Source organism: Rhea pennata, chromosome Z (assembly GCF_028389875.1).
Source record: "Rhea pennata isolate bPtePen1 chromosome Z, bPtePen1.pri, whole genome shotgun sequence".
NCBI classification, from domain to species: Eukaryota; Metazoa; Chordata; class Aves; order Rheiformes; family Rheidae; genus Rhea; species Rhea pennata.
In genome coordinates, this window is record NC_084702.1 from 7,250,870 (window position 1) to 7,827,585 (window position 576,716).

At 38.3% G+C, this 576,716-nt stretch overlaps 6 protein-coding genes across 16 annotated transcripts; 4 read left to right on the forward strand and 2 right to left on the reverse strand.

Moving 5' to 3' along the window:
- Window positions 1-1,251: 1,251 nt before the first annotated feature.
- GLIS3 (GLIS family zinc finger 3) lies at window positions 1,252-145,463 on the forward strand. Its single transcript, XM_062599941.1, has 10 exons — window positions 1,252-1,659; window positions 32,199-32,406; window positions 37,667-38,783; window positions 100,946-101,107; window positions 102,581-102,691; window positions 117,887-118,025; window positions 124,018-124,180; window positions 133,535-133,716; window positions 143,810-143,992; window positions 145,197-145,463. Exons 1-10 carry the CDS (start codon window positions 1,275-1,277, stop codon window positions 145,331-145,333), a joined length of 2,787 nt encoding a protein of 928 aa, XP_062455925.1. The 5' UTR covers window positions 1,252-1,274; the 3' UTR covers window positions 145,334-145,463.
- Window positions 145,464-201,772: 56,309 nt separating this feature from the next.
- RFX3 (regulatory factor X3) lies at window positions 201,773-323,210 on the forward strand. Of its 3 annotated transcripts, none has more exons than XM_062599436.1 (17): window positions 201,773-201,984; window positions 262,094-262,218; window positions 270,524-270,621; window positions 281,906-282,164; window positions 294,147-294,221; window positions 298,628-298,809; window positions 299,340-299,459; window positions 306,573-306,694; window positions 307,943-308,055; window positions 308,840-308,955; window positions 309,503-309,657; window positions 313,737-313,834; window positions 314,861-315,010; window positions 318,199-318,407; window positions 319,319-319,472; window positions 321,850-321,892; window positions 322,789-323,210. In XM_062599436.1, exons 2-17 carry the CDS (start codon window positions 262,102-262,104, stop codon window positions 323,025-323,027), a joined length of 2,250 nt encoding a protein of 749 aa, XP_062455420.1. In that variant the 5' UTR covers window positions 201,773-201,984; window positions 262,094-262,101; the 3' UTR covers window positions 323,028-323,210. The 3 variants fall into 3 exon arrangements, with proteins under 3 accessions (XP_062455420.1, XP_062455422.1, XP_062455421.1); XM_062599437.1 differs by lacking the exon at window positions 201,773-201,984 and adding an exon at window positions 202,338-202,395; XM_062599438.1 differs by lacking the exon at window positions 294,147-294,221.
- A 10,516-nt stretch (window positions 323,211-333,726) lies between these two features.
- LOC134153221 (histone-arginine methyltransferase CARM1-like) lies at window positions 333,727-402,698 on the forward strand. Of its 5 annotated transcripts, none has more exons than XR_009961132.1 (14): window positions 333,727-333,930; window positions 358,192-358,317; window positions 371,158-371,264; window positions 371,455-371,559; window positions 376,870-376,980; window positions 386,265-386,442; window positions 388,689-388,779; window positions 392,361-392,442; window positions 394,043-394,128; window positions 395,578-395,667; window positions 397,138-397,275; window positions 399,151-399,240; window positions 400,135-400,194; window positions 402,533-402,698. XR_009961132.1 is itself a non-coding variant. In XM_062599199.1 (13 exons), exons 1-13 carry the CDS (start codon window positions 333,759-333,761, stop codon window positions 400,142-400,144), a joined length of 1,386 nt encoding a protein of 461 aa, XP_062455183.1. In that variant the 5' UTR covers window positions 333,727-333,758; the 3' UTR covers window positions 400,145-400,313. The 5 variants fall into 5 exon arrangements, 2 of the variants coding, with proteins under 2 accessions (XP_062455183.1, XP_062455184.1); XR_009961134.1 differs by having other exon boundaries at window positions 402,541-402,698; XR_009961133.1 differs by having other exon boundaries at window positions 402,538-402,550.
- Window positions 402,699-408,574: 5,876 nt separating this feature from the next.
- PUM3 (pumilio RNA binding family member 3) lies at window positions 408,575-436,402 on the forward strand. Of its 2 annotated transcripts, none has more exons than XM_062599632.1 (18): window positions 408,575-408,739; window positions 409,160-409,266; window positions 409,967-410,149; window positions 412,310-412,445; window positions 413,210-413,285; window positions 413,807-413,900; window positions 414,133-414,199; window positions 415,211-415,385; window positions 416,237-416,340; window positions 416,881-416,959; window positions 418,605-418,703; window positions 419,910-419,963; window positions 421,450-421,530; window positions 426,430-426,572; window positions 427,463-427,685; window positions 429,031-429,118; window positions 431,327-431,417; window positions 436,149-436,402. In XM_062599632.1, exons 2-18 carry the CDS (start codon window positions 409,170-409,172, stop codon window positions 436,291-436,293), a joined length of 1,935 nt encoding a protein of 644 aa, XP_062455616.1. In that variant the 5' UTR covers window positions 408,575-408,739; window positions 409,160-409,169; the 3' UTR covers window positions 436,294-436,402. The 2 variants fall into 2 exon arrangements, with proteins under 2 accessions (XP_062455616.1, XP_062455617.1); XM_062599633.1 differs by lacking the exon at window positions 408,575-408,739 and adding an exon at window positions 408,978-409,062.
- A 14,375-nt stretch (window positions 436,403-450,777) lies between these two features.
- On the reverse strand, window positions 450,778-454,981 carry KCNV2 (potassium voltage-gated channel modifier subfamily V member 2). The gene is made up of 2 exons (XM_062599714.1): window positions 453,548-454,981; window positions 450,778-451,053 (listed from the first exon to the last, which is right to left on the reverse strand). The coding sequence occupies exons 1-2, from the start codon at window positions 454,979-454,981 to the stop codon at window positions 450,778-450,780; spliced, it is 1,710 nt and encodes a 569-aa protein (XP_062455698.1).
- Window positions 454,982-488,787: 33,806 nt separating this feature from the next.
- On the reverse strand, window positions 488,788-504,750 carry VLDLR (very low density lipoprotein receptor). Of its 4 annotated transcripts, none has more exons than XM_062599147.1 (19): window positions 504,497-504,750; window positions 499,110-499,229; window positions 498,042-498,164; window positions 496,998-497,120; window positions 495,296-495,667; window positions 495,071-495,208; window positions 494,864-494,986; window positions 494,285-494,404; window positions 494,083-494,208; window positions 493,570-493,741; window positions 493,003-493,227; window positions 492,724-492,842; window positions 492,256-492,395; window positions 491,985-492,126; window positions 491,498-491,644; window positions 490,488-490,577; window positions 490,045-490,122; window positions 489,761-489,930; window positions 488,788-489,438 (listed from the first exon to the last, which is right to left on the reverse strand). In XM_062599147.1, the coding sequence occupies exons 1-19, from the start codon at window positions 504,624-504,626 to the stop codon at window positions 489,403-489,405; spliced, it is 2,694 nt and encodes an 897-aa protein (XP_062455131.1). In that variant the 5' UTR covers window positions 504,627-504,750; the 3' UTR covers window positions 488,788-489,402. The 4 variants fall into 4 exon arrangements, with proteins under 4 accessions (XP_062455131.1, XP_062455132.1, XP_062455129.1 ...); XM_062599148.1 differs by having other exon boundaries at window positions 495,071-495,193; window positions 504,497-504,749; XM_062599145.1 differs by lacking the exon at window positions 490,488-490,577 and having other exon boundaries at window positions 504,497-504,680.
- Window positions 504,751-576,716: the final 71,966 nt, after the last annotated feature.

The window sequence follows — 576,716 nt, forward strand, 5'->3', positions numbered from 1 at the left end:
TTGCTGAAGCCAGATCATAATACTTAAATAAAACTTTAAAGTGTACGTGGATATAGCCATAATGTAAGTGGGAGTTCAGCTTTGTGTCAGTTTAATTTGTTTGTCTGAACAAGTTAATTAGGTGCTGAATCTGTGATTGAGCAAACTGCTAAAGCACGTGCTTAATGTTAAACATATGAGCCTAGAGATGAAAGTTGAGCATGTGCTAGTCAGTCGAGTTAGGGCTGAAATTACACCATCTGTGCGATAACTTAGCCCAGTGATTTACACTGGCAAGTGCAGCTTTTGTCTGCAAATCTTACTTATCTTAGGAAACATCTAGATCTAGTCTGGATCCTGCCTTGGGACAGGTCCTGGGCAAGATGGTCTCTCAAGCCCTTTACCAGTCTCTAAGATTTTATTAGTAGGAAAACATAGCTGAGAAAAATGTCTTTGAGGAAAATCAGAGTTGCAAAAGCGTTGGCAGAATTTGAAAACTGTCTTTGAAAATTTGCCATTTGTTTTTCTCTACAGAATGTGCCATTTTGTAGATACACTACATAAATTCTGGTAAATCTACAGGTTTACAGTGAGCATCCACTTTTGCAGTGACTGCAGTTAGGTTTGTGAATACTGCTGTGCTGTGCTTTCTTGCAATACTTTTCTACAGTGAAGTGCCGCAGAGCTATAGAGTCTTCTCTATGATTTCGTGTTTTCCTCTCCTCTTTGTTGCATTTACATCCTTTAGTATGTGACCTGCCCTCTCTTTCCTATATCTGCATATTGCTTGCCTGCTGAATTTGGTTTTCAGCATCATTTTAATTAATAGACTGGGGAGCTGGCAAAAGAGAAGAGGCAGCTATGTTCATCCCAATGACAACTGCCTATCAGAGGCTTTAGTTACTATGGCTGTCGTCTTTCACTTGCTCAGTATTCACTGGATTTCATGACTGGTTTAGCTGATACAAAAACAGCTGGCCTTACTGTAAACTTCAGCTTTTGAAGAGGCAGGTTTTCTCCTTATTAGTGCTCAAAGTCATTGCTTAACTTTGTCCGCTCTCCCCGACTGGCCATATAGCACTCACACTTTGCTGCTTATAATCAGAGAGATCACAAAGCTGGACATCGTGTGCTGTCCTCTCCTTTTTGTGTTACTCACTCCAGTGTCAATTCTTTTTATTGATGTATTTTTTCAAACAGGCTTAATGCACAATGGATTACTTTCTGACTTTGGATTGATATCAGTCCTAGCTGTGGGTCAGTAAACACACACTGGTTATTTTAACTGCCTGACAATGAATGGGAGGCCATGTAGTGTGAGTCACCGGACAACAGGTCTTCCTTATGGACCTGGGACAAGCAGTGGACAGCAGGTCTCACCAGTGAGAGTTCATGCAGGAGCACCCTGCCCATCTTCACATAGCAGCACCCTAAGGTCAGCTATTGGAAACTCGTCTTCCAGCCAACACTTAAAGATGCCTATTGGAGGAGTGGTTGCTCCTCAGAGCAAGATCATGGACAGCACTATTCACCTTCCTGCGCTAAGTCCCAGGAGACAAGCAGTCACAAATGGGAAGCCTTTCTTCCAAGTCCCACAACCCCCAGGACTGCCAGCCCCACAGACTTTAAAGGCAAAACTGCAAGACTTTGGAAATACCTTCTCCTCATGCACAGGTAAAGGTAAGACTCTTTTTTTCCTCTTGCTGTTAGCAATGGCATTTCTTTTCCAGTATCATGTAACTACATGGTACTGGTTTCACTGGATGCAATCCAGTGTCTTCTTTGCCTCCCTTATTACTACGGAAGAGGAGATCCTAAAAGAAATGTTCTGTTGTTTTCCACTATCGTAATTTATGATCTGGAATTTCCCAGATTCTTTGTGGTATACAATAGTTGCTTGGAATCTCTGCGTTGTCCTAAGATTCCTTATCAGCTAGGTAGTCTGCCTTTGCTTTGCTAACCCAGCATCTCAGTTCAGCAAATCCAGATAGTCATTTGTGTTTGGTAGAGTCAGAATGTTGTGAGTGCTGTTGGAAATCTTCCTTCCTGGATAGGAACACAGCTATTGGTGTGTCCCATTGGTGGCTAGCAGCAGCTTATTGATGGAAGCAGGGATGTACTTACAGTTTTTAAAGTGCTTGGGTTGGACAAGTTATGTCCCATGGAGCATGTCTTAAAGGATTGCAGTCCATTTTTAGGAACTGTTGTGTGTCAGAGAGAACCTCACAAACCTCACAAGGTTTGGAGGCTAGTTCTGTTTGGGTAGGTTCTTGTACATCAGAGATTTACCTGTCTGTCAGAGGTTAGTTGACTGCCTGCTCTTGAGTCTGCAAGGTCAGACCAGAAGAGTAGGTTTTTAGTTCCTGTTGATTCTGGTCATGCTGGAAATGGGGGCACTTTCTTTGAGGAATTTTGGTAGCTTCCTTTCAGAACTCAGTATATGTGGACATGAGAACTGAATGGACAGAAAAGAATTAGATGCTTCAAAATACCAAGAAAAGTTTTGGTTGACATCTCAGTGAAGGTGCAAAAAAGAAGACAAGAGATTTCTTGTTTTATTCCAAGTGGATTGCTTCTCACCACTTTCCTTTCTTTCTTCACTACTTTACTTTGAACATTTGCTAAGTCCATCCCTATTCAGTGAGGCACTTCAGCTTGACACCAGTAGCATTTTAGAACATGTTAAAAATTAACTGCATACTTGAGTGCTTTGCTGAGTCAGGCCTGTTGTAACGCTTACACGGATTCATTGGGTGACCTCTAAGATCACCCATTTTGGTGCTTGCGTAGGTAGTGCTAGTGGGGGTTATTCACAGCATCTGACTTTAAGCTTCCACTATTGGCAGTGAAGAAAGGCAGACTCCTCATATGAGGAGCTGTGAAGGAACTTTTCTGTGTCTATTTCTGTACAGGCAGAGCCTGATTCCTATTCTTGGCAAAATGAATAGGAAAGTAGGGGATCCATGCTGGGATATATAAGAGAGCCGGATATAATAGCTGGTCCACCTGCAATATATTTTGAAGAGTGGCACTCCAAGATGAAGATCACCTAATTTATTGTCCCTGACATAAACTGGATTTGATCTGCAGTCCCTGAGCCAAAACTCCATTTTGGCTGTTGCCATTTTCATCTCCCTCCTTGGACTGCTCATTCCAGAGTGCATAAAGTAGTGTGCTGTTTTGTAAGATGAGGAATAGAGACCTCAGCTGAAGGCCTGACATTAGGGAAGTTTTTGTATAAACAATGCTGGTTAGATATTTTGGGCCTCGATAACCAGAGAAGAGGCAGACAGGTGAGGTTTGCAGAGTGACAACTGGAAGGAAAATGCAGTAGGGAATATAACAGGAGAGACTGGGAGAGGAAGAGCATGGGAAATGCTAGTGGATACACATACATGTCTTTCCCAAAGCCTACTTCAAATACGGGTTTTGCAGTGAGGCAGTGTGGCATGGTGAGTACATGGCCATAAACCTGTTGTCTGCACTCTCTTTTCCACCTTACCTCTTCTCAGTGGCTTCTCCTTCTTCAAACAGATGTTCCAGTATTCAGTTGGGAAACTCATATTCCTTGTGAACAGTGTAGTCTGCCTTTGTTTTGCTAACCCAGCATCTCAGTTCAGCAAATCCAGATAGTCATTTTGTGTTTGGTAGAGTCAGAATGTTGTGAGTGCTGTTAGAAATCTTCCTTCCTGGATAGGAACACAGCTTCCCGTTTGTGGCTAGCAGCTCCTTGTTCATGGAAGCAGGGGTGTACATTTATGTTTGTTTTGAGCAAATGTGATGTGTGCTGATTTTTTAGAATTGGTAGCTTAGCAGGAAGTCCAGAGATAGGCAAAAAGATAGTTACCATGGAAGAAGATAGCATGGTCTTCAGATACCATTAAGTTTAGATTCAATTTTTCTGTTGATTAGGATTAGTAATTCCTCACCTTTTAAAGTCCTTGTTGTCAGCAGGATCACCTATGGAGTTAAAGATTATGCATACTGGGAATATGTTCATTATAGAGGAGCTAATTTTCTCACACACAGCCATGTCCAGATAGTTTTCTAAAACTTTGAACCTTACTATGATGTATAAACCTTATAAAATAAGCCTACAGCCTTGTAGGACATGCTGTTTATGTATGTACAATTCTTTGATATTTCATCCTCTTCTAGTGTCTGGTACATAGAGGAAAATGTCTTTCTGCAGCTAGTTATTTTAGTTAATCCTTTATCTCAAGAAAGCAATAATCACTTTTCTTTTACAGTTGTCTCAGCATTAGTTACAGAGGTTTGCTATATTCAAATTTTTTGTTAACTTCAAAACGTATAGGATAGTAATAGCAAAATACACAACAAAAATGGCATGTTGGAATACTTTCTCTGCACTTTTTTGATAAAATGTAAATAGTTTTATTTATACTATACTATCGGGTAAAATAGTTTTAAAAACAGGTGCTTCTGTTGGTGTTCTGTTTGAGATAGAATAGAATTCTACTCTTGAGAAAGAGTAGAATATTCCAGACCAATCCAAATGTGTGCATTATTTTATGCAAAGCTTTTTTTCTTTTTCTTCTTTTTTTTTGACAGAAACTGGTGCTGAATTCACAAAAGGAGGATAGAAATAATCTATAGTAATTGGAACATGCATCTTTACTTTGTGTAAAGTGTATTTTATATGACTGTTGCAAAACTGAATGGAAATGATTTTTAGAAATGGTACTCTGAAGTCACATTAAGAGTAACTGCTATAGTTTTGTGTGTGCTGAGAATCTAGAACACATTGTCTTTTCCTGTTGTATGGAGAAAAAAGGCATGTCTGAGCAGGCACTGATGCATGGCTCTGACTTCAGCGTAGCGTTACTTTTCCTTCCTTTGTGGTAAGGAATGTTTGATATGCCTTCCAGTCATCTGCAGCTCTGGATGGCACTGCTGTAGCCTGGTGGAGAGGTATCATGTGGGTAGCATTGCCTTTGATTGTCTTTGTTATGGTCTCATGCTTTCCTTTGCTGTGTCTGGCAAGACCTTTTCCACCGGATGCGGTGGAGAACTCAAGCCATGGAGGTCAGTTTTGCTGTTTGCTCCACCCTGGCTGGTGTGTAGAATCTGGAGGTGTCAGTACGTGGGTATGTGGCTGAAGCTGTTGAGTGTGTGACATGGCAACATGTGAGAAGGGGCAGGAAGAAGCAAACATGGATGTTTGTTAGTAAAAATGCCTAGCAGCCCTGCTGAGGAAGCCTGTGCAGATAGGCGTAGACTCATTCTATTTCCAGGCCTGTTGTGAAGACGGCAGTCATCATTCATTTCTATGACTCCCAACAATGTTAAGGTTGTTCCTTGATAGGAAGAGCATTGTGTATTTGATTGCTTGTTGTATTTTTCTTGTAAATGTCAAAAGCTGACTGTATTTTTTCTCTGGTCAAATGGGTCAGGAGATAAGGTTTACCTATAAGATGAGCATGCTTGCTGTAAGAGATCACTAAGGCTCTTCCTTGTCCTAGGAAGTGTCAAGAGGCATGTTAAATTGTGGGGATGGGTGTTTCCCTTTTTCCACTGGCTCTGTGGAGCAGCCCTCACAGTGTTAAGCTGTATGAGAACGCAGAACTTGGTCAGGAAGAATCATTTGTCCTTTGTTGCCAAGAGAACCCTGTTTCCCTTGTGAACAGTAACTGCATTGGTCTATGAGGAGTGTTATGTGCAAAAATGTTAATCAGTAAGCAGCCTGAACACTTGAAATCTCTTTTACCTAGCTATTTTGCTCTGTAGTGCTGTTGGTTTTGTGTGTCAGCTGGCAGAATATAAAAAAAATGTTCATCAGTATTCTGTGCAGTTCCTTGCACAGAAAGCTTGATTCAGTCCTATTTTCTGTTCCAGTTGGTTTTTTAATCAATTCCCAGCAGTTTTCAAGCCTGGTTATTGACAATGTTTAAGTACAGCAAAGTGATTAAATAATAAAGATCTCAGTTGTATCCAGCATGACAGATTTTCCAGCTTTGCATATGCTTCAGTGGCCTTGACATGGTTGAAAAACAAGGCAGGACTCCTTTGCAAGGAAATAATTAATGGTAGTGCTGGCAGTTGTCTGGGAGGTATGCTGTACAGCTAATGAGGATGAGTCGCAATGTGTCCTTCTGTCAGCTTTAGCAGTCCAAAAAGGCAGAATATAAAACGTAAAAAACCTTAATTGTGGAATTAGTTGTATGGGTTGAATAAAGCAACTGAGGGCAATCCTGGTAAGACTGGGCTCAGAGTCTAGTTGGAGGCCTGTAGTTAGTGATGTCCCCCAGGGCTCAGTACAGGGGCCAGTCTTGCTCAATCTTCTCATCAGTGACCTGGACAAAGGGACAGAGTGCATCCTCAGCAAGTTTGCTGATGATCCCAAGCTGGGAGGAGTGGCTGGTATTCCAGAGGGCTGTGCTGCCATTCCGAGAGACCGGGAGAGGCTGGAGAGCTAGGCAGAGAGGAACCTCATAAAGTTCAACAAGGGCAAGTGCTGTGTCTTGCACCTAGGGAAAAATAACCCTAGGCACCAGTGCAGGCTGGGGGCTGCCCTGATGGAAAAAAGCTCTGCAGAGAAGGACCTGGCAGTGCTGGTAGATGACAAATTGACCGTGAGCCAGCAATGTGCCCTTGTGGTGAGGATGGCCAATGGTATCCTGTGGTGCATTGGGAAGAGAGCTGCAGCAGGTCAAGAGAAGTGATTCTACTGCTCTCCTCAGCCCTGAGGAGGCCACATCTTGAGTATTGCATCCAATTCTGGGCTTCCCAGAGAGAGATGAAGCTACTGGGCTACGAAGATGATCAGAGGACTGGAACATCTGCCCTGTGAGGCATGGCTATGAGAGCTGGGCCTGTTTCAGCTGGAGAAGAGAAGACTGAGGGGGGATCTTATCAATGCGTATAAGTACCTGAAGGGAGGGTGTCAAGGGGATGGGGCCAAACTCTTTTCAGTTGTCTCATGCGAAAGGACAACAGGCAATGGGCACAAACTGAACCACAGGAAGTTCCGCCTGAATGCAAGGAGGAATTTCTTCACTGTGAAAGTGACAGATCAGTGGAAGAGGTTGCCCAGAGAGGTTGTGGAGTCTCCTTTCCTCGAGATAATCAAAAACCTATCTGGATGTAACCACGTCTAACATGCTCTGAGTGACCCTGTTTGAGCAAGGAGGTTGGACTAGATGATCTCCAGAGGTCCCTTCCAATCTCAACCATTCTGTGATTCTGTAGTTCTGTGATTAATGAGCATGTGCTGTGAAGCTTAATTTGCCTAAGTTATACCTGAAGTGATCTTAATTTTTATATAAAGTAGTGCACACATGCCTACTTCTTTGATCTAGAGTAGTGCATACATGCCTGTCATAAGATACTCTGTTGCAGAGGTTATTTCAGGTTATTTAATTTTTTGTCATCTGTCATATTTCAAGCATGGCTCAGCCTTGAATATAAATAATGTTCACTAACTCCTGAGCATAAGTGATGGAAAGTCATGGTTTACATAAACTCTGTGCCTGGCTTTTTATTTTATTTTTTTTTAAGAATTTTCTTTGTCACAAGTGTTCAAAATTCTGTTTAAGAACAAAATATTTAAGAAAATAGAAAGAGACAGTGATAGTACAAAACATATTGTACTAGGTGTTACAAAGGTGCCAGGCAGTTTACAAAATTCCCTCCGGAGTGTTAGGCCTGATGCCAAAAAGGATCTGTTTCTACACTGAAGCTGTAAATTCCCTCAAGAGCATTAGGCATATTGCCAGCACTTACCCATTCTGTGTTAAGAGTTTAATTTAACTTCTGCTATATTCAATTCTATACCTTTGTCCTGCGGGCCTGGATAGGACACTTTTGAAGTGCAGTTATCTGAAGTACAATATAGTAAAAGAGCACCCTCCGAGCTTGCATTTTAATATTTCTGTAGTGCAAGTATTATCATGTCAGACTGGGGCAGGCCAGTGGAAGGTGATGGGCCATATTTACCAGTAGCTTTATGACAGCTGCTTTCACTGGGAGGGCAGCTTGCCAAAATTGCTAAAACCACCCAATAGTTCTCCCCAGCTGGAGGGCTGTAAAAGGAGCATGGGCCAGCTGGGTCTGTGCTATTCTTGCGATGCCACAGGCAGCCTCCAGGAAGGGCTTAGTGTGCTGCCAGTAGGAATTGCATAGAACAGCAGCAGAACTCCCAGGAAAATTCCCAGCGGAGAAGATCACAGCAGACCCCCCCTCCTGGGAAAGGGAATCTCTCGGCAATATAGCATATTCTTCCCTGCTCTGCTGTTGCTGGTGCGTGTGCATTGATGTCATCCTAAAAACAGATAATGAATTTCTTTTTCCTCTTTCAAATTTGCAGGGAGCAAAAATGATAACTGCTGTTCAAACCACTGGGGGGAGGGGAAAGTCAAAAACCAGCCAATCTATTCATTTTACATTTTCATTTTACTTTGTTTAAGAATCATCATGTTGGAATATGATCTTTCAGGTCTGTTTTATCACCAAGAAGTCACACTAACAGTATCTGTCTTCATGCAAAGAAGAGTTTCAGGCGCTTTTCATAGGTGAAACTTGGGATTAAAATCTGGTTGAAATTTGGGAGTTCTGGAAGTTTTGCACCAGAAAATTGTTGAGAGCTGTGTCTGTGCCCTCCACTTCTTCTGAGCAAAGTAAGATCTGAACATTTTTGTGTGATTATGGGTAAAAGCACTTCTGCTGTGCTTCTATTTTTTACATTCATAAATTTTGGATAAGTTGTTTTTACATTTATGCAGTGCTTTGATATCTGCATCTAGAATGTGCTTTGTTCATATCAAATACAAAGCTCATTTTGGGGCTGCATGTGCACTAGCAGATAGTGGAAGGCAGGATGTTTGTGCATCTACATGGAGGAGCAGGGCATCGAAAAGCACTTTGGTGCATGTTTAGCCAAGGATATGTGCAAGCACTGGCTTTTGCAAGTGGATTTCCCTTGTTTAAATATTACCATGTTATGTTAATACTTCTTTTTCTGGCAGTCCTATAACATGATTTTCACTGTGCTCCTTCATGTGGTTCACGATGCTGCAGAGCTCTTTGGAGGAGGCAGCAGGGAAGCATACTGAGCTGCCTGCTTTGGTTTAGGTGCTCTCTCCCACCCCGAAACAGGAAAGAGAAGCTGCCCTGTTTTGTATGTGCAGTGCAAAATTGGTCTTTCCTTGACCTTTCAATATTCCTATAGGGCTGTAATTACTCAGAATGCAGTAATTCCACTGAGAGGAGTACTTGTCCATGCCAGTGAAGTGTTTTCTTTCCTCTTTAATTTTTAGCTGGTCTTTCTGCTGCTGAATTTGATAATTCCTCTGCCACTGAGTTCAGTGGATCTAGGAGAACTGCTGTAGCTGTTTGTATGGATATTTCTATAGGGCATGAATTCATCAAGGGGAAATCATGCTTAACCAATCTGATAGACATCTATGGACGTTGTTGTCAAAACTGACTATTGATGGCAGCATGCTATGGTTTTATTCTGGTCTCCATTACAGTAGCTGCTGCTGGAGCTGCTGTGTGCTGCTTTAGCATCATGTCCCTATTCTTCCCCTCTCATGGTTTGTCTCTCTGCTCTGTTAGGATTTGTGGGGAAGGGTTTTCTCTACAGTATGTTTGCCCAGTGATGGACACAGCAGCTTCTCTGGCCTCTGGACATTGCTGTAATAGAGGTCACAATGAAAGGCACCAAATGTAAGACGTGGTGGCTGGTGTGATGTAAATGCCTACAGCGAATAAGTAAATGGGAAGATTGTTCTCTGTTGAACAGACAGAATTTTTAAAATGTACTCTAAAATGTAAGCACAGAGCAGACACAGCAATGTGAGGTTCCTAGTGAACTGTGTTGGTATGAACCACAACAGCCAAATGTGGTTTTAATCTTTTATCTCTCTTGGCAAACCAAATTATGGCAGAAGAGTCATTTTTGAGTTTGTTGCCTTACTAGCAAAACTGCTATTAAATTGTGAGATTATACTCTGGCATTTCAACAGTGATAGGCTGGATTCCTCTGTTGGTTCTCTTCATCTTTATTTGTGATCTAGGTGGGATCATGATCTTGTTTATCTTTGACTGATGCAATAAGTACTTTCTCTTCATTTTGCCAAAATGAAGTCTCAAACACTCCTAAAGGGGGAATTTTTTTGAGCCCTGAGCAACTGAGAAGGCTATTGCCCACAATTTGCCATCATGTTTGTAGGGCTAAGTCAAATACTGCCATTTTAACCCCTGACTGGATGTTGGTGAACTCCTTGCGGCCCTACCTTTCTTGCTTTGTGTTGGCTGAAGAGATATATAGGAAGCAGGATAAGTAGTGTCTTGTTTTTTGAGGGTTACATTGCTGCTGAAGCTGATGAACTGTTTAATTGTTCCTAGGAATTGGAAGTCAGCTCCGTCAGTCCCCCCCCCCCCAGAAAGGGAAAGAGGGGATTAAGGGGTGGATGAAAGGCAGAAGGGCCTGGGGCAGGGGCAGATGAAGCATCATAACAGAATAGATGTCAGTGATTGAGCCTTTTCCTTCTCGCAGTCCTCTGCCTAAGTCTGCTCTGGCACTTTAAGTTCAGCTGATATGCAGTCCCTGTAGAAATAATGTGTTCAAGTCATATTCTCCAGCTGCAGCCCTAAGTGGATGAAATAGCACTTTTTCTCATGATACAAATCTCAGTTCGGTGGGATTTCATCTGGTCAACTCTGCAGCACAATCGATGAAATCAGTGTTTTAAACTGTTTTTCCCAGGATGCAGAGAAAAACCCTGTCCCTAAATAGTCTTATTGGGACTTGACACATTCATAGGCTGAAACAGAATATGGTTCAATTTTACCATCGCTGTCTTTTCACCAAAATACATTTTAAAAGCCTGTGGGAGAGGTTGATCAGACAGAGGAATTTCCTTCTGGAGCAATTACCCTGTTTGTGGTAGGATTCTTCCATTTAAGATCCATGGTGAAGTACATTGTGTGCTCAAGCGGAACCAGTGTTTGCATATTTAAGGCACTAGCAAATGCTTTGCTAATTGGGGAGCTTAGATGTTGTTTTTCTGTCTTGGATGTGTATCATTCAAATGTGAAGGAATGAAAGAGAACGCTGTAATAGGTTTCATCTGACTGGGTATTTTAGATTGTCTAAATGGACAGTCCTTGTAGTTGATTATCCAACTTGGTTTATGGAAAGACTGAACATTTGCATACATGACATTTCTAGAGACAGTCCTTCAGGAGAAGTTAAGTTAGTTAACTGAGCAGTAACAAGATGCTTCTGAAATAATGAAATAATTTAGTATCTTTGCTTAGTCACTCTTACTTACAACTGGGTTCATTGATCTAGTCAGGGGGTTAGGAGGAGCTGGAAGTTTTGGCAAGAAGAAGGGGTATTCTGGGTGCCCTGGGAGCCACATATCACGGGGAGGAAACTCCAGTTTTCCTCACTGTGCTTTCCCCTTGCAAATGTGCCCCAAAGTCTCATGAAGTTAGTTCCCTAGAAGGCCACAAACTTCAGCGTCTTCTGCTTTGTCCCACTGAGAATTGCAGGCTTAGACTCTAATCCCTACTTTGCGTGCTGGCGTAACTCATGTCTTTATGGTTGGAACTTTTTTTGCAAAACTGGATTTCGAGGGAAGATCAATAGTAGAAAATACTGTTTTAGCCCTAGAGGCATTCCTCTGTTCAAGAAAGGCTGCTTTGAATGACGTTGCCACACTACTGTTTGTTTTCAGTAAAATATGGCCTTAAAATAAGGATTTTACTGAAGGTGAATATCCAGAAAAAAGGATACTAACAATGGTGACTGGGTGCAGTATTCTATAAATACCTACTATTTTCTTTCCACTTCTATGCAGTGCCTGTCTTTTTCAAAGGCACAAGAGCAGCTTGACCATTGCCATCTGGTTTGCAGCTCATCTGCAGAGCAGTGAGAGCAATTAGGCTAAATCATTCTCCCATTAAAGAAGCCAGATTTGGGTCTTCAGCAGAGTCTCCCTCAGTCTCATGGAAGTCGTATTGTTTCCACCACGAGAGAGTTTAGACATTTCTGGTTTTACAAGAGATTTTGAGCAATTCTTACCCTACTTGGTATTTGAAAAGAAATCTTTACAGAATCTAGATGAGAAGAATTAATGCACAGCATTGAGACATCCTCCTTGAAAATATATTGCAGAGTAGATTAAAATTGGAAATGTGGCAAATGAACCCTGACAAATACGAAGAACATTCAAATTGACAAGCTTTAAAGTCACTTTTTCCCCAAAAAATCTTTGTTGTTTTGTATTAGTCTTAAGAAAATGACAAAAATGCTAAGAAAATAACAAAAACGTAAATGACTGCATCCAGCAGATGTGCTTTTCCAAATCTACGGTCCATAAAGGTTATTGTTCTGCTGAAGAGTTGCAGCAAAATTTCAGGAACATAGTCTCCGTGCAGCACCAGTTCAGCTCCCCAGATGCTGTTGAAAGAGGATGCAGGTTAGCTCTACCATTAAAACAGATGTGCCTACACTTAAGGTGAATATTATAAAATTGCTATTTTAAAAATCAGGATAACAACTGGGGGTACTTTAATGTCTTAAAAGAAAAAAGTAAGTAACTAAGCAAGAAGAGAAACAAAAATGTTCACACGTGATCCCCACAGCCAGTGCAGGGACTTGTGTGCAGCAGCAGCAGACCTTGCCCCGGCCCTGCTGGTCCCTCACACCTCTTTCCTTCCTGCTTGGCTGTCCCCCACCATCATGCCTGACTTCACCCTGAGACTCCGCTGCGCATTATACCCGCATTTCAGAAAAGTGCAGACTTGGGTGCGAACTGAGAGTGAATTTTGGGGCTGGATTGTGTTTTGTGAAGATTTTTCTGGATTCTTTTTGTTCGTTCTTAGTGCTGAGAGTTAGGGTCTCGGCAGAGAATCATACAGGTCACCAGTTTGGGTGTTATTCAGTATTGACTGGACTGAAGATGGAGGTGCCAAGGTGAAAAGGTTCTCTGCTTTTCAGTGTCCTGAAATCTTGGGTTATGATGAAAAATGCTTCTATTTCACACTAATAGCTCTTTTCTCAGTTCTGTCTCTTTCTTTATGTTACCAGAACGAGGCATCTAAGCCTACACTGAAGGTTTTTGAGAACCCCTAAGTACTATTATATCCTACTGTTTCTGCAAGAAGCTTTATTCTACAATTTAGGAAGACATTTTTCAAAGGCTCCTGTCCATCTGTCTCACTTGCAAATTTTAAGGCAATTTATTCACTGAAAAGAGTTTGGACCTACCAGGAATTTTATGTGAATTATTTGGAAATACAGTAAACAAAGGTTCTGTTTGTGTCCAGAAGGTAAATAAGGAAAAAAAAAAAAAAAAAAAAAAAAAGGTTGAAGAGGAAAAAAAAGGAAAAAGAAAAAGGAGAGATGTATCAACGGTTAAATCATTTTTACTTGGATTCAGTTACTAAAAAGGCAAATGGAAAAACTGAGAAAAAGTTTTAGTCTGTGCCTGAATTAATACTTAAGATGACTTATAATTCATACTCTATTCAAATACCAAGATGATATGACAGATTCTCACCATCACTTCTGACACTATTGAAAGGGCGATTGCTTTGGCATCTAATTCCAGTGCTTAATTGTATAACCCTACACTTTAACATCCTCGTTCCATCCTATTAAAACATTTTCAGTGCCTCATTTCTAAGGATGAGTCAGAAGTTCTGCAGCAGTGTATTTGATCTAGATTAAATGTCTAATATACACCAGCACTTGAACTACTGTTAGTAAATCTGCAGTTGACTCCCAAGTTCTGGGTAACCAAACTGCAAGTTCTGTGATTAGCTGGCGCTCTCAAATACATATTGGTTTTCCCCTCTTTTTTTTCAATGACTGACCTAGCACTGGTGTCAATTCATTAATGAAAGGTCTCTTCTAACATAGTGTGCAGTGTTCCGTGTGACTGTTTTGATGCTTTTGGCAGTGGCGAGGGGAGGATGGTTTGGATATTGATCTGTTTAAGCTTGTAGCCTTCCTGGCTGGCAAGTCCCTTGCTTGTCCTGCACCCATCCTAAAGTTCTGCCCTGAAGCCAGGGGTATTTCTCACTGAAATTAATGGGATTTATGTGATGACAATAATATTTGTGGAATCCGGACTGGTTGTAGTGCAAGTAAATTACTTACACATGCTGGCTTGCAGGGCCATGTCAGGGGGAAGAACTTCCTTCTAAATAGTATTGCTGTGGAAATCTCTTTCTAAAAAACCTCAGTGCTTATGGGAATAAAGAGTCGTAGCCTGGGCCTTAGGCATTGAAAATGTCAGTATAAGTAGAGCAAGCATATTGAAATTTGTAAGTGCACTTCAAATGTATATTATTTCTGTTATGAACACTGCTCTTGATTTAGGTTTAGTAAACACTTGTGCACTTGTATTAGTTGCAATTATACATTCAGTTTGTCTTCAGGGCATGTTTGTAAATATATTTGCATGGATTTGGATCTTAATATTCTGTAAGTTGGGAAGGACCTAAACAGACCCTTGGTTTGTTGTATCAGTATACACTGACAGTTGTAAGGTAGATAGTAATTTGTTTTTTGAAGGCATATGACTGAAATAATACTAGCCTTCAAACCCAGAACACAATGCACATGTCTTTGTCCCAGAAAAAGAAGGACACTCCTGAGTGTGCGTTGTGTGCAGGGGACAGTTGCCGTCACAGATAACTGCAGTGCTCAGAGAGGGAACTGAGGAGGAAAAATGAACCTTCTGGGGCTGGTGACCCTGTACTAAGCCTTGCAGGTCAGCTTGCTAGCCCAAGTGCTAGCTCAAAGAGGTGTGAACATACAATCTGGGAAACTTTTTCAATATGTCTGTCTCCCGGTGGTCAGAAAAGCAGGGCTTTTTACATTCTTGCTAGTGGAAAATATTGCATCAATGAACCCTGACTGCAGCGCAAGTTTCTTCTTTAGTTTGGGGAATCTTTTTATTAACCTTGTCGATTGGAAAAGGCAGTAGGATCTGTGCAGCTGGAAAGACATTTCTGCTAGTTGTTAGCAATTTGTTCTCTCTGCTAGAGGATAAAGTTGAAACTTAGTATGAAAGGTTGCTGAAATAGATTTGTTTTTAGCCTTTCAAGTCATAGAAGTTTTATTAGAAAATGTTTGACTTCTACAGACTCTGCCAGAAAAGTATTTCTATGACAGAGATTTCTACAGAAGTGTGAAAAGCTTTGTAAAAAACTTAAGTTAAATTCCAGAGTTTTAGACTAATTCATTTATTTTATTCTAGTTAAATTCTATCACATAACTTTCTTCATAAGAGACATTTTCTTGAAGTTAATGTGGTAAAATAGTTTTGAAAGAAAGTTAATTCAGTTTGGCTACAAACTGTGAAAGATAAGACACTTACTAAAGAATAATAGTAGTTTTGAAATACAGAAAGAAAAAGAATATGTAGGAGTTTTCTAACTCTCTTCTGTTTAAAATATTAGAAAGTCAGCTTATTTCAGAATAAACAGAAAAAAATGCTAAAAAGCAAAATAATAAGGTGTAGAAGAGTGGCAAAACATCTAATTTTCTAGCTGGAAACATTTTTGAAATGCTGTTTGGAATATTGAAGTCAGCATCATTATTTTTTGTAATGCATACCTAATAATTTGTTGTACAAGATGCAGTCTGAAGTTCAAATGATTTCATTAAACTGAGTGAATTGCAACTTCTAAAACAGTATGATAGTGTTTATGGGCGGATTCTCCTAGCAACTATTTTCATCCATTTTTTTTCTGACAAATAGGCTTACTATTTAGAGTGCATGGCAAATGCCTGGCAAAGGTTAGCACCTGTAAATTAGGGCTGGTGGCAGGTAAAGATTGACTCGGTAAAGATTGAGGTCAGTCCTTGCTCTTTCTGGTAACTGGTAGTATATGTCAGAAGCGCCTTTGGGGAAGAAGCCTTTTAACAGGCACAACAAAATCCAAAGAGGTGGAGGGCAGTGGTATATTTAAACCTTACCTTTCATGTCTTTATGATGTTCTTGCTTCCAGTCTATCTTCTCTTCATGCTGCTCTTGTTGTTTCCCCTTCATTGCTATCTTTGTTGTTTGGACTTTCCAAGGCATGTTGAATTGACCCTCAGTCTACACTTTCTTTAGGCAGTGAGGAAGAGCTTACTGTGGAAATGCTCAGAATAAACAGTGTTATAGTGTTGAAAATACGTATTTTACATAGAGCTACAGGAAGACACGGATATAGAGTAGCTATACTACAGCATGAGACATCTGCTCTGTGAATAGTGGAAGTATGTGTTTGCTCAAGAAGGTAATGATATTTTTTTCATTGTGTTTTGATGCCGACTTTTTTTTTTTCATTTTGTGTTTTATTTCCAGTAAGACCTGGGTTGGCTGAAATTCATTTTGGTGTTAGAGATGAACACACGTGCGTGCGTGCATGCGTTTGTGTGTGTGTGTGTGTGTGTGTGTGTGTGTGTGTGTGTGTAGGAAGGAGAACAATGTGTGTGTGACCTATGTTTACCTAACCACAGAAGAGCTGTCAACTGGGCAGAGGGTGCCAGCTCCCATTCTGCAAGCCAAGGTGAACACTGAAGACCAAATCTGTGCAAATCATGTTCTGGCTACCTGAGAATTTTGCAGAGCTGCACCTCCAGAGAGAGCCCTGTGAAGGATTAAGCCTCAGAGTACACAAGTTGCACCAGGAAGGCACATTTTTTTTTCATTTTCTCTGTTTTTCTTCAGTGCTTTACTTTCTTTACTTCACTACTCTCTACCTCTGTCTTCACAGAGTACTGTGGGGCCCATTTTTGTTGGACTTTTTTGTTGGTCTGCTGTTGGATGCAGAACAGTATAGTCTGGTACTGAGAGTTGCATCCTATCTTTGCTCTTCTGAAATCAGAGCTGTCCTTGTTTCATGGCGTATCATATAGAAAGGGAAGGCAGACCACTGGAAAGAAAATTTCCAGAGCTTACTGCACTCTGACCCTTTGTAGCCTTCAGAAAACAAAGAAGGTTAGCAGCTTCCTTTATGGAAGGCCAAAGCAAAGGAAAGACAATGCAATTTAGGCCAGAATCTCTGCTTTAGATGAAAATAAATTCCATGCTTTGTTTATTCCTTGTTAAGAGCATAAAGTGCAACATACTGTTGCTTTGTATTCTGCAGAACAAATCTGTAGCATTAGAGCACACTGTATAATTCTTACTCTTCCTGACAGTGTTGCAAAATGTACTCACTCACTCGAATTTATCAGTTGAATTTTGGGAAAATGAAGTATTTGAGTTTTGTTTCTTGTGTTTTCACAAAAGCCTGTCATGAAAATGAAGTTTCCAAACACTTACAGCATGACAATGAGCCTGAGTTTGCTGTAGTCACTTGCACATTTCTTTGATGGGCTTTTTAAAGGACTACAGCACCAGTCTCACTTTGGCTGTTGCTCACATCTAAGTATAGTGGAAGAAGTGAATTAATGAGCTGATAGGCTCTTCTCAGAGTCTTATTTTGCACATATGCAAATAGAGGTGGGTCCTGAGAGTGGTGTATCTGCGAAATGAGTTCATCTCCAGGTGCTGCGGAGAGCTGCTGTTGGCACGGCACTAGACCAAGAACGTTCTCTGTTGTAGGCATGAAACAATGGACCTTCTTCGCATGTCCCCAGTGGTCATATTTTGTTGGGCTCTTGTGTATCTGCTACAGAGAATGCAGCTGAGACATTCAGCTCTTGTTTTTCTATTGTGGCCAGATGATGAATATGAGCAACTCTTGCCAATTAAATTGTATTTTTATACTTCAGAGCACTGTGCAAACATTAACTAATTATACAACAACAAAATGGGCTATTTTGCTGTTGTTGGCACAATACGATACTGTGTAAAGATAATGCACAGACTTTTTGATTTATGAATATGTAATGATCATTTGCTTGTGAGCTGTCATGGAAAGGTTTTGTGAATACCAATATTGGGTTTTTAAATCCAGAAATTATGAATAAACTTACCAAAATCTTTGCAGGCTTCAAATTCTTCTTGTGCCTGTAGTCTGCCATGTATGCTTGCTTAGTCTACTGGGTATTTCGGAGATCAGTGCTGACATTTGCCAGCTAGCCCTAAAATCACGAGAAAAAACTATTTCTCATGTGACCTAGGGAGACTGTTTTGGCCATCAGGGTATGTTGCGATGCACCCTGGGCTCCATGGCCACATCTCGCTATGGGCACTGACCTCCTCTTCGGCCTTTTACAGGGCGCTGCAATCTCTTAGCCTCACTTGGACTCACACAAGTGGCTCACAACACCCAAACTCATTTGTCATTCTCCTTCTGTTTTACATCTTGAGTGGCATATAGCGGATGAGAAAGACTAAATCATGAAATAGTAAGTGGCAGTTTGGGGTGTATGGGACAGCATGCCTAGTGTTAAGGGTAGAGGGCAAGCAGTATCTTCTCAACACCATCCTCACTGCCTTATATTGAGTGGTGGTGATTTATAGCTGGAATTGTGAGGTCTGTGAGAATATATTCCTATCCTTGTTTAAAAAATGTCTTCTGATGTGCTACAGCAGTTGACTTAATCTTCTAAGTTCCTATATTAAACATTTAGAACCAAATAAAAAAAACCAAAAAAACAAAGAAAACCTCTTTTGGGGGGAAGGTTCTTCTGCAAGAAAGATTTTACATTCCTCAGCTTCTGCGAACACTAAGAAACTGTGTAATAATATGATGTTTAAACCAAAAAGAAACAATCTACATTGACTGTGTTAAAAAAAAAAAGTTCTAAAGAACAAGAAAAAATAGTCATGAGCAGATTTTTTCCACGTTTGCTTTTGTTATGAATTCCTTTATCTTATACTAAGCTATAACTTCATTAATGGTCAAACTGAATGATTGCAATAGTTCTTTACCCTTAGATCACTAAAATGAATCTTTTAAAGCAGGTGCTGGAATCCTTTGCAGGGGGTTGTTAAAACTGAAGTTACACATAATGATAATAATCTCCTTTTTTCCTTTGCCACCACCCAGCATGCTATAGCTAGACTAGGATTTCTTACTTTTAAAAAACACATGAAAAAGAAGCAAGGGTTTATAAGGATTGCAAACAAGAAACCATGGGCTTAATTTTAATCCAAACACGCATGCTCCTTATAAGGTTTCTTCCATTATTTCTTTAAAATATATAACTTAGGTACAGCTATTTAGATCTATTTAGGTTTATACACTTTAGATTTAGTTATTCAGATTAATATAATTCATAGATGTAACCTGTATAGCTGTGAGCCAATCTCATGAATGCTTAAGAATTTACATGCATTTACAGATATGAGATGTGCTGCTCCAGAAGGGTTGCCCTAGAAGTCCTTTATATGGTCCAACTGTTGAGCTGCTCAAATATTTGATGAATTGCATTGCATGTTTTTAAACTGATATCACAAAGATTGTATAGAGATTTCAATGAAGTAACCTACATTTACCCATTAATCATTTTAGAATTATTTATGCTCTTTCCTGATCTTGAGGTACAGACTTTGAATAATTTGGAGGTAATATAGTTAAAATTTTTGTTATGAGCATAGTGGGATTAGAAGAGTAGAAAACACAGAAAAAAGCTGAATCTGATCGTGAATACTTCAGACATTATAGTTGCCTGTGTATAAACTGTTAACTCAAGAACTGAAAAAGCTGAAGATACGCATGTAGCTGACTTTTGCCTTCATGTGTTACATGGTGAAATATGGTTATCTGTGATGAAAGGAAACGTTTTAATTTCCCATGTGTTCTTAGACATGGCTGTGTAGTATCTTCTGTTCCTGGGAAGTACCCAAGTATAATTCCTAAAGAGAAACAAAGAAAGCATTAGTATAGTGGGTATTTGTTATGTGAGGCTAGGATTCTGTTGCACTTCTTATGGTGCAACAAGAACAAAACAATGGCCTGAGTAACTTGTCTTCAAAACTAACTTGATGAAAACTGTAATCTTATCAGCATAAACCAAAGCTTAAAGTTGAAACTGACTGGTACTTATGTTGGACCAGAAGTCAAAGGAACCACTGAGTACATAGCTGATTTTACTGAGGAGCAAAGATTGACAATATAGTCTGTGTTTTTTTTTTTTTTTTTTTGAAGATACTTTTATTTGACATTGAAGAAAATGCTGAGGGTGTCCAGATTTCAGCATTTGACTCTGTCATTTGCTTCCCTTGAGACTATAATTCCTGTCCTTCTCTTGATCCCAGGTGAGGAGCAAGTGGCTTCACATCTTCTATGTTGCCAGCTGCCCTGGTTCTGCAGGGGAGGGCTGTCATTCCTCAGTTTATCTGTTTCAGGGCATCATGGGCATGTAATTCCTGCTGTACACCCATGTAATACACACCTGGTAAAATCAGGTGAAGGAGCTGTTTAGTCCGTTATCTAAATTCTGGAAAGGGCACACTTACGGAAAAATGTTCACTTCTGTGATACCTTGAGCCCAGACTTTGCAATGCTGACTGAGCCCTCATTATTCCTCTTTCCTTGGGTTTCTCAGACAGAAATACCCTTTAAGAAAACAAAAACAGTAACAAAAATGCCATGCTGCTTAAAAAACACCAATCCTTGTGTAATGACATTTTAAAAATAGACATTGGCCTTTACAGAATTATTCGAAGTGAAAGTATTAAAGTTCCTGCTATTGTCTGAAACCATTAAAGCATGCCTGGTTATGAAATTAGTGATTTTCTTCCCTCTAAATGCAGGCCTTTGGAAGCCCTACAGCTTCATTATTTGATCAGAAAACTGAATTCTAAATACTTGTCTGATATTTAATATTCCTTTCTCACACACATTTTAAAATAAAATCATCATGGGAAAGTTCCAGATAGACTCAGATAATTCTTTTAGAAGTAGATCTGAAGCCTGGAGTGATGCTGGAGTTCCAGAAACTCCCCAGGAGATGCTCTCCTCCTCACCGCTTTGGGCAGACTCCCCATATTTACCTCTTCTGGAGCAGACTCACAGGATTCCCCTGGTTTTCTTCTGTACCTGTATGTTGAAAGCTCCACTTGTCCTGGACTGCAAATTCGCACTGTCCTCATTCAGCTCTCGTGCAAACATCATTCTTGAATGTTATGTGAAGATGAGGAGCTGGTAATAAAAAAGAAAAGATATGATAAACTTCATCCTAGTTATTGCCTATTCTTAGACCATAAGCACTTTGACACCTCTCTCCAGGCCTGGTTTAGTCTTTTGGCATTGCATCTGGCTTTGCTTTTTGTCTTTAGCATGCAGTACAGACTACAAGTGCTTAAAGAAATATATATTATTTTTTAAATAAAGTTTTATAAATTGTGAAACAGTATGAATTTCAGTATTAGTGAAATCCAACTAAGGCTGACTAAAAATCTGATTTTTATCCTATTCACATTAACTTCAGGGAATCACAATCCACTATTTAAAGAAAATCAGACCGGAATACTGCAAAAAAATGCAAAATAATTGTGTGAAGAAGAGTAAGTGAACATCTGCATATGACAGAATTTTCAAAAATAGCCTATGTATCTTATGTGACCAGGTTCTGGTTGTAAAAATGGCTTTCGTACTTGGGAGTTCAGCTTCAGTGGAAGTCAACAGGACGAAGCCGTCAAAAATCCCATAATGGGTTTTGAACGTTCTGCGCTATGTAGCTCATTCTGTCCCTAAACTAATCTCAAGCTGGCTGTTGTTTGATTTTATAGGGAGTTAGTTACGCTAAGAGTAAGTTAATCTAAGAGTTAGTTACACATGTGGTATGACCAGCTTCTTTAAAAGCTTTCTGTCTCCATCAGGATGTTAGTGTGGTTTTCCATCCCAGAAGAATGGTGTTTCTGCTCCGAGGAGAGCGTGCATGCATTTGCCTTTTGCATGCTTCCAACTATAAGCAGTTATTTCAGTTTCTTGGACCGAATTGCATATGCACATTCCCACCACTGCTTTGGTACGCTGTTGAGTACTCCCCATGTCTTAACGTTACCCTTATTCATCAGCCAGCTTCTGGTATCAAATCCTGCCGATGCCACGGCCTCCACTCTGGTGAAGGAATAACTGTAGTTAACATGTCATTCTGCATAAATCAGCTTTGGCAAGGGCAGAGGCTGAGGGCAGGAGCTGGACTTGCCTGTTACAGGGCCTGAGTGATTCAAGTGGTCTTACTCCTCCCTCTTATTACTCTGGCTTTGTGGAAGGTAGATGGACCTGCTTTAACAAGAAGGAGTGAGCTTTTTTCTTTCCCCCTCCTTTCTTTCTGGCTACAACAACAAAAGACTTGGGAAATTCCAATTAATTAGCATGCCTTGGGCAAATGAAAGAATGAAATTGAAAGAAAAAATACCTAAAACTTTGAGAGGAGGGCTTTTGGAAGCATATAGTGCCAATACAGGTTTTAAATATTTGTAGCTGTTTGTATAATTTTCCCAGGGTTTGCCTCTGTGACTTGAAGGGATAAGAGCGGAAAAAGAAGTGGAAAGTTTTATTTGCATCACGATGTGATAACATTTCAGCTTTTAAGGAATCTATATGGGCTGCAACCTGAACAATGCTACTGGTGGGTGTCTCTAGAAATTAGTTTAAATCAAATTATAAAAAGAGAATTGCTGTCATTTTATTATTGTAATATACCTTATGAATCATATTTCATAGAACAAGGTTGGCTGTGAAGATAGTAGTAGAAATTTCCAAAGAAGTCATGGTAATCATCCAGGTGGACCCTGAATCCAAGGAGTACAGGGAGGAGGAGGAATATTTTCTCAGTTGGGGAAATGTTTTCCTGAACTATTCTGAGGTATCCTTGTATTCTAAAGTGAGAAAATGCTTAACCCACAAATGTAAGCACCCCTCTTTGATGGAGAATATTCTCTTAAACACAGAAGTTGCTTTCATGATACTTGGCTTTTGGCCTCCCTGCCTTGCAGCTGTGAGTTTCAGTGGTCCTTACACTTCTTTGAGGGCTTGCCTTTCTGACCTTACTGATTTTTGAAGGGAGAGTTACAACTACTTCCCTTAAATGCAACCCAGGAATAGCTGAGCTGATCATTATGAAGGTGGAACAACTAGAGATCAACACAGAGAGTTTTTTAATGATGAAAACAGTGTGTAAAAATAATTTGATTTTTCTTGACAAAGTCTATTTGTTTCAAAACACACACAAAAAAAGCCTTTGCCTCACATGTGGAATGAGATTTGCATAATGCTTTGAGATAATGCTATTGCAGAATTTCAAACTTTGATAGTGTCTTATAAATATGCTTGAAGTGTATTTATCAGTTAATAAGATTATCACTTGAAAAGACAGTTGTATTTTTACTGAAAAGATTTTTTGGGTGAAGAAATGTATTGGTATGTAGTGAAGCACCAAACTTTTAAATGAACCATTAAAGGGGCTCCCAAGGGGCTCCCATATGGTCTAGTGGTCAGGATTCCTGGTTTTCACCCAGGCGGCCCAGGTTTGACTGCTGGTGTGGGAATCCAGCCAGTATCAGTTTTGGGGGTTAGGTTTAGCTCAGGTGGTTAGAGTGTGGTGCTAATAATGCCAAGGTCCTGGGTTTGATCCCTGTATGGGTTACTTGCTTGAGGGTTGGACTACATGATCTCCAGAGGTCCCTTCCAACTTTACCAGTTCTATGATTCTATGAAAGCAAAAGCTGAACTAATTAACTGAACATAAAACTTCTTTGAATACATACGTTATGTGAGCTGTATGCTTGTTATTTTTGCGTGATTAAATTGACAAGTAGGATAACAGTCTTGTACAGTCTTTTAGAAGAAACAATATTAAGCAATATCTTGTTTTTAATGAGTGGAAAAGGAGAAAATTGTTTGTTTGTACTGCTTAGAAACTCGGATAGGGACACTGCAGTCTTAAAAATTACAGTTAGTATCCCTGAACAGTGGGTTTAATCTAGGAAAAAAAACAGAGTGAAATGTGACTTATGTTCCTTTTTGCTTACTTCAAAAGCCAAATTCTGTAATTCTTTCAACATTAACATTTGCCACTTGTTCTTAATCAGTATCAAAGTTCTGCAGGAACACATTTGTTTTTCTGTTGTCCTGTTCTAGTCTCCTAATTTTAGTCTCCTGAAGAAATAGAAATGCTTTTCTGAGAAGCAGTGGTCAGGTATTCTGGGTTATTTGTAAAGATTTAGAAAGTGACCCTCACGTGGGGTTGCGATTTAATGTTGGACAAGCCTTTATGGCACACTTTTTCACCAAACAGATGTGTCCTGCTGGATCCTGACAAGCAATGGCGGTGTGGCACGGACATATTAAAATGCAGCGGGTCAGATGTGTCCCTGGCCAAAGGTATGGACAGCAGCCTCTTGCTCTCTATCGAGCTAGAGATAGGGCACAAGGCAGAAGGTAGCGCAGAGATCACAGCAAGAAAACACAAGTTATGGTGTGAACAGGAGGTACGTCACCGTGCTGTATTGCTTCGGTGCATGAAACAGTGAAATCTCTCCAGTAACAAAGCTGTACATGTCCACAGTTGCATTTCGTTCTTAGCAGGTAGCAGCACTCACAGAAATTCTCTGAAACACTAAGAATATTGAGACAGCAGAAATTATCTCCTCTGAGCATTTTCTAATTAAAATTACATGAGGAAAAATTTTAGAAATTTATTGAAAAATGCTCAGCATTTATTTCTAGCCTAAAGAAAAGCACAGCTGAGCAGTGAAGGTTGGCCAGTGTTAAAAGGAAGCTGTGGTGGGAGATGAATTACAGCAGTCCAGATAATCATTTTTGTAAATTGTTTTCTTGTTGCCCCTCCCTAGTTGGCTGCTTTTGCGTAGAGAGATGTTGCTGTACTTCTAGTTCAGTGCAAGTATGACAAAAGTTAATTAAAAAACTAAAGTAAATAAATACTTTCAGAAATCTTCTGTGGACAGACAATGATGTCCTGATCTTGCTTTGCATCATCTTTGTGGTGATTCATTAGTACATGACAATTCTGCATTGCAATCAGATGATATCAGAAAAGAATTATTCAAAAACTGCCTGAGTTAATGAACTTTATTTTGCAACTGAGTGCCATAATATTTAAGGGGAAGAAGTGTCTCTCTACTCCTTTCTTCTTGAGTCAAACGATTCATCAGCATGTTTTAACAATATTTAATATCAGGAAGTTTTTACAATATTCTTTTACAATATTGTTTTTTGGCTTGCCACTGAGGAAGTACTGCTCATAAGTCAGTCAGAAAAAACAGTGCATACACTCACATTTGTACAAATATATGTTACGTGTTTATTTAGGTCAAATTCAAAAGTAATTTTCCAATGGCACTGCAACTGAAGCATGTTGCACTCCTCTGTTGTGCTTTCCAGTATCTGTATTGATACATTTTGAGGTTATTCATAGTTTTTTTTCTGATTGTATTGTAATGACATTCTAAGGAGCTGACCAAGACTGAAATTGAAAAGATGAAATTGCCTTGTTTTTTTTTCACCTGATTTTTTCACTGTTAGGTTAATTTACCACATGACTAATATATTCCATTACTTTACCAGTGGAGTTGCTCTTGATTCATACCAGTTATTGAAGAATATGAGGCTTTCCCAGTGTATTCATTTTTCAGAAGTGTAAATTGAACAATCAGGTAAGTTTAGTGGATAGAAACTTACCAGAGGCTAGTATAAGTAACTCTTGATACTGTAGAGAAGTGATAACATAGGGCAAAGAGGTGAAGCAGTATGTTTTCTGTAATAGGACAACACATGTCGCATATATACATGTCATAAGAAGAGGAAAAGCAGAAGCAGTTGTAGATGGCAAACCACTTTAGGAAAAAACAAGAACTCACTCTGCTAATTTCACCAGCAATGAATAAAGAATTACTCTCTGAAGCTAAAACATTTATATTTGAGTCCAGTTAAATATTTACCAGTTTGTGCTGCGGTTAACTGATAACTTCTTTATGCAAAATAAGAAATTAAAGTAGCTTTCAAAAAAGCTTTCAAATTAGCTTTTTAATTGAAGGAGGAAAGTCTTCCAGATGGAAGTAAAAATGTTTCGTTGGTAATATGAGACGTTATAAATATATGCAGATCTAATTGCAAATCTTGTCTTTGTGTTACAATGTGTGTTTTCTTCATGTTTCCCCAACTTAACTGTTTTATAATACATTTGTAGTTAGGTCATTAGAAGGCCATAGTCTTCATTTGGCCAAATTCAGTGGCTAAAATGTGTTCCACTCATTCTTGGGTGCTTTAAACCCGCTAAGTTAATTGCAAGATGTTGTTTTCACCAGTCAGTTCTGGATAAATTTTTACCCTTGTTCCACTTGAAGGGAGACATTGTTTTTCATTGTGCTTTGTCAGCCTCTTTTGTCTCGCCCTGGAGTCGCTGAAAGTACATGCTTGATTACTTCATACAAGTGAATAGCAAATAGCGTTGGAAATCAGTGCAAGCTAATTTACCAAGTGCACTCTCATAGTAAACCACCTTTCCAAGATTCAAAGCATAGAAAGCTTTTGCAGTGCGTATGTGGTATTTTCTCATAATACATTGTGGTGATATAATTCTGCGCAGTGTGTTTCCTCCAGATTATTTTTCTTGATCGTACAGATTAAGCTTATGTAAACAGTTAAAAACATGGGTTTTACCAATACCACTCAGATTAATAGTCTGTCTAATTCACTGTTCAGAGTGACTGCTGCCGGATGCTTTGGAGGAAATTTCTTACTAACAAGGCATTGCCATTTCTAAGTGTTCAAAAAAATCATAAGCTAAGATTCAAAACCATGAGGTTGAAAACTGAGAGGTTTAAAAAAATAGGTTTATCTGTATTGACTTACTGGTTAGTGATCTTTAGGATCTCAGTTTCAGAATTTTCTCTGTAACTACAGAGGCTAGTTTTTTTACCTTTTTTTTTTTTTAAGAAAATGAAAGCAAGACTGTTTCCCTTGAGTTTAGTGTCTATGTAGTTAATAACTGCTACCTTTCACAGTACCTTCAGTAAAAATCATAATTTGGCATTTTTTTTAGCCTCTATTTACCAACTAACTTATACCCTAAAATTCCAAATTGAATCCTACACTGAAGCTTCATACCTAATATGATTTTTGTGTATTTCAGCTATAAGCCTGGAGGTCTCCCAAAAAATACTTGAGCTGAGAGTATCATACCCATGTGAAGAAGTCCAAATTCCTGAAAAGATCCAGAGTTTGGCTCATCCAGTATTAATAGAGAAAAATAGTCATCTCCCCCTCTTCTGTCACTTTTTCCTTTGTAGGTCTAGTTTAGCATCTTTATTTTCTAAAAGGAGTTTCAGTGGTTCTGAGGTCCTCTGTTCTGTGGTTGACATCTCCAGCATAGGTAGTTGGTGTGCAGTGGTGTCTTGACTCGAGAAAATGATAGGAAAGGAACTAGATTGAAGAATATAAGATCCTAGCTCCCTAATAGTCACTTAGAAAAAGATTAGAACTGATGGGGAAAGGCCTGAAAGGTTGAGCTCTTTCCCATCAAGGAAATACCCTGAGTTTGCCCAGCAGTAACTGCCATGCAGGCCCACATCCAAAGTACCCTGAACCCTGCAGGGTGTGACAATGTGTGGCCAAGACCTAAGGGAGGCCTGAGGCTGCAGTGTCCATAAGATTCACCAAGTTGTGCAAAAAGACAGAAGTTTACTCAAAAGGGCCTAGGTGGCTTATAATCTAGTCTATGAGAAGAATACATTGATGCAATCTTAGCAATTGCTCTGATCCCTGGTGGCCTCTTTCTAGGGTTGTCTTTCAGTGTCTTTTTTCTGGGCATGCTTTATTCTCCTGGTTTTGGTGAGTGCAAGAGCTACACAAGGTGGGAACACTGGGAAATATTATATCCAACCACTTTCCAAAGCTCTGCCTACTGCACAATCAAAAGACACGCACACAAGAAAACGGAACAGAACAAAACAAAAAACATCTAGATAAATCACCTTTTGCTCCTTTGTTCCATTCTTTTATTTCTAGCTATCATTCTAGCAATGACACCAGGACAGATGCTCAGATGAAACTATTATATCTAGTAGCCTTCTTTCATTCTCATTAATTCAGTTATTAGTGTAAGAGATGATTAAATATGATCTGGTATTTGGCATGTTGTGTATTTCAGAGCAACAAACAATTAAAACTGTTTTTTGCCATTGTTGAATGTTTTTGTTGTATTATCGTTTTGTTGTATATCATTATCATTGGAACCGTAGCCTACAATTACAAAGGCCCCAAAAAATAGTTTCGTATTACAACATGAATTACTTGGAAGAATTAACAAGTTGTTAGTCTTGGCCATGGAAGGAAACACAGAAATTAAGTTTTTCAATCAACATCTGCTAGAAGAAAATATGTTTAAAAAGAAATCTTTTCATCTTTTGGACTCTGCCTCCAGAAAGTAGGAAACTGATTTGAATAAGAAGATCTCATCTGAAATTCAGTTTACTCAAGTTAAGGTAGTTCTGTTTTTCTGCATTCTTTGTATAATTTTCAGAAGAATGCAGTGAAATATTTTTGCATGTCAAAGATGAAGGAAGCTTAGCTATTAAACAGCTATAGAGTAAAGAAGGAAATTAAGCAGACTAAGGAATGAGGAAGTGAGTGGATTAAAATATTTCCATGAAGTATTTTTAGTGTTTATGATTGTTAACTAATACCATTATTAATTGATAAAGAACAATTTTGATTTATGTGTAATACGTGTCTGGAATAAATGGTATGCTACTCGCCTGTAGTTCTTCTTCTCAGCCAATTCTAGATGGATTCCACTTCATCACCTATTTTATGTCTTTATTGGACTACCTCATGACTGAAATCTTTGTAAATAAAAAACAAAATTGATTCTCTGTCTCATTTAAAATACTAGCTCCTGGATTTTTCACAGAGTTGACAGCCTAATTCAGAACCAACTGATGTCCCTAGAGAGGTTCTTGCTTCTCTCGGCTGATGTGGCACCTTGATATCAAGGAATTCCTGGTTATCCATCCACTGACCCAAACGTTTTAGGCTGTAGGTCAACAATACAGCAAATCTGCACCAAGGGCTCCTCTGACACTGAGTGTGTGTAATGCCAAACGCTGATCTGGCAACATGCTTCTGCTGCTGCGTCAGATTTATTCAGCACTTTTGAACCCGTTTTCTGAGAGGTTGCATTTTCCCAGCAGGTTTGCGCCAGGCAGGTGTCTGCATTGCACCTCTTTAACTTGGTGCGGGATCAAGTGTGGTCCGTCCTCCTGCAGTTGGCTCCAGGCCAGATGAGCTGCATCTCCCACACTCTGACTTGTCTCAGCAGCAGTGTGACTGTAAACTCGCACTGGGCTCGGATTTGATTAATACTGCAGGATGGCCCGCAGGGCACAGAAAAGATATTAATGGTGAAAGTGCGGATAAAATTTTATGGTTTGATGATAGATTATTTCTTGATAACCATTCTCTCTCTTTTTTTTTTTTTTTTTTTTGGGGGGGTGGGGAGAGAATTTTGATTTTGCCCCACAGCAGCAAAGGTAGATCAGTGAGAAAAAGAACAAAAATTTTACCTTCCGTTTCTGCCCTAGAGAAATCCACAGGCAAACGTTTCCCAGGGCCAAAGTCTTACACTGATTTAATCTGTTGTCCCACTAAAAAGATGTCTCCAAAATACGCCTTTTGTTTTTCCACTTTCAGTGACCAGTTAAATATCTTTGGCCTTCATCCTGACATGCCAAGTTCCCTTTGCTGTTCTCAGCGTTGTCGAGGGCGCTGATGATAAGAACAGAGCCTTCAGCTGCAATGAAACACCTCAGTGGACTGCAGACACAACTCTTTGTAGTAACTGTTCTGGTTTGGCACTACTCCATTTTCTGTTTTTGGTTTTCTTTTTCTTTTTTCTTTTTGGACATACAAGTTCCAAGATTCTCATGTTTTCTTATGTATAATCAGGAATCTAATTCTATGATTTATGATTTCAGATTTTCATCTGAATCACTTAGATGTCATATGGCCTGTCTTTAAATGAAAATCTGACAAGTGCACAGCCTCGGATTTGCTGGATCGTCCCTCTTTGGATATAATATGTGTGGATAATGCTGTTATTATTTGAAATATTTTGGAAGTGGCTTATGTGGGAAGGGCATTATATTATCAACCAGGGAATAATCAGAATGTATTTGATACATTTCCATGGTAGAACTGCTTTTTTCAAGGCTGAGTTTTGCATTTTATTTGTTAGTTGACCTATATAGGGTATTGAAGCTTCACAGCTATGTTCTATGTCAAATACCAATTGGTTTTCTTATGCTCTTCTAATAAAACAGCAGTATAACGTATTTCCTCTATTTTATATCCTTCAGTGCAGAAAGCCCTTGCTGACTGTGCATACATAATATACGTACATATGCAGGTACTATATAGAATTTTATATAAAGTGAAAGTGACATTTAAATCTTTTGTTTTTTCTTTCCTTTTTGTTAAAGGAATGAGTGTTCATATCATTACCAGGAGTGCATCCTGTAACACTGTTGAGTACTTGCTGAGTAACATGCTGATTCAGATTTACTGAGTACGAAGTGTAAATTACTGTATAAGAAAGAAAATAAAAAAGCTTCTCCTATTCTTTAGATTAGATTGTACATCTCTGGGGAGAGCATAGAGGAATCCCACAAAGTTTAAGAGCTGCTTTTCTGGTGCCCAAAACAGCAGTTTAATGCCATATTAGCAATTTTCCTTACATGTTTGCTTTTGGTCATTTCTAGTCCTTCTAGGGAAATTTTGGACTGGATTATCTCTGAATTTTCAATGTAGCATGAATGGAGGCTATATTATTCACTTACTCTTCTAAATAATAGGCATGAGTAAGTTGGGTCTGTCAAAAGGCTGCCATATTTCATCTCGTGAAATACATTTTGGTGGTGGATCATGAGATCTACTTGTAACATCTGTAAATGAGCTTACACAGTACTTTGGATACTGGTAGACCAAGGACCATATATGTGCTCCTCACATGTATGTGAGACCTTGCTCAAAACCAAAAGTAGGAATTTGAAAAAGAAAGCACCGACCTCTGAAACAGAAATGAACATACCTATTCTTTTCTTTTGTTAAAGAAATTGTATTATTTGAAATTTCTAGGCTGCAGATTTTAAAGATAATCCTATTTGGTCTGGAGAGGATTGAAGGATTTGGCTTTTCTTCCTATGACTATGTGGCCCACGAATGCCTTAATTTACTTCTTTGTGACGTTCATAACTCATCTGAGCACCCCTTTAAAGAAGTAGTACGTGAATTGTGCAATGGAAGTCAGGAATAGATTAAGCAAATTGTTTGAATTATTGAAGTACTTTTCACATTATTCATCTTGATCTTGCTGTCCTGTTTTGGGTAGGAATCTAAACACAACTAATACAAATATGAATAATCCAACTACTCATTTTGAACTGCTGTGAGAATTTGGTAGACATTAAACAACTTCTAGGTGATGACTTACATTTTAACTTTTTCATCACGATGTCCCTGAATGCAAGAGATCTCGTACACCACCATCTGTGACCCAAATTAGGATGCAAAGTACACAGAACACTTTGCAGTCATATTCCTCTATAATCATCCCATGCTACTGCATAAGAGCCATCAGCTTGAGTCATGGCAGCAATGATTAAAAGCGGATTGTGGACTTTTAGAGAAGGTTGAAGATGCTTTTTGGTTTGATTCAGCTCAAATTCCTCTCTCCAGGCATCTCAGGAATGCTGGATCCCAGCTGTAAATTGCTCCAACTGCGGAAACGAAGCAGCACAAGTGCTTCCCCGCACCAGACCTATGGCAGGGGTGGTGATTTGCATGTGAGCCAGCAGTCCCCATGCTTTCTGGATGTCTAGCAGTAGGCTGGATGAAAGTGTTGCAGTTGCCAGGAGCAGCAGGTTTTGGTGGTGGGTGAGATGCAAAGCATGGTTGTGCTCCTTCTGCCTCTGTGTTGTCTCCCATCTTCAAACAGGGACTCGCAGTAGCTCTTTCATTATGGCTTGGCTGTTGTTCAACTGCTCTTTTATCCAGACTCTTCTGATGGTGATTTTTCTGATGTTTAACCATGATGTCGAGTCTTGTGCTCATGTAGTTCAGTCCGTGTTTGCTATCATGTCTAATTTATTCTCCTTTAGTGTATTGCTTTTCATTCATAGAGATTATAAAATCCTTATATAGTTCCCCTGTTTTGTTCTGAACCGAATATACTCAGTTCCAGCCACTCTTCCTAATGTGCTAAATGACATGAGTTATGTGTCCTCACCCATGGGAAATGGATACTAACCTGCCTTGTTTATTTTTAGGAGGTCTTGGTTATGGACCCCAGTCCAAGTCCATTGGAAAAGGCAGCTGCAACAATCTAGTAGTCACCAGCAGTCCCATGACAGTTCAACGGCTGGGACCTATTTCTGCTCCTGCTAATCAGGTCTCAACAGCATGCAACCAGATCAGTCCTAGCTTACAGAGGTCTGTGGATGCTTCCAACCTGGGTGTACTTCCATCCGATACAAGGTCCTGAATTATTTTTTTTTTCTCTTTGGTACTTACAAAAAGGGAGTATTTTCATTCTGTTGCCATTAAAATGCAACCTTTTCTGATACTTACAATGGCCTAAGTGATGCTTTGTTATGTTACAAGAAATATAATATAATTCACATCAGCTATAATCATACTGTTTTAGATAACTCATATGAAGTGTGAAATTTGCCCCCACATTTTCTATGCTTCATATCATTTTTTTTTGTTAGATAAAGATTTTTCTAGGCACATAACTATATTTTTATATATAGGAAAAAAAGGGACAAAAAATGCTACAGGGAATGAAAGTTCATATGGTCCCAATACTAAATTTATGGGGGCAGTGACCTTGTTTTTATACTTATCAGTGATATGTTGTTGCCTATCAGTGTCAAACTAAGTAAACTAAAAACCCCTGCTAACATTCCCCTCTTCTCATCAGGTACTGTTTCTTTCAAATTGTTTAACTGATCAACAGAATTAAGCTAATCAAATTAATTGTGCCCAATCTGCACTTAGCCAACAGTGCAATGCATCTATATTAGACCTGGAGGGCTTACATGCCTGAAAATTTGCCCATTTTCTCAGTTTTGAAGACTGAGTCTCTTAGTACCCTTCATTTTTGCCAATTTACAAAAATTAATTATGCTTCCTATATAAATGCATCATGGAAAACTATTCATGGCTAAGCTGATGACAAATGCATGGACATACATTTGAAGGCAAAATCAGCATGATAATGTATCATTAATTGCTGCTTGCTTGATAATCACAAGTATTAGAAGTGCCTGTATAGTTTCAGATCAGTTTTACATGAATGTATGGTAGTGTGTACTATATTGGTATGGAGCTATACATTTTTGGTTTTACTTTAAAGAAATATTTACTAAGAGTGAACTGAAGCTGTAATTCTGGCAGATCTGAGATCTAGTGTCTTTAGAGTCTTTTTGAATGAGTTATCAATGAAGATGTTATAAAATCAGAATTTGTCACACCAAGAATACCCGTTTCAGCAGTTCTTCTGTCAGATTATGGTAAAACAAGTTTTCAGTCAGATTTTAATTCATAGATTGTTGAAACACTTAATTTTGAATTACTTCAGCATTGAACTACATCTGCCTAAGCTGATATTGTGCCTTTTCAAGCTTTTCAATTTATATATCCCATAACTCCATATTCCTCTCTGGGCTGTACTACTGAGGATGCATCATGAACTGCATTCTGGTGGCTCAATCCAAAACAGATTATTTGTTGAATTGACCCAGAACAAAATGTTTCATCTTGATTTTTACTGATGGAAAACGTTGGCAGAACTGGAGTTTTGCTACAGATAACATCAGATTTTGGTATATATCCCTAGAAGGATAAAAATCCCCCCCCCTCCCATCTTTTTGGAAGTTTTCCAAACAGCTTTTCAGAGGAGGTAGTTATGTTTCTTGAAACCACATGTAATACTGCCATTTACTTTGATGCAAGTGAAAGAAAGACTTAGGAAGAGCAAAGCGTTCTTGGCTAGTGAACAGAAGACATGCAGAAAGATAAGAAAATATCTTTTCAGTCTTCCATGTTTGCTTTTAAGATTCTAGGTTACACTGTGGCGTATGTACTGAGAGGGGAAATAGAAAGTAATTACAGGAGTCTCTTGTAAATGTTCGTAAAAATTTCTGGTCCAAACTCACAGCTGGTTTAGATTACAGTAAGTACATATATGTCAATTAATACCATCTGGCACTGTATTATAGCTGGCCTTTCATTTTCATATTAGGTTTATGTATATTTTCCCTCCAAAAAATGTTTACTTAGAGTGAGGGCTAGATTTTAAAGAAATGGCCTTTGTTTTGAGAGATGGGCTCCTCAGTTAAATGGACTTCTGAATTTAGATATTTAAGTGAGAACCAGGCTCCTCTGGATGATCTGGTTGTTAATTCTTATATACTTGAAATCACAGGCCTGTGTTTTAATCTTGTCCTGTTATGAGCTGATGCAATTTTTCTCTACTGACATGTGTGTCCTTTTGCATTAGAAATCAGTAGCTTTTTAAATGACACTAGTCCTATTACATATCTGAATAAAATTCTTGACATTACAAAAATAGGCTTGTTATACTGATGCATGCTTTCCCCCCCCTACTTATAAAAGAGGAAAATAATCAAACTAGCAAACAAATCCTACTTAGATTTGTTTTCTAGATACAGATATAGAACCTAGGATGAAAAAATGAAACTGTACTTCTTTTTTTTTTCTTACTCTCTTGCAGACTGTGGATCTGCATTTAGGGTCACAGCATACTAGTATGCTTTAACTGCTCTATAACAAACTGTACTTTAACAGAGTCCATTGATAACAGACCCAACAGCCTGAATCATTTTTTTTCACAGATAATTACCCCTTTAGATCCCTATCTTATACAAGATTGACCTGATACAGCCATCCTATTTTTCTCAATACAGATTGTATTCAGCTATGTCATTGTGCTTTTCTTCAGTGTTCTAGTTCAAAAGTGCTATTTTGAAAGCACCACTGATTTCCATAAAAGCACATTGTACTAATATTCAGTTCAAACAGGATGTTTCTTAGTTTTTCTGATACGGCAGGTCAACAATCCATAGCAAAGTGAATTCTTTGGGTGCGAGGAACATTTGCCCATCTGTCTCATAGTTCACTTCAGCAAGGTTAGGTGAAGTTTCAAGCTGTATTTTAGATATTACATGAGTTGTGTCTGCCTAGACAGAGGAGATGTGAGATCCTCCACTGCAGGGAGAAGTTTCACCTCCAGGGAAAAAAGGACCAAAGATGCAACAGTGATTTCCCAAAGGCAAACTTAGGAGTCATACAGTGACATGGGCTTTGTTCTTGTGGCACAGTCAAGCCATTAACCCAAAATCACTGCAAATCCACTCCTCATTCTCCATCCTTGTTCACTCCTGACTACTGGAAAATGCTGTAATATTAAATATAAGGAAAAAAAAACCACACAAGGAGTATTCACACAGTTAGACAGAATAAGGTAACAAAGACGCTGGGAATTTTCAGCTCTAAACTGTGTGGCTACAATTGAGTGTCAAAAGCTGTGGACATTTCTCTTGCTGGAATGACCTGACCTAGTGTTTTCATACATTCTTTCAACCTTGCTAATCTGGTTAAAAAATAATCCACAGATGTCACAGGTGAAAAGTTGACCTACCAAACAAACCATGTCAAGAGCAGCTGATGTGATTTTATCATTAGTGAAAATTTGGTAAATATTAGTATATTCGCCAGGAATCTCACTTGGGCAATTGTTTAGGGTCCGTTCTTGCTCTCTTGGGTTGACTAGTGCTATTTGAAATGGGATTCAGATCCCCAGTGTTAGCCTGCCACCAGTATGTAAACTATGCAGTTTTCTGCATCTCCACAGAAGCTGCAGCCTCTGCAAGAAGGACTGCGGTGCATATATAATTCTAACTTGCTGTATATAAGCACATATAGAAGTCTTGAGGTAAGGTAGTCAGGCAGCATGCCAGGCAGTGCCATTGTTCACGCATTATTACCAGTGCCATGTCGACAGGTGCAACTCTGCCTTGAGAGTGAACCTTAGTCAGGTTCCAGATAGCTGTTCCAGATCCTTGTTTCCTGAAGCGTTCTCTACTGCTGCCTAGTTTATTTTGAATAAATAACTTACTTCCCTGTGAGGAGAAAAAATGGTAGAAGTGCATCCTGAAAATGCTTTCTTTAACAGTATGTATAATAGACATAAGGAAGAGATGAGATATGTTTGTCTTTATTTTCTTTGAAGTGCATGATTACTCTTTTAGTAGTATGTAGCAAAATAAAACTGTGCAGTAAAATAATCAGAAATAATTTGCTATAAGAACTTACTTTCCTGCATAGGCAGATCTTACTCCTTTTAGGTAGGTCTATATGATTGTTTCTTTGGATTAATCCTTGTAAATATTTCGTATACTTAAAGTTTTAAGAAATTTTTTTGAGCATTTATTATTTAAAGTACCTATTGCCAATTGTTAGTCCTTTTCTAAAGTTAATTTGAGCCACTGAATTCTTCATATAGCGGTGTGTCTTGTTTTCCATGTGAGAAGCTGAAGAATAGTAATTAAATGACATTTCCACCATCAAAAAAGATAGAAGAGAATCAAGGTTTTCTTATGGACTTGATACACCACTGAAATTCTATGTTTCTTCAAAAGTTTATAAACATAAAGAGTCTAAGAATTAACCCCCAGAGCACAAACTGCAGCTGCTTCCGTGGCTGTGCAAACTGCAGTTTTACCTGGATATGGACCTCATTCTTATTACTGTTTGCATCCCTTAGAAATATTAATTGATATACTGACAACATCTCTGGCTGGCAGGAAGTCAAAATCTGACAAGATGTGGAATTGAAACATAAAGAGATAGAAAAATTTGCCTTTTACCCAGCAGTTTCTTTTGGAACGAGGGACATGACTTTCCTACCTTTCCTTTTTTACCTTTCTGTGGAAATCAATACCGTGGTGAGCTGAAGAGTCCTTTTGTTAAGCCACACTTCAGGCATTTGTGGGAGAAGCAAGTTTCTTAAAATTTCTGTGAAGAGCCAGTAATAACAATCATTTTTTTTTTTTAATTTTGACTGCTGACTTGGAGGTGGATTCATCATAAAATAAAAACTAAATAAACCGCTTCAGCCAGTTCTTCTGCATTATTGACTGCATTATTATTTTGTTTGTTTTGTAAAGTTAGATATTATCTGTATTTGTAATCTGGAGCTATTTCTGTAAAGAAGAAGAATATTTGTGTGCATCACAATGGGTAATGTCATTCAGGTTAAACATTTATTCTTTATTAATCATTTTTCTTCCTTGCCTTTGCCACTAAAAATAATAGTAAGTCTTTCCAAAGTACTGTGAGTTTCATACACGATGAGAATGTTAATGCTTCAGAAGCCCGAAGCTATTTACACCACAGCTGGATTCAAAATGTGTATTGATTTTTGTAGTAGTGTATCAAGAACCTTTACAGCAACATATCCTCAAGAATCCTGAAGTTTTTGAGTTGATTTCTTAAGTGTCCTTGTTACATGTGCATTGCCTGTGTGTGGCTGCAAGTATGCTAACGTGGAAAAAATCAAATACATAAAATTAGGGCAAACTTTTCTCACACGTGGCCTTCCTGTGATTACTTGTGTGCAGAAAGACAAAAGAACCATTGTACAGCAGTACGCAATGTGAACTGCTAAGGTTGTCTAGTTGCTGACTTACTTACTGTACCTTTTTTGCAGGTCCCTCGTGTCGCGTGAGCCACTGCCCACTGCGACGCAGAGCTTGTTGGAAAGTCAGTCAGCTCTGAGCGTTAAGCAGGAGTGGTCTCTAGGCTACAGGATGCTTCCTTCTCTTCCACCCAACCAAGGTTCGCAAAATGGCAGTGAGCTGGGGGACTTGCTAAATTTTCCACCCAGAACATCTGTGTCCAGTAACAGGGTAGCTAACTCGTTACCATCCTACTTGTTTGGTGTAGAAAATAGCCATTCCCCTTACCCTAGCCCTCGCCACTCCTCCGCCCGGGCTCAATCAGCCCGCTCCAAAAAGAGGGCGCTCTCCGTCTCTCCTCTGTCTGATGGCATTGGGATCGACTTCAATACGATCATCCGCACGTCCCCAACCTCTCTGGTTGCCTACATCAGCGGCTCCAGGACATCACCAGCTAACATCTCCCCACAGCCTGAGGTCTATGGACATTTTCTAGGGGTGAGAGGAAGCAGTATTTCCCAAACTTGCTCTGTTCCCAGCGCCCAGAAAGGTCTTCTCATGGCTAACGGCAACATCGCCCTTCCAGGCTATGCTGAAAACGGGTCCACCGAGTACCAGCGGATGCAGCAGCTGGAGCAAGCGAGCCTGCAGCCAGCCATGCTGGGCAACATGGTGGTGCAGCACGGCACGCCTCCTGTGGACAGCCAGGCGCTGGGCGCTTTGAAAAGCGAGCGGCAAGATGATTTCTCAGTCCGGGCAGTGGAAGTGCCTCTTCTCCCGCTGCCTGTGCCGCCGCAGGGCCCACCTCCCCCTTACCACACGCATCAGCACCGGCATCCACATGACCTCAGCCAATCACACCCGCTGGCCTTGGCTTCCGCTGTCCCAAGCCCGCTGCTGGACAGGGATGGCGAGCTGGAGGATTTCATCAGCAAGCACTGCTGTCGCTGGATCGACTGCAGCGCCCTGTACGACCAGCAAGAGGACCTTGTGCGACACATAGAGAAGATCCACATAGACCAGAGGAAGGGAGAGGACTTCACGTGCTTCTGGGCAGGGTGCCCGCGAAGGTACAAGCCATTCAATGCCCGTTACAAGTTGCTGATTCACATGAGAGTCCACTCGGGAGAGAAGCCGAACAAATGCACAGTAAGTCTGAAATCTCCCCCTACCCACACAAGTGCTCTCTTAGTGACGAAAATACAGAGATGTTTTAATTCTGCCTTTGTTTCTGCTAGTTTATATGAAGGAACGCCTGCTTCATCTTTCCACCTAGATAGAAAGGAAAGGTATTCTTTAATTGGACATGTACCAGCAGATAATAGTAGAAGAAATTTTATTTTCTACATTTAGTAACTCGTAATATACACTGCAAAAGGACAGACCTTCATGAAGGAGGTGGTAAGTACCATCAGAGGCTGAGCCTGCATGAAGCGTACATGAGGAAAAAATGCTGCAGTGCTGCAGAACATACAGGAGTTTATCCATTAATAGCCTTGCATTGTATTACTCCTTTCTAACTTGACAAGTTTTTAGGATCTTGCTTAGTATTGCCATGAGAAACTGAGAGAGATGGGTAATTTTTAAGATGGTCGTTTGTTTCATTACTTACAGAAAACAGATCCTAACTGAAAACAGATATGAAATTCTGTTTCCCTGAATAGGTAGGAATAAAACACGAGACAGAATTTATCTGCTCACAGCCTCTGCTACTGATAACACCAAAAGCCATGTTTTTTCTTGCTATTTTTCTTACAGTCACTGCAAGCCAGTCTCTCACATACGTAAACACATACAGCGGCAGTCAAGGCAATAAGCTCTGTGCTGGCTTTTGTTTGGACTCCAGTGAACCCTCTGTAATCTCTACAAATCAGATTCTTGATTGGCCTTAAATATAATCTGTATTTTTAATGATGATTAGCTTACCCTCACTAAATATGCAGTTAGTGTCACAGGATACAGCCTCACTGATGTGGTTTCTACTCCTCAGCTTAACCTAACAAAACAATGAATATATGTTTGCTAGAAATAACTGCTGATTGTTTTTCATCTGAAAAAAAAATGTATTTGTTTATAAATTGTGAAATACAAATTAATGCAAGGAATTTTTTCCAACCTGTATCTAATAGAATGTTTTTCTTACCACGATCTAGAAGTTTATTTGAATAATTGATGGAGGAAATTTCTTTTTCTCTCACATTTTTTACTTAGAAGTGCCAGTCTGGTTAAGGAAGAACAGATATCTTCCCAGATTTTGCTTTTGCATTTAAAGGCACTGGTAGTGAGCACGTCTCTGAGTGACCACCTAGCATGTCACAACACTAGGAAGACTCCTTTTATCCTTCATTTTCGTCACACAAGAGCCTGAACTGTGGTCTCTGTCTTTAAATATTTTCCTTTATATTACATTATATGCCCTTTTCTGATCTCTGGATGTGTTGGTCGATTTACCATTAAATTCAGCTTCTCCTCAAGGGCTTCTTATCAACTTTATGGCAAGTGAGGTGGAAGAAAGTATTATTAGTAGTCAGGAAAGTAATTTTTCAAGAACAAGGTAGAAATAAATGAAGCAAACATCAGGAGATGAGTGAGGAGAGACCGTTCTCTTAAGAGACTGGGCAGAAACAGTGAAAGAGCACTGAAGAAAGAGTAGTACAAGTGCCCCCTGTCTTTCCAGTAGGAAAAATGTGATTATGAGGCCTCTTAGAGGTGTCCTTAACTTTTAAGGAATCAGCACTCACTAATGGCAGATGTCATGATGTCAGTGGATAAGGTACTTCATGAGATAAAGATTTTGAAATGATAAGCCCCAAATTAAGTCTGTGCCAAGACATTATGCGCCATATGAGATGTGTCTGTGTCTCAAAGAGTTGTTGCTTTCTTGAATGTTAGTGACTATGATTAATTTCATTGAATTTTAGCTGGATAGTGCCAGTAAGTTTGCATGTTACAAGCAGCAGTCAGTTACATGCTTACCTTGCTTCACAATTAGAAGTGTAATGAGATAGAGAAATATTCAGGGTGACATGATGTCCCTCATAGCGTAGGTGTAAACAGGCACATAAGCGTCTTTTTCTGGAACAGATAAGCAGAAGCAGCTTTCATTAGCAGCTTTTGAGTGAAGCAGCTTGCTGCTGTTTTCCTTCACCATTTCCCAAATTGTGTGAATTTGAGAAAAAACATTTGTTCTTTTAGTATCAGTGACAAAAGCCTACCAATGTATGTCGGAAACTGCATCCTAATTTTGCCAAGCTTCATACCTTTCTTATTCAACACTGAAATTTATGATCATATCAGTGTAATTTAAGGTTTTAATGAGATTTTAGAAGAAGTAGTAGGGCAAGATCTCCTGTGATCGAGGGCAGACAGTTGAACTGGTCCCACTGTGGGAATGTTACATGCATTGATGGTTTCTAACTTTTTTGCATATTTTGCAGTGTTTTGCAAATGAGGAGATCTTCCCAAAAGGCATACACTAAAATGGGTCTTAGTGTATTTGTCATGTGATACTAGTTTCCACGCAGCTGTGTGCTGGAGTGCACTATACTGTTTTATTTGCCTATTTCATGGTCCCAGTGGATTGCTATGATAGTTTTATAGGTTTTGCAAGGCTTCAGTAATATGAGGCCAAGGATGGATTGCAATATGAGGCCAGTGATTCAGAAATGTGAGGCCAAGGTTAAGTTCTTCTAAGTTATATTAACAAAACACTAATGGAGATAATGCTGAATCAGATGCACAATTAATTATATATTTGGTTTATTCCCCTGTATGATCACTCTGTAATGACTAAATCATACATTTGAAAAGAGTGTTAAAGAATGACTGAAACTGCAGTATTAACTATATAGTTAAATCAGAGCCAAGGAGAAAATTCTTTGACATAAGTATTAGTTTTCTCCAGATGTGAACTAGTTTCTATTTGTCTGTGTAATAAAAATTTGAAGAAGTGGTAAAGGAAAGCAAAAAGGGCTACTCCAGGCACTTGTTCCTTCTGGTTCTTCTGTCTTCCCTTACTGTGAAAGATAAAAGTGTTGTGAGTATTAGTCAGGTAGCGGCACACAAAAAACAAGATGATCCTTATCAGCAGACCCGAACTGTCAATTGTTCCCAAAGTTAAAAACTCAGATCATACTTGCCTCATCATACAGACCATGCAGCAGCGACGGCAGACGTTGTAGAGGCATACTTGCATATGAAGACGACCTTACTCAAGGCTGATTAGTGGAAGAGGATTGCACGCTGGGCTGACACGCTTGCTTTATGTATTAGCGTTTTTTTTCTAGTTTTTTTCTAGCTGAATTTACTGATGAAGCTGCATCTGCAGGTTGGGGTTTTGTCCATTCTCTGTGTACAGAAAGCCCTGGTGAGTTACCTCTGCCCCTTTTTGGAAGAATATTTTTTCTTCTTAAAAGTACACTGTAATTTCACAAAGTATTAATTCAAGGAATCTGAAGTAAATGACTACATTGGACTTACTGGAAATCTGTGAAGTTGAAGACCCCCTTCCATTCAAGGGGAATCCCTTGCAGTTAACCTGTTTGGAGTAGAAATTCCATTAAACATTTGTTAAAATGTATTGAGCTCCCTCAATGATGGTTAAAATATCTGTCAGGATCCATTCCAGTACACTGCGTCTGGAAGCAGTTCTTTTTTCTTTACAGTGATCTGATTTTGAAAATTAAAAACATCTATTCATGACATTGTAACTTAGGTTTAGTGTCCATTCTTATGCTTCTTTATATAAATGTAGGTATGTCATGTTCAAATCTAGCATATTTATTTATTTATTAACCTGCTTCCTAGTTTTTACTTCAAAAGAATTAAATTTTTAAATAATAAGTTAAAAAAAGAAAACGTAGATATAAAGCTACAAGAAGAAGTGAATCCAAAATTGATGTTGAAATGCAACTAGTGGTTATGATAAAACAGTAATGTTTGCCAGCAATTACCACACAACAGTATCTGAGACACCACAGATGTCTGCATTGGGGAAACAAAAAGAGATTTTTATAATAGTTGTGGAAACTCAGTGGTGACAGTTGACAAATTATGACCTTTTGCTCTCTTTGGCTATACCTGTGAGTTTATTTTCTGCTTAGTGTTCCTTCTTTTAGAGCAGGTATTTCTTACTTAAAGTTCAGTTGCCAAGTGTGGTATTTAGTTAACTTTCTTGTATTCTAGGCACAAAATAAACTTGTAATATTTACTCTGGTGAAAATAGCAACAGCATACTGTTAGAGATAAATTTCAGATTCTCTCTTTGCATTTTCATTCAGGTATGAATACTTCCTGCTTCAAACTGAATGCAGTCTTTTTGCTTTGCATGAGTCCTGAGCTGTTCTTCAGCACAATATCACTAGTAGTATTTTGAAGTATGAGAAGATAATACAGCTACTGCATTTTTTCTTTTAATCACAGCTGCTTGATGTGATTTAAACAAATAAAATTGCCAGTAGTATCCTCATGTCAGTTTTGAAACAACATCAGTAGAACGTCCATTAAGTATCAGAAATATCTAGGCTTCCAGAAAACATCCCAGGATACATCAACCGTTATAAGCACATGAGATAGTGCTTATCTTTTCTTTTCGTTAAGAAAAAGAGCATAAAACTTAAAACACCTGTATCATGTTTATGTGATGCACAAATAAACATCTTGGTGTGAGCATGTGTTTAGATAGATATGTGTACATTACTTGAAGAATATCTGTACCGAAGCTGGTGCTTAAGATGAAATTTTGTTTAAAAACAATAATGCATTCTACAAAAATGAGTGGGAATTTTTTCCACTTTCAGTCTGTGGTAGGGTACCTTCATATGTATGATATACATTATATATAGCATGTACTATACATTCTATGTATGGCACATACCATTATTTCTTAAGTATAGGCAAAGGATAAAGCAAGTTCTATGTTGCACTGAATAATACTTGCTATGATAAAATATTATTGGAACCTTTTTTAATATCTTCATTATTGCAAGAGGTTCTTTAAATGCAGTACAGAGAAATTACACAGGATAAAAGTTGTGGTCTGTCTTTGCCTCGTGAAATTCTGTTCAAGTCTTGCCAAATGGAAACTGTCAAAAAAATCTGATTTTTTTTTTATTCCTTCCATGCCTGCAGAAGAATTTTAGAGGATGAGCTGAGCTCCGGGACAGTTTTAAAGAATGTTAAAAGAATGTTAGTTTAATTGCAGAGTGAAGCTGCTGAAAGCTAGAAAATACAAGGTTTATAATTGTCTGTACGATGTTAAGTTTCTGCCTATTTTTAATTTGTTCAGTAAGCTAAATGGAAGAGAAATACTGTGGAAAAAGCAGCAACTTATGAGTAATTAAACTTTATCATGGTTATATACACAGAAAGGCTGGATTTAAATTTGCAACCATATAACTGAAACTTCCTAACTCGTCCAATCTTAGCATACCGATTTCTGTTTACAGTATTGCAGACTGCTTAAAAGGAAAACAAATTATGAAGAATCGTGATGTGCCTGCACAAGGAGCACAAGCTTAATTCTTACCTCAGCAATAGCAGTAATGCTCTTCAAAATCATTCTTTCAGTATGAAATACGTAATAGGATCGTAGTTCAAAATTTACTGCTATGTGTTAAAGCTCTCAAAAACTTTACTATGGCTGTTTCAGATGCTCAGCTTCCACCTGAGTTCAGTGAGCATCTTAATATTTAATAGTATCCAAAATGCCAACCTTTAATACCAAATCACCTCTTCATGCATTCAAAAATGCAAAGGAAATTCCTTCCTGTGTGCAGATAGGACTGGTGGCAGTGCAAAATGATAGCTGTAGTACTGTATTTCCTATTACAGAATGCAATCTGTGCATACTCTAATTTTCATGCTGTTATTATTATTAGTTTTTTTTTTTTTTTTTTTTTTTTTTTTTTTTTTTTTTTTGTTAAGTGTAAGTAAACCAGTTTTCCTGCCTTACTGATCTATGGAAAGTAAAGATCTATGAAACTTTTTGAGATTTTAAATTGTTTGTATCAAACTGAAAATAAATAGTAAACTCAGAAATGAATTACATTTAAAAATCTCATCTACCCAGATTTTGGAATCCTTAAACAAAATTCACATCTTCCAAAATTTCAAATGCATTTTTTTTTTAAAAAACTAGAATTTTAACTAGAAAATTATTTGAATTCAAAGCTGGGAGCTAATGATAAAGTTTTGGTTTTGGAAAGTGCTGTGTGAGATATTTGGAAATTAGATTGGGCTCCAAGCCAAATGAGGGGGTAGAATGCCTCCTCAGCAAGTTTGGTGATGCTACCAAGCTGGGAGGAGTGGCTGATACCCCAGAGGGCTGTGCTGCCATTCAGAGAGACCTGGAGAGGCTGGAGAGCTGGGCAGTGAGGAACCTCATAAGGCTCAACAAGGGAAGTGCCGGGTCCTGCACCCAGGGAAAAATAACCCTAGGCACCAATACAAGCTGGGGGCTGACCTTCTGGAGAGCAACTCTGCAGAGAAGGACCTGGCAGTGCTGGTAGATGACAGATTGACCATGAGCCAGCAAGGTGCCCTTGTAGTCAGGAAGGCCTATGGTATCCTGTGGTGGATTGGGAAGACTGTTGCCAGCAGGTCGACGGAGGTGATCCTGCCCCTCTACTTAGCCCTGGGGAGGCCTCATCTTGAATCCTGTGTCCAGTTCTGGGCTCCCCAGTACAAGAGAGACATGGAGCTACTGGAGAGAGTCCAGTGTAGGGCTATGAAGATGATCAGAGGGCTGGAGCATGTGCCATATGAGGAACAGCTGCAAGAGCTGGGCCTGTTTAGCCTGGGGAAGAGAAGACTGAGGGGGGATCTTATCAATGTGTGAAAGTACCTGAAGGGAGGGTGTCAAGGGGACAGGGACAAACTCTTTTCAGTTGTCCCATGTGACAAGACAAGAGGCAATGGGCAGAAATTGAAGCACAGGAAGTTCTACCTGAATGTGAGGGGGAATTTCTTCACTGTGAGAGCAACAGAGCACTGGAAGAGGTTGCCCAGAGAGGTTGTGGAGTCTTCTTCTCTGGAGATCTTCAAGGCCCGCTTGGATGCAACCCTGTCTACCATGCTCTAGGTGATGCTGCTTGAGGAGAGGGGTTGGACTAGATGATCTCCAGAGGTCCCTTCCAACCTTACTGAGTCTATGATTCTTTGATAAAACTCTTTTGGATAACCTGTGCTCTCGTGGGCTGGTTTTACTTAGTATTTTCAGACAGCCCATTGATGGCAGAAACTGCGTCAGCAACAGAATGAGTAAGTTGTGAATTTTTCTGTTTGCTGCCAGAAAAGCCTAACAATATCTAACAGGAAAAGAGGAAATCCAAGTCTTGACAGAATCACAGCACAAACAGGCTGAAGCCATTCCCATAAAATATGATTCTGTTAAGTAAGGTAGCAAAAGAAAAGGAGAAGTAGCTAGTTAATTGATGATGTTACGAATTGCAATGTTACTTCTTCAAAAAGAAAATATGATTTTAAACAAAGGTAAACAAACTGTCAGTTTTTATTCAGACTATTGACATTGATTTCCTAGGGATTAACATTTTAATTAGTGCTTCTAAGCCACTACAGAAAACTTTATAGGCATCTAAGCCTAAAGGTTTACCTGTGAACATAGGCTTTCAAAAAACAAGTGTTGAGAATTAATTATCAAAGAACAGTTACTAGTTAATTTGTACAGAGTAATTAAGAATTGGGGAAAAATCTCATACTTTTTGTGCACCTGTGTTTCCACTAGTTAAATATGTTGCAAACCAATGCTAGTGTATTCTGAAGGGTTTAGAGATATTAAGGTATTCAAGGATTTTCTTTTCAGTATTCAGCTTTAGCTGAAGATGTTTTTACTCATATTTAAGAGGATCTAAGTGATTTAGTGTTTAAAGAATCATGAGGAGAGACTGGGGCTGTGAGGCTGCACATAAATGGTCTTGTAGACATCAGTGAGCTTCTTCCAGGCAGAATCCTGTAATCGGTGACACACAACTCAGTGATTCCCTTGATTTAAATGACACATCTCAAACACAAATTTATACACATATTTACACCTCGGGGCACCACAGTCCAAACACGGAGGAGAAAAAGAATCAGCTTGTTAGTCTCTGACCACCCAAACAATTCTGTTTTACTGCTGTTGTCTCAGTTAGCTGAGGTGGCCTTGAGCAGATGCTAACAACTTGTGCACATTTACAGACACGCACACCACGTAGCACATATTGCGAAGGACTTGGACTGTATGAGGATTAAGCACTGTTCAGAACGTGATTTTAATGGATGCTCCCTACAAATGTTTGAAATAGGCTTCTTGGACACGCGTATTACCAGTTCAGCCACTGCAGTGCAGCAGTGGTAGTTCTGCAGTTGCTGTTAATCTTGTGTTAACAAGGCTTAAATAACTGCTTTAGTACAGATTTAATGCTTCCACATCTTCTGGACTTCTGAAAGCAGCTGCATGGAAGCAGGGAGATTTTTTTACATGTGCTCACTGCAAAGGTATGGTCCTAGTCTGGGCAGACTGCTGCGCTAGGTGGGAAGAGGAAACTCAAAGGTATGGGCTGCTGCGGACACCACGAGCATTTTCTCTAGCACTGCTAGATGTCTCTGTGGTAAGAAATTCCTTTTTAAGGGCTGTTTCTGCATGTGGTGTTGAAATGTAATGTTACTCATCTGTTCATAATGTAGCTTGCTTGATACAAAGAGTCATTATAAATAATTTCCTTCCCTCCCCTTTTCCCCTCCCTGAATGATTTCTATTGGTTGTGAACTGGCACAAGCTCAAGGGAAAGATGACAGCGTGCCTCTCTGGGTACTTTTGGTACATTTCTATAAATACATTGAAACAAAATTAAATTGCTTTGGCTCTTAACTATGTTCTTTACTGGTCAGCACTTGCAGAAATGCCGCCAAGGATGGTCGGATGTAAACATCATGCAATTCCACTATTCTTCTTCAAGGTCTGTTGTACTGCTGATGGATGTATTTTCCTAATACCATTCAGATTTCTGTTTCACGAAATTGCAGCTATGCAAACAAGCTTATCTAGGCTGACAATAAAAAATCATTGATTCTATTTAGGAGTTATCATGTAATGGGGAAAGACAAAGCTTCTTTTGTTCCATGAAAACTTTCCACTTTGCCTGCTTACAAAAATGCCTGAATTTCTTTCCAATGGCTTTACATAATTAGTATGACAAAGTTGCAGTCCTGTGATCTTACAGTTTTCAAGTGATTCAGCCACAGTTGTCAAACCTTGCTTAAGATGTTTGATGCTAATCCATCCCAGAAGTTGGTAGTTGGTGTGAGAATGAGGTCTGCTCTTTTTTGTCTAAAGGAGCAGGCAATGCACAAATAAAATTAATTATGGAATATTGTGTTGAGATTAATGAGGCTGCTCAGTTCTGATTGACTGGCAAAACCTTGATTTTTGACTCTGTAATGTGGTGTGACTCCATCATGTAAATCAAGGATATCAACTTCTGAGTCATGACACTGTTTTTACATCTGCACCAGTGAAACAGGCCCAGTGTGGCAGAATTTGTTAAGGAAAGAGATGTATAGGTTGAGTGAATACTGTAGAAATCATTGTAACTGATAGCTCTGCAAGCACAGTGATCCGAAATATGCAAAAATGTCACAGTACTTTCCCAAACTGTTAAGCTCAGCGAAATGAATTACTGGGAAGCCTGGGCTGGGAGCACAGCATCTCTGAGAATCAATGGAGAATTTACTCTGAATTAAAAGCATACACCAATCATCTGCAATTTTGCTGATGCATTATAACTTTGAGAAAATCCTCAAAAGTCTGTGTGCAATCTGTGAGAAGTGGCATTTCCTCTAAGACGGAGGTATACTGACTCTGGTCCCCATTGCCACAAGTTGATGAAAGGCCACTGAATGCAAGTCTCATCTCAAATAATGAGTTTATTCCCATTATTTGCATCATCACACGTCTTGAAAAATCACTCTTAGGTGATGGTCTTTTCAGAAATGCATCTCCTTGCCACATTCTTGAGCCACCCACAATAAAAAGCTTGAGTTAATTTTTTCATTTCATTTCTTTTTGTTTGTCATATGCCACATATATAGCAATCTCATGATGGTTTCTGCAAGTCTTAAAAGATAGCTCAGAGAAACTCATCACAGCAGATTCTGCTTAATCTCTTCACTTTTTAACTTCTTTCTTCATTTAATACCTAGTTACACTATTTTTTTGTTTTTTGCCATAACATCCCAAACAATCTTCACTTAAAAAAAGAATGAAGACATATAGAAAGTGTTCTGTAAAGTTGTGCAGGAAGTTGTGAAGTTAGACCTCTGTAGAAAAGATCTATCTGTTTCAGAAAAGCTTAAACAGAAAATTAAGCAAGCATGTATTCCAGACAAGGAGCAAGGATAACATGTTACGTCTGTTTGTTTATTTGCTTGGAGCATCTTCATCCGTAGTAGCCAGAGGGATAAGATAAAACACTCTCTCCTGAGATTCTGTCTTCTGCTAGTAATGTGAGAGTCAAGCAATGTTAAGATTTTCTTTTGTCACTTACATGTCTATGAACTGTTGATATAAAGAGCTGATGAATGACTGCTTAAGCTAGGAAAAAGTAGTCTTGCTTTTAGGACTACTTTTAGAAGAAGTAATTTCTGAAAGTGATAAAAATTCATCGTAGCATCAAATTTTTGGATTTACAAATTGTTTTTAAATCAAATATCACCCAGGATGTACAAGTACAATTTGAACTCTGAACAAAAACTGGCTATGTTTTTGATTAACTGAACCACAGAAACTTGAAGAGTTGCTATGGTTTACTTCATTTGCTGATATGACTATAGACAGGATTGCGTACTGTCAGAAGAGGGAAGAATCTGTGGCTATGGGCATTAAATTTCAAATTATTGAGTTACCAGAGCTTGTTACTTTGCATCACCAAAGCTGTGGTAAATCGTCATTTACAAACACAGCCTGCTCCAGCTCCTGAGGTTTAGCCTTTATGCATCTCATTTTGCATTTGAAACAGTCTGGGTGTGTATCTGCAGTTAACTACTGTACTTCAACTAATACCTGTTAGTAGTACTTACTACACTATATTAAATTACCTGGTGTTAGTGTCCTGATGATTTGCAAATGTATCCTGCGACTGCATCTGATCAGGAATTGTCAGATACAGTTCTAACTATCTTCTGTGATTTTCCATCCTGATTTGCGAGATGTTTGGCAGTTTTTATAGATCATTTGTTGATGGAAAAATTCTGGAGCATAATGCAATTGCTAGGAAAAAAAAAACTGTTAAAATTGGCAGCATTTTTTCCTAGTTAAGCATGACCTTGCAAAAATGTGCTTGAATATTAAAATATGTACAATGGTTTTCATGATGGAGAAAGTGGAGCTTTACTGTATACCGACTGTTGAACATAAGGAAGAGCTTTGCGTTTGAGGTGAGAAATGAGGTGGAAGAGCAGGGAAGTGGCAAAAAGCTTGATAGCTGTCTGTTCAAGAAAGAGAGCCCAGCTTTTTCTGCTATATTGCATATGGGGCTTTGAACATTTCACAGGTAAATAGTTAACCATCCCTGTAAGGTGGCCACCTGGGCCAAAAAGGAGAAAAGATTAGAGGAGGAAATGTCATTAACGCTTGGTACAACTTACCAGAGGTATTTGGTAGCTCAGGTGGAGTTTCTCAGGTCATTGTTTCATTATTTAAGAAAAGTTAATGAGACGTGGCCTGCCAAGCATGCAGGTGTATGGTATATGACCCATACACCTATATCGCAAGGAATCCATCCTGGGAAACATGAAGTTTGGCTCCATTTGCTCTCCACGTAAGTGTTCGTTCAAGTCCAGAGCTGGTTTTGAACGGTATTTTTCTGGAAAGAAACTGTTTAAGTTCTGTTTTGCTTCATTTTGCTTCATGAGGAGCATTTGTTATAAATGTCTCTTCATAAAATATTTTCTGTATAAAGCCAGCTGGCTCCATTTACTGGATGTTAGAACAGCCAACAAAATATCTGAATTTTGGCTACTGGACAACTATATGGCCTTCATGGTTTGTGGTAATAAAAATATGTTAGCCTTGGTTGTTTTAAGTGGTAATATTTCAGAATTTCCATGTGGTTTTTCTCTCATCTGTTTGGAGGATCTGGCATAGAGATACCAGAACATTGATTGGATTGCTATAAATGTATTGAAAAGTCACCCAGTTTTAGTACATTACGAATACCTAAGTTAGAAAACATTAATTATTTCACAGGAATAACAGTTTCTTTTGAGAAACTTGGATGGTTCAGAAATATTTCAACAAAAATCAAATAGCAAGCATCACAATGCTTTCTAGGAATAACTGAAGCTGACTATGCTAGAGTTTTAAATACGAATCTCATCTTGCTAAGCTCTGAAATTCCAGTTGGGAATTGGAATTGTACATTTTTTAAAAAGCCATAATAATAGAACAGCAAATGTTGTCCTGTCATTTGACTTTGTCATAAAAATGGCTGTCACTGCTTGGCAACGTCATTCTTTTTTATACAAATCTTGGCATATCCACGTAACAACTCTTTAATTTATTAAGATATAGAAGCTATATTCCCTTATTTAAATTAAAATTTTCCATCGATGACACAAAAGCATTCCTAAATGTGAAAGCCTTCTCCATGTTTGCTGTACAAATCCATCATATGGTAAACTTATTTTAAAATGTAACTTAAGATTTTCCGGTAAGTTGTAAATAGGAAGAAAAATGCCTCTGTGTTTCAGGGCCTGGTGGCCTCTGAAATAAAGAACAGCAGAACTGATTTCTCACTTTGGACAAAAGATTTTCAATAGAAATGACAGCAGCACGGATAAGTGGCTTTTCCTCACCTGCCAGTGTACAACAGTAACTAGGAAACTCAGCTGACACTGTAGTACTGCTGATTGCTGACTTTTTCAAAAGGCATGTCTGTATTGTTCTCTGTCTGTTAGTTTGCAGCCAATTAATCTCCTAGAGTAATCTGTTTTCCTGATTCCATTGCCAGATGTACTCTCCAGGTACAAGCCACTTTTTGTGGTGGATAAAGAGACTTAGCTGATAAAGCAGTTTATTGTGTTTATGTGGTACAAAGGATATTGATCTTGCTCTTGGAAAATACTAGTACTTTCTCCTTTATTTGAACTGTACCTCTATTTTTCCAGTAATTGTTGTCTCCAACTTAGATCTCGTTAGGGTTATGCCAAGGTCACTGAATGGCATGTCAACTTAATTACCATGGCTTTCAAGCTGAACAGTTCTGACTCATGAATAAGAATTCACAGTTTGGTAAATGAACAATCTGAAGTCTTCTCGCCACATGCCGTGCGATACGTAGCTCTTGGCGGGGTGTGATCCCATCTGACAGTGAGCGGAGACGGTCTTCCTCGGCTCCCATAGGCTGCGCTTGCAATGCAGAAATACTCAAGGTGCAACAGGATGGATGGAACCTCCTGCACAGTGGGCCTTAACTTCCCATTTTGGGTGATGTGCTTTTAAGCTGTTCGCCGGTGACCAGGAGTCCTGTGATCCCTGCTGAACAGCCGGGTGAGAGTGTTGAGATGTGATGGATGTCTGGTACCCTAAACGGAAGGCGCCTGTTAACAGCCAAATGACTTGTCTGTGGCAAGCCATGAAGTATCATAAATCATAAACACCCCGTAAACAGCATGATGTGATAGTGTCCGTCCATCTGGTTGAAGTTTGGTTCCTAAGGAAAGGCATAAGCAGCCTGAATGCTCTTCCCCAGAAGTTTCTCTGTGTTAAAAAATGACATAATTATAAGCTCCAATACCTTTGATCTTTTTCCAGCTAGATGATGTGGGCCACATAGGAATTTTGTTTTTACTGAGATGCAGCTCCCATTTTTGGTGGTTTCTGTTTTTTTCTTTTCTTTTTTTTTTTTTAAACTCTGTTTTTCTAAACTGACATCTGCATATATTATAGATCAGACTGCCATGTGCTTCTGTAATATAATTGTCTTTACTGGCATTTGCAAGGTCTTTTTTGGGAGGACTTATCCGCACAAACATCATCAGGTGGACTGAATAAAAATATCAGAAGGAGGAGCAAAGCAGAATTTATAAGCAAGCAGAATGTGTTTTCTTGCATTCCTGAGTAGATATATCAACAAAGATTATTTTGTTTATTCTTAGAGTCTTATTGTTTATTCAGATTTGAGCAGAGTTAACTCAGATGTTCTTGAGTACAAGGAGAGAAGAGAGAAAACCGAATTTTTCCAGTCAAAAAATAAATGGTTTAGCCATTAGATTATCCCTAAAAGTAAAATGCATGAAATGTATGGGAAATGTGAAATGGCAATAAGGATGATCAGCTGTAGTGATCAGGCTTAGAGGAAGGTCAACGGCAAAGTCAGATACCATGGTCAGAGTGAATCATGGTCCAGGTCTAAGTCAAGAAATACCAGGAGCATGCAATGCCCAAATGGCTCAGACTAGGCATCTGAGAAATCTGTGCCATAAATTGGGATCTGAGCTAGAACAGAAAGTGAAGCAGGCCATGGAAAAATGCTTTAAAAGCAAGCTGCGCAGTCAGGAATAGGAGATCGAAGCAGAGGTCCCAAGGGAGGATCAAGGTTGGGCAAGCAGGATGTGTTAACCCAGGCTATTCTGTCAGCTTCTTAGGTTCAGTCTTAATCTCTTGAAATACTGATTTATTGTACAAGAGTGCTTGTCTTTTTAGAGGACAGGTTTATTGCTAGTTAGAACCTTCAGTTTGTTGAGAATTTCATTTTTGAATCCTCTTAGACTCTTGACTTGAAGAACAAACTATTCAATATCTTAATTTTATTTGCAGATATAATATGACGTGGAAAACACTAGAAATGTATATGGTAGGAAATGTATATGGTAGGTTAGTTAATTGATTTTGACAATCAGTTCCAACTTTAAACTGTGATGTGCACCTGACAGCCAATTAAACAGAGGTATAATTACTTTGCTGGATTTTGGCAAGGTGTCTGCTGTGATGCTCACTGACCAGATTAGAGCATATGTTCTTAGCAGTTCTTCTGAAAAATATAAGTGGCCGCATTAATTACTGATCTAGGTGGTTCTCTCTTTTTGGCATTATATATTATAGAGAGAACATCTTAAAGTGTTCCCTAGACATCTGTTTAAATTTTTAAAAATCTTTTCCCACAGTTGGTATCTCAGGATTATCTTTCCAGGTGGTTGACTGTGCAAAGATATTTAAGAAGCAAGGAGCAGATTGCTGACTGCCCTTAAGTAGAAGATTCATTGTTATTTTACTCTTGGTTGTTTCTGATTCAGGGTTAGGTAATATGAAAAAAAAATAATGAACATGCTTAACCACAAGTCTGAGTTCCCTGACATGTTGCCATTACATCAGCCAGTTAAATGTGTAGGTCTATAACTTTCCATGCCCACAAGTAGAATAATTTTGGACTCACTGTGCAAATCATGAAAGTAAAAGGAGAAATCATTTCCAGACTCGACTCTGAATTTATGAAATACATTAGTTGCTTGTTCTGTGAATGAAGGTTATGTCACTTTCAGGGAAGGTACAGCACACACCTTCTCACACCTCTGCAGAAGCTGGGTAAAGCTAAATGATTTTCTAGCATGTGCTTTCCTCTCTGCCACTGTTAATATCTCTTTTAGGAGGCAAAGGGAAGGAAAGTCCATTTGTACTTAAAAAGAAGTTTTAGTCATATAAGAAAAAATCAATGGCATCATATCTGCAGTGACACATGCTCTTCAGCTCTCTTTGGCTGCGCTGTGGCAGCTGCTCCTGGCCAGCAGCCAGGCCTGCAGATAGCACTATTCCCTGCGGGAGGGCTCAGAAACGAGGCACGTGGTACCTCGTTGTCTCCTGCCCACGGCCACCTTGCCGGAGTGATGAGCAGCATCATGCCAGCACCAGGAGCTGCATCTGACCCTTCCCTGCTGCCTCATTCCCTGGGAGGGACCTTGTCCCCAGAGGACGACAAGATTCTGCTGTCTTCAATGAAAATCTCTGTGTATGGCATCACAATCAAAACAAGATACATAGGTACATTTTCTTTAAGACTCAGAACTTGCTCACTCATTGAAGGAAGAACTTGAAGACTATGTTAATAGTGCCATCTGGTGACATTTCCCATAATACTGTACCATTTCTCAGGTTATACGTATTTTAGTATGATTTTTTCCCAGTGTATATGTCCACGTTTTCTGCCATGATAGTAAAGCGAGTAATAAACTAGATCTTCAAGCATCTTTTAGTCTTTAGTCTTATGAAGTGCTTCTGAGGATGTATTCTTGCCTTCAAGGTAATCCTTTTGATACCCTTGACAGGACAAAAAGGCAGAGTTCCTGCTGCAGGAGGGATCTTGGACTGTGTAGCATTGATAATCCTTATTTTAAAAAACGATCCATGTAATTATTGGCTCTATTATGCTTGTTTCTGCCAACACCTGGTTAAGTGCTGTATCAGTTATGTGCAGAGGAAGCCAAAGTAGACTTGATTCTCGTGGGATACATCAGTAGAGATGCATGTGTAATCACACACACACACACACACACACACACACACACACACACACACACACATACACACAAATGTGTGATAATGTTAGACAGCACAAGAATATTTGCAGTGCAAATTAAGACACAATTTCAAATTATAAACACAGAACTATTTGAGAACACTGATGCTTTCAGCATATTTTTGTTAGTGTAAGCTATGCATGTTCCTACCTACTCCTAAAGATCTCACATTAAACTTAAAATATGCATTTTTACCTCAGAGTGGAGGGAATCTAGAAATTTCTGGACTCAGCAAAACAGGAAATGACTGTTGAATTGCATTCCTAGAATATCTTTCCTTTAAAGGGGAAATGTCTGAGCTGAGTTTCCAGAAGGCTTTAGTTATAGTCCAATGGTCTGAGAAAACCTACTTTAACCTCTGAAGCCATTAGAGCTTAACAATATGAAGGGAGAGAGCAAATAAGCCATGTATTTCTACATCCACCAAACTTTAAAATTCTTAGATTTTTTTTAAAATACCTAATGAAGAGCACAAATCTTATAGCAATTCATATTATGAATTGATACATCCAGTTAACATTCGGTGAAACCTGGAGACAGTCCATAGTCAAGGATTTTGAGTGAGGAATACCTTCTTGAGAGATTAAGAGTTCACGTGATGTATTGAAACTATTGCAAAAGTTCTGTATAATTGTATATAGAGTAAAGCAAAAGCAGTCTATTACATAAACTGGCCTACCGATGCTATCGGTATGCAAGCACTATCAAGTGCTAGTGTATTCTTTTACAAATTTGAGCCAATAATTTTGGCTCATAAATTTGTAAATTTATGTCTTCCAGAAAGACATTTAATCTTGATTTAAAAAATCTCAGGAGGCAGGAATCAATACTTACATTGGTAATTTGTTTGAACAGTTAATTGAACTCACTGTTACAAATGTGCATTTTTAAAATTTTAATTTGTATGGTTTCAGCTTTTGAGGCATTAGATTAATGCTCTTCTACTAAATTGGTCAAGTGCAGTAATAAATAAAGCATACTTTAAATAGCAAGTAAATACGTCTACGAACTTAAGATCTGTACTGTAAGGACATTATTCATTTAGTAGTCCTGTATGATGCAACTGAAAAAAAGTAATTTTCAGTCTTGCTCAAATGGAGCTATCAAATAAGCAAGAAATTAAAACTTCAGAGATAAAATGTTTGGTCTGCATTTTTTTTTAATGCAGAAGTGTGTTGGTGAGTTTTCTTTAAGCCTCTCATTGCAAATAATTCTCCTTTGAGATTGAGTCTGATTCTCCTTTGCAAGACTGTTCCTCCCAATATTGTAACATCGGCAAACTCCTTTTCAGGCATAGTTTAAATAAGTTTTATAAATATACAAAAAGTAAAGTCATAATATGATAATTTTAACATGGTTTGAACTCTGAAACAATTGTTAAAATACATTTTAAACTGATGAGAAAATGTGAAGTTATATGTTTATCCTTCTGACATCATAGAACCAAACTCCAAACACTCCTAGTAAACCCATTGACTTCTATTATAGTTACACAAGGTGTGAATTCTTGAACAGTTAAATTCAATGTAAGCTACCACAATATTTAAATCATTTGAGATAAATTGGTGAAGCAGCATATTCAATGGAAGAAATTGGTCCTACGATTACCATGTAAATTGATTAAAATCATGTGCAATGTTACATCAGGTATTTTTTGAATTACTTCCTTGTTTGCTTTGTAATACATTACATTCAGTTACTTTTATCACATGCTTTCTGCTCAGGTTGCATGATGACAATGTGGAGAGTTATACAAGTCTTGAACTCATGTACACTCCATTGCTACATACTAGAACTTTGTCTAGGCAGAGTGGCCTTCCTTATTTATTGATATATTGGACAGAAGGTTTGCATATCAAGAGTTTTTTTCAGGTATGACCATTAGGTGTATCTCTAACTAAAACTATAATACATCATTGTTGTATTATCCTGCAGTGCAGTTTAACTGCCTGTGTTGTTGCAAAGTCCAGACATTTTGAGTAAATATAATTCAGCTGAAAGATGCATTGCTTATTTATTCTGCTTGTTGGCAGTAAATGGAAAATGATGCATTGTTCCTGTGTTTCCTGGGACAAAGACTTTTCTCATAACAGGGTTAGATAGAATATCTAGCTTAGTGAGGTTTGTCACTAATTTAGAATTGCTTAGGGACAAGTTCCTGGCTTGTGATTCTAAATATGTTGATTCTCACAGTCATAAATCTGGTTTGGTGTTCGTTCTTCTTGGTGCTGTGCCATGAGAAGAGATAGGATTTACCTGAGGAGTGACAGAGAGTCCCTTCCTACAAAGTGGAGTTAATTCAGTTTCTGTAGGGTCTTGACAGAGCAGGTGGACAATAGGATGGTTTGAATCAATATAGTCTGTGACTGTCCCCAAGATACGTCGTAGGACTCTAGTTGTATTCTGTCCCACTGGCATGTCAGTTGCCAGCTAGTTTATCCAAGGCTTCCATGATATTTGCATTTGGAAGCCGCAGGAACGTGTTCAGCCCATTAACAAGGCTGGTATTTGTGCTTTTCAAACTCCTTCCTATACACCACCAGTGTAGTCAAACAGAGCTTATGTGCACAGTCTTGTTCCTTTTTCAGACTTCTTGGGTCCTGATCAAAACTCAAAATCAGTAGTGGCCCATCGTGCACATTCTGCAAGGCCAGCTACAGTTTTTAGTGCCTACTTGCAGTGGTGGCAAAGAAATGTCAATAGACCCTGCGATGGGAAAGCGAGTTCTGACACTTTCACATTTTCGTTGTGGCATATGTCCAGCACTGTAAGTCAATATTGGAGAGAAAACAAATAAGGAAAAAAAATGCTGTGAGGAATTTTACATTTTTAAAAGTAGAGTTTAGAATTTTCTTCTAAAATGAGTGAATATAATCATTTAGATTCTTTTTCCTATTCAATTTCCAACATCAACATTGACATAGGATGTGTTTTTAGACAGTTTCTCACTGAAGCACAAGTTAATAAACTGCATAAAATTTACCTTGAACACAGGGAAGAATAATTTCCTATTCTCAAGAAATTACTACTTGAATTTCTGTGGGCTGTGTTATTCAGGATGCCAGCACAGATTATTATAATGGTCCTACCTCACTTTAAAAACTAAGTTGTCCAGCTGGTATTCTAAGTAAAGTGGTGTTGCAAACTTTGTGAACAGTAGTCTTTGCTTTGTCAGTTCAGATGTGCATGAGAGAAATTGTCTGCTTCAAAAAATTAATGTTCGGGTTATGAATAGTCTGATTCTCAGGACAGAGACTCAGATTCCTGAAGAAGGCCAACACCACTTCTGTCCTCTTCCTAGTCAGCAAAGATTATACTTACTATGTCCCCTCAGTGTTCATCCCCTTTTTTTAACTTCCCAGTTCACCTGAATTTTTGGAATTGTCCAATTCCAAAAAGTAGGCCTGTCTGCTTAGTGGACAAAGCGATGACTTCTTTTTAAGGTCTGAGAAAGTACATTCATTTTGTTTCACAAATGCAATCAGCTGTCAGTGATGGAATAGAAAAGGCTAAGGAAACAGCTGTTTTTTCCCCACCTGTATCACTTCCCACCGTGCTGGCTGTTCACGGTACCAAGGGTGCCTGCGTGTTTGTGTGTGTACACATGCATCCAGGGCTGTGTGCAGTTTTTATTTTCAAACTGACTCTTGCTGTCTACCAAGCAGCTGGAGATGTTTTATTGTCGAGCAGGCCTGCCTCTCGTGCAGGCTGTGATCAGCTCTGTGGTATTATTTCTTTTATGTCAATTTTAAAATATTTGTCTTCAAAAGATTCATCTATCAACTCTGATGTTGTTGTTGATGATGTGACATAAACTAGGAGACTTTTTGGCTGTTTCCAAGTAGAGGTAGATTTGCTTTCTTTAAAAGAGTTTTTCAGGTTCTCCTCAACTTAAATCACTATTGTGTTTTTTTAAAAAAATACCTTGCGCATAACAGTATTATTTCATTGAATGAGAAAATAATGTTAATAGGACTAATCAATATATTCCAAAGACCTGCTGATACTGCACACAGTTGAACAAATATTTGAAAAAATTCAACATTATTTATACTGTCATTCCAAAAAAGGCCAACAAGTCCTCAAGCGAGTTTGTCCCTGATCCCTGTATGGTATATGCATTTGTTTGGGAAGAGCATAAATATCCTGCTCTTTTTTGTGTGCCCTGTTTAAAGGCCAGCATAGCTGCAGTCCCAGAGCAAAACAGGCCTAGCGGATTCAGAGTGAACATTTTGAAGGAGGGAACAACAGTTGTGTTCTCCTTCTGTCTAAAAACATAGTAAAAGAATGGGCTGCTCTGAGAGCCGGTTCTCCCGTCAGACTTTTCTGGGCCACGTCTCTCTTTTCTTCCTGCTCAGAGCTGATTCCCACCTGCGTAACAGTTCCATGTGGCTGGCACAGGTGAGCTTGGTCAGGTACAGCAAGAAAGCAGGATTCAGTCTGACATTAGCTGGTTTTATTTAGATTTGAGAACATTTTGGCTTCATTTGTACAGAATTTGTTCTGAACTATGAATGGATAGACTAAAGTACTTCCTGTTATTCTCCTGGAGTATCTGGCTCTGTTAGAACAAGGAAATGATCTGGCTGATACTTATAAAGTACTTCTCATTTAGAAGGATCTTGGAGTGTTTTGCAAGTGTTATTTACAGAAATGGTTTGCCACAAATCACATAAATCACATCTCTAATTATGCACAATAATAGCTAAAAACTATTTCTGGACTGGTTGATTTCCAAAGTGCCCTGATAACACAGTATTGTAAATCACTAATTGTAAACATATTTTTACTTCTATTGTGAGGACTCTATCCTTGGCCAAGTCAATAGTGTTGCATAAGTCATTGATGCTCTGCTTGTACGGTAGAGTTCAGTCACCACCTGAAAAGTTATTTTGTTTGGGGAGTAGTGTATATGAATGCTAAATATAACTAATCCCTGTACCCCAGGGAACTGTGATTAAAACTCAATTTGATCTGTATTCCTACATAAATTTATACATCTTAAACAGCTGCGCTGATGATAATATTTAAAGATAATGCAGTAAATGTCCATCAAAACCAAATGTAGCTTTTCACTGCTGCTTTTCTGTGATTGAATGTCCTCAGGAAGGATGTAGTAGGTACTCTCAGGCAGTACCAGGTAAGCATTTGTGATTTCTTTCTTGTAACCTGCTGTTTGAGTAGTATATTTCAAAGTGTAAAAAGGTTCTAACAGACAAGGAGAAGAAGGAAGGATCACTATGAAAATAGATGTGAAGGTTTTTTTCCATTTCCATGAGCTGTCTGTTCCCTCACTCTACAGGCTGTATCTGTACTACAGAGTATGTGTCTTGAACACTACACCCTTTTTCGTGCGTATGTTGGTATTAATGGGGACTGCTGACCCGAAGTCACTAATTTAATCCATTACATGGTTGAGGGAAACAGTATTTACTTTCTTCGGGGAGGATTTAGTGTGTGAGTTCACCTTTCCGATGTAGACGCACTTATAGTCTGACTCCAACGTGCTAACTGTGATGGACGTTCAGTGTGGACCAAGGCAAATTTATTTCAGCACAGCCAGGTACTTCTGCTCAGCCTTTCAGCTGTTTCAGTAGCTCCTCACAAATTAGATCCAACTTTGAACTCTGATTCAGAGTTGAGTTTTGCTTACTTCAGGGTATGGGTTTAGCCCAGCGATAGGAAGCAGCCTCCAGGCTTTGTCTGTCTAAAAAGAAATTTTTTTGTCATTTGTACCTCAAGACTTTTTCAGTAAAATAAAACAAGCTACTTAAAACATCCAGCTGGAGTTGTTCACTTAAAAACACACCTGAAAATGTGCATTTTGGCTATCTGTAGGCATAAATGCATCTGTTGATACAAGTCAGCAGATCATGCAGGTCCGCTGCTGGCTCAGTTGCTTCAGGATCTCTGCTAGGACTTTGTCTTCTGTATGTATGTAAACATACTTTTATTGAATATTGTACTGCACAAAATAGAAGCTTTTATCTTGACCTTTCTTATTATTCCTTCTTGCAAAGAAGGAATTAAATTGATCCTTTATGATATATGGGGTAATTCTTTGCTAAGTACGTAGCCAACTCTCTTGCTAATGTTCTAGTAACTACATATTAAGACTTACTTCCTGTGTGCGTTCTGCTACGAACCAAGTCTTGAAGGTAATTCCAAGCTTTTTGTAAACTCCTAAATTTTAGTGTATGTCTGAATATTTAGAACAAAAAAAATGTTCATTGCTTGGAAGGTGTTAGACATCAAAAACTGATAAGAAGGAAAGACATTAAACTTACTCTGTATTTCACTATGGAACAAGCATTTAAAATAAGAAAAAATAGGGCAAGGCTGTTTGTGCCTATTTGCTGCTGCAGAGTAGCTGCCTGCTTCATGGTTATAGTGGAAACCCATGCAAAAAGTAAGTCATATACAAGGGAGAAAATGATGTGAACATGGAAATAGGGGAGAGTAGAGCCCTGTCTTGAACAGTGTACTGCCAGATCTCTATCACATTTCTGACAAAGTGTTTAGCCTGAAAGGATGTGATCATGTTCATAGATGTGACCTATGGGCTGATACAGTGCAACATTTTTTATCAAAATTAATTAATTAATTTTTAACTGTCTGACGGATTTTCTGCCCTTATTACTGCCCTTCACTTTTCTATATAAGTAAGCATACCAGCACAGACATATGTACCCTAAAAACTCTCTTCTACTCAGAAAAGTTGCATTCTTACTTTGTTATCTTAGTGGGTATCTTTTCTATGAATACTAGAGAGACGAAGCATAAGCACGGTGCACAGAGTAGGGGATGGAGGAACTGACATGGCACCGTAGGCTTTCTGTGGGCCCTCTGCAGTGATTCAGAAGGGAGGAAATAGAGATAATTATGTGCCCACTCCTGTTTTTCCATGGTTCAGATTCAGGCAAGCAGCTCTCCTCGGGGACAGTGCTGAGGCGTACACGTTAAGCACATGCTGAAGAATTCATTGAGTCAGTGTCAAGAAGCTGTGAAGGAAAACAACTTGCTTTCAAGCTGTTTGTACCTCTGCAGTCCTGTGGAATTAAAGACCTTGCTTAGGTTGAAGAAAAGCAGGCCATCTGAGCCTGATCTCACCACATCCCTATTTTGTTTTCCCTTTGATTTCAAGAGCGGGATAATTTTAGTCCTGTTCTGTGGGAAGGCAGAAGTAGGCTGTCGCCTTGCAGCCCTGTATGTCCGTCCCTGTGTCCATCAGTGTGATTATGTTTCTCTTCTAAAAATCAGGTCCACTGCAAATAGGTGTTGGAGCAAACATCAGCCTTCCTGGTAAATGTTTAGTCACTCAGCCACACTTCACCTCACCTTTCTACTACTGCCTCTGCTTGTTATTGGTCATAAATACTTGGTTTGGTTTGAAAACCAGGAGCTCGTACTAATCTTCCTGTCCTCAGCTAAGCCTGTTTGCAGAAATACAAGGACACTGTAGTGTCTCTCATGTTGGTTTCCCAAACTGTACCGGTGCCTGGTACAATTAACAGCTATGGCAATGTGAAATGATTCCTGTAGATTGGCATGCAGGTAGGTTTTAAGGTTGTTTTTGTCCAGTCCCCACTTTGGAACATTTTTATTTCAGTCTTTGGGACATAAGCATGCCTGGCATTCTGTGGAGAAGGCCAGGAAATTATTTTGAAAAGCATCCAGAAAAATCTTACAGGATCTAAGAGGCTTCCAGACAGCCCTCAAACAAAACCAAGTATCATGGTGCTGCAGCTGCCAGTCCAAAGTGGGAATGAAGGAAGATACACCAGTGAGAAATGGAAACTTTCAGCAAAAGCTTAGATGAAAATCCTGTTGTCATTACCAAAATTCGTCATAATCTGAGTGTGATTTTGTCTGAAAAGACCAGACATACACAGTGCGACTAGAAAGGGAAATCATCTCGATTACATATGGTCAGTTCAGTCTTGCCTCCTAGACAGTAAACAAAACAGCGAGTTGGCTTGGATCAGAGAGCAGGTACTCCTATTTCTCCAGGCAGATAGTGTACCTGCTCCTTGTTACCTGTGTAGGTGATAAAATGTATACCAACGGGATTGGTTTTGGCCATTTATATCTTTAAAAAAGTTTCTGACTAGGAGAATATATCAACCTGCTCTGTAGGTTTGAGGGGTGGGCTGTTTTTGTTTTTGTTTTTTTGCTAAATAAATAATAACAGAACAGAGATTTAAAAACTGGTTAATACAAAATAAATATGTTACAGTTTTATATAAAACTTACTATACTGCTATATAGGATGTAACATCACCAAATAAATTGGATTTGTATAGTAGGAAATAACATATTTCAAAGACTGATTGATTTTTGTTATAAACTTGCAAAGATTTCACAAAGAGCATTCTCAGAAGGACAGTGATTCTGAAAATTGTTTCAGTGGCATGAATACAGTAACTCTTGGATAGAAGCATGTGTAACTAAAAAAAATTTGAGAATAAACTAATCCTCATAGAACAGCAGGGGACTGGAAAGCTCATACCACCCTGCTGTACCAAGAAACAGTGATTATGTTGATTTTGATGGAGTGTCCTATCTTCATCAGCCCCGCTCACTCTACCTCTCCAGCACTTCGGTTTCCTGAGATTTCAGGCTAGGAAGGAGCTTGAATGTGCTCTAGTTCCTAGTTTCCACCTCGTTCTTTGCCAGCTGAGGCTAGACATGACCTCCTGCATTGCAGATAGCTCCTGCTCCCCCAGAGTAAATGCACAGCAGCAGGTCAGACTACTCTGCCTTGCACAGCTATGGGAATATTTGCCAGAAATGTGCCAGGTCAGCCCTTTAATGTGTTTCTTTGCAGATGATTTTATGGCTCTGCACTCACTTCAGAAGAAATTTTCTTTGTTTTGCATGCATGAAAATAAAAACAGGAGGAGCTGGAAAGGGAGGAACAAACATTACTGGTCATCAATAACAAGGCAAGGCTTTCTGAAGTTAACTTTGAATTCTCCTGGAATAGTCCAGGAAACCACTGTAATCTTTTGGATGATCAGATGGGATAGTTTTAGAATCAGGCTGACACAAATCAGTACACCAAGGAAGAGGTGGACCCCCTGAGCCTCTCCTCTTAACAGAATTTAGGTGAAGTATGAGGAGTCAGTATTATAAACATCGTAAAAATTGCCAGTGATCAAAATATCCCCAATATTTTGTTACAGATGAAAAAAAAAACAGTCTTTAGGGTCTCCATTTCAACGTTGTTGTAAGAAGTTAATTGATCCATAATTTCATTCTTTAGGTGAGGAAAGGGTCCCTTCACAATGTAACATTAAATAGTTGTCAGAAAATTTTCTTGACATATTTCTGCCATTGAATTTTTTTTTTTTTTTTTTTTTTTTTGTTAAAGCTAAGTGCCATATCTGGTCTTAAAGGCCAGGTCCAAGGATCTAAAAAAACCAGTAGCTCATAGAGTAGTAAAAAATATTTAGAGGTTTCTGTTTGCAAAAATTGGCTTCCTTTCCAAAGTATGACCTCTCATTTTATGCACAGGCTCAGTGGTTGCCTTTTCTCTTTTTTAATGCTTTTCCTTTAAAGACTGTTCAATACAATGCTGCTAGGTTACATGGATGTATAAACCAGTCCCTTCTCATAGGATCTCATAAGTTTTGCCTAAAAATTTTCAGTTATTATTTCCTCTGTTAAAAAGGTGCTTCATGTAAGACAGGAGTGACTAGCTGGGCATCAGAGTTTTCATCAGACATTACCTTTTCTATGACAATTTTTTTCCAGTTTTGTTAGCTGTTTATTCAGTTGTAAACCTCCACTGACTCATGTGGTTAGAGGTTTCCATGAGTGTCAACAAAAGGAATCTTTATTCCTTGGAAACAAGTTGTGTCACACTTCTGGACTTCAAAAGAAACAGTATTTTGAGAATGGCAAGACTGGAAAATGACTGTGCTACCTTAGAAGAAAACCACTTGATTAATTATATAACAAGACCTTATCTCCATAATTTATCACATCTCACTTTCAGATTTGGGAAGCCCAGAGCTCTTCCCAAGGCAGTTCCCGAATCCTGCATTCCCAAACCTGCGAAGCTGCAGTGAGCAGAGTTCACTTTTGCCAGTGTGTCCCTAGCATCTACTCTCGCAGGCTTCCACTTCACCAATCCCCTGAAAAGTCTCCATGTTGGTCACGGAGAAACAGGCTGGATTTAGCTGGAAAGCAGTGAGTTTTCCGGCTCAACTGCGTGGCAGCCAGTCCGAGTGAGTGCCGTGCCTGCTGCAGGCAGCTCACGTCGCGAATGTCTTTCAACTCAAAACAAAACAGAACTTGTTCTGTTCTCAGCTGCATGCAGAAATGCACCAGCTAGTCAGCAGTACTCAAAACAATGAAATTGCTGAAATCAACTACATGTAGGGGTGGGGTTGTAAAATCCTGAAAGCCTGATTTCTCTTTTATTTGCTCGGAAGCAAGTGAAGGATATCTGCTCTAGATTGCCTCACAGCAGAGCTGCTCAGCTGTTACAGAAGTTGTATCTGTCTGGCTTGGTTCTTCCTAAAGTGTATTGAGCAAAGGGGAAATAAACAAGACCTGATCACTTCTTGGTTTTTTTCCTTTTTGTCAAAGGATAGATTACTAAAGTTGGATTAGTTTTTAAATGAAGGGAGGGTTCAGAGGGTACAAAACATTAGTGGACTGTATCATTTGTTTCTCAGTGTGATTTGAAATGAGTACCTAGGGTCTTGTACCATATTAGACTTTTCCTATTACTTTATTTAAGTTTTAGACCCTATTTCAGATTTGAACAATTTGGTAGTATATCAGACATATTTCAAACACCTTTAAAGTAATACTTCTCAAAATGTGTTTTGCATAATATCATCAATAAATAGAGTATTAATACTCTTTATAAACTACAGAAACATATACACTTTGGCCTTTCTCCACAGCATGTAAAAAAATAGGAGGAGTGATTTTTAAAATTCCTTTGAGGTCACTAGTTGTTAGTAAATGAATGTTTTCAACCTTTTAATTCCCAGAAACAACACTGCTATGTTAGTATGCTTTAAAATCCATTTATCCTTTTTATTTGCCTGTGAAACTTAAAATCTGTAGTTGTTAGCAGCCAAAATACTTGTGTTACGTAGACACAGATGTTTAAGGCTGCCATTCTGAGGATGCAGACTGCGGTATAGCTCTTTGCTTTTGTTCCTGCCATGCTGTGATTTTTCTTCCAAGCAGATCAAGTAGATGTGTGGTCCAAGCAAGCTGTCCGTGCACTCCAAATTCAGTGGAGAGAGACACACACACGGACAGGCACGGGCATTTCCCAAGGGGTTTTCATCTGATCCTAAAGCAGTCGTTGGTTTGGACATCTTAAGCTTTCTGCAATGCCTCTGCTAACCTTTTTTCAGCAAATATGTGGGTTGACAGACATGCTGGCTGCTTTTTGACGTCACTTGTTGGTGTAATGTTTTGTGAGCATGAGACAAAAGTAACTGTCCATAGATACTGCCACTACCCTGTCTACAGGATGAGTCATACTTTCGTGACTGCTTGATCTTGCTGCTGATGCTTCACTGTTTTAGCAGAGCTTCTGAACAGCTAAAGGGAAAGCAGTCCTTAACATGTGCTTTCTAATCCTAAGTCCCCCCCTCCTCCTTTTTTTTTCCCCCAAAAGAATTTCCCATCCAAGCAGGACTTAAAATACTCCAGCGCAAATTTTCTCTGTGTCTTTTTAGCTTTCTTGATTACTGCTGGTGTGATGTAGCCTTTAATAATTTGCTGCCACTGACAGCTTGTAAGACTTACTTCATATTAATTAGAGCAACATATTTAAAGTGCTGGAGCCCTCAGACCAGCATTTATGCTTTTCTGAGGACTGCCATCACTTGCAACAAGGGACGATACGGAGAGCGCTGTAGCATAATGTGAGTTGTTACAGCTTCTCACAAAGACTGTCTCTTTAATTCAGAATCTCTCTGTGGAGTGGGACACAAAGGGATCATGCAGCCTATACTGACCAGTTGGTTTTGTGCCTCTTACTGGGAGTCTGAATAGGACTTGCCTAATTAAAAGGCATGAGTTCCTGCAGTACTGGCTAAACATCCAGCTCCTTGAAATAAGGGCTTGACAATCCCATATTCTTTCTGGATAGAGCACAAAAGGGATTGGTAACTGCAGTGAGGCACAAAACATTTATTTTGGCTTGTTTTACAAGAGTGTTTCAGAATTAAATTGAATTTCTTGTCTCAGAAATGCAAAAAAAAATATATCTTTAAATACTCATTAAATGGACATTTGGATTAGGAAGTGAGAGGAAACATTCATTTGAAAAAGGAAATTAACCTGTAGTAATCAAACTAAAAGGTAAAAGGTTGACATAAAAAATTTGAAGTGATCAAAATTATGTTCTTTTAGATCCCAGGCAGATATTCTTTTCATTAAATAAGTGTTGAAACAAGATGTTCTTAGAACATGATTAGAACAAGAAACAAACATTTTTAGCAGCTTACTATTGTCCAGTCAATATGATCACTTTATAATCACTTGTTTTGTAAATAATTTTCTCCCCCTTAGCAAATTTCTGATCATCTTTTTAAGTCATATATGTTGGTCCCAGATTACCCTCTTGCATGTTTAGCATCTGATCTTGTTTAATGCATATGCCTTTTCCAAGTCAAAGTGTGTTTTGGGGAGGGGCTTATGGATTCACAAAGGCTCAGGCTTTCCCTTGTTTCTGATTAGATAACTTTTTATATTCTGCTCTCCCTTTCTTTCTTTGCATGGAAAATGTTTTGTGTATTTATTTGTACATGACTTACTGAATTCTAGTAGAGTGATAATACCTCATTCAGAGGATTGGCTTTATCTTCTGCCTGTCATGGTGTTATTACCTAACTGGAGGGCTGACTCTAAAGACCAACCCCAGATGTGTCTACATTAGGCACTGAAGCAGGCAAAAAGGAAGGAGAGAGCCTGCTTGTCCCTGTAGATCGGAAATGCTGTGTGGCGACACAGCATGGTGTCCTAGGTCCAGGTCCGTAGTGCACCTGGGAAGCTTTTACTCAGTAAGACAGAGCAGTATTAGAGGGGAAGTCTTCACCCTTTATAGAGGGGAGCTCAGACACAAATAGCCCAGATCCAGAAGAAGGCTCCTTGACCACCTTTTTGCATCAAAGTCCTGAAACATGTTCAACTAGTGCCCAGCTTTGGGAAGGTTCTTAGACATACAAATTTGTGACCTTGAAGCATGTGCACATCCAAATTTATGGATTAGGACATGTGCAGATATTTGGTGCTAACAGAGCTAAGTGACTTTCAGCTTTCATTCTTGAATGCAGCTGAGTCCAGAGCAGTGATGTTCTTGTACCTGTGCTCTTTGATGGCTCAGGCAGGTTTGGGGGTTTTTTGGAGAATACCAATGATATCTCTATGTGATGAGTTGAACAGAAGATGCAATGGTAGCTGTTGCCTTGGTTCCCTACTTCTCCCTTTGCACTGTAATCAACACTAAAGGTCTAAAACGTAGCACTGAAATGTTCTTTGTTAAAATGTCTATGTCCCTGGATGAACTTAGTCCTAAATGACCTATGCAGTCTCATATAATGTTCTATTTGCAAGGCCCTAGCCTTGCGTCCTAATTCAAGAGATTTTTGACTTTTGACCAATGTTGTAATTAATAGATCACGTAGTCTCTGAAATTATTTTCAGGTTCAGTTAATGACTGTACTTCTACTGGAAGAAAAAGAAAAAAAAAATCTGCAGAAAATCTGAGATCTGATTATTTTTAATGTGTCAAAAGCAATAGTGTATCTTATTTACAGCGTTTTTAGAAATAGTCATATTATTGCAAGTAAAAAGTGAGAAAAATAGTAATGGGTCAAAGATAGTTCATTGCCTCAGCTAGTGAATTTCTATCCGGCACGCATAGTCTTAGTAACAGGGCATGAGACTTTGAAGCACTCAAAGAAAGACTGTTTGAATGTCACAGTATTTCCTGAAGAGAGAAAAAGAAACAGAGAGGAAAAAAAAAAAAGCTCTGGTCTGTGTCCTTCATAGCACTCAGGACTAGATAACCGTAGAAGCCAGCTCATGTATGCTCTTTCTACAACAATGGAAGTATTTTTGTTGAGAGCCTCAGCTGCAGCTGGTATGTCAGATTTCCCAGGCGACATTGTCCACCAGTGAGACCTCAGTCAGTCCTTCCGGTGTTGAAGTGTTTGTGTGTGGTTGCGTTACTACGTGACTGTCTGCCATCTGGGAGTGGGATTGTAATGGCTTTGAACATCAGCAGAGTCATCAGAAAACCTCAGGAAACATGACAAGTAATAAGCGGCAGTATTATTCAGCATGAGGAGGGCATGATCGAGCACCATCTCAAGTGGGAGTTTCTGGGTGTGCTAAGGACAGCACAGGTCTCAGGAGAGATGGTTTGTGCTTATGGTGGGGGCTAAGTATGATGCTGCAAGCCGGCTTTGTAATCTTCTGTCTGGATTTTACAGGACACATGAGAGATGATTTTTTTAGGAAGGTTTAACTTGGTTGTCCCTTTACCTCGAGCCTGGAAAACTTAATCGGTTCCATTTGAAGCTGCTCCCCATTTTTTCTGTTTAAACCATTGTGCATCGAAAGCAAAAGAGTTAGTAAGCAATCTTTTTCTGTGTACATGTGCCTAGAGCTAAAATGACAACCTAATTTTAGAAGTGTTTCCATGCTTCTCATCCACAGATCCACAGCCAGGGAGTACCCTCTGTGCAAGGATCTAACCTACAAACAGGAGTGGGTTACGCGCTTCTCTATTAGTCATTTGCTGACTTCAGCAAGATGTCAGCAAGATGTGTAGTTTGATTACTGCACACCAGCTTCCTTGAGGGTAAACGGGGAATTGTCCTCATTCCTTGTGAAGAATTGCATATGGTCCCGCAGAACATTTCTGCCCACTGCAACATGGGTTTTCCCACAAGGGTGCAAGGGAGGGCTGAAAGCAAGACTCAGCAAATAACTCATGAGCTGAGGACAGTATTCAGCTGTTTAGCTTTTTTTAGTATTTTTTGGTTAGCTTTATAGAGACCTATTGTTTGGCATAATTAATTTAGCACTGATGTATGCTAAACTCTAAACTTGAAAAAGTGCAGATCAGTAATAACTAAATACATGCATAAACACTTTCATTAGATATTTAATGAACAGTGATGTTCATTAAAATCAGGACAAATAGCAAAGACTGATAAAATAAATCTGACCTACTGGGTGCTGTTGAAATTTAAATCTGGAATAAAATCTGAAACAAATTTTAAGTACCGAGTATTAATTTTAGCTTTTGCCCTCTTAGCAAGGATTCTAGAAAGTCACTTTTATCTGGAGGTTGTGTCTGCCCTCCTGTCTCTCAAAAGTCTAACACGACTTTGTGTTCCCCACAGTGTAAACAGAATGGAGAAGTTTGCAGGTTCAAACTCGTTTCACAGAACTGAAGAGAGCCCTAGCCTAATGGTTACATGCAGCAGTGCACTGCTTTTTATGTGGATTTTTTTTGCTTTTAAGGATAACACTTTCATAAGATTTTTCTGGGGGCTTTAGGGTGATCTTATTTCCTTCCACTTAGGATGAAGCAGTATCATGCAAACTTTATGCGCACTTACTCTTTCAGTCCATGCTTGGGGTTCTTATAGCACCTGTTACTTAATCTGTTTGCATTAAGCCTTTGCTGCTCCACAAAGCCGTGGAAGCCTTGCATTTGCTTTTCTTTAGCAAAGCTATAACAGGTGAAAAAAAAATTGTGGGACTTTGCATAGCAAGAGCAGCTCAACCCCTCCAGAGTGCTCCTGGTGGAAACCAGATTTGAAAAGGGAGATCCAGCCGGGAGTGTGTTTCTTGCATCCACGTCCCTTCCAAAGATAGTTAGTGGTTAAGTTAGGGTTTTGGTCCACACCTGTGTCAGAGTAAGGGCCTATACTTAACTCAAGGATGGGGAGTGGTTGTCTACTATTTGATCCCTGCTGTTGACTTTCCAGTCCACCGCTGGCCTGTTACTCATGTTCTCTACCAGACATACCCTACAGCAGCGAAGTAGCTATGATTAGCCTGTTGACAATTTGTGGCTGCAGTGCCAGCACTTACACATTTTAGCCAATATTATGTATGACCCAGAAATGTAGCTTAGAAGCCAAAAGCGCATAGTCTTCACTCAAGCTATTCAGTACAAAAACCATAATGGTCTGTATTAGACCGCTGTAGATTAAATGGTTTTGCAGAACAGCTGCGTCTGGAGTGAGAGCAGAATTTTCAAAGTAGGTCAGTCAAAATGCATGTAGCCTTAGTTTTGAAATATTTCTTCTCATATCTATTAAGTATTTGCCTATATGTTAATTTAATAGTACATGATTTCAAACTAAAAATGGAAAAATGTAATTTAGAGACACTGAAATTGTGTGTATGCAACTGGAAAAGAATCTTCAGCCTACCTTGTTCATCATTTGCTTGTCTTGTTTATTTTAAAGGTCCTCCTGTTTTATATCCTGGCCTCTCAATCTTTACCTACATGAAAAATAGGATTTTTTTGAACCTGATAAGCAGACTTCAAGGACATAGATTTCCAGGTCTAACACAGGAGAGGAGTTGTTTCCTGAGCTGAGTGTGCGCATGGTTTACGGAAGATCTGTCTGGATCTGTATCTCAGCAAACTGTCAGGTATTCATTTGAGCTATAAGGTGTTTGCCATAAAAGGGGTCAACCTCAAATTTTTTATCACTTTGCTTCACACGTAGTGTGATTCGCAGTCCATTATAATACATGAAAAGTGCCTAAATCAAGCCTCTAGTATCAAGTCTGTAGCCACATTTATAAAGAAGTCTGAAACATGAGACTACTTCATACAAGGACTGCAGTGTACAAGTTAGGATTTAAATCTTGCAGTTAGTGTCAGTGCCAGTGGTGACTTTAATTACAACTTAGCTTTCCCCATATAAAGCTAGGCTTGCTTTTGGCACCTGCTTTTGAGCAGTAAACACAAAACCTAAAAAATATATATAATTTTTGCACTTTTAGTCTATATACTTTTAAAGCTTTAGTCAAAATTAAAAAATAAAAACCAGCAACATGTATATGCAAATAAATACAGGTTTTAAACTGTACATCATCTTTTTTGCTTATTCCAGATACACGACTAGGCACATTTGTTCCATTCTTGCATACCATTGTAAGGTATACCATCTGGGGAGACAGACAGGAACATATTTAACATACACATTTAAATTGCAAATCAAATGATAATCAGTTTTCCATAGAAAGTTTTCTTGGATTAAGCATACTTCAGTAGGTAGTGTTCTATTTTTCCAGTTGGTAGTAAGCTTCTGAGTTTTTCATCCTAAAACTTTCTCAAAAACAAAAAGTAATTCCCTGAAAATTTATGTTCTTCAAAAAATAGGTTAGTAATCTGACACCGGAAGGGTATTCTTTGACACCAAATGCAAATAGATTTAGAGACCTTGACTCACATACTTGGTCACTCTGTATTTACTTAGGCGTTAGGTATTGAGGTAGGAAAATATCCTGATGGCATGAATAACATGGCAGCAGACTAGACAGACAAGGGGGCAGTACAAGTTATCACTACAAACATGAAAATATAGCTGAGATGAGACTTCAGGAAAATACAGTGAGTTGCTCTGCCATACGTGAGTCCTTCCTCCGTGGATTCCTTTGTCCTGAGTCAATGTGTGTAAATAAGGGCTGTAGTCAGACAGCTGAAGAAATAATTTGAATCCTCTCAACTGAGCAAAGACATGCATGACGTCGCCCTTGTTCAAAAACACCTGGTTTATCACTAAGGGCACGTTTTCGTTCTACAGAGAATTCTGGGGATTTTGTTGTTGTTTTGCAAGCCCAGGACCACGTTTGAGGGAATGCTGAGGAGCTCACAGGTGCTGGGAATGTCCATTATGAAACTTTTGGTGCTTGCATGTGATACACATTGTAAGTATTGTAGAAAATACAATCGTGGAGCTGTTAAAGAGTGAATGCCAAACAAGCTGAGTAATCCCACCCTGTCAGCAAACCCCGATGATACACATCAGATGGAGGGTTATATCTTGATTGGGTTTTCACAGTGATCTGTCATGGCTAGTGAGTAGTTTGTTTTACAGCCTGACATGTTAATTCAGTGTGCAGATGAAGCCGGAAGACTATATGTATCTTGAAGGAATAGGATTCAAATAAAAAATTATTTTGATTTTTTTTAAAAGCTATTCAGTAAAAATAAACATAGAGGATTGTAATTAGGCAGCAATAATCAACCCTACAGGGGGCTGGGAGCATTTGACTATGTAACAGATTTTCAGAAAGAAATATAAGGATGCAGTAATAGTCTTCAGGCTGAATGTGATTCAGTAATGCTGTTCTGCTGCAAAAGAGACTGTTGGGATAAAGGGACAGAAAGGCAGAAGTACTCTCCTAAAGGCATAGGATGACACCCTCAGCTTATACTTGGTCCAGTGATAATGTTTACAGTTTAGCAGTTCAAGTACATGTGAATGAGCTGAGAAGTCTGACCTCTGCAAATGATGAGAGGTTTAGAAAACATGACTTAGATGACATGTAAGAGCTAAGCTAGTTTTACTAAAGAGCAGAAGAGAGAAGAAGGCAGCGTGGGCATCAGCACTCTGAGAGCATAAAGTGCTGTTGAAAGGGATCGGTCTGCTTTTGCCCTCTTCTACGTGGATATTGAGATTTCCTTTCAGGAAGGGAGATTATTAGGGAAAACTAACATCAGTAAGAACAGTGAATTCCTGGAGTAGATGGCCAGCAGAGACTGTCCAGTGTCAGCACCGGAGGCTTTTGAGAAAAACGAGCTGAGTGTGTCTGCAATTCTTTATAGCTGATTCTGCCTTGGAAGGGACATGAAATAGATGCATTATATAGACACCTTCAGGGCTTCTGCTGCTGCCACCCATTCTCTAATCCTCTGAAAAGGATGCAACCCTTGAACTTGAGATATCTCCTGACTTGAGATATCCCATGTGTCCCTGATTACAATAATGTAAAGCTTAGGAAGAGTCTGAAAGAAAATACGCATGAAATAAGGTACACATTTCTGGAAAGATGCCTCATAGTGCAGAGCATAAGGCAGAGTGTGAGACTTCCTAATAGTGAGAAAGGAGACTGAAAGAACAAATCTGAAAAGATCACTAAAACTTTACAAGATTGCATTCTGTTATTGTCCATATAAGCAAATAATTGGTGTTACTCAGCAAGCAAAATATAGCAGACAAGGAAGTAAAATCTTGTCTAGCTGGCTGAACCTCAGGAAACCAACCTTGAAATAAGTCATGAATGTGACTGTGAGGCTGAAGATGCACTGAAGTATTTAAGTGATGAACATTGTACCTTCGAAGAAATAGACATTTTAAACAAAGATTGGAGAGCTCAATAAAGTGCCTAGTTCAGACTAGTTCAGCTCACAGTTGACTGGGCTTCATACACTGGATAAAGATTTGTAGTCCGTAGGTAAGCAGAATGACCCTAAAATGTCTGCAGCGGTGGGAGAAAGGATTGATCTGATATGTACAAAGTGAACTTTCATGAACTGAGAGTAGACTGAACTTCTGATCCTAAACAACTCTTGACTCTTTTTTTTTTTTTCGTTCCCCTCAGTGGAAGAAAAGCTTTTCAAAGCCATTTATGCCTGTCCAGCTAAGGACCAGGGATGGTAGAGTCTGTCCTGAAGTAAATATGAAGACCCTAGAACCTGTGTGAAAATCAGTGGCAGGATATACCAGAAGCCCGAATTACTCCTTCCATGGAGGGGAGAAGCAGTTGTAATGTACTGTTTCAGAAAGGCAAAGACCACCTCTCCAGGCAAATAATGTAGAAATACCCTTTATTTTAACCCAGTCGTGCAACAGGTTGCCACTTGTCTGGTGGTGAGGGGCTGGGAGAGGGAGGGAGCTGGATGGCTGAAGTGGTGAGATGCAGGACCAGAGCATGAAGATCACTGCCAGGTGAAGTAACGTTGGAAGTGCTGGGAGAGCACTCGGTGGATGAGAGTCCTTACTCACAGAGGCGCTGCATGCAGTCAGCCTCAATGTGCAACACATTTTTAAGCTGTGCTGCTCACTCCACCATAACCATAAACTGAAACTGGACTAACTGTCTTTAGCATTATTGTAATATCTCCTGCTTAAAGTGTTACAAGGCCATGGAGAATTACTGCTTTTTCACATGAAGTATTTTCTTCAGAATTATAAGCTGAGGAGAAAGTATAGAATTTGAAAGGGAATGATTGCAAAGTTGTGTAACGTTCTAATTGTAGGCAGAGTAATGAGGGGAAATATTTAGTGCTAAAGTATAGAATTTTGTTTGTTATATTACTCACTCACTTCAGATTTCATGAATTGGCCTCTGTAAGTTCATTATTACTTTACAGAATACCACACTTTAATTCCTTTGTTTTGTTGCACAGCTATTGTATTTACTTGCCAATTGTATTGTTTAGTTTCTCTCTTTGCTTTTATATGATGAATACAGTGTTGGTTTGTGTTTTAGAAGCATGCACAAAATTACTTCAAAGAGTGCTGTTGAAGTACTTTTTCATTTCATAGATTACTCAGACATTAAAAATACTAAACACAGGAATATCTTCAGCATAAAAGGCTGAAGGAAAACCATGGACTCAACGGATGCCAACTGGTATTAAGTGATGACACCAAGGCTGATTAGTGCTTGGATTTAAACTTTCTTAGCTATGTTTTGGGTAGAGATTGGAGGGATTTTGAGGGATGGGGAATATACTGTGAATTCAAGCCTAGCACTATGGTACTTCAAATTTATGTAATTTATCATCCCCAAAGTCCCTCCAGAAAAGAAAATCAGTAATTCCTCAGCTGTTTAGAGGTTTTACATAATTTATGTTTTTATTAGTTCCTGCATCAGTTTTGTACCATCAGTAGAAGCAGAGGCCCACAGAGACAAAAGAAAATACTGAATTTTATTCTGTAATGGAACACTGAAAAAGAAGAATGCCACAAACCCACTACTGTTGCAGCACATATCAACTTGCAAAGGTTTAAATGTTTTACTGTAAAAAGAAGTGGCAACTCAAGATGATCATAGAAGTGGGCTACAGTTCATATGCTAGCCTTCTCTTTCTTATTTATCCAGATACTATCGTAAACATTTTTATTTTGTTATTTGTGCAGTTGTATTTAAATTCAAAGTAGTCTTAACACATGCTGCTAGAGGCAGAACAAATCCTGGGAAAAATGCATTTGGGAATGTCATGTTCTTTTCTGTCTCTGCATTAACAAGTAAATACAATAGCTGTGCAACAAAACAAAGGAATTAAAGTGTGTAAAGTAATAACTAACTTACAGAAGCCAATTCATGATTAGCTTTCTTTTTTTTTTTTTTAAAAAAAACTGATTGTGATCCAGGTGAAATAAAAGTTCAAGTATTTACATGAGCTCAGCATCCCTGATGTAGATCAGCAGAGTATTGGAACAAAACTGCTGAAATGTTTAAGTGCTGATTCTTGGTGGATACCAGTTGGAAAGCTGTTCTCACACATGGCATTTTAAGAAGGACTAAATACAGAGGCTGTTCTTGTAATCTTTCCGGGAGGGATTCTGTTAAATCACAATGTGCAAATGTTGGATATTTGTACCAAAGTTAGCCCAGTGTTGTTGAGCTTTTCCTTCCATGAGGACAGTAGTTCAGTCATGTAGACTGCATCCTAAATTGAGTTTATGTTGACCTTCCTTTCCCACTAGTATTTCATAAATATGACAAAAGTAAGACTACAGAGTTTCCCTGTTGCTTGCTCTGAGTTACGCTCCAAATGCTGATTAAATGAAGCAGCATCCATGATGTATAAATGTCTTATCATATCATACTAATGACAGAGGAAATACACTGCCAGTTTGTTGTGTCACTAGAGCATGACTGCAGAAGCTAGCTTTATTTAGCTTGTCAAGAGGTCTATTTATCCTGACTAAAAGGAAACAAAACCTCATCTTTTTCTCCTCAGAGATGAATTTATTGTTGACATGTGATACTGACATACAGCAGTAACACTTACCTTTCTATCAGAGTAAATGTGTGAAATTTCAACAGGCAAGTCAGTCTAATAAATCTCAGCCATATTAACCATTATCAACATGATTTTGAAATGTTCTACAGTTGAAGTGGAAAAGAATAATGAGATGTGGATACTGTAAAACACTTCTGAACATATGTCTGCCGATGGAACTCTTAATGTTTCACGAAATACCATGTTTTCACTAAGGCAGTGGATTCTGGAGCAAAGCTAGTCAGTGCAAGTGTATTCAGTTCACGCTGCAGATCTTTTTCAATAGAAGCGTTTTTGAAAAGTGGAAAATACTTGCCTTTTTAAAAGTTTGTGTAACAGTCACTGTACCTGTGTTTTAATAAGATATTGAACATTATCAGAAGTTGCAAGAACAACAAAATGAATATTAGTAAATTATGGTTTATACAGGTTAATAGTGTATTAGTCTTGCAAATGCACTTTTAGTCTACAGGAAGAGAAGAGAATTGGAACAGTAGAGATCAGCAGGTACTGTGGTTTTGGTGCTGAAAAGGGAGACTCAAGTTGAATCCTGATAGCATTATTAACTTATTACCTTACAAGAGTAAGGTAATAACTCTGAAAACCTGTCAGGAAGGTTTCTCAAGTTGTGTGGTCAGAATGGGAAACTACTTCTGAGAACTGTGTTCCTCTGTAGCTCATTTTGCTCTTTGCAAAATCAGTGAGAAGACTGTTTTTGTCAAAGGTTACTCACAGACATTTTCTTCTGTCGCTGATGCCAGGTCCCAGCCTTGAGGGAGACATCTCTGATGACCTTTTATTAGAAATTCTCATTTATCTTAAACAATGAGATCTTAATAACTTGCATTAGAATCTGAGATTTAATTTTACAAGTTCACTGCAAGTGGCATTTGCACGTTTCTCATCTTCCTTCATTTTTGCCCTTTTTATTTTTGTCAATGGAAGGGGTGCCTGCTGACTTCAGATCATGAAGCTGTAAATTTATGCCCATCATAAAGCTGATGAATAGCTCTTGCGGCCATGGATCATTAGTATGAGACAGCTCCACTCAGGTTGTTATGAGCTGGCACATCACTTAAGCCCTTACAGTGTCTAGGACTCATGGGGCTAAATATTTGCTCAATGTAGCTAGAAGAAAAATACTTTCTCCAAGATAGTGCCATCTTGGTGATGCGGTAGATAGGCTACTGGCAAGCTTCTCAGCAGGAAGAGGTGCAACTTTGTGACATTCTGGGTGTAATCATCAGTTTAGCACTTCGGGAAATAAGATTTAGTTTTATATATTAAGGAACACATACAAACATGCTCTTAAGATAATGATCATAAATCGGCATTCAGAGTTAGGCCATGACAGCTGTCCATTAGTGGGGGCAAATAGAGCTCTGCTACTGGTTTCAGTGGGATTTTGTTCTTTCTTAAGGTCAAAATCTGTTATTCTTTGCATTGGACTTAAGCTGCTATCTGTTAGTGCATAGTAGAATAGAAACTGTCTGTAATATAGGGCATTGCATGCAGGCATAGTACAGTAGGAAATCTTGTGTTGAGCACTGGGAAATGCAGACACATCTTAGATGTTAAAACATAGTGATAGTAGTAAGTACAGAAATGACTCTTTCATTTTAGAAAAGACAATAGAAATTGAGTTCTGGAAAACATGTAGCTACAGAATACCCAGAAAAGACTTGTATTCCTTAGGAACCTGCAGCAAGGACTAACAAGAAGGGAAAGGAAATACTACCAAAAAAACAAAAATCCAGACTCTACAGCAATAGGCAGAAACATTCTGTTCTGTAGACAACAAATCTTCCCCAAAGTCATTGTTTTTCTGCTGGCATTTTCTCAATCTCTGCTTTGCTGACTTAGGAAATAGCACAGTAGCGTAAGTTTTCCCTAATTGTGTGTGTATGTATCAAACCACCTTGCTTAAATATTGATGAAGAAGGATGTAAACTAACATAGCTGACTTTGCTTGCTGCAAATGAGGGAAACTTGTAGCATGATGGCACGCATCAGCAAAGTGTTGGTGGAATTAGTGAAGTAATCAGCAAACCAGTAGGCATCACTGAGCAGCTGAAGTTGGATTGTGTTTGGCTGGTACCACTATACATGAGCACTGAATTCATCCATATATGTCAAGCAAGTTAGACCATTTGAATCCTAAAGTTACCAGGTTAAATTTAATGGCAAAATAAACTTTGGATTCAAAACTACAGTCCACTGATTTGGGCTTGCATGTTTGAAGGTGCCAACAAAGTCTCTTTAAAGGTAAGTCTTTCATAAAGGTCTTTAAACATTATTCACTGGAGGTTTGATGACTACTTAGAAGAATGATAGTAAATGTGGTCCTGGATATAATTTTTCTTATGGAGCTAGAACTAAATGAGTAACATAGCTTGCAAGTGTATCTGTTTTCTACTCATAGAGTAGTATACTAACATAGTATATTGTAATTTCCTCACATGTGTTTTGTAATATAGAATATTAAATGATATTTCTTTGGGGTTTTTCAAGTTTTGAGATTCGATTCTGATTTATCCTAAACTTATGCAGACATTTAAATATAAGCAAAATGTCTGCAAAGCAAAAAAGTGTAGCTTCATTGATAGGCTGTATTTTATATCTTATTTGCATCAGCCTTCCTCCAGTGAAGATCTCTGTGTGAAAGAGAGCAACAATGACTCATATACCTTAGCTCCTACTTGCGTTCTGATCCCAAGCATTTTTCTTTGAGCATTTTTCTCTGTATTTTGCTGACAAGATTCTAATTGTTTTCATGGGCTGTAGTTTGTTACTGAAAAATACATTTGTGCTGTTATATGTACAGCATCAGTATTTAGGAATATCCAGCTAAGTTTGGCATCCCTTAGTTCTTCTGCATGTTACGCTGAATGTAACATGAATTTGAATTTTGCAGATCTTTGTGCTAAGATATGTTAACTACTTGAATGTTCAGAGTAAATACGTAAAGGATGCAAACTTGACCAGAAATAATACTTGAAAACATAAATACTAGTCTCCTGCGTGACGTGTAACCGTGTCTTGCTGTTTTTCAGAACTCTGAGGTTTAAGTCTGTTTCTGTCCACTCTGAGATATCTAAAGCATGAATTTCCTGTAGTATCCAGATCAGCCAACCAAGTAAGGAGATGGATTTGTTTGAATCTGTAAATTTAAAACTTAGTCACACTTAAAATAGATCACAAAGGTGTTTCTACACTGCAGAATTAACGTAGGTAATGGCAACCTGACTGTAAGATTTACCTCTAAGCTTGATGGGTCTAGTTCTGGGACAAATGACAGGTCTGAAAAGCTAATACCAAACAGTATTATTTTCCCTGCCATTGTCCTGTGCCTTCAGGAGTCCTGGGTTTCACGACTGCTGGTTAAAATCGCTACGGTCATCTGAATAACTCCGATTTCTTAGATCCTGGAGCACTCTCACTAACTGCACGTTAGGAGAAGGTGCTGAAGGATTACCAGAATGCCAGTAATCTACTGTACACTTTTAATGAGCTTCATGGAAGCTAAATGCATCGTTTTTGTGGTGAAATACATCTTTTTATTTTCGTTCTCTCTTTTGGCTTTAAAATCCCCTTACACCTATTGTACCTGTAAAGAAAATTTTGCACAGTTATGGTAGAAATCTGCATTTCATGGGAATAGTTCTTTTATAGAGAATAAAGACTATACTGTTGTTTTCTTACCTATTCTTTTCTAATGACATCCTTAAAAAGAAAGTCCTCTGTAACAAGTGTAAGCAGCTTCCTTCCTCACTTGGCACCTTTAAAGAGTAGTTCATATGCACCTATTAATTATTTTTGCATGGAAATTCATTGACTCTTGGCTACTAACAGACAATCATCAAAAATTCAGAATTCAGGTTGCATTGATGAAAACTAGAAATACTGATCTGGATATTTATAGGACCCGCCAAACACACAGATGCTGCAAAATTTTGCTGAGTCATCACATGAAAAAAAAAATAGTTATTCTGCTGCCTGGGATGTTAACTATTAAGCAAAACAAAAGGAAACAAAGTCCTTTCCCATTTCTCTGTGTAAACCAAGTCTTAGTGACAATGTTATTGCATGAAATAAAAAAGAGAGATATAGTCTAATTTTTCTAAATGAGGATTGTCTCCCTTTAGAAGCATGGAGTGTCAGATGAATATAAAGACTGTCTCACCCCTTTCTTTCTCTCATCTTAGTTTCTCTCTCCCCCTTCTTGACTGATTCTTCTTGCCTGATTTTAACAACAAAGGATGGTAGTCAAAGAATTTGTGTATTTTTAAAAGGCTTTGCGTGTGATCCTTGGAAAGTTGCAATATTTGGCAATTCCCCTGTTATTCATATGACAATTACCTTTGCCATTATTTATTTTTCTGCCAATGAATGTAATAGTCTTTTCATAGGATCTCAAATGTAAATTAGAAACAAGCTTGAAATAACAATGTGGCTTTTTAAGCATAGCTTTTTAATTGTGGCTGCTCTCTTATGTCCAGGAGGAGGAGGAGCTAATAGGATCAGCTTAAGATTCACATCCAGATCTTCGTGTCAAATGTAGGGCTTTGTTAATGTTGAATTTGCCAGGATTTTAGCAGTACTTCTTGCTGAAAAGAGGGGAAAAAACCTTGTCACCAGAGATTAAATACTGAATGACATCATTAGAACTCAACAAAATCCTGGGAATCCTGTGCGATGCTTTCTTCTTTGTCTCTTTTCCTCTCGCTTCTTTAGTTTCCATTTCTTAAATAAGAAATCTGGTGTTCAAAGTCTGTCATCATTGGTGATGATCCACCATAAGTAACTCAGCTTTGTATAAGTGCATTATTTTTTTCGCAAAGACCAAAAAAAAAAAAAAAAAAAAGAATAAAGTCTTTGTCTCCCAAGACTGGATTCTGTTTGCTGAGGTATATTATGTCTGACTGCTTTCACTGAAGAGGTGCCTTTCCAAAGGCTGAGAAAAACACCGCTTTGCAAAAAAGGGAGAGAGAAAAGATGATGGATAAGAAGGCTTCTAGAGGGAGTTTGGCAAACCTCGCTGCTGCTCCTCTTCCAGAGCTGCTCTCGCACCGCGGGGTGCAGGCGGGAGTGGAGCCCTGACTCCATCAAGGTGCATGCAGGTGATGAGCTTACAGCTCTGCAAGACATCCTAGCAGGCCCGAGCAGGACCGCTCAGGGTAATTAACATCAGGGTCCTTCCAGAGACAGGGCCAAAGCTTGGAAGTGGCCATCTGGTCTGGTTGAGGCAGCCGCAAATCACTGGAAATGCACCGAAAGGAAGTGTTTTGAAACTATTCCTGTTTTGCAAGTGTTCTTTTCCTATCAAATACTTGATGGTACTAATACCGTGTCAGTCTAAACTGAAAGTTATCCCAACAGCGTAATAACAGAGATTAAAATCACACCATGAACTCTCTCAGTCAGCAGTACGATTTAGTGATACAGACAACAAGAAGATGACTGAGATAACTCAGTTATAACACCGGTGTGTGCTGTGCCTTCAGTGAAGTAAGTCCTGTATTTGTGCAGAATTTCCTGGGATTTCTGTCCATTATAGTAACTGTGGGCAAATACTAACTAGTTAGTGACTAGCATTATGCCAGGGGAAGGACCTACCGCCACCGGCTTGATTCAGACCTCACCCAGGCTGTCAAGAATACGCTAAAATACTTAAAATACTGTAATGCAGTGTGGGATTGCACTCAAAGATTTGCACTGACAGCTGCTGTTCCAGAGCAACTTTCCAAAAATACAACCGGGATTGGTTGATAACTAGTTCCATAAAATTTTAATCCCGAGAACGTGACTTTCCTCATCTTCTTTTACTTAAAACAACCAAAACTTTTGCTACTGTCGCTGCAGGTTGCACTTATCCTTCAAGTCTTCGTTCGTTTTAGCTGTTTGAGGTTTTTTTTTCCCTCTCTTTTCCTTACTTCTTTAATGCAACAATTAGTGGTGTTGCCTCGTGAAATGTATCGTTTACCCGATAGGGCTGGCAGCCAGGAGGGCAGAAGTTGGCGCACAGCCAGAGTGCCCACTGGGCTCTGATCAGCCGGTCACGCAAGGGCCTGCTTGGTGTGACACTAGTGCTGCTGCCAGAGGTGATGGGGGCCAGCAATTGTGGTGACAGATTAGTTTTGACGAGCCTGATGACCCTGAAGTCTACAGCCGTGATTGCCACTGCAGAATAATTGGTTAGCTCAGCCAAATGGGGAATGTGTTAAAAATCCCAAATCCTCTCTGGCAGGCAGGTTACACCACTTGGCAGCAGGGGTGGAAGGTTGCCATCCACTTCTGTAGTAGTGCAAAAGCAGCAGCGGGCTGTATTTCAGTTAATTTGGTTTTGTTTGGCGGGACATCAGGACACCGAGGGAAACAGTTGGGCTCTTCAAACAGTGTTCGTGTTGCAAACTGAAGCAGAAATCAAAGGGAAATCTTTGCGAATGCCCTATGGGACTCTACTGACAATAGTGGTCTGCAATGTTTCAGGTAAGCGTGTGGATGAGCGTATATTGAACTAGCTAAACACTAAAGACTTATTCGGGTTTTTTCCTAGGTTTTCAGGCTGTAAGCAAAGCTGCCAAAGTCAAGCAATAAAGATCCCACAAGCAACAGAGTAGGAGCTGGCATGCACTCACTGGGGAGTATTTCATGTGTGACCTATACCTAGTGTTTATAAAGAAAATATAATCAGTCAGTACAGGAGAATAGCTTTAACCTCAGGCACCCATATATATGTTGGCTTTGAAAGTGTGGCATATACTGTTACAAAGCATGAAAAAATCACTACTGGCAGTAGGAGCAAAAGTGGTTAGATGTGGGACCTTGTTACGAGCAAACATTAATGGAGGACGGTATGGTGGTGGTGATGGTATCACTATTACCATCATCCTTCATTGCTGGGTTCTGACTCCTGCCCTGACTAATTATGAGGGGGAAAAATAAATAAAACCAAACGTTTTCTGAAAGTCATTGGTTTTTTAGAAGAAATAAAAGTTGCCATTGCACTATACCTGGCTCTTCCACTGAGTCTTCTTTGCATAATCGCTGAGGTCTGAAATTCCTGCATCTTTAAAGATAAATCGCTTTGTTTCATATTCTTTATTGGTGTGGAGGGTGCAAAGAGTAAAACTGAAGATACCTGTCACAAACTGTTTCTCACACTGTTGCAAGTGCAGCTGGCAGCAGTAAGTACTGAATCTGTCCAGAGGAAAAGACTCATTCACTGTAATTTCTTGTTTCTTCCAGATCTCTGAATCCATTTCAGTTTGCCCCTCACTTGTATTCCTCTCCATCCCGCACCAATAGCAAACGCCCGTCAGCTCTGCTTGAAAATGTAGTACACAGATAGACATCCAGCCAGCCAGGTGCTGGTTGCTTGTATAAATGTATAAACATAAAGTTATTCTGAAGCAGAAATTGCAGACAAGTACGAGTGCAATGGAGACAATCAGTATATTTTCAACTGCTTGTGCAGTGCACATGTTGGCACTGCACTTGGCGTGTAACTTGGTGCTATATGGGCATAAATCCAGGCTCAGAGCTCAATCTTCTGCTTCCATTAGTTCATGTAAGCTTCATCTGCCATTCATCCTTAATTAGCTTGTGTGTTGTGCTCTTATCAGTAGTATTTTTATCATCTGGCTTTGTCTTAATGGCATGAATCATTAAAATAGAAAATAAAGTTAGTATTGTCAGTTAAAAATAAAAAAATGAGGTTTTCAGCCAACAGTGTAAAAATAATCTATTATATCTACTGCATGAAAAGATTCATTTCAGGGACTATTGAACACTGTGATGATTAACAGTGGATGAGTTAGAATTTGAAATGCTGAGAGGAAATACATATTAAGAAGAATTTGATGTCCACCAACAAGCAAAAATAAAAACTTTATGCACTAGTGATATGTTTTACAGATTTTTACTTAGTCATTTGAATTTCACTTTGGTGAAATTCAAAGCTTCTCATTCTTTCCCTCAGAAAGCCACATGGCTCACCCCCCTTTTGCGCCTGAACCTGAAGGTGTTTTGGCTTTTGTTCTTGCTGGCTCCACCCAGAAGTAGTAAAAATAAAGATATTGTCATTTGTTTATCATTGTCTAAAATGTCCTTTAGTTTTTCCACAACCAGCTGTGGCGCCAGATATACCACAGAAATGACTAAATATCTCGTAACTCACTCACTGAACAATGGACATAGGCCCTTAATGTTAGTAATAAACCAGGTTTACCAATCTCCATTTTCATCTTACTCTAACTTTATGCATCTCATTCCTCTTCCTGGCCTTGTGTTCTTCCAACTGGCCTCTCTAACCTCAGCCTTGGAGTTTATTCCCAGAGTGGGCTGCTTCTGTAAAGTCTGTAAACCCTTTTAGAGTTTCCTTCAAAAAAAAAAAGTATATCATGCATGATACAAAAAATAATTTTATATTCCTCAAGTCTGGCAATTACTCCATTAACATCCTAATTATTTATTACTGAATTCTTTAATTTACATTTTCTTGTACCTGCTCTATAAATGATCAATTAAGCTGAAGCCCTGCATGTTAAACTAGACATATCTAAGATCCAGGGGAAAGAAAAGTATTACAGGATGCATTGTAGGAGTTAGGCTGTAGAGCAGAGAAACTGTTTTATTCCCAGGTCAGTAATTATGTTTCTTCATCATTGTCATGCTACTTTTCACAAGAACTCCAGGGAAGCGTGCTTCTCAACCATGCCTGACATGAAGTGAGTACATGATTGCTTTATTAAGATAGTAGATATCTTTAGTGTTTCAAAGGTTGGTTGTGAAATATAAATGCTAGGAGTATGAATATTTTAGCTTTGTTATAGAGGAGATAATGAAAAATACACCTGTGACCTCATTTTCTTTCTAAACATATTCTTCAACTTTTTCTCTATTAAATTTTATAGAGAGAGGTGGCTTTTCTGGTTCATCATAAAAATTATTTTGCCTCAATTTCTGAAGGTTCCTTTACTTCAGGATGAGGATTTTGTTTGCTGCAGGTGGTATTTCAGAAGGTCCTACATGTGACTGAAATGTGCACAGCTTTTCAAGAAGATCCGCATGGTCTTACCTCACCTTCTTCTGATTTTGTGGATTTGAGCCTCTGTGGCAAGAGGAACAAGAAGCCTGTAAGGAGTAGGAATGTCGCTAGGCAGAGACTGCTGACTGCTGAGCTCTTTAGAAAATGCCCCAGCAACAGTTTTACAGCCAGCAAGCATGCACTGACCTCTCTGCTGGGTGTTGTCCTGCTCTGCCTCTTGCTTGGTCCTTCAGATTGTGTCCTGCTTGCTCAGTTTTTACTCCTAGTTCCCGGTCTTATTCTTGCCATCCAGACACATTTGCTCATTTAGCTGTCAGCCTCTGAAATGAGGTGCAGCCCTAATACTTGTACTCCTGGATCTTGTATGATGTTTTCTTGTCACACTGAGGGCACCTTGAGTTTCTGACTTTGGTGTTTCCCAGTAACCCACGGCTAAACCTTAGCCTATGCTGTCACTGTGACCAAGCCTGTCCTAAAATACTGCTGTGTGGGTCTTGGTTATCTCATCTTTGGTGACAACAAATGTCTTCTTTTATCCACTCTGAAGAAAGCCCTCTATAGGAGAAAGGTCTTTTTACATGTACGTAAATGAAGTTGCAAATGATTTAACATGAACAGAGTTTATTTAAACTGAGAGATGAGCTTTGGTGCTGTTAAATGGAGTCTCAGAAAGCTGTAAACCGTAACTAGTGTTGAAAGGACGATGCTCCCTCCTTCTTCCATTCTTTCTGATCTTAAGAGGGAGGAGGGAAAGGAAGAACAGCAGTTTTGTTTCTCTTTCCTTTTGCATATAATGTTTCTTTGCACTTAGGTAAATCACACTAAAAATAGGAAAATAACTTCTTGCTGTTATTTTCACTAGCATGGGAGTTAGCACATGTAGTTGAGATGATTTTCTATCAGAAGAAGAAAAACATAGCTCTCTCTACTTACAACATTCTCTTTTGACTTCTCTTTTTTCATTAAGATTTCTTAATTTCTATTTTTTCTGTTGATTCTGCTACATAGAAATGCATAAAATCTAAAGCTTTACCTTTTCCAACCCCTGGCTCTGAATATCTTCTCTTCCTTTTGGTTTTCTCAATCCTACCCAAGACACACCTATCAGTCAGATCAGTTCGTCGTTTAAAAAATTGCTTTCCTTCTGTGGCCACACAGCACTGAAATCTTGCATTGCCAACACTTAACTACTCTTGCCACCATCTCCTCACAGTTGTATCTTGCTTGCCTTGCGTCTGTGTGGGCTTCTGTCTTGCCCTCATGAGTCTGGAGAGTTTGCTCTCCAGGTGGGTTCCCGTAAGCATTACAAAGTATGTTTTTAACTCAGAGGTTGTGACAAGTGGGGCAATTGTCTGAGCTGTTGTGAATTTCAGGATTTTATTCCAGACAGTCAAAAGCATGTTTTGAGCTGAGCAAATCAAATGAAGCAAAAAAGCTTCTTTCTGCCTTTATTCTTATTACATTTCCCAGCAGGGTGGAAGAATGAAGAATGCATACTCCAGTTTCCTAAAGAATTTCTAATATATGTTCTTTCTTCATAAGGTACAGGGCTTAATCCTTTCTTTATACTTTTTTTTAACTAAACAAACAGGACCTAATTGAAAAAAGCTGAGAGTGCAAAGCAGCCAAGAACAGAAAACATTTACTGAGCAGGGAAGTGTGTTTTGAACGTTCCAGGAAATTTGCATATGGATTACTTGTATGGTAAAAAAGAAACATCCTCTGCCTGTTTGTTACTTCAATGGACTCCCACTGATTACAATATAAGCACTTTTGCCTTGTTTTCCCCAAGAGTTCTTTTTTACTATCAGTCTTTTTTAAACCATTGGGTGAATCTTCTCCTGCACTTTGCCATGAAAAGAGAGCTGAGTAAGTAGCTCTGCTCAGGAAAGGAGGAGAATCTTAAGAGTTTTAAATGTTAAATCATATTGTTGAATTCTCCTTAAACTGGAAACAAATGAGAAAAAACCATAAAGCTACATTGCTAAACAGCTCAAAATGCATTTCACTCCAAACTTTTGGTTCCTTAATTTAATATACTTATTAAAGATAGGAATGCAAATGCACGATCTCGGTATGATACTTTAAACAAATCCACAGAATCCTGCTATTTGTTTCCTTCGAGGTGCTGCAGAGTTGTTCAGCTAGCAATGTTATGTTGAGGCACCATAATTACCATGGACTGTGGTCAGAAGATTAGGAAACTAATTCTACATTCCTCACATATCCAGAATTCCCACTGATTTGGGAAATGTAGAAATGATGCATATTCAAACAATGCAGAATTGGGGCTTGGCCATCATGACAGAACTGCTATAGTATGGGCTGGCAATAATACCCACATTTAGGCTTGCTGAAGACTTTACATTTCCTGTCTTTTCAGTTGTTACATTTTTGCTGAATATTAATTTTGGGGAGTTTCTGTTCTGTATTTTTTCAGTAGCCTTACTGATTCTAATCTAGACACTTTTTAAATAAAGCATTAGCTAATCTGACTTAAAACTAATTGCTTATTTCTTACCTTTTCTCTGGGAGCAGAAAAGTGTGGCAGAGGGTGTCCCATTTTTGGTATCTGCGAGGATTGCTCTTGTTTTTTGTTGCTACTACTTCTGAGCTAACATTGTAGTGAATGCTTTGCTTATTCAGAGATGCAGGTATTGGGACAGCAAAAGTAATAAACAGCAAATGTCAAATTCAGCAAATAGTTCAGCTGACTGAAGAAAACAATAAAACAACAGGAACAAATGGAAGCAAAGGGAAAAATCTAAATGTCATTTTCACACTTTCAGAATTGGTCTTTGACTTTTAATTTTACCATAGCATATTTCTTTTAAAATATGCAAAAATGTAGTATGAAGCAGTTTTTAAAACTTTTGAAATTCATAAAATGAAAATTTAGATTTGATTTTGACTTTTTTCAATTTCTTGTTATTTAGTTTTGGGGTATGTGGACCAGAGTTTAAAAAGTATGGGTATATTCTGAGTAGCTTGGACCATTCAAGTGAACGTGATAAAACTGTAAGCCTAAATTAATTATCTGAAAGTGTTAGAAAATGCTGGAAGTTTGCTGATGAGTATGACCATATGTGCTATATCTGTGTACTTTACATGTCTTCAGATAGAAATACCACAATGTAACATATTCTTGTTTGCTTTTTATGTACTATTGTCTGAATTAAAATTTCACAGAAAAATCGCTATGAGATGACAGTGTTGTAGCAGAGAGCAAGTATTAAGAAATGTAGCTAGAAATAGCTAGTCAGCATGATGTCTATTCCCCAAAAAGATGGAAATTCAAACATTACACTTAGAAACTATCAAATTATTGTTAGATATGAAGATGCATAGATTATGTTCTTAAACTTTTTCACTAGAAGGCAATGCAAGGAATAAATCTGAAAGAACTTACTTAAAAGGAGATTTATCTTGGAACCATAAGCCCCACTGCATTTTGGTCACCACTGTGTGTTTGTTATGAAACGTGATTATGGGCAGAGATAAGCTGTTCAGCTTAAGTGTACATATTCAGTACCACTGTGTGACCCTGTCTTTTCCAGTACTTTTTTGGTCTCAGTTTCCTTTGTGAAGAGCAAAATGTTTTCCCACTTTTCTGACATAAATGTTTGAGGGATTCATTTATATAATAATATTCAAAATGATATTTAAATTAAAAATTGTACAGTGGTAGGCTTTGCTCTAAAACTACACTGCAGTTCTGAGAGTGCAACTAAATTCCTTCCTCTGTTTTGTAGTAAAACAGCTGCATCACTCAGTGAGCAAAAAGTATTAAATTCTCAAACAAAAACACCCAGTGTAAAGGGTGTTTGTTATCAATTTTCCCTCATATTGTTGAAGAAAGCTTATAAGACTGACATTTAATGCTATATTAATGCATTTCCTTTAAATATAAAAGAAAATATACTTTTTGTCAAACTACAGACCAAAAATCAAAAATCCTAACTTTAGCCTTAATTCTGTTGCAGACTAGTAACATGATCTTAATTTTTTTACTGTTTATTTTTCAGATAAATAAGACTGGTTGGCTCACAGACATCTTTTTATAAATAGTTCATAAAATATAGAGAAAATAAAAATTATTAATCAATAGGTTTTACTGCCTTTTGGAATCTCTATTGGCTTTTCTAGAGTGGAATGAAAATGGTTCTTTTTTATGTTATGGTCTGAAAGAACTGTGAAAACTCCATGGATTAAGACACTTAAGTCTCTGACTGATTAAACAGGAGTGTAAGAGCCAAGCCCTACCTCCATGGTGGAAAAATGTCTAATTCCATCATAAGAAATTTGCAAAAAATACTCTCCCCTAATGAGGTTGTTGCATAATGAAAAATCTGAGACTTGTTTTTAGTTGTTGAAATTGAACATTATGCTTCTATGTATCCCTAAGAAAGTGAGTTTATTCAGTAAAAAGGTACTCCTCACACTCTCACAAATAATCTGTTTGTATGTGTAAATTAAAATTATCTTTATGCAAGGAGAGATATATAATTGAGCCAGTTTAGCAAAAAATTAGAAAAAAGAATGCCAGGGCAACAGATACGTAAGAAGTTGTTTTAAAATGGAGAAAGTAGTTTTTTCAGTGTATTGTTTGGTATATTTTTCTAATTAATCTAGAATTTCTAGACACAATTCAAAGTTTGGCCAAGCATATTTCTTTTTTTTTGATGACGCCTCTTCCCATTAATATTGTACTTTTTGTCTCAGGCACGTTAAACTGAACAGCACTTTACATAAAAAAACTAATGAATTAAATATGCTCTTGCTTTGGTAAAAGCTCTTTAACTGGACTCTTTTATTGACATCAGTGTCCATTTGTCAAATTGGAGCTATTCAAACTCTTTGTTTCAGATTAACTTATCTTAAGTGCATAATGTTTTTGGCCACAAGGTTAATGTTCATAGACATTTTTTACTGTATTCTAGTATATTTTCTTTAACCAATGCTGCACACTTGAGAAATAAAATGGAACACTCACTTCTTTCATTTTGTTCTTGGCAGTGATCTGTATGGCTTTTCTAAACTAGAAAAATATTTCCATAAGAAAAATAAACTTTGCCTTTGTAAATAAGTGGAGTTTGCTGACAGAGTGTATGCCAGATAGCAGCTGGCCTTGTATACATATGCTGGGGGTAGAAAGAACCTCATACTCAGGCCTGGGAAGAGTGGCAGATAGACCAGCTGGTTGCACTGCCATTCAGAGGAACCTCAGTAGGCTGGAGAAATGGGCAGGGCAGACCCTCATGGAGCTGAACAGCTGAAAACATCAAGTCCTGCCCTTGGGGAGGTGCCTACGCACCAGTACCGGCTGAGGTCTGGCCAGCTGGAGAGCAGCTCTGCAGAGGAGGACCTTAAGTCTTGGTGGATAACAGGGTGACCATGAGCTAGCAATGTGCCTTTGTGTCCAAGACATTCTGGGCTGCATCAGGCAGAGCATTCCCAGCAGGTGGGGGGAAGTGATCCTTCCCCGCTGCTCAGCCCTGGTGAGGCCACACCTCAAGTGCTGGGTCCATTACATAGTGGATGTGAACCTAAAGGAGCAAGTCCAGCAAAGGGCCACAAAGATGTGTAAGGGCTTGGAGCATCTGTTGTACAAGGAGAGGCTTGGGGGAATCTTGCTAATGTGTATAAATGCATGCTGGTGAGGAGTAAAGAAGATGAAGCCAGACTTTTCTTTATGGTCCTTAGCAATAGGACGAGAGGCCATGGGCACAAACTGAAATATAGGAAGCTTTGTCTAAACATAAGGAAAACCTTTTTTACTGTGGGGGTGACTGAGGACTAGAACAGGTTCTCCAGAGAGGCTGTGAAATCTCCATCCTTGGAGATATCAAACCCTGACTGGACACAGTCCTCAGCGACCTGCTTTGGTTGCTTCTACCTCAACAGGGGAGTTAGACCAGTTGATCTCCAGAGGTCACTTCCAACCTCAGATAGTCTGTGACTGTGATTCTGCCTGTAAAAAGCTGTACAAAAGATTTTACGGTGTCTGCTGTGGGATATGAAGCATACATGTCAATCAGGAAGCTGGGATGCTACTGCAAGGGTAAGGCTCTACCACTAGTCTTAGTTCAGCTCCCCTATGGCCTGCCAGCTACCTATTGTGTACCAAGACAGAAGCCTAGGCACAAGAGGAGAGTAGTGCAGGTTGTTTCACACAAAAATAAGTGCAACTGAGGCAGCCAAAGAGCGCTGCCTGTCTTCTGTGGCAGCCAGAGCTCTTACGGCCACTGCAGGCTTAACGTAGAATTAACAGAGCATGTGTTAGGCCAGAGGCTGGATTAGAGGACCATCCTAGTGCTTTCCTATCTTGAAATCTTTGTACCTATGAAAAATGGCAGTCAAGCAATGTATTTCTAGAAATCTGTAACAACAAATACTTTGACATTATTTGTAGAACAGCTTGTTTATTTGATTTAGTTTTTCAGTCTGAGTTTGCATGTTTATATACATAGCTATTTCTGTGTATTTCTGTTGCTATGTGTAGAATGGAAAGAGAATGATTCAAATATAAATTTGGGCAGAGACTTCTGGTGAGAAATTACCCTTTACTCAGGTTACTTCTCCTTTTGGGATATGGTTTAGAAGGGTTCATTATTCCTATCTTTCTTTTCTTTTAGTGTTATGGAGATCAAAATTTAGTCCTTTGTGAGATTCATGACAGCAGCTCTGATGTGTAAGAGGTTCCCCAATGAGAGCATGATTTATAATCCTTCATCTCCGTGTCTGAAAGTCTATCTCAGTCGGTAGCACATCTCTGACATGAGACCATGTTATCTCAACTCTGGAGATGAGAAGTCTGCACCTGTTTGAATTTGTACTGAAGAGGAAGATATCTTCCTGCACATACTTTTAAAAACACCTGTGAATGAATTACTGAGTTTTTCCTCCATTAAAGCCTATTTAGTTCTTCTAAGTTTACTGAGAGGAGGAAGGGCTCAAGTCTGATCAACTTTTTTGAAGAGTTTAGTAATAGCAGGAGTAGTTTTAACAGTGAACAATTTTAAAATTGAGTCATCTCATATTTAGTAGCAAAAGCATCATGAATGGTGGCCTCAGTTATACGAGGGTCAAAGACAATTTGTTGGAAAAGATAGAGCAGAAAAGACAAAAAAAGAGAAAAGGTCAGGAGAACCGTCTTGCAAAAGGAAGTAATGAAAGAATTCCTGAGTTGTTCATTCTTCCTCTAATAGTTTTTGTTCTATATGGCTTTTGAATTGCTACCAGTTGATGCCTTCAGTAATAGTTTCTTTTGAAGTGATTTGTCATAATATTTACCTTCTCTATAGCAACAGAAATAGCTTCCAAGGCTGAAATGGCCATGCTTACTAAAACTAATGAAAACGAGAAACTTTACTATGGCAAATGAATCTCTGACACCTTTATTTCAGGAGATAAATAACATCTAGGGTACCATGCTTCACTTCAGTTGAGGTATTTTTATCTCTGGGCATGAGAGGGTAGAGTACTGTGCAGATCTCTGTCTGTCTCCAGAATATTGAAATCTAGAAAGATTTCCAGAATATTGAAGTGAGATGGAGAAATGAGCATGTTATCTTATCAAGAATGTATTAAATAAAGAGTCATTTGCAAACAGAACTTCCAAGTAAAGAGAATGTTGTGGGTGGGAACAGTTCCATACCTATCTTCCTTGTCCATTTTTCCTGTGATTTTATGGGGTCCTTGCTCCACTATTCCCATTTGTCCTGTCAGAATTGTTGTCTATGAATAGTGATCACCATAAAAAGATTAAAGTTATATTTTATTGATTAGCTCAAATAATTGGTCTACATATGGAATTACACAGTGGAGTGCTTACAGTGTGACTGGTAAAGTGAGAATTTGTTTAAAGAGGATACTGGAGACTAGCCTGTCTTGTACGCTTTTCTCAAAAAGCAGCCCGATTCAATTTCCATATGCTAAACAATGTGCAACTCTTTGCTGCTTTAACATTATTTTTGTTGTTTTATTTACATTTTTCAGCTATAGCAGCTGTACATATCTAGCTAAAGACTTAAAATTATTAGAGAATTAAAATCAGATTAGAATACAGTTTATTAATCATGGTTCTATCCGCAGACAAAATAATGTCTGTATTCCTTAGATAGATGTTAAAATATGAGCCATCTGTATCACTATTCCAATAGCAATCTTACAGCTACCTCATTTTAATAACTTTTCATAAATCTGTTTATTGAATATAATGTTTTTTATTTTATAATTGGAAGTGCAAAGAAGATAAACAGATAACAATTTTTTGTCCTGGTCTGTTTGCATTCATGTTTATGCAAAGCAGGATCTTAATGTTTTTATGGAATTTGCCAGAAATACCTGAAGTGGAGATACTACAGTAAAGAGGAATCTTGCTTTCTGAGAAGAAAAAAGAAGGCAATTATCTATTGACTTCAATAAGCTCTGGACTAAATGCTCATTGAATGGTCCGACAAGCAAACGTCTACTGTAATCATCTACCATAAATATAAGCTTAGTCTATTGTCAGTTACTGGAGCAAATTGTTCCAAAATACTGTGTTATTTTATAAGTTTAACTATAAATGCAGGAAAGAAAAATCTCAGCTTTTGCACAGCTTTGAGAAAACCATAACCTTGTGCAAGCACTGTGCACCCACAAAAACAATCAGTCACGATGTCATCAAATGTCATCAAAATCATTCAGACAGAAATGGTTGCACTATAGTGAAGTGTTGCTCTGAGTGTTGCTTTCTTCCCTGTTTAAATGCTTTACGAGTTCAAAGTATACCCCTCACTTTACATGAAATGAACCTGGGCTTTTAAGTCTTAGCTGTGGCATGCAGCGTCCTTGCTGGTGAGCGGCTGATGTCAGCAGTCTGAGTGATGTCTGACACTAATTCTGTGTATCATTCACAAGACTGACAGACTAGAAAGTCTGGGTGAATAATAAGCTATTTTAAAGGGTTTGCTGTGAGGTCTTACTCTCAATTTTTTGAAAGTCCTCGTATCTCTAATGCTGCTGAGGAAGAGGAATTCTTTTTAAAAGACAAATAATGTTTGAAATGCATCGTTCTGGATGAAACACCTATGAAGAACAGCTTTTTTATCTTTTCTTGTAATAATCTGCAAAGTGGAGGAAAGATATTCTGTCCTTGTCATACCACCTATTGTGGTGCTGGCACAGAACCTAGTCAGTCAGCGTATCGTACTCAAAATTAAGTGGCAGATAGACATAAAAGGAGTTTAAGTAATTAAATTGTCCTTTATCTGCTGATAAATCTTTAAGAAAATATTACGTGACTACTGAACCATGCAAAGTTTTGGTTTGGCACCTAAAGTATGTGAGACTCTGAATTTATGGGTTTTTTTTGTACTTTTTATGGATACCATTCACTCCATTTGCATGGCTGTTTATTACAGCATCCCTTACGATTCAGAAATGGCTTGTATTTTCATTCAAGTGAGATTCTCCAAAGCTTTTAATCTAAAATTTTTATTTCCCATGTTTATGGTCAATTTATGAATATTACTAGATTTGGCAAGTCAAGTAGCGACTGAAAGCACTCTTGAACACCGCGCTATTGCAAATGGGCTCGGGTCAACATGCCACCAAGGTGTGAGACACAGGCAGCAATTTTTACTGTCTTTGGGGAGGCAATCTCATATCTACCCTGTTAGATCAGTTTGGATGTTTCAACATATGGTGGGGCAAGTTTTCTTGCTCAGTTTCCAAAGACTAAAAGAGTTCTTACGGGAGACACTGCTATGTAGTCATACACAGTCAGGTTGGTTTGTCAAAGCAAGAGCTAAGCCTCATGTGAACTGTACACATCTGTGACCCTGTGGTATGTCCTACCTTCATGGACGCAGTAAGGGAAGGGCAGTCCCACGCTGCTGCAATGCTGTGTGTCCTTGGATCTGCAGTCACACCTCCGGTGCTTGAAGAAGGAAAGGCGCAGAGCAGAGAGACCTTGGCTATTTAGATGGGTTCTCACAAAAAAATGTATTTGCTCGGCTTAAGCTTTTTATCTTCCTGAATTTGGAAAGCCAGGTTTGAATTTTTCCCTGGATGTGTAGCTTAGTTTCTGGGAGCAGTTTTTTGATCTCTTTTTGCTTCATTGAAGGTTGACCGTAGCTGAACAGGATACTCTGCCAAACAGTCATATTCTGCAACCATACAGGGATACATATGAAGTGCCTGGTTAGTTCATTCCAGATGTGTACACAGCATTGGGTAAATTTCATCCAAGTCAATTTGTTGGATTTGGATAGTTCTTCACCTGCTAGTCCACCATGGACCATAGCTGACCTCCTGAGGTTGTTCAGTCATATCTGCTTCAATCCTTTCCCTACATCACAGCTGCCTGGGGATGATGTCGCCTTCCTTATGCTTACATGAAGCATACATTCTGCTTTGCTGGAGACTGAAGTATTTTCTGTCACTAAAGTGCTTAGGTGTGTTTTGTGGACTTTGAGACATCACTGCACAGCTAGCGATAAACAGTCAGCTGTTACAATTTAATAGTTACAGGAAAGTTTATGTATAACAAAATAATAAAAAAAAAATCCCCTAACCACTTGGGAACATGTGATGAAATGACTTTATTTGAATATTCCTTAAAATATTTTCCCCAACATGGCAATAGACTAGGGAAATATTTATCCTTGTAATGGTAACAACTGAAAAACAGGAGATGATCTCCTCAAATGCAGTGATGCTGAAAAATGTGAAAGGACCACAATGTATAACTGACTGATAACAAACTACTGTTAAAAGGCTAAATGTGAGCATATCAGAACTGGACAGTAATATTGTGTTGTATTCGATGACACATTACTGTATAATTAAATATGGCTCTGATGTCCACATTTCAAAAAAAAGTTTGGTTTTGTTCGTGTTGGTATTAGAAGCAGTATCTGTGGAAGTACGACAAAATATATTTTATAGTGAGAAGGCGATGAATTTTGATATGTATAGATTATTTGGCAGAAACCTAAGAGACTCATTAACATTCAAAAAATAGCTAAGATCTTTTACTTTACACAGCATATCAAAATAAAAGAAGAAGACAAAATACAGATAAGAAAATAGATAATATTATGGGATAGTTTACTTAAGATGAAGCCAGACTGTTTGTCATTGATTTTTAGATCAAGACAGGAAACTTTACTGTGGATGAATCAGATTTTGGACTTAAGCAGAGAAAGGTCTTGGGTCTTTGTTACCTGGGTGATCAAACTAGATAATCTAAACAGCTTCTTTTGCAATTAAAATTTCATAAAAATTTGGTCACTAACCAGTTGCTACTGAGCATTGAAGTGCCCATACTATCGTGCTGACCCTTCAGTGCAGAGGTCTAAATGTATTTCATTTTGAAGGCTCTTGTCTCCTTCAGCACAGGGCTTGCATGGGTACATTGCATCCAGCAGTGCAAAGTGTGCTGGGCAGGTTGGCTTATGTACATCTGTGTTACAATATAGTATATTTTATGGAATGGTCACCTGTCATGCTGACTACTGTATGTTTATTTATGTCTATACAAACATAGAAATATTAAAAACTCTATTTTAAAGAGAATTCTCAAATTAGGAATAATAGAGGCAGGAAATTGCCTTTATGAGCTAGTTAATGGTTTCAACTTGCATGCGACTGTAAAAATAAAAACAAAGTAACTATGATTTCTTCTTTGCAGTTCAGGAAAACATTACACAGTTAATTCCACATTATCCAGAAAATCTGGATTAACCAGGAATATGTTTAGCCGTGTTAGACGGCTTCAGTATGCCAAATGCATGGCATTTACTTAAGTGACTAATTGTAATAAAGGTGTTACATCCTCTTCCCTGCCATGCTTAATAACTGGGAAACTATGAAGTTTTCCATTTGAAAATATAACTGCCTTCCACTTGACATTTTATTCCCATAGGTAATCATGTCTTATGTGGAATGCTTTCACTGAAATTCAGTTAGCAGAGAAGAATGTGTTTTCTGTGTTGTTCAAAAAATATCTATTCATTTTTGTTAATATCTAACATGTCAGAGATTCCCAGCACTTCCAGAAGTCTGGGTCTTGAAGTTAATGTTCATTAACAATTGTTTAAAGACAATCTTTTTGATAATATGGGCTTGTAGTTTCCATTTTTTAATGGAATGGTCTTTTTCGTAGATGCAAAGGATTCTTTAAAAGTTACCACTTCTGCTCAGTTAAACATTTTATCCCATTTCAATTAAATGCTAATTTTACCAAGACCTGAACAATTATTTACATATATGCTTACTTTTTTATATTTCTCTAGATTCAGATTTTATATAATAATTTGTGAGCAAAAAAATGAAACAGAAGGCCTGCTTTTTGAACATCTGCCCTAGGCTGAGTTTTATTCTATGAAATTGAAAGTCACTTGAGATACTAGAATTAATTTCATATTTATATGTATGTATGTGTGTGTGTATATATATATGTGTGTATGTGTGTGTGTATGTGTATATATGTATATGTAGTTTAGGTATTGTAATTAGAATGGAAGATGTTCTTTTATAAATTTAGTAAGAAATAATACAATTGTCTGTAGGTTTCTTTGTTACTTTAACATAGCTGTTCTTAAATTATTTGCTTTTTCAAAGGCCATTGGATCATACCAGTCTTTTGGTGTTCATGTTTTCTGTGCTTTCTTAACTCTTTACTTTTTCCTTTAAATCCAAGTATTTTTATTAGGTCAGCTGTAAGACGAATCTGATATTGTGTGCCTGCCTAAATTTCTCTATTCATCATGGAGTATTTTCTAATAATATTTATGAAAACATTAAAAGTTTTACACAATATTTGGCTTGTACACTAAAAACTTTATAGACATGTAGTCTGAATACTGCATATACAGGCATAAATGAATTTTTAGTGATCAATCCTGGATAGCATTGTAGGCTTGTTTTGGATAAAGAGTGGGACAGTAAAAAAAATTGTATCGGTTGAGAATGCTTCTGAAATTTATGTGGGAGAGATAAAGGGAAAATTGCATTTAGGTTGTAGTGAGGGTTGGGTCATCCCTTTCTTGAGCTTTTATATTTACTTTTAATATTATTTCATCATAGTTAATTTTGTATCTACTTTCCTATACACTATAGTCACCTGGATAACAGTCAATCTATCTTTCCTTCTGTTGCTAAAAATAAACAAGGGCAATTACAGAGTGTTGTCCAGAAATTCAGTCTCCCTTTGTTCCATTATGGAGTTTTTTTTAATTTCTTATCTACATCTTCTCCCTGCACTTCTTTCTTGGAAATTGTAACTGTCTCTTGCATTATTCCAAAAAGCTGAAGTGAATAAAATTAAGTGATTAAAATTTTATATCATATTTTTCTCTTTCTGGAGGGTATTACTTTCATGCTGATGAGTAACAGATGCCTGCTAATTAAGATTAGATTATGTGAGAGTTTTCCAGCCTATGGTTTTGTAATCATATGGATGCACTAAATAAAAAACATTAAAATTCATTTATACTATTCCAACATTAATTACCCAGTTCTTGTCAACTAATTGAGTAGGAAGAGGAATGCTCAAAAGTTTCACATTAGAATGTTGGAAATGTTTGACATCTCTATTAATGCAGTATTATTTCTGCAAGTATGCCAGAACTACACGCTTGTATGTTACACCCAGAGATGCTTTAGATGCTGCACAATGGAATATGCAACAACTGAAACTAATAAGGTTAGTTCATCTGATAGAATTACAAAGGCCTGTCCCTCTAACAGTCATAAATATTCAAGTCTAATTGAAACCAAAGGTATATAAAAATGTTGATTTCAAACAGAACCAATGGGTTTTCATTTCCCCTGACATAAAAGATGCCACAGGAATGCAACAGGTGAAAAACTGGTGTTCTGCTCACATGCACTTAGCTTTCTCTGTAAATGAATAACTTGGTTAGGTGTAGATTAGGTGTATTTTGCATGATTATTGGTTACCTGTATGTATTAAATCCTGTTTTGATGAGCTGTAATGATGAGTCCATCATTTTTAGTACCTAATACATCTACTTATGGCAGAAAGGTAAAGTAGTATTTGAAAGGTCATTTTACTGCTACTGAGAGTCAATTATTTGTAGTGATGCAAATAGGCGTGAGGTGATTACACCTGCCTTTTGGGGTCCTTTTTTTTTTTTTTACTTTTTGCAGTGCTATCAGCAAGGCAATGCAGATTAGTATTTCCCTGTGCAGATTTTGTTGATGCTGCACTGAGAGATGCCAACACTCAGGTCTGTTGTTGATACCCTGACAAGCATAGAGCTTGGTGGCTGGTAGCACCAGAACCAGGAGGCCCACAAAGACTATTTTGCTTCCCATGTGTTAATGGGAGAATCAGCTAGGATGAGCTTCTCTGGATGCTGAGCTCCGAGCCACATGGTCACTCCAGATCTCCCACCTGTGAAATAGGAGTAGTGCATCATCTCCTGATTCAGTCATTTGCAGGAAGGGTCGGTGTTGTCTGAGCAGCTCAAATCCTTCAGCCATACCCACGTTGAGGAATGCTCAGAGAAACTGGGCTGTCCTCAGGGCTCGAAAGGCACCCAGTGTTGCAGGCTGAAGTTTTGGGAAGTCCCTTCAGCCTTCTTCGTTGTAGTTATCATTGTAGCTTGCTGCCTCTGCCTTTCTGCAACACCGTTTCTTTTCTAGTTTGAGGGCTGCAAGAAGGCCTTTTCCAGACTGGAAAATCTCAAAATTCACTTGAGGAGCCACACGGGTGAAAAGCCGTACCTGTGCCAGCACCCAGGCTGCCAAAAGGCCTTCAGCAACTCCAGCGATCGCGCAAAGCACCAACGGACCCACCTGGACACGGTGAGAAATTGAAGCCCCCCACTGTATCTCTTGTGCATGGGATGCTGCTGCTCTTCTGGGCTGGTAGCAGCAGCTCTCCCCTAATTTGGGCCAGGGTTAGCAGTCTGCTAAGGCTGTTTAAGCTGCTTTGAAAATCATGCAGTGATGTGAGCATGAGTATTGCCAAGGTGGACCAAACCAGTTAATGAAAAGCCCCCCAGCCCCATGGGCCCTAGCTGCAGAAGGAGGAATTTCTCACTCAGAAGTGATCTTTAGGGCTCCTTAGTACAAGACACAGGAATCACCTGTGATAGTAACTATTAGCTTCTGACAAAAACTCAGATGAAATTAAGGTTCAGGCACAAAGTAGAAAGTCAAGTGTGGAAGAGTAATTTGGGAATCCTAAAAATTTTCATGACAAGAAATTGTTGCTTGTGAATTTGAATCATAATTGAGGTTTGTTTAACAAACACATTTCATTTCATAACAAAGCAAAATCAGGAAAAGACAAGTAGTTTCCAAAGAGAAGAAGTCTAGAAGAAAAAAAAATAAGAACAATTCCATTTGAATTTGACAGCTCTCAAAAAACTTAATTGATCCACTTTGAATAGCAGATAGTATGACAGGTAAGTCAGCCATTCATAAAAGTATGGTTTTGAAATGTTTGTAAAGTGTAAGTGCCTAAGCTATGAAAAAACTAATTTCAGCAAACTACTGGACCTAATGATCATTTAGCACTCTGTATTGTGGACCTACTGAAGTCTGAAGACTTCTTCAGGGAAGACAAGCAGGTTAGAGCAGTTAGAAGATATTTATAGACTATCTGGCAAATTAGACTGTTTTTTTAAAGCAAACTAAAATGGTTTAGAACTGGTCTCTTCCTGAAAAGGCATGTTATTTCACATGTTATTTGAAAATAAGAGCTAGAGAAGGTTGTTTATTTCAGATATATCCTTATGTGCAAACTTTCGATACTTCAGTATTCAGTGTTTGCTTTGGTATTTGCTTGTTTTCTTTATACTGTAGTAAACTAACATTTTTTCTTGTTCTCTTTCTCTGAAGCAGATTTCCTCTATAACCCTAAACAGTCTGTCCAAGCCTTTACTACAATTTCTTTACCTGAGTCAATAAAGATTATAAATTCTGATTAAGTCAAAGATTACCCTGAGGGTAGAAGAATTGTGAGTATAACCAGCAATATTTGTTGTGTTGATTTAAATAAAAAAGTAACAATGAAAGATGCAATGATGGGAAATTTTAAATGCTTTAAAAAGTTTCAGAAAGGTTTTCTTTGGTTTGTTTTCCTTTTAAGTCTTACTTTCCTCCTTTACCTTTCTGATGAATTACTGGGCATTCTGCTTGTAGTAATGCACAACATAAGCTTTCTGTAGTAATATGTCCTGCAGCATCCCAAGGCTTAAAGGGGATTTTCAACAAGTTAAAATGATCTGTGATTTAACAGCTGTTTCTTTATCCTTTTCCTTCCTGACTTAGAAACCTTACGCATGTCAGATTCCAGGATGTTCTAAACGATACACGGACCCAAGTTCTCTGAGAAAGCATGTGAAAGCACATTCTTCCAAAGACCAACAAGCCAGGAAAAAGGTAAATTTTCGAGTGTGTTGGTCAGTGTAAAAATTATGTAGGAAAGCCAGTGTTCTAATATTAGCTGCATCAGTGTATCTTAAGTACATATGCTGATTTTAAATTGCTTAATTAGAAAAACAGTTAATGGGAAATAATAGGTCTGGTGTTCATATAAATAATGATTTTATCTTTGACTTAATGAGGCTGATTGCTTTAATGCTCCATATTGTCTGATATGTCGATTAATCACTAACCTTATGCAATGAAACAAATTAAAAATAATTTTTGAAAAAGAGACTTTCACCACCTGATAAATACATAGTGATGCAACATCCAGTGAATGCAGCCTGTCTCAGATAGAGAGATGGATTTTAAGGACAGATGGACAGTATATAAGATTAAGCTGTAGTGTAAAATTACTTATATTTTCGTATGCCAGACATTTCGAGACATTTCACAGTGCTGGGTCCTTGTGGATGTCAACTGTATGAGTCAACAGTTGTTTGTATATATAAGCACACCTTTGAAAAGCTGAGTTGCTAGCTAAGAAAATTACTGTTTTTTCCTGAGCATTTTTCATCATGTCACACATTAATCACTGACAATATTGCATGAGACTGCGTGGTACACCAAGGATAAAAATCTAGGCTTTTGTTTTATAGGAAACTGGTATAGATAAAAGGAAACTTGCATGCACTTGTACAGAGATAAATAAACTTTTGAGAAGCAAGCCCCATATGAAAATTTTAGTTTCAAAGTTTTTAAATGAAACTTTCATGCCATTCATGGTAAGCAGGGCTGCAGGGAGGGCTGTGAGCCTCCTCCTGCCTGCACCAGGGGCAGCTCAGCTGCCTGCGTGTCTCCTACAAGCATGTAAAGTACATGGCAGGCAAGGCTTTGTGTACTGAAAAATACATATAACACATTAACTGTGACTCTGATTATGGACCTGACTAAGCTGTCGTATAACAGCACTGTAACTGAAAGTAAAATAATGTTGATTGCATTGAATTGCAATACTGTGTAAGGTTTCCCTTTGTGCATTTACATTTCCCATGTGTTTTTTGTGGTTGTTGTTTTCCACTCTTCCTTTGTGCCAAACTGTTTAGAGCTGACGCTTTTTACTCTTGGCTTCACAATTTGTGCCTGCATTTGAGGGTTAAAATTGGTTAGTTTTACATCTTCTCTGTTTGAGAAGGATTTAGTTATGGCCATTGGTCACCTGAGATATGGTAACACATGGAAGAGGAAATAACTCAAACCTGCAGAAAAACAAAAGAAAAAATGTGACATCAATCAAGTCAGATCTTTAAAAAATAGATGAAGTTTGCCATGTATAATATTTACAAGGCACAGTGTAGTTACTGGACCTTTGAGAACTTATAATTGCTAACTCACATCATGCTTTGGTATTTGAAATATTTCCTGGCAGTAATAATAATAAAAAACTAAGAAACAATAAACCTTTTAAGGCAGAATTAAGATTATTTATGACTTTAATTAAAAATGAAAATTGGCTTAATGTCAAAAAAGTCTTTACAAAAATGTGAATTCATCAAAAATAACCATAAAAATTCCAAGGTGATAACGGCACAGTGGAGTAATAGTTCCAGCCCTAGGGAACTATTTTGTTGAAAAGAATGAAACTCTTTGCTGTCACACCCTGTTAGTCGTGGATTTATTTAATATATCGTGCCTCACTGCTTTTAATCCTCCTTTTAACCTCCCCCTACACACTAAGTGACATTACTTTGGTATCTTAAGTTGCTAGCTCTCCAAGGCTGTGAGTACAAATGTGTCGTTGATGCTTCATAGACTTGAAGTAGCAGTCAAGTATATTCATAGCACTAGAGTCAGCTGCTAACTATACTAAAAGCGAGAGTTTTACACTGAGTCTTCAGCCCAGATTTTTGAGGTATGGCTTCAAAGCTTTGCCCCTCTCTTTGGCCCTTTAATATAGGGCCAGATGATGCAATGAGAATTAACAGATAAATTTACACCTCTGAATTCTTTTAAATAGCTTTTGTTCATATGTATTTATGGCCTATAATGTAGGGCAAAAATGCCTGTTTCTGCGATTCATGTAAGGCAGCCTCTGTTCTCCACCACTACTCCTCGCAATCCTCCAAATATGCTTAACAGGGAATCTCTCCAGGTAATGGGATGAAATCCTATATCCCATGAAGTCCCTGGCACATATACATTTAAGTTTAGTAGATGCTACAGGAAATGGTATTTGCTTTTTAAAGGAAAGCCAAAAAGTGAAAGGGGCCATACCTGCTTTAGTCATCTTTATGTGATTTCCAAAAATTCTCCCTATGTGTGAGTACAAACAGGTACACGAATACTATGCAAAATCCTGGGAAGAGAAGTGTAAAATGTTTAGCAAAGCATTTGAAATATAAGCCTTATGCATCATAATTTCAGTCCTACTTTTAAAATATTTTCATGAGATAATATGCAGTACTTCCTACTTTATTTTCAAAAGGGAGGAATTGCTGACTGTGCTTACAATTCTCCTTTCCTTGGGAAGAGTGACGGAGCTACTGAGCAGGTCTGTCAGTGGCAGAGAACTTGACAGTACCCAAAATGAGAGCATAAACTGACACTGAGAGGAACCATAGTGCACAACATGCCCCTGCACTGTAATTAGTTTTAAAACCTGTTCTCTACTCACTCATTGCCTCCTTTCAAATTTGAAAGGACAGCGAACAGGTTTTTTTGGTAAGTTGAACAATTTCCACAGTATATAATAGAAGCTAAGAGCCATATGAGTTTCAAGGAGAACAGGTATTTTTATGGAAACTGAGAGTGTTCGTGGCTCTATAAACTAGGATTAAAAAAGCCCACAAGATTTGCAAGAGATATCAGTGCTCAAGCTTCAGGGAAGAAGTTACTACCGAACTAAATAGATCAGGGAAAACCTTTGTTGTTCTATGCTCTTCATTTTCATTTTCTCACTTCTGAAACACCAACCACTAGTGGACACAGTGTACCTAACTTAAGGCAGTTTGGGTGGTGCATCTGGGATCTGATGCGGAGGAAGTACCTACTTCTACTTAATACTTAAACATTAACCTTCAGGCTACTTATGCTTGATTTATATATTCTTCTGCTTTCTTTCTTCTCTGAGTCCACTTTTATAATCCTTTTTTTTTTTTTTTTCATTTCCTTTCTTATTCTGCGTTCTACCTTTGTAGCTCTGATTCTTTAGGAAATACAACCCAAAATTAACATCATAAGTACCTAAGGTGCATGTTCTGTGGTAAGACCAGTCCAGTCCATTCTGTCTGTCCCAGATACTCCTATGTCCTTTGATCTTTCTTCTAGTTTCTTTTCTTCATTCTTTCCGTGTACAGAATTTGTCTGAATTGTCTTTTTAAAAGTGTGTTGGTACATATTGCCAAAGACCATTTAAGTGTTTTATATATTGCGGATTTGATAACCCTTGTCTAGCTTGGACCTTATATTGATTAAGGATCTCACAAGCCATTTTCCCCTTGCATCAGTAATTACCTAACAGCTTTTACCAACTTCAGTGCATTTTCAGGGCATATTGGGACTAGAAATTAGTTGAGGACCAGAAATTAGTGGGTTTGGCCCTTTGGCAAACTCTTTCCTAAAAGGAAAAAAACTCTAGTTTTTAACTGAGTTACTTTTTGAAGCAGTAGATCTTCACACAGAGAGTGGCTATAACAGCCTAACTGCTCGTTCCACAGGTTCAGTGGTAAATAAAGAGGACTTTTGAAAGGAAAGGACAAGGAAGAATAATTGATAAATTGAAACTATTATTTCATTTTTTCTGTCAAAGATACACTGATAACAGTATAGCTATTTGGCTTGTTTTGTGTAATCCTGGAGAATCAGATAAAACAGGATGAATGAAGCAGGATTTTTGCTTCAGCTAATGTTCATATTATTTATTCTTTGTACAAAATGCTATTTTCTGACATAAAGTATCAGAACCATTTATGCATTGGTACATTTTGTTTTAGTTGGACTCTGAAAATTGCCCTTCTATAGTCATAGCTGCAGCTGTTTGTGATAAAAATAACATCTAAGCTGGCATGAATCATGTCTGATAGATCCTACAGTTCATATATATAAAACAGCTTTAAAAAGTAGGGCTACCGTTAAGAGCTTAGCTCCAGTATCTTCAACAGTGCTGAGTAATTTTGTTCCTTGAGTCATCCTGTGGAATCTCTGATTAGGCAAAAAGTAAGATGCTACTTGATGCAAGGAAACATAATTTTCAGTTGGGTAAACTCTGTGTGTTTTCAGTGAATGACAGCTAGAAATTTTTTTTATCTATAAATTGATGATACTGTGCCTGAACATACAAACACGCAGCTCCTCTAGTGCTCTTCATGAGGATGAATTCATTGTTGTTAGAATTAAGGCTTAGTCTTGTACATGCTCAGGAGCTTTACTTTTTTTGTATAAGTATGCCATTAAAAAGAATCTGCTACTTCTGCAGAATCTTATTGAAGAAATCTGTATTTCTAAAAATAAAGAAAAATTGTAATTCACTGTTAAGTAATACTCACGTCCAACTATGAATAGAACAGACCAGCTGCTGGCTTTGTGTATCTCCTAGCATGAACATGTGCAACATCTAATGCCTCTTTTTAAAGTTTTTCTTTTTTAAAAAGATACATTTTCCATCACTCCAGTGACAAAAAGATAGTTTTGATTCCTTACTATGAATAGGCAAGAGCAAGATCAGTTTGATAGTATCTGCCTGATCGTCTGAATGATGCAATGACTTTGCTTTTAGTTACTGTTTTAATTTTATCCATAGTTATATCAGTGAAAAAAGTTGTCATACATAACATGTTTAAAATTTGTCTTTAAATCTGAGTAGTCTAAAATATGGCCTGCCAAAAAAGAAGATTTAGCAGATTGTTTCCATTTAATTAAGGCAAACTGTAATAAGGCTACAGCAAGATAGTCCTACTTTGGGGAAAAAAAATAAAATGAAAAGACTATTTAAACAGTTCAGATAAACAAGACCAGCTAAAGGGAATGTAAAACCCCTCTGTGCTTCTCAGTCTAGGCCTGGAACTGAAAGTTCAAGTTTAGACCAAACGCTATCCTCTTTCAGCTGGTCAGTCCTTGAGTCTTTGGGTATTTCAGCAGTGCCCAATCCCTGTTTGTAATCTTACTGTGTAAATTAGTTATGACTCGGATATATTGTACAGCCATGCTTTGAAATGTTGAATGCTTAACTGAAAATGTCTCTCAAAGTTATCTGTCTTCTAGAAACCTGTATCATCTCAGATTATTCACTCTTGGGGAAACCAGGCCTGGATTTACTGGGCCAGATAACTGAACACCTTAAGAGGTCCATAACATAATAAATGAGCCTCTCAGCCCACTGCTGTGCTTTAAAATATTATAGAGGAGTTGAGCACTTGAAGTGCGCAGCATCAGCCTTAATTAAATAGTTTTGATACTTATTTATTTGATTTATACTCTGTCTTATTCTAACACAGCAATTATGCATGTGTCCATTTTCCTGACTTTTTCCAAGATGGAATTTTTGCACTGTCTCTGCCCAAAGGCAAGTATCATACAGGTGTAGCTTTAGGAAAGGTGGTCTGAAAAATGTTTTTAAAAGCTGTCTATACTCTATATAGAGTTTTGTCTGAATTGTATTGGATATGGTATCATTAAGAAATGAATGGGATGTTGAGACCTCAGGAGACAGGCATCTACTTACAGACTTGCATTTTCAGCTTAGTGCATTTCTGCTTGATAATCTTCATTTTTTTGGTGCAGATTGGGCAACTGTAAAATGATGACAGAAAAATGGCTTTTGGAGAAACATACTCCCAAAAAAGAAAGACTCTCCAACGGTGTTCCTGTGACACCTGTGTGGAAGGAGATCTTTTCAGGTTTTGTTCCATCACATTTTGAAAGCAAGTGAGGTATCTTTCACAATACCTTTTCTAACAACAACAACAAAAAAGCATAAAGTCCTATATCGCACTTCTGAGATGAAAAGGCAGAGTCTGTTACCCCTCAACCACGTTCATTCCTACTGTGGGCTGTAGTGGAGGCTCGTATAGTGGATTAGTCCACAGCAGGTGTGGAGCATATGGGAAGCAGGGAAGTAAAGACATGGATCATCTAGCTAAAAGAATTCCTGGCATTGCTCTGCAGAGTGGTCTGGGCTGGCATCGAGCAGGTGTCCCACATGAAATGGCTGGACTTGACATAGGCACCCGTATGTGGCTAGTAATGGTCCTGAAGACGTGGCTTTTCTGCCACTGTGCATCCTAGAATTGGCAGAAAGGAAGTACAAAATCTCCAGCTTCATAGGCAGATCTGCATCACTGTATTCTTCTGAACCCTGGTCATTTTATATCGCCTTTCTAATAGTTTGCTACTTCTCTTTCAGAGCCCTTTTATATATAGCATATATAAGCCTGTCTTAATGGAAAGTTAAGAAAAAAAGAAAAAATTTAAGGGTTTACAGATGTGATATTCCTCCTCTGGAAAATATTTCTCTCATGATTTTTTTCACACAGGCTAAAGGGGAATTTTCTATGAATTTTTGATAGATTGGTTACCTTTGTCTTCTGTGGGTCATGTCAGCAGACATCATTCTCCCATGAAAACAATACAAAACTTCTAACAATGCTGTACATTTCCTGATTGTTCATACGTAACATTGTTTTATGGTAGAACGATACTCATTTGATTGTGAATACATATTGTTATTACAGCACTATTGATGAACCCACATTTTTTCCTAATATTTTGAATAAGCAAAATTTTATGGCATTATTTAGACTTAGTGGAGAATCTGAATAAAAAGCAGTATCTTGTGATTTTCTTTTGTTATCGTCTTTGTTTTTTCATTCCACAATGCTTTCATTTCATTCCCTTGCATTTTTTAATCCTTTTTCTCAGTATTTGAGAACTTTGAGAACGAAGAAACGCAATGCTTAACATGTTACAAGGAATAAATTCTTTTTTTCTTTTCTCTTAATCAAAATGATTAATTGATGAGGAAAGACTGAGCCAAGAAGGGTTAAAGCATTACCTCATTGATATTTTTCTGCAGGTTATTAGGGCATTAAGCTAGTAACCAGTGACATTGTCCATTATGTGTCTGTATTAATCTGGAGAAACTGCTCTATTTATGAACACCTGCTTTGTGGGGAACAGTTTTTCTCCAGATCCTACAGTATGAACCTAATATACTTCTGCTTCTTTCAGATTTCAGTAGCCCTTATTCAAACTCTTAGTTCAGATTTCACTGTTAAAACTGAAAAAGGGAGAGAATGGAGAAGAGAGGGAGGCAAATCTGTTTTCTTGCTTGGAGAAAGCTGAACATAAGGATATTTTCCCTCAATTGTTCTCTATAGAATCCATTTAAAAGATGCCATTAATGCAAAATGAAGTGCATTCAAGGGCTAAGGGTCAGTGAGCAGTGCCCATGGCAACTAAGAAACAGAAAAAATGCTGTAAAGAGTAAGTGTTTTAATCCTCAACTTTAATCCCTTTACTTCCTGTTTTCAAAATTAAATATAAATCAGGCACTGTGGAGTGCAGCAATTTTTTCTGAAAGGGATATTGGCAAAAAGGGATTAGTAATGGGCAGGAGTGTTTAAGGAATTTAATCATGCAATTTGTTGTAAAACTTTCAAGACTATGAGTGACCGGTTCTTTTGAGCATAGGCAGTGAGAAACAGCAAAACCCACTTTAAAAACGATCAGAGAGCTGGCTCCATCTGATGCCCCCCAGTTGTCACGCTTGTTGTTACAGCATCGCAGACAGTGGCTGCCACTCGAGACATGGTGAGATGCGCTACGTGTACCTTGCAAGGAGGCTCCACGGAGGACAACGTACTTTGTCAGCATTGCACATAGACCTCTGCTTTCCAGGGAGCCAGACAGAGCAAAAATACCCTATGTTTTTCATGCCTGCACCTATGGCAATTGTTATAATCAGGAAAATGTCAATTTATTGTGATGTTAACATTTACTAATTCCTCCCTGCACTTGTTTTCTGCCCTGAGTTTGTGCTCCTGTGAGCTTTGGCAGTGTGATCCACTGAGAGGTGCACCAGAAGGAAGAAGAAGAAGAGATATCACCATTGTTTAAATTAACATACATATTAAAAAAAAAAAAAAAAAAAAAAAAAAAAAAGATTGTTTCAAAACACTTGAAACAGCTCTGCATGCATGCACACAGTGTTTGTTATTCTTCAGGTTCATTTCTGATCACAAACAATATCCTTTCTCTGTGTTAGTTTGTCTTCACTTCCCTGCCATGGCATGTGTGTGAAGGTGGGTCTGAGACTGTGGGAATTTTGTCTCATTAGCCCTGGGATAACTTCAGTCTGGGCTTTCACATGCACTGACTTGTCTATGATGCTACATAAGCCTCATCAATATCTGATCCAGCAAGATTAAAGTTATGTAGAGTATGCATAGGAGGTTGCAGGTAACTGGCCACTAGCAACCTAAACATACCTTCAAGTTAAAAAGATTTTCCTCATTAACTGTCCTTGTTACAAGCTGAGACCCATCCCTCCCACAGTGATTTCACACTAGTGAGTACTGCTGTATTTAATTATGGATTTTGTGTTCCTCCATAGTAATGCTGAAGCAGTGGGTTGGTGGTATAATGCTTCCACTAACTGTCTCCAGAGGGCAAAGACCTACACCTGGCCATTTGTTTCTGTCTAATGCTGCAGAGCTTTTCCCAGTCTGGTGGCATAGTTATCTGTGGGATTGCATTGTGATCTGAAGTAGGACTTTAACCAAAAAAAAAAAAAAAAAAAAAAAGGAAAGAAAAAAAGAAAAAAAGAAATGCCAAACCAAAAATCCCTCATCATAAATGAGAGGTTCTAGGAACTCTGAAAGTTATTCCTGTGAACCCTGATGGTGAATCTTCATTGTCCAGCCAAGCAATGCACTAAATGGGCAACTCACAGACAGTACATAAAATCTGTACAGAGAAATCCTATAGATCCTTTGATAAATCATATGCCTGGAAACTAAGTCATTTTCAGGCAGACCTCTTACTAGTTAATCTGCCCAAGTTTATTCAGTTCTAGTCTGAGGCTCTAATCAAGGTCTTACTTTAAAGACCTGAGTATTTCCTTGTAGGAACTGGTACATGCATGAACAAAGTTCCAGCGGAGATTTCAAGCCTTTAAAGCCAAGGCCAGCGTGACAATAAGGGATGCTACAGAGTTTAAAAGGGGATGTGAAGTCCAAAAATCTTTGCTTCTGTATACTAACAACTACCAATATGTTGTGTACAGATTTTCATGGCAAATTTTGATAAACCATGACAGGAAGGTGTGTTTGCCGTGAACAAACCAAGTGGATGAATATATGAGGGTATAATTTCCTCATTTTTCTACTCATAAAGTAAAAATTTTTCAAACCAAACTATTTTCAGAAGGGGAAGAAGCTTTGTCAGGTGGCATTTACCTAGACGAGCTTATGACTAGCTCTATCATTTACTAACTATATGTATCTCCAGATCAATATAACAAAAGAGTACAGGACTTTCTTCAGCCTTTTTAAATTGCATGGCTCAGTTCTTGTTCACAAAAAAAAGAAAAAAAAACTAAAAGCAGCTTAGAACTGTGAGAAAAACAGGATGAAATAGAAGAGGTCATATGAATAACAAGATAGTTGCATGTCACAATCAGATATGCAGAGGGAGAGGGAGAGGGTGTGCATGTGCGCATGTGTGTGCATGCATATTTTCCAATTCTGTGATTAGAGTAAAAAGGAGATGAAAGCAAGATTTGTGAAAATGTGGACCCTCCAAGGAAGTAGACATCACACCACAGAGCATCCTTAGGAGCCCTCTGTCTTAAAACACAGTACTTCCAAGTGGGTAGAGGCACAGTAATAATCCATTGCCCACAGAACATAACCATAGCCAGGGGAGCTTTTTTGTTTATTTCAGGAAATAGCCACTTACAATACATCCTACTCCAACTGTAATTCACTTCTTTAAAATAAAATTCTTATTTTGATCTTTGTAGTCAAAATTCCTTTTAGGATCTCTTCCAGCTGCGGTTTTCTCCTCTAAATTTGTGTTCTGGCGTCCATATCAATTTAATGAGGAAATACTCCAAACTATTCCTCATATTAGAATAATGCCAGTTGAAAGAAAACAGCCTGTTCTGTACATAATAAAGATAGAATTCTTCTATCTTCAGTCCTTACAGTCTTTTCAGCTTGTAATTTGTTTCAAAAACCAGACTTTCTTATTGCCTTAAAATTTTCCAAAGTTATCTGAGTGTATAATTTCCAAGTGCTTTTGATTTTTAGTGTAAGAGGCTGAAAAACACTTGTGTTATGTTTTATTGATTTAGGCAAGGTCCCTAAGAACTCAAATGTTCTTAGCAAACCTTACAGAAGAGCAAAAGTAGCTCTAATCTGACCTAATGTCAGATTTGTGCATAAAGGCTAGTTTAATTTCAGGTTTATTCTGTTTTTCCAGCTTAACTGAAGCAAAACACAGAAGCAGATTACAGTAGTTTGTGTGCGTATGTGAAAGCTGCAGCAGACAATTAGCGGAACAATCCTGTGACTCTCCAGAAGTCCTGCGTAGGTGATTCACTGGAGACAAAGATTATAGAGGAACCTTTCTCTCTGTATTGCTGTTGCTTCAACAGCCTCCAGATGCAAGAATTAGGACATTCAGCAAATGTAGACTTGTATTTTCTATTGGAAGCAAGGATTAGTCCTGTGCAAGAAAGCGTGGGCTGTTGATGTAGTTGGGTTGCATGAACAAATTGGGCAATCTAGCCAGAAATCCTATTATGCGAGTAAATGCTGAAGTAGAATGGTTTTGTATTTAACTTGTAATTTTCCAGTGGTCAAATCTGTGTTCTGTCACTGTCATGATACTAGCAGGATATAATTTGACTAACTGTACAAGCAAATATTAACTTCTGGCCACTCCTTAAGAAAAATCAGTAAAATGTGCAGCTCCACCTAGATAGATCACACTCCCCTCTTCCAATGCCAACTTTATTGCCTACCTTCAGAGCAATAAAAACGCTATAAGGCTTTGCTGTAAAGCAATTCCTTTCAATAAAGCATAGCAGTATTCACTTTTATTTTGCTGGTTTTAGACATGGCAGACACAGTATGTCTAGCCCCTGTTAGAAATGAAAGAGATAGACTAGGCGATAACCAATGCCTCCTCTTACATATGGAGATATTTTGACAAAAAAATGAGTTTGGAAATGGTGGGATTTTAATTAAATAACTGGCAAGTTCAAATGACTAGGGGAGTCCAGTCTTTTTTGAAAAATTACTAGAGTTAATGTGAATAGGCAGGTTTTGAAGTTACTGTGATCCTATTGTTTGTAGTTCAGAAACAAACTAAATGTGTTTGAAAAATCCTGAACTACTTTTCTTCTGACTAGGTATGTTCATAAACAGACATCTCTTAAGCTTTTCTAGGTAGCGTCTCACTTCTGTCAAACAGGAATGAAGTTGAGAAACTAGCAAAGTTATACAAAAACCTGTGTATTTCAGATAAAGTGCACACTGGTCAGAAAAATAAGAAGCAAATGATATTTTAATTTCAGGAGACATTTTCTTTGGAATTATGTCGTACATTAAACGAAGAGCACATCCCTACTCTTGTACTCAAATACAATGAAACAGAAAATTGGAGAATGTAGAATTTTACTCCCTTATAATTACTTCTGCTTGTATCATTTATGCTTGGGTAATTATGTAATCATATCTAAAATGCTACAATGACAGGAGTATTTCCATCAACAATTTCCATCTATCGTTTGAATGGTGAAAAACACTAGTTGATTGTCATAAGAGCAAAACAATTGTAAATCTTGACTGACGGCAGTTTATTTTGTGTATTAAAAGAAGTCCCCATTTAGTGATGATGGGAACAGCTTGGACTTCCAAATGCAAAAACTTGTCAAGTCTGCCACACAACTGAGCTATTGAAGTTGAAAATCTATCATTTGGAAGAAATATTTCATACAGAGAAGTTACAGGGGAGCTGAACAGTCGATTGTTGACTTGTACTGAGGCCACCCATAAATCTGGGCTGTCTTACAGCACGCTAAAAATGTCTGTGCTCAGCACTGCAAAATTGTCAGTTACTGATTTCATAATTCTGCAAGGTAACTCGCTAACTGTTACAGTTTTCAAAGGTAGATTGGCAAGTTTTCGGTCCCAGTGTTATTGTCCCTGTGCTCCTTTGGGTGGTCTAGAGGGAAGCCCAGTACTGCAGCCAGGTAACTGGGAGGTTTATGCCGGGATGTAATTTCTACTGAAGTCAAAGAGACTGTCAGCTGTCTTCACCCATGGGATGATGCCTGCACAGCCAAGGCTGGAAAAGAAGCTCGCTCTGCTTGGAGCAAGGCGAGAAGAAGACTGCTGCAGTTAGATGTGTTCATTAGTGTTACTGCTTCTTGGTGCTTTTTACTGAAGGTAATTTTATGGATGAAATGGATGGATGGTTGGTTTGCTTGTTTTGAGATGATCTGTTCTTTTGTCAACTGTGTTGGCTTTCTTTGCACACAGAATAAAAATCAAAACTCAGTTTTTGCTGATTTTGAAAAAATACAAAAGATTTCTTTTTGGTCAAAACTTTTTTGTAAGTGTATCTATAAAAATTATAAAAATCTGCAAAAATATTTGACTGAGACTGAGATTCTTTTGCCTTGAGCATATTTACAGGGAGTGAAGCAATGCCATGACCAGTTGTAGCTGGGCCAGAGCTTGGCCCTTTCTATCTGTTTTGCTCCAAAAAGGCCACAGTTTGTGCCAGAGCTGTTAATGGTACAGGGTGCTGGGCAGGGGCCAAGAGCCTGCAGTGAGCTTGAGAGGGCAGAGACAGGCAGATTCAGCAACCAGCATCCCATTCCGGTGTTTCTCGGGTGAAAACACAGTGGTAGAGAATGGAGTAGAGAGCATTTCTTCTACACCTTGTTCCCCACCTTTTCAGACGGTGCCGCAACTCACAGTTACTCTGGAACAGCAACTCACATGCATACCCTGGAGTGACAGAAAAGCAAAGTTTCAGAAAACAAACCAGAGCTGTCTTCCAGTGTTTCTTTCTCAGTGTTATTGGTTTTCTGGTTTTCTGCTGCTGATCCTGTTTTGGGGTCTGGGTTTTTTCTTTTTTTTTTCTTTTTCATATTGACTGTTTTTATTTGGTATTGACTGTTGTGCAAGTCAGAAAATTATGTCAGCACAGATTATCATGACAGATTTATTCTCAGTGTCAAAGAGTTTGCAAATACAAAACAAATCCCCAAACAGGACAAAACCAAGAAATGTATGTAACACATTTAAGGATGTTTGGCTATTACTGCTATTTAATGCTTGTATTTAAAGAGTAAATATATAGCTCCCATTTCCTTGTTATGCTCACTGTTTTCGCCATAAATAATGCCTTCTTAGCATAGAGAGGTGATTGTTCCTTATCTACAAAGAAAAAAAAAATGGGGGGAAACAAGCCACTTTACACAGGAAAGTTCTGTAGATTTTATTCTATGTGATAAAATCCTGACTTTTTTATAGAAGTAGGATATTCTCATATTTGTTTTTATTGTAGGGTCCAGAGAAATTTAGAATCATGTGATGCTTATGTTATAAAGAATGTGATTGATAATTGAACTTAGGTACTTTTGGCAGTTAAAATCATGTCTGCTTAATTTCATGAAAAAGTTGTATCACTAGTGATAGCAGTAAAAACAGAAGAACCTGTGGAAAATAGAAAGCAGACAACCATTCATGCTGCACTGGAAGAAAAATCTGGACCCTATAGCAGACTGTAAATATGCATGATAAATGAAAAGCAATTGGCAGGGAAATCGTCCTCCCTTTCACTCTTTCTCCCTCTCCCTCACCTTCTCCTTCCCTGCCCCTGCCTCTCTGTCAGCATACTTCAGACAAGTCCTTGAATAACGAATAAACCCAATAAAGGCAATTTGCCTTCAGGCATAATAAGCATTCATTAAGTTGTTAAAAGAAAGAATAACTTAGGGCGTAGGCCGTCTGCGTATACCGAGCATCAGATGTGTAATATCTCTGTTACACTTAGGATGTGCACAACCTCTGCTCTGTTGCAACAGTTTCGTACTAGTGTGCCTCAACAGAGGTCATGTAAATTGTTTCAGGGTAAAACTGTAATCTTCTTGTTGTGAAATTGGTGTCCCTTCATAGGAAAGGGGAATCTTTATGAAGATTTGAGAAATCCTGGTGTGCCTTTGCAGGACTAGGGAGACCCTTCAGCCTACATGTTCTGCTGAAATGAAGTTTCTGTCCAACCTGCTGTTCTCCAAAAACAAAACATATCTCTTCTTCAGCATTGGTGATGAGATAGGATATTTATCTGCATTGTGGTCCGCTTGCCTATACCCTTCCTTTCTTCAGGGGAACACACCAGACTATGAGCTGAGAAGGGTGCCAAAACCATCTGCCAGGCACCCCAGTGTTGCATGACAGCCAGGACAGCCTCATGCAGGGCTGCTGGAAAGGGTCTTCTCCTTTCTTGCTCTTTTGTTCCATAAAGTATTGAAACCTCAGGGTGAGCCTGTTCATCCAGTTGCATCAAGAGGAAGACTATTCTTATGGATTTATTTACTTATTTTCTGGGCAGCTGTAGCATCAGACAGCACACACTCTTGGTCACGTTAGCAGCTTCATTCCCTCTGGAGTGGTGCCATTTCTGCCCTGACCTGCTGGAGTGATTTCTCTGCTGAGTGCTCACTCCCAGCCCCTTGTTTCTTTTGACACTGATGTGTCTCTGATCCATCCATGAGTCTGTTCAGGGCACTTCGCCAGCAGGAAAATATCTATGTTTCTATAACATCACTCTGCTGATGCTAAAGGTGTCTCTCATTTGATAGATCTCCACTATCCATGAACCAGGATGCTCTTCTAGCTCATGCAGCACCCTCTATGTCCACCTGCCTCAGGCCCTGTCTGTACGTGCTGCCCATGTCCTGAGTGCAGTCTTGCAAAGCATCACGAAGAGTTTCCTTCCTCAGATTTGAAAAAGAACTGCTATAATGGAACAGCTGTTTTCAACGGTTTGGGGGGAGAAGAATTCTGTTTGCACTCCATTTCTTCCACTAACCCCTCAACGTGTCTTCATTACAATTTCTGAGCATCTTAAGGCTTTTTATTTCTTTTTTTGTCCTTGTAATAATGGTTTCTCCTTTCTTGTCTTGTGTTCCAGTTGCGATCAAGCTCAGAGCTTTACCAGGACATCCTGAATGACTGCCTTGCAATCCAGCCCGTCCAGCCAGCCCCTTCACCACATGATGCTGCAGATACCATGAGACCATCTCCAGGGGCAACTCATGATATCTACCCAGGTATAGGAAAGGAATAGAAAAAAAGCCTGCAGTATTTATTGCTTGTTTAAGATGAAGGATGTTTTTGCAGCATAGGATGTCCTCTAAAATCATCATCTCATGAGAAGCGCAGAAATTGCGAAGTAATATGAAAAGATAAATTTTAATCAGATTTTTTACATCTTTTTTGAGGGAGGCAAGGGGTGATGAATCTTATTTTGTCTGTAGAGAGACCTACCACAACAAAGAGGACTGTATTTGTTCTGTGGGCATTTGGCTTCTGCTAGCAAAATTCATTTCTGCCATTCCTTGTAGACATTTTGAACTTGTTAAGCTTCATTTAGAATTAAAGGAATATTTTTCCCTTTATTTTTCATGGATCACATACCATTATTACAATAGAGCTACATCGATGAACTAAAATGCTGCATTATGAGTTCTCATATTTTGTGTAACTCTAAGCACACCAACAAACACATTTAGGCCATAAAAGTGATAATCCTATTTTTATTGCTTCAGTTAAGTATTTGGGATTTTCCTATTAAAATACATAACTCTCATGCCTAGCTAAACGTACAATGACTGTTCACATTTTGGCTGAATTTGAAACATTTGAGAAGTTAAAAGCGATGATACATCTCAAAGTTCAGCACAATGGTGGGCAGCTTGTTAACATTTTTTATGAAACATTTTAATACTTGTGAAGACATCTGGTTCTAACTGTCAGTCAGAATGCATTACGTCTTCTGATAGTCTTTACTCTGGTACAGTTCAGAGTCCAAGTTTTAACTGAGAAGCAGATACAGCAACTGAAGGAGTTGGCTGAATGGTATGTGCAGCAGTGAAAGTGACATTATCTGAAGTGGCCACTTGAAAAAGTGGTTTTATTTTACTGAGAGGCTTGCAAATGTAGCAAGTTCTCAATATGCTTTTATCAAGGCTATTGTGGTTTATGTTGCTGTAGGTTTATACTGAAAGAGACCAGGAAATTGAAAGCTGTATTTCCTACACTGACTATGTCCTAATTTATAAAATATTTGTTATTACCTGTATGCTGTTGACCTTTAAATGCCTTAGTCTGATCACAGTCAGATAGCAACTATTACCTGAAATCTAAAGGAAATTTCAGATTTTAAAGGTATGTTTTTGGGCAGAAAGCTTCTACCACATTGTAATAGTAACACAGTGTTGCTTACATGTGTTTATTTTTTAGTGTACTTTGGAAGGGAGTTGGATACTGGGAAAGGTTTAGATAAAAATAATGGCAGTATCTACTGGCCGTAGATACAAAACTCATAGTGAGAGAAGAAAAGATTGTACTTGTTGTTTCAAGTGCCTAAATATCATGGAACACATCAGGGAACAGTATTTCAGAATGTTTTCACAGGAAGTTTCCACTGAAATCCCTTGAGCACTGGGATCTTCTACAAATCTAGCTTCTCGACTCTGCTTAGATGTTTAATATCCAGACTGTTGGATCAGTCTGAATCTAGGCTGATAGTGACTTGAACGATCTTTGGCCCAATAATTTGTTGATATCCTAAGCCAAATAAAGTGATTTGTCTGTAGCCAGCCCTGAGGTGAAAATTTTCAGCAGACAGGGTAGCTGATAAATGACTTCTGAGGTATGTCATGGCATTTTGTAATCTCATTCATGCCTTGTTTTTCAATATTTGGCATTTCCAGCATTTACTGATGATTGAGATACTTCAATATAATAATTTATTTTTTGCCTTACTTTTCACTGCATCCTACTGCGCAGCATTTTTTGTACTATCAGAGTTAGTCAACATACCTCTACCAGCAGTATTTTCTCAGCAGGTAATAAACAGGTTTCCCTTACACAACTGTTTGCCTCTAACCATAAGATATCGCATTTTTCCTAGCTTTATTTTCTTGGTGCGGAGAAGACAAGTATTGTTTCACATCAGTATTGTGTCAGAAATAAATAAATCCATGTCACTTCATTTTGACAATGACCCGATCCAGTTGAAATAGATTGTTTCATTAACTACTCACAGGGTTGCTAGATAGTAATGTACCATGCAGAAAAGTGAGATATTTCCAACACGGAAGGAATTATTTTTTGAGACATGACAATCTTAAAATTATTCATACCCCAAAAAGAGAAAACCAAAATGTCAAAAAGCTTGAGTATGGTGCCTTAGAAAAGCTGCCCTTCCAATTTCTCAGGAAACAACAATGACATCTTTTATAAATATAAGAAAAACTTTGACAGTCTGAAAAAGAAAATATATACCTTTTACTGGGAACTGTTAGAGAAGCATAATAGCTGAAATATATCTGCTCCTTATCAAGTAGAAACATAAACAGATAACTATTCCACCAATAACCTTAAAGCAAACTTTTCTGACTTGGAGGTTGCTTTTCTTCTATGTTATGCACTTTTAAAGCCAAGGTGGATTTTATTTCACTTTTCCTGTATACAGAAATATGCAGAATAAATATCTGAAAGTGAACATTTAGCTGCTAGCCCTCTGATCATCTTTGTAGCCCTACACTGGACTCTCTCCAGTAGGTCAATGTCTCTCTTGTACTGGGGAGCCCAGATGTATGTCATAGTATGTCATGGTCATGTTCTCCAAAACAAAAATTCAGAGCTTGTTTCTAATGATATGCAAAATTTCTGGTAGAATCTAGGTTTTCATTTTTAAAAATATTTAGATTTTTTTGATTCATGTAGTTCATAGAATGAAAATTTGAGAAATTCACTCACTGTTAATGACAACATATAAATGGTGTGTTTTCTACTATGCATTATATCAATATATTTTGTGTCTGCAGTCCGAGATCCCTAATATTGGAAGGATTATAAATGATGCAATGATGCAATGATGCAGTTTTTATTTTTATTGTGCTCTATTTGTTAAAAATTGACCATTTCACATTTAAGAATAAACCAGAATCTATCACTTATAAATAATTACTGAATTTGTTTGTTTTAGAGCACTCTCCTGTGCTACAGACTACATTGCTAAAGCTTTTCAAGTGCATGATTTTCTTTGCAAGCTGAGGAGTAATAAATTTGTATGACAAGTTTGCAGGGTTTTACAATAAGGTTCTCACTGCATTTTAAATGTCTTATGGTTCAGTACTGTGAAACTTAGACAGGCCTACTTTATACCTCTGACTTAAGATGTCCTTTCTTTAAGTAAAAATTCTTACTGTGCTTTTTTCTTCTTAATGAAATAATATTGAGCTATGTGTTCTACATGTAAAACAAGAAATTCTTTCCCTGAAGGAGTTTACATCTGTGATACTGATGATAGGACAGTAGGTAGATAAAACAGACAGGTAGAGGGGGATTAAAGACTTATACAGGGAAAATGAGAGTTGTTATACAAGTGGCTTGAGCATCAGCTCCCTAACCACTAGGCATTGCAAGAGCATTACTAAGACTGGAAGAAGACATTGTAGATGTTTGCTTTAGTTTTATTTAGTGCATATACATGCCATATATATCTACAGAGGTGTGCAAAGTGTTCATAACATTATCTTGCCTGTTTCAAGAAGGAGATGTTCTTTCCCTCAGACTGTCTCTTTCTTCTCCAGTTTTACTTCTGAGTTTATAATATTCATTTTGATGTAACTTACTGGAAATTGCATAATAAAGGTTGAATTCACATTGTGAGGGAAAGAACAATTACTGATGAATTGGCATGAACATTGTAAGTGACATGGTAAGACACAGGGCCGGGGCAGAAATCCTCCTGTTGTGCAGGGGTCATGTTCCCCCCTAGCATCTCTACCATTTTGTTCAGCAAAAGCCCCTAGTTTTTGCTAGGTGGATATGCAAAATTTATCCTTAGGCTCACAAATCTTTCTTGCTAGGATATTTCATCTGGTTACGTGATAATCCTGTTATTAAAAAATTAGTACTTATATCACAGAGCTTAGAGTTAGCATATGTGCTGTAAGCATTCACTGGAATTTTTCAGAATATTATTGCTTGAAATACTTCCAGATTAGCAGGCAATGTGTTCTGCTCCGTGTAAGCATAGCATCCTCTAACCACATTAGGTAGGTGGACAATTAATAAGACGTAGGGGAAGGAGGACACAATCTTTCTTTTCTTCCTCCTCCTTAGGAACTACCTCTATATTCTAGAGGAAGGCTTGAGAGTGAAAAATGTGTAGAAGTTTAAAAAGACATCAAAGAATGTTCAAAAATTAGAATTGCACATCTTATTCATGATGTGGGCTGTTTTGTGATTTCTTCGGTAGTAGCCATTAAACCATTTTTATCAAAGGCATGTAAGTTATCTATAAACTAACTCTTGATATTTTTATTCTGACTCAGCTGGTAATTTTTCAGTGACTTTTCTAATTTTTTCCTCCAGTTTTCTGAGCAGTAGAGAAAAGGATTCTTGGTAGACAGTATTGTATCTTAGGACAAGGCTTGTATGTGAACAATTCTCTCTTTTTATTTGGATAGTCGGGCGTTAAATATTCTATCATCTGCTCATTCTTCCAGAACAGGCATTTGTTTCTTATTTCAATTTTTTTCATTTTCATTACTGCATGTAAGCATAAAATGGTTAATTTACAAGGTCATTCCTTTCTTTTTTCTTCCTTCTGCTTTCATTTGCCGTGATGCCAGTCTCATATTCTCATGCCTACTTTCCCTAAACTTTGAAATATCTCCACAAGCATCTAAATTAGGTATTTTGTTTTACCTACTGATTACTTAGTGTACAACAAAGGTTGGCTACCAAGCAATAGAAGCTATTCCAAAAATACACTAAGGACTTGAGAGATGAGGTGGACTTTTCGCCCTTTTGATCTTGAGCAGCAGCATTCAAAATTGTAACCAGTGGGGTCACTTTATTGAAGATTGGAGTGTGGTAAGATCACTTCTAAAACACAGTTTGTTCTGCAGTTTTCATACAGATACTTTAGACATAGAAAGATCCTTTACCAGTGCTGATGCACTTTGAGGAACTAGTTTAAATTCTAGAATTTTATCAGTGAGGTTGGGTTATTAGTTCTGAAATATTCACTTGCATAACATGTCATAGGTAGAATTTCATAATGTAAACTAGGCCTAAACTTTTAAAAGACAAACTGAAAGATGTGACAAACAAACACTGGCTGATCATTTTCATGCTGTGTAATGTAATTTCTCCTCAGGCTTCATAAAATATTTAAGATATTTAGTATTTTGGATGCCGCTCAGTGTCAGCATAAGCTACTTCACATGGATGTCAATGAAAATAATGGAGTAACTGGTTTTGCAGAGGTTTTTGATAATCAGTATCTGACCTCCTAAGTGCCTAATTTAAAGAACTTTTGAAAATCGGATTATAGGATTTTGGGGTCAATTTATCAGTACATTGGGAGGGAATCCTGTAATGCTTTTTGTTTAATCATTCAGAACTTTTCAGTTTTTGAACCACACAAGAGCAACTTGAGAGAACTGCTAATGCTAGTTTACTTTTTTGTATGTAGTGCCAGGCAAATCTGGGGAGAATAATAAAAGTATTTGAGCTTTGGTTACAGATCTTCAAAAAATTCAAGATTTGTATGGTTGGGGGAAGGTTGGAGAGCATTTCACTACTTATACAACTGGGCTTTTTGTTCGTTCAGTAGCTCTAAAAAGATATACCCTGGTATATGTCTACCACTTCTTCTACAATATGAAGCCGTAGAACATTAAGATTTGCAGCTTATTCAAGCAAAATTCCCAAGACAAGCTTGTGTTTTGTGTGGTTTTAGGAGAATATCATTTGGCAGCAGCAAAGTTTGTTTGGCAGAGTGGACGTTGTATGTTTCTTTTCTTTCTCTCTCTCTCTTTTTTTTTTTTTTTTTTTTTTTTTTTTTTTTTTTTTTACCCTTCAGCAGAAAGCAAGACCTGAGAAAGAGCAGTTAGCTGATAAAAATTAGCACAGGAAATTTTGCAGAACAAGAGTCGGGGGTGATAGTGGGTAGTGGACAGTTAGCTGCTGGTCCTGCTGCGTGCCTGATGTAAGGTGTTTCTCCCCTCTCAGTTTCAGCAGACATGTTCCCCGGCACCCAGACAGGCCAAAGTGCCACCGCAGCAGGAGCTGTGTCCTTGTCCCAGCGTGTCAGCCTCCCTTCCCCGGGATGTAATATGCAGGGCAGTCCTCACCATCTTCCTCACCAGCTACCTCTTCTCTCAGCTGTAGACTCTGAGAGGTAAGAGCACCTCTTTTTCTTTTTTCTTTTTTGTTTGTTTGTTTGTTTGTTTGTTTGTTGTTTCAAAAAGCCTGAGGAGCAACCAAGCTGCTCAAGTGGTAGAAACATTGCTGCTCGGGGAAAAGAGAAGCAAAGGGACTCAGCTGTCGCATCCCATGTGGGATATGACATCCATCTCCATTGAGGGACTTCCTGCAAAACCCACCTTGATCTGCAGCAATGTCCTGAACACAGCAAGTCCTGGTGGCTGGGACACATCAAACTCTAGAGGAGCTCAGCAGACCTCCCAGAATGGGCACCTTGAAATTAGTGTTTCTCTTTACCTTCAGTAGGAAACTCATAAATCTGAACTCTTTTCTCTCAATATTCTCTCAGAGCTGCAGGAACTTGGCATCTTTTCTCTTATTAAGAGCAATAGATAGAAAATGGATTTTGTTTTTAATTCTGTAGTTACAGAGCTTGATTTAAAGTCAGGGCTTTTTTTGCTGGCTAGAAACAAGTCCCTTGGGCTTTGCTGTTTCCATGATTTTATGTATTTCAGCAGTATGAAAGCAAATTGCTTGAAAGTGGTTTAATTTTCATCCTTAGACATTTCATAAATTATTTTCATCAGTGGTTGCAATTACTTATATAGTATATCGTATTATAGATTTCCACTTAGCTTATTGAAACAGAAGTCTACCAGACTGCAAGACTGAAGAGGCCTAAGTAAATAGATTTTCAGTAGTAAAGTCAGTAAGGTACAATATCAAGCTTGAAAGCTATTGAATTCTTCTATGTATGGAAACTTAAAAGCATTATTTTGCTGATCTGCCTGCCTTTCAGCACTCTAAAACATAAACTGATGTATTTCATTAATATATTTCAAGGTGTTTAATTTCTTTGAGGGATAAAAATGTCAGTAATTTGGAGAGCATAAAATGTCCAATTATAAACCTGAAAAGAATGTACCCTAGGTACATTCTTACTTACAACTTACTTACTGACAACTGAGCGTATTTTCATTTGAGGAAAGCTGTACTAACTCTGCCTTGCATCAGGGAGATGGAAGAACAGAATTATTCAGGGAAACGGATAGTGGGCCAAAAGCACTTTTAATTTTCAGAACTGCAGACTCAAATTCAAACAGATCTGGAGCCACAATTGTTTTTTTTTGGCTGTTGTACAGCAGTCTGAGATTGCCAGTTAGTGATCATCTGAGCTCATCTAAGGATTCATTCCCCTGCCTGCTCCTGGCCACAAGGACCAGCCTCTTTCCCCGGCACTGGCTCTGGTCCTTCTTGGAAACCTTGTGAGCTGTTGAAGCTCCCTTGGGTAGCTGAAGGCTTTTCTTTCCTCATGTGGTTTTCTGTTAGGTGAGTCCAACAGGCATGTCCAACAAATGCCAGAGCACCAGGTAATGGGCAGCGTCAGATCAACAGCTATTGCAAGTGTTAAATTCATTATAAAAAATAGTGATCTCATCAGCACATTTCTGAGGTGAATACTCTGGGGGACTGTAGCAGAAACTCTGACTGTAGCAGTCAGAGTGTGACTTAACACATGAAGTTGTTGAACGTATTGCAGACCTCAGGATACTACAGTATTCAACAGAATAACTATAATAAGGAACTAGCCTGATATTTTCCTTTCTCATATGCTGTGCTAACTGTGTACACTCTCTTTTAAAGGGTTTATCTGCTGTTTCCTGTATGCAGAGATGCAGAGCTGCTCTAGCTTAAAAAAAAAAAGAAAGAAAGAAAGAAAGAAAGAAAAAAGAAAAATGCCAATATAGTCATTTAGGCAATGCAGCAAATGGAAATTTATATTCAGAAAAGCAAAAAGTATTCCTATAGTGTTGACTTGATTACAGAACATGTAATACAATTTAAAACAAATGCTTAGGATGAAAACTAGTACAGAAACTACATCTTGAATCTAATACAGATCATTTGCATATAACCTCTGAAAGTAGGCTCTCATTTACACCGTTTTTGGGGTATGATGATGGCCATGAAAATGTGAACAGGGCAAACTAGCACTTCAGTATGTCCCCAGAACTGGTGGCTTTAGAAGCATGGATTACGTTATTTATCTCCATCTTGTCATGCTGACCTGCAAGATCTAGGGGTACAAGCAGGGAATCCATTCCATGTAGTTCCTGGCAAGCGCTTGGGTTTTTCCAGAGCCAGGGATGATCGATGAGTGCGTGCCCTGGGACTAGATGCATTTATCAAACTAAAACCGGTCTACTCTTGCCTTGTGGCTTTGGTGGGCCAGGGCCAAGCTTGTGCCTCTGCCACTTTAGCCACTAGACCAAGGTATGTGAGGGGCAAGACAGAAACTTCCTCCATATCTTCATGGACACTGGGATAGAGAAATAAATGGAAGGGTTCTCTTCCATCTTTCTCCACCTAATGGTGGGAGCAAGACTGTAGCACTGGTAGTGCAAGATCTTAAGCCTAATTAATGTGAAAAGCTGACCTGAGCGTGGGACCTATCTTATTCCACTTTGATTCCATATGCAAAATTCAATGTACTGAGTGCAAGTCAGGCAGAGTGCATCCAAGAAACTGCTGCATGCATCAGAGGAGAGAATGTGCACAATAAAAAAAATAAACTTAAATTTTGATTGTTCCAGTTGTTAGGGTCTAACTTTCAATGCTCACCTGATTTACAATAACCTCTTGAATACTAACTGTTCAGTGATGATAGCAAATGATCACAGCACACAAAAATGATATATATGAAAGGCAATATTTGTTTCCTCTCATTTTTATAATAAAAGAAGAAGGGGCATACAATGAAGTTGAAAAATAATCTACTTAAAACTGAGAAAAACAGTTCTATTTTTATGTAATGCTATTAACATATGCAGCTCAGTGCCGCAAAATTGTTGGTGCTTGAAATTATTTGGTATAAACATGGGTAGTATTGTCTTTAGCAAAAAAAAAACCACAACATTCATATTTTACTTTTTAAGGTTTATGCAAGAAACAACCTTTTAGCAGATTGGAGACTAGGACAGAATTTTTGCATAGAGCATAGTGCTCCATATGATTTTTAACCTTTCTGTGAACCATGGCTAGCGGTATGGCCCTAAGGCATGACAAACACATCCCAGTCTGACATGAACTTCTGAACACTGTATAAGAATAGAAAGAAAGACTTAGGACTGAACTGTTCAATTTAGCATGACTGTAATGCTATAATAAGTTTTGTAACAGTGCTTCTGTTTGTTTATTTGAGTATGTGGTTATAATCCTTTTATGCCTTTGCTGTAAAATAATAAATGTCTCCAAGCCAGACTTCCAGACACACAAGAGCCCCTGAGGGGATCCAGCCAAGGAATCAGAACATCTAATGTTCATACATTACAAGCCCTTTGTGTGCGGCGTACAAGGAACAGCTCTTAGAAAGTCTTTAGTTAGAGATCTTAACAGTGAGGTTTTGAAATCAGTATGGCAATTTCTTTCCAGACCTGCGACACTTAGGAGAACTGGCTGCTAAGAGACATTATCTCTTTTTTAATTACTGAGGAAATGACAGGTAGCAATTATGGGCTCTAAAGAGTGGAGGTAGCACAGATATACCCCTGAACCTGGACCAGAGCCAACCTAGCAGACCTTGAGATTTTCTCCACCCTATTTCCATGCTTTCTCTCTTTTCCAAATAAACATTTTTCTTTCTTTTCTTTTTTTTTTTTTTTTTTTTTTGCATTTGCATTTGCAAGAAACTCAGTTCTCTAATACAGGTATGTCCACAGAAAAATGCCAAGAGAGATTTTAAAGTTATATTTCTGTCTACAGGGAATCTGTATTTCAAGGCAGCCCTTAACATTTCCCTTGCCTAAATTCCACTCTTCTTTCTTCTTCTAATCAAAGCACGTGCTTGGTTGCTTGTCAGAAGAGCTCAGGTTTTTTCCCTCTGACCCCTTATTTGGGCTCGATGTACCACTGGTTTGATCTGCTATAGCAGTTCCTGTGTTCCTATAGTTGGAGAATTTGTGTCTTGAAAAGGATTTTTAGACACTTATTAATGGCTGAAAAGAAGGATATAGAATTAATGTCTGTCAACACATCTCCCCCAGTCATCTCCCCCACACACCATGGGGATGGAAACCTGCTGTGGGGATCATTGCTATGCAGACTATGAGGCCCATGAAGAGCAGCAGAGCTGTATGAATGTAAGTTTGGTGGCTAAACAAAAGCACAGAGAAAAAAATCTGTTTTTTCTTTTGGGGAAGAAGGTTATTTACTTTTGTTTTTGAAAAAAAATCATTTTCAACATAAAATTGGTGAAGTAAAGTATGTCTCATACACAGGTATAACATTCATTTTTTAGTTGTTTTGGCCAAGTGGATGCATGCATGACTTTCTGGGAACATGTTTGATTTTTGAAAGTTGTGATTGGCAAAAGCCATGTTTCTCTGTTTTTAAACCACGTCTACTGGATTATCATTGATGGCTAGCTAGATATATAGTGCAATGTGTTTGGCTGCTGTAATGCAGTTGAAAGTTTTGCTCACTGACTCGCGGATTGGGGAGCTGCAAAATCACTAACGTAGCATAAAGAACAGAGCCAAACTAGCATCGCAGAAGACAAAGGTAGTGTTTAACACAAAGACCTGTAACTCTGTCCCACGTTTTCTGGATTTGCCTAGAAATAGATAGGCAATAAAAAAAGAGTGAGCAAAGAGTGGATTGTTACTTGGTGAGCACTTATACCACACTGAGGGGGGGAGAAGCAACTTGCTACAAAGAGCTTATGGCTTTGTCCTGCGTCTAACCAAAACTGCAACTGAAATAAGGTGAAAGGGTGGTGTCCTGACTGTGTCAGCTTTGTAACATTTTGCTGTGTTCCCAAACTATTGCAGCCTAGTAAAATGTGTTAGAAATCCAGCCAGTCAACAGAACCATAATCCAAAAAAAATATTTTAAAATGTATCTAAAGAAAAATACAGTCTCTGAAGAAAGAAAACAAAAGTTTTTAGCTTTAATATTCTGTTTCCATTTTGGAAGCGTGTTGAAAGCAAGCATAAAGTCATGTTTCCAGTCATCTGCAGGATGTAATTGGAGCTGCAGAATAATTGGAACTAACATTTTTCCCAGAAAATTAGCAATTGGGAAAGTGAAACACACAAGCTGAAGTAAGAGAGTAATGATGCTGTGCTTGATTTAGAGAAATCCACTTTTATTCCTCAGCTCTGGTCTAGAACAAAGAAGAAAAGTAGAAAGATAGAAAAAAGGGCTAGCAGTATGAAACTGACAGAGTTGTTGTCCTGAAACCCAAATAGTTGTTTGGTATTTGGGTTCTTGACATGTTTCATTTTGTTGTTGTCAGCAAGAAAAGTTGATTGTGTCAGTTGAAATGTCTGCATTTTCTAGTGTAATTTTGCTTATTTACCACAATACATTAAGAAGGTCTTAAGTTCTGTTTCCTGAATAGAGTAGCAGTTCTCAAGGACCAGACAAGTTTGATTCTCTTGAACTCAAAAGCATGAACATAAATTGCCTTTATGCTTTTTCTTCAGTGAATGTAGACAATCTTTGTACCTGTGTTTAGTATTTGCTTTCTGATATTCTCAGAATATTGTCACTTTTTTGCAGTTAATTGGGTAGAAAATAGTCCAGAGCTACACAAGAAGGGGAATTACAAGCAGAGAAGAAAGCCAGAAGCATGAGGAGGGCTACATGGTACCGGCACTGCTAAGAACAGAAGTTCAGAAATTGTGTCACAGATTGCAGAATAATGTCATTGGCTACCAAATTACAGATTTTTTGAATAAATATAAACAATTTTTGGTCTCATTTTCGAAATTTGAATTCTTGGTATGACCTCTATCTTCAACTGTATGTTTCTCTATGCATATGTGTGTGTATGTATACAGTACTTAGATTAGCTCCTTCTAAATTTCCTCATGCTGTAGTAGTTCTGTCTTCTACATCTATCTCACAATTAACCATTCCCCCCGATTTAGGAATTCTGCCCAAAAATAGGTTCTGCAGCCACCAAATTCCTATCTCCCATCCTTCCCATAATTGCTGCTCTCCCCTCTTTTGCAGTGTTAGAGGTTGAAGGCCAGAGAAGGGAGGACAGTGGAGCAGAAAGGTACCTGGTGTCCTTTCTGTTGCCCTTTCTGTTCCTCTCTCCTCTGGGAATAATATCTCCTGAGAAAAAAGGCTAAGAAACTCTGCGCCTCATGCAGCTTGAAGCTACTGTGCTCTCTCAGAGGGTGGGTGAGTAAAGCAGCCAGCAGGTCAGAGGAGTTTCTTGCAAAGTGGGACTGCAATCCTTGAGGGAGCTGGAATTTCTCTTGTCATCTCCAGGCCACCTTCATTCTTGGATCCAGTGTCCAGACCAGCCCACTTGCTGGTAGTCAGGGCTTCTTAGATATCGATAGCTTTGTGGAGTGCATGCAGTTCACAACCCTTGGAGCGATCAAGCAGTGGAAGTGAGAGAAGCCCACTGAGACATCTCAGTATGAGCACAGTGAGCAGGGAGGGTGAGCAAGCTTTCACACATCTGTGGAAAGGGTGGAGCTCCACCACAGAGCGATAGGTGCGGCATAGCTGTCAGTGGTGATTTCCTTCTTGCTTTCCTTGTTTCCAACCAGCTTGAGCAATGACAAGTTGGTATCATAGTTATAATACCTTCCTGTATCATCCTGGCTTAAAATGACAGTTCAGCTTGGTGGGGAGCTTAACAGAAAAGTGTTTCCCTCTCACCTACTTCTTTTTTATTTCCTCCACCTACTAAAATCACCTCCTCAGCCTTGTGATGCCCAAACAATTCAGCACTCAAACCACTTGAGGTTCTAGGTAAATTCCTTGTACATATCTTTGCTACAAAGGTGTAAAAGCTTGGGTATTTTCCTCATTATCAAATACTCATTTACAATTGGCCACATGCTACATGGCACTTAATAGAATAAACTGCTACTAGAAGTAGTTCACTCCTTCCCCACTGTTTCTACAGATTGCTCAGATTGTATGTTTAATTTACATTTGGGCCAGCTCCAGCCAATAATTACTGTAGTAAAATGTTCTTTCTAAATAGCACTGGTCAGTAACTTTATAGTAACTTTAAGTATTTGTATGTATGCATAAGTAACTTTATATATTTGTATGTATGCATGTATATGTGTGCATATATGTGTGCCATTTTAGAAACTAATCTCATCAGCTCAGGTGAATTTTGCTGACTTTACCATCTGTCTTTTTTTTTGCTATGTGACCCAGTCATTCACCAGCAGGATGCCTTTTCCTAGTTGCAGTCGGGAAGTGACAGGTACTGGATGGGCCCCAAAGCATCCCTGCACTGAATCTGTGCCAGAAAGCGCAGAGGAGGCACCTTCCTGCGGATCTGGCAGGTTCCTCTTTGTAGGGGCTCCAGGGCACGGCCACAACTCTTGATGGCAGTTTCCTAGTGGTTACGAGCTGGTTCTGATTGTTTCAGAAACAAAATTAAATTTGCAGTTCCCTTAGTAACACCCTGTGATTTATTTGGGGAAAAATCTGTATTGAAATAAGTCCAAGTTTCTCCTTTGTTAGGCAGAAAGGAAGTGTAAGTAGATATCTATAGTCATCCATATGAGTAAGCCAGGAATTCATGAAGTGATTCATAAATCATTATAAATACCACTAAAGTCTACTAAAATGGAGTCCTGTCTGGCTATACAAAGTACTGTATTATCACTGGGAGTGTTTTTTAGATATTAAATCAGATGTGAAACCTTCAAAATTGTGCTTTTCATTCTGAGTTTTGAGAAAGATTTTTCCGCTTGTTGTTGGCCAGTGGTTAAACCACTCTTTAGTGATTAGTTTGCTCAGATGAATTTTGAAAATACAGAAGATGATATTCCATGTATTTTTAAATAATGATAGTGACAAAAGATTGGTCTGTTCATTGTTCTTGATGTCTGGCAGCAAGTCAATAGTTATTCCGTGTGCAAAGAGCTAACTCCAGGCCTTTCTCAGAGAGATATATAACCAGGCAGTTGAAGCACTCTTAGAAAACTGTCTCATATTTTTATCACCATACATCTACCAATTTTACCTTTTTATTATTAATCTCAAGTGTTATTATGAAACACATGTATGTTTTATTCTCTTACTTCCCAGTATTGCTCTAAGTCTACATTGCATCATTATCAATTGTCAAAGAGATATTTGACAAAGTCAAGCTCAGCTTCTTAGTATTGACATCTTTATTTCCTTCATCTGTATAGCATATCTGAAGTAATGTATGTCTTTTTGAAGTAAATATAAAAACAACAGAAAGACAAGCCAAAATGTATGTAATATACCTAAGAAAGAGATTGGTCGATGACAACTGAATGGCCCATAAATCATAAAGTCCATTTTGATATTTGCTAAGCTACAAATGTAAGTTATGGATCTGCCAGAAATATAGTGAAAGCTTTTCAAAAGATAGGTCAAGATCACACAGAAGATGTGTGGTAGAACTTTTATTTTGAGTGGTAACGTAAAAGATCTCAGGAGTCCTGGATTTAAACTGGGCTATCTGTGCGATGGCCCAGTCCAGCTGTGTTCGGTTGTAACACTGCCACAGCTGCATCTTCTGGTGTGTTCCTGGTGAGATTACAGCTTTCTTGTACTGTTGAAGGAAAACCATTCTTTCCTACCAGGTAGAAGACACGTCATCACTCACAAAGTCCATAAAACTCTCCTGGCAAATATATATTTTTGTAATGCTAGTAATGATAGATCTGTGTAAAATATACCAGCAGAGTGACAGATCTCTGTGGCAGCTGCACTGCAGGTCTCATTCTGAATCCTTCTCCTCCTCTGCCAGGCTGCTGAGTTTATACTTTTAAGTCCAGGTCAATATCCTGATGCCATCAGACTCTGCTTAACTTCAAATGATTTGATTTCATATACATTATACTGGCTTTACACTGCCAAATTTCCAAACAGCTATATGTAACATACATTTCTCAGAAATTTTGAGACTTGAACCTAGACAAGAACATATTGTGTAACTCCTCACTATCCAGTGACCAGAGTTGACTAGTTTCTGCTAGTAAGAAAGGGCAGGTGTTTACTGACCAATACAACTGCTAAAATATCTTGCTATTAGAAAGCTAGTAATGTTTGTTCTGAACCTGCTCATGGAAGTTAAAAAGAGTTTTCCACTATTAAGGTGCAGTTTAGCCTTTAATTTCCCATGGCTCAAATCTAATGATATGTCACATTTTAAAATATATAGTATCATCTACATACCTGGACTACACACTGTTCTTTTGGAAGTCTGTATCTGCTCAAACTGCTTAAGTTATCATAACTAAAGTAGAAACAAATTTTAGTTCTTAATTGTAGGATTGTACACTTCAGTCTGTTTCTGAACTCCTAGGTTTGTTGCTCTCACACCTTCTCCTCTCCACATCAGCCCCCAGAGAGTTTCCATTCCCCTTCCCCTGATGCAGAGACGGACCCCGCAACCTCCCCATCCTCAGCAGACTGCAGGAATGCATCTCAAGACGTACACGTCAGCAGGAAACCCTTCCTTTCAGCCAAATACCCTCCACATCCAAGGTAAGAAAGAAAAATCTTCATCACTGATGTTTTTTGTTTGTCACTGCTGCTTGGCTTCAAGTTAAGCATCTTAACAACTGGCACTGATATTTTTGAAGCACCTTTCCTTTGGAAAGGCTTCAAGAAGTAAGCTTCAGGAACTTTTCTTCAAGCACTCTTAAAATTCTCAGCTTAGCTACTTATTATTCATCTTGTTATAGGGTTATAAATTTCTCTGCAGAGTTATTTTTGGAGCTGATGCTGAAATATAGCTGCAAATAATTCTGTAGTGGCCTCTGATTTAAATTTTCAAATATTATGCTTCTAATTACTCCCAACTCTAAACATAAACTGTTAACAGGTTTTCTGAAATTGGAATATTTTTCTCCCTTTCGCTTGGTGAGTGATGAAGAATCCTTCATTCATTAGTGCACATCTCTTAGAGTTGTGTTCTCATTTGCACCATATGAGCAACTTCTACAAGCTTTCTTTCTCCCTTTTTGTTCAATCACATGTAAAACTCTGTAGCCAAGAAGAAAATCAGCAGTAGCTGAAAACAATATTGCATTGTTCGGGAGTTTTTTTTAGCTGATACTGGGACCACATGGTAATTACCATAACATTCTGAAAATATGATGACAGAAGAAATTCTGTTTCCTCTGAACTATTTAAAAATGTTTGTCATATTTCTATGCACAAGGTGCATAGCATGGTACACTTTTATAAGCCTTGACATTCTGCTTCTTGATCACCCTTTCTAAGAATTATCATCAGAGAAATTGTAGGAAGCATTTCTTGGGAAAATCCAGGTTTCTTTAATTTATTTTTATTATTTACCACTTATGGAAGTAATCTCTCCAGACCCAGGAGGAGACAGGACCCTGGGGTGCTCCAGTTGAGAGTGAAGGGAAGAAAGCAACGTCCAGGTGATATTCTGTTCTCCAGATCACACTAGATAATGCATGGATAAGATCTGAGCTGGTTGCTTTTCTTCCCAGGGCTGGCAGTACTGTTTAGCGCTGACTTGTATTAGGAGAACATGAAATTTACCAATGGATTTAAATAATGATTGTTGGCTTTCTTCATCCTCTGGTTGAAAATGCAGCAATAATCTAGAGTGTAGCATCTCCAGTGTAGAAGAGGGTATAGGTTTTTTAATGTGCTATTTATTGTCATAGGACATATACGAGGACATGCCAGAGCAGATCCAGTAAATTCCTAGCCTATGAGGCATGAAGGCTGGCCTTCCCATTTCCACAGCACATTACATATTACTCAGTTCTCTTTTTTGCTGAACTAGTATTTGGCAACATTCATCTTCCAGAATGGCATTCAGTTGGATGAACTGAAGGTTTGATAACTGCAGTTTTGTCATTTCCCTTGGAACAAAAGTAGTCTTTTGTGTGAATGCATAGGTGGCTTGAATGCTGTTTTCCCCTCAAGGTCCTGGGTGCTGCACTGGTGATAGAGAGCAGCATCACAACCACTACTCCAAAGTTTTAATGGTTTCCAGAGAATCCTTCCTCCAGCAGGCTCACCAGTCACCTTGGAGTTGCTGCTGTTCCCCACAGGACTTGCACTGCCTGGTGCAGCTAGCTCCATGCCTGCTGAGGGTCTCTTCTTCACAGCAGTCCTGAGCAGTGCTATGATATCCTCACTCTCCCCTTCCGACAGTACATACAGGATTTAAAAGGACAAAAAACGTGAGCCATAAAGCCATGACCACTCAAGCCAAATCTTGAGGGTCCCGCCCCTCATCTTGGGAAATGTCATTTATGTGGACCGGAGCCTTACTCCACATCCAAATTCTAGATGAAACTTAATTCTATCTCCATAGTGGCCCATTCAGCACAGATAGACTCAAAGGCTTGGACCCTCAACCTGGATCTTATGCACTCCCACATTAATGTTATTGTCTTTACCTTCCTGTACTAGGAAAGGCTGTGCAGAAAAATGATATTTGTTGACAGGAATTATATATGCATAGATAGCAACTCAGAGTTGAGATTGTGCAGATCTCTGCACTTAAAACTAGTAGAAAAACAATGTGGGATGAACTTCCTAACCTTTTTTTCGTTATTGAAAGATACTGTATGTTGCAATAACAATAGCCACTTTTGTGCATTAAATATTCTTTCAAAGATTAACTTACCTATTGTCGTTTTAAGAGCTATCGGTTCATACTCCCTCCAGCTTAAGCACAGCTGCTTCACTCCTGTGCTCTATACAAAAACCCTTGCCCTTTATGCCTCATTTGCTTGCCTATGCTCTCCCTTCTGTGCTTCAAAAAGAAATGTTTCAAGAGTTCGTGATTAGGTTTTCCCAGCAGTAACACCAAGGTTTTCATCTTCTTGGTCACATCATTATAACATCGAAAAATACCATGGAGCTATTTCAGCAGCCTGGACTATTTGGTATACGTTAGGTGGCTGTGAGAAGCTCTGTTAGATTCTGTCTCCTGCAGTTCATAACCTGCCTTTCCATGATTTAAAGGGCTGTAGCTGTAGCCACTGAACTTTCAGTTCAGCCTGCTACCAAACAATAGTGACATTTTTCTGACTCAGTATGTAGTCTTAAACTTGTCAACTCAGTTTAAATTGGCTGTACCAAGGAAGAAAGTGTTTCATCACCAGAAAGCTTTTTGAACAAAAAAGGTTGTTAGTCATCTGCCTTACTGAAAGCTTGAGCATCTTACAAGCTCATGGAGATCTGAGTACTGACACTCAGAAAGAAGTGACGTGGGAGATCCAAGACAGGCTAGTCTCATATGCTAAAAGCTTCTTGCACTGCCTTTCCTTGAAAAAACACTGCATTACTTGAAAGAACAGTTGAGATTGCATGACTTGTTTCTGCATCAGATACTGTAATGTTACTGAGAGGGGTTTTTCCATGAATGCTATTATATCACAGACAAATTTTTCCTTTTGCTTTCATAAAAATATAGCGCTAAGGACTCTCTCTTTTGAAATACACAGTTTCTGTTGCAGCATGGGATTGGGATGTTTGGAAGTGATGACATTAGACAACTTCCCGAGCTGCAGAAGAAATGCTCTTCTTTTCCTTTTATTGGACTGTAGTGTCCTTTACAGGATTACAGTAGGCAGTAAATCTGAAATCCTGAATTACTGTGAAGTAAAGACTTGACAGCCCATTTGGGGACCCCAATGTGCTACGTGTTTATAGATGCAATAAAAGACAGCCCTGATTCTGGAAATCTGCAAATGTCCCAGGACGTGTATTATAGCGGTGAGCCTTTACAGCCAAGTGTGACTGCACAGAGCTCCGTGGAATTACTGAAAAACACAGATGTCCCCTGTGCCCAGGCCGTTGCAGGAACAAGGTATTGCCCCAAGACAAGTGAGAACAGATGTGTGAAGTAGAGAAGGAAAGGAAAGGACAGAAGAGAAAACGTTGCTTCGCAGGAAACTGCCTTGATGTGCTTGTAACGTAGTAAGCCTAACTAACTTGATTTTGGGTACTTATGATACTATCTCAACAATTCTGCACAAAAAATCTGGCTGTTTTTAAAAATTGTGCATGCAACTTATGTCATATATGTTTGTGAATTAAGCTGATGACCAAGGCTAGTGGAATAATGGAATAAAACAAACAAGTCATGCAAAATATTCAGTGGAAAAAGTTTCCTTTTTTAAAAAATTGTTAGCAGCTATGAATTAGCTATACTAGTGCTATAGAGGCAGCTATGCTCAGTTATATTTTCAGTAGAAATAATGAGATTTAAACAACTGTGATGTTGTAATATCAAATTGGAACTCAGTAGTGTAAATGCCCAAAATATTTCTAGCTTTCCACAAGACAAATCTGACTGGCAGAACAATTTGTGACTCAAGTCTCTGTCTTAATCCTCCCATCATTCGTCATGCACAAATGCTACTAAATGATTTTTCCATATTTTTTTAATTCATCTAGTAGAAACATTAGAAATATGCTGCAAATGAACACTATTTTGAAGTAGTTCAAGCTAAAGACAGCTATTGTGAAAATTTTACATAATTTTAATAGTGAAGAATACTCACCATTGGTGTACACTTTTTAATGGCAATTGTAATTATTTTCTTTGGAAAATATAAAATATTCTTTGGATTTTTTTTTTTTTTTTTTTTGTAGAGCCAGGCAGAGATCTAGCAGAGGAGGGAAATAACTGTCCTGAAACCAGTCAGAAACTTCCTATCTTGTGGCAATGTTAGCTGTGGCACTTAATTCTCATTACTGTTCTGTAATGACATCTTTGTCCCAGTCTGTTCAGTGGGGTCAGGACTCTCATCACATACTTGTATGTAACAAGCCCAGGGTCTCAGCTGTGAATTTGAGGTACGTAGTATTTTCAGACGCTCAGCATATCTCCAGACAAGGCTCTAAATGTGATATAGGACCAGATAATTTAGAAGAAATTGTTGCAGTAAAAAGCTATTACTTTTGTTATATTTATAAATATTTAAATATATAAATATCAGGAAATAATTTTATCATGCCAGAAAAATAGAAGTTTGTTCTGTTTCTTGACATCATTCATCTTGGCTACAGTGCTTGGATGCAAAGAAATACAACTGAAGTATCTCTATGTATGTGTGCATATATTTAAATACTTATACTAATTCTCCATGCCAAAGAGCATTACTGACAAATTCTGTATTATAATTCCCACATTTGCAGCTGGCATTTGCCTTATAAAGTGGCTAGGTAGTTAATGGCATTGATTATGTTTGCGCAGAAACAGTTGTTGGATATTTAAATTAGGACAAAAAACAAGAAACATCTGGTTAAGTGGTAATGAAGCTGATGTGTTAAACAAATAAAATAAAACAGAACAGGTCTGAGAATGAACTTTCCACACCATTGGGGACCCTACCACTACCTCAGTCTTCATTACATGTGCTTGAAATGTTACAACTTGAAGCGGTTTGATAGGAATTGCACTGGCTTTTTATCTTATCATGTGCACTTTGTTACCTTGATTGCTCTACCGTGAACATATTAAATCAACTCTCTCCTCAGCTTCCCTTGCTATTCCCCACAATAAAGCTTTGGGTGCATTTTTAGTCAGTATTAACAGAGCATGTTTTTTTTAATGTGTTGCGATGTAGGAGTATGAATTAAATGTTTGATTTTATGTAAATAAAATAGTTATTTTATATGTTCCTGTGTTGAAACATACATGTTCTTGCATTGGTGCCATCTAATTAGCTTGTCTTAAGACCTTGGCTGAATGGATAGAAACAATTTCTTAGCTACTAAGTCCAGATTTCAGGTTAAGTAGTACAGCTCAGATTCTGTTTGTACATGAAAAACAGTTAAGTGATTCTGGGTTTACTGCCTGCCAGTGATTCCACTTTAAATTGCTTGGAGAATAAAAAGATATTTTTTCCTAACTGCAGCCCAGCAAATTCCAGCTTCATTCTGAAAGCCAGACTGAGTTTTTCACTCTGGCTGCTGCTGCTGCTTACAATGCGGAGACAAATAGCAGTTTAGCAAGAGAGCAATTGATACTGTCCAGAGTTGCAGTCCTGAGAGGAAAACTTTTGCTTCTGGAATTTCATTAAGACAACTTGTCTGGTTTTCTTTGGGGTGGAGGGGTTTGGTTTTCTGTTTTTAGAAAACTGTTGTTACACACAGTACTGTAATGGATAATCTCGAAAGAGGCAACAAGGACAGTAAGGGTCTGGGGCCTGAATTACACATGGTTTCATATCAGTCTGCCTTGAGTAGATTAAATTAGCTTGGACATAGCATGATGTGAGTGAAGTAGAGAGCTTCTAGGGATCTTCGAGTTAGCAGAGTTTGATGTATCCTGTGTGGATAAAGGTTCAAAGGTCTCTACAGTGTGGCTGGATGCAGGGAAGGTCAAAGACAGATGTCTTTGGTGCTGAGTGGTGCCAAATGAGAGAGGAATGTGTCTTCTGTTCTGCTCTTTCCTATTTATGGCTCTCCATTTTATAAAATGGATATTTGTAACACTGAGTTATGAAATGGAAATGTATCTGTCAAAGTGGAATTGTTTTCTGTGTGCTTTTTGCATCTTAAAAATTATTTTGGTGTTTATCAGTTGATGTAAGTGCTTTGTGCGCTTCCCTATTTTTTTTCTGCGAAGTGGTGGTTAGTGTAACAGTGGATCAAAGCTGGTAGGCAGACAATATCTTCTGCTTAGCTGGGAAATGAGCAAACACGTAGGATGTGACTCACAACAGCTTAACCCCAAGGTACGCTGTTTTTCTGCCATCTAGTAATAGTCAAAGTTACTGCCAGATTGTTCTGCATCAAGAACAGGATGCTGAGAAGAAAAGCACAAATAGCAAATGAGGGCAGAGCAATGTGAAAAGACATTTCAGCATGTGTCTTGAGGGGTCCTGCCAGCTGGCTCTGACCACTGTCAACTGAAATGGTTGTTTCTGGTAACTAGTCTGACTCACCGGTAAACTTCCAGTGTATCCTTTTGCTGGCAGAGAGAACCACTGATTTCAAGAGCATTTTTAAAGAAGGCAGAAACTGTCAATAGCTATACAGTTTCTAAATCAAGTTTTGGATAGCTATTTTTTTTCTATCTTTTTGTTTTATTTTACTCTGGTTGTTTCTTAACTGTCGGGACTGACCATTTAAGGACTGATGGTTGTAAATTCCTAGCATGCTTTGTAAACTGCCTAAGTTTTGTTCCAGAAAAGACAGAAAGAAAGAAACATCATCTTAGAGCTCAAGGCTGTGAAATGGCCACAGATTCTGCTAAAGATGGTGAAAGCTATAAGGGTTCGTCCTTTCAGGACTGAACACAGAGACCGTGAGTTGTACCGGCTGCAAACATTTGCAGCCTGCTATGAAAGGCTCCTACTACTTTTTTATATTTTTTTCTACTTCTTTTGTATAAAGACAGAACGCTCTTTTTTCATGCAAGTTTTCAAAACCTTCATTAACAACCGTGTGAAATTTTTTATGTAACTGTTTGCCTCATCAAAACTTGTTACATATGCAAAAATTAGGCTTTTATCTGAATATGTGCACAACAAAGTTTCTTACGAGACTATTAAATAAAACAGAAAGGCTGTGTTTCACTCACCTTTTTTACCTAGGCCTCCCTGTTAATTCTCTTTTGAGCTCTTGAGTGAAGGTTTAGGGTGTCTTCTGTCCATAACCCTGGATCATTCAGAAGCATTTAAATACTAAGTTTTCTACCTCAAAACAAGCACATCTTTTGTGTGCCAACATTTGTGTGTTTCCTCAAGGCACCCACAGGAAGATAGTCTCAGAGGAAAAATAATTACACTCATAAAACTCCCAAACTATGCGCTCTTCGTCCTACTTGGCAGGAAATCAGTTGTATCACCTATAGGGATACAGCATGTTTTCTACTACATCTTTTCCATTTCTCCATCCCTATTACCTGTGAAATTCATTATCTGTACTGAAACACTATCAACAGTCCCATGTGGACACTTCCATAGGGAAATTAATGAAAATACATCTGGCTCCTGGCCACAGTCCAACAAAAATTTGTAAAGTGCTTTATTATTCCTACATGTTTCTAAGCTTAAAATAGCCCTGTAAAGGGATTTGAAGTTGGAAGATTTATTTGGGGGTAGGGGTGTGGAAACACACTGATACAAAATTCTGATTTTTAAAATACTTTTTATTCATAAGCCAGATCTGGTTGCTCCATGTGAAACATTTCTAATCACTAGTTAATTTATTAATTAAAGTGCTGATGCTCATGTTCAGGCATCATGTAACCAAAGATATTTAGACACATTACTCAAATACCAGCAGGTTGTAATACTATATTTCATGCTTCTCATAAACAGAACTTCTCTGCTGATAATCTTCTAGCTTCTCCTAATTGCATCAGGACAGCTCACTGTTTCTTTCTGAGCTTTTAAGGGGTGCCCAAAGGGCTTTTTGTCATATCCTGGTCACCCAAGCATCTATTACTTTTAGGGAGGAAGACTAGTTGTTAATTGTACCAACTAATAGCCACACTGCTCTCAGTTTGTTGCTAGTCATGGTCATCAGTAGATCCCAGGCATGAAAATTGAATGTCTGTTATAAATATGCATTTCTAATTGCACAATTGGGACATGCCTGAGACTATTGTCCAAACTTGTGGAAAGCTGAACTGTTACTTGCACTGGCTGTCCCAGTAACAATCCAGATTAGAGACCTTCATTTCCTCCCTGTGCTATAAGCCCTTCAAAGAAAATCTGTTAACATTCATAATCCTCAAAAGTACCAAAGATGTCTTCATTTTTCATCATATCAAAAAAAAATGAATAGTTTTACAAAAGGAAGGGGAATTGTTGAGGGTTTTGAATTGTAAGCCAGTACTTGCTGAACAGAGTTTATATACTGAAGATGCATCAAAAGATGCTTTTCAATGCTTTTTTAAAAATTTTTTCTCTGATGTGAATATTCCAAGGGTTTAAGGAGGGAGGTTTTTGAGGTTGTTGTGGTCATTGTTATTGTTATTCACCTTACAAAGCTGTAAGAGATTATACTGGAATGACTGTGTCATCTGGAAGTTGGTTAACTAGACTAGCTGTAAGAGTCAGCCTTTCACTTCAATATTTTCAGCTGACAGTAATGTCTCTTGAAGAAACTTGAGACACAGGAATTTCCTTAGGTTGCTTTCTGAGGTAGGGGTCATTTTTTCAACAGTGGCTTTTGGTATGACCTGCCACTACATGTTCTTCATCAAAAGAAATGGCCCACTAGCTCTTTAGGTGATAGTTTTTTTGCTAATAAAATCTTTAGAGACTATATAACTCCTGGTCCTGTTATTCAACAGTCAAGGCCCACAACTTCTATGTGAAACTTCAGAGGTAAGGTACTATCTTTTTCTCTTAGATTTCTGTGTAGGGAAAGGGAATGATGAGAACAGACAGCCACAGAACTGGCAGGAAGGAGCTTGGTTCATGATGACCCAGCTTTTCTTGAAGAAATAAAATATGTACTTTAATACTAAATTATAACGGTTTCATTTCTGACATATGATCTAAGAACTATGATTAACCTATTATAGAAATGAGAAATGAATACAATAAATGGCTGCTATAAATGCCAGCCGTCAGAATCTCAACAAAAAGTCCAAAACCCAAACTTAACAGCAACTCTTTAAGTGGGGAAAAGATTTTCCACAGGAAATATCTTCAAGTCAACATACCATGAGACATCTGTCTGTGCCTGTCACTCTGCTTACCTGTGTCTCTGTTTTACCAAGAAGATTGGTTTTGCTTATGCAAATGCATAATTTGGCATGGATTTCAATGTGAATTTGCTCAATGCTTGTGTGCCTCACATAACAAAAACAACACAGAAACCCCACGGAAGTCTTTTGTGTCACGTGGCATAATGAGCTGGCTTCTCTACATGGAATCCTAGAATAGTAGGGTTGGAAGGGACCTCCGGAGATCATCTAGTCCCACACTCAGCATAGCCCATACGGGGATCGAACCCCTGACCCCAACATGACAGCACCACACTCTAACCAACTGAGCTAAACCTGCCCCCAACATAGACTCAGGGCTACCAATAAGCAAGTAAGAATCTCACACCACGTGTATCAGCAGCAGGCCTTGTGCATAATCAAATAGCAGCTTTTCTGAGTCTCCTATGTGTGTTCTCAGTATTGGCCAGCTGTCTCAGCATCAGTAACAGACCATCAAATTTGGTTTATTCCTCTACTTTATCAGCAGGGCTCAACCTTGTGCTTTTACTGAGTCTTTATTTGGGCAATCTTCCATGATTTTGAATCAAGTGGTTGCTTAGAAACTTCAGAGAGCAGCCCTGTGCAAAGTCTGAAGAGTACCGGTTTGGAGACCAGGATAGAAGAGTAAAGGCAGAGATTTCCTGCAAACTCTCATCTTCTAGCCGGTCCATGCCTCTCACAAATCATTTAGCACCAGGATATCCATGAAGTAGATTGTGTTAGGAATCAATAGCAACTGGAGGAATTCTTGAGAACTTCATATCAAAGCTGCTTTACTGGCTAAAAGGTTTTGTGCTGCTACAGTCAGGATTTTTACCATTCATTTTACATGGCCAAGGTCCTCCCACCCCATTCTTTGCATCTCTGTCTAGATGTTCTACTGACTCTTTTTTATGTTTGTTTTAGGTTTTTATGGACAGCTTCAGACTTTCTGCTCTCCTCATTATGCTGACACTCAGGAGAATGTACAACATGATGTTTCTTGTAATATGATTCCTCCTTTGGAAGAGTGCTTTGCTCCCACATCTATGAGCCAGGCAGGACCTGGCACCTTCAATCGAACCTTTTCAGCTCATTCTGGTATTACAGGTAAATGACATTTATGGACAATATGTGGACTTTGACACCTCTGCTGCAGCTGTGACTGTAACTGGGACCTGTCAGGCTGCTGATTGCTGGTTCCAGCTGGAAATGTCAGATTGGACCCTCCACAAAAAGGAGGTGATTTTCAGATTTTTGTGGAGTGGTTGGCTTAGGGACCCAGCTGCAGTGGTCACTATAACATCCAGCCTGTGGGCAGATTGTGGGCTGTTTTGGGCTTCTCCAGGTTCTAATCCCCTGTAAGTCAGTCACCAGCTCATGTATTCATTTTGAAATACTATCCTGTAAGCCTCGAGAGGCACTTGTGCAGCCACTGCAGTCTAGTAGAAATATGGTAGCAGGAGCTGGGATGACCGTAACTGTTAATTTTGCTTTATGCATATTTGTTTTTTCTCCGTGTTCAGTCTCATTTGCTCACATTTCTGTGACGAGAGCAGCCTGGGTGCACCTTTTTCTGTACACACTTGGTTTGTCTCCCCCTGTCTGAAGGAACGTAAGAGACTTGCACGTGGCTCTGGAAAGGTGAAAGTTACCTCTGGGCAGTGGATCAGGATAACACAATGGGCTTATTCTTAGGGTCTAAGTGGAAATTAATAATTGATGCCTAAGTATGGTTGTGTTGTCTTCTGCACAAGATAAAGAGTCTTGTGCTTTGAAATCTCTTGTACATCTCAATCCTTCAATAGGGCAATGACAGGCCAATGCATCTATCGCTTCTAAGACACATCTACACAGGTATATAAAGATGAAATCCAAAAGATGGGAGATGGGTCTTTTTCAGCAGTTATTCTCACGTTTACACCTGTTTTTTTGTTGAAGTTAGTCATTTGTATGCTGTGGTCCAATTTATGGCAAATGAATTTTACAGCATTTTATTATCTCTTATTGTATACTGAGTACGATGAAATTCCATAACTAGGCACAAAGTGTAATTTAAGAATCACCACAGTTGTAGCACCCAAGTGGCCCAGATCTGATGGGCAAAGTGTTAGTTGTGATGAAACCTATTGTAATTCAGACTTGATTCTGGTAGGACTGAAATTCCTCTCTTGGTAAGTTCTATAAGTATTAATTTCACATGTATATTGGCTTGCTCGTTTGTCTGTTTATTAGTAGTTCTCTGCATGAGAATTAAAGTGTTCTCCATGATATACTTACCATGATTAATTAAAGATTTCTGTGTTTTTTCCAGTTTATGATTTTCCACCGGGGCCCACAGGTATCTTTGGTGATTCAACTTACAGCATGCCTGAGGACAGCAGTTTCTTACAAATAAGTGCAGTAGATTGTTGTCCCAGCCAGCTTTCTTCTGTCTATACCGAAGGCTAATTCATTCCAACTCAAATTATGAGAACTTGATTCCATATCGTCTTGCCCTTCTGACATTTCACTATCAGTCTTTCTCTCCGTAAGACTGCCATGTATGTATGGGGATATGGGTGAATATATATACGTACTGGAGAGCAAAACATTTCATCAATGGGCGTTCATTGTATAATCAAGAAATCACCCGAGGAGGAGAATGTTGGTAAAAAGAAGACTTTGCCCAAATGTTAGCAATTGTTTATTTTCTTCTGAATTGCTGCACAGGTGATTTTCTTGTTGTTTCTTCCATTTTGTTTCTTAAGGGGAATTCAAAGATTGAATAAGAAAACTGCCTTTAGCTGTAATCCTTTCAACTAGTTGATGAAATTATTGAAGAATGCAGCTTCAGAAAATCCTCTGTTTTTTTAAAAAAAAGAAGAAGAAGAAGAGGTAAAGCAGGAGCATACTACCAACATTTTAAATACAGCTTTTTGCACAATCTGTTTGCCTGTGGTGCTTTCAAAGTTAAACACACACCAGCATGAAAAAAAGGAAAGCAATTAGACATACATCCTGGCACTAGACCTTGGAGGTATTGTTGTGGCTTCTTTTTAGAGCTGAAGTTCACTGGTACTGATTTCTTACAGGCCTTTCCTCTATATTTTAAGCCATATGCAATGGCAATTACAACTTTTCCGATATTCCTTCTGATCCAATGCCTTATGCAATGAATAAGAAGGGTTTAAATGCACTAGATAAGAAGGTACTTGGACATGCTCTGTATTTAGCATTGCTGCTAGATAAAAATAAGTGTTTAACTTTCTGTTGGCTTTTAGCTATATTGTAGTACTTTATTGCTGTATTTACTGTAGAACCCTGTAGAAAGATTTATTTCCTTAAAATGCATAACTTTATTTTAAAAGCAACCTGTACTGAATCAGCTAAATTTTTTGTTGGCCCTAACGTCTTCATTTGCATAGCTCATTTCCATTAAGAACAGCTACCCTTAAGTTTGCTGCTGTTGCCTATGGTAATTTAGAAGTGTAAAACCAAACGATTTGGGGGATTTATTTACTCAGTCTCAGGCTCTGGTCCTAAAGTCTAATCCAGGCTGGAAGCAAATGAGGTTGCCAATATTCAAAGCCACAGGAATATGAGTTAAAAACATTATTTTGCAGTGGAGATGTCATCACTGTGATCCTATAAAGCTTGGAAGCAATCTTACATTATTTAAGATTGAATTTTTACGTTATTTCTCCATCTGGGGAACTTCTTACTGTGTAGTCTGCATCTGTACTCATGACCAGACTGAAGATGACAGAAAAGATCCAATTATTTGCAGGCTGGACCATAATTATGCTACAAAAATCACTAGTCTAGAAAGGTGAATTTTAAAAACTGCTTTTACCAACTGCTTATACTAGGAAGATTTTGTGATTGGTTGAATGCAATATGGGCCACATTCTTAATTAAATTTGCCATTTTTTGCATAGATTAATTTGTGTCCAGATGTTTAGAAACTCTGATAATCGTCTGAGGGTTGTATTCAGAATTGTATTCTGTATACAGGCATGTGTGCTTATATGTTTAATGGAGCAATTTTCATCTAGTAAATGCGAAGTATGTGTTAATAGATCATGTACATACATCACGTACAAGATGCAGTAAAGGGTTTAGTTTACATACAGAAATTTTTGTACAGAATTTTGTACAAAATTCTTCACCTTTTAGTCTGTTTCTCACATCGTGAAGGAATATATCCCTCACCTTTAGCTCACACTAGTAGATCTAGTTGTTGCTATATGTGGTTTGCACAAGGATAAATGATATTCAGCTTTCATGCACTAAACTGTTACATACACAGCAAAAAGACAGTCCCTTTACATTAGAGTAAGATCTGGCCCAGTACATCAACACTGAGTTTTAGCTTTTTAATAAAACTGTTTAATAAAACTTTTTAATAAAACAGTTTAATAATATGAACGAACGTCAACGAATTTTTAAACCCACTCTGTGATTACTGCGCAAATATAATTTCGTTCAGCAGGAGTTATTAGGAATGCTCAAAATTTCAATTTCAGATGTGTGGGGATATGTTTTGTTCCATGAAAGTCAGTAAGAGCAGAATTGAGCCCAGTATGTACATATGCATTCATATGCCTGTACATGCATATGCTTACATATATACTATAAAATAAGTAATAAAATAAGTTAGTAATCCCTAACTGCAGCTCAGTAGTGATTGCCCCAAATTTGCCAGTTCCTGAGTGTGAAACTGAATTATAGCTGCAGAATTCAGATCTCTATCCCCTGGATCTTTGAATCTTCTGAAATATTTCTTCTAATACATGAACGCACAAGCTACCCAGTAGAGAGGGGCTTATAAGTCATGAAAGAGTCTGACCAAAAGGATAGAGGACAGAAGACAGAATTCGGAAAGTAGACATAATTTGGGGGTTTATCAGTTGCATTTGAAAAAGAAACATTTTGGAAGTGATTTATTCATATATATATATATATATATATTTATGTGTGTATGTATATAGGTATATACAAGTGATTTATTCATATATATGTGTGTGTGTGTGTATGCATGTATGTATATGTATGTATACCCACATATATGTACGAGGCTTATCTTAAAAAGAAGGAGCTAGAGTAGTCACACTAAGCACATGACAGGGGGCGATCAGAAAAGGTATAGCTTTTTTTTACTTCCATATCAGAGAGAAGGCAGAATCTTCAGGATTATTTCATTATTCCCTTTGTGGTCAGCCTGACTTGGGGGATAAGCTTACATCACTTGGGGCAGTTATATACAAAAAACAAACAAACAAACAAAAAAAAAAAAAAACAAAAAAAACAAAAAAGAGGAAAATTCATCTAATGCATTTTGGCTATTTAGATAGGGAATCATGTTTGTCACATGTTACAAGGAAGAATGATGCCTGAGAAAATGTAAACCCTAATGCCAGTTGCTGAATTATATGCAAATACGTGTGCCTCAATGATTTTTGTGTTGTTGTTCTAGTTGCTGGGTAATGTTAACTCTCTAAAGGAATTCATATCTAAGAGATGAAGTTATTTTAGACTATGGACATTAAACAACACTCTAATGAAATTACAATCCTTCTGTTATACAATTCTCTGTCTTCAGACTCAGATGGTTTAACTGTGTCTGCGTTAAAAATGGGTCTACACTGGAGTTTAAAATGTAGCTTCAAATAGTGATATTTGCAAGTAAGAGTATGTATGTGTGTGTATGTCTGTATATAGAGATACTTATGTTTATATATGTATATATATCTGTATATGTACACACACACATATATATATGGGCACTGTGGCTTACTCATATCAGTTTTTAAAGTATTGCAGTGCCATGTCACATTGTATTGTATTTTCAACTTTCCTTGAAGTTTCTGTGAATGATTATGGAAACTACATTTTAACTGTCCATTCCCAGTTTTCCTTGTGTAATTTTATAGCAGATGTTTTTAAAAGAGCACTTTTTTTGTTCATGTGAAATTTTGTTTATTTTTCTTTTTATATTTCTAGGAACAGATGGAGCAAAAGAAATAGCCCACATTTTAAAATTAACTGGGTGGGTTTTTATTTAATAAAAGAAAATCCCTTTATTCTGTACAGAAAGCAGAGTAGCATATGTAATATTTTCACATAAAGCACTTTGGTGAGGAAAGGAAGTAGAAATAGGTTTTCCATAAACTTTACAGTCTTTTGTACATATTTATACATGCTTACGTATATAGATTTGAACTCCATTTGCTGTACTGTATATCTGGCTGATATTTGCTCTAGGGGCACATCTGTTGTGTACCACAAGACATAAATTTACAAAAAAATTACTTACACTTTTTCTCTATTAATATGTATAGTTTTGTGATTTGTTATGGTTATGTTTCATATCATCGTAAGTTATTTTTGTCCTGTTTCATAAAGTCTTTTTTTTTATGTAAAAGGTAAAATGAAGGATGTATGTGCATGGTACAAAATAAAACTGGAAATTTATAACTCAGTGACATGACTAGTAGAATGTCATATTGTGAAATGCCTTGGAAGACGTTGTTCTTCACCGTAAAACTACTAGTATTTGTATGGGTTAGTATAATTCAAAGAAATAGGAACAAAAATCTAAGAGATTTCTTCTAAAAAGCCATGTTGCTTGGGTGAAGACTGGATTTAATTAAAGATATGGTGAGGCTAGAGATCTGTAGAAACAAATGAATGCCTCAGTGTGTGTTTACTCACTGGGTGGAGGCACAAATAAAGGCAGAACAGTTAATTAACTTTTTTTTGCTGTAACCTTTGTTGTTTTTTTGTTCAAGTGGTTCTGCAGTCAAACAAGTAAAGGGATTTTGTTTTCCTTGCCTGGTTACATTATTATTTCTAACATACTCTAGTAATTAAGTAATTAAGAATTACCTTAGAGCATCCCTAATACAAAGAAAAGAGTGTCTGTTTTCACTGTGCAAGGGGGAAAATGTCTGGCAAAAGCCTGAGACAGAAATCAAAGTGTACTAATGCCAGTTCTGCTCAAAACATATCCTGAAAGTCCAGGATGCTTACAAAGTGTATACTCTCTCTTTCTACACTCACAAAGCATAATACACAGACAAGAAATCTAAAGAGAAAATACAAACTAATTAATTAATCTGCTGTAAGAGTAAAGTTGTCTGGACAGTGAAAGATATGAGGAAAATTTGTAAATGTATTTTTTTTTAATCCTGTGATATATTTGTGCACAGGTCTTTGAAAATAATGGGCCAGATTTATTCTACTTCTAAGTTCTTCTAAAATTATTAGCAAAGCTAGTAACTAGCTGACTGAGTCAGCTGTGAACAGAACCAGAATTAGTATGCCAGTTTCACTGAGTGGCATGCGTGTGAACTTAAGAGAGCTTTACCAGACATGACCTTTGCCCCATGCATTCTTATTTACTCTGCCTTGTAATTTAGTACTGGAAATTTGCAAAATAGTTTAGCAAGTACAGGCGGAGAGTCCCGGAAGCCACCACAAATTGCAAGTATCTCAAAATTCAGTTCTTTTTGGCAGAAAGAGAGCCCTTGACATAGTGGGGCTGCCCAGTTCCGCATGCAATGATGAGGAGACTGGGCTGAAATTCCCAGCAGACCTGTGCACTGGTTTGGGTGGCAGAGCTGGATTATAGCTTTTCACGATGTCCTGCAGCATGTCCACTGGCAAAATGGTGCGATACAGTAGAGAAATCACGTTACAGCTGTATTCCTCCAGATGAAATCATTCCTGAATGGAAATGTCTGAACTTTTTATTCCATAAAGTGCTAGTTTTTTTTTCCTAATTCAAAACAAAAATCTATTTTGAAACATCAGAACTTCTCACAAGTTGGAATTCTCGGGGGGGTTTTGTTATTATTTACTTCTTGGACTCAGTTACCTAGCTTCTTCAATAAGGAAAAAAGGGGTGTTCTATTATGAATATAAATGTATTCATATTTACTTCATCTAATTAAATGATATTTTGTGTTTGAAGTTAGAGTGACAATATTTGTATGAAAAAGCAGCTATTTTCCTAAGTTGTGATCCTCAGGATAACACTGTAATACTTCTTTGTGCTCACACTTCTAAAAATCTTGCTGTTTCATACCTTTATTTTATCATTTTATCACCCAAAATATCATCAAATTCACTTTGACTTACCTTTGGCACAAACGAAATTTTAAACTCTTGTCTATAAATAAATAAATGAATGGTAAATAAGCTTCCTCAAGAAGCAGTTTAAAAAGTCTTCTTCCATAATAAGCAATCTTGAAAAGGACAATTTCTATGTGACTGTGCATATCTGCTCTCTGCAGAACATAACCTAAAGGAAACACTGATAAAATTAATTCTATAGAATGAAAAATGTTTGTTTTTAAGGTTGCCATGTCTCCATTGTAATTTTACTTTATGTTTTGTCTCTATCTTCCTTGAATCTGTAACATTCTTATTTAAAGGGTAGGTATGAAAAATCATTCTACCACATCTTCCCATGCCATTTATAGATTTACAGCCAACGTAAATTTACCCGGCACTCAGTATCATTAATGATTCACAAATGAGATGGGCCATTTCAGTGAACTATAACAAAAAGCACCTTTCTGCCTTTCCAGCTAGAAGTTCCAACATACCTTCACTATAACTAGAAAACACTTGCCTCATGCATGACTGCAACTAGGTACACAGGATAAAGCATTACAAGTAAATCTATGTAGACAGAAGAAAATGTAAACGTTTCCTCAATGTTATGTACTTTTTCCCTGTGACAAATAATGCATTTGAACCTGCCAGTCAGTGAGCGCACTTAGGGCTTCGCTACACAGGTAAATTGTCTGACTTCGGCTATGCCAGGAATGGGCGCACTGAGACTGATTAAGCTGATGCAAATCAGGGTGACCTGGCTACCTCACTCCCTTAAACTGCTCTAAAAGTCCCAACATAAATCTGTTGGAAAGCAAAACAAAGCAAAACAAAGTTCTGCTAGAACTGTTGCTGACATTATTTGCAATCACAGCAGCAAGTCTGGAAGTACTGTGATTTCACTTCTTAGCCCACTTCTTCAGACAGTATTTGTTCTGCTGTCACTGCCTTTGGTTGGAGGGAGTGGAAGAAAACTTTGTTCTAATGAAAGATGTAGTGCCTTTGTGACAATTCTACAAAAAAGTAAAAGTAGTAATATCTGATCAGTTTACCATTCACAGAAGTGGAAATAGAGTTGGCAGTTTTATAGCAATAAACCTTTCCTAGTGTAAGCTGAGTTAGTTGTTTCAGTTTGATTTTTTTCCCCCAAAAGAGTCAAAACATTTCTGCAAAACTGAGATTTTTACCCTGGAAACTTTCAATATGCAGAAGCTGCATTCAATCATACTTGTATATGTTTCAATCCCTTTTTAGAGGCCAAAGAAGGGATGTTGAGTAAAAGTTGTCTAATTTCAATGCCAATTTGTTCTTCAGCTGCTTCGATAAGACAGTCAGCAAAAGTACAGCAGCAATTTTGTGGTCCAGATGGGTATGGAGTAGAAACAGTATTAAAATGATTAAATTCATTTTAAGGAACTCATTGAATTATGACTTGAAAAATACCACTAGTGTTTTACCACCATAACAACTCAGCTCTCCCCAAGGATGACTGTTGGGCAGACGAGTGGCTTTTGTGACTGGTGCCCTCTGGGCTTCCCACCACATGAAGCATCCTCAGAAATCTAGACAGCCAAGGTTTTTAACCTAGACTGAGGAGAGCCGTGCTCGTTTGCAAATAAGCAAGCCAGAGAATAGATGTAATTTTGGCCAGCTGTATTGAGCAAAAGCTGAAGGAGACACCTATCTGTTTTTTGCCTAGTGAGGAGGGCACATGGGCACATCAAATGAATTCCCACTGTGTAGTCTAATAGCTATTTATTATTACTGCTCATGTGCATTTAATGGCTTTAGGATATGTTATGCTAAGGCCTGTGCAAAGAAAGGATAGGAAAACATCTTTTTCCTTAGCGTATTTCCTCCTTTTTTGCTCTGGAAGTCTTCCTGAGGTAATATGCCATACTCAGTTCCTTACCCATTTTGTACGTGCTGAGTTCCTTGGTCTGGATTTACCATATCATGGTAAAATTTGTCTTATTAAACTGACCAAGCACACCAAACCTTTTACCTATTCTGAGGCTGCATAAATGTGAATTAGGGCAGATTCACATTTCTGCTTGCAAACCAAGCAAGGTAAGTAAGGTAATTGGGTTTGCCCTATGTTTTATGCTCTGATGGAAAATCATACTCAGGTCTAAATTTGGAATGAGGTTTGGAGTTTAGATAAAGTTTTAAAAAAGCTGACATATTTTCAGATGCTTTACACCAACCTTGCTCAAAATATGCCATAGCTAAAGCCCCTAAAATCAGAAATGTGATTTCTATCCAATTACTTCATGAAGTTTAAGTTAATGTGGAATAAGGCTCAAAGTGCTGTTAGATACTGTAAACAAGACAAGTGTTGTTAGGCTGCTTTTCCCAACATCCACTGGGAAATAGCGGTACTGTCAATGGAAAAAAAATACACTTGCTTTCTTGTTTAGTATGTGCAGTACAGTCTGTCATGTCATGGGAGGTATCACTGCTCCAGCGAGAAGGGAGTAGGTCACAAACATACACACATTTAAAAGTCAAAGGGTAAAGGAGATGATAGATAGATAACCTAGTAATGAACATACAGCCAGTATGAAAGACTTAGTAACTAAGTTTCAGTTGCAAACTTAAGTATAATTCTTTTAAACTAGCAATAACAGGGAACTGATCATAGGCGATTGAAACTAATTCTGAATTTTGGTTCAAGAGGCTCATGAGCATAACTTTTTTTCAGGAAAAAAAAAGATGGATGAAAGAATAGGAACAGTCATAATACAACATACTTGTATAATATACACACACAGAGACACAGGAAGGACAGGTGGAAAATAATAGCTTCTTCCTTCCAAAGCTCTCAAGCCTCTTTCCTAACACAAGAGGAGAATGTATCAGTCACCTTAGTTCAGGGTTGTAATTGCCAATTCAGAATATATAGTTTCACTCCAGGTTAAGTCATTATACTTGTATAATATACACACACAGAGACACAGGAAGGACAGGTGGAAAATGATAGCTTCTTCCTTCCAAAGCTCTCAAGCCTCTTTCCTAACACAAGAGGAGAATGTATCAGTCACCTTAGTTCAGGGTTGTAATTGCCAATTCAGAATATATAGTTTCACTCCAGGTTAAGTCATTGCAAACATCATTTAAGACAGAAACTACTACTTACAGAAATATATTAGCTACTTACGGTCTGTCTTCCATCTAGAATACTCTCCAGTAGTGGTTTGTCACTACTATTTTGTCTTAGGATTTTATGCTTATGGTGCCATAGCTCCAACTGTGTCTAAACCCTTGAGCAGATTCTCCATATGCAGCCATTAATAGCAAGTTACCATGGGTGCAAAGTAGTGCCAGCTTGGCAAGGCACTACATCCTACATCGTACATCCACTTTTCCCTGACATAACTGACCTCACAGAATATACTGCAAAGGAGAATTGGTTCCTATTCCCTTGTTCCTCTCTACCTTTTGTCTCACATTTTTGGAGAGTGCCTTAAGCTGGTATCAGGTATGTGGCCTTCTTGGGTGCTGCCCTGACAGTTCGTGAATACCCTGAGATTCACCGTTGAGTTCATGGTACATGAGTAGCCAAAATCTCACCCAAAAATCATCAGGAAGAACCTCTAAGGTTTTCTTCTCTTCCCTCCCTTTTTTCTTTCCTGGAGTAGGATATAACAGAAAAGTGCTGGCTTTGCTGCTCATTGTGACATAAAAATTTTGATCTTAATTTAGGAGCCATTTACACTAAAATAAAACCGTAGTGATTCCAGTAAAATCAATGCTCATAGCATAAGCATGAGCACCAGAGCTGGCCTATTAAGTGCCACAGCAAAAGCTCATCTAAATTATATGAAAATAGTACTTGCTTTGGGGTGGAAAGGAGAGAACAAGTTAAATAATCCACTCTTTTGCCTCTAAAGCCTGCTCCCTGCTCGCAAATGTGTGGGACTATAAATTGTTGGATTTGATCCTATAACCTTACCTCATCCTTCTGGCATTTAACAAAAGCAGCATTATTGAATGCTGAGTTCCAACTAATTATCAGGACTGAGTGAGAGAAACAGGGGACAAAGAACACCTAACATGATGCCATGTTAATAATTCAACCAGACGTCTAGGATAACATAAGTGCTCTGTGCACCAACATTTCATGAGCTCCTATAATAGGCTTTTATTTCTCAGCAAAGGAGATAAAGCACTTGATGAAAAATGGCAACAAATAAGTGTTTTAGAAGTATGTCACCTGTTTGCACATCAATTAACCTGAATAAGCATGTAAATCCCTATTACTGTGGGGTTGTATTTGAGATGGAAGGGCTCAGGAGGTTCTCTGCTTCACTGAATCTGCTTAGATCCTCCAGTAATTAAATCTGGAAATCGCATCTGGGAATTCCAAACATGCCTCTTTGCACAGTGACAACATGTAGTGAGGTGCCAGGGCACTCCAAAAACAACAGGGAGTGAAAATGACGCCATCCTGCACCTCTCCAAAAGGTCATATTCTAGTGAATTCTTTACATAGCTTAAATGTGATGGCCTCTGAAAATAGATGCATGCTATAACTGGAAAAAAAGTTTGAAAAGTAGAATTAAGTTGTGCTCCAGAGCTAATTCAGAACAAGGATGACTTCCATTTATGAGTCTGCATTTAGTAAGTGAGGATACACTGGCAAGACATGTTGCCCAATTATCTTCTGTACTCAAGGTCTTTATGTGAGGTCATTATCATCAAGCAGCTCTAAAGTAACATATCTACTTTTCAGGGGGTGAGGAAGCTTCTGCCTCCCTTTGGCAAGCAAGGAGGTGACAAGAAGAAAGGAGTTGGACCCAAAGATAATGTAAAGTGGAAATGTTAGTGAGTTTAAGCTACTGCCAGGTGAGGGCACTAGCATGTTGCAAACATGGAGTAGTAATATGAACATGGGATGGTGCAAGGATGGGTTAATGCTTTGTCATTTGTACTTTTCTAATCCTTTGATTTATACTTACTTTGCATATTTTACCTCCACAAAGTAACATTAGCACAGCTCACACTGACGTGGCCATATCATTGATGTCTATGTGACATTTATCATTGGCAGGAAAAACGTTGCTAGGTCCCAGAAGAGGAATAGAGATAAATTATTATTGCTATAATTATGCATGTCCACAGGTCATCATGGGTTTTTCCAACATTATTAGGAATGTCAGCAGCAGTCTCTATATGCCTTTTTGAATGACAAAGACTTTTTTTTTTTTTTTTTTTCTGGAAAACAACAATAAAAACAACAATGAGAACAAAAGCCCCCTCTGAGCTGATAATGGCCACTGAGTTACTTGAATAGCATCCTATAAATGAGACTTAGCTACAGGCACAATTCCAGCAGCAAATAAACTGCAAGCATTTGTTGCTATTATTCAAGGGGTTTTACTACTTTGCATAAAGATAGCAAAAAAATGTACACATCTACAAAACAGAGCATAAGGCCCCTACCTACTTCAGCACAACAGCCCCAAGTAATACATGTAGCAGTTGCACAAGACATGTAGAAATTCCCTAATTCTTACAAAATCCAATCTTATGCCAAACCCAATAACCTTGCTGAGTCACAGGATTCCAAGAAACAGTGGCATCATTCCTGAAACTTTTATGTGCCTCATGCAATCGCTATGTGATCTTTCCTAAATTTGCTGACCCTCTCTGTCCCAAATACATCTCTGCAATGCTAATTTTGTTTGCTGCCAATCTTTCTTTATATTTGGTTTCCCTGATTTTGATCTCATTTACGCTAATTTGAGAGTGGTGTCATACTATTTGTTTTCACAGAATTAATTCTACACTTAAACTGGGAAGAGTTTGACTGCTCTTGAAATCATGTTTGCTTTTAACAGAAATCTGTTGCATGCTTGTTTGATGTTTGAAAGGTTGCACTGGTAAAAAAACAATTTGGAAACTTAATAAGGTACTTATGTGTATCAATAGACAGAAACATCAGTTTCCTTCTCCAGAAATGGAAATAGATTGGAGCGGTACGAGGAAAACTATGGTCAAAGTTTAGAAGATGTTTTAAAATCAGCTCACAGGACTTACCTTGTTCTTCTTAAGGTGGGACTGATCACATTTTTCATTAGTTAATGAGAATAGAAATCATTCAACAACTGTTTTGCTGAAGCTGCTGGAACAAGTCTGATATAAATCTGTATTAGCAGAATCAGAGTCAGACATTCAGCCTCAGAATTTCACTCTGCTAGAAAATGGATGCTGATTATCTCCTTTGGAGCTCTGACCAAGGATTGGAAGAATATTCCTTTTGTCCTGTAAATATTTTTGGATGTATTTTGGTCTTTAAGAAGGCTGGTAGTATTTATTCTTTCCTCTGAGAATCGGCCAAGTGACGGTGCCCTGTGACCTCTGCCGAGTCTTCCCCAGAGAGCTCCAACTCTCTGCCCACAGCTGTGAGTCTGAACCAAATCTGCTGGTGTGCATGCATGGCAGCAGACACTGATCCAAAAGTGATAAAAAGTGAACCATTTATCTCTTAGTCATCTTGAAAAGTGGAATGGAGCAGGGATAAAATGGGCTAACTATTGCCAAGGCTGCGGGCTGAGATAACTATATGATCCTAACTTAGCTGAGAAAAAGAGTACATAAAAATACTGAAAGGTAGGAGGAATTTCTCCGCAGAAACAACCACAGCTAGCTCTAACTGCCTTTTTTCTTAAAAAAAAAAAAAAAAAAAAAAAAGGGAAAGAAAAAGGAAGAAGAAAAGAAAAGAAAAAGAAAAAAGAAAAGAATTCTTGGTTAGATACCTCTACCTTATGTTTCTTCTCACATGCTACATCAATAGAAAAAGACCTCTAAAGTAAAAAGGAGAAGAAAGCTATATATACATATAGTTAGTGGCCAATCATTAATCTCACTTTGTCTTCATTATAGGGCAATAACACTATCTATAGGAGATTTTCTTGGAAATGCTGAGAGAAACTAGTTGCACTGGAAAACCACATTTCGTCTTTGTCTACTAGCCATTAACTGTTAACAATTTAAGCAAAAGGGTTTGAAGGAATAGCTCTCAAATCTGAGGTGTTCTCATGGTGCTAAACTCTCCACAACAGTCTGAAACAGAATGACATGACTATTTTAGTCACAGAGCATGTGTGTAATAATGTTTTTTTTGATAGAACTTTTATCTTCTTTTACCTTTCTTTCAAATCTTTCACCAGCTGATCTTGGTGAATATATTTATTATGCCTGACTGCTCAGTTTCCATGTGAGAAGAAGAAGAAAAAAAAGAGATTTAGAGAGCAAACAAGCTCCACCACTTTTGAGGGGACATCACACGGAAGAAATTAGAAAATACTAATATTGAGATCAATTAATGCTTTACATTTCTAAACAATTTAGTTTTGGAATATATCTAAATATTTTAAAAATACCACTCTAGCGTCCCATTTGAAGAATTTTTTGCCTCATGCCAGAGATTGCAACAAATCAATGGCTACTCAGGAAGCAAGTTACTAGTCCATAAAAAAGACACTGCCATTTTACATTGGTGGCTGACATTACATAAAAGAAATAACAAAGAAAAGCAAAAATGCCTTTTCACAATTATCACATTTTTTATTACACATATTATTACACACATTTATTGCTGTTTTTCCAGTGAGGCTTTCTGATATAATACTATGCCTTGCAAAGTCACAGCACCCCGTGGTTTGATCCATGGTCAAGACGCCAAAAACTACAGGTGCTGATCAGTTTACTGTGTGAAGAGCTTCAGAAGGAATTTAAGCTGCCTTAAAGCTGTTGGAGGTGTTTTTACTATTTTATTGCATGTTGGAAATGTCTAGCTTTTCCTTTAGAAATAGAACAAACCATCAATATTAAAATTGCATTGGCTCACAGGCTATAGCGCTGCTCTACCTCCATAACTACCATCATATTTCAGCAGCTGTGATGCTTCTTCCCCTTCCAGGAAACAGAATGAGATGAGTGTTTTGAGGCAAACAGGCAGCTTCCCTCTAGTGATCACCTTCACAAGTTTGGATCCTGGTTATTGTCTGCTATACCATCTGGAATTTAGCTAAATAGTGTTAATATTTAATTTCATTCTCCAGCAGGTCCAGTTTATTTTACTTTTCTCCCTCATTGCTTGGGGATGCCTAGGAAACCTAAACTGAGCTTTTTCTACACAGGAAGAGCTTTCTTAGCTTTGGTTTTCTTTTCTCCTTGTTCACTGAGCTGAAATCCTCCTGGAGGCACATTAGCATGTCAGTGACCAATGGATCGTATTCCCAGGGAGCAGACAAGATTACTGAAAGGTTTGGCTATGAAGTGTTCATTAGCTCAGCAAGGTTTTTATGGGCAAGCTTGCCCTATCATTACTAACAGGGAAGTCTAGAAAAACTTTGAAGAAAAGGTGAACAGAGATTTTCCAGAAGATAGTAAAGTAAAAAGAAAAAAAAAGAAACAAAACAAAACTGTGATTCCTTCTGTTAAAGAATATGAACATTCAGACCAAACGAGTGTGTTGTCTCAAGTCACAAAGAAGTGAAAAATTGAATTAAAAAGTTAAAATCTGAGAAAGTTGAAGATGAAGATCAAGATGAAGATCAGGGAACTGCTGAGGGTTTTTGGCAATGAGAGGAACTGGAAAATTACTTGTATTTCTTCCACGTACAAGGCCAGGAAAACTCATTAGGAGAGTTGTAGAATGCTGCTACAATCTAAATAATTGGAGAAATTGATAAGCCATCACAAACCCTCCTTTCAGCAATACTCCAGTCTTACTTAAAGCAGAATGAAGAAAGTAGCTGAGGTGAAGAGCAGGTTTGATTTTTGACTCAGAGTATCTTCATCCTAGCAATATTAATAACAGAGAGCATATAATAGCAAAAATCACTCCCTGTAGACATTGTAGACTTGAAGAAAGCCTTTATCAAATATCTGAGCACCATATCCATCGAACATCTTGAAATGTTATTATAAGCTAGCAAAAGTAATAGGCAATGTCAAAGATTTACATCCAGGTACAATAGGAACTGTTTAAGTAAATACAATGAGCAAATGCTTCACTGTAGGATTTGATATCAGACTTCCAGTTTCTCTTTTCCCCTTTCATTCATTGCCAGTGAATTTATTATGGAAAACTGTCCAGATAGAATTAACATAAACAGAGTATGGCATTATAACAGCACATTGGAAAATTTTTGAGTTTGCTGGCTGACAGCTTTTTTTGATATAGATTTGTTCATCTGGTAAGCAGATAACAAAGCATAATGCACTACTGCAAATGGTAGAACTAATAATTATGAAAAAAAAAAGGCAAATCTAATGAAAATTCCGGCAAATACTAACTTCAAGAGCTACTCAGAAGGCAAAGAAATAACATTTCCATATCTTAATAGTAAGCTATCAGTTGAAGAGGATATTTTGGAGGGAATAACAGCACAAATTGGAAATTCACCAGCTGCATTTACTATCTTAAATTGCAAATTAATCAACAAAATACTAATCGTCAACTCTAAATGCATTTCTGCCCTGGAAATCAACTCAAGCAGTTGTCATATGTCTAGATTCTTTTGAAAGTAGATACCTTTGAAAAAATCTATTAAACATAGTATGAAAACCTAAGGTTTGTTAGGGTTCAACAACATCTTATACTCAAAATTATCTAGAAACGAAGGTAGAGGTACTTGATGAATGCAAAAATGTGAAGTTACGTGTTTGCAAGATGATGGAGCAAGCTGAAGAAATTCCACTACTGTATAGCACCCAATGAAGGGAAATAATGGGACTTAAGAGTTAAAGACATGCAAAAGATATACAAATGGTGGAACTCAGATTTAGATCATTAAAAAATTTCTCATACTTTCTCATACTCTATAGTCTTTAAAAGGTTTGGCCCCAGCACATGCATCCATTCCTGGCCTATCCATTTATGGAGGTAATAGTCTATTGAGTTCATTATTTTTAAAAGTAAGGTTACTTACACTTAGGATAAATCTGGCTTCTGTATTTATCCAAGGAAAACATTGCAAATCCTGTCCATCCTGTTTGTTTGCACAGAACTACAGCAATGAATTTAGAGACTGTTTTAGCCTGTTTTATTGCACTTATTATATTATTTCCCTTGTATTAAAAAAAGACAGATAAAGCTGATTAATTTTAAGCCAGCAGTTTTCTAAGAGCAATCAGGGAAAACAGCAGTCTTAAAATCAATGTACTAATTAGTTTCTAAATGGACCTCCAACTAAGAAAGCTTTAACACCTTTATTAAACTGAGCAAACAAATAAAAGCATCTAAATATGTCCAGATTCCTTCAGCAGCAGTGTCTCATAGCATTGTTCATCCTGCAGAGCAGTTTCAGTTGTAGTACTGCCCTCCTGCAGGCTGCTGCAAGGTGTCCTGAGACACTGGCTTAACCAAGGAGAATTATTTTAACCAAAGCAGCTGTTATTCTGCGTCACCAAGGTACTTTTCTTCAACCTCTATTTTTCTGCTCCAGCACAGAAACTTTTTGTAGCACAGATATTGCACAGAGAATTATATCTTGATATATACATTTGTGAAAGGACATAAATAATACTGAACTCTTAAAACAGTTTACTCAATAGATGGAAGAAAGAGATGAATATTGAATAGCTTACTTCTATTCCAAAGTCAGCAAGGGATTGTAAACCCCCAAAACTGATATATTCTCAAGCCTCAAATTGTCATCTTCAATATTATTGTACTCCAAATTTAACGGATAGTTTGAAACATTGGACACAATTCCTACAACATATGCCATTGTAACAATGAAGCAGGCAAGGAAAATGATAAGACTGATACTTTTTCAGAGATGAAAGACTACCGAAGCCCAATTGAAGTGCTTGTCAAAAAAGAATCTGAAATCATAAAGCAGAAATCACAAAGAGTAAGGAATATTGGATTGAAAATGATCATCAAGAATTTTGTACAGTCAGACTTGGGAAGAGTGGTTTTAGTCATTCAGCGTGTTCATCTGATTCTGAGAAATGTTTTTACACAATAGATATATGAAAGAATTTAATTTAAGCTTCTTAGGTCTAAGAAAAGCCAGACAGCATAAGCCAAATTTGACATCCATATCTGTTAAATGATACTGTATGGCTTTTGTTTTACTGGAAACTAAGACTATGGTAAATATAGTGAGCCTGGTTCTTTGGTATGGTAAGCATCTACATCTGCTTGGAGTCTGAGGAAGTTCTTCATGTGTAAAGAGTTGCAGACTGAGAGCTGAACTATGTGCAGACCCACTGATGGATTGTGGCCTTCTCTCTAACACCCTCCCCCATCAATATTTATCTATTTACCTCTTTTTGAGAGAGAAATTACAATTAAACATAATTATGTCAGCCCTAGAACAGACAAAATTCCAAAAAGATAAATTTTGTAAACAACTACTTTTCATACCTGAGCTGAGCAAGGCTTTCTTACAAAAGTCAAGGTTAGCCGAGTCTTCAAATATCTAATTGCTGTTGATATTCCTCAAGAGGCAAAATTGCTTTCCAAGCATGTGAGGAGTATTGACTCCACTTGAGCTTTCTCCTCTGTGTTGCCAGGTAACTATTCTGAGATATATGACAGAAAACTAGATAAGAAGTTGCTGGCAAAACAACTTTTCCTAGGTGTTCTGGAGTATTCTGGCAGTCTCATCTCGGGGTTACCATGGAAGACTCCTCAACTTACAAAGCTCCCATGAATGGCACCACAGAAGGTGACCACTGACTGTGGACCACCAAAGACATTAACAGCACATTAATTACTGTTTTCATCCTTGGGATCAAGCTGCATTGCTGCCATTTGTGAAACATAAAAGGGGAATTCTGAGCAGGGAGAGGGCAGAACAGATCAGAAAAAATATTGGGAAACTTTTAAGGTTTTGTTGTACACATTCCGTGTATTTCATGGTGGCAATACAACCACAGACACTATATTGCTGAACCCTCTCTGCTCACATCTCTGTTGTTGAACTTATTTCAAAAACAGCTGAAATGAATATCTGGATAGCTCTGCTCTAACTTGGTCTTTAAATTGGTGCAAGCATGTAAACTGTTCACAGCGTAGGAGTATAAGTGTTTCTGAGATACTGGATTAGGTAGCAAAGGAGAAATCCAAGGTTAAGTGTTGACTCTGCCATAAACCTAATATGGCTGAAAATGATTTAATGTTATAAAATGATTAGGGTAAGTATATTAAGACCTCTTTATTGTTATGTAGTGTGGAGCAGAAAGGTTTTTCTGTTTGATGGTGGGAGGGAATTTTTTACTTGGTTACTAGAATCAGGAGCAAAGAAAGCCTTGCCCAGTTCCTGCAAAACTGAGCAAAAGCATCCCTTTCTCAGGGAGGACAAATTTTCTGCTATTCCATTGCCTATCAAAGCTGTGAGAGGATTGGGAATGTTAAGTGCAAATAGAATTTCTAAAGAATTTAGGAGGTAAATAAGTCTAGAGAGCAGGTATGTACACAGAGCCTGCTTTACTAACACTTGTGATTTGGTGGTTTGGGGTGAATTTTCAAAGGGATTACAAACATCAGGTTTTTGATATCGTCTACCAAATTTAGAATTCTAAAGAGATTCTTGGAACCCCTCTGAGAGAAGGGAGGACCAAAGCTTAAGCAATGGGGAGTGTTTTAATTATCATTTTTATCCTGGGTAAATCTGCACATTTTTCCTTAATCCTGTTCTTGGGAACATCTGCCAGTTTCAGCTTTTTTGATACAGCTCAGCTTTATATGCAACAGAAATTGACAGAAAAGTTCATAAGCATTTGAAATCCAGTTCTACTGATGGTCAAGCAAGTTCCATCAGCAGATACTGTGCTTATGTTGTATATATATATATATATATGTACACATGTGCACACGCGCACACACACACACGAGTGTATATATGAGATGCATATGCATATAGAATATTAAGAATGCTTTTAGGTAAAATCATATACTTGACTTTTCACTCGGATACAGGCCCAGTAAGTGAAACCAATCATTTTTCCTCCAAGGGAGACTATCTGTGAAAAGAGATACTGAAATTAGTCTCAGAGAGAGTTATAGCAGTATCAGTGGTTTTATTTCATTCATATGTTATGTTATATACTCTCTTACTGTTAGCATAGTTCCTACATTAAATAGATGCTTTTCTCCTGAAAAGTACTTAGCGCACTATATTCATGAACAGAAAGAGGTAGTAAATAATATTCATTAAATAGACCTAAGGCAGGTATATTGAACTAGGAATGGCTGATCAGCTAGTATAAACCAATGTTGCTCGACTGATCTAGGCCAAAGTAAATAAGTTTTACAATTGGTAATTCTGAGCCAGTCATGATCATCTTGCTAAATCAGATATAGCAGTACTTCAGCTTTTTGCAACTGCAGAAGTGGTCATATGACATGGTAGCTGGCTCAAAAGTAAGATTTTTCTGGGCTTTTCCATATTCTGAATATTCGTTTATACATGACTCTCACTTCACTATTAAAATTTTTGGTGGGGGTTCTCTTATCAGGTTTCTCATGATAAAAGCATTCGAAGATTACAGTGCTATATGAAGACAAAAAATATAAAGATAAATATATCAAGATAAGGATAGAAACATCAAGCAATGGCAGGTATTTATACAGCAATTGTCATGAATGCATTACAAAAAGGAGTACAAAAGTGGAAAAAGGGTGAGTGTAAGAATTCCTTCTGAGGAACAAGACAGGAAAGATGTGCATATAGACAAAAATCAGAGGTCTGCTCTGCTTTATGGCTATAAGAATTGTTGCTGAAACCATTTCAAAGCTCACTCTAGCGTCCTGTAAATGATGTAGCAGAGTTAGAAGTCCTTTTTTGAGACATTTTTCTGAGAGTAAGGCCAGCACTAAGATTTATTTTTCTAACATAGTTACCTATAGATGTTTCCATCAAGTATCCCTTAAATATTTTTGAACTCCATTAGTCAATTGCAAACAAATGTGACAACAGCACAAATGATAAAAGATTTGCAAATGCTCTGAAAATAGGGCAAATAAAAGAAAACATATCACTGCTCCACTGACTCAATGAGAGGATGAAGCAGGTCTTAGGAGGAAGAGATGAATTACAGAGATTTTAAAGGTTCTGTGGAAAGAGACTGTCTGGGACACAGATCTCGTAGTTAGCAGGAAGTTTGTTTGGGAAGCAGCGACAAATTTCAAAGTAGAGAGTAGGTTGCCTCAGACTTTCAGCTGTGGTCAGGACATTTATTACCTTCTAAATAACAGTTTGTAAGGACCATTGGATATGTAAGGTCCAGGACAATATGCATGTCTCATACTATTTGGGGCCATATAGGCAACAAGAAATCATGTTATGTTGCTTATTTTTCCCAGTTGTACACACTATCCAATACTGAACAATAATTACTCCAGGTTCTTTATAGGAAAATTTGTACCTGCTTTCTTCATTTTTACTACTTTTGGAAAAGTCTATAATCTAGACAGGGCACCAAAGTCTGACTTTTTTGCTGTAGAAACAGTCCAGATTTCAGAAGACCAGATTCAGGACTGATGCATGTTTTGACACTTCATCCCATATTTATTTTTACAAATATTTGCAAGGAACAAATAGCTCTTATTGCCCCAGCATTTGCTAATGGACTCGAATAAATAACATAGAAAGCATATTTGAACTTTCTAGCAGTAAAAGAATAATGCCCTGAAGAAGTGACTCTCAGACTTCTGCCAAAGTGACTCCTGGGGCATAAATATTTGAAATAAGTCTTCTTTGTACATTTACCACAAGCTGAGCAGTAAGGATGCAGGAGATGTAGAGGAATGTTTCCAAATACCAGGTCCTGAGTAGAGTTGTAAATTTTCATCATTCAGTACATCTTGGTAGACAAAGAAAATCCAGACCTTTGATGACCCCTGGTGAATAAACGAAGCACTGCATTGAAATGATAACTGATACTGTACTTGGAAGAGTAGTTCAGCTCTGTCACCATAATCAAAAAACAAAGAAGAGTTGTTTCCATAAAAAGTAAAAAGAAAAGGAAAAAACACTTATCAGGCCAAAAGAAATAGGTTTTCTGTGGCTGGAATATGATCAGAGCTCAGAGAGGTACAAGGTTTTAGGCACTTCAAGTGAATCTAATAATAATAATGAGTTTCTGCATTCTAGTATTCTTATAATGAAAACTGAGTGAACTTCTTAGAGGGAAAATGCATTTTACTAGCCAAATATTATGCTTCTTCTATGGGCTAGGGAACACGAACCTTTAAGACAGACAGGAGCTTTGTGATCCCAGATCCTCCCTGCACTCTCAAATAGGACTGAGGGCACAAACTGGGATCCCAGAACTCCTCTCCATCCTGTCTCTCTCGGCATGCACTTCATGTTAAGCATGGGTTGCCCTTGTGGCTAAGAAGGCCAATGGTATCCTGGGGTGCATTAGGAAGACTGTTGCCAGCAGGTCGAGGGAGGTGATCCTGCCCCTCTACTCAGCCCTGGGGAGGCCTCATCTGGAGTCCTGTGTCCAGTTCTGGGCTCCCCAGGACAAGAGAGACATGGAGCTACTGCAGACAGTCCACCGTAGGGCTATGAAGATGATGAGAGGGCTGGAGCATCTGCCCTATGAGGAAAGGCTGCAAGAGCTGGGCCTGTTTAGCCTGGGGAAGAGAAGACTGAGGGGGGATCTTATCAATGTGTGTGAGTACCTGAAGGGAGGGTGTCAAGGGGACGGGGACTAACTCTTTTCGGTTGTCCCATGTGACAGGACAAAGAGGCAATGGGCAGAAACTGTACCCCAGGAAGTTCCGCCTGAATATAAGGAAGAACTTCTTCCCTGTGAGAGTGACAGAGCACTGGAAGAGGTTGCCCGGAGAGGTTGTGGAGTCTTCTTCTCTGAAGATCTTCAAGGTCCCCCTGGATGCAACCCTGTCTACCATGCTCTAGGTGATGTTGCTTGAGGAGAGGGGTTGGACTAGCTGATCTCCAGATGTCCCTTCCAACCTCAGCCATTCTGTGATTCTGTTATTCTGCAAAGAAATTCCTACCCATGATCTGAAAAACAGATCACTAATGTAAATGGGTTATGAAGCAACATTTTCTCATTATCTTTAAGGGGGTTATTTTAACTTTAATCAGTTATGTTATATTTTTTGCAGCTCTGCCTTACTGTCAGTAGCACTGACATAACTGAAGGGCAAAAATATGGGCTAGGGAATCAGCCTCTTCATATCACAGAATCACAGAATCACAGAATCACAGAATGGGTAAGGTTGCAATGGTCTTCTGGAGATCATCTAGTCCAACCTCCCTGCTAAAGAAGGGTCACTTAGAGCATGGTAGACAGGGTGGACCTTGAAGATCTCCAGAGAAGGAGACTCCACAACCTCTCCGGGCAACCTGTTCCAGTGCTCCGTCACTCTGAGAGGAATGAAATTCCCCCTCACATTCAGGCAGAACTTCCTGTGCTTCAATTTCTGCCCTTCGCCTCTTGTCCTGTCACATGGGACAACTGAAAAGAGTTTGTCCCCATCCACTTGACACCCTCCCTTCAGGTACTCACACACATTGATAAGATCCCCCCTCAGTCTTCTCTTCCCCAGGCTAAACAGGCCCAGCTCTCACAGCCGTTCCTCATAGGGCAGATGCTCCAGCTCGCTGACCTTCAGTCAGACAGCAGAATTGCTCTATCAACTGTCAGTAATTTTGGATGCAAATGCACTCACTGAAAATAGGTTGCCAGATAATTTATTTACATGGACAGTCATTTTGTCTCACCTGAGAATGACTGCAAAATTAGTGAAGATACATGACTTTGCAGTTCTTCTATACCTATAGGAAAAAGGTAAAAGTCTTCCAGATACATACATAAAAAAAGGCAGAAGAATCTCAACCACATCTCATTCCTGTCCTCACAAAAATATCTCAAGAGGTTTAAAATAGAGATGTGCCAGAGAAGATCCCCAAAAAACAAGGCTGGGTAAGTTTTCATCATCAACAACAAAATTTAATTATATCTATCCACATAAAACTTTTTTTCATGTCCCACATTGTGATTTTACACTTTTACCCAGTTTTACATCTATAGACACCAAACACTTTGTTTCTTCAGTCACTTTGAGAAACAATTTCATGTGTCTAGGAACAGGGATGAAGTATTGATCTGGCTGCTCTGCAAAGCAGCCATTAATTTGAGTGGATGCTGGGTATAGCTTACAGAGAGAAAGTATTTTTCTGTTGTAATTTGACAGTAGGCTTATTGAATTAAGCACATTGAAGATATAAGCTATTTCTACTACTTCTGTATGTCTTGTGTAGATCATTTTTAATTTGACTCTTTATAGCCCATTGTGAAAAGAATAATAGTGCTCACTGTTTCCTGTATAATGTGTTCTATTTATCAAAGAAATGTAAAATATAGTATTTCAAAGTTTAATGTATTGCTGTTATAAGTATCATTGAATATCCTTTAAACTAGCAAAACAAAAATAGATTGTTTTGCACTATTGTGACATATTTCATTTTACTTTTCACCTTGTTTCCCTCATTAATTGATTTAAGTTTCCCCTTTCATTGCGTGGAACTTGTGAGAAGAAGAAAAGTACTTCAGAATAAGCACTTCAAAAATCCAAGAAACTATTGCAGGAGCTGGCAGTATGCTTCAGAGGCCACTGGTAGTGCCCAAAGTTATTTCATATTTTTCCCCTTTTTTCTCTCTACTTTAAAGTTAGCTATTTGTCATGGCTCTCTGGACGTTTCTTTTGGAAAGGGTGGGAGGGTAGGAGTATTTTACATGTCGCTTAGGTGAGAGGTTTTTAACAAGAAAGGCAGTCTATGTAAGTTACTTAGGCAATTGTGGGATACCATAATAAGAGGATGATAAGTTATGGATTTGCTTGCAAATTGCAATGTTTTACTTGAAGCCAAAGGACAAGATGAAAACTTAATTGTAAGTCATTTCAAAGTGAATTCAGTACTTGCATACGCTGGTCGATATGCTTTCCTACTGTGAGGCCACTGCTTGTACATTAGGCACTTTAGTACTCGCTAGCATTTTTTTGGAACATGAGTAATAAATGCTGTTGTAACAATCTGTTTGTAGATATCCTCAGGGAGAGATCATCAAATACATACTTTCATGTGATCCATGCTAAATTCTAAGCCAGGACTTTATAGATTAACTAAACGCTTTCTAGAAATCAACTCAGATTTTGAAGGGCTTTTTCTGAAGCCAAAATATTCCAGAGATGCAGAATGCTGTTTCAGATAGATGTTTATTATTTAGAAGAAGATCTGGGCTCAGTCTTAAGCATGCAAGATTCATCATGTATAACAATACTTTTAAAAGATTCACTTTTTGGTTTCTGCTGCTATCACTCCCATTTTGTTTTCATTTAGTTTAAACCTCAAAATGTATGGCAGACTTCCTGAAAGCTCGCCATTAGAGTCCGTTATTCAGTACCTAAGCACACCAGAGACAGCAGAATTACTCAGATGCTGTTGGTATAATCTTCCACTGGCACTGGGGTACATTGTACTTAACAGCATTAATTTGCATGAATTGTGACTGCAGAAGGATCATGCTACAGTACTAGAACAGGGGAATCTGGAGAGCAAAGGTGCATTCGCTGGATCAGGCTAAGCCTATTACCAGAATTGGTGGGAAATTCAATCCCCGCACACACCCACACACACACACTTCAGGTTTTTGATGAAAAATTAAATTTTTTCTGTGAGAAAAGATCTTCTTGTCTCATCTCATCTTATCTCATTTTCCCTTGCCTTGCCTTGCTTTACCTTATCTTACCTTTTCTTGCCAAAACCTTTTTCCATCAGTTTTTAGGTGGAATTTCCTCACCCCTACAAAGCTCTGAAGCAGAATTTTAACTAAACCTAATCATTAAATGTCATCAAACTACTGTTGCTGTGTGCTGCCTGGAGTTCTGTCATCTTTAAGGTTACAAATTTATTGGAAAATGTGATTTAATTGTAAGAGAGTTAACACAAAGTTGTTACCTCAGTGTAAAGTCCTACTTGAGAGATGACACAGGCTGTCTACTGTAATCCTTCAGCCTCATCTCAAATACAATTTATGTTAAGATAGATAACTTGTGATGGTCCTTTCTGACACAGAAAGCATCACTTTCTCTGTGAAGACAGTCTCAATCATCAAAGACTGGACTATGAAATATAAGTACATTTATACTACATCTATTTTTTTGATGATTTGCTGCCATAAGAAGCAAAAGATTATAAACTGAACGTTGAAATAGATATTTATATAGACAGATTAGGTGTCTGTATTCTCACTACAATATAACATAACTGCTGTCCTTCTGCCCTCACCCATGATGGTTGCACACTCGTAGGCATAGAAGGCAGGTCAAAGCTGGTTTTTAATTGCTTCAGTACTACTGGATTAAAGGCAAATCTCCTCCAAACTGCAGCTGTTGGGTCTGGGAACAACACGTCTGTTTTGGTTGATGGATATCCCAATATCATCATCCAATATCAGAATTCCTAGTGACGTTCAAGCTGTAACAAGCTTTTCTTCTTTTTCAGGTAATCAGAAAAAAAAAAAAAGAGGTGAGTGTTAAAGCAGTCATGCTGGCCTATAGGTGAATCAACATGGGTGAGTGAGGGATGCTTGCACAGAGGTCCAGTGTCTGGTTTGGTGGTGGTTGTGTCTACTGAAGACACAGGCCAATGCAGAGATGGAAGAAGTTTCTCTAAGTCTGTATTGCTTTACTTCACCCTGCAGGGAATACCAAACCCTCAATCTGTTTGCCTATAAAAAAAATGAAAAATAGCTTCTACATCCTTCATCATCTTTCCTCTGATCTTCAGTGTAGGGAAAGATTGTATTTCCCGCTCTATCACACCTTTTAATCTAGCCTTTCCACCACTGTGGAACATTCTGTGAAGCAACAGTTTTCTTTGAATCTTTTACTTTCTTTCTTTCTTTTTCTTTCTTTTTTTTTTTTTTTAATGGCTGGAGAAGTGGACCAACAGGAACCTCATGAAGTTGAACAAAGAGCAATGCCAAGTCCTACATCTAGGGAGGAATAACCCCCCACATCAGTACAGGCTGGGGGCTGACATGCTTGAAGGCAGCTCTGCAGAGAAGGAGCTGGGGTCCTGGTGGACACCAAGTTAGCCAAGGGGCAAAAATGTGTCCTTGTAGCAAAGAAAACTACATACGAAGTTCACCAGCATGAACAAGTGTCTAGTCAATACAAACCAGGATCCACATACCCGCTCCCCTCCCCCCGGGCATTCCTGACAATGCATTTGATGCAGTTATTGCTGATTAGAGATTACTTATTCTATTTGTTCTATATTACTTATTCTAAAATACATCTAGAAAGCCATTTCCACAAAGCTATCTCCCAGTCAAAATGGTGCTATATAAACTACATGTGCAACTTAACACAGGAAAGCAATAGAATTTCCATTTTGTGCCTTAGGCAAGTGGAAAAATATTTTTGCCTAAGTTAAAAAATTTTTATGCAATTACATAATTCAGTACTATTTTCAATTTTAAAATAGCCAGTGATCTTTGTGTGAATACGCAGGACTAGTTTTCTTCAAGTGAACACTATGAAGCATCAGAGAGAAAAAAATCCCTTCAGAATTGCCCAGAACTTGCTTCAGGAGATATATTTTTTTAAAACGGCAACTCCCCATCAAGCTTAAAGATCAGCGAAAGCATGAAAGATTAAGCCATAGATGAGATAATAGACAAGATAATTACAGAGCATTAAAACCTCAGATTTATTTTTAAGATGTTCATGCTCCATTTAGAAAAACTCTCCACTAAATTTTGTGAATCTAAAAAAAATTATCCTCACATATTGAGCAATAATGTTAGCAATGATGTTAAAGCTTCGCTGTTCCTAATGTAGACTAGTACATGCAATAGTTGGCTGCAGAACACATACGGGAGGTAACAAGGTCAATAGCCCAGCTGCACAAATAGGAGATTCCCGGACCTAGGTCTCGATCCCTGGCATTGTCTCTGCAAAGCCTCTGAGTGAGGATCTGAGAGCCAGGCAGCACCCCTCCCAGGTGAGGGCCACGGCATCGATTTCCTCAGCTCCCAGCAAGAGAGAAAATCTGCAGTGTGGATATAAGTGACATGGCCTCTGGGCTGGAAGTACCAGAACTGACATTGCCATCCTGTATTAGCTTGATTTTGAGCCTGCACGGCTGTCTCTGGACTCCCCTGGCTGTTTCTCACCTTTTTCTTGCTGAACTCTACTTCTTCCATCTCTGGGATAATGAATAAAAGAAAAAGGAAGGTGCTGCCTTTTGATGATGGCATCCACACAGCTTCTGATGCAACTACCCTACTGCAATTATCACCTCTTTTTGAGAAACTTCTAGGCTCTTCTGTTTAGGAATCCTATGCTCTTTTCTGTGTATTAGTTCAGAAAAATGAGATAAAAAAATTGCTAGTCATCCTACTGCTTTCCTCTCTTTTGATAAAAAAATTATATATTTAAATCAGAGTTCAAAAACAATTTAAAAAATCCAGAGCTGGAATATTTGCAGTTTACTAGCCACAGTACATTACTAATGGTTGGTGGTAGCACAATGGACAAGGTGTTCTGTTTCACTTGCACTAGTTGGAGCCTCAAATAAATACTGGAATAAAAATATTCATGTTAACTAACATTTAAAAAAAAATAATTACAAAGGACAGTTATACAGAGGACTTTGCAGACGTCATTAGTTTTATAATTACATTTGCAATGTAAATGAGCTTTTACTGGACGTTCTTCCTGAACATAAGGAAGTGAAAATGTTTATTTGTATATATAAAAAATGAACAACAAAGGCTACAATCACAGTGAGATAGGAGAGGGAGCCAACATCTTGAGGGTGAAGAAGTAGAAGATAGCTTGGGGAAAACATGGAAATGAAGATTAATATTTTACAGTTGATCAGAGAGGAATTTCCAGAGAGGTGCAGGGCACAGGTGCATGATTAAAACTGCAGATTAGAAAAAGTGTGTTTGCATTAGCATTCTGAAGAGATATTAATGCCTTTACTCAAGAAAAGCAAAAAAAAAAAAAAAAAAAAAAAAGGAGTGAAAGGAGCTGACATGATAACAGCTGAAAATGACGACAGGTGAGAGCTCCAAAAGACATTTTTTACCTGTGTAGACAGGCAAGATTTATGTCTTGGAAGTATGTAAGGAAGTATGTACAAGAAGTCATATGCTGGAAGTCATAACAAGAATGTGGGGATCTAGGCAAAAGGCTATAGCAAAGATAGTGCCACATTATAAACCTGATTAGCAGTCTCTACGATCAGAGGTTGCGCAGTAATTTACAAGGGGTATAAGAAAGGGCTCCTTTTTGGAATAACTGCCAAAACAATAGAAAAAAAATCAATTAGAAACACCATGGCAACAACCAACAGTCTTCCGTGCAAAAAAAAAGAAAAAGAAAGAAAATAAAACAAGGGAACAAAACAGAAAATCCGATTATATTTTAAATAATGTTGGCATGCACACTTGCGAGTGTGATTTCCTGTCACTCATTTCAACTATGACAGAAGATTAAACAAGCTAATTTCATGCCGCTGGTGCAAGGCCAGTTCTAAGTATTACTGACAAAGTTTAGTTACATACGGAAGACATAAAGGTTCTCAAGAAGCTGAGATCTAGCAAAGCAGGAATATAAAATAAAACCATAAAATCTATGCCTTTGGGGGGGTGGGAGGAGGACAGAACATAAAAAATGGTATTTTTACAAGTCTATAGAGAAATAAGTCTTATACCATTGATTTCATGACATGTAATATAATGCAGAAGATAAACTTACTTTAGAGTTCTAGCTTTCATTATTTCGCTGCATCAAATTCCCATCAACTTTAGGAATTGTTCAACAGCTAATGACGTAATGTGTACTTCTATGAACATTTCTGAAAGTGTTGAATCAAACTACTATGGATAATAGACTACAGCCATTGTAGTCTATTGTCCACAGCTATTGTTTTCATTCAGTTCCTTTCAGTGGATCCTCATCTTATTTTGGAGCAGTATTTTCTAGTGACCAGTGAGCATATAGTAATTTAAAATATTCGATATTATGACTTAATAACACTGCAACACAAGTTAACACAAAGATTCAAGCTCTTAGTTCTATTACTAAGATGGAAGAGTGAATAGTAACATTGAATAAGAGAGGAAGGGGAGAAAGAACAGGAAGTTGTAGCAGAGGCAGAAATTGAATGGAGAGGGAACATACGTACCTCCATTATATGTATTTTTTCCCAAAATTAGTGTGTTTCAGGCAACTTGCTAGTATTTGCCTGTTCCAGTACATGCTAATATTCATATCCTCCATTCATATTCTTCACTAGTATAAGAAGAAATTTTTAGCGATCTGCAGGGCAGTTTTCTGCTTTGATCAGAAACTGTGACAGAATTTTGTACACCTTGGTGAAAAGTGCTGAAAAATATGCAAAAAATCCTGTTTCGTTGAACAGTGGGGGGTAATAAACTTCACCCCAAAGGCTCTCCTTTGGAGGTGCCAAAATGGATCTTTTACTTACAGCTCCATGGTTTTTCACTAGTTCTTATAATCTGCTTGTCTATCATCCAACTCTGCCTTCCTGTTTTAGCTTTCATATTTAATCTCTAGTCCCAAATTTCCTATCTATTTCCATTGTGAAGTTATTCTGAACACATTGCTTCTGTGAAGCTGCTTAAAAAAAGAGAAAAAAGCCAAGGCTGTCTTATCTGCCTGAAAAAGAAGGCTTTAACCCAGTTAATCAGTTGAATGCAATTATTATGCAGTGACACAACATCTTTCCAGAAGAGTTTCAATGTGAGCGTATTTAATTGCCTGCCCCAGAGTGAACAGGATTTTTGTGCTTTTGGGAACAGCCACGTGCATTGCGCAGGGCTTACAGCATGTGCAATTTGCATCCTAGGAGAAACATGGAAGATCATCTGCATGAAGAATGGGGACAGAATAAGCACAAAGTGTTAGTTTTATGAGATCTTTGACTGCAATGGCTTCCACTTGCGCTGAGCAGTTGATAAACTGTACTCCAGTAGGATGACTAGCAAATGCAGATAAAGCTTTTCCATAAAGCAGTGTTGGTCTTGGTGAATAGAAGTGCCGTGTCTCTGAGGTGCAAAAATATCAAGTCTTTTCCAAACCTCATTCCAACAGCAGCACAGGCTGGCAGTTTGCCCACTGACCTGACAACTGTTGCAATACTCGTCTAGGGAAAGGTGTTGTCAGGCGGTACCTTCTCTCAAAGCATCACTTTGGCTGCCACTGAAACATTAAATGCATTCAAACCAGCAGGGGTGGTGGCCCATGCACAGGTGGGTGAATTCTAGCAAGTCACCAGCTGCCTTTTCCAGTCTTCTCCTCTGCTTGCAGCTTCAAGTCAGGGATTACCGATGGTCCTCTGCAGGCTGCTGTCTTCAATATCTTTCTTTTACCTTTATTTAGTGTGCTACTGCCTTTTACCTGTTTGCACAGACTCACTCACGGTTGCCCTAAGACTGCAAAGGCTAGATTAGTTCCCTAAATCTAAACTCCAACTGCTTGCTTTCTTTTTATCCCTTCTTTTCCCCAACCTTTATTCACCTCTGAATAGTTACTCCATTTTCACTCTCCCTCTGAAAATGCAGCACTTCTCAGTATCTGTACACTTCAGACACCCCCAGCTGGAACTGTGCTGCTCTGTTGTTCCTCAGATGTTGGTTGAGGGCAACCCTGTAGTAAGACCTCCCTCTGCTACGAAGGCTGTCAGGCACTGCACTGGATCTATAGAGCAGTTTGGGGTTTTGATCTTTAATAAAGCTCACTCTGAGAGCTGTGTTTCTGTATGGTATTTGGCATTTCCCTAGTGAAAGATGCACTCACAGCTCCATTATTTCTTACATTGTTACACACTATTATTTTTTCAGCTAATATTTACCACTTTCGGCTCTAGCTTATGTCTTTGCAATTATTTATAACAACAAGCAACAGTTCTAACTCTTACCAGTTATGATCACTAGAGATAGCATCTTTTAGCTGTTATAGCCATCCATTAGATATTTTATGGGACTGACCAGTGGAGACCTTATCATTAATGCTGACTAAATGAATTTTCACCTTTATAAGCGTGATTCATACCCCGAAAAACACTGACTCAACGATAGGCAGGCACAAGAAACAAAATTCAGAAAGGCTTATTTGGTTTGACTAGGGAGTGAATTTTTTCAAAGTGAGTATTTTGAGTCAAAATATTCAAAACCCTGCTAAATTTGGGGGCAAGATGATTGCATCGTGTAGAATACTAAAAATGTATTTCTTTTACTTTTTAAGAATCAGCTAGGTGTGTGTATTTGATACAAAATACCAATATTCCTCTTCTCCACCCTCCCCCAGAAAAAGCAGAGTCAAGGTTGCATAAGTAAATGCGTTTCTCATCCATTCAGTCAGCAGAAATCAGGTCATCCCTCCTTTCAGCTACATTAGCATTCAGATCAAGCTCAGTTCACTCACATTCCCACCCAAACATCTTATTACAGTAGCCAGTCTAGGTTCTTCACGGCATGACAGATTTGCTCATACTTCTCACATTTGGGCACGTGGAAGATGTCCCTGTACCTTGCATAAGTGCAGCCAGGAGCCGCTCTTAGGCGATCACGCACCAGGTCTTGCACAGAAATTGTAAGACATCCACATCCTAATCAAGTTTCCTTCCAGGGTGCTGGAATTGCTGTTATTCAGCTCAGTGGGGCTGACAGTGCTTGAGGTGTCCACTCAAGAAAAACCTGATGCACCCAGTGCAACAGTGTCGTGTTGGGAGCACAATTTGCAAACACTGCAAATTTTCCTGTTTCTGGAAAAATCTTTTGGAAGATAATGTATGAAAAACACTGTTTTGGTGAAAAATACCTGAGCATTTGCTATGTAGAAAAGTAGAACTTGATCAAAAGTGAATGATTATGCTTATATAATTTCAGGATAGAGCATGGTTAAAATAGTATTAATATCTCATTACAAAAATACTTGAAGGCCCTGCATTCAGTAGATCACCTATCATCAGCAATTCACAGCTAAAACTAGTTAATGCAACCTTTAGCTTTAAACTTTAGGAATGCTGCCTCAGTGTTTCTGGAAAATTCATTTCCACCGGGAAAGGGGACGGGAAGGCCCTTCTGGGTAGTTTTCACAACCTTCAGAGAGCAGGCGGCAGACCTGTTGGCAGGTGGAGCTGCCTTTCCTACAGCCGAGGGAGAAGTGCCTCCACAGAGGGATCTTGAGGCTGCTGGTGCCTGCACGTTCCCAGCAGATGGTTCCCAGTAGGACAGGCACATGCAAGGATGCAGTTTTTACATCATGTTACCCGAGTGCACAAGGTGGGAGAAGAGAGAACACAGAATTGACAGTGTTTGTCAGCACAAGCTGTTTGCTTTTTCTTTTTCCTTTTTTTTTCCCTTCCCCTCCCCCTTTTTTTTCTCCTCAGTCATGAAGAATGGTGTCATTTTAAAGTGATAAGCTTCGTTCTAGAGCATCTTGCATGCAACAGAAAGGCACCCTATTTTCATGCTTGGACTGAAGGTTGTGCTAATGTAAGATATGTCTGTTTCCATCATCTTCAGAGCTGAGGCATGTGAAGTATATCTTTGCAGATGACAATCAGACTGACAATTTTTTCTTTTGTTATTGTTCTGGTGAAATAAATATGCAGATCATCTATTTATTACTAAAGAGTACTTAAGCTTTCTCTCTCAGCTGGAAGTCATAGAGCATATGTTAAAAAGCTGTGATCATTCGATTGTCTCCATTATTTTATAAAGCATGTTCATGAATGATTAACTGAAAGATTACATGTAGTATGGAAAATATTGAGAATTGTTCATATAAGATAAAGAATAAACATTCTAAAGATAAAGAATAAGCATTCTAAGAATTTATGAGATGTGCCTGAATTGGAGTTTATTTCACATGGAGAATTTCATGTCTATTTTACTTCTGATGCTGTAGGTAGGTGTCCCAAGGAGGCTTCTCTGACTTTGCCATCTTCTTGTTTGACTCTGGCTGAGTTATTACAGTTCAGTTTCTTTCACATGATAGGCCACATGCCAAAACTTTTATATCAAGGTGAGCAATTTTGACTAACTATGAGTAAATAGACGATTCTGCCCTGGGAGTCATGGGTATCATAGTAGAATAAGCTCTTCTGGGTGTTTACAAGGCACATAGAAGGTAGGTCTTCTTCAGATTTTATAAATCTCCATATGGTCTTCCTCAGCATCCTAATTTCTCCTCTTTTCTCTTCTCAAAAGCTCAGGAAGAGAGATTAGCATATATGCTTCTTTTTGATAGTTATAGGCTGTACTGCCAACTGAATTACTCAAACACTGTGAGACCTCAAATCTCTGAGATTTCTGAAATACAATATATTAATTTGTTTTTATTTATGTCTTTGGTTTTGATACAATAGGGATCATATTTTCCAGCTTTCCCTGTAATCAAGAAGACTAGAAATATACCTTTCTAATGAAAGTCAAGATGTTAGGTAATTTCCTGATTCTAGGTGCTGGAACATTTGGAAAATATCAAGTCATTTTTTATAACTGTTTCTTTAAAAAAAATGAAGAATCAGCCAGACAGAATCTTCAAAGATTTTTTGTTGTTCCACAGAAAGGGCAAAATGCTAACCTAAAGGCTAAGGGTGTTTGATCTGCAGCCACAATAAGGGGAAATACACCCAGAGGGCCACTTCAGTTCATTTCACCAGCTATACTTGCAGCTCTTTTGATCTGAAATCCTCTAATGTTTCCTTGGTTCTACCATTTCTGAAGTAACCAGGAAAGATGTTTCTTACCAGGACCTGACACACACAATCATGTGACAACAGAAGGTGCCTGAAAGCTGCTCTGAGAAGTCAGGCTGGTATTCAATACACCTTGAATGAGCAGGGCTGACCGTATATCCTTGGAGCACCACTCATCTCCTAGGGCTGCTGAAGTGTGGCAAACACTCCGCATTTGTTTTGCTGCAGTGAACATTAATGTGCAGTACCACCACATGGGACATGGGATACAAGCCTCATGACCTGTAAAACACCCCAAAACATTTTTTGTTTTGTCAGCATCAGGTAGAACGTGGGGACAGAGATGCTGGCTGCACGGCTTTGTTACCACTTTCCCAAAGCTAGCACTGGTGAAAGGGAAGGAAATAATGCTGTTGAGCTACTCCACCCTTATATATTGTTACAGCCAAGGAGCACTGCTTTTAGATTCTTTTGTTTTTCTTTGGTTATACCAAGTTTAGACTTTCTTAGAAATGTCTCAGAGCCAGGGACACCTGCTGCTTTCCGCTGAGAGTCTCCAGCTGGCATTGATGTGACCAGACATCAAGATCAGTAGTTGCAGGGCTGGTGATCCCTTCAAGCCCTAGAGAGAAATTCCCTCTCTCTCTCTCTCTCTCTCTCTTTTTTTTTTTTTTTTTTTTTTTGAGGGTGAAGAACTATTTGTTCTTGCAAAGTAATTTCTGTTCTGTTTTTAACTCTATCAAAACAGTGGTTATAGGAAAAGTGCCAAGAAGTCAATGCTACTGGCTAAAGCTCCTCTTTGATGCTGCCAGCTTATCACCTTTGGCTTGTTTAGTTAGTTATTTTAATTTGCATGGATAGCCTGTAAGCAAGTCTTTTCTTCCATTCTAGCTGTTGCCCAACAGCTAGAACGGAATACCTTGTATTCCTGTGAACTATATTGTCATGTTGCAATGCCCTTTCAGCTATGAATCTAAACATTGGCAGAAGAAAAACCCACCAGAGGTGTTTTTGCATCTCGCAGCCTGGAAGCCACCTGCAGCTGCCCTTCTGGTAATCATCTATCACCAGGATTTTCTGAGGACACAGGCCAACCACCGCTGTTTTGCTGTGATAATATAAAGTGCCATATTGAGGCACTCTCTGAAGACACTGCTCAACAGCCGGCTTTCGGCTGGACTCCCATGCCAGGTGTGGAGCTGGGGTGAGCTAGGTCATCCTCGTATGGGAGAGCTTCAGACCTGAGGCTTTGCACATTTGCAAAGCTTTTCACAGTGCATCATGAAATTTCACAGGTCTGATTACAAATCCCATCCCCCCTCAAATGAAATGGACAACTTGCAAAAAAAAAAAAAGAAAAGAAAAAAGAAAGAAAGGAAGGAAGAAAGAAAAAGAAAAGAAAAAAGGAGAGAGGAGCATTTTATGAAACAATAGTGCAGATCTGAGGGAATAGGCTAAGGAAGTTTTTGGAAAAGAATAGAAATTCAAACTTAACAATTCCAAAAGCATTTGTTGCAATGTTGTATAAAATAACATTTCAATTCCCATTCATATTTGTTATTTTTATTTTAACAATTGGAAGAGCAGATGGAGAAATGTGTGGTGTTTTTTATTCATTACTGTACAATAGCCAACTTTCATTTGTAGAACTGCTGTCTTGGCAGAAGTCAGTTTTAAATGTGTATGTGAAATGCCTTAGTTTTTAATGATAAATATCTGAAACTAAGATGATATTCTTTAAATTTAGAACTTGCATTGATCTGCCTTACTTTTATGAGAGTTTAAGTATACAAAGAACGCAAGATCAAAATCAATATACTATCATATTAAAAAAATTAGAGAAATTTTTAGTTGAGATTTTATTTTTGAGTAAGGAGAAGGAGTGGATGGCAATAGTCACACAAAACTTTATCTTTCAATTGGATATGATAACTGCATTAATATAAAGCCTGATTTTTTGATACATTATTATTTTATCTCCCACTTTACAATAAAGGCCTCTTCCTACAACTACTTAAGGTAACAGAAAGAGCTTTGAGTGCTACTGAATGCTTTTGCTCCAAGTATTTCCAGAGAGATTTCATTACCTTTTCTTTAATACTGTTATGAGTGAAGATCATGATATTAAATGAAGAAAAAAAAAGTGATGGGGTAGATGGGAAAAATTGTAATTTTTTTAATGAAAAGTCCTTTAGCTCAAAATCTGAGAAAGCACTAGAGACCTTAGCAATACTTTCCTTGTTTTTACCCCATTTCCCATTATCTTGTGTTCAAAATTTACTTTGTACTAATGTGTTTCACCTTCATTTTCTAAATCTTAATGCTCAATGCAAAATACAGATAGAAATGTGCACTTATCTTCCACTATGTGTGATACAGTAATTTTCATGAAGCCTGAGCAGAGTTCATCTAACCCTTCACTATGGTTAAGGAATAATTTGCATTAATGACAAAGCTACTAGTTAATTTCTCAAAATAGTTTTAGATTGCTTTTTGGTATATACATTCCCTATAAATAATCTCCAAAATGCCAAGGATATCCCTGAAAAGCCTGTCATCTGCGAATGTGTTCTAAGGAGGCTTTTTTATTTACTGCACAAATCTTTGGTAACTTCCTCATCAGAAAAAAAAGAAAAAAAAAAAAAAAAAAAAAAGGAAAGGTTTTAATACATGTAAGCATCACCACTCTTCAAAGAGACAAGAATAAAGCATGAGGAAGCAGAAATGACAGATTTTACCTAATCACACAGATTCCAAGTAAAGTCAGATTTAAATACGCCTTGTTCCACAGACTATATTTCAGAAATGATACCTGTAAAATGCACAAGAGAACCATTTACCTTCAGGTCCTCTGTAACAAAGCTCGGAATTAGTCCTATATTCTACAAATGAGGACCTCAATTCACATGAATGTCTATGGGTTTTAAATATCAACTGTTCAGATGTCTGCTGAATACTTTTTTCTTTATAACATTCACTTTCTTTTTTAGACATACTCATACCTGAAGCAGGTTGTTGTGACAGGCAGCCACTTTTCCACACTTAGTCTTGTTTTGAGATGGTTGCATAAAGCTGGAATAGCACCTTTAACAGCATGCAGAGCTTTGAACACTTTTGAAAAGTACTGTACACTTAGAGTAGAGCTGAAGATTATCAAAAATGTTTTAAGGATAATTCTAGGGTCAGTTACAGATACTCAGTAACTAAAGGAATCTTTTTAGATGTACTTAGTGATTGATAGAACCTGATTTTACTTTTTCACATGAAAGGAATGGGCCTTGCTTTGTTACAGACAAACTAACAATCTTGAGAACAGGAAAAGCTGCCAGTAGGCCAACTGCAAAAAAGAAAGTTAGTGAAGGTTAAAAGAAAGATTCCTTGACTTAAGTGTGGAAGGAAAGCCAAAGAATTTTTGTTTTAGTCTTAACTAAGGATATTTCTAATTTTCATTCAAAAAGAAAATAGGACTTAGTCTTGCTACTAAAAAGATTTTCAGGCTTAGTTCTCCAGTCATGATTTATTTCACTTCGCTTATTTTATTTTATTTTATTGACCTTAAACACAGCAAGCATTTCACTGCGTTCAGTTGAACATGTCCTGTATTCTAAAACAGGCAAGTCCGAGTCTTTGCAGCGCTTATGACAGTTTAGTTCATTATGGACTTCTAACAGGTCCTGGAAGATCTTCAGCGATGTGAGCTTGCCAGGTGTGTACCCAGCCAGCTCACAGATCTCCGTACAAGACTGCAGAGGTCAGACTCCCCACTGACAACTAATACCTTAATTCAACTAGATCACCACTCTCCATTTTAATATGAAATCATGACCCTTATCCTCAGTTCATTTTAATACTATGAAGGAAATTAAAACTTCTCTGTTAATTATTTCATTACCAATTTTGCATGTGTAACCAAACAGTTTCGTAATAACACCACAGAGTCAATATTAAATGTAACCAGGAAGTAGTTGGAAAAGATCAGATTTGGGCTGCAGGAAGCAGCCAAGAACACAGGGGCTGAAGAGCTCCTGCCTCACTGCCCCCTGTAAGCGGCGGGGGGCAGCTTGCAGCAGCATTTTTAGCTGCCCATCGAAGCGTGCCGGCTCCTCCTGCACACTCTGACCGGCAGCGAAGGATGCGAACTGCGGCTCCCCTTTGTCCTTCAACGCCTCACACTAATCCCACAGGATGGAAAATGGAAAGACCCATGAGGAACCTGTCATTCACCTAACTCCGACGCGCTGGGCTTTCGCTGTTGTCGTTGTGCTGAGAACCCTCCACTTCTCTCCACACTTCCTTCGCTCCAGCAGGAAAAAAAAAAAGTATATATATGTGTGCATATATTATTAGAATTTAAGGTAAGCAAATATCTAATTACATTTACGTATTGGAAGGGGATTAAAATGACAATATTCCCGCTCATACCTGACTGTGCTTTAGTCTGCCTTTTCTAGCTTTTAAGCATGATTTGGCATTTTTAGATCTTTGTAACTACTAATGGAACGCTTTTAAGGGCTGTGATGGAGCCATGCTCATTTTCGCGTTACCACAGTAATAATACTAGTAGGTTTTGTTCCAATAATTAGAAAACTCTGATTCACTTCCGGAGAGCTAATGACATCTAGACAAGTTAACAGTGGAAAGCGAGTACTAAAGCAGCCTCCAGGCCCTCCAGGGTTGGGCTCAGATGATGAGCCATTCCCTTCACTCATTACAGCCGATAATGGAGACCATGAATCAAGTACTGAGGTAACCACTTAAACCTTAGTGAGCCCTGGCAGGGCTTCCTCCAACGTAGATTTATATAATCTTTTAGCATGGAAAAAAAACTTGGTATTTTTTTCTGTTCTGAACTATTTTAACTATTTCAATGTTTTTCTAAGTTCAACATAAATGTTAACATTTGTATAACTCCTCAGTTGATATATGTAACCCTTCTTAAAGAGGAACGGTTAAATGTTTCTTAGTTCTACCTTGGTGTGGATTTAAACTTCTTCTATTATAACATCCAAAGCTTGCAGCTTTTTCCCAGGATATCCTAGCAGTTAATCTCCATCTTTTCATTTATTTAACAGTAATAACAAGTCTTGATGTGTGAGTTTTGAAATTTATCAAGTAATGTTTAGTGCCTTGCTGCCTCCTTTCTTTTCCTTCCAAATGTCCACCAATTACCATTTTTCTCAGTACAGTTGCAGTCAACTAGATGACCTCTGTTTCTAAATATTTCTTTGTATCTGGTGCTTGTTTCCTGATGAAGCCATACAAGCTGGTATAGTTCAGCTGAAAATAATCACACCATAAAAGAAGATTCAAGTTACATGTATGAACTAAAAAGAAAACTGCCCCAACTCCAGTTGCTGCATTACCTTAGCAGTCCTCAAGCTTGGACAGTGTCCTAACAACATCCTCCTAGATAAGTAGAAGTGTGGGTTACAGCAGCGGACAGTGAGGTGGATTAAGAACTGGCTGAAAGGCAGAGCTCAGAGGGTCGTCATCAGTGGCGTGGAGTCTAGTTGGAGGCCTGTGGCTAGTGGACTTCCCCAGGGCTCAGTACTGGCTTCCATCCTGCTCAACTTCTTCATCAGTGACATGGATGAGCAGACAGAGTGCATCCTCAGAAAGTTTGCTGATGATCCAAGCTGGGAGGAGTGGCTGACACACCAGAGGGCTGTGCTGCCATTCAGAGAGACCTAGACAAGCTGGAGAGCTGGGCGGAGAGGAACCTCATGAGGTTCAACAGGGGCAAGTGCTGAGTCCTGCACCTAGGGAAAAATAACCCTAGGCACCAGTACCAGCTGGGGGCTGCCCTGCTGGAGAGCAGCTCTGCAGAGAAGGACCTGGGAGTGCTGGTGGATGACAAGTTGACTGTGAGCCAGCAATGCGCCCTTGTGGCTAAGAAGGCCAATGGTATCCTGGGGTGCATTAAGAAGAGTGTTGCCAGCAGGTCAATGGAGGTGATCCTGCCCCTCTACTCAGCCCTGAGGAGGCCTCATCTGGAGTCCTGTGTCCAGTTCTGGGCTCCCCAGGACAAGAGAGACATGGAGCTACTGCAGACAGTCCACCGTAGGGCTATGAAGATGATGAGAGGGCTGGAGCATCTGCCCTATGAGGAAAGGCTGCGAGAGCTGGGCCTATTTAGCCTGGGGAAGAGAAGACTGAGGGGGGATCTTATCAATGTGTACAAGTATCTGAAGGGACGGTGTCAAGGGGACGGGGACAAACTCTTTTCAGTTGTCCCATGTGACAGGACAAGAGGCAATGGGCAGAAATTGAAGCACAGGAAGTTCTACCTGAATGTGAGGGGGAATTTCTTCCCTCTTAGAGTGAGTGACAGAGCATTGGCACAGGCTGCCCAGAGAGGTTGTGGAGCCTCCTCCTCTGAAGATCTTCAAGGCCCGCCTGGATGCAACCCTGTCTACCATGCTCTAGGTGATGTTGCTTGAGGAGGGGGGTTGGACTAGCTGATCTCCAGAGGTCCCTTCCAACCTTACTGATTCTATGATTCTATGATATTGCTGCTAGTTTAAAAGGAAAACACTACTTGTGTGGAGCCAGAGCCTTTTCATATGGAGACTTCTGCGGACTAAATCCTTGAAGAGTTTGCAACATGCCTCGAATCTGCAGTAAGCAGGTGTACTTCAAAGTTGGGTTGATCCTAAGATGCTTGCTACAGCCTTCTGGGCTTGATGAGATGAGAACCATAACTACCAGCACTGGCAGCTGTTTTGGAGCTGGGGGAGGATTAGAGATCTGAATAAGCACATGCAGAGACTCAAGAGAAGATAGGAGGTGGGTAAAGGACATAGCAACATGAAAAAGGAAAGACTGCAAAAGTATTAGAAGCAAAGCAAAGTGAAATGTTGCAAGAGACTAAGGTATTTAGGAGGGTGGAAAGGCAGCTCATTTATCCCAAAATGGTTGAGGATTAAAAGAGTTCAGCAAGCAATACGATGTATTTTACACATGTATCTAAGGCTGGGTTTTGACCCTTAGAAGTTACTTTCAGTTAGGGAGAAAATGGCTCAGGGACAACTCTTATGAAAGTAAATAGAAGCAGCACAAATATAACGTCCTCAAAGATTTTAAGGATTTCAAACTCAATCTTTTTTGGAGGTGCAGAATAGTTATTTTCACTTGGCTAGGTTGGTAATATTATTTTTCAAAACCAGTGCCAATGAATGGCATGATAGGGGCAATTAGTGCATAAAAGATGTGAAAAAGCATTTTCTTATCATCTGTTTCCTTCATTTCACTTTTCTTCTGCAGTTGGTGGCATGCTGTTACTCCTGTAGAAATGGAAATATTGCTACTAAATTCATCTTCTCCTATAGCAGACACCTTCTGGCTGGTTAACATGTAAGAAAACATGATGATACACTGCCATGCCACCAAATATTTCTCTTCACATTAGCTTTCTGAAAATAAAAATAGATAAAATTGTTCTGGCAGAATGAGAACTAATGAAGCCTAGTTTCCTACAGATTTTTGCTTATGGTCTCTTAAGCATTCTCCATCCCTTCATTGCACCAGTAACTCTGCACACACTCCTGTTTCAGCATTCCCTGTTTCTTCCCACGACCTCCAGCTTCCCCTTGAAATGCTCCTGCACCCTTCCCCACATAGAGAGGTGTCCTAGCTATATTCACCTGGGCAGGTTGATAATGCTATTTTTTGCAATGGGCTCCCCTAAAATAGGGGCAAGTAGGGGACTGGCAGGCTGGCACACATCCATGGACTCACCAGGCAGCTGGTGGCTTCTGGCCTCACTAAAGGGAAGGGGAAGACTGAGTTTCCCCTCGTTTCTTCCTGGTGGGGGAAAGAGGAGAGTCTCTGCATAGAGGTTGGAGTCCACTGGACTTGTGAAAATGCTAATATCTCATACACTTAGGAGCTCTCATCCCTTTTCAAGAGTGTAGAATTACATGAGTCAGAGATGGGGGGATCTTATCAATGTATACAAGTACCTGAAGGGAGGATGTCAAGGGGACAGGGACAAACTCTTTTCAGTTGTCCAGTGTGACAGAGCAAGAACCGATGGGCAGAAATTGAAGCACAGGAAGTTCCGCCTGAGTGTGAGGGGGAATTTCTTCCCTCTGAGAGTGATGGAGCACTGGAACAGGTTGCCCAGAGAGGCTGTGGAGTCTCCTTCTCTGGAGATGTTCAAAGCCTGCCTGCATGCAACCCTGTCGACCATGCTCTAGGTGACCCTGCTGAGATGAGAGGTTGGACTAGAGGTCCCAGAGGTCCCTTCCAACCTTACTGATTCTATGATTCTATGAAGGGTTTTTGCATGTGGGAAAATTGAATGTTTCTCCCTGGATAGAGAATTTCAGGCCCTTTTTGGCATCGATGCTGTTTCTGCACAGCATATTATGAAGTTAATCCATTTTCAAAGGCTGGAGGAGTTTTTGTCAGCCTTCTTCTTAACTTGCCCCCTACTCTGTCATTCGATGGTGCTGATCCTGGATTATATGGCAATTCTTTTTCATTCAATGTAAATAGTTGTTGATAACATCTCATTTATGTTCATGGATGCTCTCAGTACAAAACTGTTCCTGGCATCTTGGCCAAATTGCAAGTAGGTAACTATAAAACTCTTCCTTCTGTTTCAACTGTAGTGAGTGTTTCGTACTACAATTGCCAAATGGTTAATCCTTGTATATTAGTCAAACTTGCTAGATACAGAGATTATGTGAGTGTTTTGGAATATCTGAAAATCAAATACATTATTTCTTTTCTTAACCTGCACAGGAAAGCTGCAACATGAGTTTTCAGGAAGAAAATTCGTTTCAACACTTAGAAATGGACCAGAAGAAACCACCTGTGCAATTAAGGGCAGTTTTCCATGAGCAGAGCTTTTGAAGCTGCAGAAGCTTGGTCCTGAAAGTTCTACAGGTTTACTTTAGACTGATTTAAGAACTCAATTTTTTCTCGTGTTTGATAATCCACTCTCAAATCTCGGCATGAATGTGGGAAGTTATTAGAGCCCCCTGGAGAGGGTTCAAGAAACAGTTGAGCTGCCTCCCCTATTCTCCCTTTTCTGTCCCAACAACTGCTCTTCAGAAAAGGATTGGTGCGTGACAAATGCACCCAGAGCTGGCTCCAAGCCATGTGCTTCCTTTTAAAGCATAAAAATAAACAAATACTGCAAAACCTTGGGTCTTCCCTTTTGTCCTTTTCTCCTCCGGAGCAATAGTCTCCAGACTCTTGAGGGCAAAAGGTAAATCTCTTCTGGTAAAAAGTCCAGGATTCCTACAGTACTTACATTACTTCTCTATTAAGGTTACTTTTTCATCCTGTTTCATTAAGTTCTTTCCCCCCTCTCACTTCTGAGATTTCCATAGCTCAGCCCCCTATCTCCCTCCCAATCTGTATCTTGTACACACAGAGTCCTTATTTAATAAAAAAAATGCCATATTGTGTAGTCATTTTTCAGATAGAGCTGTACTTTAATTACTAGTATAAACTGAAATTTTATTTCATGTACAGAGAAAAGATAATACTTTGAAATTAAGTAGGGTGCTAAGTAAACTAATAACTTCATAGATTTCCTAAGAATAAAGCCTAGAGACTTAATCAAAAGGGCCAACACCAGTGATATTACTTTTAAAATTTGATTAAATCTACTTGAACCCAGACAAATAAAATGTCTTAATATATACATATATTACAAATTATGTACATTATGTACACACATTACAAATATATACATATACATACATATAGATACGTGTGTGTGTGTGTGTATACATAGGTATACATGTACATAGCATGATTTATTTATAGCTATATCTATATTTGTATCTATATCTATATCTAAAACATTTTCCTCGTCTGGGTTCAAATATATATATATGTGTGTGTGTGTGTGTGTGTGTGTGTGTGTGTATACGTATATATACGTGTGTGTACATACATATACATACATATATATATATATGTATGGAGAGAAAAAGAGCAAAGAATCCAATAGAATAGCATTGATTTTGCATCACATATTACAATACAAAAATTGAAAATGTTGAGAAATTTATTTTCTACTGAAGTCGATTGAATCCTGAACTCTCCAAGGAATCCCCCCCCTACCTCCTAAAACAAAGGAGAAAGAAAAGAAGATAGTGAGAAGGGGGAAAGATTACAAATGAAGTATTATTGAGTGGGGTCTTGTAAAATGAAAATATTTTAATATTGTGAAAACATTATAAATTCTATTTATAAGATAGTACATAATAACATTAATATATCCTTTTACAGTAGAACATTCTATAATCCCATTATTGAGTATTTCTCTCAACTACTGAGAAAGTACATAAAATGTAAACTAACTTTGCCTGAAAACAGTTTCTGGGCTCTTCAGCTTTGCATATAAATGGAGAAGTACTTAAAACATATATAGTCAAAGTGAGCTTATTGGTTCACGAAGATACATAATGATAGAATTAGGCATAATGCTCATTCTTATGAAAATTAATATACAAAAAATTCATTCAAAGAATAGTAAAATTGTAAAGTTATATTCAGAATTCTAGAAATGCCAGAATTAAATTTTAATTTGGAACTTAGAGCTGTCTGTGTAGTTCAGGTATTATGGCACAGTCTTTAGTGACACAAGGTGTGACTGAGGATGGTGGGACACTCTTCCCCCACCTCTCAAAGAAAAACTTTGTAAAACTTCCAGGAAGTCTTGCCTTGTTTTCCCCTTAAGGGCAATGTGCAACTGCACCATCCTGTAAATAGGGGTAATGCTAACAGCAAAGCAGCATATAGCAACAGAGGCAAGGTGTAGCAAGTTTACAATATGTAATAACTTTTTACATGTAGCAAGCTACATTATTTTCTTCTTTTACTATGCTTGAAGTATACCACAAAATTTTTTGCTTATCCTCCCCAATGAAAGTCATTAGACCTACTACTGATGAAACAACTGATATCTTAATGTTTGCCTTGGGGATTTTTTTCATGATATTCCCCTTCATTCTTACTTGTGGGAAGCTGGTATCTCCATGCTTCTTTCTCTCCCCTTCCCAGGACTGCCCTCAAGTATCCAGTGAATATTCAGAATATCCAATATTCAAACACCCAATTAGCAGGAAGAATCAGCCAAGCGCCTCCTGGCATTGCTCATCCACCTTTCAGCTTTACCTAGAGGGAAGGCAAGGGCACATGATGCTGCTCGTGGTGCACTGAGTGCCCCGAAAGCGACGTAGATCTTGGCCTTTTGGTAGGACAGGACCTTGTCCCATTTTCAGGCAATGTGGTGGGCAGTGGGAGAGCAGCTCTGAAGCTGAAGCACTGGCCAGGAGGGATTGAAATAGGGCTCTAGCACAGGCTAAGCAGAAATGTCATCTTGAAGCAACTAAAACTTCTCATGAGCTGTGTGGGCAGCTCCTGATATCCAAGTCAGGGCTCCAGCTTCTGCTTTTGGTAGATGTTGCATGCCAGCTATGCAACATTCGCATTGCTCTGTGCACCGAAAATCTCATTCCCCTCCCACACACTCCCCCCAGCACACACTTGGCATTACTTGGATAAGAGCTACCTACATTTTCAGCCACCCGCCTTCCCTTTGTGGGTGAAAATGTCAACGTACACACCTGTAAGAGAGACAGACTTTCTGACTACATGCTAAAGCTACAGCTAAAATCTCCCTGCAGCCACTGCACATGACTTGTAGGATGTACTCTGTGAAAGGGTATAGAGGTAATAGTGGTGTCTGATGCTTGACATCAGAAAGCTCAGGGAGGACCTTTTTCTGCTATGAAATGCCTGCTTTTAAATGGGGGCCTTATAAGCTTGTGTAATGATCATCCAGTTACAGGGGAAGCTAAATAGTTCTATTGTGGTGCAAAATATGAAGATTCAAATTTCTTGTTCTTCTGTTGGCTCATGGGGACACTGGGAAAATCTGAACACTTCTCAATGCTTTTTCTTTCTTGTCTTCAAAGACCATATTTGTCTTTCTTTGCATAGAAACTTTGTATTTCAACCAACACTGTAGTTGGCAGTGAACAACTCGCACAATGTAGATCTTACTGTTCCCCCTATATCTTGCCAAAAATAATATATAAAACATGCCATAGTACTTGAAATAACTTCTGATTTGTGATACATGCACTTAACCATGGTCATTTTAAAATGTACGCATCAAAAACCTAATACCAAATTCGGCAGAAGAGATGTCTACATTGAGAAAATATACCCTTTTTGTTCTTAAAAGCAATGGAAGGCAAGACTGTATTCTTATAAGTATCACACATTTAATATCTTTGGAAATACACCCTATGGATTCAAATGCAGTAGGATTTTTGTAATTCACAACAGATTAAGAAAATACTTCAGCCATCTTGAAAGTGTCAGTTACTTAATATGGAAAAGTGATTAGGCCCCTAGAATTAGGTGTCATGGAGATGCAGTGGGATAGCTCTTATGACTGCAGTGCTGCCATGGATGGATACAGACTCTTCAGGAAGGAAAAGCTTGGAAAATGAGGAAGGGGAGATGCTCTTTATGTGAGAGAGCAGCAGAAATGAATGGAGCTCTGGCTTCAGAAAGACAATGAGAAAGTCAAGCGCAAATGGGACTGGGCTGGAGGGTGAATCAGCATGGGGGCAATGCTGTGAGCATCTGCAAGAACTGTCTGACTGGGAAGAATAAATATGTCTGTCCTTCTTTAGACAGCTGGAGGAAGCTTCATCTTCACAGGACCTGGTCTTCTTACAAGACTTGAATGACCACAATAATTTCTGGAGGAACAACATAGAAGGGCACAAGCAATGAAGAAGGTTTCTGGAATACATTGATGACAACTTCCTAACACAGATGATTGAGGAACTGACAAGGGAAGATGCTCTGCTGGACCCAGCTGTTATAAACAAGGAAGAACTGGTGGGAGATGTGAAGGTCGGGGCAGGTTTGGCTCCATCATGAGATAGTGGAGTTCAGGATTCTGCAAGGAAGGATAAGGGCAAAAAGCAGGACTACAACCCTGGACCTCAGAACAGACTTTGGCCTGTTCGAGAATCTCCTTGAGAGAATCCTATGGGATACAGTCCTGGATAAAAGATGGGTCCAGGAGAGCTGGCTGGTATTGCAGTGTCACCCACTGCAAACCCATGAACTGTCCACCCCAGTGAGCAGGAAACCAAGCAAAGATGGCAGTAGGCCTACATGGATGAACAAGGAGCTCCTGACTAAACTCAAAAATAAAAGGGAAGTGTACAGCAGGTGGAAGCAGAGACAGATGCTCCAGGAGAAATATAGTCACACTGTCCAAGCATGCAGGAATGGGATTAGGAAAACCAAAAGCCCACCTGGAGCTGAATATGGCAAGAAGTATGAGAGCTAACAATATGTGCTTTTTCACGTACCTTGGCAGCAGAAAGAAAGCTATAGGAAATGTGGGCCCACTGCTGAACAGGGAGCGCATACTGGGGGCTGATCTGGTGGACAGGACAAGGAAAAGGCTCAGGTGCCCAAATTCTTCTTTGCCTTCACCTTTACTCTTAAGACTGGCCTTCAGGAATCCCATGTTCCTGAGACCAGTGGGAAGTCTGCAGCACAGGAAACTTACCTTTGATGGAGAGGACCAGGTTAAGAAACTTTTAAACAAACTGGACGTAGTAAAGTTTACAAGCCCAGATGGGATCAAATCTCTGATGGGAAATAGTGCTGAAGGTCTTGGTTGATGTCACTGCGAGGCCACTCTTGACTATCTTCAGAAGGTCAAGGCAATGGAGGGAAGTTACTGAGGACCAGAAAAAAGCTCCTATATTTAAGAAGGGGAAGAAGCAAGATCCAGAACTGGACAGCGTTATCTCAATCTTTGAGCAGGCAATGGAGAAAATAATCCTGAAAGTCATTTCCAAACATATGGAGAACAAGCAGGTGATTGGGAGCAGTCAGTATGGATTTATGAAGGGGAAATCATGCTTAATTAACCTGATAGCCTTCTTCAATAAGATAACCAGCTCAGTGGATGAGGAGGGAGCAGTTTATCTTGACTTTAGCAAGGCTTTCAACACTGTCTCCCATAACACCATCATAGACAAGCTAAGAAAGTATAGGCTAAAGAAATAGTCAGTGAGGTGGTCTGGAAACCGGCTGAACTGCTGCGTTCGGAGGGTTATGATCTGTGGTATAAAGTCCAGCTGGAGACCAGTCACTAATGGCATACCCCAGCAAGTTTACATAAGATCCAGAACTGAGAGAAGATACTGGTCTACTAGATGGTTGTGCTGCCATTCAGCGGTATTTTCACAGGCCCAAGAACTGGGCTGAAAGGTTCTTCAAGGAGCTGAACAGATGGAAATGTCAATCCCAGTGCTTGGGGAGGAATAAGCCTGTGCACCAGTACAGGCTGGGGGCTGACTGGCTGGAAAATAGTTTGGCAGAGAAGGCCATGAGGTTCCTCGTGGACACCAATTTGACCAAGAGTCAGCAGTATGCCCCTGCAACAAAGGCCAGCGGTGTGCTGGGCTGCACTGGGGCAAGTGAGGCCAGCAGGTGGAAGGAGGTGATCCTTCTCCCCTGACTCAGCACTGGTGAGGCCTATCTGGAGTGCTGTGTCCAGAGTGGGTGCAGAGCTCCAGTGGACAAAAGAGTCATGGGCATAGTGGAGCAAGTCCATCAAGGGTCCACAAAAATGATGTAGGGACTTGAGTATCTGTCACAGAAGGAGAGGCTGAAGAGCTGTGTCTGCTTAGCTGGGAGAAGAGGAGGATCTGGGGGATCTTATCAACGTATATAACTACCTGGTTGGAGAGTATAAAGATGGTGGAGCCGGGCTCTTCTCTGTGGTTCCCAGTGACAGGACAAGAGGCAGTGGGCACAAACGGAAACTCAGGAAACTCCATCCCATCACAAGGAAACACTGTTTTCCTGTAGGGGTGGTTGAACCCTGGAACAAGCTGTCCAGAGGGATTGTGGCGACTCCACCCGTGGAGATACTGAAAACGTGACTGCACATGGTCCTGCGTAGCTTGCTTTCAGTAACTGCCTTGAGTAAGGGGTTTGGACTAGATGATCTACAGAGCAGTCTGCCAGCCTTAGCAATTAGGTGATTTTGAGATTGGAAACAGTGATGAACAGGGGATGGGGCACAGTGTAATTACAGTAAAGAGAATACTGCTGTCCTGTGCTACTCTCAGCAAGGAACAACAGAGACTGAAACTTACATTTATAAGGTAGCAACTCCGATAACATAATAAGATTTAAATTTTCAGAGAGCTATTTTCTAAAATTATTACAATTACAGAGTTCTGATTTATTTAATTTTTCTACTTTTCTAGGTTTGATACTGCAAACTGTTAAATGAAGAAATGTTTTGTTCTTATTCAGAAGGCAGACACATATAGTCATTAACATCATGACGAATCTTTTGCCAAGAATAAGCATTTTATACACAATCTTTATTATTCATGTTAGCACTAATTTCTGTGCAATCATTCCTTCAAACAAGCATTCTTCCTTAAGAAGTTATTTTTCTAGCTAAAGAATAAAATTACATTACAATGAGAAGCCTATATTTAATATTGTGTATCTTCAGCTACATAAAACATTTCTCCATTAATAACCAGACGTATTAACATATTTATAAACACATCATTTACTTATTGCAATAATTTAATTATTTCTGTTAATCACTCAGTTCAAAGGCTTTTGAATGACCATTTAACTCTCATGCTTCTTATTACTCTTTCCATAAGACTTTCATGAATCAAATGTCAAAATCTTACTTTTTTATGCCAGAAACCTATCTTTTTTGATATATCTGTGTAGAAGGAAAAAATCAAAACAAAATGCCTGCACCATTAACCTGTAATATTTCCTATTTTCAAATCTCTCCAATTTTGAAAAAATATTCTTCCTTAGCCTCTTCTTTATGTGAATTACTGAATTGCTGCATTAAACTGAAGGAAAGTATGTGTAGAGAAAGTATGTATATGTAGTATGTGCCACTGTTTTGCAGCTCCATGGTCTCTGCCAACAGGCATGGCCAGGGCCTTTTCTTCCTCCTCTCTCTCACCATCAGATCCTGCCTGCCTTGCTGGGCACCCTGGAAGCCAGCAAGGAGTTGCAGTGAAAATGAGCTCGGGATTCTCAAAGAACCTCACTTAAGTTAATAGGAAGCTGTCTGTGCAGAAGTTCAGTGGGCTTGCAAATCTTTTTACATGTCTGCAGTGTTCAAAACTAGCCCCCCCCCCCAAAAAAAAAAGAAAATCCGAAAACAGCAACAATTTTTAAGCTTTTACATGTAACAGGTTTTGAGTTTAACAGATTTCAGTGTACAAATTAAGAAAGGAATGAAAACGCACCTAAGATGCTTAAAGAAATGTTTTTTCTGGGCTCATTGCAATGGGGGGAATTAGTGTCATGCAAAAACCATACATATTTATGCCAAAAGCAGGCCACAATGCCCTTGATCATATACCATACTCCCACTGCAAGTTTGTTTTTTCCAGAACGTCACATATATTTGGCCAGCCGACTCCATACACAAAATATTAAATCACAAACATAGGCTGCTGTTTGCAAATGCCAAGCCTACCAGAAGACCCTAGACTATCTATCTTCTCTAGTCTAGTGATAAAGTATCCTCATTTGACTTCAACAAAGAAGCTGAACCTATGTAAACAAGTGGATGATTCATTTTTAAATGGTTTACACTTATATGGCTCTGCAATGCATAGATCATAACTTTTTGTCACAAATGGTGGAAGAGCCTACGAGGAAGGGTGTCCTGCTGGACCTTGTCCTTACCAACAGAGAGGGACTGGTTAGAGATGGGAAGGTTGGGGGCAGCCTTGGCTGCAGTGACCATGAGATGGTGGAGTTCAGGATCCTGCAGGAAAGAAGTAAGGCAACAAGCAGGATTGTAACCCTGGACTTCAGGAGAGCGGACATTGGGATCTTCAGAGACCTAGTTGGAAGAATCCCATGGGTTAAAGCCCTAGAAGGAAGGGGGGTCCAGGAGAGCTGGCTAGTATTCAAACATCACTTCCTCCAAGCTCAAGAGCGGTGCATCCCTATGAGTAAGAAGTGCAGCAAAAGGGGCAGGAGACCTGCGTGGGTGAGCAAGGAGCTCTTGGCCAAATTCAGATAGAAGAAGAAAATACACAGAATGTGGAAGAGGGGACAGGCTACTTGGGAGAATTATAGGAATGCAGCCAGAGTATGTAGATATGCTGCGAGGAAGGCTAAGGCCCAGCTGGAATTGAGTCTGGCAAGGGATGTCAAGGACAACAGGAAGGGCTTCTTCAAATATATCAGGAGCAAGAGGAAGACTAGGGAAAATGTGGGCCCACTACTGAATGGGGTGGGGGCCCTGGTGACAAGGGATGCAGAGAAGGTAGAATTACTGAATGCCTTCTTTGTTTCAGTCTTCACTGCTAAGCGCAGACCCCATGAATCCTGCAGCCTGGATGTGCAGGAGAGAAAGTCCAGAGAAGGGAAGACTTTCCTTTGGTTGAGGAGGAAAGGATTAGAGACCTTCTGGGCAGGCTAGACATCCACAAATCCATGGGCCCAGATGGGATGCACCCACGGGTGCTGAGGAAGCTGGCGGATGTTGTTGCCAAGCTGCTGTCCATAATCTTTGAAAGGTCCTGGAGAACTGGAGAGGTGCCTGAGGAATGGAAGAAAGCCAGTGTCACTCCAGTCTTCAAGAAGGGCAAGAAGGAGGACCCAGGCAACTATAGGTCGGTCAGCCTCACCTCCATCCCTGGAAAGGTGATGGAACGGCTCATTCTGGATGTCATCTCCAGACATACGGTGGAAAAGAAGGTGATCAGGAGTAGTCAGCATGGATTCACCAAGGGGAAATCCTGCTTAACCAATCTGATAGCCTTCTATGGATGGAAAGATTGGCTGGGTAGACGAGGGGAGAGCAGTGGATGTTGTGTACCTTGACTTCAGCAACGCTTTTGACACTGTCTCCCATAACATCCTCCTAGGCAAGCTCAGGAAGTGTGGGTTACAGCAGCGGACAGTGAGGTGGATTAAGAACTGGCTGAAAGGCAGAGCTCAGAGGGTCGTCATCAGTGGCGTGGAGTCTAGTTGGAGGCCTGTGGCTAGTGGACTTCCCCAGGGCTCAGTACTGGCTTCCATCCTGCTCAACTTCTTCATCAGTGACATGGATGAGCAGACAGAGTGCATCCTCAGAAAGTTTGCTGATGATCCAAGCTGGGAGGAGTGGCTGACACACCAGAGGGCTGTGCTGCCATTCAGAGAGACCTAGACAAGCTGGAGAGCTGGGCGGAGAGGAACCTCATGAGGTTCAACAGGGGCAAGTGCTGAGTCCTGCACCTAGGGAAAAATAACCCTAGGCACCAGTACCAGCTGGGGGCTGCCCTGCTGGAGAGCAGCTCTGCAGAGAAGGACCTGGGAGTGCTGGTGGATGACAAGTTGACTGTGAGCCAGCAATGCGCCCTTGTGGCCAAGAAGGCCAATGGTATCCTGGGGTGCATTAAGAAGAGTGTTGCCAGCAGGTCAATGGAGGTGATCCTGCCCCTCTACTCAGCCCTGAGGAGGCCTCATCTGGAGTCCTGTGTCCAGTTCTGGGCTCCCCAGGACAAGAGAGACATGGAGCTACTGCAGACAGTCCACCGTAGGGCTATGAAGATGATGAGAGGGCTGGAGCATCTGCCCTATGAGGAAAGGCTGCGAGAGCTGGGCCTGTTTAGCCTGGGGAAGAAAAGACTGAGGGGGGATCTTATCAATGTGTACAAGTATCTGAAGGGACGGTGTCAGGGAGACAAACTCTTTTCAGTTGTCCCATGTGACAGGACAAGAGGCAATGGGCAGAAATTGAAGCACAGGAAGTTCTACCTGAATGTGAGGGGGAATTTCTTCCCTCTTAGAGTGAGTGACAGAGCATTGGCACAGGCTGCCCAGAGAGGTTGTGGAGCCTCCTCCTCTGAAGATCTTCAAGGCCCGCCTGGATGCAACCCTGTCTACCATGCTCTAGGTGATGCTGCTTGAGGAGGGGGGTTGGACTAGCTGATCTCCAGAGGTCCCTTCCAACCTTACTGATTCTATGATATGCTGAATTTAAACTAAGATTTACTAGGCATATATTCTTGAGAGAGGCTAGTAGTATCAAAAAAGCTGTTAGATTTTTTATCTATTAAAATGTCATTCATGGAATAGGTAATACAGTTCTCACAAAAAGTATTGCACGGAACCTTCACAAAAAACATTCATTTACTATTTTAGTTTAGTTGTTTGGCTTTCTTCTAGAAATGGCAACGCTCATTTGGCCTTCAGTGTGGTTACAAAACCTAGCTGCAGTTTGCTGAAGGTAACAATTCATACCAACTCCACCAGAGACCACAATGCAGGCAGTGACAATTCCTAACTAGCTGTTACAATGGGTAAAGAATTAATTACTTTATCCTCATCACTGACTGAGGTGAATTGATTTAATCAGATCAAGGGGTCAATAAAAAGGATGGCTTTTTATGTGGAGTGATGTTTTGGGGCTTGGAAGATGAATTGGAGAACATGGAAGAGAGTTACAAAATCATACACAGCTTGGAGAGATCATATGGTGCTGACTGTCCACTGTCAATCCACACAGGAACATAGACCATCTAAGAAGCCAGTGGGATAAGGGTTCAGACAAAGCAAGAGGACTTGCTCTTCATCCACCAGCTGGCAGACTGCTGGCACTTCTTGCCAAAATATATTGTGGATGCAAAGATTTTACGGCAGACTGGACAAATTCTTGGAAAAAAATTATCAGAAAAATGAATCACATACAGTTCAGAAGATTCTTTAGCTGAAAATAGTCATAGGCTGTGAAAGTTCTGAAGTGAGATACATGTGTGCTTGCTTTTGCACTTCTCCAGGCATTCACTTACACTAACTGGGACGATAATACAAAACTAGATGCACCCTTGGTCTGAACCAGTTTACTCTTATACACCCTGCTTTAGTATTTTGTATCATCCTTATAGTTTGGTAAGATACACAGGTATTAATTATTTTGGATTCTATAGAATCTGACTCATAGGAATGTCTTATGGTAAATTTCAGGTATACTATAAATGAAAGACTGTGTAACTGAAAACCATTTGGAAAGGCTACTTAATGCAGAGGACTTACCAAAAAATGACTATCTTTTATAAGACAGTATACAGGCTAATTACAACTTTATAAAAATATCAAAGCTTGATAAGCTTCTACAATTTGGAAAAGCCTTGAGAATGTAAAGACTTCTATTCAAGATCAAAAAGGGAAGGCATTATTATCAGGAAAAGAAAACTCTAGACTAGCCTTTCTTCTACTATCTTCCTTCACATGAGAAATATCAGTTCAAATTCCTTTATATGCAACAAGGATTTTTCCGAGCTATTTAAAGTTTTGATTGACAATAACAAAGTGAAACTTTCCAGAGTGCATTAGTGACTTCTGTTTAACCCTATTTTTATTCACTGAAAATTTTTATTGTATTTTGATTATTCCTTGTCCACATAATGTGGCACAGGATTATTCTGAGATATGCAAAATATTTTACATCTAAATATAAAACACAAGGCTTTTAACAAGACTGCTTTTAATCATTAGCTCTTTCATAATTCTATTTGGCAGATCATTTAGTACTGCCAGTAGTTACCAGAGTTATATGAAGTGATTTAATGCTTTTATTGATTATTTAGCAATGAGTAACTGTTGCATAGATCAGAAAAAATAAAAGGCTTTCTTCAAAAGTTAACATGAGAGCTGCCTTCTCTGATTCAATGAGTATCTCTTCAAATTATTTTCATAGAAAAAAAGGTCAAATCATTGAAGAGATTTAGTAATTTCCCTGTAACAAAGGCAGCTAATACTCTCTTTTTTATATAGCAGGTGATCGTGTAATTATAGACTGAAATTGTTTTTAAAACATTCTGCAAATGTACTGTGTCAATAAGAAAAGCTTAGCGATATGTATATATACACAGATGTATATATACACATATATATACATATACATACATACATATATACACATACATACATATACATATATATACACACATATCGCTATGTATATATATGATATGTGTGTGTGTATATATATATATATATATATATACACATGCATTTTAAATTCCTGCCAAGGCTTGAAATAGGTTTGACTTGTTCCTTCAAAGAATATAGGTTCCATGATCTGAGAAAACAAACCCACAACTCCTTTCTTTTATCCCTCAACTTTATGGCACTTACCACCAAGCAAATAAGCATGAGAATGATAACTGACAGAACAAAAAGCCCTTACAGTATCAAAAAGAACAAACTTTGGGGTCAACACTTTCTTAAAAAATATGGATGACATGAAGGTTGCTATAGCATTAACTTGAAATTAGAGAGATAATTCTGTGGTAAATGTTTTATTAGGCTGAATATCCAATGTCCAACCTTTAAAATTATTCTATTATTCAGATGAAATTTAGAATTCAATGAATACACAAGTCCTCAAAACTTTTTATGTATTATCTGCTAAACAGAACTACTTGTATTTGCTGGACAGACAGGAAAAGGGGTATTTTTCAAAATAGACTTTACCTTCAAATGAATTAATATTAATTAAATAAATTACTATCAATTGTTACTCAGATTGTTTATGGTTCTCTCTCATGTTAATGTTTCTGACTGACAAGGCCACTACTGTAGATGAATGGGTGTGAGCTCTTCCATCACCCTGATATGCAGTCAGATCTAAGATCCTAGCGGAGCAGTTATTAGGTCAGCATCTCAGGATTAGTTCTATAGAAGAAAATAGTATGGCATACCTTCACCTAGAAAAGTGCATCTCTTTATTCATGCAGGGTTATTGCTACACACAGCTCTATCAATCAAGAGTATTTTTATGTACAGAGATTTTAGTATTTTAAGCAGCTGTTACGGCTCTGATGAAGATTGCGTAAGGCCTGAAAACTGCAGTGAATCTATTAAGGGGTTGCCAATGCTTCTGTGTTATGAAAGAAGAATTTCAATCTGTACCGGTAGGCACAGGTGCGATGAAGTACTTGTAGACCATGTGAGGCAACTGCCAGGTGCTTATGGATACAGGTATTTAAAAAAAGTTGTTATTGCCAAACCACATCTAAACAACAGAGGAACAGCACATGTGAAGCACTCATGAGGAGGTTAAATGCTTACAAATACAGGGAGAGCAATAGCTGTGCCTGCACAGAGTTGTACAGGTCTTTTATAGGCCAGAAAGGAGCTGCAAGCATGGATGTGCTGAGACGTCCATTCCCCAAACCCGCACATCCACAAGCAGCACAGTGTCTCTGTCAAGGAGCGTGACGACGGCGGAGACGCAGCCCTTCCAGAGCCCAAGCCGGCCGCGACGGGCGGGAGCGCGGGCGGCGAGCAAAGGCCGCGCCGGCGCCATCGTCTCTGCCGCCTCAAAATGGCGGCGGCGGCCGGATAGCCCCAACACCCCCTCCTCTCCCCTCCCAGCGGCGGCTCCTCACGGCCATTCCCCGAGGGGAAGCGGCCCGGGACCCTACTGCGCGGGAAGGGGAACAGCTGCCGGGCGAGCACCAGGCGAGCACCCGGCGGGAGCGCGCGTCGCCCCTCACCGTCCCTTATCCGGGGCCCTCTCGCACCTCCCCCTTCGCCCGCCGGATGTGGCGTCAGAGTGGCCACGGTCCCGGCTCAGGCGGGCTGCCCGCTGGCCACGCCCCCCACGCCGCCGGCCCGGCGCGGCCGTTAGCGACCGTTAGTAGCCGTTACGGGGGCGGCCGCGCCGCGCCTCCTGCCTCGCCCACCCTGCCGCGCCACTGCGACGGGCAGCCAGCGGCCCCGCCGGCGCGGAGGGGCGAGGCGAAGGATTGGCGCCCTCCCCCGCAGCCCGGCCGGAGGAGCCGCGGTAGACCCGCGGAGGCAGCCCAGCAGCGGCGGCCGCCGCGGTCTTGCTCCGCCCCGGCGCTTGGCGGGCCCGCGGCGCCGTCAGTCAGGGAGGCGCCGCCTCTTCCGGACCTTTCCGGCTGGGCCGCCGCCTCCTCCTCTCTCGCTCGCTCTCTCCCTTTTGTGAGTTATAGCAACCGTTGCCTTGTGAATCAAGCGCCATAGTCACCGTAGTCCTGGCGACTGTTACCCATCAACAACAACCGCTCCTCTCCTGCTCCTCCTCCTCCTCCTGCTTCTCCTTACCCCCATCCTCACGCCCTTCCTCATCATCACCCACAACAACAACAACAACAGCCACCAGCAGCAACAACAACAGCAGGAACACCATCACAGCCCTCCACAGCCCAGGTGAATATGCTCGTTGGGTGCCCGTCTGCCCTCCCTCTTCTCTCCCTCCCCCAACCTCTGCCTCCCCCCCCTCCTTGCAGCATCCGGGCTGGGGCTTCTCCGTTGGGCTGCACCATTGATCGAGGTGTAGTGAGAGGAGCGTAGGTTTCCCGGCTCCTTGCTTTCACCCGCCGTCTCCTCTTCTCCTTCCCTGCTCTTCCCGGCTGCCTCCCCCTCTCCAGCCTCCGCTGTCTCTGAGTGTACTCTGCGGCTGGGTGGAGAGCGCGCCGCGGGGCGGGAGAGCGGGCATGGGGGTGCCCGCCGGGCGGGGAGGGGGCCTTGTGGCGTTGCGGAGCCAGGAGCCAGAGCGATTTGGCCATAGTAGGGGCAGAAGCGCGCTTCTGGGGTCTCCAGGACGATCGCTTGGATATGGTGGGTATGCATCTTCCTTGGCCTCTTTACACGAGTGGGCCTCCGGCCACAGTCTAATGTTGCTTGCTTTAAAACCGGAAAAAACTCCGTGGAGGTGGGAGGAAAGAAACAGCTAGAGATGGATTTTCTAGCACAGCGAGAAGCCGGAGTGCGGGGGTGCAGAAGGAAGGGTTCCTCTTTCACTTATAGGGCCTTGTTCTCATTTGTCATGATTGCTATAGGTGCGGATGTCTGCAAACTTTCTATGTCTTTTAACAGCGATCATGTGTTAGCAATTACTTTCCTGTGCTTTTTGTGGCTTATTTTTTTTAAATCATAATTAATATCATTGCAGTTTTTAGGGCAAGCAGTATTTTCTTTGCATAATAAAGTGCTTTCCCTTTTATCCAATGGAACCCTTATCTATACACAAAGTAGCAAGTTTTTTTTTTTTGTTTTGTTTTTACTATCCTACTGGGGATTATTTTTTTAAATGATGCTTTTATACTGTCAATGTGGTATGGAACAGTGCATGTGTACTTGGCAGTTTATTCACATAGAGTTCATGGGGAGATGGCTGGGGAGAGGATCCATCTCAGTTTCCTTAAAACTCTTCACAGTGAATAAAGTTCAAGACATTTCATTGTGATTGCAAGTCTATGTGCTAAACAGCAGAGAAAAGAAAGGAGAAAGAAAAAATAGAAAAAAATGCTTTATGATTTTGTCACTGCTACTGTACTTCAAGAGGCTATTTGGGGAGGAAGGGAAAAGAAGAGGCAATTTTTTCTTCTGTCAATTTGAAATGTGAATTATATTATTCGTGAAGATTTTTTTTTCATTTTTTGGATCCTAAGTGCTTATTTTCTTTTTTTGTGTTTGCTTATTAAGATCTAAAGATTTGTGTTGCCAGCATAAGCAAAATTTATTTTAAATACTTAAGTATTCTTTTGGGCAAAACATATTTTTAGTATTTCATTATGGCAATGAAATTCTCTTTTAACATCTTCATATCCGGTTACATTGTCCTCCTTGATGCGTCAAATCACCTGTCAGTGTGATTTGCGAGTTTTTGCTTCTAAAGGGATGACTTTTTTATTTCCTTATTGCTTTGTTTAATAAAAATTACTAAGAAAAATTAAAAGGATTTTTTGGTAGGTTTTGGATTTAAAACCTACCATAGTGCATATACTTTTTCTATATTTATATCTCTAAAACTCTGTATCAAATGCAAGGCTTTTCTTTGCAATATCAACTAGAATTTATTGGTTATCTTACATTGGAACTGCCAAAGAATGTAACAGCGTCAATTTTTCCAAGTACCTGTCAAGTACAGAATATGCTAAATAGTTTCTGCCTTGTTGATACTAATATTTCTTGAGCTAAGGCATATTTATCGCTCTTTTTATTTTTTTTTTAATATATGTTTCACTGGCCAGCTATGTAACAGAATACATTTTGAGCATTGACTAGAGTTCTCTACATTTTCATCTTGTTATGATTTTTTTCAAGGTGGAAACATTCAATGCTAGTTTTCTAGGCACTAGTGTCAAATAAAGGACATTAAGAATTACCAGTGTGAGTCAGGTATGTCTGTATGCATTCAGTAGGTTATAGTACTGTATCAGTTATATGGCATGTTTGAATTTTAATGTAGTTGATACTAGTTTTATCAAGTCGTTTATTTTGTGATTTATTGGTTGTGAAATCACTCCTTACATCTAATGTTCTTCCAAAGATAAACATTGGTTCAGGACAGACTCCTATTCAGGATGGAATTCCTTCTGGGTATTGACATTTGTCTTTGAAGAACGTGTATCCAGACACATGTGAGCAAAGGAGGTTGCACAAGCTGTGAGACAAACCTTCTGTTTACCTCTTTGTGGGAGAGTATGGATGTTTCTTAAAAATTCTGATTAGAAGTACATAGTCTTTTTTAAAAAACAAAGACCTTTTAGTCTAACCTAGTTATATTTGCTTACGGCAGTGGGAGCATTTTGGAAAATAATGATATAGCCATATCACCTTTGTTAATATTATAGACCTTACTGAAACAAATGTTATTGACACTTTATTCTCTGCAATTCTCTCCATTTCTCTACATTTTACTGACTGTAGGCAAGATTTACCTTTTCCATTCTGATTTCCTAATGCTCCTAGCTATCAGAATAGTAGATGTTTGTGATGCTAACCAGTCTTTTGAACATAAGTGGCTTTGTGATTTTTATTTGGTTATTTTCCTGGTTTAGATTGTATAGCTAAATAACTATGTTTCAGCATACCCTAATGATCCTTTTTGTATCATATGCTCTGTTGTGCTTTTAATCAGTTAACTTACGTTGTGCTGGTGTGGAGAGTTCTTCTTACTAATGTAGTGAAAATAAATGAAGTGGGAATCAAAAGTACAGTGGTGTACAGAGTTTAGAAGCAAAGTATTTAATCTGATAATTATGGCTGGCTTTGTTAGTACATGTTTTCCGCAGCTATGGTAGTTTGTGAATCACAATATTGTCTTCGGAAATAAATCTTACCATTTCTTTCTATTTATTAATTTTAGAAAAGGAAGGATGCTGTTGTTTTATTCTTACTTGAAACATAATCAGGATGCTAGTGTTTTATCACTGTAGTTTCTTTTGGTGTTTTAGTTAGTGTTTCTAGTCTTTATGCTTTACTTTTATCTTCTCTTATGAAAGGCTTCCCTCTTGTAATATCCCAAATTAGTTTCTTTTTCTTTTTTTTAAACCTGCAGTTTGCCCAAAAACTTACTAGCTGCAGATATCGACATGTGGTATATTTAGAAAAGGAATAAGCTTTTAAAAATTTAAGATACATGACTTCTAAAGTCCTTTTGAAAGACTGTTTTCAGTTGAAATGACAAATCACGAATATATCATAAACATAGGGAGAAAAAAAACTATTAGTGGTACAGTAAAATTTGTATTATGGAAGTTCCATTCTGAAATCAGACTCTTTGTCAAATGAATATACTAGAATACCCAAAAAAGTATATTTAAAAGTTATAAATTAAAATATGTTTTACTAAGAATGAGGAATGAGGAATTTTAAAACTTATAGGCTAATTTTTAAGATTGTGGATTTTTTGTTAGTTACATTTTGATGTTTTTGACATAGTTCCAGTTAGGGTAGTTATGACTTAACGGCAATACTTCTCTTGCTTACAGGTGCTATGTATACCCATGTTTTGGAAATTAAAGGAACAGTATGTAGTCTGATTTGATTAAATCTACTTTGCTAGGGACAGATGGCTGATTTAAACAAGTGTCACTTTCATTTCATGTTCATTGTATTGAAACTTCCAGAGGTTTACAAAAGAGCTGGCTAAAGCAGGTGGCTTTCTCTGCTTTTGTGATGACCAAAATGTACTTTTAAAGGAAATTTTCTCTGTGACTAGATGTATCTTAATAGTTAACATATTGTTTGAAAGCCTATAATGCTCCATAAAGCTTATTCATATTTTACTTCTTTTATTACTTTCTTATCAAACTTAAAGAAGGACCTACAAGAATTTGGGCATGAAATTTAGCAGTTTATGGTATGTGCAGAAATCCTAATAATGTTCCTGCTTGAATGATCAAGAGCAAAAAGGTAGCTTGCTGTAACATTTTGTTTCACTCCATTTAGCTTTTTCTAAACATCACTTGTTAAGTATTTTTTTTTAAATAAAAAAGATGTGTTACTAAGAACATAGAATTAATTTCAAACTTCTGTATTTTGTTTCTGTTGCTTTTCAGTATTAGTACATCCCTGTTATTTTTCATTTGTTTAACAGTTACAGTTTGCTCAGCTACAGAAGATCAGTAAAGAAAAAAAATGAAATTGAAATTTGATTTCTAGTACTTCTTAGGTGTGTGCCCTTTTCTTCCTAGAGGTTCATTTTTTTCACTTTGTGTTTTGTATAACAGTACCTGGAGTTTATTCTCAGTTACTTTCCCTCTAGTAAATGCACCAGAGGGTGCTGTGCTGTTGAAATAGAAAAAGAAAATATCCTAAAAATTCTTTCATTCAAATACACTGATAATGTATGTAAGATTTAGAAAAAATCTTGCTACAGCACTTCTGTTTTTTTTCATGCGTTGCCATATAGCAAGTTATTATTGTATTGGTAATACTGTACTAAAAACATGCAATAAATTGACTGTTATATATATATGCTCTATATGCAATCCTTGTTGACTGAAACTGAACATAAAGTTATACATAAACTGTGTCTGTATAGCATGTAGTTGACACAGTTTTTACTTACTGAAGTCATTGCTCTTCTGAGAAGCTGGATGGATTTGCATAAGAAATTCATGCATTTTATAGTGAGGTTTAATTGTGTGTTTTACAATACTCCACACTCACCTGCTACACACACTTTAGTTGGTAAGTGTACGTTCATGTTACCTTTTTATTTATGGCCAAATTCTTTTTTAAAAAATGTATTGCTGCATGTGGTTTTTTGCTTTCTCATTGAAACTCCCACTGGATGAAATTGAGATTAGAGTTTACCAGTTTTACTTCTGAACTGCAAAGGAGATAGAGCTTTCTCTATCAATCATTAGTTCTCACAGTAAAGCAGTAGTATCCTCTGTATTTACAAGGAGACCTGTGTTCCATTTCAAAAATTACGCTGTGGTATATACTAACAGATTAAAATGTTATCATCTTAACTTCTGTAGTTTAATAATAATATTTTTCTATAAACTGTGAGATTAATAAGGCAATGCTTTTTAGTATGGGAATAGATAATTAGTGTTATTTTCCTTTGGAAAAGCATGAAATGGTGCTGGAATTATGTATCTTAAAATGCTTGTTTTCACATATTATTGTTAGTTGTTTTACCTGTTGTAGTGTGCTAAATGAGTTGTATTTGATTTTCCATACTCAGATTTTGTGAAACAAAATCCAGAAATGATGGATGTAGTATATGGTAAGTTATATTTAGTAAAGGAGTTTAATCTGTTGTAATACAAATTTTAATGAGGCTTGGAAGTTTACATTTTGGCAATTCAGACCTCCTTTGTAAATTCCTAACTTATAACCTTTCTTACCTGTTTAAATACTTATATGTTACTTATAACAATGCTGTGTGAACATATTAATCTGTGAATTTGATGGAGTATACTTAAAACATTTTGTGACTTCTATGCATTTATTAACAGCTGAAAAAAAAAAACTGTAAGTATTTTTAAAGGTCATTCATCCAGCCATGGACTGTGTATGTGGAATAGACTTCTCTGAGTGAATGTGTAATTGTGTAATGCATATAGGCATTATATAATGCGTGTAGACTGTACAAGTGATGCAGTACTGTTTCTTTAGTTCTTTTTTTCCCTTTTTATTGGAGTCTTATTTCAAATAAGTTTGTAAGCTCTTTAAGGCAAGAACCATGTCTTTGAGTACACTGTAGATATCATTATAAAGCTTTGATTTTGTTCGGATTTGGATATTAGCACTACAAAAAGTAATGAATAACTGAAAACAATGTTTACTGTTTATTTACCAAGTAAATAGCTTCCCTTGCCTGTTCTGTTAACTCATAATAATTAATTTATCTGCATTTTATCTTATGTACCTCTTCAAGGGCATTTTCAGAATGCTGAAACTCAGTGCATTTAAGTCAGTGATGCAGCATTGCAAAGTAGAAGTAGCAATAATCAGTTCTTTAGAAAGGTGTATTATGTTACCTTTCGCTGCCATTTAGTCAGTTTATTCTACTTCAGATAAGGTCTGCTTTTTCCTCATCTGATTTCTTCTTTTTATATGTTATTAACTATACTTTCTCCATAAAAAAAAGTGTAATAAAATTCTAAGGCAGAACTACTTAAAAATATAGTTATTAAGGTTAAAGATAACCATTATGTTTTTGTAGAGCAAAATTTATTTATTTATTTTTTAAGCTCAAATGAGCTGGTTCATTTCTGTTAATTTTTTATGTGATGCGTTTGTGTATTGTTTCCAAAGACCTTTGGTCTCATTATCTTTTAATGTACCGGAATTTTGGGAGAGAAGGAAAAGGAGTCTTACCTAAGTAGCTCCCCTATTCTGTGAACATCCAAAAGTATTGTCAGGGTACTTAAAGGTTTTACTTACCAGTGTAGTAGAGGATCAGGACTGAGTCTGAGCCTTTTGGTGTAGTTGCATGTTTTTCACATAGCATATACAAAAGCTACTGTTTGTCTGTGTACCATCATCTAAAGAAAATGGGATTTATTCTGTTATTACAACTGATACTGTTTGAATTGTTTTCCTTCACATCCCATGGTAGCATTCTGCATTAGTAACAGCTGAGAGTGCGATCTGAAAGTGCAAATTTTAAATGAATAGGACTACAAAAAGGTAACTACTGTTACTAAGGAGGGCCAACTATACTCCCTATACATGGACAGAAGTAATAAATTTTAATTCTGTTGCCATTACCTTGTTTATTATATCAAGTGAACATCAGTTAAAATGTTACATCAAAATGTCATGTGAATTTTAAATTCATGTTTAAAAAATTTTGGGAGGCCTCCAGCTAGAACCCTAGCTACTGTTTTATAACAACATCTGTCTTCTGAAGAAAACTTCCCTAGTCTTTCTACTTTATTGTTCAATAACTTGAAATAAGCAGGAGAGGTAGTTCAGTTACAAACTTACTGAAGGAGGAGTGGTTCCCACTCAGTGTTCCTTGTTGCTGAGATGTACATTCTGGTTCTTCCATTAGTAAATGCATGTGGCTGTACACAAATAATTGCCATTCATCTTTTTAATGACAGTTTTAAAATGCAACGTTTATTACCAGGATTTGATTGTATTTGCATTGGGTCTCCTGGATATTTTGGGAAGATTAAAAAAAAAAAGAAAAAAAAGGAGAGAGAGGGAGGGAGAGGGAGGGAGAGGGAGAGAGAGAGGGAAAGTAAAAAGCAAAATTACCAGCCTTGGTTAAAAACCCATGCTTGCTTTCAGAAGAGTTTTCTTTGGAAAGAGTTGTTCTATAATCATCACTTTTAAATTTAAGTTTCTCAGATTTTCTAATTAAAAACTTCCTGATCTGATTGTATATATTTTGCGTCAGTTAAGTAGTAGAAAGTTAATCTATGTTTAACTAAGTATCTATAGCTCTACAGAGTATACACCCACTTATAAAATATATTTATGGAATTTAATCAAATAAACATATTTATGGATTTATGGAAAGCATTTGGATTTTTTCTGCCAAAACTCCTAGCTGTCTTCAGAGTTGCATTAGCCTTGGCTAATGAGGGGCGGTAGAACAACCTTCATAAAATTAATAACCTTCAAGTTTATTATCAAATCAGCTGTTAGGCAGGAAGTCAAATTTACACTTAAGTTACTTAAGCATGAGGTAGCTTAAGGTCATGTCAAGAGGCAGATTTCTGTTTAGTAACTGGATAAGTCCTATTTTAATTGGCCTACTCTCTATTAAACCACTCCATTTTAATTGCAAGTTGCAAAATAACTGATAAATAATTCTTTTATATTCATTTTATTCCTTTCTATTAGGTTTAGTAAATAAAAAAAAAAAAAAAACTTAACACCTGTGAGTAGACTTCGTGTAATACATTTCTCTGTACCTCTGTAATACTGCATTTCCCTATAACTTTTAGAAGTAGTCTCTTCTAAAACTTTCATATTCTTTTGTGAACCAGACTATTCTTTCTGGTATTTTAGAGAATAAAATACAATCAACTTTAGAATGGAGGGATGCAGCATGAAAATAAGCATCCAGTTCCTGATCCAGTCCCAGGAAATGCATGTTTGCATTTTGGGTGTTGAAGTGAGGCGAATGTGAATGCTAAGATGAGGACAGCAGCTCTACATGGTGTAGTCTCATTTCAGCTTTGCAGGCCCATTCTGGTTGAAGGTCATCTTGAGTTATGCCATTTTATGCCATCTCTCTAAGATTTCTTTTTTCCTATGAGGAGAGTAGTCCTGATAGAGTACTTCCAGGAACAATAACAAACAGGTAAATCCATATTTTGAATTTCGTGGAGATGACAGGGGTTTAGTGTCTTCTAAACCTCAGGTTGGTTTGCAGAGGGAATTCAGTATGTTCTGTGACAAAGTATCCTTCATTATCAAACTTAGGTCAAAACAAGAGAACATTTATTTGCAATAAATTAAGAATTAGAGTTGGTCCTACCAATGAATAGCATAATTTATCAAGCAAGTACTGATTCTGATTGATGGATCAGACCTTTTCCTAGTATTTTTAGTGCTCTATTTTTTTGCTGGTTCAGTTGCAGTTGTTCAGTGTGCTTTTCAGTATTGTAGCCAAGACTGTTTCAAATTATCCAGATGGTGAAGTAGCTATACAATACAATTTTATGAATTTGTATGGTTTAGGATACTCAGATTACAATTACCATCTTATATCATTACTTTTTTTGGGAGGAGGGTGGGAGAGAGATTCTTACCAAGATTAAACTTTTGGATATTAAAATTTTTGACCTCTATGTCGTTATATGCCCAACTGAGTCAAATTTGCTGTCTTCAACAGGACTTGACAGTGTTCATTTTCTTCATTGCTTTTTCTTCCTTTTAGTATGTATTTCTGTTGTATCCTTATTGACATTCCAAAGGAATTGACATTTCTTGACTTAAGGGGAGTTCTAGCTCTAGCATCATGACTTCAGTGCAGTGACCAACCTTCTTGACCCCGTGAAGATTGTTAAAATATTTTGTTCATATGGCCTGAGTCACAAGGTGTATATCACATAGTTCAGACAACTAAGAATGGCTGGATGAGGGGGATGTCATTTGTCTTGACTTTAGCAAGGCTTTCAACACTGTCTCCCATAACATCATCAAGGACAAGCTGAGAAAACATGGGCTAAAGAAATAGTCAGTGAGGTGGACACTGGCTGAACTGCTGGGTTCGGAGGGTTATGATCAGCCTCATGAAGTCCAACTGGAGGCCAGTGCCATGTAGTGTCCCCAGGGGTTGATACTGAGTTCAGTACTATTTGACCTCTTCATTAATGACTGGGATGAGAGGACTGAGTATACTCTTACTCTGCAAGTCTGCAGGTGGTACAGAACTATGCCTCTGCAGCCATTCAGAGGGACCTTGACTGGCTGGTGAAATGGACCTAAGGAATCTTCTGATGTTCAACATAGGAAAGTGCCAAGACCAGTGCTTGGGAAGGAATAGAAAAACTGCATGCACCAGTACAGGCCAGTTTGGTGGAGAAGACTGTGGGGGTCCTGGTGGACACCAATTTGACCAAGAGTCGGCAGTATGCCCCTGCAACAAAGGCCAGCGGTATGCTGGGCTGCACTGGGGCAAGTGAGGCCAGCAGGTGGAAGGAGGTGATCCTTCTCCCCTGACTCAGCACTGGTGAGGCCTATCTGGAGTGCTGTGTCCAGAGTGGGTGCAGAGCTCCAGTGGACAAAAGAGTCATGGGCATAGTGGAGCAAGTCCATCAAGGGTCCACAAAAATGATGTAGGGACTTGAGTATCTGTCACAGAAGGAGAGGCTGAAGAGCTGTGTCTGCTTAGCTGGGAGAAGAGGAGGATCTGGGGGATCTTATCAACGTATATAACTACCTGGTTGGAGAGTATAAAGATGGTGGAGCCGGGCTCTTCTCTGTGGTTCCCAGTGACAGGACAAGAGGCAGTGGGCACAAACGGAAACTCAGGAAACTCCATCCCATCACAAGGAAACACTGTTTTCCTGTAGGGGTGGTTGAACCCTGGAACAAGTTGTCCAGAGGGATGTGGAGTTACCTAGATATTGTCTCCAGTTGTCCTCCTCTCCCACCAGCACAAGAAGGACTGATAAACTGGAATGAGTTCAGCAGAGGGCCACTGAGGGAGTTGTGACCTGGAGCACATACTTCTGTAAAGAGTTGCTGAGGGACTTGGGCCTGTTCAGTCTGGAGAAGAGCAGCAGTTTCCCCTCCCCCCCAAATATGTACAAGGAGATCCTCAAGAAGATGGAGCTGGGCTCTTCACAGTGGTGATTGGTGAGAGGATGCAAGACAGTGGTCATAAATTCAAACAAGAATGTCTCAGACTGAGGCCATGAGTTCAAATAAGGGAGGCTCGTACCAGGTATAGCGAGAAACCTTTTTCCTAGAACAACAGCCTAGCAGTTGTTCAGGGATCCAGAAAGTTTGTGCTGTCTCCATCCGTGAAAGTTTTCAAGTCCCAGCTGTGTAAAGTCCTGAAAAACCTAGTTTGACTGTACAGCTGACTCTTCTTTGGGAAGAAGGTTGGACTAAAGACCTCCTGAGCTCCCTGCTAGCATGAACTATGATCCTAGCTGTGATTCTTGTGGTGCAGGAGAACTTTCTAAGAATATCCTGCCAAGTGATGCTGTATATCTTACTTTTATAAGCCAGGCACTGATTAAAATGTGTAACAAAAAATTAAAATGGTAAAAGTCTTATTAAACAAAACAAAAAACTTCATTAACAAAAGTTATTAAAATAACCTTTAGCAATCCTGGAAAATTATATTTGTAGTATTCAGCGTTGGTGTCGTATATGTAATACTTTAGATTTTGAAAGTCCCGTATTAAAAATGGGATAGCTAATGCTGTCTATTAAATACTGTTATTTTACGGTTACTTGGCAGTTCTGAAAAGCAAATGGAACAATAAGGTATATGTATTTTTTAGTGTTGCTTTTGTTACTGGCAATATATTAAATTATTAAGCCTTACTATGTCCTAAATTGAGTCTTAGATCTAAAGCTTAAATTTACATTCTGCTTTTCTTCCTGTATACTTTTAATACATATTGTCACAGAATGTTCTTTACATTTGAGTTGTTTTTTGATTCCCTACATGTGCACAAGGATAGAGTCTAATATAGTAGAAATTACATGAAACAACTATAAAAATCAGTTAAAATTATGTTTTATTAAAGTTTCTTTTAAAAGTAGTAATATTTAAATTAAACTTTAGACTCAATTTTTTTGTCTGATTGAATAAAATTTTTTGCTTAGAACATACCATAGCTTTATTAGCCATTATATTTGAGACCTCCTTATTGTGTATTTCTGGATATTCCATTTGTATTATAAAAATAATTATTGTAAATATAGAGATTTGTTAGTCTTGTTCACTATTGTAACAGTTCTAGCTTCACATTCTTTTTTTACTTGGAATTAATGAGATTTCCCTTAGTAATTTTTTTCAGTTCTGTTTTGATAGGTTATTCAGTATTTGTTACTTCAGAGTTTTAGGCTGTGGTTACTATTAGCTCTGGCTGTAACCACAGGAAAAAAAGCATTGGTAGGTGATTTCTGGTACAAAATACGTATACTAGAAATTTCTATTTATATTTGTATGTATGCCTTTCTATGTATATATGTATCTATTTATACATGTTTTTCACTTTCATGATTCTACTAAACGTGTACAAATAATCTAAGTTAGGAGTGCAGTGGATAGATAACTTTCTCAGAGAAGTGCACTGATGAATATAGAGGATTTAATTACTTTAGAATGTTATTTATAAGTTATTTATAAGTATGTGCCTATAATCTAAAAGCAAACGAGTTGAAGTTTCTTTTTTTTTTAAGTCATACATGGAACAAAAATAAAAACATTGGCATCTACCGAAGAAATACAAGCTGAGGCTCTTTCAAGTCACTATCTTCTAAGGTGTGAGTACTGTTAGGTTAGAAAAGCAGAATAGGAGAATGCATGGTTTAGGAACGGAATGTCTTTAGTGCAAGGTGGCTAAAAGGCAGTATAGTGTTTATTCTGAGTAGGTTTATTTCTGCATACATGAATTCTTACATACGTGTACATTCAAATTACTTCATAAAGTACTGAGCCACCACAGTCAGTCATTATTTTTGAAGCATTTATGGGAATAATATTGCTTTATGAATAAATACATACTTTTGGAAGCTGATATATTGGAAAAAATCATATAAGAAAGCAAACAAGGTTAAAATGAGTATCTTAATGTTGTCCAGAGTGATACCGAATTTGAGGCATTTTTACTAAAGTAATATTCCTACTGTAAGAGTAATTCTTTGTCATTGCTTCTAACATAACAAATCTCTTGTGTATTGCCTGTAGAATTGCTCTCATTGGATTTTCTCGTGAGTATATGAAAAAGAAAAGAACATGATAAACATGGTGAAATATTAGTTACCTCTTGGACTTATACTCAGATGACAGGTGATATGATACTCTTATCTTCAGAAACACTAGTCTTCATCTTTTTTCATATTTTTTTTTCATAACTCAAAGTGAGATTGTTTGATGTACTTTAGAGCTAACTTTAATGTAGTACTAGGAAAATCATAATTTAAGTTTACAGTTACTAAACTTTAAATATGTGGGTTCAAGACAAAATGATGGATTTTTGAAGAGGTATTTGTAATTCAGAAAATAGGGAAGGTAAAGGATATCTTTGGAACATAAAAGCTTTTTGAAGAATAGGAGTAGCTTTTTCAGAATGTTACCCAAATTTTGCACATTCTTTGTAAGGACGTGTTTGAAAAACACATGAAAAAGTAATGGGCTATTTTCTTCCTATATATACCTAAAGATTGGTTGCTAATTTTCTCTCTGTTTTTTTTTCCTAGACAGTAAATAAAACTATGCACCAGTCTTTAAATCCTTCTTCATGTCAACTTTTTCACTTGTTTTGCAGTTTGTCATTTGGTCCTGCTTTGCTGCCTTATTATATTATCATTGCTGACAGTGACATCTATTCATGTGTATTTCATAATTATTACTTCTTTTTCAGTATTTCTTGGTATTCATTTTCAGTCCTTATTAACCTCCTCAGTTCAGTATCCACTGTTTTTCCTGTTCCTTGTTGGAGGCTTTGCTCCCATATGGTTTAATGTTTAACAGCTTACCTGAGATAGTGGAGTGTGACAAGGCTGCTAAGCATCACACGTGAGGTATCTTTGACATAGATACAGTTCGGCTGTGGGGTAGCCTGCAGCTACTAATCTTAACTTCTAGGGACTGCATGGTGCATACTTTGCAGCAGCCATTTTGCTTTCTTTTTTGCTAATCTTCAGCTTTCTTTGGGGCGCTTTTACCTGCTTCATCTCAACCTACACAAATTTGGCAAAATATATTTTTAGGAAGATTCTCTGGATCAATTTTATGTCATTGAAAAGAATATTCAGAGGTTCAAGATCTGTTTTTTTCATCTGCAACCTGAGAAGAGGTAAACCTCTCCAAACTGATTTCTTAAAAATTTTTAAAATTTTTAAATTTTAAAATCTTAAAAATTATTTTAAAATAACTTCTAAATTATTTATAAAAGTGTGCTCAATTAGCATCTTAAAATTTTTGCAGAACCTATTAAAACTTGCCCCTTTTGCTATACTACAATGCAAAGCTTCTTTGCCTGGCGTGACACCCTAGGAGCTGATGCTGTTTGCAGCAGAATGTAACCTGTGCAAAGTGTAATTTGAGACAATTAGAAGCCGACTCTTAAAAAACCTTGTGCAAGTAATCCTTACCATATAAGTAATCCCAAGGCATAATCATGTATTACGTTCTTTACAGTCATAATTTTCTACTTCTATTTCTACACACTATTGCTTCTTGGTCAGTTTTCATCAATTCATCTTCAGTAACTTTTAAGCAAGTTCAACAGTACTGATCAGTATTAAGGTACTAGTTTACTGTTGCTTACTTATAGAAAACTGGGGTTTGGGGTTTGAAATGCTCAAATTGGTTAATCCTAGTAAGTTCGGAGCAGGTTTATAATAGGTCAAGAAATTATGCGTGATGAGAGATCTGTGCTTCTTAGAGAAGTTGTTCTCTTTCTGAATTCTTCCATTCCTTTATATTAATATATACATTCATAATCCTTTATATGTGACAAATTTCAATGTTTTCATATTTGAGTGGATTATTCATGTACAGAAAGAGAGATACAAGGATTTTTTGATAATTTATTACCATAGTTTTATTTCATGTCAGAGTGTGCAATTTTAATAACAAAATTGTTGTGTTGCTAATTTAGGCTGTGAATTTTACTACTGTAATGACAAACTCCGTTTTTTGGTGGAACTCTAACAAAGCAAATTTAGCTTTCTTTGGTTTTGGTCCTTTATAGAATATACAATTCCTCCTTCCAGCCCAGTCTTTCATGTTAGAAGAAGACAGGAAAAGGATATCATTTTCTTTCAGATAATTCATTATATTATTGAAAAATGTATGTCATTTAAATTTTACTGCAAACATTATTCAGTACCACATACAAATATATTATTTTTATAGCCACATACGTTGAAATTTGTTCTCCTAAATATATGTGAAATGAAAAGGGCATACTTTTCAGTCCCTGCTTTTGTAGCACTTTGTCTTATGTCCTCATAAGTTTTTCTCTGATTCTGAAGTTTTTGGCTCTCATGGTCATGAAAGTGTAATACCTATTGCAAATAGTTAAGTGATGTGATTGAAGACAATAATGCGCTTTTGATAAGCGGGAGTATAAAGAACATCTTAAGTTTCAGTGAGACCTGTAAACAGACAATTTGCTGAGACAGATCTAATATTAAGTGAAATATAGTTTATTATTGTAAATTCTGTATACTATACATTCGTTCAATTTTGTTTGATATTCATTGCAATGTATATATAAGAGATGAAGAAACTTGTTCTCCCAAGATACCTGTTTTTTGCCTTATGTAAAAGGCACCAGTTTGCAATCATTCTGAAAAATTATGTATAGTGTCTTTAAAACCGTTTTCACTTCTGTTTAGCTTTAAAGCAGAAATGTGAGTTTTTCAGGAAGCTAAAAGCGACTGAATTATCTTCACAGCTTTTCACTACTAGGTTCGCCTTTTTTTCCTCTACCTCTTTTCTCAACCAATGGCTATTCCTCTACATCCCCTTTACACCTGATCTCCAATTGCTCCGCATATGCCTTGTCTTTCCAATTGCTCATCATTCTTGTATTTATTTTGCCTCTTCCTCTTCTCCTTCATGGTTCTCTCTCTTTTAGTTGTGGGACTATTGGGGACATACGAGCAATAATTTCTCAGTTACTAAGTTTATGGCTAAACACTTTAATAAATTTGGATGGAAGCAGTTTCAGGGGAAAGTCATGGTCAACTTCAGCTAATACCATGTGTACTGACATGAGGGGTTAGTATTGGTAGTCAGTATATGGAGGAAGATGTAATTCATGCACTGTTATCAGTATCTACAGAGAAATGTGGCAGTTGAGTCACAGTTAAGAACTTGATACTGTCAGTTTCTGATAGTATTTTCTGGCTATGTCACATTTAAATTACTAGTGGAATTCAAGGATTTACAAAAACTTAGTGTTGGAGTAGCTGCATTTTCGGTATCTTAAAATGTATATATATTTAAATACTTTCTAATAACTTTTCTCTGTACGCTGTTCTCAGAAGAGAATTAAAATCTGCTGAAATGGCATATGGATGAGAAAAACTATATTTTTTAAAAAAGGTAAATTTTGTAAAGATACAACCAAATGAAAACTAATTTATAATGGAAAATATTCAATAATTTAAAGTATGGATTGCAACATATATTCTGTTTTGTGTGGACAGATGTATGTACATACAACACGTAAAGCAACTGTTGTTTGTGTGCATATACGTGTGTATATGTATACCTGTGTAGACATGTACACACATATATATACAGACATATATGTACACACGCATATATAGAGACACACACACACAAATAAATGAATAAATACATATATACGCACATGCACCCATATAATATCTGTTTTTGCGGAGAGATGGATTGTGTCTTCTATTTTTGGATCTTCACAGTGAATGTGCAGCATGAAATACAATCCACTTGCCTTAAGACATTGGATGTTTAAAAGGTGTAAGAGTGAAGAAACTAGTGGAAATCAGTGGGAAAAACTGCTCTTCTGCTGGGACTTTGGCCAAGTGCTGTTTCTGCATGCTGAAACAACCTTTCCAGGCACCTTACTTCATACTTTTTTTTTTCTTTTCCTCCCCCAATTTTGGCAGTAACTACAGCTGTATTCATTTCATGTCATTCCTTTTTGTTTTCTTTTTCTTTTTTTGGTACAGGCAACATAAAAGGAAGCAGATCTGTGTGCATTTTCTCTGGTATAATTGTGAAGGGTAGTGATTTGCCGTGTAGGAACAGGGATACCAGTGGGATGTAGGAGACAACATGAATTTCTTAAATCAGCATGGCAGTATGGAACTGTCTCTTAGAACTAACTTGCTACTTATCACGGTCACATTCAGCTTGCACAGCTTTCTTGAACTGCCTGTTGAAAGATCTTTCACAACAGTCAATGGAGAAATGGTAATTTAGGCCTTAGCATCATTAGGGCCTGTTTCTCATCAAATTTCTTTACTGAGCTGTCAATGAAGACAAGCAGAGTGTCTCATCAGATTTAACAATTCAAGGCCCTATATTGTCCTATGTGAAACAAATCTGTATGTCAGCAGGAAAGATTCATTTGCTTCCGTGACATGAAGGGACTATCATAAGATATTAATGACAGATCATTTATGGAACAACCTTAAAGAGATATAGCTTTGGATCTCTGCTGTCTTTGATAAAGTACTTCCTGTCTATAATGGGTCCTTGGGCAACACAGACCGCTTGGCAGAAACAAATTCTAATGATTTAAATTTAATGATTTAAATTCTAATGATGACTGTAAAAATTAATTCAGATAATCAGTATTCAGTTTTTAATTAAAACTCAATAGGCACTTGTACATCATATTTAGATTGTTTTTAGTGATAGCAGTGTTGATGTAATCATTTTAGAGTATTTTTCCATGCTGCTGGTCATCTTTTGAGTTCACAGTCACTTGGGTAACTTTGAACACTGCAGTGACATTTTCTTAATAAAAGCATAGAAAAGTAAAGTAGCAGTGATCATACTTCCATATTAATTGATGGGAACACCAGTTTGTTTGTGTACTTTAATGGAGTCCACAATTAAGTACATCAGTATCTTTTTCTGGGCTAAATTCTGTAAATGTAGGGGATAAAACAACTTTATGATTTGATTCATATAAGCATATTATGTTAATGTAGATGAGAAGAAGTTTGGTTTTGCTTTAGAAATTTGCTTATAGAAATCTATAAATTACTTTAGATATTGCACACTTACAAATTCTGGAGAAGAAACAAACTTCCAGTTACAAAAGAGCTGGCGTTCATAAATGCATTCCTAAGAAGTTTGCTTTCTTTCTCCCAGACCCCAAGATTTTCCTTCTCAGAACAGTCTTAGGTTTGTTATTATTTTCAAGGTTCGTCTAGAAAACTTCAACCAAAACTTCAAACTAAACTGCAGTAATATAAAATGTTTTGAGAAGCACAAGCCCTTTTCTTGCCTTTCTTTATATGACTTCTGGAATCCATTTTGTAGCTGTAGTTATTATGGCTAATGTATGGTATTAGCCTTTCTGATAACATTTGAACATCATGCTGCTTTTAGCCTTGTACTCTTAAGATTTTTTTTTTTTTTCCCCTGATACGGCTCTCCATCTAGTTGGGAAGAGTGGTTGAAGTTTCAGAAAAATAGATATCAAAATAATTAGTCCAGAAAAGTAAACTAAAATCTATATACTACCACTGAAGGAAAGGCAGTTATTGCTCAGTTTACACTTCATTTCACAACAGGGTCTGCTGGCAAATATGCATACTTTGCACTAGTCTGTTGTAGTATAATTATATTTAAAGAAGAAATCTGGAAGAAACTGGGCTTGCTTAATTCTGATACTATATAACAACTTGTTCTTTGATGCAGGCTGGAACAGCTTAAGATTATTAGAACAGGGAAAAGTCCTAATACTCAGTTCTTCGACGTGCCGTTTGTTAGCAGTTCTCCAGCAGATCTGCAGAAATACTAATGAAAGCACTGAATCTGCAGAGATACATGTAGATGTCCACTTTTGCTGGCAGAATCTTTATGACTGATAATGATGTACAAAGGCAGAAGAAAACATTTTGACATCAACATTTGAAATCAACTTAAAGATCTGGGTATATTTTGATGTAGAGGATAAATATTAAGCATTATGTTGCCATTTAAAATTATTTTTAGTTTTTTTTAACTTCCTAGTTCACGATGCAAAATATGAAACTTAATATATTTTCTGTCAGGGTTCTATCAGAGTTTTCTATCGTAAAATATCTCTTCAGAGCATGTTGTGCAACAGTATTATCTTAGGTATTTTAACTTTGAAGGCTTTTTATGTTTATGGTTTTTACTCTTCCTGCTTAAATGATGTACTAGAGAAAATGTTGTTTACTTTCCACTAAATGCAACAGAGATTGTATATATTACTTTTGTGTAGTTTTTCTGTTTTCGTGTTTGTTTACGTTGTTAGAATCTGTCACTGTAATTTTTTTTTTTTTTTTTTTTTTTTTAAGATTAGGTATGGAATTTTGGGTTGACTGACTGAGAAGAGTTTTAATCTCTTTAAACTAACTATTTAGAACCATAGGAGGAGGCCTGCAGGTTTTTTAACGGTTCTTAGCCTGAAAGCACTGCATAACCCTTCCAGGTTGCACAGCAACAGATTCCTAGCAACAATAATAGATTGAATTTCCAATAGTGACCAGGCCGGATGTAATAATAAAGCAAGAGTGCAAAGAGTTGTCATGGTTTTCTTTTCATAATAAACTAGTCTGAACTTAGGGAATTTTTGTGTCTCAAAGTGGTAAACCTCTTTCTAAAATGAAGGTACTTTTGAGTCAGACTGTGTAAATAATACCTGTTATATTAAATAGTTCATCTAAGAATGTTTTTCTTTGACATTACTAACACTGGAGTTCTCACTGCAAAGGATGTTAGTAGGGTGACAGTGCTGTATTTTGGGATATATTCAGTAAAACAAGATATTTTCGTATGATTGTATTTTAAAATTATATTTACCTATGACATATAAAAATGCCAAAATTAAAAGATATAGCTAAAACTTGTAGTTAGGTCTATCTAGGTAAACTACTCAGTATATGCTTAATTTCAAGTACGTGAGGTCTGTTAATTCAAGTGGAAGTTAAGTACCAGTCTGAGCAACCTTCCCAATTAGCATGATGTTTTTAATTTAGAATATCAGTAGATTTAAATTCTAGGGTTTTAAAACAAAAGCTATGGACTACAAACTTACTTTCTTGTCTTAGAGAGATACTGGTATAGTAAAAGAACTACTGCTACAATAGCAGTAGTCGTGATCCTGAAGACTGAAAGATTTAGAGAAATAGGGAATTTGTAATTTAGAAAGAAGATAAATTCTGATAATTAAATTATAGGAAATATGTAGCAAGCAGAAATTGGAAAAAACAGGAAAATATCTTCTGCAGTATTTATATTCATAGATACAATCTTTTGAAGGTGGTTTTATTAAAAGTTATTCTGTTTATATAGTACAATAGTCACATTTTCAGATGAGCCTGCAGCATTGTAATACATAATTCCATTATAAGAATCAGTGGCTAGTACGTATTATGGCAAAAATGTATTCCAAAATTATGTAAATTTCTTACAGAATTTCTGTAAGGATGTCATTTACTCTCTGGGATTGTGTTCATTATCCCTGTACAATTCCCCACTCTCCTTCTTCCAGATAGCTGAATTTCCATATATTATGTTTGTGCTTACACACATTTCTAGACCATAAGATGTCACGTAGAACAGACACTCCTTGATAGTTTTCTGATTGGACAAATCTGAATAAATGGGTTTGCAGGTTAATGCTCTTGCTACATGCAGACTTAACTTATGTACTCTTTGCTGTGTGCTTTTTTTCTAAAAAAAAAAAACATAGTACCTTTCCATTCAAAACTGAAGAACAGAATTTCAATACTGTACTATGACAAATATGATAGCAATAAGTACATTTAGTTATTTGCTAAGTTTTCAGTGGAATTCCAGAAGAAATTTTATTGGAAATAATACTTAGCATTTCTTAAAACCTTATTTTTTATTTTGTTTTTTATGTGAGGTAGAGATTTAGGATAACTAAAAACTGAGAGATCAAAAAAATCCTACATGTACAGTATTATAACATTTAATGGCAGAAGAATGTGGAGATGGCTAACAAAAATGAAGATAAGTCAAAGAGAAGAGCATGTTTATTCCTGTTATTTTTTGAGAGAGATAAATGAATTGCCTTACTTTACTTAATGTTAAGTCTTTAGAAATGTATAAAAATAACCTGATGGAAATCTAGCACTAACATTTGAAGGATGATAGACAATAAGAAGTACAATAGAAAATCTGCGTGGTCTGTCTGCATATGTATGCATCCATCAAACTGAATTTTCATGTAGGTTAATGTGTTAGGGCATCATATGATGCACCTGCTACTTATTTTTTTAAGTAGTGCTGTTGATATGCACACTTATTTTTAATATTTCCTCTTTTATGTAAACATTTCATTCTCTCATTGATTCTGTGTAAGAATAGTTACACTGAATTTGAAACCATTATGTATGTTTTTATTTAGTGTCTATGTGTTGAAAAGCATAGGATGACATCATCAATGAGAAACACACTCTGAAAGAAACTTTTCATTTACTTTTTGTTTCATTTTTAGTGATCTCTTCCCTTTTTCGTGTACTTACCATGACAAAAATAACAAATAGAAATAATGAAATCAGTTTATCTGGTATTAGTGAAAGGCTATGTGAAAGGTTATGTCAAATTATAAGATACTTAAAAATATTAGATTTTTTTTGTAAAGAAAGTTTCGGTACTGAATGTTTACAAGTAATAATCTGTAGTGACATTAGTGTAGTTGTATGACTGAATAGAACATGCAGTTAATTTTCTGGGGTCCAGCTGCTATTTGTGTGCTACTAGGACATGTATGATATTCTCCTTAAACACATTTACCCATGTACAAAATTTGCCGTGTGATAATAAACTGTATTTATGGCACAATTATCTGCCAAGAATAGTGAAGAACATAAATGAGCTGTTTTTCTGGTTAACTAAATACTTAAGTTTCAGTTTATTGCGCCTACATCACATAAACACATAGCATTTAATTACAGGTGGGTGCAGAATGCTGTTTGCAAATTGAAGCTTATTTGTGTATGTCAGTATCTCTCTTCATGATGTGTCCTTGAAGGTTTTAAGTAGAATGCCTTTTCTGAGAAATGTAGGCGTAAGAAGCTACATTGCAGAAGTCCTGTGATTCAGCCCTCCTTTTATTTAGGCAGGACAAAATAGTACAAAAATTATCTTTACTGATGACCATTTTAAAAGATGGATGACAGTGTCAAGTTCATAAATTTGTGTCTGTTAATTCATAATTGACAGATAATGTTAGAAAAAAGAGGGACAAAACAAAATGAGATCCCTTGTCAACCTGTGACATGTCCAAAAGGATGCAGAGTTTTACGTATGTCATTGGATTTTTATGGAACTAGATTATTTGAAAGTTTATTCTGAAATTATTTTGGTTTTCCTTTTTTAAAATACAAAAAAAGACTTTGGATATCTTTTGTCTTCAAGGATTAAGGAAATAGGATATTTTAGAACATATGTTTTCTCTGCTTTGAGTGAAATCAGGTCATTATTAGGTACAAGTCTAGGATTGCATTTTCAAGTAAGTTGTATTTAATTGCAAGAATGCATAAGTGTGTGTGTATGTATGGTTCCCAATTGTCTGGAAAACAGTCTTCTTGTTGTGTGTAGCCCTGAGGCTCTTCATTACTAAGAAATGACTATATACTTCAAAGATTAATGGAGCCAAAAGGTTCTGTGGGATTATGATAATCATAAAAAAAAAAAAAACTTGAAGTACAGTGTAAGTTGCTTGGTATATTTATCATACTAAACTTGGAAGAGGAAGCAGTAGTTCTGTATGTTACTTGGATATTATCCGAAAGAGAATGAGTGATTATGACAGTGATCTTACAGGATTTAATTATGTGTACACAATATAAGCAGTTAGAGGATGGTCTGTCCGTTACTCATTGCTGGCAAACACATACAATGAGGATTGTTGAGGGAATTAGTAGTGGTACTAAATTCTTTTCATAAGATATTTTAAGCTTGACTTTTTGACTGCTTGCTAGCTCAAAATAATTGGATACCATCTGTGGAAGAAGTATTCATCTTCTTAGAAACTTTAAATCTTCTAACATGATTTGCCCATAATAGCAATACCTTTCTTAACTTCCATACATCTGAGAGCCTCATCCCACGACGGCAACTGATTTCCTGTTTCAGTGCAGTTTATAAAATCTAGAGCAGAACACAGGGGGAAAAAAGTTCCCTTTTTTCCTATTCTATGATTTTTTTCAATTTCTTTTGTTTTATTTGAGAGAGCAGAGTGTTATGAATGTGAGGTGAGAAGTATTACTGCAGGCTTAAAATGCAGTAAGGGATGTGCAGCCTATGTAAGCTAACTTCTACCACATTAAGTAGAGAATAACGTAAAATCAAAGGCTCTAGATTTCTTTTTCCAGAGCAGTAAAAAGTACAGAAAACTTACTGACATACATAATGAAATCAAGTAATGAAACAAATTTATAACTAATAAAGATACTTGCGTTACAAGATTTGGGGTAAAGGTGGAAAGGAGTTCAAAGACAGTAAGAGATAACATATATATATATGTATATGTGTATATGTGTGTGTGTATATGTGTACATATGTGTGTATATACATACATACATATATATATATATATACACACACACACACACACACACACATACACACACACACACACACACACACCTGAATGTCCTGGGCTTTCCTTTAGGATTCTGTAAATCACCTTCTAATTTGTACAGGAAGGAAATAGCATTTTCAAAAATATCTTGAGACTATGTTCGCTTTCAAAACATGACTTAAAGTTAGATTATGAATGGTATTTATTCAGGTACTTAAACTCAAAACAATGTTAAGTATATATGTTGTACTGGAAGCCAACAAAAACTTAATGTAAGTCTTAACTAAATTTCTTCTGAGCACCAAAAACTGTGTGGTCCACTGTGCCATGATTGAGTGGATATTTTGAGTTCCCCAATGTGCACTGCAGTTGCAGGGAGAAGTTGTGACTTGAGTCACATGAACAGTTTGTATTCTTGCCTTTGGTAGCATAAGCCTAATGTAAACAAGAGCAGCTGCTATAAAGTAGTAATTGGCATCTTAATCCAACTGTTTCCTTGACTTGTTGTTCTAAAGAGGGGTATGTGTCTATGAGTGCATAAGTACTTGTGCTCTTTCTCCTGCTCTCTCCTGCTTTCACTTCTGCTGTTATCATTCAGATACTTCTGGCAGTGATCACAGCTAAGCTAGTACATTGTCTACTGTCCTTTTTAAATTTCTTCTTACTTGATTTTTCACCCTTTTTCAGTTCCTGTGTTTGAAAGACATCGAATTACAGTGTACAGAAATTCAGAATGGGCATACCTTACTTTTGTTACAAAACTTTTCAATACTGAAAAATTATGACTTTCAGATTGTCTATGTCTTTGATATCTAAATATTCCTGTAACTCTGGCAGCTGAGTTTTCCTCAGGTTTCTTGAGGCTTCAGAGAAGGAAAATACTAAAGAATTTAGAAAGAAAATCGGAAAAGAACACTTTAGTAAATAGAAAGATATACAAGTGATATTACTTGATATTTAACATAGTTTCATATTAGTAATTTGTTGTATTAATTCATTAACTTTTAATTTTGCTAATTTTTAAAGAGATTACTGACCTATCTGAGGATGCTGACCATGATTATATTGTGTTTGAGGAGAAATGTAATTCCAAGGGCAAAGTAATTGCTGCTGCCACCTATTTCTTATCAGTTAAATGATTGATGAGAAAGTTGTCATTAGGTAATTCTTTTTCAATAATTCTTCTGATACAGTGTACATACTGCTGTCCCTCAGGATCTGATTTTGAAGCATGCAAGAACAAGAAAAGCCTGTATTTAGAACTTAAGTAATTAGTATCTATCCAAATCTTCTTTAGAAGTACAAAGGTTTCCTGTGAGATCTGTGTTTTGAGTTAATTTCATCAGGCATTTTGTAGAATTGAATGAATTTTGATCCATAACTAGAAGCCCAGCTGTTACTCTATATTTGAAAAGCTGAACAAGGCTTTGTGGCTTATCATGCATTTAATGACTAATGAGAGTGCCTACTAATTAGATAAGAAATTCTGATTTCCTGTGTGAGATTTCGAGTTCACTGTTTGTATTATAATAGTTATATCATCATCTGGAATGTTAGTTGTATATATTTGCCAGAAAAATATTGCAGTCAGTGAACAGTAAAGCCTTAAATCTCTTTTACATGTTATGTAAATATATATATATGTTGTTATATATGTAATGCCGTTTTATGTATTGTTATCAAATCTGATACGACATTTGAGATTTTTTTTCTTGACCCCAAAGTGAGTTGTTCTTTTTTTTTTTTTTTTTTTTTTTTTTTCTGGCAGTCATATAGGTTGAAAATAGGAAATTAGGAACTTCAGTATTTGTAAAGCCTTGCTTACAGAGTTGTCCCCCTCTGCCTGTCCCTCTATAATCTCTTATTTGAACTGACTTTTGGATAAAATTCTAGAAGAAAGTTTATCCTTCCTGTTATTATGTCTATTTCCTTGCCATTTTAAGCATCATCTTATAACATGGATGTATCACTACATGAACTGTAGGTAAAACATCAAAAATCTGTTGTTTTGGAAGAAATCTTAAGCAGATTTGCTCTGAGAACTAAAAGAAGAGATAGAAGATGTTTTGATTAATTCAGTAAGGTGGATATAGTTAATTATCTTCCAGGCCTAAAGGTTACTAGAACATGGTTCACTGTGAGAGTAAAGTTATATGCTGTCAAGCACTATGCTTGATATAAAGTCTTTCCTAAACAGAAGTCCATAATCTTCGGCTGCAAATTTTTATTTCTGCTGTTCTAATATTGTATGTATTTTTAAATACCAAAATAATTAAGAGAGGAGGCTGATCTTAGAGTATTATATTTCAAAGGAGTTTTCTTCTCCTTTTTTAGTGACTTAACCTTGTTTTCTTTCATTCCTGTATGTTGGACTTGGTGATTTGGGAAGATGATATAGTATCCTGTATACTATGTCCATTTGTAAGAAAACAAAAAAAGAAGAAACCATTATCATGGCTTTCTACGTTTCTTGACCAAGTGCTGCTACAATAAACCCATAGCTTTGTTGCTTCTTACGTTCTTCTGTTTTTTCCCCACAGTGACTGTAAGTGCATTATGGGGGAAAAATCTTTATGGGGGAAGTCGGAGGAAGAAGTAAGAAGAAAGTAAAACAAAGGAGGAAAAGGATGTTTATTAGGAGATGGGAAATTTATTAGTTTTTCAGTTTTTATCATCTGTCTCAAAAAACAAGACCAATAACCCTGTAGCAACCGCATAATTTTTCAGAAAGGCAGGTTGCTTTATTGTGTACATGGATTCTGGCTTCAGTAATAGTTACGATTGGGATTGGGATTTTAACCTTTTCAGTGTCATGTAAAAATCTAAATTTCCTTTTAAGAGTTATTTATAAAAATTAAGTGGATATAAATAAGATCTCCTGAAACTCTTAGTAATAAGCTAATTATTTGTAAGTGAAAATGAGACTGATACATCATTTCATAACATATTCTGTGTATAGACATTTTCTGATATTAGTTAATACCACACTTGTAGGCTACTTGTAAAGTTCTACTACTTTGTAAAGTTCTACTACTTTGTAAAGTTCTACTACTTTGAGAGGAGAATTAAAATCATTAATTAGTAAACAAAAACAGAATGCAAGAATATAATTTCAGGCAATTGCAGATGCCACTTCAATATCAGCATATACTTCTGTAACTTTTTTTGTAAACTAATAAATATTTATTGCAAAGCTTAAAAGTGAAGATTCCCATGCAGTATATACGTTTTGTTAAAATATAATCAGAACTTCTAATAAATAAAAGTTTTTCTTGTCCTTGCAATGACTAGTTTTGAAGGAGTAATGATTAGTTGTAAAATAGAAACTGCAAGATACGTTTGGGGTTGTTCTGTGAAGAAACTTGTGTGATCCTACTGCTAAGTGTTAACAATGGTATCAAGAGCTGTCTAAGGACTTCTTTAGAGTAACTGAAGTCAAGGCGTGGTCTACCCCTTCTAAAAGGTGGATGCAGAAATGCTGGAAAAATAAAATTCTGATAAATGTTTCAAATGGTTATTACGCAGGTGCAAACCCAAAGTTCCTAAGAACAAAAGAAATGGGAAAAATGATGAATGATTAAGAGTACACTTTGAGTTACAACACAAGTAACTTAAATGAAAGTGGCATAAGTTGATTAGTCCAGCTATATCAATAGCTACTGTTCAGTACTGTTAGTTCTCCTGTGAGCACAGATTGCTTAAAATTCAGTGGTTTACTTCATCTCTAGTGAAAACAGTTAGCCAGCCAGCTGAGGCACAGATGTATTGCCTGTTTTGTTATGTTCAGTTTTAACTATGAAAGCCAAGACAAAATCATGCTGGTGTAATGCAAAGTTATTCATGCTTTGGGAAACACTATCTGATATACATCCTTTTGTACACTGTATAATTCTTACATACATTCATGAGTAGAAATGACAGCACCTTACATTAATTTATATGGTTGAAATTGAGCAAATTAAACCTGAAATTATTAGATGAAACAGTTTTCTAATTAACTGAAATGCAACTAGCTAGTTCTGCCTTTTCCTTTTCTGTAGAAGAAAATTTCTTTTGAAATTTAAGCTAGCATTCACTTAACAAATAAGAGACATTAAAATTAATGTAGTTCTTTTGGATAATAAGTCAGCATGCCAGTGCTCTAATAAAAGATGATGAATGTAGAAAGTATCTGCTGTTACTATATAAAAGGAATGTCAACACAGAAATGTATAAAATAACTAGTAAAGTTCAGTGAAATAAATCAGTGTTGTAGGTTCAAACATCTGTCAGTCCTTGTAAACAATCTTTGCTTCCTTAAATTGCTTGGCTAAATTATTAAATATATTAATGTCAGGATAGATTTGAGCTTGTTTTTTTTTTCCAAATAAGTTCAAATAATATTTCAGCTGTCTTTTATGTTGCTGTTCTTAATATCTAAGATAAAACTATTGTAGTGTTGAAAAAAAGATTCTGTACAATACTTTAAGTATTAGTATTTGACTCTCAGATTATTTTGTTAATCATTTTGGGCTCCACAATTCAGATTTTTCCTAGACATGTAACTTTCATTCTTTATTTCTTCTTTAGTAAACTACATGTGCCATGAACAAAGTCAGTTGTTTGGCTTTGAATTAAGTGTCATTCCAACTGTAGTATTTGTTATATAGTTTAGTTTTACTGACTTGAGAAATGCCAATCCGAGTAGCTGTTTTAGTCAGTAGGATCCTAGTGCCCCCTGTTACCGTCATCAGCTGCAGGACTGAAAACTTCTTTTATGTTATAATCCTACATACTTACAATAGAACAGATAGCTGTTATAAAAAATAAGTTGCTGTAAAAATTCTCTTTGGGGACTTTTTAAATATTAAATGTGTGGATAGAAGAAGAGAGAATGAAATGGCCAGTCCTTATTTGAAGGTAAATTTCGTGATTATAATTGTGAGTGCAATTTGGGACAGGATATATAGAGAAAAAGGATATGGAAAAGGCCAATTTCCTTGACATATTCTTTGCCTTTATATTTAGTGGTAAGACCTGCCCTCATGAATCCCAGACACCTGAGAGCAGTGGAAAATTCTGGAGTAATGAAAACTACCCTCAGTGGAAAAGGAACAAGTTAGGGAACACTTAAACAAATATGGTATACATAAGTCCATGGACCATGATGGGATGCAGCTACATGTGCTTTAGGAGTTGGCCAATATCACTACAAAGCCACATTCAATTGTCTTTGAAAGGCTGTGGTGATAAGGGGAGGTTCCTGAGGACTGGAAGACAGTAAGAGCAATACTCCTGTATGCAAGATGGAGGATGCAGGGAGCTATAAGCTGGTCAGTCTTGTCTCAGTCTCATCTCAATCTCAGAGAAGATGATCCTGGAAATTAAATGTAGAAGATAATCCTGGAAACTATTTCAAAATAATCCTGGAAACCATTTCAAAACTATGTAAAGGACAAGAAGGTGATTTGGAGTTGTCAGAAATCATGCTTAATCCACCTGATAGTCATTTCTTCATAGAAGTCTGGATGGATGGATCCAGGCTGACTGTCCCCAATCACCTTCCTGTCCTTTACATGTGTGAAGGCCATCAAAGCTTTCAACACTGTCTCACATAACATCATCATAGACAAGCTGAGAAGGTATGGGCTAAAGAAATGGTCAGTGAGGTGGCCTGGAAACTGGCTGAACTGCTGGTTATGATCAGCCTTATGAAGTCCAACTGGAAGCCATGATATGTAGTATCCCCAGGGGTTGATACTGGGGTAATCTTGTACAGCAATGTAGTCTTGTACAGCCTTTTACTCTTTTCATACTTGTCAGAATATTAGCGATGTGATAACGTTTTCATTAGTTTGAGTTTTCTGTGTTGTATTGGCTGGTGTGACAGAAAACTCTCTTAGATTAGTTACTTACAGTCTGTTTAGCATCTTTCTAGAAATAAGTCTTTTGCTTTTAGCTATAACTTTTTCCTTGGAGACAACTCTGTGAGCTAATGTCGGGGTTATACCTTTATGTAGATTCTGGGAGTAAAATTTTGCTCAGTCCTTGTTGTACTCTTCCTTATAAGTCCATGTCAGAATTTCATGTTAATTTCACTGTGCACTAGATGCAGTTAGAATGCAGCCTTTATTATTTCAGAGCTAGGGCTTTCTGACCATTTTTCAAGTTAATTGTAGTGTATAAGGGAAGAGTTAAAGGGAAAACATTTCTCCTTTCAGAAACCTCTATCAATAAAATTTGAATGTGTTAGACTGCTGTACAAAATATAACACAAGGTCAAATTAAATCTTATAATACTGTGGTTCGAGCAGCCTCAGGCCTCTTAAAAATGTACCAGACTTTTGTTCATGAATGGTACACTATAGTCAGATTTCAAGAACAAATGCTATCTTTAGATTTGCAATGATTCAGTTAAAAATTGAGACTTCATATTTGTCTCTTTCAGTAGGAACACTTTTGAGGCTTCTGAATGAGTAAAATATATATAGTAATTTGAAGCAAAAACCTGCTTATTTCACAGTAATTTGCTCATTTTAAAGAGCTCATTTTTTGCTCTTTAAAATGTGTTGTCTATATCATTCCATTGCCTATCATTCTCCATTAAAATCTTGAAATATTTGAATTTCAATTGGCCAAAGGACAGATGGACATTTTTTTTCATTCCATAAAATGGGTGATTTGTGCATGAGGGCAGCTGTAGCAACTAAAATACATGATTTATCCATCAGTTGCATGAACACTGTGTTAATCTTTATTTATTTTCAGTGGTCATATATGGATACTCCTTCCCCTCTAAAGGCTTTCCAGGTAGGTTCCATAATGAGTCTGATGTTGCTGCTTGCTCAATATGTTCTTCCTTTTGTGTACTAAGGAGAATGAGAATTTCTAGTTAATTACATTGTCTATTCTTCCTGATTCTTGGATGATCATTCTACATCTTTTGTTTACCTGCTTCCTGACAACCGGTTTGAACGCAGTGGTTTGGTTGCAGATCTCCCTGATATCTGGGCAGCTGAATGGCACACCATATCCTATCACCATCCCTTGAGGGGAAAGTTGGAAAGTTGGCATTTAGAATAAATCTTGGTATGACATGAGACTCTTTCTACCCTCCCCCCCCCAAAAAAAAAAAGAGGAAAAAAATCAAGCTTTCATTTAAGAGCAAAATGATGAATTCTGAATTCTCCTGTGACAGTTGTTAAATTGGGTGATAACATTTGCAGTCTGGGAGGGGGAGGAATAGAAGAAGGAATCCATAAACATATACTGGAGGATGTTGCAACCCTGACTGAGATAAGAGGTACTTCATACCTCCAAACTACCATTTCAAGCTGTCTGCAGACTGAGATTGTCACCTTTTTGATTCATTTACAGTTTTCCACCTTTCAAAATTGCCTTTGTAATGTTGAAAACTAAAATGTATTTTTATAAATGAATACTACAGTTTTGGAGCACTTTCTGTAATGAATATTAGATTCCTGCTTAAGACTGATGAAAATCTGTTAATCATGTAATGTAGACTAGCTGCAGTTAGTATAAAACACTAAATTACTGTTTCATCTACACCTTGAAGTGGATCTGTTCATACAACATGCAGTATGGAGGTATGTGTTTAAACTGTTCATTTGGTGCATACCATTCTTTGTATGCACTTATCATAAAGGCATAACTGCTTTGAGTATTGTCTAATTAAAAATGACTACACCTTCTCCTACCTGTATTGTTACATTTTATTAATGTTTTTTCCAATTAATAGTTACCTGTCTAGTATACACTTTTGGCTAGAATTGTACAATTTTGGTAGAATAGTACTTAGTTTTCTGGTACTACACTGACTAAAGAGAGGTATTTGTAATCTAGATGATGCAGTGTTTCATTTTATTCAGTGCAATTTTAACGTTGGATGATTGATTGATTCAGTTATCACAGTTTCAGAAAATCACCTCCTTAGGTTCATTCTGAACAGATGATGTGATTTAGTTAGAATGCTTTCAAAGTTGCTTTACTACTTTCTTTCCATTTTTCTAAGGCTTCTTTATGATAGTTTAGGGCTAATAAATTTAGAAGACTAAACTAAAGAAAAAAAGCAATAAAATGTGTCCACTGTGTGTTGGCTTATGTGAATTTAATCAGTTAAATCAAATTTAAATACTTTTAAAATCTATTGAACTAAGTTTGGTTAAATACAGAGTCAAAGATTTAGCAGAGCACAATGGTTGTCTCTCTATAAGTAAGTTGTGCATGACAATTCCTTTTTCCATTGATACTGTTCTGATAAAATTCACTGAACTTGCCAACATACTTGAGACTTTGTCACTAGATGTCTAACTGAGTGATCTATTGCTCAGCAATGAGTGTATGCCTCTTGATGATTTGTTTGTAAAATGTATGTCTAAGTATTACAGGTTATATAACTGCTATCAGTGTATTCATGTGAGGTTATTTGGTTCTAAAAGGCAGGCTGCATGAGAATTGATTTATCAGTCCTAAGCATTAACCAAGAACATATTTGGATAGGAAATAACTGTTAAGACTTAATTGTCTCAGTCAGCATCGTCAGGTCTAGAAATCTGAGAACTAATTATTTTATGTGCTCTGTACTGTCAATTTTTTTTTTTACTGTAGAATCTCAGTAGGCTCAGATCTCAGAGACTTCAATGTATTTCTTCTTCTGATAGGTCTGTGAGGCAGAGAAATACAGTTGTTCTTGTTCCGCAGATGGGAAGGTTGAAATTCAGGCAGCTTAAGTTCAAGGTCAAGAAACAATGAATGTGGAAAAACAAAGTACTGAATTTAACTATCCCAGCACTTAGGGAGCAATGGTCTTTGTCACGTGGCCAGCATTCCTCTGAAAGTTAAAGGTTTGGTCTTTTTATCCCAGGGAGAACAAGGGAATGAAATGCTTACCTGCTGGATATATTTGTAATTCCTTTTTCTTTTCCTTTTAACACAGTGAAATTCATAAAATTAAGTAAAATATATAGAACTTATTGAGATAAGTATTGGCCATTAATATGTGTATATTGGAAATCAGAGTGGAGAAGAAGAAGCTCCCTTTTGCTGCTAGTTCAGGGTTCAACCCTCTAATAGGCAATACAGAAGAGATGAGCATATATTACAAGAAGCGATGAGGAAATCAAGTGCGTTAGTAATTGCATTCTAAATGAACTGGTTAAAATAATCTAAATCTTTATAAATAATGTAGATATCTGTTTTTATCATCTTGTGCAGTCCACCCCTTCTGCAATGATCTTGCAGTATTCTAAGTCAGCAAATCTATTGAACAGGGGAGTAAATGACCAGGACTTGTCATAAAAAATAAGTCATTAAGCAGCCAAAATAGTTTCCATAGACTAGAACTCCCAGGGTTAGCTACAGCACAACTGCATTCTTAGTCAGTTTAGGTCTATGTAATTCATATGTTTGTAAATTATTAGTTAAATACTTGAAATTTTTCATTGATCATGATCCTGACAAACTATAGTAAGAGCTCAATCAGTTCATAAAGTCCTTGTCTGACAGAATACTTTTGGAGTTGACCCATTAATATCTTCATCAACTGTATTATAAGAAGGAAGTTTCACATCCTCAAACAACCACTGTGGCAGACAATACAGTTTTTTTTCTAGATGGCCAGATAACTGATTTAATAGTGGTGATCTGGTTCGAGCAAGGTACCATTATAAATGCTTTTGAGTACATATGTAGGTATGAAAATGGTGATTTTTTTAATTTATCCTTAAGCATGGTGTTTCATGCCTTTTTTAAAAGTAATTTTTGATGGTTTTGCTACAAGCTCTTGCATATTACTACAAGAACATTGAAGAAGTAATCCAAATTAAATAGGCATTTGTCATACGAGTTAAAATTCTGTGTAGGAATCATTCTGTCCATATCGGTAGTTATGAGAAGGTGGGAAAGGAATGAGATTTTCAAAACTTTTCATACAGACATGGATCTGTACTCACAAACTGCTAGGTATATGAAGTAATCCTAACAGATGGTAGTGTTAGGTCTAATGGATTAGTGTAGAAACCTGTTCTTAGTGAAATCTTTCTCTGTTAGCATATTACATCTGTTTTCTGTACTCAGTCTCTGTTGTTTCAAGGGGAGTTTAAAAAATTATTTTTGAGCTTTTACACTGTAAATGGTTTAGGGGTGCTTGTCTAAATGACAGCTTTCTTTCTAAGTGCTGTTTCTATAGTTACATTACTTAGATATAGTGATGATTAAGCTTTCTAGTTAAGAAATATTAAGGTTTATCTTAATTTTTGTTTTCTTTACTTTCCTTGAAAACAGACTACAGTCCTGATTATGTTTTTAGGCAGAATTGGAATACTTTTGACTTATGCTATACTATATGGTTTGTTATGAAGCTTTATCAGCAACACTGGAGTTTAGGGATGAGTGTTTTTACTGTAAAGAATGCAGAATACATTTTAGAAATACACTTTGGAAAACTGCTGTGAACTTACCTACTTACTAAGTTGCATGTTTACTACTTTATGTAGAAAGTACATAGGAAATATTTTAAAACTGTGGGCTTACTAGATATAGTGGATGAATTAGTACCTTCTCTCATTTTTATGCTTGGTCATCTTTTGGCAGGCTAAAGGAACTGCTACTAAACCTAGACATTTTCCTTCATATATGAATCTGGATTTTTTCTTGGACTTTTTTTTCTTGTCTCTTTTCTGCCACCCTGTGGACTGATTTATTTTATTTCTAGACTGGATTCTTCCCCAGTTTTCTGAAAAATATTTGTTGCACTTTTCTTATATGGAATATTCAGCATTTGTTTTCTAATCACTTTTATTTTCATATCTGAAGTGTAATGACACTCCCGCTAGCGTTTTAAATCTTGTGTTAACTTTAGTAGAAGGCTGATCAGTTTAGCTTCAGTTATTAACCTCATCTCTGTCCTTTTGTTTCTGATTTTTTACACTCTAATCAGCAAGAGGAAAAGGTACAATTACTGTTCTTACAATATACATGTAAAAATAGCAAAATCTAATTCAATTAGTTCATAATAATAGCCTTTAAAATATTTAACAACTTTTCTTATAAGACAAACCAAGCAGTAGTCTTTGAATGAGGCATACAAGTTTTGCAAAAGTAAGATGTATGCATGAAATAGGAGTAAGTTTCAACTTACGACTGAAATTATCACAAAATCTTAGAATAAGAAAGAAAACTTTTACTGCTAATTCCAATGTAGAATTAAACATTTTATTATCTGTTAATGTTCCACTTCAATGAAGACTGTTCCATAGTATGTAACCTTAGAAAGTGAAAAAACATAACTGTTTATCTTCAGCTCTCTATTCTGGAGTCAAGATAATGTCCTGCAAAAGCACTGAAGTTCCATTTTAACATATAGTCTCATTGAACTCTATTACATTTACTGATGCAAATTAACCTGTTCTCTGTATATTCAAGTACACATAATATATATATATATAATAATATACAAGTATATGACACACGTAATATATAGAATTCAGCAACTTAAGAAATCTTCATGTACTTGGTATTTAAAACAGCTTTGAATTTGATACCTAAATGTGCATAGCAGTGGAAGTACAGTTTACTGTAATCCCACTGTGATGATTCTAGATGGTGTTGCTAATGAGCTGACTGAAGAAAAGTAGAGAAGCAGTTGATGAATATTTTAGCAGATAGATGTCAAATAGAAGACCTTTAGTCAACATCCGCTGACTGTGTAAGACATACAGGTGGATGCTGGAGGAAATCATTTTAAAGATAGACTTGAAGAACTTGGTTATGTGTTTTTTCTGTTATTGTATATATTGTGTATATAGCTGAAATAATATTTAAAGGGCTTTCAAGACCAAGTAATATTTCAAGGGATTTAAAGGGCTGAAATTCCAAAGGATTCTAGCAACATGCTTTTTCTTCAGCTAACTTAGTGGCAAATAGGTGCTAAAATAAGAATGACAGTTTAAAAGTGGACAGATGTTTGAAATTTGAGAAGGTAAACTGATAAGTTGGTTCATTTGCTCATTGTCCTGTACTTGGGCAACTTTCTCAGCTTTTAAATGACTGAATGTGACAGAGGTTTGAAAAAGAAAGATTATTATTGGAAGTTTTTTTTTAGAGGAATCACTGGCAATTGGCGGAAGCAGACGTTAGGTAAGAGAAGGACCACTTGATTACAGCATGGAGAACTAAAAAGTAATGTTTGAATAACTGCATAGTGTAGATGAAAGTAGAAAAGAAGAAATGGAGAACAGGATCGAGATACTCAGGATAAGAGTGGAGGAGGGAGGATATGAGAACTGTTGAAGTATAGATGGATTTTACCAAATGTAGCAGTTCTTTGGTTTTGACTAACAGATAGTTAAAAAAAAAAAAAGAAAAAGTTTCCTGAAAGTTCTAGGTGTGACAGTTTGTGTAATTACACAAGGTGGAAAAGTAGAAGGGTAAAGGTAAAAAGTAAAAATAAGAGGGAGTTTATTTTTGTCCCCTCTTTTTTTTTTTTTCTTTGTGGGTACTGGGCTAGGGAAAGGATTGAGATAGAAGAAAGCAACAAAAGAACTGTGTTTTAAAAGCTTACACCATTGGAGAGTGTCCTTAAAACTTTGTAAAGGAAGTATTCTGCATACATTTCAGAGTTTAACAGGACTTCAGATTTCTTTTTGAGACTTGAATTTAAATATAATTTTTTGCATTTTTGATGAGATTCACAGCCTTTCTAATTTAAAAACTAAATAATGCCATTCATAATTTTTCATAAACTATAATTTTGCAACTAATACACTTTCTGTGACTTCAGATTATATTTTGTATACATAGAGATTCTTTATGTCTATCTAAAATCTAAATACAATAATGAAAAAAATAGTATTCTCACTGTGTATGGCAGATACATCTTTAAAATAGTACAGGGAATTGTTTTTGAAAAATGATATCTTCATAGTTTTTATGCCCGATGTGTCTTTATTCACTCTTCTGTAGATATACAATGTTTTATGATAAAATTCTGTTCTAAAATGAAATAATAAAATAAAAAAGGTCAAATATGAAAAATATTTTAGTTTGTTCAAGACTAATGTTGACTTAAATAGGTCTAGGTCTTCATGGTTAACAAATGCAAATAATTAACTTTCTTCTCTAATAAAGAAAGTAAATGGAGCCACAGGGCATTCATTACTTTTTCTGTCATCATAATAATAATGTATGTATTTAACTTTCGCAGTTTCTTACATTGATTTAGTTCAAAGCTGCCTGCATTACATGTAATGGGAGTGGCAGGTAGAAACTGCCAAGCATATAGGTGTTGAAAGAAAAGGAATGATGTTGTAGAGCCTAAAAAAGAGTTCTGATGTATAATACTTAGCACTGCAGACTTTATAAATGAGTTCTGAAAAGTGATTTCCACTTTGGTTGCTTTTAGTATGGAAACAACAATGGTAAGATATTATTTTAAATAGCATATATTTTATAATTTTGTTAGGCCTACCAGTAATGGAAATTACAGGGAAAAGAACACAGATTTTACGTTCTAAAATAATATTTTTTTATCGTGAACCCAATTAATTGAAAAATACAAATAACCATACCAAAGCTGCTCAAATACGTACTCCTGGAAAGAACAGGGACATAAACTAATATATTAAAGACATGTTATTTAAATATAAACTAATTCAAAATATGAGGTTTTTTTGAGAAAGATGGTTACTATGTCCATTAATGGATTTTATAAACTATATGCTTACCTTTAGTGTGTATCCTTGTCAGCTGGAAAGAAAGAAAGGTCCAGAAAGGAGAGTGTTAATCTAGATTCTTGCACTCAGGTCACTGCTATGTTGCTGGTGCTCTGTGTTGTCCAGAATGAATTATTCAGGCCCACATATTCAAATGTATTTAGGAACCCAGTTCCTCTTAGCTATTCTTTAGTCAGTTGTTATCATTTTTTAAACTTTCTTTTCTTTTCTTTTTTTTTTATTTATAGAGAAATGTGTTTTTTTAATTTGTCAATACACGTGACATAATTTCATGCAACATGTGTGGTAATCTTATTCTGCTAATGAAATACGTTCATCTTCCAGTAGTGTAAAACAGTTTTCTGCACAACCGTTAGGGAATGCAGTGAGTATGAGGTGCTTCAAGTAGAATTGAGACTCTTTAGTAAAAAAACATGTTCAGCCTCTCACAAACATCGATGAATTTAAAAGCAAATGACCACATCTTAAGAGACAAGTCTAGTCTCAACATTTTTCCTTTCTTCAGTACTTACTTCATTGGGGTTATTTTTCCAAGCTTATTGAGGAATTTCCATCTGAGGAAAATGATCTGCTGATACTAGCTAAATTGACAATATTCTAATCAACAAAGAATGAAAAATGCTAAATAGAGGGCTAAAGTTGTTTAGCGTAGATCAGTCTCAAAAAGGTTTTAGAATTCTAGTGTCAGTGTCTATCTTAATCTTATATATTTATTTCACAAAGAGTGATCATCATTGTTGGTGGTCGCTGCAAGAAAGTAAAATTTTAAACCTCATTCTAAAAGGAGATGATTCACATAATGGCCTTTACAACTACAGCCTAGGTTTAGAGTGCTATATTCAATTTGTGATACAGTTTTTTTTTCCTAGTTTTGGGTACTATTTACCACTTCAGCAGTTGGAATTGTGTAACTGCAGAGAAGTAAATTCCAGAGACAGAGCAGGAAGATTTTTCAGGCCATTTTAATATCTTTCTTTTGTTAATATCTCTCACTTGCTTAGGATCATTCTTAGAAGATTCTGCTTGGAACTACAATTTGCTCCTGTTTTTAAAACTAGAACTATGAAAGAAGTGTCTTTGAAGTTCTGAGAGAACGGGCTTTATTCTAGATGTCACAGAGGGATGGTGGATTGCAACTTGCTGTGGCTTAAGAACATCCGGTTCTTTCCCAGAAAGTTTTATTTCTCTACATTGACGTTAATCATTACTTTGTTGTTGTTGTCAAAATCCATTTAGAGATCTTGATTTGAAAGATGCCCGTGCATCTTTCCACCATATGCGTGTTTTTTTCAAGGCTTTATAGGATTGGAGATGCACACTTCATAGTTGCAGGAGATCATTACTGGTGTTGCAGGAGATCATTACTGGTGTGGGATTCTTTCTTGGGTCTTTACTGCATTTGCAGTAAATCTTATTCTGCTAATGAAATCCTTTCATTTTCCAGTAGTGTTAAACAGTTTTCTGCACAACCATTAAGGAATGTAGTGAGTATCAGATGCTTCAAGCAGATTTGAGAGTATTTAGTAAAGAAACATGTCAATTATAATATTCATGAATATCTGAACCCTGTCAATAATTTGTAACATTTGTTACCTGTGCAACATACAACTAGTGAAACAGCTTTGTAATCTTTATTACTATCTTTTAAGAAAATCTCATGTTTTAGAAAGTTCCTTTTTTACTGTAATGGTGGCTATGCCACCGTGTTTCTGTTCTCCTTATAATATCAAATTTCATGTATTTCACCGAAGTAGATCCATTTCCTTTATTTTTGGGACAGGCCTAAGTCCTTGGTTTTTGTTGCACAATGTTGTCGTTATCCAAATCAAGTTCCTAACCAGATTTGATACAATCCTTTCATTAACTGTCACTTCCCTTACATCTGTTCTCATCAGTTGTAATACTTCAAATTATTAGCTGATTTGCTTCTTATTTGCTTAAAAATCAGAAATGGAGATTACATACATCTTTTGCAACCTTCTTCACTTTGTTCATATTTTAAAAGGCTACCTATATTAAGTCAAGTCACAAACTTGAATGAGTTATAAACTTTGAGAAGAGTTCAGCCTCCATGAGTTGATGTTAGTGAGTTGATCTTAGAAACTTGCTGAGAGATCAAGTTGATAAACTATTACATTTTATCATTTTGTCATATTGCAGATGATCATAGTTTTCAGCTTAACAGATTTCAGCCTTGAGCTGAACAACACTTAATTCGTTGTTAGTTTCCTGCTCCATCCATTCTCTCAGTCTGTTTCCTAACTCTGGTACAGTAATACTTCAAACAAACTATTACTGATCATAAATACACAATGAAAGACTTTAGTCACTCCATACCGTAAAGGTACACTGATCTTTGTACAAAGGTTAGACCGTAGCTTTCAAAAATTGAAATGGTAAATTGGTAGCGCATTGGAATTTTGATATAATATGTTAACTTCAGTATGTATTTTTATCTGGCACTGGATGCCAAGGTGGAAACCGTAATCATTTAATTTATGATAGCTGGTTAAAGGAAATGTAAATCTATTTGCTTGAGGTCAGATCCTAATTTGGCATTTCATATACTAGCAGTGTTCTTCCTGTTCAAATAATTTAGCTGCTTATTAATTTTTTTTCTTTTCCCATTTCTTTTCCCGTTTTTTCTCCTTCATGCTTAAAAATACTTGAACTTGTTAGCATGTCTGTGTCTTTGTACAGAAATCTTCCTAAGCCAGAAAAAAAACAAAAGTCATCAGAATATTTTTAAAATGGTGTGATTTATTTCCATACAGTAATCTAGTAGAAGGCAAGGAAAATTATGTTATAAAAAAGATTGTATATCTTGAGCTGTACCTATACTGATACGTAATATTGTGTAATATTTTTCAGACTGCGTGGTTTTCTACCCATCCTGTAGGGGAGATTTGTGACTACACAAACATCAACGTGTGTCAATGTGCGCTGTGCGAAACAGAGAAAAATCTATAAAAATTTAGACCTTTAATGCTCTTAATAGATAACTGAGTAGTCATATTTGAAATATTTCTTCTTCAAAGTTCATGAAATACTGGAAAAAAGAAAATGTGAAATAGTAGGCTGTATAGCCCTCTACAGGAAGACTTGGACAGGAAGACATGAAGCGTGAAGCACTTCATGAAGCAGTGAACATGTCTCCTACTAGGGCAGAGAATGATGCTGTGGAACGTACTTGCTGGTTACTGCAGCCCTGTGCGGAGCAAAAGGCTGTGCCCCCACGAATTCTAGGTGAAGATGTCTCACAGGAGGGGCCCCCAGCACCACGTCCAAGCCCCCAGGAGGCATCTGAAAGCCCAGCTTTACTTGCATCTTCCAGTGTAGTAAGACAGGTGGAATGAGCTGCAGTCCAATGCATGGCTTACATGGAGCATGTGCAGCAGTAGGAGTGGCCAATTCGGATGTTCGAGGCTAGACAAGATGTAGGACAATTAAGATTTGTTAACTTAAATTATGTATTGCTACATGAAGTTTGTGAAAGATTTGTTTGGGCAGTAGAACAATTGTTTGACCACTTAAGGCAGTTGTTTGAACTTGGTGATTATTCTTGGCTTTTTCTTAAAGTTACTGGAATGTACAACTCTTCATATTTTCCTACTAATTTAAGCAATATGAATGTAAATAGAAATTTTTAGACTGTATATGAACACTCATACGAAGTGCAATAGGGCTGTGTTTTTATCAGGCTTTCTACCTAGCTGTCATAATTAGGAATGATAATGTAGGAAAGGGGAAGGGGAGAGTTATAGAGAGAGGGTGGTCAATAAAACACAACTCGGGTTGAGGGTCCTCCAACGGGTGCATGTAGCTGAGGATGTGCATTTGGGACATGGCTATGGAGGACCCCCTTACACCCTTCCTGGGAAACCTGCAGGCATGACTGCCTCTCTGAAATGCCTGTACACCAATGGATGCAGTACAGGGAATAGGAGGAGCTGGAGATCTGTGTGCAGTTGCGGGGCCATGATCTCATTGCAATTACAGAGACATGGTGGGATAGCTCACATGACTGGAATGCTGCCATGGATGGCTGTGTGCTTCTTAGGAAAGACAGGCCAGGAAGGCAAGGTGGTGGAGTTGCTCTTTATGTACCTTGAGCTCTGCCTAGGAGTGGAGGAGGAGGCAGTCGAGAGCTTATGAGTGAAGATCAAAGGGCAGGCTAACACAGGGGATGCTGCTGTGGGTGTCTACTGCAGGCCACCTGACCAGGAAGAGGAAGCCAGTGAGGCCTTCTACAGACAGCTGGAGGTAGCCTCACGATCACAGGCCCTGGTTCTGATGGGAGACTTCAACCATCCTGATACCTGCTGGAAGGACAACATAGCCAGGCACAAACAGTCCAAGAGGCTCCTGCAGAGCATCGATGATAACTTCTTGAGACAGGTGGTGGAGGAGCCTATGAAGAAGGGTGTCCTTGCTGGATCCTGTCCTAACCCTCACAGATGAACTGGTAAGAGATGTGAAGGTTGGGGGCAGCCTTGGTTGCAGTGACCATGAGATGGTGCAGTTCAGGATCCTGCAGGAAAGAAGTAAAGCGGTAAGCAGGATTGCAACCCTGGACTTCAGGAGAGCGGACTTTGGGCTCTTCAGAGACCTACTTGGAGGAATCTCATGGGTTAAGGCCGTAGAAGGAAGAGTTGTCCAGGAGAGCTGGTTAATATTCAGGCATCCCTTTTTCCAAACTCAAGAGCGGTGCATCCCAAGGAGAAACAAGTCCAGTAAAGAGGGCAGGAGACCTGCTTGGATGAGGAAAGAGCTCCTGACAAAACTGCAACAGAAGAAGAAAGTACACAGACTGTAGAAGAGGGGACAGGCTACTTGGGAGGATTTGTTAAGGACAACAAGAAGGGCTTCTTCAAATACATGAGTAGCAGGAGAAAGACTGGGAAAAATGTGGGCCTACTAATGAATGGGGCAGGGGCTCTAGTGTTGAAGGATACAGAGAAGATTTTTGAGTTTTAACACTCTGACAGCCTACTTTGGACTGGTCAAGGTAAGGTGAACCACCTCATGGTCTCTTCCCCTGTGTTTCCTGTGAGGGTAAGGAGCAAGCTATTTTTTCTCATGTGCTGCACTTGTGCTGAAATATGCCGGGCCCTTTGCAACCCACAGCAATGAAGAAAAAGCGCTTGTGGGCATCTAATGTACTGTGCAGTTGAGCTCTGGGGAGGGTGCACAGGGTCTATGAAAACTGAGGTTTGGCATTTTGAATGTAGGCTATCAGCCTTCTCTCAGATTATATAAAACTACACCTCTGTCATAAGCAGAAAACTTCTAGTTACCCAGACTAGTGCACAAATACTGAAAAAAAACTAGAAGTGTTGAAGAGTACAGATAGAACACTTGTTTTGTGGCCTGAATTTATTAAGAGAAACCCTGCAAAGTGCCAAATAGCCAAACTGCCTTTGAATTCTCTGTGGGATAAATTTGGACAAAGATTCAGCCTACTTAACACCACCATTGGAAGAGAAACAGATGAGTTGTTATCTCTGGCTCTTTCTGGCTTATGCTGTGTCCTCCTGTGATTTTGTCAATGAAGATGTAGCTGCTGTGGAAGCCAAAGTGTGTGTGTGACCCTGCAGTGCAATGCTAACATCTCATAGCTTTTTTTCACCACTGCATACAGTGCTTTATGATCTCTTGGATGCCTTCTGTTTCCTTCATCATAACACAGACTCTTTGATATTGATGAGTTGTCCAGGGGAGTGGAACCCCTTACGCAGGAACTATTTAGGTGAGATGACAAGCAAGTTACTACCAGATGAGCATGTTATCCAGTCTGCATTTCAGGCCCCAAATTCTATGGCTACGTGCAGTGTAAGGGAAAAGTATTAACTTTTTAACTTTTAAAAGTTAGGGGCATCACTAAACACAATAAAGAAAGGTAATTTTGAAGCACTGAGGAACCTCATATTGGACTACAGCATAAATCCTGAGATTGATGGCTCTGAAAAGATTGTGACTGAGCAGTGCCCTATCATCAGGGACAAGGAGAAGTGAGCAATAGAAACCAGGTCCCTCTGGAAGATGCAGAAGGTGGTTTATGACAAAAGTGTTCTCACTAAAAGCTCTAACCTCCTCTCCTATGGCTTTTGATCATGGGCATGCACTGGAAGTACTCTTTTTCTACTATTCTGGCAGGGCCTAATAACTATGGGAAAAATTATTTTGTCTTCTAGAGAATGCTGACTGTTTAGTATCTGTAATGCCACATGCCTGAGAATGTTATGTGGTGTTATAGCCATGGCCAGCTGTTGTATCAGGAACTGCCAGCAAATACCCTTTTATCAAATTTATGGAGAGCTCCCTGAAAGTCCTAGCGATAACCATTTATTTCCCCTAATGAAGTAAACATGGTCAGTGATTTGAGAATAGAGTTTGTGAAACCAACCAATCTGAGAAGGCTTTTCCTGGTGTTACACATCACAGGAATCTTGGCATCCTGTACATTGTCTAGAATGTTTTTGCCCAAGTAAAAAGAGCTGCACTGTTACCCTGAACACAAAATATATGTTGTTATTTAAGATTTTCCAAGACAAGCTTCAGTTTGCATCCCTAGCCAGATAGATGTATCCTGGCAAGGATACAGGAGTGTTAAAATGTGGTACTTAGACACCATACGGCTACTTAGATTTTAATTGAAATGCTTATATTCAAGAGGCTTTAAGGCTGAGAACTGGACTTTTCCTTCCCGCAGTTTACATACTGAGAAACACTTGTGCTCAGCAATGTATAAGAGACAGGCAAGACCAACACTCTTTACTGTTGGGGCTAGAGAGCACAATAGCCCACTGTTGGAAGAGTAACCTGTACCTCTTGGAGCTGTTAATCCATTCTTCCTGCCCAGCAGAGGAAAATAGTGCTTTACACTGCTTCTGATGACCTGATAGAGACCATTTCTGAAACCACCCTGAATATCTTAATGGGGAACTCTCCATTAAAATCCCACCAGATACAGGTGCTGAAAGAGGAGTGCAAATTCATTGAAAACTTGGAGAGTAAGAGTGTGTCCTTAAAAAAGGTGATGGGGAAACAAGCTGAAGATTTACTAGTCCTTTTATAAGCTTTCCTTTTCCATTCATCTTGGGCATTTTGGTTAAGCAGTAATGGAATATACACAAAAAAAATGTACCTGGGTCCTGCAAGTCAGCTGGAGGCACCTCCAAGTGCCACTACTAGCCAGGGAAGACAATAGGGTTGATGCAGCCCATGCCTTGAACGATAAAACGATGAAACGAGGGACGTTCTCTGAAAAACAGGTCAGACAGCATACAAAAGAGCTAAGGTGTACTACTGCTCTTCAAAAGTACTTGCCGCATGTAAAGCAGAGCAATCACAGTAGAGGGGAAAGTAACTCCTCTTCTTCTGGAACAAAAATGAACTGAAGACTGACTTCAGAGGATCCTGACACTGTTGTTCAGGAAGCGTTGAATAAGGTGTATCCATGGTATAGGAAGAATTCACAGGTGCTGCTGGGTAAACTAGGGCACCACAAACATATTTCTTCTGAGGACAACCAGGGATGTTTTATATACAAAGGAGATGTTGTCAAGGGATCCAGCTTGCTCCCTTTTGCCTGAGGCATTTTTTCAGATATGTTCCCCTTCTAGCTTGAAAACACAAAAAGATTGGAATGCTTGTATCAAAGCCATAGTTGTAGAGAATATCATGTCTTCTCTTAGGGGTAATAGAGTGAACTGAGATCTCTTGAAAAACTAGAGGTTAATGAGAGGAATTGAGGAGCACCACACACATCACCTAAGAAGAGAAAGCTACCTCAGCCCAGTTCCTCACTCTGTGAGGTTTACTGTTGAATATAAGTGATCAAAAAACCTTTCAACTTGGCAGTCTATAGGGTCTCTGGCGTGGGAGTGGGAACATAGCAAAGATAGTTAAGGAACACACTGAATCTTTCAGCTGGCTTGCTTTATGAAAATCATTACAAGAGATAAAGGTCTGGGTCTTTTGAAACACATTTTGAGTAGTCCTGGTGCTGGGGAAAGAATTTTACAAAGTGTATCAGCATCTGTGCATTTTGTCATCAGAAGTCATCAGAAAATACTTCTAAAAGCTGTTCAAAAGCTAGCCCTTTGTTATGGTGATATAAGAAAAAGATACAGTGGTATCCACAGGCCATACAGGGTGGATATTGCAATTGTTTTCTCTAGAAATTGATGTCCATAGCGTTCTGTTTTAAAAAGGACATGATGTGTTCAGGAAAGAGAGCATTTGGGTGGTGGCCATACAAATCAAGAAAGTCTGTATGGTTCTGCTCTGGCAGGAAAGCTGCTGGCCAGTGCCCTCCAGGCTGGTTTGCAATTGCATATTTGTTTTGAAGAAACACACATGCAAGGGAACCAGTCATTTAGGTAAGTGCCTAGATATGTTTCTCAGGTATAGGGATCCACTGAAAAAAACAGGAGACTTGACTGATGTCCCTCTTCACGTGTAGTTAAAAATGCACGTACCTCTTTCAGTTTATTTTTATCATATTGTCAGATATACCACACGTGATCATATTAATGGTGATAGTCAAAATCCTTCCTTCTCATTTCAATCAGGGAATAGTGATTAACATATTCTTGTTCCAGAGGCAGGTCAAAGGCAAACAGGTGTAGTCACAGGTGAACTCTTCCCTGTCAATCAACTGAGAGTGATCTTTCATATTGCTGCCAATTGTTTGTTTTCCTACTTGCTGATGTGGCTACCAGCCAGCATGGTGAACACTTCCATCTCACCCAGTCAGCACTGTATTTAGCATTGGCCTTAAGTAAAGCCTCAGTGTGTCCCAAATATACAGCAAATGCCACCCACACTTTTCTCATGAACAGGAAGACAGGTAATTTGCAAGGCACACAGTCTCCCTGGCACCAAGGTTGTACCCCTCAACTTTTACAGTCTTGCAGCAGAGCTGCAAAATTGTCCCAAAAGATGCAGCAGACCTTTTGCTCAGATCAGTATAATCTTCTCCATTCTCAACTATGAAAATGTCCAGAGGTGCAGACTCTGTGATATCTGAAAGAGCAGGTACTTCCATAAACAAACTTCTGTTAATGCTGATACTCACTAGGACTGTTCAAACTAATCCAGTTACTGTCCAGTGCCTACTTCCAACCTTTAAATTGCTGGGGCAGGCATTTCCTATGGGAGCGTGATATGTCCCTCTTAATCATAGAATCATTAATGCCTTTTCCTGGAATATAAACAAGTGTCAAGCCCTCTGTGTTTGCCAGTGTTTCCAGTTTACCTAGCTAAATGTGTCCAGATAAACTTTTTGAAATTTCTTGAGCAGCACTTTTAACATGGGACTAAACAGTTTCAACTCCCCTTTTCAAGAGCAGTATAGCCTTTCTAAACAGGCTACAGCATATACCTCCTAGGCCCACCCAATACTAAACAGGAACACTTTGAAAACCACTGAGACCACTGCCAGCCTAACTGTGTAGTAAATCATATACAAAGCCTAGTCCTTGTAATTCTTTACCAGTATCATTCTGTTACGATTTCTTAAAACATTATAGAATGGTATGGTTGGAAGGGACCTCTGGAGGTCATCTAGTCCAATCCTTAGTGTAGCCCATACAGGAACTGAACTCGTGACCTTGGCATTAGCAGCACCACACTCTAACCAACTGAGCTAAACCTGTCCCTGAAGACTTCTAGGGCCAGAGACACAACTTCACAATCATTTTCCCAAAATAAAGTGAGGTGTGTTCTAGCTGGCACTTCACTTCAGTGCTGACTCTGTTAATGTGCGGGCAGTTTAGTTCAGCTTATCATACCCACCCAAACAATCTTGTTACTACCACTGGTGGGAACACAATGTAATAGTGGAATTGAAGTGTTCCCAACAAGCTGGTGCTCTGCAAGATCCATGCAGAGGTAAAGAGGGTTAAACTCTTCAGTGATGTCTGCCACATACGGTTTTATCTTAACAGCAACCCCCGGAATAGGCCCTAGAATATGTGCTGGATCCCCCAGCAGTAGGAAAAAGCATAAGCATTTTCATCCATTTTGAGCTTTGTTTTCCTCAAGACTGGATGCAGGTATTGTATTTTTGCCAGCCCCACCTCCCACATACCAGAGAGCACCAGGGCTTCACCAGCTCTGTGATGAAGTTAATGTTTTGTGGGAAAATCCTGGTAATGGCATTGTGGGGTGGTGTGATGAAACCTGTGTCCACTATCCTTGTTTCCCAACTCCAACCCCAATCACTAGATATTTTGAACTTGAGAGGCTTCCAAACAACTGTTAACTTTCTGGTGACAGCTATGCCTCTTCACCAGCCACTATTTCTTTTTTTCTTTCCCTCTCACAGTGATGTTTTTTTCAGTTTTGTAGATCCTGTTCTCAACAGGAGTCACTTTTGGAACTTAAAATGCCCCCTTGTTTGTTTTGTGACTGTAGTCTATTAAGCAGTGCACTGATACCTGCCCCCTTCTCAGTTTCAGCTAATACAAAAATTTCATTCAAGAATGTCTGCTCATAACCATTCTCAAATCTGTTTTGTTATAGTCATTGTGATGTGGTCTCCCTGTTTGAGCGGAGCCATAGATTCTTTAATTTTAAACCAATCCCTGTATATGGCTTTCTAAACTCTTGCAGAGTTTAAAGAGTTCACATCCACAGGCCTGGTTCTGCTATTTCTATGAAAGCTGATTATAGCTCTTTATAAACTTATAACAAATGCAATGAAAAGTGTTGGGCCCTGTGAAGTATTTCCACAGCTTGATTTTCATCATCCTCTCAAAATGCTCCATCATGGAGCCTTTCATTATCAGTAAAAAAACATGGTGAATTTTATACTGCTTTAGCAGCTTGTTTTAAAGGCTAGTTCAAAAATTCTCTTGCCTGATCAGTCTGTAATTTGAGAAACAAACCCCCTACTAAAAATAACTTTAAAAGCCCCACTCTATTAGAATCTGCGTACTCTTTTAGACCGTTGGTCCTGGCATGCTTGTCTTTGACCATTAAAAAATACTTAACACCGTTGTGTTCAGAAAAATGTTGCACATCCACCACATCTGCCTGACATTGCACATCTATCTATGCCACAACAAGCTGTTCTTTTAAAGCACTTTCTTGCCAGCTGATGTAAGCTGTAAGTGTCCAGGTTTGTAAGCCAGGTTGTTACTGGGATTCTGCTAAGAGCAGCAGTTTATCTTTTAATGGCTTCACAGAAAGTATTTATATTACCAAAGCTTTCTACCTCCCAAGGAACATAACAAGTGTCTTTTAACAGAAGTGGTGATGCAGATACCTCTACCAACACAGCCTTGCTCCATATATGTGAGAAATGAAATACTAGACCATCGACTTTATTCATGTACAGAGAAACTCTATTAGTGGCATAAGAGGGGTGTCGGTAGTTGGCAAGTTTACTCTAGCCTTTTTCTTTTTTTTCTCTTGAACACTGCTATGCACATTTTTGTTTGATTACTGCAGGCCCAGACAGGAACAGTTCTGTCTTTTCAGCCAGTCAGCTGCAGTTTTATACAACGTTTCATAAGGACGTGCACCTAAGAATGAAGAAAAACGTAGCACAAGCTTCACCTCCTAATGGCCTTATGAGCAGTTGTAAGATCCTCTAAAGCAGTGGGCAGAGGGAGCTCCAGCACCACCTGCTCTCCCTGCATCAAACTTGCCTACAGTTTCTGCCTGACTCTAGATTCTTATGGTTTCCATGGTCTTTTGGAGGAATCCCTCTGGGGCTTTCTTTACTATCCCCATGCACATGTTCTTCTGAAGCTGGCCTTTTGTACTACATTTCCACTTTTCCACTACCTTGTGTCTTGCAGCACTGTGCAAAGCCCAAAGGCTGCCCTGGTGATAGTGTGTGGTCACCCTGGGCCGTGTGCCAGGTGGTCTCAGTCTCACAGGAGCCATCTCTCCTTTGCATGTGGCAGCACTTACACAGGGAGGCCCTTGGTGGCCTCCTGGGATGGGTCTGCAGTCCTTGGGCACGGTCATAGCTGTTGTGCTCCCCACTGTTTTGACCCCCCCACACACCCTCCTGAACTTTCAGCCACCTCGAAACATCTTACAGCTTGTTCAGCACACTTGTCAAGCCTACCTTTTGATTTTACAATTTTATTTAGTCACTTTCTGTTGCTGTTTAAACTCTAGTCATTCATTTAATTAGCTCCTATTTTGTAAATGTATGAAAAAATATGTAGTGTATCTGTGTGCAAATAAAATAGGTATTTCTACTTAGGTGTACATGTCTTTATGCATGTATTTATAGAGAAATACACATTTAAATGTAGAAGAAATAAATAGATTAGTCTATAGTATGCATATTTATGTACGAGAGCTTCCCAGTCGAAAGGAATTGAGCAGCCAGGCAGGAGGTGTTGGAGATGGTGTGGGCAGGCGAGCTTCAGCCCCACATAGGCAATGGGAGGGGTCTCCCTGCCCTGAGGTCTTCCAGGAAGGGTGTCCAGAGCTGCACTGCGTGCAGCGTGGCCCCTGAGCCCACAGGGTGCAAGCCTTCACACGTGGATGGAGCAAACCCATGGCGGGGCGGGAGTGTGGGGCTGGAGTCAGGGGGGCATTTCTAGATCGATTTTTTTGTGTCTGCCACTGACATCCTGGAAGGAAGGTTTGGTGCACAGGCTGGCTTTTGCATCCACCTGGTGACTGGAGCAGCCTGATTGCCACGCAGCAGCGTGGGCTAATGTTTACTGGTTGATCACCATTGTCAGCGGCATGGTTTTCATGCATCTTAACAAGAACTAATTTCAGTAATAAAGGAGTATATTTGGAAACCTGGTTTAATGTTCATATCATGTTTGTCATTTATTTCTCATTCAGAATAGAGGAAAATAAGTAGTAGAATATAATGGGTTTGTAGAAATTCTGGATCTCAACAGTTTGCTGTGTTACAAGTGTAAACACTGTTACATATGTTGATTCTGTTCTTCATGAGTCATTTTAAAAGGTACAGAGTTACATAGCATACAGTGATTTTTTTAAGTGAATCTCGCCTGGCATAATAAACAATAACCTTTCTATAAGAGTTTATGTAATGCAGATATAATTGTTTTGTTTAAAGCAGAGGGTACAATTACAACTATTTTCCTCCCCCCATCATTTTTAGTGTATTTATTTATACACTATGAAGTGTGAGACAAATTAATCTGCTTTAAGTGGGTTACATTACCTTTTGTGAAGTAACTGAGAAGGTGCACATACAGTTCAGAATATGTGTATGCTGGAAAATGTATGATTCTAATACTGAAGTAGATTACACATCATCATTAACTTTGGGGGGAATGTAGAATGACAATTTATTTAGTATTGTTGTTTTGATGTTACAAGGTTTTCCACTCATGCCTTTACTAGTAAGTTTTACCATATTGTTGCTCACATTTAGAAGTTTGAATAGAATATCCAGAAGAAAAATCCATTACTATAAATTGTGGAACTTAAATGCCTATATTAGTTAAATTTTGTCATGTATTTGTTCCTTTTGATATATTTTTTCTTACTGATCCAAAAGCCCAACTTGTTGAAACTGCGTTTTGTTTCAAGACAGTTTGCATTGGGAATATTCCTTTACTTCAGGGTGGAACTCTGGTACATATGCACACGTGTTTTGGTAATATGATCATGGAAGCACTTGCTAAGCATTGCTGAGAAGCAGATCAAATTGTACATGTGAAGAAAAATCATAACTTTAATGTTACCTCTATTGTACATGTGCTTGAAAGATCAAAATTTGTGATACATGGGTGATTTCAATTTTGCCACTTTTTGAATTCAAACTAGATACTTGAATATAATTTTGAAACATTTTTGTGACTGATTTTTTTACTTGATAATATTTTGATCTTTGAGCCTGATAATATTTAGAATATTAGAATATAAACCTGAGGTTTAAATGTTCCACATTCCACAGATGAAAAGGGTTCTGTTCAGAATATCTAAATTATGACTTCGTTAATAGGAAGCAACTTATTTATGTGTTAGTTTTAGGTTACACTGGAACATCTTAATATGCATATAACTGTTCCAATTTCTTCACAGAACTGGTAGTTGATTTTTAGTATTATAGCAGTCTGTGCAACAGCTCATGTTGATAGTGGTATATAAAAATAAATAGATGCAAGTGTATATTTTAAAGCAAAATTATGGTCTTACAGTCAAAGTCTAAGAAAAATAGCCCACATCTACCTTGGAATGAAGCTTCAGACACTTCTTTTTTACCGTAACATACTTGGTCTGTTCAGATGGTAATTACATAATATTTCTTTTGCTTGTACCATTTGTAAATGGAAACCTGGTAAGTACTGAATTTTCCTTTTTGATAAAAGATGCGGTTCAGAGCTAGCCACATTTCAGAAACGAAAAGGAAAAATATACAGTGGATTTTTTTTTCCAAAGAACAAAACCACTATATTTTTAAAGGTCTGAAGAGAATTTATGTGAAAGTAGTCTTCCCCAGAGTAGAGAACTTTTCTTCAGAAACTTGGGAAGATGTGAGGAGAAATGGGAAGGGGAAGATGAGAAAAACATTGATTCTGGTAAATATGGCAAAACTAGAATGTAGGTGTTTTTATGTCTTCTTATTCCATAGCATGTACAGTGTCTCTTGTGAATAATTTGTTAGTTGGAAGAAATTTTTTTTTTGATAGCATATTTTATGACAGTGTTTGATAAAGCATGAGTTCATCCTGGTATTCTAGATTTGTCTAATTTGCACTTTACAAGGGAACTTCTGTTTTTCCAGTAGTGCTTAAATAGAGTACTGGCATAAGTTACAAATATGACTGGTTGTTTCTTTGATTAATAAGCAGCATTGACATTTCAATTGTGAATTAACATATAGACTTGGTTTACTTGTAAACATATTCTTTATAGATATAGAATGACACATGAAGGAGGATGATCTCAAGAGATCCATATTGCTATATGCTAGATGAGTGAATAACAGTTAGGACTCTTTGTGACAATTGTCCTTGTAAAGTTGCACACTAAAATCCATATTGATTCCTATTGTAAATGAAGTATGAACTATTTGTTGTCTCTAGGAGATTCAATTAATTTGCTTTCTGAAACATGGGTGAAATTGGAGACTTGAAATTTTATCTAAGAATAAAATTTCATTTTCTTACTGAAACTGTGTATTCATTCCTTTGTCCAATGCAAGTTCCAAGTGTTCGCATGAATCTATTCACTCTCTTTTTATAGTAAGAAAATCAGCGTAGTAGAATCAGTGTAATTTCTGGAATGTAAAGAAGACTCAAAGGAAGGGGCAAAGCCTTCTTATGAATGAGAAGTTATGAGAAAAAATATAGTAGGAATCAAACAACTACTTTTCATCATGGCAGAGGGCCTGATAGTGGAATACTGTAAAGTTCTGAGCAGTGAAAGAACAAATAATTCTCTGTCTCTGCTGGCTGGAGACAGGAAAGTATTTTGCTATAATCCAGTGAAGCAAAGTGAATGGACAGTATAACGGGTGGTGAACTTCATTATTATTGATGCAAAGTTACATGATAGTATGAAGCATACTAAGTTATTTCATAAACCTTACCAACTTTTTTTAACCTCACTCCTATTATTTCCACCTGTCAGCTCATGGAGAAATTTGAGACATCTTTGTGTTTATCTAAGAACTTTCTTTTCATCCTGCTTTGTGCAAATGATGCACAGATCCAAATTGTTATTTCTCTTCCATTTGTTTATTAGAAATTTTCTGACCTTCAAAAACTTGCATCTTTTTAAATACCCTGCTGCAGACTTAAATTTCCAGTCTCTTTCTTCCAGTTTTGTGTTGGATTTTTTTTTTTTTTTGTGTACAGCTGTAGTGCATCAAATGCAAACAACCTATATTTGTTTTTAAAGCCCAGTAGAATCTAGAACCAAACTGTTTATAACTTCTCTTACAGTTTGATTTTGCCTCATTCTCCTCTTAATCAAGCGTGTCAGCTGGTGTAGCTAATCAGTCTGATTTTGTACTTTCCCCATGGAAACTCCTTGAATGTCAGTAAAGCTGCCTATAAAAATACCCAGAACTACAACATTCCAGATTTTCTGATAAAATCTCATGTCTTCTAATGCCTAGAAAGTAGCAATGACTAAGTGTCGTAGTGTAAATGAAATTGAATATAGTTAAATATAATATTCAGTAACTAGTGATTTACTTTTTTTTCCTCTCAAGATGGTAGACGAGTTAAGAACAGATATATGTGATATAAGAATGTTGTTAGCGTATTTTATTAGGTTAGATTAAGAAATCTAGGTACGTGACCTTGCTGTCTGTACATTTTTCAATCAAAGTCTAATAACAAAACTACTACTAGATTGCTGAGATATTTCAAAGTTGGAGTTGTTATGCTGCAGCATAAGCATCATCTTTAGCATTTAAAAGGCATCACTCATTACAAAAAGAATAGAAGGACAAAATGGAATTTTCCTCATAGTTCTACAAAGTAGTGTTTTTGAAGTGTGGTTTCCAGGCAAGATAGAAAATTTGTTTAATACAGTTCTTAATCTGTGTTTGAATAGCACTGTCATACCAAGAAATACATGAAGAAGAACTCTAGGAATGAAGGCTAAATATACACAAATAAATTTGCTTTGGAATGGACTCCGCATATTGAAATTTTCTGTTGGAATTTCTCTTTTCCTTGAAATATAGTAAGACTTTGGAAGTAGAGGAAATTGCCCGGAAATTGGTACTTTTTATTGATACTTTTTTGGGGTTCATTTCAGACGTTTCTGTAGAAATCAGTAGTTCTGTGAAATTGAAATGGCAGTTAAAAACAAAAATGTATTATTTGTATCTCTGTGATGGCTTTATAGGCACAGTTATTCAAGTATTATCTATCAGAAATAATATTCAGGTACTTTTCCTATATTGAACACTGCCTTTAATATATTTACATGACTTTTATGGGTTGGGTTCAGTGTGTTCAACACCTCCCAGAAATATCTAACCAGTTTGACAATTACAATATCAAACTGTATTTGCAGCTTGACATGAGAGGATCTTACTCTGTTGCATAAGTACTATGGGCAGAAGTAATCATTATAAAATTTAATATATGTATATAATGTTACTTTTAAGTTTCAAAATGCTTGATAAAAAAGATACAGTTTTATGAAATTTCATCTCTATTTTTATCTGTTGTGACCTAGTATTTGGGGGAGAAAAAGCTTCGAGCACTGACAATCATCAACCCAAGGCACTATGACTAATACGGATTTTAAAAACCAAGGGGGAAGAATGTGGTAGCAGAAGCACTGCCTGTGCAGGGGTGTTTCTTTCTCTTCTGCAAGGGCAATCTTGCATTGAAATAGATTTCAGATGTTGTTTTAAAAGTGATTTCTGTGTTTGTTTTTTTTAATGTAATACTGTGCTGCAGACCTTTTGTAGGAAGATTGAATGTGAGCCTGATACTTGTGAAACAAAAGCGGAAAGGTGATACAAAAATGGGAATATTATTTGTTTTCATCACTCAGTAGATCCTGTAGTCTTTCAGCCTAAGCATTTATGTTCTCTCTGTGATCTACTCAAACTAAGAAATTCCATTGTGGTAATTATTGATTAATAGGTGTTTCAGTAATGTGTTTGCAAAGACCTTGCTTTTTGTTTTTGTTAGCTTTCTTTAAAGGAGTAACCAGCAGTTACCACTTGCAGTGGTCTCTTCCCATTTGTATCTCTCTGTGCTTCTCTTTTTTGGTATTCTGTCAGTGTATAGTTGTGTTACTGGAAATGATACAGGAAGCCAGAGAATCAACTTACATACTTGATTCTATGTTCTTCAGTTAACTATTATCCTCCCACAGGTCATTGAAAAAGTGAAGAAAGTAATGAAATCTGTGTTGCTAACTAAAAAGTTTAGCAACATTCTTTATGTCAGCAGTGTCCAGCTGCCTACTTTGGTATCTGTGACTTAGGAGAGGATGCTCAAATAGCATGCATTAAGAAATTGGTATTCTTGTGTGAAAACGTGAGTGTTATGAAAGTATTTATAATACTTCTTTTGGTGTGTGTGCGTGCGTGCTGTGAATAACGTGTATAAACTGCCCTCTGTTTTACTGCTAATACAATATATCATTCCTTGTAATTCATAACTTACCTTGTTTGAAAGCATTTATTCATAAAATGTTTGTTTACACAAAAATCGATGGGGAATGCTTAGATAAAGTTCTAAAGTATTATTATTTTCATTTATAGTATTGTTCAGGAACCAAGCATTCTGTATTATTTATTGAAACTTTGTGTTCTGCAAATTATTTCCTATTCTTTTGTGAAACACATGTTGACATAAATTCTTAATGAGTATATTAGTGATTTATCATTATAAGTAAATAAGATCTTAAGATTAGCTTTTAATTTTGACCATTAAAAGCATGTCATTACTCCATGTGATTACAGGATCTTGTTCACTTTACCTTCTTGGATGTTTTGTTTAGCATTTTCAAGGAGAAAAGAAATTTCCTGCTGTACTTGAAAGCAAATTGCAGGCTTTTATGTTCTGCATTGAATTAAAACCTGCTACATTATCCAGTGCAGACAATGAAGCATATGCAGTTGAACAAAACTTTGCAAACTCTAATAGCTTAGAAAAAGTAAATGAGTTCAGGATGAAGTAGTCCAGTAACAAAATAAACATTAACCATTAATCAGACACACTTTAACAATGTTTTTTGATAAGTGATTGAGTTAGGCTTGAATACTCAGTCTAGTATTTAATGTTGGGAAAGCAGAATCCCAACTGCGAATTTGAGTGTATTAAATAATCTTTAGAAAGCTTAACAGACAACAATAAATTGCACAAGATATGCAGAAAAAAAGGGCAATTCTCAGCATAGTTGCTTTGCTTGAGTTCTGTCCATTAGACTGAAGAAACACTAACCTTGTAACACTCAGCAGCTGGCTTTGGGCAATATTCTTTTTCTGCTTGGAGGGGTTAATTAGCTTTCTTTCAGAATGTGGCCTATTTAGCTTTGCATTTGCCTGATTCAACTAGCACTGGCTATACAAAGCAAAACCATTAACAGGTGGGTGTGTCCAACTGCTTAATTAGCCAGAATAAAAAGCTTCTTTGTCAAACATGCATCTGTTGCTTATGATACACCTGACAGTCCCATTAGGCAAGGATGAAGTCTTTTTTCTGCTGTAATATGCAGTTCTACCACCCATATGCAGTGTCAGTGAAAAACCAAAAGACTTTATTTGGGTTATCAAAATGGGTTCATGTAACTGCTCAGTATTGCTTGATGCAGTGTGAAAGAATTATACTGACTGCCTCATGAACATGCTGGTGCAACAGCTCCTAATGAATAAGAAGATGATAAAAGTTGACTTTAAAGTGTACTATATAGCTTCTGGAAGGCAAGATCTATAATGTGCGATGCATTATAATGCAATAATAAGGAACTGCATTTAGGATAGGGACTTAGGGCAGAAGCAACCTAAAAACTTTTAAATAAAATAAGTCGTTATGTTTATTTTTGCTTAGGGAGAACTGTTGGCAAGGTTTATATTCCCTAGGTATGCTTTAGCTACTCTAGTTGACCTGTTGATAAATCAGCCTATAGAACAATCTCTTATCCTATTTTATCAGATTATTAGTAAGAATGTATTATAATTCTGAGGTACAAATGCATTGTATGCTCAAATATAGGACTATAGCAGTTTAAGACCAAACTGAGTTTGGCAGAGATAAAATTGACTCAAGCACTAGAACTCTTTAATCACAGACGTATGTACAGTTTATAAATTACGCAGTGTCCCAGACCCCTGAAATGAGATGGGGCAGTTTTGGAAAGAAGTGTGTGGTCAGTGTATGGGTGGCAGCTGTGCAGTAGGTTTTCCTAGGGCTAGGCTGTGTGTCTTCTTGGGAATCGCATTCTTTCTCCCATGTTCCTTGGTGTGTCTCTCATGACTCTGGACATCATTACTTCGGAGGTTTGGGCAGTGAGCACCCAACTCCTGACCGGCTCCATTCAGCTTCACTTGGTGCCTCTCAGTTGCTGGTGTTTGCAATCTGTTTATCAAAGATTCTCCACTCTTCCTAATTTCTCCAGTGACTGACAGGTTATTTACACTTAAGAGTATCCTCCATTCTTATAAAGAAGCTGTTCTATTTTATGATAGGGTTAACTAAAGTTCACATGCTAACACTGTTGTCAAACAGGTACATCTCATGGCAACTGCCACAAGGACATGAACATATTGTGTGCCTGGCTCAGATTTGAGTACATGGCTCTGGTTTCACGAACATCTTGAATTGCTGCTGTTACAATTGAGCACTATGTCTCAGCTATGACATAGCAATTAACAGATATGTGGCATTAAGGAACAATTCTTACCAGTCAAATTGCACCTGACTGAAGTAGCACTGCTCTTTCCTTCCAGTGATGGACATGTTTTCACACTAGAATGAGGAAAATAATGCATACTGAGCAGTTAAGTAAAGTTTAAGAGGTGGTATAAAAGAATGTCTTTAAATTCTTTGTGACTGTTCATTTCTGCTTCCCAATATGGATCTAGTACTTTGTGTGAGTGTTTATTGCAACTGATGTCTTAAGGAAACCTGTTTAGCTTTGCACTGAAATGGACAGGAAGTGCAGTTAAAGAGAGTTTCTCAGTGTTAAGCTTTTGATTTTCACTGTTCAGTCAGCTTGCCGTGCTTTTATCTGTGTCATGTAAGAGTGAGCTCTGGTTCGCCCACAAGAACTGGCTCTTCTTTGACAGCAGAATCTAAAGGATTTTTACCCAACAGTTAAAGGTAACAGATTGTGACAAAAGAACAAATGATTAATGAGTTAAGGCTGAGATTCATTTGTGAGTATACATATCCGGAGGATTACGTTGATGCTTTTTGAAAAAAATCAAATTCTTATTTGGCAGAACTGTAGCTTTGAATAGACCACATTGTGGCTGCACTACACTACTACACTATTTATATTTTCCTTTTTGTTTTTCATTATTTGTGCATGATCTATGATGCACAGACTTTTATGTATGAAAATGGAAAATACTCATTACATAAACTGATTATTTTCTAAATAACTCCAATATCAAGAAATTATGCTGTGTTACATAAGTCGGCTTTGCATTCTAAATAGTTAGAATATTTATCATAAAACCTCAGACTTCAGTAAGTGGCAGAACATTAAGACAATTAAATGTAGTTTGAAATTTATAATTTCACTTAACAGCAAGTTCTGTTGCTTTAAGTAAATGGATTTTATTAATATCTAGGATTTTTTGTTATCAGTGACTTGGTGCTGAACAAGGACTGAGTAAATCTTGAATTATTCAAATTATAAAATTGTGGATTTTAAATATAGAACTAAAATACTCAACACATTAATATTGCATTAGGAACACTGCCATTGTGTTTGATGACCCCAGAAAGCATTCATCATTTTAGTACCCTGTTCTGATGGGCTGCACCTGTCTTCAAAATGTATAAAATCATCACTATTACGATTATTATGTCCATGTGTGTATTTAGGCCTATGTATATAAAACATATGCTTGCTGTAGGCCTTTGTTTGCCAAAGAAGGTTATCTAAATCTCTGATTCTGCTTATTTAAGCTAATATATTTATCCTATGTGTGAATTTGGTCTAATGCACTTAAGGAAGCTGCACATCTTGTTATCTGTAGAAAATTAAAAGATGATTGCAAACTGAAAAACAAAATATTCCTTCTCGATTTTATTATTAAATGTTGTATGTTCTTGTTAATATTTATGTTAAGGGAAATTCAGCTAGGATGGACTGATATGTGAAATGTGGCATTTTTCTTACTGTTAAATAATTTTATTCTGGATAAATCTAGCATTTTCTGTGGGCAAACCGAATACGAAATTTAGCACTTTGACAATAAGTGTATTTATCCTGCACACAACTATATTTGTCCAGCAGACAATCCGTTCATAAGTGTTTGGATTTTTTAAATGTCAACAGTCATCTGTAAAATTTTGTTCCTTTTTTCTTTTACTACTCTATTCAAATTTTTGTCTGGTATACTGAAAAGATGTAGAGTTCAATCATCATGGTTCTGATAAAGTATTGATTAATCTGAAACAAGTTTGATCAGCAAATTATCAGACTTTGCCGTTTTATTTATGATGATTAAGCAAGCAGCTTCTGCATATATGAGATTGTCTATACAAATAAAAAGCAATCCAAGAAATATCCTAAAGTTTCACTGTAAATGCATATTTTCTCTGATATCAGTATGCTGACTTCCTATAAAAAGGAAGCAAGATTTGGAGTTCCTATATAATATACCGCTGTGTTGGGGTTGAGGCTTCTTATTCATTTTGCCATTTTATACAACAAAATAGATAAATTGAGGGATAATCCATATGATTTCATTATCCTGTATTTCAGAAGAAGCAGTTAAACCTACCCATTCCATAAGGAACGGTTCTGTGGAGTTCAAGCCAATCAAAGTCCCCGTTGGCAAAGTCCTGCTCCAATTCCCCTCCCAAATTTATATACCTGTTTCTTGCTCTCTAATGACTGCATTTGAATACACAGTGAGTCAGGGGTAGTTGGAGGGAGGGATTGCAGGAGTCTAGCTTTAAATCAATTTTGAAACTCAGCCTTGAAAGGAAGGTCAGTTATTAGAACTGATTCAGTAGTCAAGCAAAGAGAATTTTCTGAGGAGTATTCCAAGGGTCTTGGCACAACCATGAGTTGCTCCTACTATGTCCTACAGACACATTTTTGAGTCTGGTTTTGTCTCAGGAGATCAGAAAATACTAAAATTTAGGGGTTTAGGTATTTTATTTTTCTTTTTTAAAAATCTATTTTGTTCCCTGTCAGCCATCCAAATCTGTTCAGTTAACCTAACAAATTATATAGTTAAGGCATTCTAAGTTTTCATAAATTTGTAATGGAAATCCCTTCTAGTATGAAGAATAATATTACTCATTTTTTGTGATATTGGTCCTCAGTTTGACAAACTATTCTATAGCTGATGTAGATTAATGGAGTTCAAGGCCAGTAAGATTTTTGTATCACAGAACTTTGTGTTTAAGGACTATTAATTTGTTTTTGGTTACAGTAATTCTTCACAGACATGTACAGTCTTCTTTTTTGAAGGTATCAGGTGATGAAGAACCTGCAGCCACATGCGGTTATTATTTTCACTGGTTAATCATCTGTTGCTTAAAAGAAATAAAAAAGCGTGCTTTCTGATTTTGAATTAATTTTGATTTGCCATCTAGTCAATTATATTAATGTATCTGCTGTGCAACACTGGAGAATCCTGTGGTTCCCAGTATACGCTTTCCATGAAAACACAAGTCATCCTCAGTTATGTTTCTGAAAATAGGTTTTCTTTGTGCTAACCTTTTATTTTTACATTTTAATTTTATTCAGAGCCCAAGATGCAGACACCAGAGACTGGGTCGGATACAGGTTCAACTGTGACTTTACAGACATCTGTGGCTGGCCAAGCAGCAGTGCCCACACAGGTAGTACAGCAAGTACCAGTTCAGCAACAGGTAGGTGGCTGGTAGTTTGAGGAAAAAAAATATATACATATATGAGAAGGAGGATAGTTTTTCACAAAGTAATGAAGAATAAGTTTTGTACAAGTTTGCTAAAGGAACTCCTTTGTCCTATTTTTATCAATTTTATTTTCCTGGAATTGAAATACTACGTAAAAAGGAAGACCCCTACCTTGAACTAGAGTAAGCACCAGGGGTACCCGTACATAATTCTAACAGCAGATTATTATTGAATCTGTGAAATAGAGCTGACAAATTTACATTATTTTATGTTATTGAATATTTACATTTATTCCTTTCAGAATGTAATGAATATATATCTGATATTACTGATTATATATAATTTTTCCTTTCATTTTCACTTCCAGATAGATACAGTAAAAATGTAAAATTGAAAGCAATGTCACATGCATCTCTAGGCTCGATTCCTTGCAGATTCTTGCACAACACCAGAGAACCGTTTGAGTGATGACAATATATAATTCATTATGAGGATTTGCCAGGAAATCAAGGAGATTTTCAAAGTGCCAGTTTAGTGCACAGCTCTGTCATGTGAGATGATTAATCATCTGTACAGCACCCACAACATTTAGGAGGACTGCTGGCTGAAGAAAACAGGAAAAAATATGGAAGTGGAAACAGAGACTGAATGTGAATGCCATGGCCTCTGTCTAAGACTTTTCCTTAATACGCAGAATCTATCTAATAGGTATTCTGAGAGATGTCTGATGTATTTTTTCATCCAAAATTGACTTTATTGTTTCAAAATCTATAATATGAGAACTGGAGATAATTTATTAAATTTATTAAATTGTGAGATCTGTTTCTCACAGATTCTCACACATTACTGCCAGTGCAGCAATTTTCCATAATTTAAATTTTCCAACATTTATCAAGTTTAGTTGATGGTGGTGGTTCCACAGTCTCTTATATTTTACTAATAACTTTTCCCAATGTACAGACTGAGTTTATAATGTCTCATAATTTTATTACTGACTTCTGCTTATATTTTCATGTTATATTTGAGGATGCATGTTTGCTTTTAAAAACTGTAAAGCATGGAATTCGGTCTTCCAGATTTTTTAAAATGCCTGTCTTCATGTATTTGCTAAAAGTTCCCATGGAGTCAAGATTGTCTTAAATGTTTTCTGCTGACTTCAGATTGTTATCAGTAATCGTAATTTTGATGTTGATTAGAATAAAGCCTTTTCAGTAGTACATTAGGTTTTAAGTGAAGCTTCCATGATGCTTATACTCAGATAAACTTTCTGGGAGATTTCATCTGGTTAATTCTTTCTAAACTTTTGTGAAGTACAAGACTTCTTTTCCCCCTTTTTTTATGAAATATAATCTAAATAATTTGTCTTCTATTTATGTTCTTTTAAGATGACAGATGATTATTTTATATATGGTTAGTTTGTGTGATTTGTAATTTGTTATTCCTATATTTTCAGATAAAAGGTGGAGATTTGATAGTGCTATGCAGATGCTTGTTTTAAGCAGATAGCGTATTCATACAACAGTCTGGTATTACATATTAAACTTGATTCATAGGAAGTACTGATCAGTATGATGGATTGAAGACTGTTAACAAATTAGTGGTTAGTGGGTCTTCTCTGCATATCTATTCTATTTCTAAAATGGCAAATGAATAATCAATAGGGCTTTCATGTTTATAAGCTTTGCCTGTGCAAAGTTACTCATCTTTCTGAAAATTTACAGCACAGGTATGATTCTTTAGTTTTCTGTGTACCTAATGCGTGTATCTCTGTTACCTACTGTCTATATCTTTTTTCTAGTTATTCCAGTTTTAGTTTATTAATGTAATGCTCATGTCAAAGCACAGAAGTCCAGATATAGACTATTTTAACTTGCTTCATTAGGTCTTAATGAAAGCAAGTTAAAAATTTTGGAATGCAGAATATGCTTTTGTTAAAAAAAAAAAAAAACAGTCAGCTGATCAGCTTCACATCTCCTTTAGTGCTGCTATTTCTGAATATTCCCCTTCATTGAATGTTCCATCTGTATTTTGGATTTTCCCTGTGGTTATATTAGATTGTATTTTTCCAGCTGAGTTTAACTTTGAGAGTATAAATTGGCATACTATTTCAGAAAAAGACCTAGGGTCCACCCAAGCAAGGAAGAGGAGTTTGTTGCTATATTTTAAATGGATTGAAAAGGTAACAAGAATGTTGGAAAAGCCAATGCAGACATCATTGTGGTGATTGAGACACATTGTGGGGGGGGGGGAAATGTTTACAGAGAAACAGATAGATTACAGAAATGTTGGAAAATGACAGGACTTCTAAAAGATTTGAAGATGCAGGGAAGAGAAAAGTGAGAGTGAAGATATGAATGTGGTATGCCAGCAGGAAATGTGATGAAGAAAGTGGGTGGGTTAGGTGCTTTCAATAGTAAGGAAGTAAAAGGAATAGCAGGCAGTGAAACAATCACTGTGTTGAGGAAATTGCAAGTGTGGTCTACCGTGAGGATTTAACTGTACATGGGTTACGTTTGCCTAAAATTAAAATTTGACTTTATGTACATACATTAGGAGCAGACCACAGATGGAAAAAGGAAAAAAGAGAGAGAGAGAAAGCTAATTGTATGAAGTCATTCTTTTGATGGGAGAGGGATAGGTAATTATTTCTGCATGCTCAAAGTTATCCGTGTTAAAAGTAGGAAGGAAAGATGAACAATATAGAAGATGCTTTTGTTTTTTTCTATGACTTATAAAATGTATACTTAATGTAAGCTACATTCGGAAGTATGAGTAAATTTATTAAAAGAATAGGGCACTTCTTGAACTTTGTTCTAAGACACAGTATCATACCTGTACTTGTCTTGAATACACAATGATTTATCATAAGCTATAACTTCTGTATTTTCACATTTATACTGATTTATTAACAATTTTTGGTGAATTACGCTGCTTTTGATGAATTTGACTTTTAAAATTGATATTGAAACTATATATTCCATTTTCATATTAAGGTCTTAATTTCCTGAATTTCCATTCTGATATCTGCACCATACTTAAATGATATCTCATGCAAGGACTGATTTGGGCTTGTTTTCATGACATTGGTGTGTAATTTATGCTCACAAAATGTGTGCTGTGTTTTTCATAATGAAGCATGTTTGCCCTGAAGAAGAGCAAACTTGATAAATGAGAGGGTATACTGATGACCTTTTTACTACAGCTGTGTTTGTACTGAAGTGTCCTTTCATTTGAGCAAACAGCAAAAGAGTACCTCTAAATGTTTTCAGCTACAATATTCTTTATTTGCATATAGCTAATATAAACATGGCTCATAAAAGTCTGCTATCATGCTCCAAAATAGAAAGAAAATAACATTAATGAAAATCTAGGATTCCCTTTAGGTAACAATGGCACTGATATCAGTAAGTTTTGTGCAGCACAGCAACAGGGTTGAAGGGGAACGATGAGAAAAGAGGAACGACCATGTGTAAATAAGAAGTAACTGGAATAAGGCCAGAAAGTCAGGACTGTAATTAAATCCCATTTTAATAGTGTAAGGAATTTTCCTAGGCTTTTGTTTCCTCAGATAGGAGGATTTTTCACTAACATATCGTTCCTTTTTTAACGCACACTCTTTAGCATAAAGCTGCAAGCTTAAGGGTTCAACATTAACCTGGCTTTTTAATTTATGCCATTGAATGTGGAAGGATTGAAGGAGTAAAATAAAAATAATTGTATAATCTATTTTAAAAAGATCCATGCATCCATGCATCAGAATTTGAATGAAACAAATCTTCATATTTGCCATAGACCATGTCCATGCAATTCAGAAAAAAAAAAGGATCATTAAACTGGAGATGTATACTTCTGCTAATCAAAATTAGAACTTAATGCAGAATCATGTTTAGCATATGAAAAACATAATCATGAACTGATTATATCATTATATCAATATGAATATGCTAAGAATATTACAGCATGTGCTATTTATGTGTTGCTTGCCAAAAATAATCTAGACTAATTAAGGTACAAAAATGATTTTTATCTCTGAGAACAGAAAAATGATGCATACCCAATTCTTTTTGTATAGGCATTATAGGCAATTGTATGTTCCCTTTTAAATAAGGATTAAAAGTCTTTGTTTGTTTTACCCTACTATTCTACTCTTTCCTAGCTCTTTTAACGTAAATACTTTTTATCAGGAATTAAAATTCTCCCTTTAATTTTTTATTTAATTTCTGTATTTCAGTTGAATGTTTTTATTGTTCATTTTTATTGACAGACTCTCATAAATACATTATTATTTACTTCTTCGTTTGTTCCTTTAAGATGGTATAATTGAGCGTAAATTTTTTTTTGCTTTTTTTTCTTCAGCTGGTAATAATAATCAAACATATATATTGAAATCAGTTTTCATTCTCCTCTTTTTCCTGGAACATTTCAGTTGCTAACTTCTAATCCTACTCCAATTATTCCAGGCTGGAATCACTGAAACAAGAAGAATGAAAGATCTTCTCTATGACCCTGCTTAATTCGTTATTTTCTAAGCCAGTCAGTTAATTTCCTGTTCTTCATCAAGACAATAACAATTCCTATGACTAGCCTACCAGCTCACCCCCACAATACACAATTTTTGAACGTATATGTTACTTTTTAAGACATATCCCATTTTCTTTTATGTTTTCAGCCTAAATCAATTCTTGCTTTTTATATAAGGAAGCCATTTTGGATTAGGTGTCTGGTTAATGTCCTCTCCAAAATCTCTGGTTTCTGTTCTGCCCCCAAAACTACCTGGCTAATACATTTTCTTAAATTATAGTAGGAGGTGTCAGAAAAATGATAAATAAAACAGAAGAGAAGAAAGATAAAATCTTTTTTAAAAAAATTCACTAAAAATACAGACTTCACTGTGACTTTTTCCTTCATCATAGGCAAATTCTTATCAATTAACTAACTGTCCACAGATGGGAAGCAGATGTATGTACTTCCCATCTCTGAAGATTAAAAAAAAAAGCCTAAAGAACCTTAACATTTAACTGTTTTGTAAATAGATTTTTTCCTAGATAAAAACTACTACTTTCGCATGAATGAAGAAATAGGGCAAATAAAATTATTATTGAAGAAACCATATAATGAAGTTTTTCAGCACAGGGCCATCAGAAAGGTCACTTACCTAAACTACTTGACTAGAGAAAATGCCTGACCTTAAAGTTGAGAATAAGAAGTAGGTATACTGCGATACAATGTAGAAGCAATAGGTTATGATCAGTTAATCATAGCATTATTGAATTTCAGAGAAGCTGAAGTAAAATCATCTATTTTATAAACCATCTTTTTTTATTATTGTGTTAGAAACTTAAAATAAATCTATGTCCCTTTTATGTTGAGCTAAATTGTTACAATTTAATCTACAAAGGAAGATAAGGTGTTTTAATTAATACTGTACAGTAGTCATTCTTAAGCCATAGGTTTAAAAAAAAAGATTATTTTCTTTACATAGTATAAAACAGTTGTGATACTCCTAGTAATACTACGTATTAGGCTAATAAATAATGTATATAAACACTGGTGAAAAAATTAAATTCATCAAAGTTAATTTTCATTTTTGCAGGTTTTAATATTTAGTTGTATGGGAAATCGAACAAATCTTTCTCTTCCAAATCAGAAAATGTGCACATTTGGGGATTTTTTCACTTTTCTATATAACAGATACAGAATTTTATTAGAATCTCTGCCATCTCTTCTTGGCTGTATCCATTGTTTTTGTATAGGTGTAGCAGCCTATATTGTCCAAGAAGAATGAGAAAATGCAGTAGTTTGTATAGAATAGGAATGTGACTTGCATTTACTGACAGGAGATTATTAATATTTTATCTGTACATAGAATAGTATTCTATTTTATCAGTACATGTGGGTTGCCAAGAGAAAATCTTACCCCCTATATTAATAGAAAATAGAGTGTTTTTTAATAGGGAGTAAGCTATATTCAGTGTATGTGGAGAGAGAATGCAGTGTGTTTTGTGAGAGGTCGGACATGAATGTGCAGTTCCTGGAGACCCGTCATATTGAGGATGGCATCATATCTGCAGTGTTTCCCCAGCTGTACTGCTGGGACAGAAAATGGAACACACACATTAAGTAGCAGGTGACAAATGACTAGTTTTAAGAATAAAGCCTGTTTTGTGGATGTTTTCTCAGTGTATTAATTAAGTAGATCGGTGTGGTGCTCTGTAGGAGAGTGATTAACAATGACTCCCTTTCTCCCATTGATTACAGGTTATAGAACTTGAGTCGCCCAAGAAGAAATACCTTCAGGGACAGACTTAAAATTATCATAATCTGTTGCTTATATGTTTTGCAATAAAGCACATACACATTTTGTTACATAAATAGATGGTTTTGTCACAGATCAGCAAACTTGAATATTAGGGGGTATTATTTCCCAACAGGCTAACTAGCATAACTTTCTTGTAGTGGATTTGGATCAAGCCCATTCTATGGAAATATTATTTAGTGTAATCTAAGTTATGAGTTCAAAGATGATGCAAATAAAATTAATTTAATTCTTTGAAAATATTTTGTGCAATACAGCTATTTATGTTGTCTTTTTAATTCAGAAAACTGTTCTAAAGCCATAATCATGATTTGCCACAGATTCTTTTGTGTCTGAAACTGAGAATTGGAGAACTGATTCTTCCTTCTAAAAAGCTAAATTTTATTCAGAGAAGAAATATATACTATTGCATTTTACCTAAATAATTAGAAAACATCTTTAAAATAATTTTTTTCAAGTTAAGAAATTGTAGGTTTAGTATGTATGCCAATTTATTTAATGCTTCACAATGAAAATCAGAAAATGGTTGGTCTTACTGTATCATCTAGCCATCAGATTGTGCCTCAGTACTACTGATTGATTGAGAGAAACATCTGATTTTCTATCATGCTAGAATAGCTGCATTCATTTTTCCTCAGAACTAGATTTTAATGTTAACCTAAAGAATGGTGTGTGGAAAAGTCTAGAATTTCCTTTCGAAGTCCAAGCCACTACTATAAAAGAAAGAATAGGAAAAATATGTTTATTTACAGAACTTTATAGAATATAGTGAAGAGGGTAAAGATATTACAGCTATGATGTTTTCAAAGAGCTTATGGAGATGATGCATCAAATACATGAGGCCCAGGTTCATCTGGGATTATGATGTTTGCATTTTTAGTGCCAACTGTGTCAGATTGCAGTTGCATTGCAACAAAATACTTAAGAAAAATAGTAGCTACTAAGTAGTAGCTACTAATTTATATCTGCTTAATAAATGACTGCATTGTTACTTTCCTGATTCAGTTCCTAAGGTAAGCCTGTGCGAGTATGTGAAGTCTGTAAGTCCTTGCACATCCTTTAGATTCTGGATTGTTACTCACCAAAATATGGTTTCTCTAAATGGTGGCAGGTATAAAGCATGGGATTCTCAATCTTCACCGTAGAAAAGGGCAAAAATCTCTGTAGTGCAATGTTTTAAATGCCTTCTATGCAAAGACTTCAGAGGAAATTTGCATAGCCTGCAGCTCTCCTCCATAGTAATTGAGTCAAAGAAATAATAGTATGGTTGGCGATGTGCTTTTGTGAGACAAGTGTGTCATCTAAGCAATATACATGAAGATAATCCATCCTTTACTGCTTCATTTAGGAAATGTACTCTTATATTGACATGAAAACTTCTTTTGTAGAAGTATGTCATAACTAATGATGTTCCATAGAAGGGGTTACACAGATTGGGGTTCCTAATCCTGCATTGTACATCTGGGTCAAAGCATTACTGGAAGAAGAACTTTATAATAATGTAACTTAACTCTGATTAAACTATGGCTAAACCACATTGATGTGAACCTTTATTTTTAAACTTAGTGCAGCACATTTGAACTGTGGTTTTAAGGCTTGTGTCATGCGGATTGAAAATGGGATAAAAATCATTGTAAACGGGTTTGTATATGGCCAAAGGAAACTTGATGGGAAGCATACAGTTATGCTTCTTTTCATCCTTTTTATACTTTCTGATTGTTTCTTTCTTTGATGCTGAAGGTACCTACATTCACAAGCATGCATCTTCAGTGCTAGAACTGCATTACTGTATTGCAGACTTAAAACGTTATGCAACACAATAGTTTTTTCTACTACTGCTGTGCTGTGACACAGCATTTTCAGTTATTTATTAATTGTGATAACAGAGGTGTCTGAAATGGCATTGAAACCATTTGCTCTACTGAAGTATCAGCCATTCCTTTTATTACAGTGTCCCAGATTTCTGGTGTTCTTGTTTACAGGTACAGCAAGTGCAGACTGTGCAACAAGTACAGCATGTATACCCAGCCCAGGTTCAGTACGTGGAAGGAAGTGATACAGTCTACACTAATGGAGCTATGTAAGTTGGCAAATGACAGAATGTGAATGTTCAGTAAAATGTGAAGTTAAATGTGCATTTTCAGTGATATCCTATCAGGTTCTCTATTTTAAATTGGAAGGAAAAAATGATTGAATCAAAACTCTATTATTGTTGCCATTTGAAATAGTTTTTCAGATAAAAAGTTGAATTCATGTATTTATTGAAAAAGAACTTTCATTAAAATGAATTCAAGTGATTGTTAAACTTAGAGCAAAATTATATGTGCAGCATTCTGTTATTTAAAAATAAAAATCTTTTAGGTTTATAGTAAGTTCAGTCCACAGGAAGTACTATCTAACTTTCTCATAATGTGATGATCTTTGTAATAAAGATGTCTTCATGTGGGCTGTATGAGGTCCTGTCTGCAGTCCTACTAGCAAATACATAAAATGCGGCAGCAGCTGCAGTTACTATTTACAGAAAGCAATAATGTAATTTAATTCCTGTGTTTAATGAAATGAGGTATTTCTGCCAAGGGATTCTCTGCCAAAGAAGCAAGGAAGGACAAGTAACATTGTCTCCTTTTGCTTCTTTAGCCTCTTCACAGCTTATTATTGTGCTTCTCTTGCTTACGTGAACACACTTTTCCACAGTCAAGTTTCTTTCACCAATGCACAAGTTCAGAAAGATAGAATAATTCATGTTTGTTTGGACCTCTGGAGGTCATCTAGTCCAATCCCTTGCTCAGATCAGGGCCAGCTTTGAAGTTGGTTCAAACATCAAAGTAGGATGAGGTTGCTCAGAGAAGACCTCTTCCCTTTTTCATTTACCCGCTTCTTGCAGGTGTGTCTTGCCTCTTTTGATGTGTTATGAATTTAGAGAAGGAAGAAAAATCACGTAGAAAGCTTGTTTGGTGCCAGCAAGCATTTTTTTGTAGATAGTAATCCAGAGGTGATACAAAAGAGTGAGCAATATTATTTGGTTCAAAGACTTCTTCTGATGTTAACACTGGCAGCATGCTCTGTCCTGATATATTTTGTTTAATTCAGTTTTCCTTTTCTTTTTTTTCCATTCTAGCTTGTCTGTTTTCTTCTCACTTGTAAATCCTGAACAATCTTCTCATAAATGGACATAGAACTTCCCTATTACTAAGAATGACTATTGACTAGTATCTAGTAACATATGAAAGTCACTTTTGAGATGGTTAATCTGTAATCATTTGGGCTGAAGTTTTCTTTATAGAAAGTTGCTTTTGAACTGTGCTGTTTGCTTAAGATATTTTTGAAAAATTTAGCCAAAGACATTCAGTTGCTTATATAAGGCAAAACATGTTTCTTTTCCCACACTTTAATAAGTTTTTCTTTAGAATGTTCTAGAACTTCCACTCTTCCAGCTGGGAACTTAAATCTGAGTACTGTGTTTTTTACTGCAGTCTGTAAAATCTTACCTGATTTTTTAGATCACATTTTTAAAATAAAAGATATTATTTGTTTTACTGTATTCAAATATTAAGTAGATGAATGCTGTAACAAAATTGTCAAGTAGTATAGCAACTAAGGGCAATAAGAGAAAGGAAAAAATGTGCGATATCTGTAAAGAAGATTGAGACTGTGATCAATTAGGCCGTGGGTGGTAGTCTTAGACAGTGCTTGTGGAAGTGATTGAGAAGTGAGTGTGGGAGCTGAATGCCAGTGGGCGGAAAGAAGAAAATATGGAGACAAATCTTACAAAAAAGCCAGTGTATGCAGGCATGTGAAAAAGAGCTGTTAAAAAACAAGAGGCTATGCAGGAGTATTTATGCCTCTGTAGCTTTTCTGATACAGTTACTAACAATTTGTTTTGTAGACTTTAAAAATAGCTGGAAGGAGCTGGCACAACGTAAGATATAGTGCTTTTCACCAATAAGTCACGTCTTGAGATGACTGATATTTTTCTGAATGTGTTACAATTTATCTTCATTGGAATTAGGATATTTAATTTTCAACACCAGTAAAGTAAGAATTAGTTGAGATTTCATGTGAAGAAAGTTTTCTAAAAAAAATCTAATGAATATTAACAGTTTGTCTTTCCTAGATGGCAAATGATAATTTGAAAACTAATTATCAATCTTACAAGAAGATGAGCTCTTATATATTTTCCTCAACTACGTGTGATTGCCTCTGTAAGCATTTTCCTCATGAAAGTGATAACCTCTCAGAGGACAGAGAGATTTGTGAGATTTATGAGATAAATCTTCTTTTATGAGATTTAAAAAAACAGAATAAATTCACTATCTTCCTGTTCCTGCTAAAAAAAGGAAGAGTTCAGGAGTTCTAATATATCTGGTATTGGGTTTGAAGTAGCCCATAATCACTTGATTCTCCCAGAAATTTTTTGGAATCACACAGATTCTCAGCAGTTTGATCAATCTGTGTGTGCAGTCTATATCTTTGCCTCTTCAACTAGTACATGCGAGTCTCTCCTTTTGGTTAGGTAAGAGAGTTTGAAACCATTTGCCCCATGAGAGGGGATTCACAGCTCCATGTTGCTAGGTACAACCAGTAGCAAGGCTGAGGAGCATGTAGTCCCAATGGACACCCATGGTAATGTATGTATACAACAGATAGGTAGGTAGATAGGCAGATAGATAGGTAGGTAGGTGCATACGTCTTTACCTACACATATACATGGCTGTCCACAGAGATCGACACAGGCAACACTCTCAGTTCTCATTCAAACACAAACAGTACCAACTGCCTCATCCTATTCCCCTCTCTGGCTGATCAGGAGGAGGATCCATTAGTGGGACATACATACATATATATGCATACCTCTATATTTATATGCTTGCATAACATGGATCACTCCAGCAGCTGGGCTTAGGTCCTTGGTCCAGCCAGCAGTTGCATATGAATCTTTGGTTTCTCCAGCTGCTGCCACCTGAACATAGAATTTCACCCCCGAACTGTGGGAGTCATGCTCTCCTGGGACAGCCCTGAAAGAGCTGGGCAGGGTGTCCGCTTTGCCAAGCAGGTAGCTGGCCTGCCCACTGGTCCCCATAGTGCCTCTGTGCCCCTGCTTGCTTGGGGAGATGAGCCCTTGCCATATAACCTGACAGTTTCATGTACTACTTTTACGTTCTCTTGTGAACAGCTGACACCTGCACTTTCAGCAGTGTACAAGATACAAAGCTATCTGACTGCTAGTCCTAGTGAAAACAGAAGTGGATGTTGCTGTCTTCTTAGTACCAGCCTTTAAGGTTTTAGGATTTTGTTGCACTCTGTATCTGAGTCCTTTTGTTAGTTGCTGCAGAATCAGTCAACGGGATGTCAAAGACTTTCTCTTTAGCTAGTGAGCCTAATCCAGACTGTCTTTCTCTCCTGTAGAAGAGTTTACCAATAATACAATTTACTGTTCAGAAAAAGTGTATGTAGAGAAGTGCCACTTTTAGGAACACAAGCCTTTCTAGACATTTTGGTTTTATACATGGAGAATGGGCCCAATCTCTGTTTGAACTCAGAATTAAAGACTGTATATTGTGAAAATTGTTTTTCCTATATACATCTGTTCTTCAGATTAAGAATGAATCTCATTTCTGTAAATAAAAGTTATTGCATATATGCATTACATATTAGAATGGCATTTATTTGACAGTTGAACATGATTGGAATTCCAGGTTTCTGACAGCTAGCTTTCTTTAGAGCATAAAGAATTAGTTGCATATTTGCTGTTTTAAGTTACATGTTTTTCAGAAAATACTATATCCATTTCTCCCCTTTTGTTTTCTCACTAGATTAGCTAGCTTGGAGCTATGTTGACAGGGGTTGACTTTTTAGGCTTTTCAGAAGTGATCCAAAAGCTTATCATCTCCCTAAACAAAACCTGCATAGACTGTGTTGTATTCTGCGGTGATTGAAGACACCGAGGCCAACCTCGCTTGTGCTAAAATATTTGGGCAAATGTATAGACCACAGTACATAATTTTCTGTCCATCACACTGAAATTTTTGAAAGATGAGACTCCTGGTTCCTGACATGTTACTGTGCTACAGCCATTTTGTTCACTTCCACTCAAGGAATTGTCTATTTCATACTCAGAAAATAGGATTAGGTTGTAAATGATGTGATTTAATGAAGTAATCACTGGTTTCTCTTTTGGCTTGTTTCCCTATGATTATATGTTTGGTTTATTTGATGACCATACCTGAATCAAGCCTTCTTTCTAACTCAACATCTGTTATGGAATTCTTGCATAAGCCATCAAATGGCAATACCATTCTGGCAATGGAATATAAACTATGAGAGGGTCTGCAGCCCATAATTGGGGTGAAGACATTACTTCAATGTACAAGAGTCTCTAGAATAAAAGTTAGAGCATGTCTGAGAGAAGAATTATTCTTTATTTCAAAACAAAGAGCACACAAGTGTTGGTTTAAGTCCATACAGGGTGGCAACATAAGATGTACATACAGTAGCTGGAAGGAAACAGTAACCTCATTCTTTTGATTCTAGTGGTAGGAAGTTTGTCAGGTTTCACAGTATGTCAGGTGTAACAGTTCTATTTTTATAGCACAATTCTTCCCACATATCTTGGTTTACCTACACTTAAAAGTGATTTGGTTATAATATAATTGGAAGCATAATGATAATACAATAGGTGTAACCTGCAACTTGTCGTATATAATGTATAAAATATAAGACTATTTGAATGATGCTATCTACATTTGTGTCTGGTTAATAACACTTCTGCTTGTCAAACATGTCACAGTATCTTTAAACAAAAATGCATTGTTGTTACAATGTGCTACTGCTAATATGGCAGTAGTGAGTGGATAAAGGAGGAATGTTATGGATATACTTAGATTAAGAAGCCGAGTGAGTACCCTTTACTCAGCATGAATTTCTTATATAAACTGTAAAATGTTCATCTAAAATTAGCCATTTTTCTAATTGTCCTGGTGAGGGAAAGAGATTATTTTAAAGTGCTATAATTCGTTGCATCCAAACTGAAGCCTTTATTCCCTGCATTCTCCACCAATTTTTGTGCTACAATTTGTGCAGTTTATATGGATGAAAAACACTTTATATGCAAACACAAGAATTTACTCTAATTTAAACCTTAAAAGTCCAGTCAAAGAATTATCAGTAGAGTTAAAATTGTCATACACAAATTTCCTAATATCTAGTTCTATGATGTGTTTTACATTTTTTGGATACTTCCCATACCCAGAGTCATCTTTCCTGCATCTTTATTCTAGGGTCATAGATCACCCATTTTACACAGAATAAAAAGTTACTCTTACTATTTATTAGTTAGAGAAATAAATAAACATTTTTATAACAGTAGGTGTTACACCACACAATCATACTAAGCTAAGCTAAGCTAAAAATAAAACAGATTAAGTAAAGTTTACCTGATCATTAGGCAATTATTATTACAGCTATACGAAAACAAAGCTCCAGGCAAGCCTAGACAGGTCCAGACAAAAACAGCTTGGCAAGCCGCAGTCTTCAGGCCAGACAGATTTATTACAGAGCCTGTGACTGACAACAGTAATATGATACTTCTTGGACTATAGGCCTGCAATGCCTCACCATCGAAATTTTTAGAGGCTTGTAGCTGACTTTACTTACCTGTCTAGGAAGAGTAACTTACAGGTTGTAAGAAAATAATTTCTAAGCATTCTCCTCAGTTTTGATTTACTTCATTTTCCTGGTTTGCGTGGTTTTCCTGCAATTGTACATTGTGTGTGCTTTTAATTTTTTATTTCCACGTGGAAAAAAATTGTAGACTAAGTATTGAGGATCTCTATTCTTTTTTATGGACAATGAGTGTCTGTCAAATATATATTTAGTTAGAGTTTTGAACATGACAGTGAATGAATATAACAGCAAATTGGAATTTGTCCATACTGAATAAAGCATCTCTTAAAGGGAATTTTACAAAGCTGTATCTGGCTGATATATTTTATATTGTTCTTTATAGAAAATGTATGTTCATAAAACAGATCAACTGTTCATTATTTTGGAGAAAATTGCTTAATTTGAATTTTTGCTCTGCAGCTATAGATTCAGTAACTACCCTTTCATAGTCTGGGTTTTGGACTTTGATTTTTTTGCATTTTTTTTTTTTTTTTTTTTTTGTTAAAGAAGAATTGGAAATAGGAAACCATGACTTACTGTTTTATCAATTCTCTAGCTTTCTTCACACTAATTCAGGAGAGGTTATTGCTTCTTTGGGATTTCATCTGTTGTTAAGAAGCTCTGAATCAATATTCTGGTAACAGGAGTGGTTTGGGAAGCCCTGAATCAATATTTGGTTATAGGAACAGATTTTTTTGAGAGGAGGCAGGAAGATGTGTGAAACAGGGTGAGGTGGGTGATTTATCTCTCTCCATTATCATTTTACTGCTGTATAATGTTCTCTTATGTCAGCATTAGATTACACAGTACTTCACCTTATGCTTATGATACACCAGCTCCATTGGCTGCAATAAAGCCTTCTCCCAATGTCAGAAGAAGGGGGGGGGACTTCTCTTCTCTGTAGTTTCCACGAAGCTCTCTGTCAAATATAGGGCCACAGGATTATCCAAAAATTTTAAAGACACTTCAGATGGTGGCAAACAGATTTTCCTGACTTATTGCACAGAAATTTTCTTCCATGTAGCAGTAACATAGCATTCATCATGAGTATTAGCTACTCTGCATATAAATAATAATTTTGTCTTGTATAAGATTTGAAATGTTAATTTTATCATACTTAATGTATATTACATACATACTTTATGTATCATAACTAATATCCCAATAAGTAACACTGTAGTTAATTAACTACCACAAAAGGCTAGCTTTCGTTACAGATATAATATTAGAAAAATATTTGTATGCCTGCCTGCTAGGATTTATGGGGTGGCACATAGCAAAACCCTCATGAGTAATTCTGTAATTATTATTATATGAATAAGATAGTAACTGTTATGCTATTTGAATTAGAATTGCAGAAAAATCAAACATTTGACAATGAAGAGTTTTCATATTTGAATTAACATGAATTAACATTCTTAAACAGCCAGTGTGAAGGGAAGCTGATTTTTCACATTATAGTAAAAAAGTATACATCTCCACAAAAAATACATACATATATATATATATACACACATATATATATATTTTATCCACGACTTGTATTTTCCAAGTCAGTGCCTGTATCTGTTAGTAAGAATTTAATAGTTACATCCTTGTTTGGGAACACATGGAAGTTACTGGAGTATAATTTCAAATTAAAAGCTAATTTAAAATAATCAGAAGCTGCACTTGAGTTAACTTGTTTCAAGTTCAGATTTTGACTCAACTTGAGAATTTTTAATTAAAGATAGTTTAGGTTTCACCGTTCCTGGGGAAGGAAATAAAGGTGTTTGGTTCTGTTACAAGGAGCGATAGAAAAATCCTTCAACAAGACAGACATTTCTAAAACATGAGTAAAACTGACATAAATCTATAGGAGATGTTTTCTAGGCAAATATAAATATGAGAAGGATGAATCTATCCATGAATTGTTTGCCCAAAGAAAATTTTGGTCCATAATCAGCTCATGCATATATAGAGGTGTGATGGGTTGGCAGGACCGCTGTTTTGTAGAAGTCAATAGATCAAAATCCTGACATTTACATAGAACCAAAGATATAAGTTGCTGGGATAAATCCTTTGCACACTGAAAATATACACACTGAAAATTTAAGGGAGAGCAACAAGAAGATGCATTCTTTCAGTATCACTGTTTTTATTCACCTCTTTTTCCAAAGTGTTAGTATCTCTGAAGAAATAGAAGTGCCTCTAGAATTTAAGCTAGGTAGGATTATGCCAGTGTCTGTAATCATGTATGAGTCATGACATTTAGTTCAAATAATAAGGCTGAGGCTTACTGAATTTAGAAATTAGCTGTTTTCATATGCTAAAAATAGAATTTATTAATAACATTCTCTATTTTAAAATTTTGCAAATTGCTATAAAAGGTAGGTAAGCAATAAAGTGTAATAGGTGGTGCCTTCAACTATAATATGCTGGTCTCTTGACTTTGCGTGTGGGATCTCAAGATTGAACGCATATTCCAGCTGTGCTTGATCAGCATGGAATTCAGACGGTGTCTCTGGCTTTGTGTGACATGCTCTCAGGGCCTATTTCCTCCACTTAGCTCATCCTTCTGGAAGCTGAAACTTTGAAGCCAAACTCCCTAGACTTGAAACTTACTAGAAACTCTGTCAGACTTTCTAATGCTACATTTTAGTGAACACTTGAATTTCAGAGTGTTTCCATGAGAGGAACTATTAGATTCTGTTGCCTAACTTCTATCACGAGCCACAACATATACCCGAGAAATTCTCATAAAGAGCTGGAAGACTCTAGTTACACTAAATGATGTTGGTCCCAACAGAATGCAACTGTTGAACAACAGAAGACATTGGGATCCTGTTACAGCCTTTGCAATGGGAAATAATTGAGTATGATGCCAGATTATTTCAGATAGTATTGCATGTTTGTGATACAGGTGTTATAGAGAAGTAGACTAGTTTCTTATTTCAAGTTCTCCTTTGTGTGTTTAAAAGATATATTTTTCTCTTTGCTACAGTTTTGTGTTGAGAGTTCATGTTAACATGTACAATGACCTTAAAACCTTGCAACAACACTTTCCAAAACATCATCCCATATGGTCGATAATAGCCTGCATTTTTAGTTTTCAAAAGTGTTTGAATTTTGTCTCAGTTCTAAGACTTTTTGCTGAGTTGCAATTATTATTGCATGTTATAATAACTTGTATATCTCACTTTTTATTACCCAGTTGATCTGTGTTTCTAAAGGTTGTTTAACCATCTCCGGTAATCAGGTGGCCTTGAAAAAGTAAGCCGTGAACCTGGTAGTTGAAACAAAGGAAATTGTGTATTTATGTTGGAATCTGACCTACTGATGTACCCCAATGATTGCTCTTGAGACAGTAGTAAGGAGTACTATTATAAATAGATAAAGATACAAGTGTTCAGATATGATCAGTCCTTATTTAGAGACTATAAATGAGATATAAATCATTGAAAATAGACAAGTCTTCCTTTCTCCCTCACAAAAACCACCTTCTGAATTCCACTTCTTCATATGAAGTTTGTCTTCCTGGCATTATTTGGACAATCTTTTTCCTGTGGCCATGTTTATTTTTACTGTCAGCAATGGCCTTGTCCTTGTGCTCATTTCCTTATCTTGCTAATACTTCGATTTCTTTTTTTCTTTTGGGGGATATTACATAGTTCAATCTCTTGATAAATGTTTGGATGAATTGTTTTTCCTGAGGTTCCATCACTACATTCTCTTAAAGTGTCTCCCATTGTGTAGAATTGTTCACATGCTGTAAGTCTTGTCATTCTAAACCAAATACAGTATCAGATACCTGGTTTATCATCCATTGAAGCATTCAATGATACCTTGGCTTGATAAAACAGATTAATCAGGAATAGCTACACATGCACAGGTTATTGCAATGTAGGGATCATCTGATTTTAGCTCTCCAAAAGAGATGTTACTAGATGAAGCATCCTCTTGAGCATTGTCCCTAAAAAAACCCAATTACTTAGTTTTTATTAGACTGCAATTCAGTCCTTTTAGATTAGTACTCAAAAAGTAATGTATTTAAGTAGATTAAGAAAGTGTGAAAGCAAACATAGCACAAAGATTAAGAAACTTTTAGGATATTACAGGTGAAGTTTAGGAGTTTCTGAAGTGTTTCTGAAGAGCAAGGGAGAATCCATTTATGGCCATAGTTAATGTCACAGAAGTTCTGACTTTGATTGTTACGGTGCCATATATTTTTCAGTTGTGTTAAAAATAATGTTTTGCTGAAGCTAGAGAAGGAATTATTATCTCTGATTCCATTGCTGACTAATAATTAACCTTCATAATTAAAGAACAGAATAACAAACAGTTAATTGCTATGACCTTTGCTGTATATTGATAAGAAACTGATCCTTGGCTAGGTGAAGGGAACAAAAACTGACTTCTAATTTCTGGATCGGTGTATTAATCACCAACCTACTGTGTAAGAAGTTGGATGCTTCTTCCTCCTCTTGTTATGTTTTTGGATAGAAATATATCCTGGGTTTTTTTTTTTTGAACATCCGTAGTTATGTGAGTTTGCATTCTTTTGTGTTTGGTATGATCAGAATTAACAAGTAGGGACCTAGGCTGAGGTTTGAGAATTTCTGTTTTCTCTGAATCATGACACTGTTAAAGTGTACTTTCTTGGACTAAGTGCGTCTTTGCATAAGCAAGCCCAATTGAATAGGGAGCTTTGGAGTTCAAAATGATGGTGACAGTTGATTTCAGGCAACATTATAGCATTCAATGCTTAAATGAGAAAAGTAAAAGGTATCTTTTGACTTTTCTATTGTGCTTGCCATGATACAAAACTTAGCAGTCATGAAACAGGATAAATTTTTCAGTTTTGACTTTTCTAAAATGGGGAATCTTGACTTTAAAGTAATAAAGACTATTTATTTGTCAATTTTGAGATATATTAATTTAAAAATCACAGGAGCAGATGAACATTCAGTACCTATAAACAGATTATAACCTATGAAGGATAATGGTCCAAAATAATTACATCCACAAAGCAGAGAATGACATAAGATTTCACAAGGTGAATAGTTAGAATAAACTGGTTATAAGCCACAAATGTCTCATAGTTGGAAGGAATTTAATTAAATTGATACGGTTGTGTACATATAACCACTTTCATCTTTGTGACCTTCTTACAAGTCATAATTCTGCTTAGTTTTATTTCTTCAATGCAGTTTCTCATAAGGACATAGATTCATGTCCAGTTTTATACTCACCGTGTGAAAGTAATTGCATGTCCTAAAATAGAATTTCAAGCTTCATCCAAAGAGCTTCAATTAATTTAAAATCAATATATAAAATTTATAGGATTTTTGTACGTCAGACTCACTTGGCTAACATTTGGCTGTTGTTTGCAGTTTTGCAGTAAACACTGTACAAAATATATGACATCTGACTAAAAATCCGTATTTCACAATATGTCGCATTTCCATTCTCTGCTTTTCTTTAAGTGAGACTGATAATATTTTCTGTAAGGTTTAGCAGATATTTCATTTAATGTTGAGAGAGTAAAATAATTATTCAGTTCTTTGACCTGATGAAATGCTGTTCTCTGTTGAGGCAGGAATTGTTTGCCAGTCTTATTTAATTTGTTTATAGCTATTGTATGCTTGTTTATGGAGTTATAATATTTCCTCTGGCCTAAATAAACAATACAAATAACTTCTTTTTATTTTCTTTTCCTGAAGCCGATCAACAACTTATCCTTACACAGAAACCCAGATGTACAGCCAAAACACTGGGGGGAATTATTTTGATACTCAAGGAAGTTCTGCCCAGGTGACAACAGTGGTCTCCTCTCATAGTATGGTGGGCACTGGAGGGATTCAGATGGGTGTCACAGGAGGACAGCTCATTAGCAGCTCAGGAGGGACCTATCTGATTGGCAATTCAATGGAAAATTCTGGTCATTCAGTGTCTCATACAACGCGGGCCTCCCCAGCTACAGTAAGTATTTCAGATCTATATGAAATCTTTGGGGCTGGTTTCTTAGTCCCTATAATGTTCTTGTGCAGTGACTTTTGGTGACAGAATATATAGCACTATTATGTTGGCAGAATTACTCACTGTGAAATAAGTGGTATATATGAGTAAGAAGTAAATATATTGTGAAAACTCAAATGTGAAGACAAACCTTTCCCTTGAAATCTTGACAATATTTACATTCTGTAAGTTAGATTTATGCATGCAAATAAAGTCAGTGAAAGCATTGGTGATGCTAACCCAAGAATAAGTTTGGGCTTGAAAATGTGTAGAGCTGAGGCCTAAAATAGCCTCCTTTAACACTTTGTACATTTTATGAAAAAGAAAGCGTTACTGAGAATAAATGTTATTAGATGTAAACATTAAATAATGTAACTTACAGATATGTGTATATTCCCTGTATTTGTTCTGTATTTCAGTTATATATTAATATTGGTTTGATAGCTTATTTCAAATATTTACATTTATTCAGAACAGTGATGTATTTCCTTTTAATTCTTGTATTTACTTATTTATGGTGGTTCTCAAAAGTCTATTCAGGATCAAAAGCTCAGAAGGGAGGTGTCTTGTAATGATATGGGAAGATGTGTTCTTTCACAACTGTGATAGATAATATTGTGGAAACTTAAACCTGCAGGTAGACTTTCCCCATGAGACCTTACACAGTCAGCCCTCATTCCAGTTAATAAAAAATGGTTTTTACCTTGTCTAGCTTTGCTGCGTAACATTAGTGAACTCTTTTACCTAGTTCTTCTGAGTATTTTGATCTGGTTATAGAAATCTGGAAATTATGTGGAAGAGAATTGTGAGATACAGAGTAAGAAGAGTTGAACAATGTACAAAAGGTGATAAAGCATGATCAGTAATTTTGATTCATCGATAGTCAAAGGGAATAGGAAATTAAGGGATTTTATTTTTAGGAACAACTGTAATGAGTAAAAAACTAATATTCTCTTAAGTTTTATTTGAAATGACGATGAAGCTTTACTATAACATCAGATAATTTAGATGATCCTGTAAAATCTCTTAATTTTGATTCTTAAAAGGATTACAGGTTAGATCAATAATATAAAGGGAATCTTCAGCTAGTAGCAAAGAACTTTTTGTGTAATTTTAGTTACTAAAGAAATGGGGTATTAACGTTTGCCTGTATTTTGCATGACCAATAAAAACACGGTATTTCTGTAAAGAGCAGCATTCCTCCTTCAGGTTCATTTAATTAAAACTAATACTTCAAACTGATTTTCTTTCTTTAAAAATATTCATGTGTTTTACTTATTTAAAAAAATGCAATTTTTCACATTACTTCATGATTACAAAGTGCAGACAGAACAAGAATACTTTTTTTAGGCACAAGTAAGGAGTGAGTCTTCTAGCCTGAGGTAAATTTGAATGGTTATGTTTCTTTATTACTTAAATGCAAAGCTATTCCTATATTTTCTTAGTTGTTTTAAATTATTCTGTGTTTGAATACAAATATTACTGCTTTTAGAACTTGTGCTAGCTTTTACCTTAATCAAATCAGTGCAAATGTATTTTATGTTTTGCATATCATGCTATAAGTTTGTTATTATGCACTGACAACAGAATTCTGTAAGTGGAAATGATGAAAAGAGTGTGAACTCAAATGAGGATTAAATGCATCTAGTAAACACAAATAAATAGTATTAGATTTTTGAAGTGTGATATCCTAGAATAATTTGAGTGATAGCAAAATTCGATGCTACATTTTTCAAATGAAAAACTGTTTTTTGCCAAAATTAGAAGTCAAATTTGCCAAAATTTAACAAAATCTAAGATTCATATCTTCAACAATATCCTTCTCTTGCTTCATGTGTCAAAAAAATCAAGCTGTTTCCATTAAGTTGCTTTAAATAATTTATACTTATATATTGGCATACTTTTAGGAATAGAAAAAACAAATGTTGCGAATTGAATTAAAATTATAAAACTGCATTTTTAGAGCTTAACTAGTTTCTTCTCTTTTTGAAGTACTGTATGTTCTGTATAGTTGTATAGTTTTGTAAGTATGAAACATTAGTATGTACTAGAAGGTCATTTCTTGCCAGTTAAGAGAGAGACAACATGATTTTAGATCTTATGATTTTAGGTTATTGATATGTAGGATTCATTAAGAGTTAATTGAAACATAAAGGGTTCAGCTTAAGCTGTATTGTCAAACACCAACTCTATTTTGATTTTGCTAGAAGGTATAATTAAACTGTGTAGACTAGAGCAATGTAATACTTTATTTCAGTTGCACCTCAGATAGCTAGAGCTGATTTCACTTGTGATCCTCGTTCTACCTACACCATCACAATACTTTTCATTCTTCCTTAGAGAATTTATTGGAGGTATCAATATCCAGACCAAATTGCTATTAAAATACTCAGTAAATGTTTCCAAATTTTGAATTAGGTTGGATAATTTTAACATGGAGATGAAGGAGGTAGAAATGAATGAAAAGTTATTGACACGTGCTCATCAAAAGGTCTGTTACTTTTGCCATAGAGGTTCAGTTTAGTGTTTCTAGCATATAACTTCATTTACTTTGTTGTTCTTCACCCTCACTGATCAAATCATTACCCTTCTCTAAGCAGCACTGACATTAGCTATTTCTGATATTTTTAACTTAGGTTAAAAAAAAAACAGGTTAAGTATTAAAATGTATAAAATTCCATGTTATTAACTGTTTCTTAGATAATGAAACTTAAAAAGCTTATTTATTTTTCCTAAGTTATGTAGCATGTTTTTTTCAGATGTCAATAAAACAGATTCAGGGACTTTTTCATTATAAATCTATTTCCACTTTATTTTTCTTATGGTTTAAAATAATTTTAGTTCTGCCTGGGATTAATAAAGAACTAATATTGTTGTTTATAATATTCCATTGGTAGTATTTTTTGGAAAACAATCATAAAAGAAGGCTACTCTTTTCAATCTACAGCAGACATTAGCAGTGTTATTTTGCACAAAATATTAGGAATTTGTGTACTTTCAGAACTGTTTTGGTATACATACACTAGTAATTTATGTTAGTGTTCATGAAGAAAATTTGCTAGCATTTTCTCTAGTCATTTCATTTCCATTACTTCCGTTGCTTCTTGCCATGATGTCCTTTCCTGGCCAGTTAAATCACTTCCGTAATTATTATTTTTTTCACTAGAACAGAAATACATTCAGATTTGAAACCTTCTGCATTAGATATGGATGAGATAAACAGCTTTATAAAATGACGATTTTGGTCTGAGTATGTGTGAACAAGTCAAGGATAGATTGTGACTGCACTGAAATGATTTACCTTACCTGTTGATCTCTCTGAAATTAATTTACATGTTGCTTCCTATGTGAAAGATGAGTCTGGATGGTTTACTGACAACTACCACTACCGAAGAGGCGGCCACAATGAAGAGAATAACTATAGAGTTTTATGGCCATACTGTTAGTGAAATCTAAATTACTTTATATTTATTTTCCATAAATAAATACCTAAGAACTTCTTTCTGAAATACAAATGATCTAATGAACGTATTTCAAAATACAATAACTTTAAAAAATTTATATAGTTATTTAGTGATAAATGTGTTGTTATGCATGTCAGCCAGTGAGAGGCTCTCATCTATTAGCCTATTTTTTCTAACAAGCTTTAGAATTGATCTACAATTACTGTGGGTTAGAGGAGTGGACAGTGAGGTGGATTGAGAACTGGCTGAAAGGCAGAGCTCAGAGGGTTTTCATCAGTGGCGCAGAGTCTAGTTGGAGGCCTATGGCTAGTGGCGTCCCCCAGGGCTCAGTACTGGGTCCCATCCTGTTCAACTTTTTCATCAGTGACCTGGATGAGGGGACAGAGAGCCTCCTCAGCAAGTTTGCTGATGCTACCAAGCTGGGAGGAGTGGCTGATACACCAGAGGGCTGTGCTGCCATTCAGAGAGACCTGGACAGGCTGGAGAGCTGGGTGGAGAGGAACATCTTGAAGTTCAATAAGGGGAAATGCTGAGTCCTGCACCTAGGGAAAAATAACCCTAGGCATCAGTACTAGCTGGGGGCTGACCTTCTGGAGAGCAGCTCTGCAGAGAAAGACCTAGGAGTGCTGGTAGATGACGGATTGACCATGAGTCAGCAATATGCCCTTGTGGCCAAGAAGGCTAATGGTCTCCTGGGGTGCTTTAAGAAAACTGTTGCCAGCAGGTCGACAGAGGTGATCCTACCCCTCTACTCAGCCCTGGGGAGGCCTCATCTTGAGTCCTGTGTCCAGTTCTGGGCTCCCCAGGACAAGAGAGACATGGAGCTACTAGAGAGAGTCCAGCGTAGGGCTGCAAAGATGATGAGAGGGCTGGAGCACCTGCCCTATGAGGAACGGCTGTGGGAGCGGGGCCTGTTTAGCCTGGAGAAGAGAAGACTGAGGGGGGATCTTATCAATGTGTGTGAGTATCTGAAGGGAGGGTGTCAAGGGGACGGGGACAAACTCTTTTCGGTTGTCCCATGTGACAGGACAAGAGGCAATGGGCAGAAATTGAAGCACAGGAAGTTCTGCCTGAATGTGAGGGGGAATGTCTTCATTGTGAGAGTGACGGAGCACTGGAACAGGTTGCCCAGAGAGGTTGTGGAGTCTCCTTCTCTGGAGATCTTCAAGGCCCACCTGGATGCAACCCTGTCTACCGTGCTCTTCTTTAGCAGGGGGGTGTTGGACTAGATGATCTCCGGAGGTCCCTTCCAACCTTACCGATTCTATGATTCTAAGACACTTAGATGAAATGCATTCCTCACTGCTATACTCTTTCAGTGCCTCATGGTTTTATGTTACAGGCAAAATGAAAGAACAGTTTCTTTCTTTGGGGGATTTTTGTGGATTTTTTTTTTTAATATATTTTGCCATTGAAAACTATGAATCTGTGTCCATAAATCCCCAGATACAAAAACAAGATTTTTCAAGATTTTAAAAGCATTGCAATCTTTAGTCTGCTCTTGCTCATAACATAGGCTAAGTAGTATTCATTGACACTAAAAGAAATTAATTATTTCACCAAGCTCAGAAAGTTTCACTCAATCAGAAAGGCACTTTTTACAGAGAAATCTGATCTATACTTGCAGTGAGAGATTGCAGACAATTAACTACATTTACATGTGAAATGTCAAATGAGAAAAAAATTACACATTTGACTATATGATCAGTTCATATATTTCTCCTATTCTTCTTTTAAAAATGCTTAATTAACACAGAAGAACATTATTTATTGAAGTCTTCTCACTGATAGCTGAAATGTACATTATCGGTGTGTGACAGCACATTGTCAGAGCAACCTCAATGTTAAGAATTGCACTATGAATGGGAATGATAATCAGTAAAGAAAGAAATATAAATACAGGATAGACTAAACTAGACCAAAATGCATAATAGCTAAACTAGAGCATAATCGCTATGAGAAATGTGATTTTAGATTTCTCTCTCAGTTTACTTGATTAGTCAACTAAAGTACTGATCAATACTCTGACAAGATAATGATTAAGGGTACTTCTCTGGGGTTAAAGAACTTAACTTTCTGATCACTGTGTATGCTACTTGTATCCTACTAAGTTCAGTCTTTATGTGATCTACAGATTTGAAAGTTATTAACTGCTGCTGTTAGTTTATGTTTACTGTTCATTAACATGTTACTAGATAAACAGAGTCTCAGATGTCTATAGCATAGATGTAGCAAATAACAATCCCAAACTCATTTTGAAAAACTGCCTGCCTAAGACTTACTGGCAAAAGAAATATTGATTTATTCATGATTAAATTAATTAACACAACATATTTAATTAAATTGTTCTGAGGAGGTTAGGACATAAGAAAAAAATAATCAGAAGTTTAATCTCTTGAGATTTCACAATTAATCTGGATATTCTACAATTTATTTTGAATCTGTTGCATCTGAAAACCACTATTCACTGGCAGTAAAGCAGGTAGTTTTAGGTAATATCTTAAAATTCAGTTTATCTATTGTATCATGTTCAAAAAGATCCTGTCTCTGTCTCCACAGGCACCTACCATTCACAACGCCTTTTAAACATTTTGAAAGGTTTGTCCTTTCAGGCTTTAAACAAAATGAAATTCTAAAGAAATTTTAATCATATGCTTCGTTATGAAGGAATTACTAATTCATCATATGTGTACTAGAAAGAGTAATTTGGTAGAGCCAGCTAAGTTGGGTACATGTGACAACTGTGCTTACCTAAATAAGATGTACACACATCACAGTATTAACCATACTTTACACAATAAATGGACTCTGAGCTTTTGAAAGCATGAGGCTTTCATTCTTTAGGGTGCCACTAAGATGTATTAATTGCAGTGGCTTTCAATTCTGTTTCAGGACAGAGTATTCATGTATGTCGTATTACTCTCTGAAACTCTTGCCAGAGGGTTGAGTCGGTTAGATAAGCTCGCCAAGGAACAAAGAGGCTTGAAAAAAACAGTAGTGACCATGATTAAGAAAACTGAGGTCCAGCTTTTATAGCTAGGAAAATTAAAATTGAAAGAATCACATTACTCATGATAGACATAGTTGTAGCAGAACGTATAGTAGGTTGTATAAAATTTTGCTAAAGAGAATGAAACAGTAATAGGAAGATGGAGTTAAAATTACTATTTCAAGTCTGTTGAAACAAAAAAAAATTAAATAAACAGAAAGAGAAGAACATAAAAATATATAAAATAAGCCTGGTACTTTACATATGCCATCTTCAAAAGAATACTATTAAACCTTAAAAGCTTAGAATTCTTCCCTATGTTGACTTATTCATAAAAACAATATAATAATAAAATATACATAGCAACTATTGATCAATGCAGAAGTCTGGATGTATATAACATGAACACTGGCTAGTGAATATAATATGTTCTCTTTTGATTACAGGAGAATATAAAGGGCTAATATAGCAAGCAAAAGCACACATTTACGTATGCCAAGGGCCCACAATAGGGGGCAAAAGCACCCATAATGTCCACAGGTCAGTACGAATCCAAAATGTTTGGAGTTTAGGTGAGATAATTTTTGCCTCACAAAATTTTCAAAAGACAATTTGTTGTCCGTTTTTATTTTCCTTTCTGGAGGTTTCTAAAAGATGGCCAAAATGCACAATTCCACCCTTTCCCTTGTTTTTCTAGATGTCAACCACTATTATATATTGTCTCTTTATTATTCTATTATTTACTTATACAAAGAGATTCTAAACTGATTACTGGATTTTTATATGGCTGTTTCTCTGTACTTGGTGCAAATCCTTAAAAGAACAAATCTCTCATCAAATTTATGAAAAGATTTTGAGAACATGCACACTCCATCTAACTCTGCAAACATATGGGAAAAATCATGTATTTCCTCAGGAGTCTGCACCATCAGAAAATCAGAACTTGGAAACTAAAAGGAAAGTTGAGTTCATATGATTGTTAAAAATAATTCTGAAAAATTTAGGCAAGATAAAGCCAGAGAGATATCGGCTTGCAATTTTAGAACACACAGATATTTAAGTAGAAGGAGAATATCCACTCCTATTGAAAGTCACTGTGCTATTGAGAAATGGACTGTTATGAGAATGTCAGTGGAAAGTCAGCTGGCATCCAGCTTATGCATTTTCAAATGAAAGAAATGGAAATGAGAAGACTAAATGGAAGAAGAAAATAAAAGGAATAAATAGAAATTCCTCTTAGAGATTCAAAGCCACATATTTTGAGTACCTCAGGTTCAAAAAAGTCATTGTATTTTCTAGGACACATTTTATCAACAATTGAAATCCATCTTGACTTCTAATATATAAACAAAAGAATAAATGTTTAAATGCCAAAAGTGGAAACAAATTATCAGGTGCAACATACTGTTTTATGCAGAGCCACACAAAAATACTATAACTGAAAGCTGAAGCCAGACTAAATCAGAAGAGAAACAAGTAAGACATGAAGGCAGACAGGGTAGCCTTAGATGGTCTCAGTCCCTCCTCAAGTCATTCTCCTCTTTGCTCATACTCCTCACCTCATGAAAGGGTGCAGTTCCAACTCAAAACATAAAATGGAGCAACAAGGGGACCAAAAGGGCACAGAGAGACATAAACACATTCTGGCAATACTGCAACACCAAGACTTCTTGTTCAAAAGAACGTAGGAGAAGCCATGATGCTCCACAACTGTGAAGCAAAAACTGAAGCAGGGAGAAAGGTCTTGGGAGACAGAGTTTCATAAAGGCAAAGATCTCCAATCTTCTAATCTTCCCATCCCTTACTATATCCATACCTGACCTATGTTTTTAGCAGTGGTAATGATTAACATTTGCTATACATTATTTCAAAGAAGAAATAGAAAAAGATTATCTATCTTCCGGAATCTGGAAAAACAGATGCTTTTTTTCACAAAACACGTTACTATGTTCAGTGGAAGAAGCCTTGAGTAAAAATGACTTGCCAGTCAGTGTATGAGGTCAGACTAGATGATCTAGTATTAATTTGTAGCATAAAAACCTACGTATCTCCAGTTTGATCTTAGACAGTTCATTTTATGCTGAATGAAAATTCTGCTGAAAATTACTAGAATTTGAGAATGGAGAACAAAAGAGTTCCTCTACCAGGAAAGAGATTAATAAATAAAATCTCATCTCAAACTATTTTTCAACAGACAACCACTCCAGTTTAGAATCTGACTATGGATTTTTAAACATTTTTATATAATTTTTTGTTCTAAAAATAATTACAATACTTCTACAAAAACTGCATTATCAGGATGCAATGTCTTTAGTTGGTATTGTCAACCTTTTCCCCCTCCATTAATTACACCACATTTTTGGGGCAGAAATAAGAAGATTGTTTGTGCACAGTGCTGACTACCAGAAATAATAATTCATGTTAATACAAAACATCCATGTTCACTTCACTTTTAAATTCATTCTCTTTTAGATCTGCCCAAGTTGCACTGAACTAGGATAAATTTCTGCAGCAGTGAGTGGAGAGCTTATATGGTTTATGATGATTGATGAACCATAGAATCGGTAAGGTTGGAAGGGACCTCCGGAGATCATCTAGTCCAACACCCCCCTGCTAAAGAAGAGCACGGTAGACAGGGTTGCATCCAGGTGGGCCTTGAAGATCTCCAGAGAAGGAGACTCCACAACCTCTCTGGGCAACCTGTTCCAGTGCTCCGTCACTCTCACAATGAAGACATTCCCCCTCACATTCAGGCAGAACTTCCTGTGCTTCAATTTCTGCCCATTGCCTCTTGTCCTGTCACATGGGACAACCGAAAAGAGTTTGTCCCCGTCCCCTTGACACCCTCCCTTCAGATACTTGTACACATTGATAAGATCCCCCCTCAGTCTTCTCTTCTCCAGGCTAAACAGGCCCCGCTCCCACAGCTGTTCCTCATAGGGCAGGTGCTCCAGCCCTCTCATCATCTTTGCAGCCCTACGCTGGACTCTCTCTAGTAGCTCCATGTCTCTCTTGTCCTGGGGAGCCCAGAACTGGACACAGGACTCGAGATGAGGCCTCCCCAGGGCTGAGTAGAGGGGTAGGATCACCTCTGTCGACCTGCTGGCAACAGTCTTCCTAAAGCACCCCAGGAGACCATTAGCCTTCTTGGCCACAAGGGCACATTGCTGACTCATGGTCAACTCGTCATCTACCAGCACTCCCAGGTCTTTCTCTGCAGAGCTGCTCTCCAGAAGGTCAGCCCCCAGCTTGTACTAGTGCCTATGGTTATTTACCTTGGTTTGTATCATCCTCTATGGAATATTGTTCATGCATTTGAAAGCCAACCTTCAAGGCTTTTTGCAAAATTGCGAATGGCTTGGGTCAAGGCACCTGTAAATTAAAGAACAAAAATGGAATGAAAAGAAAGGAAAGCACCTGTCCTGAGTACTTCAGTACTCAGCATTTTCAGTACTTAACATTATATATTCAGATTTTCTATGTTTACTGATTAGACGCCTTATCCAGTCTTGGTTCAAAATACTCAATTCAGCCATAGATTATGCAATAATGATTTTATTTTTCATTTAAGAAGCAGAATTGACCTCCTAATTCTCTTTCAAGACCTATATAATCAGCAGCTCCATGTCTTTCTTGTCCTGGGGAGCCCAGAACTGGACACAGGACTCGAGATGAGGCCTCCCCAGGGCTGAGTAGAGGGGCAGGATCACCTCCCTCGACCTGCTGGCAACAGTCTTCCTAATGCACCCCAGGAGACCATTAGCCTTCTTGGCTACAAGGGCACATTGCTGGCTCGTGGTCAACTTGTCATCCACCAGCACTCCCAGCAGTAAAAATATTAATATTTTTAATGGATTGTTTCTTTGAACAAAGCTACAACAAATTACTGCAGCAAAATGAGACGGTAGTGCAATAGCAGTAATGAGCAGCAGGAGATGTCACTTTAGTCTTGTAGTACTGCTGTAAACAAAGTATTGTCGAGCAGTGACTTAGATTCAGAATTAGGATTGAAATGTGTATATGTTCTTTGTTGTTTGATTGTAGTGTCATGTTAAGGTGGCTGTAGTATATAATGAAGTGATCTTACTATGATGAAATTTTAAGGTTATAGTTTTTATTATAGTGCATGATTTTCTATTTTTTTCTTTTCTGTATAATTGAATGCTGTACTGTATTTTCCTCTGAAGCAAGAAGAAAACAAGTTATTAAAAGAATTGTTTTGCCATGTCAGTGCAGGGTTTTTCATACAGTAATAATATGTTTTCAATAGCATATTTTTTATAGAAAGGCTTGTATAGCCTATATTAAACAACTTCAAGAAAGAAATGAGAAATAATTCCTTTTTTGTTGACAGTTACTACAGTAAAAATACTAGTCAGTTCCCCATTAAAAAGGAAGAAACCAATTTTGTATGTGCAGTAAATTCAAATAAACTGAACTATTTTTCAGTTTCTACTGTATTTAGAATCAATTCAGCTCATACTGATAAAGTACACTACTAAAATCTTTGGATAATACTGAGATATTTAAACTAGGGTGTGGAAGGTTCATTAAAAACTGTCTACAGGGAGAATGATAAGTTGTTCTGAAAGTTCAGTTGGCTTTTTCTATTGCTTTTGTTTTTACCACTTAATGTAGTTAATTAATTATGTGACTTTTTTACTGCACATACCCTTGTCTCTATCATTTTCGATGTTGTTTTTGCTAGTCTAGCTCCCCAGTTATGTTCTGATTCTCCTCTTTAACACTGTCATTGAGGAGCTGATCAAAAGATGCATTAAAATTCAGAGAGAAGAGAGCGAGTCTGAGTATGTTCTCTTTATACATTTGCATTAGGAGTGATATTAATATATATTGTTGGTATTGTTCATATTCTACAGGACGAAACTATTGTGAACCAATCAGATTTTTTTTTCTTAAAGGCCGGATCCTGCTTTCTGTATAATCCCCAAATTTCCGTTTAGTTGGAGAGCTGGGAATACTCAAAGAGTACTCACTCAGTGGTACCTTGTCTCGTTGAAGCTAATGTCAGAAAACCTACAAAATTATTTGGTGTAGAGATTTCATTCTGTGACTGCAGAGAGTAGAAATTTAATTTCTAATTCAATTCAAGCTGTACACAGGTCTTTCTGATGCAGCAGGAGGAAAAATATGTGGAGGCCTTAAAATTGCATTTCGGATTGTTTTATTAATTTTTATTTTGCTCAGTCACTCTTTTTTTAATATTTCAGTACATCTACTTTTTTAATTTCCTGAGCAGGGAGAAAGGTATAATAAGGATTACACTGAGGATAGCAAAATGCCCTTCTGGCTTCATTGGGGCAGTTTGCCTTCACTGAGACTTTGAAATGAAACTTTTTGGTACCCCACATCCCCTAGTCAGGGATTAAGTAGATATTTCTTTTTATCTTTGAGCAATCTGTCAAAATTTCTCTTATCAGCCTTTTTTACTATCTTGTCTTGAGTCCTTTTTTAATGACAATCTATTATCAGATTGAAATGGCGATTGAGACACTGCAAAAGTCTGATGGTCTGTCCACTCACAGAAGCTCTCTTCTCAACAGCCATGTAAGTTGTCTCTTCTTCACGTACACTCTCTTTTGCTTGTTCTGCATGCTTAGTCTGCTTCTAATGTTTGTTTTATTTTATTACTACTTTTTACTCTTAATCTTCTTGTCTTAGGCGCTTGTAATCTTATGCTACATCTCCCATGGCTTTATTTTGTAAAATTAAATATCCTTACTCTGCATAGTGTATCTGTTTCCTAGGTTCTGTGCCTGTGTTAAGAAAAGTTAACACATTGTCTGCTTTGCAGATTATAGTATAAATGTCAAAATAATGTTCAAATATTCCTTAATTATCTAGGTTTTGATCTTTTAAATAAAATTGTCTACAAGAAAGAGTCTGTGTACCCAGACTAATTTAGGGGCATGTGAAGGAGAAGAGTCAAATAACTAGAGCAAGTCATATCTTCAGGTTATTTTTTTTGGTGTTTGTTTATTCTGAAATGACTTAAGAATGCTGAAGATCCATGTTGATGACCTGGAAAAAAATTAAAATAGTCTTAACATATAGCGTGAATTACATATGTATGTCTTTTCTGTTACCTTTTGCTTTATTCTTATTTTGCAAATCCTATACATAAGAATTTTACATATAAGAGTGTAGAAGATATTCATGTAAAAAGATGATTTCCAAATATAATGATAAGAACATGAAATATAATTTTGAGGTAAAGGAAAAAGGCAAAAAGTTAATTTTAGATTTGTTACATAAATAATAATTTTATGTGAGTTGCTGGTCTTTCTTGCAATAATTTTCTTCTATTAATATAACTAGCACTGTAATTTTTCCTGGTTTAGTTTGTGTTTGTATTGCCTCCTTTTTGCTTCTCAGCTTGGCTAACTATGTATATATTTTCAAATTCCTGTAGAAATTTAAGTTTGGTCTATTGTATTAATGTAAGAGTATGACAGTCGCTGTCACTCAGAAATCTAATAAAAATATATGTATTAGCAGGTTTTTCGTTTGGATGTTTCATTTTTTTCCTGTATGAGTATGATAATCTGGAGTTTAAAACTAGAATTGTTTTGTGGAAATTTTCCATTGTGATAGACAAAGACAGCAGGAGTCATTAACATATATTGGAAGTGAGTATTTTTTAGAAAATGCTGAAGTTGCAAGAGTTGCAATTAAACAAAGTGTACAGAAGGACTTCTAGAATCCACCTTTGATGTTTACAAGAGAATTATTTTAATGATAAAATAGCCTAATAATATCAAAAATATTTAAATGTCATGGTTAAAGAGACCGTAACTTTTTTGGCAAGGAGAAAGAAATTAAATTGAGACTTGAACCCCTGAAGTGTTAATAAGTGTGTATTTCATCACATTATAAAGTCCAGAAATTTGGTGTTAAAACCAGGGCAAATTATAAAATAAGCTGTCCTATCCCAGAAAGCTGGAGTCCTTTCATTCTCTGTGTTATACACTCTTTAAAATATGTTCCTAATAGTGAGATATGCATCTTCCTATTATGCTAGCCTTATCATGATATTTCTTTCTTGACTACTTTGAATGGTTTTTCAAAATTACTCAGATAAGGATAAGTTAATGAAAAATAGATCAAACTTACTGGGTATTTTGCCTATTTTTAAAGCAATATTTTGGGGTTTTAGGATAATATTCCTGTGGATTTAATTACTATTAACTTTTACTTTACAAATGAATTATTAATTTGCGGGAAAATCTGTAGGACAGTCAAATATTATTAGTTCAACATTTGGGATTTATACACTGTTATAACTCTATCAGTTTTTCTGGAATTTTGTTGCCTAAATTAAAGGCTAGGTGTTTTTTTAGAAATTTGGTATTTCTCTTCTGTTTGCTTTACTGATCTCTTTCTGCATGAAATTGACTTACTTGATTAGTTGATAATCTAATGTTTTAATCTAATATTTTATAAACATTGTGGCTTTATTAGAGTCACTTTAGAATGAGTGTTTAAGCTTTTCATAATTACCATCTTTAAAAGCTGAACAGTTCAGTTTTAGAATTGTATCTTGGGTAAAATATGTTTTTTAAAGATTGTTTAGAATAGATTTATAATGTTTGCAGATATTTTCCTTTTAAAATTATGTATGAGCTGCCCTTTTCTTCGAGGCTGTAATCTAGCAAGTAATTATTTCAAGCCTTTGCTACTAAATTAGCTTCACTCTAGAGCCCAAATCGCTTTTTTCTGCTTATCTATGGTTTTACTTTCCAAGTGTTGGATTATGCAGGTTATGGTTAAAATTACATGTTAGAAATTCAGATCATTAATAAAGTGCAGTTAAAGTGTCCTAATAGGTTATAAACCACCTGGAAGAAAACATCTTCAATACTACATATTGAATTTAATTGTGAAATAGTGTTTTTGTTTGTCGATCAGTTTTTCCCTTTGGGGAAAAAATAGGGATATTTCATGTTACTTATCTGTTTTGTTTAGTAGCAATAAAATGCAACAGTTGAAAGTTGTAAGTACCTTTGTTTCTAAGCATAGAGATGCTTGTGTCTGGTCATTAGTAAAATTACCTTAATACATTCAGGTAAAGGTTAATGTTTATGGTTATATTTTTTTCTTCAGCTTTATTTCAACATGAGAAATACTCAATTTGAAAGACATTTGTGAATGTTAAGACTTTTAAAGTAATGATATGAAAGATTAAACAAAGATGATGAACTGCACTTTTTCATTTTGTCTGTCTGAAATGTAAAATTACCTACAAACTGAGCTAAATTTTCCCATATTGGGACCTGTTAGATCTTACTTCTGTATGCTTGTCTAGAGCTTATGTTCAGAAACGGAGAAAACTTATGGGCATGTTTCCTGTTAAAAGAAAGAATGGAAATAGTGTTTGAAAGGTCTAAAGTAAATTTGTCTCATAAATGGCATATTGTGATTAAAACAAAACTGACAGTTCACTGTATTTGTTATAACCTATATTTTAATATGTAATGATTTTGCAATAATGAAACAGCTAGGGCTGAGACATATTTCGTGAATAATGCACACTAAAATATTGGTATACATATTCTTTGAATGACAAATTACATGGAACACTGATGGAACACAGTTCGTGTAGTATGCTACGAGCAAATAATCCTGCAGACCAACGTACTAAATAACTCATAAACCTTTTGTATCTTTTAGCGTGGCTTAATAGTTCATATTTTAGTCCCACTAGTTACTGCTTTACTAAACTAAACTGAAAATTATTATATATACGTGAGTATCTAGCTCATCAGAATAAAATTCAGTTGCAAAGCTTGAAGATGTAATGTCCTTGGCTTGAGTTTTCACTGGATGCTCAAACTAAATCCAGAGTTTTGGTAAGAACCTTGAGCCTAGCAAGCTTATGTAATAATGTAGCTTATGCTACATTATTTTGATGTAAATATTGAGGAAAATTGGCAAAAAAAATCAATAGAAAATAAAATTTGTGGATCATTCAAACTGAAATTAAAGGAGAAATCCAAGGAACCAAAACCCTGGTGAGTACCAGAAAAAGCTCAGGGAAAGATCAACGTGCCAAAAATCCTGAAACAGTAGAATTTAAATATGACCTTAACCTGTTTCTGATTTATTTTGTCATTCTCCTATCGTGTTAAAGTTGGCATGACTGAGGCGTCCTTTCTACTTTTTTATAAGTTAGTGACAGTTGTGTATGTTTTATGCATGTGCACTATCCGTAAGGTCCAGTGATGTTATATAAAAAGTGTTTTCTTGCATGTTTCCAAAATTACCTGTCGTAATTACATGCAAAGATTAATACTTGTCTAAGAATCTTGTTCTGTCCCTCCTGAAAATCAAATAGGCTACAGTTGAAAGGAATTGCGCTCATAATACTTCATAGGTGTACCAGCTATTTTCTATATTCTGTTTGGTCTATATACAATAGTTTCTTCCTTTTTGTATCTATGGGTATTCATAATCCTATTCATAATCCTATCTATGATTATTCAGATCCTATTCAGCTAAATGTTACAGTGTTTTCTAACATATGACAAAGAGTGTAATATTCTAGGTTTACAGATATATTAAGTAACTATTATTCATTGAAGGAATTTGTTTTTTTCGGTTTATATGTATTATATTTATGATTATTTCTTTACAGTTTTTGTCTCCAAAGTATGCATAATTTTATCAAGTGTTGGTTTGTGGTACTGAATCAAAAATAGTGTAGGAAGTATTGATTTAACTTGAGGTCACATGGCAATGAGTTCTACTATTTCTTGCTAATTTTGAGGATCTCCGAAAGAAAGGCTAGCTACAGGACAATCTTTTGAATCTCTGTTTATTTGAAGAACAAAGTCATTGTTTAACAGACCTGAAAAGTGGTCTCAAAAATTTTTTAAGTTTATATTGTATGATTAAGATTTTGTTAGTAAAGTAATACTGAATTTACTTTTTTTGCTCTTTTGTATTTGATGCAGCTCCAATGGCTTTTAGACAACTATGAAACTGCAGAAGGAGTGAGTCTCCCAAGAAGTACCCTTTACAACCATTACTTACGACACTGTCAGGAGCACAAGTTGGATCCAGTCAATGCTGCCTCCTTTGGAAAACTCATACGGTCAATCTTCATGGGATTACGGACCAGAAGACTTGGAACTAGGTTGAGTTAATGAAATCCCAAATTATAATAGAAATTAATAATAATACTGTAAACAAGAGACTTGTTTGCTGTTCTGTAAACAAACAAAATTAGTGTTTAAACATTATAATTCTTCTTCTGTCAGTTCTGTATCTTAATATAAAACATGTATTTCCATAAGTTATAATATTTTTATTTTTCGTGATCTTTTGTGTTTGTGTGTTTTAATTTTGATATACGTACTGCAGGCATAAATAAAATACAGCATTCTGTTCAGAAATTCTAAGAATTCTTTCCCTGTGGCTAGATAAATTATATGTATTTCACTTTTTTTATTCAAGTGGATTCCAAGTGTAAAGTGTTGGAAAATACTTGTTTAAGGAAGTGAACTAATTTCCCAAAACTGGTAGAATTACAACAGGTGTGAAATGAGGGCCAGACCTAATTTTCAAGTGTTGCTTTACAGGCAAGGTAAACTGTAAAGTAAATGAGATATATCTGCATAAAACTAATGTTTTTGTTCGTTGTTTTCTTCTTGTTTTTTCATAAAGGGGGAATTCCAAATATCATTATTATGGGATTCGCGTCAAGCCAGACTCTCCTCTTAATCGACTACAAGAAGACATGCAATACATGGCTATGAGACAACAGCCCATGCAGCAGAAACAGAGGTACAGCGTGAAATAAGCATGAGTACTTATTAGTATTTTTGATTCTTGAAACTTTACTTTTCCTTACTTTGAAAAGTTGGACTTCTAAGGCAAATTCTATTCAACTTCCCTGTTGTGAAGTCTGCAGATCTTAAATTGGTATCACTAAGTCAGATACCAGTCAACATGAGAGAATATGGTCCTAGAAATTGTCCTAAATTTTCAAAGTCTTGAGTTCTTTTCTCACAAGCTGAAGACAAGTAGTTAGAGCTTGAATTTCAAATTTTGTTGTTTGATTTCCTTTATCATTTCATTTGTGAGCTATTTATATAAAGCTCATGATTAAGTTCAGCTTGGTGTTGATTTCCTTCTCTTGACAGTAACTAAAGTGACCAGAATAATTTCTCTCTAAGATGATTTAAGAATTTTCCTTCAGCATCTGTTGTTGCTGAGGTTCCATAAACATTCAGAAGTATTTGAAAGCAGTTGCTCTTTTGGGAAATTCTCAAGAAAAATTTGTTTTAATCAGAAGTGAATGAGCACAAAGGGCTAAGCTGATGGAGAAAGACTGTGCAAATATGCTTATATATTAAAAAAAAAAAATGAAATAAGCAGATTTCTTTGGAATTAATTCTTATGAGAGTGAAGTCACTAGCAACCTGTATCACCCTAATGGGAAATATCTAATGTATTTGATTTTCATGAAACATAAGTGGAACAATAGCATCTCAAAAAAGACATCTTTAGAGCTGTTACAGAAAAAATCCAATGAAATGAGCTGTTTTATGCAGACTGCTAAGTGTATTTTGTGGCCTCAGACACAACTGTGACATGCAAACCACCTTTCACATCAAATCACTTTACTCTGAAATGATTTTACTATTAACTTTCAGAACTAGGTACTGTGCTAAACGTATATTCATGATAACATACATTGTCTTAACCATCTTGTGCTAGGCATAGTAGGGAAGTATTAGTATGACTCAGTGAACGATCTTATAGTAAGGAAAGTAATAAGTATTTCCAAAATCTCTAAACAAGCTAATTTTACCGACTCAAACTTGCTGTCTTATAAATTTCATTCACTCACACACAAAATCACATACATGAACATGATATATGCTGCAGTGATCTGGCCAGAATTGTTGGTATGCAACATGGAGAATAAAGGATGTCATATTTCTTGTGTTCTTTTTGATTTGTGATGGCAAATTGATTTTGGAGTTGTCTTTAGGACAACTTTAGGAGTGGATACTACTTTGGATCTATTACCTTATTATTTTTTCCTTTTATTTAACCTTGCTATAGGTCTTAGGCAAAAATGCCTGAATTTCATAGTTCTGTTATTTTTCTTATCTGCATATATTTTATGGCTCTAGACTTGTTCTTTGTCTTCTCAACATTATCTTAAGTCAGTTTGTTCTCCATCTTTACTTGAATGAAACTACTTGAATGAAACTGTGGTATTCTATAGCATATTAGTGCATAACTTTCCTTTAACCTGTATTTAGCACATGCATGTGTGCGTGCACACACACACACCAAAACATGTCCATTCATGCTTAATTCATACCAATCATAGTATTTGTTTCAAAAATCTAAAAAGATTTTGATGAAGGGAAATACAATGTACTGGGAAACTGTGCCAAAGAAGTAGCAGTTACATGAAAAATACTATGTTGTAGTAGGGAAGTTGGTTTTGCTATGTTTTTAATAGATTCTAGAGGTGAGACAGAATAGAATAGGAATGGAGAGAAGTGAAGGCCTCTATCAGCTATCTCCAGTATTTTCTGCAGAAAACACAATTGTTAATCATTTTGATATTAAATCTTTAAAATCAGCCGACTCAATGTATCTTCCTAGATGAAGCTTTATCTCTTTGCTCTTAAAGTGGCAATACTTACCTTTTTGTGTTTTAAATTGTTCTCTGTTTATGCTCTTGAAGGCTTGTGATGTGCACTCAGATATCTTAGAAATGAAAGTGTTATTTACAGAGTCCTGCTGGTGTATTATTTGTATAAAGTAGTTCTGAAGATATTTGATCATCCCTTAAGTTAGTTTAGGGGTGCACACATCTCTATATTTCTGCTGTCCTAAATCCTGGCATCCTAAATAAATAAAATGAAGAGATCAAAAACTTTGACATTTACACTGTGAAAAGATATTTATTCTCTCTGTTCTGCACAGCAAAGAATATGCTGGCAATACTGAACTGAATATAGAAGATTTCAGAAAGATGTTTATTCAGAAAGTCAGAAATTTTCACTGAAGTGGAAACTCATGAACTACTCTTACTTATATAAAATGTTTTGTCTGAACCTGAAAATGTCAAATTTTATGATAAAAACAGGCTTTTTTAAAGCAAAGTTTGATGATTACAGAACATTTTTATCTCATTAAAGTGTACTTATTAAAATAGTTATTTTAATCAAGGACTAACAAATACGTAAAATACCAATATTTCACAATCCAGCATGTTTTCTTCATTATTGTCATTCTATAGCATACAGCAATGATGAGATTAATTCTATTCTTCCCTCTTTATAGCCTTACTTGGTGGTACAATGCCAAACTTCATTCCATATTCATGAAAAAGTCCATATATTTTACTTGATTTTTTTAATTGAAACGGAAATATGCTTGTATTTAGTAGCCCACAGAAGTTAGCATATTTTGGGGAAAAAGAAGTGCTACATATAAAAATCACTTGATTTCAGAGCAGTTTAAAAAGCCCATGTATACCTTCAGACTAAGATTTCTTCCACAGTTACAGAATATGCTTAATATCTAATTTTAAAATTTAATGTATATCTATATATTTTTATGAAAATTTATTTAGTGTACTGAAGAATTCTAGCGTGTTGCATTGTCAGATAATTAAAGTGCTGAATGTTATAAATTGCATGGCTAGAAGTGATATTGCTTCTCTTTTCAGTTTTATTCATTTTTGTAGTGGTTCTTTTGTCCTTTAAATCAGTGGAAAATTGCAGTCAATGTACTTTAGATGCTATTTAGATGTACCAATTCTACTGCCGCCATCAAAAACATCTAATTGGATAGACACTTCTAGTCTTTGACTTTCTAGCAAAGACTGCAGACTGAATTCATGCTACAGGTAGTTTTTCTTCATTTGTTCTCTTAATTTAAGGGTCATACACCTTTTCTATTTATGTTATTTGAATTTGTCAAAATGCTTCTACAGATATGTTCATGTTCAGAGTTTGGTCTGGGCTTGAATTCAGGGTCCAAGATTTATCAGATATAAATTTCAGATGAAACAGCCATCAGTGGAAGGTGTTGCTGTTAGTTGCTTAGTTTCAGTTGTGATCAGTGTGAGCTGTGGGAGTACTCTTTCGCTATTCCAGTATGAAGAAAAAACAGAGTAACTATAGATCACAGATGCTAACAGTCCTATCTTCCAGCTGAGACAGTGGTTTGGAGACAACAACCACAGATCAAGAGACTTAAAGCACCTTTGAACTGAAGAAATGCACAGTTAACAACTGCTCATGGCTAGAAGATAATAGCTAACACCTTGCCTTTCAACTGGACCTGCTGTATGACTCATTCAGGTGAAAACCTGGCTTGCCTCTGACATCCTGCTCCTAGATGTTTTCCAGGGTAGGAGAAAGCAGGATATTTAAATGGTTGTATTATCCATCATTTCTGGATCAAACACAGGTCTGACTTACAGTGAATGGAGTTCACACAAAGATTATTAGGAAGAAATAAAGTAGTATCAAAACCTAATATTATGCCGGATATATTTGCACAGTTTCAAGTCTGGCACTAACTCTTGCCATTTTAAAGTACAATCTCATTGTGAAATCTCTTTCCCGTTACTTGTCCTTCCCAGACAGTTTCAGGGGAATGTAGCAGAGATGCAATCCCTAAACATTCATTTTTACTCTGCTTTGGTTTAGCTTTCCATGAGCAGAACCTCGTAGCTTAAAAGTTGAGTTATCTTTATGGCTTACACTAGAGAAATTAGCATAAGCACACCTGTCTTTCTCTTACGACATTCTTCGCAATGTATGTTTTCAGTTTTATTTGCAGAAGTAAACTTCCAGCTTTCCAGGTAATTTCATACACATCTTCCAATTCTTGCACATACCAATTATACTTTTGCTTTCATTTATGAGAGATGAATGTTCAGTTAACATGTATTATAATAGGTACAACAAACATACTGTTATCCACTGTACAGTGTAGCATTCACCAAAGGTATATATCATTGTTTTAATCAGAAATCACTAATCATTACTTTCTAAGCATTTTGTTTGCCTCCATGTCTATTTTATGTAGAAAATTATCTGTATTTTTTACTGTTCTCTGCTCATATTGTCATTCTTCCTGGATACACTTTATACCAAACTGTTTCTAGGACAAAGTATCAATTCTTAGGATTTATAGATCTTTTAAAATAAGTTTATATTTAGAAAACAGAGAAGTTACACATTTTTATAGTGTTGTTCTCTTTTTTTATGAAGATAGAGTGCAACAAACATTTTTTGGAGAAAAAAATGAAATATTAGCATGCTGCATGGCAGCACTGTAAGCACATACCAAAACTTGGAGAAAATTTAACTGAAAATACCTGCCATCTGCTTTTTGTCTGCTTTCTGACTTAGTCCATTTTGATTTCTCAAAGTTTTTATAGTTCTCAGCTTGTCCCTTCTTACCACTTTTATATGTGCTTTTAATAGCAAAGAGACATTTTATCATTCATCCATTTTCTGCTTTATCTTATTAATGAATATGGATTATTTGCTTTTCATGAATTTTAATTGGAAGTTCTTAATATGTTCTGCAGTGAGAGAGAAACTTTCTGTTTGTTAATTATGTTATGTCTCAATTAGACTATAGGAGTCAATGGAGTTGTATTCTAAACTATCTGGATGGTCAGGGAAGCATATCATTCTGCATCATTTCTGAATTACCTCATTCCATATTCAGATATCAATGGTTTTGTTTTGTTGGATTTTCAAAGCTTTTCACAAATTCAGAAAATATCTATTGTAAATCAAAAAATTACTGTGTTTATATTAAGCTATATAAAATTCAAATGATCTCCTTGAGTGAAGTATCTTTTGAAAGTTGTAATATTCTGTGAGTTATTATTTTCAGTGCCTAATTTCTCAATAATTAAAAACATTTTTTTTTAGATAAAAAGAGTGAAAAATGGAGTAGAGTGTATGTTAGTAGAGGGTAAAATAGTGAAAATAGTGAAAAAGGCTGGATTGTTCTAGAAAACATAAATCTTACCAGTTAGGAAATTGTTAATAATGTTTTTTTCCATGAATCAAAAATAATTGGAATTTATCAAACAAATTTTAGGAGAGCCTTTTGTCATCTAAACTGCCAAAGCTCCACTTTGTATAATCCCTAAAAGACAGTAGATCTAAAATTGTTCACGTCTGTCTGCTTATGTTTCATTTGAAACTCCTGAAAAATAATTTATCATTCCTTGGTTGCATTTTGCTGCTGATTTTCTAATGCTTTTGAAACTGGTTAACTCCTGTGACAAGTCATCTATCACGGTGCTGGAATTAAGAATTTTTCCCAGCATATTTTAAATAAAGCACATTGAATCGCAAGAAGGGAAGTAGTGGGATAATCCTGGTTCCTAGCACCAAAGGATTAAGTTGGCCTTTATGCTTTTAATTAAAGGGTTTTTTTCCATATTCCAGAAACTATTAGAATGCAGTTTTTATGCCTTTGGATTGTATTTCAAGAGGTGAAAAGTTTGTGAAATGATATATTATGTAGAAAGTAATTAACTATGTAAAAGCATTGATTTAGATTTATAAATACTCACAGAAATTGCTCTTCTGCCTGATATTTGTAATTATAATGTATAATGGGATAGAAGTTAAAAATTCTTCCCAAATTAAATGCTTGGATTACAAACAGGTTTATGGAGTAACAAGAAGCCCATCCAGAAGAGTTCAGTGCTACCAGTTTACCAGAGTTGAAAGTTTAGTCTTATTAAAGTCAATTAAACTTTCACTATTGACTTCATCAGGCGTAAAATTTTACACTGGGTTGTTACAAAAAGCAACTTCATGTAAATGTCCTAGAGATTTTGGTGGATGTTTTCTTTGTTCACAAGCATTAACATTCCTAAAGTTGCAAAACTTTCTGTTAATCAGTCCAAGACTTCTTCTCTTGAAAAGTGTATTTTTTGTATATATTGTGTTATTGTATATTTAAATGCATGTCAGGAATGCCCATTGTTGTTTTATGCTTATTGGGAACAGAATGAGAAAGTGTTCACAACTGACTCAACTGCTTCTCACCAGACTGGAGTTTCTTGTCCCATTTCTGAAATTAGCATAGAGTTTCACGTTCTGCGTAACAATTCCAATGAGTGTGATAGTTAACACACACTGTATTCTGCTTTGGAATTCCTCTTATTTTCTTTTCTTACTTTAAAAGGGCAAAGCTTCTGAGATGTTGCCATTAAGACCTGAGATAGAAATAAATCTCAGTTGCATTGGAAGTGACAGGCAGGAACTTCAGTCTGTCAGACTGATCTCTTAGAACACTTTCCCATTAAAACCAGCATTTCTATTCATATCACAGGAATTTTTATCCCTTATAAAAGATTATGAGACTTGACCAATGAAGATACTAGATCTCTCGAGTAGCTTTCTCAAGCCTTCTGAGATTTTGAGCGAAGTTTCTTAAATTTCAGAATTCTTTCAATTTCCTTGTCTTCAAATAGCAGCGGTGGTGTTCTTAAGGTTATGAACACTTAGTTTTCAATTACATAATTCCTGAGAAGACAGATGGTTTGGAAATGGAAAAATGTACTTCCTTTTGGTGTAAATCAGCTATTTGTAGGGATATGCTGTTCCCAAGCTAAATTACACAAGAAGCTGATAGTGGTGCTCTATTATCACCTTATGAGTTCTGTAATGCATTATTAATGTTCTAGCTTTCCTTAGTCATTCTGTTTATTCTCTTTTGTGCCAAACAAATAAACAATTTATAAATTCTTCTGTTATTTTTCCCCTATATGACGTGGGAAAACTTTATTTTGGAATTGAGAAATCCGACGTAACGTGAATTGTAATATGTCATTTATGTAGAAGTGAACAGAAAGGTAATTTGTATTTGATATTTTTCTAGGTATAAGCCTATGCAGAAAGTAGATGGAGTTGCAGATGGCTTCACAGGAAGTGGTCAACAGACAGGCACATCTGTTGAACAAACTGTAATTGCCCAAAGTCAACATCATCAACAGTTTTTAGGTATGATAGTCTGTTTTATACACCTGTTAAAATAAACAAAAATCCATTATCACCATGAATATCAAGTCACACAAGTACAATAATTATTTCTAAAGTCATTGAGCCTTTTAAAAAATTTTTACTAATAATAGAACAAAAAGATAATTAAACTTCAATTTCCGTGCTGTGAGCCTTATGCAGTATTTAATGTTACCATATAAGAACAAAAATGGAAATACTGTATTTACATGGTATATGTAGTACTATATAAATTGTAATGAAAGTGCCATGCAAAGTTCTACTAATTTCTAATGGGTTCCCTCCATGTGCATTACAGCATTTTTATATTTTTAAAATAAAAATAAAATGCCGAGTTTTTTTTGCATTGCAGTTGCAGACTGTAGTTTGTTTTGAATGTTTTAGAAATGGAAAGAGCCAAATAATTAAAACTAGAGCTCCAAGGTTCGTGTTTGGAAATGCCCATGTTTTGCATTCATAGATCTAGTTAAGCATATAAATTTCTCAGTAGCGGAAACAAATAGTAGTAATTAGCAATTTGTTTATGTAAAAAGGCTGATTGGCTGTGTTATTGTAGTAATAAGCCTATTGCAATAGGCTTATTTTTGAGTTTGTATTTTGAGATTTTCAAGATCCTTTGGCCTAACTCAGTTATTATTGAAATCACTGGGAACAGATGATACGGTTAAAATGTCTTGAATCTTCCTTTGCATTTGCTCACCTCCCTTCCAGCTAATGATGCATTTTTCCTCCAAATCAGCCTGTCTCTTGAAAACATTTGTGACAATTCAAAAAGCACACATTGGCTTCAGTGAAAGTCTAGTAAAATTCAAGTAAAAATACATTGTTGAGTCTGGTAAACTCTAGCATATGTGACTACATAGAAATTCTTTAGTTGAGCAAAACAAAAACTATTAAATTTTGTTAATATTTTGTATATCGACATAAATATTTTGCTTCATCCTGTACTATTCTGAAAATGTTTATGTTAGCTTTTTCTATATAGATGCAGTATGTATATGACATCTTTTTAATGTTACCTGTCAAGAATAATTTAACATTTGCTTTTACTTGAAAAGTGCTGGCTGGTTTGTTTATAATTTTAAAATATAACATGTATAAGACTTTTCCCTTTGAACATTATGACCTTCTGGAATTCATTTCTTTGTATTGCCCTTAAATGTTTTCTGAATTAAACTGCACATGGCACCATTCCAAATTGCTTTTTCCATTATGTTGTCATGGAAACAGATGCATCTCGAGTACTTCCAGAGTTTGGAGAAGTTGAAATATCTTCTTTGCCAGATGGTACTACCTTTGAGGACATCAAATCCCTGCAGAGTCTTTATCGAGAGCACTGTGAGGTATTTCCTACAAGCCATTTATTTTTGAAAATTCATTATATCTAGTGAAGGTCAGTACAACAGAGTAATACAAAACATACTGCAGGCATGTTAGTTGTGTGTATCCTTCCCCAAAGATACTTTGCTTATTTCATTTGAATGACATTAGCAAGAAGATTTTTGCTAAAAAATGGCTCCCTTTACAGGACAAGAAAATAGTATGTAACACATCTGAGAGTGAAATGTGGTTATATATACATTTTCAGAACATTAGAGAAAACAGATTACAGATCATATATGCAGATTTTGGGTTGTTAGTAGGAAATGAAGATCAGATTAAATTATCATTTCTTTGTTTACATTAAAGACAGAACTTTCTTTGTTCTTCTGTTAAATAGATTAAGATGTTTAAGTCACATTTCATATTAAATAACATTTCTTTTAAAGTATTTTTAAAGGTATTTCTTTCAAATTTGTATTGTATCAAAATATGTTTTCTTTATGTTTGCAGTAATGGTTAAATGTTTTGTTTAGGTGAAATCATTTGATAATTCTATGTCTTGTTCATTTCTGAGGTCTTCTATGCATTTGCACTTGGCCTTCTTTGAGTCTGTGTGCACACTATAGTTCTAGATAATTCGTTGAAAGCAAGGCTATTAAAATGATTCTTATTCACTTCAGAAATGTAGCTTGTCTTTGTTCCACTAAGTGATGAAGAAAAAAAAAAACTCTATAGCTGTAGTTCAATTTGGACTTGAGGGTGATTGGATAGAAATCTATCTGTGCTTGATTTTTATTTTTTCAGGCAATATTGGATGTGGTAGTAAATCTTCAATTCAGCCTGATAGAAAAATTGTGGCAAACTTTCTGGCGCTATTCTCCCTCTACTCCAGCTGATGGCACTACAATTACTGAACCAAGGTCAGTAAATATTTATCTTCATTTATTGCTTATCATAGAATGGTAAGATTGGAAGGACCTCTGGAGATCAGCTAGTCTAGCCCTCAGCATAGCCCATACAGGAATTGAACCCGCAACCTTGGCATTAGAAGCACCATGCTCCAACCAACTGAGCTAAACCTGCCCCCACAGTAACAGTATAAGAGATGTCAAATAAAAGGGCCGATATAGGCTGGGTGTCTAACTACAGTCTTGATATATTTTTTTTTTCTTCTCCCTTTGTTTGGACTGAAGTCAAGATACCTTTTCACAGTATTCTTCTCAGTTCTTTTAAGCCAAAAGGATTGTTTTTGTCATATCTTTACATAATTTATATGCTGTAGAAGAACTATGGAGGCTTTTTTCATAATACAGTTTCATGTGACCAAGGTGTAAAGAAATTCTGTTGAATGTAATTAAGAAACTTAGAACTTTTTTATTAAATAATAATCTTCAATCCCCATTTTTCTTTTTTATCTGAATATAAATATATTTTCATTTATTTATTTGCTTCATTTATTCACACCAGCAATCTGAGTGAAATAGAAAGTCGACTTCCGAAAGCAAAGCTGATTACTCTGTGCAAAAATGAGTCTATTCTGAAGTGGATGTGTAACTGTGACCACGTCATGTACCAGGCTTTGGTGGAGATTCTCATTCCTGATGTCCTTAGACCTATTCCTAGTAAGTTGAACACAGAAGATAGTTTGTAAGTTTATGTGAATTTGTATGTGGTGTTGGTGGTGCTCTTGAGCCTTACAGGAAAGTTTTAGGAATGATTTTGGAGGATATGGAAATGTTATTTATCATGTCTCCTTATTTCTTTCTATACGGTAGGAAGTTGTACTGAGAGCTGACATATGCCTTGTATTTTAAGAAAAAAAAGTAGGATTTTATTGTACAAGGAAGACCTTCAGCAGTTTTCAGGATATGTTTTCTTATGAAGGGTGCTTCTATCTCTGCATGTTACATGTTTTTATTATTTTTGAGATAAAACTATGCTCCTTTTATGCTGGTTCTAGGATACCTGATAAACATACTAGGGATCTGATCCAAGGTGCACAGATGCTAGTCAGTCTTTCCACTAACAGCAGTGATTTTTATTTTAAACTTTATATAGTAATCTCTGGTCAGTCAGAAAAAGTTTGTATATGTGCTTTGTGATTTAATTTTCTGGACAAATAGTCTTCTGTTCCTTATTTGTAGCTGCTGAAATCAAATTTTAATGCCTATTAAACCAATGTAGAATTAATTCAAACGTTTTTAGACCAATTTATTATTCTAATCTACTGTTCCTTTTAACATATGTATTGCAAGAAAGAGTCAGCAACTGGCTATAGTATTATGGCCATTCAGCCATTCTCAGGAGTACAACTTTCTTTTCAATGTTGATTTTATTAGAGTCCTGTATTGGTCAAGCCATTCTTATGGCTGTTTTTTGTAGGAAATGAGTTTACATACGGGAAGTTGAACTTCTTTATAAAGCACTTACTGTGACACATATATTGTGCTAAGTGTCCTAAAAGAGACCGTCAATTAGCAATCCAGTATATTCTTTGCAATGCTTAAGTATTATATCCTTTCCATGAAACAAACAATAATCACATTATAAAATTGAATTAATATTTTTAAAAGATAGGACCTCCTGTAGCCTTGTTATTTTTCCACAGTGTGAACACACCTTCTGCTGTACACACTCCAGCTGTCACGTGAAGTTTAAAGAGTATTTGCAGGCACTGCCTAGTAGAAAAGTTTTACTGATCTTCCCTTTTCAGTGAAACAAAATTATACTGCATATGTACAGTAGATTATATATGATATAAATAAATATTGGAACTGGAAGTATGAAAAATTCCAATGTCAGACATTTACAAAGCAGTTTTACCTTTCTTTTGGAGGAAAAGAGTAAGATCTTAGTAGAGATACACATAATTTATCTTTTTATCTGTGTAGCAAAATAAAGGAAAAATATTTTCTCAAATACTTGTAATAATTGACAACCTGTATGCAATAATTTGGCATTACATTTATCTTTCATTGTTTACTTTTCTATCTAATGAAAATACAAATAGATTGAATATTAGTTTTAGATGAATGTAGTCTATCTCAAACAAATAAAAATAACAAACTCCACAAATTTAATTACAACATTTAATATGTTGAATTTCAATTCTGTCTTCCAACTACACACTATATTTTCTGATTAAAATGGTGGAGCAGACATTAAATTAAATTATATTTAATATTTATATGTTTATTAAATGTTTTTATTGGTAAAATGATTTTTCAGCAAACTTGCTTTCCCCTTGTGTTCACTTGCTTCTTTTGCTCAGCCTAGTAATCTCAGAAGAAATTTTTATATAGTAATTTGTTAGCCTGTGGCATCTTCCTGCCTTTATTTTGTAAGATTCATTGAACAGTGCTAATGCAAGGTTTTAAAAGAGTGCCATGTCATATAATATTAGTGTCTACCTACATTGTGTCCTTTTCATTCTATTTCTTTCTTGCTAGAATTGACAAAATATTTAGTAATAGTGTCACAAATTACTAGTTATATTTGAATAATTAATATATACTGTATTTGACATTCCTCTTCTTGGGGATAATTATCAGATTTCCTGATGAAAACATCTTCTGATCCAGGGACAAATTCTTCCCAACAGACTTCTTCCTCTATTTTGTGAACATGCTGATGGTTTTTGCTTCGAGGTCCTTCTGTTGAGCTTTCTTTGGAAGATAGCTATTGTGCTTGCTTCTTTTTATCTTTAGGCCCACCTACTAACCTGCTTTTTCTATCCAGCTTGCTTTCTTGCCAGCCAGCTTTCTGTACTATCTTGTAATGATATTACAAACAAATTTTCTCCCTTTCCTGTCAAATATTTAGAATACTCTCATTATTTTAGCTCCTACTTTTGAATTAGCATATCTCCACCCATTACAAGAAATCAAAAGGAAGGTGTAAGGTGGTGTTTGATCGTTGACTATGCCAAGAGTAGAGTTGGGTGAAGTAGACAAATTCATTATCTTCTCTGGGAAAACGTCGGTTCAGTTTTATATAGTTTAAATAGTTTTATTTTTAACCATTAAGTTAAATGTTTCAGCTGGAATGTTCATCATCCGCAGAATGAATGAAAAATTGCTGTGTATTGGTTTCCTTAAAAAAAAATTACCTTAAAAATATTAAATGCTGTCCATTTAAGTTGGGAATAAAGTGGATTATTATTCAATAATAACTTAGGAACAGACCAAATATATGGAAATAGATCTTTTTCCTTTAGAATGGCTTTTTTATCCCTTTACAAGTGACAGAACAGATAGCAACAAACTTGCCTAAGAATTTCTATCGTAGCCAGAGAACACTGAACGTATGTCCACATTGTATTACCCCATTCCAGGCAAACAATTTCAAGTACCGGAAAGACTGTAAAACATGTTTTTTTTATATAAAATTTACATGTCAGAGTGTTTTCAGCTAAGAACTCAAGCTTTTGGGTACTTATTCAAATAAAACTTTTTATTAGTAACTGCTATTTCATCATCATTTAGTTTGTGTCTAGTCATATTTTAGAGACTATCGGAATTAACTCAGGCACCAACTCATCATGTGATTCTTTCAAAAAGTTCACTTTTTTATTGTTATGATATGCAGATAAACTTGCAGAATGTTGGGAGGAAATACTTACTTAGGCTTTTGATAATGGCTAGATGCATACCTAGGGATGGAATATGAGAAAAATTCTGTATTTAATAGAATTCCACAGAAATTCATAGTCATTCTATACAACATTGATCCCTGTTTAGCTAGAAATAAGGAAACTTGTTTTTTCTAACTTAGAATTCTTTCTTTTATTCCTCATTCTTCCTAGTTAAATGCCTTTCCTAATCAAGGTGTCACTGAGCTGCTTTATTTTTAAGATTTATTTCTAAAGCAGATTAGCATTATAGTGATGGAAATAGTTTTATAATATATAATTGGATGAAGAAGAATATTGAGTGAATTAGAGGGGGGAAAATTAATATTTTTCTTAAATGATTAAATATCATTCATATATTATTTACATTATTCCTTACACTTGTATTTTCTTGTTCTACAGGTAAAAAAAATAATGTGAGTTAATAAATAGTTAATTAGTAAATGCACAAAAATAGTTTACAATAGTTTACAGTTCTGTATCTGCTGTGAAAGAAAAAAAAATCAAAAGAAATTTCACAGTAGACTGATTATTACCACTTTCTCTCAGTGAAACACATTCTTATATTTTGCAGAAGCACTACACATTGGATTTTGTTCCTTAAAACTGGAATAAGCAGCATCATGGCAATGCTTTGGGCTACTTTGGGCTTACGTGAGAAACTTACAGTATTGCAATAATTGCAACTTTTTTCAGAGTATTTTTTTTTTAAAGAAGTATTGATATGAAATGGAAGGCTGAAAATCATGATGGAAATTTTCAGCAGAGGAGAAACAACTATTGCAGTTGTACTCTTCTACAGAAATACCCAAAACATTAGTTACTGCTGATTATATAGGTCTTGAAAGAGAATTAGGAGGTCAATTCTGCTTCTTAAATGAAAAATAAAATCATTATTGCATAATCTATGGCTGAATTGAGTATTTTGAACCAAGACTGGATAAGGCGTCTAATCAGTAAACATAGAAAATCTGAATATATAATGTTAAGTACTGAAAATGCTGAGTACTGAAGTACTCAGGACAGGTGCTTTCCTTTCTTTTCATTCCATTTTTGTTCTTTAATTTACAGGTGCCTTGACCCAAGCCATTCGCAATTTTGCAAAAAGCCTTGAAGGCTGGCTTTCAAATGCCATGAACAATATTCCACAGAGGATGATACAAACCAAGGTAAATAACCATAGGCACTAGTACAAGCTGGGGGCTGACCTTCTGGAGAGCAGCTCTGCAGAGAAAGACCTGGGAGTGCTGGTGGATGATGAGTTGACCACGAGCCAGCAATGTGCCCTTGTGGCCAAGAAGGCTAATGGTCTCCTGGGGTGCATTAGGAAGACTGTTGCCAGCAGGTCGAGGGAGGTGATCTTGCCCCTCTACTCAGCCCTGGGACTCATCTCGAGTCCTGTGTCCAGTTCTGGGCTCCCCAGGACAAGAGAGACATGGAGCTGCTGGAGGGAGTCCAGCGTAGGGCTGCAAAGATGATGAGAGGGCTGGAGCACCTGCCCTATGAGGAATGGCTGTGGGAGCAGGGCCTGTTTAGCCTGGGGAAGAGAAGACTGAGGGGGGATCTTATCAATGTGTGTGAGTATCTGAAGGGAGGGTGTCAAGGGGACGGGGACAAACTCTTTTCGGTTGTCCCATGTGACAGGACAAGAGGCAGTGGGCAAAATTGAAGCACAGGAAGCTCCACCTGAACATGAGGGGGAATTTCATTCCTCTCAGAGTGACGGAGCACTGGAACAGGTTGCCCAGAGAGGCTGTGGAGTCTTCTTCTCCGGAGATCTTCAAGTCCCGCCTGGATGCAACCCTGTCTACCATGCTCTAGGTGACCCTGCTGAGCAGGGGGGTTGGACTAGATGATCTCTGGAGGTCCCTTCCAACCTTACCGATTCTATGATTCTATGAAAACTTCGAAGTATTCCTTTTGCAATAGCATCCAGACTAGACATTATGATCCAGCAGTAGCATTTTAAACTTCTATGCTAAATGTCTAGGGTAAACTCAAGCATAAATAGCAGCATAGGAAATAACCTACTTCTGACAAAGAAAAAAAAACGGAAAACATATTTGGATCTATAATATAGATATAATTCATATATGAGGGATTATGCATACAGAATATTAAAATGAGGCTAAAGAATCAACAGATTCTACAGATAAAAGAGTAAAATATTTAAAAAGAAATGGATTTCTTCATAGGTTGCCGCTGTAAGTGCCTTTGCTCAGACTCTGCGAAGATACACATCTCTTAATCACCTGGCTCAGGCAGCTCGTGCTGTACTTCAAAACACTTCTCAGATCAACCAGATGCTCAATGATCTCAACCGTGTTGATTTTGCCAATGTCCAGGTAAAATACAGCTTTAAATAATAACCTTTTTTTAAAAAAGTGTTATTTCCTCCATGACTTTGAACTTTATTGTTAGGTTTCATTATTCTATCAAGAAAGAGAAAGAGAATGTTTTGGTGTTTTATGTACTTACTGACTCAGTCCCAGCTTGTCAGCTTACACTTTAGGAAAGCATGAGCTCAGAGCTCCATTTGCTGTCTTCAAGTGCAGCATTCTTCCAACTATTATGGAAATGTAGAGCACATATGTTCTTAGAATAGATAGCATAAATGATGTCTTAGTAATACCATGAATATCTTATGATAAGATCTCAAGTAATAGTATAGCTTCTGAATGTCTCTGAATGCAATTAACTTGCAACATTATTTTTAGTAGAGATTGTTTCATTAAGTTTATTTCAAAGACAATGCAATTCATATACTTTCTCTAAGTGTCTATATTTAAATTTCCAACATCTGCTGGGGAACAGATTAGATTGGAACTGATTTCTAGGTTAGCTATAGAATATAAGATTATATTTTCATTAGGCTTAAAAAAAAAGGTTTTCTATGTCTTTCTTCTCCTTTGAAGATTTCTTTTCCTTTGCTCAGAAAATTGAAATGTTCCAGATCAATGGATATATTTGTCTGTTTTCTTGTGAACAAACTTTTTAACCTATTTATTAGGTGATGAAGGATACAGAGGAGGCAGAGTTAGTGAATGCCTTCTTTGCTTGAGTCTTTATTGCTAAGGGCAGCCCTCAAGAATCCCAGAGCCGGGAGATGAGAGAGCAAGTGGAGAAAAGAAGGCTTTCCTTTAGTCAAGGAGGATCAAGGTAGAGATCATTTAGGTGAACTTGACAAATCCATGGGCCCTGATGGGATGCACTCACGAGTGCTGAGGAAGCTGGTGCTTATTGCTAGGCCACTGTCCATCATCTTTGAAAGGTCCTGGAGAACTGGAGAGGTGCCTGAGGCATGGAAGAAAGCCAATGTCACTCCAGTCTTCAAGAAGGACAAGAAGGAAGAAACAGGCAACTATAGGCCAGTCAGCCTCTCCTCCATCCCTGGAAAGGTGATGGAACAGCTCCTTCTGGATGTCATCTCCAGACACAAGGAGGAAAAGAAGATGATCAAGAGTAGTCAGCATGGACTCAGCAAGGGGAAATCCTGCTTAACCAATCTGATAGCCTTCTATGATGGAAAGATTGGCTGGGTAGATGAGGGGAGAGCAGTGGACGTTGTGTACCGTGACTTCTGCAAGGCTTTTGACACTGTCTCCCATAACATCCTCCTAGGCAAGCTCAGGAAGTGTGGGTTAGACGAGTGGACAGTGAGGTGCATTAAGAACTGGCTGAAAGGCAGAGCTCAGGGGGTTGTCATCAGTGGTGCAGAGTCTAGTTGGAGGCCTGTGGCCAGTGGAGTTCCCTAGGGCTAGGGCTCAGTACTGGGTCCCATCCTGCTCAACTTCTTCATCAATGACCTGGATGAGGGAACAGAGAGCCTCCTCAGCAAGTTTGCTGATGCTACCAAGCTGGGAGGAGTGGCTGATACACCAGAGGGCTGTGCTGCCATTCAGAGAGATCTGGGCAGGCTGGAGAGCTGGGCAGAGAGGAACGTCCTGAAGTTCAACAAGGGCAAGTGCAGAGTCCTGCGCCTAGGGAGAAATGTAGCAGTACAGGCTGCCGGCTGATTTGCTGGAAGACAACTCTGCAGAGAAAAACTTGAGAGTGCTGGTGGATGACAAGTTGACCATGAGCCAGCAATGTGCCCCTGTGGCCAAGAAGGCTAATGGTCTCCTGGGGTGCATTAGGAAGACTGTTGCCAGCAGGTCGAGGGAGGTGATCCTGCCCCTCTACTCAGCCCTGGGGAGGCCTCATCTCGAGTACCGTGTCCAGTTCTGGGCTCCCCAGTACAAGAGAGACATGCAGCTACTAGAGAGAGTCCAGTGTAGGGCTACGAAGATGATGAGAGGGTGGGAGAATCTGCCCTATGAGGAACGGCTGTGGGAGCGGGGCCTGTTTAGCCTGGAGAAGAGAAGACTGAGGGGGGATCTTATCAATGTGCGTGAGTATCTGAAGGGAGGGTGTCAAGGGGACGGGGACAAACTCTTTTCGGTTGTCCCATGTGACAGGACAAGAGGCAACAGGCACAAACTGGCATTCTTCCTGAACATGAGGGGGAATTTCTTTCCTGTCAGAGTGATGGAGCACTGGAAGAGGTTGCCCAGAGAGGTTGAGGAATCTCCTTCTCTGGAGATACTCAAAACCTTCCTCGATGTGATCCTGTGCAATGTGATCTAGAGGCCGTAGAGGTTGGACTAGATGATCTCTAGAGGTCCCTTCCAACCTCAACCATTCTGTGATTCTGTCATTTCACCTGAACAGAAATTTGGTTTACTAGCAACAGTTTTACTCTTTTTGCTTTTCACATAGGATTTTGAATAAATAACATTTAACATGGATAGTTATGTAACAATCTGTTAACTAGCAAAAGTTGAGTACTTGGCCAAGATAAAGTATATTGATTATTATAATACATAAAAATAGATACAGAGTCTGTGAATGTTCAGGTGCTAGCATGGCAAGTGATAGCTAGATGATAGATAGCTAGAGTTTAAGAACATGATCTGCAGCAGGTCTGCATTTACTTTCTCTAAATTTCAGGAGTGGCCAGTTAGCTTTATTTAAACTTGGTAACACTGACTAAATTGCTCATTAATTTGTTATTCTCCATGTGTGGACAATTATGGCAATTGTGACATAATGATAATTATGTTTGATGCTACACATTAACCAATGTGTAACCTATTACTGCTTATTGACAGGAAACAGAACAACTCTTGTTTACATAGAAAGCTTTCTTTTGTAAGTTAGATGATAAAATACAGAATAGAGGTTGTCTTTGCACTTAACTTTTTAAGACCAAAATGAACATTGCTTTTGAAGTCTTGCTTGCTCCTTCTTCTATTACACTATTACTCCTGTTTGATTGTCCTTTCTGGTTACTGTGCCTTTAGTCTCAGGAAAATCTGAAAATTCATTAATATTTGAGGAGAAAAATTATGAATGAGGAAAGTTAAAAGATTTTTTTATGTAAGGGAATACAGAAAACTACAACATAGGTCATTGTCACAATCTTTAAGAATGAATTACATTCTATGCTTTGGTTTACATGTTGTTAACTGAAGAATTCCATGATTTGTAATAGGAGCAGGCTTCCTGGGTGTGCCAGTGTGATGACAATATGGTTCAGAGACTAGAAACAGATTTCAAGATGACTCTTCAGCAGCAGAGCACTCTGGAGCAGTGGGCTGCCTGGCTTGATAATGTAATGATGCAAGCTTTGAAACCATATGAAGGAAGACCTAGCTTTCCTAAAGCAGCACGGCAGTTTCTGTTAAAATGGTCTTTCTACAGGTACTAATCAATAGATTTCTAAAATGTTTTGACTATTCTGTTATTCACAGAACTGTTTACTGTAGTAAAGCTGACAAATTTAATATCAGATAGTGGCTACTTAAGGAGTTAAAAGCTATGTTTTTCAAAAAAACTCAGGGCTAGTTACAGCTCAAAAGGAAATTAAATGATCTTTGTATATTATTTTAAGGTCATGTGTAAATGTAATGAGGGTAGAATTTTGTCCAGGGTTAAAAACATGTCTTTGGCTTGAATAACTATTTGATTGTTAAGCTACTATTTTAATATTATTTATTAAAACACTGTGGTACCTACTAAGTAAAGAAGACAAAAGTCTTTTTAACATGAAAAAGTAAGATAAGCATGCCGTGGTAGCTGCTTACTGAAACAGTTACTCTTTCAAAATGGTCAGTTATATCAACTACTTACTGAGGCTATCATATGTTTCCATCTGCAATTTGTGTTTTCAGTATAACACAAACCTATTTTTTGTAATTTTAAATTTGAAGGTTTAAAAATCTACTTTGTACTGAGTATGTGGGCACAATATGTGCTATATTTTTCAGCATTATTTTATTTAAAATCACATAATAAATTTATTCCAGAAGCTTAGATTTTACACATGCCTATGTATTTGTAGTTGTGGTGTATTAAAAAAGAAAAAAATCAAAAAACCTTCAACCTCTCTGTTTTTGAAAATCTGATTATTAGTTATGTAATGTGGTCTCCGATAATACCACCAAAAATTCCTTGCCCTGTACATTTTTTTTCTGAAGACATCGTAAATCATATTTTTGGGAGTAACATTGCTTTTAAGAATATCCATTTTGACGTGAATTTTCTATACAGACAAGTGATTAAATGGCTGCTACTTAATTCAAAAATATGTGTATTTTTCTGTTCCTTAATAGCTCAATGGTGATTCGAGATTTAACCTTGCGCAGTGCTGCTAGCTTTGGCTCTTTTCATCTGATCCGCTTGCTTTATGATGAATACATGTTTTACTTAGTAGAACATCGTGTTGCTCAGGCAACAGGAGAGACACCTATTGCAGTTATGGGAGAGGTAAGATAATATGTAAGAAGCTAAATTAATAGGTTTAGTAATGAATTTGTGTATGTATCTTTTTGATTTTTTTTTCCACATTTATGTAGAGCCGTAGGGTCTTTTGTAATAGAACAATTGCATATTGGGTCACAAGTACATCATTTCCAAGCTTGTTTCACTGGTTGATTCTCCGAGTATGGAAATCACATGAATTCTAACAAGCAATTTTCTGCAAATGACCTCACTCCTTTAGGAATCTTCATATAGATTCACATGCCTAAGTTGAGGGCAGTCTGAAAAGTGTTGATCAACATATTACAAAGAAACATCCTACTTTTTTTTAGTTCTTTAGAACTAAATATTTTTTGTGAAAATAATAACGCAGTAAGTTGCTTACTGGCATCTATTTGCATGAATTTGCACACACTTAAAATTCCAGCACAAATATTTACAAAAATGAGCAGAGCAGCACCACTGACTTCAGAAAGGTGGCTCACATGCAAAGTTTGACCTGTATGGTACTGCTTATTTGCATGTAATAAAGCTAGTGCAGATGTACTTAGATGATTACAACATAGCGGATTTTGGTACATACATTTCAAAGATTATTGGTTTAAAAAAAAAAGAACAAAAGTCTTAGTTCAGAAGCAACAGGCTTTATACTTGTCTGTAGCATGTGGAATGTGAGGTTTACCTTAGGCCTCTTAACTCCTAACTTTCTTATACTGAGCAAGTTGCTTAACCATGTACACTATATGAGGGATTATCATCAAAGAACTTTAGAGTTTTGAAAAATTTGTATCTTTGAAAATATGCTAGATAGTTAATGGGACAAGTGTGTAACACTTCAAAACTTGGGAATCATTGCATCATGTTTTATGTTACTGATAAGTTGTAAGACACTTTGCAACTTGACTTCAGATCAGATGTAATTCTTCCCTCACTATATACTAAATACTGTCATTAAATATTACAAATAGATGTACTTTTGAAAGAAATTGGAAATGTTTCAGCTTTATTTATCACATGATTTCAAATCATATGGCATGACATTTTTTAGAAAAACTAATTATGACATTTCTGCTTAGTGACCCAGTGATACTATGCTTGGTTAAACTCTGCTATTATTTTGACAGTGAAGTACTACAGAAGTGGAGAGTTACTACATTCTTGTCTTCTTAAAAGACATGGTCTCTGTTAAACATAGATTTTTGGTGCAGTGAAGGGCCTTCTAAAAAGATTCTGTAAACTGAAGATGGATATATTTTTAGAAAGTAAGTAACCCAACACTTTTAGAGGTGAGAAGGACAGGTTAGAAGTGGTAATACACATTATATACATGCCTTTGTATGTTTCCCTGCATTAAGTGATGGTGTTATAGCTGAGAAAAGTATTCTTAGTTTTCTCCCATCCTCTTCTCCCTGCTTGGGACACAGGTATTGGCAAAAGTGCTAGAAGTGCTGCAGTTAACTGGATCAGATTTATACAATGAAAAATGACCTAATGTTTAAAACTGGTTATTCTTCTCTTGGGTCAGTTTTTTCATATGTTTGTTATATGAGGTTCTATGAATACACAAAGCCAAAATAGCACAAGAACAGGTGTAAGAAAGACTTGAAATGATGTGAGTGCTGCTACTTACGCTAGTTTAGTGTTCCTTTAATTACCATCTTACCAAACATCTGAAAAAAACTGATACTGTCAGAGATGGTGAGAAATGTACTTACTTAAATAATGTATTCCTTTTATTTGAGATTAATTGATCAAACTTTGCTTTCCTGATCCTTATTTAAGAGAAGGTTGGAAGATACAGGGAAGGAAAGGGAGGAAGGTTATATTTCTGCTTTGTGAGTAACTTTTTTGAATATTTGTTTTTGTGTAAGTACATGTGTTACCAGATTGTAACCTTTTTTCAGCAGTGCGTTTCATCTACTGTACAGATGGATGTGCAGAACTGTAGTTGCCTTTAGTGATACACCTTCATTTTTGTTCCAGCTCTATGGAAGTCTTCTCAGGATAATTTTAAAAATAGCTTCTGGCTAAAATACTGGCAGTTCAAAATGGACACAAGTCATACTTTGTGGGTTTATACAACACAGGAAAACCTCATTTAAAAAACAAAGAAGTAATCCTTAAAGAAAAATTGTATTGTTAGGTTTATACTTTAGTATTTTAATTTTTGAGGGTTTATTTTAGTTTTAATTGCCTTAATAAGAACAAGAGTAAGATGGAATGGAAAATGAACTAGCTGAGTATGGATGTGGCTGCAGTGAAGATCATGTACTTCTCTGCTAGCCTCAAGCCACTGGAGCACAGAGATCTGCCCCTTCATAGATACTCTGCATTCACACTTGCATAAGATTGTTCAAACACTTTTTATTGGTTTTTTTTGCAGTTTGGTGATTTAAATGCTGTGTCCCCTGGAAATATGGATAAAGGTAAGCACTGTAATCTCTCCAGTGTATGATTCTGTATGGAACTAATATACCTCTGAGCAAAATAAGTCCTGTTTTGAAATACAGTAAAGCAGTATTTAAAGCTACATCATGGTATAAAATGTATGTATATCTTGTTTGGATAGATTAATATATTATATGGGTACGATATGCTATATATCATATGCAGTATATAATAATGACTAGAAAACTGTAGATAAAGTTTCTAGTAAGAGTATCCTTTAAAGGTATTTATCATTTACACAAGAATATTCATTTTTTTACCCAGAATTCAGTTGTACATTCTGGTAAGAGAATGGAGAGGAACAGCTATAGAACGATGAGTGTGCTCATTTAACTATAGTAAATGACAGTTCTGGTAAGTGAAGATGGCAGAAATAGGTACAAGTACTTACCAAACAACTTGTCAGTGAAGAGTGCAGAAAGAAGTTCATTATGACCTCTTTGCAAACTGTAGCCATATTTTATTCTGCTTTCTTATAGCAGTGTAGTTGTGTGATTTGGGGCCAAATAACCTCAATTTTGCTTTCTAAAAATAAGAGAACAGTTCTTCTTTACTGAGTCTTGGAAATGAGAGGCATTTTGCAAGTATGAACATAGTGTTGTTTGTTAGAGATTATATTTGAGATTGCAATTCCTTTTCCAATATGCTGTTGTCAGTGATGTGTAACTACTGTGATCAAAGCTGACTGAGTTTGTTAAACTATTTGTAGGAATCATTGACTTTTTCTACTGAAGTTTAAAATTTTCACTTTAAGCTTTATCAAATTGCTAGACTTCCCTGTATTTTTGTATTTCATATATTATTTGCAAAGTAAAGGCCCTTGTATTAGATTTTTTTGCCTTTGTGCTAGTTTCATGGTGATTTGTTTGTGCAGATGAGGGCAGTGAAGTTGAAAGCGAAATAGATGAAGAGCTGGATGAAAATGGAGAGCCACAAGCCAAGAGGGAGAAAACAGAGCTAAACCAGGCATTTCAGGTGGACTGCATGCAGCCAGTACTTGAGAGTGGAGTACAGCAGAACCTCCTGAACCCACTTCATAATGAGCACATTGTCACAAGTGCTCAGACTATCAGACAATGCAGTGCTACTGGAAATACCTATACTGCAGTCTAATATGAAAGCTTCCCTCCCCTTTTCTGCCCCCCTCCCTTGCCTCAGATTACCTTAGCCCTTTGGGCTTAATATGAGAAGAGGAAAAAGAGTAAGTCTGAAGGTCGACTGTTGTCAAATTTTCGCTGTGCTGAACTTTATTTTATTGGAGTTGTGAAATAGAATAGGTGTATGTATTTTGGCAGATATGTTAAAATTTTTTTTGTAAACAAAATCATTTTATCTTGGCCATTCAATATGAAGAGCTTTCTTAGTTTCAAGTGTCAAGGAGGATTTTTGCAATGCTTAATGTTGATGGTTTTTGTCCTCTTATTATAATTTAATTTTTTCATATTTTTTAAAAAACATTTTAGTGTTAATTATTAGTTATGATGATTTCATATACATAGGTTTTTAACTAGATGCACTTCTGTGATATATCAAAAAATGTTTTCCTTGATTTACACTGGAGGCATACTTATTTGACAGCAGATGTATCAAATCTGTTATAAAAGGTGCTTTTCATTGGACAGAACTAAAAGACACTATTTTGATAAAATTGTGAGTGGTAAGGGGGAATTTCTATAATAATGCTGGAGGATTGGGAAGATCTACTGTTTTCTTTCTGTGAGAAAGAAGTGAATTTAATTGGCAGAATTGTAACAGAATGTGGTAATGCATACATAACGAACGTAGCTAATTATCTGATCATCATGTAAACAATGCAAGCTTTCTTTAAAATCAACAGTTCCAAATACTATTTGCATACCAGTTCCTCTGTTTTGAAGACTACTGATTCTGTACTTGGGACCACTGAACACATGCTTCTGGCTGTTGAGTGGTAATATAGTTGTTAGAAACTGAAGCTGAAAAAGAAGTGACTTGATTATTAACTTTTAAGTGTACGTGCTACTTACGCTGAACTGGACATAAAGGAAAACATTCTCTTTGGATGAGTTTCTTCTATTCCAGGTCTTTTCCTACTAGTGGTTCAGTCTGCTGCTCTTATAAAAGATGATTTATAGAATGCAAGGAATGTAGCAACCTGCATCATTTTCCTCTCAAAAATATTTCCTTGTTCTTAAAGTGGATTTAAATTTTTACAAAAATTAGATAAGGCAGTGTAACTGGCACACCTCACTTATATTTATTCCCAATTGTGTAGAATTTGAATAGGTGGCTAGATGGACCATTGCCATTTAAGAATGTACATCAGGGATCATTGTACCTCGGCTATTACATGGTGCCTTAAAGAGAACTGAAGCTAAGACTTAGTACTTTTTGTTATTTTAACTCTTAAATTAATTCAACAAGGTGTGCCTGTCATTCTCAAATTCCCTAAGAAGTAAGGACAGGTTACATAATCTCCAAAAGAAAATGATTTTTTTATTATCAAATGATTTTAATATCCCTCCCAGAATGACAGTAAACCTATTTTTTCTTTTTTTCTAGCTGGATTTCACTTTATTACAGATAAAATTTTCTTGGGAATTTGGAAGGAAAAACTAGCTTTAATAGCAACTTCAAATGTCAAAATAGATTGACCCTAGTCCCAAGCATGATTATATATTTTCTAAACCCTTGTTTAGTTTTAATTTTAAAAAAGTAAAAAGAAATAAATGAGCAGGTACATAATGCAGCGCATGTTTTCAATTTGTATATGTTGTGGGGTATCAGCCAGATAATACATTTTAATGGTTAAATCTCATAATGACTGTTTGTATAGTCTGTGTTAATTGACATTAAACAACTCAGATTTTTCTTATTGAACATTTCATTATGCTTAAAGCAGAAACAAGCATTTGCTAAACAAAAATAGTGGACATAAATAAGCAAAAAAGCCAAAAAGGGAAGGAGAGCACAAAAAAAATCAACTTTATAGAAAAAAATGTATAAAAAATAGGGATTCTTTTATTTTGGTTCATCTATTGTGTCTGTGAAATAATCTTTAAAGGTCATATATACCAAATGGATGAAGAGCATGTGAAATGAACAGCATATTTTTAGCAAACAAGTTCATTGCTAGAGTTACATATGCTCCAAATACAGCTACAGATAAACTAAAATGTCCTAAGATTATTGATGAACAAGATTAATTTTAAATTACTTTGCAAAATTTGGAGGCCAACCCATCTTGCTCATTCTACATAGGCATAATTCTGACTAATGTCAGTGGATGGTTTTTGCCTCAACAAAAAGTGAAAGTGAGGCTTATATTTATTATTTCTAAACTCATATATGCACTGACTCTCATAATAGATTTTGATCTCACATATATCACTCAATGTGTCCTGATTTTTGCTTAGAAATCAGTACATCTGCATCCTTCACCAAAAATCCTAAAACTAAGCTGTGATAAGTATTTACTCCCCTTCATTGTGCATTATAAGATGTTTACAAGTAAAATAAAATGAAATAATTGAACATATTTCATTTTCAACTTTTTTTTATGCTGTAGTATTGGCTTCAATTTTTGTTTGACAAACCTTAAATGTTTTATTATTGTCTTTTATTGGTTTAACATTGAATTTGTTGTTGCTGAGAGAAGAGTATGATTGTAGTATGTAAAACTAGACTGCTAGAAGAGGTGGGACCTGAATAGCTTTCATTATTCAGCTCCCCACTCCCACCCAGTTGTTCACTGTTCACAAAGTGCAAAACAAAACAAAACAAAATGAATACAAAGATGGAATGTATATTATGGCTTCTAAAAGCAGAATTATCAAAAGAAATTGGAACTATCCCAGGTTCAGAAAACTGAACAGGGTTTGTATTCCTATGCTTATCAATTGATTATTATTTAAAATTTTTAAACACTATTTTCTCATACTTTTTAGGCAGATTTTTTTAGAAAAGTTACTGTAAGCTGCTTTGTGTACTTACAGGTTTGAGGGGATTTCTGTTTTGTTTTTACATTTACCGGAATTTTAATCAAACACATTAGGCAAAACATTTTGCACACTCTTGCTATTGTTAATAGTCTGGTATTAGTAATGCTTAAACTACAGAGATACAAATACCTCAGTCCAGATTCTATAATGTGTAGCATGTGGTTTCATTGCCACACCAGCTCCAAAATCTACTCTTAGGGCTCTGGAGGATGGCTAAAATGTATCCACAGGGTAGGCATTAGGATGGCTCATGTGATCTTGACATGGAATCCAAAATAATTATTTTAGAGGCATTTCCCTATTAGCACAAATAGCACAGTGAACAATGTGGGGGAATGGGTATTGTTGAACTACCTTTTCAAAACACAAGGCCCAATTTTCAAAAGTTTTATATTAAAAATTGTACATTTTAATCTTTCTCTTTGCAAATCAGTTTTAAAACTTTTCTTTTGTTTCAGTTAATCATTATTTCTGTGTTTTAATCCTGTACTGCAGCATGCTATAAGCACCTTCTTTTAAATAAGTTCCATAAAAATTTGGAAGATAGATTTTAATTACCTAAAAATGGTGATTTAAAGCATTACTGCCTTTAGTTCAAAAATAAGTGAATAGATCATGTTCTAGTGTACTGTCAATCAGGAATGTATAAGTCTATATACAAATCTAATTTAAAACGAGGTATTTTTAAATATCTAAAAGACTGCTTATGTTCATCTTGTTCTCCATAGGAGACCTGATCTGATATCCTTGTTGTTTTCACTAAGTGACATCTGCACTGTTCAGAAAATCTTTTCTATTAGAGATGCACTGCAGTCCAATTTAATTCAAAGTGGATTTATAAAATTAAAGCAACCACTTATAGCCATAAAAACTTGGTGAAAAAAATTAAGTGTATTAATAATATAAGTAATTTTTGGTACTTATATATGACAGTAATTTCAGAGTACAAACATTATTTTGAGACTGCAGTATGAATTTCTGAAAATTGGGCCCTTGTTTACAACAGGATATCCTCTATATGGTTTAAAACAAATCAATGAATGGAATTCTAGTATCTCTGCTAATTTGTTTGGTAATTTAAGACAACAAACAAAAAACTGGAATAGAAGCATAAACACACAGTGCTTAGTTCTAGTATTAGAAAATTAATTTAATGTAATGCCTTGCATTAACCCTTTGAGCATTGTAAGTAACATAATGGGAACAAAGCTTTTTAGCTTTAATTATTTGATTGAACATTAGTACTTTGAAATACCCGATAGTGTTGTAGAGAATTTCTTTAATTTCTAAATTTAATACTTGCATACTATACAGGAATGATTTTGTTATAGCAAGCTCGATAGATTTAGGCAAAATATTCACTGCCATTGATGTGTACTGTCTAATGTAAACAGTACCAGCGCCTTTGTTTTTGTAATTGCATAAATATATAAGGAAAATCAAATGTGTGTTTCTGCAGACATTAAGTTGTCTACTTTAAGATGCCTTTAGAAGATGAAGGTTTAGAAAATATATTATATTTAGACTATTTTGAAAATCTCCTTAGATAGCTTAGTATTGGAATATGCAGTACTATAAATGAGAATCTTTAGTAATAAAAAAGGCTTAATGAACAAGAATAAATTTTACATAATATTTGGTACATTTGCATATAATTTTTCTGCAGTCTTTTTGATAAACACATCCAAAATGTACACAATTATATTAATTTTAACAGTCACTGCAATAATAACTAACAAAAATGTGAAGGTATTTTATTCAGCTTCATCTACAGGGGTGCAGTTTGGATGGCCCTTATTGAATGTCAGAGTTTTAAAAGCAGCCTAGAAATTGTACCAGCCTTTTGCCATGTTAGAAAGCTCCTTTGTTCTTAAATAGTGCTCACAAGAACAAAGGAATAAGACTAGAAGCAAGTAGAGATTATTTGAAAATACAGATAGAAATGCCATCTTACTAAGTGAGAGTACTGTACATTTTCTACTGGTTTCTTGCAGTATCAATCAGTCAGCAAACACTTAATTGCAGCTGTATTACTTAAGTCTAGCTGAGGACAAAAAGAGTCTAATTTTAAGTTGTGTAGTGAAATTATGTCAGTAGTATAGTGCAAGTAAGTTGTAAACATTTTTAGTCAGTTAACAATGCAAATTCATGCATAAATAAATGCAATACTCAAAGGGTTTTAATTTAACAACTTTTTTTATTCTTAATTTACTGTAAATGCTTCTGAGTTTGCATGCCTTGATCATTGCTGCTAGTGATTTTATGTGCCAGTAGACCTGAGTTTAATTTACCAATTTAACTTAAGAAATAGTAAAAGCCACTTACAAAGTGACTGCCTAGTGTTTGTTTGAAGTAAAATATGCCTTAGTTTGAAAATGATCATTTAAACTCTCTTGTTTAATTCTGATTTTTTTTCCTTTTCCTTTTGAAAAAAAATAAATCAACATGTTGGGATTGGAAGCCCTGAGTAGTTAATAAATATTTGGTAAGAATTGTTCTTGTAGATTGATCATTAAGGGCAAAATTCACTGTAGAAAAGGCGTCCCAGAAAAAGACTACATATATCAAATGAGCCTCACTTAAATCTGAATCAGGATAACGTTTTGAGTTTATTCTTAAGCATGTTCTTGATTGAGGGTATGAACATTGTAACGACTTTCAGTGCTGGATGAATTTTACTCTGAAATGATATATGTCTTTGTTAGAGGAATTTTGACTTTGGAGGAACAACTATACATTGATTGGTAATTACCCAGAACTCAGTTCAATACTTTTTGACTCACTGACATCAGTAAGAGGTTTTTATGTGAAGAATTTTAAAAGTTTGCCCAAGTAAAGTTTCCTTCAATACAATATTAAAGTGATTGCCTTGTATTTAAATATTAATTATACATCTTAAAGTACCCAGTAAAACAATTTAAAATAGGCCAGAAAAATACCATTTTGTACCAAAGCAAGTTGCCCATCTCCATGCATCTTCACCAACAATTTGGATTTACAGTTGATAACCAATGAGGCTGTTAAAAGAAAAACTTTCAGTGCCTTTCAAAAACTTGGAAAATTGTGCCTGAGACGGTAAACTTTAATTAGGTTAATTCTAGAGCTACCAATCAGTAATTTTATCATCGCTCAGGGCTTTCTTACCTTCTAGGAAACTTCCTTGTTGCATTTATTTTATACTGTATTTTGTTTAAGTGCCATCTTTTAAATTTCACTTAGTAAGTGGCAGATTACATTATTCAGTCCCGCAGCACAGAAACATAATAACACTAGGAAATATTCAAACTTTTATTTTCCTGTTGACTGAATATATTATGTAAATGAGGTAAGCAACTTTTTGTAGATTGTATGTGTGAGATAATGTAATGTTCTTTTCCAGTTTTTGGACTACAGTTGAATATACTTTTTAATTATTTAAAGAAGACATCTTTACACAATAACGTGATGGTTTTTTTGTATAATGTATTTGATTTTGTAAATACGTATTTCCTGATGTGATTTTTGTGAGAAATGCTAAATCTTTTAGTATATCATGTCCTCTCAAAATTGACAGGAGCTAAATAATAGTTTGTGGGCAATTTGTAATGTGTACTGTATAATAACTGGGGAACTTTTATAATTATAAAAATATATATTAACTTTTAGTGTGTTGTTTAAAAAAATGACTGGAACATACTAAAGACAGTAGGATTTTTCTGAATATTTCAGACTTGAACTCAGGCTAGCTTTCTTGTGTTTTTCAAAACAAAATTGTGTCCTGTCTTTTAAAATCAATAAATCTGTTTTCTTGTTACAAAGATAATTGAATTGCTTCAGTTTTTATATAGCCAGATATTTTGGATTGTGATACTATTGATTTTGAAAAAAAAAAAGTTTCAATTTCTGCCTTTTAAATAATACTGCAAGTATTTTTATCAGGCACAGAAATAAGCAACTAACAGTGAGTGTGTCTCAGATTGCAAAAGAAACTATTATTTTGAGGTGTCAGCCCAGTTAAGTAGCCATCTACATTCCCAATAGATATAGATTGTAGTATACTTACTAATTTTTGTATCAGCAATAATTTCCTATTCTAGATTCATCTAGTTAACAGCTGTCAGTGAAGGGCATGTAGACATTGGCCTCCAGGGATTATTTCTGTGAATTCATTCCACCAAAGCATCCTTCTGCAGGTTTGGCATAAGCATTAAGCCTACTTCTGCAAGTTTTGCTAGAAGTATTCTGCAGTAAGCTAATGCATCAGATGTTTTCACAACTGCACACACACACGTGCCCACACCTGCAAAGAAACAATCCATAAAGGGACGTTCCCTACCCCAACTAACAGTATCTGGCTGTATTATTCAGTACTTTTCCAGTGACAGTGTCACCAGGAAAAGCCTGCAGTATTCAATCTCTGTTGTTGTTAGTATTAATTAAAGTAGATTAATTAGTTAGATAATGGAAGTTTAGTTCAAAGTACAATACTGATCCTGAAGCATGAAACACAGCAAAAATGCACTAGGAAATCATGAATACTAGGTACTATATGACACTAGAATAAGAAGGGTTACAAATGAAGCTGGTTCTATTATTTCTACAAGGTGATTTTCTGATTAATAATATCAAATAAGATACATATCAAATGATTTTTAGTGTATTTAATTTGCCTTATCTACGACTTTCACTACTATTACGTAAAACGTGATACAGACTTCAGCTGTCCATTTTACATCAGTTGTTTTGTTGCATATCAAGGTCTGTGCAAAAATCCATCTGAAATATAAAAGCCAGTTATTTTTCCACAAAGGCATTTGGCTTGACTAAGGCAGGCAGGAAATCTTTACCCATTTTTGGCACTGTTAACATTACACCAGAAACAGTTGCTATGCTGAGGTGATGCTGCTGTTTCTGATCTCATTCCAAATTTTGCTAAATCCCACTGAATGCATTTTTCCATAATAGCTGGATTACCCACACCAGTATGGCTTTTCTATTCAAAAAAAAAAAAAAAAAAAACAAAACAAAACAGAAAGCCTCCTTGATTACAGTGTGGTACTGTTGAGGGTTTCTTCTAAGCAATTTTGTAAGCAGAATTGTTTTACAAAGAAAAAAATCTTGCCAAAACACCTACCATGTATGCTGAAGAGTATACCACTGTTTAAGCTTTCTTACCCTTTTTCTGTTAACATGAATTTAATTAATATAAAGTTTATGAAAACGTGAGTGGACTAAAGAAAGCATTGTGGTGAAGTAGGGAAGGCATTAGAGGCAAGGCTTACTGTGATGTCTGGAACAGAAGGAGCTTTTCACATCTAACACCAGATTCTGTATGCACAAACCCACTGAGCAGGATCGAAACTGTTGTGATAATAATAAAAGTAATGAGGCTCTGCAGACACAGTCTGCACAGACCTGCACAGGTCCAATTGGAAAAGACTGTGAAATACAGACCTAGTTCTCTGCTGCAGATCTTGTCATACTCTCAAGTGATTTTTTTAAAGAGCAGTTCAGGTGTCGCTGGCAAATGCGCAAAGAATGAATGCTAGTTGATCTGTTCTAGGCTTCAGAGTCAAAGGAGAGGCTCAGTAATAACTATTGAATAAAATATATTGTAAATATATGTAATATATTATAAACTTTAAACTTGGGTCAGATTTCTGGGTATAAAATACATGCTTTAGCAACAGATATTCAAAAAGTTAGCATTTATACTGGTAGTGAAAATTAGGTCATAACATTAATTTCATACCTACTGATATTGCTGCTTTGGTTGATAGTCAATGAAACACAAAACTGGAATGAGAATGGTTTTCTTATTACTTACATAAATAAATTTTGAAACAAAAATACTGTACTTTATATACTAAAGCATAACTTCAGCAAAACAGCTTGAATAGTGTTTCCAGACAAATTTTGCAGGAATTCATTGTACGAAGGATATAATACTATATGGTCTGAGCCATGAGCCATGACGGCAGCATATCAGACTCTAGAATAATCTCAGAGTTTAAAGAGACTGATGGAAATCTGTACAGGAAAATAATCAGAAATTACAAAGGCAGAACATAATTAAAATGGATAGTTAGCTGAAAGCTTTTTTGCTTTCCAATTTAAGATTAATGTAAAAAGCCTAAGAGGAAATTTGAGAACTCCTTCTCTTATGTAGTATGACTCACACTAGATGTCATCACTGGTACTCTGAGGAACACTGTTTATTCAGATATGTTGTCCTCTTGAAGGACTTGGTCACTACAATTGCTTTATACCTTCAGAAGACATTCTAGCCCTGAACATCTTTGACAAGGGATTATAAAATAGAAGTTAGCTCAGATCTCTTCCCTGCAAGTGGAAAAAGAGGTACCTATATTTGGTTTAGGCAGCAACCTTGCTCCATCACACTCACTGCTGCAGCCAAGAACTGCTTTTACTCGAGCCACAGCCATGCAGGTGTTTGCAGGGTCTTCTTTCAGGTGGAGCATGATGCTAAAAAGGAAACAAGGCTGCAACTTGAAGTGGAAAAAGCAGCAAAAACTATTGTCTTAAGTGGACAGGCCCTCTCTGTGGGGCAGTGTTGCCTTATGTGAGTGAGAGGTAGTAACGCTGTTTTTCAGAACCAAGCGATAACTGGCAGAACCCCACTGAGGTGAGGTAGCCATCCAGTGAGGACTCCTCTATGAAACAGATACTCTTTGGTCTCTTTATACACATTTAAGCAATTTATCTGTCCAAATGCCTTTTTCAGAGGACTGTGGACAGCACCAGCTTGCTGTCTGTTGGTCCACTTGGTTACTGGTGTGCCATCAGCTCAGCATCCTTCAGGCTCTCACATCTAGAGGCAGAAGCTATCTGCGTAACTTTTTCCTGCTTATCCGTTGAACTGCTACAACTCTTATTCTGGCTCCCATCTCATATTTCAATTACATACAGATACTTTCTCCAGAGATGAATAAATGCAAATTTGCCTTACTTGTATTTGTCACTGTGCAGATGTCACTGTGCAAATGTCACTGTGCAGACAACTTTGATGGTCCAGAAGTCCCCAGTATTTAGCCTAGGGCTTCGTTCAGTGGCTGTGGAGCTGGCCTTGGCCGAAAGCAATCCGGCTGACTGCCCAAAGCATCAACTTGCCTTGAGCAGCAATCTCCGCACAAACTGTTATCTGACGGCACGCACAGACTGTCTTATTTCTTCTTCCTACAGTGGTAAGCAGCACCTTTTCTTTCTTCTTTTTGCAGAATAATGAAGGGGGATAATTCACCCACCTTCCTTCCAAGGAGGGTTGAGAATAGCTCAGAGCGTGGTGCTATTGCAGTGGCAGAACTGCCTTGTCTTTTTAGACAAACGTGCCCAGTCTTGCATGTGTGCCTGTGCTCCGAGAGCGTCTTGCACTCCCCAAATCAACGAGTCTCTGTGTATCTGGGGAAGAATCTCTTTTTGAACAACGTTCCTTTTAATACAGTCTTGGAAGCTGCTCTATCTTGCTTTAATAATAAAAATAAATAATAAAAAGGTTGGTGTAGGGGTAAAGGGAACTGTTTCGCGGCCGAACAGCGACACCTCCTGCAGACCGAGGCAGCGGCACGCCTGTGCCCTGAAGTGCAGCCGGAGGGACGGGGAATGCCGCCTCCCGACCGGACGCCTCCGGCAGCGGCGGCCGGGCGGTGTCGCTGCCGGCCGCGGGCAGCGACGGGCCGGGGCCGGGGCCGGGGGCGGGCCGGGAGCCGCGCCGCCCCTGCCGCGCAGCGCGCCGCGCCGCCGGGAGGCGGCTCCGCGCCGGCGGCGGCGCCCGGTGCCGCGGCTGCCCGCTGCCGGCTGGGGGAGGCGGCAGAGGCAGCAGCGCCGCCGGCCGCCGCAGCGCGGCTCGCTGCCGGCGGCGGGAATCATGGCGGCCGCGGCGCCGCAGCCGCAGCCGCCGCTGCGCTACAGCGTGAAGCTGCTGCTGGTCAGCGAGGAGCAGCTGCCGGCGGGGCTGCCCCTCACCAGCCCCGGGCAGAAGGCGCTGCAGCTGGAGGTGCAGCCGGGGGAGCAGGACGCTGACGTGACGGTGACAGACGGTTAAGTACCGCGCTGCTGCGCCGGCGGCTGCGGTGCGGTGCGCGGGCCGCCAAAGGCCGGCGGCGGCCGCGCGAGGCGGCGAGACGCGGCGCACTGGGCTGTGGCCGCCGCGCCGGGCGTTGGAGCCTTCGGTCGGGCAGCAGTAACGGCCGCAGAGAGCCCTGCGGGGCAGCGCGCTGCGCGCAGCTCGGCTCCCCTTTGCCCTGCTGCCGCGGGCTTGTTAGCGGCACAGCGCCTTGATGACCCGAACCCGCGGCAGGATCACGTTTTCCCTTTTGTGCCTGAGCGCTCTTAATAACTTCCGCTAGGCCCAGCCCAGCAGGTCTTTGCCACCTCGCCTGAAGCACAAGATCTCGATTTCTTCTAGCGAATCAAACGGAGGAGACCAAGCAGCAGAGCTGGAAAAGAATAAAATAAAAAAGAGTAAAGGGAATACAGACTGCTTTGTAGCTATCTACACAGAGCTACGTCTCCTCTGCCTTCCCTGCCCCGATGCCAGCTTGGCAGCTGCGCTGTGCAGGGACGCTGCGTTCCCTGGGCCGGCGGCCGGCCTTTGCCAGCCTGCTCGCAGCGCACTCTGGCCCGCTTCCCTCTGTACGTGGTCTTCGAAGGTGTACAGGGCTTACGAAGCAAGGGTGAAGCCTGTGTGCTCATAACGCATCTGCAGTCGCTCTCACAGATGTGTTATGGGCTGGTAGTACAGCTGTCACACGGTGGAACCCGCTTGGTTCTGAGTGGAGGACGAACTGGAACAGCTGTAATTGCAGAAAGCAATTAAGCATGCCCTCAGTGGGGGAAGGGGGTGAATATTAGCACCACTCTTAAGCAGTTCTAGACCCCCAACTCTTGCTGTGACTTTGGTTTTTCGAAAGTGATCCGAGTTACTTGTGAAAGGATTACTGGAAGAGGTGGATTACAATTATGTGTGGTTTTAGGCCAGCAGTGTAAACAAATCCATTTGTACACCAGTTGATACAGATATTTGCCTGTCAGAGCAAACAGTCCTTTAAGATACTGTTTTATAGAGCAGGAATGACAAAAAAATGACCATTGATCCCAGACAGGATGTACGTGGGTCTTGGATTGCATTAATTTAAAGATGCCTGTAGTCACTGCTCATGTATTAGTCTTTGACTTTGCTTATGCTCAGTTCTTCCTCATGTGTGAAGGAAGGACCTACGGGAAATTCAAAGTTAGCAGATAATTTATGTGGAAAGAATCGCATGGGTTGCAACTGAAAACTCTGAAGATGCAGAAGTGATTTTTTTTCCTTATGTCTAGCAGCACTGGGGTGTAATTTACGAAGTATTTGTTTGGTAACTTTTGTGTAAGGGTAGATAACAGGATCAGTATATTATGATATCATTCTTGCTAAAAGAGGAGAGCTCGCATACTTGTTATGAGGTGCAAACTATCTTTTGCCTTTTATGATAAATTGTTCATGCTTCTAGCTGTGCCTTGTCAGACCAGGTGCATGACAGGAATCTTTTTAGTGATAACTAGAAGTTGAGTAATGCTTGGATATTTGGGGTATTAAATGGGTGATAAAGTTTGCAAACAACTGGATAACCTAATCTCTTCTAAATTCTGCCACTCTTATGTATTTGGCATTAATATTTCCTCATTAGCATGATCTTACTTATTTAGGCTCAGCTAGAATTGACAGTTTCATTCTGAAGGGGAATGTTTTCTTACAAAGCTTGAATAGGAGTGATCAAGAGAAAAGTCACCACAGCATGTTGTTGGTAAGACATAGGTTATATAAGCAATAAAAGAAATAATTGACATAATTTGAAGTGTTGGTTTCCCCCCACCCCGTACTCACACTGAGGTGTTGAAAATTACTTTATCTTCAGACTTGCTAGATGAATAAGTTTCCCAAAGCTGGCTATGTTTGGAAAAAAACAATTAAGTAATTGTGATACTCTGAACTCATGTTGTAGGAGGATTGTTGTTTCTTTTCTGATGATAAAGAAACAGAGCTCTTGTTTGGCCTGCCACCGACTTTCTTTACTGATAAGGAAATACTTGTCTGGAAAGATTTTAGTGGAGAATTAACTTTATACTTTTTAATTTATATTTTAAAGTGATAAAATAACCTCCAATCAAACTGCCTTTAACTTGTAGATCACTTAAAAATTATCATGACTACACAGAAATTCTTTAGCTGTAGGTCTGTGGTTAAACTGGCAGTCAGAAGGTTTTATGCTTCACCTATCACTGCTGTATTTAGTCCTGTACTATTAATGTCTGTAATGTAATAATGGTGCTTGAACACAGAGCTAAATATGAACATAGACTGTGCCGTCTCATGAGTTTAAAGGTAGCATGTGGCTGGGTTCTGTTGTGGTTGATAAAAATTTTTGCCCTCCTCACTGGCAGTGTCATCGTATGCTTACTCTTTGGGCTGGAGCAGGGAATGTCATCATTAATCCTTAATGTTACCCATTCAAGTAGATCCACACTGGGACAATATAGTGCCTAAAATCTAGGGAAACCAATCCAAAGACTTCATTCCCCAGAAAGGAGTGGAATTTCTCCAGAAGTGGAACAACTGGTCATGGACCTAAGAGATGCAGAAACTTGCAAACAGATGCAGGATGTTCAAGAAAGGAAAAAGAATGAAGGTTTATGCTTTAGTGAGAGACAGATCTATTTCAACTGTGGGACAGGAGAAAGAAAGAGGTTCTACAGTACAGTATAATTAGAATGTGTAGAATGGGAAAAAACATGAGACTTAGCAGAATACAGGTGCGGAAGGCAGCAAGTGAGTGCCCTTCTGAATGCTGTGTGGAGGGACCAATACTGAGCTGGAGCTGCAGCCTTTTGGAAGAAGTATCCATCAGGGCATTGGTTCCTGGTGAGCTGTGAACCCAGCCTCATGTGGAGGGAGAGTGTTGTCAATAAGATGGATGATTGCCAGGTCCTGCTGACTTCCATGACTGTTCTTAACCTCTGATTTGGGAGTGAAAATGCAATCTGCAAAACCATGCTAGAAAAGTTGCCAACCACTTATGTGAGGAATTTGATCTTGAGTCAAAATATTTTCTGCGATGTTGATCAGAAGCAGGAGAATTGCTGTTGGCTGTGACATTATGCATTGCTTAAGGAGGACGGGATATTAAAAATATAATTTATACCTGTCTTACGGAATGATGATAATAGAAATGAAGAAATCGTGGTTGGAAAATTTAGAACTCTGGGGACAAAAGTACGAAACTGGTGTCCAAGAAGTTTTCCAGAGAGACCAGGAGGAAAGCCAAGACTGCAGCCTACTTGGATCAAGGGAAACTTAAGAGCAAATGGCACAATGTAATGCAGGATACAGAAAGGATGTAAATGTAGCAGTCCTGTGGCTTTTCCAGGACTCTGATATCTTTTGGATTCACTTTCATGTGGTAATGCTCAGTCTGTAAACAAGCAGTGATCTTAAAGAAGTTAGCAAGGTTTTTACTGAAGGTGTTAAGCCAAAATTTGTGATGAGTCTGGAGACTTAACCTCTCAACAGCACCTCTACATTCTTTTTGTCTTATTCTTGTTTAACTGCTTTGAATGACTGTCAGCCAGTGTTTCTCTGAAGTACATTTTTCCCAATTCCTTTGACAGCTCAGTAGGCAATTACAGTAAGCTTCCTTACATATCCTGTTAGAAACATGGTGTAAACTCCTTGGAAGTTCTTACTGATTTTGGTTCCTATTATTGGTTTATTGGTGCCCTTTTTTAGTCCCGTAAAAATAACAGTGAAACAAACACAGAGAAGATTTAGGTTTTCAAAGAAGAAAATGCCTTCTGCCTCAATAGGTCTGAACATATTGAAGCTTAGAATAGGAGTTGGTAGCTAACCATTGCATCATCCATACAGTTTTTCATTAAAGTGCAGGCTTTGTAGACATGCATGTTATACCAGCTGTTCACTCATTAGTTTGTTTTTGCTGAGATTACTAAGAGTAATCAAATCTCTGATACATTTTTAGGACAGGGTTCACTGCTATACCTGATAATTTTTGTTGAAGGAGAAAGAGAACCAGAGAAGTTATCACTTTCTTTCTTTCTTTTCTTTTCTTTTCTTTTCTTTTCTTTCTTTTTTTTTTTTTTTTTTTTTTTTGGTGGCTCAAAAGTTATTTAAGAAAAATTAAACAGTCTAATAAAAAGGTAATTTTCTGTCTAATAATATTCAGAATATCTCACAGAGTGATACATAAGTAGTACCTGTTTCTGCAAACAATTTTTGTTCTGAACACCTGTATAGAAACTAAATGAAACTAGGGGTAAGGGAGGAGTAAGTCGTATTTGTTTTGTCAAGTCAGCAAAAAATTGTTTTTTGAAATTCTGCTGTTTTTCACCTTCTATCTGCCAGTACCTGCAATAAAGTTTTTTGTTTTATCTGAAGACAGACATAAAAATTGTGAGACTGGTAGATTCTTTTCTCTCAAATGTATTCATAGTTGAAAGAAAATTTGGAAGTCTGTAATAAATCTGTGTTTTGTTCTTTATATGTGTTAGATGAGGTCAAAAAAGAAGAGAAACTTGAGTCTTCCATGCACAAGAAAGGCTACAGGGTAAATGCAATCCTTCAGACTTGCTATGGTTTCTTCACATGTGAGAGCTAATCTTTTTAAAATACTTCTAAATTGTTGCTGGTCAGAAAGGATGGCCTTCTACCAATAGCCATGAATTATGGAATAATCAGTACAATAATTTAAGTGACTGTCCCAATGAAATTCTGTTGGATTTTACCACACTTTTCATAGGTATTTAAATTTTTTTAAGATTCTTAATTGTATCATAAATGGTTGCCTATTTACTGAATTCCAACTTTTGAACTCTAGGAGAAATGACATCCAATTTTTGATCATGTTATTAATATTATATTCTTTGTTTAAAGTCACTCTTTACTTTAACTCTTCAGGAGTCTGATGAAGCAGAAAATCAAATGAGCTGATCACATCTTGGATGCAGATAAGTTGAATGGACAGTAGGGAGTATTGACTATCGTACTGCGTACTATAGCTGCAGAGAAGCTCTGCTCCTTTTTGTCTTAATAAGTACTGGTATTAGAATCCACATCTTCAACTGGAGTAAAATGACAAGGGGGAAATTAATGTAGCAATATTGAACTCAAGGAAAATACGTTCTGTTTGTTCTATCCAAAGTAAGGATGCTAATTAAAACTTCATAGCTTGGAAAATTCATCACTGCAAACTGGTCTGGTTCTACCAACTCAGTGGTAATAGATCAGTCATGGTAGTGAGTTTCAAACACCATTTGGCTGGATTGGATAGAAACCATTAACCACAAGACATAAAATCCATATACTTTTAGTTGGCTGCTGATTGGTTCCACGCATGTAGTACCTTGTAGTTGGATATACTGCATTTTTTTTTCATGTCCCATATTGAGGCTATTTTTTAATCTTAAAACATTGAGAGACTAAGAAAATAAAATAATTCAGTTATGAGCTGAAATTCAGAAGTATCAAGTTTAAAAATATTGCAGAGTTTATTGTTAGCATGAACTGTAAATGCTTGTTTACGTTCTAATGCTATTTATTAGTAGCATCGCACAGATAGTGGTAGTATCAATAGCCCTGGTGTGATGGTAGGGGGCAATCACTGCAAATATTTCTAAGCAGCAGAACTGATGCGGTTTGCCATTTCCTTTTTTCTTTTTTCTTGCCTTTTCCTTTACCTGAAAATCTTCCTAGTGGGGAAAAAGAGTTGCTTCAGAAAGTTTAGGCAGACCACATGAATAACATTTTATAGGTATAATTCAGGGGCCTCCTAACATGCTGGTGACGTGAAGGCTTTTAGTCATCCTTATGCATTTCTTACAGTATTTCCTAAAGGATTTCAGGGGATTAGACAATACACTTAAATTTCTTTAAGTTATCATGCCTATTTTAAGGCCTTTTTTTGTTTGTTTTACTTTCTCAGAGGGAAATTGCAGGTCTCTTCATCAGACAATTCATCAGACACTGCAAAGACACTGCATTTGCCTGGACATATCTAATCATCCTTTTTCAGTGTTTGTCATTTAAACCGGTTCCTTCTGTTCTGCAAATTAGCTTGCAAATTATGGTATAATTTGATGACTGTCATGCTATTACTGATTATACAGCTTTCTAGGAAAAATGTCAGACTTTGACTGACTTGCAAGGTTTTGAAAGCATATGTTGAGATAGTATGTAAGATATCGTTCACTTTTTGAACCTAAACCACTGAATAAGGTCCTTGAGGAAACAGAGTTAAAATTTTCAAACCTAAATATATAGTGGTAAGTTGAAATAGTTAGAAATATCTTTTCACAATTTTAAGTTAATAATCCTAAATGACCTGTCAGAAATTTAATGTCTCAGAGAATAAAGATGCTTCAATATTTTGTTACTTTGCTGCAGCTCAATATTAATTTAGCAAATTAAATTATAACTTTGAACATCCAATACTCATGCTAAGAACAGATGATACGGAATTAGTTCCATGAAGAACTATGCATATTTTCCATGATAATGCGTTTTTCTTATATTTTCTTTTTCATACATTGTATGAAAGGTAGATAGCATACCTCAATGAATATATTTGGCCAACCTTGTGTGTGTTTGCTTTTAAATTGTTGTGTAGTACCCCTAAAACCTTGCCTATATATTTTAATAAAAACTAGTTCTTTCCTAAAGAATTCACAGCCTAATCAGAGAATACAGATGAATGCTAGAAAGAATGAAAATATGGTATCCTTTTTTTGTATTTCACAAGCTAAGGAAACTTGAGGTTTTTTTTTAACGTTAGGAGTCAGCTAGGAAGTGTCACAGTAAATGTTTAGAATTAGTTTAGGATATTTTTTAATTGAGGGAGGAGAAAATACTACCTCCGAAATAGATTTACTTTTCTGGGTTTATTGGGAAGAGAGAAGGGAGGTTATTTGGGATTTTAAGAGCATAGGTTTGTTTCACTGAATTACCTAAATTGTATGCATAAAAAATAAGAATAGTTACATGCCAAACTGGCCTGATTCAGAGCCCACTGATATTGGTGAAAAGATTCTCACTGTCTTAAAGGGAGCCTGGATCAGCTGCTGCCTTATCTCCTTTTTTCCAATTGAAGCTAAAGGGATCAGTGTATCCCATAGGCAAAAAAAAAGACAACTGAAATTTGCCAGACACGTTTTCTTAAGTTGTTGTACTCAGTAATGTAGTGTATTCATCAGTACATTTTGTTGACCCACACTTTTGTCTCTTGTGCATCAAAAGCCTCTGCTGTTTTGCATACTACTGATAAGTGAAGCAATTTTTTAATACACATAAGGGTTTTCTTGTAGTAGTGGTGCTATAATCCTGCTCTCACAGGGGACTAGCATATGTTTGTTTTAGCATAATAAGAGTTACTAGTTGTAATGGTTTTATAGTAATATAGATAGATGGACAGATAGATAGAGTGTATATGTAGAGAGAGTGTATATATATATAGAGAGAGAGTCATATTTCCCTGTTCATTTTTGAATTTTATAAGTATGAATTTTCTTTTATTGACTCTGTGAGTAAACTGAAGCTATGTACAAATGTATTTAGATCTTGAGGAAAATCTAAAAATAAGTTATTTTCTCCTTCTTTCAAACTTTCAGTAATTTTGTGTATTATTTATAAATTCATTAAAGTATCTGCATCTGCAAGCACACTTGAAAATTGCTGGTACACTTTTATGTTTATTTATATACTCAGTAGAAAGTCACTTAGTCATAAATCCTGATCTTTCCAAAATACATACGAGTAATTTCGTCTCTATGATTTATTGACATTGACTTCAATTGGCAGTGCACATGGGTGTAACTTGAGTGGCATTACTTCTGCATGTGTTTGTAGGATCAGGTTCTTTGTACCCGGAAAACAAATGGCAGATAGACATCTGGAAAGGAAACCATCCATACTGAGATCATGATGGGGTGATCACATTAGGGCCAGCTGCTTGTATGCCAGGTTCTTCTGGCAACTAAGGAGTGTTCACTAGAGAGAAGTGTTCTGATCATTTCGCACTGTCATGTGTGTGTAATGTTCCAAATATGAAACGGAATTTCAGTGTGAACCCTACAAGTGTTTCTAAAACTGTAGCAAAAAGGTTTTATTGGCATCTTACTTTTTCTAAATACAGCTATGGTTATTTGATTATCAAATAAGCAGGATGTAGAATGTGTATGAGATGCTGATAGTATAGAGAGAGGGTAATAATAGGTTCAAACATACATAGGGGAAGTTTCATAGGAGAAGTTCCAATTTTTTTGGCAGGATTTAGTATCAAATCTAGAATTCTTAAATCTTAATTATTAATTACTGTATTTTGTAGACAGTACTTTAGCACTTCTGTGAAGCAATTAAAAGATTCCTGAATTGTATCAGGTATAGTGAGAATATGATAAACTAATAAATTCAGACATTTCTGCTGTTTTGGAATAAGAGGAAGGGAATGACTGAAAATTGTGGACTATATGTCTAACTATAAGATATTAAGGTAAGGCAACACAGAATATTGATGTCCTGAAGGTTTGTTTGAGTCTTTTATTTCTCACTTTCCTCTTACCACTGATGGATTAAAAATATAAGATATATCTGTATCTGATGATAAAATTCAACAAAACCTATATATTGGGCCCAACAGGTCCATACATCTTGGGCAGTGATTCAATTTCTTAGTTCTCCTAGTTTTAGGAAAATAGAGAAAAGTCAGTCATAAGGAGAAGTCTGTCTCTTTAGAGAGTCATGGATAAGAGGTTACTAATTTACTACTCTCTTTTTCTTCATTAAAGGATGACAGTTTTAGAAAAAAAATCTGTTTTTTAAACTTATATTTGATGATACATTTTATTAGCCAATAAATAGTATTTAAGCATTAGATGGTACATTTTAGTTTAGTTCTCAGTATAATGTGGAAGAAGCTGTTATCTCAAAGTGGTAAAATTCATTTGCTGCAGGCATTTATTGCCAGATTGCACTCATTAATACTTTAAAAAATACTGCTGCTGAGAATATTGTGCTTTTCAATCATTTTTATTATTATTTAAATGTAAGTGGTTAAACCACATATCATAACTTTCTCTTGATATTTTTATGGCAGTTTATCTATGTGTTAGTATAGCTGTAAGGTCCTGAGTCGCTCAAAAATGTATGGACATAAAATTGCCAAAACCAAGATAAAAGTGAGTATTTGATTGAAATTAGAAAAGAAAAGTGATTGCAAGGGTGAGGAAAGAAGTCTGTCTCCACATTCTGGAAATCTGGTAGCACTATACTGGTCTCTTCCTATTTAAGATGTTTTTGTATAAAGAAGGAGATGCAAAGACTGATTAAGCTGAGTAGACACCAATAGTGTGAAATCAGTTTACTACTAGCAGAATGAGGCATTACAAAATGATATTCTCGATTTTCCTCTTGATTTTCCTCTTAAGTCCATAAAAAGTACTTAAAAGTAGCTTTTACACTGCCATTGTATTCTTTGTATCTATGCTACTTGAAAACCCAGTGCTGTATTGCTGCATTGTCTCCAAGCTACAGTGACTTGCCACAATAGTTTCCAATTACTATTTTGTAAATTTGAGGTTAATGAAACCGAACCAGTTTATAGAGAAAATAAACTTTAAATATTCTTGTAGAGATACTTGTGTATAACTTGTTAATATATTTCTCAGGATGGAAACACTTCCACTTTTATATATATATATATATATATATATATATATATATATACACGTTCATCTGAAAAATACACTTAATTTCTCTAAAGGTTGCTGCAGTATAGCTAAAACATATATTCTCTGCCTCAAATAATGTTCTAATTGTGGTTATTTCAGAGTATTTGCTTGAGCTCTGACTGTCTCACAAACTATATCCAAGACAGGATTCCAAAAGGGCAGTTGTCCTAAGTCATCGTCATGGTGAATTCATGTCACGTGGATTCTTTACACATCCTGGGTGCCCATTTTAGTCATGTATTGAGCTTTAAACGGTGCACTTAATATTTAGAGGAGGCATCACTAGTGAGATTTCAGACAGAGGTATTTGTTTGGGTAAAGTGGCTTGAATATTGGAAAAATACTAGGACCTGTTGATTCTGAATATCAGTCTGACTACTTGTATCTTGCTTTTGGTTTAATAAACTGAGTGGTGCTTTTAAAAATTGGATATGTCATTTACATTAGTAATCAGAATAGTCTCAGTTGTTATTGCAACATGATACTTAATCTTCTTGAGGCTCATGGAATAAATAGCACTACTCATAAAATCATCACAATTGTTCACTGCCACAGTATTCTTTCACCGCTTGCAGTCGGCAGCTTTTGATCTGCTTGTGATTACATATTTTACTGGTTAAGCTGCATGGCTGGAGATAAAAGCAGAGCTCTGTTTTCAGGTTGACAGACTAGCACTCCTTAACAGGTGCACGGTAAAAGCCAGCTATGCCTTCAAAGGTCAGGTTATATATTAACTTTGAGTGTGTTGCCTGTAGATAGCTTCCAGACTTGAGTCAGTATCTTTGGAAGATGAGGTGTTTTGCTGTGCTGGTCTACCACCTTAGGTTAACGGTTGCTGAGGGATCTTTGCATTCTGCTCTGTTGTGCGCATAAATACTCTCCATTGTATTTGAGGTATTAAAAGATCTCAAGAATCAGCCAAAGCAATGAGCCCTGTGATACAGGTGAGCAGGCTCATTTAGAGCCCACTATAGTGCTTCATTTACATCATCTTTTATTTTTGTCAGTTGCAAAAGGTGATGTTGAAAAAAGTATGGAAGAAAGTTATCTATGTGAAAACCAGTTTTTGTCCATAGTCATCTTCATTATGCAGGCCTATTTTTGAAACGAGATAAAAGTATAGGGAACAAAGGAAATGGAAACAGAAAGCTTATAGGAGTAGATAACCTGTCTTAGAACATCTTTGCTCTAAGGGTGATTTGTAATAATTATTGAATTAATGTATATATCTTCCTCCTTTTAATCCACAGACACAAAGAAAATCTTAAAGTAAAAATACTTTGACATGAGGATCAGGACAAGCAGAAGGGGAGAAAAGTAACAGCAAATGCTAAATCTTATGTTCCTTGAAAGAGTTCTATCACTTAGGGAAAGTCACTGTGAGATGTATGCCTTTTCAGTTGATTCAATGTTTTAGCTAAACAACTTAGTTTCAAGAAGTGTGGAAAGTATTTCAAACCATTTTTAGATAACAAATTTTACTTAACACCTTAATCAGAGGAAGAGCAGTCCAAAAGCAAATACTAATTTCTCGGGTACTAGGAATCTGTGTGCAGATACAGCTATCTGCTACATCTGTTTCTGAAGTAAACAACCACTGTCTAGACTTACTTCCAACAAGAGCATTTCATTTCAGATATCATTGAGCACTGTGCTATGAGAGTGAAATTATGGAGAACTTGTTGCTTTGATTTCTTTTTATCTAGTTTTGCCCCCTTCTTTGTCCCTTTCCCAGACTTTATCATGTTTCTGCTCAGATAGTTGTTTTCAGGGTTTGCTGCCAAGGAACACTTCACCAGGATCTCTTTTAAAGAGGAGCAATGGAGGAAGACTGGTACTTCAGACTTTTTCTCATTAGTTATATGCTACCTAAGGAAAAGATTTTAAAGAAATTAATAATTTCTTGTATTTTTCTGCTTAGAAGTCATTTAGCAAGTATTGATTAGAGGCACTAGTCTAAATGTAAATTTAAGGTCAGTTTATTACCCTAGTGCTTGTTTAAGGCTTGTTTTTGTTTGAGAAAAAGGTAAGAGAAAAATATGAAATGTGTAAATCCTTTTGAAACTTTCGTTTATTTATTCTTTTTTCTTTCATTCATCATGAGTGGATTTTTTTTCCCTGTTGCAAGAAAATGGCACTCATTTGTTACCTAACAGAGTAACTTTGCATTTTGAGATTAAAGGAAATCTAGGCCTATTTGTAATTATGCGCTTACGTTTAAATTGCATGGAATTTGAGTTTGTATGCCTTGCTGAAGTTGCAGCCAGTGTGTGTAGTTCATGCTGTTGTCATCAGTATAGTATCCTAAGACTTTTCATTTGAAGTGATAGTAATAGTAAAGCTCTGAATTGGTAGACTATTATGGAAATAAAATGGCTAACTGGGCAAGTCTTCAAGGCTTGGATCTCTGCAGAACTTTCATTACATGATACAACAGTCTTTTTAGACAGTTGGATTGTGGTTATTCTTTATAGAAAACAAAGAGGAAGGGTGCTTCTTTCTATATTAGAATGGTATGGTGCATTATTTGAATTTTAAGACTACCTGCTGACTAGCTATGTTGTGCCACCCTACCTGATTTCCTATTTTTGAAATGAAAACCCCTTATCATCGTGTTGGAAGTAAGTCCAGACAGTGTTTGTTTGCAGGGGAAATGGGTTGGCATGCTGTACTGTCTTCGAACAGCAGAACTAGTTTGAAGGAGTATGTAAGATTAGTATATGGAGCTTTGTTCCCAGTTTGCTTTCTTCATAATATGATGTTACATTATTTCAGAGTCCTTTTTGCATTTATTCACCATGTTTTACCATTCTAAGAAAACATAAGTTGTACAGACTTTTTTTCCATTGTTGTAATTTGGTTTAAGCATACACATCTGTCCTGAGTTTCTGTAATTATAAGATTTCCATGTTAAAAATCTTACGATTTCTCTGAAGTAGTACACATTTTCAATGTTAACAAGTTATTGTATTAAAACTAAAGCTCAACAATTATTTTTATAAGTATTTACAGTTCATTTAGAGCCTTGAAGGATATTTTTGCTATTGAAGTAACAGTAGTCTAAGAAAAAGAAATTTAATGATCGGTTTTTTTCTAATGTGAATTCCAGTTACTTTTTAAACTAATGACTTTTAATTGGAAGTATAGTATTTCAAAGCTTATATAGTAAATACCAATAAATCACATATGGAAAAGCAGTTTCTTGACACACAGTGTCATGGGGATAGATAATACAGTATTGCTACTGTTTCTGATACACAGTACCATTAATACAGGAAAAGGAAAAAGAAAGACAAGTCTTGTAAAGGCTAGTTGGGAGCAATGGGAAATATACTGAGTGCATTGCTGTGTTCTTCGTAGTTCTTTTCTAGTGTCTCAGAAATGCAGTGAAGATGAGTGTTGTTTTAGATCTGAGAGGGTTCTGCTTTTGTTACCTTTCAATCCTGTAAGCTTTGTATGTGTCCTCTAAGAGTAAAAAGTACTCTTTCAAAGTGCTGAATTTTCCATCAAAGCTTAAGTTAGGGTGACTGTGTGATCAGCTATTCTGTCATCATAGATAAAAAAGTCATTTTTGCCTTTAACCCTTCCTGTGTGAAAACATTAATTCATGTGCGGATTTAAGCAAGTTTGATACATAAAATACACAGAACTGAAGTTTTTTTCTCCTGAAGTAACAGAGACTTCTTGCAATATGTCAAAAGAATTTATTTTCATTTCTGTTGAGCTTGAATGTCTTGTATGGAACTTAATGTGCCAATTAATAAATGAGGAAAATATGTGCCAAATCCAGTGTCTGTCAATTGTATAATTTGAATAGAAGTTCCTGGTTGGGTGTTTGCAATTCAGATATGCATAGGTTCAGAAATCAGCTTGCAGGTAGGTAAGCTGTGTGCCGTAGGAAATGCAAGACTTTTTGCAGGCCCGTGTTTCAGACATGTACATGTGTCAGTTTGAGGTGTTGTTAGGTTCCTTTAATGGGAAAAAAATAAGTCAAAATTTAATATCGAAAATAAAGGAAACAAACTCTTTGTTTAGCTATGTTTACACATCCAATTTAATGTTTTTCTTCTAATATTATAAGTGTATTCTCAGATAAAAATAGTTTCTGGTTTGGCAATAATGTCCATTTATTTTCCTTGGTTAAATATTTGGAACATTTTGAAACAGAAGAGGGGAAAATCACTGGCCTTTCTATGAGGGCTAATAGAAAGAGGGGGCTTTCTATTAGTCTTGTTCTTTTTCCCATTTTAATATGTAAAGCTATTACTGAACCACTTGAACTAAAACGTCTCAACAATACAAGCATGCTTAGAAGTTCATATGTTGACCTCTAATCAATTTTGAAGGCATGCTTTCAGACTTGTAACCTTCTCAGAAATGCAAATAACATCTTCTGACATCTCACTTGGTAGCATTTTTGAGGCCCTATTTCCTTACAGAATTTTAAGCGGTGTATTTCTGTTTTTAAAGATCATTTCTAACCTTAAAGATACTTTATTTTTCCACAGTGAGAGGTTTTCGCCATTGGGTTTGTTTCTCCTGTTCATTATAAAAATGTGAGCCCTTTTACAAACTGGCTGTGTATATGGTTCCTGACATTAGCTCACATTCTAATATGTGAGTTAACATAGGGCCCACCTGGAAGTAAGCCTCATTTTTCAGTGGCACGTAGACCTTGGGAGCCCTGCTCTACACCGAATGGGTATGAAATTGTTTTAAATGTGAGGATGAGAACATTGAATGTGTCACAGAGAATCTATGGCCCCTGCAAGAGTGGAAAAGCAGTGCTGATCAGCAGTGTTCCTGACCCCTTTAGTGCAGTAATAGCTGCCATGCTTACAAAACTTTCATGTAGTTGCTGACTGCTGTAGTTGTTTACAGTGAGCTGTGGCATTCAGTGTGATATAAAAGCGACAAATTGAAGTAGTTGTATTGATTCTACCGAACTGAATTTGAAGTGCTCTATTTTCTTTTTCCATTTTAACAAAAACAGAACATGAGCTTTTCCCTCACCAATCAAATACTTTTTCAGGGCATGACATTGTCCTTCTTTACTGCCTTGATGCCAAAATACAGAGTCTGATGCTTTTCTGTCTTTATAGTTGTTTTGACAGAGCATTATGCTACCTCTCTGTCCAGATAAACAAAGTTCTTTACAGATCTGTAGATGGTAAATATATTTTTACTGATGCCCATGTTGTAGGGCTAGCAGGGGCCTATTCCAGCTTCCAGGTACTTGCCCACTGTTACCTACAGATAAAAAAACACATGAGCGTTATCTACAGGAGCTCCAGCGAAACTATGGAATATTCCAGGTTAAGAGGCCAGTGATTTCTCTAGATTTAGGACATAACCATAATATATTAATTATAGTTGGAAACTGATATATGACAGAAGACAATGAGTGAGAGAACTTGGAGTGAATCATTCATTGAATTCACTCCAAAATGGCTATTAGTGCATAATCAAAGTAAAATAAAGATTATAGAAAGATTTAAGTGAGAACTTGAAGTGAAAGTTCCGGTAAGCCATATTCCATTCTTTTAACAAGCTCTTAAAATCCTATTAATACATAAATTGTTTACCTAATATTATTATGAACAGCACTTCAAGATTAATAAATCTTAAAAGGACAGACATGTTTTTATATTTACTTTAAGATATGCATACCCATTTGTAACATTTATCCCATAATTTTAGCTGGAAAAGTAACATTTTAAGGGTGTTTTTTTTTTTGACAAAATATCTGCTAAATCATGGTTGGCAAATTATGCCTCCTGATTTTTTTAAAAAAGCTTTACTTTACTATGCAAGTAAAACAGAAGTAGGAATGGATTATAGGAAGGCAATGTATGTCAGCATAAGTTTTTGCACTTGCTGTATGTTAATCATCTGCTATGTGAACAAACATTTTAAAAATGGTTACAGCGTGAGCTGTTTATCTGCTAGATTAAAATTATTGTAAACAGAGGGCCTAAAGTAAAAGAAAAAAACCTCTCACCTTATGTCTTTGTGTAAATAACAGTTATAGTTGACTATTAGAGCTTTTTAGACTATTCTGACTATTTAGAAGAAATGTACAGTCAGAATGGGACTGTATACTGCTTTTTTTTTCTTTTCTTTCTTTTCTCTCTCTCTCTCTCTTTTTTTTTTTTTTTTTTTTTTTTTTTTTACGTTTGGTTTGGTTAGGCTGCCCTTGACCCTTTATTTTCCTTTTGCCTGCAAATTCTCTTTTGTCCAGGTATCTTATGCTGCTTGGCCCTTAATCTGCAATAGTACCGAAACAAGAGCTCTTGTCTTTGCTATTTACTTATCCAGTGCTTAGTATAATTGCCTTTCACTGGAATTTTCCTCTGTTGCACATAACCACTTTTGTTGATGAAAAAGACCAGATATCAAATGTATAATACTATATTAATTTGCAGTATTTTCTTAATACAATATTGGTGCCTTTGAGTCCCTCTTGAACTGCAGGACAGTGGAATTTTTCTAAAATGCAAATAACATGCAAAAAGAGTTTTTGTACTGAGAACATACAGCTATCTCCAGTCTTTCTGTTCTATATAGTTTTATCGTTTTACTTTCTCTTTACTTTCTTTTGCTACTCCGTCTTTTTGAAAGCAGCTAAAGGTTGGGAAAAGGATGGAGGTGTTTTTTTTTTCATATACCTCATGGGACTACTGCTGTTCCGTGTGTGTATTTGTGTATAGGTGAGTAGAGAGACTATGAAAATAGTATCATTTTCTCTTTTTGTAATGAACAGAAGAGGCTTCATTTCTGTATGTAGCAGCTTCATACTTTAAAGGTAATACTGAAAGCAGCAGTTTTGCTTCATCTTTATTACTGAGATCTAATATTTCTTTTTGCAAATAACATTTGTTTTGATTTTTTTTCTCTCTTCTAATTTGTTTCTTGAGATCAGAATTTGCTAGTGACTTTTATTAAATGGAGGGACAAAATACCTGAAAGACTGCCGAAAAGAACTGATCAAGTCTCAGGATGATTGGGTTCAGGAGGTTTTCTGGTTATCAGTATGGTATCTAGCTGTATTCCTGAGTTTCCAGTTGGCTCCAGACAGGAATTTATGGGCATGTTCACACTTGCTTTAGATTGTGATTCTTCTGATGAATCATAAATTCATCATAAAATTCATAAATGAATTTTAACCATGGCGTGATATAATTAGTTTATGGTTTTGATCAGCACTAAAATTCTCTTTTGGACAAAGCAAAAGCACTGTATTTTAGGGTTTTTTTGGAACGGTTATAGTCCTTTATTTAATTAATGGCCATCTGTGAGACTCCAGTCTGGTTTCAGTTTTATTCATGTTTCAGAGACTCTGCTTACTAGGAACTGGTGACATCATTTGCCTGTGTTGAGTCTATTGAATCTTTAACTGTCCTTTAATTAACTTGCTTGTTGCACTGATTTTTTTCTAGCCATGTGTTTGGCTCTTACTTCATTATCATTATCACTAATCATTCAATCATTATCACTAATGATTGCTAATACCTCTGTAGAATTTAGAAGATAAAATACCTTTTCCTCCAGGCTGTCTCAAACAGGATTAGTTCAGAAACATCAACAATATTTGGAGTTAAAATGTGTTGGCTTGCAGTATGATTGACTGCTTTAGTAATAGTAACGGGATGTTCTTCAGGCAGGTATTTTTCTCCAGAAAAGGCTAGGTGGTAGTTCTTAAACAGATTATTCAAAGTATGTTTTCCTAATTCCTAATGGAATATGTGATATGGGCAAACGCTGCATCTGTTGTGGTTTTGGTATTTGATCCTGAGGAAACTAGTACTTTTTCCTGTTTATTTTTGCTTTTATTTCTTAACCATACAGTTACTGAAACTTAGGGTTACTCGACTGGTTTTCCAAAAGTGTTTTGAGGTTGAGAAAGGAGAGCGTGTAAGGAGTTCTCATTCTGTGAAGGATTCATTAGGCATCTTTGAGGCTCTCTGAAGAAGTCTGTCTTTTCCCATTTCTGGGGAAAGTTTAGGATCTTTAACAAATAGAATCATAAGCAAAAAAGCAAGAGTGCCTAAAGCAAGATGAAGTAGATACAGTGTAAATATTTTCCTTTTGTAATAAGGTTGTGTCATTTGTGTTTGATTATGAGATGATTTTGTGGTTAAAGTACAGGGTTAGCAAATGTTAGGTCTGTGCTTTGCTCTGCTGCAGCATTTTTCTGGGGATGCAGGAAAGTTACAGTTGTTTTTCTGTCATAACAAAAGTTCTGTTGAGAGGTTCTCTTGGCCAGCCCCTCTGAATAAAACAAATTGATCCATAAACAGCAAAATAAAGAAGCCTAGTTTTCCCTGAATTGATTTGTGTTGCTTGCATCCACCATTGCTTCTTCCTCATCTTTTCCTGCTGTCACTCAAGAGGTTTCGCCTTGGCTCTCTCACAACCCTCTCTGTGATACATTGAAATTACTCCAGTACTATGCACAAGTAAAACTCCTGTGTCTCTCACTCATGTCCCCCAGCCATAGTTGACTCTGGAGTTGGCTCTAGAACACAAACCAAGGAGAAAACTTATCTGTTTAGCATGTCTCAGCTTTTTCTTGGGCAAGAATGGCACACTTGGCCTCTCATCTTTGCTAAACCTTCCTTTTAATACAACTTGCATGCCGCAGCCCATTCTTGGCAAGTACGGGAAGGAATACACACACATCAATGTGATGCAAGTTCAATCCACCTTTATTCCTTTGTCTATCTAACTTACATATCTTTTCCAACAAGCTCATGCATCCATGCACCTCGCAAAGCATCTCTATTGGTTGTCTAGTATTGTCCTACGCACATCTGCTAATTGGCTGTTGTGTTGACTCCCCTTCTGGGTGCACATTCTGTGAGTGATTACAGGCATCTGCTTATCTGCTGGGTTGACTCCCTTTCTGGATGCATATCTTGTGAGTGATTACAGGGGTCTGCTTATCTTATCTTCTTAGTCCTCTTGCCCTCAAGGAATTCCTCCTTGGTGACTTTTGAATGGCTTGTTGCTTACTTCAGTTCTTTAGAATCCTGCAAGATAGCCAAGGCCCCGACACTTGCAAGATGCCAATTTTGGTATGTCAGCCAGATTTAGCTTAAATCAGCCAAAGAATTCAAAAATTTCATGGGAATATAGGATTACTGGTCAGCACAGTTGCACAAATTGAACTTCCACAGGGATGGTGGATATCTAACAAGTCCAGGTGTGAACTGCATTTGAATATTTCCAAAATACCTAAATCCATTTCAATATTCCCAAATTTTTAAAAATGTATTTGAGATTGTATTCTTTAAGAGTTGCCAACTGAGTTTGATGGATTTTAAAACCTGTTTCTTGAATATTGGTTAAGTAGAGCATCTGTTGATCAGTAAATTTAAGTCAAATAAGACACCTTTAAAAATTTTGTAAAGGTATAACTGGCCTTTCAATCTCTTGTATTCCTATTTCTGAATAGATTTCTTAGAGACTTCTAGTCATTTAAGTTCATCATGCATTTAAATTTTGATGAAGTTGCTTCATGCTATGTCCATTAAGTCTGTTTTATTGGACAAAGAAAAACTCACAAATTTTCTTTTGACATTAGTATCTATCAAATGAAATATTAGTCAAACACTTTTTTTTTTAGGAGCTGCTATGCTTGGTTTTGGTGAAGTTTTGCATGAAAGCTGCTTTATGCTGTGGATGGAGATAAAGTTAAAAGAATATGTGCCTGCTTGATATTTATATTTGGAAACTTTGATTTTCTTTAACAGAGGAATTGTTCAGAAACCTTTGTGTCCTTCAACAGTGGACATGCAAAGTACTGATGGATTTACTTTCCATTATTTGAATATTTGAGTATTTGTTGTTATGGGAACTTTTTTCTTTTGTGAAGGAGAAAATAAGTATCCTTTTTGGTTTCTGAGTCGTCTTCTTCTTTGACTTTTTTTTCTCTTCACAATTTTCTAAAGTTCTTGCACAGTCCAACAAAACTGCAATAAATGTTGCTAACTTTTGGGGTTCCACATGATACACAGTCATGACACATTTCTTACAAATCCATTTTAGTAAGTGTTTTTGATCTGTATAGATCTGTATAGATATATTAGGAGCAAATTGAACCTAATCATGGTTTGAAAACAGTTAAGTAATATGAACCCAGGGAAACTTTGCAACTTAAGTAGACTTGCGTAGCTTGGGATATGTGAGGGTTGCATCTGCATGCAAGACAGGTGATGGGGAAAACAAACAAGTAGAGTCCTTATTTTTTGTAGTCTACTTCAAGAAAATGTTTCACATATTTATTAAACGTGAAAGAGTTATAGAGAATAATTTGTGTTTCCCAACAACAGAAAAGCTGCTCTGTGTGACAGGTCACACAGACTTAATAATGAATAATTTTTAAAAAAATGCTTTTACAATAGGGATAAAGGAGAAAACCTCTGGATCTTCCTGCAATAGTCCATTTGTAGTACAAATAAAGTGAAATAAACATTGGGAAGCTGAATTTCTGGTCTGGAGTCTTATTCCAAGGAGCTGTATTGAAAGACAGAGTGTTCCAGCCTGGTGATTGAGAACATTATTGTGGGCCCCAATTTAGTTCTGTGAAGCAAATAATAACTACCAGAATCTTCACATGACAAAGACAGGGAGAAAACAACTCTCAAAAATCTTTTGAGTAAAGCCCTGGGCCTGTTGTGGTCTTACATATATTTTCCATGTTTATGAATTGCAGTCTCTGGCATACCCTCAGCTTTCTTAGAAGATACATTGATGCGTTGTTCTTATTTTTGGTTTTTGGCAATAAATAAGAGCTGCCATCCAGGAACTGAATTGGTGAAGGAGGAGGCTGGCAGGACCCTGGTGAGATCCGGTGAGGACCAGAGCAAGGCCTGTCAGGATCTGTAGAGCCTGGCAGCGCTGCAGGCTGGGGCCAGGGGCAGCTTTGTGAACAGCCCCAGGGTTGGCAGCAGCCAGTGAGCCAGGGGTAGCCTGTACTGGGCAGTACTGAAGTACCAAGGGTGGATGTGTCCTGGGCTGTGTGAGCAGGCCAGTCAAGGGAGGTGATTATTCTCCTCAGCTGAGCACTTGGAGACTGCACCTAGATCCTGCATCCAGTTTTGGCTGCCCAGTACAGAAAGACCTTGATAACCCGGAGCAAAGAGGGTTACGGAGGGTGACCAAGATGGTCAGGGCTGTAGCCCAGGCTTTCTGAGGTGATGCTGAGGGATCTGGGCTTGTTCTGCCGGGAGGAGAGGCAGCTTTGGGGGGACCCAGTATCAGCCTCTAGTACATACAGGGAGGTCATGGAGAAGATGGAAGCAGGCTCCTCACTGAGGTGGGAGAGAGTGAGACGAATAGTGTCACTAAAGAAGAATCCTGTTGCCCCGTAAGAGTAGAAGCATATTAAGCAGGTATTAGTATTAACTTGTTTTGAACCTGGATGTAAGTACATTAGTACAGTGTAGCTGTATAAACATTTTTATACCCAATGGGCCAATAAAGATTAGTGTTTAGGCACTAATAAGGCACTGTTAGGCACAGCCCTTCTGCTAACAGTGCATGACTTCTGGCCTGTTAGGCTTATTCTCAGGCCTTGTTAGGGGAACTTTGTGTGTGAGCTGGAAATTGGTAGCAGGTGTCTCTGCCTGTGGTGTACAGTTTAAGATGATAAAAAAGGCTTTGAAAATAAGGGCATAGGGATGGGTCATTGATAAAATAGAGGAGGTTCTGACAGGATATAAGAAAACTTTTTGCTGCAAAGACTGAAATGCTTACATGAAATTATGAAATTTCATAATTAAGCACTGAAATAGGCTGCCCCGAGAAGTTGTACCATCTCCATCCTTAGAGGTTTTCAGGACCCAACTGTATAAAGCCCTGAGCAGCCAGGTCTGAATTGATAGTTGACTCTGCTTTGAGTATAAGGTAAGACTTCAGCCCTGCAAAAATTGCCTCCAGCCTGAATGTGAGTCTATGAATAGCCTTGAGAATCCATCTGAAGCTTTTGAAAGAATACTTTTTCTTGTACCTGGGCAGGTAGAAAAATGATTTTAGGATAGCCGGTATGTTTTTAGAAGTTCCACCGGTTAAGTTTGTTTATGAATTGCCCACTATTACACGGAACAGTTTGAATGAAAAGAGACACGCAGGTAAAATGGCAATTCATGTATATGTTGTGTGAAGGGGTGAATTGCAATTGCATTGATTCACTCCTGTATTGCTTACACAGAGAACATTTCCCTTTCACACTTAGATTTAGTAGTCATTTAAATAGTGGATGATGTATGTACCTCTTTAAAAGTTCACATGACTATTGGAAGAAGCAAACATTACATTTTGGGAAGTATGAAAAGACACAAGAAGTCCACATGCTGACCTTTTTGCAGAACTATAAAATGCTTTGGCAAATTCTAGCAAGCCCATATGGCTGTGGGAATGCAGCATACAGTGCTCAAGAAGAGGCTGCGGGAGCAGGTTTTGTTCAGCTGAGGGAATAGAAGAACAAGCGTGAGGAGGGTCTGGTTGCTATCCGTTAAAGAGACTATGGTCACAGATTGTAGCAGGGGAAGTTCTAACTAGCGATCAAAAAAAAGTTCCAGTAAGAGTGTTAAACCTTGGAGCCCCAAAAGACAAAGAGCACTTGGAAATAGCAGGTGTACTGATACATTTATTACAATATTTTGGAAAGTGGTGGAGATTAATTCAAGTGTTCCTTCCCCCTGCTTTTTGGTTAGTTCTGCCTTTGTTTACTATGTTAAACTCACAACAGAAAGGAAGTTTTAACATTGAGAAGAGAGTTGGTATAATGGGTCAACTGAACTATAAATGTAACTTCTACATGTATGAATATAACATGCTTACTTGACAGAGAAGCTGTCATTTCCCAGGCCTGTGAACCATGAACCATGGGTGAAAACATTGCAGAGATAACAAAATGTGGATCAAACCTTAAAAGTTATTGTTAATATTATGGAAGGGATCTTAAAGCTGTGGAAAACCAACTGGGTGTGCAGACCTGTCGTAGGGGAAATATAAAGCTAGTGTGCCTTTAATTAGTTCGCAAGCATAAATTACAGAAGAGACTACAAATACAAGTGAATGTGCAGGTGTAGGAGTGAGCTAACTTAGATGGGACACATGGCCTTTCTTGATGACCTTTATTTGCATGATTAAGCCTTGCTTGAGATGGTATCTTACAGTGGCTTTCTGTCTATTCACTTCTCATTACAGCAGATGCTGTGAAGTGTCAGACTAAAAAATGCACTGACTAGCTATATGATATGTGTCTATGTGCCTTGTCCTTTCTCTGTGCTCCTTTATACACTTTTAGCGAAGTAACATAACTCAGCAATGCACGGTTAGTGTTCTACTGAAATTTTTATATTAATAATTTATTTACTGCCTCTTGCTTTTCAACCTGCCTCTTTTCTTTGCCTTCATTCTGGGTTCCCTTCAGCTTTTCTCTTTCATGTTCTGTAGCTTATTGCAGTATATCCTTTTTCTGTGTTATTGTCAATTTTTCCACTTCCACTGTTAGTTCTCTTTTTTTGTCTAGTTTTCCCTAACATGTTGCTTTTTCTGTTTTGTTTTTCTTTTCTTCACTTCTATTCACAAAGATAAAATGTGCATGGGCAAAGCAATACTAAGCACTTCTTGTTGGTAGAATGGACTAAAATGAATGAAAGAACAGTCCAAGGAAATGGAATTGTGGAGCTTAGCTGCTTCAGTAGTCAAGATAAATATATTATGCAAATATGACGTTATTTGAAGTCTTTACCTTTTGTAGCCCATATCCATAGCAGCCATAAGCATAAAGTTCCCTGACCTGTTTCAGGTTCCTGGAAGTGAGAATGTGGATTCTGCTTGGTTTGCTCATGCAGTTGCCTCCTGACAGCTGCAAGGCTGATAATGAGACAGTATGTACTGATTTAGACACTGCTTAAGTCTCTGATACTGTGTGCTCTTCTGCAAGGAGCACAATATGCAGGCTTACCCTCTGCTGCTGCTGTGCCTAGCTCTAAAGTAGTTGTGTGTTCTTTCTCCAAAAAATTACATTGTCATGTCTCACATGACAGGTAGGTTTATTAATGGTTGTCATACATGGCCAGTATGCCATGTGTGCGTCACTGAAAAAAGCTGCTTTAGTTAATAGCTTTGATTCCTGACTCTTCTCCATGCTGTTCCATGTGCCAGAGCAGCATCTCTAGAGGTTTTTGAGACATGCACATAGGGTTTTCACTAGCAGAAGTAGAGGTAAAATTTTGTATTTAAGACCTGATTTGGATACAGGTTGTCCACTCTTTGACGTCCGAACAACTTCACAAGAACTGTAGTGTATGGATGATAAGCAGGATGGATTTTTGAAAACCTGTGGGTCATTGTAGAAAATCAGCTTAAGAAACAACATAGTAGAGAAGATATATTTTCCCTAAATTGTGTACTGTATATAGAAGCTCAGGATATTTATTGTTAATCAAGAGAGACAGCTAGTTCTATTTGTGGTTTTGTTTTTAACTGCTACTAAAGTTTTCTTTTCCCTTCAGCTGATGGAGTCTGTGTGTTTAAATGCTTGGTTAACAGAGACACTGAATACTGTCGTTTGGGAAAAGAATCTATGTTAATTACACTAGGATACAACAGTGCCTTGCTCCAATTCAAGTCACAAGCTGGTAAGTACACCTTGCACTTGTGAGTATCTTCTCTTTCCCATCATACTGCTGTATTGGTAAAGTTTACCTTTAAATATGCTGTCTTCTACCTCTCTTGTTGCCTGTTTAAAAATTACATTTTATTATGATGATCATAATTTGTGCAGCTTCATTTGCCTCTGTCCCATTCCAACCATCTTTTCTGCAGTGCCGACTTTTCACATGGTAGACATAAGCTTTTTGCAGAACAGCTGCAGATTCATTTTTTGAAGAAAGTGGCTGCAGATAACAAGCATGACTTAACCTTCTAACCTGTTATTCTTGGTAAATGCAATGATTCATGTAGACAATTTGCCAGTTACTGCTCCTCGGTCAGAAACTGTCTTGCAGATTTGTTAATTTACATAGTTCATGGAATAGTGTAGCATACACCTGGAGTTCATGGGATGAATACTTTGTGTTTAGTCGTGCTGAAAAAAAGTCAATTCTTTTATAGAAACATAACAATATTTTAGTAGAATGTGGAGAGTTCTATTTTTACAGCTCCTCCAATGTCATTTTATTCTGAGTAGCCTGCACTGTGGGCGCAACTCATTTTGAAATTTTTTAACTATAAGCAATGTACTACTTCCTATGTAGTTCTTAATGTAGCAACCTATATCAGTAGGCCTGGTAATTTCCAGAGGAAGCCAGTATAATTATTCCCATTTTGTATTTTGTGAAAACAGAAGTACAGAACAATTAGATTCAATTTTTGGCAGCCTATTTAAAGACATACACATATTACAAAATATCAGGAGCTGACAAACTGGATGGATATGGGTTGGTGCAGGAAGTTGCTACTATATCTGAATGTCTCAGTGTGGCACACATACATATGTGCATCCCATATTGTGCTTCAGTAGAAAATACAGTTCTTAGATTTAACTCATTTTTCAGTTGGGTATACCAAATCTTGGGAACCTTTAAAATTCTGCTTTGTTACACTGTTTCATCTGTATCCATCAGGAAAATTATTCACATTTTTAATGTCTTAACTTTACTAAAATAATATCAATGTAACCTATACGTGGCTCTTGGTGGGTTTTTAAAATTTATTTATCTGAGTATTATAGTTTGATACTGTATTCCATCAAGTTATTTCTTTTGAGACGACAATTCAGTATTGTCTCTTACAGACTCATGTCAAAATCAAGATAATTGAGATTAGATTATTTAGAGATTTATTAGTTTGTTGCTTAAATAATTAATAACTAATAATTAAGGAGTCAGCTAGGCAAGTTTTTCTTTAATCTCTGTTTTGCATTTTCTGCCATGTCTTACTTAACTAGGAAGGTCCTAATTCTTAGTCACTGTTAGTTTGGGATCCCAAAGCAAAAGGAGTTTCTCTTAGTTAACTTTCACACCTTTGCAAGCAAATGTTTGAAAAATTCAGCTATTTTCAGCCCAGTTTGTGTTCTTCCTATGAGTGGATTGAATATTAATTGGTATATTGAGTCTCCTGTGTAGCCCTCTTCTTTGATGATTTATTTTTATAGCCACATATTATGAAATAGATAAAAATAAGTCTCTTATTTATCAGTTCTTACTGGTTGTAATGTGACAAAAGAGAATGTTTTCCATATTTTTCTTCCCTTAGAGGAAAATAAAGCAGAAAGTTCTATCAGTCTATGCAACAGCTCATTGACAAAATTGCAGGACTATAACTGATAGGTTCCAGTAAAGTCTGGTCAAATTAGACAATGAATCTGTTGGTATCAAATGTAACATGTTGACTTTCTTCTACATGTTTAGTATACTGTGTTATACCAAATAATGCCTAGTCTTGAGAAATTTACCTGTTGTACAAAGAAGGCACGACTATGTGTAAGTGTAAACATTAGTTTTATATACATGCAAATCTATGTGTGTGTATATATAGATGTATGTATATTAAAATACATAAAAATTATGCTGTAATTCAAAAAGTTGTAGAGAAAACATTCTCCTTTCTGGTTTGTTAAAAGTTATGAAAACGTGCTGTAAAACCTTTTAATAGCTTCTTTGTCTTTCAGAAAGGTAGGGGGAGGTGAGTGGTAAGGATGAAGGGAATTCATCCCCTGCTTGTGCCCATGCAGAGAACTGCTGCTCTGCCGCCAGCATTCAGACACTCATAAATCATAGACAGTATCTTCCATTTTCTGCTAAACATATGTTAAACATTTGAGTAGGATCAAGCAAACTGTAAAAATGAAAGTTAGTAGCCTACAGGCTTCCCTTTCAGAAACAAAGATCGTTTATCTGGAACAGATCAACCAACCAGTCTGTAACTCATCTGTGGCAGATTTGGTATGCAGTTCTCTATTCCTGGGTAGAAATGCCCTGCTTAATTTAACAGAGAATTATTTGATGAGCATAGGATGAATTGTTCTTTCAGGATTGTAATAGAATGCAGATTCCTTTCTTGTCTTAAAAATTTAACCTTGGTCACCAGCTGCTTGCATAGTGTGCCTAGGTGCTAGATATGCCAACAGTTGTTGTCTCTAGGTGGCATTTAACTAGCATAGCTCTCCTTAAAAATTTTTGTTCAGCTCTAACAGTTTGTGCCACCTACATGGAAGCATAGTACAGGAAAAAAAAATCTACTGTTTATGCTTTACTTCTTTTGAGTATATATTATTTGTGAATCTCCTTGTATAAAATTGAGATAGAGATATACAACTGTGTGTGTGTGCTTGTATATATATATACATATATACATATATATGTGTATATATATATATATATACAGGCATATATATGAAATATGTAATACACAAGTTTAATTTCATATATGTAAACTGTACCTGTTACTGGAATATAATTAAAGCAAAGGTACGTAGTATAGCTTAAGATATTTTGGATTTTTTTCCTTCCCTAAATACCATTTCAGCATAACAGCAAATGATCTGTTGATCTATGATTTTACTAGAAGGTAGTGCAGTTGAAAAGGAGCTAATTTGTAGAATGGAACAGTCGATGCTGAGGGTCTGAGATGCAATCTGTCCTCATTTGGGGAAGGAGGCAAGAGTAGAGGGCATGTTTGCTTTGGACTAGGCCTAATTTGGTCGCATAGATTTAGGGCTTATTTACTGTTGGAGTGCATTAGGTTTACTTTTGGAGTGCGTGTGCTGGTTTAATTTCATGTGGAAGGAGTCTGATTAGTGTATGCTGAGACCACTCTGTCATGCAAACCAGAGCATAGGAAGTGGGGACAGCTAGTTGGTAGGCTTTAAAAATGTACTCCTAATCTAACATAAGATATTAATAGAGATGCACCTTAGAAAAATTCAAAAATCTCCTGGTGAAGTACATCTACATAGGCTTACTCCATTGTAATATTCACACTGGATTTTGAAACTGCTGTATAGTTTACACATGGCTCATCTGGAAAAATTTCCTGCAGTTACACATTATAAAACTGGTTATATTTTAGAATGTTGCTATTTCAAGATCCAGTTTTGGTTGTTTAGATTTTTCGATTTTTCAGCTGTTCTAAAAAAAAAAAAAAAAAAAAAAAAAAAAGAAAAAGTTGAAATATATTTTAATTTACATGTTACAGTTGTTTGCTTTTCATATTCTAGATACTTTCTAAGAGTCTCAGCTCCCCATTAAATCCGTACATAGATACTTTTTAAGGCTGGAAGTGGACTGACTGGTTGCAATTAAACTATTCAACAGTTTTAACCTAAGAATCCATATTAAATAATGCGATCCATGAAGTAACAGTCCAATGTTACTCTGTAGTTGCTTCCTAGTCTCTGTTGAATGTAGTAATTTTTTTTTCAGCAATGCTAAAAGGGAAGAATCAGCCTGACCTAAAGCTGCTTTAATTTTAGCGGATTTAGAATGCAGTTAAATTCACAAATGTCTTTAATGTTGTATCTTGAAACTTTTGGAGAATTTTATTGAATGAAGAAAAAGGTGCAATGTTTTGAGAAGAGAACATATAAAACACGTATGACTATAACTGCCACTCTGCAATTAACAGTAGTCTTGAAATCTAATATTCCAGCGTCTTGTCTCAAAGAGCAGCAGGAAGTTCTACTACTGATATGACATCTTCAGAAATCAAAAAGGGCTTTATTTTAAGCAACACTACATGCACAGCTCTCATCCCTAATTTTTTAACTTCTGGGACAGAGACTTTGGCTCTGTGTTGTGCTCCAGTTTCTGCATTGCTGCACAGTAAGCTAATTTTAGGTGCTTTCCCTAAGTTCATTCATTTATGTGTGTGTCCCAAAACCTGGAGGGGCTTCAGGAGTAAACAGCTATTGGTTTAACCTGTTCAGCTTCCAAAGAATTGAGTGTCTGGTAGTAACTTCCCAGGTTGTATCTCATAGTAACTTCCCAGGAACTGAGAGCTGTGGTGTGCGCGGACAAGTATCTATGATTTGATCTTAAAGACGGCTGTTCTGTGTGCAAATCTGAAGAATAAAGACTGCCTCTGACAACACGTTTCATTGCATCCGTATCTGTTAGTCTTGTTGTTCAGACCTCCACGTTTGTCATTGTCCATGTATGATGTTCTCTGCCATTGCAGCAGCAGATCACCACAGTTTTTTGATCCAAGTAGAGGCTGTCATTCAGAACAGTTTTGTAGTGTTTTTGGCTGACTCATTGACGGTTTTCAAGGTAGTAAAATCTAAAAAGAAGCTCAAGACCTAACCACTTCTGGCACTGTTCGCAGTACCTTTTGTTTCTCAAGATTTCAGTTGAATATTTCTATAGAAATGTTTTTAGCATTAGCATTTTGAAGTACTGTTTGATGCTGATTGCAGAAGGAGAAATTAAGATAACTCAAAAAAGTCAGTCTCTTCTCCCCACTTTGTAACTAACCTGTAACATTCCATTGTTTTTATTGGAAGTATTCTAGGCCATTTCTTGGCTAGATAATATTAATGTTTGACTTTTCAGTTGTGATCTGGTAATTTTCTTTTCTTATGTAGGCAAGTAATTTAGCATAATTTTCCCACAGCTTTAGAAAAAAATAATTATATATGATATTTTAGATCTTTAGATTTTCTACTCAGATTCAGTATCATTAATAAGATATTTGATCTTTCTTGAACTCACAACCTCTGTTTTCACTGCTGTGTCTGCCTGTCTACAAATTTCAATACTGAGGTGCTAATTCTGTTTTGGAGGTGGCAGCATGTTTGTTTCAGAAATATGTCCAGTCATTCTGAATGTTTAAAAATTCATTTGAATTCTAACGTCTTGTGTTCTGGTAAGAATGGAGGAGATTTTGGCAGGGGGGTGGGAAGGGGAATAATTTTCTATTTAAAATGAACAGTACTTCATTCCAGTACTTCATTCCAGTAAGGCAAGATACGTGTCAGAAAATATTATCAATATCTTGAAAATGAATAGCCACTAATTTCTATGTTAGCAGACGGTGCCTGTGCTTGAGGCACATCTGTGCCCACCAGTTCAGGAGAGATTCTGCCTAAGCATTACTAAACCATGAGCAAAAGAGACCGTTAATATACAGATACTTTCAGCGCTGTGACCATTTATAATCAGAAGAGATAAGTGAAGCACTGTATCTGTCTCAGTATATCCATTTCATCCAATGATAGTATATTGAGTCCAATAGTCATCCTTCCTTAAAGCCTAAGTTATATTCTGAGAAAGCATGTTCACATTAAAAAAATCCATTGTTTTGAAGAAGAATAAAATAGATAAAAGATCTAGTATTTCCTAGTTTAAAAGTTTCAAAATTATAGGATGATTTAGAAAGTTTTGTTTAAAATATTGCAATAGTCTTTGTGTAAATTTGGCCACAACTTTAATACCCATTTCTCTCTATCTATTGTGAAACACAATTTTTAGGGTTGTCGCAAACATGGTGAAGTATTTAAATTTAGATACGTAACAATGCCACTTTTCAAATCATGACTTACTCTTTTGGTAACATTTTTTAGTGTGAGATTGACACAGTGGGGGAAGCTTTCGCATCTGCTAGTTTACATTACTTTGGAGTGTGGTTGCAGCTTGAAATTAAAGGTACTCATTTAATATCCTTCTTGATGATAACTGACTGCTTTATGAATTTGGCTTCATTGTTTTAGTTTGGATGCGAGTCACTGCTGGATAGAAAGTTATGTTAGAGTGGAATAGATTTCAGTTAAAATGTGCAAGGCATTAGTTTGGAGGTAGTAAAGTATTTTGCTTTCTGTTTACCAAAGAAAGCATGCCTTACTGATGTTGAAAACAATATAAAAGATTTTTACCTTGAGAAAAGCATGAAATAGAAAACGTTTGGAATATGTGTCATCCAGTTACTGATGCTGAATGCTGTCAGTCATATTTCGTGTAAAAACATGCAGTTGATTAAGTCTCCTTGTGTTAATGTTTACTGGCTAAATTTTTGAACATCAGGTCCTCCTGTACGGATGCTGGAAATGATTCACCTACTAGTGTGTTTGGGACAAAACTATTTCCATTGCAGAAAATCCAGAATAATAAAAAGTTTAGAAGGAGACTGGAGAAACTGACTCATGAAGTAGCATTGTTCTAAATGACCTGGTTTGAAATTCTGATTTTGTAGTCAGTCAGCCAGAATGAAACAATCTAATGCTTAGTGAAATATTAATAAATTAAATGTTGAAATGAACATACGAATACTGTTAGACTAATCTGCTGTGTTTATGGCTAAGAAAAGCTTTATATTTATTTGATAAGTAATTATACACAGATAAAAATATCTAGGTTAAATGCAGTCGAACTGGTGTAAATCCAAGGAAATCTGTGAGCTTTTTCTTTTGAGTCTGTGTTGTGAATGCTCTGGAATTTTACTTGCAGTAGGCATCACTAAGAATTTCTGAAGTCTAATACATATTACTGAATAAAAACAAAACTCTTACTTCAGATATCTTGGAAAAAAGTAATCAAGCCTTGATAAACTCACTGTATTTTTGCTGCAGATTTCTACTGTTTTGTAAAGTGGAGATTTTTTCATTTGGATATTTGGCAGCTCTGTTGTTCCAAATGGAAGTGTCTCCCTTAGGTATTAACAAAAGACGGGCTGACTGGCCTGATATGGTCTTGTGAGAAGTTACAGGCCTCTTTACTTTCCTTTTTTCCAAACATGGATCAAAGTTACGACTGTAAACCTTTCATAAATCCTGGAGCAAACTTACTACTTAATACAAGTACTGCATTTTAATGGTAGCCTGCAGTTGATAGTGGAAGTACAAAATGATAGTACAAAACAGTTTGAAAATAGCTCTTCTCCATTGCTGTTATGTTAGTAACCACTGGTCAAATAGTGTTTTTTTTCCCTTTTCTCCCCCAGCACCCTTCCAGGTTTAATACTGGAGCTTCCTATTTCTTCATTCCTCATCCTCTTCCCCTTCAGAATAATGAGTGATTCCATTTGTTTTAAGCAGAGAGGTGAAGCACACTATCATAATATCTTGTGTTTGTGTATGTATCTTCTGCTGTGAAGATAAGCATCTCGCAAAGAGAAATCTGTAGTCTGCTCATGCAGAGTGCAACCACTTGAGTGACTTTGTATGAAGACTGGGGTATGTATGAAAGTGCCTGCAGAAACTGCTGCAGTAGTCTTTGTAATATGTCCCTGATAAGTTATCAGACTTGATTTGATTAGTTATTAAACATGGGTTTAATGTCTAACAGTAAATGTTAGTTAAGGTACATAGCTGGGCAGAAGTTTTCACAGAAATATGTATTTTCAGATGTTAATTGAAAAAAAGAAGTGGGAGAATAAGAAAAAATCAAAATCCTAACAAACTTTATGAACTAAATCAGTTTTCAAGATTATATTTTATTCATGACTCTTTAAAATTGAGATAATTTGACTTGCTGCATTTATTTTTTCTGTTTTGTGCACCATAAAGCACAAGCTTGAGTTCTTTTAGAGGGTTGTATGGTATACTTCTGATCCAGTCAAACTGCAGTTGTTTTATAAACAATTTATTTCAGCAGGTAAAATACACAGATTTAACTACTGTATTGTGCTTACTCTAGTAACTGCAGCTCATGTAGGTGCACCCAAACAAGCTTCATAGTAGCTAGCAGGAAAATTAGTAGGAGTCAGATCTCTACATCATGTGGTCCAGCACAGGCTACACAGCTCAAATGATGCAACCAGCACTTGCCGTCTATTCCACCCTGCTAGAAATAAACTCATGTCTAGATGGGGTAATATGAACTAGATTAGGCTGCATGTCTGTAGTGTTCTTCCTTCCCAGTATTCTTTTCCATTACTTTTGGAACATCCAGATAAGTTTTATTGGAAGAGAAACATTTGTGTTTTCTTTTTGCTGCTGCTGGGTGGTATGTTTCTTTCCTTTTTTTTTTTTTTTTTTTTTTTTTTTTTTGTTTGTTTGTTTGTTTGTTTTTCTGTTCTGAGATACTGAAAGTCTTTTAAATATTTAATTTAGTATGTCTGCATACCTGTCTTCTCAAGAACATTGTTATTCTTGTTGGAGTGGTTATTGGAAGTCTTAAAATGTGTGGGAAGGAGCAAATGCATTGCATTTGAAAGCCTTGACTTACTAATTTACCATATTAGAATGTCTCTATAGCACTTAAAAGGTTTTGAGAGTTTTTTCTACCTGTTAGTGGAAAACTTTAAATGGATTTAATTGAATGTGGAGAGGGGAGAACAGGAATTTGTTTTTCAGTCAGTGAAAATTGTAAGGTATTTCCTTGAAGATAAACAAGACCATGAAAGAGGATTCAGTGTCATCCTCCCAGTCTGCTGGTTTTCCAGATAGTAAAGCAAAAGAAACAGTTATGAGGGTAAAAAGAAGAAGGCTTTGCATGGCATCAAGAAAATAATAGAAGGAATTTCTGACAGGCCTAGATTAGCAGACTCTTAAAATTGTAGTATTGTAAGTACTACATTCAGATTAGTATGCACTACCCTTCAGTAAAAAGTCCATTGTACTGGGATTTGCTTTGCAGAAGGTGATCGAAGATCTGAAGAGGCTACCTGATAGTCCTTTGAGATGAAAAAATCAATTCCTTACATCCTTGAAGAGATACGGAGTGCCAGAACCTTGATGAAAGAGATAGGGCTGAAGATTAATGAGAAATATTCTTTGGCTGCTCTTTGAAATTGCTTTTCTGATTTTTAGTTCTGTATATTTGACTCTTGGCTGCAAAACAAGGAGTTTCCAAGTAGATGATCTACCAGTATTCCAGTCTGTCTGTCAGCCTAACTGCTTTTGGTGTGGATTCTTTTCCTGTCCCCTTCCACTTTTAAATAAATAATGAAACCCATTTTCTCTAGCCTATGACCATTTCTAGATATATTTTTTTATATGACAGATTAAATTCCCAGCTTCTTAGGAAGGTCAAAATTAAATTTTGTTTCAACACCGTGGTCAATATGCAACTGAAGCCATATTTCATATCACAGGCAGGAAGTATGAGTTAACAAAAGACGTTCCTTTCTAGAGAATGTGAGGAGATACAAGCTTAGTGTGTTTGTTTGCACAAGCAAATGGAGAGCAGACAGATTATTGTAAATATTTGTTGGATATAGAAGACTGGCTGGATAGGAATACTTTACTTTCTCCTGAGACAATCAACTAAAGCAAGAAGCATTGTGTTCTTTGTCCATGCTAAAGAAACCAGAATGATGTCCCTTTTCAGTAGCAGATTGTTCTTACATGGGAGAATTTATGAAAGCTTCACTGTGTATCATTTTTCAGTTTATTTCATATGCCCATGTTGTGTGTGGAGTGTTCACAATAGCTTATTCCATTTTCTACATTAAAACTAGAAATTTATTATGTAGATGCTTACCGTAATAGTCACAAATGAATATGTATCTAAATTCTAGATAATATTAGAAACTGGCAGCAAATATTAGGAAAAATTCTTAGGCAATTTGCATAACCTAGGAGACTTTTCTTTAGAATCTTTGATTTTTTAAAAGCATGCATTCAAAAATTGCTATCTTGCATGTACTCTGTTAGGAAAATTTTAAGAGCATCTGAGATCCCTTCTGAAAGATTGTGGAGAAGCTTTCAGGGCCCCCCATTATTTATTTAAATTTTGATATACTCTCCAACTCAATGAGTATTAGTGTTGTAATTTACCAGCGTTGTAGACAGCTCCATCTGCAAACATCTTGTTTGTATATAGAGAAGTATCATATCACAAGTAAATCATACTTTTGTCATAAAATCATAGAATAATTCAATTGGAAGTGATCTGTGATGGTTTTCTGGCCCAGCTTGTTATTCACAGCAGAGTCAGCCCTTCCAAGGATGGAGACTGCCCAACCTCACTGGTTAACATCTTCCATTTTTTTTTTACATTGTGTTTGTTTTGAAATCCATTCTAGTTCCTAGATGCCAAAGATGATGTTCGGAGTGTTAATCAAAACTGCCAAAAAGTCAGACAGAAGTGTGCGAATAATACTGTGCATGAAAAGTGACTATAGAAAAGAAAGAACACAAGCATGTTGCTGAACCTGTTAAATCATCTCTAACCTTCAGACAGGAAAAATATGGGAGAAGCTTAAGATAATGGGTGATTCTCTGGAGAGGATCTGCAATATCCAGTGTTCTTTCTGCTCTTGTCTCTCCATGCATTGAAGGAACAGAGAGACTTGTCTGTTTAGACTGTCTCTAAAAGCAATCTTTTTCTGATGGCGTGTGCCGTCACTGGCACTGTCTGCACCTTGGGCCTCTCTTCATACCTTGCCATGAGCCAGTCACTTACTCTAATATTCTACACATTATCTGTATTGTGGTGGAGTGAAAAGGGCATGATGGTGGCATTTGCACATTTTTCTTGACATTTTACTATTACTTCTGCAATTCATAAGTAATGGCAATTACTAATGGCAATTCAGAAGTAATTTCAAATCCCCAGATCACCCCAATATGAGATGCTTAATATGGCATCTTGAAGTTGAAAGGTCAGAAGTAACAGAGTGGGACTTTCCCTGACCTAGAAATGGCAGGAGAATCTTCTGCACAGTAGTAACAGATCAGTTCTGTGGCAGATTTCCTCAGCAGCTGAAGCTTATTTGAATAAATGGATGAGCTGTGTTTTACAGCTTCTGCCACACATACAGTCGTCTAGTGGTGTAAGGTTAAAGTGACTTATTCATTCAATCTAGTGCTTCTCAGAGCTATTGCTCCAGGCTTTCAACATGCTGATTTTGTTGCATCCGTTAGACTGTTCATAATTTCAACTGAGAGACATTACTTATTCCAGGAGGCTTAGGAGTGGATTTTGTTATGTTTAGTCCAGCTTGTGTTTACCTAGACATTCAAGAGACTGTGTCCTCAATTGATTCAGGCTTCTTGGAGGAACTGTGGCTGTTTGTCACATTTTTTCAGTGCAAAATTCTTAGAGTGAAACAATGCATGACTGCCTGGTAGGAAGACCATTTTCCATCCAGTTTTCAGATTGTAATGATTTCTAGCTGAGCAAAGACTAGAAGGCTCAGATAATGACAGCAGCAGTTTGTGAAGCTTTTACTGAATTCTAAATCTTCTAGATTTAGAATCTTATCTGTCATACACTTCTATGAAGGATTTAAAGTTTTCTGCTGTGGATCTCTGTCAACTCTCTATTCAAACTTTTTTGACTGAGTAAAGAGTAAAGCACTGAACTCAAAATTACTTTATTCATGACTTTCCAGCATCTGTGCTTATGTATATTTGTAAGTACATATGTAAACAGAAGTCTTTTTTTCATTCTCAGGCAGCTTTAAATTGAGATTGCCCTGATTTCCAAAGGTAGAAGGAAAGCCATCTTTTGAAGGAATTGTCATCTTTTACTTCTCTTCCTTTTGCAAAAGTCACCTTTCTGCAGTGGAAAAAGATCAATACAACCAAATCTTTTTTTCAGGATATCAGAATTTTCTGAAATAATGAAGGAAATTCTTTTCCTTGTTACTGTATTGATATGTTAGTTTTATTAATTGGTTATGCTTTTCAAAGGCACTCCTTGTTTCAGAAGGGGTCTATGTTATTGCCAAATGGATTCTTCGCAATGCACATAATTTTATGTTTCAGGCACTTGTTATTTTCATTTGAAAACCTGAACAGTGCAGGAGTTTCCTATCTCTCTGGTTATTAGCATAGTATAGTTTGACTTCTTTGTCTTCTCTTGTTTTCATATGACCAGAAGATGCAAAAATTTGATCCTTTATTTTATTTTGTCATTCATAGTCTTTCCCTCTCCAACCGCCCTTGTCCTACGTATCATTCTAGATACAGTCTCTACTGACTAACTGCTTTCTAGGCCCACTTGAATTTTCCTGTTAATTGTATAATATCAAAAATGAATATGCCTACAGTAGCCTAAATACTGTTACTCTGACCTTGTTAGCTAGACTGCTGCTAAACAAAGGTATGTGGTCCTCAGCCTGACTCTTTAGGCCAATCAACTTCAGTTAATTGTAGGCTGTAAATCTCTTAAATCCATGCATCTCACAGTATTTCCATATAGTTCTCTGTGTTGAACCTAAGTTATTAGAGATTAACCTAAAGCAGTATGTTGAGGCTTATGTTCAGCCATTCCTCTCTTAGAGTTCTAGTATCTAGTAGATATCATCACAGATATCTACTGCATTTTGCTGACCATAATGGAGAATCCTGGACAAAAGCTTTGCATGTATCCAGGTTCCCTGTGAAAACAACTTCAGATACTGTTCATCAGCTTTTTGTTTAATGAAATTTGAAACTGTTTGCTATATATTTATGAACCTTGTAAGATAAAGGAAAAATCTATGTGAAATTTTACTGAATATGTTCCTACCCTGTCACTGCATGACATTTATTTTATTCTGCTCTGCTAGTGTTGCTTTACTACATTTGTGTATTTTCTGTTTTTCTTTTCCAGAATACAGCACATTTTCAAATATGTTGAAGAGGTGCTGTAACCAAAAAAGGGAAGACTCTGTGTTCAGTCAGCGAACAGATGAAGCATCTGCTGCTCAATATTTTCAGGTAATGAAACTGTTCAGTGCCAGTTTGTGGAATCCGGGTTACAGTTGTTTTCCTGACCTTCATCACCAGGTCATTTAGGAATATAGCTCAGTTTTGTTCAATGAGCACTCAGACCCTTGGTAATTTAAGAACAGAAAAGATTGATGGGCTTCATCTTTTTAATATTTTTCTTCTTGTCCTGTTCTTTTAGTTTTATGGCTGTCTATCTCAGCAACAGAATATGATGCAGGATTTTGTGAGGACAGCCACATATCACAGCGCTATCCTACAGAACCACATAGATTTTAAAGACAAGGTAAGCTCGTAGGGGTTAGGGTTAGCTCAGTTGGTTAGGGTGCGGTGCTAATAATGCCAAGGTCGTGGGCTTGATCCCTGTATGGGCCACTCGGTTGAAGGTTGGACTAGATGATCTCCAGAGATCCCTTCCAACCTTACTGATTCTATGAATCCCCTGTTAAAAATTTTAAATATTCTCATATCCTGATTAAGTTTTAAACTTCACATTGAACAGCACTGATCACACTGCAGCCTTTTCTCACCTGAGACTTTGTGCATGAGTTTGCTAACTTGTGTGTGGTTTATACTTGTAGTGTCATTGTCAAACATGTGCATGACAATGCATGATGATGTACCATCACCATGATGCTGATGGTACACTATACATCATAGGATGAATGATCCAGAAAACAGATCCAAGCAGGAGTTACAAATTCCTCTGCTATCCTCTGTGTACAATCAGGGAACCCAGACAGGCTTATTTCTTGACTTTTTGTTCCTTGATTTGGTACTTTGCCTCTTGCCAGACCAGTCACTTCAGAGAAAGACACAAGAAAACTTACACTGAGGAGATGTAGGATAACCTCTCTCTCAGTCATTTACCAGTTGTACTTTGTTAGGCTTCCTGGAATCCAAAGCATAGGGCTTAATATCTTTTGCAAAGTTTTTACTTTCTTTATTTTTTTTTTCAGTTAAAATTAGTTGCACTAACTCTAGTGACTTTTCTGATCAGGATCCATCCTGTGCACTCTTGGGTCTCTTCCCACCCTTAATGATATTTACAGCAATAAATTTTGTAATATAGTTCTGTAATATAATGGTATATTATGTGGAAATGAGTCTTCTTTAATATTATTCTGAATTTGTCAACTTTCTAATTCTGTCATTTTGCTTTTATGTTATGAGGCAAAGGTGGATTCATGTTCCCAATTGACTTTCTGTATATTACTCCTCCATTGTTTGATTTTTTTTTGTCATCTGTTCTTACTTGTCCTCTCTTCTCTTCTGTTTTTCTGGGGTCAGCATTCCCAGTCCTCTTAGTCTTTTTCTATTAGAAGAAATTGCCTGTGTCCTCTTAGTATTCTCACTGTTTTTTTTAGAGCCACCATTAATTCTACTACACCTGTTTTGAGAGGGATTGACAGGAATTATACATGATGTTGAAGGCAAAGCAATACAACTGATTTGTGTTACAGAATTCTGACGGCTTATTTATTCTTTTCTCTATTCCTTAGAAATCTGGGCTTTATTTCCCTCTAACTGCATCTGTCTATTTGAGAACATTTAGAGTTTGCATAGCATATGAATGGTTCATATTTCCTAAAAGTTTATTAATCAGCATAAAATTGAATTCATTTTAGTTTATCCAGTTACCTAGCTTTGTTAAGTCTCTCTGCTCTTGAGTAACCTAAATTTGTGTCATCAGCAGGTCTTGCTATTACACTCCTAAAACACCCATTCCTTTTAAAAATAAGAATTGTTAATGAAAATACTTAAAAAAAAATATTAGGGACACGGGACCTTCTGTAAGCACATAATTTATAAGCAGTAGTCTGACAGCCAAGTAGGAATGCTTGTGAGGTCTCAAAATAGCAGCTGAGACAGTCAGACCTGTGCTTGTGATGTCTAGGCAGGTAACAGCAAACAAAATTCTGGAGCTGTGTAGCAGGGTTTCATCTGTCCAGCTAGACAGATGAAGACAGCAATAAGCTCTGCCCCAAGCATGCTTTTGCTTATACTAAATAAACATTTCTCTCAAGCTTCTCTTCATACATCTTGTCCTTCAGCGCCCTATTTTGGGGACCTCTGTTGGATTTGCTCCAAAGTGGCAGTATTTTTTTGACCTAAATGGTCCAAAACTATCTCACAAGTGGATGTGTTCACTTTCCCAGGCTTCTGCTGGATGCAGTCTTGTGGTTGGCCTTCTTGGCTGCAAGGGATGCTACATATTCAACTTGTTGTCCAGCAGGACCCTAAGTCTTTTTTTGGAAAGCTGCTTTCTAGCTAGTCAGCCCCAGCCTGTACTACTGCATAGTGTTCAAGCAAAGATTTGCTACCAGACTTGCTACCAAGGTTCCTGTTGGTCAATCCCTTGAAATCTGCAGCAGATGCCTACCACAGTATCACCTATAACCCTAACCTGTGTCCTCTTACTGATGTCCATAAACTCTTAACTGGCTCATTGTCCATATGAAAGTGAAGCTCCATGCACTCAAATCATACCTTTGCATAGAGCACAGCCCCTTCTCCTGACCTTGCCAGCCTTTTTTTTTTTTTGAACAGTCTCTAGCTATCCATGACAGCATGAGCTGTGCAAGCTATCTCATCATGTCTCTGTAATCCCAGTGAAATCATAGCTGTGTAACTGTTCATGAAGTTCTGATTCCTCCTGTTTGTTTCTCATGCTGTGTATGTGTACATGCATCTCAGATGGCTCCTCTGTCATGCTGCTTTTCACAATAGGAGCATGGGACTCTCTTCTGTTCATTTGTCTCCTGGATACTTCCTGAAGCTATCGTAATCTCCCACAGCATAGACCTAGTTTTTCAGCCCGCTTCACTATGTTGAAAACCTAATGGCAAAAGTGCTCTTGCTCCATTTTTCAGGTGGATCCCATCTATCCCCAGCAATTCTCATTCCTCCACAAGATCCTGTCATCATAAAAACCATAGTCCTGCATAGCCATGTACTAATACCCAAGAGAGGTTAGATTATTCCTGCTGAGCCTGTCCCTCCCACTGGCAGGATTGGGGTCCCATGTGCTTCACCCTTATCTGCAGGGACTCTACATGTAATCACCGGAATATCATTGGTATCTGAGGATATCATTGGTGTCTACATGGATGAGGGGCGATTGGTAATAAATAATCCATGGACCAGAGGGGCCTAATCATTCCTTGTCTAACATCCTAAATCTGGGCCCTTGCTGTGCAAGAAGCCTCTCAAGACAGCATGTCAGATCACCAGATAAGTGCCTCTGTCCCCTGCGGGAAGGGGTTTCTATAGCCGTTGCCTCCTCCTCCTTTTGGGCGTGGACAGTTGCTTCAGACTCAGCTGGCTTTCATTCCATCTTGGGAGTCTCCATCCTCCACTTATTTGAACATACCATTTGGCTGTTTCTCCTTCCTTGCACTTTGTGGCCTGGGCTTTGAAAAGTCTCTGTGAAGATCCTGTCCATCTCCTGTTCAGCCTCCCCAATGTTTTGCAGTCTACTCCTGTTCTCACACGATTTTTCCCTTAGCAGCTCCCTTCTGGAACTGGAGCCTATTTCATCCTGAAAAGAAATACTCCAATTCAGTCATATCATCTGCTGACGCAGACATAGGTATAGTGTAAGAATTGGCGTTGTAAGCAGATTCAGTGCAAAAACAAAAACAAAAAAACTCATTCTCCATTGCGTTTATATTGCTGAACTTGAACAGTTGGCTTTTCCTTCTAACTTCCAAATATGCAGAGAGAAAGCTTGATAATATCTGTGGTTCTCCTTGGGCATTTAGAACTAGTCTATTGGACCTTCTGTCAGCCCTACGGTTCAATGAAATTGGCCTGGACTTCCTCTCTACTTTCTTACCCAACATTTGCTGTCACTTGTTGTTCTGAAGAGTTAGTTGCTCTGGGCGTGGGAGCATATTCTAATACCTGCCAAAAGCACAGAGAAGAAAACTGGATCTTTGACAGCCTGTCACCTGTGATATAAAAAATGAGCATAATAAATCTTCTGCTAGGAAAGAAGATATGAATAAAGGGAAGGTTCTGGCTCCTACGCCCAGCTTGAAACTATGTGCAATAACAGAAGCACTGTTAACTTATTTTGCATTGGAGTAGTTCTGTAACACAGATCTATAGCAGGTATAACAGATTCAAACCATGTGTGCTGGACTGTATTTGGTAATGTGTAACCTACATTTCATGTAGAGTGAATTTTGGGGAGTAGAACATGCTCATACACCTGAAAGGTGATTTTTCTGCCAAAACTGTTTTGCTTGAATACACAATTTTTTTTCTCTGCTTTTAAAGGCTGGTAAGCAGTGTACACCCAATGGGAAATCTGGACAGAGAGTAGGGGAAGCTAGTGATATACCTAGCTGTGGTATTCACTCTGAACCCATATTATATTTGAGCTCAGGGTTTGACTCAGGTTGGATCAGGGCTGTAGTTCAGTTTCATAGCTGAAGTGATTCGAAATCTTAGGAAGTTCCAGTTCTAGGTGACATAAATTGTCTAACATTTGCTTCTGAATTTCATATCTTGGCTTGAAGTTTTACAAGATTTTCAGCCACAGGAATTACAGAATTCTGACTGCTTGTTTTCAGTCAAGCACAGATCACAGGAGGATCCAATATAGATGGAGAGCTTGTTCAGTGATACTTTTCTCACAAGTATTAAAATTTTGAGGGAGCAAAGTAGTGATATTAAATCATTGGACAGATCAATGTACTTTACATCGAATTGATTACGTTTCTCATCTTAACTATTTTTCCAGCAGTTAGTCTGTCTTTCTGTCTGTATACTTAGGGCCTCTACGGTGGTGTGTTGAGTGATGTGTACAATGGTAGTTGCTGCAGAATGAAGCTAGCACTAGAGGCTTATCTGGTCCATTAAAGTGGGCTCTGGCTTCGCTGACAGCAAACATGCATAGTGGAAGTGCAGAGTTTCAGCGCACTAAAACAAAAATTCTGACCCTTGAAACATTTTAGCTAACATTTTGGCTTGCAACAGGTGCACATCCTGGCTAACAGGGAAAGGTGAGGCTTTGAGATTAACATTTGTTTGAGGAACTACAACAAATACTGCATCCAACAAATCATTAAAGATATAATATTGATGTTAGCAAACAGAAACAATATTCCGATGAAGATACAGTTCACTTTTATTGAAGGTATTTCCCCACCGAAGAGTGATTTTTATTTCATTCAAAAAGACATTGTTCTGTACTCCTTCAAAAAATTCAATTCAAAAAATTATTGTAGTCTTAGTTTCTCTCCCTCCCAGGGTATTTAGTCTAAGTAAGGTAAAGTCTAAGGTAAATGTTTACATTTTTCTCCTAAACAGACTTTATTATAAAACCTATTTCCACCATGCCACACACATCTATATGTGGATAGTCAACATTCTTTTTAAAATGTGCTTTTTTCTGCAAAATAAAGATTAAGGACATTCACACTCTTCAGTAAGAAGCTATTCCTGGTGTCATGGTGTAATTTGTAAAATTAAGGCAAAAAATCACACTTATTGAACTCAGGGTTCAGCTATGAAAATTTTCTCACTCAAGTGTCAAGATGTGACTTCTCATAATTTTGCTTCTTTTGATCTGCCTTTTGTTTTTAAGGTGGTCCTAGATGTTGGCTGTGGATCAGGAATCCTTTCATTTTTTGCAGTGCAGGCTGGTGCTAGAAAAGTCTATGCAGTTGAAGCCAGTTCAGTAGCAAAATACGCAGAGGTAAGTGTTTTATTTGAATGAAGTGTCAAAATGATGTAATGTGAAAACATGAAAGATCTAGACCTCTGCATTCAAAATTTCAGTTTAGCTTGCCTAACAAGTCAGGTCTAAGTGCCAACACTTTTCAGAAGGTAATTTTTGAAGGTGTTCTAAATCTTAGAATGTATCCAATTAACATATATGGTGGTTATTTCTGTAAAAAAACCTGGGAATGTACATAACTGTGATTAGACTTTTCAGAAGCAAAAATATGTTTTTTTAAACTACATGTTGTTTTCACTAGTTCTGTGCTTTTGCACAGAAACTTACATATTTGCATACTTAAGTGTTTTTTTACAGATCTCTGAAATCTGTGTGATCAGCCAGTTGACTGAGTTTCCTGCTAAGTATGTCTAGTCTGCTACATACAGAGTAGACATACAACCTTTGTAGGAAAAAATATGTTTTTGAGTCTAAAAATATGTATCTGAAGAATGCTCTCAGTTTTAAAATATATTTTTGGAGCATTTTTAATGAAGTATTCTAATATGATTCAAAGCTTGTTAAGCACAAAAGTGAGATTAATAGCTAAGTGTCTTTAAGAGAAATCCACTTCCTAAAAAGTGCCAATTCTAGGTAATAGCAACAGTAAAAATCTGACTTTTCCCACAGTCTGCAATGTTTTCTTATTCAGATAAACATCTAAATGAGTGGGAAGCAATGTGAACATATTACTTTAAATTCTGCCAGCGCTGACTACCTCTGTCTGAGTTCTTAAAATATGGAAGAGTGAAAAGTGGCAAAGTGAAGATTTTTTCATCCCCTACTTAGAAAAAAGTTGGTTTATCTAGATGTTAATTTCTGTTTTTGCTTTACTAATTTAGAATATTGATGCTTGCAGATAGCATTGAGTCAATAATTCCTCTAAGCTTAAAAAAAGAGTACACAGCAGATCACTGAAAACTGCTATCTATCCTGATACAGCAATCCTGCCTTGCCCTTAATGAGAGCTAGTGAACACCAGTTGTCAGCTATAACAATCTGAAGTAGATGTGTTACTGCTGGAAACTAGGAGAACTTGTTGGATCTTAAAGAAGCAAATGTGGAGGTTAAACACATTTATTTCTCTCCAGGTAGAAATACTTACTAATATATAAAGTGTTTGCATTTTTCATTCCAGCTGTTACATAGGATTCTCTGTAATCTTTCATATATGTTATATATTCGTTTATATATTGAATAAAATATTCTAACACTGAAATCTCTTGGATTTTTCTAAGATATGTGTATGAATTCTTATTATATAAATTTCAGCTGATGAATTTCATATAATCAGTTTCTCTTCCCACCTAATTTTTGTTACTATTGATGAATGGTTGATAATTAAGTATGTGTTACTCTTACAGCCAGCCAGGATGAACTATAGCCTGACTCAGGAGATATGTACTGCAAGAACATTTCCATCTTTTTTTGATAATTTGGATAATTAGAAAAAAATCTTCCTAATTAAAGGGAAAACTTTTCCTGATGTCTGTCGTTTTGTCAAAATGTTAAAAAAAGTAAACATATGGAAAGGTGAGCTGTCTGTCAGTCAGAGGGAAGAGTATAAGGTGATTCTTTTTTCATTAAGGATCTTGTTAGGTACAGTTTGTCAAATGTCTTTGTTTCATGAAAAAAATAAGTTGTATTTATAAAATCGTAATAAAAATAGCAAAAGAGAAGTTGCTTGTCCTAGCAAATAGGTGAGCGTAATGTACATATGTGTTAAACTTTTGGTCAGTCTTGAATATGATTTGAAGTCAGAGGTAAGCCAAGTCATTAGCTGTGAAAACATATATGCTGCATCTGTTGTCTGTCAAATACTGTATGTATTTATGAGAGTATATAAATGTGAGTAGAATACCTGGCAATTTACTATTAGAAAAAGAAAAACAGCATGAATCCATTGGTTTTAGAAATTGAATCGCTCTTCCCCTGGGGTAAATGAAATGTTAAACTACTTAAAACTACAGTTTAAGAAGAGAAATAAAGAATATTATACAGCTATAAGTACTGAGGAATACTAGCTGAAGTGAAGACAATTACCCAGACTCTCTGTTTGATAATTCATAGATACGTGATCATTTCCCTCTCCTCTTTTTCCCAAGATGAGCTCAGTTTTAGAAGAAAAATCACATAGTCATAATTTCTCATGAAAACCTTCTCACTCTCATAAACTATATGGCAAGTCAGCTGATCTGTTAGCACATAGTATGTTTTAAGAGTTTAGGTTTATTTAATAAAAACATACTTAGTTGGTTAGTTTTCTAATGCTTTTATTGCATACTATAGACACTAAATACAGAATTCTTGTATTCCACAATAGGATTTCATTCTGAATTAGCATAGTCTATCCAGTATCTGGATTATGAGAAGAGCATTACTTTCTATCCAGTTCTCCTTTCACTTCTGCATGAATTCGTTAAATTTGCTGTCTGTTTCAGCTATGTGTAAGATATGCTGTTGAAGGTAGGACTAACAAGTCATATTTTCTCTTTTATTTTTTTCTATTTTAATATGAAGTGTGTGAATCCAGTATAACAATCTACTGACTGAAGAGAAATTACGAACTGTGCAACTGAACTTAAGCTGTGCACATTAAAACTATAGTATTTCACTAAGAGATATGTTTGTTTTAAAGTAGATTCCTTTTTATGGTTAGAAGTTTATATAAAAAGAATGATAAAAAGTTAAAGACTGTGTATTGTGTACAGGTGTACAACAGTAGAACATCATAAAAGATTAGAGGAAAATTCATAGCAGCTGCTGTAGTGGGGAACATAATGCCTCAGTCACTCATTTGGTTTAGATATTTGCTAAAGAGTAGTTTAGGTCTGTGTCACTGAGTTCTGTGCAGTAGCTGGGTGGCTTTTTCACTGGACAGCAATTTAATTTGCTTGCATTTTCATTTTCTTTTATGGCCTCATTAAACTGTTCAGAAAAGCCAGAGACACCTTAGTCTCTTTATTATGATGGTATATGTGTGTTGCGCACAACTCCAGTGGAGCTCATACAAATTAGTAAAAAATGTATTTTCATTTGAACTAAAAACAACAACAGAGAGATAATTTATAATATGTATAATTTAAAAGTGCAAGTCATTACTACAAGGAATTCATTTTTCTCCCTCCAGTACTTCTGACGTTTCTCTGCACAGGAAAGAATAGCATTTAAGGGAGTTCTCAATATTATTGTTCACTTTTATGTCAGTCTTGTCAATGTACTGGAAATCGTTTATTCAGTAACATCACACAGAAAATGGTAGTTTCACCTTGGCTCCTACATATGCCAGATTTGCCTGCTGTCTTTTCCCCTCCTTTGAAAATTTTGGCAGAGGAGAGAGGAAATCCTATGTACCTTTGGAGATGGTTGTTGTGAATGTGCATGAGTTCTTCTTCTGTCCCCTGACTCCATGCCTTAGATAGACATCTGCTGACAGCTGGCTCCTTCCACATGCAGCCCAGGACAGAGAAAGAAATTTGAAGTAGGCCTGGCCTAGCAAAACAGTTTGTAGTAGGGAGGAAATTCTTCAGAGTGAATGCTGTAGTGGTGATGTGAGATGTGAGATTAAAACAATCCTGATCTGATAATTCACTGTTACGGTAAATCTGTTGCCAAAAAAAGGGGGGTGGGACAGGCAGAAGAAATAAGGCTACAGGTAACTGGTGCTGGTGGTTTTGTATAAACATTAAATCGTCTTCTAAGCAACTTATGTGGGACCAAGGAACATTGGCATGTATAGCACTTGAATAAAGAGCTACTGCGGGTGAGGAAAATATGATTGTGCTGAGGATGTCAGCTAGTGATGATATCATTAAAATATAAAATTACCCATAGTGAAGGGCTTTGCTGTCTGTAAGAGTATCAGAAGGGCATAGTAAGTACCTGTGTTTAAGACTGCTATTTTCTCTGTTTGCCTAGCTGAACATTAGGGAGAAAAAAATACCAGCTTGAGCAGACTCTGTGGTTGCTCCTATGAGGGTGCTTACAGACTCACTCTCCCTGCAGCACACCTTCAGGAATTTAGAAAGGCATTTAACACGCGTTGGGGGCAGGTACTTTTGCAAAAATTCTTTCTCAACCACCACAATGTTTGCACCTATTTAGAATGTACTATTTAGGTAATACTGGTGTACACCATATTGTCTTCTGTACAGTAAACAAACCGCACCTGTTTGTTTTCTGTTGTTTAGATTAAAATATTTTAACTGTATATAATGATGTGTTGTTTGCCATCTCATCTGGTATATCACAAGTATTACTGTGGGGTTTATACGGTATGGTGATAGCGCACACTTAAGATAAAAAAGATTGACAGGACATTTCATTGCAAAGAGTTACTGGATAAAGACTTGGCAGCATAGCAGTTTTTTCTCTCAGGAATGATGGATTGTGGATTTCAGCTATTTGGCTGAATACAGCTATATAATTAATATAGCTACATTCAGCTAAATTGCTGAATTTCTCCAGCTGGACACAGCTGGATATCTTCAGTACAAAAAAGGAAAGCTTTGTAATCTTTGGAATTACTATAGAATAAGCATCTCATTAGGCACTTAGACTCTCTCTAGATTTAAGAGACTGAGTAGTTTACATGAAATCTTAAGTGTGGACTGAGTCTTATATTTTAAATTCTGGTGTAAGTGTAATTACTTCTGACAACTCATGTTAAGAGAGGCCAGAAAAGTGACTTTAAAAGTTGGATAAATACAACTACCCTGAAGGTGCAAAATCTGAGCAGGTAGAGTTGTAGGGAGCTTACTGGTAGACTCTCTGACTTTCTTTGTGCACCTGCCTAACTATATTCGCATCTCATGACAATTGTGAAAGGCTTTCACATTTTTATTCAGGGTTTTGAGTTGGCTATCTGTAGCCTTGCTATTTACTCCTAAAAAATCCACAGAGAATGTTTGTGCCAGATTATGTTTGCTATTTGGGTTTTCAGAAGTGTTTCACAAAGACATGTAGTTAACGTGTATGGTTTCACCAACTTGAGTCCTTCTCTGAGTCTTGCAAGAGACTGAAGAAGTTACTCTGTTTTCTCTGCATCTCTCAGCATTAAATGTGTTGATGAGTTTAACTGCAGTAGTACTTGTTAAAGACACATACTTTTGAAGAGGTATTTAAGACCTATGTAGCTGCACAGCTAGATTAAAAGCCATTTCACTATTTGTTTTAATTATTAAGGATGTTGTCATGTTGTTTTCTGTTTTGGTAGAGTTATTCTATTTGCCATCCTTGGAAGTCAAACTTTTTTATTATTTCTAGGGCTTGTTGGGTTTTTTGTGAAGAATTTTGCAGAATTTTGTGCCAAAGCAAAACAGATTCTCACGTATCATTAGTGATGGATCCTGATTTCAGAATGTAAGACAGCTGGCACAATCTTTCTAGGGGAAGTCATATGTAAGATACTTGAATTACTCGTAGCTTCTATGACATTGACTATCAGATTTATACAACAGCTGGGCCTCTTTTTGTGTCTCTCTTTAGTTGGGTGGGAGATTTCTTGTGCCTTGATGTAGACCAGATCTTTCAAGAGAAGAGATATATGAGAGGCTTCTATTTACCTGAATGTACTGCAGAAACAAGTTTTGATCTGGATTTTGTCAAATAAACCTTTCTTATTTTGTCTAAGACTTTTGAATGTTTAATTTTCATGAATGCTGAGTGAAAGAGGATGAAGAAAAACCCAGAACACTAACATGGCCACATTTGGTGGCAGACTGATGCAATTCTTTTGCAGTGAATTCATATACAAGATACAAATTTAACCATTTGTATTTTAAGAAGTGAATTTTATCCTCCATCAGTGTAGTCTCTCCCTGCTTCAAAGTTTCCTGAAATCCAGGAGACCAGTCACCAGACAGTGCAGCTATTGAAAACAACACATTCCTTCCAGTTAGTGAAAAATCCAGATGATAAAAGGTGAAATGAAACATTTTATATACTTTTCAAGCCTTTTTTCCCCTTCACAAAAGCTGTGAAATTCTGAAACAGTTTTATTTCTTATGTTCAAACACATTGTGCTGACCATGACTTGGAGATTGCAGGAATTTATGAAATACTGTGTGGGAAGTGAAAACATTGTCAACTCACCCACTCACACATACCTCCTCTCCTTTTGCCACAGATTTCTTAATGATTCCCAGAAGCACTAAATACAAAAGTTTTGCTACCATCACCCTTAGCTGCTTGTTCCCCATTTGTCAGTAAGAGTTCTAAAAAAATAAAAATTTGCTAATATTTTTAAAAGCTTTAATTTAGTGACAATAGTTAAAAATAGTCAACATAAAGATACAGGTTGGAAGATTCAATGAAGAGATGAAGGTAGTAGCTTGCATTAAATATCTTTTAAGTGATATGGCCAATTTTACTATATGAAAAGCAAAGTCACGTTTGTGAAGGTAGAAATAACATACCCTTGTGTTCTGTATCTGTTATAAATTATTTCTATTATCTCTGTAGTTTTTTGGTTTTCTGGAAAAAAGATACATGGTGTTTGGGAAGAATGGAGCTCTGAAATATTTAATGCAAAGTAGATTGATTTTTCGCTTCTGTTCATGTGATGATGAGCCACTAATCAGAGTTTCATAAATGTATGATAAATTCCAGTTTCAGAAATATCATCTGACTATTCAAATTCTCCCCTTTTCCCTTTTGAAGTTCAAAAACTATTTTCTTATTGCCATCAACCTGGCTCAACAGAATTCTTAATTAGTGCTAATTAAACTGCTCTAAAAATATCAGAAAAGTAGTGTCAATGAACTGCAGGCAAGAGCATCTGCAGGTCTGTGACAAGTAGCTGCCCTAAGACAGATGATCTTCTGTTTGAAATAAATCAAGAAGTCTTAATCTAGTTTCTCTCAATTCTTTATAAAAAAATTCTTATGTAAATTGCCATTCATTGGCTTCCTGACAATCTTGGTATGCAGTCTGAGGTTCTGGCAGATGTAGGATTGCCTTGGCTCTTCAGATTACAATCAGACCATACTGGTAGGAAATTGAGAAGAATGTTATATAAGTAACCAGAAGTTTCTGTTCCCTGGGACTCTACGGCCCAAACCTTCTGACATGACCTTAACTCCCTTATAAAAAAGGCAATTTTATCTTTGCGAAACTAAAGAAACTAAAGCACAGAATGTTTTAATTTTACTGAGTCATAACTCTGTTCTGCAGGAAAGGATTAGTACTGACTATGTTTGGAGGTTTTTTTGGCTATATCTAAAAGTAGGAAAGCAAAAAAAATTTTGATCTTTTAAGGTTGTATAATAATAATATGGAATAGTAAACTTAAATATTTTTCATGTTCCATTTATCTTGCTGACATTATCTCCAGTGACAGTAAATATTTTCTCAGTGTAAGTATCTTCTCCACACATAGTGGAGATCATAATATTCTGCTGTCCTCTAGTCAACTGTAAATGCTATCTGTCACACTCTGTGAGTGTCTGAAAATGATTTAGGCTTCTCGCCCTTGTATACCCATGCTGCTTTTGTGCTTGTACTTCATAGTTAAAGCTATTTTTAGGTAAAGAGTTCACCTCTGAGCAAAATGGTAATTTTGTTTCCAGAATGAAATTGCATAATGTATTTGCTGACATAGTCTCTGGTCTAAAGAACACTTTTATTAAAAAAAAAAAAAAGAAAACCAAATAAAAAGGAAATAGCCCACCTATTAGCCTGTTTTCAAAATAGATACAAACTAAGTAAAACCAGTGCTATTTAGTTAATTAAAAGTGTATTTATTTAGTATGGATTTTGTTTCATTAAATAATTCTATTACAGTATTTGCTTATGGTGTATAGTAGCAGGTTATGTCTGAAAATCATTATCTATGCCATTTGTTAAGGTGGTAGAATTAAGCAATAGCAATAGTAGTCTCATTCTGTAGTTAGAATAAAGTCACACACTGTGTATGTTTTTTATCTGTTATCTGTTGCCCAGTCTGTACTGGAAAAAGTTTGCTGAAGTAGTTCATGCATTTCTATAGATGTTATAACTATACCAGTGCAAGCACATCTTCTAGGAAGGAGTACTTTTTAGTACATATAAATGGTTCAGCCTCTATTCTGTATTCATTTCCACCTGGCTACCTCCATCTTCTTCTAGGTACATTTTTCCCTTTTGGTTCCTTATTTTTCCATCCATCCACATCCCATGCAGGTGGTTTCTTCTGCCTCCACCCTGTATAGGGGTTGTCATGGCAGCAGGAAGAGAAAAGGTCTGCAGCTGTATGCTGAAGCATCTTCAGGGTAGACCAGATTCTTCAAAGATATTTTTGTTCAAAATATTCTGAAGTTGCTTTGAAACTGACTTATTTCAGAGACTAACAAGTTGACCAAAGTCACAGATATCTCGTAGTTTGGGTTTCAGAATATAAACTTGCTAATAGAGAGGCTGTTCCTTTTTGGCAAAGAAGTGCAGAGCTGAGCTTCTTTCACATCATTGCAGGAGAATAAAGATCAAATGACAGCAGTCACTGCCAGAGGTCTGTGCTTGGGTGTCTGGGTTTTTTCCTTCTGAGTGAGAGTTAGCCAACTGTCTGCTTTCATAACCACCTTCTCCGTGAGGGCTTTTTTTCTGTAGCTTTGCCTGGAGTAATATTTTTCTCCAAAATGTTACACAGTTTGCTCTGTGTTGTTAAAGAGTTACAACATTCATGATAGCAAAAGTGGATTCCCTGTTTGGGATTTAGATAACAAAGAATTGCTAATGGAGGGAAAAAGCTAGATAAATCTAAGGTCTTGTAGGAAGAAGAGATTTTAAATTGTTTAAATTCCCTGTGAGGGAACACTAGTATTTTGGCATGGAATGTATATCTGATTCATCTAATAGATGTAAAATTCTTGAATGTATAAAGAGGAGAGAAGGAACTTTCTCAGAATTTATCTTCAGAAATCACAAAACACTGATTAATTCCTTATCATAAACATTAAAATCCCATACATTAGAATGAATTCCTAAGGAAATACAATTTTTTCTGTCTGCTGGTCTAACCCATCCTTTTCAGTTACTGTGAGATAGTTTTACTAAAATTTGACAGGTTGTGTTCTTACGTACCATTTAACTTCCTACAGCTTTTTTTGTGAAACTGAATAATTGCTTACACTATGGGAAGGGCAGCTGTAGTTCAGTTAGTAGTTGTTTCACGCTGTAGGAGACTTAATACTAATCAAAGATCTCTGATAGAAATTTTGCTAATCAAAGAAGCCAATGCTTTCTATGTGTTTTTTTGTTTGTTTGTTTTGTTTTGTTTGTTTCTGCAGCTGTTGGTGAGAAGTAACAACCTTTCTGACAAGATCACAGTTCTGTCAGGAAAAATTGAGGAGATCTCCCTATCTGAGAGTGTTGATGTGATAATTTCTGAACCGATGGGTTATATGCTGTTCAATGAAAGGATGTTGGAAAGTTACCTCCATTCAAAAAAATGGCTGAAATCAAATGGTAAGTGTCACCACTGTTACTCCTTTGTATAGAAAAGGAAGATAAAAAGCTTCAGAAAGAAGAAAGACCAACACTGATAGTCCAGGATTGTGGGGTTTCATTCTGTTTCTAGCTCCACCACCCCCATCTAAAGGGCCCAAGAGGATGAATATCATGATGCAGCCTCCATTGCCATTGCTCCAGGATGTAACTCCCTGCTGTTTTTGTGCTGGAGGTGGCTCTTAAATGCGTTGCTATTTGGCTACTACTTTCTGTTCATGTTTTGATCTTAGTGTACCACTATTTACACTGTGATTGCATCTCTTGCAGTATATCACAAAACAAGATGGCACACTAACCTCAAAGGCCAGGCAGTGCAGTGTAGAAGAGAGGAGGATGGCCAAATATGATGACCTTTTTGTGGAAAAAATGCAAACTCTTGTTGGAAAAACTATGAATTTCAAATTGTTTTGACATCCTTTTACTGGGTTTCTTCCAAATACCTTTTCTAATACTTGGATCTCTCCTCTTTAGTGGCATGTCAAAGATTCCTAGCATTTAGTACTCTGTATTTCATTCCCCTTCTGTTTGGAGGAATTTTGAAGGGAATCTTTAAGATCCAAGACCTCATGGTAATGTTCTTCATGAGGCAAATCTGAGCATCTAATTGCTGTGTGCTAAATTCTCCTACATGAATGCTGAAAATGAACTATAAAGTCTCTCTTTAAAAGCAGCCTTTCTCAAGCGCGATTACTGCAGGGTGGAAATTTTGTAAAGCATAGATTGAATCTGTGCCTCAAGGTCAGGAGCTAAGCAGTTTTAATTCTGGCTTTGCTTTTGAATTCTTTCAAACGTCCAAAATATGTTTGGGTAGTGTTTTTCAAAAGTCAGCCACTGACCTTAAGTCTCCAGTTAAGGCTCTCAGGGCCTGGTTTCAGAGGGCTTCTGAAAACTTATCTTCAGGCAGTTTATTCTCATAGGGACTAAAGATGAGTGGATACTTTTGAAGATATGTGCCTCAGTTTCTGATTCCTTACTTGTACAGTGGGGGTGATTAACTTACCTGAATCACCTTATGCAGCAATTATTAAACTTAATGATTCTCCATGGAGTGTACCAAAATCATGAAATTTTGCGTAAGTTGCTAGTATTTAGTAGCAGAAACATAATCTGTTAAGTTTAGAAACCTTCTGTATGAAGTTCTTCTCTTCAAATGTGTTACTGTGCTCCCTACAGCCAATTTTAAAAGGCTTGTGACTGAGTGGTGTTCTCTTTTTAAATTCTGTTCTCTTTTTAAATTCCTGTAGACTCTTCCTACGTGCAAATTCTTTGCAAAAAGAATTTCCTTTTCCTTCCCCTTCTGCTTACCTTCAGCTATGCATCATGTTTTGTGTCAGGTAGAAAAGGGTCTGAAGAGTAATGTGTTAATATATAGTCCAAAATAACGAGGCTGTGTTCCCTGCTTCTCCCTGATATGTACATGGTAGAATACAAGGGCTTCCCTTGATGCTGCTAGGCAGTCTGATGCAATATCCACCATAAAAAAAAAAAAAAAAAATCCTCTGGTTTCCTTGGACATTAGGGTGTGAGTTCCTACATACATACTTGAAAGCTAATAGATCAGGATTTCATCCCCTACGCTGCCCCTAATTTGCCACTTAATACATGTAAAAATCTTCAAGCCACAATTTCAGCACTAAGCAGATTTGTAATATATATTTTGTGTGAGTAAGCTTTTCAGTATTTTTTCTGAAGTCCTGTAAGATTCCTAGATAAAAGACCTAACAGAGTGAGGTATTCATAACTACTTTAAATCCTTAACACTAATTCTTCTGAATTTGACCAAAACTATAGCCAACAGTTTAACTGAGGATCAGATCTGACCTTTAGTGAAAATTCTTTACACAAATGTTTATTGAGCAAAGTCTAAGCAAAAAAGATGTTCCTTTGGAGAATATTGAGAACGTAGCATTTCACTTCATTTGAAGAGAGCTAAATTTATTCATATATTTGATACAAGACCATTCTAGGGCTTTATGAAGTTTCTTGATCTGTCCAACCCAGTTGTTGTGGGTTGTTTTCATTTTTGACTGCTTTAATATATTCAGATTTCAGTAATCCATCTATTAATGAAAATAAATGTTAACCTATTGAAGTGTTTGGCAACTACTGCTTCTGAACTGGTGGTCTCTTGCTAGTGAAGACATTCCTATAGAAATGTCTGTGGGACTCTGCATTGCTATTGTATATTATCTTTTGTTTACTAGGAATGATGTTTCCAACATTTAGTGACATTCATTTGGCTCCTTTTTCCGATGAGCAGCTGTACATGGAACACTACTCCAGAGCCAATTTTTGGTAATGAAATTTTATTTTATTTTATTTTTTTATTGCCTGGAGATTCAGTGATAGTTAAAAAATCAGTTATTTGATTCAGAATAAAGTGGAACTTAGTACCTGTCAATACTGGAAGAGAATTCTTCAATGTTTTCCCTGTTCACTTCTACAGCTCTGGGCTGTAGCCATAGTGTTTATTTTGTGAGTCTTATAAATCTCTCAGGAAATGCTGGAGCTGGCTGGATCTCTTACTGAGAAGAAATTGTTTCCACAGAGCATCCAGAGTCAGAAATAATTGAATCTGAATCAGTTGGTAGTGTTTCTTTTGCTGCACCAGAACATAGCGTGCTGCAAATAGCATGCATTGCATCTCATGAGGTCCCAGGTGTGTGTGCACAGCAAAAATTCCTTGGCACATTTCTCAGGGAGTGGATATTAACTCCCCATGTCTTGAACAATTTCCAGTTTGGTAGTTACTTTCTACCACTTAATTTTTTCATACAGCTTCAACTAGAAGCTGCACCCTCTTTGCCATAAAGTGTCCTAATGGTAATAGCCGCTATTGAGCTCCTGCTGTCCTTTATATAGGAGTAAACATTAAAACCAATATTCTAATAAGAAGAAATGGAAATACTTTCATTTCAGCAAATGGCAAGATGGTTTCTAAATATCTCCATCATAGGATGCTGATGAGTTAATTTATAGATTATTAATTGAAGTTCTTTGGTAAAAAGTGCCATGAAATGTCAGAAATAATTCTTTTTAAATCTTCTGGAAGATTATACTTATTATTATGTTCTTTCAACTTGCAGTGTGGAATCTAAATATTAAGTTGATTTCATCAAAGCTACTCATTGGTTTCGTAGATTAAGGAAGAAGTTTTATTTTATGCAGAGGTTTCTTCTGGCTGCCTCTGAAGTACACCTGTGACAAAATCTTACTTATCCTATAGGGATTAAGTGAGTGAGAGAAATTGGCCTTACATGTTGAATGCTTTACTGGCCATGTTGTCCTGTTCAGCTGGTTTGTGCTCTTTTGTCTCACCTGTGTAAGCTAAGAGATAGTACAGGCATATACTCTGAACAGGATCTAGCTTGTGTAGAGCTGGGGAGAATGCAGCAGTGTTCTTCCATGCCAATACACTAAGAAAAAAGAAAGTAGAAGTAACTTCTGGTAGATGTTCATATCTCAAGTGTCATTCTGATCCCTCTCCCCTAATCTCCTGCTCTTTTTGGTTGTATGTGACAAATCAATGATGTATGGTAGACTGTAGGTTAAAAGACTGGAGCTCTAAGTCATACCAAGAGACAGCTTCCTCATCATTTCATGAAGAAAATACATGCCTAGTTAGCAGTCAACAGAGAAACAGCTTTTCTTTTTATAGGTCTGTGCAGGACTGGATGTTACTGCCAATATGAAAACATTCAGTTTCAGGCTGCTTAGGATGCTTCCTCCCACTTTGTATTGAATATAAGATTTCTGTGTGATAAGCAGAATACCTGTGGCATAGATACAGTGTACATATGTATGTCCTCATGAACACTGAAGCATATAGCGATGGTGGTGGTGATGGAAGAAAATCTCCTACCTTTTGTCATTTAAGAATTGTACAGTGGGAATGATATAATTCAGCTACATTAGTTCTTTATAGTTTAGTAGTGGCAAATATGCCATCTGCGTTTAAAAAAAAACAGAACTTCGTCTGGATTTAGCAGCCGTGGTTTGATTCCAGACATTCTGTGCTTATACATTATTATCAACTGAATTGTCCATCAACTACTACAAGTCTTTCAAAGAATTGTATAAAATGGAAAAATGAATCTTTCAAGCCTGCAGTAGTAACTGATTACTCTCTGCACCAAGAATATTTTTGTCATTGTCGTTATTATCACAAATTGTAGTTAATCTTTGTAATTATAATAATGATCAGGTTGGTATCTAAGCCCCAAAGTGATGCAGTTTCTTCTCTGCCCATCCTTGCAAAAGGCTGTCTCCCATTTTTGACAATTTTTATTATATCCTTTTTATTTTTGACGAGAATGTTTGAGCCAAACTAACCACAGAAATGTAAAACAAGTATCCCTGGATTTATAATTTAAACTTGCCTGTGATAAATGCACCAGGATTTTGAAAAGTGTCCAAAATCCTATTCAAGAATCCTGATGAGTGTTTTAGCATTAGATGTGGCAGTTTGTCAAGACTACTACTGTACAAAGGATAGGTTACTTGTTTCTCATACACTTAGGATTATTGTCTTGGATTTCTACAGTAAGAGTAATTATGGGGCTGTATACATTGGCTATGTTTCTTCTCAAGCTTATAGGCTCAGTTACTGTTGTGTTTCAGATGCACATTGATTTGCCAGCAGTCATTCCTAGAAGTGTGATGTTGTATAGCCTACCACAGAAAAGCAGACTGTTCCTTTTGTTGTCAAAAGCCTTGCAAAGATAGGAAGACATAAAGCATAAATACACAGCAAGTTGTTAAAAATAGTGTGTATTTTGTCTGTGTTTTTCATCAGTGACGAGCAAATGATTCACTTGGAACAGCAAACATTCAGAAAAGGATAAAAGATCATTTGCAGTTATCAGCTGACTTCCTCTGTTGTGCTTTTTTAGTTCTTTCCTTGAAGATGTCCTCTCAGATTTAGTCATGCAGACATCTTCCCCTTAGGCAGTTATCATTGAACTAATAATGCAGAATTAATTGGTCTTAAAGAGATTTCAAAAAATTTGTTTAGAGCTAATCATCTAGTTTTTAAAAAAGTAATGATAGTTTAAGAGATGTATGATGTAACAATGGAGACAAACATTTAAGATTTTCCATTTTAAGTGCTTCTGAAGACTCAAAAGAAGGCTTCAGATTATGGTTTTACATTTAGATGACCCTTTCATTACAAGGAATTGAGCTCCCTTGCTGTTTTCCCTCTCCATCCCATTCTGTGTATGTCATCTGAAAATATCTGAAAATAACTTCATGGAATTGATAAGAAGGTTGTGCCCAGGATCTGGGGAAATTGCTGTAGGCATGTATATTCGAGTTTCAAACCTGATGTTGAAAGTAGGCTGGACTTGTGTTAAATGAACGTTTGCATAAATTGCTAAGATAAAAATACAGGGCTTTTTGTTGTTCATTGCTTTTCAGTTGGTATAAAATGAACCATAGTTTTCCTCTTCTGTGTAAATAAGAAAGACCAGATCTGTAATACAGGGTTCTTCAGCACATTTTTAATTTGTGCCAGATTCACACCCATTTCTGAACCAGCCCAGGATAAAAGGCTTGCAAAACTAGTTTATGACTGTCTCAACCCTTCTCCCGATTCTCTGCTTTCTGTGCATATTCTTTCAGAACTCTAGTGTGAAAAGCCTTTCTGTGTCCTTTTGAGTCAATTGGGTCACCTCCATGCTGTAAAAGATGGCTGCATGGAAGGGGAACTGATGATGGCTGGAATTTGGACTCTTGGTAAACTGCAGGAAGGGAAAAAGACATTCAGCTTCACTTCCCCTTTTGTTGACAGCTGTTGTGCCTTGGTCTTTTTGGTATGCAATCGAATCCAGATTTTTTTTTTAGCTAAACCTTTTACAATGTATTAATGTTTCTAGGTACCAAGAGTGCTTTTATGGGGTCAATCTGTCCAGTCTTCGCAATGCAGCTGTGGCTGAGTATTTCAGACAACCTATTGTGGTAGGTTCATATGTCTGGGGCTTCTTCTGTGTTTTCCCTTCTCTTCTTTCTGTGTTATCTCTTCCACAAAATCCTGCAGGTACTGTGGCATCCTTGTTTAACAAAGCTCTTTCACTGTTGTATAGAAAGCCAGTGACTAGCTCTGTGAAAACTGTGCAGAGTTGCTCTCAAAGGTTAACAACTGTGTGTAATATTCCTGGGTTTGCTGTAAGTAGCAGATGTCTAGAGATATAAATATGTTAGAAAGCCACAGCATGTGAACATCTGTCTTCCCACTGTGCAACCACCTTCCCTCACTATTTGCTACCTCTTAAAAATGTGCTTGGTTCTTGAGTTTTCCCTTCTTTTCTCTGATATACAAGTTAAAGCAAAAAGAGAATGTCAAACAACCAGGTTTCTGTATTACAGAACAATTTTTTTTTAGCATATAAGTATTCTTACTTTATTGGAACCGTCGACTGAGTATGTGCAGTTCTTATTCTTTCTTTTTAATTTGTACCTATTTGGAAATAGGGAGTATTCTTTGTTCAACTCTCTGGAGAAAAAACAGAACAACCCTTTCACCACCTCCAACTTAATGCTTCAGTGTGGACACAATGAAAAAGTCTGACTGCAACAACTCTGGGCTAGCTTTAAGCTAATTAGTTTAAGTAAGTTGCAATTGCTGTGTAGCTGCTGTTGAATGGAGTCTACACAACCTACCCAGGTATCTGGAAAGATCATCAGAGAGCTACTGTGGCCTTTAGCACTGATTATCTTCATAAGTTTCAGCTTTATCTTTGACTATATCATGATCTATGCCCAGTGTTGGTTCTTTGGCTTTCAGTTAGGACTGAAGCCCATGTTTGCATTCTGTCTGAAGTACGTGTCTGAATTTGCTTTCTCAGCTGAGATTCTTATTCCTTTTAAAATCAGAAATGCAGTGCCCAATAAAAGCCACATAAAATTAAAATTGTTTCTTTGAAAAATCGCACATCTCCTTGGCTTCCCCTTATTCTGTAGGTAGATTTCAGTTCTTCGAGGGATTCACTGTGCTGTGATAGAAGAATTTACACTAAGGCTTTGCTCTACTTATCTGCAAGCTTGTGAACATCAATAGATTAGGATTAGTGTATGTGACTGAAGAAATAAAAATGAAGAGGAGAAAGCTGTTTTCATTTGCTGGAGGGACTGACTACTCCTAACTTGTTTCTGTGGGGAAATCTGCATTATGTAATTTTGCTTCTTACACATTGTAAGCTATTTCCAGACTCGTAGTAGAGTTTGCCCAACTCTGCATTGCAGAAGAATGTATTAAATTATGAGCTTAAAGAGAAAAAAGCAAAAATTTTTTTTTAGAAGTGATGAACAGTTTTGGCACAAGTCTTATTTTTTCTGTGTTGAATGAAACAGTCTTTAATAGGTATTTAAGCTATCAAATAAATTCAGTCCTGGTAACAGTGCAAAATTTTTTCGGAGCTGTTATTGAAAAAGGCAACTATTTAAAGTCAGCTGATTATGATGCAGGTTGATTTATTTCCTCTTCCTATTTTGTCTAACAGATAGCACATTTATATGCTGACAAGACAAAATAATAACATTGCGACTCTTTTCCCCATAGGACACTTTTGACATAAGAATTCTGATGGCTCGGACAGTGAAGTACACCATTAACTTTACAGAAGCTGCAGAGGAAGATTTGCACAGGTTAGCAAACACCAGTGTCCTGCTCTTCATTTTTGTGATTGCTTGTTGGTGCTCATAGGTAGAAGAGGCTGGTGGTTTTGGCCAGTGGTGAACACAGAAGGGGGAAGGTGGAATGCCAAGAGGTTTGGTACACCTCTAGGAGTGCACCACAGTGTTCATCTGTGGGATGGCTTGTCTGCTCTTTGTGGGGAGGCCTGCTGATGAGCCTGTGAAACAGTAGAGAATGGTTCAAATAAGTTTCCTATGAAAAAGGATAAACTGGTCCCTGGAAGGAGACCATTTACTCCCTAGCATTATCTATTGGGATACGTTTAGTTCTGGTGACAAAGCATTTGTTGTTCTGCTTTGGCATCCTGAAAGACCTCAAACCCTGTTGATAAGGTGGTTTCATTACAAGCTGCATTGCCAAACTCAGTGCTAGAGTATGTCTTTTTTAAAGTTTTCCAGTCTAACAGGCGTCAGCTGCACCCCTTTACTTTCCTACAAATTTAGTTGGAAGATCTTATATATATACCAGACTGCATGCCTCTTTGTCCCAGAATTAGAGCAGAGAAGCTTCTTTCTGGATACATTATTGAAATAAAGTATACCTTGTAAAAGCATTTGAGAGACTATCAGCAGTCTTTGGAAGACACTGACATAAGAGAAAATATTACAGGCTGTCTCTGAAACTCCGAACCTGTATTGTTTCAACATGACTTATAACTAACTGTATGTATGACATGCTGTAGTGAGAGAGAGGAATTACTCTGAGAGAAGAAAACATCTGGAGAATTACTTTCAAGTTTCAACTAGCTAATGTTGGCTTGTTTCAGTAGTTCTCAGGAGAGAATTTATGCATCCTGTCTGCCTAAACCACGACCAAATACTACTTGCTTCTGTCTACATAAATGCTAGTTACATGACTTGTCGCTACAAGATAAGTGAGATTTGGCTGCAGCTGCTTAGCCACTAATACCCCTTTTGAAGGTGAAAATATTCCGGCTACCTCTTGCTCAATTTTTGCTTCTTGTTGCAAGAGTAATTCTGTTTGTCACATTTCTAGTGGAACATTTTCTTGTTAGAATGGTATTTAATGAAAATCCATATCCTTAATAAGGAATGAGAAATTTTCCATTAGGAAAATTGAACATGGATATTTGTAAGAGTCTGCAGTGTTGTCACCAACAGTGTAGTAACTCTTTGGAAGTGGGATGTTTGGTTGTCTTGGTGAAAAAAGCACACAAAGAACTAATACTTAAGTTAGTACATTTGGCTAATTCTACTGGCACTGAAAGTAAGAGCATGTTCTTTTAAAAATACAGAAAATTGAGACATAAAATGATGAATAAAAATGGAAATGTAGAAATTAGTACAAGATAGGTTTTAGTAAAGGAATGGAGATGATGGAATTTTATTTCCAGCACTTTTTCAAATTACTTTGGGAACACTGTATTTTTCTCTCTACAGAGTGGAAATACCTTTTGTTTTCCAAATGATGCAGTCTGGACTAATCCATGGCCTGGCCTTCTGGTTTGATGTGGCATTTGTAGGATCACTGTAAGTATTTTTTCCTCCTTCCCATGAAATACTAACTTTTTGGAGAAGAAATCCCATCTTTCATATAAAGTGTGCCAGAATTAGGTCTTTAACTGGTGCTCAGCCTGTTTGTAATGTCATTACCAATGCCCGTTTTATTAAGGAAGTGATGCCTTCTGGACATAACAAGGAGAGTGATAACTCAGTGCTAGCAGCATGACTCAAATGGTGGTGAACTTGCTTTCCATTGATTAGTATGTGTATTACCTAACAGTTAGCTCATCCAGGAATTGTTAATGGTCAAGATGCATATCCTTATATCTTTTCATACCATACTAATTCTTAATACTATTATATACTTTAATGCTTTGCACTGTAAGTAAGAAAGCATCATATGAACATGAGCAGCATCTTCTTGTCTGGGCATCTTCTTGTTTATGGGCAAAATGGAGAGAAGATTGCAAGTAGCCACCTAGAAAATAGAAATGGAGTAAACTGCTCCAAATTTGAAAAAAAAGTTTTCATTCTAACACCTCCTATTTCAAAATAGGGACATTCGTCTGGTATAATAAGTACATGAAAATCAGATAAAGTTAGATGAAGTTACCAGAGAAGTCAAAAAATAATTTCATGTATGTGTTGTGTGTGTTTAGCTTTATATAAGATTTGTTGATTTCTCAGTTAAATTTATCCAGTTTTAGATGAGTTTTTTGTAATATACTGTAAAATGCATTTCTATATATTTCTATTGATAAATACTATTTATTAACCTTTGAAATGAGGATTGTGAAGAATTCAGAATAGTACATAAAGGAAAAGGAGATACATGTATTTGTAGTTACTTTGAGGGCTGAAATCATCAGCTGAGAAGGTCTCTATTTTGGAGTAGAAGATCACATAATCAGCAGGTGCTTCATATTTGTAGACTTCTAACATTCTATGTCTTAGCGTTTGAAATTTCAGTGGATTGGACTGAGGATATTTCATATGTTATTGCTTTCATCACCTACATCCCCTTTCAGCAAAACTGAAACAGCTCTTACAATTGGAAATATTTGAAAACTACTGTAGGAACTTCAGGAGTGGTGTTTTAGGATGAAACTATTGTTGTGAAGAATCAAATTGTGATGTTCAAGACAAACCTGTATTTCCTGTAATTTCTTTTAATTATCTGAGTGGGAAGATGGGACAGGAATTAATATCCTCTGTCCTGGAAGTGTGGACAGGAGAGAACAGGAGTCTGGAGAGCCTCTTTTCTGAATCTCTGTAATTGCCTTAGGCACTTAGGTCTGGTAGTGACAAGCATGGTATAGATTAAGAAAAAAAATAAAATGGAATATAATATAATCACTGGCCTAGCTTATTTCCAGGTAGTTAAACTATATTATGAGCAGTTATTAGGCCCCACATACATAAAGTCCTAATAACTTTAAGTTGATTCTGGGAGAAAAAGAGAGATTTTGTCTAGATAGCTTTTCTTGTTTGTTTTAGGGTAACTGTTTGGTTGTCAACTGCACCAATGGAGCCTCTCACTCACTGGTATCAAGTACGCTGCCTTCTTCAGACTCCCCTCTTTGCTAAAGAGGGGGAAACTCTCTCAGGGAAAGTCTTGTTTGTTGCCAATAAGAGGTAAGTATAAAAGCCTTGTAAAGCATGTCTGTAGTTTGGCTATTTTTCTAAGAAGTACTCAGAAGTTTGACACCAGCTAATTACTACAGAATCTGTACTGACAGGTAAGTGGTAATTAATAACTGCACATATAGGTTAGGACCACAGAAACAGAAAACTCTTGCAACAGTGTCTGGTTTAGCAATTTATGTCCACTTGCAAGCCTGCAAAACATGCATTTGCTTTCTGATAGTGGATCACAGAAAATGTGAAGTGGCAAAATGCAGAAAGAGTATTTCTTCAGAAGAACGACTAACTCAAAACACATATTGTCCAGTAACATGATTTATTATTAATGGCTTTGAAGATCAGATCAGGTTGTGTTGCTTGTTGCATCTGAATAGCCACAGACCCCTAAATTTAGCACAGCAAAACTGATTTTCATGGAGGGGAGAGTTGTGACAGAATCAGATTTAGTCTTTGTTAATGCTTTTTATTTTCATCTTAATATGAGTTAGTTGCTGTGATTGTTTTTCACTGAGGACAGTATTCTTTTCCTCTGCAAAATATAAGTTACTAATTTTTCTGCTGTGAAGTGGTGTTAATTGCTAGTGCCATCAAGCCTGGGGTGGGCATTGACACACTGATGCCCGGATAGTTTGATCCATCTGTCATGGGCATTCTCTTGTTAGCCAGAGAAAGCACCAGGCTCCCCATGTCCTTCTGACTGCAGAGGCAGGTTTGATTCATGTGGCATGGTCAGAGCAATGGATTTGGTTTATGTTTCAGCTCCAGCTGCAGTGATCAAGTGCAGGTCCAGCACAGCCTTATCCATGGCATTTGCACATCCTACCATCTCTTTTCCTGATTCTTTTTTTTTCCTGCTCTTGTCCCTTCCTTTTTCTGCCCTATTTTTACCTAGATAAACTGCCTGCCCCTGTTTGGGGTACATTTGTACCCAGAATTGTTATTTCTGATACTATTCTGTAGATAATTTTGGATTTATATGGTCTCACTGATAGAGTTACCTAGCCACTGTTGGTCTTGCAAGATTCTGCTTTCCAAAAGTTCCCCAGTGCTCCGTGCCAGTTACCTGTGAAGTTGTTTCTCACATAATTCCTCCTTAACCACTTATGAAATCCAGCCATCCTGTACAATGTTACTTGCAGGTTTTGTCAGCTTTTCATGCTGATATCTACCACATGCAACAATTTCTTAAGTCATGTTCAAATATTTTCCAGACCTTATTCAGTGAGCTTAACTTCAGGCCAGGGGCCTAATCAACAACTTGGTCATTTGCCAGCAGCACTAGCAGCCCTCTCAGTAAGTCATATGCAGAGACAAGTGGAGTTGATCCTGAATCCATTCTACACTAATTCTGAAAAAAAAAAAAAAAAAAAAAAAATCCTATGGAAGTGCTTTCTCTGTTTAAGAATAGCTCTTTCACACACTGTTTGTCCTTCCACTGAAGTTGATGGAAAGGAATGCTTTCAGAAAGGCATCTGTCTTCAGCAGACTTTTATGCTTTTCTCGCTGTCAATCAGAGACCTGGAAACTCCACTCCTTTTTTGTTTTGAAAATAATCCTGAAGACACTGATTCACACAAGTTGTAGCCTGATTTGCTCATGTGTATTTGTGGTTGTAATTTAAAGCAAAGCCTCTTTTGTGTAGGATGGTGAATCACTTCTTAAAATTACTTAAGTGTCCTAGTAAATTTTACTTCTTTATTTCTTTAAATAATCAGGCCATAGCACTGATGGCACTAAAAATTAATTTCTTTGATTATACTAAATGGTTATTGTTCAGACAGTAGATATCTTTTTAACATGGAAATTTATAAATGCAACTATAGTTTAGTTCTGTTATCTCATTTTATACCTTCATTTCTGATGCAGACAAAGTTATGATATTCAGATTGTGGCTGTGGTGGACCAGACAGGATTTAAATCTGGTAACATTCTTGATTTAAAGAATCCATTTTTTAGGTAAGAAATGCTTTTGACTAAAATATACCATTATATTTAATAGCTTAAAACAGAGTGGTGAAGTCTTGAATGTCAGAAAGCATACCTACTAGGCATAAATAAGTTTCTGACCTCTCATGGTTTATTTTAGTTTTACAGGTGTCAAGGGACTATTGTTTCATATTATCCGTGAGTTCTTAATTAATGCATTATGCCATTCAGACTGTGTGACAAAGAGCAAAAGGAAATGGTTTTTTAAGATCCATATTGACTTAGTGGTGTGACAAAAATAGTAGAATTGGACAGAATTGCCCAGTGCTGCTCTGCTTTACTGATTAACAGTATCCCCAGTGCAGAGCTTTCTTCCTGCACCACAGGAATGAAAGAGGGAAAGGGCAATTCTGGACATTTTTGGCTCCCTTAGAACAGTTCTGTACTATTTCTATATAAGGTACAAGGTAAAAAAAAAAGTCCAGTCTCTTACTTCTGTGGAGACCATGGCCGGAGTAACTACATGTGAGCAGAAGAAAGCCTTTGGCTTTATAAAACAGGCAATGTGAGATTTGATAGTATTTTACTCTTCTTGCACAGCTGCAAATCTAGACAAAAAGACTTGCAATATGAATTTGAAACCACTCTGCATTTTAGTAAATCCTCTTAATATTATAGGGGACTGACTCCTTAGCCTTATTCCTCTGAGGCTTCTCTGACATACATTGGCTGTTGTGCTACAGTATGTTCCATTTCATGAGAGTCCTTATTAAATATAAAAAAACTGCCAGCAGTTTTTACTCAGAGCAAAATGAGAAAAGGTACATTAAAAAAATGTATTTACTATGCTTAATTCAGCTAATGTTGTAAGCTGTGAAGAACTATGTTGTACTATAACTGTTTTATTCTTTCATCCATTTTTAGGTATGCTTAGAATATATTGTAATACGGCATCTGAAAAGCAGAAATGAGATTCTCACCAAGGTGAATAACCAATGAAACTGAAATCAGTTCAGTTCCTAGTAGGCCTATTGGTCCGTGTGTAAAATCATTTGTAACTGTACATATCTGTAATAAAAGATTTTATGCAAGTAGCACAATAAGGGGATACTGTGGTTCCATCCTTTTTTTTTTTTTTTTTTTTTTTTTTTAACTGAAATGTGCCAAGGCTTACATTTATAGACCTAAATTGCAACAGACTTAACTTTATTCCAGAAAGCTCATTTGATATTGATCAAGAAGAATTTACTTCTTTTTTTCTGTTTACAATAAACTGACATTGGTTCAGATTTTGAAGGTTTTTTTTTTTTTTTGAGATTACTGTTACTAATATTCTAGATTAGCAAACAAAAGCTACCTCATGTTTATGTGTGTGATATATTAAAAAATCTTTGAGTAATAGGCACTGTCAATGCTTTCAAATTTCAGCACACGCTTCCTGATGTTTCAATATACTTGGTGTTACATCTTCTAGCTCACTAGGACAGTGTGTTAAATAATTTCATTTTCTCTCCGTGGACAAATTAATTTGGTTCACTTTAAGACATGAACCTAAAATCATCTTGCTTTTTAATACCCTTTAAATGTTCTGTGATGGCTCTATTCACACCAGTGTGTAACAGGACATATTCGTAAACTACTTCCAGAATAGCGTAAAATAAAAATGCAGTGACAGGATATAAGTAAGATTTTTGCTTTTTCTGTAGCTCTGAGAACTGCTGATATTCCGAAACACACATTTTTGGCTTCCGTAGCTAGAGAGGGAGGAGACTAAAGCCTCATTCTGATGAGGTCTTTCTCTAGACAGTCTTACTCATAAAGAACACAAAGTGGTTTTATAGACTGTACTTTTATTTCGCAAAGTGAAACTTTTGAAAGGATGAATTAATAAGCTATAGTCAGAACAAAAAGGTAGGGGTAACTTTATGACCAGAAATATAATAGCAATTACACCTCTAGAAAGATATAATCAGGCTTTAGCCTTCTACATGCTGTTGAAAAGGCCAAGCAAAACTGACCCTTCCCTCATAAAGTAGATGCAGGATTTGAACAAAAGACCTTATCAACTTTGGACTCCTTCTGGGAGCAATTAAGACACAGCTGTAGTTTCAGGGGTTTTCTCAAAGTCTACAGCTATTTAATGATCATTTTAAAAAGTTCATAAAATTATGAAAAGTAGTCCCTAAAGTTGTGAAACCTGTTAATCTAACATGAACTACTTTATGATTGAGACCATGAAATCACTGAAGTTAGTGCAGCCTTACTCATCAGAACGATGGTCTAGTCTATCTTAACGAGGTATTTCCAGTAGCATTTAATGCAGCAGGTCTGAGACTCCTGGCATAAAAATGTAGTTTGCGGAATAAAATATTGTTACACGTTTTTGTTATACATACTAACCCATATGAGTAGTATTTAATGTTGGTTGCTGCCTAGAGGTGACAACAGGAACTATTTTAACTTGTGAAGGCAGTGCAATGACATTTCTAAGGCAATGTCTGATGAATGACAACATCTCTACATGTTACATTTAATCTGTACAGTTGAATGGGAGAAAGCCACAAACTCGAGAATATACAAATCCACATACGAGACAACTGTTAGTCAGTTTGCCACAACTTGGCAGATTTTTATATGAATTTTGAACCTAAATTTTGCTTATAGATTTGTCCTGCTGACCTGCATGTTTCTCTGGATATGGGATGTCAGTCTCAAACCTCTTCTAGAATTCATCTATATATTGAGAACTTCTACTTTCTATAGGCAGAAACCTCATGTTGCGAATTTCATGTAGTTATCTGAGTTGCTTTGCTCTGCAGTCTTTTAAAGGAAGAAAGTAAAAAAGAAAAACAATAGTGGTAGCAACAGACAAAGATGTCAGGTTGTGTATGTTTATTTAATTCCATCTTTTTAGAAACGATTGCTTCATCACACACTAGCTAGTGTAAATAAAGTTTCACAATAGTTGCCACTTTGAAGTAATTTGGTTTATTCTGCAAAACTAGTATTTGTATTTCTATTTAAGGAGTTTCCAGATATGCTAGAACTGAAGAGAAGATTGACATTTGGTGCTGCACCATTCACAGTCAGAAATGCAGTTCTGTGACTGTCTTCATTTTCTCATAATTTGACGTTTTCTTCTTTCCTGCTTTGGTGATAATGAAGTATTTAGATGCCTAGCTTTAAATTAGTATAATGTACTGTTTTAAACGCAGAGGATATTTTTTCAGGATAAATATGAGAATATATTTGTAAAGTATTTTTGAAAAACATGACAAAATATTTCACTGATAAAAATGCTGGTGTTTTGAATTTTTCTAAGGTCAGCAGTAATGAATGCTGAAGAAATTGCATTGATCAGTGGCACTCAGTTCAAGAGGATATAGGGAAACTAAAAAAAGCTCTGGGGACGCAGGAGACAAGAGTGATGTTTTGATTTAGCAACACTGAACTTGAACAGATCTGACTGCACTATGAAATACAGCATTTCCTCACTTACAGTTAAATAAATTATTTTCTTTAAAAAGTGGCAGATTGTCATGCATCCCATAGATTCAATAAGCTACACTGGGAAGACATTGGGTATCATATAAAGGAGCTGTGAATTTTGGTGGATCTAGGATCATTTTGAAAGTCCATCTTTAAGAAATTACCAGAGGGAAAAATACTTTTAACAACTTATTAATCAACAATTGCATTTGATTATTTTTCCCTTCAACCCGGACAGAGGGAGAGACATTTAAAGTTTCGAAAGCATTCATAATTGCATAGTGATACCTTCTTTATAATACCCAAGACAACTGTGACACTCAAAAGCAATCTTGTTGCATCTGGAAATAACTGTAATGAATCACACAGTGGAATTAGTGTTAATTTCCTTAGTTAAGTTTGTAAAAGTTGTGTTTTGTTCTCAAGCTGCATGCATTCAGAGGTTGGGGGGGGGGAAAGTTTTTTAGTCTTCCCTAAGCCATCATTTGTGGTGTATATGTTTTTTTATTTTTCTTGACTAGATAATATATTTTTACAATTCTGCATTGATGCAAGTCCAGAGTTAAAACTGAGGAAGAATAAACTGTGAAGATGAGAAGGAGCTGAAGAAGACAAGAGTCAGTCCAATGGAGGAAAACAATTCTGTAAGAGTCTTTGGCTAGGAAAATTAATTTGTTGCTCAAGAACCTAAATGTTACCCAAATTGCTATTAGCTATTTAGCTTCAGTTCCCAAGGTCTGACCCACAATGCAGTTGCCCACATTCAAATGCACAGAAGTAGTTACAGGAAAAACAAATGTATTGAAAGAAACAAAATTTCAAATGAAATGGAGTGGAAAGTGTAAAGATACCATTTTTTTTTCCTAGTGACTGTATCCCCGTTGAATGGCTAGCCATTTATCAGGTATCTAATACTGCAGCACAGAATAGGAATGTTGGCGTGTTAACTTACAGGAAGACTTAAATGTGCATTCCTTAGCTACCCAGGGAGTTGCCAGATCTGGGATGAATCAGGATAACTGCTGTGAGCAAAAGCACTGATCAACAACACTGGACCTTATGACAGTAAAAATTCTCTTCAACAGACTCTCTGAACAACAGCCAGTGTTCACAGTTTTCACTTCAAATCACTGTGTTTTATGCAGTCAGATTTATGATGAACCGCATAGATGCCACTACCTCTTGTATTTGTGAAGAAATCCCAAGAAATCTTAGTCTTTTTGCTAACACTTTTTTGGTGGTGGAAGGGGAAACAGAAAGTTATTTTTAGTTTCTAGGCTTACCTGCCAGAGCTAATGAGACACAGATCCTCATACATTAATACAGTAACACTGATATACACAGTAATAAAAGATGATAGTGCCGTAGCTTATACAACAAACTCGAATTAAGCAAACACCACAGTGCTCAACCTGGTACATTCCTTAAAAAAAACACCCAAATAGAACAAGCATCTTCCTTTGCTAATATATCAGATAACTGGTAGGTGTCTATTCAGAGTAGAAAGAAGGATCTAGTTTTGCCACAATTCAGGTGGATTTTTCAAAGAATTTGAAGTAAACGGTGCTTTCCCAAGATAAAGTAAGATAAAAGATACTTTATCTTTTCCAAGATAAAGTAAAGCAGGCCTTGGCATGGCAAACCTGTAGATCAGAAAGCACTCATGATCTTTTTATGGAAAACAGTACAAGAAGAAAAAGCAGCAAAATGTGCCAGCCTTCACTCACAATATTCATCTATAATGCTGAACTTCAGAAATTCTCACACGTTCTCCCAGGAACACTGATGGTACGATATAAGAGTCTTGTTCTTTGGCACACACCATCCACCTTCAAAACAGTAACTTCAGAAACAAGAATGAACAACTGCAGTTGAGTGTTTGGAGTCTACTTCAAAAAAAAAAAAAAAAAAAAAAAAAGAACTCATTGGAAAGGAATTCATTGAAGATTCTCATGTAGAAGAAACACTTTGTCAGGTTGATTTGCCCCAAAACAATGGCAAATGAGCATTATCAAGATGCCTGGGAAGCCTTCCCTCTGCTTTTCTTCATAGGTGGCCGATGCATTAGTTTTACCACTTCTATCAAGTGATTATTCTATGGAAAATTATCAGAAGCTGAATCCTCTCTCACGAAAACACTCTTCAGTAAGGAAGTCAAACACCATGAATGCATGTTAGTTTGTGATACACCAGATATCCCAGAACAGGCACTAATTGCTGCTTAGAATTCACCACTCCTTCAGAAATGCTTCTTATCTTTTTGAGCAATGACTTACTTACACTTGCACTGAATTCTAAGTGAGCCGAGAAGTTAAAAATCCCAGCACACATACATTGCTAAGAGATCACAGGATGTTTATGATGAATAGGCAAAAACAAAACAGGGTGTAGACAGCTGAGGGGCAGATATTTATCCTTGGCCCCATTGCCTGCTTGTTTATGGGATAGTCTTAAATAGCCAGGCTTGCTCTTGCCACCATCAGGGAAAAAGAATTGAGATGTGGAGGCTGGCAATTCTTGCTGTCAGGGAAAGGGATGGTCACTGATAAAAATGTTATGTGCTGTCATTGTTTACCACTCGACAGCAGGAGTAACTGGCCTCTCCAGTGCACTCAGGAGACACCAGTTTCAGATTATCTCTAGCTCTTCATTCTTAGGGATCCTTTGGGGCAGTGAAATTCAGTTACACATCAACTGGCAGTAAAAACAGGAAGTTTTTGCATAGGAAAAGGGATGGATTTAATTAGTCAGAGCAAAGTGTACTCCATGTTGCTGACTTGCTTAATGATCATCTCTTACGCAGTCTGTAAAAAGTGATACTGAGAAGTCATCCTTGGTACAATGCAGCTGGATCATCACTAGCAGAAATGGCTTTGGCTGTGTCTGTAGCTCAGAGGTCTGTCACACTCTCTAGGAGAGGAGATGGAGATGATGAATTGAAAGACTGAACTAAGATGATGCTCCCTCTAGCAAAGATCCTGAAGAATGACAGGAAAGGAGCAGCTGAAAGCCATGGTAATCAATCCATTTAGGAGGACAGCAGAACAGTCTGTTTCTTCAGAAATAATGTAAATATAAACTGAGTCAAGGTGCACTTAGCTGTCTTCATAAACTGAGTACCACCAGCACCATTTAAAAATGAAAATGAAATGAGGCAGTTTTAGCTGTTGTCTATGGCAGTTACTCTCGTGCTGCTTTGGCAATAGGGAAAGTCAGGTGATGGCTGTGGTTTCACTCCATTTCCCTTACAGCTTTTCAGGTCACCTTCAGAGGCCTTGTCCAAGGAGGCTCACTGAAGAGAGCAGAGCAGGCCTGACACAAGCCACCAGAGAGCATACCATTGTTGCAGTGTTCACTGCAGTTGCCTTAACAGGAAGGCTAAATTCATTGTGCCACAGAGCCAGAATATTTTTAGATAGTGAAAACATTCAGATAAATGTCAGGTTAACAAATGTATAAATAAAAATCTTCCCGTTACTGCTTTCTTGATATCCTCTATAGACAATACAGAATTTTGTTGTGGCTAGAACTAGATAAGCAGAAATACTGTAATTCTGTGAACCCTTATGTAACATGAAGTGTGTGCTATTTTAAAATTTGTTATCTTTATCACAGTTCTTATTTCTTCAAAGTCTCCTAAAAAACAAAATGGTATGAACTTTAGCACAACTGAAATTACCAAAGATCTCTCTGAACTGGAAGCCCATGACAGAATAGTGTAGTGTCATGCCAGGGAGTTAGCTCCAACTCTAAGCATGCTAGTGCTGTTTCTGCTACTGACACAGCAATTTTATTGTACTGACAAATCTGTATGCATGTGGATGCACTGTTTGAAAATACTCTAGACATTTTATGGTGATCTTGTCCAGATTGTGACTATACAGTAAAACATGTATCTTGGGATTCTTGCTGCTTATTTTTGCAAAGAGCTGGTTCTTTTTTTGTTTTTAAAAAAATTAGCAACAGGACCACATTTTTAAAGGAATCCAAAAACATATTTGTGATATGAAGATGAAAATCATGTGTTTGAGAAGCAATACATAGTTATGCAAGTAAGGCACAATTTTAGAATCTGTAAATAAATCTGCATCTTGAGACTCTTAGTAGAGAAGCAAACTGATGAAAATGAATTTCACCATCACTATCTTGTATGCAAATTACAGATTCACTTTTCTGAATTTTAATCTCTTGGTTTCATTTTAATCATTTTTATTTTCATGGAATTAATACCCAGAAAAACAAGAAAAATGACATGAAAACATCTGTGCTATACCATGACTTTCAACACATGCTGGAACACCCTAGAGACCTGAGTAGGTCAAGAGCTATCCTCTACAACTACAGTCTATTTTTAAAATATCTGACATTATTAAAAAAAAATGGTAAAACTTGTAAGCTGATTCACTTGAAATCTCTGGTTGACTTCCAAAATTTTCACTGATTTCTTATCTGAGAGATATTCTTTTACTATTATAGCAAATAAACTGAAGGTAGCAATATATTTTCTAACTGTCCATCTTCTTGGAAATAAGCCACCAAAAAAAAAAAGGAAAATAACTATAGGTGTGAAAAGACATCTCAAGTATCAAAGTAAATTGTTTCAAAAAATGAAGCAAATCATTTGTACTGAGAGTATGGAACCCTGTGAAATTATGCCCTTGATTTGATAAATCAAGCTTCAGACTACGCCCTCACTCTTTTAAACCTTCAATTTTGATGTAAATATGACAGACGCTATGTTAATGCTTCAAGGAGCATTTATACCCTAATTCTCCAGTGACTGTTCTTTTCTATTTTGCAAGCTACTATTGAGTGCTTCCCAGAAGAGGACTAAAAGAAAAATAATAGTATCATCAACTGTACTGAAGAAAAAAACTTTTCTCCATCAAGTAATTTCTCCATCATTTCTCTAGCCAAATATATTTAGACAGTACTAAAAAAGTATTTAAGGTCTGACTTCCTTTCATAACTACTGAAATGACACAAGTATAACAATAAAAACATTTATGTGCAAGGATTCCCTTTCCATTTGGAAGTGGTGACTTCTTTGAACAGCTGAATATGAGAAAACGGTGACACCGACATTTCACACAATATTTGCATCACTTTGAAGTGATGACTCCATCTGGTGTTCTGCAGCAGTACTGTTGCGTAATTTGTATTGCAGTTTGTTACCTTATTTTTAAGCCAGGATCTTAAATTCATGCTGCACGTTGAGCAAACTCGAGCGCAAAAAGATGGCTGCAGGTCTACTGGCCTAGCTATGAGAAAAAGCAACAGATGCGACAGAAATATTAAGAGTGAGGCAGCACCGGTCGGAAGGCAGGGCTACCAGCTTCCTACTCTTTTCACGGCTAAAGGGTAAGCGCTACAGAAAAGGGCATTTTCGAGGAAGAGTTTGAAGCACGATCCCAAGGACACCGCCGAGAAGACAGTATCTGCCGGCCGCCGCGGTGAGGCGAGGTGCGCCCGCCTTACGGCCCCGCGGGGGCACTTCGCGCCGCTTCCTCACGGCGCCCAGCCTGGCCTCGCCCCCGCAAGCGCCGCCATTACACATCCACGGAAAAAATCGCTCCGACGCAGCAATCTGCCCCGGCAGATCTGCCCCCCGTCCCACCTGGCGCAAAGGGCTACCAGACGTAACAAATCTTCCTTTTTCTCCCCAGACGCAAAAACCCCGTCACGGCCAAACCCTCGGCACTCCCTCTCCACGCAGCCGCCACCACCCTGCGCGCACGGCCGTTACGCCGCCACACGCGCGAAGGGCGGTGGGAGGCAGTGTCTCTAGGCAACGGGCGCGCCCGCCCCCTCCCGCGGCGGGCGGCCGCCGATTGGTGGGGGCGGGCGCGCGTCATCGGCTACCGCGGCGCGGCCCGCGAAGGCGAGAGGTGGCAGGTTCGACGGCCGCGTCGCAGTTTTACGGCAGCGTGGTTCGGTGCCGTCGTGCGGCGGCCAGCGGTAGCCAATGAGAGCGGCGTCCCCGCCCCCACGCAAGCGCCGCAAAGTGCGGACGAGTCGCGGCGGGGTTGGCGCGTGTGGGGTAAGCGGTGGTGGCACTGGGTGGCGGCGGGACGGGCAGGGGCGGTGGGGCTGCGTTACGGGCAAGGGCCGTGGGGCTGCGCGGTGCGCTCGCTGGAGAGAGAGAGAAGGAAAAAAAAAAAAAAAGCCGCTGGATGATGCCCTGTGTGGGACTGCCGCGCTGCCACAAGGCAGCACGAGGAAGCTGAGGCTTCCTAGGCCTCAGCGTGAGCTCCCCCCGAAGCCGCAGCTCGTGGTTGTTGGCGGGTGTTGCAACACTGACCGCCAGAGAGGAGAGTTCAACTCTGTCAGCTCCGTTAGCTGATCTTCAGGGAGTTGCGGATTGTATTTTTTTGTTTGTTTGTTTGTTTTGGGGGGGGGAGTTCTTCAGGAGTGAAGAATGGATGTTTCAGTGATGCTGTTCTTTATTGTGCTTTTGCAGCGTTGTCACGATGGAAGCCAAAAGTAAAAAGAAGTTCGTAGGAAAGGGTGGAAGAGTGCCTCATGGGAAAGCAACACACGGAAAAAAGAAATTTAAGAAAGATAATGGTAAGAAAACAAAATATTTCCTCATAGAAATGAGCTGGCTGAGTGATTAATGTAGTATACAGCAAACTTAAGTTTGTTTTTTCTGTCTTGTGTTTAAAGCTCTGCTGACTAAAAAGAATCGGTTTATAACTAAGAATAAAACAGCTGAAATAGACTGCTCCATATAGTTGACATGAAAGAGTGGTTTAGATCAAAAATGGAAATTAGTAACTTCTTGTTTCTAGTTTTTGCATTCCCATGTTAACAAAAAAGCTTGTTTGAGAGTTCAGGCTAAGATGGAAGAAGTGCTGTGGATTAGGATTGAGGAAATGTCATTCAGTACTTGCTCTATTCTGTTTTGAACTGACAGTTTCAAAACAGCTGTGACCATAAGCTGTGTCTAGGTGATTTTAAGATTGCTTATTTCAAAGGTACGTCTAAGATATTGAAGATCTTAATTTAGAAATTATATTCCTGGGTTATTGTATTTCTGTCTAGAAGAATTATTTGGAGAACTGGGAGACCCAGGGATTGTGATGAAAAAGACTGGTTTTGAGACGCCTGTAAGAATGGTCATGATATGTTGTCAGCAAACATGGCGTTTAACATTCTAGCTATATATTGCACAGTAGTCTGTATCATAGTTGTTGTAGTAATAATGGTGTATTGTTTTGAAGCCACACTAGCCCTGAAATAATAGACTCTGTTTGTCAATGACTAGATTCTGGTCCTCCAAAGAGATTCCATAACAAAGGAGATGAGGAGGCGAAGTCTAAATCCATTACCAAGAAATTCGTGAAAGGAAACTTAAGACCTGGAAAAGCTAGTGTCAAACAATTCAAGAATAAACAGCAATCAGAAAAAAATGGAAAGAAGAGAAAGCTCCAAGATGGTGAAGAGAAAGGTGAGTGGAATTTTAAGCCTGGATACCAACGGACACTAGGTTCTTGTAAACATACTGTTCATCTAGGACCTCCTCTCTCTGCTCACCTTGGTCTTGCTTTTCATTGTGGCTGAAAGGCTTCAAGTTTATTTTTTAGGTATTTAATCTTTTCTTGTGGGATGCTGTACTTTTAAGCTTAAAGTTGGGGGCAAAGTCATAAGAATCTATGATTCATATTTATGAATATTCTTGGCAGTCGAAAGTAAAGATCCAGTGGCAAATTTAAATTACTGGTGTGCTATCATAAAACTCTTGTTATTTTAATAGCAGTATTAAGTGGCTAGTTTGAAGCTGACTGTTTTCACACAAATCTGGGAAATACGAAGTTGATGAGGGATTGTCTTAGAGAAGAAATTCTGTAGTCTAAAGGTACTGTCTAGTAAAATTATCTGCAACATGAGTACAAAGTTGTGAAACAAAGTCATTTATCCTCTTTTGCAATATTTCTCTCCAGTGCAAGCTACTTAGTCACCTTATTTAAAATACGGCTCTTACATTTTACTTTTGTGTTTATACAAAGAGGCTAAAAAAAAGTGATAAAAACAGGTATTTAACTTTGGACATGATAACTTTGTTGTTCTTTCCCTGTTGTGAAACCAAGTTCTGAGAGGAGACTTGAACATGAATAGCATAAAATGAAAACTAGATTATTGTGTGTGGGACTCTGAAGTTTTGTACAGATGTTAGTTGTTTGGGAAGAGAGGGGAAGAGATTGGTTATTTTAGTGTATCTGTTGTTTTGTTTTTTAAGAATAGCTGCACATTTAGAACGTGCAAGTTGTCTGGAAATTTATATAAAACTATCAAAAAAAAAAAAAAAAACACAATTGTGTATAACTGAAAGCTTCCAAGTATTGTGCAGTGGTGCTACTCTCAAAACAAGACGTTACTGGTATTTACTTGTCACTATTTCTGTAGGACAAGTGACAGAGAAATTCTAAAATAAACTTTGTTTAAAGAGAGCATAGTTTTTGAATGGGCAAGATAAATAAATACATGCTGTTAAGTACCAACAAACAGTGGTGTAAAAATTTCTATCTTAAATTCAAGGAGCTTAATGTTTCCTCCAGAAGTACTGGTACCTCCTTCTATGAAATCATGCAATATAAGGTTAAGGGTTTTGTCAAAGTATGAGTAAAACTAAATGCAAACGTTTCTTCCTTTAACTCATCTGTGATGTTTTGTATAAAGTTATCTTAAGCTTGAATAGTGGTATATAGCTATTGTATAGTAAAGTCTCGTACTTAAGATACCAAGTTCAGTAAAAAGATAGGTGTGCAAGGCCTAGCATATAAGGCTTTACATAAGAAAGAAGTATGGGATGATAGTCAGTGGCATATTTGTATTATGAGGATGTATTGAAACCTGTGAGTGAACTAAATGATAATGTTTGCAAAGCCTGTGAATGAACTGTTAAGAAAGGCATTGGACAAAATAGTAAATAGTGTGTGTAGTCTGTCATTTCAGGGCAATGGATTATAAACTGTGGCCTTTATTTTCATTATCTTCATCCTCTTAAGTATTTCAGGGCTTTTTTGTTACCTTACCATCCATCTTTTAAGGTAATACAGTAGTGAGACAGACTATTTGTGGCTTGTATGTTTAAACTCTTACTAGCATTACTTTTTAATTCTTGTCTTGACATTATCTGAGACCTGAAAAGGAGGAACTGCAATAGGTTTTAATTTTTAATCTTTCCTTTTTTTTGAGAGTTCAGCTATGCATTTCTAAATCAGGGTGCTTTTCAGAGAGGAAAATAACACAGGTGAACAGAATGAAGAAAAAAGGGAGAACTACCTGGGCTGCACAGTCACTGGTTAGCAAGTGTATCCTGGGTCAGTATTTAGCCCATTACGATGATTAATTGAGATGCATCCTTTGATAGAGTATTGAGGAAAAATTACATGTTTGCCTTGTGCTTCCAGTTATCTGGAAGTGGAAATTACTACCATAGAGTAGCTGTTACACATTTGCACACTCGTATTAGCTGGCTGGGTAGTTATGGGCAAAGACCCTGAATGCGTAGCAGTTTAAGTCACAGACCTACTGTAGTTAATACTAATAGCGGATTCCCTTGTACCTCTCCTATTATTAAAAAAAGTATTTTTTTTTTTATCTTCAGGGCCGGATTCTAAGAAGCCTAAATGGAATGAATTCAAAAAGAAAAGGAAAGAATTAAAGCAAAGCAGACAACTTAATGACAAAAGCAATTATGACATAGTTGTAAAATCAAAGCAAATATGGGAAACTGTGAGAAGGTAATAATGGTTCTTTTGTTTCATTCAGTTGGCTTCTAGTCATAAGTCTTGTGGTAAGAGATACTTTTTTCTACTCTTACGATCTTGTGAAAGTATATTTCCTTAGTAGAGCTTGATGGGTGAATAGTTACATTAGTTGCGTTTCTGTAGAAGACTGAGGTAAAGTGTGATGACTAATAATCACTTTTTCTATAGGGTCGGTACTGATACCACTTTTATACAGAAATGCTTAAGTAAGTGCAAGCTGTTACAAAAACAGGAATTTCTTGGGTCTTATGTTGACATATCTTTGAATCACAAAGCATAGAGCAATATCATTGATTGACAATCTGGTCACTACATTTTTTCTTTTTTTGTGAGAGTTTACATACTCAGTGTGGGCAGGTGTAATTTTAGGACTGAGGCCTTACATCAGAAGGAGGAGTTGTTTTGTAATGTTTCAAGTTGCTCTACTACCCAGTCTTGGCTATGAGAGGCTTACAGATCTTCAGTGTCTTGGTAACATGAGCAACTGTGACCGTAGACTTGAGCTATTTTTTTTTATGGTGCTATTATTACTTTAGAAGATCATTGTAAAATTGGAAAAACTGATTTAGTTTCTAGGAACTGAAACCTGGTCAATTATATCTAGCCATGCCTTTAATGAATTAGCAGGAGCTAATTGCATTTTAATTTTTATGGTCTTTTAATTTACAGATACAACTGAATCATGTTATCAGAAAGCCACTTGCCTAATTAACATCCTTTTACTTGTTTGCTTTTAGGAAGAAATGTGAGAAAGAGAAGCGAGAAAAGCTAATGAATGAGCTACAAAAGCTGCTTCACGGGAAAATTAAAAGTGTAAGAAAAAAATGCCACTGTAACAAATCAAATTAGACTACACAGTTCATAAAAGTTCCTTTTAAGAATTTTGAAATGTCCTGATAGTTACTGTGCTAAGTAGTATTTCTTTATCTACTTAACTCTTGAAATGTGTAAGCTTGCAGTGTTTACTGATGTCAGTGGATTCTAAAATGATTCTTGCTCTCCTATGCCAAAATATATCACTTCTATTCTGAAATTCCAGAGCAAGCGAACCATTTCACATTTCTTTCCCTCACTGTTGAATATCTGAGGCATAATACAGTTGCCTTTCACTACCAACAGCTTACAAGTATTACCCGTATTTTCTCGGTAGAGTACTCTTATGGCAGTAAAAATTCTTAAAAATGAATTTCTTTTAATCAGTTGGCTATTTTATAGTTGGTAATGCATGCTATATGTGGCATAAAACTATATCAGAAATCAAATGCATTAAATTAAATTTGGAGCATAATGCCATGTGAAAGGCATAGGATAAATAAGATGTTTTTGTCCTGCAGCTGGCATTTGCACATGATTCAACTAGAGTGATCCAGTGCTTTATTCAATATGGTAATGACAAGCAAAGGCAAGAGACATTTGAAGAGCTAAAAGGTACTTTTTCCCATTGACGTTGTACTTGCAACCTGCTCTACTGTTGTTAGTATGCATTAAGAGAAGCGATAATGCCACTGTTGTTTTCTTTTGAATTATTTCAATTTTCTGTTGAAATGACATGTCATTTCTAGCTAGCTGTGAACACTTATTTATGTAGTGTCATGTTGTTTTTGTAGAGGTAATACAAAGAAAAATAAAAGCCAGCTGAACACTTTTTCCCTCCTTCTAGATAGCCTTGTAGAGTTGAGCAAATCTAAATATTCCAGAAATATTGTGAAGAAGTTTCTTATGTATGGGTGAGTATGGAAAAGTGAATTTGCTCAGGACTCTGTTACGTTGTTTAATCTCTGGTGTGAATGTTCCTTTTAATCTATAATGCTTTGGTTATTAACAAAAAAGTCTCTGGATGTGTTTCTGTAGTAGTAATGAGGCAGGAGGCTAGCTGATAATGCTAGCAGCAGTCTTCCTGTTCCAAAAATAATGCTGAAGTTGTGCACAGCATTGAGGAAAATACACTGAAGATGCACAAAAGCATGCTCAAAGTTGGTCTGAAAACTAGAAACCTGTTTGAAGGACTTTTCATGCTCACTGTTGAAACTGTAGTGTTCAGAAAAGCATCCTTTCTTCCGCAAAATTTAACCACTGCTTTCTCAGATTGCTTTTGCCCTACAAAGTACGGAACATAGACTTTTGTCCTTGTCTCATCTACGCTCTAGCTGCTTGGTAATTCTCCTCTTTCATCTTCCTTCATATATATTTACTGGTTTATTGAACTTAGCTACACAGACTCATTACTACAGTCTTCTTTGCTTCTTCAGCCATCTTTGTAACATGACAGTATTAGGCCCAAATGAGCAAATCTTTAGGCTTTTCTGAGTACATAGGGATCTAACTGTCATACCTTTTGCAAGCCTCTCCTGTGCATGCTTTTGCAGAGACTTACCCTGCAGCTAACTGACCTTAAAGTAACGTTGACTGATAATCTTCCCATGGGAATCTGCTAATGAAAACTGTAAGGGAGTCAGCTAGTAGCAGTGTTATCCTTGCTGTCATAAAACTAGATACAGGCTATTACGATTTTTTTGGAAGTTCTTTCTCTGAAAATGTGCTTTGTCATCCATCATGACTTCAGAATGCTAGCTTTTTCACCATCTTTTCCTAAATGCCGTAAAGGTCATCAAGGTGTATGTATTTTCTGTGTTGTTACACTAATATTTGATAACCTAAATATGCTTCCAGAAGTATATTAATAAGTCAGTACTTTCTTGAAGTTTTAACTCCTGCTATCAATCTTTCCTATGAAACAGGACAAAACCACAAGTTGCAGAAATAATGAAAAGTTTTAAAGGCCATGTGAGAAAAATGCTCCGTCATGCTGAAGCGTCTGCTGTAGTGGAATATGCATATAATGACAAAGCCATTTTGGAGCAAAGGAATATGCTAACAGAAGAGCTATATGGAAACACTTTCCAAGTTTATAAGGTGATATTCTAACATTTTCTAGTCTAAAATATTTTAGTGTTTAAAGTATTATGTCAATAATATTCTGCTTGTCTTACTTATTTCTTCTCATAAAATTCCTTTTCATGTAGTTGCAGTTATCCTAGTGCCTAGTCTAAAGTAGTTGTCCTTGCTGAAGTCAAGTTCCGGTTTAATTAAACCATGTGGTTACTATTTTTTTTTACAGGTTTCTGTCATCTGATTCTCCTCAGTCCCTGTATTTAACACACGTTTTTCTTCTCAGTTTGTGTCTGGTTAAACAGCTCTGCTAAGAACAGATTCTCGTAGACTTACCATTGTAAATGTTGAGAGTAGATGCCAGTAGGTGCTTCTGTATTTATCTCTTTCCTCTCTGCCATCCTTGGACTGGAATTTCCTGGGCCTTCACTAACTTCCCAGTTCACTGAGGTGGTGTGAGTCATATCCCTGACATTTATGTTTACTGTCATGCAAAATATCTGCCTTACCTCAGAAGCCTCTTACTGTGCTGCCAGTTTAGTCCGTTTTGCCTTGTATATGATAGTGTCATAAAGAGCTAGCTATGTTTTGTCAAAAACTAGTTCTGAGCATAAAAGTAACTTTTGTTTGCCGATCATTGATACAGTTTGTAGAAACTTCTTTTTAAGTATATAGCTTCTGACATCTTCAAGGTAGATAAACATTTTTTTTTTTAATTGTAAAATGTGTTTGATGTTTTACTTTCTGTACAAGATAGCAAGTGTTGGAAATACTGTTCATAACTTTTGACTGAAAAGGAACTAAAGAAAACCATTTTCTACAATCTCTGATACCTGTTAGAAATCATTAAACCTCTGATTTGGCACTCATTTCAGACACCGGTTCATGCAACACTGGATAAAGTGTTAGAAGCTCAACCTGAAAAGAGAGAGGCCATTCTGGATGAAATGAAACAAATTCTTACACCAATGGCACAGAAGTAAGTGTGTGTTTCTCAGCCTGTGGTATGACAGTGATACTGTTGTTTCTTTTCAGCTGTAAAGTATCATAGTTAGTTACTATATAATGTTGTAACTTTCTAAAATATTGTGAATATTTTACACTGCTGTGAACTCGTTTTAAAAACAAAAGCTTTTTTTCTTGAATTCAAGCAGTATGGTATTCTTTTGTAATGCATGATTAGTTAAGCTTTCCCAGTGGGCTTTTGGGAGAAAATACTGTGCAAAGTTCTACAATTTATATCTTTTGGTAGAAATTTCCACATACTGTAAATACTAAACCTCTCATCCAGAATGAGTCTGTGTTCTCCCTAATAAGTTGTTTGGAATTTCTTGCTTTGACTCTCAGGGGACATGATTTTTTTTTTCCAGGCTTGTTAGAAGAGTTACTGCGTACTACAACTACACTAAGACTGACAGTTTTTTCTTTTTTTTGATATGGAGTAGTGTCAACTTATGTTAAAATCATTGCTTACATTAGTACTCTTTTTTTCCTTTTTTTTCATCTTCCCAAAATACAGGGAGGCTGTGGTAAAACATTCACTGGTACATAAAGTATTTTTGGACTTTTTCACTCATGCTCTTCCGAAGCAAAGATCTGTAAGTGTTTTGGTTTTTGTTTTGTATTTCAATGGAATGTTTTGAATTCTGTCATGAAAGCACTGTAAGATATCTAAAAGATAAAATTGTATTCTGGAATGCTTAGGAGTTCTATACATGTGGTGAGTCCAGATAGACGATTGGGGTATGGTATTATATCGGGATTTAGAGTTACAATGAACTTTCACACAGCAATAGTGATTGTAGTGAGGGAGGTTGTTTTTTGAGGTTTTTTTTTTTTTTTTTTTTTTTTTTTTTAACCTCTAGTGCAATAACTTCAGTTTTTCTCTGTATTTGATAAATGGTCTTTCTCAATAGCTGGAAAATAAAGTGTGTATAAAGCTCCAGGCATTGCTCCAGGAGTTTAGCTTTCCAGTACATGATTTCTCAATGTCTTCTACTCATCACCCAAAAATCCTTTGACTAAAGGACGATTATTTGGCCCCTCTCCTCAGCAGCCTCAGACTTTGTTTTCTGCTTCCTCCTGAAACAAGCTTATGGCTTGTCTTATCACTTGTATATTAAATTCCAGTTACAAGCTTTCTCCCTTCACTCTTGAAATAAGTAGACCTAAATTTATCTGAGTAAAGTGGTGTCCGTGTAAGCTAGAGTCCCATTGGTTTCATCTTTTGTAAAGCCCTGTCTGCCAGCTTCATTCTGATCCCAATTCTATGCACTGTCTAACTCCAGACCTAAAGGCAGTCAGGTACATCCTTCTGGACTTGCTGTGTCTTACCTATTTCTGCTAGTCTGAACTCCTCAACTCTTACTTGTTGCTATTAACAAAATGACTTATTCATGTATTCATGTCCTATTCTAAATCCAGATCTCATCTTAATTGAGGGTTCTTATGTATGATTTCTTGTACTACTGTCTTAAAGAATGCCCCTGGATTAACCGTGTCCCCAAGATAAGAGGAATAAGGATATATCTCTTCTTGCTGGCTTTTTGTGCACAAATGGTAGCATCATGCTGTGATAGAGCAGTTTGAAAATAAATGGTAAAATGCTTGGAACCTTTGATTGGGGACCTGGAAAAAATTAGGATTAGAAAAGGGGATGGATGGAAGCCTCGTGTCAGAAAATTCTGTCAGATAAAGAAATAAATTATATCTAGAAATCAGTTTTTATATTGGTTGATGTTACTTGTCAAATGATTTTAGACCCTCACTCCTCTGTTAAGACATCTAAATTTTGGCTGGATCTTGTCATAGCTGCTTTATAACCTGTTTTAACTGGTGTTCTCCTTTCTCTGTGGCTGACACGTATGTGTATTTACAGGTAAGCTGTATCCCTTCACAGCTTTTCTTCCTAAATCTATGGATTTTTTTCTTTTTTTGGTCTCATTTAATTAATGTGATAATTCTAAACACCTTTTATTGAATTTTCTGCACTAGGACAGCTGACAGGCTTAAATATAATTCTGATTTCCCACAAGACAATGAATAGTGTAGTTCTGAAAAGGGGAAAAAATCTGTCATTTACAGCTTTTGGTACTCTTGAGACTAGTTTTCATAGGTCAAGGTGAAAGAGAGGGGTATTGTAGACCCAATAATATGAGTGGAATAAATTCCTTTCATGTCCCCCCCCCCCCAAATCCTCCTCCCCAAAGAATTCCTCAGATTATGTAATCTTTTCTTCCTCAGGAGATGATAGAAGCTGTCAGGGAAGCTGTCATCTACCTGGCACACACTCATGATGGAGCCCGAGTAGCAATGCACTGTTTATGGCATGGTACTCCCAAGGTATTGTGTGATATCTGTCTACCCAGCCCAGTTTAGTAATAATCACATCTGAGACTACGTGAATCTGTTTACAAGGGTCCTTTTGTCACTGCAGTTATCTGATGCAGTTACATTTTTCAGAGCAAGCTTAAAAAGTGAACCTCTTTTACTTACTGGCAAATGTAAGCTGGTAGATATTTGTGGATCAGTGCTTACGTGAGATCTTTTATAGTGGAAACATCTCATTTTACTTTTAGCAGAGTTCTTGGGGCTAACACATAAAGCTTTTACATTTTAAGATTTTGGGTCATTTGTTCTTTCTGTAGATTTCTTAGTGCAGGTCAGATTGACAGTAGGGAGAGGGCAATTGTAGAAGTCATAATGTAGATTTACGCTTGGCTTTGAAATGTCAAGACTTTATATATATATACACACACATATATATATATATGTATATATTTGTGTGTGTGTGTGTGCATGTGTATACACACACGCACACACACACATATATATAAATTTATAAAGAACCTTGTTTTCAGTTTCTTGTTCAAGAACTGCTGATACTGTCTCCTGAAGTACCTTAGGTGTAAGGGATGCCATCATGCCGTCAGCTCTTTTGGAAGTAGGATAATGCCTCATTTTTTTGCATTAGCAAAAAGAAAAACATTGTTTTGAAAAGAAAGACTTAAAAATACCTTGTTAAAGAGTATTTAAAAAAGAAGTTACTGGAGACTGTGGATTAGTAGTAGGTCACAGGGAGAATGAGCAAAGCTCGTAGGAGCCAAAATTACAAGCACTGGAGAAATTGTCCGCAAAAAATTATGCAAGTAAAGGATATTGCAAGGTACTACTGTTGTTACTCCTTATCCTTTTGGATAGGTTTCATTCCAAATGAAGAGCTGAATTGCATTCTTCTGTAAGTAATGGTCAGGATATAGGTGAATTTATGTGGGGGTTTTAAGTTGCCGTTTTTTGGGGTGTCTCAGTGCTGGACTAGACTTGTGCACACCTCACAGAACCTTACAGGGATTGAGGCTTTTCTCATAGTTTAGGTGTAACCTTTCACATTGTTTATGAAGTCTTCACTAATAGTACAGATTTTAAACTTTAGTCATAGTGTGTGCTTTAGGAAACAGACAGAAGGTCATGTTTTTGAAGCTGTAACAGTTTAGTTTTTCAAAATCAATGTTACAGGCTCAATGGTGTTTCTCCTTTCCTTTTGCATAGGACAGAAAAGTCATTGTGAAAACCATGAAGACATATATTGAAAAAATAGCAACGGTGAGTGTTCAGTTCAAATTAGTGTCTGAAACAGCACTGATTTGATAGTTAAGAGACTAGTTTGAATTCTGATACTAGAAACAACTATGAGAGCTTAATAAAACTAGGTTTAAATTAGTGGTAATGTAATAGGTCTTATGAAATACATAAAATTTTTTGAATATTTACAGGATCATAATCAGAAGCTTCATTTTAAGCACCACATGCAGTAATGTTATGCAGTAAAATAGCTATTTTACTGAAATATTTGTGTGGAAGAAATTGCTTTGTTTAATTTCAGCTTTATATTTATGCCTGATTTTCTAATTTGTTTTTGCTATAGTAATTATATGTCCTAATTATTTTCTTCAATTATAATTTGTTTCTTCAACTAATGAATGGTAAAGTTATTTGCTGTTTGAAGCAGAAAGAGAGCAGTATGATAGCTTACAGTACATCTTCATATTATGTCTCCATCTTAATCTTTGGTTAACTTGTTAGGAGTAAAATAACTTGCATACAGAAAAGGAACAAAAATGAAGTACTAAAGATATTGGACATTTCATTTCAGTGTTTGTATTTCTTATAAAAGATTAGGAAAATACTCAATGAAGTTTTAAGTCAGAAAGCTGTGAAATGTTAAAAAAAATGATATTAAAAACATGCAGTGGACAAAATCTACATCCAGTACTTTTCTGAATAAGATATGAGTGGAGACTGCAGTACTAATAGAGTAACAGTTGCAGCCATGTTTCAGGTGCTAGGCAAAATTGGAACTATCAAGACATACTTTTTGAACTTCTTCACTGTAGTCATATTGTTTGGCATGATTGAAATAATTTCCCTTCATAATTTTATAATACCAGAATGAATGACTTGTTTTTTTTTTTAGTGTAAAATCTCTTACGCGCTTAAATAATAGAAACCTAGAATACATACACTGCGTTCATATGAGGAAATGACTAAATAACTAAAACAATATTGGAACTAGTTAAGGTCTGACCTAACTTTCATGTAAAGAGTCTCATTAACATAAGGTGAATTGGATTGTACCTTTGATTTGTAGATTTGAACATGCTAGAGGTATGTTCTCTGAAAATAGAGTATGTGGTTTATCTCAGCAGTAGGCAAATCCACCAAAGAAATGAAAATATATATATATTATTCCTGTAAGGCAAATCTGTGATTTGAAATTGTGATTATACAATTAGATTATATTAATAGCTTGCATATGAGAAATTCCTGAATTTATAATAGCAGATCAAATTAATTTAACTTTGTTTTAACAACATGCTTCTTGTAACAAACTGCTTTCAGAAAGAAGAATAGAATGAGAAAAAAATGACAATAGTTAGCTTTTAGCTAAGGGTTGTGTCATGTTTGAGACAAACTGTTACAGATGTTGATTCTGAATGAATTTTTTAAATATGTAGATAGATATATATAGATACATATCTATAAACTTTCCTACATGTCTTTGAACTTTTCTGCTGTCCTACCTTTGCAGGGTGAATTCTCTCATTTGGTCTTGCTGGCAGCATTTGATTGCATCGATGATACTAAACTTGTGAAACAGTTAATAATATCTGTAAGTAATTGGTTTTTGGTTTTTAAGTATTATGCTAAATACTGTTAGTGTGTTTGACAGTGTGTAGAAGGGTGAAAATTGGAATCCATAATTTTTTTCCTTCAAATAAAGTCATTTCAATCTTTTCTATTTCATTATATTTATACCTTGTGATACAAATATGATTCATTTTTTTGGTACAAAAGAGCTACTTAGGGTCTAGCCTCACTTTCTTTATAGAAAGTCCTGCTGACTTACAGGTGAGCTTAGCTCTTTTGACTATTCTTATTTAATTTTTAGTCTAGATTCAGTGCTTGCTGAAAGTTACCTTTCTTTACGTGTCTGTCTGTAGTCTCACTAGTGAATGTCTGGAATCTGCATAAAGTAGAATGTTTTTGTCCTAAAAGTTTGAGCTCTGCTAGTTTTTAAGGAGACTAAAACTGTGGAAAACTTCAGAATGATGATGTCATCTTACCCATTTTACTATCAAACCTAGAGTGTCCTTATTGTGCAAACTTAATATTCTGAAGAAAGCTGTTTCTCACATTTAGCTGTTTTCCTTTGAAAAAGCATCAGGAAGTCATCAAAGTGATACTCTGAGATAAACTGTGGCAGACTTAGAGGAACAGGGCAACTTACCTGAATATCGCACAATTTAATGAAGCATATCTGAACAGCATGACTTGAAACAGGAACAAATACTGAGAGACTTTTGATTGGATGCTGAAACCATTAATTCTAATTCTCAAAGCTTGAATTTTTTACATAATATGTTGGTAACTAAATGGCAGCTGACAATATGAATAAAATCTACGTAATATTTTTTAATCTGACTTTCAAAATGGATACAGATAGGTATCTGAAACGTGAAATCACTCCAGTCGTTTTGCTGGACCTAGAGGGAATTGGAGAATGAACAGTAAGGATAGTATAAGCCAGTTTGTATCTGTTCCCTTTTGGAATGCTCCGTTTCCCCACCTTCATTCAAATATGATTTAACAGGGTTTCGTAAAATGTTTGCACTTGGATCTTGTTTTAATTGAAACTTCATAATTTTTAAGCTGCTTTAATCTGTAGATTACTGTAGTGTTGTTTTTCACTTATGGAAGAGACTTTGTACAACAAAATATATTTTCATGCAAGCAGGATGACTAATGTATTGACATACAGTTGTAAAGTGCTTATAACTTGTATCACTGAATTGAGAGGCAGTAGCAGGGAGGTAAAGACAAGGCAATAGTCTGCAGGTGGAGGAAGAGAAAATGGTCACAGTGAGGTTACCTTCAAAAATACTTACAGTTGTTCTTTGAGCAACTTTGTGTAGGGGGAGTTTGCCTACTCTGGCCTGGGAGTTCAGTCAAAGTCTTTTCCCTCTTTTGTGGGTTTGGAAAGATGAAAGAATCCTCATGTGGAGTTAGTTTGTGTTTCCTAGGTGTATTAGCTGTTACCACAGCTTTTTGTTGTTGTTGTTGTTGTTCCTGGAGTCTGCTGAGCAATGTAATAACTTTTTGGTAAGTTCCCAGCAAACAGGCCCTGGCAATTTTGGACTTCTTGGTACAAGACAAATGATGCGTTTCTGTACTCTGTTATAAGCCCTTTACTTTCTAGAGTTCAGATACAGTGCTTGATTTGAGTTGAGGCTTCCAGCATGTTGTATAATACCTGAATCATTGGTATTTTTCCACCATCCAAGAACTTCTGATGTTCCCAGTTAATGGATCATTTGCTATTTGGCCATGCTCCTGCATTAATCTAGGCAGAGAAAAAAATGAGAACAAGAAGGAATGGCCTTCGTGCATACAGCTTTAGGCCATCTGGGTTTATACGAGTGTAGTAATAGGGAATGAATGTCAGGAAAAAGAAAAATTATCAGATGAGATCAAAAGCCAGTGTTTAAAATGATGAATGAAAAGAAATGCCTACACCAGTATATGCTGGAGGCTAGAAAGCAGTTTTGCAGAGAAGGCCTTGGGGTCCTGGTGGACACCAAGTTGACCATGAGCCAGCAGAGTGCCCTTGTGACAAAGAAGGCCCATGGTGTCCTAGGTCACATTAAGTAAAGCATTGCTGGCAGGTGGAGGGAGGTGATCCTTCCATTTTACTCAACACTGGTGCAACCAGTCTGGAGTACTGTGTCCAGTACTGGGCTCCACAGTGCGAGAGAGGTATGGACTTACTGGAACGGATTCAGTATTGAACTGCAAAGGTGATATATGGACTGATGCATCTGTCATAGGAGTGGAGGCTGAGAGAACTGGAACTGTTTAGCCTGGCGAGGAGGAGGTTCAGAGAGGATCTTATGAGTTCTTACAAATGTCTGATGGTAGAGTGCAAAGAGGATGGAGCAATAGGTTTTTTTCAGTGGTGCCTAGTGAAAGGACAGGAGGCAATAAGCAGAATTTGAAATATAGGAAAATCAATCTGAACATAGGAAAATACTATGAGGATGGCCAAGAACTGGAACAGGTTGCCCAGAGTCTGTGTTCTTGGAGGTATTTCAAACCTGACTAGACATTTGTCCTAGGTATGGTTGACTCTGACTAGGAGGAGCAAAAGGACACAACTAGGTGATTTGCAAAAGTACCTGCCTGTCTCAGCAGTTCTGTGATTCTGTGAAAGCAAGTTTTGAAGCATGTTTTTAGAAGGATCAAAAACTCAAAGTTCGGTAAAGAATAGCTCAAATTCGAAAAGATCTCATCCAGCTTGTCATTTTGCTCATAGTAGAAGTTTAAGCAATGGAAAAAAAGTACTAAAGATCTTTTTAGGCAGAGAAAACTTACATTATTTGGGCAACACTTTTCTCTTTTGTAGTTTCAAACCAATCACTTATATGGCTTGGCAGAAAGGTTGGGAATTTGCAGGTATTGTGGTTGTGAAGTCTTAAAAGCCTCAGAGGAAAGTCTTCTCATCTCTCAGCTGCACAGAGACTTAATCCTGGACCAAAGACTATGTGTGTTACTTTAAATCTTCGTATTGGTTTGACTGCACATTGGTTGCTTAGGTACCTACTGGGATTTAGGAAGATTTGAGTGAAAAACCTCTTCTGTGATGATTCTAAGCACACATAGTGCTAGAAGGATGTTAACCATGAGAGAGCACATAGCTGTATTATTAAGCTTCCACTGACATTTTTCTCATAGTTGGGACACTGAATATGACTAAATTCTGTAGTTGAGAATCAGTGTTTTGGAAGGGAGTGAGGGGGAAGAAACACTTTTGGAGGATTTTAACAAAAATGCATTATCTGTTAGGCAAAATGTCTGCTTCATAGGTTGAGTTCAAAGTACAGACGATTATTGTCTTTAGTTTTACTAAATTAAATGTTTCCTTTATTTTTTTTTTTCCAGTTTAGAAATATTTCAGCACAGTGGTCAGCCATCTAAGTGATGGATTTAGTGGACAGAGACAAATGCTGGTTTAATATATATCATAACCCAGTGTATGTATGAATTAAGAAGGTATTATTGTAACATTCACAGGCATAAAAAAAATATATGTTCTGATGAAGAAAAATAAGTCAAAAGAAATTATCTCTTATTTCGGGATATACATTCAGCTTCCGTAGCTATGTGAAGTTCATTCAATTCATACATACACTGGGTTATGATACATATTAAACCAGTGTTTCTCTCTGTCCACTAACACCCATTTTCACCTAGGTTTAAGCAGCCTTTTTGCAATAGGAGAGTTGTCTTACCATTTCCTTCCAACTTCCAACCATCTCTTTATATTTCTCTTTCCCTCAAAACCAGTCAACCAAACTGCATGTTAATGAAGGATGACATGAAGGATGACATGATTTAAATCATTTCCTTTATCTTTTACTAGCTGTTGCTGGAAGGATGTTCATGATTGAAAAAAGGTTTTCCAATAGCTGTGGTTTTCCAATAGCTGTGGCTTGTATAATGTGTTAAGTGTGCCCAGAGTACAGCCATTCTTTGATTTTTTTTTTTTTTTTTTTTAATGAAAATTTATATGTATATAGAAATTGTCATAATGGTCAATAATACCTGGATGGTATTCAGGGTTCTCCAGTGGTGCCTGGTAGTTAAATATGTGTTGCTGTCTGGAATTGTATCTGTATGTTGAAGTCTGGAAGAACATGAGGCCAAACAAATGGGTTAATACAGATGTTTCCTTTTAAATATAAAAGCATGCTTTTGTATTCAACAAAATCTCCTGTACATTAATGAGTTTCTGCCTCACTGCATTAGTACGTCAAGGTATGATGTACCCACTCTATAGTTCACAAAGTGATTATTCCTAGGCAGCTCCTGATCTCTGGGAAATGCCCAGTGTTTCTGCTAATGTGCAAATAATCTGGAAGTAATACTGATCGTCCTCCCTGAAGAAGTCAAGTTTACTCTGTTACTGAAACTTAGTGATTACTGTTGGATTTTTTGTGATCGATTTTAAGATAAACTTTTCTTTTTTTGGGCTGCTATCACTGCCTGTTTACTTACGCATGGTTATTTGAGAGTCAGCACTGCATTGGTACTTACTCTTTGGCATTGTAGTAGATGATCGTTTGTATGTCTTTAGTCTATTGAATTTGTGACTTTTACTGAGTTTGGTTGTGCAACATCTGACATAGTAGCATACATGTTATTCTTCTTAGTACTTACATGTATCAGTAGAAACAAATCCTGTACTTCTACAGTAGCTTCTAATGAGTGATATTGATGCATCTCAAACACATTTTTAACCTTAGTACTTTCTTTTTCATTTATTTCACTTCTACCAGCTTTCATTCTATTTAGAGTTTTGGATTTCTTTCTACAAGCAAATCATGAATCTGATTCATAGTATGTAACTTTGCTTTCTTAAGCTTTGAGTTCAAAAGGTAATCAATCAGTCATTATCAGTGGCTCAGAGCTATTCTTTCTTTAATGTTTTGCTGTTCTTTGTTTGCTTTTACAGGAAATAAATGCTTCCTTGCCTAGTATAATAAAGAACAAACATGGAAAGAAGGTCTTGTTGTACTTGCTAAGTCCCAGAGACCCTGCACATTTTGTGCCAGAAATCATCACACTTCTGCAACAGGGAGATGGAAATGCCTATAGGTAACAGAGAAAAGAGGGTTAAGTTATTAGAGCTAGCCTTCCATAACAGTTAATGCAACTTTCTCTAATGGTTGATTAAATTTCAACTGTTCTTCACGGTAAACCTGTATAAACAATATATCTAAATAATACAGAAGTGTTACTAGATATATTAATCTGTAGACCTTATTTGTACTTTGGTTTGAGATTGATGAGTGTTCAGGCTAGTATTTCTCTGAATGTTCTAATATGTGCATATAAATTAGAATACTCCTTTTAAAAGAACAAACTCGAAACAAGTAGATGTATTATCAAATAGAAATCATAAACAATGTTTAGCAAATACTATCTGTACATATTATGGTTTTTGTTCATTTAAATTTTGATAATAACCTATTACAATAGGTTGTAAAGGACAGAAACTGGGATTTATTCTTATTTAAACCAGTATATCAATTTTAGCACAGGAGGAAATTTTTAACATGTATTATTGGTGTTTTGAATTGCATAAAAGTATATTTGAAATCTAGCAATAAAAATGTAAAATGATAATTTTAATTCTGTCCCTGATACTGACAGTGATGCTTGCCAGCTTTTTAAGATGTAGCAATTTTAGGGAAGCAGTGAACAGGTTAAGCAAAATCTCTGAATACTTGAGATAATAGAATAATAGAAAATAAACAGGCTAAATTACCATTGTTACTAAAAAAAAATGTTAAGTTTACTGTCAGTCAGCTTTAAACAAAAGACATAGTACCATGCAGGCATTATAATTTCTCATTCCATTTGTTCGTAAAACACGTTTTGTGCATAACATGTACTTGATTCTATGCTAAATAGAGAAGAGGATGATTGATGCTTCATTTTGACCTTTGACCTCTGCAGTAACGTGCACTGTCTTTTTTAATCAGTAAGAAAAATACAGAACTCCGTCGCCATGAACTCCTGGAAGCCATTTCCTCACCTTTGCTAGAGTATTTGCAAGAACATACTCAAGAAGTAGTGATGGACAAAAGTTCTTTTGTCTTAGTTGCTGACATCTTAGGAACAGCTCTTGGAAACATACAGCCCACACTAGATGCGATTGCTAATTTGGCAACAGAAGAGCTTGTTCCAGGTGGTTGCGATGGGCAGGTAATGTAACAGGACAAGATGCTGAGATATTGCTGTGAATTTCCATATATTATATTATTAGTGAAATGAGGTCTGCTCATTTTTTTTTTCCCTTAGGAGGTTAGTGTACTTCCCTGACTGTACTTGTACATTAGAAGCAGTCTCTTGTGTTTTTGACATTTTCCTTTTGTAGTTTATTTGTATTGCATCTGGAATAATGAAGGCTTGAAGCCAGCATTTCGTCTGAGTTGGAGAACTGGGTACTTCATGATCTTGAATCTTCCAGAAATAACTTATATGTTTTATGGGAAGGTAGCTGGCAATTATATTGCAATCTCCTCTTAAATATTACCACTAAGAAATCAAGCAATAACTTTTTATAGTAACACTTAGCATTTTACACAGAGAATGATAGATTCCCATAGCTTTAAGTACGCATATGTACACACAAGGAAATATCTTAGATATTAGCTATCTATGTGTCTTATTAATATGACCTTCTTTGAAATGTCCTTGGGAAGCCCTTCCCTATTTTGTTGAGTTACACTTCAGTCAGATTTGGTTTTGTAGACTAGAAAATGAGAAATGCTGCATAGAGTAAATTTAATGTTCTCTTTTCATAGGTTAGCTGAATTGGCTCTATCTTGCTCAGTTTTGCATGCCCCTTCTGCACTGCTTGTGGAATGTAGCAACATATATAATTCAGATGAAAGCAAATAATTTTATAGATAGGCGTTTACAGATGAAGGAAGAATGTTCAAAATGTCTTCTATTCCTAAAAAAGAATGGAGTTCATGGGTCTCTGCCACCCGATGAAAGGTGTGCTTTTACCCAGGCATTCCAGTGAGGTTCTACTTCTAGCCATTGTTCTAAAGCTTAGGCCTGCTTCTGTATGATGAGCATTTAGTGTAATTTTATATGAACCGCACATTTACTGTGAAGTTCTGTGAGCCATACTGCAGTAAATGTTAGAATCTCTGAAAATGTGGGAAGTGGAAGTTTCCATGCAGGTGGTTAGACCTGGAGATTGTACTCGGTATGAAGGGTTGGGGTGGATAAAACATTAGGTAGTAAAGAGTGGCAGCCACAGCCTACATTACTGAATGTCAGATACTGCAGAGAAGGTAGTGAAAATAAATTGTTTATTTTGAATAAGTATATTGCATTCCAACTTGTTGCTTTTTGGTCATAGATAATGACTAAATAGATGAGTGTGATGTAGAGGCTGAGGGAAAGGTGGATAAAGCAAGCAGTAGTATTATAGGCAGAGAAGAAAATCTGTTTTGAAACACTGTCATTTAATAATTTGGGTTTGTCTGTTTTGTTTTTTTTTTTTTTTTTTTTTTTTTTTTTTTTTTTGTTAAAGCTTCACATTGCAGAGCATCCAGCAGGCCATCTAGTTTTGAAATGGTTAATAGAGCAGGATGAAAAAATGAGAGACAGTGGAAAAGAAGGTATGTTTGAAATTCACCTTTATTTGATCAAATTATTTTAGATAACTAATTATTCTGAAGTTGTAAGATTGATGTATTTATTTTTTTAAAAAATATTAATATATGGAAGATGTAAGAGATTCTCTAAGATGAATGCTTTTATCTTTTTGCTGTTGTGAGCTGTTACATAAACAGAATGCCAGAGATAAGGTTGCTTTTTCTTGGGGGTTTTCCATGTATTTAGGACAGTGTTGTTTTCTGTGCTTAAAATGTCTTGATAACCTCACATAGCTATTCAGCAATTTATTATGATAGCAAAGGTAAAGACTTTCTAATAGGAATTATAATTGCTGGAGCATGTTCATTAGTGCTGCTGCGTTACTGCTTTATAAATTGTTATAAAAATTCAGTCACAAAAGTAGGACATCTTTGCTGTTTTATATCCCAGAAGGCAGAGATTGGGCAGAGATACTGTCATCTTAATTTAGCTTTTTTTTTTTTTAACTTTCACTTTGTTATGTACTGTGAAATCTTGTGTGAAGACTCTTAAATCTCTGTGCTTTTTTTCACCATACCCTAACCTAATGGAGATTATTTTTCAAAGATTTTGTTTGAAAAGAATAAAATGGGGAAGAAGAGAGGGGCAGCATAGTGTAGTCTGGAGGGAACTTCTTTTGTGAGTGGGTGGGGGGAATACTTTCTTTACAGAATTATGTTGTCGAGCACTTTTTTCTTGCTCTGTTCAGATACCCACTCCTCTTAAAGATGAGAGTTAATATAGATTTACTTAATGGTTACAAAAGGAGACTTCTGCTACTTCTCTTTAAAAATAGGTAACTAAAAGTGTTCAAAGGGTGAAGTTTTAACTCAGTGTATGTCACAGACACTATGAGAATATTTATCTGGACTTATTTCTGCTAACAGTACTCAGTTCCCATTTTAAACAAAAGCTGTTCTCTTTTAGTGTCTTCATTTTTCTCCTAAGTGTGCTTTCAGAATTGTCAGCATGAGTTTGTAGCACTGGCATTAGCAAATAAACAAATCAGTATCACATTAGGAACAAGTCCAATAAAAGCTGACCTATTCTTCAGATGGAGTTGTATGCTAAAGTTACAGTAAAAAGTAATTTTGGTGTTTGATTGGGTATTTGGGGGTTTCTTTTGTTTGTTTGCTTCCAGATGAGTTTGCTGAGCATACAAGTTGTTATAGTTGTCTTCCTGAAAGTCAGTTACAGAATCATAGAATGGGTAAGGTTGGAAAGGGCCTCTGGCAATCATCTAGTGCAACCTCCCTGTTCAAGCAGCGTCACCTAGAGCATGTTAGACAGGGTTGCATCCAGGCAGGTTTTGAAGAACTCTGGAGAAGGAGACTCCACAACCTCTCTGGGCAACCTGCGCCAGTGCTCTGTCACTCTCACAGGGGAGAAATTCCTCCTCATATTCAGGCAGAACTTCCTGTGGTTCAGTTCTTGCCTGTTGCCTCCAGCCCTTTCTCATGGGACAACTAAAAAGAGTTTAGCCCCATCCTCTTGACACCCTCCCTTCAGATACTTAGTTCTTCAAATCCAGTTGAGGACTTGGAAGTCTGGCTGGGTCCTTTTCTTCACATACATTGTTAGTTTAATGGTTCTGCAAGTCTAGTTATTCTTCAGTTACTGAGGAAATATAACCGTGAAGTATCAGTACAGCTGAACAAAATAAGGGACCTAGCAGTTTTCATGCATGAGCGCTGGCATTGGTTCTGAAGTTTTAAATACATCTTCATTTCTTTAGTCATAAGCTCTGTTTCTTCCTTGGTAGGGTCAAATGCTTAAAACTTTAACACTTTTCTGCAGAAGTGTTTGTGTATTAGTTAATTACATATAATTAGCTTTTCAGTTGATGTCAGTTTTACCAAGTTATTTCTTTGCCGTGAATAATTTCTTTAAGGCATGAGTAACTTTTGACACACTTTCAAAAAAGAAGCAGCAAATATGACTGTTATATACTAGTAAAATTTCACACTCATCAGTGCTACTGTTGTCTAATTTTAAGCAATACTTGAAGGTATTCAGTGCATTGAAGAGTCAATTATTTTGAGTGAGCAAAACTTTGTTAATACTAAGTGACTAAAAATTATTTCATTAAATGACTATTGCAGAGAATTTTTAACAGGGTTGTGTTTAATGCTGCTGTTTTATTTGTTTTTTTTTTTTTTTCTCTCCCTCTGCCTCCTTATGTCATCATATAGTTTGTTTTGGAAGAACATTGGTGGAACGTGTTGGTATTGAAAATATGAAGTCATGGGCTGAAGTGAATCGAGGCGCCATTGTTCTTTGTTGGTATGTAAGACACATAAGTGTTCGTAACTGGTTTCAACTGTTAATTTCCTGAAGAGCTACAAGAATATCAGTTGTAATTTCTATTAGCAAAGTGCCATTTTTTACTTACCATGCACTGTCTTTCATGTTGCTGTAACGTGCAGTACAGCGTGGTACTTGAAAACCTGAATTTCTATAGGTTATTTTTTGAGGTCAGGCTTATGTAGCGCTAGGAATATAGCTCTATGTTTGAAAATCTTGAAAGATTAAAAACACGTTTATGATATTGTATCTACTTTAAAGTGCAAAATTCCTAAAAGAACACTCAACTAATATTGTGTTAAAATAATTAACTCAGAAGTACCTGTGATTGTGGGCAGCGTATAGGAATCCAAACTTTCTTCTGTAACTTTTTATTTTCTCCTGATGCCTTAGAGAGGCTGGGTATACTAAGTGTCTTTGGTGTGCACCATGAAAAGGTTTAGGATGTGCCAATTTGCTTGCAATTTGGAAGTAGTGAACCATGCAACTAATGAGATTAAAGGGAGTGCATAGGAATCAGATTAATATTCAATCTAACAATTGCATTTTGTTTTATTGAATGCCAACAGCTGCATTAATAATTGCCATTTTCTTTCTATATCTGTAAATGTCAGTGTCAGGTCATGGAAATTGAAGGTTGTACCTTAATCCCTAGTAGTGTGTATGCCAAAACTGTGGGGTCAGCATCGCCTTACTGCTTCTTCATAACACTTAATGAGCCAACATAAGTAAACAGACAACCTATTTCTGTAAAATAAGAACAACCTCTCTTTCTCTTTCTTTCTCCGCCTATATACTTATTTAGTCTCCCTGCTGTTTTTTCTATTTGTGTCTACTCTGATGCTCATCCTCTTTTTTCACAGTGAAATAAGAGATGTGTTTGTACAGAAGTTTCACTATAATCTGAGTTTGGTTTTAGTTTTGAATAGAGTTTCCATTCAGATCATTAATGAGATATAACATTGTAATAGTCATATAGATCTGACTGTTCACAGAATTGTAGAATGGTAAAGTTGGAAGGGACCTCTGGAGATCATCTAGTCCAATCCTCAGCGAAGCCCATATGGGCGTTGAATTTGTGACCTTGGCATTACTAGCATCATGCTCTAATCAACTGAGCTAAACCTGCCCCCCCAAAAATTGTAACACTTTTTCTTTGTAACAGGCCTCTGAAGTTCAATAAATGCATCTAATACCTTTAAATTGTCTAATCCTGCACACAGGTGTTCTGTAGAGATTTGTTTTTTGAAGGCCAGTGCACCCACAATATACTAATGCACCTGGATTTTCTTTTTCTAACTTAAGGCTGAAGGGATTTATTCCTTCAAAATTTGTAAAGAAGTAGAATTTTATTCATGCCTAACATTTTAATAGCTGTTCAACTGTTGTGACCGCAGTCTCACTGTCTTTTGAAAACTTTTAGAAAAAGCAATAAGCTAGTAATTATATATTAGAAAAAACTAGCACAGTAAAGGTTTTTTGTTTGTTTATTTTTGAATTCGTGCCCTGTTAGCTTTTGGATTACCAGTGCAGACAAATAATTTCTAAAATATGCTTGTGGAAGTGGTGACCAGCAGTTGTCTATTAGTTTGTCTCAGTTAGCTTGGATTTCAGCCAGGCATCCAACCACTTAAAAACATTTGTAGACATGTCTGTTAAGAATGTGGTTTATATATATCTGCTGCTATTCAGGTTATTATAGGGTGGGGGTTTTGGAAAGCTTGAATAGTTACAAAGTAGGAGAGTTTATTTCTCAAAACATCAGTCAAAATTTTTTCACCAGTACTGAAATACACCTAAGTGGATGAAAGATTAAAGTATTTAAGGAAAAATGTTTCATTTTTGTGTTGGAATTTGGGATATTAATTTTAATCAAATCTTCTGTAGTTTGAAGCTGTTTTAATGGCTCTTTAGGCATGATGATTGTTTGTTTAGGCAGCTGAGAAGACAAAACTTACCCAGCTGTTATTCATCTGATCCTTGTTTTACTCAATAACACATAAGAAATAATCTCAGCTAAGCATCCTTGCTTAGCTGCGTGCATTTGAGGTTACGTAGATTACACACACAGCAATGCTAAATTTAAATTTAAGTATGGATAATAAGTGCAGTTTCTTTTACATAAAATAATTGTTAAACTTTTTTAAAAACCTAATTTAAAAAAAATGCTGAGATGGTTCTTTTGTCATAAAGGAACTCAGATCTCTTTTGCAGAGGTAATTTTCAGACACTACTAGTTCTCCCTGAAGCTATGATTAATGTTTTTGTTTTGTTTTTTGGCTCTTGGAAGCCATCTGTCACTTACATGCAGATTTGAAATTCAGAATTACCCAGCTAGTCCACTTAAACATGCTGGCTTTCTAGTTGTTTAAGCTCATACATCAGTTATTTGCAGTTCATGTGTATACCTGAGTGCTTAATATTCTGGTATACTGTGGACCTTCTCCTTTTATTGTAGTTTGTACTTTTAATTTGACTTTAATAAAAGTATCTGAGGCCTGAAATACTGCAAGAGTCCAAAGCCCTAGAAGGGAGCTCTCTGCAGATGTTATGGTCAAGCTTATTGTAAAGAAAGTCTTCTTAGAACTTGGATGTCACAGATGCTGTTCTGTATACATTACTACATGTGACCTCTCCTCAGTGATTTTGAATTTGTCAAATGATGTGTTTATATCAGCGTACAAACTGGCCAAAAGCATACCTCTTCAAATGATTTATTTATTCTGACACATCATTATTGTAACTGATAGGTATTATATTTTATATCCACAAAATGCATAATTTTTTCTATTCTTCTGAAATCTCTTCTTAGTTCTGGTGAGCGGGAAGGTGTGATGATTGTTTGGCTGTGTTATCTCACATGTAGATTTTGTCTGTTAAAAACATGATTTCTCAGAATATACATATGGATGCTAACAATTTGGAAGCAGCTTTGCACTTCTAACACTTGACAAAATTCATGATTAGGAACTTAAAAAAAAAAAAAAAAAAAAAAAAAGTTGTCTACAATGGTTTCCTAGGGAGTATGATCTTTGTTCCAGGTGGTAAACTGTATGAGGCTCTGCATGTTACTTACCAATGTATTTAGCACATTCTTTCTCATTACTCTTGACTTTCTTACCCTTTTCTGCATGGCTTATAGAAAAAATGAAGAATTATGACCCTCACCTGTGCTGAATGCAATTTAAAGAAGACCTCTTCATTTAAATTACAACTAAAAGTATAAGAGAGCTTGCCACTAGAAATTGTTAGTTATAGTTAAAGAATTAAATCTAGGAATGAAGCGGTTGAAAAAATACTATTGTCAGGTGGATATCACAGGTTTTCCTGCCTGTAGTGTTGTCATCCTTTGCAGGATCTTAACTTGTAAGGAGACAAAATAAATAGCATCTCAAGTTACTCCTTTCTTACTCTGTTCAGCTTGCCATGGCTAATCCTTAGTATAAAAGTAGACGGAGAAACAAACTTTTAGGTAGCTGCAAATTCTGTTAGATGGGAGAACCCTTGGGATTAGAAAGAGCTGTAGTATCATTTAGCCTGCTTGTTACCAGTGCATGTACATTACAGTTTGTGTTTCCAAACTTAATTTGGATGACATTGCCACATGTAGTTTTGTTCTGGATTGCGCATGCTTTATGGAAAAGACATTTAGCTTTTTAGGCAGAATTCATTCACCATTTTGAATTGGGAAATTAAGCATACCATTACCTCTACTGACTTTGTATTTTAGTAAAAGAACATTTCATTCGTACTTGCCTAAAAGAAGGGGAGAAGAACAGTTGTTTTCTAGGTTGATCTGGACTGTGGAGAAACTTCTTTCCTGATAGTATTTTACAGATTACAATGACTTTCCTTATTACTGGGGGGAGGAGGGAGATTTACCTGGGAAAGACAAATTGTTTACCAAAAGTAATACTTTAAAAACAAACAAACAAACAAACAGAAGAACAACCCTAGTAAGGTGCACTGGCACTGGTTTCATTGGTAGTCTTTCAAGAAAGGTAGCACAGAAGTAGATTAGAGATACTTGATGTGTATTAGAGGTACTTTACTGCATCCAGTTTTAGACCCCAGATTGAAAGAAGGATACCAACAAACTGGAGCAAGTTCAGTGGAGGGTGACCAAGGCAGTAAGGGTGGGAACCAGGCGCTGCGAGGAGAGGCTGTGGGTCTGGGCTTGCTTGCCAGGAGCAGTGACAACCTCGGGACATCTCGCAGCAGCCCTTGCACCAATGGGCATAGGGTCAGGGAGATGCAGCCAGGCCTGGCATGGCCCCTGTGGGGCAGAACTAGGACAGTTGATGCAGAGGGAGCACTGAGGGCTCCAGTGGGAACCCTTTCCCCCATGGCACTGGGCCAGAGAGAATGGGATGGCTGCATCCTTGGAGGGTGTCCAGCCCCAGTGGGGCGGAGCCCTGAGCAACTCATCTGCACTGTGACTTACGCCTCTTTAGAGTATGAGGCTGGACTGGAGACCTCCTGAGGTTCCTTCCAACTGGAGTTGTGTTATGTTGGTTGTATCCTCCCTTGATGTCTCAAGCTTTATGTAAAGTTTTACATCTTTTTCTAAAAGAAGACAAGAGAGTCTACACTGAACTAGTTTCTTCCTCAACAGTAACCGTTTTCCTTTATACGGACAGCTTCTTTCTGTAAAACCTACATGCTGATCTTTGACATCTTTGTGTTTCTTCCTGTTTCCCTTTCTTGTAGCCTTCTCCGGAGCACTGATCAAAAAGTGGCAAATACAGTCAGAAAAGGACTGAGAAGTCTTGTCCCAAAATTGAAGCAAAATAAAAATGCAAAAGGTATAGAAGCGTTATTAGAGAAATTGACTTCCTCATGTAAGAGAAGCTAAAGAGACCAACTACATCAGTGGAGCCAACTGTGAGTTGTTAAGACTTTGCATGGTGCTATATTTTAAGAAGCATTGTATGCATTTGTAAAATAAACCATCTCTAAAATGATTTGTCTGTTGTACTCATTCTGCAGCATAAACTGTCAGTCTAAGTGGGTGCTCTTGAGACTGAAATTTCAAGGAGATTTAAAAGCTTGTGAAAACTTCTGAATGTACAATCAAAAATTTAAATCTTTCCTGATAACTTGTACAAAAATAACTGTGGGGGTATTTTAAAGTTAGGTCATAGCTACTGTAGAAACTAAGATGTCAGATTCTAAAGAAATTCTTATTTACTGAGGAAATGCCTTTTCTTAATCCCCTTCCCACCTGGTTTCCTCAAAAAGAAAGCAGAAAGACAACTGAAGCCCTATTCACATCCGTGAAGGATTGATGAAGATTCTCATCTTTTACGAACTAATCAGAACGGAATGAAAAAAGTGTCTGACTTTTTTTTCTCTCTTTTCTTTTTTTTCCCTCAAACTAAGTCCAGACGGAGAGGCTGACTGTTTTAGTGTCTGTTTAGTGGATCGCTTTTTCTTCAGTCTTCCAGAAAATACAGACTCTTAATAAGGCTAACAAACCTGAAGGTTTATGGGATTTTTGTTTCTTCCTTGTAGTAGGAGAGAGACAAAATTACTTTTCCAGGATAAAAATTAAGTATCTTGTTGATTTCTGTTGGCATCTTACTTTGATCCAGAAGAAGCAAATTGGTATTTTAGTATCTCATCAAATAGTCTTTTACTATTACTACTGTTTGAGAGCATGAGTAGTCCTCGTTTCTTTCCTCTTACAAGTAACACTGGATTCAGGCCCTGATCTAATATAATTCTGTTTTTGATTCAACAATTATTGTTATGAACCTATTGAAATGAGGATTTTTAATCAATATTCTTGAGAGCTGCATGCCCACCCTGTTTGAAGTTGGAAGTATGCATTTTCAGAAGCTTTTGTTTATATAGGGGAATTCTGGAACTGTTTGAAGTCTTAGGCAATGAGAAAAACATTTTCCTGGTAAGACTTTGATGTAATGCTCTCCTGTTACCTAGCACCATGCTGAAAAACTGATTCAGACAAAGGACCAAATTAACTCCTTGATCATAAGAACTACTCCATGCTTGACAAGATGTACCTTCATGGACAATGTTTTATTTTTAATAGTGGATAGCTAGCCATTAGTTCTGGTGAGATACAGCATCCTTCATATGAGATACAGTGCAACTAAGTTAGTAGGTGGTTATTGCATTGAGTCTATGTACAAATGTGTTGGATTTAAAATCAAAACACAGATTATTTCGTTGACCACAAACAGCATCACAAAACTGAGGGAAAAATGTAGTATCACAAATTTGAAGTACTGAGTGGTTTTATGACAGAGAACTTCAAAGGTTCCAAGCATTTCTCTTGGACAAAATTCACTCTTGATATTTAAGAATACACTGCTCAGCTAAAAGGCACAGGTGGTAATCAGTATCAATTTAATTATGTTACATGTTCTTGTACTTCAGACTTGTGTATCCATACAGTTTGACAGCAATTTAATGTGTCCTGGATTACAAATTTTGCTTCTAGATGGAAGTGAAATGCTGCAGTGTTCATAATGTTGTATTTTATGAAAAACATTCCTGGAGACATTCAAGACTATGTTATTACCTATTCCCCATAGTTCTGTCATGAATTTCTTATTTTGTATACCTCACATCTGTCTCCTGTATCAGTGGCTCTGTTATCAGAGGCAGTGATGATCCACTAGTTCTACAGTCCGTCAGGAACTGCAACAGTCAGCACCCCTGAAAATCAGATTACCTAATAAGAGACTGAAGACCTGCCTGCTTAGCATGAGAAGTAAAATATTCTGGTTTTCTTGGGAGCAAAAATTGAAGTGGCAGATGCTGTTTACAGGTGCAGGCATTGGTAAGTGTATTTTCTAGATGTGTATTGTTTATTGTTGTTCAAAACAAAGAAATACACTGTTCCATCTTCATAGGAAGTAATATAATTGTATCTTTCCATTCTGCCTAGGGGAAGCACTTTTATATAAAATATGTCAAGATATACAAATAGACAAGTTTTAAATCACAGACCCAATTTTAATTAATAATTCAGTTTCTGTTAGGTTAATTTAAGGAGTACGTCGACATTATAGTTGTAACAAGTTGTTCCAGTGTTACTTGTTTCTGTATCTGATTTGCTGATACTTTGCTGACTATACTTCATTCTAATTCCACCTGAGCTTATGAGTAGCAGTAAATACTTAAAGGTTAATCCAAATTAGACCTGACTGGCACTGATATGAAATGATCATGCTTGTAAATGCATATCCTGTCCAGGATCAGTTACTGAAGGTTGTAGTTCATTAGCTTTTCTAACAGGAATTTCTCTTGTGACAACAGACAATTTTAGTTAGCATCAGATAATGTATATAAACCCTAGTGAACTGTTTCTAAAGTCTCAGTTACTGCCCAAAATAACAACCTGATAAAAATATGTAACAGCATTTGTTACTGAAGTAGAGTAGTGGTAGAGTAAAATAAAAGGTGAAAAACCTAATATAGTCCTTTATAATTTTGAGGTTATTGAAAGGATTAAATTAATAGTTAAAATCAGACACAGATAGGTATTTCCAATGACTCTCCAGCAATTTGTCTTTTATTTAAAAGCAGAAAATGTACACAGTCAGTCTGTATTTGTTTAAGTGCAGAACTTTACAGAGGACAAAGTGGGATCAGTGGAGATTGTGGAATACCTGAAGTAGCTAGAAAAAAAGGGGGAATCATTTGGGACAGTATATGTCTTGTGGGGAAAATTCTGTTGGGTTGTAGACTCTGTTTAGAGTGGACGTGGAGACCTCTGCATGTGTGCACATCAGTTAGCACTGGAGACTTTTTCTACACAAAGTACCTTTGACAGTTCCTATGATATTTCTGGGGAAAAAAAATGTTGCTAATCAAACATTAACAGAGAAGCTTTTCTGCTGGGGGTTGTTACATGTTTAAAGCAGACTCATCATTAATTGCGCTAGTCAGGACGTATTTGCCACTTGCAGGAATTCCAGTGTTAGACAGTTTGTATTACCACCTTCAAGATCGTTGTCAAAAAAGCCCCTTTAGCTTCACTAATGCACACAGCATTCCCCCCCCATCAGCTTTGTGAAAACACAAAAAGTCATTTTTAGCGTATCATTCTTCCAGTATTTTTTCTCATTTTCTCCTTCAGGTTTAAAGTGCCTGTATTGAGTTTCTCCCTTACGTGCTTCCATTCTGTGTGCGATTCTCCCTTTCACTTTTGCAATTGTTTTGTTTAAAGCATCCTGTTTTTATTTTCTGTTTCTAAAATGCTTTGAGACCCCAGGCTTTCAGGATATGTAAGCTGTTACAGGACCTATTAGATAGTTAGTATTATGGTATATATTAACATATAACAAGTAGAAACAAGAATAACTGAGATTATTATTTAAGAAACACACATACTGTAGTGTGTTCTCCACCTTTTCTCCAATTGCAAGCTTCTGTAGTGCAAGCTTTCCTTAACATGGACGTGCATGCATAGGCCGCAACCCACTTTGCTGTAGCATCCAAAATAGCAAGTATAGTGTTATTTATAAGCAGTGCTACTAGAGAGAAGGACTAAAGAGAGAAAAAAACACTGACAGGAAAACTGGAAGATATGCAAGGATACTTGGTTATTAGCCACAATTCCTGAGATATGCCTGATTTAACATTATAGAATTTCATGATTTTCCTCTTGTGTAAGTCATGTACTTTGTTTTTGTGAAAGGCCGTAGTATTGAAGTGGGATTGGTGATCTTGTCTGCTGTCATGTAAGATATTTTTAAATCCTGGATTTCTGTGCTGCGTTTGATTAAAAATGCATCTTATGAGTACGCTGATGACTTTAAAAATGTGATTATTTACTGTTTCTCTAACTTGCACCATCTTCCCCACATCTACTTTTACCTTTCATTGCTGTGTATGTCAGCTACAGTACTAGTGTGCTAACATGGATTGCACCTTTTATTGCAACAGTGGAATAGTCATAAAAAGCGTAACGGAGGAAACCAACAGGAGCCCTCGTTCTACAGACTTATGTATATTGATGCTAGAGGCACTGAATTAAGAAGTCATCAAAAGCAATTTCTGTGTTTGAAGAACAGATGTGGAGATAGCACACTTTTTAAGCAAAAAAACTAGAGATTTTCACTTAAAAGACTTACTCGTGTATAAGCATCTCCCTGATTTTTTTAAAAATAATAATATTTGTAGAAAAAGATAATGATGCAATATGATAATTGTGCAACATACTGGATTGGTTAAAATTTCTACCCCTAATGAGTAATTAGATGAAGATCAGGTGGAACGCATGGAGCTCTGTTGTGAGGGGTGGGTGATGAGGGCATCGAGAGCTTTTAGGTAAGGATTAAAGGGCAGGCTAACATGCGTGACACTGTTGCGAGCATTTACCACAGGATTTTTAACCAGGAAGAGCTGTCTGTTTTCTACAGACAGCTGGCAGTAGCCTCATGGATCACAGGCCTTCATGGGGGACTTCAACCATCCTGATATCTGCTAGAAAGACAACACAACTAGGCACAAAGAGCCCAGGTTTCTGGAGAGAATTAATGATAACTTCCTGACACAGGTGACGGTGGAGCTAAGGAGGGGAGGTGCACTGTTGGACGCTGTGCTAACAGACAAGGAAAGACTGACGAGTTGTGAAGACTGGGAGCAGCCTTGGCTGCAGAGACCACAAAATGCTGGAGTTCGGGATCCTACAAGGAGGAATCTGAGCAATAAGTAGGATCACAGCCCTGTCAAGGACAACAAGACCACCTTCTTCAAATACATCAGTAACTAAAGGAAGACTAGGGAGAATGTGAGCCTACTGCTGAATGGGGCAGGTGTCCAGATGCAGAGAAGGCAGTTACTGCATGCCTCCTTTGCTTCAGTCTCCACTGCTAACACTAGCCCTCAGGAATCCCAGACCCTGGAGACCACAGAGGAAGTCTGGAGAAGGGAAGGCTTTCCCTTGGATGAGGAGGATTGGTTTAGATACCATTTAAGCAAACCTGACATCCACAAGTCCATGGGCCTGATGGGATGCATCCCTGAGTACTGAGGGATGTTATTGCTAGGACACGCCCTATCATCTTGGAAAGGACGTGGAGAACAAGGGAGGTGCCTGAGGAGTGGAAGAAAGCAAATGCCACTCCAGTCTTCAAGAATGAGGACCAGGGAACTACAGCCCAGTTATGCCCCCTTCAATCCCCGGAAAAGTGATGGAACAGTTCATCCTGGATGTCATCACTAAGTATGTGAAGGATAAGAAGGTGATCAAGAGTAGTCAGCATGGATTCACCAAGGGGAAATCCTGCTTAACCAACCAACCTGCTTGCCTTCTACAATGGGATGACTAGCTAGGCAGATGAGGGAAGACCAGTGTCTGCCTTGACTTCAGCAAAGCTTTTGACCCTGTCTCCCATAACATCCTCATAGGTAAGCTCAGGAAGTGCAGGCTGGATGAGTGGACAGTGAGGTGGATTTAGAACTGGCTGAAAGGCAGAGCTCAGAGGGTTAGACTCTGCACAACTGAGCACAGCTGGAGGCTTGTAGCTAGCAGTATTCCCCAGGACTATGTACGGGGTCCCATCCTGTTCAACTTCTTCATCAATGACCTGGATGAAAGGACAGAGTGCATCCTCAGAAAGTCTGTTGATGATACCAAACCAGGAGGAGTGGCTGATATAGCTGAGGGCTGTGCTGCCATTCAGAGAGACCTGGGCAGGCTGGAGAGCTGGGCGGAGAGGAACCTCATGAGGTTCAACAGGGGCAAGCGCAGACGCCTGCACTTAGGGAGGAATAACCCCATATACCTACAGGCTGGGGGCTGACCTGGAGAGCAGCTTTGCAGAGAAGGACCTGGGAGTGCTGCTGGATGACGAGTTGACCATGAGCCAGCAATATGCCCCTGTGGCCAAGAAGGCCAATGGTATCCTGGGGTGCTTTAGGAAGACTGTTGCCAGCAGGTCGAGGGAGGTGATCCTGCCCCTCTACTCAGCCCTGGGGAGGCCTCATCTTGAGTCCTGTGTCCAGTTCTGGGCTCCCCAGGACAAGAGAGACATGGAGCTACTGCAGACCGTCCAGCGTAGGGCTGCAAAGGTGATGAGAGGGATGGAGCATCTGCCCTGTGAGGAACGGCTGCGAGAGCTGGGCCTGTTTAGCCTGCGGAAGAGAAGACTGAGGGGGGATCTTATCAAAGTCTGTAGATACCTTAATGGAGAGTGTCAAAAAGATGGGGCTGAACTCTTTTCAATAGTGCCAAGCGACAGGACAAGAGGCAACAGTCACAAACTGGAACACAGGAAGTTCTACATGTATGGAATGTAAGGATGAATGGAATGTAAGGAAGAATGTCTACTCTGAGGGTGACAGACACTGGAACAAGTTGCCCAGAGAGGCTGTGGAGTCTCCTCCTCTGAAGATATTCAAAACCCACCTGGATGCAATCCTCTCTAATATGCTTTAGGTGACGCTGCTTGAGGAGGGGAGTTGGACTAGATGATCCCCAGAGATCCCTTCCAACCTCAACCATCCTGTGATTCTGTATATGGGTGCCACAATACCTGCTGTTTAGTCATTTTCACTAAGTGAAAGGCAGTTTTCTTCCTGGCAAAGTCATTCCTCTTATGGTTGAAGTCCTTTCAGAAACTGGTTTACAAACTGTTTCCATCACTACCTCTGCTTGGGCCATAATTTCTAGTTTTTATCAGTTGTGTTTTGCCTGAAGAGGTAAAAAATACTCAGCACCTGTTTCAGGTTCAGAGTCTTTCAACAGTGGGTAGTGAAAAGATCAAGCAGTTCCCATTAAAAGACGTCTTTGAGAAGTGTCTGAATGATTTGTCATTTCAAAAAACCTAGAATTTTTGAACTTGCAAATTTATTTGTCAAACTGCTTGATATTTAACTAGCGAAGGCACAGGCACAGAGGAGTTAGCAGAGCCTGCCCACCAGAATCTGTACTGCTCCAGTGGTTTCCCTCATTGTCCTTTCTGATGACAGGTGCCAAGCATAATGTTGCGTTTCATATTTTACACAATATCATGCACTATTTGAAGGACCTTTGTTTTGATGGGTGAAGCAGTTTACTGCTCAGGGGTCACTGACAAAGTAGACATTGGTACAAGCACTTCAGAAGGACAAAACTTTACTCACAGAGCAAAGGGAATATTCACAGCAACATCTCATATTACCTGTTTTTGTCTGCTTCATATGCACCTAGGGCACCTGCTATTGATCTTGCACTGTGCTTTAGCCTCTGTACAGTGTGCGAAGGTAGGATATCTGTGCATGCAATCTCTGCTCCCAGGCAGTGTGGTGCTGCTCAGGCTCCTGCTACTGCCAGATGCAGGCCTTTGCTGTCTGGCAATAACTTGCATTGTGTCATAATGATTCTTTTTTCCTGACTTCCTTTTTAAATATGTTTAATGGAAATGAGAGGCGATTAGCAATTAAACGTGTCATTAAAGTAAGTTATTTTCTGATTATATTGTTAAATTTGTTATTCTTTTGTGTAACCAAGTACTCTTACTCTGAAGAGGAGGCTGTGGGGAGAGATTAAGGATATGAATGAAGCCCAAGCATTTTGTCTGTTCTACTGTAAGTTCACTATATTTAGGTATAACTGGAAACCACATTTATCCATGATTGTTCTTTTCCACTCAAGCACGAGAAATATCCTAGGATATGGTGATATGGCACTCACACAGTGAACTTTCATCTTTAATGGTGACCATTATCACCGCTACCGGGTAAGGCTGGAGTGGGTGGATTTTGTTCAAAAGATGGATTTTTGGTGGCTCTTGAATAACTAGTGGCAGTTAACACGGAGAGAAGCATGGGGAAGAAGGCCTTCACATAGGAAGTGCTCTGCCTTGCTATATTAATAAATAAAACTGTAAGCAAGCAGGTATTTGCAGATTTCTTAGTGGTTGGGGGGCAAAAAAACTCAATGCAAGAGGAAGAAAAGAAAAGCTTTTTTGGGGGAGGGAGGAAGAGAATTTGCTGACACAAGAGGTTTTTGTGTACTGTGAATAAGGTAAAGCAGTAGGACTATGCTGGTGTAATATGGTTTTTATCTGTGTGTGGGAGCTGAGCTGAAGACAGGAGCAGGAGCTGCACGGCGGAGCAGGATGGGAGCTGCCTTCCCTTTACAGTGAGGCTGAGTGGCCTTCTGGGTTAGCTCAGCTGTAAGAAATTTGTTTATAAAATGACACTGCTCTCTGCTATGTGTGGACATACACAAAGATGTGCATCATGCTGCATGGAAAAATACCCCCAGAAAACTACCATTAAGTGCACCATGTCTGAAGCGGAATGACACTTGTTTGAGGCTGTGTTTTAATTGTGTCCATTTAATCCTACCAGTAAAACACTGGAGATATTCACGGTTGTCTAGAAAAATCCACTCAATCTACAATTAAGGTAACTTTAGACTGAGCTTTTATATTCCCTGACTAATTTTCCGAGGTAAGTAATGTTACACTTGTTCTGTTATGCTGTTTTAGATTGAGTATTAAACACATTTCTGCCATCCTCTGGAGGTCTGCTTGCGATCAGTTAACTTTGTGTGGTGACCTTGGGGGAAGATCTTTAATCATGGGAATTGCCTTTTGGACACGAAGAGGGTGAGGAAATTCTCCACCACAATAACTGGTGGAATGTTAGACTGAGGGTTCCTTTAGTCCCATATGATGATGGTGCAGGTCTTGTAGGACAGATGGGAAGTTTTACTTGCCTGAAAACGTTGCTTCAGCTTTTTGCACCCTCTGCACCTGGAGATACATCAGAGTATGCTTGTATGATGAGCATGGCCCACTAGGTAGTATTTCCAAGGAAAGGAGGGTCTGGCAGAGGGTGGCAGTGGCACGGGCTCACGGCCTAGGTGGACCACCCATGGCAGTGGTGGCACTGCTGCCTCTGGGTGTCAGTAGTGAACAATTTTCCATGCGGAGACTGAGCTTCCCACAGGAAACCCAGCTGCCTTTCCCCTCCAGGCTCCCCATCTCGGTAAAACAAACTGTCACAGTGTGTGCGCACTTAAGAGAATTTCCTGAATTTCTAGAATTCCCCCCCTAAACACACACACACACACACACACACACACACACTTCCTTAATCACTTTTTATTCAAAATAACGTATTTGGATGTTAATGATTTAAATACCACAATCTGTCCCTGAAGGACTGACTGGGATAGACTGAGGTGTGGAGAGTCCCTTTGATTTCATTACTGCAGGGTTAAAATTATGGAGATTTCACTTTGAAGCCCAGCCTTTTTGTGAGGGATGAGTTGGGTTTCGTCCCCTTCCTAGTGCATAACTTTCCCTTGGCATGTGGTGAGAAAACCAGCTCCCCACAGAGCGCAGCAGTTCCTAGGGGGGCACTGAAAAGTTCACCTGCATACAAGTTTTTGGTGACTTTTGCTGGCTATTTTTAGCCATAGCTGGTTGCATTAGCACAGCTGTGGACACAAGCTCTGCATTGGTTTGGCTGGGCAGCAGCAGGAGCATTTTGTCCACCAGAACCAGTGAAGGAAATTGCATCCAGGTGGCCTCAAGAACTGCTATTAGTGGTAGTGATGGTCTGCCTTCTAGGTACGATAAACCAGTTTGTCTGGTGATTAATAGGGTGGAAAATGATTTTACTTATAAATGGAGCAAATTTGATTCAGAAATAGAGACATTTTAGAGAGCAGATTTGAACTCTGAGGTGTTTTATTAAAAAAAAAATGTTAATCTCTATCTCAGGAACTACCAGTGGGATGCTTTAATTTTTCTCAACATATTTCCAGTAAATTATCCCAGTGCATAAAAAGCTAGTGCCTCTGACCTTTCCTTTTTTTAATCCAAGATAAAAAGCTGGATTGCAGTAGATTGCCACGCAGTTTCTCTACTACTGAAATAAGTTAATGAAGGTTTTGTAAATAGCAGATAAGCATGAATCAAATATTTTTACATGACATAAAAACAGTATTCTAAACAGTTAAAGCTATTTTTAAGCAAGTAAGCAAGCAACATTTTTTCCTCTCCTAGGTTATTGATAGTTATTATTTTCCCCCAAAACTTTAAAGCATGGCTAGTTTACAGTTTTTAAAACTGTATATTTAAAGACTGAATATAACTCTTTGCCTTAGAGGCCTGGGAACAGCTACAGACGCCCTTTAAACTACAGTTGTACAGTAGCTACCCCTTTGAGCGCTATCTTTCTGAAAGAGAAAAGCAAACACCTGCATGTTCTTCTAAGGCAGGGATCTGTGAAAAAGCATATATTAATTGGAGTTATTATTTTCTCTCTAATATAGGGATAAAATCTTTAAGGATCCCTCCCACTACCCAACATACATACACCTTTTTAGGTAATTCCTAATACACAGTTGTCCAAAAAGGAAGTGAGATCATCCAGATCCATTTCTTTGTCTACTAGAGACAAGATGTTTGCTAAGTCTGTACTGAAACGTATGGATAGAATAAATACTACTTCTCCCTCTTGGGCTCATTAATATCTGCAATTAGGTAGCATGGAAGACTTGATCATGGTCACGTTCAGAAAAGAGCCTAATTTCTCACTGGTTTAAGAACCACCCCCGCCCCTCTTTCACCCAGACCTTAACTATACAAAATTTCCACCTCATAAAACAGGGGCTTTCTACTTTAGTTTTAACAGCATTGCCTGTCTTTGTTGTATGTCTGTATGTTTTCCTTTGATGTTGTTTGCTACTTTGATTTTTTTTTGATTGACTAAGCCCTGTGGCATTCAAGTAATCAAGATAATCAAGGCTATCCTGCATTACTTCTTGATGTCATCATACAAAGCAATTGCCTATTTTGTCTGAGTAATCTCAGGACACTGGAAATGCTTTGAAAGTCTTAGAGGATGTGGCAGAGTAAACTAAATGCAGGTCCTTCTTGGAAGGACTCACTGAGTTAGCGAAAGCTGACAAAAATGCCAGGTCCCGCAGGTCCTTCAGGGTGCAGGCAGCCTGCTGTAGCTGCTTGGTATTGTGATACTGGAAATTTAGCTGTCCTCTTCCCTATCGAAATCTACCAGCTTACGCTCATCACCCTCAAAATAGCATCAGTTAAGCCACAAAAAGCAAAATGCTCTGGACAGAAAGCTATATGAGATAATCCAGAGGAAAAAAATACTGTTGTCTTTGATAAAAAATGAACACTAAATTCTGGTCTGCTGCCTTTCTTCGTGGGGGAACTATTCCCCTGCTGCATGGAGCAAGGCTATCAAGCCAGTTATTACTCACAAGATAGAAAAATGACAACCTTCTGCTTCATATGTCATTTAACTGTTTGCCAGATGTCTGTTCTCTCGACTGTGCTCTTCTACCATGTACCTTGCACCACCTCTAACATTGCTCAGATCTCTCTAAATGGATTTAGGTCACAAACCAGTCAAGAATCTAACCCTCATGTGACAAATTGGCACATTTGTATGTTCAGTCTGCTCACAGAGATATCTAAAGGTACCAGAGCTGCCATTAGTGAGGTGGCGGCTCTGAATGATGGAGAGAGGAGTGAGGAAAGTGTGTGGGAAAAGGAGAGAGGAATTTCTTCCTCTCTCCATGGGGGCTAAAATTAGTCTCCTCTGCACCTGCAGTGGATATCTTCTTGGCCCATGCCTGTTCACTTTTATGTTGTATTTTGTGGTGAGTGCAAGCAGAGTTGAGCCACCCAAGGCCAAAGACCCCTTGGGCCAGGGGAGAGCAAGGCTTTGGGAGGGGGTTGCTGCTTGGCTCAGTACTTAAACATCTCTTCAGTGGCCTGTGGCCTGGAGCTTTCTGCCCAGGTGAGTGCCATAAACACAAACCTGCACAGTCTTTCTTTAACTGCTGCCTGATGAGTCACTACTTAGCACAAAGTGGAACAGCTTCTGCTAGAGGCTTCAGAGAGACCCACTCCAAGGTGCATTTGAACAGTGAGAGCAGCCATATGGGACCTGCCCATAAAAGTCTCCTTGGGCAAGTAAGAGGGCACCTGCTGAGAGCATTCAGCTGTGACTCTTGATTAAAAGTGAGGGAATAATTGTTTTCTCCTGCTCATGTTTTATGTGGGAAGCCTATTCCAGCAGGTGTCTTGAGGAACATCTACAGGAAAAGGTCCTGCATGAGGGGCAGATGGGGGAAAATGAGGTTGGTGATCTGTCTCAGGCCTGGGGCCACTAGGTGATACCAGCCTCAGCAAGGTCAATGCTCAGGCTCTGGATTGTTCTAGGCGGCCAGATGCTGATGAGCTTGGCTGCATAAGACTGAGCACTTGCCTCCTGTCAGCACAGTATGTGCAACTGCTGACTCCATCAGGCAAAGATGTGAAATCAGGGTATCCCATAACTTTGGGTAATCCCAAGGTAGATGTTGTGTCCTCTCATGCCTTTCACCCACCACCTCGCTTCTGGATTTGCGGTGGTGGCTGAAGATGTAGGCCAGGCTGAAGTCCCAGGGAGCTCCTGGTCCCATTGCCACTAATTTTTCTCTGCCAAAGTGGAGCCAGGGTCGTGCCTGCTGTGCTGTGGGCAGCCCCGAACTGCACACATCCATTGCATCCAGAGCCCAGGGCTCAGCTGGATTAAAGACACGGGTTAGCTTTTAACAGATGCGATCAGCACACAGCATGCTGCCTGCCGTTTCTGAACAACAAAACGACAGATGTGCTGATGGTACACCTGCCCGGAGGTGGGGAATGAGAGGAGCAGCTTGGTTACTAATTACCTTCTCATCATTCGCTGGGGAAACGTCCCTGTGCTTGACACAATTTGCATGGACAGGGTAAAATTAACGAACTTTTTCACACTCAGCTGTCCCAAGCGTGAGCTTCACACTGTGGTGGCCAGTGCGACTCTGAGATTTCAGCGCAGTCATTTACATTCAGCACGGCAGCGCAGACACTGGGTGCACGAGAGCACGGTGATTTAAAAACGCTTCTCTGCCACCAGGCTGTTTTGCAGGGAGAGCACTGCTCAGAAACAGCCACGGGTCATATCAGCCACTGTTATCACTGCTTCTTTCTGTTATCCTCTCTGTTTGTCATACTGCTTGGGTCTGAGTATCTACTGAAAAGCTAGACTTTCAGGCCTGTTGTTCGTGTCTCTATTTCTTGACATCTAAACTCCTCTTGTGTGGGAAGAAAAAGGAAAAAAAAAAAGGAGAAAAAAGTTTCCAGTCTGCTACAAACTAATAAATTTAATTTTGAGCTTATTATGTTTTTTTTCATTGTTACTTAATGCATACTTTTTGGGGGTGAGTTTCCGATGTTATTATGTGCGGGAAGTTACATGCAGCTGTGCAAGAAGGCTGAGTAATCTCAAGGAATAAGCTAGTACTGGATGCCAGCCAAGGTGTCAAAAACGTGTCCTTAATGACTGTTTGTACCAGAAAAACGGATACCCACTTCCTGTTCATTACAATCTTGGCAGTTGCTGAAATAAGTTCAAAGTAAGTTGTGCTCAAATTGTATTTAAAAGCTGTTGCAAATAAGTACTGATAAGATCCTTTATAGGAAAAATCTTTATGAGCTATCCATTACATGTTCAATTCCAATATTTTTTCAGAACGTTGCTCTAACATTGATGTCCCAAGACAGACCCATTATTATTCTAATAACTCAATAAGAAGGTGCACTGAACACTGTAACATAGATTTATTTTATCACTTATTCCTAAATCTGAAAAAGCTTTTGGTCTGGAAATGCTTTGGAAACTGATCAACGCAGTTTATCAACTCAGACTCCAGATTTCTCCATTAGTTGTTGCCATTACAAAAGGTCATTATGAATGTGGGGGTGGTGAGGGGTGGAAATAGCCACACCAATGTGCTACTCATCTAAGTACAACAATTTGCAGCTGCATTTGACAAGTAAAATTGGCACACAGGAGCCATAGCGATGTGATGCTGCTAATATGCAGGTAAATGCAGTTTTCCTGGGTTTGAAAGCTGATAGAAAGCCCACCTCAGCCATGCAGTCAGTATACTGGGTCTTCTGCATTTGCTTGACTTTCGAGACTGATTGCGTGGACACCAGCTGAGAAGCTGACCCTGAGCGATGGCAGCTGACTTTGCTGTGTCTTGGCCATCGCGAGCATTTGCTGCGGGTTTTGGCAGCAGCCACGGGCTACGTTTCGCGCAGGTTTTGGTTTCAGAGCCTCTGCCTGGCTGAGCTGAGGTGCACTGTCCCTGACAGCGGCTAAGCTCCAAAGCTCCCCAGATTTCCCCAGGGGTTTCGGAGACTTCTGGTATTTTTTTCAAACAACCCCTCTTTCAGAAAGATTTCACCAGCTACTGTTGTTAACTTGCAGGCTTTTCAACTTTGTCTTCATTTGACTAGGCAGGTCTGTTTTCCTCCTTCAGCTTCCCCGTGCCCTCCTAAGGTACCATGCGTTAGCTGAGTCAGTGTTGCAACAACGGGTGGGTTGTGCCCTCTCCGCAGCATTCAGAGATTTTCTTCATCGCTCTCCGCGTGAAGTCTACCTTCCCCCTCTCTTTCTTGAGAGCCGTGTACTCGTAGGCCTTCAGCTTGCTGTAGTAGTCTGAGAATTTGTTGTAGAGTATAGAGATGGGCATCCCATTCAGGATTATGCCAAAAGCAATGCAGAGGAAAGCGAACAAGCGGCCGAGATGCGTTTCTGGGCACATATCGCCGTACCCCACTGTGGAGATGCTGACCTACGTGCAAATCAGCATTTGATCTTTATATACCATATATACCATACACACACATGTATATATCATACAGGTAGTAATGAAAGTGCATGATAAGCTTCAGCTAATTGCACCAAGTATTTCGATAATGTTTGCACTCTAGGAATAAGAGGCCCAGCAGACCTCCCTTGTTGGAAGTTTCTAAATGAAGTTCCCTTTAAGGGTTACATAATTGTAAAAGAGATGGAAAGAAACAAAGGCATTTTTCAGGTGCCCAGAGGTCTTTGCTTGTAGTGTATGCTTGCAATATGTATTTGCAGTGATTGTTCTTTCCGCTCAGCTATAAGTTGGAGGTTACAGAAGCATTTAATATGTGTACCTTCAACAGGGAACATTCCTGTAGCTGACAGGTACATTGCAACTTTGACTAGATTCTGCATTGAGGAAGGATTCAAGGATTGCTGAAAATGATTTTTTTGTGTGTGTGTGTGTGAGAGAGTGATGGTATTTAGTATCTCCATGTTATATGATCTTGTAAATCTTTGCCATCACATTAACTGTACAGCTTCACAGACTTCTCTTTTTAGCCATGTATGAAGGAGCTGTGTTTTATACTGACTGGGTACTGTACCGAGTTCTGCAACACTATCTTTGTATAATTTGGTTTGGAATGAGCTCATGTCCACTAGGCGTTTGCTTAAGGGGACATTGCATATGAATGATGGACTCCTGAACAACTGGCATAAGTAACTCCTAAGTTACATTCTTCCAATGCATATATCTGGATGTTTATTATTTTTATATTTAGTAAATATAACTTATTTTTCCTCTGTTAGGCATGACTTGCAGGCTTCTGCAGTCTGGCATTTCCTAATCTGACCCCTAAGCAAGGGATATTTTTCAGGCAAGGAATCTTATTTTTTTCACAATATCTGAAGATACTGTACACATCTGTGCATAATGTGAAACTCTTTCAGAAATAACTAAAGAACAGGCAGTGGGAGTTTCATTGCAATGCCCTTACGGCTTTAGCTCCAAAATAAGTTTTTAGAAGGTCACAGTGTGCAGCCTGCCATCCTCTAACATGCTAAATAAAATGTTATTTCAAATGAAGAAAGCATTAGGGTGCATGAGACAGCATTGGATAAGCATATTTGTAGGATGCACCTGGTGCTTCCTGAGGAATAAAAGGGATTAGTCATTTGGTTTAATGGAAATTAAATCACTGGATTTGAATGATAATACAGGATAAATATCTCCAAAAATAAATACTGAGATGAAGGCAAGATGTTTATCTCTAGCAGCCAGGACAATATCATTATCCTGTGATAAGGTCCTGTTCCACTGGCATCCTCTTCTACATTGCTGATGGCAGTGTGGGAGAGAGAGCTGTTGTTTTGTGTGTGGCAGCCTGTGCACAATGCTGGATTTTATTGAAATTTGAGTGACCTGAATATATTAATTTTTACCCTTAGAGAATAAATAGGCTTAAAAAAGAGCTGTGCCAAGGAATTGCCGTGTGCATGCTACAGCTCCTGTTCTGGAGCCCCTTGCTGAGGTAAATAGGCTGTTATCATGTGTGTAATTTTATGGGTTTCATAGGAATATCAGAATAGTGATGGGCCCATCAGCTTGCAGGAGCGAGCACTAGAGATTTTACGTGTATCCTGCAAGTTCAGAAACAAAACATATGGCAACAGCCTTATTCCAGTAATATCACAGTCTTCATCACTACATGTGACTGGTGTGAGGTTCAAACCAGTGACCTAGATGTGGCAGGCAGTTATCCCATTATCCGCCCTGTGGACCATTCTGCTCCTTTTCCAATTTACTTCTGTGCAAGTCTGGCACAGTATAAATACCACTGATTTATGTCTATATGCTTTTAGGTGTATTTATATGTACGTGTCTTAGGGCTGCTGCCTGAAAAGGAGGACATAGTTCCTTTTGTAGAACAATTGTTGGCCCTACATGTATTTTTTATGGTCAGAGCTCTGGGATAGACTTGGATTTGCAAGTTTGACTGTCTAGAGCCTACTGAATAGTATCTGAACTGTGTGTTAGCATCTTGTAGTTGCATGATGGATCAAAGTAGGTATTCAAAAATACCAGCAAAAATGAAAATCCCATGTCCTTCCACAACCAGCTAGCTTGATGCATACTTTTTTATCTCTCTTTTTTTTTTAATGTTAACAATTTGATTAAATGAGGAAAGGCTTTTCTTTCCTGTCTGTTTGCCTACTTCTTCTTTAAAGGGCAAGCACTGTCTGCATGTGGTGGGATGGGAATTCCAGTGCAGTATGCCTGATTAAGCCTTGATTTAAACTCACAGCAGAGGTGAGTGAGTGCATGTGCATGCAGGAGTGAGTGCGTATGTCCTGTAAGCTCAGAATTCAGAACAGATGTTCACTGATCTGAGCCTGCTGTTTTCGAGACTGACAGCAACTCTAGCAATGAAGGGGAGAGGAGGGGAGGGAGTTGTTTCTGCTACCCAGTAGGGTGAGGTATTTTTACTTACGGCAGCCCACCACCACGCATGGGGTATGCTGGTGAAGTTGGTGCTGGAGACGTCATGCTCCACTGTGTAGACCATGGCAGAGAAGGCGAAGATGCCCATGGCGATGAAGAGCAAAAGGCAGCCCACCTGCTGGTAGCACTGGCGCAAGGTAAAGCCGAAGGCACGCAGCCCCGTGGAGTGGCGGGCCAGCTTGAGGATGCGGAAGATACGCATGAGACGCATGATGCGAAGCACCTGTCCCACCTTGCCCACCCGTCCCACTTTCTCAATGTCGTGCTCATGCTGTGAGCCCCGGCCACGGGGCTGGTCATCATCAGCGAAGCACTCCAGCAGCAACTGGAGGTAGAGGGGCAGGATGGCGATGAGGTCTACAGCATTGAGTGCACTGCTGGCAAAGCGGCGCAGGTCAGGGGTAGAAACCAGGCGCAGCAGGTACTCCAATGTGAAGAATGCGATGCAGAGTGTCTCGATGTGCTCCAGGGCAGGCCGGCTTTCCCCACTCTTCCTGTCCACCTGCTGCATCTCCTCCACAGTGTTGAGTGCCAGGGCAACCACCGAGATGAGCACAAAGAAGCTGGAGGCCACGGCCATCACCTTGGCTGTGATGGAGGAAAAGGGCTTCTCCATGAGGTTCCAGAGGCGCCAGCGCTGGGGACCATAGTAGCGCATGTGGTGGAAGAGGTGCTCGCTCTCCTGGGCCTCAGCCTGGGAGCGCAGCTCGCGCTGCACCTTGAGCTGCTCGCTGAGCTCATCGCGGCGTTCCTCGAAGCAGATGCGGCAGCAGCGTGGTGTGTATTTGAGCCGCACGCCCCAGTAGCTCAGCTCCTCCAGAAAACTGCGGGGGCACAGCTCGTCCCGCACGCGCAGCACCCCTGAGGCATAGAAGTTGTACACCAGCTGGAAGACAGCCGGGTCCCTGTCAAAGAAATACTCGTCTACCTGCGCAGCGTAGTCATCGCACAGACCCAGCTGACAGCGACGGTCGGTGGAAGTTGCCAGACGGCCCAGGCGGGTCTTGGGGTAGATGGCCACCGCTTGGTAGGTGAGGCGATAGCTTTGACCACCAACATTGATGTTCAGCACTGATGAGGTGGAAGCTGTGGCCGAGGCTCCAGCGGAAAGGGAAGGGGAGCAAGGGATGGATGAAGAGACCTTGTTTTCTCCCTCAAATGAGTCTCCATTTGGCCACTTTCCTTGTTCTTCCTCTTCCTCATCTTCATCATCCACATAATAGTTGTAATTCCCCTCGGGTCCCAGGAGCAGTAGAGGCTGTGAGCTCAGTGGAGCAGCAGCAGAAAAACCACTTTGCTTGTCTAAATGCATGCTTTCATTTTCCTTCTCTTTGTCGGATGGTGAGAGAGCATTTGATGCTTCTCTCTCACTTACTTTATGTTTTGGGAATAGAAGCTGCCCCCTCTGGTTAAACTGCAACATAATATTTTTCCTTATCCTTCTTCTTTCTTTGCATTCACCTGATGGAGAAATTAGCTCCAATCCTCTGTAAAACCACAAAGGCTGACAGTTCTGCTTTCTTCTCTCTCTATCTCAGTAGCGTCAAGCCCAGCAGCAGTTCTGCATTTTTCTCCCTGCCAGCCACCACTCCAGTTCTGAAAGCTCAGTGTGAGATACAGACACATAAGACTGCTGTTGACCATTTTAATCTTGCTGACAGGGAAGATCTGAGTGCTTAGAGAAGGGGATTTAGAGGCTATTATCCTGTTCCAGCCTCATCTCCCTCAGTCTGTGATGTGAATGATTAGATATCCATAAATCTGTGAAAAAATGTAAAGTTTTATTGCTAATAAAAACCAGACATTTCTCTAATTCAAGTGTATACACATTTAGAATAATCTCAAAATGAAAAAGTGTGAGGAAGGAGGGGGGGGGAGAGAGAACAATACTGATTTCTTTCATCTACACAGCTGTAGTATGTCTCAGTTTTCCTTAATTTAAAAAATAGTGAATAATTAATATGCAGATACTGAGTAGAGCTTTATTCATTCAAGATAGCAGCACTTAAAATGCTTTACAAAGGTGAGAAAATACAGTTCATCCCCTTTGCCTGATAGCTGGATGAGATACATCAGTACTCCACCAGGCTGAGGGCTGAGGAGACCAATAGGCTCTGCTTGAACAACCTGCATGCTGGTGGGACCATGGGTCTGGAAGGGAAGGAGAGGGGGAGAAGGAATTTCTAACATATTGCTTAATTTCAGACTCTTCATGAACTGCTGAGAAACCGAACAAGATGCAACACTTTTTCTGTCTCTCTTGCAGGACACCTTTAGCACCACTAAGCCATGTTCGTTACTGAGCAGAACAGGAAAGATCCTGTTTCCATCAAGATTTCATCTTGGCCTTAACTGAGCTGCCTCAAGCACCTCCAGTGACACTGAACGTCTTGAAAGCCGGATGGCTTCTCCTTGACCCTGGGGCCTCTCCTTGACCTCAGCTTGCAAAGTAGAGGCTATGTACAGTCAAGGGACAGCTTCTCAGACATGCTCTTAGCCCCTGCATGACAGGTGCTTAACACTAGCTTCTTATTCCAGGTATATCCACACTGGGATAAGAATGGGCAAAGCATGGGGAACTTGCTAGAGTTGGGGACACCCTCGTCCAGCTGGAATGCCTGGGAGCAGCTGCAAACCCGTTTTGCTTTGCTGTTTCCTAGTTGGAAGAAATTCCAGTTGGAGACCTGGAGCTATCAGTGTGACTGCTTTAGCCATCCTAGCAGTCTTGCAACAGCAATTTTATTAAAGCATTGACATAAATCACAAAGCACCACGAACCATGGAGGATGAGGGAAGATGTTCTGGTTCTTGCCCTTGTTGCTCAAACATTAATGCCTTTTATTGAGTAACTCAATGTGTAACCAGTCTCTGACAAACAGACCTCTCCTGGCCTTGAGGAGCAGCCAAGCTTTCTGTTTTTCTTTTTCTCTCATCTTTGGCAGCATTACCTTTGCTTTCCTTTCTGCTTACTGACCCAATTTCAACACATAGACAGAGAGATTTGCTCTGGACTTGTTGTCAAGTAGTGGCCTATGAATGATTGATTTCATTTCTTCAGCCAGAGACAGGCCTACAAACCAGGCTTCCTGCATTAGTGGACTTTTTACCAAGTGCGCGGGCCTGGATTGCACCACCAAGAGTGTCTTAGTGTGGCCTCAGTGATGGCTGTGGGCAGACCATGACCAAAGCCTGGCCATTCAGCCTGGCTCTGAGCAAGGCAGAACCTAGGGAGCAGGGCATAATTTGAGCAAATATGGATTCTCGGGCCCTGGGAGAAATCCACGACCTAGAAATGGGCCAGCTGCAATGATTCAGAGGCTTCTCAGAGATTAGGTGCTCTGAAAACCTGTATTAGATTGACAGGTTTGCCCATGTTTAGGTCCTTGCATGCAATGCCAAGAGATGCTGTGGAACAAGCTATATTAGAGAAGGAAACTTTGGGGGGTTTATTAGATTGGCTGACATAACAAGGAAAAAGATAGATATTCTTTTGTTGAACAAGTGCCCCTTCAGGGTCTGATCTCTGTGAGTTGATCTAATAGAAAATACTACTTCTGCCTCCATACCTTGCCTTACTAATAACCTTTAGTGCTATTGTAGCCAGGAAAGTCTGCTCCTGAGAAAACAGTATGCACATAGCACAGCCTCTGTAAAAAAAAAAAAAAAAAAAAAAAAAGTGTTGCACGGTGCCTCAGACTTTTGTATTGCTAAGGGCCATCCCCACAGTCCTGCAGCCTGTCTTCCCATACAGCTTCTCTCTGGTCAAGATGAACTCCTGACAGCACCAACGGCTTCATATGCAGGAACAAACTGGAGGGGTTCAGGAAGGTTGGAATGGAAAAAAATACTTTTTCTGTGGGAAAAGTATTATTGGGGGTGCTTTTTTTCTTTCCTTTCCACCTCCTTTTTTTCGCCTCTTCTGCTAAAAATAGCTTTTACCATTAGATTCAGTGTATTCCATCAGTGATGGACCCTGTGGATAAAGGTTTTTGCATGCGAGCTTGTCCCAATATCCTTTGCACAACACAACAGCTCTCCTTCACAACAGCTCTCCTTCACTGTTCAAGCATCGCTTGTCTCTGTTGGAGATACTACGAAACAAGTAAATACTAGAACAGACCATTATACAGTATTTCTGTTGTCAGTTTACAACCTAACGGATGCATCACACTGAATAGTTCAAGATGTCTTAAGGTTACCCTGTTTAAGGTCTGGATTATTGGCAATTCATATTTAGATGTGTTTGAAAATGTTTTGCTGTTCAATTTTTTCTCCACTGCCCATTCTCTTTCGTGATGCAATAGTTGAGGCCTCTCTTTCTTACTAAGGATTATCAGAGGCTTTTTTTTATGATACCAGTCTGCTTTGAACTTTAAAACATGCTGCAGTGAGTACTTTGTTAGCAAATTTAACAACACAAATTAATGCCCAATTTCAAGGCTGTTTCTTTTTTCTCAAGCAAACTAACACAGGTAGCAGATAAAATGATCATCATTTTATGTTTTAGAATTCTTGAGTGATTTTTAATTCAGATTCAGTTCAAAGTATAGCCATCGTGCTCTTGCTGGCCTTGATGGCAGCATTTTGTGTGCTTTTCATCAGACTCCCTGGTCTCACTTGTGAGGAGGGCCCAGTAAGGCTTGCTGCTCACTGCTTCTGAGATCATTTCTCATGTCATACAGCAGCAGCAGGAGCTTCTAGAGGATGATCTGATTCTTAGATGCTAAAGACTTCACCTAGATAAAATAACGAAATGAACAGATAAGTTCTCTCGTTTTTTCCTTAGCAACCTTATTCAACATGCTGCATACCTTCATTATAAACTTTTGTGATAAGTCATTTGTGGATCAAGTGAAAAGTTAAGTGTCAGTAACAAGAATTGTATAACCTTTTATGAACTGAAGAAAAAAAAATTGGTTAGGCAATCACTGACAGAGGCTAATGCTGTCTAATGAACCAGACAGTGTGCTGGAAAAAGGCTTCTTGAGAACATCATTTTCACAATAGAGCTGAAATTCAAGAGGGTTGCAGAAAGATGGGTCTTTATAAGTCTTCATCTTAGGGAATACTGACTTTTTTGCAGAAGGGGCATGGTACTTCTACAATGCTTTTTCACTGAGTAAATCATGTAAGAATAGAATATGCTTGCCTTTTCTTGGTTAAAAAAATGAGCATTTTTAAATTAAAATTACCTTAAAGAGTTCACGTAGCTCTTTAAGGTCTAAATGGATTAGTTCCTGACTTGCTGTACTAACTGTTCATAGATTAATAGGTTTGAAGGCCAGGAAGGGCCTTTAAGATCATCTGTTCTGACCCACTTGAACAGCAACACTAGAGCTCACTCAGTAATTCTGCCATTGCATGAAAACACACGATTTGTATTACATGAGCAACTTGGAGACTTAAAGGACATGCTCAGCTATCCCTAGGGAACACATTGAAAAGTGAATTGGTGGGGTTTATTTCAAAGGTCCCAGCCACGCTTCTTCACTAACCTCCAGCGACTTCTCAAGCTACGTTGACAATAAGGAAAATACTGTTAATAGTGACTATTAATGTCTTAATGATTATTCATGTCCTATTGGTCATACTAGAGCACTCAAAAAGAATAGCAGGGCAGATAAAACCCTGAGAGGTGACTCAGGAGAAGGAGAATTAGGGAATCAGGATTCTGCTTTCCTTTGTGCTCCTCCGTGTACCAGATCATCGTAAAGCGCGATCGTCAAAAAAAAAAAAAAAAAAAAAAAAAGAGAGAGAGAGTGAGAGAAAAGGAAACCTATGTTAGAGCTTTGCCAAGGTAACAGCTCTGCTCAAAGCTATCTCACAAGCTTCCCTCTGCCCTTGCTTTCTGCACATCTCCGTCAGGCGCCAGTGCAAGCTGCAGCAAGCAGGGGCAGCAGCCGCTCTGCTCCGTGATTTCGGGTATCCTTGCACTTGGCCGCCCTGGCAGACCTTCCCAGCCCTTCTGCTGAGGGACACATGCTTCCCTGTCGGCCACCTTTTCCGCCCACGGGTTTTTCCATGTGCCAGCCCTGGTGCTGCTGCCCCCCAGCGCGGTGGGGGGCTTAGGAAGGGCAGATTTGGTGGGCGGAGGGGAAGGGTGAAGCGGGAGGCTGATCGGCGTTACCCAGCCGCTCGTGTCCCTTCCCGCGCGTGTGTGGCAGCACAGCTCATGCGCCTGTGTGGAGGCGGAGGGCCCCGAGCAAGGGCCGTGCCGGCCCCAGACAGCGGCACGCGTGCGTGCAGGCACGGGGCCAGAGCGCTGCGCAGCACCGGGTAAATCTGCCCCCGGTAGGTAAGTTCACGTGTCTACCATTTCCAGGCACCTCAGCATCTGTGTGTGATTTCTCCTGATTAGGCCTCAGGCGCGTGTGACATACGATTCTGGCTACAGAGCCGGAAGTTGTCTGAACTCTGCCTGGAACAGGGTGCTTGAAAATATCAGAAGACTACAAAGAGTGTGGTTATGCAGATGGTGTTAATAACAGAATAAAACAGTTCTTTTAGTAAATATGAGAGGACTGTCGATAGTAGGGGGTTAGAAGAGCCCAAATCTCTGGGCAGGCGGAGTGGGTGATACAGTAACTCATTGGTTAAACCGTGAGTCATGCTGTGTCTTATTTGAGGGATATAGTTGGGCTAAGATCTCCTAGTGAGCTCCGGGGGGGGAAGGCTGCTAAATTTTCGTTCACAGCTGCAGAGGAGCCACACTGCAAGAAGAGATGAAGTGAGGTAGTGGCGACCTGTCAGACTCCACAGAGAGGAAAAAAACCCTCAGCTTGCCCTGTGTTTTGGCTAAACCTGCAATACAAGAGGCTGAGAGGGGAAGGATCAACTCTGTGCTGAGAGATAACACAAATAGCAAGACCCACTTCTAGGCTGGATAGCTGTATCCTAGCCTGCGTCTTCTTCAGGGAGTTGCTATATAGCAGCAGCTACACAAAAAATAAAAAAGACAGGTCTTCAGAAGGAAACAACCATATGCATGCTAGCACTTCCCTCGCAGCCCAGCAAGATGCAAGCCAGCCTTTGCATGGATGTGGATAGCTATAAAGGAGCTGCACTAGCCTTTCACGCAGGCAGTGGGACATCTCACGTGCATGTATAGATGCCCACATGATGGGTGAGATACATCACAGCAAATCAAAGGCTGCCAGGGAAGGGTATATGTGCATAACATAACATATGGGCAGCACTTAACATTGAGAAAACGTAAGTCGTATCCCTACATATCACATACCTCTGAAACTATATGAGAGCTAGCTAGCTCCACCGTGAGCAGGACAGAGCTACTACAGAAAACAAGACAGTATATATGTTAATCAGGATGAAACTACTACAGAAAGGCTCCCTGAATAGGCTTGGGTGTACATTTTATGATCCGGATGCAGCCGGGTCTGAGGATGCAGGCATGGCCAAAGTTACCAAGGGAGGGCAATAACAGATCAATGTGCACCATGGAGATGAATAAGCCATGGAGGCTGTTTGTATGCAAGCTCTGAGCCTATGGGAAATACAAAATAATGCAACGTCCACTTAGCCCTTTTCAGTTGTGAGCTGAAATAATTTGAAGGTGTGGCATTTACTGCCAGGCTAAGGGCACGGACAAAGACACCACAGTTCTGTTTATATGGAGTAACTTTCTAAGACGGAAGGATCTGCCTCTGAGCCTGAGTCCTGACATGCTGAGCAGCGATACCTGTGATGTTCTGCAGGCCACATATCCAAAAATAGCTATGTGTCATGTAGCCCATGTGAGCAGAAAAACAATGGGGAAAGATCTTATTTAGCGCACACTGCAGCAAGTCGATAAATCACACCAGCAGACATACACACGAAAAGCGAAAAAATAAAAAAGCCAAACACCATCACATCCCTCTAGCTTAAGGAGTTCACAGCCAATTTCTACAGCTGAGAAGCTCAGGAGAAAAATGATTTAACCAGCAAAAGAACAGCACAGAGGAATGAAACAGTATCTTCTGCATTGCCTACTGCTCTGCTTTCCACTGAGCTTTGCTGTTTTTATGCAGTGGCTCATTCATAAACATTAACAGCACATTAGACACAGGCAGCTGGTCCTAGCCTTGCAGTGGACACAAACATACATTAACAAGCACACAACAGCAGCAGCAAGAACAGATCTGAGTTAATGAGTGGCAATGAATTTCAACAGTGGGTAGGGAAGCTGGAAGCAAACAGCTAGTAGAGACCAAACCATGACACTAACAGACCACTAAATGGGTATGGGAAAGGTTGCCTGTGCAGTTGACAAGCTTTATGTTTCCTGAGCACTGAACCTTTACAAAAATTTGCACTTTTCTTACTGAGAGAGTTCAGCTGCCAGTTTTGCACTGAGAATTTTGTTTGGACTGCCAAAGGGCAAAAAGTGCAGACATGTATATACAAATTTGTACTCCTTTTTCTCTCTCTTTTTCCCAGAAATTCATATCCATTTTTTCTTGTTTTACTGTTTACTTGATGGAAAAGGCACTTCTGACTGGCAGCATCCACTGTCTCTTTTTTTTATGTGGAAATACTTTGCACAGTAAATAGAACTGCTATTTAAAGCCATCTATACCTCTTCAGTGACAGAGCTACAGAACAGAAATTACAGAGGAAAGTCTGTGACGTGCTGTTTCAGTGAACACTCCTGCTTCCTCACTTTTCATTGTTTGCATCCCATCCCCTAGCAAGAACCAGTCACTGGGTGATTGGCTGCTATCATAAATCCCAGCCTGACACAGTTTATAATGATCCATATTGCCATGACCCTGCAAAAAAATAATAGTGACAAAGTAAACAGTTACAGTCCACCTTAGATTCCTTGTGGTAGGATAATAGTGAGTTATGCTGGACTCAATTGCAAGCTGATCTTACGGATACATGTGTCATGGCTCTTGGATACGCATTCCCCAAGATTTATGTATGTCTTCAGACAGTATGGTGAGAACTGCTGATGCTGCATGCGAGAATTTACTGAAATAAATTAGCTGGCAACAGGAAGGAAGACAACTCATTCATGCACATTGCATGGAAGAGGACCCTGCAGGCTTGGAAAGGGCCCAATGCCAGGCTTGGCTCCATGAACGCTTTGCAAACCCACTGACAGACCCCTCTAAGTTTCCTCCTTTGGCAAACATTTCCATTCTGGTAACATTCATGGGTGGTCCTTTCTCATTTCCTCGGGCTTGACATTTTCTTCTTTGCCCTTCTAAGCCTTTCTTCTCCCAGCGCTCCAAGCAACAGTAAATAACCATGAGTCACCTGCCTGATGAACCTTGGCTTGCTGGTTTGCAGCTGAATTACCCTCCTGCGCTGGTCTTATGCAATGCTACAGCCCACATCTGAACTAACTGACTGGGAGCTGCCAGGTCCAAACTGGATGAAGATGTACCTCCTCTTCTTCCTCAGGATACTCAAGGGCACATCCAGCCTCACAACACAGCCTGAGCGTGACGTTTGTTTGTGCACGTGTGTGTGTGGGCACTTCTTGAAGTGGATTTTTTAAGCCAACATTTCCAAACCAATAATGGATTTCCCAATTTTCCATTTTCCAAAAACAGCCAGTTTTCCAATCCATAGTGGATTTTCTAAGGCTGAATTGGTATGGAGTTTTGTTTGCTTCATGCCTATGCAAGCCACACCCCTCCCTACCGCTTCTTGCGAGCATGGCTGCACTGCCTCTGCTTTTCTGTCATCTACTTCTAGAGCTGTTCCTGCTCCCTCCTCTGCCCCTCTCGTGTCAGAGTCATGCTCCCTTGGCCCTGTCTGTCCTCCCTGCTCCACACCCTGCACACTTCAGCCTGGAGTCAGCTGTACGTGCACCTCACAAAACCTTTCCTAAGCACAGCTTGCTGAAGGGCTCATTGCTTAGATCTGGTCACGAGACTTTAATATGCTTTCTTCATGCGAAGTTTGTTGTATTCTGATTTTAACATACAAACTGAAATATTTAGATGCAAAATTATTAGCATTTCCTTGCAACACGAGGAGGGTTGGTTAAAAATAAACAAGCTACTCTTGGGATTTTTCAGAGGAAATTAGATACTTTGTTCAGTGGAGGAAAAGATTTCTGACAGAGGTGCTTCAGTTAATACTTACCTGTGATTTTCCTGACACAAACAGAACTTTGTAATAAAGCACTCAGTCTGTGCTATTGTGTACCAAATCACTCATCACTGTAAGGGCAGAGAAAGCTTTTGCAGCCTGACTTTTAGCCATTATTTTTGTGTGTTTGTACACATAGATATGTATGCATATGTGTAAAAATCTGTCTGCATAACTGCCATCCTTATCACAACCATATGTTACTTGTGAATCACTTTTAAAGGGTGAGCTTGTCAGGCATTTTGTGAAGTTAGGGATCAGAAGTTTTAACAGGTTATTTGCATTATCTTTTATTCGCCCACTCTCCCCATGCACTACACAGAGCTGATTTGACTTACAGGCTAAACTTTTTCTATAGGAGAAGAATTCTTTGCTTCCCTAAATTCTCAGTGTAGTGCAATTGCCTCAAACTTCTTTTTCTGTGTTGTTCTCAGAAATCGTCATTTCTTCCGTTGTTTGTAGGGTTAAAGAAGCAAGAAAATGATCATTTGCTGATATTATCTCAGAAGAAATGATGAACGTGCCTTTGAAAATCTTCATTTGGTTTTCACTTTTTTGGGGGAAAAAAAAACAGTGCCTCCTTTCTGCTTCCCTTTCCTCAAAGTACAGCAAGAGAGAAAAACAGGTAGAGATGAAAGACTTCGGAAGGTTTTTGAATGGGTCAGGGTATCAAATACCTGCTTAAAGTAATTACTGCATTTGTCAAATACTGTTTAGAAAATCGTACTGTAGATCAGCTCTTTTAGAAAATACACTCTGATCTTCTGTTTTAAAAACAGGTCATGAATCCCCATTTAGCAAATATGAATGCCAATTTTGGATGAAGATACAGTGACAGGTTAATTGCTTGATGCTTTATGTCAGCCTGGAGTTGCCACGTGATGTAAGAAAGACCTCTGTACTTCACTTCGCTTCTGTTTTTGCTAAACACATTCATTTGTACTAGAATCAGGGTAGCATAATACCCTGGTAATACCTAATACCTAAAGCTGCAGCTGCTGCCGGTGAAACTAAAGAGTTCTTCAGAGGTACCACAATAGCTATTAAGCTATTGTACTTCTCCACAGAGACATGGGATTGCAAAAACAAGGGATCTAGATAGCTAAAAAAAAAAGCACTATCAGCAGACCTGGATTTTGCCTCAATAAATAGCCTTAGAAAAGTAAAAGATACCACAGAAAGATGATCCAATACAAAACCTGTGTGATCAAGGGTGACTTCAGGAAGATACAAGAAAAGTGAAGGTAATTAAAACACATGTGAGCTTTTCCCTGGTACCAGTGTAAGTGAATGTGCAAGGCAGGGGAGACAGTGGTTTGGGTGCAGATAGCATGGAGAAGGGTGTTTCCCGAAGCTGAGGATTGGATGATCTGCCCTTGGGCTCAGCCAGGATTCAATGTGGAGACCTGTTAAGAAGCCTCAAAACTAGGCTGGGAGGAAAAGTTTCCCAGAACAGGTTGGCCTGGGGCAGCCTGTAGGAAGATGGAGCAGGGTTGGAGCTGCTCACAGAGAGCAAAAAAGAGGATGAGAAACGCGGGGAGGAATACAACGTACTCACAAATGAGAGGGATTTGGGAGAAACAAGCCCAACATAACTAACTGATAATGACTTAATGTAGGATCTTGACAGAATAGCACAGTGATTTGCCTAACGACTTTTCAAGTCAGAAATGATTGGAGCCTTGGCTGGAGATTGGAAGGACTGGAGGAAGCAGGGGAAGAAGGATACCTCTCGTGAGCTAACACGTGTGTCACACATGTGCAGCCACCTTCAACCATCCAGTCAGGAGGAAGGAAGGCCAGAGAACAGGGACAGATTATATTGAACTAGGCTGAGACACAGGAGAGTGATAAAGAGCGTTGTTCAAGCACAACACTCTCTTTCTTATACTAATAAATGTCCTTGCCCACTGCAACAAGAAATGATCCATTTGCTGATTCTTTGTCACTCTGTAGTATGGACGTAACGTGTTCCACACAGAATTTTAGCTATTGATAGGGGTAGCGTGAGCAAACATACCACCACTAATGCAAACACATCACCAGAAGTGGCAACTTCTGGTGGCATCTTTGAAGTAGGGGGGGAAAAAAACAGACAAGAAATCTTATTGGATTATTCTTTTCTCTGACTGAAAGCAGTAAGAAAGCTTAGACCTATTGACAACAGGCACAGGCTATCCACACTCTGTTTTATTGGTGATGCAATTATGGAGGTCAAAATTACAGTGCAAGAAAGAGACCAACAGAGTGAAAGCTGATGAATAAGGCAAGGTGCTGAAGAAGCACCAAAATCCATCCTTGACAAAAAACAATATAAGGTACAAAAAGCAAAAATGTAGTTTTTCCAAAATGAATTGAGATTGGTGATTCTGGCAATAGATGAGGTTAAGTGCTACATACATGTGAGAAAGCTTTCAGTGACCGTGAAAAACATGCTAAAGCACGTGCCTGAAATAAACAGCAGTCACAGGTCACTGATCATCTCCCTTCCACTGGGACTGTGGTGGTTTTGTGAGCCTCAGGAAAAGAGTTTTATTCTAAGGAGAAGCAGAAATGTTTAGGAGCGGGTTGCTTTCTAATTACTCTGCCCTTTCTCCCAATCTTCCTAATTTCATCGTTGGGCTGGAGGCAAAGGCAGTCTCGTCAAAGCTGGCATTTTTGGTATTTTCTTTTAAAAGTTCCTGAATGCCTCCTCAGAAGTGTTTTCCAGGGCTCTTCCTCTCTGTCCTGGCATTTTCTCCACATCTTCCCACCGAGCTAAGCCAACGCGTTCATGCAAAGCATGCACTGGAGGCAGCCCAATGTATAGCAGTCATGAAAAAATCACAAAGCAGCTCTAAACTTATCATGTACACACTGGAGGGACATACGTGACTTCAAATAAAGTATTTTTCTTAGAATTCAGTCACTGCCTGGCACTGTTCCTCAGGGCTCTTGCAGTTCAGACGCTTCCACGGCTTTGCCACGTGCCAAACAGGTCCTTGTGTTCTGCACTGTCACTGATGATCGTGAGCTCCCACGAAGCCTATGGTACTTCTTACACATACAGATCTGTATATGTTTGGTGGGGACACACATCACCCCTTGGTTAGCTGGAGAATGGGAGGGAGCTGAGCCCTCAGGAAAGTACTCTGTGTTTCCTTGTGCCTACAGAGTTATGAATTGCAGTTTGTTTGGTTACGAACTATGCTTTAAGTTGAATCTTGATCTTAAATTAACCCTACAATACCTACTTAGCTCAGAGTTTCCTTTTTTTTTTTTTTTATTCCTTTCTCTGTTTTTTTCTCCTTAAGTGTGAACAAATATGTTAATGAATCTCCGTCCTAGGCTAGCATAAATCTGGAGGGACTAAACTGTAATGATTGCTAAAGAGACATAATAGCCAATTTGGTAACTGAAGCAGTATACAATGAATACCATGTACTTGTCTGCAATCTAATTTATAAAGGAAAGCAGCTCACACACACATACGCGCGCACACACACACACAGACTTTATTTAATGACAGATGGTAAAATCACTACACTTAATTTCCAAGTTATCAGGCACTGCTTTTTGGGGAAGGAGATGGGAAACTGCCCATTTAACCTCAAGTAGGGTAGATCTATCCCAAAGCTCCAGAGCCCAAGGAAAGGATGAGCTACACTTCTCAATACAACGTATGAGGAATATCCCAGTGGATTTAGGTGCTTTATTAGGAGGTAATGGAAAGCAGGTGGGTTAGACTGCTCTCTGAGAATTAGATGAATTTTAAGTGAGTAGAGTCCAGCTTGCAGTCGATTTAGTCAAGCTAAAGCCTACCCCTACTCACCTGTGATAGCAGTACAAATCTTTTGCAGGCTTGATCCTCTGTCCAAATTAAGCAGTGTAAATCAGTGTGACATGGTGCTTACTAGAAGGAAATGCAGCCTTTTTTGTAACAGTTCGTATTTATGGAGGATCTGGACTGATATATTTTTAATTTCTTTAAGGTAAATTTATGCCTCGATATGCAGACATTAAAAGAGATTAATAGATATTAATAGATACTAATATGTCACTGTGGCATATTAATAGATACTAACACGTCACTGTGAGACAAATCCCCCTTTTTAGACTTTTGTCTATGCAGACTCCCAAGAAACTTGTACCTAAAAAAACAATGGCAACAACAACAAAAATACTCAACAGTGAAGGGATTTGAGGATTCAGCATTGCATGCTGTGACTAGTTTGAAGAAAATACTACACATTCAAGCAGCAGATGCAGCACCCTGAGAGCTACAGCAACTATTTGCATGAGCAATATAAGCGGGATCTGATGAGTTATACCTGTTGATAGTGATGACTGACAAACCAAGAGGATTTTTTGCCCCCTGTTGTTGTGACTGGATGCCACTGTGAGAGGATGCACAAATGAGTTGATGGGTTAGACGGATAGAAACGTTGGCTCTTTATGGCATAAAATGTCAGTTCAGCTAAAGAATTCCCTACTCTTCAGCATACTGCTTGCATAGCACATTTATCCACCTGCTAGATCGAAGTTCTGTTTTTAATAAAGCAGACTTAGTCTTCTGACAAGGAGATATATTTTGGGAGGGTTCATAGCATTTCCAGGGACAAATCCATAATGACAGAATTCCAATGTATTTCAGGTTCTCTGAATAAGAGAGCTGGAAAAGAAAATCTCCCCTAGAGTAGCTTGGAGCTGCAAGGTTTGGGGATTTGTTGATGGATTTCAGCAGAGTGTTAGATAGAAATATTACACTTGTCATTTTTCATAAGTCATGCCCTAAATGGAAATTATATTTATCAGGCCTGTTTACAGAAGAGTTTGCGTTCTGTCTAATGAACTGAAAAAAATGGATTTGTTTCTGTATCTTAATTTCTTGTTTTAGCTGTGAAGTTAAATTATATTAATGGTTTACTGTCTTTCTGAGAGCTGGAGTACCTGAGATAATTAATTGCCCTGGAGTTATTCCTGCTGTCTGTGTGGCAAGTGTAATATTTAGTATGTTCATGAGACCAGACATAGTCTCGCTCCCTGACTCACTGAGTGTGTGGAGATGGTTAAAAAGAAAGACTTTGAAGTTTCCCTAGCTGTGAGTAGTGTGTGAAGATGTTAATGCAAATTTACCTAAGTAGGAAATAGCTAGGCCTGGACGTGACTTGGCACAGCTGAATTGTGGTCTGGGTCTACATCTTGCAAATACAGCTGAAGAAAGGCTGAGTCAGTTTGCCAGGGAAAAGGTGAGAAATACAGATAATCCTGTTACTAATCCCCTCCTTTCAGCTTCTGTGGAGATGTTCACTTTGGTGCCCGTGACTCCAGTAGAAGTGATATTCCTGCTGACCCTGAAGCGCAATCCTCCTCTGAGGACTCAGCACTGGGTTTTGCTGAATGTTAACAAAACTGGGCGTGATGGGAGGCCTTCATCCTGCTGCCCGCACCTCACCACCCTCCGTGCACATATTACTTTCATCCCTTCTAGGCCTGGAGCTGGGACACTGCTGCAAACCTGAAAAAAAAAATCAGCCCAGCGCTCCCCAGAAAGTCTGAACTTAGGCAAGGCAGCTGAGATCGTGTGAGCTATACAGTCCACACAAAGGACCTGAAAATATCTTTTTCTGTAGGGCTGGCTGGATGGGCAGTGACTCCTGGGCTGGGGAAGCAGTGGCAGAGCCAGGGCAGTGATGGGGCTGTGCCCCCCACAGTGACAGAGAACGTGGGATGCTCAGAGGTTTTTTTCCAAAATTGCAGATGACAAAGGAAACTGGAGAGGTTCTTCTGTGCACAACACCTCGTTAGGCTCTGAAAACCCTTTCCAAAGGCTTTGGTGGGTGCCAAAATTTCCATGGCTCTCAAACAGGACCAGGTCAGTTCTTAGGAGAAAAGGAAAACGCTGCCTTTAGCTGAGGAGGTCCTTGACCTGCCCTTGAGCAGGCTGACTGAGCACTCTAGTGAAGTATCATTATATGCTGGTCTTAAACTCTCCCTAGGCACCTAGAGTTGGACCAGAAAGCAGGCTAGATGGTCTGATATGCCCTGGCGCAAACAATCTTCTGTTCTTGTGTTATGACCTTGTCCCTACGCTGTATCTGCTGTCTGCAATCTGCACACAGACATCAAGTTATAACGGTTGCTGTTCCACATTTATCAAGCACAAAGAGGATTTGAGTAAGTGTTTTGAGTTCCTAACTATGGTGCTATACAGCATCGTAGTTAACTACCGTGCCAAGAGAAATAATCAGTAATGAAGCATTGCAGTGCACATGTTCTGCTGTAGCTGGCAATGATGCAGTGATGCCAGCTACCTTTCTTTCCAAGTAACTTTAGATGGCTGGCAATCCCTTACTTTGCAATAGCGTCACATGAAAGGCTACAAAAAAGTTGGTTTAAACAGAGAGAAGAGAACATTCTACTGAGGAAACATTTTATAGCCTGTATAAGTTAAAGCTGCCCTAGAGCTGGTAGCTCTATTACAGCTGCTGCTGTACTCTGCTTTACTTCCGCAGCTACTACTGGCTGCAAAGTGGGAAGGTGATGAGATCCCTTTCCTTTTCTCCAGTAAAGCTGGAGATGGCTCCTGGGGCCAGAAGAGATGTGTCCTGAGAACATCTGGAGCGAAGTCTGTGAGAGCACAACTCTTATTCGCAGCGTTTTTCACTTGTTGCAGTGAGAATAGAGTTCTTCCAAATGGTTTTAAAACAATACTTACATGATTAGGTAAAGCATCCTCAGGTATGTAAAACCTAAGCCATGCAGCAGTCCAGAAAAATGAATCATAATATCTTGCAATATCCAAGTGAGCCACGTTGTCATTTGCAACATATACTGCAGATTCAACAACCAGGATGAAACACCCTCCAAGGAGCTGGCTATCATGAAGCTCCAGATGGTTCTTCGTCCTTCTTGCAGCACGTAACCTAAATATATAATAAGTCATTCACCATCACACTGAGAATCTGTTACTAGAATGACACAATGAAATGAATGCTGGGAAAACAAAAGACAGTTTGGGGACATTTGCAAAACAGTCCCTTCTGAATATCAGCTTAAAAAAACAAAACAAAACAAAACAAGTATTTTATTTCAGCAAGCATCATAGTATAAGATAAGTAATTCACAAGAGGCTGTGTATTTGTGACTTCATACTTGAAAAATGACAGAGCCCATTTTCCAGGAAAGAGCAAAGAATCAGTTTATCAATTATTAAAAATCTTACTGAAAATGGGGCTTAGATTTTTTTTAACAAGCTTATGGAACTTGCATTAGGTCTCACTGAATAGCACCTGCAAAAAAAAGAGGAAGATAGCCCCTGTAGGTTTAATTTATGATTCAGTTAAGTTGGAGAAACAAAGTACCTAATAACAGGACCTGAAAAATCAGAAGTAGTTATGAGGATATGTGCATATTGGGTTTTTAAAATCCATGGATTTGCTGGTTAGGCACCTGCAGCTTGGGATCTGTTCAAACAAGACTACGCTTTTCCTTCTTCCTTTTTTTTTTTAATGTAGAAATTGGCATTAAAAGATTTTGCTGTGTCTCAGAAATTTCCTGAGCTGAAGTGATTGCAAAGCACTAATAAAACAGTGAGTAAAAAGATTCAGTTTTAAACAACTAGCATTATAAACTTATCCTGGGAACTGAGAGAAGCTGTTTTTCCCTCTGTCTTTTATCTTATCGCTAGCAATAAAGATTCTGTGAATTAAACTCCTGCCCTAAAGTCAATTTTATCCACCCAACTCTATTCACATCATGGCTTAAGGAGCAAAAGCAGCTTTAGATATTGACTTGATGAGATATTAGAGCCTAGGCATAGGATCTTTTGAAATGTAAAAGTGAGTAAAAAGTACAGCTATAGGTGCTTTGTGTTGCAGGTGCAGACTTGTCATTTGCATGCCTCAGGGTAAGAGGGAGTCAGAAGTGCTTGGAATTTATTGTGTTTGATTTGGCTTCTGAGAGTGTCAGTCTCTTCAAGGATTCAAATTATGACTGAGAAACTGCATCTGATTTCTGTTTGCATTCATGCAGGATATGGACAGCAGAATAACACAATACCTATCCCAGCAGTCACCTCACAATATCCTGTTACAATTATCAACTTGGCACAGAATTGTAAGTAAGTGCAATAATTCTTGAGGTAAAACATTTCCCAATTGTATCTTATGGCTGTTTTGGCCAAAATGTGAAATTACTCAACTACAATATGAAGTCAGAAGGGTACGTGCCCAGTAGGGCATGTACAGCAGAAGATAACCTGAAAAAGCTTTATAGCTGGCATTGTGCTGAGCAATCTTTGGATAAACTGTGAAAGATGAAAAATAAATTGATGTAAGAGAGTGAAGATTCCAGTAAACACCAATGCATCAGCCTTAGGAGCTCAGCTGACATATTTGTCTCAACTATTTTGTTTTCTGAGACAGAAATTCATTGGCTGTGAATAGTTTAGTGGAAAGTCCTTGAATGTGTGTGCCTTTTTTTTAGCTCCCTTGAGAACTGAATGAATGAGAAAAAGACTTCCTTCATTTGCATCATCTGAGTTTGAACCAACAGTTCCAGAAAAGAGTGGCTAGCACAGGAATTATGGCACATTTTATACCCCTTTTCTCTTCAGGGTGGCTAAGTGACTGTGAACCGTTCAAACTCGGTTTCTGTGAGACGTGTGGTGGAGGAAAAATATGACAGCATTTAAGTCTCATTAATGAACTGTTGAGAGACACATTCTGCAGTAACCACCTCGGAGTAAATCAGTGCACCTCCATTAATTTTAATGGGCTCAAGCTGATTTACATCAACTGAGGATATGACCCAGTAAATCCGGGTTCCTGCAGTACATCAGGAAGGGATTGCTTCATTCATCACAGAAACACAGCTGTCCCCAGCTGGCAGAGGGCACATATTCAGCCCCGCAGCACTCCACAACAATGCAGGGAGTGAAAAAAGAACAGGATGCCCTTTTGGGAGCACATAGAGCATGCAAATATCTTGAACATGGTATTGATTTTGGCCAGGACACTCTCTGATTCAGGCACTGTTCTTGGGGATGGGAGAAAAAATGGAGTTTGGTCTCTACACATTTGTAAGACAATGCAGGCACTGAGTTATTCCATTGGTAAATAGCCTTTGAAATCTTAAACATAGAGCATAAAAGACATTTTAAATGCATTATTGCAACTATTCTGCCAGTTATAAACCTTACCTGAAGGATAATTTTAAAACTCCCGCTGAAAGAGGCAGGCATTTTTCAGTGGATTTGTGGTTCTCTTGTAGCTTTTTTCACAATTTCCTCATCCATGGATTGTAACACAGGAGTAATCATATTCAGCAGAAATAAAATGAGAGTCAATGCATAATTATTTAAACAGTAATTTTTTTTAAAAAAGAATTGGGGTATCTACACCTTAGATAGCAATTACTTCTACTTCTATAGCTGGCCCCCTTCTCTACAGATCAGCCGTATTACAGTATAGGAAAGAGTATTAAGGGATGAAATGACTGTTTATTTTGCCAGTCTCTGTACAGACCATCTAAACATATGTAATAGAATACAAATATAAACATTGGATATCCAAAGATACTTGATTTTCTGTCCTTGTCTTTTTCTATTAGGATCTTCTACTCTGCATAAGTTCCAGAAACTAGTTCCTTACAGGGTAGGCAACACTTCTGCATCCAAGGTCACCTTCCCGGGACAGCTGGTACTGGTTGCTTAGCACATCTGGAGTAACAGGGAGCCACTGGCCATGTTGTAGTTCCCTTTAGCAGCTGAAAATGAACACATTGGACCTCCTTGCCTCTGGTGTGTGAGCTAACCACTATGCTCTGAGTTAAGGGGATGGCTGCCAGTGGGGAGAGGTTTGGGATGAATGGAGGAAAGAACTGCTCTGTTTCTTTCCATCACTTTTCCAAGAAAAATAGATATTTAATACAGGAAGAGTTTCAAAAGCTGAGGTTTTCAAGCAGAAGGAAGAAGCTAAGCCTGAGAAAGGGGTGTGGTGGGCATAAGACAGATCCTCTGGTGCTATCCTGTTCAGCAGCTCCTGGGTCGAGGAGCAAAGAGGAGATGGAGCAGCTGGTACCTACAAACTGAAGTGCTTCAAAGGTCAGCATCCCAAAGGATTTTACACATAACAGGAAGCTTAGGAGGTAGAAAATGTATGAGGAATTATGCAATAAATATAATCCATAAAGAAAAATACCCTGTGACAGATTGTGTCCCTATGCACCAAGAAAGCTTAACAAAAAAAACTTATGTTCTTAAGTTTAAGTAACAGCAATAGGTGGTAAGCTGTCATGAGGCAAATCTAACTGAAGTTTCAGAGGCTCCACCAGGAAGCGAAGACTTTGTTGCAGCTGGAGGAGGAACTTCAGCTGCAACAGGAGATGGTTGCAAGACACATTCTCTAAGAAGGACCCAGCTGTTAGCTTCTTTGCCAGCTGCACTCATCAAAATACAGCTACATCAAACAACACCCCCGCCAAAAAAAAAAAAAAAAAAAAAAAAAAAAAAAAAAAAAAAAACATTGACAAGCTTGTTGCATGATTTTGCTCTTTCATTGGCGGACTGAACTTCTCTGACTGAGATGAAAAATCCTTTCACAGCTTTTGTTTCTGATGCTTCTTCCCATGTGATAGTTGCTGCAGATTCTATTTTCACCAGCTGCTTTTTGAGCAAATCTTTGCTAATATATGCCTATAGGCTCTATAAAGACTGCCAAGGGTTTGTAAAGCTTCAGTGGCATCATTATCATGGCTTTACTGGGGGAGTGAAGAGGAAGAAATCCTAACAGCCCTCCCCTTGTTTGGAGAAAGGTTTGTAGTCCTGCTCTGTCTTGTGGAACGATGTCTAAAAGCTTGGCTTTGGCACACCAAGGATTGTAATATGCAGTCCTGTTAATAGATACGGCTCAGAGTACTGACACTATATGTCTGTTACACTACGAAAACTAGCACATCTGACATTTTCTTCCAGCGTGTTATTATTACACATCTTGCATAAATGTTGTTTGTTACATTATACTCTGTTCCCAAGAGACTGAAAGTTCTTCAGAGTAGAATCATTGTTCCTGTCTGTTATTTAGCAGAAAGTAACTCTGTTTTTTATGGCAGCTTTGGACTATACTAAAATTTCAAAAACATCATAGTAAAAATATCATTTTTATATTTACCTTCCCTACTAATATCTAATAGGTTCAATGTGTCATCCTGCCCTAACTACAGAATTATTGTTTACTGCCTTGGAAACAGGTCCTTAAAATTTACAGGCTCCAGATATGCCCTAATTACAACCTTCAGTAGCCTCACAGGGGAGAGGATGATGGGATGTGACCAAAGCCGATCAAATACCCACGTTTTTTCAGTCAAGGAGGATTGTAATGACTAATGCTGAAATACATGAGGCAAGGATCTATGTAAGCACCCAGGGGACATAAACTTGTTTGTATTAGCAGGCACCCCAGTGTGACGTCTCAGCTCAGACCGTGATTTCCTCTTGTTGTGAGGGGTAAAAGCTGAGATCTGACCCTTAGCGTCAAGATGGGAATTTGCTGCTGGCTTGTCCTCTTCTCATATGAGGTTAATTCCTGGGCATTTTAGGAATTTTGCTGAGCCTAAATAAAGCACAGAAGGAGCGGCAAGATAGGGAAACCAGAGAGGAAAAATATTGGAGCAATGAGATAAAGTTTGTGATAAGAGAAGGAAGTGACTTCAGTTTTTATAGCTACCGCTTGATTTTTCACCAGGCTTAAATTCTCTTCAAAGGAAAATGGAATATAGTCCTAGTCAAAAAAATTATGGCCTCTAGAGAACATCTGCTAATCACAGAATCGGCAAGGTTGGAAGGGGCCTCTGGAGATCATCTAGTCCAACCTCCCTGCTCAGCAGGGTCACATAGACCACGGTAGACAGGGTTGCATCCAGGCGGGCCTTGAAGATCTCCAGAGAAGGAGACTCCACAACCTCTCTGGGCAACCTGTCCCAGTGTTCTGTCACTCTCACAGTGAAGAAATTCCCCCTCACATTCAGGCAGAACTTCCTGTGCTTCAGTTTCTGCCCATTGCCTCTTGTGCTGTCACATGGGACAACTGAAAAGAGTTTGTCCCCATCCCCTTGACACCCTCCCTTCAGTGCTTAATACACATTGATAAGATCCGCCCTCAGTCTTCTCTTCTCCGGGCTAAAGAGGCTTAAGTTGGTTAATTAAAGATCATTTTTCTTGAAAGCAACTATTGTACCGGTCTGAATGAAAAATGAAAGCCCGGGGAATAGATGAGATAATTAGTGACAATAAAGGTTGCTGAAAGCTCTGGACCTATGCAGACAAACCATGGTGAAAAAAGTCAGAGGCTCATCATTCCTAATAACCTGAGAAAATTAAAGTCACACAGACACAACTCATAAAAAACTGTCCTGGGTGTAGAAGCATGTTGGGCTTGCTGCAATTTTCTCTAATCGACTGCCAGACAGACAGAAACCCAGATGAGCAAACAGCCACTGGGGGCATGTTTATTACTTCCTTTTCCACAAAGTGCAATGCTCATTGTATCTCATTGAAAGAGCCATAGCAGAGGTTTTAAATCATGCCACTTGTACTGTGCTTCCCCGGAAGCACACCCCAGGCAGCACGGTGGCTTTCCCTCAGCAGGTGCAGGAATGGGTTGTGGGAACTTGACCCCTCGGCTCTCGTGCTAAGGGTGTACCTGGTCCTGGAAGTGCTTGGCTGTGCCTTCCCCAGCCTCCAGCACTCCATGTAAAGTCCTGCCCTGCTGTTTTCTCAGGCTTTTGATTTTTACTGCTCAGTTGCAGGCCTTGTGGTTGTGTCCAGCCACCACCTGCACATGCAGCCTGTGCAGCTGCAGCCAGGAAGCTGTCAGCCTCCAAGATCGGTTGGCGTTGCAGGGCAGCAAGCACTGAGCCCTTCACTGAGTCCCTGCCACCTTTTTGCAGATCTAAGCAAACAAATATTGTAAAGGAAGCTCTTGAAATTCCATGAGATCACACCTTCTGCATTCAGCTGGCAATGGGAAGCTGTGCAGGATGTCATGCAACTGAGTGTGGTTCGAGCACAGCCAACACCCCTATCATGTTTTCACATTCTTGCAAGCGTGCTTATCTAGTTGTTCAGAAATTGATTTTTTTTTTCACCAGGTATCAGCTTACCTGAGGGATTCAGCTTTGCCCCAATAAAATAGTTTGGAGTCCTTCTGCTCCAACGTCTTGTTCTGTTGTCTTTGACGTATGTCTTTGAACAGGAAGCTGTCTGGAAATGCCAGTTTCTGTTCAGCTTTGTAGAGCAGTGTATGGCCTCAGTCACTACAAGTTGCAGGCCTCATAATCTTTCTGTTAAGCAAGCAGAATCTCAGTTCAGTGACATGGCTCCCTCTCTGCTTGTGTAATGAAGATGCATAATCACAAGAGAATTGTGCAGGTTCAGAACAAGCTCTTAGATAAAAATACACAAGTATGGGACATTGGCCTATTATAATTAGATAAAACACTCATTAAAAGCCTTTAAACATATTCTATAATTAAAAGACTAGAAGGTGGAGTAAGATTGCCTCCTTATTGAAATTAGCTGTTGGGAACTCTTTTGACATAGAAATCATTGTTTATTTCGGTCACAGGAAATAAATCCTATTTATTAATCTTTATATAGATAAAATAGTTTTAGAACACTGTGGTAGGAAAAAAGATTGAATACAGTCTAGTAAGTATCCCTCTTACAAAGTGGAATTAAGTTGATAGCTCCATACTCCAGCAGGAGAGCTGCCCTTTAGTGTAAGGTGCAGCCTTAAACTTGGGAGAAGTTGTTAACATGAAAGACAATAAAATTGTTAAACAAGGAACTTCTTACCTCCTGATTTTGTTTTCTCCTTTTTCTTAAAGGAGAGAAAAGGACATTAATGCACTACAAAGGGAACATTAAAAAAGGGCAGATTGAGGAAAACTTAGTTCCAACTGGTCTAACATTTATTCACTTGCTCACATTTTTGGCTCGCATTAAGTGGAAAATTGTATTACTGTAGCATATGATGTAAGTAGTGAGTGGGTGAGTATATGCATGTGCATGAAGAGGCACAAAGATGACATTTTGGAAGCAATGCCAAACTAAAATTTCTTAATTTTTCAGCAGCTGGAATCATAAAATTGCTTTCTACATAGATCTTCATGCATTTAATTTGTTAGGATAAGTAATACATACCTTCTTACATAACAAAACTTAAATCGTATTCCTTCCTTATACCAATCATATGCTCTTCTGTTTTGCAAGACTTGATATCAACGTATGCTTTTTTTGGCATCCCTGAAATTAATATGGGTATTTGATGTTATTTCGTCAACACATCCTCAGTATCAGCTGATTTCTCAGAATAATAATTGATGTACAGAAAGGCTTCAGAATATACCAGAAGACAAAATGTTGCTTCTATTTTTTCTTTCTTTTTTTTTTTTTTTTTTTTTTTGAAAGAGTAAGATGGATGATTTTCAAAACCTTGAAGGTACCTTCTTTCACTCTCATGAGTTCAAGGAAGGTTTAATTGTAGGATGACAATATTTAAACATATTGTACATGACAGGATTTTTTTTTTCCATAATTTGATGTAAGAAAATCCCGTATGTACTGGATACCAGCAATACAACATGCATTAGCAATGGGTTGCTCAGCCAAGAAAGTAGAAGGAAACTTCTTTCCCACCTTGCTGAGGCATATTCCAGTCTCGGTGTGACCTTAAAGCTTCATTAGTTTCTTAAGCTCATTTAACTGTTGCAAAACCCATCAAATCAAGAGGATTAAATTGTTACGCAACAAATACACACTTCAGAGCTTTAGTGCATCACAGAAAGGTCTCTCTTGTGCGATGGTTGTACCATACCCTACACAGACTGGTCAAACGGCTACCTGGTAATTAAATCAGATGGGAAACTCTTGCCGTAAAATTTAACTGACATGCTTTAATAATTGCCCTAATTTATATGAGTTATTTAGACTGTTCTGATCCTGGAGACTGCATTTGTGTACAACACATCCTGCTGAACTTAACTGACAGTTGTTTTAGGTTAAAAAAAAAAACAGGTTTCAGTCCCAGAGTTCCAGATTTTCTGCTAACGTTTGGAGAATGGCTGTGCTTGAGACTCTGGGTAATATTCCCACAGATTCTCAAACATGGAAAATAATGTTTTTAAGCTGTTACGTTGGTAAATAGAAAAGATACCTCACTTTGAAGAAAGATTCATAGGAAGCAAATATTCCTGATATATATGCCATTTCTTTTTGTGATCTGTGACATTCTATTTCTCCTGTTACCTAGTGCAAATGATTTTGCTTTGCTTTTGTTGAAAACAGCAAGCTTTTTTTTGGTCACACTTAAAATGTTCCCTAAAAATACTATTTCCCATTCAGCATAATGCTATATGTGATGTTTGCTAATGTTGTTTGTTATCCATGGGAAATCATGCATGTAAGATAGCATGTGCCTCTCTTTTTTATTTATTTTTGAAATGCTTGAAGTGAGCATTTCAAATAATTTTAACTGGGATAGAGAGGAAAACAACATGGCAAAGTCTGCAACTTGTTCTGTACGAAGTAAGCTATTCTTGCCACAAAATGATGGCGCTCTTCAGAGGCTGGATTATATTCTGTTTTGCCTCTTGTACAATCACTTGACTGTACATGAAAGGTATGCAAATAATTGGCCAGGGCTTAGTAGTGTTTTACTTCCCCTTGGCATGCCCATTGAATTACTACACAAAAGCAGACAATAAAGGAGACTCAAGTGCCAGGTCCTGTATTAATTCAACAACACAAATGGGTCTCTGAGTTTAAATACAGTGGAACAAAGGAGTCACCAGTGAGCAACTGAGATTTATTTGTGTGTTGGAATGAGCAGGTCTGCAGGAAGTGATGGAGGTGGTCTCCACACTCAGATCTTGCCATGGGCCCCACCGCCAGGGAAGGAGATGGGCCACCGTCTGTGCCACCACGGTTTCTGGTTTCCTGCATCACCCATCACCCCAGACAGCTCATGGTTGCTAAGGACCTAAGAAGCCTGTTGAGCAGGCAAAGTAGCACTGGAGAAATTAAAAAGTAGAGCCATGAAGGCAATACTAACACAGAAGCAAAACATTTCATTGTGACAGTTTTAGAAACGACCAGAGGTGGAAATATGCCCTCTTTCAGAGAGTAGGTAGACATTCAGACAACATACAGCAAATCCAAATTATTATTGACCTTCCTATGTATCCTGAAGAAAATGAAAAAAAATCACTGTGAGCTATTGCCTAGAGTTTTAACTTAACAGAAAACTAGTACAAAGGTAAATTCAGAAGCCTTGCTGAGGCATGTCCTGAAGTACCTCTGCTTTCATTAAAAGCATTATGAGTTGTGCTAAGAAAGAGCACTTTCTTACTTAATTTAATAGATGACATCTTCATGCAGGTCTCTTACTGTTTTCAGAGAAAAGTACCATGTTTTGTGGCAGGTTACATTTAAATAGAATACCAGTATTAATTAATTACTTTTCATTGGGCTTATAAGCAGAATGTAGTTAAATACTATGGATAAAACTTCTTGAAAATATTTCTTGCCAATAATAGCTTACCCTATACAAGAAGATAGTATTGACTTGCCACTGAAATAAACTACCATCTTAGGAATACGTTGCTCAGGAATTAAATAACAATAAAGCACAAGTCTCATCCAATTTGTGAGCTTGGAGATATTTAACTGTTTTCATAAAGCAGAAAAGGGAAGAAAAAGATTTTCTTGGAGGGGGAAAAAAAAAGCTTGCCACTGGCTGAGGGATCGTCCCTCTCCTCCAAGCTCAGCTGCGCCCCCATGCAGGAGCAAAGGCAGAGACGGACATGCGGCAACAGTCCCCGAGTGCAAGAGGAAAAACACCGACTGACCACATGTATAAATCATTCTCCAAGGTGTGAGCGGCGCAGCCTTGTGCCGAGTTGTGTGGCAGAGGGAGCATCTCTGTCCTCAGGGATGCTCGAAAGCTGCTCTCCTGAGGCCCTGAGCAACATGATTTAGCTTTAAAGCTAGCTTGCTTGGAGCGGGAGGCTGCCAGTAACTGGCAGTCCCTATTTCCTCTTCTCTCTAGAATTACTACTGCTCATAAAATAACCTTCTATACCCAGAGCAGTGCCCGCATCAGAGTACAAATCCACTGCAAGACAAGTTAACGCAGCAGCTTCGCCTTTGACTTTTACTGATTTTTATGCTCTACTGTGCAATCAGCAGTTCGGGTTTTATTATTTGTAGTTGCAAATTTTAAATAATACAAGGTCTCCCTCTGCCTGCTTACTACTCCTTGTCAGTTTGTCTGAGTGGACGTGGTTTGCTGTCCTCAGAAGAGGGCTAGAGCCTTTCCACCATGCCCCAGACCCTCTGGGGTTCCTCCTAGAACCTCCTAGGCTCCTCCTAGAGCGTACACCCAAGGACCTCGCTGCAGGCACCGTGGGGACCTCCCAGACCTTGTGTGCCTTCCTTGGTGGCTCTGCTGCTTGCAGTGTGGGCAGCGGGGCCCTGCATGGGGTGTGTGATTTACCCAGGTGGCTGTTCCTGATGTGGGTCAAGATCCTTCCTGTGATTTGCAGTCAACACAAAGGACACTGGGAGTTTTTCTAAGGGTAGGGGGCCACAGAGACAGAACCAGGAGATAGCCCAAACCACAGCCTCACAGCATGAAGATACAGCGCAGGGCTGCAAAGACGATCAGAGGGCTGGAGCACCTGCCCTATGAGGAACGGCTGCAAGAGCTGGGCCTCTTCAGCCAGGGGAAGAGGAGTCGGGGGGGGGGGATCTTATCAATGTGTATAAGTACCTGAAGGGAGGGCGTCAAGGGGATGGGGACAAACTCCTTTCAGTTGTCCCATGTGACAGCTCAAGAGACAATGGGCAGAAACTGAAGCACAGGAAGTTCTGCCTGAATGTGAGGGGGAATTTCTTCACTGTGAGAGTGACAGAACACTGGGACAGGTTGCCCAGAGAGGTTGTGGAGTCTCCTTCTCTGGAGATCTTCAAGGCCCGCCTGGATGCAACCCTGTCTACCGTGGTCTATGTGACCCTGCTGAGCAGGGAGGTTGGACTAGATGCTCTCCAGAGGCCCCTTCCAACCTTACCGATTATACAATTCTGTGATTCTTTGATACAGGTTGGGAGATGATGCACAGAACAAGAGAGACATCAGAGTAAGTTTTTGCAACTCCACGTGCAGTAAGTCTCTATTTTTGTATGATTAGTCGTTAAAGCTCCAGGGATTTACAAAATGTCAGATCTCCTTTTTTCTTTTTCCCAAACCTGGTAGCCAATACAGAGAATTAGACGACATTAGCCTTCCCATAGCTGCAGCAGTGCTAAAAAATGTCGAGTCTAATCAAGAATCGGGATTTCTCCACTTTATTTTTGAAAGCTTACAACTGTGGCTTATAAATGAGAAACAGCAGGAAGAACTGGAGTTTACTGTTACAGTGAACTCTACAAGTCCTGAACTGATTTACATGAGCAGTGGCTATTTCAATTCTTTATAGATCCATAAATGTGATTGCTAAGCTGTAAATGTCGAGATAGGCTGCTTGACTTCATTTTCTAAGCTGTCCCTACCATACTGCATAAAAAAGAATCACATAGCATTTAGTAAATTAACTAACTGCTACTGAAGTGTCAGACAACGAGGAGAAGAACAAAATAAACATCAGGTCTAATCATTAGCACTCATTTCTTTCACAGTGGCTTGTGGAGGCTGTGTTCCAGCCCTGCAAGTGCTGAACACTAGGTGAAAGTGCTAGAATAGCTCCTAATGAAACTCATGTCAAAATAAACTACATTTGTACCTGGAGGGCTGAACAGCCTTCTCCTAAAGATTTGAAATAGTCGACAAAGGACCTCACACGGTGTCATGTAATTGTGACTGCCTGCTGCTTGCAAAATAACTTTGAATTGCCGAAACAGCTAACAAAATGCTAGTCTGCCTCAGCTGCTGACTCTTTGTAGCTGGCACCTGAGACAGTGAAAAGTGGCTTTTTTTGTGTGGTTTTTCTCTCAGGTGGATGCAGCATATCAAATCAAATACTGAAATGCAGTTCTCATGACTCTATTTAAATCAAGCTGTCTGTAAATAAGCAGCTTTACAGCTTTACTTTCTCTGCAGCCACTTAACATAAATTACACCAGCAGCAGAAGCTGCCAAAGAGGGAAAAGGATTGGGAAGTGCTAGCTATTTCACCATGGGCAGGTCATTTTATAGTCATCAGCTATATACTTCTTTTGAAGTGTTTGTGTAAATCCATTGCTGAGGCAAGGTGATAGGTATGTTATCGTTATAACTTTGCCAGGTTTTACCTGAGAGCAGGAACTTCACAATGTGAAGGCATCAAATCCAACAGCTCAGAGGTAAGGTGGTAAAAAAAAAAAGGTGGGATTTTTTCTGACACTTAATTAAGGACCAAGTAGTTTTCTCCTTGGAATACCAGAATGACTAAATTGCTCCTGCATCAATAATAATATATTTTATCTGAATTTTTGTGTTTAGGCTTTAATACATTTCATGAGTCAAAAAAGGTTCAGAGGTGATCTTTACCTACCACTAGGCGCATCAGGTGAAAGTTAGACACTCACATTATTTCTCACTCATTCAAGGAAGAAAAAAATTCCAGGCAAGAACATCCAAGTCCTCCATGGCTAGACTCATTGAGAATGCCCTGCACAGTGACACATTTTAAGCTTCATTTAACCTACAGACTACAGGACTCGGAATCAGGAATACAAATTAACCATATCTAACCATAAAGTTCCTAAATTATTAATTTCAGCTGGGATTAGAGAAAAAAGAAGCTTTGTTATTAAATCGATAATCTCCAGTGAGGCTACAAGAGGCAACAATGGTGTCACCTCAGGAGAATAAACAAAGTTCCTAGACACCGTCTTCCTAGCCTTTGCAAGGCCATGCTCTTCCCTCTGTGAAACTCTCTTTACACAGCACATTAGAGTTGCATAGATAGAATTGAAGGATGATAGAGGAAAGCCCATTGACACAAGTGAACTAGTGACATCAAAGAAGGACAACTGACAGGTGAGAAACTGCACTGCATGGAAAGTGTGAACTGAAACTTGCTGCCGCCATTGGAGCATTCAAATGAACGGACCTAGACCAAACTTTGCAAAAAGGGTATGAATATTTGCTACCTGGACTCTGCTTCATGTATTGCAGCAACTCTGTGACACCTACTCAGATAGTATTTGGCTCATTTCTGTGAAAAAGGTATGCTTTCAGTCAAGTATAGTTCAGGCTTGGAGGGACCTTGGGAGGTCGCTAGCCCATTCCCTGCCCAAAGCGGGCTCACTCACAGGGCAGATCAGGTTGCTCAGGGCTCTACCTTGTCGGAGCTGGACACTCTCCAAGGATAGAGCCAGCCCACCTTCTCTGGCCCAGTTCCACAGGGGAAACGGTTCTCTCTGTCCCCACTGGAGCCTCCAGTGCTCCCCCTGCGTTAACTGTCCTAGCCCTGCTCCATTCAGGCTGGGCCGAGCCCGGCTACATCTCCTTGATCCCCTCCCTGTCAGTGTCGGAGCTGCTATGAGGTGCTCCAAGGCCAACCCCTTATTACTGTCCTCCTGGCAGACTCCAACCTGTTAACTACAACCTGCCGAGCCATTCAGCCAGCAATTTACCTATCTAGCTGTCCTCCCATTCAGACCATAACGTCCCAACTAGAACATAAAAATACCGTAGGAGACAGTGCTGAGAGTCTTGCTAGCACTAAGGTAGGTGGCATCACTGCTCTCTTCTTATATATGGATCAGGTACGACAGGTTGATCTACCAGGCATGATCTACCTTTAGTAACTTCATCAGGAGCTGACAGTTCCTGACCACCTTCTCCAAAACCTTCCCCCTGTTCTTTGAACAAGTTGCTTAGAAGTCTAAGCCCCCATGAGACACAGGTTGCCAAGTGTTTTTTGAATCCAGGCCTAAGAGGAATGGACATCTTAAGGCACATACTTCAGAGCTGAATTCATCAGTTAAAACCTCAGCCAGAATACAGCATGAAAATCACTAGCTGCCTTTCCCAAATTAGAAAGGGTCGATCTTAAAAAAATGCACCTGAGTATTGAAAAATGCAACTATCAAGGAGTTGCACAAACCAACCCACCAGTTCTCACCTGCTGCTGCACAGGAGACATCAGGGCAGGCAGTACTGTGTCCAGGCTGTTACAGTGTTCTCCTCCGTATTCACTGTCAGCCTTTCCAAGAGACCTTTCAACAATAAATACTTTCCACTGGAGGGAAAGAACTGTTTTGAGTGCTAAGTTAATCTCAAGCTCCTGTCCAAATATTTAAGCTTTAAATCTACGCCCTGACAGCACAGTAAAATATTTCCATTCTCATGTATCTGAAGTACAATCCCAAGAAATCATGTCCATAGGAAAAAGAGGACCTGAAAATTGCTTAATCTTTGACAGAGGACATCACTGCAGGAAAAAAAACAAAAAACAAAAAACTCATAAATCTTTTGTTTTACTAATGTTTAAGCAGTTTATTACGCACTGAAAAATGTCTTATGATTAATTCAGGCTTTTGGATTCTGCTCAGCTTGGGAGTTTAGTTTTCTTCTAACCATAGATGACCATTTTCCATTGGTTGGCAGAGGTCACACATGATATAATTAGGGCTGTGCAAGGGACAAATAAGACCAGAATCCTTTTAACAGGCAATCTTAACTTTAGGTATTCAGCAGCTCCATTCTTCACTTCACAGCCTCTCTCTGGCTTTTAGTTTTTTTTTTTTTTTTTTTTCTATTCCATGTGAGTAATTTATGAAGCTTTTTTCAAGAGAAACAAAAGTGAAAATCACAAACCAAGACTGCATTAAGTTGATTTCCGTACATGCCTCTTGCAAAAACACTATACTCCAAATACGTGAAAACACACTTGCATTTGCCTGGTACATCAGGTCCAAATGAGGAGGAGGAACACATTTCTTTGACAATGAGTTGCAGGCTTGCTGTGGCGGGACTGCAGCAAGGAGGGGCAGGCCTTACTTTGCATCTAAAGTTATGGAGTAAAGTGCTTCAGCAGCTATAAAGTTTCCCTTATTGGAAGTCTCCCATCCCATTTCTCCAAGCCTGGCTCCTTGTCCCCATCCCTTCCTAATCTCATCTAGCAGGAATTCAGCACCCCAAAACAGTAAATGAATGCATCTGCACTGTATTTCAGCAAGCATCTGGTAGACTAAAACTAGGTATTTCCATTAGATGGGTGGGGGCGGGGGGAGGAAGAAAATTACTTTAGGAAAAGGCACACTGCAAATATCCAAGGGAGGTAAGAAGAAGTAACACACAAGAATTCCCTTTGTCTCATCTTCTATTTTTGTTGGCATTGGAGATTTTACATTACTGCTCAAAGGCAGATCAAACGGGTAGAAAAGGACAGGAGAGCAGGGGTACTGTGTAACAATATGGAAATGTGAATACCTGAATAAGATAAAGTTAACTTTAAAGCCACCTCAGCACTAACTGTGTGGCTGAAGAGTGTTTAAAGGTTTTTTTTTCTCAGATTTTTTCAGATTCTGAAATTCAGCAGGAGTTCAAAAAAAAAAAAAAAAGAAAAAAAAAAAAGTAGCCAGTATGCAGTACTACTTGAATAAGCCACTGAAACTATGTTTATGTATCTTATTGACAGTAAATTCTTTAAGGGGCATAAAAAGTCAAGCTGCCAATAAAATCCAACCGAACAGGTTATTGATGCCCCATTGCTGTGGGAACACGTGAACCTGTAGCACAGAAGCTGAAACACTGCCAGATTCTGAGAATTATTTCAGTGGCAACCAGCACTGCTACAGACTCCTCCTGAGGGGCTTCTCAGAGCAGCCATACCACCTTTCTTAGGTGCCAAAAAAGTCACACGAAGGAGCAATAAAGCAAGGAGTCAAAGACTCACAGACATCAGGAAAAAAAAAAAAGTTGTTTAAAGATAGGAAGGCATTTCTATTCAAGTTGGATGTGATTTTACAGAAGGACTCTCCAAGCCTTCTGTAGAAATAAACAGGAACTTAATAATAATAATAATATGAAGAAGGCAGGGTAGAATAAACCTAAAAGATTAAGAGCCCAACACACCTGCATCTAAGAACAGGTCATATTATATCATCCCTTGCTACTGCCCAGTGTCCCCTACTCCACCTTCTTCCAGCTGTTTGAATACATAGGCATTTTACCAGGATAAATTTTACATGTCCTGTAGACTACAGAAACTATGTTTATGCTCTAAAGTATTGTTTTTCACAATTTTTTTCATTGTAGTGGGGTAAAGTAAAAAAAAAAAAAAAAAATCCAAAGACCTTAATTTCTCTACAAACTAACTCAGTTTCTGAAAACTGTGTTTTAAGCTGCAACTCCAACACTGAATATTAACATGACCACATTTATTGGTCTATCCAGTGCACCATTTGGTATTAAAGCAGTGATAGCAAGAAACTTTACCAAAAAAGTGGAGAGATATATCTTCTCTCTAAAAACCAGAGAGGCAAAGAGTTTTGCCTGTATTTAGTTGCCATGCAACTTCAGAACTAACAGGCTGGCTGAAAAAAATGAATTAAAGAAAAGATCTATTTTAGAGTTTGTAACATTTCCATACAACTGTTGTAATACCTAGAGCTAGAAATCTAATTGAAAAAATTGAGTTCTATCCAAAAATTGATAATGCTTACAAGATTAGGCTACTAAAAACAAGAACACCAAAAACCCCACACTTCTCCTATCTTATCACAGAAGCTATTCACCAAAATAGATAAAATACTTCTAAGCAGAAACTTTAGAGATGTCCTTACTTCCTGATCACTGCTAGGTAATATTGGTCCGCATGTATTGCATATATTGAAAATGTCTGGAGATAAACAAGAGCTGCCAGAGGTAGTTAGCTAAAGCTTCAGCTCCCAGAAGAGTTGGGAGCCTGCTAGAAACGGCTTATTTTTCATCTGCAGAAGTTGGCAGCTATCCTTATCTGTGAGGAAAGGAGTTCACAATACACAAAAGAACAGTTGCAATAAGAATGGGCATTAAAGTCAAGTCCAGGAACTGATCCAAGTTCTATTGCGTTTTTTTATTGTTATTATTTTAGAAACGTTGATCAACAATGATTTACCAGCTTATCACCAAAGCATGACTAGAAGACTTCAGCTTTTCCAAGCTGTCTTCCACTGGTAGTCTTGAACCTACATCCAATCAAAACAAACAAAAGACCAAACAATTTTTTCACCTTGAGGGAGAAGTTAATCTGTCTATTGTACCTGCTCTACGATGAGCAGCAAAGTTAGCACTTCCTGCCATTTTTCATGAGAGTGGCAATTCAAGGCCAGAATCATGCAGCGTCAGAGGAGGAAACAAGGGCTTTAATGACAATTTTCTGTGTTGGATAAGCAAGCTACTGCTGGCTAGCAAAGCTAGCGTATGCTCAGTTGGAGACTATCAAGCAGTTAGATCATAAAGAGCAGAAACTTCCCAATTCTTGGCTCCAGAATTGATCACAAAGAAAGTGCCTGAAGATTACAGAACTTGCAGGCTAACATGCCTTATTCCTCCCTATTACTCAGTGAGCTAGGCTCATTCAGTGAACAAGGAACAGACTTCACGCCACTAGCACCAGAATAAGTAGCACAGTACTAGGCAGTCACCAGCTCCGAGATGAATCCCACCTTCCTAGAGCCATATATTTATTCATCAGTCCTGTGGTCAGCCACGAAGAAGGCTCCAATACTTCCAGTGCTCTTAGAGCCACTGTGATTAACTGGCAATTTAATGTGAGTCGGTCTAACAGGTCTTTTGGCTGAAGAATCAGCTCCCAAGGTACAACCTAGATCACTAGAGGAGCACAGCAGATCCATGTACTTCATCTGCTGCAGGCAGAGCCCTAACAGCCATACGGCGCATAAGCCAGTCTTGCTGATGCATTTGACTGTCGTCATAGGCAGCCTCATCCCACTTACAACAGGAGACATATCTTACCATAGCCAAGGGGACACTAGCTCACGTGGACATGCACTTTTGGGGACTTCAGCCATTAAATATGTATCAACAGGGGCTACTTAAGACATATGCTATTTTACTGCAGTAGTGTCATAATAAGGAAGACCAACGTGATTTTTTTTTCATTATTTATTATCCCCTCCTCTGCACTTAAATTTACAGTGGTTTTTCAAAGAACATTCATACCTGTATACCTCTAAGAGGTAACAGACAAGATTGTTTCAGTCATACATACAAAATTACTCATGTTTACAAATTTTTGGCAATCATAGTAACCCGTTTTTTTCCTATTGCCATTGTCCCAACCATTGAAAAAAGACAGTGTACAATAATTTACATTGGAAGTATTTCAAAGTGCTTAATAGTGATTCTCTAGGAATATTTACAAGTGGCCTATACACATATGTACAGGTGTTACACTATAGCACAAGTTGTGGCTGGAATATGGCTTTCTATGGAAAGTGCTTTATATTTGGCCAGTGGTGTTACTGACTGACCAATTCAAGGGTTACTGATAAAAACTGTAACCACTAAAAGCTGAATTGTTGTGGACAGGTATTTACAAGGTTTGTTGTTAAGCTGTATAAAATAGGTATTTACATAAGTGTTCCATACATACAGAAAGTATCTTCATTCTTCCAAGAATGGAGGAAGTCTCAGCCACAAGACTGGTTATTATCCCCAAAAATGTAAAATACAAGTAAACTCAAAGAGATTGCTGATCCAATGCTCACGCCATATCATCATCTGTACTCACAACAGATATCTGTACAAAAAAAAAACAAGAGTTAGCCACAGCTCACTATAGGGCAGTCTAAAAAAAATAGGACCTAGTTCTGCTGGGTAACGATCAATTCAGCTATGGATTACTCCACGCCAGGCATAGGAGAGTAGACACTTGCTACAACTTCAGTCTTGATTAAAAGGATGAGCTCTCAGCCTATTCAGCACAGCACTTGGGCTGCAGCTAGTAAGTCTCTGCTTTTGAAAGCAGAGACTTCTCCCAAATTTGAGTCAGATATTATTTATTGGTCTTTGCTGTCCACAGCCCAAAAGATTAACCAAGAGCCTCAGGCAAGTCTACTTACTGCAGGATAGGTATGGCCTACTGAACTGCTATGTCTTCCAATATCAATTGTGAGGTCCTCTTCTGTTGTTTTCAGATAGACAGGATTATCAAAATTCATGCTTTTCATGTTTTTGTGTTGCCAGTTACGCCACATGAAGTAGCCAGCTATTGCAGCCATCACCAGCAATACTTCAGAGAAAGAAAAGTATTGTAAGCATTGAGCAGTGTCAGGTCAAACTCCAGACTAAATGGAGGCTTATCCCACAACAGGGGGGCCCAAATGCTAGTGAATGCTGTACTCACGGATAGGAAGAACAGCCCAGGCTGCCGATGTCCCTCTGGCAGCAGCTACTTCAGACACTGTGCCACTGATGTTGAATCCTGCATGAAAATTTACAAAACAGTGAGGCTGCTTACTGACAGGGCAGGCTTAGTCAGATGCAGGCACTTTCTCAGTAATGCATTGCAAGAACAGCCTAACAGGCTTCATCCTATCTTAAAAGATTTTTTTTTTATTGCCCATCTTCTGAGCACTCCTGGGACATCACAGACACTATGGGTTTCCCACTGTCATAAAGTGAACCAATTCTTTTCATCACAGCAGGCTGTGGCTGTTGTATTTGGACTACATACATGACCTGTATTCTCTGTTTGCATGCAGAGGAGAAAAGTTTCAAGTAGGCTAGTGGGTCAGCTTGTATTTAGCTTTTGCAATGTTTAACATTTTGAGTTATTGGGACCAGTACCTCCAGGAACTAGTCCAACAGTTGGAGATTTTTCTGTCGTGCTGGCATCTTTAGCCTCAGTGTAAGCCACAGTTGTTCCAGTACCTGAAACTAATTATAGATCAAGAACCCAGTTAATCCTGAAGTTCTGAAATGGCTTAGCTATGACATCCATGGTGGCAAACGTTTAGCAGATGGCAGAATGATCATGCAGCTTGTTAGCTTAATTGGAAACAATGACAGTTATTTCACTAGTAAGTCCACCCTCACCTATAATTTTTTTTAATCAAAAACTTTAAGAACCAGGTTAGACAGTTATCATGCATAACCTACATGTATTTACAGAGGGAATCATTAAAACCATTAGCTACCCTATCCCTCAATACCTATTTTCTGGATGCAATTTGGATTTGGTCAAGATATGTGTATGTATATGTATCAATCCTTTAGAGCACTCACTAGTTTCACCAACTGAGGGCAAAGGGTCCTCACATTGTATAGTCTGGCTGTTGCAGTCAGAGTCAACATGTGACAGCGCAAGTGGTACTTTGCACTGTCTAGTTGCACTAGACTGCACAGGCAAGCCTGCCACATAGTCAGCGCTCTGGATAGCGGTAGCCTGTTTGGACCTGGAAAGATCTTCCTTGCACAGCCTGTCAGTTTTCAGCATGGTGTGTTTATATACTGTAGAGTCATATTAGTTTATACTTAGCCTATATAGCCCTTATGTTATGAGAAGGGGGCTAGGTGTATTTACGCATGTGCTTGCTGTCTGCAGAAAGCCATGGAGCTCCAAAGTATTATTGCAAGTGATGATGATGCAGAAGCCAAGCATGGACTTTGAACAGCACTGCAGACTAAGTGGCTGCTTAATGCATGCTAGAGGATCACCCCCTTGAAGACAAATTACATCAGACTAACCCATGCAATAACATATGCTATCTAGATTGCCATGGTGGCATCTTACAGATTCAGTACCCCCATTCCTTTCCTTGTCCAGCCTAGAAAATATTTGAGTCGTATTACTATACCTGCACATCTCAGACCATCCTCTTGCAAGAAGTAGCCAGCAGGACATGCACAGGTATACTTTGGAGAGTGTTCATTTATCTGAGGAGCAGGCAGGCACAGATAGCTACAGCGTCCATTTGCCATATTGTCTTCGCACCAGTTCTTGCCTGTTGGTACAAATTAATTTTAAACTGCCCAGAGTGAGCCTTCATGCTAATAAGTATAGCACAACTTTTTATTCAGTCATTGCTGTTCTAGAGTAACTTCTCTCTGCAAGGTAGTCTTGTGCCTACTCTGGCTGAGCAAGAGGCATTGCAGCTACCCCTTCTCTCAATTCCAGTGAGGGCACCTATGCTAGGAGCAACATGCACAGCATAGAACTAGAAAACTGCACAGGTGAATGAAATTTTCCCAAGCTTCTCTAGCAGCTTGATTACCACCACCCAAACAGGGCAGTCTTCACACATAAGTATACACTGACATAACTACAAACCATATGGGAGATACCTGAAGGCTGAACAAGTTCATGATACACAATGATGTCCTGTGCATCATTGAGGTTGTTTACTAGGGTAACCAATTCAGATCCGGTAAATTTGTTGGCACCATAGACTGCCTCATTCTCCCCATCAATCCAGTACACTCGGTCCTAGAAGACAGAATCATTGCATCCCATTACATTTGGGTTAGTTTCAGTCAGCTATTGCAGCATAGTTGTTAGCTATGCACCAGCAAAAACACGAGGTCAGACACAAGGAGTACCAAAAGCTATTCTTACCTCAAATATTGTTACAGCAAGAGGATGGGGAAGAAACATATGAGACTTTAGCACAAGTCTACGGTCCTGGCCATTCAAGTCCACGCTGGACAGCATATGCAGTTTAGAATCAAGCCAGTACAGACGGCTTTTTACAAGATCTATGGGAGGCAGAGGGGAGAGGGAAGGGAAAAAAGGAGGGAAAAAAAATCAGTATCTACATGGAGAAGACATCTAGAATATTCTGCAAAAGCAGAAATACAAGTTCAAGCATTGTTGCACTTTTACCCTAATCTCTTTTCATATGGGAATGCAGAAGGCCTGCTACAGTGCTGCCTCAGTGGCCTGCGCCTCAGAATAAAGCCAGGCAAGGAAGTTTACTATTTCAGTATCTGCAAAAGTACCTTTGCTTGCTGGAATGTCTTCAGGCATGCTAGAACTTACTATTCTCTGCAAATAGGTCTCTGAAGGAGAACCAGTTCAACATACCTAGAGCAATTCCATTAGGCCACTGGATTTCTGTTGTCACAAGCTGCTGTCTGTCAAATCCGTTCATTCCTGCTTTCTCAATTTTTGCTGGCTCACCCCAGTCTGACCAGTACATAAAGCTGTGAAGTAGAATTTATGTTGTATGATGCACTAGAGTACTGTGTAGTATTACTTGTAACCATTTAACAAGTAGCTAGATAAAGGATACCAAAGTCAATTATAAGGACACAGATAAGCTTGCAGGTCTCGTATTTTTAGAGAATCAGGACACATACTCACCCAGAGAGAGGATCTACAGCTATGGAAGCTGGTTCTCTTAGCTCAGAGAAAAACAGAGTCTTCCTTTTCATGCCATCTAGGCTAGCCACTGAAATGATCTTTGCAGCTGAGTCAGTCCAGTAGATGTTCTTGTAAATCCAGTCAACAGCAATTCCAGCTGGGCTCTGTATGTTGTCTAGGATTCTGATGTGTTTTCCAACTTTGTCACGGCTATCAACAGAGGCACTAGAAGACAAGAATTACTTGCTTTCACCACTCCTTCCACAGGTAGTGCTGTTTGGTATGACTCAGCAAATATGACACACAGATCTTACACAGACAATCTAGGAAACGTGCTTGCAACTTTACACAAGGTGCTTTCTCATTCAATCTTGGCAACAGTTAATAGGAAGTGTAATTAGCATAAACATAGGCATTGATTGGAACTTGCACCTGCTGCACATTAGGTGTAGGACATTAGCAATCTAGTTCTTAGCACTGAAGTTTAGATCAGTATCTTGGGTAAGGTGCAAGATGCTTAGGGGAAAACACTCTAGAATTTAGAGACCAAGTCTTCAGTTTGTTTACCTGAAGATTGCTTTTTGGCTGAAATCAGCCCAATAGAGCTTTTGCTCAGCGATGTCAGCATCTAGAGCTACAGTGTTTCTTAGCTGCTCTACTAGCTGAATATATTCTTTCCTTTCAAGGCCAATCTTTCTGATATCCCGGCGGTTGGTGAAAATCAGACATGGCTCTTTCCCTGTGAAAAGAGTGTACGGGTTATTTGTAGTTCTAGACAAACAGCCACACACTGTTCTTGTAAGACATGTTTAACAGTTGCAGCATCTGCTGTTCCCCTAATGCTAGTGGATGCTAACAAAGGTCTTCACTGTACCATACCTTGTCTGTCTCTCCCTCCAGAACTTGACTATCAGGTAGAAGGAGAATTCAGGAGTACTCAAGTCTTTATGTGCTGTTCTCCATGTAATTTGTAATCAACATCATAACACCTGCAATAGCATGTGTAGTGACTCATATCCTACCTCCTTTCAAAGTGGCTTTCATGCCTAGGAGGTATAGAAATCTTATGCCAAAACTTACCCACTGCCTTGCACACTCCAGTAGCAAGATCCATCTGATAGCCATGACTACATTCACATTTGTAGCCACCTTTCAGATTGATGCAAATTTGACTACAGATACCAGGGTTTTGGCACTCATCAATATCTGCAAAGACAACATAACTCATTTGTTCTTATCCAACAACATCAGTGGGGTCTAGATTAACACAGCTGATACTTGCCTCCACATGTTCTCCTATCTACAAGTTCAAACCCAGCTGGGCAGTCACATTCATAGCTAATAACAAGGTCTCTGCAGATATGAGAGCATCCACCGTTGTTCACCAGACATTCATTTATGTCTAGAAGAGAAGAATTGTCTTGTTCTTAGATCTTAAAGACACACTTAAATTTTTGTCCTGGAGTAGTCCACCAGATATCCATATATCCTCTAATGATACCTGCCCCAACTCCATTGGCACTTGAAGTCACGTGCAAGAGAGCCTTCTCAAGATCCGTATTTGCTCAGCTATCATCATCATGTTGCTTATGTTACAAGCTGGTAGCAATAGACCAAGACTGAAGCTCCTGGAAGCTTCAGCAGAGTTTTAGTGCTTTCCAAGTGCCTTGTAGTCATTGAGAAGTCATCCCAGTAGCTTACTGGGCTAGGGTAAAGCTAGCCTACTGACTGGATTGCTTTTGGTTTTCTTGTTAAGAAGAAAAACACAGATAAGCATCCCACAGGCTGACAGCCAACAACTCAGAAGCAGTATCCAAGTCTGCCTAGCAGCCAACATTGTGCAATGAGTTTGTTCACTTACTACACTCCTTGAGGGGCTCATCGCTCCAGTCCTTGCAATCCCTCTGCTGGTTACACACTTTACTGATGTCTATGCACTCTCCACTTCTGCACTTGAATTTGCCAGGTCCAGAGCACTGAATGACTGAGATAATGAAGACTGTGAGGAGACCACCAATTTCAACAGAGATTCTGTGCCATCTTTATCCTTGCTTAATTCCACACTTACCATTATTACAACTGGCTTCATCAGTGCCATCCAGACAGTCTCTCACACCATTACATTGCCTACTCCCATGGATACAGTTCCCATCTTCACATCTGAACTGGTCTGGTCTACAGGTCCGAGAAGCTAAGGATAGAGCCACTACAGAGTTAAATTCCAATGGTCTGCTGAAGGAACGGACAGGAGCGAAGGAGCACCTTCTTTAGAGGAAGAAGTAAGTTAACTTACGGCAGTTGATTTCATCACTCCCATCCTTGCAGTCAGGATCTCCATCACAGCGCCACTTCTTATGGATACATTCACCCGAGCCGCACTGCACCTCACTGGCAGAGCACTTCACAGGAGGGGCAGGCTGGCGGCCACATTGCTCTAGAGATTCATCAGACTGGTCAGAACAGTCGGCATCATCATCACACACCCAGCTGATAGGGATGCAGGTGGAGCTCTTGCACTGGAACTCATGAGCACCACAGGTTGGGGGCGCGCACTCCAGCTCGTCACTACCATCGCTGCAGTCATCTTGGCCATTGCAGACGAAGCTTTTGGAAATACACTGCCCACTACTGCATGTGAACTCTGCTGGATTACAAGTCACATTGCCTGGAGTAACAGGAGTAAGAGATTAGCAGATTATCACAAGAAGGCAGATTTTCTTATGAAGAGTATTTTTACTTTGCAAGGTTCTTTGCTTCATCATCAGTTCCCGACAGTAGGTCAGCATCCTGTGTAAGGCTCTGGGAGAGCCCAAGTGTCCTGTAGGTGGCCAGCTGAGCTCTGCAGAGACAGTCTTTATTATCTTAGTTGTTATAATGAGCAAGAGGCATCAGTTGTGCTACTGAGTGAAGATAACTTTTCTGAAGCAGCTAGGCTGTTCTGCTTCAGAGTGCTAGCCTCTGGGAGAACAGACTCTGTGAATCAGAGATAGAAGGTAAGAGAATTGCCATCTGTGGAATCCAGACTATGGTTTAGACAGCCAGATGGTCAGCATGCACTGCAGTTTGAAATTGAAGTGCTTTGTGCTGGTCCCCAGGAGAACAGTGGCCTTTGGCCTGGATTACTGGGGATAACAGATCAAGATCTTGCACCACTTGATCCTGTGGCATTTAGCACATCCACACAACTTACAGCAGTACCAATTATGCTCTTTTTGTAGCAGTGTAGCTAGCAGCTCAGTATGCCTAGGCTGATAATTTTACCAGCTCCATTAAACACTGCCTGAAGATTTACTTGTCAGATAAAGGCACTTGCTTGCCAAGAATGGCAGCTACCCCATGGATGTTGAGCGGAAGTCTAGAGTTCAGTATTCTGTTAGCCTGACAGAAGTCAACCCTGAGGCTTTGCTCACAAACTTTTGGTTCACCTTAGGCAACTGCTGTGTTAGTAGTTCATCAGAACGAACCAGGAATGCTGCACTGAGGCTGGCAGTTGCATCTTCACTGGAGTACTGCCCTGGAGTTGTCCCTTGCAACACTTCAGACCAGTCCCCTAGTCTGTACTTTCAGACAAGTGTGCAAAATACACCAGCCTGGAGTACTGAGCAAATCAGCTGCTTCCTACAGCTTGGTTACAAGTCACTACCTTATTTTTAAGAGACAAGGTTGTTAACATAATCACCAGCTAATGCTGCTTGCTGAGAAACTCTGCAGCGAGCAAGTTGTGATGGTTTGCTTGATAGGCAACTAAGCCTATGACTACTGTGATTTTTGGCTGGTTTTGACAGTAAGTGTTGACCATTATATTGCTGTACTCCTTAACTTAGGAAGATACAGGAGTGTTAGAACAAGTCTACAACACAAACATGAATATAGTGTTAAGGAAATGTTTACACTATGAGAGATTTATCTTCCCAGGTATACTGCCCAGCTAGCTCCTTTCAGGTCAAGTCAATTTCAAATAGAGTTATGCAGCCACCATTTCTTTCTTCCCTTACCACAATTCTCTTCATCTTCTCCACTGTCACAGTCTCTTTCACCATCACATTTCCAGGACATTGGGATACACTGGGTTGACTGAGGACCACAGTTGATTTCATTTACCCGGCATGTTCTCATATCTATTGAAAAAAGTTTAAGTTCAATTTAAGAGTCCTGAAACTTAAGAACTACTGATCTTGGGTTTTAGCAGTCCTCCTGAAGTTGAGCCTAAAAGGCTCCAGCTTCAAACCCAATTGCAGTTAGGTGTCAGCATCCATCTAAATCAATGGCCACGTCACAGAAGATGTTACTTCAGTCTGTACTATTCAGTTAAAAAAAGAACACTTCAGTTCCTAATACATTAGGAGTCCCTTTGTGGTGGTAGCTTTGTTACTTGTTATTGTGCACTAGCTATATTGCAGAAGGTTGAGCTGTAACATGCAGTTGCAGACAGCATGCAGCAGTAATGCCAAAGTGCAGTAGGGCTTGGGGCTGAAGTATGGAGATTGCTTCTCAGTGCAGCTTCCACTGATACAGACAAGTGAAGTTTTATAGATCAACAGGATCTATATTCCTAAATTAGTTAAAACAGTTAAGACTGGAGCATATTTCAAGAGCTTCTAGTCAGACTTTTGCTTTCTTCCCCACGTATATTCAGTCACCTAGTTCCTGTTCTAGGTCTGGCTATTTTACAGCTAGTTTTCTTAGAGGTTTCTCGAGTTTCAAGAGTCTTCTTGTTCACTCAGTGAACAAGCCACTGCAATACTTAAGGCTCTCGTGTGCTTACTGCTCCTCACTGATAGGAAAATCTTGGTGAACCTTGCTATCAGCTATCAACCATGAGGGCAGATCTCCCTCTCATTTCTGAGACCTTTTAATAAGAAGTCTTGTCAAGTTCCTGATGTGGCCGCTGCCAAGCTACACAGGTGCTCTCCAGAGCAAGCACTTCCTTCTTGTAGGACAAAAGCCAAACCCCAGGCAGGTATGAACTCAAAACACTTCCTCCCCTTTCCACACGCCCCCAGTTTCCCCACCAGCACTGTTGGGCCAGGCTCACTTACGGCACAGCTCAGGACTCTCATCAGATCCATCCTCACAGTCCGGATCCCCATCACACTGCCACCTGTTAGGCACACACTGACCACTGTTGCACACAAAATCAGATTCAGCACATGTCTTCTTTACTGCAAGGGAGAAGGACAGCCACTTGTTCAGATACCAGAGCTAAGCTTGTTTGTTGCAGTGAGAGAAGCGCTCTGCTGCTCCAGTCAAGTGATGTAGCACCTCCATCTCTTGAGTGCCTGATGCCTTCTTCCACCAGTCTTAATGACAGCACTGCTTAACACCTCTTAGAGAATTACACCAGTGCACAGAGAATCTTCCTGCAAGTACACACTGAAGAAGTGCTGCTGTTAAGGGTGACCAGACTGCTAGAAGAATTGCTACTTGGAACAAACCTGAGTTGCAGCAAGATTATATTTGGATTTTAAACTCTAACAGTTTATTATCAAGGCATTTGGCATGCAGTGGCACTAGAAGTGCAGTGTTATATAGTCCTGAGGTAACTGTCAGTCTACTCAAGTAGGTCTAAACTGTTCAACCACACCAGTGTTGGCCAGGGAGTGTATTTTGCCTTGTCTAATTACATCTGGTCACCTACCCTTGTATCCAAGTGTGTTTAAAGCAAGAGTTGCCAGCCAGACACAGATTTAGTCTTTATAGAGGCTGAACAGAATCATTTTCATACAGAAGAAAAGATATTTAATCACGGATTAACCAGTATCTAAGTGCTAACAGCAGCTAATTTCTACCACATCTTAAAGCAATACTAGAAAAGCATTGCAGTCTGTTCTTCATAATGATTATCCTGGAAAATTAAGAGTTCTGGTCATGAGCTTTTACCTCAGCACCAAGTCCAGCAGATTTTCAGCATTCAGTGAATTTTAACTATATCAGAGGGATACAAGGCATGTAGAGAATTTGTCCTTTGCTCTGTATTCCATCTGGCAATGGAGGTGCTGGACAGGACAAGCAGCTCTGTCCCCAAGACACCATCAAATCTTCTCCACTAACATCAAGGCTAATTACCAAGAACTAATATAGAGATATTGCTTTTGCCTGGTACTTACCACAAGTCATCTCATCACTGCCATCTGAACAGTCTTCATCACCATCACATTTCCAGAGTAAAGGAATACAGCGTCCATTACTACACGCAAATTGGGATTCCTCACATTTTGCTCTTGCACCTTCAATGAGAAGAGAAACTTGAGCCCTGATACTGTTTTAGCAATACTTCTTGGTATCAGCAGCAGGGGAAGATAACCAGCTTAATAAAGAGAATAAATTAGCATGAGACCAGATCTGAGCTCCAAGACTTTTGGCTGTAGTCATCATAATCATGACAGGAGAACAGAAGTTTTCAGAGCACAGGCGCAGACTAAGCAGTATGACAGCATGCCTGCAGGACAGCGGTAAGCCATCCTCAGTGGTCTCACTACTGAGCTTTGCAGATTCACAAGTGGTAGTGGGATGCATGCACACATGATTTTTGCTCTCTGAAGCCCAGTACTTCATTCTCAAAGCTCTTCAAACTTTGAGCAAACCAGGTTCAAATGTGCCTGACATCAAGTTGGATTAGCATTTCAGTACTCTGCTGCTAATACACTGTAACAGGATCCCTGACATGTCTGCAGTAAGATAGTTTAGCAATCTGCCCAGCAGTTGAACAACAGTTTTTCTTGACATAAGTTCCTCCAGCAGCAGAAGCCCTGCAGTCTGGAAAATGATCATGGAGGACATAGCTCTTTGCCACCATCTGGTTGTTAATAAAGTCCTCAAACAAGAGCACCAAAAGAAGTTCCTATATGTATGAGAAATGAGTCTGAAGACCAGACTCCTCATGAGACTTATCTAGGTCTTCCTTATTAAGGCAGGGTCAAACATGAGGTTAAGAGAGCACAATAATCATAGAATCATAGACTCAGTAAGGTTGGAAGGGACCTCTAGAGATCATCTAGTCCAACCTCCCTGCTCAGCAGGGTCACCTAGACCACGGTAGACAGGGTTGCATCAAGGCGGGCCTTGAAGATCTCCAGAGAAAGAGACTCCACAACCTCTCTGGGCAACCTGTTCCAGTGCTCTGTCACTCTCACAGTGAAAAAATTCCCCCTCACGTTCAGGCAGAACTTCCTGTGCTTCAGTTTCTGCCCATTGCCTCTTGTGCTGTCACATGGGACAACTGAAAAGAGTTTGTCCCCATCCCCTTGACACCCTCCCTTCAGATGCTTGTACACATTGATAAGATCCCCCCTTCCAGACTTCTCTTCCCCAGGTTAAACAGGCCCAGCTCTCGCAGCAGCCGTTCCTCATAGGGCAGATGCTCCAGCCCTCTGATCATCTTTGTAGCCCTACGCTGGACTCTCTCCAGTGGCTCCAGTCTCTCTTGTACTGGGGAGCCCAGAACTGGACACAGGACTCAAGATGAGGCCTCCCCAGGGCTGAGGAGAGGGGCAGCATCACCTCTGTCGACCTGCTGGCAACACTCTTCCTAATTCACCCCAGGATACAATTGGCCTTCTTGGCCACAAAGGCACATTGCTGACTCATGGTCAACCTGTCATCTACCAGCACTCCCAGGTCCTTCTCTGCAGAGCTGCTCTCCAGAAGGTCAGCCACCAGCTGGTACTGGTGCCCAGGGTTATTCTTCCCCTGGGTGCAGGACTCTGCACTTGCCCTTGTTGAGCCTCATGAGGTTCCTCTTTGTCCAGCTCTCCAGCCTGTCCAGGTCTCTCTGAATGGCAGCACAGCCCTCTGGTGTATCAGCCACTCCTCCCAGCTTGGGATCATCAGCAAACTTGCTGAGGATGCACTCTGTCCCCTCATCCAGGTCACTGATGAAGAAGTTGAACAGGATGGGACCCAGTACTGAGCCCTGGGGGACGCCACCAGCCACAGGCCTCCAACTAGACTCCTTGCCATTAATGATGACCCTCTGAGCTCTGCCTTTCAGTCAGTTCTCAATCCACCTCACTGTCCAAAATAATAATTTATCACTACTTTCCAGAACTAATTTTCTTGAGATCCCTATCAGTTGGGAGAAAACTTGTTAGTACACTTGAGTCAGGTACTGCTTTGTGTGTGATGCTTAGTGTTCTTCACATGCATTTTCCAAAATATTTTAGTTTTGAAGCTCCCATTCCTCAAGGGAAGCTACCATGCCTTGAAGCTCTTATAACTGTCAATAGAGTAGCAGCCAAGCCACAGCTGCTCCATGAAATGCATGCAGGGAAGTGTATAAGCTTATGCACTAGTTTTGGCTGCACGTGTCTTTGGCATGATGCAAGACTCCCACTCCTCCCTGGTTTATTGCACTATTTAATGGAAGTGCTTTGTCTTGGCATTCCAAGGCCAGCAAAGGGCATCTAACTTTAGCAGACCATACCAATAACACTATGTGTTATTTTTACGTCTTCCATGTATGATATGCAAAACATAAGACAGTTTCCAAGCAGAGGGAAGCTATTTAGCCTATTGAAACAGATATATTTCACACCATATTGGCTAGCAATCAGCCACTAGGTAATGGCATGCCCTGGGCAGAATACAAGCAAGAAAACAAGGGCAATTTTATCTGCTTCCTCTCGCATGAGAAGTAAAGAATTTGAAATAGCAACTTATTAGGTTCTGACAGTATTTTAAGCAGTTTTACAGGTTGCATCTGACAAGTAAGTTAGTGCTTTATTCAGTCAAGCCATAACAACTTGTACTGGTACTCTCTGAATACAGTTATCGTGAAACAATTGATTATTCCCGCATGCGCTTTACGTTTCCAACCCTCCACCTCTTTTCAGAATGGGAGTTATATCAGTCTGAACCTTTTAATAGCATGGTTTTGCAAAGCTACCACTGTTTTGTCAAAGGCTGTTGAGTCAGTACAATCTTGCCATGCTAGAAGGCTCACCCCCGGCAGCTTAGAGAGCCAGCAGAGCCATGGCTATCAACTTGCTCTTATACTAAGAACGAAGTTGGCCAGTTATCTAACAGAGGTAGCTATCTGCATGCAAATCCTGGTCACACATTATTCCACTTATTACTGTACTATTACTTAAATACAAAATAACTGACTCCTGCTAGTTTTCAAGGTGTCCTCACCTAGGCTTTCAGAGTGAGAGCAGTCAACCTTTCCCAAAATAGCATACCAGAGATACTAGACTAAGCCTGCCACTCAGGAGATCCTAAAATAACTCCACAGCCCTTAGTTACTCTATTTCAAACTAGAATAACTCAGAGATAAGGCTTGCTAAGATTACATAGCACATTGTGATTACAAGTGTAACATCACTTTGACCAAACAGAACAGCGAAGCTACAAACAATGAAATGAAACAATAACCAAGCTTGGACTTACAGCTTTAACTTTATAATTGACTACTGCAAGAAGCCCTTCCAAGAAAGTGTCACCTCTCCAGACTCTGCCACATGAAATGTCAGAGCAAATACTTTTTTTAGCCCATGGACAAGCAAAGGACTGAGAGCACCTAACACCCACACAACTGCAGGAAGGTAAAGGTCATCATCTGTTGCTGCTCCTGGAGATGGCTGTCAAGCTATAAAGGCCACTTGAAGTAAGCTCCAGTTAAGATAAAGGTTATTTCCAGACACTAAGGATGGTCCCTTTTCTCATGCTGAGCACAGTCCTGCAATACCAGATAGCCATTTAGTTATGACAATACAAGCCTAATCTAGTGCTGTTTGAAGCAACCTCTGTTGCAGTTCCAGTCATTAGACACTTAGCAATTTCTAGCACAGCACCAGTTAACCATGAATTCAAAGCTCCTGTTCACCTGTGAATCGTACACTAGAAGCACCCTTGCACCTTCCCTCCTCTTTGGGATAAGGCTTAGAGGAGAGAAGAAAAAAGATATGGAGAACCAGTAGCTACACAGTCTGTGATTGCTAACATAAGTATTAGTGTTTCCCGGACACATACTTATTAGAAGTTGGTTTAAAGTAGTAACTTGTGCATGGTGAAGGAGCACAGTTACAACAGCTGCTCAAGTTAAACTAGGAATTGCTTTCTTGTTACCTCACTGCTCTCACTGTTCGTCTCAGCCCCTTAAGCAGGTTGTCAGATTACTTGTCTAGGCAGCCTCAAACATGTGACACTTGTGTGCTGTCATCTGACACCAAGTCCCAGAAAAGCTTGCAGTAATGATTAGGAAACCCTGTGAGAACTCAGACAGGAACTAGCTTCTATTCCCTGGAAACCCTGGCAATTATAAGTTTTAGTAGGAGAAAGCTGCTGGGGCCACTAACTCAGATGGAAGAACAAGACTTACGCTTCTGGTGGACTCTTGTCACCCTTTGTTTCATGCTCCTTGTTGGGATTTTTGGCAACAGTGACTAACAGTTTCAGTACCAGCCAGTTTTGTCCCTCTTACTAGGGAGGTCTAGTGAGAAGGTCTGTCTGCTGCAGAGCAGATGTGGAAATAGTACATGACTGGGAACTGATGGATGACCAGACACTTTCCTTTTCTTATTCCATAGCTCCTCATTTGAGGCCTGGATGCACTATGCCCCTAGCTGTGCTACACCTGACAGATCCACTGCCCAAAGTATTGCATGCTGCTAGGACTACAAGACCTAGCCATCTGTACACACACTGCTAACGCAATGAAGATCCTGAGCCTATTTGGGGACGAGGATGAAGGTCAACAGTTTACTTAGCTTACCCCAGACAGCATACAATGGATACAGTGATGCCCATCCCCACCTAGGAACATAGCCTGGACCCCAATTCCTTCAGGAAGGAGTCAGCCAATTGATTACTACCTCCAGTCAAGTGGAAAGTAATGCATATGTTCCACTGATAACAGCTTCCACATTAGGAGACAACCCTGGAGCTAGCCACACTCTGCGCCACCAGCAAGCGCCACACTTGCAAGATGGGACCACGGCCTGGCAAGACTCAACCTTGCCACCAGGTGGAGATACTTTATGGTGGTTGCACTTGGCCTTGAACTAGAGCCATGCCAGTGCTGCTGGATGCCACAAAGCCAAAGTTGCAGAGTAGTTTGACAGCACCTCCAACGCTGCGTGCCTTCCGGGGGCTCCTATCCCTTCTCCCGGGAGGAAACCCGCAAGCCTCCCAGTACGAGCCAGGCATACAGGCTTTCCCAGAGCAGCGCAGCGGGAACACGGCCCGCTCCCGCGGGGCTCGGAGGCCCCGGGGCCACCCGGCCGCGCGCCGCTCCCGGGGGGCGGGGAAGCCAGAGGGGCTCCAGCCCCCGCGCCCCGAGGTGGGGGGCGGCAGCGGGCATGCGGGGAGGGAGAGAGGCCGACTGCGCTGCTCGCCGGCGGTGGCTGTGGGAGCCCGGGCCCGCCCGGGCGGCCGCGCCGCGCAACCCCCGCGTCATCCAGGGCTGCAAGAGCGGCGGAGGTGGCGCGCAGAAATAAATAAATAAATACGATTTTTGGGGGGATGGGGAGAAGGGGGCAGCCCGCCGCGCACTCACCGTCGGCGGCGGCGCGCAGGCAGCCCAGGGCGAGCAGCAGGCAGAGCGCCCAGCGCGGGGCCGCGCGCCGCCGCCAGCCGCCGCCTCCCGCCGAGGCGCTCCCGTCTCCGCGCTGCCGGCCCGACCGCATCGCCGCGACGGGGAAGGGAGGAAGGACGGGAGGGAGGAAGGAAGGAGGGAGGGAGGGAAGAAAGGAGGGAGGGAGAAAGAGGCGGGGAGGCGCGGCGGTCGGAGAGGCGAGAAGGAGAGGAGGGAGCCGGGGACACGCACGAGGGGGAGGGTGTCCCCGCGGCGCTCTTATACCAGCTGCCGGGCCGCCGTGCGCGGCCGCCGGTGACTCACGGCACCGCGCCGGGCCCCGGTTGGCTCGCCAGCGCCGCCCGCCCCCGCTTCCTCGTCCGCGGCACCTACGACGCGCCCGCACACCGGCGCGCCGAGGGGCGGCACGGTGAGGGGCGGCGCGGCGGCCCCGTCGGCAGCCGGAGCCCCCGGGCGCCTCTGTGCCTGCGTGGCTGCACGTGTGGATGCATGCGTGGGTACATGAGTGCATGGGGGCGGCCGTGCTGTGCTTCCCACCACTCCACAGCGCCTGCCCCACGGGGGAAGGTGCCGGCGATTTCGGCGCTGCGATCCCCCCCCCCGCCTGGGCGAGCACATGTGTGCTTCGGCCCTGCCTCCGTCTCCTCCGCCCTCCCCACCACCTCCCCACCAGAGCGCTCAAAAAGAAAGCAGGCACTGCTCCTGGGGAAGAAAATCACTATTTCTGCATTCTGTGATCAGGGATTGTAGTTAATTAGTAATTACACAAAATGATATGACAAAGTCCTCTAATTACAAACTTAACCTCTTATTTAAGGAAGAGAATTGGTAGTTTTGTTCTTCGACTGTAGCCTTTCCAACATCCAACTATGTCTTGGAGAAAGAAAGGAAAAAAGAAGGATCCTTAAAAACAAATCTGGTTTTGCTCATTAGCACTGCTAGAATTTGTAATTGAGGTTCAGTGATTCTCTGGGCTTTATTCATTTATTTTCATAAGAGCTGCTGTTTTGTGTTACTGCTGTATATTGGTGGAGCCATAAACCTCAGCAAGCTACTCAATCCAAACGGGAAGAGGTGGTTGCTACTTCATTCCTTGGAAATGAATATTTTAATTAAAATAGCATTAGCCTGATCATTTTTAAGTCTCTTTGGAATGGGGATGATTTTTCTGATGAAACAAGCATCTCTGAAACTCCTAATTTCGTAGATGTTATAACATATTTCTTTATATATTACTTGCAGAGTGGGCCCCTTCTTGAGTCACATCCATTTGTATCATGACTCCATTAAAGACAAATCATACCACTGCATGAATAACTGCAGAGCAGATTATCTGTTGCAGTTGATAAAATGAATGAGTGTCCAGATCCTCCAAATGGGCAAATATTTGGTGTATTAGAGACTTGTTAAAAGAGGCATGATACTATTTTAGGCAACTGAAATGCATTTTTCTGATACCTCTGTACATGTGAAGAGAACAATTCCTGCTGCCTGCATCCCTGCATCCTAGCTATCTCATGGCCAGGGGCAGGGGGGAAAGACTCTCCCTTCCTAGCCTGCCTGGCGTGTGGCGTTAGCTGATTCGACATCATCCTGACAAACATAAGCTGCTTCAAATAAGAAAAATAGGTTCAGTGGGGTCATCAGGAAAATGCTTAGTATAAGTGATACACTGAAAATGTGGCTGCTCCTTGCAGGTTTTCAGCATGACATACTGCCTTCAGTCAGGTGCTCACTGTTGCATGGTCTGCTGTACTTAGGACTGAACAGCATTCTCACAAATCTCCTGTTATCATTACAGCAATAATTCATAAACCTTACACCGCACAGCAGCACACAGCGAGACCCCAGTCCTGCAGAAATGCAAGGTTGGGCATAACTGTGTGTATGTAGCCTCAGAGAAGTTAAATGGTCTTTCTTGTGTGCCTATGGGCAGGTATGGATTTACTGGAGCGGGGAAAAGTGATTTGTGCCCCCTGCATTTCCCCCTCTCAGTGAGCGGCTGCTCCCAGCTGCATGATGAGAAGCAACACATCTTCCTGGATGTATTTGCTCCTGCGCACGTCTGAGGCTTTGGGGTCCAGACCAGAACTTTGCTTTAAATGTTTGTTGGCACTTCAACCATATTACAATGCAGCTATGACTGCAGAAATCTGATCATCCCCAGGCTGGGGTGGAATCTCTAGAAAAGGATCTCAGGCAGAAAAGATCTTTTCCTTCCAGATGCCATCCTGACTGTTTTTTTGTTTTTTTTTTTTTTTTTTTTTTTTTTTTTTTGGGGGGGGGTAAGGAAAGGACAGGTAGCCCTGCACAGAAATCTGTGAGATCCACGGGAGCCTGGAGCCTTCGGCACTGAGGTTTTGTGCCTTCGTGCCAGCCAGAGTCTTGTTTCATGTGGCAAGAGGAAGGTGTATGGGGCGGGAGGTCCACAGTATGTGCCGTGAATTATTGTGTCACTTTGTTCATACACCCAAGAATTCAAGCCAGAGTATATCTGTACAGGGGAACTCGAATAAAAAGATGGGTTTCTACTGGGAATATTGCACACTGTGGGGAACGGCTATGCTCTGTATGAAAAGATATGCTAGTGATAGCGTAAAATCAAACCACCCCATAGGGTCTAAGGGTTTGGGGACTGCCTGAGTTTGCTGTGCCAGTTGGCCTTGGTAACTGTAAGTCCTTTTGTCACCAGTCTGGGAAATGCTGTAACTTTTACCGTGTTCCCATGCGAGGCCGTAAGTCTCTTTTGGTTTTCGCAATATCTCTTTGAGTTGGACTTTTCCTGCAGCTGTGAGGAAGTCAGGAAGCTATGAACAAAACTTGGGTGCCACATGGAGGACAGACACAAATTGTGAAGGGAAAGATGGCATTACCCACTCAGCTGGGCAACTTCCTTTAGTCAAGAAGAATCTCAGAGTGCTGTGCTTCCTCCAAGAACTGAAATAGATCAACAACTTCTGATTCGCATTAATGTGTATTTGCATTAACATTATTAACTATGCACTCTAAATATGCATGATATGCAGAGTATGGGGCTATTGTTTCTGAAAACATTTAAGTGTTATCCTGGCCTAGTTTCTATGATCAGACTAGCCAAGGGACCTCAGAGAAGACTGTTCCCAAACCACAATTCTAACAGCAGCTTGTTCTATGTTATAGAGCAGGCATTCAGCCTATATGGTGTTTCACCATATATGAAGTTTGGTCTCGGGTTTCTCATTTGTAATGATGAAACTTGCCATCTGTATGGGAATATTCCAAAGAGCAATCTGTTCATGTGTGCAAAGAAGTGTAAAATGTCAAGCGTTAAAAGGTATTAAATATTATGAATAATAGTTCTAATTACATACTGCTAATTGTTTTTAGAGAAGCCTTCAAGTCTCCCTCTTGTTTTAAGCCCATAGCTGGTGATTAGTTTTGAAAATTTAGTGATGTTCCCTTTAAAAAGCTGGAAAAGGTTGCCAGGAAGCTAACTGAACCAGTCAGACACTGCCTTCGCTTTCCTGTGTCACATGCGGGAGAGAATGTGGCTTCAGCGTACAGCCCAGCAGTTTTGCAGCTGTGTGGATACTTCCACTTTTTTATGTTTATATTTGGAAATGAGATATCCTTTAGAAGCACCATACCCTCATGTGACACTTGACATAAATCCTTTATGCTCATTGATAAACCATATATAGATTGGTCTTACTGATAGCTCAAGATTTATTTTCAGTATACCTAGACTGGAGTAGTTCCTGAGGAGTTTTTCCCACGAAAATTGCTTCTGTTAGGACAAAAGGATACAGTTCTTCCAAAAGTATATGTTTATAAAGTTTTCCAGTGGAAAAAAAAGGGGAATTTGAAGATTTTTTTTTTCTCACATATACTCATGACTAATTGCCTATGTTGGTCTTTGCAGAAGTACACATGCATATTGGGAAATCTGACATATGTATTCCCCAATTAGTGCACATTTTCTGGAAGAGTATATTAATATTTGTACCCTTATTTGCAAAGGCTCAAAAATGTTTTTTTGTGTTAAAAATAAGAAATGTGATTAATCTGTTTAAAACATCACATTGTATTGCAGAGCATAAGAAACTGGTTGGGGAATGGAAAGAAATGTTACTGAAAAGTTTGGAGTGGGCCGTAATGTTCTTGCACATTAGCAAAGGTATTTTTAATTGTGTATTGAAATCACCAGGGCATCATTGCTGATTTATGTGAAGAGAATGCACTTAATGTGAGTGACTGAGCAGACGATCTGTAATATTTGGATATTTATGGTTTGCTCATCTCTGGAGGATAATTTGCAAACAGAGGAGATTATATGAGCTTGAATGTGAAGGGTCTGAGAGAGATCAGGAGCCCATTCTGAATAGGCTCTTGATCTCCAAAAAGTGACAAAATGCAGCAGAAAACTCTACTTCTGTAGGAGGTGAGGCAGCGGGGGGCTGTACTGGGGGCACTCAATGTCCTTTCTCTCAGGCACAGGAATTGTGGTACTTGATAGTGGAAGGAGAATAAATGAGGACACGGTTGGTGAGCTACGCTGGGCTGGTCAATTACATGCAGTAATGGTGGACCGTCCTGTCCCTTAGCTGCTGCAGAAGTGATCTGTTGTCATATCCTCTATTGACTGTTCACATTTAAATGCAGCTTTGCAGCTAATGATGCCATAAACTCTTGCCTTTTCCATTAACTAGCCTTTCCTCATTCCCATATGTTTGAACTTGACGGTGGGTTGGTTTTGTTGTTGTTGCTGTTGTTGTTGTTGTTTTGGATATTACCATCTGAGAGGGGGTGGAACGTGTGACAGTGGAATGGTCAACTTCTCTGACGCAGCTGGTCTTTTCCAAGAAGCGGTAAGACAGATCTACAGACTGAGGAAATGCACTTTCTTCAAATTTTGAATTACAGTAAAACTGACCAGTCCTGATGTCTTTGAATTTATATGGGAACTAATATTGTTCTGCAGGCTGAAGTATTGTTACATTTTGCTTACAAGACAATTGCTTCTATGGAATGAAACGACACCATGAAATGCAGTGCCTGTATCTATTTAAAGTATGTAATATAAATGAGTCTGTTTATAGCAAAACATAGGTTCAGATTTTCATTATGCTGATCAAAAGTGAACTCTCTCTCTCTCTCTCTCTATATATATATATAGTGTACACACACACACACACACACACACACACACACATATATATATATGGCCTGAGATTTTTAGGCCATACTTGGATATGGTAGATACGATTATGTCTTATTCTTGTAATGTCATAAATTTTCCCTTGTGACAAGTGTTTTCACAAGGAAAAGTATCCTTTTGTAATAAAAAACAGAAGGTAGGAATGGAAGGTTGTTAACTCTAGTCTAGTTTCATTCTGTGCAAAGCTAGACCATAAATGTTCTTGTATAAATTGATTATGCTTTGTGTTGCAACTTTCTAAAAGGTGATTTGGGGCATTTTTTTCTTTCTCCAGGGTCTTCTACTGGAATACTTGTCCAGAACACCTTGTTTTCTTGTTCTTGATGGCTGGAAATCTTCTAATTTCCAGCTAGAATACATTTCTGGTCATTTTATTTCTATTTCTTCTGGTATTGTCTTTTAGATCTAGTGACTGTGCCTGACGTTCTTCCCCTTCGCCTCTCAAACTTCTTTTTGCTAAACCAGCCAAACTCTTTAGTCTCTTTCTTTGAGATGGATCTTCTCTCTAGCCATTCTGGCGGGTCATCCCCCTCCCAGTTTGAATCCACCATTCCTGATACTGACTGCACAAAACATGATGCCCCAGTGCTCTAGAGAGGATCTTACCCTTGCCTTGTATGCTGACGTTAATATTTTCCTACCCTTGCTAGAAATACCTTGTATGCTTTTTCCAGTTGCAATAGATGATGTTATGGTCTCTGCTGCAGGTATCCAGCTCCCCTGAGACTTAAAGTGTGAGAGGCTGGAGTTCACCCCTTTAGGTTTTGATGATACCCTGCAAAGCAGTGATGGTTACGATTACTTCAGAGCAGGGAGGTTGGCTCTTCCCCATGGCCAAAGACATTTATGCAATTTCTATTACTCAGTCTTCTGCTGAATGTGCTGCCGAATTTTGTGTCATTAATTTTATTACCCTCTTCCTATTTTCTATGGCTAGATCACTGGTGATGATATTAAGTAAGAACAGTCCAGTAACTGGTCACATATGAACTCTAACTCTCTCCTAACCTCTTTTAGCCTAATGTTTCCTCATGTTCTCTTGAAGGAATCTGTTACCCATCTGGCAATTCTTGTGCAAATTTTCAGCTTATAGTGTCCTATGTTAAACTTTGTCAAATGCTTTACTGTGACTCACATGGACTAGATCTAGATTTTTTGTCTACAAATTTAGGTGTCTTGTGGAAAGAAAGACTTAAGGTAGTTGGGTACAATCTAATTCTGGAAAATCTGTATTGTGTTTTTCCCATTTTCCATGCACACTCAATTTATGGCGTGTTCCCTCCTATATTTATTTTAAAACATTGTATATTGCTGAAGTCAGTAGTTCGATGAACAGCTCTGCTTTTCTTCCTCAAATACCAAACAATGCTTCATCCTGTCTCCAGGAGCTTTTGGCCTTGTCTTAGGATAGAGTCTGTAACTGCAACTGCTTCACCTCTCTTTCGGTTTGATTATTTTCATTCTATATTCACTTTCCCATTAGCCAGACTACCTTTGGCAGGATAGTTATTATTTCTGTTGAAAAGTGAATCAAGTATTAATTTAGTTATAGTGTTATACTTAGAGAATTCTTAATCTTGATGTCATACGCAATACATAGAACCTTCCTCCTTTTCTTTCTTCTTTTCTTCTTTATTAATACATTTGATGAGCATTTGAAGGAATTCCAAGCTCTTAAACTGTTAAGTTCTGTTGTGTTTTCAAAATTTGACCTTTTGCAATGGAGACCTCAATTCTGTGTATCATTTCATTTAATTTAAGGTGAATCGGCCCATGGTCATCCAGATTAGATCTTATCCACTTAGGGAAAATAAAACTGAACTGCAGCAGTGTGGTTTCTCTAGCTACTCATTGAAGACATTTACTATCATTTGTGTCCCAGAATAACCAGGACCTACAGCTATTAGTAACATTTATTCTCTGTGTATGAGAAGTTTGTCTGCTCTAATAATACACTATCCTGACATATTTTTCTCCATTGTAACATTACAGAGCTGCCTCTATCCATCACTTTTATCTTGTGGCCCAGAGCAAACACCAGCTCTACTGCAGAAGAATCCTTCTTTTCTAGACTGACTTTGTTCCACACAGATTTTGTTTTATCCCTCTTTTCTCTTGAAGTCTATTACATCATTAATATGCAATTCTACCACATCGTCATAAACATTATTTCTCTTTATCTGAGTGATTTAAAATGTACGCACGTACTTCTCCAAACCTGTGCTTTTGCCATGATTACTATTCTATCATGTCTCTGTTATCCCTTGGAGATCCATCTTATCAAGATCTCTACAGTTAATATTAGTCATTTCAGTGCCAATACAGCATACAGCCTCTTGATATGAGAAGATAAATCTGATTTCCATATAATGAGCGATTCCTTAGATTTCTCAACTGCTGCTACATTGTCTGCTTTCTAAAGAATATTCCTGTGAAGATACTGAACAGCAGCTTAGGAGCTCTATGTTCAGGTCTCTTTCAAAAATTTTAAAACATTTTTGAACAGCTCTATTTTTCTATGCCTCTTTGCCCTTTAAAATGGAGATAACAGTGCTTCTCCATATCAGAAAGGGGTATACTTACTAATGACTGGTCTGTGCTTGAGTAGTTTCATGGTGACTACTGCAGAAACAGATAGTCTATGGTCTGTGATTGGATGGCCAAATCTAGAAAAAAACAATTAATAGCTTTTTGTTGGTGAGTATCTTTGATAGAATTAAAACTAAATATAAAAAATTTGAGAAAAATTTATAACAGACCAAAATTTACCAAAAAGCCAGCAGTCAGTAATAAACAGCATGACCTCATAAGTAAAAGCAGAGAAAATATAGCAAGACTATTCCTAAAGATAATTACAAATCCATTTGTGCATTATTTGGTCAATTCTGGCCATGCCATTTCTAATGCTTGCTTCTATATCCATGTATATTTTATATATTCACTTATATTTTATATATTCAGACTACTTTTCCATTTTCCAAGAACTGTTTTTACTGTCAGAACTATGGCTGCCTTTTCTGATATATTCTATTGTTGAAGCTTTTGCCCATTATATGGAAAGTATGCTCCATGATTTAAATGTTAAGTTCATATTGATGGATATAGAAAGGAATCACTATCATATAGAGCAAAGGTTTTGTTAGTTGTCACTGTTAGGAGCTACTATTTTCAGGCTGAGGTTTTCCTTATTATTTATTATTTTAATAAGAATGGCACACTTGTTTTTTAGCATACAGTTGAAGAAAACTGCAACAATTGGGACATATTGAGAATTCCCAAAGCCTTGCTCCTATACTTCCAGGTTTTGGATGTGAGATTTGACATGTGAAAAAGGGGGATGTCTGGGTATTTCAAATATATCTTTTGTTGTCATAGAAAACATACCCATGTTTCCCAGGTTATAATATTGAAATAATAAGACTCTGGCTCATATAGCTGCAATCTTTCTACTTTTGGAATGGTGAGTACAATCTAGTTTCCATAATGTGCAAATTATTTAAAACTAGAGAAAATACAAAACAGTAATGGATAATTACAGAAGAATAAGACATATCACAGAAAAAGAAACTAAAGGAACTGTGTTAAATGAAGACTCAGGAGATTTACACTAACAGACTATAAATAATTGCAGGGGTAGCAGTGTAAATGAAAGAAGGGAATTATCCACATCCTCAGAAGATGGAAAGATGAAGTGCGATGGCCTGAAGCTAAAGCAGGAAAATCTCAAGTCATCTGGAGACTGTTTGTGGCTGTGGGAAGCACAGGCCATGGAGCGCTGCTGCAGGCAGGCGAGCGGAGGTGCTGGTGAGAGCCTGGTGAGAGCCCGGCCGGCGGCGCAACAAAGCAGAGCTGGGCGGGTTAAATGATGTAGACGGGCTTCTCCAGCTGCTACTCATTTCAAGAGCTTACAAATGTCAGTCTGTTCCTCTACATCATCTTCATGAAATGCCACTTCCTTCCACAGCAGCCAGTCGTGACCATCCGATGAGATACTGTACTGGCATTCGTCTTGCAGCTGAAGAACACCCTTCAGTTAAAGAACAGAACAAGAAAGAGGTGTGACTTGTTCTGAAATTTCACCTCTAGGCTGTGGTCAAAGCCAACATTGAAAAATACCTGGAAAGACCCTATTCTACTACCTCCCCCCGTATGGCATTGTTCTAGTCGTTCATATATCACGTTAGTGACACCATTGTTAGTCCCCACTTGTGTTCGGCTTGGATATGGCATAAGGCATGGCATATGGTGTCAGAACATACTGAGAAAAAAAGCAAAAAATTTAATGGGAAAATTCCCATATCTCTTATCCTCTCCTGTGAGGAATTAGAAAAGTGTAGTAGTTTGTCTAGATCTTCATTAGTGAAAGAAACTGAGAAGAACTAGCTCTATTTACTCTGTGGTGGTTTTGCTGGGTAATCATTCCTGTAAAGGGAAAAACCCCAGGAAATATGTGTTTCAGTGCACACGAGTACCCAGGGTGGTGCATAAGCAGCAGTGATGTTTATCTTCAGTGCTCTTGCCAGGCTGGAGCACTACAGTGTCATCCTTCGTACTTCGCTGTTGTTCTTCATGGCGATTGTTTTGCTGGGGACAAGTAATAAGCAGAAATATTTTCTTAGTGTTAATGTGAGAGTTAGCTCAGGGATTGTGGACAGTTCCAAAAAAGTGAAAAGGCCCTAGTGAAAAACTATGAAATAGGAACAAGAGTGTTTAACTATGAGATGGGAGCATGACTGGCTCTACTGCAGCATGCGGTTGCACAGGTCGATCGAGAAAGCCCTCCTGCAGGGTTAACATCAGAGCAAGATCCAGGCTTTTGCCAGAGGGCTGCTAGCAGCTGCAGAGTTTCATCGTCTTTATTTTGCAGGCAGAGAGCTCTCTGGTACCTACTGACAAACCATACTCCATAAATATCAATAATTTAAGCTTTATGACATTTCTGTGGAAGAGCTTGTGCAGAGGAGCCCAAGGGACAGCCCACAGTACTGGTTCAACAGGAAGACAATTGCCATGTTAAGCTGTCCTGCTTGTTTACCTATTTCTTGCAGCCTCCTTGCTCCTCACAGTGCTATTTTTTTTATCTCCACTTCTGCATCTGGCTGTTGCCTCAGAAAGTGGTCCTGGAGGCAAGGAGCCCGAGGAATGGAGATGTAGGCTTTCCTGTAAGTGTCCCAAGTCTCCCCAAGCACCCTGACACGGCTCATGCATGCCACGCTGTCTGTTTCTGGGACCAGTCCCCCACGCTGATCTGTGAAGAGAAGAAGGCTAATATTTTTCCTGTGCCAACTTGAATGACATTTTATAGTCGAACCTTTAAACCAATCTTTTCCGAAACTCATGTTTCTCTCTTTTTAAGGAAATATCGGTATGAGTATTCAGAATGTAGTTTCTGGCATACTTTTTCCATTAGTTCAATTTTAATCCCACTGCTTTAATAAAGTCAATATTCTAACACATACGTGCTTAACATCAGGGTCTAAATTCTATATTTGGATCTTAAGTAGAAGCGTCTTGCAGCTAACTCTAAAAGTTAAGGAGTTTTATATGCATAACTCCAGGCACTCTGGTTTAATAAATGTGTGTCCATTTTTTTGGCTTTCTGGCAGCTGGTAACTGCAAACAGTAACAATCCTTAACTGATTGCTGAGTAACAGTTTGCCAAAGCATGTCTGGCATTTGTTTGAATGTAGCTAGCTGTTGTGGTTCTGCTTTTAGTATGAATAAAAGTGAAGCAACAGAAGGCTTTTTTTTCCAGGCTTCAATTTTGGCTAAGGATATTGTATTATTTGGGTTTGAGTTAGCAGCTGGAGAAATACTTATATGTTCACTTTGCTAATAGGTTACACTCTTATTTTTAAAGAGTTTACCAATATTTCAGTCCATTACTTTAACAAACAGCATTTACAATATCCATAATTGGATCATTCTGTAGGTGTTGAAAACATAATGTTATGTGAGTTGTGTAAGCTGAAGATGGGTCAGCCCAAGCAAAAAGAACTGCTTCAAAAGAGAAATATTTATAAAGACAGAGTATAGCTGCTGCTTGGTAACCTAAATTATGACGATGTGAACTGGTGGAAAATTGTCTCGTCAATGTGACACAATGAACTCTTATTATTTGTTAATATTATGATTTTTGTAGCTGCTTTAAAAGTAAATATAAGATGATAATAGAAGGTAGAATCATAAAGCCTTCACCTAATTTTTTTCGTCAGTTCCAGTGAGACTCTTATTATGCTTGGGAGCAGGCAAAGGCTGACACTGACTTTGCCTTTATATGTTGACATCTGACTAAGTGCAGCTGGAGGTAAGTTTTTTAAGATAAACTTACATAAAAAACCCAACTGGGCTAGAAGGGCCCCTCTAGAGGTCTTCTGATCCAGCTCCTTTCTCTAGGGAAGGTTCAGATAATTATGTTGTTCCTGACAGATGCTTGTCTAATGCGTTTTTAAAGCCCTCCAACAGTGGAGACTTCAGGCCTTCTTCTGCAACAGAATCACATTGTTCACTCTTCTCCATTTGTAATCCAAAGTGAATGTAATCCACAGTTCTCCCCATATTTAAGATGCGTTAAGCTTTATTGGGAGGAGGTTAACAACATACTAAAGACACTGGATTTGCCTTAATATTTGGAAAGCATGGGGGAGGCTTTGGGTGTAGCTTTGCAAATTTGAACTACTTAGTTTTTATTCCTGGCTAAACAAGCCAGATGCTGCTTACAGCATGCTTATCTTCATGTCTGGAGCCATTTTTCAAGGACACTTAGCAGAGCTGAAAACTTCAGGTACAGCTGTTTTATAAGGTAGAAGCAATCCTGGAACTACACAGAGATTCACCTTATGCATTGATCTGAACGTGACCAGGCAAAAATGTCATGCCAGAAGCGAAAGGCTCCAAATCCTGTGAATAAAACACTTGATGTGAGCCTTGGCGACTGGGGTCTTTGCACGTGAAAGTCACCATGAGGGAGCAAGGATGAGGAAATCCTAGTGGGAAGAGGGCAGAGCACCGTGCAGGACCACAGCCACGATTTCTTCTGGAGACAGGGTTTGGCTCACCAGAAGGATGCCCAAGAATATTGTCCTCAATGTTAATGTGAGAGGGAAATACTTAGCTCACCACTTGCTGTTTTGAAGTATATGATTTGTTTACACTTGGATTCATTAGCTGACTTGATATAAAGGTATAGAATTCTCCTTCAACCTAAATCCCACAAGCTGAATTGTTATCAGCAGTAGAACTGCACTGGAATGTACATGGTAGCAGAACAATAGCTCCATTATGACCCACTAACATTCTAATCTAATTCAAGTTCTTTTTTTAAAAAAAAAGGCAGTATCAGCACTGTAGGATAGCTGAATGCATTTTTATAATAATAGAAACAGTGATCTGTGACAGTTTTTAAAGGAATTCGTGTTTCAGTATTATTTACATTGCCATTTCCACATGATACGGCATTTAAGTTAATGTGACTTATTTGTACTGATTCTCTTAGCCCTGTTCTTTTTATTTATTTGTTTTGTTTAAAGGTGAAATGATAGAAAAACATACAATGTTGAAAACAGCCTCATTACAGAATACTCCCCCTCTCTTGTTACTTGAAACACTGAAGACAAATAGAAGAGCCCTAATTTACTTATAATGGCCTAGATTAAGGATAATGGTATAACCTCAGTGATCACTAATGACCTGTGCCACAAGCTGAGGAGCTCATAGTTTTTAATTTATTTCCTGTCAGGCCCCAAAGTGAGGTGGGATGTTTTGTCACCTTTGTTTTGCAGGTGGTGGGATCTCCAGACACAGGAGATGGAGGAGGCTGCCCACTGTCCTGGAAGGCCTTCTGCAGCAGAGAAGCTGCAGCTTAAGCTTTAGAGAAGGTGAAGTTAGCATCCTTCCTTGAGCAGTGATAGAGCTAAAAGCCCATGAAGAGCTGGTGCACTTTCCTGCATAGGCCAGGTTAGTACTGGCATATTAACAACCCCACCCTCATTTACATTTTTGCTAATAGAGCGTGCTGCACTGGTATAACCACATGAATTCCCTTAACATTAAATACAGCAAAATTGTATGAATCTTGCAAGAACCATCAAGAATACGAGACACTTATGTGTACATTTAGGACTGCTCTTACCCAGGAATCCTTCCATTTAGGCAGTGGGCTCTGGACAGTGTCCTCATTGTCCTCAGGTTTTACACTGCTGCCAGTGGAGATATCTCCTGTGGGCACACTTTCTACAGCTCTAACGTGAGTGAGAATAAAGGCACCCAAGGAGGCTTTTAAAAGGTGAAGGTCAGGTTGCTCGTTTAACTGGCACAGCAAGGCACGTCGGTCCCTAAGTTTAAAAACAATGCTAATGAAAAACCGAATGCTGGTCACGAAGGCAGATTTCAGCTGCACACACAGCAAGGCAGCTCCTGCTGCCTTCCCTTCCCAGAGAGGGAAAATATTGTTTCTTTTTTCTGTTGAATTCTGGGTACCTGAGCTATCTCCTTTACTTCAGGCAAACAGTATTCACCCATCAGCTTCAGCTGCTTAATGAAATCTTTTGGAAGTTTTTAACTTTGTTGGACTTGTTGATATGCTTAAATACATTCATTGTGTCGTCAGAGTTTTTCTAGCTGTGGAAAGACACGTGGAACCTAGTACCTTTTAAAACAGTTTTCCTTTAACAAGGTCCACTTCATGAATCACACTTTGTAACCTAATTTTAAATAAACTGTTATGAGCAGTGAGAAAGTTGCATGGTATACTAATGAGAAGTGATATGGGCAATTACCAAAAGGAAGAAGAAACTGCATATGACCAAATATGTATGAAGTTAAATAGGTCCTATTATTAAAGTTAACCTCTCTCAGTATTCAGCACCCACTTGGCATGCAGATATTTGCTGGACAGACCAAAGTAACCAGAAAAGCTGCTGAAGGTCATGTGAGATGCATGGTGTGCACATACCCATTTGAAACACTGCATTTCAGCTTCTATGTGGCCCGTACAACCGTGGGCCTAACTCCCCTGTCTTGCACTGATCCTCAGCTTTCCATGCACTACAGTGAGCACTCCTGAGCACCTAACAGCTGCCGTGCCCCGCGCTTTGCACGGTCTGTCACTTCTCTGCGTGGAGCGTGGTTTTTGCCTGTCAGTTTGCTACATGCCTGTTGCTTTCTGTTTGCACGACCTTACACATCTTCAGAGACGTGGAGCACTAGGTATCCAGCTTTGTCAATTGCTCCTTAGAGGAGAGAGGGAAGAGAAGGGAGGCGGAGAGAGGCATAAGTTAAATTCTAATGGTACAGACAAAATGATGCAAGTAATAAAAATAATTTTTAATTTCTGAATAACAGGTGTTTAATGCTCATGCCAATGGTGGTGTGGCAAATAATTGCAACAGCCCAGCTGAAGTACATGTAAGAATGGAGTAAATGAGGAAACTCTATTAGGCTGCGTTTGCCTTAGATTATACTTTTAAGTGATAAGCTAAAATACTTGTTAATTATGTTTATGTGGGCAAAATAATTAAGGTTTATCAACAAGCTTAACTGAGCGGGATTTCTATAGCACATGAATATTCCTTTCAAGTATATACAAAAAGTATGGCCAAACTTTAGGTTTCTCCAACATGGCAGTTACAAAACTGACAGACACATAATGATGTTGTACATGGCCTGCAAAACCAAGATAAGCAAAGGAATATTACTCAAACCGCACAGAAATGGATGGTTCCTGTATTAAGGGACAAACTGATTAAATTAGGGATCAGATTGATTCTAGGCTTTTTAAGGAAAAAACAACTGAATAGTTTGTGTAATGCAAAAGGTGTCCCTTGTCTCTGGAGGGAAGGTTGGGTGAAGTACCATATACACATGCTGAAGTCTGGGAATAAAGGCTTTTCAGATACTCGGGACTTCTGCGGAGGAGCTGTAGCCTCCAGCCTGATGATACTGTGATGCATCTGCACGGTGGGTTGTGCTTGCAGACAAACTCCCTCTGCCCATGCTGCCAGCTGCCTGGACCTGAGCCAGCTCTGGTTCACAAGCACGTCCACGAAGCTCGGCCCAGCCTGGCCCAGCACACTCTGCTTTCAAGCACGGCCCTCGAGCTGGGGCACAGCGTCCCCCTAACAAGGCCACCAGGGTTTTCAGTCTGGAGCTGGCTTCAGTCCCACTAGACCGGTGTGCAGGCGCAGGGAGATCGTATCTGCTTGCAGTTTATGTTAAAATCATGACAGCTTAGCAGGGTTCCTGGGACTGGATAAGCAGCCTTTGTAATGCCGCCATTAAATGAAAGGAATAGCATGCTTTAAAGTTCTTTAAATAAAATTATTTCAATTCAGCAAGCTTGTAAATTACTTGTGGACTGGGTCATTTAAATTGTTTTAAAGGTCATGAAAATGAAGGCTGAAGGTTTTAAGCATAGGTGCTTAAAAGCAGATGAGTGCACGCATGGGGCACTGTGTAAGCCAGCTGCGCCAAGTATACAGCCCACAGGCACATCCAGCCTGCAGGACTGTTTCACCTGCCCCTGGCTGCTCACCCAGGTGCAGGAACCAGTGGCTCAAATGGGATGGCCCCGTGCTTCCTCCTCTGCTGTCTACTCGTCCTCACCACTCTGCTTTGCAAGCACCAGCTTTGTGGATGGAGCAACTGAGCTGGCTGAAAGCTAGTCTACAAACGAGACCACTATCTCTGGTGTAGCAGCGATTTTCACTGTGCTGCCTCTGTAGCTGTCCCTACATGCTGCCAACCATGCTTTGGGTATGCCTGCATGGCTCAGCGTCCAAATTACTGCAGCTCTCCCAAGGGGTGCTGCAGCTCAGGTGCAATGGGCGCTGCTTTTGAGACCTATTCTGGCTCACGCTGGATCCAAGCATGGGTCTGCAAATGAGTAGAAGTAAAGCAAATCCTAGCTTATGTTCCACCGCAATTTATTGTGGCGATACCCATGTCTTTGAGGATGGCTTTTGTTTCTCCTGTGCTGAGGTTCTTAAAGTGGTATCAGGCCCATGGAAAAACTGAAGCTGATACATTATTCTGACCATTTCTGCACTCCTACAACAACACAGATATCAGAGTGAAATCTTTCAAATGCAATGGACCTAAAAAGTGCCACTTTGCTATTTCCTAGATGTGTTAATGGAAAAAAATTTTGCTCATATCACTAAAAAAGAAGTGGAATGTGTCAAGGAATGCATCTGTGACACGTGACATTGCAGAAGAAGGTGGAAGGCTGACTAATGGGAAATAACTGCACATTTTCCAACTTTTGTGCCTCATCTTTGCCTTTTCTGATAACCCTTAAACTTTGACAGACTTGACCTGGCAGAAGTTAAAGACTAGGAAATATGAAGGAATCTCATTTTGTTTTGGAGGATGCAAAACCAAGCAAAGTCTTAATGATGAACTGTGATTGTGGTATCATACTGTCTAGGAAAAAAAAATACGTTCTCCAGTGTGGGATATTGTACTAAATATGCTATTGCAGGCATTCTGGGCAAAATACACGGTTTTACAATTCCTGCTATAGAATACCAGCTAGTTCTCCAGCAAGATGTATCCCTGGAGGAGTAGAAGATGTAGCGAAACTGGAATACTCTCAGTTTTAAGTTACACATTTTTCTATAAATAGAGTGCCTATTAAAATAAAAAAATAGAGCACCTATTACATCTGCCATTGATTTCAGTGGGAAAATAAATGGGTCATAGGTCTGCATAGAAACTCAAAGAAAAAAAAAAAGGGGGAATTGCATCCATGGCAGTGCCAGCACAGTGCCCCAGATTCTCCATCAGGTTCTGTTCAGTTCTTTTTCCACATAGATTTGAGTTCCTGCAGTGACTCCTGATCTAATAGCATTCACATCTGTAATATGTTTCAAAGAAAAATCGTGATTAGCCTTGTGTTCTGGATATTGACTTGTCTCTGCGGACAAATTTTACCTGCTCTTTTTATTTATGCCTTACCTGCAAGCGTAGAATTTGCATAGTAACCAACCCTCTCCAACAGGAAGGGTGTGTGATACTGCAGTATCTGTGTGAAGGCAGCGAAAGATGCACTCGAGTCCTGTCAAATGGCTATTGCAGCCGTAACACTGCCGCGTTGCTTCACATTGCCAGCGCAGTGTGGAGCAGCCACGGAGCGATGGGGGAGGCAGGCCCAGCCTGCAGCAGTGCGGGAGGCTCACAACGAGCGGCCGGCTGCCATGGCTGAGGCATTGAATAAATGACGAGCCAGACATTTGGCTGTCAGTAGGAAATCCAGGGGAAAATGCATCAGACAGGGAGCCCAACTTGCAGCAATTTCTACATGATATGCTCTGGCAGAGATTTAACGCTCTCCCCCCAACACACCAAAAAAATACCGTTAATTCTGCACAGTGTCCAGTTTTGCTATTTACTTAGGTGACTTTTTATCATTACAGAAGTGTGCTCCAGTCTATTCATCAATAAATGCTTTGTGCTGCAACCAGAAGCACAAGTTATATTTCTTGTACAAATAAATCCATGCTGAAAATACAGAGATGTACTAAGACCAAAAGAGTGTCAGACTCTTCACTGACTGAGCATATTCACTTTTCATTAAGACCATCAGATTCTTGAAAGCCTATTACACAATTTGAAATTATTCTAGAACCTGTAGAGTTTTTTTTCACACAGTTTTGGGAATCACATACTGGTGTTGTTGCTGTGATAACTTGGTAGAAGAGGACTATCTGTAATTAAACACAAATAATCTATACCTGAAAATTTTAGGTTACTGAAAAACCTTACAGAGGCTTCTGAATTAGTATCTAGGATGTATTATTGTAAACACAAAGAAATGAGAGGCGTTAAAATGTAGTGTTGCCTTTGAAACACAAAAGCATGTAGCTTGGCATTCCAGATCAGATTATTGATTCCAGTTATCGTTAGCAGCTATAATCAATATTTGAGCTGTAAAAGACAGCTGATGTTGTCTGCACCTAGCCAGTTGTGTAATAGGAATGCATCAGAGGACAGATTACTTCCATGAGTGATAGTTCCATTTATGCCTATAAATGAGATTTTATTATCCTTATCTTGTTGCTTTCATAAGCGGTTTGAAGTTTTCAATTTTCTGTTATCTTTTCCGAATGGCACAGATATGCTAACAGTAAAAAACGCTGGAAAAAGAAAATTAAGCTAAGCACACACCAAGCTATCTGGAGTGCTATTCTTTAATATCTATACATGAATAGAAATCCTTCCCACAAAATGTGTGGGGCCCTTTTCAGCTGTAACTAATGCCACTGGAAGATTTTTTTGTCCATATGTGAAAGCTTTCACCCAGTTCCCAAGCATTTGGCTATACTGAGATGAGGAGCCAAAAGAGTAACAGGGGACTGACCCTCTCCCCACCGCTTGTAAGCGTTCATGAATGGGAGAATATAACCTATTCCCCCCACAGTTTTACATTCACAGTTCTCTTCTGTTTCCTTTGCTGTAGTGATTTTTTTTTCCCTAGTGATCTTTAATGGTCCAGAAGCTCTGGATATTTTAGCAAAGTTCATTAATAGGTCAGCTTCACAGGACGTTCTGACTGGTTTTCTCAACCACAGAAGTGGACTAGGAAATACTGTGGAAATGTAATTATGGAAACAAAGGAATGGAAACTCTCCTTGCGCTGGAAGTTGCAGTGCGCTAATTGTTTGGCAGAGCACAGCCTGTCACTAAACTGTAAAATACTCCCATCTCCCGTGTCCCAGGTTCCCACTCTCTGCAGCGTTTAATTTCGCTGCATTCTCACGAGTGGAGTTTTGCAGTGCTCGTTGCTCTGCTGGCTGGCCCTTTCTCCGAAGGATCATCTCTGTCCCTGCAAATCCAGAGTGGCAGCGTTCCTCTGCTAGATGCAGAGGACTCTCCAGAGTACCTGGAGGTCCAGAGGTGAAATACCTCTAGGTATTTCAGAGGAGGGAAAGCATTTTCCTGCCTGTTTCGGGATCCACAGCGGAGCTTCCCGGGATCCCCTATGTCATCAAGTTGAGGACTTCTCTGCTGTTCTGCAGTACATAGGAGGCCTTCTGGTGGTCTCATAATTACTATTGATCTAGCAATATTACCTATGTGTATTTTCACTCCAAGATGATTACTTCTAAGATGATAAAGACCAATCAGACCAATCTCAGTTAAATTACTGATTAACATTATGATGTCATAGTGAGCACATTTTGCACACTTTGTTGTAAAAAGTTCTAATGATCTTCTTGCTGTAAATTCTTGGGTATTTGGGTAACTTGTTCGTGCAGATAATCATCACAGGTTATCTCAATGTGAAGCCCATTTGCACAGAATGTATTTAAAAGGAAATACTAGTTTTTCAATAGATGGTGAGCTATGATTTCCAACATAAATGATAAAATATGCGGCATGTATTTAAGGCAGGAATGTTATTAAGTGACGATTCAGTATCATTATGCAGTCTTTTCATTCTTCTCTCCCACAGTACTTGTTTCACAGTGACTCCAAGGCCCAGAAGCAGTTAACACAGCTGATAATCGGAAGGATTGCACACTCCTCTACCAGCTGATGAGATTATATGAGACACAGCTTCAAACTATATTTTCTGCAAGGACTTAAAACTAGGGAAGTGTGAAAGCCCACGTGAAGAGGGTAGAGTGAACCATACAAAAGGAAATAATAGTTTCAGGTGAGTAAAGAACACTTTCGTTCATATGTTTTGAGGGAGCACAATGCATGAAAAAAATAAAGGAAAATATTGGTGTATGTTGTGAACGAATGCGACTCTCCAGCCAGCCCTTTCTTGAACAGTACTGTCCTGATTCACTCAGCCACATAAAATTATAATTAGTCATGTCCTAAGCTCAGCACAGATTTGCCGAGTAAGCAGTTTATATAAGATCCCCCTTAGCAGACTTTGGAGTCATCACAGCATATGAAATGAATGCTAGTGTCAGAATCAGACAGTTTCTCCCCAAAGAAACTAAAGTCCTGGCTAACCTCTTGAAGCCAAAATCAGCTGTATGTAGCTGCAGAAGTAAGAAATGCTGTTCCAGGAGAGAAGCTAGGTATTTTTTGTGGTTGAACACAGTACCAGCTCACCCTGTACAAAAGCTTCTGCGCTGATAAATAAAATGTAGCATGAAATCCTACCCTCACAGAAATGCATGGAAGCCTGTCCATTGGTTTGTCAGGACTGTGACTTTATTAATCACTACGATGAGTAGAAGGCAGTGGAGTAACGAAACGCAGCCACTTTAAGACTGGCCTACCAGGTGTAGTCACCCAGCTTCTGCGGAGTGCTACAAATGGTGATGTGCAGTTGCTTCTCAGAAAAAAACAAAAACAAAGAGGTTCCTGCTTTATGATGAACAGATGGTAGGATTTTATAGCTCAAACTTTGTCAGGCACAAAATTGGACCGTGAACAGTCTGCCTGTGAAAAGTGTATTTTGCAGCTTTTTCCCAGGATCCAGTTAGTGTAAAAGCTAGGTATTTAGCTGAGAAAGGGCTTTTTATGTAGAAGTGTACTCTGTCATTTCTTGAGGAAATTTTATTTAGGCACATTTAAAAAGCAAAGCATGTAACTGAATGACTTAATCTTTTTTCCTGGCTGCATGGGAATTTCAAATTTGCAAAGCCGCACTTGTGTCTACAGTCACAAATGTTTCAGTTCTGGATTTGTAGACCAGCTTGCACTGTGGGAATGTGGTGCAGGAATAGAGCTGGTATGTATTATGATAACACAAATAGTAAATACAGTAACAGCCAGCAGCAATGAGAGCCTCATGCAGCTTTTGTAGAGGAGTCCATAGGAACATAATCCCAATGCAACAAGCTACACAACAAGGGACAAGAGAGCAGGCAGGATTCTTATAATTGAAATTAACTGTATGTTGTTTCAATTAATTGTTCCAATTAGGCTCTCTTTCTTTTCAGTTATGCCTTTCTGTAACACTGTCATCTGGGACCTGTGTGAAATTGAAAATGCCCTAATGGTCAGAGGCTCATCAGTTAAAGAACTTTCTATTTCTAATTAGCTCCTCATGAAGGTTTTGTTGTAAGAATGAAAATTTTACAGGTGGAAAGAGGGAGAAGTTATTATTATTACAAGATGATTTTACATTATTTTTATTGCCAATAATAATAATAAAAACTAGCAGAAATGAGAAGAAGGAAGCGGAATTGGTCTGCTTCCACCTAGCAACGCTTTCCTGTGCTCATGAATTACATTTTCACAATGATTTAGTAGTTAGGTTGCAAATAGAGACAAGAATTTTTAATCACATTATCCTCCAAAATAATCCTCCAAAATAGTCATCCAAATTAAAACTACTGAAGCTGCTTTTTGTTAACTCAGATCTTTCTATTTCTCAATCAATGAGACATTTCTTGATACAGACTGAGAAAATAATGGCCAGGTTTTTGATCCAATTAAATTATTTCTGCATTTGCATTGTATGTTATTTTTTAAAAAAACTAAGCTGAAGCCTGATTTCAGAAGTCTTTTTAAAAATTATTTTTATTTACACTAGAAGTTCACACAGTGCTGAGAACAGTTGCTAGCAGTTGTTTCCCCTAAGGCAGCAAATGCAAGAGGACTGAAATGTTTGCCTGAAAGCATTGCCTGACAGATGCTTTCTGCCATGGTCTATATCTATCTCCCAATCCAGGTGTAAGTACTGCATTGCTCAGATTCAAACAGACCAGATTTTCAAGAATTTTTTAATTATGGTACAAAGCCTACATCCTAAGCAAAGACCTCTGAATTAAGAGCTTATCCACAAATTGAGCTATTCCTGGCTATGTCTAGGATCAGGCAATCCATAAATATAGCTCTTGAATGAAAACATCTTCTTGCACAACTTTCAGACGGCAGAACTTCACAAGAAACTGTCTTTCTTTCTGCTTGTTCTGCATCAGGAATTCTAGGACAGATCCACAAAGATATTTGGTTGTAGTATTGTTTATGTGTGTGTATATACATATATGTACACACATATATACATATATATATATATACTGTGTGTGTACATATACATATATATGTGTGTGTGTGTCTAGACCTGTCTGTATATGGATGTTTATTAACTATGTTATAAGACAACTTTCATGGCAGTCCTGGATCACAGTTTCTGTGTAACAAGCTTGCAGTTAACCAAAACCTTTGATGAAGTGAGGTCCTCAACTTCTCCATTTGAAACCTTGTTTTGTCAAAGGTTGCTTTTACCTTTGGAACCTCCAAGTAAAAATAGGTTGCACAGTACGTGAAATAGTCCATTTTTGTAGCTAATCAAATTCATCATCTCTGCCTCAGCATGTAAACAGCCTTACAGAATTTGTGCTTTGCAAGCTTCCATACTGGCAATACAATCCATTCAATAACTTCAAACCCTGACACAGCAGGAGCATTAAAATCAGCTTTTTGGTAGATTATTCAATAAATAAAGTATCTTTTTAGGTAGTGTTTGTGCTTCTGACATAAGTACTGTTATTCATTCAGGTGAAAAGAAAAAAGCACCTAACTGGCAAAATGCTCAAAAGCTGTAATATGTATGTCCTCAGAGTGCTGTCCTACTGATGAAGAGATTTACCTAATCAGTAGTGATGTATGCTTCCATGTGTTCTTTGAGGGAGTGAAGAGGAAGATTGCATCAGAACAAAGCAGTATTTGGCAGACCATGAATTGTGGCTTCTCAAAAGCCAGTCATGCACTTCTCTGTTTACATATTATTCCTCGAATGACAATACAATGGCCCTATCCATAAGTAGTGTGCAGTTTCACAACAGTCTTAAGTCCCAGACCATACATTCCTGCCACCTCCTTTGTGCTGGCATTAGCAGTTACGTGGCTGTGCTGTGAAAACGAAGCTTTTCTTTCTCGAGGGATAAATGTTCAGCAACATTAGAGAGCATTCCCCATTTGGACTGGCTTATGCTCATCATGAAATCCCACCATTAGCTAGGAGGGACCAAAAAAAATAGTGTTTATCAACACAGTAAGCCCATATTTGCGCTGACTTTCATCCTCTATTCTACATGGGAAAAGAAAACTTGCAGTTTTTACATAAGCTCAGAGACGTGACAACTGTCCTGTTTTGATGAATTATGAAGTACCTATAACTGTTTTTTTTTCAGAAAGGAGTGCCCAGGGCATGCCAAATACATAGTATTCAGGATCAAGTAGCTATGAACTGAGACATCAAAGGCCTCTCTCACTGGTACATGCCAAATGGTTTGAAATGCCGCACGTGAAATGCTAATTTGTGTATATGTAGCTGTATTTTAAGGGTGCAGCTGCAGAGCTCTTCATCCCAGATGGCTAGTGATTTAGCATTCTTTGGCCCAAGCTGCTGTTTCAAGATGATTTATTGCCCTTTTCTGAGCGGGAGTACTCCTGTCCTCAAATCTCTCGTGCCCAGAAGTGTCCGTCTCCCCTGTTGAGGACCACGTTGGAGTCAAAATCTCTGCTTGGCAAGGGTGGCTGGAGCCAGCCCAGGAAAGCAGGTGCATGGAGCTGCAGGGAGCAACAGAGCAGAAAGTGCATGAGAGGAGGCATCCTCAGGTTCAAAGTCTGTGTCAAGCGGTGCCAAAGGATCTTCCTTTTGCTGGAGGAGTGGACTGGAGGTCGTAGAGGCAGGAATGAGAGGGCTATTGCCTACGAGCAGGTCCATGCCCGGAGGAGTCCCCTTCTGGTTGGGGATGCCCCTAGGCGAGGCTGTCCAAGGGGGTCCCTAATAGGACTGTTGTCTGAATGGTTGTATAGTCTGAATTCCCTCCACCCCCTAGATAGACAGCATGTCTTTACAAACTTCTTTAGTTGCATTCCCAATCATCTGTAAGAGAACATGCCTTGTATTCAAATTAAATAGGTGGCTTCTGGCTAAAATTGCCAAGTATGGTGTTAGATGTTAAAAAAATATTTTGTTTACAATGTACAGAGTTTACAGTCCAGATCTTAGATTACTTCCATTCTTATTTTTCCTGAAGATGCCTGCAATCAGATTTTATCTCAAGTATTGAAAATCCTAATTCCTCTCATAGACAGCTCCTGTTTATAGAATATTCCCTCTTGAGAACATTCAGTTGGACTAACTAGTCAGCTATATGTATACTTCTTGAAGGAATCTTCTAGTTATTTGTGCTCTTCTCTGAAACAGGGAACACTAACAAGTGCGTTCCACTTTTGTCCACTGTTGTGGGTATTGTCTCACTTAATTTCAAAAACTGGCTCTTGACAGATTATAAAATTTGGTAAGTGATTATAATGTACTTTAATAGCCTCTAATATCTCAGAAGGAAGCAATACCGCAAATTTAAAAGAATTATTTAAACCATAGTCTCAAGATAGTCATCATTACAGTAAGTATCTGATATTGCCAGTCTCAGCTAAAAAAAGGAGATGAGAAGTTGACTTTACAACACCTTACTTTCCAAGGCAGAACTTGCTGAAAATCACTGCCTCTTAACTCCCATCTTGCCTGCCATAGCAGCTTTTAGCATTATCATCATCATCATAAACGTTACTATCTGTGAATAAAACTTCATTATGCAGATGTATTATTTATGTGCATTATTTCTTGAGGCTTTTGAAGTCCTGTCCTGTACGGTGTACTGAAGATGTCATTTATCTCAGATTGCCAGGTTAAATGTTGTTTATTGAGGAGCACTTATTATAGATGTGTATGGTAGTAGAAACAAAAAACAAAGACTAATTCTGTGTTTTGCAGAGGGGTAGCTGGTCTGGCATGGTGAATCTCTGACAAGAAGTAATCAAATGTAAGCTTGCAAGGCACCTACACTAAAGAAACACATTGTTTTCGGGATTGTAGGCAATTGTGACATGCAACAGGCAATACTAGCTGCAGCCTGCGCACTTCTGAGTGTAGCAGGCTATAAAATAATGGTATCATGGAGGTCCAGATGTTCACTTCACTACACTAGCTTCTCAGACTAGGCCCTGCAGGGACCCCTTTGATGTAGGAGGAGAGGAGACCCCACAATCACAGTGAGCAACCCTTGCTGTAACACAGTTTGCTGCACAGCTTGCTCTCTAAGTGTAGGACAGTATCTTCTCCCAAAAATACGTGCTTAGACTTGGGCATGAGCCTCAAAGAACAGCTGAGTCTTGCCTAAGAGTGGTATAAAACAAACAGCTTCAACCTTCATCAAGCATAAGCTACCTGGTTCTTACATTGGACTATCCTAAATTCATTAAACCAACCATAGATTCCTCAGCTGTGCTGTTGGCCGTAGCTCTAGGAGACTGACCAGGAATGGATTATGAAAATGCCTTTATCCTCCTCATTTGACTATAAATGTTTTATCTTCTTAGATTATCTGCCTTCTGCAAGCCTTCAGCATTAAGAATTGTAAATTATTAACTTCTGGCAGAACAAAGTAAACTGTAGTGAAAAGGGACAATACACAGGTAGTGCTTAAACAGGCCACTAGCCAGGGGCCATGAGACCTTTGCAGATCTGTTTCTTATGTGTCCCTTTGATCTGGCTGTGTATCAGACAGACCCTTTTGGGTCAGTTCCTCAGCACTGGCTTCCTTTTTGTATTTTCTCTTGTGATCCAGCTATTTTAAAAGAAATAACACCAGCAGGACAGGGTGACCCTTGGAAAAACCGTATCTTGATGGTATGGACCTGATGGATAATGCTATCCTCCCTCAAGTTGGAGGGCATTCAGGAGCAGCTAGCAGCAGGCTAGCTTAGGCTAGTTTAGCCAGAGCATGATGAATTTTAGTAATGCTAGGCAAAAGGCTATAATGGAGCTGAAACAGCCTTAGGGTTTCTCTCACCTGTGCCAGGAGTTAAAGCCAACTTCAGAAGCAGTCCAGATGGAGGATGAGACAAATGGACAAGGGAGTGTATCCTGCGTCCTCTCTATGCTCCTAGGTATGGCCTGGAGACCACAGCTGTGTCTGGGGACCTAGTCCAGAGCATGGGGCTGTCCTACTTGTGTGTACCATACCAACAGCTGAGCTTCAGGAGTATAAAATAACCATACCTGAGAGGAGTTTGAGTCAGCAAGTAAGTTTATTCCTATACTCTGAAAAGGCAGCCCATATCTTCAAGTTTTTATTTGGAATTTTTTTAATGTGATGTACAGTCTATTGTGTGATGGCCAAACTGTTAAAGCAGTCACAACAGTGAATAGTGCTAGTCCGAGCCAAAATTCCTTCAGGGTTATTCAGTTTCCATTTAATATCCATAAGGTTTCCAATACATAGGTAGCTTTCAATGCAATTCTAACTGATAGGAAAAATTAATGCAATAATTAAGTACCTCTCTTAAACAAATGGACCTATGAGTGCTCCCAAAACATAGCACTGATGAAGTTATAGTGCCTATATTTGCCTCATGTAGTGACACTTCTTCTCAGCAGTCAGAGACTGGCTCAGTGCCTGCTCCATAAAACCTGTCCTGCTAGATGTCTTCAAAGGAGACCCCCAAAAGCAGTTGAGAAAGCTATTGAGAATATATTTCTACTGGCCAGCTCTAATGGCTCTTTACATTTTTTAAGGGATTTGCATTTCATTCTCTATCTACAGAACTTAGGGATCCAAGTGATTGTGGCAAATGCTGGCCATGTGATTGGATTTGGAGTCAGACTTCAGAGCCCATATTGATAGGAGATGGTATTCACTGAATAATTCGTTCTTTAGATTTATTTTTTTCTTTCTCTTATGTTGCAAAAGGAACTGTCATTTTCAGCACTTTAAGCAGCCAGGATCCCCACCACTTTAGACCACTTAGACCACCAGCCACCTTCAGCCCCAGTCTTGGGCTGACAGGTGAGGGATTTTTGCTTAAAAGCAGTATAAGCTATAACTGCTTTGTTAGGAGAAGCTGTAGCCTTTATAGAGTGAAAGATCCTTTCTGAATTCAGTAATGTAAGGAAAAAGAATATATATAGAGAGTAGAAATAAACAAAAACCTAGGAATGGCCTTTGCTGTTATTAAGTTTTTTATTCCTGAAAAGGAAAAGAGGAGTGCTTATCACTTACTGCAGTGAAGGTGTTCTTACAGTACTATGCTAGCTTATCTGTGCTGGATAGTTTAAGTTAGCATAGATAAGAGAAACTGTGTGTGCCCAAAGGCATGGATTTTAGTGTGTGCTAGCAACTTGAATATGAGCTGTTCCAGGAACTGGGGTGTTCATCCTTTTCAAGTTATAACCTGCTCAGTTGCTTGCTAACTGTGTGAGTAAGTAACTGGTTAGCTCTGAGTGTTGTTAATTTCCTTGGGGAATGAGAAAACAAGAAATCTGAAATCTGAATGTCCTTGTGGAAGCATTACTACTCAACTATATCTAGAAGGACTTGCTTTGCTTCAGATTTGCTTTCAGGTTTAGATTTGCTTCAGCTCATTTGTTGGGCAGACAATTTGCCAAAATTACCTATTGCCTGTACAGTATTTATGATTGTGGAGTAGGAGATGTACCTGAAGGTCTTTTTTAATTAAACTGAAGGATTTTAATTACTGATATTAAGCCCCATAGCATTTGGTTGAGGAAGTAGCATCTACAATGCAATTCACATTTTGCTTTACCATTCCAGCCAAAATCACCTTCTTACCACACTTTCTAACTATGTAAATTATGACACAGTCATAATTTTCCCTGATATCTCTCTTTCCCCCAAACTACCACAGCAACTCCAGCTCTCACTACCACAAGGCATCTCCCATCTCAGATCTACACTGAGATCTCCACTCAGATCACCCACATAGACCAAGTAAGAAGCTAAGTAGAGCAAGTAAAAGCTTGCTGCCCGCTTTTGGCATATCACTGTGATGTGGACTATGTATCCCCGCTTAGTGATACCTGCTGCTGACTGGGGGCACAGTGTTTTCACCGCGCATCTTATATGTACAAAGAGCATTTGTTGGACAGGCATTGGAAGCAATTGAAAGACTCAGGGAGAGAGAAAAAGAAGAGGAATACCTGAAAATGGCTGTTGAGTACTCATATGAATGGGAGTTTAAAAGGCAAGAGGAGATAATACTAAGATAAATTAAAAAAAAAAAAAAAGAAAGAGGAAGGAAATTAAGGAAGCTAACACATTCAGATAGCAAATGCCGTGCTTTTGGAAGTACTGCCATAAGTCCTTTCTACATAAGTGATGCTTTTTGGAAGAATGAGGGCATGACACAGTAAGAGGTGCTTTTGCAGCTTCTTAATTTTATCTGGAGTGAGAAATGAGGTTTGAAACCAAATTTGATTTCTGAATTTGGAAAGAGGGAGCAGATATCAGCCTTCATCTGTGGTTGGAAAGTCTTCTCAGCACCTCTAAAGATGATCTTGGATCCTGTATCATTCTGTCTTGTGCCCTTGTAACACACTGTTCAACCCTTGCAAAGGAGAGAGCGAGGGGGGGAATGTAGGTGCACTGCAGAGAAGACTGCTGTGTAGTCCTATGTGTATGTGACCAAGGGCATGAGGGACTCTCTCAGGAGAGAGAGGCAAATAGCCTTGGTCTCGAGGGAATTGAGGGAACAGGGCTCTAACGCTACAAATGGTAGGTGAAAGGTTCACAGGCATTGAGTCCTCTTTCAGCGTTAGGGAGGTGTCTGGAGGCTCCTGAGTCCAGACCTGTGATGTGTAGTTCTCTGTGAATAACTGGTGCATGACAAGTGGGTCCTCTGCCCTCTCAGAATATATCCCCAGGCACATTAGCCCAGAGAGATGACTTTTATGGACAAACTTTTGCCTCTATTACAAACTCATTTGCACACCTAAAGGAGAACCTGGAGCTTGTTCCAAAGAAGCCAGCAAACCTATTGCATGGAGCCAGCAGCTTAGGACCAGTCATGGGCCTAATCCCATTAGGTCCTGAGCATCCTTGCCTTGCAGATAACACCTATGGGTTGGCACTGGGGAAAGGTCTGTGGCCTCAGTTTACACTGCTAATGTTCCTGTCTGTGAAAACCCTTCCATTCTGAATTTTGAAAAAGTGAGGTTTTCTTTATTAAAAAAATAAAATCCTTCTCATATCACCAGCACAAACTAATTCCAGTTCCTAATTCAGAGATGGCTCGACTATTTTGAGGCCAAGCCCACACAAAATTTGGAAAAGACTGTGAAATCTCTGAGGAAAAGTTGCTGTTCAATTTATATAAAATATCCTCAGCAGCACCTGCATAGGGAAGCTTTTTTACAATTTCCTAAAAACTGTGAGATTCTCTATTTAACTATCTTTTTCCAGTGTTTTGTTCCAGAGCGAGGTCACCTCATCTGGGCACCTCTTGTTTTTCAGTTGTCACATGTTTCTCCCGAGCCTGGTGAGCTGCACTGCCTCAAGAAATTCACTAGGCAGATTTCTGGCTGAAATTTGGCCTCTTAGGCATATTTACTGCTTATAATTGTTTGGTCCATACATTAATTTTGCGGAGTGCAAAGAACAAAGCTGTAAGCTGTCATCTGAACTGACCAGGGTGTGCAAGTGAAGCTGAGCAGGGCCTTCATATTCTCATTGCAGCCCCAGCGATGGGGAAGTCTAGCACAGCTGCGGAGCAGAGCCTTAGACGAGTGGAATTACAGTAATCCAGCCCAGAGGTGATCGTGCCTGGGTCATTGTGACCATTGCTTATCTGGGGAGAAGGGATGACTCCTACTCGGTTGGATGTGATAAAAGGACTTCTTCCAGGCTTACTACAAACAGCCCAAGGGCCTGATGTGCTTTGAGAAAGGTTGCATGGAGGATAAGGCCTGTCATTTGGCTAGTTCTTCAAAGGATTTCTACTCCCTAATCAGCATTATTTCAGTCATACTGGCTCCTCTTGAGATCAGCACTCGAGACATATTGATGTCCTAAGGGACATCACTAGTGGTGAACAGACCTTCTGTACTTGCTGGCAGTAGCAACTGGTCCTGTTGAACACCATTATCGAAAGGCCTGAAGCAATCCTGGCTGTGCTCCCCCTGGGACCAGTCTTTTGGTCTGTGAACACAAGGATAGACTCTGCCTACATGACAGTTACACTGCTTGAAATCTGGGTTACCTTCCCAGGCAAGCTGTTGGTCCCCTGCATGGAGCTGAGGAGACAGTTGCAGCCAGCAGCAAACTGACGGTCCCCAGAGACAACAGGGAGAACTAAGGCTATTAATGCCCCTGAGCCCTGTCTCATTCCTACTGAGGCTGCTCCAGGGGCAGCACATTTCTGTTCCTACCCTTATACAGCTTGTGGAAAACCACTAGTCAATCCAGTAGTACAGGCCTTAAGATGATTTTCCGTGCTGTTTTGGGTATGTAGGTTCTCTCCCAGCTCTTCCACAGGGTGTCCTTCCCCAAATGCTTGTCACTTAGCATTTGTCTCTTAGTCTCCTGATAGCCACCAACTGGAGTTCCCAGGGGAATCCTATGCATATTTGGACCACTGACCTTCTGCTGTTGTTGCAATATGTAGTGCAACCAGCTGGTATCACAGTATATTGTTTTCCAGGATATATTTACTGAACAGTCATTTCCTGTGCTCTTGGAGGCATCATTTTCTTTGTTAATCAAGGCTCTGGGAATGAAAACACCAGCTCTGTCAAGTACTGCTTCCCCTTTTCCTATACAGAGTTTGAGAGCATAGAGACAGAGGTAGCTTACTTCATTTCTAAGCAGCAACTGCTTTATTAGCTATCCTTAGCATCTGGATAAAGAATAGGGTGGTACACACAGGCCTAAACTTGGAAATGAAGCTATTTCTGTAACAAAATCCAGTTGCTAAAGGCTAACACCAAAAATTCTCATAACCTCACTAAGCAAACTTTTATAGTAAGGGGAATACTCTTTTAACTAAACACATCAATTCCTTTCCGACATATTAAATATACCAGTCAATGTATTTTAAATACTGTCTATTCTTTTTGCTGAAAAAGTGGCATTTGTTCTCTTTTTGTGTTTGCATATATGAAACAAATTTCATGATTTCAAAACAGTGTATTGATTTGCGCAGTTCCAGTGTGCTTGAAAAAGGGTCAGTGTTTTATTTTGCATACAAATGCTTTCTACAGCAGGTTGCTGTAAGGCAGCAGAAGCATCCTAAGTATGCTGTATGATTTTCCAGATGGAAAACCTCCCTCTATGGTATCTAAGAACAGACTTTTTTATTTCTGAAATGTGGAAAAAATAATAATGGTCAATTCTGACCTTACAAACAATGGGAGAAGAAGAGGAGAATATTACACAGAAGTATTTTCTCGTATTTGCCCTTTGACACTATACCTCCAAATGTATACTTTAGGCAGTACCTCTCCTGTTCAGCTACACACAGACTATATGGGATTGCTATACAGAAGACACTACATGCTCCATAAGAATTAGTGTGTGTATGAAAGAACATAATGTCAGTGCAAAACAATTCAGATGACAGATGGATGCATATGAGAAATGAACTTTCAATTTTTTGGTATTCTTCTTCCTATTCTGCTTGCTTTGTTTTATAGGGGAGACAAGTTATTTCTAGTTCTCCATAATATCTAAAAAGGCAATGCTCTTCCTACTCAGCAGATGATGATTAACAAAAAAGGGAAATTTTTAGATTTCCCCTTTATTTGTGATATCTGAGACATAGGAAAGCACTGCAACCTAAGAAATTTATTGCTCGCAATGGTATACGTGCTTACCTGAGATTCTGAAGGGAAAGAAAACCTAAGGGACAAGAAAAGGAAATGTGTATAATTCCTTATATGAAAGAACCTGTTTAACGGCTAAGTGAATAGCACTGTTAATGGAAATGCTCTTACATTTGTGTATGTAAGAGCATGTAAGGGTATGGAATTTATTTTAAGCATTTTGAATGGCCCTGAATATCTTCAGTAAAAATATTTCTAGAAGTCTCAGTGAACTCTGGAAATCAGTTAATGGATAGTTTGTTTTCTTCAGCTTATTTTTGTAACATATACTCTGCTTCAAAATCTTTGATAAACATTGACAAGCATAGCTAAAAAGGCTATAGCAGCCTATGCATTTGCTCAGTTTTAGAGACATGGACATAGATGGGCATTTTTACAGTTTCGTTTCAAGGAAGGGGTTATCTTGCTTTAGTACAGCTAAATGAGTACAGCTTTTCTGTTTTACCAGTTTGTCAGTTAATTTAATTAGTCCAGGAAGAAAAAATGTATAAATGCTTTGGTTATTTTTATCCGTTTCAGAGTCTGGTTGCTCTTAATACACTCTGAGATTAAAAGGGATTTTTTGGAATGAAGATCAAAGCACATGGCATGCTTCCTAAACCTGGAAGAGGAGGTGAAAAAACATATGGGACCAGCAGAGATTGGGAAAGAGATAGAAAGAGGACCTCTCCTTTCAGAGAGAGAAGCACTGCTAGTTATACCTAGTGAGGTTGTTCTCTGTTCACAGTGTAAATATGTACATATTTATGCTTTTTATGGCAGGATGTGACAAATAACAAAACAAATTCTTTGGGAACATAAACTGTGAAGTGTGTGAAACTGATGATGTGTTACTGGATGTCATTTCTTATACTGAGTAAACTTGCACTGTATAGGAAGTTTTCTTATTTCTATTCTTTTGCCTAAAATTCAGTATTTTGAGCATGTTTTCTTTTCTTTTTCTTTTTTTATGGTTGACAATATGGTTTCAAAGTAGAATATTCAATGGTTTTGAAGTCATTCCTGAAAGACTGATAAGGTAGAATAATTAATTAGTCACAGTGGCTCTTGAAATTTCAAGATAAGTCTAGCCTGCTTAACAAGGAAGACATGACAGGAGAACTATAGACTTCATTAAAGAAAGCCTTAGGTCTATCAGGGATGAATAGGTCATTTGGTAATTACGTAAATGTTGCTTATTGAAGTTCGGTGTGGGTAGGATGGTGTATGAAGGTGATACCATATTCCAGAAAGTTGGGAGGAGGAAGGAGAAAGGGAATTTCAGCTCCATAAAATAAATGATTACTCTTGAGGAACAGTTATTTGATCACGGATATAAAGCAGATGACTAAGTTTAGTTAGAGCTACTGAGAGATGATGATCAGTATAGGCTAAACAGATTCAGATTTCCCCCATTTTGTAAGAGAAAAGAGAAATATAGGAGTCTTTCTGACTGAGTTTTTAGGGCAATTTCCTCCCTGCAGAGTCACTGTGCTGTTTTCTGAAAAAAAGGTACCACAAAGTGTCTTGCTCTCCTCAACCTCAAGGACACTGCGACTGGTCCCATGCAGCCTGTCCTGACCCAGCGAGTCCAACAGACTTCCCTATCTCTGCCCCGGCCACGCTGCTCCCCGAGCCAGTGCTGGGACAAACATGGGGCTCTGCCAAAAGATAGCTGCACCCAAGGCAGCAATATGTCTTCATGGAGCCTCTCCATGAGGCAGCAGGAAAGCTCCTGAGATCTGCTTCTTTTCCTTGTCACCATCTTTCTCCTCATCTGCAGATACATGCCTCAACTATTTTATCTAGCAAAGCAGGCTACTGTCCTTACCAGTTCACTCCCTGAAGTCACTTCTTTTAAGAAAAGATAAGGCAAATTAACGGAGGGTGGTGAAGATGAAGTGCTAAATTAAAACATCTTGTATTGCTGTAGAGGTGCCCATAATACACTACTGGATTGCAGCAGCTTTCTCCTACCTTGGGGAGAGATGGGTTCCTGTGATCAAGGACCACTGGAGTGAATAGAGGTCTTCACCCAGGCTGAAGAGTTAATGATCCTAATTTATACAAAAAGTTGATTTACTTCCACAGTCTTGATATAGTAAGCATACACTAAATGCCTAGGGGTTTTGGTTATTATTTTGAATAGTGACATAGTCAAAAAAGATAGGATAACCCCCCCTGTGCCTGCTTGATTTGGGCTTCTGAGTCAGGAACTTTGGCCTGTCTCAGTTGTCATCTCACGTCTTTGCCCCCTCATCAAATTGTTCTGCAGGAGTCTGAGAATAGATTACTCTTGAGCTAGCACAAGGACTTTCCATGAGCCCATCCTGGCACCAGGGAAGCTAGTGGAGGCTGTTTCTTCCATACACACCAAGCCACGCACGTCTACTCGAAGGACAAAGATTTGGCCCTCTCCTTTCCTTCCATCTAGTCTGGGAGGATACCGAACTAGCCTAAGGGCATTTCAAATGCCTTGATTCTATCTATGCTAATAAATTAAACATTACCTCAGAGTCTTCTTCAGTCAGGCCAATGTCCATGTCATTTCATTCCCTTTGCCTCAGAAGCAGAGGGGTGGCATCCAAAGCATTGCTATAGGGAAAGTATTCGGAATGGTCCTTGGCCAGTGTTTATGCATGGGAATTGTTTGGGAGAGTGCTACCTGCTCTAGGCAGAAGCACAGACAACTGAGATTTAGTACTTGAGAATGTTCCTTGGTGCTATTTAGTTTATTAGCCTCTATTAGCATACAGTTTTTTTCTGCCCAGTTCAGCTTGTGCACGTAGGGGGTTATAAAACAGTCCTTCAATGAAACTTGAAGAAGGTTCTTTACATGAAAATGTGAATTTCATATTGAAGAGCTTTGGCAACCTTCTAATCTTTTTTTTTTTTTTTTTTTTTTTTTTTTTTTGTTTCTTTTTTTTTTCATCATTCAGCTTTGGCAGTGTGCAGATTGCAGACCTACAGTTGCATGTTTTTTGCATTGATGGCTGTTCTATTGTGGTAACTTGAGCCATAAGGTTTTCCACCTTTTTTTGTGTGCATGCCAATCCTATGAGTCTATAAAGTATATCCATGTGATCCACATAAGGTACCTAAGTAAAAACAACCTGTTGGCGGGAGATTCACTCCTGTTGTGCAAGGTGTATGTCTTTCCTGGGAAGCAATCAGGGATCTGCAGGTTGAAAACCACTGTGGTAAACCCAGAGGCGCAGTAAGTGCTTCAAGATCTTCCTCGCTGGCTGCTTTATTTGATAAGAGGTTTGTTTACATGGTTTAATATCTTTAATTAGTCTGAACTAATTAAAGCTGAGCTGCTTGTTGCCGAACTGCTGAACTGAATTTGTGTTACAATTGTTCTCTGGGACTGGTAAACGAATGCATTTCTTTCAAGTACTTACTATGCTCTGCACTTTGTTTTATGTCCACATTTCATGATTCTCTGTGCAAAAATACTGGCTTTTGGCTGGGCATAGCAAGTATTCCTGTGACCAGTTCTGACCTCTTCCTTTTGTGTTAACGGATCAGATTTATCTCTGAGAAACAAATGCTGCCAAGTGGCTTGTATTAATAATGTATTGAAAGCTGCAGCCACATCTGATATTCCCTCCTACTCTTGAGGAAAAGAATTATTGTAAACTTTGAATGTTCCTTTCATTCCTCTAGTAGGAGTGATCTCAAGGTACACTCAAGGAGTGAGCTCTTAAGGTACACTACGAAGGCTTACAGGAATGTAAGTGGGCTTTTCTGAAATGAAAAAGCATTGTAATTTTTCTGTTGATTGTAAAGGAGCGTGTCTACTGCCAGGGAAGGATCTCTACACAGATATAAAAGATCTGGAGTTAGATGCTATCTAGTGGGTTAGAAAGGGGTATCATTTTTAGTTAGATTAGCCAGTGCTCTACAGGAGTGTTTCCTCCAATGTCTTTTTATGGTCACATTTTCCCTGCCTCATACTTGAAAGACACAAAAGATGGAGCTTCTTGCTCCCATCCCTTTAGTGGTGGTCAACCAGTCTCTAAGGATGCTTTGAGGCTCTCTGAATTTCATTCCCACTTTGAACATCTTTGTGCATGGAAGTAGCCAGATTTAACCTCCTTTTGGGGGGTGACTCCCCAGGAACGCTGGCCCCGAATTGAGGCTGTGCAGTCTGGGAAGAGACACTGCCTGCACTCCCTGCCCAGTGCAGAGCACACACCAGAAAATTGTGAACAGAGCTGATACTGAGTGTGCAACTATGCAGAAACAGCAAATTGGATGTGACACGCATGAGTATTTGACATCCTTTTCCTCTCTGTTGGATCCAGCTCTGCTGGATGGTGTGCACAAGAAATGAAGCACCACCACATTCATCCTGTTTCTGCTCTTTTCTGCATCCTGCTTCTGGTCTTTTCACGGCACCACAATTTTTTCGTAACATATGGAGTGGCATAGTTACAACAGGAAATGTGGAGGGTACCTTCTCCCTCACTTATACCACACCAAAACTGCTAGCGCTCTCTCCTGGTGGCTGGAAGATGTGGCTCTGATCTATTACCAAGAAGAATTGTGGTCCTAGCCTTAAGGAAATGCTGTAATAAAAGACAATGCCTCTCCAAGTTACATAACTTTTTTTTTTTTTTCCCCCATTCTCTCTGCTAGCAAACTCATGGTTAAGCCATCGTGGTCTGCCTCAGGCAGTTACTCTGAAAGGTTTAGCATTACTTTCTGTTGAACATGTTTTTATTAATTTGCATTTTTCCAGACAAGTTTTCATGGTATCTTCTGCTTTAATTACTGGAGTTTTCTTTGGTCTTTCTTTATTTCATCCACTCTCACTAAATTGGTAGATATGATGAATACCAATATCGGCTGAGAACTTCATTTCACTTCTTTTCCCGACCATGATGCAAATAGACCCAGGGCACTGGGTCTCATATGCTTCCTGTTACATCTGGCTGTAGAGCTCCTCATGAGACAGATGCACTGACACATGTAATTTTCTTGGATTTGCAGTCCTTCTGTCAATTTGTAGTCCATTTGACAGCACTCATTTCCGAACTAGTTTGAATTAATGTGTCTGTGTAGAGTACTTTGTAATTTCTAACACAGTAATGATCAAAACCAAAATGGGATCTGCTATGGTTGGTAAAAGTCCATCCTAGAAGGCAAGGAATAGGCAGGCTGGTACTTAATTGGTTTTAATGGCACTAGATGCCTTGACAGACTAATACTTTCACACCTGATGCTGCAGACTGAAGCTGTGGAAACTGATAAGCCATTGAAGTCCATATCAGAGTGAACAGACCAATTGCTAGTATTATAAATCAGACTTCAGCATCTCCGAAGTGTCTAAAACTGTATTCTGGGGAGGTCTGCAACCGTAAACTGCATTTCCCACTGAAGGGAAAACTGATCAGTGACTGAGAGTTAGCAAACTCTTAAAGTTCAAAGAAATCGTTACGTTCAATTGAGCATACCGGTAGAGCTGTGGGCTGGTGTTTGACTAAGACAGCAATCTCAAGTATGACTTGCTGGCTTTTAAGTAACCCAAAGAAATTTGAAAATTATAGGTTTAATGGGATTATCTGTTTGCTTGTTTTAATGGCATCCAGCATACCTGTTATATTCTTATACCCATACTGGTTCATGTGGTTCTCTTGCAAACCACTTCCCATACATACATTAATTGGAAATTGCTGAGTCCCTCTACAGGTTTAACTGGGTCTCAGTAGGAAAGGTTTTAAAACACTACAAATGTCCCCCATATCCTATCCTTATATATATATATATATATATATATTTATGTCTTTTCTCAAGAAAAGAAGCCCTTTAAGATTGTGTTCGGTTTGGTTTTTTGTGCTGCCTGTGCATTCTCGGAGTATGTGACTGACTGAAGGACAAGAGAAACCTGGCAGATGCAAATGGTGAATGGGGCCCGAGGGCTGAAGAACAGAGGCTGGAGGAAAGAGTGAGAAAAGAGCAGGGTTAAGGAAAGGAGGAACAGAGATTTTATGCTGGCATGCTAGAGTGGGAAGGAGGTGAAAGGAATGAAAAAAGCCAATCTACTGATGAGAGGAGAGATTAGCAGTGACACATGAGCACAAAAGGATTTGTGTAGGGAGAATAACAATGTAAATAAGAGATCAGGGGAGAAAAAAAGGTAATTGTAGGCAGCTGAATGTCTATAGGGGTTAGGTAGTGGGTAGAAAATTGCATAGGGAAGGAAAGCAATGTGGAGATGCTAGAAAACTTGGAGAAAAAGGAATGCTAATTTTGGGAGGAGATGATTTGGGAAGAATGCGTTGGTTTGGGGATGGTGGAAGATAGAGGAATGCATGTACTGATGTATTTGTACTGTCAAACGCCAGGCAACAGTGAAGGCTAGGAGCACTGAGCAAAATCTGTTGCTGGGGAGTCAGTGAAAATACCTGTGTTTCCGTTCTGCTAGGAAGTGTTGTTAATTCCCCACTACATCCTGCTGCTGAGATAAAGAAAAGTAATTTCTACAAACTGTTGTGCAACAGAATACGCACCCGATTGTGAGAAAGCTGTTTTTAATTGTGTCAATAGAGTTTGCTGGGGAGAGAAAAATTTTAAAGGAAAATACTATTAATTTCATGGGGAGAGGGAAGAGAGAGAGGACACGGGCAAAGCAGCTTTCGGAGCATCATTTTGCCGCACTACTCAGTGCTGATCCAGCTCCCCTCAGCAGCAAGACTGTGCAAAGCCGAGGGTCTTCTCCTGGCATGCTTCAAAGGTGTGAGGAGCCTGCAGACCTTGTGCTGGGCCTTTGCTCGAGGGTAGATTTTAGCCTTGAGGCTTGGACTGTGCTTGAGCAAAGCACAAACTTTCAGCTGGATTTTGGTACAAGGGTGCATGCTGTCTTCTGATCTATGTGATCAGTGGTTTCCAAAAAGCTGCAGTTCCCAGTGATCACCGCATGCAGAGTTTATCCCCTTGGCCAGGCCTTTGCTTACTAATGACATTACTTCTGTAGCATGACAAGAAAGCTTTACTTCTCAGGAAATTAATACAAAACCCAAATCTTACAATAACACAGGTTAAATATCAAGGCTCTTATATTTCTGTAAATTAATAGAAAAGGTATGTTTATTAGATCGTTTCCAGGAAGACAAAATATTATGAGGAGTCTCAGTTTCTTTTTACACTTAGTTTAAAATAGCCTTGAAGTGGATTATATTAATTAGTGCCAAGATTATTGGATAATAAGATGGCATTAGACTGCTATATCTGGTGCCCTTTACCATCTCTGTTTTAAGAGGCTCTAAAGCATTCCAGGGAAGTTTTCCAAAGCTATCATGAAATGGAAAACTAGATCTTATAAGTAAACTCTTGATTACGAAATAAATTAAGATTTATCCCTTCTCTGTAATCTTCCTTTATAAAAAGCACACCACTCTGACAGTAACAGAAGCATTAAAAAGAGAAAAACAAGCCCTTGTAAGTGGCCCAAAGATGAAGACTTGAGCTAAGTAAGGAATACAAATAAATCTTTACTTGTATGTTGTGCTTGTGCTGTGTAATGTTGCTTTCCTGTTTACCCTGGAGGGTGGGTATAAGCACACAGAGAAACTGAACTTAAATGCATGGGTAGCGGATGCTGAGGTAGCCTGGCACTGAGCAATATAGGATGTGATTTTCATCATGTGAAATGATGTTTGGAGATCTTTTGCTGTTAAACCCATCACGTTACCTGTGAGCAGCTTGGCCGAGGTGGTAGCGTGGCTTCGGTTGTTTACGCTTGAATTTCTCCCTGTTCTGATCTGTTACAGGAGATAAATGCAATCCTGAAACAGCATATGAGGTTAGACTGGAGTTAGCAAAAGCACACTGTACTCCTTGTGTGCAAAAGTATTGAGAAAGATCAATTATGTCAAATACCTAATTGATTTATTTCAAAAAAGAAGAGAAAAGGTTGAGATTAATTCAATCGCATGGAACAAATATTGAAAAATACAGCACTGGGAGCTCCCACTGTGTGAGCGTCTTGTCAGATTCTGTGGCTGATTGCTACAAAATGAGTCGAATCTAGTTCTCTCTGGTTAGAGGTATCTAAAGGTACTGGCAGAGTTGGCAATGATAAAGACTACTGCTCGAAAGCAACTTGCCATTTTTTTCTTTCCTCTCATTAGGCTTATCTAATCTGTAGCAAATATGTTGAAACGTGCAGCTCCTTTACAGCTGCACTGCTGGATCATTTCATCACAGAAAGGAATGCCCAAATGTACTAAACTGGCAGCCCACATTTCTGTGCTAATGTGGTTAGAAATTCAAAATGCACCTTGACCTCCTCCTCAGTTATTTGCAGGTATCACGTATTTTTCCAAGCAGTGCAGGGGAACCTTGGTGGTCGCAGATAATTGGTCCCAGAATACCTGAAGAAACACAAAGTCATTTTTCTTATAGCAGTTGTGTTACACATTGCTTTTATACATCTTGAATGAAGACCAATGCCAGATCTACACAACAGTTTAAGTTGAAAAAGAGAATGGTTCTCCCAAGTTAAACTGAGAAAGTCTTAACTGAGCCAGCTAAATTTTCCCCAAAATATTGTGGATTTAATGAAGTATAGACAAAACAAAACAAATTTCCATGACAGTAACAATGAGGCGGCTGATCTAAACATAGGAAAGCATGAGTGTGTTTTGTTTATAAAGTGTGATCTTTGCACATTTTTCTAGGCAAATATTGTCAACACATCAACATTGTGATTATACTCAAACAAACAGATGATTTTGGATATTTGTGTATATGAACTTATATGTGAAGTCAGTTTGCATGTGAAGACACTTTTGCATGTTAACTGCATACAGAGGTAATTGTCATGTTATGAAGATGCACGCACCTTTACAAGTTCATAAATAAATTTATTTACAAAGTTAATAAGGCACACTGAATCCATACACTTTATACTGAAACTTTGAATATGCTGCACTTGCATAAAGACACTCAAGGAAGTTTCCTTTCAGATAAGATGGGCAGATCTTTCTCTGGTTCATCATCATGGCTTGATATTTGGGCTCTCAGATATTAAAGAAGGGATGAACAATCCAAGTGAACATTTTTTGGTGTAATATTAATTAATTACTGTTTTTTAGCATTTGTTTTTGTACTTACTTGCTCAGGGAGATATAAGCTGGACACCCAAAAAATTGCTCCTGGAAAATGTAGAAAGAGTGTGCTAGGTAGTAGAACTTTAATGCTACTTCAGAGTCTCTTGCATGCAAACGCTAATCAAAGTCTGAGATTCTGTGAACAATTCAAGGTAGAAAAAAATAAGAGTAACATATTCTCTGTGTTTTTTTTTTTTTTTTTTTTTTGGCTGCATAAACACGATGTTTTTAAGTTGCTGCATTGTAGTTAGTACCTAATACAGAGCTATAGATATAATTCAAATTAAGACAGAGAGTTTCAAAGACAGGAAGGGTCAGTAAGTACTCAACTCCCGGTTCAAGTGCCTAGTGACCCTTTGCACCTTAATTAAGCATTGTGATTTTGTCACGTCTTATTTTTCTACTGTTATATTTTGAGATAAACAGTGTAATTTAATGATATGGATTTTGTGTATTTAGATCTCCCCTGGGCATTTCAGCTCAGCACAGCAGGTACTTATCCCAGAGCAACCGTATGATGCAGCGCTGCAGCAGAGGTGCTCAGAATGGCATCTGCAGGCCGTTGCATTACTGTGTTGGAATGGTTTACACCTACTGTACCCCCACCCCTCTCTAAGCACAGTTGAAGTGAGGTCACTTCCCATCTCTGGACCTTAAAAGTAAAAGCAGAGTCAAGCATTATAGGAAATGGAGAATAATGCTGAAGTACTTCAAATGGAGAAAAATGTAGTAAAAAGTAAGAAATACAGAAAGGCACTGGACCTTTTAATATCTTAGGAATTTCAGAAAGACCCAGATATATCAGTACTTTAGTGCTCTCGTTTGTTACTCGTTTCTCTGTTTCCTCCTTGCTGTCTGTACTTGAACTGTGAGTGAAAATCAGCAAAGTTAGGATGCCCTGCATGTTGGTGCCTGCAACTTCTGTTTAATTGAATTTCATGACTAAGGGCATTGAATCTGATGTAACTTTCATCTCTAGTTGTTCATTACCAGCCTCTGTTGACAGTGATGGAAAGTCTTTCCTGATGATAGCTTTTCAGTAGCCTGAAATTAATAGTCAGATGCTTTTAGCTTATTCCTTGCGACTAGAATGGCTTGTGACTAAAATGGCTATTAAGGAGAACAATCTGGTGGCAGACCTCAGGGCTTGAAACTGGAGAAAATAAACACCACCTTGATGCTTTGAAAGTGATTTGATTTAGATCAGAGCTGAAATGTGCAGTCAGGACAATCTAGAGGAGCTGTCTCTACCCTTGTTTCATTAGTCTGAAGGACAAAGAATTTCATTTTCCAGGTGTGTAAATACAACACTCCTTATAGACACTAAATTCAATTAAAAAAAAAGTGATGGGCAGCGGAGGGGGAGGAAGTAAGCCCTGCTCCAAACTTCCTGGCTTACACATACAGTGAGAAACAGCACAGGCAAGCAAGCAAGCAGCAACATATGCTGGTAACTGCAGCTTCTGTACTTAACTAAAAATAGGTAGGGAGGGTAACAAGCTGTGTTTGCACAGGAACTGTAATCATGCCTTGCCAATATTTACATACTTTAATATTTATGGTAGAAACAATGCTTTGGACTAAAATTGTCAGGTCTATGTGGTTTGCATATCCCCACTCCAAAGGTGTCCCTACTTATCTGCAAAAATTCAGTCCTTCTGTAGCATTGATGCATACCTGCTAAAACCAGTACTGCCTTGGGCTGAGCACCATGTCACACACTACTAAGAATCCCCAAACTTTTACTATGAATAGAGATAAAAGACAGAATGGTCATCATTCAATTTACACATCTGAGAATTAAGGCACAGATTAAACTGAAGCCTAAACATCTTCTGGAGTGCCAAAATTAGGCTCACAAAATCTTTAAGCAAGTAAAAAATCCTCCTTTTCCCTCCTAGGCACCCAAAAGTCCTCTTTAATGTCTGTAGCAGTACTGAGACAAATTTGTGTTTTTAAAAGATTTTAATAGAAATGTTAAGGCTGGCATGAATGGGTACATCTGGTTGCGGGGGCACCACAAGGAGCACATGGCAGGAGAAGGGCTATAATAATGGCATGTGTCAATGGCACCTAGATCAGCAGGTCATCGGGATCCCAGTGCCTGTACGTGCAACTTCTCAGGATGCAGAGCATGGGAAGCAAAGGACAGTCTAAAACAAGGGACAGCTTACACTCAAACTAAAATAAAGACTCATCCCATTGAAAGATCATGGCAGATGATAGAGAATAGGAACCATATGAACATAGGAACCATAAAAACCCAGATAAAGATGAAGAAGAGAGAATAATTACTAATGATTCACTGAGGAGGAACAGGCTGGAGAGACAGATGATCATAATCAGCTCCTAATGGGTATAGAAAGGCAGATCCAAGCTCATCAGATGGTCGCAGAAGCTGGAGGGATGAAGGAGGACTCAATAGCCGGTGTGGCTTCTCCTCTATGTCCCTGCAAACCACCCTGACTAGACTACCCGAGTGCAAGTGCTTTGGTGCCTGACCACTTGGCACAACAATTGGGTACAGTTGTCCTGCTGGTCGTGACTAAACTGAGACAAGAGAGAGAGCATGGAAGAGTAAAAATCAACTTTTCTTCAGTCTTGTTTTAATATCAACCTCCCTCCCCCTCCTAGAAGGTCTCAGTTACCCCTGCAGTATTGCAACATTTTTTCCTGCATGGAAGCCCTGGATTTTGCCTGCTCAGTGCCAGATTCTGCACGGAGAATTAGAGTGTGTTTTTGCTGAAGGTCAGCAGTGAAGACCAACTGTTCTGGTCACAGACCAGTTTGCTGACTGCCAGAATTGGCTGCCCATGCAAACTTGGCTGACTCTAGCAAATGCAAAAGAACACATGCTGTTTCCAGGTGTGAAGATGCTGAAAGCCCATCCCTGAAACTCTTGGAGATGAATCTAGGGGAGATCTGTGTTGCAAAAGCACTCACCCTGCTCTGGCAGGCTTGGCTTTTCCAAAGTAATTGAGTATTAATTTGAAATATCCTATTACCAAAAGGGCTGGATTAATTTTCTTGTGTTCTTCACCTCATCTTGCTGGATTGTACTTTAAAACCAAAGAAGCTTCTCCTCAAGATATTTGGCTCCCTACCTCCAAAGTAGATGCTCATTCAGTATGCCTTAGTTTCATTTCTGTGAGGGTAAATGTTATGTTCTCAGAAATGGTTATCTCTCCAAAGCCAGGACTGGGCTTTTAAGGGGTGAAAGTACTCTTGTTCTCTCCTCCTGCTGAGAACATAATAGCTTCACTCTTTGCAGGGGAAAGAATAACATTTTTCTGTGGTTGAGCAAGCAGAAATCTTGGCTGTATTAAGCCCTGTCAAGATAATAAGAATATATAGGGCATTATATCTAGAGACTTTAATCCAGGTGTGTTCCTAGGAGTCTGCCATGGTAAGTAAACTGTAGTAGAAAAATAGCCATTCCAAGAAACAGTATTCTGTCTATCAAAGGATTTCTAGGTAAATGTTTTTTCTTCCCATCTTCTCCTCTTACTCTTCACACATACTTTGCACTTATATTGCATCTTTTTATGTTCAGCCTTGCTACTTCATCACTAACAAAGGCCCTTGGGTGGGCAAGGAGTTGTCTGAAGATGCTGAGCTGACCTGTACATTCAGTGACCCATGTCATTTACGCAGTAAAGCAGGCAGTTTTTGGAAAATCGGGTATTTACACCTCACATTCATAGTAGCATGCTGTTGTAAGTGCGAACTGATGCAGCTTCAGGTCTGTCCTTGAAAATCTGTAGCTGATTATTCCCCCCTCCTCTATTCATGTGTCCTCTTTGGAAGTGGGAGAATGGACTCCAAATCATTTTGCATCTGCAAAAAGTACTGCTGGAGCGGCTGCAAGGTCTGTCTTGCTTCATTTTCTGACCTACAATCTAGCACCTTCTCTGAAAAGCCAAGCATGGGCTGCTCCTCCTGACCTAACAGCTCAGTAGGTAACAGGAGACCGTGGATGAGGCCTTTGACTAAGAATAAGGGATCTATCATCAGATGTCATAAGAGGTCAGGACCTCTTTCCATAGGTCATTTCATCTCCTGGTGACAATTCCTACCTGACAAGAGATATTGTCTCTGCTGCAGCTGAAGTGTTGCACAATGTACAAGGCTTTTGTGCTTAATCTGACACTTTGAAAGGCTCTGTGCAGAAATACAAACTTCTGCTATCAGAATAATGTGTGTTCTCACCCTCTGGTCATTAGTTTGCACTTCTGTCTAGGTGCCACCTATCCAGCCTTGTCATGGTGCCCACATGGTGCTGACCTGGCAGGATTCCTGTATGGCAGATGGCCTCTCTTGCCTCTCCTTGTAACCACTAGCACAACACTGTGCTCGGGAGTAATTTCTAGTGTATACTTTGTTCTGCTTTAGGTAGGGATTTTTTCTTTTCTTTTCTTTTTTTTTTTTTTCTTTCTTTTTTTTTTTTTTTTGACGACAGTCCTTAGTACTTTCTTCTGAAGCCCCAAACAAGTCTTGAGTCCAGGAATTGATTGTTACTGACCTTTCCCCCTTTTCTCATAAGTGTGTGACATATTAAACCAGTTTAGGCAAAGTTTCTCGGATCTGTCCAGAGGGTTATACATGCTCACAGCCAAAGAGAAGATTGTGTGCTTAAATGCTAAGCACATAAGAGCTTTTTTTTTAAGATAAAAGCAAGATGTTGTGCAGCATACAAATATCTTGTTTGTCCTAGGCACTTTTGGCATTCTCCCTTGCTTTTTAAATAGCATCTTGGGTTCTGAACTTTAAATCTCCCTGCACTCGGCAATCAAAGACTGCTTCTACAGAGCTGTCCTCTGGCCAGCCTCCTGTGGCAAGAGTCAAAGGCCAGTTCAAGATTATTAGATTGACAGCAAACAACAGATACGAGCCAAAGCCTGCTGGAATTATTAGGACTCTTATTTTGGAATGGAGCCAACATAGAAGTAATAAAAAGTAGTAATTTTTTAAAATTTAAAGATTATAAAAAACCACCCCACTTCAGCGCTCTGCATCTTGTAAGGTTCATTATGGCCCTGTATCTTTGCTGACATACATTTGGCCAGCTATGTAGCAGTATGTATGTTAAAGTGAGTAGGATACAGGCCTAACAGAGTTGATAAAAATTAATATAATTTAATCGCTTGAAACATGCATTTCTAACCTTTACCATATCAGTACTGTATATCAGTAACCGACAGTCTTAGGTTGCCTCTGAGGGACGTACTGAACAATTCAGTGGTTTGTCTCTTTCTCTTTAAGCCTTTAACCCACCATTCTACTGGATAAATTTACTGAAACAACTGTGTCAGGACTCAGTCCTGCGTGTACTAAAGTCATCCATGGTGCTGCTAGCTCATGCAATGTTAGATGCACGGATGAACACTTGTGTCAGGGTTTGACACGCTGTCCCTTTTGTCTCGAGGCAGGGATGACTTTGGCATTTCAGAGCTCCAGCCTGAGCAGCAAACATACTGCAGAGGCTTGAATTAATGAAGTGTGGGATGTGGCAAATGTATGGCTTGCCACACTGTGGCGGTGGTTTTACCTGTGCAGTTCTCATATAGATTTGCCATTGAGATTCAGGATAAGTTAGTTTTGATAGAGTTTGATAGCCAATAGCAATGGGTCAGGAAGGCTGTTTTGCCTTTTTCTGCCCTACCACCTTAGATGACCTTAGATGGAGATGGAGACCTTAGATGACTGGCTTGCATCACCAGCTGTAATAAACTGTCCTACAAAGAGGGAAGGAAGAAAATAAACAAACTGTTAGCCCAAGTGTTCCTGGTATTCTGACCTGCAAAATGACTTAAACTATGAGAACACTGGGCAGATGAACAGTGCCATGTCTCTGCTTTCCAACTATTGGATGTGGATGTGGTCCTGATGAGAGGACTATAAGCATTTAAATACAAACAGTGAACAAAACAAGAAATTTAAGTGGGCAAACTGCTTTTCTAATTTTATTGTTTTTAATTGGATTTCCTTTGAAACCATTCAGCCTACAAATGCATATGTTACGTTTCTATGAAATGACCAGAAGACTTCACTGTAGTGTATATCCTGATCCAAAGGAAGTTGCTTTCCCGGTGCTGCCCTTTTATGGAAAGAAGCAGTCTTGTGGTTTATACAGGGCTATGACAACTAGTGTGGGGGATCATCCCTGATGCCGCCTGATTGTGAGTTTTGAGAAAACTCTATCTTCTTGTCTCTGCTCTGTACACAGAGGATAGGACCTACATATCACTCCTCCCACTTCTGCTAGACAGCTTGCTAGCGGCTGTCCTGCAACTGCAGGAGTGGAGGGTTGACTCCTGTCCACAGTTTCTAGTCCTGTTTTAATCTTACAGAAGCAAATCCCACTTTAGACATCAAATCTGAAAACTGTGATGTCTCTTCTCTTAAACAGTAATATGAGCAATGAAGCCTTTATCTTGTGCTCATATATCATCTCAAGGACGTACTACAGTTTTATATAAACATATTAAGGTTCAATCAGGAAACTCTGTTAATATTCATACAGCAGAGTGCTGTTTAGTTTTTAAATGTGCTCTTTTACCCAGGTTGTCTTCATGACATCTATAAAGTGCAGATGCTTGGGACAAAGCTGTCTTTTCTGGACTAAAAATGTGACTACTTTTTAAAAACTTCAGGGATACTCTGATAAAGTCTTATTGAAGAAAGAAATGTGCAGAACAGATACTGAGCACTGCTGAAAAAAGAGCATAGAATTAAATCAGTGTTCTATTTTTTTTATTTTTTATTTTTTTTATTGCAGACCTGCAGAAAATTTTTTTAGTTTTCTTAGTGTATTAAATCTAGAAGGATGCATCCTGCGAATGCAGTGCAAAGCAAAACAAAAAGGCAAAAAAAATCCATGTTCCTAACTGCTTTGAGAACAGCTGTATTTAAAGGAAAAGAGGTAAGAAGGCTTCAGACAGTTAAGAAATCAGGAGATCTTAGAACTTAATTTCATAAGGAACTCTGAATTTTAACTAAGAAATGATCATAATAATCCTAGTCATACTTAGACAAATGTGATTTCTCCTCATCACAGTTTATTTACCAGGGCTTACACTATTCCTCATAAGGTATAGACCCTGCATCAAAAGACCAGTCTTTTCTCAAAGGCAAAAAATCCCACCCCCATAAGTAAGTCTACATTGCCTCTCCATCCGGGCTTCATTTTCCTGTGGCATCCACCAATGACCTAGCTTCAGAGCAAGCTTGAGCAAGTAATGACTAGTCTAAGATTGTGGCATAACAGCTAGGAACAGAGCAGAAAAAGCAGCAGGCTTGTTTGTTGTTCAATCTCTGACCTGGTTAAGGTGTTTTCTCTTGAATGCCTTAGTCTCTGCAGAAGATTGGCTCAGATAAGTAAGTTATCGTTCAGCTAACCTGAAATAAGAGGGTGATACTAAGTAGCTCCATTCAGCAAAATGCTTCTGCTTTCTGTGCACTTGCCACCAGCCTCCTAGGGAAGAAGTTACTGCATAGCTCAAATCTTGAAGGAATTTTTCTTCAAATATTATATCTCCATCTACTAGGACCATGTTATTTTTCACCATACAGACCTTACTCAGTTCCTACTCACATGAGTCCTTACATTTTTTCTAACCACATATTTAATTATCAGTGTGTTATCACACACAGAAGTTGGAGATTTTCATATTTGTCTCATGCCAAAGGTTTAGGAGCCACAGATTTACTAAATTTAATAATACAATAGCATTTCATAATACAATATCAGATCTGGAGAGATTGTTGTTGACTTGTAAAGTGTAGTATTTTATTCACCTGAAGAAACCCCTTCTAAGAACAAGCTGAGCTTAACACTGTTTTTGAAATTGGACAAGATCACTGCCGGACAGCCGTGCCAATACAGACATTAAATAATAGAAACTTGCAAATTAAACACTCAAAACAGCCTGTGGATACTGTTTAGCATTTTAATGTAATAAATGTTTTCCAGCAATCAAGCTGCATTTACTAGCAGTCTTTAAATAACTGAGAATGCACTTTCTAAAAGAGGTTTTAAAAGCTGAGTAGTTCAAACACTTTGTTCTCAGGACTACATACTATTATATATATATATATATATATATATATATATATATATGAGAAATATATTTGTTATCAAGATGGCATGAACTTGTGGCAGAAACTATTTCAACAGCAGCTGAAACTTTGAACTATCTGAGAACATCTTTGTCATTTGATTTAGGTCATATTGGCCACATATGACTTGGAGACATGCAGAAGTGGCTGTGTAGCACCTTCAGTGCACTAAACATCCACTTGACGTATATCTGATGTGTGTATTTTAGTGAACAGTCTGGTGTAGTACTGACTATGATGAGCACTGCTGAGGATATCAATAGTTCCTTATATTTAATCCTAAGAGAGGAACAGGCCTTGCACTAAGGAGTGAAGTTAGGCTGAGAATACAAATCTGACTTGAATGCTCAGAGCTAAAGTCTCCTGTCTGTCAGCACTGGTGTCTGTCTGCCTGAGTTTTGCTGGGACCATGCAAGGTTGGATGAGCACACAGAACAAACCAATGTCAGAAATCACGGAGCAGCATCTAGAGACATGTGCAAGCATTTCTGATTTGGGGGTGTATTAAAGTACTACCTGCAACAGCATTTGGGACTCTAAGGTCACTTCAGTACAGAATTTTTCATCTGAATTTTCTTGTCTAACAAGCAATCATTCTGAAACATGTGTTTGACATAGTTTTTTTTTTTTTTTTTTTTTTTTTTTTTTTTTTTTTTTGTGATTTGTCAGTGATTTTAACCACAAAACTACCTAAGCCACACTACCAGCGTAAGTCAAGTAGGCTTCTCAGGTAGTGTCTAATTCTGTTCAATATGGTCAGCAGAGGAGTCTTGCCACGAGCTTAACTGGAGAATGCGAACAGATCCTTATAGCAGCATGACTTCAGGTAGCAGGATGACTTCAGATGAACATCCCTGTTCACAGGGATGTCGTGTACTAGTGTATCGTTTGGGTGTGCTCACTGGCTGGTGCATGAACAGCTGCTTTGCTTCCCTCAGCTACACTACATCGGTCAGTGAATGAAAAACGGGATTTGGTGTTAAACTGCTTTGTACTACAAACCTACAATCAAGTGCTCATTTTATAGTTGGTTGGAGTACTTAGACTTCACCTCCAAGCACAAAAGAATTTCTGCTTATGCATCAACCCTAGCATTTGGAATAGCAATTTATGTTCTGCTCCATCCAAAGATTACCAATATAAAAGAGATGATACAAAAGATGTTACAACTTTCTGCTGGAATAGGCCAGCAGCGTCCTGCTATTGTGCCTGGTGAAGGCTGGTTGGAGGACCAACCTCCATATTCAACATATTCAGTTTCATAGCTGTGTGATTTATTTGAATATGCAGATTTGTTGCTACTGGACAAGAAAGTATTTCCAAGAGCACTGACCATTGTAATAATGGTTTCACAAACTTCCTTTCTGTTTGCTTTGAGCTGATGAATGAGCTTGGGATTTTAGTTTTTTTTTGTTTGTTTGTTTGTTTGTTTGTTTTGGTGGGGAGAGGGATATAACTTTTGTTGTTGTTGTTTAAGCTATGTAATGCTTACTAATAGAAACTGGCTGGCCAGCTCTCTCCTGAATTGCACTCATCACTGCTGAGTTTGCTACATCATTCCCAAGTGGCTTGTTCCTTTGAAACACTGACCTGCATGTGAGACAGATTAGTGCAGAAAAACAAGACCATTTACAATGAAAGAAGACGAGGTCATAAACTTTCTCCCTCTTTCTTCTTAACTATCTGCTTGAAATACCACTGTTTTTTACTTTTCCGTTCTAACTATTTTAGTTCAGTTCAGTTTCAGTACATCCAGAGGTGCACTTGAGAGATGGCTAACTACTACACTTCTAACTAGCTCACATGATTTGCTAATGAGATTTTTGCTGTGCAGGAGGAAAGGAGAGAGGCAATTTTAGCATGCAGTGCTACAGGAAGTGGAATGTACTTACTGAAGCTGATGAGTATTCCTGACATACTTTGAAGCAGAATTTCTGAATACGAGACAAATAGATAAAATGAAAGGAATACCAGAAGAGCAAGGTACAACTGCAGCCTGGCAGAAGAATTAGCTCTTGTTAGGTATGGAGACAGCTGCAGCTGCTTCTGTTTCAGTCTTATTTTGGGGGCCTTCAAGTGTGGGTTAGACAAATCAGGCACAATTTTATGATGATCATCCCTCCTTCCCTCTATTCATTAGAATCACAGAGTAAAATGAGGTCAGCTAACTTCTAATCCTGGAGAACAGATATTCCCCAAAATACTTTAAGCTGTCAAGAACTGGGCTGTCAGATCTTTGACCTGGAAATGCTTCTATAGTGTTTATATTACTCAGCCCCAAGGCCTCTGTAAAGTATAAAGCTGCCATTCCACTCCTATTGCAGTGTTTAGCCTAATGGCAAGCACAGCTATATTTATTCAAAGAGTCTGTGAACAGTGTCCTGAAACAAGAGCTGCTCGATGGGAGCTGTACTTCTGTACAGATTAGATTTAAGATGTAATGAATGACTTTTGATAGACTATTGCCACATCCTACAAGATGGAAAATTCATTTTTTAAGTACATTGCACTGTTTGGAATATTACAGACTAGTCAAATCACTAGTTTTATGAATATGCATTGTTGTAGCCCATCATAACAATTTATACCAATTTTAAACACTTTTTGAGATGCTTGACATAGGGTACTTTCCAAAGCAACTAGTAGAACTTTCCAAAGCATGTAGAACTAGTGAACACAGAAAAAGAAGGAAAAAAACTGATTTTGCCAGTGTTGATCTACCTGCCTTTCGGCTTCACTAGGAACCTAGTATTTAATTCGTGATGGCTTTCCTTTAGTCCTACTTTTGTCCTTTGTATTTTAAGAAATTATATATTTTGAATAGGCAAATAGTAAAAGGACAAGACAGTTGTTGTAGTCTAATGAAAAGAACAGAGCAATCCACTGTGGTATAATACAACATTTTAAGGGTTTGCTTACTTGTTTTAAGGAATATCAGTATTCTTGGAGGATGGGGGAGAGGGGGTGCTTTGTGACCCTGCTCATCACAGGGTTGGGACTGGTGGTCAGAGTCGGTGCAACATTACTGCAGCACAGCAACTATTCTTCATTATACAGCATGACTATCACTATGACTAATTAAGGAGAAAAGCATGGGAAAATAAATCTTCATTTTTTTCAGGTTGAATAATGCCTTGAATAATTAGGGTGGTGGCAGCCATTCCTCAGTATCCAATGGGAAAATATTACTCACTGCTATCCAGCAGGGCGGAAGCCATTTCTATTCCAGCTCCTCAAACTAGATGTCCAAATACTGCAATACAATCAATGTCCTGTGCATGTGAGAATCTTCATAACTGTTTTGTTCTCCTGAAATATGGGAGTGGAGGGATCCTCTCTGTGTAGCAAGGAACAGTAGTCTTTCTGTGTCCTGTAGCACTGCTCAGCTTCAGATATTTTCCTCAACCAGCCAGGCAGTAAGCTTTATCCTCTAACTCATGTTGTCAGCTTTGTGTGTGACCAAAAGATTTACAGGCTTACAACAGAGCTGTGCACCAGTCTTCTGGCGTATAATTCTGTCCAACTAGAACAAGACTGAGCGCTTTGAAAAGTGCCAGGCTTGCTGAAGGCCAAGTAACTATTGCCTTCCCCTCCTGCTTTTCCTTTACTAAAAGAAAAGAAAGGCAAAATAAAGTAATTAAGACCTCAATAAAGAACCACTCTGCCATGTGACCAGTGCTGATTTAGTAAAATAACTCTCAGAAAACTTCATTATTAAGGTGGAAGGATTGTAAAGATTAATGTCCAATTCTTTGGTTCCCTGACAAAAGAGCCATGTGGGAAGAATTCACCTCCCCTCCCCCCCGCCACCCTTTTTTGTTGTTTTTTTTTTTGTTTGTTTGTTTTGAGCAGATGGGTGGTAATACAGATTGAAACAAAGCAATATCTCTCTTGGCAGTAATGAAAAGAGCACTAGTAAATGACTAGATAAGGACCATGAAGCATCCTTGAAGCCCACATGACACCATGTTATTACTAATGAGTTTTATGAATCATAGCCCCTGTTAAACTTCACCTTTAATATACAGAGATTTCTGTTTGATCCTGCAGACAGAATTACATGTTGCTCTAGGGTTGCATTCACTCCAGCAGGTGTAAGGCAGATTGCAAACTGCAGATCGCAGGCACAGGAGCAGCAAGGACTTTCTCCCCTAAAGCTGAAACCCTTTTAGAGGTAGGCACTGGCAAAAGCACAGGAAAGTGCTCCTTGAACGTCTCTGTATGTATATAGAATATCCACTGAATGTACGGCGAACATCCACTGTATGGTAAGACATGTTGTTTATGTGGTACATAAGGAGTCAATCTGAAATTCAGAGGACAATCAGCAGCTTGAAGAATTGGTCTTGCAGTAAATTACACCCGCTTAGAAAATTTTCTCAAAATTTTTCCTCTGTAGCTCTGGGGAAGTGGGGAAAAGAGGGCAAACATGAAAAGAATACACTGCACGGTTGTTTGTCTTGATATTTTAGGAGACGTATTTTTTCAGATACTAATATAGATTTCATTGCTTGTAAATTGTTCTTTCATATGGTTTAGTGTTTTTGTGATATATCTTATAAATAACTTATGAAGGAGTTCAGGGAAAAATGCAAAAATTTCTTAAAAGGATGCTGTCAAAATGTATGTTAGCTTTAAGATTTTTTCCTCTCCTTGAATGTTTAACGAGCTCATTTCTTCTGTTTGTTGCCTGAAAAATAGGTCCACCAAGCAGCTAAAGTGTTTACATTTTAAAAATACACTAGAATCTCACTGATTTTAGCAGGAATGTATTTCTGACAATTTACAAAATACTGTGCAAAAAGTTTTCTCATAGTTGTATTAAATACTAGAATAGAAACTCCACCATGTTTTGTGAACTATTCGTATCAATTTTGAAGACAGCCTATATACAATTTGCAGGTGACTTCCGGACCCTGAAGGTAACACCAGTGCTAGACACAGAACTGGAAGATTGGAAGATGTGGTGTCTATTTTTGTAGAACAAAATGCTGGGTTTTTTTCCTCCATATCACTTTTGATTTGGTGAGTTCAAAGTTCGGAACTGCCCAAGTCTTTTCCTAGAGGAAGAGGAATCATTGGTAAGTGGTTATCAGGCACATCAGACACCATATCTGCTTACAAGAAAAGTATATTCCACTCAGTTCTCAGAGCACAGGTCATTAAACTACTAGAGAGCTTTTCCTTGTTTCAGACCACATCCATCTCTCAGCCAGCACTCAAGTCAAAATGTCATTTAGCTTTTTCTCAGTCTACATGGAGATCTCCAACTTGCCTCATCCTTGATCTTTCCGTTGCTTTGGATGTACAGTCCAAACAGCTGCAGTCCAACAAATGCTCTTATTCATGTTTTTTATCTGCTGTTGCTATTTAGTCTCCAAGGAAACTCCCTGGGCCACACAGTTCAATTTTTTTTCGAGTATCATCATATGACAATGGAGCCTAAAGACTCTTACTTTTTTTTCCCAAAAAAAAAAAAAAAAAAAAAAAGTTGTAATAATACTAAGACTAAGCTGCAAAGAGTTTATGACAACCCATAATGAAAACACTATTTACTGCTTTATGTCATGGTGGCAATAAAGGACATGCATGGAAGGGGATGATGAGGCAGGGTGATCCAGAGGAAGGACAGCTGAGCTCTTTGCCTGGATCTGCCTATTCCCTCACTCTGGTTGTGTAATACAACACAGCGTTTACTTTTCTTGACCCTAGAAAACTGCAGCTGCTTCAAATAGAGCTTGGTCTGCTTTGAGGTGTGTGGAAAATGACAGTTCTGTTAGACTCACCACAATTTAGAGTAAATAGACTTTCCCACCTTAAAAACTAAAGCTGGAATGGTAAGATAGAGGGAGATCTATGCGGTGTCTGAAGTGTGGAGGCAGTGCATCCTTATTCATTCACAGATATAAAGATAGAATAATTGTATTCTACTCAGAGGTCTAGCAATTTTGAGAGATTTATAGCTATACATCTCTTCTCAAAAGTATTTTGAGAAATTGTTTTATACGATAGTAAGCATTGTGCTATATATCAGTCGTGCAAAACAGAAATAAACTAAAACTTACAGAGGAGAAAAGTGAAGTTGCAATCCCTGGGAAGTTTTGGAAAGAGAAAGATGCACTAGTTCTTAATTCAGATCTATATATGTTTTCTTGTCTTCGTGATTCACCATGTTGGCTAGACAGCAAATTCTTGATGACAGCTGAGGACAAATCAAGCAACAAACATAAATTTCACTCTTAGATCTCATTCCAAAAAATTACTTTAACTCTAAGTTTATCAGCAACTTTAGGGAGTATATCTTAGTGATCTAGTTTTAAGATATGCCAGACCTGGCTGCTGACTAGAACACAGTGGAAAGTTTCAAGATTCCCCATAAAGATGGAATCTAACAACTTTCTTAGATGATGTGCCAGGCTCTACAGCAACATCTGAGAGAGAATGTGATTAGTGTTGAAACAGAAATATTTTAGGGTCTTCACTGTCATGCCAGAATACTTTATCCTCCTAGTATAAAAAGAGTGTTTGGAAAAACATACAGCTTTGGATACTTCAGTCTAGATAGATTTGCACTGAAACAATTCAGGCTGTGATCCAAAACCCAGTCAGGTCAATGGAGAGAATCCCATTCGTTTTCAATAGCTTTTGAATCAGAGCCTTGGAGCTGATGTTCTACCATTACATTTGCTTAGGCATATGCAATGCAATACATATGCATTTCTCAGAAGAACTGGAGAACACTGAAACTGGTCTATTCCCTGCAGCTACAGTGAGGACTCTGCCTTATTGGCAAAGCTTTCTAGAGCGTTTAAACTGCAAATTAATTTGATGGTCCTGCTCAGCACAGGGTAAACACAGCAGCAAGATGCTCTGCAGTATTTATTCTCATTTTTAAATGGATGGTTGTTGACAGAATTTCCCTTCTTTTTGTTTACCTTTTTGATAAATCAGCCTAGTGAACAAGTTTGCTAGCTGGAAGGGAGTGCTGAAACAGCAAACATTAAGAAATTAGTTGCACTGGCAACTTGGTATGTTCAGTTGATTAGTGGCAAGGTTCACATATGCTACAGTCAAAGGTGCATCTGCAGTTTATGTGGTCATGGACAGGCTGGTTCTGTGCTATCAGCTATGCAGGCTCTTTACCCAGCAGCTCAAAACACAGCAGGGAAGTCACTGCAAACTTGGCCATCTCAATACTCAACTGAAAATAAAACTGGCATAGCTTTACCTCGTGGCCTTGCTTCCTGACTGCCTGGTATAGCTCCCACTGTTGGTAGCATGTAGGAAAATGCATCCTTCTTAATGTGTACAAGTTAACAGAGAATTTACATCTGATGTGGAAAATGCACATCAGCAGGTATTAGCTGCAGGCCTCATGGCGTTAGTGTAAGTATGTAGGTCAGTTAGGTTCCTAACTTCTTGATATTCACTTTACTGTATGCTTAAAATCATTAAACAGGGCACAGCAATTGGTGTCCGAATTATTGTATTTCTGATTTTCCTGTAGCTAGTGGAGTTTCCCAGTGCTCAGTACTGGGTCCCATCCTGTTCAACTTCTTCATCAATGGCTTGGACAGAGTGCCTTCTCAGCAAGTTTGCTGATGATCCCAAGCTGGGAGGAGTGGCTGACACACCTGAGGGCTGTGCTGCCATTCAGAGAGACCTGGACAGGCTGGAGAGCTGGGCAGAGAGGAACAGGTTGAGGGAGGTCATCCTGCCCCTCTACTCAGCCCTGGGGAGGCCTCACCTGGAGTACTGTGTCTAGTTCTGGGCTCCCAAGTACAAGAGAGATATGGAGCTACTGGAGAGAGTCCAGCGTAGGGTTATGAAGATGATGAGAGGGCTGGAGCACCTGCCCTATGAGGAACGGCTGTGAGAGCTGGGCCTGTTTTGTGCTGGGGAAGAGAAGACTGAGGGAGGATCTTATCGATGTGTACAAGCACCTGAAGGGAGGGTGTCAAGGGGATGGGGACAAACTCTTTTCGGTTGTCCCATGCAAAAGGACTAAAGGCAACGGGCACAAACTGTACACCAGGAAGTTCCCCCGAATATAAGGAAGAACTTCTTCCCTGTGAGAGCGACAGAGCACTGGAACAGGTTGCCCAGAGAGGCTGTGGAGTCTCCTTCTCTGGAGACTATTCAAAACCTTCCTCAACATGATCCTGTCTAACATGTTCAAGATGACCCTGCTTGAGTTGGACAGGATGGTCTCTAGAAGTTCCTTCCAACCTCAACCATTCTGTGAATCTGTGATTCTTTAAAAGTCAAGAGTCTACTATATTCAACTTCTTCTTGAAAGATTTCCTTTATTTGAACTGTAAAGCCTTGCTTTAATAATTCAGAGGATCACAGCAATCATCCATTGTGAGAAGAAAGGAAGGATGATTCTGCGATTCATTGTCTGGACTAAGATTTCAAAGGTTTGGGCTCTTCCACTGCTTTTCTGATTGACTTCTGCTAAGTTGCTCAACGTTTTGCCTCCTTTCCCTACTATAAAATAAGAACACTTTTCCAAGTTCAGAGGGAAATTTTAAATTGAGTTACTGCCTGCCATGAACTCAGCTGTATTAGAAGCTAGAGCTGATCAAAATCAAGACACTGAAAATGTTGCTAGGAGAGATTTTATACCACTGTTAATTCTGCAATGAAGAGACACTTGCTGCACCCAGGGTTACGAGTGTTTCTGGGAATCTAGAAAGAGCTGTGGTTCCTAGTGGATAATCAATTGGTGGCCACAGTCTCTTCGTGAACTCCCTGGTTGCCGATGGGCTGCACTGCAATCTTCTGTGACCAGAAATTCTGGAGGATCAGGGCTCCTAGCACACCTCCCTGGGAAGAAGAGAAGAAGGAGATTAGTTGCACCCCACACGCTCTTTCAGATTAATATCAGCCACTGTTGGGGTATGATTGGTCATGACCTTCATGGGATTGCATGGACAAGGCCAGGAAACAGGCCAAGGTGTTGACTCTGTGCATAGATGTGTTTCCAGGATGACTCATCCACACCGCTGCAGGAGGCAGACATGCATTACATATACAGAAATATTCAGTCCACAGAAGTCTAAAATTTTCAGTAGTCTTAGATGCAAGGCAGTGCTCTCACAAGGACTGTAAATCAAACAAACTTAATGAAAAGACCAACATCCCTCCCAAAAGCATTTAGGATCTGCCAGGATCTGTGTAGGGATCCCAGGTTTGCTCTGAATTTAGTTGGAGAGGATACTGGAGGTGGAGTCGCTGCATTAGCACAGCATCTTGCACAGGTTAGCACCACTGCTTCTCCAAGTATGTCCCTGGTAGGATATTGCTCCTGACAAACCTGCTGCACTGCTTCCTTCATTGTGGTTCTGCTGGACAATGTGGGTGCAAAAAATTGCGCCTTTAGCCACATTCTCTAATGCCACCTTTCTATTTTGAAGTGAAATAAGGTATTGTGACTGCACACAGCAACTTTTCAAATTTTTTGTGTATGTTTACCATTCTTTTGCTGAGGGGGGAGGAAGTTGGGTATGAGTGATCACCTACCCTGAAGCTAAACAAAACCCCAGGCCTGAAATCTTTGAACATTAGGTAAAAAACTTTTTATACTATTAAATATGGACAGGAAAGATTTTAAAAATATTCAAACAAACCAAATTAAAATTGTAATCCTGAGCTATTTTATTTTATTTTATTCTATTTTTCACAGTTTTGCCTTAGCTAATTCACAACCTTCTGGATGTATCAGTGAGGAGTGGTAGCAAAAGTGGAGTGTTTAACTATAGACTGGAATGTCAATTCTTAGCAAGCAAACCCTGAAATACTTCCACCCTTTTAAATTATCTAGAATAGCTGAATACATTTACACTCTGCTTCATTATCCATTCTACGCTTGCATAAAATGCATTATACATTATATAGTCATGTAATAATAATATTTTTTTCAGTCCTATTAAGTAAACTCCCTGCCACAACTACTACCAGAAGTGACAAACAAAATACCACACATTGACCAGATAAAATACAAAATATGTTCTGACTCACATCTTTATGGCTTTCTGTCTGCTTTTCTTCTTGTTGTAAAATTACTAAAGATAAAATCTGAATGGCTATAAACAAGTATTCTGAAGTCTGTTCTTTCAATGAAAAGGTCTGTTGTCTATGTAATACATATCCAAGAGTTGCTCTCTGATTTTTGCATGGTGAGCTACACATTTATAGATGCACAATTTAATATGCTGAATTTTTCTTCCCTGAGCAGCATATTTTTCAGGATGGGATGTCTTGATAGTTCAGTAAAAATACAATTTCGTCTTGCTCTGAGACTGAGAAGTCCTAGAAAGTGCCCCTGTGCCAGCGGAGGTCAGCATGTTCCCGGGAGCTGCTTATGACAAATAATGTCTTCTGCAGTAAGGCTTGTGAAGGGGCTGGGGAGGCAGAGAGGAGAGAAAGATCATTCCTGTGACTTCTACCTTTTTTTTTAATAATTATTTCTAGCAAGGCTCTCTGATAGCAAATCCCAGTGCCTGCACCCCTCCTGCATGTCCCAGCCTGAAAGCCACACTCCTGCTGTAGCGTGCCGCACTCCTTGCCTCCTTCCCACAGCTCAAAGCCTCCCTGCAACCATGATTTAGGGGTACCTCTGTCACTCAAACTTCAAAACCTTTACTAGGTTTTCATCATGTGCCTTCAGCTGCTTTGGGCTCACCAGTTCCACACGCATCCCTGTGGCTTTGATCTTCACAGCGCTCATCTGCCCTAGGGCCCCCAATGCCATTTCAGGGGCATTTCAGGAGAATTCAAGGCAGTGGGGCCACCATAGCAAGGGCCGTTGGCTCACAGCATGGCAGCTCCCACATGCACCCGAAAGAAATGCAGAGCTGGGAGCAGAGCGGGCAGCACACTTAGGTTAACACCTTAGGCACAGCACTGTGGCTGCTAACTGCTGCTAAGACCTCTTGCCTCCCTTGGGCTTTTGGGGAAAGGATTAAATAGAAAGGGCGAGAACCACCTAAATTTCACATTGTGGGTTGCTGGCTCCCCCGCTTTTTGGAAGGGATGATGAGGCTCTACCTATTTTATCACATCACCACACACATGTTCCCACTAACTGTGACCTCATTAACTGCAGGGCTAGATCTGCTGTAATGGTGGCTGTAGCAGCATGGCCAAAGTGCACAGCCAATTCCTGCAAAGAAGCACCCTGCTTTCACAAGCTTGGGTGAGGAGATAATTGTTACATGAATGGAAAGATACGTGTCAAAAAGTTGTGGGAAGCAACCAGTTCTTGGGTGGCACAGATACTTCAAAAATGCACGGTTTCTTTAAGAAAATTAATTTTACTCCAATTTTGCAGGAGAGCCAATGCTTCATTTCAGCCTTACGTATCTGTACCATAAGGGTGCAGCTACACTAATATACATTGATTAAAAGCTGCCTCCAAGAAGAGAAGAGCAATCGTAAGCCTCATTCTTTTTCTCATCTTTTCCATCTTGGAGAGCTGTGAATAGCAATGAGCAAAAACAAATGAAATTTAATGTATCTTCCCCTTCCCTTGTCCCAGCTGACACAGAAGGAGCTCTTCTAATACTTTCCATAAACCAAACACAAGCTTTTCCCCTTCTTTGTTTCTGAGCAAAGTGGGCAGGGCTCATCAGGTTGCTCACCAGGATCCATGCAGGTTTGCGGGATTGCTGTAAAAGAGGGAGAAAAAACTCCTTGTTTCCATCACTTCTCTGGCATGTTAAACCAACCCTGCCTGGGATTAATTTGAGTCCTGGCTCTGACTGTCTCTTGTACTAACATCCCTGTCAAACCAAGAAACACTTCAGTTAAAAGAAAGGTTCAGACTAGCAGTTTTGGCTGTTCTCCTTGGAAAAAACTTACACTAAGTAGTGATGGGGCTTGGGATGGACCTCCCACTTTCCAGAGACAGCAGGGTGATGCCAATCACATATTGAAGCTGCACAGCTCGTTATTGCCCTTGTGTGCTGCCACAGATCACCAACCTTGATCCCTGTGTGTGACCAGAAACATGCTGTGTATGCAGCAACTGCAAGAGACAGAGTCGAACATCCCGGTCGTCTAGCAGCTGCTGGCCTGCTGCTGCGTATTTTTCAAGTGTATCTTTCTATGTTAATGTTTTGCTATAAACCCTTAAGGGAAACAGAAAAAAAAGCCATAGAACCATTCTTCCTTCATTTTTTTACCTAAAAATGTACAGAGGTCATTACGCCTATAAGATAGTAGCTATTTTGAAAGCCACTGGTCAGCATCCAGTAACAACAGTTATCCTGAAATTTTCTTTTTACAAAAATCTGACCTTCTAATCCATCCCTTCCACAAGGCTTTGGTGTACTTTGGTTACAACTTTATTTGAGAATGGGTGTTCAGGTGATAGTGATTTGAAGATGCCAATTTGGGAGTGGGGAGAGGGGGGAAAAAGTTTCTTCTGGGAGATGTTAAAATGGAAGACCCTTTCCAGAACTGGATATTAAATATTTAGATCATTTCAGCATTACTTTCACTTTTCCTTGTTTTGGCTTCATCTTTGTTTTCTAAGGCAATCTAGAACACTGGTAAAAAAATTCAGGCTAACTGCAGATTTTCTTTTTACAGAGCCAAAAACTTGCATTGTGATTTACATCCACAGCAGAATTTCATTTAAGACTTGGGTCTTAAAATGTCTTGAGATACAAAATATTTGCCGTGCAAGAAGATCAAAGCACAGATGCCATCTTGCTAAATATAGACATCTGAAAATCTAAACTACATCATAAACTACCGAGACTACATGGATAACTATTACACAGTAGTGATATGAAAATTTGAAAGCAATATTGTTTATCAAAACTGAATTTTTCAGTCCTTGCAAATACTCCCCACCCTTCCCTTCTGCCCACTGTATGTGCCATGGGTATACTTTTGATTCAGTGTTTATTGGTCATGATGTATTATTATTATTATTGTCTCACTTTATGCCATGATGCGAGATGGATGTTTGCTGCCATGTCCCTTTTAAAACATAATCACTCCTCCCACTTGGCCAACATGGGATGTGTTTTGTTAGAACAGCACTAAGCCTGGCAGAGCTCTAGGTTACACCTGGAGAAAGATCAGTGCCACAAAACAGTTATTTTGTGGGATATTTCAAGTATAGACCAGGGGGTCTGTTTTTACAAGTTAAGTAAGATTTCAAAGTCTCAAAGAAAAAAGAAGGAAGATCTCCCTGATTTCCCTCCAGAGGAGACCTAAAGTGTTTCAGGTATGACTACATGGCTCTGGACATGATGGTTGAGAGCACAAGGGCCCAGGTGGTGCCTCCTCCTTCCTGCTGGGAAGACAGAAGGGCTGGAGTAGGAGCAGATGAGTCCTGTGTGTAAACAGCTGGTTGTGCAGCTGATGTCTGCAACAGAGGTTTGGTTTCTGTAACCACTGGACCATCTTTGAGGATTAAGGACTGCTTGGAAGAGACAAGATCCACCAGACTAAGTGGAGCCTGGTGAGGAGAGCTTTAAACTCGGAGTCACAGCAGCAGGGAGATGATGATCACAGTCATCTAGATGAGGTGGACAAGTAAAGGAGTGAACAGGATAGGCCTCATAAAGGGCTGCAGTGCAGTCACCTCAAAAGTATGCACACAATTTGGAAGTGTCTACAAGACAGGATTATGAAGAAAGCTGTCATACCCCTTTCAGGAAATCAGCACATTGGAGCACCCTGCTACAGTGTCTGTACACTAAGGATGAAGCATGAGGAATTAGAGGTCTGTGTGCAGTTGTAAAGCTATGATCTTATTGGGACCATGGAAATGTGGTAGGATAGCTCAAACAACCAGATTGCTGCCATGGATGACTACAGGCTCTTTAGGAAAGACTGGCATGTGGAGGAAGGGAGGTGCCCTTTATGTGAGCAGCTAAGTTGCCTGTAGCTCTGCCTCTTCCAGCTGCTCAGAGCCTCAGCATTGCAATGGTCAGCTTGTAGTGGTGAATTCCTCTGAGGTCATGTTGCTGAGCTAGCCTTCTTTCACCCCGCTTCTACCACGACTGCAGCCAGGAACATCCAACACATGAGAAGCTAACAAAGAGGAATACAAACTCTCTGAAATTTGGCACAGTCAATTGAAGCTGTTAGTATTTATACACCTGTACTTTGAGGCATAACCTGACTATTAAATGACAGGATTGAAGAAGAAAATTCCCCACTGGGCATCTTACTCCATAATTACAAACTACCTGGGCTTCTGCACTTCCCTGTGAATTATCCTGGAATTAAGTCTGACAAGAGATGTCAAGGACAAGAAGGGATTCTTCAAATACAACAGTAGCAAGAGGAAGATTGGGGAAAATGTGGGCCCACTACTGCATGGGGTGGGGGCCCTGGTGATGAAGGATACAGGGAAGGCAGAATTACTGAATGTCTTCATTGCTTCAGTCTTCACTGCTAAGGGCAGCCCACAAGAATTTCAGAGCCTGGACATGAGCGAAAAAGTCTGGAGAAAGGAAGACTTTCCCTTGGATGAGGAGGATAGGATTAGAGATCTTCTGGGCAAACTTGACATGCACAAATCCATGGCCGTGATGGGATGCACCCATGGGTACTGAGGGAGCTGGCAGATGTTGTTGCCAGGCTGCTCTCCATCATCTTTGAAAGGTCCTGGAGAACTGGAGAGGTGCCTGAGGTCTGGAAGAAAACCAGTGTCACTTCAGTCTTCAAAAATGAAGGAGGACCCAGGCAACTATAGGCCAGTCAGTCTCACCTGCATCCCTGGAAAGGTGATGGAATGGCTCGTTCTGGATGTCATCTCCAGACACAAGGAGGAAAAGAAGGTGGATTCACCAAGGAGAAATCCTGCTTAACCAATCTGATAGCCTTCTATGATGGAGCGGCTGGCTGGGAAGACGAGGGGAGAGCAGTGGATGTTGTGTACCTTGACTTCAGCAAGGCTTTCGACACTGTCTTCCATAACATCCTCCTAGATAAACTCAGGAAGTGTCGGTTAGACGAATGGACAGTGAGGTGGATTGAGAACTGACGGAAAGGCAGAGCTCAGAGGGTCATCATCAATGGCGAGGAGTCTAGTTGGAGGCCTGTGGCTAGTGGACTTCCTCAGGGCTCAGTACTGGGTCCCATCCCATTCAACTTCTTCACCAATGACCTGGATGAGGGGACGGAGTGCCTCCTCAGCAAGTTTGCCAATGATACCAAGCTGGGAGGAGTGGCTGATACACCAGAGGGCTGTGCTGCCATTCAGAGAGACCTGGACAGGCTGGAGAGTTTGGCAGAGAGGAACCTCATGAGGCTCAACAAGGGCAAGTGCAGAGTCCTGCATCTAGAGAAAAATAATCCTGGGCACCAGTACAAGCTGGGGCTGACCTTCTGGAGAGCAGCTCTGCAGAGAAGGACCTGGGAGTGCTGGTAGATGACAGATTGACCATGAGCCAGCAATGTGCCCTTGTGGCCAAGAAGGCCAATTGTATCCTCGGGTGCATTAGGAAGAGTGTTGCCAGCAGGTCGACAGAGGTGATGCTGCCCCTCTCGTCAGCCCTGGGGAGGCCTCATCTCAAGTACCATGTCTAGTTCTGGGCTCCCCAGTACAAGAGAGACATGCAGCTACTAGAGAGAGTCCAGCGTAGGGCTACGAAAATGATGAGAGGGCGGGAGAATCTGCCCTCTGAGGAACAGCTGCGAGAGCTGGGCCTATTCAGTCTAGAGAAGAGAAGACTGAGGGGAGGATCTTATCAACGTCTAAAGAGTATCAAGGGGATGGGGACAAACTCCTTTCAGTTGTCCCATGCAAAAGGAGAAGAGGCAATGGGCAAAAACTGTATGCCAGGAAGTTCCGCCTGAATATAAGGAAGAACTTCTTCCCTGTGAGAGCAACAGAGCACTGGGACAGGTTGCCCAGAGAGGTTGTGGAGTCTCCTTCTCTGGAAGGATACTATTCAAAACCCAGCTGGATGCGATCCTGTTTAACATCCTCTAGGTAACCCTGCTTGTGCCAAGGAGGTTGGACTAGACGCTCTCCAGAGGCCCCTTCCAACCTCAACCATTCTGTGATTTTGTGATCCCACAACTGTATTCAGCCAGGGAAAGGGTGCTAAGATCATCTGATCTAGTAATTTATAAGATGCTGGAAAGACCAAATTAACTGTGTTAACTTTCATCTGGGTTTAATGTTTAAAGTTTAACTACTATGATCTATAGGTCCTAAGGGTAAGCTGAAAAAAAAATTGTAAAAACTAATCATGTTTCAAATTTGCAAGTTTTTGAGAAGTTTTCCTATTTTTTTATTTTTTGTATAAAATGGGAAAGGAAAATGCACCCCTTTCCTTTCACCATCCCTCTCCTTTTATTCTTGAATTTATAAATTTTGTCCAACATGTTTGCTTTGCTCTTTCTCTTCACTCTGCACCCTCTCATCTTCTCATCACTCTCTCATCCTTCAGGGCAGAGATAATACTGTGAACTGCTGGGTCTCCCAAAGCACATGGGTTACATGAGCAGGCTCCTCAAACACTGCTGCACACCACTTCCATGGTGGCCAATGTGCTGGCTATCTAGGATGAAGAGAGAGGGAAAGAAAATTTTTTCCATACCTGTCACAGTCCTTGAGTACTCAAGGTCTGAATACTGTAAATGCAGCACTGATGGAGTTAAACCAGAGAGCAAAAGCAGAGTTTTCAGAGCCCAGACAACTCTGTAGCTTGAAAGCATACTATGGCTTTGAGGAAAGCTTTTCATTATTGGACAGTATCCAGCATCTCACCATCTACATTACAGTTTGCTCAAAGGCAGGCAGATTATGAAGAAATAGCAGTCACATCTGTGGCAGCTACAGTTATCCCATCTGCTTTTGATTTCATCAGCTGGAGAAGCAAAATCCTAGGCATCTCCCGGGACTATTTTATAAGGATTAGTGCAAATAATTTAGCACTGACAAAACATACGCATGTATGTTTGTCCTGCTAGATGAAACTTTTTAAAATTGCATTTCCACTGGCTTTAATTACAGTCAAAATCTTTCACCATTTATTCCAAGTCCTTACAGTGCTTATAAGCTGTGTTTAAGTAATTGTGTGCCTCTCTTGCCCAAGTCAAAGACATGCTGTTACAATACATTAACCACACAGTGGTCTATAATATAACATAGGTCTACAGGCCTTCACTTTATCTTTGGTCATGTGACTGTCATTAGCGACATCAGGCCAAGGTAGATGTGGATGTGAGAAGCAATACTGAATAGCAGATGCAGAAGAACAGATATGCTCTGTAATACACTATCGAGCAACTGAGACCAGCCCCCTGCTATCACCTGCAACCACATTGTGCAACCCTGTTTGTAAACAGACCAAACATTTCTCTGTGGTCTAGTTACACTATTTGCTTAGGTACAAATTACCTTACTTCTGATAGATACCTACTATCTGAACAAGATAAATCTTCCATTTTCTGGTTGAGATCTGCAGGCACTGCTTGTTTGTTCCCATGCCAATATTGGTTAGCGGGTTTCTCCTCCTTTTTTGTTCAGGTCTTCTCCTTCTTTCCTGTGCATTTTAAGACAGAAGTCATAACCTCTAACAAAACAAAGCTTTTGGTAGACTAAACAAGCCAAAGCCATTTATGTCATCTCTTTTAAGAGAAGCCTTTCTAATCATTTTATTAGCCCTGTCCTCTACCTTTCTCAGCTTAGCTTAATCTTTCCTAAGCATGTGCAACAACAAATTTACACGGTCTGCTGGGAAAATCTTACCAATGCCTTGTATAATGACATTAATGTGTTCTTATCTCTACTGAATTTGATTCATACGTCAGAGGGTTTTTGATCTCCTCAAGCACTGAAAGCTGGATCTTGGGCATTGAAGCACAGCACGTTCAGTTCCTACTCGCTGGCTCTTACATGGAACTTTCTGTCAGTAGATCTGAAAGCCCTTTTCGAAGGGATGTCAGTTTTGCTAGGCAATTCAGAAGGTGAAATAACTTGCTCAGAGCCACACAGCAGGCTGATAGCCAAAACAAAGCAGAAGACTGTGTGTCCTCTGACCAACAAAATGGTTTGTCCTCTAGGTCATAGACTGCAGAGAAAGATCAATCAACCTAACCAACTGAAGGGTTAGAAAAAACAGGGTGAAAATATTGTAATTGAGGGGATGGAAGACCTTTCCTATGGAGAAAACAGAAGGTGACCCCTTTATGACATTCTGTTGACATTATATCCATAATGCTTTTAAAAGAAAGAACAGGAAATGTATCAGAACACAGTGCTATTTGGCACTCACATACAGTTTTTTATCCACGGGGTGCAGGCTATCCTTGCCAGGCCAGAAATCATTCCAGGCTTGCAAGCAGACAAGTACCAATTCAAAGCAATATTGAATGGCCCTGGTTTTGCAATTTTTTTTTTTTAACTTTATTCATTGTGATTAGCAGCAGATGCTTACAAGGCTTTTCATTAAATATTCAGCTCAGTCTTTGGAAGATCTTAGCCAAAGTTGCTGTCATCTGGAAATGAAGAAGCCTCCAACTTTGGGACACCTTTCGCCATTCACCACCTTACATTAGGCTGCTTAAAATTTTGCCACTCTTCTCTGAGATAAAGGGAAGGTTCAGGGAAAGTAGCTATCAGTCACATGCATTTATTATTCAGCATGTCATCTAAAAGAATAACCCTCACAGAGTTACATCTTACAGGTCCATCAACAATTGATCCTGACTAGAGAATCATAGACTCACAGAACTATTGAGGTTGGTGGTCACCTTTGAAGATCATCTTGTCCAAACCCCTGCTCTGAATAGGGTCAACTAGAGTAGATTTTCCAGGGGTCATGGAATTGCTGATGGAAAGTCTTTCACTGATAAAGACCGAGGCAAAGAAGACATTCTTCCTTTGCACCCAGATCAGCACTCAATGTGGGCTCCCCATTCAGGAGAGGGACCTAGCTTTCCTTGTGCCACTGGCATGCCTGTGGAAGCTCTTCTTGTTGTCCTTCACATCCCTCAAGACATTCAGCTCCATGTGGGCTTTGGCTTTCCTAACCACATTCCTGTAAGCTCAGACAGTGTCTCTATATTTCTCCTCTGTCATCTATCCATGCTTCTGTCTTTTTATACTTCCTTTTTATGTTTGAATTTAGTCAGGAGCTCCTTGTTCCTCCATGAAGAAATTCTACCACCTTGCTTCATTTTCTGCTTGCAGTGATGAGCTATCACCATTGAGAAGGTGACCCATTAAAATCAACCAGTTCTCCTGGGCCCCTCTTCTCTCCAGGATGGTCTCCTATGGGAGGGAAGTCTCTGAATAGGCTGAATTTTGCACTCCTTGGGTCCAAGACTGTGATTCTGCTTTTCGTCTTGTCCCCTCCTCTCAGAATCTTAAACTCTACTGTCTTGTGGTCACTGTAGCCAAGATTGTCCCCAGTCTTCAAATTCCAAATCAAACCATCCTTGCTTGAGGTCCAGTAGAGCACCACTCTTTGTTGGCTCCTTCATCACCTGTGTCAGGTGGTTGATGTTGATTCTTGAACTGGAAATGTCTTGAACATCAAGTCCTACTGCTACAAAAAACAGTAGGTAAAAAACATTACTTTTGGAGATAATAGCTTATCACTTCATAGATCCAACCTTATGTTAGCTGACTGAAGTCTATTCTTAACCTAAAGAATAAATCTGTAATCTCTGTGTACTGCACAAATCAGAAGCATGTAGATTTGGAGGCATGAGGGGGTAAAGTGATGAATTCCTGGAGTGAAATTGGTGCAGATGTCATTTCTTCCACTCCATCAGGCTGAGGATGACAGTTTAGTTTGTCAGCAAGGTGTCTCTTTTAGGAGCAAAAAATTTACTCTGCTGGACTGTGAATTAAAAAGAAAATATGTAGCAGAAAAATTTCAGCTTTGTATTTTTGAAAGAGATTTTTTGCACAAATTTGTGAAATTGTACACAATGACATAGACCTTATATTTATATTTTTACTACCTTACTTGCCATCTTATTTTACCACATGTAATTAGCAATTTTAACTATGTTTATTTGGTTTCTGTGCTAGTAACTATGCTATGATTGTAGTTTATCACTGAAAGATATCATTACACAGTGGCAGTCTCTGCAATGAAACTAATTCTTGCACCACTGTTCACCTCATTTTAATTCACAGAGTAGTTGAAGTGATTTGCTTGTATTTTTTGTACAATGCAACTATGCTTTGCATACAAACAAAAATGTAAGGATTCTAAAAACTGTTCCTGACAATGTGTGTTTTAAAGACAAGTATATCGGTGATATAGGACCAAGTCTTCTTTCTGTTTCGGTGGGTGCAGAAGCATCAAGGGGGATGAGGCATTGCTCTCTTTTTATCATTTGTCCTGTCCTGTTGACTTACTAGAATGTTCCCAAAGCTCTTCCGAAAGGCCCTGGATCAAGCCTGGGGCTGAGAAGAGGGAGAAGGGGATGGGACTGCAGAAAAGGAGGACAGGAACACTCTGTCACATCTCACAACAAGATAGATAAGATGCTCCAGGTTTAGAGGGTGGCGCTGGTGCTGCTGAATAGATCCAGCCCTGTGGCCACAGGAGCAGCTGCTTGGGGAACAGCCCTTGTTAGTACAGTTTTCTTGGAAAAATCTTTCCACCCTCTCAGGTGAAACTGCCTGAATCAGTAAGGCCGAAGAGGGCAACATAGCATTCGCTCATCAGCATACCTGCAAGAAGTATTTGGCTTTCTATTTTTACCTGCCTTCCTAGCCCTTTTACTCATTTGTCATGTTGTCAGGTCCTGCTATAAGGTACAACCAATTCTATGCCTGTTCTTACGCAGAGGGTGATCTGACCCCTTACTAAGTCTGAAGTATTGTGTAACTGTGCTTTTTTATTATTGTAGATGCACAGCAAAAGAGTCCAGAATCTAAATCCTTTTCCAAAGAAATAAGTTCTTTAGCATAGAAAAATCGGTCATAATTTCTATTTTCTCAACTCCAGTTGAGTCCAGTGGAGTCTCAGAGCGAGGAGTACGTACTGACACATGCATTATATCTGCATGATCATTTGACCGCTTAAATTTTTTCAGTGACAGACTGTTTTATTCACAAGTTACTTTATTAATAATTTTAAAAAGGCTTTCATGTAGAATAAAGTAAGTGGAAGGCAATGAAAAAAGAGTAGATGGAAGATAAGGGTTACCTTGTTAAGTGTTTGCTATTCAAGCCTAGCATGGAAATAAAACAAAATGACACTGTTCCTGGAAAAACCCACCACAGGAAGGAGGGTCTTGTTTATCCTTGTTAACTATCTGTCAATTGCAGTGACCAAGCTGAAACTGTAAGCTACAGGAAATGCTTTGGATTGCCTATGTCTGGATGCTTTGGATATAAGATTTCACAGGAGCATATTTCAGTCATTATATGCTGAAGCGAGTCTATTTTCTCCATATTTATTGTGTTTTCAGAGTTTTCAGCTCTCAGTATGCAGTACAGAATTTATATGGAGATGGAATATGTAGAAATGAAAGAACTGAATCATTTTCTTAGACCTCTGCCTTGCTCTGGACTTCTGGAAATTAAAATTTCTCTCTAGTATTGCTTTATCCCTTAAGAGAGCTAATAGAGCACCTCACGACTTAGTTTTGCAGAGTGATGGAGTTCCCTATGGCATCAGAGCTGAGGAAATGATCTGTATCTGAAAACTGGTTTATACAGACTGCCCTTCATATGTTGTTCAAGTGCTTTAAGATCCATCCAGTTAGATCCTTCTTCTCTAACTTACTAACTTCTATAGCAATGAGCTAATTGGGGAAAAAAAAAAAGAAAAGAAAAGAAAAAAGAAAAAGACACAAGTAGCTGAAGTCTCTGCTTCAAACACTTTCCCATAGACTGGCAGCAGCTCTGTCCTCCAAGTCTCCTAAATGATGCCTGCTTCACAGGAGGGAGACACACCATCATCGTGCATACTGTGTGTTTTCTACAAAACACATCTCATCTCTTTCTCTGGGACTTGGATAATTGAAATGCTGCAGTGTAAGAACTGTGGCAGTCCAAAATGTCCGTTGACATTTTACATGGCCTTTATGTGGTATTCCTTTCTGCAAGAAGAGAGTTTAAAGTCAGAGAAATCAGCAAGCAACACTGAATAGCTAGGAAGTCCTTCCGGTGGACGAGCAAGCAATTGAGAACATTTTTACAGCAGTAAAAATAAAAGTATTAACTATTTGTAATACAAGGCGTACTGAATTAGCCCTTCTCTGATTAAAGACAGGCATGTCATGTTCCAGAAGATATGTATAGACAGAAATGAACCTTAATAGCTAACATTTTTAAAAAATAAGGTGTCCTAACACAGTTTTGGCACACTGTTGTGCAACTGGAGACACATCCTATTTCTCTATGAAAGTCAAACAGAAATAATACCTCAGGAGTTTTAATACTTAACATACTTACACTGGTGAGAAAGCTGTCCCAGCAGAGACAGAGTCCAATTTAAACAGAAGGTAGAGCTGCATAAGACCTAGCAGAGCCCTAACAGATGAAATGCACTTTATGTCAGATTATGCTAGTCCAATTCAAACTACGAGGAAAAACAAATTCCTCACAGAACAATTGCATTCAGGAAAGTAAGAGCAGGTCAGAGATTGTTTTGCAGAACTGATTGTCTTTTTCTTTAACTTTCAGCTACTTTGTGTTAGTTTCTAGAGGAGTTCCCACTCAAGTCTTTGTAAAAGGTTTTCCTCAGAGCACTAAATTTTCTCTTACATTGCAATGGGGTTGGAAGCCAGCACTCAAGAATTCACCTTTTGGCACTGAGTTATCTAGATTTGTTTCAGAACTAGATTCCTAAACAGAGAATTATAGCTGCTAGCTTGAATTTTGCATGCAGATAATGTGTAGGGTGTTTGAGAGTCTTCAGTTCACTTTGACAAAGCCAGGGGTTTTCACCTGGGGACATATGAACTTGAGCAGAAGATCTTTTTATTTTTGTTTTGACTAAAGCAGCTTTGTGAGTTACATGTGGTCAACATGAAGATGCTTTGTGGATGAAAAATTCCTGATTCGCTCTTCTGGACATGTCCTACATCATGTGCCTCCCAGGAGTGCAGAGGATCTCTGGACCCTCTTCCAAGGTTAGCTGGACTAGCCAGCGTAGATGGAGTGTTTCTGTTGTTTAGTCTTTGTATAGGTATGGTCTCCAAAGTTTGAGCCTTTCA

Coding starts and splice junctions, on each gene's coding strand:
- RFX3 (XM_062599436.1), top strand. CDS start 262,102: ATGCAGACACCAGAGACTGGGTCGGATACAGGTTCAACTGTGACTTTA. Junction 299,460..306,572: donor CCCATGCAGCAGAAACAGAG/GTACAGCGTGAA, acceptor ATATTTTTCTAG/GTATAAGCCTATGCAGAAAG. Junction 319,473..321,849: donor CTATTGCAGTTATGGGAGAG/GTAAGATAATAT, acceptor TTTTTTTTGCAG/TTTGGTGATTTAAATGCTGT.
- PUM3 (XM_062599632.1), top strand. CDS start 409,170: ATGGAAGCCAAAAGTAAAAAGAAGTTCGTAGGAAAGGGTGGAAGAGTG. Junction 414,200..415,210: donor AAGAAGTTTCTTATGTATGG/GTGAGTATGGAA, acceptor CCTATGAAACAG/GACAAAACCACAAGTTGCAG. Junction 415,386..416,236: donor ACACTTTCCAAGTTTATAAG/GTGATATTCTAA, acceptor CACTCATTTCAG/ACACCGGTTCATGCAACACT.
- VLDLR (XM_062599147.1), bottom strand. CDS start 504,626: ATGCGGTCGGGCCGGCAGCGCGGAGACGGGAGCGCCTCGGCGGGAGGC. Junction 495,209..495,295: donor GAGTGATGAAATCAACTGCC/GTAAGTTAACTT, acceptor TTAACTCTGTAG/TGGCTCTATCCTTAGCTTCT. Junction 490,578..491,497: donor GGATGGTCTGAGATGTGCAG/GTATAGTAATAC, acceptor ATCTATAATTAG/TTTCAGGTACTGGAACAACT.
- LOC134153221 (XM_062599199.1), top strand. CDS start 333,759: ATGGCGGCCGCGGCGCCGCAGCCGCAGCCGCCGCTGCGCTACAGCGTG. Junction 371,560..376,869: donor ACATAGATTTTAAAGACAAG/GTAAGCTCGTAG, acceptor TTTGTTTTTAAG/GTGGTCCTAGATGTTGGCTG. Junction 395,668..397,137: donor GTGGCATTTGTAGGATCACT/GTAAGTATTTTT, acceptor TGTTTGTTTTAG/GGTAACTGTTTGGTTGTCAA.
- KCNV2 (XM_062599714.1), bottom strand. CDS start 454,981: ATGTTGCAGTTTAACCAGAGGGGGCAGCTTCTATTCCCAAAACATAAA. Junction 451,054..453,547: donor ATGCGTGGTGGTGGGCTGCC/GTAAGTAAAAAT, acceptor ATTTGCACGTAG/GTCAGCATCTCCACAGTGGG.
- GLIS3 (XM_062599941.1), top strand. CDS start 1,275: ATGAATGGGAGGCCATGTAGTGTGAGTCACCGGACAACAGGTCTTCCT. Junction 102,692..117,886: donor ACCAACAAGCCAGGAAAAAG/GTAAATTTTCGA, acceptor CTTGTGTTCCAG/TTGCGATCAAGCTCAGAGCT. Junction 124,181..133,534: donor TCAGCTGTAGACTCTGAGAG/GTAAGAGCACCT, acceptor CTGAACTCCTAG/GTTTGTTGCTCTCACACCTT.